Source organism: Miniopterus schreibersii (assembly GCF_964146895.1).
Source record: "Miniopterus schreibersii genome assembly, chromosome: 2".
Classification (NCBI taxonomy): domain Eukaryota; kingdom Metazoa; phylum Chordata; class Mammalia; order Chiroptera; family Miniopteridae; genus Miniopterus; species Miniopterus schreibersii.
This window is the reverse complement of record NC_138102.1, coordinates 24426713-25003428: the sequence shown is the minus strand read 5'-3', so window position 1 is coordinate 25003428 and position 576716 is coordinate 24426713. Positions and strand designations below refer to the sequence as shown.

General features: G+C 42.1%; 2 protein-coding genes and 1 pseudogene across 10 annotated transcripts; 1 reads left to right on the top strand and 2 right to left on the bottom strand.

The window, feature by feature from the left end:
* Positions 1-40513: 40513 nt before the first annotated feature.
* On the bottom strand, positions 40514-41984 carry LOC308552111 (heterogeneous nuclear ribonucleoprotein A1-like; annotated as a pseudogene). The gene is made up of 3 exons: positions 41252-41984; positions 41012-41099; positions 40514-40762 (listed from the first exon to the last, which is right to left on the bottom strand). The product of its transcript is annotated as a heterogeneous nuclear ribonucleoprotein A1-like (transcript).
* Positions 41985-42846: 862 nt separating this feature from the next.
* Positions 42847-51495, top strand: LOC308552112 (arylamine N-acetyltransferase 1). 2 transcript variants are annotated; one of them, XM_081127028.1, is made up of 3 exons: positions 42861-42915; positions 43294-43396; positions 48297-49306. In XM_081127028.1, exon 3 carries the CDS (start codon positions 48303-48305, stop codon positions 49173-49175), a length of 873 nt encoding a protein of 290 aa, XP_080983154.1. In that variant the 5' UTR covers positions 42861-42915; positions 43294-43396; positions 48297-48302; the 3' UTR covers positions 49176-49306. The 2 variants fall into 2 exon arrangements, with proteins under 2 accessions (XP_080983153.1, XP_080983154.1); XM_081127027.1 differs by lacking the exon at positions 43294-43396 and having other exon boundaries at positions 42847-42915; positions 48297-51495.
* Positions 51496-100955: 49460 nt separating this feature from the next.
* PSD3 (pleckstrin and Sec7 domain containing 3) lies at positions 100956-562026 on the bottom strand. Of its 7 annotated transcripts, XR_013998104.1 has the most exons (17): positions 561991-562026; positions 494520-495398; positions 394174-394282; positions 349685-350759; positions 346647-347042; positions 298687-298890; positions 298526-298606; positions 296728-296840; positions 293694-293756; positions 282410-282499; positions 193386-193429; positions 177067-177260; positions 154060-154130; positions 136005-136162; positions 133306-133450; positions 121571-121714; positions 105374-106015 (listed from the first exon to the last, which is right to left on the bottom strand). XR_013998104.1 is itself a non-coding variant. In XM_081127019.1 (16 exons), exons 1-16 carry the CDS (start codon positions 494832-494834, stop codon positions 105800-105802), a joined length of 3414 nt encoding a protein of 1137 aa, XP_080983145.1. In that variant the 5' UTR covers positions 494835-495214; the 3' UTR covers positions 104612-105799. The 7 variants fall into 7 exon arrangements, 5 of the variants coding, with proteins under 5 accessions (XP_080983148.1, XP_080983145.1, XP_080983146.1 ...); XM_081127019.1 differs by lacking the exon at positions 561991-562026 and having other exon boundaries at positions 104612-106015; positions 293698-293756; positions 494520-495214; XM_081127020.1 differs by lacking the exons at positions 494520-495398; positions 561991-562026 and adding an exon at positions 437986-438108 and having other exon boundaries at positions 104612-106015; positions 293698-293756.
* Between the last annotated feature and the right edge of the window lie 14690 nt (positions 562027-576716).

Here is a 576716-nt window from a genome sequence, read left to right as displayed (position 1 = left end):
CTCCTTAAGAGTAAGACTCACAGCCCTGGCTGGTTTGGCTCAGTGGTTAGGGCGTCGGCTCTCAGACTGAGGGGTCCCGGGTCCGACTCCAGCCAAGGGCATGTCCCTCGGCTGCAGGTTCAATGCCAGCCCTGGTCGGCGCTTGAGCCGGAGGCAGCCAATTGCTGTGTCTCTCTCACATTGATGTTTCTCTCTCTCCCCCCCTTCCACTCTCTCTGAAAAGCAATGGAAAAACCCTCCTCAGATGAGGGCTAGAAAAAAGAGTAAGAATCACAGCTTATCTGTCCTTCTCCGTGTTCTCTACCGTGTCTGCTCATTGCAGAATCGTTATCAGTACGTGTTATTTACTGTTCGGTTGCATAGCTTATGAAACCGACAGCCTCATGGGAACTTTCTTCCCAACTTTAAGGCCCTCAAATGTCCACCAATGACATGCCTTAATTAACATTACAAAAACGGATCTGTTTAGGGCCTTGGAAGATGCAGCATTGCTAAATGGGCAGCGGGGTCCTTTGAGTAAAAGGAGAGAGAACCACTGAATCAACCTTTACCAATTTCATGATTGTGCTGGTTCCCCCTTCTTACCTGTGCCCCAGGACTTGGGATAACAAAGGCCATAATGAACTCGTTCCAGAAAAGTACCATAGATGTCTGCTTTAAATTGTAAATTCCCTTGGTCACTCAACTCCTCAACCCAAATGAGATTATGCACATGAAAAGTGCAAATTATAAAGGAGCATGTGAGTAAATTTCAGCGTTTTTAATTCTATTGGCTTATAACCATCAGCCGATGAAGAAAGGTTCTCACCCAATCTCCTGAAACATCTTGATTCTTAATTAAGATTTCATAGGAAATTGTGAGTTGTCTTTCAATTAATTTTATTCACATTTATAGAATCCATCCTTTCCTTTTGACTGAGGTTTGAGGAGTAGAAAACCAGAGAAAGAAAAATATAGTGAACACATTAATGTTATTTAGAACTCTGAAGTCCCAAACCTAGAAGAATTGGGCCATTTTCCATATGGCAGTTTGGTTTCTATTAACACTCAAAAAAACTAAATCTGGCCAGGAAACAAAAACAAAACAAAACCCAGAGCATAGATGTAGATCTAACACAAGCCTGAGCAGCAGATTAAAAAAAATTAAGAACACACTGCTAACCTGGGGCTGATTCACACTTACTGGTGATATTTCAAGGGCTGTCTAAACTGCTTTCTGTGGGTAACGCAAACGTGCCAATTAGTCGTTCCTGAGTTATCAGGACTGTCAGCGGTGAGGCGTGTCACCTTGCGGAAAGTCAGATGTGAGTTCAAGAGCACCGCGCGATTCTCAGCGGGTTGTGTTCCCCTAATCACAGGGCTCATCTTATCCAAGGGCACATTTCACAGGAAAGACCCAGAGCCAGGAAGGTACTCGACACACGTCGCACATAGGCCAGGAAGCACAGAAACACTTGCACTGGATCTTCTTTTGATGCTTAGTTCAGTTAGGAGTCGTTTCATTTCAATTCAGTACAAATCAATAGACACTTATTAAAGTCTACAGTGTGCAAAACCCAGAACTAGGTACTAGGTGATTCAGGGTGAAAGACATCTTCACTCACACATCCACACGCAGTATCTGCTGCCCCCCCATGTTCCTGAGCCTAATTTACAATGACTACCCCTCCACCCCACGCCCAAATCTGGTCATATTCTCTCCCACCCACCTTCCACTCCTCCCTTTCTCTATTGCAGCTGCGAGTCCAGCTTCAAGAATGTACCTCCATCTTTGTCTCTTAATTTTAATTCATTCTTCAAGCCTTATTTCCATTTTCATTCCTCAGACCTTCCCAGCCCACCCCTGCCGTCACCGAGTTCCCAATTCCCTTACTCCATGTGAGGCTCACTGTCGGCATCATTTCTATGGCACTTAAAATGCACTGCCCAACGTTTCCTTCATTTGACACCCTATCAGCCTCACCTAGTGCTGAGACAGTGCCCACAGAATGGTGGGCATTGCCAAGGGCTGTCCCTAAGATGCGATGCTAAATGCAGAAACTGGATGGGCAATTTTGAGACAGTGTAGCATAGCGTTCCTTTCATTTTCAGCTAAGCTTCTGTTGGTTTACTCTGGGTGTCTTACTTCCTAAAATGAGGATTAAAGACATAAAAGTTGGGTTTTCTTAGATCAGCAAAGGAAGAAAGAGTATAAAGGAAGGATGGTGATATTAGTCTTACTTTGGTCTTATTTGGTCAACACTTTCAGTTTGAGTGTTAATTTCTCTGCTCATAAACTGATACCACACAGTAATCTCTCAACTCATTCCAAGAATAACAGACATTTATCGTCTAAAACAAACCTGTCCAATCTGAAGAGAAAGGGGCCCAAATAATTGCTTCCCCTTTTAATGAGATTAGACTTTGAAGGACCATAGGAATACACTGTGGTGGGGGAGGGATGTGAATTATTATAGGGCGGAGGGTGGACTGCTGTAGGAAGCCTTCTAAGAGCCTCCAGTGATCCCCACCTACTGAAATACATGCCTTGAGTGTGGGCTAGACCTAGTGCATTGCTTCTGATAAATAAAATACAAGCAAAAATGAAGGCATATCCCTTCCAAGATCAGATTATAAAAGACTGACCATCTTGCTCCCGTCCCCTCTTGCTCTCTTGCTGGTGCACATTGACGACGCCAGCTGTCGTGCTGTGAGCTTCTCTCTGCAGAGGCCCACGTGGCGAGAAACGGAAGGATGCCTCCTGCAGAGGAACCGAGGCCCTCCGTTCAGTCACCTGCGAGGAGCTCAGTGCCCACAACACCCACTGTGTGAGCTTGGGAGCGGGTGCTTCCCCGGCCCAGCCTCTGATGACAACAGCAACAGCTGACTCTTAGGTTGCAGACTGTGAGGCGCCCAACGCGGAGGATGCAGCCAAGCCACGTTTGAATTCCTGATATACAGGAATTGTGAGCTAATACAAGTTGTTATGTGTAGAGACTAAGTTTTGGGGTACTTTGTTATACAGCAAAAGATACCTGAAACACCATGAAGGGCATGTTTCCTCTTGTGCACAGGAGCTGAATAGGAAGACTCCATTGTTTCTCAACCTCATATTTTTACTTTCATAATCAATCATAAGTAAAAAACATGATTTGGACATGTTTTTAGAATCTGTACAAAACCCCTTCTGCCTAAGCTGCCATGAACTTTGCTGCAGGACCATAGCCCCTCCCTGGATTCCTTCGCCAATGGTGCCTGTAGCTTGACTTGAAAAGATAATCTTGATTTCTTGTATTTTTATCATGGAAATTTGGAATTGGTAAATAAAAGTACACAGGGTCAGTTAGCTGTAGAAACTAAAAGAGATTATGCTTGCATGTGTGTGAGAGAGAAAGGGAGACACAGAGAGAGAGAGGCTGGCAATAAACATCTATATTCATTTTAATGTAGAGGCAGTAAAAGTTAAAGTAGAAGAAACGAGCTGGTACAGACTCAGAGAAGAATGCAGCAGGTGAGCAGAGAGAAGCACATGGGCCACGAGCGAGAAGAGGGCCTGAAATGATAAACTGCCTTGGTTTCTGATGGCTGTTGATTAGATCAGCTATGCAACAGTTTCTGTTATCAGTGGGCTCACCTTTGCGTTTCCTTCAGCCTGTCTCTGTTACTTGTGACCTGAAGAGCTGTGACTAGGATAAGTAGCTGCCCACATACAAAAATCTCATCTTCCTTTGAGATTTAAAATCTCTAGAAAGATGCACAAGCATTAAATAAGTTAATTTAAATTTCCATTAAAAGGAACAGAGAGCGAGTGAGTTGAGTATCCAAAACGCAAACCTGAGCTAGGCCTAAAATGACAGGGACTTCATGTGAAGTCCTGTGTTCATAAGCGGGTCCTGGCTGAGGGCCAAGGAAAGCCCACATCCCCCCGTGCCATTCGCCAAGCTTCTCTAAGAGGGTTCCAAGGAAGCTCTGCGTAAAGAACGTTAGCTTAATGGGAACCAAAGTATCTTTCTGTTAATAACTGGATAAAGGCCTGGTATTCTGATAAGTATTCTGGCAAAAGTGGAATTCAGACAAATTGCTTATGTGCAGCCCTAATAGCTATATTCCCCCCCCGAAAGAATCTAAATGATGGGTTGAGCATAAAGATTGTTGGAAAGGAAAGAGACAGAGAGAGATGAATGGCCAGACTCCCATGGAGTGCTTGAGTTATATCCACCAAACTGCTTAGACGAGAGAAGGGAGATTTCTGTCTGAGAAGGGAGATTTCTGAGAATGGCTGTCTGTCCAAGAAGAGGGTTGGGCCCAGGTTTGCTTGCCTATTAAAGCAGGTAGCGAGTAATTGGGGGCAAGGAGTGATGTCAGCATTATGGGTCATAAACCATCTCTCATTTTGGCCCCCTTTTAACAACTAAAATTTGATATCCATCCAAACATAAGTGCTTCTGTGGAAGTTTGGAACCCAGCATTGAACACCAAGGGACCCAGAAGGAGTCTTGCTCACCTGTGCATCGGGTAATAGGCAGGCAGACCTTGGTCCAGGCTGTGGAACTGGCAGGAGCCTGTGAACCAGCTTCGGCCCCTCCCCTGTGGCCTGGGAGCACCCTGGGACTGCTGACTTGGGCTGACGCCCACAGGCCAGAGATCCTCTGTGGAAGTCCAGGTGTCCTGAAGAGAGATTCCGACGTTCTTCTGGAGAAGAAAACAGAACAAAACAAAATGAAATAACCAAGCAAGTCTGGGTGCATTGGAGAGGGCAAGAGGAACTTGGCCAGCGCCACCCCTCCGCCAAGGCCACAGACGTGAGGCTAAACGAGCTGACGGCAGGCAGCCTCTGAGTGCCCGGCTTCCCCAGCGTGCGGACGCTGGTGAGAAACCATCTCAGACAAAATGGAAACAGACTCATAGATACAGAGGACAGACTGACAGCTGTCAGAGGGGAGCAGGGAGGGGGTGTGGGTGAAAAAGGTGACAGGATGAAGCAAAACTCCCACAAAACCTCATAGACAACAGTGTGGTCATTACTGGAGAGAAATGGGGGTGGGGGAGGAAGGAGAGGGTAAAGGGGGATAAATGGTGATGGAAGGAGGCATGACTTGGGGTGGTGAGCACAATACAATATGCAGATGATGTATTGAAGAATTGTACACCTGAAACCTATATAATTTTATTAACCAATGTGACCCCAATAAATTCAATGAAAAAAACAAGAAACCCATCTCTCCCCTGCAGCAGTCAGGTGTTGAGGCAGGACCTCCTAGACATGGGTGAGACAAAACTTGCAGAAGTCCTGTTAGCTTGACAGGAGAATCCAGTAGTCATCGGAGCACGAAAGTGCTGAGTTTGGACACTGAGGAGAGGAAGGAATTCCCCCAGAGCCACCCTCCCACCCAGGGCAACACTGCATGGGGCTACGGTGTCCAGCACAGTGGCCTCTCCCACACAGGGAGTGGACAGTGGTGGCGACCTCTCCTGTGGGGGTAGAAAGCAGCGAGTGAGTGCCCCACTACTCCGGTTGTGGGTCATGGCTGGAGAAACCTCCTTATATCCAGGATCACCCTGAACAGTGGGGTGGTACCTCATCACTAGGGGAGGGAAGAGAAAGTGAAGGAAGCAGATAAGAACATCAAATGTGGTTCCTGTTGTCTGCTTCAGGACTTTGGCAGGAAGTCCGCACACCAGCCTTCAGGAGCAAGCCACTAGAGGATCTCCCCACTGCGGCCTTGGCACCCTCAACACCTGAATGCTAAGCTCACACCTCCAGCACTGGCACTGCGAGGCCAGCTCCTCGTACTCACTTCTGAGCAAGGCAGTAAGAGAAAGTCAGGCAATAGAAAAACCACAAACGGGAGCCACAATACCACCTTCTGGAAAACAAAAGAAGTTTCCAGCATCCAGCCTGGTGAGTTATAACAAGAGAACACACAAAGCTTAAAAGTTCTGCCACAAGAGGGCGCAAAGACCATGAAGCAATCCAATCCAAAATACACTAGGAAACCCCAGAGAAACATCACCGAGTCGCAGGACTCCGTGTTGAGATCACCAGCAAAGATACTTCAAATGTGAAAGCAGAAACACAAAAATGGAAAAGATATCAATAATTTCCAAAAGATATCAATAATTCTTCAACAACTGGCTCAACCCATAAAACACAGCCATCTAGATGATAAAAAATTCAAAATAGCTGTATTAAAGAAACTCAACAAACTACAAGTACACTCAGAAGGACAGTTCAGTATTATTAAGAAAAAACATACATGAACAAAATAAAACCCTTTACAAAAGAGATAAACCATAAAAAAGAGCCCACCAGAAATTCTGGAACTGAAGAATTTAATGAATGAGATGGAGAATACAGTGGGAGTCTCTGCAGTAGAGTAGAGCAGATGGAAGAGAGATAAGTGATGTAGAGAAATAACAGAAAATAACAAAGAGAAAATGAAACGAGCATAGAAAGCCCGCATGATCTATTGGATTCAATAAAAGAACAAATATCAGAATAATCAGGATTCCAGAATAAGATGAGAGGAAGAAGGAGGCAGAAAATGTATTTAATGATATACTGGCTGAAAGACTGGGGAAAGAGTTGGACACCCATATAAGTCACTGAAGGGACCATGATGCTTTTCTAATAGGTGAACGGAAAGAGAGACTGCTGAGAAACTCAGAGAAACGTTCTAAAGCAAAAATAACATTTAAGAATTTTAGACAATTCTTGCCTCTAAAGAGAACCTTCTTTATAAATAACAATTGTTTTTTTCCAAAGCATCCTTTCCATTGAAATAGCACGCACATTAAAGAGAACATAATCTTCTCGGTAAAAATATGCCTTTCCCCCCACATTTCTCTTATTTGGGAGTGTGTGGGAAGGTCGGTTCTGAAAGAAACACCGAAAAGAAAAACACATCCACTTCCCTTCTTAAACACACAAATCTACCCAGACAGGCAGAATTACAGTGGCCCCTGTTTTACTACATCCTCATGACTTGGTAGAAGTGTTAAGCAAGTATTAAAAAAGAAAAGAAAAGAAAAGGAAACCCTACGTGCTGTTATATAAAAATATGGCACAGCTGACATCAGCTATGATATCATTTCTACGTGAAGGAATCAATAGCTTACTTTGATTCCTTCAACGGCCATATCCCTTAGTTACGTGTTTCACTAAACACATATCCAACACGAGGGAGGTGTGTGTGTGTCTTCTTTGGGCTGGATCTACCTTTTCCTTTGAGAATCACAGCCTGGAATGCCAAGGAGCTATCCTGCTATTGGTTTTTTACAAGAATGTTGAGGTGAGATATGACTCAGAAGAGTCTTTTTTTTTTTTTTTTTAATAATTGACATAGTAGGGTGTTTGTTTCGGTTTTATTTGTTTGCCATTGGTTTCCAAATTGAGTTGGATTAAGGGTCAGGCCAGTCCCCTAAAACCCTACTCTAGTCTATGATATACTTTTAAAAAATCACTAGAAATATATTAAAAATGAAGAAAACTACATTTACCCAAACTCTTCTCAGAGAAAGAAGTATGTAATTGGAAGGGATAATTTGACAGTGGAGAAGAGGGAGGGAGTTGGGGGTGAATGATAAAAACCTCAAAGGACAACCCCCTCCCAAGATGGTGGTCTGGGTAACTCAAGGGCTTTTTGTTTTGCTAGAGAGGACGTGGGTTGGGGGCCAGAGCTGCCCTGCCCCTCCATAGAGTAGCTGCTCAGAGCAGAGCCCGAGCCACCTCCAGGCTTCCCCTTTTCCACCTTCCCCTAGGCCTGTCTTCTAACAAGCATCCAATAAATATTTGAAAGAGTTCCGAATTATTAGCCTGCCCAGACACCTATGCCTCCACCTGTCCTAAAACATGTCCTTCAATTTCAAAGGATGTAGTAAAATACCCCAAAGGTCCCAACTATCAGGTTAAAATTACTAATTAAAACAAAAATGTGTGTTCTTTCACAGCACTTCTAGGAGAAGGGAGAACATGGCAAAATAGGACCAGCCCCTGGAAGCGGGCAGGGTAAGGACACAAGTTGACCTTTGAAACTTTAATGGAAAGAAGTCTTTGCCTCCCACACATCTGCTTTCCAGAGCACGTGGCTGTCTCCTTCCACAGCGCAGAATGCCAGCCTCTCGGGCAGGCGCCCTTCAGAGAACTGAATGATGAATTAACGTTGAGCCAGCCCTCCCATAGCTTCCTCGGCACACGGGTACGCCAGCAAGGGGGCAGCGCTGGCATTCGCTGCCCATTCCTGAACACGAACCTCTGTCTTCGGAGTAAAGTATCAGGAAGCAGTACAATGAAGTCAATAGACCTCATGTAGAATCTGATTATGGGAAGTCTGTCAAAAATATCAAAAGGCTTTAAAACACTTGGTCAAGTAGGATCGTCGTCACTGTGAAACAATACTTCGTTGTCCACTAAACCCTAGGGACAAAGACTTTACAGGCAAATACAGAGAGTTAAATAGTCGTCAGGAAAACTTGGCTCTTTTAACGTTAGAACACTCAGTTTTAGGAAATCAAAGACCTGATGAAGACACCATGAAGCACAGTTGGTAAAATAAAATGTCTTTGCTTTCTAGGAAGATTAGGAATATTCATTTAAAAGATAAAGGCAAACCTTCACAATCCATTATCAAAAGCAGACCAAAGTCCAAGAAAACTGTTATTTCAGCAGATAAGAGAAAATTAAGTTTTACATAAGTACACCATTGGTATAAAAACTTATTTTTAAAACTCCTATAATAAATTCACTCAATTTTATCCAGCTTGACGTACGTACAATCCCTTTCTTAAGATGGCTTTTCACCTGGGAGGCATCTCCTTGAAATGGTAACATCAAGGAAGGTAGCACCTTTATCTCCCAGTTCTGTGGGTGGGTAGGAACCTAACTTTAGTGGATGTCTTGCTCCAAGTTGCAAAACTACCTTCTGTCGTAGTAAAGATGTGAGAAATTTGTTTTTTCTCTGGATAGAAACAATTAGCTAACACAGGTGGTCACCCCAATGACAAGGTGAATGGGAGATGAGCTATGTGTGACAAGTCCTCTTACTTGAGAGCTAGTTACTGTTCATCTTGGAAACATGTGTATAACAGGGTGTATCTTCTTTGCTATATAAAAGAGTAAGATTTCTTTCTGCCTTTACTATCTCTGAGCAGATTACCGGTGATGTAACCAACTCTCCCTCCTTTCTCCAAAACACCCATAAACAGAACATTCAATATTAGATTTTTCTCAATCAAAATTTATATACCTAATCTTAAAAAGGGCCCACTTGGCTCGAGGCACTCTGATAAACTAGCTCTCAAGACGATGCTAGAGGTAGTTAAGTTTGATGCGCTGGTGTGAAAATTCTGTAACCCTGAGCCATGTTTGCAATCACCTAAACAAAAGGGGCAGATGACCACTGTATGCTCCATGGAGTTGCATAAAATACCCTAACACAGAACTAAAGCCTAAGAGACATTTATCCTTACCAAGTATCTCAGCCTAGGGATCACTGAATTAGCAGGATATCCTTTTCATGGCATAGCAAATATGAGCATTTATGGAGGGCTTTCTAGAAACGACTTGAAATGATTTGTTTCTAATGCATTTCATCCACTGGCAACCAAACATCCGACACCTGTAGTTCATTGCTATTGTTTCCAGAACTATAATTACTGTGTGGTACTTATTTATTGTCACCTCCTAAAGTTCATAGGAAGAAACAGATAAAGGGCTCGTTTAATAGCAGGACCCAGCAAGCCATGCTCCGGTCTGGAATGTATCCTTGAAGAACGTCAAAAGGGGAGGCGTATGTTCAGTCTGGGTGGGGCTGTTCTGAGGAGAGTGAGGCAGGAATCCAGAGAGGGACTTAACCCCTGTTTCTTCCCCTTCCACTATAATTATGCCACATGTGGAGTAATGTCCATACAGCAGCGTGTGCAAAAATTAATTATAAGCCAGATGTGTGGAAATAATAGCTTAATTGGAGCTAAATGTTTGCATATGCTTAGACCTCTACAAAGCAAACTGTGACATATCTGGCAAGACAACACCACCATCGGCTGATGCAAGAACACAGGACTGGTCTTCCCAAATAAAGCTGACAAGTGTGCAGTGGCTATGATCCAGCCCTAAACTGAGGATCATTAATCTAGAGCCTATGCGTCCTAAGATTCTATGGATAATCATCAGGAGATCTGTGGTTGTCATTCTAGGGAGCAGGCCCATAGTTTCATCATATTATTAAGCAAACTGAGATACAATAAAACCTAAAAATCATTTCCTAGGTGTTATACAGACACAGAATAGGTGACTTACTCCCTACAATGATTTGTATTAATCTGAGTTCTCCAGAGAAACTGAACCAATAGGAGACATAGATCTAGATCTCAAGAGATTTATTATAAAAGAGTTGGCTTATATGATTACAGAGTCTGAGAAGTCCCAAGATCTGTAGTCAGAGAGCTGGACACCCAGGAGAGCTGATACTATACTTGATAGTATAGTTCTAGTCTGAGTCCAAAGGCCTGAGAACCAGGACAGCCAATGGTGTAAATTCCAGTCCAAGTCCAAAAGCAGAAGAGTGATGTCCCAGCTCAAAGAAGAGAGAAAATTCTCTCCGTCTCCCGTTTTATTTTTAGAACTGCAATGGATTGAATGAGACCCACTCACACTGGGGGAGCTTTTCTCAGTCCACCAATCCAAACGTTAATCTCATTTAACACTCTCACAGACACACCCAGAATAATGTATAACCAAATGTCTGGGCACCCATGATCCACTCAAGTTGACGCATAAAATAAACCATCACAAGCCCACCCCTTGTCAGCTAGGCAGCCATACATATCTCCTGAAACCATACTTAATCCTAAATAATGACAATAACAAAGTCATAATTCTACCTGACATAATAAAACTATTCTGCGTACAGAATAAATAAAAAAACACTTTCCCCAGAATAAAAGGTAAAGTCCTTGAGTGATGTTTACCTTCCCCTTAATATCCCGTAACTTAAATACTATGATATAAAATTAACTATACTTAAATACCATGGTATAAAGTCAAGACATCTTATGAACATGGTAAGGGAATATGAGAGGAAAGAAAACAAATATATTTGCTATATATATATCCATACACACACTCATAACAAAATGATGAGGACTATTCATGACAAATACAGTTCTCATTTTTATAACCGGTCACCTGGTCACAGTGGATATATATAACTAGCTCCTTTCACTATCCAGTCTGCATTCCCTTTGCCTTAAGCAAGCATCTCAGCTGATCATGGTTCTTCACTTGAAGAACCTTCATTCCTGAAGGGTCTGGGTCAATAGTAGTCCTGCTTTGATCAGGTTATTGTAGTTTCCCATTGACCTTCACTGCAGAGCATGGTAATAATAAAAGAAGCCCCGAGGAATCTCCTCTATTTCAGATATACTTTTTCTTATCTCCATTGTAGCAGGCCACTTTTCCCTTGGAAGTCTGGATCAATCACCCTACCTAGCGCCACAATCTTCTTTGCCCATTGTTTTAGAGGCATGAGGAATCTAAAGTAGCTGGGGAGCAGTTTTAACTGCTCATTCATTAACTGGATTATTGTCGTATCTCTTGGCAGAAGAATTCCTCACTTTGGAGCTAAGACTTCTAGGCCAGCAGAACCAAAGTTCATGGGAACAGAAAGCAAAAATTTTGCTGAGTCATGAGTGGTAACAGTGAGTGGTGCAACTCCCATTTCACACTTTGATTTCTGGACCCATTAATCTTGGTTATGGTAGAAAAAGCATCATAGGATGAACAGTGATTCAGAGAACATGCAGCATGTCAGAGAGCCTAGGCCAGTCCTGCAAGATATTGCCTCCCGCTGGCACTGTAACTAAATCTTCAAAAGTCCAATCTACCATGCTATCAAACCAGCTAATCGGAATAGTGGAAAACATGGTAATACCAGTGAACTTCATAAGTACAGGTAATACCAGTGAACTTCATAAGTACTGCCACTTTTTCTTTTTTTTGCTGTGGAATTCCCTGATCAGAAGCAATGCTATGTGGAATACACTGATGGTAGATACAGGATTTTGTAAGTTCCCAGATGGTAGTTTTGACAGAAGCATTGTGTGCAGGGAAAGCAAATCCATATGTAGAGTGAGCGTTTACTCCAGTAAGAACAAAACTCTGCTGTTTCCATGATGGCAGCGGTGCAATGTAATCAACCTGCCAGCAGGTAGCTAGCTCATCCTACTGGGGGATGGTGCCACATGGGTTACTCAAGTGTTGGTCTTTGTTGCTGGCAAATTGGGCACTGAATAGTGCCCATAGACACATCGGCCTTTGTGAGCAGAAGTCCATGCTGCTGAACCCATACATAATCTCCATCCCTGCCACCATGGCCACTTTGCTCAGTAGCCCATTGGGAGATGGCAGGGGAGGCTAGGAAAAGACTGATTGGTATCCAAAGAATGGGGCATCTCATCCACTTGATAATTAAAATCCTACTCTGCTAAGCTCACTCTTTGGTGAGTATTCATATGAGACATAAATATAGTATTTATATATTTTTGCCCTCTTAGAAAGGCCTATCCACATATTTTCCCCAGACTTTCTTGTCACCAAATTTCCAATTATATTCCTTGTAATTCCCTGACCATCCAGCCAAGCCATTGATCGCAGCCCATGACGCTGCATCTCATTGCACTTCTGGTCATTTTTCTTTCCAAGCAAGTGAAGGACGTGGTGTAGTGCTTGATGTTCTGCCCACTGGGAGAATTTCCCCTCGCCACTGTCCTTTGGGGATGTCGCAGGGAGGGGTGGTAGTGCTGCAGCTGTCCACTTTTGAGCTATCCTCTAACAGCCAGGCTCAAGTCTCCTCTTTCTCTGCCAACTCCCCATGAGGCCGTTGGTGTGGGCGGGGAGAGAGAAGGCAGCATAGCAGGAGTGGGACTGTGAACATTTGGGCCACTTCTTCAGGTAACTTACTTGTGACTTCAGGGTTTGTTCAGGCTTGATCACATATGTATCACTTCCTCTGGATGATGGAGTACAAACCCAACGTTATGGCTTGGTGGGTTAGATAACACCCAATTCATCATGGATAGCTCAGGTTGCATGGCAACTTGGACATCCATGACCAAGCCTTCGGTGTCCCTTAAGGCCCAGTAGCAGGCCAAAAGGTGTTTCTCAAAAGCTGAGTATCTATCCCCAGAGAATGGCAGGGCTGTGCTCCAAAATCCTAAGGAACTATGCTGTGCTTCACCCACTTGGGCCTGACAAAGGCTACAAATAGCACCCTATATGCCTCTTACAGTTCAAGCACCAGTGGGTCTACTGAATCATATGGCCCGAGTGACGGCAGCTTGCATGACAGCGGGAACCTGTTACAGAGTCTTTCTTGTTGTGGACACTGCCCCAAACCAGCAGCTCTTCAGATCACTCAGTAAATGGGTCAGAGTAGAACACCCAAATGACAAATGTGTTGCCTCCAAAATTCAATGAAGCCTACTAGGTCTTGTGCCTCTTTTTGGTAATATTAGGGGCCAGATGCAACAACTTATCCTGCACCTTAGAAGAATTTCTTAACATTCCCCTCACCATTCAACCTCTAGAAATTTCACACTCTCTTATGTGCAAATGTCTTATCAATAAGGCTGGAGTAGTTGCTCCTTTTTGCTCACAAGGTCCAGTCAGCATAACATCATCATTTCAATGGAGCAGTTTGATATCTTGTGGAAGGGAAAGGGGATCAAGATTCCTGAAAACTGAATTATGATGTAGAGCTAGAGAGTTGATATACTCTAAGGTAGAATAGTGAAGGTATATTTCTGGCCTTGCCACATTAAATAAAACAGACTTTGGTGGTAAGAATCAATTCAGAAAACTCATCCTTAAAATTATGTTCTCCTGGAAAACATATATGTATATATGTGTGTGTGTGTGTGTGTGTGTGTGTGTGTGTGTGTGTGTATATATATATTCATGTAATTATGAAGACCAAAAAGTCCTAAGATCCGCAGTCAGCAAGCTGGAGACCTAGGAGAGCCAATGGTATCATTCTAGTCAAAGTCCAAAGACCTGAGAATCAGGAGGGTTGATGGTGTAAGTTCCAGTTTAAGACCGAGTCCAAAGTCAAGAGATCAAAATCCCAGCTCAAAGATAGTCAGGCAGAGAGAGAAAATTATCTTTTACTCAGCCTTTTTTGTTCTATGCAGGCTTGTATGAACTGGATGAAACCCACCCACACTGGAAAGGACAATCTACTTTTCTCAGCCTACCAATTCCATGTATATTTCATTCAGAAACACTCTCACAGAAACATCTAGAATAATGTTTAACCAAATATCTGGGCACCCTGTGGCCCAGTCAGGTTGGGACATAAAATTAACCATCACAGGTGCCGAGAGACTGGCCTGATCAAGTCCTCTCCCTGACCTAAGGGCTTGGTATTACCTGTTCTTACCTCGTATCTTAGAATTCTCACCACTGGAATAATTCCTTTTGGTTAACAATAGATTATCTTGAAATAAATATGGGATGGAGTAATTTTAGTAATTTAGTAATTCTCCAGGATTGCTGTAAAAAAGTAACACAAATTGGGTGGCTTAAATAACAAAGACTTATTGTCTCACTGCTCTGGAGGTTAACTCTGAAATCAAGGTGTCATCAGGCTGTGAAGGATAATTTGTTTCATGCCCCTCCCCTGGTTTCTGGTAGTTTGCTGGGAGTCTTTGGTGCTCCTTGGCTTATAGAAGCATCACCCTGATCTCTGCCTTTATCTTCATATGACATTCTCCCTGTGTGAGTGTCTGTGTCTAAATCTCCCATTATTATAAGGACACCAGTCATATAGAAGTACCCCTTTAAGGGCCCTCTCTCCAAATAAGGTCACATTCTAAGGTACTGGGATTAGGACTTCAACACACGAATGGGGGTAGGGCACAATGCAACCCATAACAGAGTCTCAAACATTTTTGAATGTTAGAGTGTGTGTGTTTGTGTGTGTGTGTGTGTGTGTGTGTGTGTGTGTGAGAGAGAGAGAGAGAGAGAGAGAGAGAGAGAGAGAGAGAGAGATTTCTTAGGATCATAGGAATCTAGTGTAGAACAGAGGACAAATTAGTTTAAAATCCTGACCAGAGAGTCCAGAGGGCAAATTTGAAAACGAAAGGCTAAGCAGCAACAAATCCAGGAAACTCTAGTCATATTAGCTTGAAAATATCCTTGGCAGCAGTTGACCACTGTTGAGAGACTTTGCTTCTTTTGTCAGTAGGGAAGCTCAGCCCTGTTCCGCCTGGACACTGCCACTGATTTTGAAGGCCTAACACTCACTTTAACAGGACTGTCTGTGTGTTGCAGTGTAGATCGCCAGGGGTGAATTAAGGGGGTCACAGGGAGATTTCAAATGCCTTGAGGCTCAATAGTTGCTCACCACTCCCCAAGGGTTACACCGACAGTGGCCTTAGCCATATGGTAAGAACTGAGTATGAGGAAGCCATGCTTTTTCAAGCAGTCTTAATTGAGTAGACATTGAGTACCGATATATGCACATTTAACTGGGACTAAATTTAAGACGATGTCTGTTAGCCAGTTCTCACATAGAAAAAGACCAATGAAAGGCTTATAACCAAGGGAGACATGGGGAAAATCCCAAGAGACCTTATGCAAAGTTTTCCTTATTGTGTTTGGTAGGTTGAGTCCTACCAAACATACCCTACCAAGAATAATCATAATGTTCTTTAGGAAGAAAGAGAGGGTGACCAAGAAAGATTTTTCAGAAATTACTTGGTGTTCTCCCAATATCTGCGAATATTAGAGCCCTGAAGGATTAAAAGTGCTCAAGTAGCTATCATTCCAGTACTCTAAGGTAGTATTTCTCCCATCTGGTTTAGGATATTTTTTATTATCATTATTTTCCAGTAAAAGATTTTGTGAGACAGTTTGCAGCCTTTGAAATCACAGAAACAACCGTTCAGGATATTTTGCTGCATTTAATATTGGCTAAGCATCTTTTATTATGAAATCTTATTTTTCATCCCTAAGAAAAAAAAGAAAGAACCCCAGGTCTCTTTCCCATCTGCTTCTACAGAAGGAGGCAGAGTTTTTATGAGTATAGTGGTTGACTGCAACTCAAGTGGAAGAAATTAAGTGCTCCGAATTTCACTGGCTTTTGCAGAGCTAAACTTTGCTTAGCAACCCGTCTTCAGGGCTGTGCTTTGCTCTGTGCTCCAGGATTCTCACAAAAAGGAATTAAATCTCAGCAATGACTTAATGCTTCCGAGAGTCAGAGGCACTGACAATCCAGATCAGACCAGATTACCTACTGGAAAAGAAGTTCAAGGAGACTTTATAAAACAATAAAATCAAGGAAGGAGAATTTGGATTAATAAGCAAAAGCATTGGATGGCGATGTGAGGGTCCCTGGAATGATCCCCCACTGAGACTCTGCATGCTAATCTCCTTGTGAGCAGACAGGGAGAGTGCTGACTCCTACACATCCGCTGGCAGGCTAACAGCATCATTTATCTTGGTTACCCCAGGAAATATTGCTCAGTTTGTCCTACACAGACCACCTCCATCGACATCTCCTGGGGTGCTGATTAAAAATGCAGATTCGGCCCCTCTCCTACATCTACTGAATCAGAATCTCTGGGGATGGAGCTTGACTTTTAACAAAAGCCTCAGGGGGTTTTACACACACTGAAGTTTATAAGCCGCAGATCCAGGGTCTTGCCCTTCATCGGCCGGGTCCTGGGATAAGACTTGATACAAAAGCTCTTAGGTAAGGCTACGGAAGGGAACACTGCTGCTGCTGACCCTGGCCCTTGGACACCCCCCAGCCCCAGCCCACCCCCCAGAGCCACGATGTCACTGCTGCATCATAACCAAGAGGAGCGAGAGCTCCGCTGTCCTGGCTTCTGCAGCCCGAGGCTCTTCCTGCCCGATCCTCGCGGCCTGTGCCTTTGCTTTCACAGCTCAGACCTGCGTCCCGGTCTGAAGGCTTTCCAGTTCACCCATTTAAAGTGTACAATTCAATGGTTTTTAGAATATTCACAAGTATGTTCAACCGTCACCAGTCAATTTTAGAACAATGCCATCACATCAGAAAAAATGGCAAACCCGTTAGCTCTCATGTACCCCAGTTTCTCTGAGAAGTGGGTCTGCAGAGGTCCCTCCTCCCACCGCCCTGGAATTGTCTTTTTAATTGTCTGTTGCCTCAGCTAAACTGTGAGCAACATAAGAACAAGCACCTCATTTATATTTCCATAATAACGTTTATTAGAGCCAGTGATGGTTTATTTACTTATTGCCAGTTGACTCCCAGAGTTGTGGGGACTTGGTCACAGTCAGCATTATAATATTCCATTATAATATTGTGCCTAGTACAATGCTTGGTACATGTAAGGAACCCAATAAACCTTAGTAAATAAATGTATTGTGGTCACAACAAATTCATTCCATGGAACTGGGCCCTTACGCTTTGTGCCACATGAGGCAAGCATCCTGGCTACATAAAAGTTATGTCCAAGCCCCTCCTCCCTGGACTCCTCCCACTCTAGAAGCTTGAATGTCAAACACTCATTTCCCAACTTCCTTCGAAGCTAGGGGTGATCATGTGACCAAGTTTTTGTCTATATGAATTAAGCAGAAATCTGTTAAGATAGTGAGTCAGGGAGTTCTAGAAAATGTACTGTTTCCCTGCTAAAAAGGAGCAAAAACGATGTGATCCTTCCTTCCACTCTGACTTAAAAGTGGATTTGAGGGCTGTGCCCGTATCAGCTAACATGAGACTGAGAAAGACAATCTCAAGATTAATAGAGGTGCTTGATCTGTTGAGTTTCTGGACCACTGCCAGAAACTGCCTACCTCCAGATGTCTTCTGATGTGAGGAAATTAAACTTTGTTGAAGCTACCACTGGCTGAATTTAATTCTAACTAATATATTGCAGTATGGAGGTAGAGTTACACTGCACCCATCCAGTTATTCATTTAGTCACTACTCGTCGAACGGGCCTTACTGTTTGCCAAGCACTGTACCAGCCATAAAAATACGAGTATTCTGAATAAGCTAGACCATGTTCTCATGGGCCTTACATTCTAATAAGAAAGACAATAATAAAGCAAATAAATAGAAAATATGTAATTAAACATTAGATGTGGTATGAGAGGTACAAAGAAAAATAACGTCAGGGTCTGTTCTTTTGGATTAGGGAGGGGAAGCATCTCTGAGGTGGTCAAATTTGAGCAGAGACACGGGTGGAGCGCTGGAGTAAGTGAGGTCAGGAAATGTCCATGGGAATGGCATTCCATGTGATGGGAAAGCAGTTGTGGTCAAAGAAAATCAGAGACCAGTGCATGGGAGCCATGGGCCGGGGTAGATTACCAAGAGAAAGCAAAGCCAGAAAGGAGATAGAGCAACAGATTATCCACAGCTCTATAGCTCACAGCGAGAACCTTGACTTTCCATCTAAATGTAATGAGAAGACGGTGAAACGTTTGAATAGATGAGGGACATATTTGGAAATGTGGGACTAGATTCTGGGGAGTAAGAGTTGAAGCAAGGGGCTGAGTTAAGACATAACCCAGGTGAGTGGCAACTCTGTGAGGTGACAGAGTGTTAATTAGCCCGATCATGGTAATCACTTCCAAATATGTAGGTACTATATCGAGTCATCATGTCGTATACTTTAAATATATATCATATTATTTGTCAATTATGCCTCACTAAAGTTGGAGGGGAAAATTTAAATTAATGATTTTTAAATTCTAAATGTTTATTTAATTTTATTAAGTTCTTGTTTTTTATTTTATTTTATGCTGGAACAATAGGGGTTTGTGAAATAGATAAATTGTTTTCTTTTTGGAAGCCTTTTTGGTAAGCTGTTTTGAAGTCGTGTGGATGCTGTAATTTACTTTGCTTACTCATGGTAGGATTCTGGAGGGTCTTCACTCCTCTAATACAGAGATTTTCAACCTTTCTCATCTCTTGGCACATAAACTAATTACTAAAATTCTGTGGCACACCAAAAAACTATTTTTTGCTGATCTGACAAACATTTAAAAAGGTATAATTTTGATTCATTCACAGCGTAAAGCTGTTGTCTTTTTTTTTTTTTTTTTTTGCAACCTAAGGGAAAAGAGCTCAGTGCCCTTGACTAAACAGTGAGGTATCGCATTTAAAAAATTCTTGTGGCACACCGGTTGAAAATCGCTGCTCTAAGAGCATGTAGATTTGATCTCAGTCACGATTTGCAGAAAGTGATGGGCTGATGGTTTAATGTAATCTTAATTAGTCAAAGGTCATGAATTTGACACGAACCAGTTTATTTTGTTTTGCTTTTTGCCATCAAATCCTTTAAAAGATAATTTACAAATTATAAAGGTAATAATGTTCATCATATAAAACTGGGAAAATTTAGAGACATAGGTAGATAACAAATCATAATTCTATACCTCTTAGAGGCGATTAATGTTGGCACCGTGGGCATGTGCAGTGGTGTGCTGGTAAGTGTTTAACAGTCATCCTGGGATTCCGATGTGATTTCCAATATGTAATGAGTGTTGGTTGATATTTTTGTTTATGTTAATGAGTAAGATAAGAGTAAAACAACCAAAACATGTCAGACTTTTCAACGCACTCGTCAATGATGCAAGCAACTTCTTTGCTAATTCAGGTACCAGTTTTCAAATACTAGAAGAGTGCTTCCTCAATTTTCTGTGCTATTCATAATGTAACAGCTACAAGCACAACACGCTTTTAGGTTGATTCTGCATAATTCACATATTTTCTCCATCACTTTCTCAAGTCTAGATAATCAACAAAACAATAATTTTTAAAAAGACGTAACTCAGATGAGACCAGATGAGGATGTGGAAGCAGTAAAGTGTTAAAGGTCTGGATGTAATTTGAAGGTAACGCCCATTTGGTCAGTGGGATGTGAGAGAGGGAAGTACAAATATCCCCAGGCCCTGGCCGCTGTGGCCCCGTGGTTAGAGCGTCAGCCTGAGCACTGAAGGTCACCCGCTGCTTTGATTCCTAATCAAGGGCATGTACCTGGGTTGCAGGTTCGCTCCCTGCCCTGGGGCAGGACACAGGCGGGAGGCAACTAGTAGTCGATGTGTCTCTCTCACATAGATCTTTCTCTCTCTCTCTTTCTCTCTCCCCACCACTCCCTTCCTCCTTTCCACTCTCTCTGAAAAGCAATGGAAAAAATATCTTCTGGTGAGGGCTAGCCAAAAAAAAAAAAAAAAAATCCCCAGGTTTTGGTGCAAGTGACTGAGAACATGGCAATGCTATGATGGGACACATCGGGAGAGGAGCGGATTTGAGGCAGGCAGACACAGCAGCAAAGGAGACGGAAAGGTGCTCCTGAGGTGGGGGGGAACCAAAGGGCGATGGCCCCGCAGCCAAGTGGAGAGCGCTGGCGAAGGAGGGAATGATTGGAGCGGACCCCGTTCGAGCCCACCCGCCCCCCTCAGCTCGCATTGGCGAAGAGACCACAGAATAAGGAGACATCCAGAAGACCACGAAACCAGACACGGCAGTGGTTCCAAAGACACTACGAGAATGGAGTGTCACTTGATGCCAATGAATTTGAAAGCTACTCCATAAAATGCACACATTCTGAAAATATAAATTAACAAAATTAAGGCAAAAATAGCTTGACAATTCCTCTAACCATATAATTGTAGTCATTAGTTGAAACCTTCCCTCACATACAAAAAGCCCAGATGGTTTATTCCTAGGGCTATTAAACTTTCAACCACCAGATAATTTCAATCTTAAAAAAGTTTTCCAGAGAATAGAAAAGAGGAGCTATTCCTCATTCTATAAAGCTAGTGGATCTTTCTTTCAAAAATCAAATGAGGAGAGTATAAGAATGAAAGGTTACAAGAGGAGAAGGGATCAGTCCTGCCAGAGGACTAGGCATGAAAGCCCTGTTGTCCCAGGAGACATTTGTGGAAGCCCACATCACCCGCACTTGGTCCCCTCGCACCCGCTCGGATGGCATCACCAAAAAGACAGAAGCTAAGTGCTGGCGAGGGTGTGGAGGAAAGGGAACCCCGGTGCACTGTTGGTGGGAATGTAAATTGGTGCAGCCACTGTGGAAAGCAGGATGGAGATTCCTCAAAAAGTTAAAAATTAAACTGCCATTTGATCCAGCAATTCCACTTCTGGGAATTTATAAAAAGGATATAAAAACAGGAATTTGAAGAAATAGCTGCACTCCCATGTTCACTGCAGCTTTACTCACAAGAGCAAAGAGATGTCAACAGCCCACGTGCCCGTCAAGGGCAGAATGGATAAAGGGGTTGTGGTGCAGATATTCAAGGCTGTATTACTCAGCCATAACAAAAAATATAATCTTGCCGTTTGTGACAACATGGATGGACCTTGAGGACCATATGCTAAGTGAAATAAGTCAGACAAAGCAAGAAAAGTATGCTATCTTCTATGTGAAATCTAGAAAAGCTGAACGCATAAAAACACTGCAAGATTTTATAGGCATCAAGCATTGCCTACAAAGTAGCTTTGGGCTTTCAATTTCTTGTATACGTTCCCTTTCTGGTACTTCCTCACGACTTTTTAACATTTTTTGTGTAATTTTGTTCATAACTTCTCCACCGTTCACCTGGAATTTGCCTTTCTGTTTAGTGCAAATTTTTCCTACAAAAATTATTTATCATTGTAATTTTTAAAATGCTTTGACCCTTTCTATCTCTTAAAGAGAGTATTGGCGATTTTTACAGAAATTACATTAGGAGGATCTAACACATAAGGAGGGTCTTTCATTATATATATATGTGTATAAAGACACACACAGAGAGAGAGAGAGGGAGAGAGAGGGAGAACCTCTAATCTCTACCAGGCTCTGTCCTGGCTCTGGAGTAACAGCAGTGAGCGAGGTAGGGGGACTTCCTGAGACCACCTTGTTCGCTGTCTCTGCTTGTTTGTACTTTGTCTCTCCACTCATTAGAATGTTTCAAGTCTGCCAGGATCTTGTACACCCTGTTTCTGGAAGTGCCTGGAATGAAATAGGTAGTTTAAATAATTCCTATTTTTTGAGGTAATTCATGAATTCAGCTGCTAGACCTACCTCTTGTATTAGTCAGGGTTCTCCAGAGAAACAGAACCAATAGGACATATATAAGCAGAGGTTTATTATAGGCACTGGCTCGCCAGGTAACGGAGGCTGAGAAGTCCTACAATATACAGTCCGCAAGTTGGAGACCCGGAAAAGAAAGGCTGGTGGTGTCATTCAGTCTAAGTTTGAGGGCTGCTGATGTGAAATCCTGGAGTTCGAAGGCCCAAGAACCAGGAGCTCTAATGCGTGAGGGCTGGAAACATGGATGCGTCAGCTTAGGGACAGAGAGAGAGAGAGAGACTTCACCCTTTGCCTTTTTTGTTCCACTTGGGGCCCTCAGCAAGTTGAATTATGTCCGCCCACCTTGGTGAGGGCTGATCTCTTAACTCATTCTACTGAATCAAATGCTAATTGATCTCTTCCAAATACACCCTGGGAGACACACCCAGGAATAATGTTTTACCAGCTAACTGGGCATCCTTTAGCTCAGTCAAGCCGACACATGAAATTAAGTGCCACGCATCTGAGCCATTTATTTGGCAATTAGTCATATACTTCCTTGTGAAATTTATATTAACACACATATAAATTAAGCTAAACATTAGAAAGTAAATCCATTGCCACCCCCGGTAGCCCATCTAGATTGTGTTTGCTGGACAGTCAGGCTGTTTCTTTGTATGCCTTGTATTGTGCTTGATTCTCAAGAAAGAGTCGAGTTGGTGACTGTAAGAATTATCGAACGAGTTCAAATTTAACAATAGAAATAGTCACAAGCATTTTTTGAAGAATGATGACTCGCCAGTTCTTCAGAGGACCAGTTAATATAAATGTGTGTGTATTTATGTGTATACGTTTAGATGTATAATTGAACGAAGTTTTGGAGTAGCAGATACCTCCTATTAACACACTGAATATCATACACATTTTATAGTCTTCATTCTCTTTGCTTTTTAAAGAAAACTTTCCGTTGTGAGCCAGACAGAATCTTGGTTCTAACTGTGCTCCCGCACAGGCTGGTCGCTCTCCCGGAGCCCGGGAGCAGGCCACGAAGGGCTGCCTGCGCCTGGCACCGCTGGCTTGTGAGGAATGTCCACCCTTTCTTTGTCAGGCTGTTAAACACAATGGTTTTCATTTCCTGGGCTTTTGATATTTTAAAAAACATCTTCATGTCCTTTCAGTTTCATTTTTGTCAAGCGTATGATGTTGTTAATTTACTGGACTCTTATTTCTCAGAAACCCTTATTCAAATCCCCACCGATGGCTGAAAGAATGGCCTTTGAAGAAAATGAGGTTTTTTTTCAGCCTGCCAACCAGGTTGAAAAATACAAGCTGCTAACCAGCACATTCTTAGAGGCCCTCTGCCTAATTCCACAGACAGAGGCCCTTGTATGGCAAAAACTACCCAGTCTTCCAAACTCTTGGAAATACTTCTTATTCTGATGCCAAGCTCTCGCAGAGAGGAAAATATAATATGTGACTGCGACTGCCTATAATTTTAAAAGCCCTTAGTGATCGCTTTACCTACTTCTTGAAATGCACTTCTTTAATCTTCATTATAATCATGACGGGTCATATCCAGACTATTATCAGCATTCTCAGTGTCCACTTATTTACTCTTCCCTGAAGCCCCAGGAGAGAGTAAAGGGGTAGGTTGTTCTACAGTCATTCCTACATTGTCTATAAATGTGCTCTCTCATCATGCTTGTGTCCTTTCTTCCCAAGTCAATGTGAGCAATTCAACATCAAGGGTTGTGTGACTTTCCTGGAGGCCTCCACTGGCGAAGCAGAGCTCCCGAATGCTGCCCACTGAGGGAAGAGAGCATTAAAGCAGCCTGGGACACAGTGCAGTCTGTGATTCAGTAAGACAGAGGTGTTAGCATGGTGCACAGCAGATGTTTTGAAGTGTTTTCTCAGATGGACCTGGGTAAGAAATATCGATGCAGTACAAAGGCACATTTAATATGTTTCCAAAACATCTGTTTTCTCCCATGCAAGCAGAATGTCAATGAAACCTGGGACACAGGGCTTTAATGCCCCAAACCCTCCAGTTTGCTTTGTGGCATCCAAGTCACAAAACACTCACCTGCCCCACCAGGAACCTGAGAGGGAAGCTCAAGAAGTACATTCAAGATTAAACTCCAAATTCTTGCCAGAGCCATAGAGAATGTATCACATGGATGTTGTGAATTGATTTACTGTCTTTCTTCGGGCCAGTGATAGAATTAAGATTTCCTAAGAATAGCATAATGAATTTGCTGTGAGGGACGGACTTGTGCACAGTTCCCGTGAGAACTTGGCCAGAGCAGTGATTATTTTTGCTTTATTAATTTATTGCACTTTGGTCCACAGAGTCCATTTTCCCTTTTGGTGTTTGAAAAATATGAAACTCACATTGTAATCTCTTAATAGCTATGGGATAAGTTCTCTCCTTTATTAACCATAACATGAGATCTGGCCAATCCTGGGGCATACAGAGAAATTGGCCATGTTGCCATTACAGTGTGAAGCCTCTGCATTTTTTTTATCCACTGTGTATAAAATTAACCCATGAAGAAACCCACAGTATTCACACATACCTCCCTTATAAAACTTAGTGCCAGAAAGGATCTTGTACCTTAATTCTCACAGAGGGGCAAGTAAACAATTAGTAGAGTAGGAAGAACATTGGCTTGAGTCAGGCCAATGCTGTAAACCCAGCTGCAGTATTTGTGAGCTGGGTCATCCTGGGCATGTTACTAAGCTCCCTGAGCAAACCTGTTAAGGTTTCTGATCTGAATCAATTTAGATGACAAATTATGATGCAGAAGAAAGAGTGTCAGACTTCAACTCAAAAATGACCGCTGTAGATTTTATGTATTAACCTGAAACGATGTATTATGCTATGTGAAAAAAGCATGCTACAGAATTACATGTATATCGTTACCAGTTTTGTAGAAGGAAGGAAAGGAAGGAGGTCAATTAGGAAAGAATAAAATTTTAACTTTCTACTTTGCTTTTAGAAAATCCAAATAATATAGAAGTGTATAAATAGCATATATTACTGTTTTTTTTTTTAAACTCTTTTTATAAATCCTCACCCAAGGATTTTAAACTGGAGAGTAAATAAAATCCATAAGTACCTACCCCTCACCTCACCCAGCGTCTTCTCCTTTTACCTCTGAATTCCCTCCACAGGGAAGGACACCCCTCGGTGTAATGCTCTGCATGGTCCTCTAAGCTGAAGGAGCACAAAGCGCCCGCCCCAGTGGGAGACCGCCAGCCACGAGCCGAGTAAGCTTTTCTAAAGATGGGGTTCAGGGTTAGAAAGATGATTTGCCACAAGTATAAGTCACGGTCTCCTTTATCAGCTTGCCCTTGGTAAAGCTGATGATCTGGTCTCCTCTGAACCCTGATTTCTTGTTTTTCAGTTGGTTTCTGAAATCAGATGGGGAACAATTCTCATTCTACTTAAGTGCCGCTATGGGCCAAGAATTATGTTTGGCATTTTCTCAAGTTTTTATTCCGAAGACCCAAATCTAGTTTGTTTGTTTATATATTTATTTTGAAGACAAAACTCTACATTTAAACCTGACTGGCGCTTTTGAAAAATAATTCACTCTGCCACTGTAAAAAGAGCCACATATTTTGGGGTACTAAAAATAACATTTCTCTCTTAGTAGAAAGAGCCTCAGAAGATAAAAAGGATCTGGAATATTGACCTCCAAATTCATTTAATAAAACTTTAGACAAATATTAGTGAGAAAAATGATGACAAGTAAATAAAATCTCTCAGTACAGAGCACAGGTTACTACAGTTCATGGGCAGAATATAACATGCAATCTGTTTTTGTACATCCTGCAAGCTAACAATGGTTTTTACATTTTTTGATTTAAAAAAATAAGATGAATAATAGTTCATGGTGCACGAAAATTATATGAAATTGAACTTCAGTGTTGGTAAACTTTTGTTGGAAAACAGCCCCGCTCACTCATTTATGCTCTCTTTGAGTATTTACTATGTAGCTTTTTATAGAAAAGCTTGCCTACCCCGTCATAGAACATAATGGGAAAGAAATCTCTATGATTACATAATCTCACCACTAGTACAAAAGGCAGCTGAGAAATTTAAAACTGCATGATTCTGATGTGACATCGTCTTTAACAGTTTCTGATCTTCCAAAGTTAGTGAGTGCTCTCTAGGACACAAGGCGGAGCGATAAAAACACAATATGCTCTAACGTAAAATGTTAGAGAAGGCGCCGTGACAATATATGCTTGCTTTTGTGTACGTCTTTATTCTAAATACAACAAGTGAGAATGCAGCGTATGCCGTCAATACCTTGAGAGAAAAGGGAAAAATAAATTCTAGCTTTAAGAAGACCACTGGCAAAATTATTTGTGCATTCTGGAGTTAAATACAGAAAACTCAGATGCTCCAAAATTATTCCCACCCTCCTCGTTTAAAACAATACATTAATAACTTGTTTCCCTATATCCTTCTGTTTCTTGATCTCTTTTCTACGTTTATACTCCCCTTCATATAATTGTCATAATTTTGTTTTTTATCACACTCTTATAACTTCCTCTAGAAAGGGAGATGGGATGCTGTCCTTGCTATACGGAGGTGACTTCCATCTTCTCGCTTCTCTCGTGTCTTAGCCCACTTAGTGCCGTCTACGCTTCCACATTCCGCATGTAGACGTTCTGCTTTTCAGACTTCCTGTCAGTTCTCTTGCACCTCTCCACAGTCCCGTTCCACCTCCACAGTTTTCACTTTCTGGTGGATCTCCGTCTCCTGGACTCAGTCTCGTTTCCCGTCTTTTAGCATCGAACCTCACCAGCACCTGCTCATCCAGCCTCTAGTTTCCACCCTCAGATCCAGGATCCCATCCAAATGCAAATCCCTCTCTCACACCCAAACACACCTGCCAACTGCTCAGCACCACTTCACACGGAACGCCTCTCCACTGCCCCTGCTCCAATTAAGCCACCGTCACGTCTGCGAGCATATGGTCCCGCACAGTGCCCCATTCCCTGTATCCGGGAAGACGCGTCCTGCCAGGGACACATGTCGATCAGGCCCAGAAAGTCTCACATGCTGGCACTGCTACTTCGTTTTATTTTATGTGAAACTACAATACATAAGAGGCAATTTAAAGAGATTCTTTGGCTTATTATTAGATTTCAACCTGCTCTAGAGCTTACAAACCTCAATTATCAAAAATCAGATAATTGAGGCTAAAAGGAAAAAAAAAAAAAAAGAAAATAGAAAAAAAGTGCATATATATAGGGTGGGGCAAAAATAGATTTATAGTTGTGAGTACACAAAACACAGAGTTTATTCTTGTATTATTATTTATTAATGTTTATATTACTTTCCACATGAACAACTCCAAGCCTACTTTTGCCCCACCCTGTATATACACATACACAAACACACATCTGTGCTTATTACTATATCTGTATTTCATTTATCACATAATATGTTTGGCATGGCCATTCTTTTCTCCTTACCCCAACCTTATCATTCCTAGTTACACCTACCTATCTGTGAAACCGGACACAAGGGGTCCCAGGCCGCCTGTCGCTGCTTGAGCTAAATTAAGCAGAGACAGGGTTGAATCATATGTGAGCGTTTATTCCGTTATTGCCGGCAACTAATGAGAGCGCAGTCGGTCACCCTGGAAATTCTGCTCTGACTCCACTTGCCAGTTGGCTGCTTAGACACCAGGGAAGGAGAAGATAACCACACGCAGCTGCAGCCACAAGTGCAGCAGAAAGGGGGCCTTAGGGTCTGCAGCCGGCCTTCAGGAGCCCAAACTCCGATAACCAGGCGGCTAATCTGTGATGTTACAAACAGCTCGGCCTGTTCCTGGGACCAAAGAGTGGCCAGTGTTCCTGAGGCAAACCCCCGCAGGGGGCCAGGGTCCGGGCACAGCAGCCAAACCAAAGCCTGTCCTGACCTTGGTCTGTTCTCAAAATGTATTTCTTTTCTGAGCACTGGACCCACCGAGGCATCTTATCTCTTTACAGCCTGTTTCACCCTCCAGTTCCCCAGGGTCTGCAGGAAAACCTCTCATCTATAGTTAGTAAGGCGAACGATTATTCAACAGCTGTGGCTCTATTCTTACTACGTGCCCCTCCCTTTTACATACCATCATCTGGGCCTCACAGAAAGTCAACTAAAAAATGTGGTTGCTCGAACTTCATCGGGATCAATAGTATTCCACACATAGGGGGTTGTCACTGTATGCTTTTCCAGTTTCTTTCATAAACATGTACCGTTTCGTCCTTACAGTTGTTACAAGCAGTCTAGGAGCTGCTGTCTCATTCAGTATTTGTGGCTCATTTGTTGTTGTCAACAAAATACACTTGCAAATCAGAGACGGAGGAGACAAGATGGTGGTGTAGGTAACCGCGGCCCCCGCCGCCTCCCGCAACCACCTCAAAATCACAACTAAACACAGAACCACCGTCACTCAGAGCCTCCTGAGATCTGGCTGCACAGAAGCCCCACAACCAGGGAGCTGAAGGAGCATCGAGACCGGGAGGAGGGGCGGAGACGCGGGCGGATCGGGGCTGAATTAGAGACTCGGCCGCGGGCCCACACCCGGTGCCGCAGCTGAAACACGGGAGGGAATCTCGGCGGTGGGGGTTTCCCGGAGGAGTGAGGGGTCCCAGCCCCGCAGCAGGCCCCCCGGCCAGGGCTCCAGGGCCCGGAAGAGACGTCCCCACAACTCTGGGCTGTGAAACCAGCGGGGACTGTCCCTGAGGGTTGGGAGGCTGCGGGAGCCCCAGCAGCTCCTCTAAAGGGCCCGGCGCGGACTCACTTGGACGCTCCCTCTGAGCCCAGCGCCGGGCAGCAGATGAAAGGACCCGGGACACTCGGGGAGGAACTAACCTGCCTGAGATCCGGGCGAGAGGCGGAGGGCGGCTTCCTCCCAGGCAGAAGGGCTGGCAGAGGCCATGGCTCCTTTGGCGAGTCCTCCCGCACACAGCCGGCAGGCAGGCACCATGTTTGAATCGCCAGCACCTGACTCGCACCTTTGGCCCCGCCCCGTGATTCCCGGAGGCCCCGCCCCTCCCCACCTGCAGCTCATCCAGGCCATTTCCAGGGGCTTTTCTGTGCAAGTGGCCTCTCGAGCCTCATGCTTAGGACTTCCCTAAAATCTCTCAAACAAGCAGCAGCGTGCCCCATACAGCTTGATAAGTGGCCCCAGGCACTTATAGTGGCAGCCTGCATTGGCTCATAGCTTGGCCTCTCCTGGACAACGCCAAGCACAGCACAAGTAGCAGCCAACTACGGTTTGCTGTGTAGCTCATGCTGGGTGGCCCTGGGCAAGGCACTGACACAGGGTGACTTTGCACCTCCCGGGAGGCCTCAGAGACAGTGCACCTGGTGGGCAGACTCGACCACACTGGATTACAACCCTACCACATCCACGAGTAACACTCAAGGGGCGCACTTGGTGAACACCAAAACTCCACTGAAGTAAATCCTGCTCCATAGGGGTGTCTCCAGCACAGCAGCTCTTTGGCTGTAGTTGCAGCTGGTCCTCACAGCTGATTGGCCTGGGGGTCAATCCCTCCCAGTGACACCAACAGCAACCAAGGCTCAACTACAACAGGACAGTGCACACAGCCCACACAGGGGAGCACCTAGAAGGCCCAGCTCAGGTGATTGGGGGGGGGGGGGTGAGCCACTGGACCCTACAGGACACCAATGAAACAAAGCCACTCTACCAATTCCAGGAGACATAGCAGCTCTACCTAATACATAGAAACAAACACCTGGAAGCAGCCAAAATGTGGAGGCAAATAAATATGTCACAAAGGAAAGAACAGAAGAAATCTCTAGAAGAGGAACTAAATGAAATAGAACCAAGCAAGCTAACAGATACAGAGTTCAGAATTTTGTTTATAAGGATACTGAAGCATATTAGTAAGAGTATTATGAAAACAACTGAGACCATCGATGACATAATAAAGTACCAATTTGAAATGAAGGCTACAGGAACTGAAATGAAGAATAATTTACAGGGAATCAACAGTAGAGTAGAGGACTCTGAGAATCAAATCAGCAATTTGGAACATGAGGAAACAAAAAACACCCAGCCAGAAGAGCAAAAAGAAAAAAGAATCCAGAAATATGAAGATAGTATAAGGAGCCTCTGGGACAACTTCAAGAGGCCCAACATTTGTATTATTGGGGTGCCAGAAAGAGAGGAAAGAGACCAAGAAATTGAAAACGTATTTGAAAAAATAATTACAGAAGACTTCCCCTACCTGGGGAAAGAAATAGACTTACAAGTCCAGGAAGCACAGAGGGTCCCAAACAAGGGGAACCCAAAGAGGCCCACAGCAAGACACATCATAATTAAAATGCCAAAGGTTAAAGACAAAGAGAGAATCTTAAAAGCAGCAAGAGAAAAGCAGTTAGTTACCTACAAGGGAGCACTCATATGACTGTCAGCTGATTTCTCAACAGAAACCTTGCAGGCCAGAAGGGAGTGTCAAGAAATATTCAAAATGATGAAAAACAAGGAACTACAACCAAGATTGCTCTACCCAGCAAAGCTATCATTTAGAATTGAAGGTCAGATAAAGAGCTTCACAGATAAGAAAAAGCTAAAGGAGTTCATCACCACCAGACCAGCACTACAGGAAATGTTGAAGGGTTTCCTTTAACAAGAAGCTAATGAACAAAAGAATCTGACAAATTAAATAGATCCAGAGACATTGATGCATGCAACAGACGATAATATTTCAGAGGAAAGAGGGAAGGGGGGTGGAGGATGGGAAGAGATTAACCAAAGGAGTTATATGCATATATGCATAACCCATGGACACAGACAATGATGGGGTGAAGGCCTGGGGAGGGGGTGGGAGTGAGGTGGAGGGGGTCAATTGGGGGGGAAAATGGGACATCTGTAATACTTTCAACAATAAAGATAAATTAAAATAAATAAATAAATAAATAAAATAAAATAAAGTCAGACAAATCTAACTTGCAAGATCTTAGGCAACTTCACTGCCCATGGGAAGCTTGTTGCTGTAGGAGAACTCAGTGTGATATCTGAGCCCAACTCAGAGTCATCAACCACCTCAAAAGGTTACAATGGTAAAACATAATACACAAAAATTTATTCAAAGTGGATCAAAGAGTTCAATGTAAAGCCTGATACTATAAAGCTATTAGGAGATAACATAGAAGAAAAGCTTCTTGACAGTGGACCCACTAATTACATATTAAATATTATATGACACCAAAAGCACAGGCCACAAAAGTAAAAGTAGACAAATTGGACTCCATCAAAATGAAAACTTCTGCGCACCAGGGGACATAGGTAACAGGGTGAGGAGGCAGCCTAGGAAATGGGAGAAAATATTTGTAAATACTATATCCAGTAAGGATTAATATCCAAATATATAAAAAATGTCCACATCTCAACAATAAAAAAAACCATATAACCCAATCAAAAGATGAACAAGGATTTAAATGTATATCTCCAGAGATTATATATAAATGGCCAAGAAGTATTAAAAAAGATGCTCAATATCACCAATTATTAGGAAAATCAAAATCAAAATTACAATAATATTGTCATCTTATACCCATTAGGATGACTACTATAAAATAAAACCCCACACAGCACAGCTCTGGCCAGTGTGGCTCGGTCGACTGAGCGTCGCCCCCATGCAAGAGTGGTCACGAGTTCAAATTCCAGTCGGGGCCCATGCCCTGCTTGTGGGCTGGATCCCCAGTAGGGGATGTGCAGGAGGTAGCCGCTTGATGTTTTTCTCTCTCTCCCTCTCCCTTCCTCTCTCTCTAAAAATCAATAAAAATATTTTTAAAAACCACCAGAAAATAAGTATTGGCAAAAACATGGAGAAATTGGGAGACTTATGCATTGTTGGCGGGAATGTAAATTGTACATCAGGCTAAGGCCAATTTTAAATTCACTGCCATGTTCTTTTTTTTCTCTTTGATATTGTCTGTGCTCTTTTCTGTTGTGGGTCATTTCAGCAAGAAACAGGAACTTTTTGCCTTCCAGGTGATCTTCTCTTCTTTTACACTTTGGAGACACTCCTGCTCTCCAGGCCCAGGCTTCCAGCCCAGACTCGCTCCTGCCCCTGGGGGCCCCATCTCAGCCTCCCACCCTCAGAAACCTGGGGTTCAGTCTTTACTACCCTTCCTCCCTAGTCACCTAATTAGAAAAATGTGTAGATGTTTTCAAAATGGCTCTCTATATCAACAGCCACCACATACAAAACATAATTATTAAAGAAAAAAATTTACAAACGATTTTGGGGGGAAATTGTACTTGCATTGCAAGGGAGCCAGGCTTTCAGAAAACGTGGCTTCCCGAATGGAGAAAAGAAGCCACATCCTCAGCTCAGTTCTTAGAGGAGAGTCTATAATTCTGTCTGCAGAGCCACTGTGTGAGTTTTAATAAAATTTACCTTGGGATGCAGAACTCCTAAGCTCTGACACATGGTGTTCATGCCCCAAAATGGTGGAGGAGTTTAGTTTAAGGGTAAGATGTCGGTTTTCCTTTTATCATAATGTTTAGCTTGAGTTGTTATAATAGTCTCCTGGCTGGATTCACAGCATCCATTTCGGCCCCTTCCAATCTGTTCTCTGTTCTTGGGGCAGAATAAGCCGCACAGAATCGTGCATCGGGCTGTACAATGGCCCTAGAATGCCCCCCCCCCCCCCGAATCCTCCACCCTCAGCCCATCTCCTGTGGAAGCCCCAGTCATTCTTTGGGTTGCAGCTTAGTCATGACTCCCCTGGGAAGCCTTCCCTGACCACCAACCTCCCACCCGCCCACGCGCTTAGCTGGGTCCCCTCTGCTGAGCTTCAGTCACATCCCCGTATTTAACTCCGTTCGGCGTGTACACTTCTGTCTTCCCCTCTGAACTGAGTCCCGTGGGCACGAGGATCAGGCCTGTCCTGCTCACAGCCATGCTCCCAGCAAGCAGCACAGTGCTGGGCGCTCAGTGCGCCTTTCCGAGTGCCTCTGTCTGGGGCTCTGCTCGGGCAGGGCCCCCGCCGTCGCCTCCAATAGAGATGCTGACGCTGAACGTGACGAGTGGAGAGATGCTGCTCAGAACTGGCCTCACGGCCCCGCAGGAGTCCCCTGCCCTGTCCACCCCCAGGACGCTCAGGCTCTTCTGCCTCATCCCACAAGGGGCCTCGAGGTGCAACAGCATCAATGTTAAGGCATTGACCGTCCTTCCCTGGATAAAGGCTTGTCTTCCTCGGCCACCGCACAGCAGTGCTCATCGTGCCGGGCCCCAGGCTGCTTCTCTCCGCGCCAGGAGGGCTCCTCTGCCCGCGTGAGGCTCGCTGCCTCCCCACGGAACCATCAGGGGCGGCTAAGCGTGCACCTCAGAGAACTGCCTTCTCTCTTTTCACGTTACTGTTCCGCTTTCATTATTAATTGAGTATTTTCTACTCATCAATATTTCAGAGATTTCATTTACCCGGTGCCCGAAGGCAGAGATGAGGCAGGGGACCTTCCTAGGGGGCAATTATGTATCTGTTGCAGGGAGCGGCTTTTATATGTACGGCTCAGCTGCAGACCCCAGAGCTGAGTTATGAAGGCCCCGGGAAATACGTAACCCATTCCTGCCACCCCAGGGTCAACAACCTGGTTCAGATTGGCTTAAAATCTAGGTAAAAGCTTACAGAGCCATTTCCCACCAGCATCGGGGGACCAGTCACCTATATAGCACCGAAAGAACCCAGATAAAAAATACCTGCCTCCACAGTTTCCTTACTCCTTAACACGCCTTAAAGCAGACTCTGCCTCTTTATCAAATACATTTGGCACTTACTTTTGCTCAGTACAGAATTTTTAATGTTCCTCCTGGCAAGGAAAACCCAGAGGTGGACAGTACTCAAGCAGTAAAAACAAATTTTATCCAGGACTGTTGCAACAGGGGGAAAGAGTCGTCAGCGTAGAACCGGGCTCTGTGGTGAATGCAGCATGGGCAGCTGGGAATTTGCAGCCAAGGAGCAGGGCGGGGGTTAGGAAACAGACCGTCACTAAAAGGAAACATCAAGGGCAGGAGAGATCCTGCTACACTGGCCTATCAGTGTCTGCTCAAGACAGGCAGGGGTGATCAAGCCTCCCCTGGGAGTGGCGCAGGATGGGGGGCCCCTGTGGATACTGAGGGTGATCAGGCCTGAGGATGGGAGGCTGGCGGATCTCACTCAGCAGGGCTCTTGCTAAAGCAGTTTTACAAGGAAGTACCCCATGGGCCTAGGGGAAGGTTCAGGATGCTGACTGCAGTGATCAAGTAAAGAATTTCTGTCAGTCTCTCTCCTCTATTGCCCATTCCAGGCAAGGTTTTAAAATGCCTGTTATGGCTCACATGCTATTCCTCCACCTGGCCTCCAGGGTCACCGTGGACAGAGTGGTGCTCCCTCTCCTGTCCTCGGTGCCTACCATTTGTGCCTGCACAGAATACTATATGACCTCACTTGTGTATGTAACTGGATGGAAAGTCAGCTAGAGGATACCTACAATGTTTTATTTATCTCTGTGTCCAGACCCACAACACATGGCACACAGTGAGTGCTTAGGAAGTGTTCATAGGTTGAATTTCTTTGAACTCTTTTAGGTTTGTGGACTAAGAGTTTATGATATCCATAATTTATTCTGGATCTGGGTTTCTGTTTCCTAATACTTTATGGTTCTCCCATTACCCCGCCTCTCCCTGAGTCTCTAGAGAGGAAGATCTTCATTGTTGAAAACGAGATTACTGGAATATGTATATACCCAGAATAAGTACCAGTATCTATTTTAAAGGATAGTTGTTTTCTAAAAGGATTATACCTGGAGATGAGATTGAAAACTTGTAGCTGCAGAAACTCTGTTTACCAATCATTTTGAGTCAATCTTTTCATTTGGAACAAATAACTTTTTCTAAAATAATGCCACTCTTTTTTAATTCCCTGATGTCTTCTGTAGGTAGGAAAAGTGAAGTGAGTGCTTGCCAAAGTGTGTTCCATTAGCAGAGGGACTTGTACCCCGTTAAGTGATGCCAGCTTCATATCCATGCCATGAGATGCTTAAAAGGGAAAATCAGTTAAATTAATTCCAGTAGAGTTCAGGTTTTTTTCATCCATATCAATGGAATCAATGTAAAAGTTTATTCTTTCAAAGGTTAAATATCTGACATTGTTGTCAATTATTCTGTAAATTGTGTGCTTGTGTATTTGTGTTGAATATACTAATTTATGTTTTGCTGACACATAGAGACTTAGAAAAAATATTCTTACTAAAGTAAACTATAAAGCAGATTTATACTTATAATTGGTTATGCTGCACACATATTTCATAGTTGTGTTATCACAGACAAGCTGTGATATTTTATTAATCAAAGAGAGGTTATACTTTCCAATGTTTACATGAATGCACCCAGGGTTAGAATTACTGAACCCCACAATCACTGTCTAGAACTGATGCTGAATGAAAGAAACGAGAAACAACAGCAGGAACTACGCACGTTCTCCATTGGCTTTCCACCACCAATCCCATTTTAGAAATAAAGAGCCTCTGAAGAATAACTTTTCTGTTTTAAATCATTTGGAAATTTTACTTTATTTTAAAATATCTCTTTATTGATTGCTGAGAGAGAAAGGGAGAGGGAGAGAGACAGAAACATCAATGATGAGAGAGTCATTGATCGGCTGCCTCCTGCATGCCCCCCACTGGGGATCAGGCCCGCAACCCGGGCATGTGCCCTGACCAGGAATTGAACCTTGATCTCCCGGATCATAGGTCAATGCTCAACCGCTGAGCCATGCTGGCCTGGCTCATTTGGAAATTTTAAATGAAATGTAATTTAACAAATAAAGTACCCCCCAAACCTTTAGCTTTTGAAGCATTTTATAAATTGCAATTTTAAAAAACAAAACTTATCAAAAGGAAGACACTGAAATGTATCTTTACAAAAGACAATTAAACAATGAGAACTGAAAGAACAAGATTTTAAAATTCAATAATTATAATTTTAATACTGTGACTTGTGGAAATAATCTGTTAATGAATATCCTATTTTAGTTGAACAAATTTACATCCTGTATCAGAATAGAGTGAAATTGAGGGGACCTATGTTTTTCCAGCATCTAAATTTGGCAAAACATTCCATAGAGTTCACTTAAATCAATTTTAAGAAAAAAATTTAAATAAAAAAAATAAATAAGGTACACTTAAGTTTTATTTTGTAAAATAAATTTATTAAAATAATGGAGACAAAATTACACGACTATAAAAATATTTGAACTCAAATATTTATGCACTTCAATTGAGAGAAAGAGAGAGAGGGAGGGAGAGAGAAAGAGACGCGGGGGAGAGAGAGAAGGGGCTGGATGTATCAGAGGGTAAAAACAGCTTCACTTTACCCACATCATCTCTCCCTCAAAGCAGCACAGCTTATGGTCAAGAAACTACATTCATCACATGTTAGGAATACTGGTTGCAACCACACATGATAAGAAAATTATCGCACACTGAATACTTTATTGGTGTTTGAGAATTTAAAAGTAATTTCTTTAAAATTACATAATTAAAAAAAGCCACATTTGTGAAATGCTGTCGTTTGGGTCCTGATTCTGGAAGTCTTCCACTGAGAGTGCTGTAATCTATTCCACGTTCCTGTGGAGGTAATGTGGTGACATGGTATCGTAACGGATCCTCTAAGTGCTGTATGCAGAGGGATACAGCAACTGAGTCACCTGCGCGCTCGGTAGAACAGTCACTCCTTTCTCCCTGTTTCTCATCTGTCTGGACAGGTTTGCACAGACACCTTGAAAACAGAAATGCAAGACCAATTTCTTATCTCAGACCAGCAAACAGAGCGGACTATGTTCTTCTAGACTGGACTGCAAGTAGACTCCTCCCAGGGGACACGGGGAGAGCCAAGCACTCACAAACCTCCCTTCGAAATTGAATAGCTTTCCTTCTAAATGTCTAGGAAACTTTAGAAATTAAATTATATTGTTTGTATGTGCACATGTATTTTAAACTTACATAAATGGATCTCATTCTGTTTCATAGTCTTTCCCTGAACACGGCTTTGAATTCTAACCTGTATAGTTTTGTGTACTTTGTGCTCTGTCACTACTAACTCTGTGGCATGAATGTCATCTACCTCCTCTGTTGGGTTGCGTCCAACTGTCTGTAACTGCAAACATCACGGTAAATGACTGTCTTCATAATCCTTTATGGGCCTGGTGAGAATTTGTTTGGAATATATCTCAGAAGCAGAATCTGTAATCTGTTCTAATTAGATACACTGCTAGGAAATTCTGCTTCTGAACTATAAGTGAATTCTCACCCAGGCCCATAAGTGTGTGTGTGTGTGTGTGTGTGTGTGTGTTCACACACATAAATCTATTTGATCAGTACCTCCAGTTCACTCTCCAGAATGGCTGCTCCAGTTAAGCCTCCCACATTTATCTAAAGATAAATAAATAATGACTCTATGGCCTTATCCAACTTTTTAATATCTTGCCGATCTTACAGGAGTAAATACCTAACCGCTGTTTTAATGAGCAGTTTTCTGATTACTAGTGAATTAGGTCATCTCTTCATGTGCTTGTAGGTATTTGGAGTTCCTCTTCTGTAAATTGTCTGCTCCTGTTCTTGCCTTTTCCCACTAAGACTCCTGTCTTATTCTCGGTGATGTGAAGGGGTATCTTACATATTACACAAAACAGTCTCTTATCAATTTTGGGCATCGTAGACATTACCCATCATTTCTCTGTCACCTTTGTCCATGATATCCTTAACTAACAGATACCCAGATATGCAGGGTGAAAACATTGTGGGTTTAGATTTAGAGATGAATCCCCTTTGAGGGGGTCTTGCTGAGAAGCTGAAGGGGGTTGCCCCAGATTTCACCACGAGTCAAGGCGGGTCTCCATTCCCCATGGCCCAGTGAACAAAGGGAAGGAAGGTGGGCAGGAGTGGGCGAGTGCTATGGAAGACAATCTAAGGCAACACTCTCTAGGAGATGGCTCATGTATTTGAGGGGAGAAAGTCCCACTATTAACAAAAAGGTAGTCATCTGGGAGAAACTGAAGTCTGTAACCCCGCAGTTCCTGCTCTTTTACTCTGACTTCGTTTCCCATGTCTTGCTCACTCCTCCTTCCCTCTTTGTGTGTGTGTGTTTAATTATCTTCTCCAACATTATTCTGAAAGTTCTGGCTAATGCAAAAACCTGAGGAAAAGAAAAATAAGTACAGAGATATAAACATCACAATTGTCCTCTAAGGAGAGATGTTGACATACACACCGCTGTAGACAAGAAAGGGGTGCTGTAATAAATGTCACGGACAGTAGGTTCAGGGTGACCTGATCGGAAATTCCTAACTGGGCAGGTCATGGTGGGCGCTCACGCCCGGAGTATCACTTCAGTAAAAGGTTAATCTTGGCCTTAAGCAAGCCCTGCCCATTGTTTCTCAGCATCTAGGTTAACGCACCTCTTTTCAGACCTCTGGGAAGTGAAAATACCCCCAAGAGAACACAGAATCCCCCCCTGGCTTTCTCCCACCTCTGTGTAATCTTCTATATGTTCCCTCCTTAATTCTGAGAAACATTTTCTCAGTTGGTTGAGATCTTGCTTCCAGGCATATCCTCTGTTTGGCTCAAATACATTTCTATAAAAATCCTTTGCAGGCTTGCACGGTCCTACTTCCACAGAACACAGTTGATTTTTATTATGTATCATCTGCAGGGAGAAATAAAGGGATTTTGTATAATAAACATCTTATGGAAAACTTTCCAAATCTCCAGTTGAGACATTGTTTCCTCTCCCCAAGGTTCCAGACTCAAGGCAGCTGAGACAAATGTCCTCCGCTCTGTCGCCTGCTGAGGCTCTGTCCCAGCACAGCGCTCTCTTCCCCCGTCCCCCCCCCCCCCCCCCGTCGTGTCCCCCCCCCCCCCCCCCCCCCCCCGCACGCTCTGATGCAACCACACCTGCCGCCTGCCAGGCAGAAGCGAGCCCTGGGCCTTCCATGCCTATGTCCTGCATGCACCACATTCTCTAAACGGTTGAGGGCCATGTGGGACCTTTACAAAGGAAACTTTTGTGGTTTTTTTTTTAAATTTTTATCTTTACTGATTTCAGAGAGATGAAGGGAGAGGGAGAGAGAGACAGAAACATCAATGATGAGAGTCATTGATCGGCTGCCTCCTGCACGCCCCCGACTGGGGATCGAGCCCGAAACCCGGGCATGTGTCCTGACTGGGAATCAAACTGTGATCTCCTGGATCCCAGGTCAATGCTCAACCGCTGAGCCACGCGGGCCGGGCTACGCAAAAAAACTTTTAGGAAGAGGAGTTCTTTTCTTACCCTGAAATCGCCTATAGGATGAAACTTCTCAGGAAGGCATTTCTCACATCTATTGAACATAACTTTTAGAACCTAATTTGGCATTTAACACTATATTTCTTGGTATTTTAACAGGGCGTTTGGAGACATACACATGCTGGCTATTTCACAAGCCAGCACACACAGCTTCTGCGTTAATTGCCGGGGTGAACAGTCTGAGAGCTGCTATGCAGATACTCAGCAACGAGACTGAAGATCACTCAACCTTCCGCATCTGGCAGAACAGCCTTATGAATCACTTCACGCAAAACACTTAACCATTACTGCTCTAAAACTTAGAGAGAAAAGAATATGAAGAAATACCATCGCCCCTGGAAGTTGTGTGTGTGCGTGCGTGTGTGTGCACACATGTACATTCTGGCACGTGTGTTCCATGTCCTCCTGACTGAAAGATAATGATGAAAGTTGACTACTCATGTGGAAAGTTATTTTACAATACCCCCAAGTATATCCTTTTATCCCGTGTAATTTTCCAAATAATGAATGTAAATTTCTTTCACTTTAAAATATCTTTTAAATTTTAAGTAAAAGACATTAATTTTGAGATCCCACTGTAGGAAAGACATCATGCTAGGCGCCTTAGCTTTGTATTTTTCAGGACACAGGAAAAGGCCGTGAAATGAAGCAAAAAATTCAAAGGGCACTACAATATGGCTTATGTAATATTTAGGGCTGATTTCCAGGTCACAACACAGTAACTGTCAATTCAGCTAGACCAAGGTTTCCGAAGACAATGGCTTCTGTGCCCAAGCAGGTTGTTAAACAAATTTCAAATGGAACCTGGCGTTACCCTGAAGGAATTCCAACTTCACACAGTTGGGGTAATTTACCAAGATGGCTTTGGAGCAGACTAACTTTACAGAGTACATTTAAAAAAAGACACATTTATTCAGCATCATGATCAGACTATTACATTTAGCAATCAATAGTATGGGTGCAAACAAAAAACTACGTGAAAACCCTTTATTGGAATGCTTTCCACTTTCCACAGAACAGAAACTAAAATAGCCTGTTACACAATTAGTTACAAATACAGTCCTCGAGTATTTGCCCATTCACGTGAGTACTGCCTAAAACATATCTTCTTTGTAGAAGCTAGGCCCTGCCACCACTGTGCTTGGCTGAGTTCACGAACCTGCTGTAAACTGTAGCTACCCGGTCCCCTCTCTGGCTCTCCTCCCCTGCTAAGCTTTGTCTACTGGCAGTAAATAAAACCTTCTGCCACTGCCATAGCTACTGCTGCTGCTGGAGCCGCCACAGCCACCTTGGTTTTGTGATTTGTTAAAGTATTGGGCTCCACCACCATAAGGGACAAAGCTTCTGCCTCCAAAGTTTCCTTTTTTCAATTTAATGAACAAACGGAACTACACAAAAAATAGTGACAGACTCATAGATAGAGAGCAGGCAGACAGCCTGGGGGGGTGGCGGGGGGTTGGGAGGCAGGGGTTGAGCGAAAATGAAGAAAGAAGAGAGAGAACCCATGGAGATGGACAACAGCGTGGTGATTTCAGGGGTGCAGTGGGATGGGTGGAAGAGGGCATAGGGGGGATAAATGGTTATGGGGGAAAAATTTAATCAGAGTTTCCTCCTTTCGTGGGTCCAAAATTTGAAGATTGATTGTTGTAATTGCCAAAATCATTGTAGCTTCCACCACCTCCAAAATCGCTTCCTCCACTAAAGCTGCCTCTGCCCCCTCGGTTGTTTTAGCCGTCACAGCCACCACTCCCGCCACAGCCACTGCCCCGGTTTCCATAAGCCTGCCCGCCACTTCCAGAGCCTCTGCTTCCTCCAGAGTAACCAGGGCCACCTCCTCCATAACCACCACATTACCAAATCCATTACAGCCATCCCCACTGCCACCATAGCCACCACACCACCACGGCTGCCACCAAAGCCACCTTGACCACTGAAGTTTCCTCCATGACCAAGGTTGTCATTCCCACCAAAGCCACCGCCACGACCACCTCTGAAGTTTCCAGAACCACTTGGACTTCTTTGAGAGGATGAGGCACTAGCCATCTCTTGCTTAGACAGGGCTTTCCTTACCTCGCAGTTGTGGCCATTCACAGTATGGTGTTTCTGAATCACACTCTTGTCTACAGAGTCATGGTCATCAAAGGTTACAAGAGCAAAGCCTCTTTTTTTGCCACTGCCCTAGTCAGTCACGATTTCAATCACTTTGATTTTCTTACACTGTTCAAAATAATCTCTTAGGTAATGTTCTTCAGTGTCTTCTTTAATGCGATCAACAAAAATCTTTTTGACAGTTAAATGGGCACCAGGTCTTTGAGAATCTTCTCTTGAGATGGCCCTCTCTGGTTCCACACTCTTCCATCCGCCTTGCATTCATGACTGCATCTGTGTCCTCTACAGTCGCATTGTGACAAACACAGTGCCTCTGGAGCACTTGGTGGTTGGATCTCTCATCACCACAGTCTTTGAGCACCCTCATTGCTCAACATGGACCCCCAGATTCTCATCAGTTGTTTCAAAGCACAAACCTTGATTAAGAGCTTCCGCAGCTGTTCCGGTTCTTTGGGAGACTCTGACTTAGTCATGACGATTTCGGGAGGGGAGGCAGTGTTGTTCGTGCCCCAGGATAACCCGACCTGGGCAGGTAGAACTTGAGGGTATTTATCTTTCAACTCTCATCATGCTGGGCCTAGTGACTGTCCTAGGGGCATTAAGTTGCCTCTCCACAGGCCAAGCACAGTGAAAGGCCTCCCAAGTTCATGCAGCAGGACACCACAGCTATGAACTAGAACACCTAGTGCCAAAGGGAAGGCATGAGGCAACAACTGTGTCGTGTAGACAAGTTTTGAAACATAGTGTAGGGGGAAATGCATAAGAAACAGCAAGAGTTATAGAGCAATATCATTAAAGTGAATTACAAACACAAGCAGAATCACCAGCACATTACTGTAGACAGTCGCATTCATACCATATACTTGGACTCATTTCAGTCACATTACACAGGGCCTTGAGGGGGGATGGTGAGTGGGACTGAGGATGGGGGATGAAAGGCAGAATAGAAAATGAGGGGCCTCATGGAAATTGATGAAGAAATGGTATCATACATTTGAGAGAGTAATTTAAGATCATGATCTTCTGCCTTTTCTAGTTTAATGACTCTGCTTTTCCGGGACCACCTGAAAACCCTCACCTCCCACATTACAGGTAGGACATCTGGCTTTAGGCTTCCTAAGGCGGGGACAGTGTCAAATACAAGATCATACCCCTCACGGCCTGTGACCCGGGGTCATCATATTGGATAGCCCTCCACTCTTCTCCAGTGAATAGATCTGAAGAGGAGTCTCACAAGGACAGCTAAGGCCCCATAACTACATTTCCCAGAGATCCCTGGGCGATTTTAAGGAGAGTCCAGGGGAGGAGCAGTTTGCAAAGCCAGTGAGGGCACTTCCTGTGTTGACCTTGATGTGGGAGGAGTGAAGTCAGCCTAGTTCCTGGTGTGGGTCCTAGCTGAACCCGGTAAGTAACTTTTTTATGTTTTGAAGTTGGGGCTTAATCCTATCTCAAATGTGAGTCCACGGGGCTAGGTACTAGTGTGCCTGTTCAAGTCCAGAGGTGGTTCAGAAAGCTTAGCTGACACCTGCTGTGAATCCCTATGCTATAAGGACCGTGCGGTGTAAATGTGAAGATAATATACCCTTGATTCAAACTGTCTGGATTAGGGTCACAGCCACACCGCATGCCAGCTTTAAGGACCTGGGCAGGTCACTCAGCATCTCTAAAAGTCAGTTTATCTGTCAGTAAAATGGAGCTGATTAGAGAGCTTACCTAAAAGGGTTGTTGTGAGGATGAAAGAAGTGTATAAAAGACAGTTTATGTGTATAATGTGTGTTTCAGGGAACTGGATTTTCCTGTTGGATAACTGAAACAGTGATGTCTGCCTCTTCTGTCCCCACCTGAGGGTGTCCCAAAGGATCCAGTTAGTCCTGGCAGCAGCAAGGTTCCTAACATTCCTGCTCCCTCTGCATGAGCTGATCAGAACTTCTCTAATTATCCCAAACAGGCAGGGAGGAGGGGCACGTTGTGCATAGTGAGGGAATTCCTGGGGGAATTTTGTCATGTTGGAAGGCGGCTTAGGGGCAGGGTGTCCAGAAACCATAAATGTCAAGAATCAACTCCTTCACTGTCAGGTAGACTGAGGACACCTCTCCTGGAGCAGAGCTGTGGAGAATTGCATGGGAGGGAGGCCTGCGGAGGCAGACAGCCCCCAGCAGGGGCCTAAGGGCGCTGTTCCCAGCCTTCTCCCCTGCTCCAGCAGGAGCCCACCGCAGCACCCTGGTGGGCTCTTTTTTTTTTTTTTATAAACTGCTCTTTTCCTTCCCCAGGGCCCTTATTTTAGTTTCTCACTCACAAAACGGCTGACCCCACCTTCTCGCACTCAAAAAAAAGTAACAACTTCCTGTCAACTATCTAGTGCATCTTGCCCAGAGACTTCTTTCGTTGGCCTTTTATGGGTTTTACAAGTTTAGAGCCAACTTTAAAAATACGCAGATATCACCTGCACATCTGAGTTTGTCTGAGTTTCTGCTTCTCCTCAGGAGAGTAAAAAAAGAAAATTAAAAAACAAAACAAGAAACAGAACTCTTCAGCTGCATGAGCTGATTTTCATGCACAGGGCTCTCTAGGGCAGGGCAGGGCAAATAACAGTACACAGAAAGAAAAGCCACTCAGAAACACTCCTTAGCCTTCTTCTGTTCAACTCAGCAATTCTATTCCATGGTACAAACACAAAATAATTGAAAACACATACTGAAAAATGTACTTGAACACAAACATCCACAGCAGCACTATTTACAACAGTCAAAGGTGGAAACAGTCCAGATGCCCTTCAAGGAAGGAAGAGGTGAACAAAAACGGTGCATCCATACTGCGGGGTCAAGCGAGGATGTAGCCCAACTCCCCCTCCCATCAGTGGGAAGGTGTCAGCCTGGCCAGCAGCCGCAAGGAGCAGAGCAGCTCCTACCCCAATGTTTCCCACGTCCTTGAGGGCTAACAAGCCTCACACTAGGCTCTCTGTCCTTGGCCTGCATGCACGCTGTTCCCCTCTCCCCTCTGCTCGGGCCCAGTGCGGAAACTCACCAGACTGACACCATCGGGTCTCCCCCAAGTGGTTTTTCCAAACCAGCAAAGAACAGTGTGGCGCTCCCAGGATTGGAGCTCCTATAGTACACATACCATGAAATATTATTCAGTCATGAAAGGAATGAAGTATTGATATGCATTACATAACAAATGAACCTTGGAAACATTATGCTAAATGAAAGGAGCCAGACACACAATGTCCCATGTTATATGATTACATTTATATGAAATATCCAGAATAGATAAATCCATAGAGACAGAAAGTAGAGGGGTGGTTGCCAGGGGCTGGTGGGAACAGAGAGTAACTGCTTAATGGGTATGGGGTTACGTTCTGTGCTAACAAGACATTTTGGAACTAGATAGACGCGGTGATTGCACAACATTGTGACTACTAAATGGCACTGAATTGTTCACTTTAACATGGTTAATTTTATATTCTGTGAATTTCATATTAGTTATTTAGAAAAACCTATTCAGTAATGCCAGGAATCCTGGAAGCAGGGGTTGACAATTTCACCTCTGTCCAGGAGCGTACTTGTGCTGCTTGTAGCCTTGGGGTGGTGGCGGCATTTCCTTCCCCAGGTTCTCATTTTAGTTGCTCAAGCACAAAACAGGGATCCCACTCCTCCCCTCAAAAGGGGCTTTTTGGCTGTCAGCTCCCTGTTGTCGCAGAGACTTCTTTTGTTTGGCCTTTACCATCTTCAGCTGAGCAGCTGGTTCTGTGCATTGGCTCTCCGGGCCTGCTCTGGGGACCTGCCTGACCTCTGCAGACATTCATTCAGGGGCGGGGCTGAGCTGCAAGCCTTCAGTGCCCTGCGGCCTGTTGAACCCTGGCCTTTGAACAGGACTAGCCTAGCAACTTCCTTTTCATCCAGAAAGTCAAACAGCTGGCCACTTTCCCCTAGTAGAAGGAATCACGGCCTAAGCAAGACTCAAATAGCCAGGTTATAAACCACCCGCTTTCTTTTTGCTCAACCCTCACCTCTTTTTCTTACATACTCATTACAGATTCTGAATTACAGGCCAGGGTGAGTGTGGGGCAGTTTGGCGAGATACCAGCTGTTCTCTCTGTGTCCGGGTAGAAGAGTATTAGAGCTTGTCGAAATGTTGAGAAAGATGCTGGTGAGATGAGAAGAAATTCACTGAACCTAATAGAGTTAAGGAAAATAACATTACAGATATCAAGAAAAGAAAATTTGGAAACACTGACAAAATGGGAATTGATGACTAGGTCAAAAAGAGGAATAGATGGACCCGACAGAAATAATATGAGGAGAGAAAAGAGAGATCCTTAGCTTGTCACCATTAGACTTAGGGCCAGGGCCCTTTGTACTATGTCACCTCAGGCTGCATCGCAAAGGGGTTAGTTAGCCTTGATATCTGCGTACTACTGTTGCAAAGTCTCAGTAGGTTAAGACTGTGTGATAGCAGGAGAGAAAAACCTTTTCCAAAGGGTCAGGCATGTCCAAACCACATTCCTTTTCTTCCACATCACCTGCTCTCCTTACTCAGCTCTGCTTCTGGGCGCAGAGACAGGAGAGGGTTTGGGATGGGCTGGCTACATTTGTTGCTCCCTGTGTCTGAGTGGCAGAGTTTTAGAGCTTGTGTAGATGTTGAGAGCAGTTAAACGAAACAAGTTAAGATGCAAAGAAATGATGATCACCATTGACCTGGGCCGGGGTCTTTGCTCCATGTCACCTGGGGCCATGTCATAGTGCCAATGGTGACGCACCACTGTTACAGTCAGGGTCACACTGGATCAGCACACTTAGTAGCAGGGACAGAAACCTTTGCTCTATGGGATTTAACAAAATAAGGACTTCTTTTTCTTTCTCTTTCTTTCTTTCTTTCTTTCTTTCTTTCTTTCTTTCTTTCTTTCTTTCTTTCTTTCTTTCTTTCTTTCTTCTCTCCCTCCCTCCCTCCCTCCCTCCCTCCCTCCCTCCCTCCCTCCCTCCCTCCCTCCCTCCCTCCCTCCCTCCCTCCCTTCTTTCTTTTCTTTCTTTCTTTCTTTCTTTCTTTCTTTCCTTTTCTTTCTTTTCTTTTCTTTTCTTTCTTTTCTTTCTTTTCTTTCTTTTCTTTCTTTTCTTTCTTTTCTTTCTTTTCTTTCTTTTCTTTCTTTTCTTTCTTTTCTTTCTTTTCTTTCTTTTCTTTCTTTCTTTCTTTCTTTCTTTCTTTCTTTCTTTCTTTCTTTCTTTCTTTCTTTCTTTCTTTCTTTCTTTCTTTCTCTCTTTCTCTCTTTCTCTCTTTCTCTCTTTCTCTCTTTCTCTCTTTCTCTCTTTCTTTCTTTCTTTCTTCTGGCTCCACTTACCAGAAAGTCAAGAGTTTACCTTGAGACTTCTTTCAGGTCTTATCTTTCTTTCTCCTGCCACTTACCAGAAAGTCAAGAGTTTACCTTGAGACTTCTTTCAGGTCTTATCTTTCTTTCTCCTGCTTTTCATTCCTCAAACCAGTAAATTCTCTGTTGAGATGATTCTTCAGCAAGTTCTCCCAGGAGCTTTGAGCAAATATCCTACCAGTGTCTAGCCCCACAGCAGAAAGTATCCGCTTAGGTTTCAGTTAAAATCCCTCATAGAGTCTCATTCACCTGACTTGGGTCATGGAGCAAAGCCATCCATGAGCAAAGCAATGGTCCTAGAGCATATGCACTTTGAGCTGGTCCTACCTGGATGACAGGTCTATTCATTCAGCTCAGAAAGAATGAGGAGTCCAGCTCATTCTCCAGGCAGTAGCCAGAAATACCAGTTTGATTAATGTATACTTTGCCCAAATGGCTACCTTTTCACAATGATTCCTCATCTCAGAGTAAAAGCCAACAGAATTGGTTTTAAGGCCACTGTTATCTGTCTGATTTCATCTCAGTCCACACACTGTCTCTCTCACTCTGCTCTGATCACCCTGGCTTCCTAGGCAGTTTCCACTTTAAGCTTTTTAACTTCCTATTGTTTCTGCCTGAATGGTGTTTCCCACATATGCAGCCATGGCTAATTCCCTCACAACCTTCAGGCAATAGTGAGGGTTTCTTTGACCACTTTATTTGAAATTAAATTTTACTGTGTACACATCTTATCTTCTTTCTTTGCAGTAATTTTCTCCAGAGCACTTATCACAACCTAAGAAATTGCATGTTTTATTTATTTATTTAACTATTTGTGTCATCCCAACCGGCCCTAAAATGTAAGATTTCTGAAGGCAAGCAAGTGCTATATCAGTAGCAAATACATAATAGGTTTTCATAAGCTTTTTTATTGAATGAATCAATAAATCAATGTGGGGATGAATATAAATCTTTGAGTGTGGAACTTTGAGTGAGTGGGTTCAGCTAAAGGTGAAATTGAGTGGGTCAGGTACCAAGAATACAATGTACTCTATAACTCTCCTGTTTACATTGGACCTATTTGTAAACCCTATTTTAATTGACACCAATTTGAGCCTCTTTTAAGTCATCCCAACAAAACCAAAGATAAGCTGTTTATCATTTCACTCATCACTTAATCTGGATTTACAACGTCTCATGTTTAAAACATGGAACCAGTGATAACACTTTTCTTACATGGTTACAGAGCCTATTAAGTGAACTTTTAGCATGTGAAAGCAATTATTACAATAAAAGTAGTAAACAAAAGACTTACGATTGCAGATATTTATAACCACTGTTTGTATTTACATATTTAAAATACATTAATCATAATTAGGTTAATCAAAGAAATCCAAGTGCAAAAGTAAAACTATGTGTTTTTGTTTTGTTTTCCTTGCCTTAGGGGATCATGGACATTGAAGCATATTTTGAAAGAATTGGTTATAAGAACCCTGGGAACAAACTGGACCTGGAAACATTAACTGACATTCTTCAGCACCAGATCCAGGCCATTCCCTTTGAGAACCTTAACATTCATTGTGGGGAACCCATGGAATTGGGCTTGGAGGCCATTTTTGATCAAGTTGTGAGGAAGAACCGGGGTGGGTGGTGTCTCCAGGTCAATCATCTTCTGTATTGGGCTCTGACCACAATCAGTTTTGAGACCACAATGTTGGGAGGCTATGTTTACAACACTCCAGCCGACAAATATAGCAACGGTATGATTCACCTTCTGCTGAAGGTGACGGTGGATGGCAGGGACTACATCGTCGATGCTGGGTTTGGACGCTCTTACCAGATATGGGAGCCTCTGGAGTTGATTTCTGGGAAGGATCAGCCTCAGGTGCCTTGCATCTTCCGCTTGACCGAAGAGAGAGGAATCTGGTACCTGGACCAAATCAGAAGGGAGCAGTACATTCCAAACCAAGAATTTGTTAATTCTGATCTCCTGGAAAAGAAAAAGTACAGAAAGATCTACTCCTTTACTCTTGAACCTCGAGCAATTGAAGATTTTGAGTCAGTTAATGAATACCTCCAGACGTCTCCAGCATCTGTGTTCACAAGCAAGTCATTCTGTTCCTTGCAGACCCCTAATGGGGTTCACTGTTTAGTGGGCTTCACCCTCACCTTTAGAACATTCAATTATAAGGACAATATGGATTTGGTGGAGTTTAAGACATTGAAGGAGGAACAAATAGAAGGAGAGCTGAAAAATATATTTAAGATTTCCTTGGAGAGGAAGCTTGTGCCCAAACATGGTGATAAATTTTTTACCGTTTAGAGTGGGGACTAGAAATGGTTTTCAGTATTATTTCAGGTACTGAAACTTTTTATTTAAAAATTTCCAATAAATGTAAAAGTAGAATAAAATAATAAATCCCGATTTATTTATCACCCATTTTACCAACTATCAACTGGTAGCCTGTCTCTCATATTTCCTCAATGACCCCATGTGATATTAAAGAAATCTTAGGCATCAAATCATTTCACCCTTAACAATGTCAGCATATGTATTTAGATAACATTTTTAGAGGAACAGAACCACATGTCCCTTTAAAATTAATAATAGTAAAGGTATTTGAAGGATGGCCTATGGTTTTCTTGGGAAAAAATAGTGATTTCTGCTAGAAAAACTACCATAATGGTTTAATGTTGAATTCATAAAAAAATGTTTACCCATGATTCAGTAAATGGAAAATTGAGGAAATAGTTTTTATTAAATTCAACCAGCATATGTCCAATGTCCACTTTTTACCAAAAGACCCCACATGTATAATTTAGAATTAGAATTCAACAAAGAAGTATGAGACATGACATTGCTTCCTAATAGCTCTCAAGACAAGGCTTAAACCAACACAGAGTAACATGCGATTAAGTTCCCAGAGAGTGACACAGCTAATAGTTTCTTACACAGTTCTTTTTGCAACCACAGTTCTTTATGTAGCATTTCCCTTAATATAGAAACACTGATATTTAGAAGTTTTTAAATCCCAGATTAAGTCATTTTGTCTAATAGTAATAATTATTGTGACTTTTAAAATATTTATTATCTGTAAAAACTTGATAATTTTTTATTGTTTAAAAGTATGTTAAAACATTATTGGCTAACACAATGCCAGTCACAAAGTATTTGTTTGGCAGAGTGAGGAGATTATGGGGCCAGGTCTTTCTCACACCCTCTTTCTTACCTCCCAGTTATTTCCTTTTACTTCTTCCCACACTTTATCATAAGAGAAACAGTATGAGCTTGGAAGTGTACAGATCTGAGTTCAAATCCTGTGGACAGTGGGTGAATCACCTCATGAATCTGGCTCTGATCCCTCAGAGGTAAATGGGGATAGTACCTACATAACTGCCAAGCCTAGAGCCACCTCTCAGTAAATATTTGTTATAGGGATTAGTGAATAATGCTGGTAATGTTTTTATACTGAGTCAGCATTTGATAAGAGCTTTTTCATCTTGCTTTATCTCCTGAGCTCTAATCCGGTGGTCCAGAATCTGCCTGCTTGTTCCTTGGTTAAATGTGAGTATGACACCAGATGGCCCCAATCTGACGGTGGCTTTGTGCTTCAGAACTGGATTTTTTACTTATCTATAACTTCCATTTTCTGTTTCTGAATTCCAGAATCAGGGCTATAATTCCAACTGCAGACTTGTTCTAACATTATTGTCCCTCTTCAACTTGTGATTATCATAAAGATAATGAAGAAATAAAATAAAATGGAGTAAGCATTGCTAAGAGAGACACTTAAAATAGAGTCAGGAGACTATTCAGGAAGTGGGGCCCGTGCACAGCTTGTGCCTCAGTTCTCGGAGTTGCTATGAAGTTGCTAACCTGTTGCTAACTCACCTCAAGGCTGAGCCAGCCACAAACATCCGGGAACACCTGCTGTATGGACACTTAGGGACTTCATTCTCCTTGGAGCTCTGGCCTCCTTCATTTGCATATTGGAACTAGCCAGTCCCAGGTAAGAAAGATTTACACTTCCAGGGTTTTGCATTTATTAGCCCTGCCTTCCTTTATTCTCTCAGGAATGCGGGTTGGGTTGCTACCTGAATTTGCATCTCTGGGATTGGAATCCTTTTGTTCAGGTACAAGCCTTTTGTTCTCCTTTGCAACCTGGTTAACTATACTTTTAAGAGAAGAGCAGTGGCCAGAATGGAGATTTGTTAGCTAAAAGAATGTTACTTTGGATTACGGGGATTTCACGTACTGCTGTAAGAGCTGGGACATGCTGCTCAGGGAGGAGGTCCTCAGGAGAGGTGGAGAGGGAGCCTGGCTGAGTGGAAGGAGGGATGAAAGATGTATTTCAGTATTTGAAAGTTTGCCATCTTCCTTATCTCACCTGATTGCCTTGTTCAGCTCTGCTGCTATTTTGCAGCAATGTCAGGTCCTCACTCTTGGGCAGAAAGGATTTTCTCACATTCTGGCTAAGAGCATGTCAATGGAAGAGATGTTGGCAAGAGACACAGGCCAGATTAAAAGGTGGCTCAAGGAAAAAGGTGCAGTTTTGTACAAATGAGTTAAGGAAGTCATATTGTGCAACGAGCATCGCAAAACCCAATGCAATTGTTTTTCCTTAAATGCATCTGCCGCATGCAAAAAAAAAAAAAAAAAGTGTTGAGAGACTGCTAGATATAAAATTTAGCTGCCAGATTGGAGAGCTGCGCCTCACTGCAATGTTAACTTTTCTCCAATGAAATCTAAACAAGTGGTCTCTGTGGATGAGTGATTACTTACCCCGTTACTATGGCTGCTTTACAAATTGCCCTGAAACTTAGTGGTTTAAAACAACCATTTTATTATGTTCACAGATCCTGGGGGTCTGCAGTTTAGGAAAGACACAGTAGAGTTGTTCTTTTCTGCTCTCCAATGTCCAGCCTCAGCTGGGAGGAGGCGGGTGATTAGTGGTTATTTGATGGTTGTGTCCAGCATCATCTAGAAGCATCTCCACTGACATGTGTGGTGCTAGGCTGGGGTTGCAATGGGAGCACCTACATGTGGCCTTTTCATGTCATCTGGGCTTCCTCACAGTATGGTGGCCTCAGGGCAATTGTATTTCTTACATAGTGAGGCAGAATTCTATGTGTGAGGGTTCCAGCTCATAAGGTGGAAGCTGAATCACCTTTTTTAAAACTTTAGTGTTTTTAGTTGAGGTGAAATTTACATAACATAAAACTATTTCAAAGTGAACAATCCATTGATATTTAGTATATTCAGTGTTATGCAATCATCACCTCTAACTAATTTCAGAACATTTTCATCACCCCAAAATAAACACCATACCCATTGAGCAGTTCAAATTACCTAGCATCAAAGTCACACACCATCATCTCTGCCTTCTGTTGATTATAAGGAAGTCACAAGCCTTTCTGGATTCAAGGGGCGAGAACTGGGCTTCACCTCTTGGTGTGGAAATGGAAAGGTTCTAGATCATCTGGGACGGAAGATGTTCTTAAGGCCATCTTTGAAAACTACAGTCTGACACAGTCAACCTTCTGGTCACAAAAATTTACATTCTTTATACGTGCAAATATATACCCATTCTAAAATTCCCCAAAAGTCTCCTCTTACTGTGGCATCGGGCTCAGGCTTTAAGTCCAGGATCTTGTCATCAGGTCCAGGTGCAGATGAAGCTCTTCAGGTGCAGTGCTGTGGGTACAGCTCTTTGAGTTCCATTATTCTTGATGGGAAAGCTTATGAACTATTGGGACAAATTACCTTTCCTCTGCACACCCAGCACACAATAGTGAAACAAGCATAAAATAAACAAGCACAAAATGGACCCTTCCATTCAAAAAGTGGTTAATTAGGAGCACACAGCAGTGACCCAAGTCCGTAAGAGTTCTGAAGTCCAGCTAGGACCATGTAGCTAGTTCCTTGATTAGGGCTCAGTCCTAATGGGAGTTGTTTCCATGGTTCTTGCCTTTAATCTCTGGGCTCTTGGATTCACATGCCTTGGCCACAGTTTTCATAATAAGTAAAATTAATAAAAGAACCTGTTTCTAATAAGGAGCTTACAGTCCAATGGGAGCTAATAGAACTGTTTATGTAAGGATTTTCCTCCAGGATAGGGCCAGTTTCATCCACAGACCTCCCAAGAAATACCAAGATACTCTAGTCTCAAATGCACTTTGGTGACTACAGGGATGCATGAGTTTATGCAACTAAACATGCATGCATTTATTAATATGATGGGGCAGTGTTTTTTAGAAAATGGTGTCCTGAGTTTGGGTACCCTGAAAACAGAGCTGTTTTCAACTTGTGGGCATAACAATGGAGTCAAGTGAGAAGGAGGGCCTGGATTGGGAGAATGTTAGGTTAAGAAAATAAGATTACTTGGGCACATGGAGGTTAGATGTAGCAATTTAAGACTGAGACTTGTGGGTTCTTTATCTGGGAAGTGATACCAGTAAGCAGGAGAGGGAACAGGGAAAGTGAGGAAGAGGCGGAAAAGTAATAAGAGGGCTCATTAAGTTTGCCGGTGTGGGCAGCAGAGGCTCAATGTCACCAGGATTTAGAAAGGAGTATATAGAAATGCCTCCTGGAGTTTTTCAGCAAAGAAGAGAGACAGCAACATTTATCCACTGGTCCCCATCTCCCACAGATGGAGAGTTCCCCCTGAGGTGTTACCTCCCCTGAACTTCCAAGCTCCACAAGTGATTGAGCTCTGACAGGCAACCACTGGAGAAGCCCTGTGCCAGGAAGTGGAAACACCCATGTGAGATGCATGTGAGACAAGACACTGTCATCAGTAAGCCATTGGAAGCCCACATGGCTGGACTAGTGACTTTGCCAAGGCAGATGGAGGCGTAGGTGAAGGGAGAAGAACAGACTGGGGATGAAAGCCAGGGTCCCTCCAAATCTGCCTTGGTTGTCAGAGCAGCCACGCTGGGATGAGTAGTCAGACTTGGAACAAAAGTTTAACCGTTTTTGTTTGTTGTTTCATGATTTATAAACACTAGACACAGACACAAATAAGAAACAAACACGCAAAGAACCTATGCAGCAGAATAAAAACTGTCATCCTAACAGCAGGAGGGTGAATTGCTAAACATGAACCTAGAAAGAACCTCTTCTATTTTTCAGGACTTTACGAAACAGTGAGTCCACGTACTCTTTAATAATTGCTAACAATATCCATTAGCTTTCCCTGTCAATAATTGTTGGGTTGTTTTCTGGATATTTGTCAGAATAACTGTGGTAGTTATAGTTTAATTGTTAGCATTAAACTTTCACTGTATTAAGCTGCTGAGACTGGGGGTTGTTTGTTATGGCAGCATGCTCTAGCCCATCCTGACAAATGCTTTAAAATAAATCAGGCCCAGCTGGGCGTGGCTCAGCAGTTGAGCATCGACCTAGGATCCAGGTCATCGGGGGTTCAATTCCCGGTCAGGGCACATGCCCGGGTTGTGGGCTTGATCAGTGACTCTCTCATCATTGATGTTTTTGTCTCTCTCTCTCCCTCTCCTTTCCTCTCTCTGAAATCAATCAAGATATATTAAAAAATAAAAATAAAAAAAATAAATCAGTACTGCATGGAGCTAGTTAAAGGGGCATGTGAATTCTTGAATGAGTTATGAAATGTGTATTTTTTCTTCTCTTTTTCTTTGACAAATGATCTAACTCCTTTAGCTTATCTTATTATATTCCAGGGTTTCAGTCATCTTCTATGACAATCGGTATACTAAGTAAACCAGCACCACAAGTATGGCTAAACTGCCTGAAAAGAGAGATTTTGAGCAGCTGCCTTAAGCACAAAAAATTGGGGAAGAAAATAAAACCATATATATAATATATATTTTACACAACAGTGTGCATGAAGAACTTCTGGGTCAGAATTATATTGCCCGATGAGCAATGATGATTTGCAAGGAGGCTTGGTAAATATATGCAGGTCCATAAGTGACTCCAGAACTGTGAATAGAGATCTGGGAAGACTGTTAACATGAAAGTAGTTTCCCTCCTGATGAAGATTAAACTAGGCTCACAGTAGTCAGGGACTCTGCCATATTCACTTACCAAGTGCGCATTGAGTAGATATTTGTTGAATAAATCAATGAGTAGGTCAACTTCTGCCTCGCATGGTGCTTGATGAATAGTAACGCTCAAAACTTGTCTGTTGACTCAGGGCATGAGATACAAACACATGCCTTATTGTTGGAAGGGAGTCCACACACAATTATCTTGTCCTTCCGGGGTTAGCTCTTCCCCACTCCCACACCCACGTCAGGCAGGTTCCTGAGCCGGCTGAAGCTGCGGTGGGATACGGTGCTTCTGTAGAAGTACTTAGGCTGCCTTCTCAATCCTCTGCCTACCCTGCAAGATGGCAAGGTGTGTGCCCTGAACGGGGAGCTGGAATGACTAAAATGTACTAGCTCCTTGCTTTCTCAGCTCTTGGAAGCAAGAAGCAGAAAACCAGCTTTTTTATTTTGGTTTTTTGGTTTTGTTTCTTTTTTTCTTTCTGCCCTGACTAGGAGAGAGAACCAGATAACCTTACTGAGGAACTGGGGGAGCCTGCATCTTTGGCAGCAGCTTTGTTAGTAATAACGCTTGGTTGATGCCAGTTACGAAGATGGTGACAAGAGGGAAATCTGCCTGCATGGCTACTTTGGTTGATGCTTCTAAGGCCAGGAAGGGAGCCATCCAGAGGCTTTAGCAGAGAAACAGGTAGAAGGGCCACACAGATACCAGCAGGTGGGCATCAGCAGCACCCTGCCCATCATAGGTCCAGCAGCAGTGGCCAGGAGAAACCAGGGTAACCAAGAGCTCAGGTCCTTGGCCACGCTGATCGTCCTGATATTCCTACATCACCCTCCTTCTCCAACTCAGCAGCCCGGCAGGCAGGGGCTTCTCATTCACTTGTTTTGTCTACACCACTAAACTATGAGTTCCTTTAGGGAAAAAAAAATCCAAGTGCTTAATAAAGGTAGCCCAGTGGGTAAATAGTTTTGGTAATTAGACAAATGAATAAAACTCTAATTGTATGTTAATTCTTCCTTGTGGTTTAGTACATAAGCCAATTCCCAATTTCTGGAATCAGTCCTTCCAGTTGGAGGTAAATTTCAGTTGCTCTGGAGAAAGCCTATTATCCAACACTTTCTAAGAGTAAAGGAATATTGTGCAGCCCAGATGGGTCCCAAAAAATAATAATCTGCCAATGCTGTTATTCTAATACTGAAGTTTCATTTCCAAGTGAAGTTAACCCTCAGCATTCCCTTTGCAACAGGATTTAAATATATTAACAAATATCTCCTTTTTAAAAAATCCTCACCTGAGGATATGTTTAGAGAGAGAAAGGAAGAGAGAGAAAAAAAGAGAGAAATATTGATCAGTTACCTCCCGTAACATCCCAACCAGGGATCGAACCACAACCTAGGTATGTGCCCTGACTGGGAACTGAACCTGCAACATTTTTGGTGTAAGGGGTGATGCTCCAACCATCTGAGCCACCTGGCCAGGGCCAAATATCTCCTTTTTAAAAATGCAATTCTTTTTTTTCTCATCTAGATAGGGTTTCAGAGATGAATTGAATAGCTGTGGCTACTTGGCTACTGTTATTTTCTCTCTTACTGACTCTACTTCTGACCTCTGTCAATGTGCTGTCATCAACCTGTAAACTCAGCTCTCAGGCACAGGATCCATTTATATGTGGGGTCTGTCTAGCGCATTCCCACAACCAAAATGGATTAGGGGCAGGTATTCAAACTCTGGGATGCTGACCTTCTCATACCTGTCACTGACCCACAGCAAAACGATTTACTCTGTCTCTATCAGAAATCAACATACGCATTTAAAATTCAAGTTGCTTGGAACAAAGGACTCACTAAATCAGTTAAACTCAAGATGCAGCTGGCAGTACATATTGTGATCCTTTCTCCTCAGCAACGCTTTCCTTCTGAGGTAGAGGTGCTCTGCTTTCTCCTTGTTCTGTCACTAAGGTGACCTTTGACAGATTTTGAGCCAGACATGTCTCCAAACAGACCTGTCATGTGCCTCTGCTTCACTCACGGACGGTCCTGTTTTCTGCCTTGGGGAGGCATAGCCGGGAAAAGAATCATCTGGGTCTCTACCAATGGGCTGATTTAGTTACATACACCATCATTAATTTTCCTGCAAGCTCTGCAAAATATGTTTCATTATCTCTATTTTATAGATGAGAGTATTGAGACTCAAAGAAACTAAATATGCCCAAGGTTAAACAGCCAGTAAATATCTCAGTCACTTCTGTCAGGTAGTGTTATGAGTTAAGGCTAGGGTTAGGGTTAGGATTAGGGTTAGGGTTAGGGTTAGGGTTAGGGTTAGGGTTAGGGTTAGGGTTAGGGTTAGGGTTAGGGTTAGGGTTAGGTCCAGGCCTGCCTCACTAAGCTCACCTGTAGCTGGTCCCTCTAGCTGTGCGTGCTGCCAGGATGACTCCCTTCGGTGGCCTAGATCGCATGCACCATTACAACATATGTCACAGGTTACAAAGGATCATAAGAGACTACTATGAACATACAACAACAAATTGAACAGCCTAGGAAAAAAAGGATATTCCTAGAAATATAAAACCTACAAAGAATGAATCATGAAGAAATAAACATTCGAATACGTTAATAACAAGTAAGGAGACTGGGTCAGTAATCCAAAACCTCCCAAATAAGGAAAGCCCAGGACCAGGTGACTTTCTTGTGAAATTCTACCAAATATTTACTGGAAGAAGAGCAAACACTTCCAAACTTATTTTACAAGGTCAGCATTACCCTGATACTAAAGCCAGATATACTATAAGAAGAGAAAACTAACTGATGAATATAGATGCAAAACTTCTCAGCAAAATGTTAACAAACCAAATTCAGCACCATATTAAAAGGATCATACACTATGATCAAGTGGGATTTATCCCTGAGATACAAGGAAGATCCAACATAGGCAAATCAATAAATGTAGTACACCACATTAACAGAATGGAAGACAAAAATTATATGATCATCTCAACAGATGCAGAAAAAGCAGTTGTCAAAATTCAACATTTGTCATGATATAAATGCTCAACAGATTGGGTATATACCTCAACATAAAGGCCATATATAACAAATCCACAGCTAACATCATACTCAGTGGTGGAAATTTGAAAGCTTTGTCTGTAAATTCAGGAATAAGACAAGGGCACCCACTCTCACCCCTACTATTCAACATAGTACTAGAATTCCTAACCAGAGAGATGAAATTAGAAAAAGAAATAAAAGACATCCAAATTGAAACAGAATTGAAATTGTCTCTGTCTGCTGATACAATCTTATATATAGGAAATCCTAAAGACTCTACCTAAAAGCTGTCAGAACTAATAAACATATTCAATCAAGTTGCAGGATATAACATCAACATACATAAACTGGGTGCATTTCCAAACGCTAACAACAGAATATCTGAAAAAGAAATTCACAAGAGCATCAAAGACAGTAAAATACTTAGGAATAAATTTAAGGAAATGAAAGTGTTATACACAGTAAACAATAAACATTAATGAAATTAAAGAAGACACAAATAAACGGAACAATAAATTGTGTTCATGATTCAGAAAAAGTAGTATTGTTAAAAGGTCCATACTACTCAAGGCCATCTACAGATTTAATAAAATGCTGATTAAAATTCAATGACATTTTACACAGAAATTTAAAAGAAAATTCTAAAATTTGTATGAAAGCACCAAAGACCCTGAATAGTCAAAGCAATCCTGAAAAAGAACCACCAAGCTGGAGGCATCATACTTCCTGATTTAAACTATACTACAAAGCTATAGTGATCAAAACAGTATGGTACATGCATAAAAATAGATACACAGACCAATGAAACAGAGTCAAGAACCCAGAAATAAACCCATGTATATAAGGTTAACTAGTATTTGACAAGGCAGCCAAAAGTACTTAATGGGGAAAGGACAGTCTCCTCAGTATATGCTGTTGGGAAAACAGGATATTCACATGCAAAAGAAACTAGATCTCTATCTTATACTCTTTACAAAAATAACTCAAAATAGATGAAGGACTTAAACCTAAGACCTGAAACCATAAAACTATTAGGAAAAAACATAGGGGAAAGCTCCTTAGACATAACACCAAAAGCACAAACTACAAAAAGCAAAAACCAACCAGTGGGGCTACAGCTTCTGCACAGCAAAAGAAACAATCGACAAAGTGAAAAGAGAACCAACAGAATGGGAGAAAATATTTTCAAACCATATATTTGATAAGGAGGTTAAGATCCAAAATATATAAGGAGTTCATACAACTCACTAGTAAAAGAACAAACAATCTGATAGAAAACAAATGGGCAGAGGATCTGAATAGACACTTTTCCAAAGCAGTGTCCAACAAGTCCATGAAAAGACGCTCAACCTCACTAGTCATCAGAAAAATGCAAATCAAAACCACAATGAGATATCACCTCACACCTGTTAGAATAGCTACTATCAAAAACACAAGAAATACAAGTGTTGGTAAGGATATGGATATGGACACTGTTGTGCACTGTTGGTGGGGATGCAAATTGGTGCAGCCATTATGGAAAAACAGTGTGGAGGTTTCTAAAATAATTAAGAATAGAATTACCACAAGATACAGGAATTTCACTTCTGGGTATATATCCAAAAGCAATAAAATCACTCCCTCAAAGAGATATCTGCACTCCCATGTTCACTGCAGCATTATTCACAGTAGCCAAGACGTGGAAACAACCTAAGTGTCTATCAACAGATGAATGGAAAAGGACTCTCCCCTACCGTGCGCAGGCACAGTACCCTGTGTAAAACTCTGCAGCTGCCTCACCAAGCGGAGGGGAGGTTAAGTGCCAAATGTTACTACGCTCACATTTCCCACTGGCCAGGCTACATGTTGAGTGCAAATGCATCACTTTGCATTTATAGCATCAGTTGCCTAGGAGGTATTAAAATGAATGCTTTGTTTTATGAGAGCTCATTCTAATAAGCCGGCATTGAAAAGCTACTGTTAACTGTAACCAATGCTGAAAAACAACCAGGAACTTTGATCTATACCCTGCACCAGAGCCTCACTGGACCTCAGTAAAGACTCCTTCTTGACCAGTGAATGGTGGAACTTGTTTTAACCAACAAGATAAAAAATTTATGAAACTATTTGGCTCTACCCAACCAGAAAGTGTTAAAATATCTAGTTTGTTATAGCCGTGGCTGAATTCCCTTTCCTAGCCATAAAAACTCCTGATTTACCCCACCAGGGGGCCACTTGGTGGCTTACTCACCCCTCTGAGTTCTTTTTGTCTGGTAAGTAAATAAGCTCAGTGCTTGCCTGCTTTTACATTCTTTGGACTTTGTTCCCTATATAGAAAATGAAGAGATGCTATATTCTTGCACATTGGAGTCTGGGGATCAAAGTTCATTTGATCATTGCATGGCCCTTAGGGCCATGAGGTGTCCCCTGCTGTGGTGACCAAAACTCGAATACCAAGCCTCTATTGATGAAAGGAATTGCTTGCATTCCTAATGCCAACTCTTAGTTGGCTTTTTTCCTCCCCACCATCTTCCTAAATTCTGATTTCTGTACTTCCTTGGGGCAGCTTTATTCTTTGCTCTGAGAAATCCCCCAATGTGGACCTTTTAGTTTTGCAAATGTGAGGCGATGTTTTCCACAAAGGAGGTGTTCATGGAAATAGCAATTCCCTAAGCAGAACAGCTTTGGGGTGACAATGGAAAAGTGGGAGTTCACAAAAGAGCACTGAGTCTCTCTTGGAAGAAGAGCAGAGGTCAAAAGCTGATGGATTATTTTCATGAATAGTTTGGACATCAGCAGTAGCTTCAGGACTCACATGACCATGTGGGGCCCTGAATTAAGGAAAGGCCACACTCCCTGCTTTCAAAAGTATTTCTCTGACAATCTAGAGTCGTGCCTATTTTAAATGGTAGTTTCCCATTATATCTTCTAACTCACTGTGTTAATTTGCTAGGGTAAAATATTACAGCCTGGGTGGCTTAGACAACAGAAACTTATTTTCCCATAGTTCTGGAAGCTAAACATCCAAGATCAAAATGTCAGTAGGTTTGGTTTCTTCTGAGGCCTCTCTCCTTGGCTTGCAGATGGCTGCCTTCTTGCTATGTCCTTACATGATCTGTTGTATTGTCTGTGTCCTAATCTCTCCTTTGTGCCATGAAACCAGTCATATCGGATTAGGGTCTACCCATATAATTTAATTTTACTTTACCTCTTGAAAAGCCCTATCTCCAAAATAGTCACATTCTGAAATACTATTGGTCAGAACTTCAGCATATGAATTTCAAGGGGCACAATCCAGCCCATAACAGTCTACCCTCTGGCCCCCCAAAATTCATGTCCTTGTCTGAAAAATACATCCATCCATCCATCCCAATAGCCCCCCAAATTTTAATCTATTTTCACATCAACTCTAAATCCAAAATCTCACCTTAATATCATCTAAGTCAGGTATGGGTGACACTTGAGGTACGATTCAGCCTGAGTCCAAATTACTCTCCAGCTGTGACAGGTTATCTGCTTCCAAATACTATGGTGGGATAAGCAGAGGATAGATATTCACATTCCAAAAGAGAAATCAGAAAGAAGAAACGCGTCCCAAAACAGTCTAAACCCTAGCAAGGCAAATTCCATTAGATTGCAAGGTTGGAGAATAATCCTTTTTGACTCCTTTTTCTGTCATCTGGGTCCAATGACTAAATCCCAGAAGTCTGACAGCCTTCCTGCATTTCACACCATCTCTGTCCCCTTCAGTCCCAGCTGGCAGCATTTCTGCAGAGGTGGTTGATTAGATCATGAATCACTCCACAATCTTTTTATGGAATGTTTGTCCAGGCACACCTTTGGTGTTCCCTCCGGAACACACTTCCTTGTTTTTTGAAATACAGATAGGCTGAGAATTTTCCAGATCTTCAAGTCTGGTTCCTTTTTACTTAACAATTCCTTCAATTTATTTCTCTCCTCTCACGTTTTACTATCTAAGAAAAAACCAAGCCATGCCTTCAATGCTTTGCTTAGAGATCTCCCCAGCTTCATGTCTAACTTGCTCATTTACATGTTCTGCCTCCACAAAACACAACACCACAATTCAGCCAAATTCTTTTCCACTCAGTAACAAGGATTGCCGTCCCTCCAGTGTTTGAGGTCTCAGCAGAAGCACTTTAATGCCCGTATTTCTACCAAGAGTCTCTTCAAACCAATCATGGTTTTTTCCTAACATGGCCTCAAAACTCTTCCAGCCCCTCTACCCACTCACCCAATTCCAAAGCCACTTCCTTTTTATTTTTTTATTTTAGGGTATTGGAGGTTAGCACTTCAACAGGTGAATTTGGGGGAACACAGTTCAGGTCTATAACAGTTGTTATTGCTGAATTATAAGAAAATGTTTGAACTGTTGAGATTTAACTTGGATTTGGTCATTTTACTACTCAGTGGTTTTTCAGTGAATTACAGGTGTTTTAGGTATATAACCATATCTGCAACATGTAGTAATATTTTTCTTCCTCCATTCAAGTAATAATAATGTGTGTTAGGCACCATTCTAACTGCTTCACACCTATTAACTTACTGAACCCTTACAGACACTTTACAAAGGCTTCAGGAAGGTATAGGATCCCTTGCCTGAAAAAAAAAAAGTTAAAAAATACTATAAGTACCATTCATATCTTTACTTGTCACAGATAGAGACATCAATAGGTTGAGTACCTTGCCCTTGGTGATAGAAGTGTCTTAGCTAAGTGATAAGACAGAAATGCTGTCTTGATATATGTTTTGATGTGTTTTTTTTCTTCTGAGTAAGTAGATTTTTGGAGAGGGCCCATCTATTTATAAAATTCAAATTCGCGGCAATGGTTGGGTTTTCTTGTACATGCTGCATAAAGGAAGGATGTTTACGATTTCTAAAAGTATCACTGAGCCATATAATTACTACTTTCAATGTCATCATGTAAGAATGCTATCTAACTCTGTATGGTTATTTGGTGAAAAGTTACATGTGTAGAGTTCTAGTAATTACCCAGGTGTTATTATTATTATTTTAATATATTTTTTATTGATTTCAGAGAGGAAGGGAGAGGAAGAGAGGGATAGAAACATCAATGATGAGAGTCATTGATCGGCTGCCTCCTGCATGTCCCCTGCTGGGGATCGAGCCCACAACCCAGGCACATGCCCTGACCGGGAATTGAACCGTGATCTCCTGGATCCTAGGTCAGTGCTCAACCGCTGAGCCATGTCGGCTGGGCAGGTGTTATTATTTTTAAAATCATTGCAGACCAAGGAGAACAAATATTCTGTGGTAGTCTTTTGCCAACCTAGTATTCATTCCTCCTTTGTCCTTCCTAACAGAAATTTGACTTTGTTTTCTTAACTTTCTCACTCCCACTTCCAAAGGGAAGCCTGATTCTTTTTATTCAACCAGCTGAGGTAAGGTAATTTCCCAGGCATTGTTATTGGTCTAGGGGTGGGCACCTGCCTTAAATGAATCAGACTCTCCCCCAGGCTTAGACCACTTCACTTTTTGATGTGAACAAGAAAGCATGTTGGCACATTTACTTCTGGGAATAATTTTATAACCATGAGGATGCCCAGCATTAGAATAAGCTAATGTTTTGGACAGAAGATTGGAGAAACAAAATAATTGATGTCTACCTTCAAACCAGTGACTCCATCAACCCTGAAGACTTTGCTATGTCTACCTTTCCTGTTCTGTGAGATAGTAAATTTTCTCATTAAATGAATTGGACTTTTCTATTACCTAAAACCAAGAGAATCCTAACTGGTTTATTTGTCATCTTCTACTATTTCTTAAATGTCTATTTTCACCTCTAAAGGTTGTATTTACTACTTCTAATCTGAAATATCTCTGCTGGTTAAAAAGTTTTGTCATACTTCTATGTCCCTGGATCTATTTTGTTCATCAGTTTATTTCGTGCATTAGATTCCACATATGAGTGAGATGATATAGTACTTGTCTTTCTCTGACTGGCTTATTTTGCTTAGCATAATACTCTCCAGTCCCATCCATGCTGTCCCAAAGGGTAAGAGATTCTTTTTTTTTTACAGCTGCAGAGTATTCCACAGTGTAAATGTATCACAGCTAATGGGGGGAAAAAAGGGAACATCTGTAATACTTTCAACAATAAAGATAAAATTAAAAAAAAAGTTTTGTCATAGTCAGTGTTTAGGATTCCAGTCTGCACTGTGTAGGGGAGGGGAAAGCCAGGCGGAGGAGTGAAGGCTTCTGCCAAAAAGGAGGAAGGTGGCTGGGAGAGAACTGTCAGTAAATATTTCTCATAGATGATGAAACAGGAATTCAAACAAATGTGAATACACTAGTTAACATGACACATTGGTGGGGAAAGTTTCTTGGGTTGTTTTTAACCTATAATTTTGCCTGGGCCACTAGGAACTACAATTATGCACTTAATGATGGGGGATATGTCCTGAGAAATGCACCATTAAATAACCTCTTTCTTGTAGAAACACCATAGAGTGCACTCACACAATCCTAGAGGGTATAGCCTATATAGGCCTGGGCTATATGGTTAAGTCTATTGCTCCTCGGTTACAAGTTAGTGCAAGGTGTTACTGTACAAAACAACACAAGATTAAATCAAGCACAAAAGAAAATGATGCAGTCAAGAGATGTGGTAAAAAAGCTGTGGGACATTTACACCATGGATACTACGCAGCTATAAAGAAGAAGGATCTCGTACCCTTTGGGACAGTATGGATGGACCTGGAAAATATTATGCTAAGTGAAATAAGCCAGGCAGAGAAAGACAAACATCACATGATCTCGCTTATATGTGGAATCTAAAGAACTTAAAAAACTGATGAACAGAATAGATTCAATGACATGGAAGCATAGATGAGACAGATGAATGTCAGAGGGATGGAGGAGGGCAGGTAGGTGGAGGGGGAGGAATTAACCAAAGAATTTATATGCATATATGCACAACCCAAGGACATGGACAATGGTGGGGAAGGGGACTGGGGAGGGGGATGGGATGGTGTGGAATGGGTCAATGGGGAGAAAAAGGGACATCTGTAATATTTTAAACAAACAAACAAACACAAAAGAGATGTGGTAAACATGAGATGTATGAGGCTGCTGCTGGGGTAACATGGCATGCTGTTTTATGGCAAACTTTTTTTGTTTTTACAGGTAGAAAGAGTACCCTCTAAAATAATGATAAAAGATATAATAAGTACACAAACCAGTAATAGTCATTATTATCATTACCAGGTATTATGTACTGTACATAATTGTATCACTGTAGTTTCACATGACTGGCAGTGCAGCAGGTTTGTTTACACCAGCATCACCGCAAACACGGGAGCAGTGCATTGCCCTCCAACATTATGATGTCACTAGGAGATAGAAATTTTTCAGCTCCATTACAATCTTATGGGACTGCCATCGTATATTTGGTCCATCATTGACCGAAATGTCATCCTGCAGTAACGGCTATATGAAGTCAGGGCAAATTCCACAGTCACAGAGCTGAGTAAAGTTCATGTGAGGATAGGAAATCAATATTTGTCTCATTAAATTAGCACCATCTTATAAGATACTAAGATGACTTGTCCATAATTAGATTCTACCATTAATACAAGGTGGGGCAAACGTAGGTTTACAGTTGTTCGTATAGAAAAGAATACAATAATTAATAAATAATAATGCAAGAATAAACTGTGTTTTGCGTACACGCAACCATAAACCTACTTTTGCCCCATCTGATATAGGATTTCATCTCTGAGCCAGACTGACCTCTGATCACAGGAAAGGATTTAATAGCATAAAACAAATTAGAACATTTCAACTCTTTTTCATCTGATTTCCACATTCCAGTACTATTTTAACTTTTTTTTTTTTTTCTGACTATGACATACTCTTCTTGCAATACAGGGAAAAAGTTATCAATGTGACTCACCCTGAGAGACTGATTCAGTTTGAAAGTGCAAGACTTTCTATCCTTTGTTTTGAATAAAGGCTAGACAAGGTGACAGGGATCTCCAGGGATTTTTCATATAACATTTCTTATGTGTATTTCATCACTTAGATCAATCAGTAGTAAATTTCATCCCTTTAATACTTCTTGACATTTTCCCTTCGGAAAGTAATTACTCTAGGACTAAAAGGGGAAAGATAAGGGAAAGCAAGGAGTGCATTAGAAATAAGCCAATATTGTTTTAATTTCAAAACAGCTTCAGAAACTTCCAAGAGCAAGGTGAATGGCAGGGTAATAGGCTGTGGTTCAAAGCAAAGATGCTGCTATCCCTGCACATCAGCAGTCAGCCAGAACGCACCACCCTTTGAGAACCATTTCAGCTACCCTGAGACCCAACAGTTTCCCAGTGTACTTTATATTATATGCTCTTGATATTGGTGGATAGGTAGAAATAACATGGACAACTATTTTCTTAGATATGTAACAATTCAATTTTGACACTCAATTTTTTAAATATCATACAGTTTACCCTGGCCGGCATGGCTCAGTTGGTTGAGCATCATCCATGCATTGAAAGATTGCTGGTTTGATTTCCAGTCAGAGCACCTACCCAGGTTGTGGGCTCAATCCCTGGTCAGGGTGCATGCGGGAGGCAACCAATTAATGTTTCTCTCTCGCATTGATGTTTCTCTCTCTTTCTCCCTTCCTCTCACTCTAAAATCAATACAAACATCTTTAAAAATAAATTTAAAAACTAAATTAAATAAATACCATACAGTTTTCATGAGGGACTGTGAGGATAGTGAGGTCCAGGAAGGTTTGGTAAGTTTCACACTCCCCGGTTCAATCCTGGTTTCCCTTCTCCATTTCTTCTTCTTCTTCTACTACATCATTTTAGGGTCAGATCACAGAATGTTGACATGACATAACTGACATTACAAACAGTTAATCCTCACTCTGTAGTTGGGAGGCAGGGAGTGGGGATTTCATTTTTTGAGGAAGGGTACATCATGAATCATTATGATGTTAAGGTGATTGTATGTCCCATGCGATCTGGGTTAAGACATAGTCCATCAGCATTCTAGGTAAGGCACTTTAGACAAGAAAAGAAGCTACAGCACCCAAGGGTAATTGATTGCCCTCAACTCCTTCCTTGAGATCTCACAGGCCTCAAAAATCTTCTTCAAAATGAATTTCTTGTTTGCTTATTTTAGTCAATTTTCGATCCTGCTCATCCATTTTTCTAACAAACCCAAAGCAATGAGAAAGCAAATGATTTTCAAGTTTTATATTCTTATCTTCATATTCCAAAAATGGGCCTGGATGAAAAAGCACTTTGGTCCAATAGGTATCTCTCCCACAAAGGAGCAGGGTGGGAATGCAGAGCATTCCAGCGATTGGCCTGTATTCGTCTCAGTCTGAACTTCAGGTAGAGATGGTACCGTCACATTGGGAATTATGCAAGTCTGCACGCTCTGGTAACTTGTTTTATGAAATTAAATATATTTCCAGAAATAGGAAAGCACTGAGGATATATAGTTATTGTTTAAATTTGAGATAAAAAGACACCCACTTTCAAAAAGGAAAGAACTGTGAACAAACCCTGTGCCTTCAGAGATGTATATGAATCAGCAGAATGAGACAATCTTGTCCTGGAGGGGGAGGAAGGGCTTTTCCGTTCAGATTGGAGATGAAACATTTATGAAAATGAACCCAAAGCTTCAATCCTCTTGTGGTGCTTTGTGATTCAGAATTGAATTTATTAGTCTGACAAATTGGTTTTTACAGATGCCTTGATTTGAAAACCAAATCTACGGTTTGGCTGATGACCTCACAGAGCCACACATCTTGCTGAAATGCGTGGAAGCGACTTCTACTGTGTTTGTTTCTATAGGCGACAGAAGACACAGAGGGGGCTGCCTCCCAGGTGATAAAAGTCTATCACAAAACTCATTTTTATCAGTCAGGATGGAACTGGACTGCTCTGCTGCTCTGTGCTGGCAACTTCCTTACTGAACCTGCACCTCCTATTGTCTCCTAACCAAAAGTAAGAACAAAGAGGACCACGGGAGCAAGACATGACAGAGATTGTGCAACAGAGTCTAAGCCAGAACTGGGAGCCAGAACTCCGAGTCTGGATTTATTGGCTGGGTAATCCTAGAGCTATCCCATTTCTTACGCCTCACTTTCTAAAGAGGCAGAAGAGGGAGGTGGGTGAGTGTCCAGGCTCTGAAGTCAGGCACATCTTGACTTGGATCCTGTCCACTGCATGCTATCTGTGTCCTTTCTGAGCCTCAGTTTCTCTATCTGTGAAATAAGGACAGAAATATGACAGCATTGTATTAGTCAGAGTTTTCCTGGGGAAAAGAATCAATAGGATGAGTGTGTGTGTGTGAGAGAGAGAGATTTATCCTAAGGAATCAGCTCATGTGATTATGGAGGCCAGCAAGTCCAAAACTGCAGCATGGGCTAGAGACCCAGGAGAGCTGATGTTCCAGTTTGAGTCTGAAAGCAGTGGCCCTAGAACTAGGAAGAGCCCGTGAAAGGGAGTGTCAAAGGCAGTGTGCTGGGAATTCCTTTCTGCTCAAGGAGGCTGGTCCTTTGTTTTCCTATTCAGGCCTTAAACTGATTGGATGAGCCCACCCACCTGATGTAGAACAACCTGTTTTCAGCAAAAACCACCAATTTAAATCTTAATCTCATCTAAAACCACCTCACAGAAACACCCAAAATAACGTTTGACGTTAACACCCAATAACGTAAATATTGGGGCATGCTGGGGCTCAGCCACGTTGACACGACCAATTAACTATCAGACTCATGCAATCCTCACAAAAACCCTATGAAATGAGTATTATTTGCGAAGCACATCTCCCAGACTCATACAACCATCATTTTCATTCCTTCAGATATCAGTGGAAAAGTCAGGAGTCACTGCAGCTCTCTCTTGCGCTCAAGACGTTTCCAAATGAAACTCCTCTCCTCAGGGTCCCCTCCATATAGACTCAATCACTGCTTCTTGATAAGTAAGCTAAACATATTCAATTAAGTAACCCGAGAGTACACGGTATTTCACGTCCTCACAGTTCTGCCATGATGTCACTTCTGAGGTGCAGGAAATTATAACAGTGGGTACTACATCCCTGTTCCCCAAGTCTTTCTACTTTAATGATTATATTCTCCCACCCATCCCCTCCTTTGGAAGATCCTGTCTCCTAGAAGGAGAAGGAGAAGAGAGGAGAGGGCCAGGTGCGGTGGGGAGAAGGAAAGAAAGGAGGGGAAGAACTGGAAAACAAAATGAATATATAATCGAGATAACCATGTCTATCAAACAGGCAGGCAAGACCATCAGCTTTCCCTGGCTTAATCTTAAAACCCAAAACCGGGGGTCTGGGCCCTGCTTAACAACCTAACAATCTGTTTTGAACGGCCAAAATGACTCACTTGCAGGTGATGAAAGAACAGATCTCTGGCCATGAGCGGAAGAGGCAGGAGCAATCATACCCTCTGGTTGCTGTGGAAACCAGAGAGCAGGTCTCGTCCTTCACGCCCGCAGCTTGCTCTGGCCGCTGAAGGGTGAGCATGGTGACTCTTGGAGGCTTTCTGAGGCCTGGGGACTGTGGAGCTGCTCTCCAGGGTCATCAAGGCTGACAGCTGCAGTCCTCACATAATCCTTCCCCAGTGAGACCACCTGAGATCACACTGCCATCGGTGACCACACCTCCATATTCCTTCTCACCTGAGGAAGAATCTCTGGTCTTGGTAAGATCATTTTTATTTTTTTATTATTTTAAAAAATATTTTTATTGATTTCAGAAAAAGAGGAAAGGTGAGGGAGAGAGAGAGTTAGAAACATCAATGATGAGAGAGTCATTGATGGGCTGCCTCCTGCATATCTCCCACCGGGGATGGAGCTCGCAGCCCAGGCATGTGCCCTGACCGGGAATCGAACCACAGTCTCCTGGACCCTAGGTCAAGTGCTCAACCGCTGAGCCACGCTGGCTGGGCCGTAAGATATTTTTATAATCCAGTTTCAACATAGGGGTTTCGTTGACTCAGTCCTAGGAGGAACCTCAAATGCCTATGAGTCCAGCTGCCCGCCTAGCGTAGAAACCCTACTACAAATTCCCAGTGAGACAGTCACTGAACACATCCTTCCCACGGCCTCCTGAAGGTCGTGATTCCATCTGCCAGTCGCCTCCCAGTGAGAAACTACGAGAGACTCAAGGGTATAACCAAAACATTCGTGTCAATGACAAGAGAGTGATGGGGGACTCTGGACTTTCTGTTATTGAAAAGGTTCGTGAAAAAAAAAATGTTTGAAACTTTCGAATCTCGACTTATTCTAAATTAGGGTAATCTGTCATTTAAAAGAAATTAAATTCTAGACTTATGTAGGTGTATCCGAATTTTGGAAACAATGAGAGTCTAAATGCTTTGTACTGGGCAAACTGGGCATTAAGTGACAGAGATGTAATGACTGTTTCCTCTCCTCCCCACTGGCATATTTTGACTAAGTCACAATACATCCGATGGAAACAGTTGCTAAGTGGGGACTGAGGGGAGAGGGAGGAAGAGGCCACAGGAGACACACTGTGCCCCTTCTTTCTGCAGCCGAGACCCAGACACTCTCTATCGAGATTTATTTGCTAAGAACCCAGAATAACTAGAACAACCGGTGGGACCCATGATAGAGAAATAAAGCTTATTACACAGCAAATGGAAATAAAGGCTGTGATGATTAACCACACTCAAAAGAAAACCTTCAATGGATGGGCTTTGATCTATGTATTAAAAAAAGGAACAGCCTCCAACAAATGTCAGTTTTCGATGCTTTCCCCATGAGATGAGAGCGCCATTGTCCTCAGTGCGACTGGCACTCTTTTCCATAATAAATGTTTTTATTTTACTTTCACTATTCCTTCTCTGATAGTCTTCCTTTTTTTCTGTAGACCTGAGTTTCTTACCTATGTCACTTTCCGTCTTTCTGAAGAACTTCTTTTAACGTTTCTTACAAGGCAAGTCTACTGGCAACAAACTCCCTCAATTTTTGTTTGTCTGAAAAAAAATTCTTAATTTCTCAAAGCAGACAGAATTCCATGTTGGCGGATTTTTCTCTCAACAATTAAAACACTTCGCCGTCTTCTTGCTTATGTGGTTTCCTACATGGGGAGAAATTGGACATAATGCTTATTGTCGCTTCTCTGTAAGTAAGGTGTTTCTATAGGCCCTCAAGAGAAGGTATTTTTAATATTACTCAGTGTTTAATTAGGAGACAGAAACCACACCAGAAATCTGAACAGGAAATGTTAACATAAAGGTTGCTACCTAATCTGCTAGGCACTGAGAATTAGTATATAGACAAGATAGACACATTTCTTATTTTTTGGAGCTTATGGTCTAGTGAGGGATATGGAGAAGCAAATAGCCAGTGACAATCCAGGATAAATGTGATGTTGAGGGAGTCCTGGGGGCTATGGCATCTCGGAGGTGAGGCACCTGACCCAGGCTTGGGGGCGAGGGTGGGAAAGAAGTTGTAGAAAAACTTCCCAGAGAAGCTCATCACTACCCCACGCTGCTTTTCTGATGAGTATTTAACAATTAGGGAGGTGAAGCGATAAAGAAATAGTAGGCACAAAGGCTTGATGACATGGCCTAGAACTTGAAAGAAAGAAGAGCAACAAGGCTGGACCTAGGGTATGGTAGAAGGGGCAAGGGGGTGGTGAGAGGTGAAGGCAAATTATATGCAATCTTGTAAGTAATGCTAAAGACCGGACCTTATTCTGAGTGTGAGATGCCAGGGAGGAGAGCGGTATGGCCGGACTTGGGTTAAGATCGTTCTGACTAGTGGGAAAGGAAAGGGGGTGCCCCGTAGGAGGCACCTGTGAGGATCCAAGTAAGAGAGTCTAGTGGCCTGAAGGCGGGTCTATCGGGCAATGGGGATGAGGTGACATGGGCAGGTTCGAGACATATTTAGGAGGCAAATCTGACGGAATGTAGGAATGGTTGGATGCCTTCCCGAGGGGGCAGGAGGGGGAAGGCGCCCGGGTTGGCTTGGCTCCATTCACTAAGAAGAACCAGAGGGGGATGAACAGGTTAGTGGCTTCTGCTTGGAACCTGTTGGATGTTGAAAGTATGTGAAGGGAATTCCAGTAAGAAGGTAACTATGGGACCCCTGACGTTGAGAATGTCTAGGCTGGAAATAAAAACACGAGGCCATGCACAGGTGGTAACTTTAGCAATGAAAGAGCAGGGAGTCAAGTGTGAAATTACCTTGTAATAGAACAGAAAAGGGCCAAAGGCAATAATAAACACGATTAAGGGACGGTCCAATAATGAGCTTACAGAAGAGACGGAACAAAGAGGGAGAAAGAGGGGAAGACAGGGTGCAAGTGAGGACGGAGGGAATGTGCAGCAGTGTCAGATCACATGGGGAGCAGTGAGTTTAGGATTGAGGATTGGTAATTAAGTTAACAAGGTCATTGGTGACGTCAGCAAGAGCAGTGTCATTACGGAGAGTGGGTGGGATTCATATTACATTCATCTGTAGGAGGGAACAGGGGTGAGGGAGTAGAAATAACAAGTTAAAATTTTTCTTTCAAGAAATTTCCTGTGAAACGTGGAAAGAAATAGCCAAAGGCAGACTTGCGTTGGACGGGGAGGTTTTTTTTAAAGGTAAGTATTGGACATGTTTACAAGTTAACGGAAGGAGCCAGTAAAAAGGAAAAGGTTGGATTTATAAGAGAAAAAAGACCATCCATCAAGTGATAAAATCCTGGAGAGACAGGGCCAGAGGGGATCCAGAGCAGACTGAAAGATTAACCTGGAGCAGGAGGTGGGATGTGTCCCCCATTGTAAGGGAGGAAAAGAGAGCAAGTAGGGCAGGAAATAAGTCTGTGGATGGGGGCAGGAGGGTGAGGACATCTGATGGCTTCTATGCTCTCCGTGAAAGTGGAGGCCAGCCCACCTGCTAAGAGTGATGGGATAGGATTTTGAGGCGTGTGGACGAGTCCTGAAATGGTCCCTTTGGAAAACAAGCAAGAACTGATTAGAGAAACACAGACGGGGCCACACTAAGGGCCTATCTGCAGTTAGGACCACAATTATAAAGCAAGGCAGGGCCTTAGATTGTTGCATTTTCTGGGGTGGCCCTCACCAGCTTAGGGGCGCATGTGGAGAAAACATACAAGGCACGGCTAGTACCTTCTTTAGATTTCCTCCTCTTTGGTCAATGTGATCACTTGTCTTTTTCCTAAAAACTCAATTATCCATTTCAGTGAGATTTTAACACTCGATTAGCATTAACTCTCCATAGTTATTCTTTATGGATCAATAATGCTGTCCTCTGCAGCATTTTCATTTTCTTTCTCTGATTTTCCTTGACTAACATTCCTGAAAACTAGAATGCCCTATGTATTAGTTTCCTTTGGCTGTTGTAACAAATTACCACAATCTTGGTGGCTTAAATCAACACTCATCTATATTCTTACAGTTATGGAGGTCAGGAGTATGAAATCAGTTTCAGGGGGCCAAGCCCAGTCCCCCGGGAAAAATCAGTTTCCTTGTCTTTCCCAGCTTCTTAGAGACGCATTTCTTGGGTTCCTTGGCTCATGGTCCCTTCAAAGCCATCTTGCTTGAGTGGTCACGTTGCCTTCTTTTATCTAATTGAATCTCCCTCTGCCTCTTTTTAGGACACTTGTAGTTGTGTTTAGGGACCACCCAGATATCCCAGTATAATCTCCCCACCTCAAGATCCTTAACTTGATCACACCTGCAAAGTCTCCCTCACTGTGTAACATACACGGGCTCCAGGGATTAGGAGCTAGACAGCTTTGGGGGCTATTATTCAGCCCACCACATCCCGTGTTCCAACATGGGACTCGAACATGTCTGGAAGTCCTACAGGCAACAGGAAACAGCTACTGATGGCAATGCACCACTCTCTGAAGTCCGTGTGTGGGGAGTGAGGGGAGGTTCAGTCAGGCTAGAAGGTAGACTCTATGAAGGAAGATTAGGTATAAAGCTCGAATCCCACCAGGTAGCTATGGAAATTATGACGCATCATTTTGCAGGTCGGAGAGTGAGCTTGGGAGATGGGAGACTGAGACACAAGGGGAAATAGTTGTCTACATCTGGCAGAGAAAACTATGCCCCAACTTTCTTCTCTCAAGTGCCTCTAACACACTCATCTGTGCCAGAGCTGCCAAGGCATTGCTCATTAGCACCTCAAACATGCTTAAGATTCATACTTGTACATTTCATTCCCTTTGACTTTCCCTTATGAAACTAGCAATCTTCTGGAACAAAGGAGATCCTTGATCACATCAGCACACAGTGCCTCTAAACTAACTTTGGGTCTCTCATGTGTCGCAGAGCCCAGCTCAGTTCTGTGTAAGAGTTCATCCTGGGCTATGATGACAGTGCAGAGCCAACCCAAAGCATGACAAAAAATCCACTCTGGGCCTAAGAAAGGCTAGAAATCTAGGAACACTGACAGCATTCTTATAAAAGTACCTGCTTTTCGTTCAATGATTTACATAACAGAGAGAATTGGAGAATTACCAGAGCTGGTATTTCTCCCTATAGTTCGCATTCTTAGACTCAGGAAACCTCGAACTCTAGAATTTATATCCAAAAATTTAAGTGGGATAATCGAGGAACATTATAATGAAGAAAGTAACTTTCACATCTCAATGACTAACTTTCCAAAAATTGTGAATGATATGTGCGTATGTTATATAAAGGCAGAACCATGTGTTTTCAGATATGTAAGAGTCATGGGAGCCAGGAGACCTGGGGACCAAAGTACTATACCGAGGACCAAATCTGCAACCCAGGTAAGTGCCCTAACTGGGAATCGAACCAACGATCTTTTGGTGCGTGGGATGACACTCAACCAACTGAGCCACACTGGCCAGGTCACATATTCCTTGTTTACAAGTCCTTTTATATCAAAAGTTTCTAAATCTTTGCTAGGCTTGTTACCCAGTGCATTTCAGGGGAGGTAACGCTCTTTCAATAATGCTGAAATGCTTAAGACAAGCCAATATACCTATTACAGTAAAGGCAGTGTTGTTTCTATAAAAGGAATTTCAACTCTTTAGAATTTAAAAAGTATCTTGAAGGCACTGACAAAAAAGAATACATAATATATTTAGCCTTGAAAAATGTCTTACAGGATTTTACCTCAAGGGCTATTTAAACATTAAAATTACTATAGGAGTCACAAGTTTTGTCAGGGATGAAAAAATGGCTAAATTCAGAGGTTGGAAATTATAGTCCAGATGTGCCTGAAGATATTTCAGTTTAGCCCACACAGACTCCTAAACATTCAAAAATTTTATTTTAAAAAATTGAATTTGGGCTGCTCTTGAAAACTGGAAAGATCAGGCTATACTGGGTAGGGTTCTACAGTCCGCACCCCCGCTATTGTCTCATCCAGTGCATTTCTTTCAATCACATTACTTCCTGCCCCTATAGGAATTCAGGTTTACTGCCCATGCCTAGAGCACATGAATAAAGACTAAAAATAAACACAGTTTTTATGAAAGTGATCTGGGGGAGAGAACACACGAGTCTCTCCTCTTCCATCATTTATGGCTAGCTCTTTTAAGTTGAGAAATGCCAAACTGACAGGAACAAACTGTAGCAAGACCTCCCAGGCAGTGTGGGTAGGAAGGAAAATGGCAGAAAACCCTCAGAGTGGGTAAGTGTAAAATGCTGCATTTAGAAGAAAAATGTTAACTAGAATGCTAACAGGAGCATCTCCAAGCCACACATTGTAACTCAGGAGTGATTGCCATTCCTTCAGCTGTCTCCAAAGGATGGGCCACGTTCATGATGGAGCTACTGATGTCAGTTCCTACTGCTGGGAAATTTTGGGGACATGTGCTACAGGGGCTACGAAATAGATCTGTGAGTGCCTACAATTCCTAAGTGGATGTTAAAATAATTCCAGAAACATAGACTCTCATGCGTCTGAAAATACATGGTTTGAAATGAAACTTGCCCAAAATGCAAATTCTAGAGCTGGGATAAATTACATTTCCACATTTTCTTTATAACTTTGACACCATTTGGCATAGACGCTTTCATTTAATTTTATGAAGAGTTAATACATTTACATGATTCAAACACCAAAAAGTATTTTAAAAAATGGATATCTTCCTCCCACTCCTCAACATATGCCCCAATTTTCTCCACCCCACCACACGCACACACACACAGAGTTCTTGGTTTTTTCCTTTTAGAGAACCATTATGTATAGGATCTAACAGATAAATTTTTTCCCTTCCCCCTCCTTTTAAAAATAATACCATACTCTACACCCCCCCCCCCGTACTCGCTTCTTTTCACTTAGCTATATATTCCAGATTTTTCCTCATCAGTGCCTAAAGAGCCTACTTATTTCTTTTTATAGATATAAAATAGCCATTATATATATGCACCATAATTTACTTAATCTATTGCTTGACTTGTGGATTGCTTTCAATATCGTGTTACTACAAACAAAGCTGCAATAAAAATCCATCAATATGCCCTGGCCTGGTGGCTTGGCCGGTTGGAGTGTCCCACATACACCAAAAAGGTTGCGGGTTTGATTCCCGGTCAGGGCGCATCCCTAGGCTGCACAGGTTCTGTCCTGGTTGGGGCACATGTGGGAGGCAGCTGATGGATGTTTCTCTCTCCCTTCCTCTCTCTGTAAAATCAATAAACATAGCCTCGGTTAAGGATTAAAAATAACTCCATCAATATATGTTATTATATATATATTAGTATTATTATAGAAAAATTTCTAGAATTGGAATTGTTGGGAGATAAGATATATACTGGCTGTCACCTAGAAGCCATTGCAGGCTGTCTGCTGGGAGCCAACCTCACCGCCTCAAGGTCATTCACAGTTCTCGGGGTTCCCTAACATGGTCACTTGCTTCCTCGAAACCAGCAACAGGGAGAGGGAGAGAGAGAGAGAAAGAAGCAAGACAGCTGCTTCCATCTTCTGAACATAATCCCATCTATCCCATAACCTTTACTATATCCTATTGATTAGAAGCAAGTCAGAAGTCACATCCACATTCACGGGCATGAACACCAAGAGGAGGGGATCATGGGAACCATTTTTTAAAATAATTTTTAATTGATTTTTTAGAGAGAGAGAGAAACATCAATGGGAGAGCGAAACACAGATTAGCTGCCTCCTGCACGGCCCCTAATAAGGATCTGGCCTGAAACGCGGGAATGCACTCTTGACCGGGACCCTTTCAGTGCATGCGATGATGCCCAGCCAACTGAGCCACACCAGCCAGGGCCGTGGGAGCGATTTTTAAAGCAGCCTGCAACACATGGCTTCTCTTTCGTTGTGGTATCAACCTAGGTATTAATCTCAACATTCAGAGCCATGTCCTCTGAGAAAACGCCAGGAGTGTATGACGTGGTAACAAGTCCTATATTTTCTTTCACTGGGGGAAAGGAGATTGGGTGTGGCTCATTCAAGATGATTTTGTCTAGGAGAGAAAGGGGGCAGCGGAGAGGAGTCAGTATCTTTTAAAGGAGATTGGGTCTGGTAGTGTACAGGACATGTGTTGTTGTTCCTGTCCTGTCCATTTCAGCTTCAGTTAACAGGTTCCTGGTCTTTCTTGGGAAATCATCCTTCCCCGTTCTCAACCCATGTCATTCAAATGGGGAAGACTTCAACCCACAGCCCAAGACTGATCAACTAGAGCTATAGTGCTGAATATAGTAATGAACATGTACCCCAACTCAGGATGACAGAATCAGGTCAGAAACTTTGGTAGGTATTACTGAGAAAGATGCTCTCAGCTCTCTGGGGTAGCTGAGCTCAAAAAATAAAAGATTAGACCTGCTGGCAGCCATCCTTCTCACAAGTTGATGTGAGGGAGCAAAAAAGAGCTATTCGGTGAAGAGAGGAATAGTCCTGATGACATCATTTGAGTACCTGGTTCCACCTGTGCCTGAAGCAAGGTACACCTAGTCTTATAAATTCCATAAACCGACAAACCCATTACTACTTTGCTTGAGCTAATTTAACGTGGGTTTCTATCACCTGCAACTGAGATAAAGAAGAGGTGACTTTCTCCAGATCAAACAGCTATTTTGGGGGCAAGGAGATTGTCCTACTAGAAATGCCCACTTCTCACCACTTTTGTTTGCTCCTTGTAGTCTGAACCACCATTCTGTCCACTGTAGGGCGAGATCTAAGCAGCTGGTTCAGGCCCAGCTGACCTTGTTTCTAAAAGCTTATCATTACAGCTATTGGCAGCAGGTATTGGCACTTTCTCAGACCCAGCCTATCAGTTAAAAGTGATGGAAAACAAATTCCATGAGGCAGGAGAAGATGCAAAACCCAGAAAGTCAAAGGAAAAGAGCATGTTGAACAGCGTGAGGTGCTTCAGACAAGATAAATTAGAACTGAAACAAGATCACTTCATCAATGATGCTTAAGAGGGTGTTGGGCAACGTTGAGAGCATATTTTCATCAGAGCAGCATGGCATCTGTGGCAAGAATCAAGGAATTGATGAGTGGTACTGTGAACTTCTCTCTTGCTTTTACAGAAAAAGGAACAAAGAGGGAAGGATAGGTCCAAGAGAAGCCTGAGGAGGGCATGTTTTTGTCTGAGAAAGGATAGGGGAGCTCAGATACCAGAGGGAATCAGGTCCCCCTGAGAGAGGGTGCAAGGGCGCGCCTCAGACGGGTCTCCCCCTGGGTGCGTACAGAGTCTCCCATGTCAACGCCCAAGCCTCACTCATCAGGGTAACCACATGCTCTGTGGGGTGCGACCGGGCTTCGGGATGTTTCCATGGGCATCCATGGTTAAGAACCGCTCCCTTAGACAAATCCTTTGTTCCCACGGATGAAGTCTGAGACATTTAGAAACAGGGAGATTTCAAGACAGATGGCATCGATCTCTTCAATAAAGAAGACAAGGTCATCTGTTGAGAACAAGTGGGATAAAGTCTGGTTTGGGGCCAAAAAAAGAAAGTGCAAAAGGTTTAGAACAGCCATTAGGTTAAAAACAAATGTCCGAGGAAACCAGACGTGCCCGTAGTGCTCCTGTGTCTGTGCAATTAGGTCATGTAATGAATAGCGCCCGAAATGAACTACAGCAGCCGCGGCTGGAGAACAGCTCAATAACACACCGGGCTGGCGAAATTTAAAACCCAAAGGCAGGGAAAGTAAAGCGGTTACATCGACTTTGGAGAATAAATCACGCAGAGGGTGACGTTAGCTGCGAGGATTAAACAGTAGGAACATGGAATGTGGGCTCGAGTGGTCATTTAAAGATAACGCTTTTTTTCTTCTGAGCTCTTTGGATGGAAGTACATTTCTGTGTTACATCCTTGTGAGAGGGCTTTAATGGTTTCTTTTTCCATTTACGAAAAGACTGGAGGGTGGGCGGATGGGTGCAGAAAATATGAGTTAATTTGCCCAGGCTCAGAAGAAAGAAAAACATAATTCTAGAAATTCAATTTAAAATTTTTCAGGGCTTAAAAGGAGAAGTAAACACAGCACTTGAGCATAGGAAACATTTAGTCTAGAAGAGGGTTTAATTTATACCTGTAGGACATGATGGAAGTGATGAAACAGGTACAAAGTACTTGAGAAACGCTAGACACCAACAGCTCAAAAGACATTATTTGCAAATGCCTGGTTTATCAGCGACAGCTTCGTGTATGTGATGAAAATTAACGAAGCCTTTAAATGTGGGTGAGCATCCACGAACTGATATTAGGGGATACGTGGCCGGGGGGGGGGGCAAGACTGCAAGGCATGTCACTATGGGGTCCATTTCAGGAGGAATTAGAGAGCCACCTGAAGGACTCTGAACAGTGAGAGTCACTGGAGACAGATGGACAGACAAGGCATGAGGTTGGAATTGTGCCTCTCAAAGGTTACGCTTGCAGGGCTGCTCACTGGGAAACCATGGTGATGTTTGGGTGAGAGATGAGGGAGAAAATGGGTAAATGTTTTCTATATATATTTCTTTTTAAGTTTTTTACATTTTTATGGAAGTATTATAGATATAAATAAAAGTGCACAAATCCTTAGTGCGTAACTCAATCAACACAGCTGTGTGCCTACCGCTGAGACTGAGAAGTGGAATATGGACGGTATTTCAGAAGCCCCCCCAAGCCTCCCCACGCACCCTCCAATCACCACACCCTCCTCCTCGAAGGTGAGGGCTTCCCTTGCTTCAGCACCGGGGTTGGAGTCGGACAGGAATGGACTCATACAACCTCTTTCTTATGCCATTGGCTTCTTCTCCCCGATATCACTGATGTGAAATTTAGCAATGATTGTGTGTGTAATTGTAGTTTAATCACTTTCTTTCCTGGGTAGTTTCCCATTTTATGAATATAGTACAACTTTGTTCTTCATTCTCCTGTTGATGAACATTCGAGTTGTTTCTAATCCTTGGCTCTATGAGTAACGCCATCTCTCCCCACACGTGTCTTACGGAGCACAAGTGCGTGAATCTTTTTAATATGATTCAGGAGTGACATTGATGGTCATCGGGTATTCGAATGTTCACCTTTAGTAAATACCAACAGTTTTCCAGGGTGGCTGAGCCACTCTACACTTTCAGAAGGTGAGAGCCTGATTATTGCACAGCCTTCTTAACACCTGGGAGTGTCAGTCTTTGATTTTTTGCTGTTCTGGTAAGTCTATGGTGGTACTTACTGTGCCTCTAATTTCCATTTGATTTATTACTAATAAAGTAGAGCATTTTTCAAATACTTATTGGCCACTGGGTTATTCTCTTCTGTAAATGTTCTGCTCACATCTCTTGCCTATTTTTCCATTAGACTGACTCCTCATATTGATTTGGAGGAAATCTTTATATAGTCTGGATATATGCCCATTGTCAGTTATAAGTGCTGTAAAAATCTCATCTCCCACTTTGGGGCTTGCCTTTTTATTTTTTTCATGCTGGGTTTTTTTGTTTGTTTGTTTTTATGAAAAGAGTCTCTTGATTTCAAATGCTGTCCAATGTATTGACCTTTCCCTTTATGTTAAGCAGTCTTTGGGTCTTGCTTAAGAAAGCTTTGCCTATCCCAAGGTTAAATTAAAGTGTTCTAGAAAACTCTGATGCTGTAAAAATCAAATCATTAATCTTTCTGAGTAGGATTTCCTCTGGCAAAGCACCCCAAGCTGGTTGGTCTAGCTTTAAGCAAATGCTGACAAAACTGCACTAGTTTAATGTTTCAAACAGTAATCAAATCTAAGAAAAAAAATCCCAATTGAATTCTGGGGTGAACATCTTGGGTCAAGAAAGAAACGTACCTGTATTAAGAAAATAGAGAAAGCAAAACAAAAACAATCACACAAAACCCTGAAAGAGGCGCTGCAGGGGCATTCACCCGGACAGCACGACCCACTGAATTTGAACTTGAACTAAGGAAGGGGAGGCCATGAGTCTTCATATGTGCTTTTCCTTTCTTGAGTTAATTGTGAGCCATTATAGTGGCAAATGTCTCCAAGTGTATTTTTTCTTTGAATGGCATGGTTTCTTTCTTTCTTTATTTTTATTTTTATTATTTTTTAATCTTCACGTGGGGATATTTTTTTCCATTGCTTTTCTTAGAGAGGAGAAGAGAGGGTGTGCGGGAGGGAGAGAGTGAGAGAAACATCGATGTGAGAGAGGCACATTGTTTGGTTGCGCAGGATGGAGCCTGCAACTGAGGTCGGTGCCCTTGGCTGGTATCGAACCCGAGACCCTTCAGTCAGTGGGCCAACGCTCTAACCACTGAGCCAGACTGTCCTGGGCAAATGGTATGTTTTCTTACGCCTTGCATATTTGAGAGTATTTTTTGATTGCCTTCATCTATGACAAGACTATAATAAATTCTTAGATCACTATCTTTTCTGCTCAAACACTATAAATTGCTCTAATTTTTTTCAAGTGCTAAGTATTGTAAAGATGTGTAAAGTTAGGCTGATTTTTTTTTTTTTTTCATTTAGTTGTAAACTATTTTTTTCCTGCCTGGACGTTTACAGAATTTTTAAAAATTTGACATTATAATGGAAAGATTTTGCCATATTATGACCATACATGGGACATTTCTTGTTGATTTTCACCTGGAACATAGCGCCAAATAACAAAAATTTCAACTGAGTGAATTTGAAAGATCTAATTGGCTTTATTAAATGAGTCCTGAATGGGCAGTGTCCCATCTAGCAAGTAGGAAGGTGCTCCGAGGAACTGTACACAATGAAGGCTTTATAGGCAGAAGGGGGCGGGGGTGGGTTACCTCACCTTTCCTTGAGGGATAGAAAGGGAAGATTACCTCCTTGGTGGTGGCCAGAAAATTCCAGACGGAACTGCTGTGGCTTCATTCCTGGGGGAGGCTGTAACTGCAGTTAGGTCAGGTATTAAGTCTTGGTTTCATGATGTGGGGTTTAGCACGAGGGACTCCCTCTGCGGCCTGTTGTCTCCTTCTGAACAATAGTGAACACCGTCGATCTATATATTAAGTTTTTTGTGTTTTTTTCAAATCTGGAACTTATTTTTCAACTCAGTCTTAACTACTACTTCTTTCCAATTAGGTTTTGCCTTTTCACCTTGAACGCCAGTTCTTTGGTCGCTCCTCTGTTATGCTCAGTATTTGTCATTACTGCTCCCATGATCGTAACGATTGTGTCCTTTTGCTCTGTGACCTTCCCATCTGTTATCCTTCTGTCTTTACTGAGTTCTTGAATTCTATTTATTTTTATGTTTCCTTACAGACTTAAAAAAAATCTTGCCAATGTTATATTTTGTCTCATCTGCTGTTTTGTTTTTTTTTTAAATCTCAATCTGTTTCACAGAGGCTATATATTCATATATCTTATTAAGCATGTTAAACAATTCCTCTAAGTTTCTTTTTTTTTCCCGTCTAAGTTTCTTTTGACTCTTGAAGACAGTCTCTTAAAAAAGAGACTTCCTCTTTGTCAGGTTTCAAGATGATTCGCCCCTTCCTTGTCGTAATGACCTTCTCACAAATTCTATGTTGTCTTTTCTCCTCAGTAGAGACTTTTATTGGGTCTGACACTCGGAGAACTTTATTCAAACTCCAGAGATACAGGCAAGCCAGAGACAAACCCCACCTCAAGAAAGTCTCAAGAGCTATAAGGAGTGGAACAAAATTGTCTAACTGTATAAATCTAAAGAGCTATGATCTCAGAGCAATGGAGATTGAGGGGACTAGCGTGCTAAATAATTTCAGTGATATATGCAATGAAACTCTCTAGTACAATAAAATTATAACTAACTTTTGCATAAGGTATTGCGAATGAAAAAATTCTTTAAATATTTTACCTAACTGCATCTTTCACACATCTTTGAGGTAGATATTAGCGTTTCAATTTGATCAATAAGGAAACAAGCTCGAGGAAATATGACGATTTGCTTAAGATCACACAGGCAGCCGGGCATAGAATCAGGATTCAATCTAGTTCTCGGGACTCCCCAAACCCTCCACCTTTCTCACATGATGCAGTCATTTTTTCATGTCTGCGATTTGCAAATTCTATAATTTTAATAAAAATGGTTTATTTTTCAAATAGAACTGGGTGAAAGCCAGGCTGTTTAGGTCATAAGCACATAGTCTGGCATCTTCGGGTGGAGGTGCCTGAATAGCAGGCTCGTGTCTGTCAGGAAGGGCCCAGCGCACCTGCCCTGCAAGTCCAAATGGCACAGACAGAAGGCTGCTGTCCTGGAAATAAATCATTTAAATGGCTCAAGGATAAGAAATCATTATTTATCCTGAAGGTTTGGGGTAATCAAACATAGCCATCTCCCACCCTCAATGCAGTCTCCCAAAATATCTGATCAAGAAAAATTGAGATAGCAAAGAAATAGTTTATAGACCTGGAGACTACGTTTGCCAGAAATAGTGAGTGAGCAGAAAAGGAAACCGTGATATTTCCTCCCAGTCCTCCCAGATTCTCCCAGAATCCTTTCACTCGCTGCCTGTCTCCAGTCAATGCTTTATCTAAATGTTCCTGAACCAGGTAAAGGTGCCCCACAGTCTAAGCAGGGGCCACAGTCCCCCACTGGCTCCTGGGTTCCTCGCTGAGCTTGTTCTCCTTCCTCCTTTACTGCCCCCACAGTCGTTTCCTCCCGTTCTAATTTGTGAGAAAACAATGAAGGTGAGGTTAGGAAATAATAATCGTTTGCATTTGTACAGTGCCTCACCGTTTCTAGATTTCTTTCATAACACATTATCCGACGACCTCGATAAATGCCTTTGGACATTAAAGAAAACGCGCTAACAATTGAAAATGGCATCTAAGAACATCATTATTGGTCAGTGGTCAAGTATTACTGGAGACGAATGAAAGACACCTCCTTGACTCTGCCACTGTTGACCCCAGAGCCGTCTGCCGGCCTTTACCTACCCTCCCAGCAAATATATTTTGCTTTTAGCAACAACAAATTTTTAAAAAGCTGAGATGATGTTTATTTGACATTCCTTCCAACACAAGCTTGATTTACACCTGAATTTTGTATTTGTTTTTTCTTGAGGCCCAATGTTTGTTGAGCAAATCTGCAATATTTACCCACCTCTGACAGAATACATTTTAGGCACGAAGTGAGTTATTCAATAGAAATATAAATCCGAAAATAATCAGATTTTCCCTTTCCTCATATTAAAACAAACCAAAAGAAAAAAACTCCAAAGGATCACAACGTCTAAAGCGAGGCCTCCCTTCCCCTTGAATACAAACTTTTCATTCCTATGTTCATTTGCAACATTAACATTATTAGAGGTCAGTTTCAATGTACCATAGACAAATATACCAGAATACAGTGGTACCTCGGTTTTCGAATGTACTCCGTTCCGGGAGACCGTTCGAGTTCTGAAACGTTCAAAAACCGAGGGATCCAGGGCCGACAGCTGGGCCTCAGGATCTTGCCCTCAGCGGAAGCCGTGGGGCATGTTCGACTTCCGGGGCGTCTTCGAAAACCCAAGCATTTCCTTCCGGGTTTCCGGCGTTCGTAAACCTAAATGTTCGTCAATGGAGACGTTCAAAAACTGAGGTACCACTGTACTTAACATATGCCATCACTGGTATACATAGTAAAAATTTTAAAATGATAAAAATATAACGTTTCATGCTTACAAGAATACACGTTGCCAAGTTCTATGTTACTGATCATTTTTCTTTAAATTCATCTCTCTCCTACCAGTGACAGGAACACACTGAACTATTTGTAGCTTCCCATGTGTTAAGAAGGTAGTAGGTGAAAATAGGATCTTTGTTCCAGGTGGTAATTTCAGCCAATTGAATTCCGAGATATAAATGGTTAGGCTCTGACGGCACAGCAGAAATTCTGTTTCCAGGCAACACGGGGCTGGCCACATTGTATCCACCACGGTCCCAGCAGGCTCAGATGCACCCTGGGGTCTGGCTGCAGGGCTGGTCGCTCCTAGCGGGTAGCTGTAGGGGGCTTTAGGCAAGGGATTGGAGTAGCCAATAGCCAGCATTTAAAATCGCTTTCAGTCCTGAGCTCATGTGATCCCAGGGGCAGCAGAGGTTTCTGTGCTCCCAGGACACAATAGGTTTGCTGGCTTCACTAGCCCTGTGCTTTCCCCTCACTGCTCTCAGGAGTTCCCTGCAGCGAAAGGTTCAGGCGCAGAGTTGAACACACCTGAGCACTTTGCCTGGGCTTCTCCGTGGGCAGAGGCAAGAACAAAACGGGATTTCCCCCTGGGTTTCTATAGGCATGTCCCATTGGAGTACTGAGACTGAAATATAAATCCACCCCGACACACACACACACACACACACACAGAACAGGCACCTGGAAGAAGGAAATGGGGAATGAGCGATAGAAGATTGAGGAATTTGGAAATGGAAAAGTTAAGAGCTGGGCGTTACATAATGGGAAACCAAAATAAAGACGTGTATATGGGGACGCCCATGTTGGTGGGGGTATCTCTACCAGGCATTGCTGCTACTCAGGTTCAGCTAAACCTAACTATGCCAGAATGGAGCATTCATTGTCATCATCTGACCCGAACTCGGACGCTCACTGGGCATCTGCTACGGCTGGGCCTGCCCTAACCCTTCCCATCGCGATCTCTGCATTCCTCACGCGCCCAAGGTCACCTGGAACACGGTGGGTGAGGGACTCAGCACAGGTGTGTCTGACTCCAGAGCAGATGCTCTTATCTGCCTGTGCAGCGCGCTCCTCCCTGCACTGGCAGCAGCCTCCCCTCAGGCCCGGGCTGCAAGTGGACACTTCCCCGTGGTTCCTGGATACGTACCGATCACACATCCTAGAGGGGGCTGTCCTCTCAGATGCCCCAGGAAGTGTTGTTCAGTAAATGTGAATTCAACAGAGAGGAGGAACTAATAAGAATCTGGGAGACGGCCGGAACCAGGCATAAGGACAGTGAGGCACAGACTGCAGAAGAGGGAAGCAGGGCTGCTACAAACATGAGCAAGCAAACACATTCAGCAATTTAAAAACAGGATCTCATAGATGGAAACAAAATATCCCAAGGAAGGGATGCTGCGGCCCCCTGAGCCCTGCATATCCATTTCCCAACCTCTGGGGAGTATCACAGTCACAGTTGCACCTGCCTATTTAATGCAATCTTCATTAGCAGCAAATTCAAATCTGTTTCAAATTGACATGGGAACTGCAGAGTTCTGAAAGATGAATTAGTAATAAGACTAATTCTGCATGTGCCTGGTTACTTCAGAGTCTCCAGTGTCCCGGGAGGAGGAAGTGCACATGCTGACAGAGGTGACAGCCACACTCCCTGCTGCCAGGGTCTCATCCTGTCGAAATGTGCACCCAGGGCCCCGGTCTCTGCTCTGATGGCTTCCCAACCCCACTCCTGAAAGTGCTAGTTGTTGCTGGGTGAGTTATTTGATCCCCCTAAGCTTCATTATCCATCCTTTACAACTGCAGAACATAGTATCGCATCGTGGGGTTGTTCAAGAGATTCAATAAAATGATGTATGTGAGAGCACCCAGCACACAGTGCTTTCAGGGATAAATTTTAATTAAAAACTAATGTTAGCATTTTGTTTTAATAGTGTCCTTTGGGCCCCTTCTGTGGAATGGCCTTAGATAAAACTGTTCTATAACAACAACTTTTAGAATGTAAGCAAGAAACGAAATCATCTTTTAATAGAGCCAAGAAAGACTCACTCTATACATAATTTTACCAACAGCACCATAACAAGACTTCCAGTTTAAAATGACACCTGGTTGGCATTAAATGGCACTAACAGACGAGAAAATGGGTGGGTGGGGGAACACATCGCAATACTAAAAATAAAGATGATGTACTTCCAGGTTCTAGGAAGAAATTCTATTAACTGCAAGTCAGCTAGAGATTGACAAGGTTCCCACAGGGTTTGCATCATAAAATAGAGGCTGGGGGGAGGGCACTGCTGGGGGAGCAGGAAGAAAGCAGGGCTAACGGCCCTCTGGTGCTTGGCACTGCTTTTTGATGCAGACAGAATGTGGTTTCCCCCTCTACTCGCACACTGTCCACATCTCACAGGCGGTGACTCTGAGGTGGGAGGAGAGGGGTTGCACAGCAACATGCTGCACCCTAGGAAGGTTAGCCCCAAAGAACAGAGCCCTGAAGATGGCCAGAGAGGCTGGAAGTGCCCCAGGGGAGGCCCTGCTGGAAGCTGGCTCTTTGGGTCAGAATATCTCAGAGAAGCTGAAAAAGGGGCAAAGAGAACCGCCACCTTGGCACGGCAGAGATACGCCACTAGGAAGGGGGACCGAAACACATTGTAACAGACCATTGATGCAAAACATCTTTAAATGCCCACTTAATTTTATTCGGTAAGGGCAAAAACACATCAAAATATTGAAAAACTCCCCAAACATGGCTGTGTTATCCAAGGTGGCAAAGCTGCTGAGACAGAAGCGTTTGGTTAGCAGGCAGTCTCGCGTAACAGCGTAGGTATTGGATTTACTAAAGCCAAAATTCAGAGAATAGAAGGTGGTTTAAGGATATGAATGCATAAAGCAAAACGCTATGAATTATTTAAAAAGAACAGTGTGGAAGACAGTGGCTTGTGGTACATTTCTTAAAATCATAACCTGAAGGCAGGCATCAGTCAATGTGAGAAAATCGTACAAATAAGCTGGTCGTGAGAACCGATGGCAGGTAGACACGGAATTGTTTAAATAGCTGCAAGAAATGAGGTTTCAGAACTGAAAAGCGATGCCAAACAATCCTTTGAAGAGATGATGTGATGTGTAAAATGTTTTGTTACCATCTGGGGCTTGGGTCCCAGAGTCAGTGGGTTTGTGACAGGGACTGCTGAGGCCCACCTTGTAAATCAGGGCAGCTCAACCCAGCAGCAGGCTCCCAGAGCGGCTCTGGGGTGCTAAGGAAACCTCTCCACAGAGGGAGAGGGCAGAATGGGGGGAAACAGCCAGTCCACCCCCAGCCCTACTCCCATCCGAGCAAGTTTCCAGACCCTCTCAAAACCCCAAAGGAAGGAAAATGCAACTCAGAGTCCAAAAGTCATTAAGAATTCCCCGGATAAGATGAAAGTCTGAGTGAGCAAAGACGTTTAATTAGCTCTGTTTTTTTTTAATGAGCTCTGATGGAGTTCACTGACATTCTGGGAGGAGAGGTTTAAACAACCTCTAATTACAGAGCATGGAAACGGTAATGATGCAGAGGAGAGAGAACGCCGTCGGCACAGCCACGGGGATCGTTTCCTCCACGACTCAGGGGGACAGGCGCTTGCTGGGGCCCATCCAGGATCTGGGGAACGAACTAAGTTATAAGGGCTGATTCCAAAGGGCAGAACGGTGGCCTGGTCATCAGGCAGGCGGGGCGGGAGACATGGTCACAGGGCTGAATGTGAACAAGGGTTTCAGGGGGCAGAGAGGGCTGGGAGCCCCATGGGGCCCTGGACTCGTGGGACGGAGGAAAGTCGAGAGGTTACAGAACCAACCGGGGGTGTGTGTGACCCAGGACACCGCAGTGGAGAAGCGATCACAGCATTGTGGCACTGCGTGGCTTTGAGGGGAGCAAGGCGGGACAAAGAGGCCAGTTAGGCTACTGAAGTAACCGAAGTGAGAAACGCCTCCATAAGGGGGACCCGTGAGGACAGCAAAGAATGAATTTGAGGGAGATACAAAAAGTAGAATTGACAGGACTTGGGATGCGGTAGGGAAGAGAAAGAACAATCGTATATGACTCAACGGTTCTGGCTTACACGGCATATTACTCAGCAATAAAAAGGAATACCCCCCCCCCCCAATAATGTGGATGACTCTCAACTGTATTAAGAGAAAGATGTCAGGCTCAGAAGGCTGTGTGGTGTAGGATTTCATTTCTGTGGCATCTGGAAAAGGCAAAATTATTGGCTCAGAAAACAGGTGGGTGGTTTCCAAGAGCCAGGTTTGGTTACCGCGTGACCAAGGGCATAGGGAAGTTTCCGAGGTGGAGTAACTGTTCTGTGCCCTGGTTGTAGAAGTGGTTACACTGCTATAAACTGGTATCAAAGCTCACAGAGCAACGGCTAAGAAGGTGAATTTCACTGCATGTAAATCCGAAGAAATCTGACCTGAAAATAAATTTCTGTCTCGGGCAACTGGATAGGAAGTGATGCCGTTCGTGATAGACATCGAGCACACGGGAGGAGCCGGTTTCAGCTGTGGGTGGCAGGCAGAAGAGGACTTCTGTTTGCATGTGTTGAATCTGAACACCCAGGACACGGAGTCCCGGAAGCAGCTGGACACATGGTGTGGAAGGGCCCAGAACCAGCTCGCTGGCCGTGGGTGAAGCCGCAGGACTGGCAGAGTCGGCCCCGGCAGAGGGGCAGCGCTCGTGTGGGGCAGGCGGTTACCTGCAAGATGTGATTTTAGGTTGTCTTCCCTCCAATTCCTTCTCTAAATACCTCCATCCAATGCCTGTCCTTAATTTAACCTTAATTTAACCTTACATTGTCCATCAGCATCTTTCACAGTGAGTGCTCCTGGGAATGGTAACACGGTAATAGAGACAGGTCGACGTAATGATTACCTGGAGGGAGCGACGGAGGTCAGGCCCTCTTAGGGGAGCTGCGCTAGAGTTCAGGGCAGTGCCCCTACATACTTCAAAATGTTGAGCATGTTTCTCAGCTTGATCCATTTATCCTGACGTATTACTTTTCCCAAACTTAATATGCTACAAGGTGAGGGTGTGGAGGAAACGGCTCCCACGGACCACCGATGAGAGTGCAGCTCCCGTTGGTACAACCGCCCTAGAAAGCCCCTGGCAGTTTCTACTAAAGCTGGACAAGCCCAGAGCGAAGGGCCCAGAAAGGCCACCCCTAGGCATATGCCCATCAGAAATGCGTATGTATGGTCACCAAAAACATGTATAAGAATGCTCACTGCAGTGCTATCCATAATAGACCCAAGCTGGAAATGCCCATTAACAGAAAAATTAGCAAATACCTCGTGGTGTTTAAGGCAAAAAGAATGAACAGTCTACAACCACACACAGCAACATGGCCGAGTCGCATAAATTAATACCGAGTAAAAGACGCCAGACACAGAAGAGCACGTATTATATGATTTCCCATTATGAAGTTCAGAAACAGACAAAACTAACTTCGTGTTAGAAGTCAGGAGAGTAGTTCCTTTCGGAGGGGGGGATGGGACTGGGAGGAATTATGAGGGCTCCTGGGATCCCAGTAATGTTGCCTCCCAACCTGGGTGCTGGTTATATGGGTGGGTTCAGTTCATAAGAATCCATCGACCTGTGCATTTCTGACGCCTGCTTTTTTGTACGCAGATTATACTTTAAGGAGTGCAAAAACACCTGTTTGAGGAATGCTTATAATTTGGCAGGAGCAAGGAATGAGGTGGAGGGTAAGACGGGAGCTGATGAGCCAGGCGCGTAAGGAAGGGGAGGCCCAGCGTTGGGGATGGTTTGTGCACAACCTGAGAGAGGGCAGGTTGGGCAAAGCTGAGGTCCTCCCTACTGCAACGTGTGGCCCCTGCTTTGAAAGGGGACAATAGGCGTTTGTGTGTGATGACACACACTGCCTATCCCCCTCCCACCAGCAGTGACTTGGCCGTGGTCACCCTTGTCGTTTTCATCTGCACTCTTCTCTGCCGTCCACCAACAGAGGCGGGAGGAGAGGTGTGTCTCAGGAACTGCACGTGCAGGGCAACGTAGGAGAATCAGCCTGACCGGCTGGCAGATGACCAGTCTCAGAGCCGCAGGATAAGGCTGGACAGTAGGCAAGGGCCCGGCTCTAGAGGGATTGCAAAGCCAGACAGGGGCCTCTAGATGTAACCAGGAGGGAAACTGGGTGCTCTCCTTAATCTGATCTAGGAATGTTAGGATGGAAGTGGTGGAATCAGACAGGACAGCTACTACCAGCTGAACGATCTCCTGAGAGTGGCCTGCCTGCTGGGAGGTAGAAAGCAGCACACACATTAGGATTTCTAGGTTTTAAACAAGTTCCTAAAGGAACCGGCTCATGGCTTCAGGCCACAGTACAAAAATGTCTAAAGTTGACGGAGAAATTCTGTTTCAAAAATACTATATTATTTAAGAGAAAAATAGAGCTTTTTATAAACCAACCTATAAAATAAGCTTTTGAAATAAGCTTTTGGAAGATTTTGGCAGAATTAGAAAAGGAGGCCAGATTCCCTACCGCTCAGGTCAACAGAAATCTGTGACAAGGTCTCAGATGACAGAGGTGAACTTTATACACACATGGTTCCACAAAAGCTTCCGTTGGGAACTCCAGGAATTATTTTTATTTCACTTTTATAGTTATTAAATGTATGTTCACATTAAACACACACACACAGACACACAGGCACCAAGAGCCAAACAGAGCAGCAACTACCTTTATTCACAATGACACTTTGATGACCATTCAGATGTGCAAACGTTCCAGGGAAGAGTTTTAAAGGAGACGACACCTGGTTATAGAAAGAAATGGGAACACAAGTTCTTTAGGGTATTTATCTGGGCACCAGGAATATCATTCACGCTAATCTTTGGCTTGGACTCATATTTGAGGTCTGTCCTTTGCAAGTTTCTGTGTCTTCCTCCCAGCATCAGAGAGCAGGCTCATAATGCCATGTGGGGAAGTAAAAAGAGTCTCGGGTTGGACGTCAGGAGATATGGGTCCTAATACCCTAATGCCTGGGATGGTCCTGGTTTATATCTGCTGTCATGATGTAATTCTTAAAGGCATTCCTTTTCACTCTTAAAAGTACCCCAGCTTAAGATGTAAATTATATGATGGTGTACACTGAAAAGCAACCATTCCTCCCTGTACCAACATCCTTTCCAATGTGACTTTTTAGCTTCTCCAATAAAAAGTGGAATCTTCCCACCCTTGAATCTGGAGTCATCTTACGACTTGGCTTTGCCAACACAACACAATGGATGTTGCAGTTCCAAGCCCAGGCCTCAGCAAACCTTGCATATTCCCTCCATTTCTCTTGGGCCTCTGCCATGAGAACTCGCCTAAGTGAGCCTGCTAGAGGTGGAGCAGAGACAGATCCTACCAACTGAGGCCATCCCGGACCAGACGACCCCCAGATGACCTGGCAACCGACTACAGATGCATGGCTGAGCTCAGTCAACATCAGAAAAACACCCAGGCGAGCCTGGCTTAAATTTATGATCTGCAGAATTATTCACTAAACAAATGTCAGTTGTTTTAAAGCACTAAGTTCTGGGGTATTTGTTATGCATCAAAAGCTAACTGATATACAGTCCCTAGTTCTAATCAACACTTTGTCTATAATCATCCCTGTGAATTTGGGTGAGTCCCTTAACTCTGCTGAAGTTAAATGCTAAGTGCAGAGTAAATGAATTTTCTAAAGAGGTAACTAACATTGCCCGTGTTAGTTCCTTATTGCTGCAGTAAGGAATTACTGAAAATTTAGCAGCTTAAAACAACACAAATATATCTTCCTACAGTTCTGGAAGCTAGAAGTACCAAATCAGTTTCAATGGGCTAAAGGGAAGGTATTGGCAGGGCTAGTTCCTTCTGAAGACCCTTGGGGAGCAATGTCCCCTGGCCTTTCCCAGCTTCTGAAGGGTGTTTGTATTCCTTGGCCTGTGACCCCTTCCTCATATCACTCCAATCCTCTTGGTTCTGTCGACACAGCTGCTTTCCTCTCTGACCTCCTACCTCCCTCCTATACCGATCCCTGTGATTACACTGGATCCATCCAGATATTCCAGTATAATCTCCCACCTCCAGATCCTAAACTTAAGTGCACTTGTCAAGCCCCTTGGGACGTACAGAGTAGCACTCACAGGTTCCAGGGCTTAGGACCTGACATCCTTGGGTGCTGTTATACAGCTCACCACACTGCCCAAGAACGCTATGCATGCTAGGCACTCCCTGAGACCTGGGAAAAAAGAGATGCAAAGAACAGTTTCTATCCTAGAGTCAGGAAGCTGGACTGGAATGATTTCCATGGGCTCCTGAGTAATCATAATGAAGTATTCTTTATTTCTGTGATGCCACAGTTTCCCCTGGAATAGTTTGTGTCACCGCCTGAGAGGTGATCTAAGAACCAATGTTGTTCATTAAAGGCATGAGGTCAAAGGGCAAATGTTTCCCAGCGCCCCATCCTAAGTGGGTCATTTAGCCAGAATTCACTACATGCTATATAGTCTGTACCAGGGGCAGTGATGGCTTAGTAAAGGCAGCTGGAAAAAAAAAGTGCAGGCTGAATGAGAGGGCATATGTTACCCCCAGTCTGGGAGGAGAGATGTTCTCAACACAAGCTCTTCAGTCTAGTGACACACTGTGGAGCAACCACCTTTTTGTGGTAGAGGGGACAAGAGAGGGCCGAGGGTAACAACGGGGAGAGAGAGAGCAAGAAGCAGATGAGGCATCAAGAAAAGGGAGAGGAAAAATGCAAACTGGAAGAGAGGAGAAACAGCTCAGGCTGGAGAAGCGAACCTGATAAAACACCAAATGGCACAGGGACCACGTGTGAGCAGCAGGAGCTCCGGCAGTGAGAGGAGCTGTCCTCCCGCCCCTGCTGCCGGGACCCACAGGCATTTGTATCCATTACCACTCCATCTGCTTTCATGATTAATTGCCTTGAAGAAGCATTTATCCTCAGCGGAAAAATATCGAAATATTAAAAAATTGCTTCTAGAAATGGTCAAAATGACTCCTTGTCAAACTCACTCTAAATTCGGAAGGAAAACAGGGCCAAACACGTGCCACTAAGAGAGAACGTAGACCCGAAACTCAGCTTCTGCCTCCCTGGAGATTCTTGATGCCCGAGGATCCCCTGAAAGCACCCAGTGTGGGGAGATTCACAATGTGAATCAGAACAGCAACGACAACGAAAACAGTAACAGTAACCAACATTTGCTGAGCACTTAATATGTGCCATGGACTTCGTTCCATCATGAAAATAACAGAGAGGTAAGGTCTGGACATTGTTTTATGAAAAACAATCAGAGGTACGGAGACCTCTCAGTTCTCATGGGGAAAAAAAAGTATCTAAATTAGAATATATCCACTCCTCCTCCAAAGCCCACCCACGCACAGCAGTTTAAAATCCATAGAAACAGAAGCAGATTGGTGGTTTCCAGGGAGTGGGGGAGAGCAAAACAGGGAGTAACTCCCTAAGGGGTATAGGGTTTCCTTTCAGGGTGATGGGATTTGGGGGGGGGGGTGAGTAGGTAGAGGTGGTGGCTGCCCATTTTAAATGTACTAAATGCCACTCAGTTGTTCAACATGTGAATTCTGAGGGGCATGAACATTTAGTCCATGACATGTTACAAGAGCTTGGAGAAAGAGTCCATCCGAGGTACAGCGCAAAGGGGAAAACTAAAGCCGGGGCCAGGACCCACATTGAGAAAGAGCCTCAGGCAAATCGGTCTCCATCCCGCACTCGAGGTAGTGCCCCCCCCCCCAGGCTGCTCCCCCCCGCCGAGTGGGAAGAGCAGTAGCAGCGCCAGGCCGTAAAGACTCAGCAAGAGGATCCGTGCTGTGTAGCTAGCAAATTGCCAGGCACTTCAGTGCTCCGTAGATATTTTAAATAATAACCTCTATCAAAGTTATCGAGGTCCAACCACCCACCTGAGGGTTCTCTCGTTGCACCCCTCCCCCACCCCACAGGCGCCAGCCCACATCTGAGCTCCTCTGCTGGCAGAGGGCCTGCCAGCCAGCTCTGAGTGAAGGCTCTCCCCTCCTACCGAGCTGTTGTGTTCCTTCTCATGGAGTCCAAAACCTAACCCCCTTAGATGGCTACAGCCCAGTTCTCATTGCCTTCCCTCCTAGACTCATTTAAAAGCAGTCTTCCCTAGTTCTGTCAGGGCATTGCCCATGTTCCCCTCATTGCATGGCTCATGTTTTTGCCATCCTGGCTGCTGCTCTTGTATACTGTCTGGTTTGCATCCCAAGTCTCAAGGCCACCAGTCTCACTGGTGTAGGGCAGTGCCACTGACCTGCCCTGAGACGGCGGGCAGTGCAGAGGGGCATGCCTGGGATGGCCCCATGTGTTTGGTGGCCACATCGCTCTGCTCACTTTCACGGCGCGTGCTGTGGCTTAGAGTTGGGGGCTTTTGTTCCTGTGTGCTTGTGTACTGTGCAACACAAGGGCTTGCCTTGACCTTGGCGATATTTTAAAAAAAAAAATAACTGAAGTGTAAAATTGCAGAGTTTCATTTCACATTGTTACTTTGCCCCATTTCTCTGCCTGAGGTTTTTTGGGGAATCCTGATTCTGTCATTTAGTATAATCCTTCTTTCTCAGCTTATGACATACACATTTTTAACAAACTCATCTCCCATAGGTGCAGTCAGTTACTAATCAAAATGTTGAACAGATGGGGCCAAGAGGCAAGCTCTGCAGCAGGACACTAGAAATGCTCTACCGGGCTGGTGGCGTCCTTTAATTAGCACCCTTCGCATGGCTACACATTCACCAACTACAATGTCTAGGTCGTATTGCTCCATTCGCCCGGACATGTTTAATTCAAGACCATGTTAAATTCTTTGTTACGGCTCAGATATTGTCTACTGCATTTTTCTAATCTGCCCAACTTTACAGAATAGTAAATGAATGTAGTCTGAAATGATTTGTTCTTGGGAACCCAGGCTGGCTTCCAGTAATTGCTGCTTCCCTTTATTATTTACTCTAAAACTGTGCCCAGAATTAATATCAGCTCTCTGGTCTACAGCATCCAGAACTCTCTCTCTCCTCTAATATGCCTGTCTCCAGTATTTCCTACTGCATACGTGTTTTTTTTCAGTAGAAACTGAGTGATTGAGCAGTCTCATTGGTAAATCTCAAGAGTGCTGTGCAACAGACTGATCTACAGATGAGACATTAGTTCCAGTTGCTAGTTTTTTCATTATAATGTCTTAATTCGCTGTGGGTTTTTCCTTTCGTGAGTGTTCATCTTTGAAAAACAATCTATATGCCTGGGCCAGGTAGCTCAGTTGGTTAGAGTGTTGTCCCAATATGCCAAGGTTTGAGGTTTGATCCCTGGTCAGGGCACATAGAAGAATCAACTAATGAATGCACAAATAAGTGGAACAACACGTCAATGTCTCTCTCTCGTTTTTTAAAAAATTAAAAAAATATGTATTTTTAAAATATGTCTTTAATTATATCAGAGAGAGGAAGGGAGAGGGAGAGATAGAAACATCAATGATGAGTCACTGATCGGCTGCCTCCTGCACGCCCGCTGCTGGGGATCGAGCCCGCAACCCGGGCATGTGCCCTGACCGGGAATCGAACCGCAATCTCCTCGATCCTAGGTTGATGCTCAACTGCTGAGCCATGCTGGCTGGGCTCTCTCTTTCTCTTTCTAAAAAAGTCAATAAAACAATTGATCTATATAGTTCCTATGGTTCTAATATTATTAATTGTGCAACAGCCAGAATATGATTTAGAAACACAAAACTCCTGGCTCCAGAGGACAGGCAACTGGACAATGAGGATTCATGTTTTGTTTTTGATCTTTTAAAGAACTGAGATATAACTGACATATATCATTAGTTTCAGGTGTACAATGGTCCAGTATTTGTATGAGAGGATTCACGTTTGGGATTCACGTTCCAAATAGGGAATTTCTGTGCAAGCCAAGGGGTTGCCACCAGTCACCCCTCCCCTCCCCCTGCCCCAAGCCATTTCTTCCTGTGAAACTTACCCGTCACCACAGTTTTGCTCTCTTCCAGGCAGCAGCCTCATTGATGTTGAGGAGATAGTAACCAGCGACCTTGCTTCAAAAAGCCCAACCTCCAAACAGAAGACATGCTTTCCAATATTCAGAAGTGCTAGGGTAGAATTTTTTTCCCTCTTCATTTTCCAGTCCACAGATGCTACTTTCCCCATTAGGTTTGGTTATGAGAATACAAATGTACACCCAAGTGCCGTGCAGCAGCGAGCGGTATTTGCATTTGAGGGCTATAATGAACTCTCCTCTGGTCCCTGTGCCTGGGTGAGAAGAATTAGAAGTAGATGGGAATGCAGATGGATTCCTGAAATTACTTGAAAAAGTTCTGTTCCTTCCCTGCTCAAAGCCCCCTGATGGAGACAGTAGGCTCTTAGGTCTCACCAGCATCCTCATGCCTTTTCATGGAAGTCAACAGAGGTGAGTCAGCTAACAATCGGGCTTTCTCACCACCTTCCTCACTTACCTGGGCCGACCCCCTCTCTCTGTGGGGCTGTGGTTGTCTTTTCATGGAAGAGGGGGTGTGCTATGGTGCTTGTTTTGATTTTTAAAGGTATTATTCTAGGTGCTTAAGTAAGCAAATAAAAACATTCCCCAAATGATTGAAATTTGTTGGGTTTATTTCTTTCTAAAGTTTGTACATTTACATATATCATATACATACTTTAAATCCTTCACTATTTAGCATGATTTCTATTACATAAAAACCATTTGAATGCAATAAATTTTGTTGTTGTAGAACAACAAATTATCCCCAACTTATAAAAACACAAGAATGGTTCTATTCATGAACATTTACACAATAGAGAAATGTACTATATATATCACGGCTCCTATACATATCAGGGGACTCACTTGTCTACACGGTTCAGGTTTACTTCAACAACAGTGAAATGTCATATTTATATACAACTATTTTAATAAAAAATAAAGCAATTGTAAAATGTAAACTTAATTTTTAAAATAGTCTTTAAACACTTTAACAATATCCACATACATTACTGTTCCATTTGAAAGATGACCACCATAAATGCCCTAATTTTTTAGGAGATGTGTGTCTTCGGTGTGGTGGGTGGTGATGAGGAACAGGTTTCCAGTCCACAACTCGGTACCCGGGCTCACCCAAGTCTGCTAAAGCTGACAGTCTGGCCACTGAAAAGGAGTAGGCTGCTACTTTGTCACTAATTACTTTCACAATTTGCAGGGACATATGGCACCAGCACTGCAATGAAACTGAAATGACTGGCGGAGAAAACTTTCAAGGTACAGGGAGGTTCCACACTGCCAGTTACTGTCAATTAGACTGAGCCACAGTGAATCACATCCAGTTAATAGGTTGGAAAGTTAAACGCTTGCTTTATATATATGTACATATTATTAAAGACACAAAGGACCCCCCCACCCCCGCCTGGCCTACAGTAATCAAGGCTGACAGCATCGGTTCTCCGCTTGCCTAAGTTTCTGTTCTAGAGATGGGCTCCTAAGACGTGAGGTAGAAGAGAATGCAGGGAGGCATCTAGGCCTTGCCCCGACAGCTCTCGTCTGGACTGAGCAGAACAGCTAAGCTGTGAGCCTAGCGTTCCTGACCCTTCCCACAGAAATGAGACGTTTTCCATTTCCAGAAACCTGGGTGCCAAGGCAAAGATACCATCCATCCGTGCTCAGAGCTCAATGTGCCAGCCGGTGTCTTGGCTTCAGTCAGAGAATTATTTTACACCATTGTCACGTGTCACCCCTGGTGACCCAGTACCTCTTGGAGCTGGTATCTTGCCTCAGCGGGGTCAGCCCATTAGGATGCTGGATTCCTAAAGAGCCTGTGAAACTCAGGATGTGCTTGCTGCTCAGTGGGAGCCCAAGTGGAGGGGAAGGCCAGGCGCAGCTCCTCTTTGCAGAGAGAATACATCACCCCCCTCTGTGGACCCCGAGGGTCAGGGGTCAGAGCAAGGAGCCTCAGACCTGCAGTGCAGCCCTTCACTGAGCTTTGCGGCTGGGACTTTGTGTCTAAAGACTGACCAAGGCAGACTCCCAGGGAAATAATAAGTGAAACTCTAAATATTCTCTCCACTGACCATCATTTTCAGGAATTGAAGTTAAGGTGCTTACTTTATAACACTATTTATGAGAGCTTAGCTCTCTGGCCTGCAAAGGGAAACAAACTAGCTAAGTTCCTTCCCATTGTTGCTGATGGAAAAGTGCTTAGCTGTTCAGCGAACCTCGGTCTGACCTCCCTCTCAGCAGCATAGCACAGAGGGGCGGTGGACAAGCACAGCTGTGCTCCTATGGTAAGTGCTTTCGTTGCTTCTTTTCTCGAATGATCTCCAGGGCAAGCGGCAATGCCACCCTAGAAAAGGGTGCACTCCGGCCTTCCTGCACTTCCCCAGGCCGCTGAGGGATGCTGGAGAGCGGCTGCTTGGGAATGACAAGCGAGTACCAGTGCGGTGGTCCACCAGGAAGGATGTGCTATGTGCCCCCTCAGTCATTTGTTAAATGCAGTGCATCTCAGAGTCAGACACTCGAGCTCAGACTCCTCCCTGGCCCTTGGGAAACACTCCCGAGATGCAATTCCCACCCCCTTGTCTATCCATCACTTCTTTAGAACACTCTGGCCTGTGGTGTCTTAAGTCTGTAGAACTTAAAACATTCACCGTGTGCACATGTGTGCAAGTGCACGTACACTTGAGAGGCCCAGACGTGTGACTCTTTCCCCTACACACCTGATGGAACAGTAAACTGGCTCCAGATCTCTCAGAGCAGAGAGCTGACCCCATGCACGTCCACCCCCAAAGAGACGGCGACCAGCTCACACTCCCCCCACCCCCGGCTTTAGTTTGGTCTAATTACTCTTGTTCCTATAGCTTAAAAAAAGTATGCGAACGGCATTAAACACCAATGTGCATATGTACTCTCTGCAGAGCGGAGATTATCATCTGTGCCAAAGGTTACTTGGCTTCCTAACCTACATGGCTTTATGCTGAAAGTCCTAACATTTCAAATAATTAAGGCCCAAAATGAAGCTTTTTTATTTTTGCTACTCCTTTTGTGTACGATTTCTGCAAAGCACTACAATACTTAGAAGGAAACACACTCTCGCAGAACAAAGACCCTGCTACAGTCACAGAGCCAGGTCACTGCACGTCAAGAACAAATCAGAAAATATGGTAGATTTGCAAAAATAGTTTGAGACTGTAGAGTTCATTAAAAAAAAAAAAGCTCAAGTAACTACCAACACACCACTGCAGCCCGCAGCCAAAGACTGGTCTCCACTCCACACGCCAACTCTCTGAACCAGGATCAGACGCGAGCGTGAGGCCGTGTGTCCGATCTGACACACCGGCCTCAACCACGCACTCAGACACACTCGGATGCGGCTGTAAGTACACCAAACATGCTGGTCAATAAAATTTTAACCTTGTCATCATCTATGTACACGCTGCCAGATAAGCAGTAAGCTCAAACAACTAAGGCCAGTGGCTCTTCTTTGGGGAGAGGCAGGAAAAGAGGCCTACGTATAAAAATATTAAATAAAGTTTCAACCTGGTCCGTAGCCTGTCCTAAAATTCTTTTACCTGTGACACTAGATGCTAGTTTGTGCAACCGCGAGCCTAGAATACAGTATCCGATCGGGGAAGCCCTGATACGCTTCGGCGTGTGCACTACTTCTTCAGGGGAGCAGGGGTGCGGCCTGAGGGGAGTGGTCTGATCTACTGCAGAACAGCCACAGGGGCGTAAGTGACACGGTGGGGACTTACTTCGTTCTCCTGAAAGCTCTACTGTCCTGGACTAATTATAACAACAAAGAACGTGCACTTGAAAGCATCACCTTTTGTAAAAAGCCCAAAACTGTCAGTTTGACGTTATGTTTAAGTGCTCTTAATACTGAAGTTGCTAAGATTGCCTGTTTTTTGTGTGTTTTTTTTTAGTTTGTGTTTTGTATCTCCCCCTTTCTGTCACCCCAAATTCTAATGAGCTCCCCGCTCCGCCCCCGTGTTGTACGCAGGACACTGAAGTAGAATCTCCAGGTTAGTTCAGAGGCCTTTCTGCCCTGGTGATTCGAAGCTCAAAGATGGGATTTGCTAGCATAAAATCTTATTATTACAAAAATTTAATCAAAATATCATTTGAATTTAAGTTGAATAAACAGTACCACTATATATATTCTCAAGAACTGCATTATATACTTGATCCTATGAGGTTTTTACTTGCTTTTCGTTGTCACACTGGTTATTAAGGACAAAAATAAACTGGATGTACATATACCATATACTGATATACAATCCACACAGGGGTACATATATATACACACAGGCATAAATACCCACAGACACAACATGGACGCCTGACATACTATCTACATGAATATTTCCCAGAAGCCTGCAATACTACAGATGCACACAAACGTTACACAGGGTGAGCCGAAGAGACGGAAGGAAGCCTACGGTATATACAGTTATTTAACTTGCGATGTTTTCTTGCCGTTGCATTCAAGTCAACAAACTGTCATGCAGATTCAAGTATTGCCGACACTCTCCCTATGAAGACATTCTCTCTGCACGCACTGACCTAGCAGAGGGCTGCCCGCTTGGGTTTCGGGTACTACAGGTACCACGTGAGAATGGCAAGGACTTCGGGCTCCAGTCCTCCTGCAGGAGTGAGACGCTGAAAAGGAATCTGAGAGGACAGGCAGTGAGCAAGCAGCTCTCTCTCGCTTGCTGGGAGCATTTTGTGGTGAACTACTGATCTCTAAAGTCCTCTGGGTGACTCGATGGTGAGATGTCGAAAGCTGGCTGAGAGATCTGTTGACGGGGCAGATGGGTGGCCTGGCCTGGGAGGAGACACAGCCGAGAGCTCTGGAGCATGGTCGGCCCAGAGGCTCATCTGCCTGCAACGGTGACGGATCTTTCTCTGTCGGGGTAACTTAGATGCTCTGTGAGAAAAGCAGGTGCTAGTGAAACCCCAAATCACATTACTCATAACCAGACTCTACTTCTCCCAGGTCCCAGGATGCCACTGTGGCTTGTTACCAATGCTAAATTTACAACTGGGAACAGTTCTGCCATTTGAAAAGCGAGGGGTTGTTCACTGCCGAAATGAAGGAAGGTGGCTACCGACCTGCTGAACACTGGACAGGGTCCACGAGAGCGAAACGGCAGAGATTTGCACCAACAAGGTAATTAACTCCCTGGGAATTCAGACTTAAAAAAGCTTAACTGATGGCTATAGGAAAAAATACCAAAGGAATTCAAATTTCAAGACAACTAACCAAACCCAAGACAGTCTTGATAGGACGACAATAAAGGAGCTACTTTAAGGTCAATTTTCTTCCAACTGCCTACGATTAGGGATAAAGGCCGAGAGGAGGCCGCTCCTGGCTGCAGCAGGCCCTGCCTCACCTAGGAACACCCTCCAGGCTCCTTCCACGACATTGGGAGCAGCGGGCAAGGGCCAGCAGAAAGCCTGGGAACTCTGTGCTTCGGCCGCAAAGGGCCTCCTCCCCCACTGGTCTCAATTCCTCTCCAGCCTCAGAAGCGCTGCGCTGTGGCCACAGGGTGAGATCGAGATCAAGAGACCAACCCAGCCAGGCCTTGGAAAGCCAGCCAGCCCTCCTGGCCCAGGGCTAATTCCCTCACTTCACTTTTAACTAGGAAGCAGCCGGAGAAGCACCGAGGGTCTCCGGCGGCCGCTCTCTACCCAGGGACTCCGGGCCAACGGGGGCTCTCCCACACGCTGGGCTTGCGGAGAGGAATTAAAATGCACAGAAGCATCGCTTGGCTTAATGAGGCATTGCTAAGGTTAATAATAGGATGTTTTTGAAAAAGTGCACTTCAAATAATATCTATGGCCTGGGCAATCAAATAAGGACTCTGCCTGCTAGTACATAACTTCTGATCCCCAACAAAGAATTCCTGACACCTCCCGGCAAGAGCCAACACAGGAGGTGGGGGAACCACCCTGGAAACACTCAGAGACTTAACACACGGGCCACTTCTGTTAACTGGGTGACAGCACTGCCATGCAAGTCTTTTGAGGAGGATTAGGATTTTCTAGACTGAAGATTAATATGAAGCGTGTTTAATGGAAGAGAAACTGATTTAAAATGTGGAGAGAAACCCCAAGGCTCCTGACGCTGAGGTGGGAGAGGAGTGGGGTGGGGGGCGTACCTTCAGGAGAGGAGGAGGGCTCCCCTGTACCGTGAATTAGGCAGTAGGCCTGGGTTAGCTGTGGACGGAATGTCTTCGATTCCTTCTGACTAGATACTATAGGAAACAAATTATCGCAACAGAAAACAGGGTTGGCTATGGGCAAGATCCTCAGAATCTACTCAAACCAGGGGCCACCTCCTCCTACAGGATAAACTCTTGACCTGCGAGGTTTCTGACAACAGACAGAAGCCTGAGAGGCCTCAGGGAGGAGGTGTTCTCAGCCCATCCCCTAGTGATGGACAACATCGGGGCAGGGCAATCTGCCGCCCCGGCTCACCCAATAACCTTGCAGTTGTCTTTAAAGATAAACTAGGCAAACACAGTGTGCCGCAGCCTCAAAGGTGCCCTTCTCATCCAATGACCTGTCAGCACAGCAGAAGTCCCTGGAGACACATCAGTGAGTCCTACGAGGGAGCAATGCCCGGCTGTGCTGACCGAGTCGCTCCGAACTGCTCCGAACGCCGGGCTCGGTAGCAAGGTACCATTCTGATTATTAAATACTACAAGTAAAACACACAGAGACACTCTATGTACACAGACACACTCACACTGTGGGCAGACACATTCAAGCCAGTCAGGGATGTTCACTTTTCTTTAGTTACTGAAGCTCACGGGTGACATGCTCTAGGTACCTCTCTCCCCTCGGCTCGGGATAAATGTCTAGGAAGGAAACAGGCAGGCGGGTTGTTTCAGATTCTAGGAAGAAAGAAGATTCCCTCGTGGGAATCTGAATTCAGTCAGAAGCTACAGAAATGAATCAGATCTACCGGCACTATAGGTAACTATCCTGTTTCTTGGTTCAGAAACATAAATTTAGTCGTTGCCTTTTCCTAAACAAGACAGAGGGTTAGAGTGAGCTTTTTAGAGGCGTGGCAAAACACTTATCACAAAGCAAGCAGCTTTAACCTTAGAGAGGGTTTCTCTTCTCTGGGCACCATCAAATAGGAACATTTATATAGGTGAAGGAAGCAAATGAGAATAAATAATCCTGTAATTAAATGCCACTAGAAATGACCATGGTTTAAGAGCAGGTTTTCTCTAATTCACTGGAACCATGCTGTTCATGCAGAGTCCCTGATTCTTTGGTCATAGTACCTTTAAGTAATAAACTGAGTAGAACTAGAGCGAACTTCCGTGGAAGGGAAAAGAGTATTCAGAGTGATTCCATTAGTTCTGAAGTTGTGGAGATTATAGCTTTAAGGACCACAAAGTCTCAAGGTTTCAAAATCAGAAAGTTCTAACTCATAGCCAGCTCAATTTTCACTCCTATCTCTTCCTTTACAAGAGACTATTCTTTTTATCGCCCTGAAATTCAAAGGGACCATTCACTGTAACAAGCTCATGACTTTAAGGTCAATAGAACTATTTTAAGTAGAAAGAAAGAAATGATTTAGAATAAAGTATTTATTTTTAGGAGAAAGTTCAGTAGGAGCAGAGAGAAGTGGCTCTCAAAGAGACTAAGGTAAGAATAAACTAAGTTACTCTGTGTATGCAACCAGCAGATTCCTCAGTTTTCCAACCACAGTTCATTCAGACTATGTATCACGTTCAGACTGCTTTTCAAGAATCAGTATTCCTTTGCTGGAAAACTGCAGCTACTCTTTCCTCTCTTACTTTGTTTTGCTTAAGACCCTGATATTCTTACAACCAGGAGATATAACACCATGCCTATACATACATACACTCCTGGATGGCAGGGTACTGACAATAGAGATGATTCTGGATTCCTAGTCTAGACCCTGTGGGAATGAGTTAACAATTTCCTATGGACTTAACACATGCCTAATGCTGCAGCTCCCGAGAGTCGATCATTGTCATGATTCTTTAGAGAACAAAACGGACTTGGTGTCATCTTTCCTCAACCTTCAACGGCAAAAAGGTTCCACTTTCTCTCTCCTTGCTTGGCTGAAATGAACTCGGCACTTGGAGCAAGCTCACGTGCTTCCTAAGTTCTCCAGTCCTTCGATCTCTGCACCCCTTGCCCTGCTTCGGGCAGGGCCGGAGCTCAACAGTCCGCGCCGCGGGCAGGCACGGAGGCGTCGCCGCGGAACGCCTGGGTTCCAGGACTGTAACTCCGAATCCAGTTCCGTGAGTGCTCAATTCCACCTCTGTGACTGGGCAAGAATTCACATGGAAAGGTTTGCATTAACTCTGGCTAGAATTTACTAAACTACAAAGTCTGTCCAGTAAAGTGTTTCACAATGGATTCAATGTTTTAACCTTAAAAAAAAAAGTAACAGTTGGTTTGAGAATACACAGAACAACTGAGAGAGTGCAAACTAGAGAAAACCAAAGGAGAAGTGATACACAATTCACTCTGAAATCATGATCCCTCCCCCTCACAAAAGGTGCATTAGTTATCAAGTAGCAAAAATCATCAAAGCAAAGAAATCAAGAGCGAAGAGACAATCTGTACAGAAACTAACAAAAATATACAATAGAAAAGGTTACTAATGCACCATTAAGTCACAGACTTTTTTTTTTTTTTATAGATATATTCACCAATTTACCAGAAAGATCTTGAAAAACTCTATTTTGCTCCATGACCAGCCCTTTCCTGGCTGCAGACGGATTCTAAGTAACTTTTTGCTTAATGCTGGGTGTTTCGGGTCGGTGGTCTTTCCGCTCCGACACGTTGCGCTTGACTTTGGCAGTGACCGGAGACGAATCGGGGTTCAGCGAAGGACTCGAATGCGACTTCTTCAGTCCTGGGGCCTCACTTTCATTGTTACTCAGGAGCTTCTTGCCGCCTCCTTTTAGAATGCTGACGTAAGTTTCATACCGGGTTTGCTGGAGGGGAGGGGAGAGAAGAACGGTAGTCAGAACACTGCTCACACACGCGCATGTGCAACACACCTAACGTGTGAACTGCTTGGGGAGCAGGACTGGCTGTTGAGAGGACTTGACTTCATTCCCCAAAGTGGGCAACAGCTACAGGGGACTGAGGGATTCATTTGTTTAGATGAGAAACAAAGATAGAATTTTAGCTCTGGTTTGTCCTGCATTCTGAAGGGATGCCGATTTGGGATTATTGGCCATTAGATGGAGGAGCCATGCTTCCTGAACGCTCGGGCACTAGAAGGGTGTGCCCTGGAGGAGCTGTAAGCCTGGATTTTGGGCCACTGGATGGATCTTAATGGCTCCATGGTGTCTGTACTCCCTTGAACTTCCTCACATGACCTGGACTTGGCCCTGGCTTCCTTCGGTGGTTCACTCTCTTTCCTAGTCCCTGTAACTCTACAAAGACTCAACTGGAGGAATCAGCCCACGGTGGCTCGACCCTCCAGTCTCCTACAAGACCATAGCACATTTTAGAAGCTGTCTGGGTTTCCTGCCAAACTTCAAATCATTTGCTGATACTTTTCTCATTCTATAAATTTTTCTTCATCAATGGTTTGTTGAGTATCCACGACATTTTAAGCAGCTCCCGATTCTCTTGTCTCTGGGCGTCTTTTTGTAAGAATAACCGAGAAGAACAACAGAGCAGAGAATTTTTACTTCTCTAACTCTAACTGGTGCTTTTTTTTAAGATTTAAAGTTTCTATCTGAGTCGCTATTTGGAACTATTATATATATTGCAAATTATAGAAGGGTCTCAGATTCTCGATTTGATAGATTCTAGTCAAAATAAGCCTTTCACTGTACCACTTCGACACATGAAGGATTTACAGGCCTAAAGTGTTTTATTTCCAAACAAAAGAACATGTCAGTTATAAACTGTCCCAACAAAGGCAAGCAAATTCTGTTATGACTATAAATCTTTCAGGCGTTTTTCTAGTTAAATTGAGATTTTGTATATCTCAGTTTTAAGTCAGTAATTAGGAAGTTGAAACTACTGGAAGCTACTCTTTCAAGTTGCTGTGTTCAAAGTGGGGAAAAGCTTCTAGTCCTCACGCTTGTTCTGGGTTTGGTCTATGTGGGGCGCCAAGCTTTGGCTGGTGATGAAGATAACATTTATGGAATGCCCACATGCGCACTTCAGGTCATTAACACAATAATCACATACAATCAATACACTATTATCCCTCTCTTAAAGGAATTAGTTTGCAAAGATGTGAAGCTGGGATTTGAACTCAGGAAACCTGACTCCAGAACCCATGTTCTCACACGATATTTCCTCTCTGGAGATGAAAATACACACATGAACGCATGTGCTAGGATGACTACTCTGACAGACGCTGTTGGTTTGGCCAATCAAAAGCCATTCTCAGTCCCCTCCTCCTACATCCCTCCCCCTGCAAAGGTTGATAAAGCCCAGATACCTACTTTCCCAGCCCCTCTGTGGCTAAAATGGATCATGTGATATTCTAGCCGATGAGATACAAGAACATGTCTATTGAGAGGCTTCTGGGAAAGCGGCTGTGCCTTCGGACAGGAGGGACAAGGGACAGGCTCTGGAGGAGGAGCCACTGGCGCCAGCCCCTCCCTCTTACTCCTTCCCTGCCGTGGAGGTGACTCCCTGAGCTGCACCCCGTGAGCCGGGGCAGCGGGGTGAAGGCTGAAGGACCACAAGCAGGGCCTGAGGAAAGTGGGAAGGCCGAAGGGGGCTGGGCTCCTGACGACACACTGAGCTGGATCCAACCCCGAGACTCCCTAGTCCCTCTGGATAGCTCTTGTAAGTACGAATAATAAATATCCTTGGGGGGTAAGCCACTGTTCACGGCAGCTGAAAGCATTGCTAAAGGATACATGTCCTAATTTTAATAAAGAAATAACCAAGGAGCCCGGCCGGGCGTGGCTCAGCAGTTGAGCCTCCACCTAGATCCAGGCGATTGGGGTTCGAGTCCCGGTCGGGGCACATGCCCGGGTTGCAGGCTTGATCAATGACTCTCTCATCATTGATGTTTCTCTCTCTCTCTCCCTCTCCTGTCCTCTCTCTGAAATCAATAAAGATATATTAAAAAAAAAAAAAAGAAATAACAAAGGAAAATAATAAAATATTAAGATTATCTCAGAAAAACTCCACAAATTATTGATGGAGATTATCCACTATAGGCTGTACTTTGGTCACATAATAAATATCAAATCAATGGCTCCTTTATTATTTCCAGTAATAGCTTTGTATCAATTGCTGTAACTCTGGATGCCAGAGTGCAGTCCTCTCAGCCCTTCCCTAGGAGCCCACAACATGTAGGACACCTGAGAGGCTCTGAGTGAATCAAAACGCTGAGAGTTCTGCACCAGTTTGTGGAGCCAGCTAACGATCAGGATTCTAGTATTGAGAGAACAGGCTAGAGGTACTTCTAAAACCCCGAGTATGGAACTTTGACAATAAAAACTTTGCTCCTCGGTGCTTCTCATCTTCAATATCCCGCATCCATTCTGTTCGCAACTGTCCCTCTACCTTCAGAGTACACCCAGAATCACACCATTTCTCCCCAGCTCCACCGCTTCTGGTTTGGACCAACCACCATCATCTTGTGCCTGGTTTGTTACGGTGGCCGCCTAACTGGTCTCCCTCTTTGCGCCCCCCCACCCCATGCGCTCTTCCCAAAAGAGAATTGTCGACTGAAATGGAAGTTGGAGGGCGCCATCACTGCTCCAATCGCTCATCCTTAAAAATCCTTACGAGGGCTAGAAAACCCTAATCCGTCCCAACCCTCTTCTGCTTCTCTGGTCTAATCTTAGTGCTCTCCAGGGCTCACCACGGGCCAGCATCTCTCTTCCTGGCTGTCCCTGAACACAGGAGACACTCTGGCTCCTAGGACCTTGGGTGCTTGCTGTTCTCTCTGCGCCCAAAGCACTTCCCCCAGGAATCCACAGGGCTTACTCCCTCCCTTCTTTTACCTCTTTCGGTCTTGACTCAAATGTCACCTGTATATTGAGGCCTTCCCTGGCCATTTACATCTAAAATTGTCATACCTACTTGTATTGCTGTTCACTGCTTTATTTTTCTCCTTAGCACTTCTTACCATCAGCCTTATATTTATTTAAAAAATCCTGTTTATCTTCCCCCAGCCAATACTAGAATGCAATTGCATGAGGGTAGGGGCTTTGGTTATATTCCCAGCATAACAAACACATAGAACACACTAAATAAACATTGGTTGAATGTATGAATGAAAAAATAAAATTTCTCCTATCTAGTAAAAAATGTATTTCAAACTCTCAATATGGCAAATTCTAGAAAAATAAAAATAATGGGGATATAGACACATAGAAGTAGATGCCTGATGAGTTCCTAAGTCAGTAACCCCTGGGACACACTTAATCTTCGGTGCACAGCCATTCCCATGTTCCCCACAAAATCACCAAGGTGTGACCCTGTGTGGCAGTACTGGGGCTCATGAGCCACCACTCAGAGAAGTCTGTCCGTGTCCTCCCACGCCCACGCCCACGCCCACGCCCACATCCACCTGAGTGCGCACAGCAAACCCTGCACAGCTGCACTGACGGGCCGGCGGCTGTGCTTACCACCGGGCTCTCTCTCTACAGAGAAAAAAAGTAGTTTGTTATACTCTTGAGGGTCTTAAAACAGACACACATGTTCTGAGTATCTCTTATGTAGCAGTAAATGAAGACCAAATTTTATTATCCATGTTCAGCTTAAAAATCAAGAGAAACTGGGCCTCTGTATATGGACTATGTTGGGTCTTCATTTGGATAGTTACTAGATCTCACTCATACATGAAGAGCAGCCTCTAAATTTACCTTGCAGCAAAAGCATCCATTAAAAAGATAAAGATTTGCCAACGGTTATTTCTATTTGAATTCCTCTGCATGATAATTTACATGTAATGTATCAGGATCACCATAAATACTTTAACACTAACCTAAAATCCTAGGCTCCCTGGGTCGGAGGCTAGTAGCCGCATCAGTATTAATACAGAAAGGAATCTATAGCTGACATTAACAAATAAACAATAACAATATCAAAGTTTTATACTTTTTTTCTGACAATAGTATTCATGGCCAGAAGGAAGAAAGGGAAGAATAAAAACCCCTGAATGTTTTAATTAATATAATTTCATACCACAAAGTAATCACTACGTAAGAATTAATGCAGTTCCAGACAGGACTGAAAATGTGATGGGATGTAAAACATGAGTCTGTGACATGCTTGTGACAGTGAAAAGAATAGCCCTGGGGTCAGGTGGTCTGGTGTGGACATTGCCACCAACTAGTAAGTACGGCATCGATTCATTTTCCTGAATCATCACTCAGTCTTCACTGCGGCGGAGCCCTTCCAGGTATGTCTTTGATTAAGAAGGGCAAAGAGGGTTTGAGAGTAAGCTGTGCCTCAGGGACAATTTGCTGCCTTTGGTCAGGTTATTAAAGATTTTGTCTTAGCCTCTGCTGATTCATTCTCAGATCAGTTCTAAAAAATGTCAGAACTGCAGGCCCAGCATCCGTCCTTAGGAATTCTCCAACAGTGTGAATAGATTTCTAACAGCATAAGCACATAATCTAATTCCACTATCAGAAAAAACCCCTGAGGTGGGATTTTACCAAATCCCAGCCCAGCAGCCACTCCTTGCAGATAAGGATCTGAGTACTGTTTTCGTGGTTTGGTCCTTTCAGCAAACCCTCTCTCTTAATTTCCTCCTTAAGATTTGTTCTTTTCATGAAGCCTTCTGTGGCCAAGAGCCAAAGACAATTCAAATGTTTAATGGCTTCTTTATCTACTAAAATAAAGTTCTTTCTTCCCTCTGTAATCTCCTTACCCCCCCTTTTTTTTATTGTATCAATTTATTAAGTTGGTCTTCAATTACTTGTAAAAATACTTCTCAAGTATGTAGAAAACCATATCCCTGTTCACTAGCAGCAATGCCTACCAGGGAGGAACAAAAAAATACCACGTCCAAGGCCAAGCAAGCCGCTGCTTAAGGTAAATGTTAATTGTCTGCTTAAGAAAAAAATCACACCTATTGATGTATTTGAAAAGAAATGTAATCATATCCACATATAAATTTGCATGCATCCGACTGAGCAGTTTCTTTTCTCTTGAGCCCAGCATATCATTTTTTATTTTATTTAATAGAACATCATCTCCTTTTGACCTCTGATATGAATACGACAGTAACAACCTGAATGGAAATAAAACTGCGCTGGCACTTGTAACCGAGTACTGCCATTTGCATTCAGACCTCACAGCTCTAACAATCAAATCCTGAATACATTTCCTCCTGACATTTTCCTTTCTCACCGGGGCAGGTAAAAGGCCATCTTAAAATGAAACCAGAAGAAACTAATAATGTCATGTACATAGCAAACCACGTTTTGCTCCTAGATCCTCTATACTGGAAAACAAAGAAAAGAAACAAAACAAAAAATAAAAACAAGCAGACAAAACAAGAAGGCGCTCTTGAAGTAACTGCTTATTTAAATAAAGACTGTTTGCATTCGTTGGCGGATGATGGCAGAATTGATTTGCATGGACTTTCTCCTTGATCAGCTGGCTCACCCACCAATACCAACTAATTTATGACAATAATTACATTCAAAACAGAGCTTTCTGTAAGTTCTTATCTGAAAATTTTAGATATGAGCTCCCTAAGGAAAATTTTAGATATTGTTTTCGTGGTTTGGTCCTTTCAGCAAACCCTCTCTCTTAATTCCCTCCTTAAGATTTGTTCTTTTCATGAAGTCTTCTGTGGGCAAGAGCTAAAGACAATTCAAATGTTTAATGGCTTCTTTATGTACTAAAATAAAGTCCTTTCTTCCCTCTGTAATCTCCTTACCTTTTTTTTCTTTATTGTATCAATTTATTAAGTTGGTCTTCAATTACTTATAAAAATATTTCTCAAGTATGTAGAAATACTTCTCAAGTATGCTACTTCCATATCAGGCGTGAGCATGCAGAGGTAACCCACTGCCTAAATACAGCAAATATACACATTTTTTGGTTGGCATGTTTTGTATCTGTGGCTTTCTGGGAAATCCTTAGGAAGTATGGATTCAATGCCTTTGTTTCTATCGTTCGGCTCTGTTACTCTCTAAGTAAATTTTGTGATTTCAATGAAAAACACTTTAAAATAAAAAGCTTACTTCTTATAATACAAGCAGGAGAGGTTAAAAAGCTGTGGTGCAGAGAAAAAGGACTGGGTTTGTAGGAAATGTCTTGGGCGCCTCAGTGTGCCGGTTCTGCTGCTCCTGCTCCTATGGCACCCAGTCTTTGCCAGAGGCCAACTCAGGCCAACTCCACTGCCCCAGAGAGAAAACAGAGCTCAAAGGCCACCGAAGGACCTTCCCCGCCTCCTGGCCCTGCTCCTGCCCTCCTCAGGGCCCACCTGGGCACAGGACTTGGGTTAAGGAGAGTCTTCCTGATTCCCGCTGAGAACTAATTTTTAAAACACTGCTACGTCTCACTCTTTTGTTTCTCCGGCTCTCAAAACTCTTTCTATAAACCCAGTCTGTATTAGTATCCCGATTCTTTTCTTTTAAAAAAGTAAACCCAAATTATGAATTTAAAAGTCCACAAAGCTCACTTAGAAAAGATACACATTTTGTTTTCTAGGTGGAAAATTCAAGAAATGAATTTTCCAGTTCCAACCCACCAACTGGAGCTCTGGCTACGCCAGTTCCTGACGGCCCCACCCAGCTTGGCCATGTGGGAGGGTTTTGACAATAGCTGAGTATAAAAAATTCACTTAAAAAACCAAATCACTCTGATTGAATTACTGGTATTTAAAAAAAACCTGATGTCAAGTAAAATGGAAAAAAAAAAGTCCTTTGAAACACAGGGATATGAAGTTAAGTTTCTATATGCCCAGAAGAGTAATTTGAGCTAGAGAAACACTACTTATCTGGACAAAAGGCTAACTTTTAGCTCTTGTAGGATAAAAGTTTGTCTCTCACTAAATTTTTCCTTAGGGAGCTCATGTCTAAAACAAAATTTTAGGTTGTTATGACATTTTTATACAAGTCATGCTCTTACTATTTCAGTTCATATTTTGTTTATACTTCTGATTATACTGGGATTCTCTAAGTCCTACGAATGGCCCCAGAGGCACCTTTCCTGTGGCAGCTCATCTGTCACAGGCTCATAGCTCCAGAAAGGCCAAGGGCAGGCATGAGGGGATACAGTCAGTCTTTCCAGGACATTTTTCAAGTAGGATTTCAGGAGGTTTGAAGGACCTTTGCTGTAAGCTACCTTCCTCAAGGGTCTCCCCTGACCTTTCATCCCCAATATGTATTAACTGTTTTTGAGCTTAAAGCACTTTTACACCTTCTGTATTCCCAGTTCAAACACCCCTTCCCGTGGGAAGTCTCATAGGCTACAATCTTACCGGGTCTGTGTCAGTGTTGTCCTGTGTGGTAAAGGATCTTCCAACCAGTGGAGTCAAAACACTGAACAGCCAGACCTTACTCCCTCCAGGCCTCGGGCTCCACATGGGCAGAATGAGGGGATGCAGCCACCTTCAGCTGTAAACTTTCCAGGATTCTCTAAGAAGGTGGGAGCGACTTGGAAGCAAGATATAAGGAAGAAGACACACTACTGATCTTTGGGAGGGAATGGTGAACCACGGAGTTGGAAGAGGGCACTGAAAGGACATAGCCATGATTTACCTATTTTATAATGTTGTCAAGGCCAGAGCAAGTCCGGGAAGAAAGCTACTATGAAAGTACCCTGCACGTTCCTTAGGATGTGTGGTCAGTACTGTGTCTTCTTCCATATATCTTGCTTCCAAATGTGTGCCTAGGGAGGAGCACAAGTAGACAAGCTGTCGAATGCTCCTGCAAGAAGTCTACATGACACAAGCGGAACCGACGTCTAGCCTTCCAATGAACGCTGCGCTGAGTGTTCTTACAGCAAACATCGCTTGGCTTGCATATGGGTTTTTTATGGGTCTAATATTTTCAGAGAAAATATTTTTGAAAACATTTTAAGTTTTCATTGTAAGTCTGTTGAGTAATTCTGAAGTAGATATACCCAAGGAACCTCAATAGTCTGCTCCCCACAAAAAACCTCTTCATCTCAGATCAGGTACTTAAGTAAACATGTTTTTATTTATTTATTTATTTTTAAAACTCTTACATCAAAAGCATGCAGATTCTTCTAGAAAACAGTAAGAAGAAATCTAATGTGGTTTAGAGAGAGATCAAGTACTCTGGGTAAAAATAAAAAAAACAAAAACAAAAAAACAAAAAGCATACCCCTTTCATTGTTCTGATTCCAGAGTTGGTCCAGGAAAGGATTGGGCAGCAGCCATCAGCAAACAGACGGGGTGGGTCACTTACCAGAAAGTATGAGGTAACTGGGAAGGAGGCTATTTACACTGTTTACCTGGGAACTTTCTCCATGAGGGAAATGTATTTCGTTTTCTCCTATCTCACAAGTCACTGAGAGGAAAAAGCTACAAGGCTACAGGTGAGCATATCACTCACACCAGGTAGGCCTCCTCTTCATTGCATCGCTACCCAGAAATAATCATCAAAATATTAAACAACTGGTACAGCACAGGCGCTGAATCAGAGTGGAACCATCTGCAAACCACTGTAAGCCTTATATAGGTACGTCACACCTGCACACCGTATCTGCTTGGCTTCTGTCTGTCACAGTAAGCACGGAGCCTGAACCCAGGGTGCTATCAGGCCTCTTGGTCCCCGACGGGCCTTTAAGCAGACTGCGTGGTCTGCACACGGGCTGGCCAACGCAGCAGCCACGAGCCCCATGTGGCTGCGGAGCACGGGAAGTGTGGCCGGTCTGCAATGAGATGTGCCGCGAGTGCAAAGTGTATGCTACATTTGGAGGCGTGCAGTAGTAGGGAAAGATGAACGTAAAACAGCTTAATATCTCATGCTGATTACCTGTTGGAATAATATTCTGGATATGTTGTATTAAATTTCAATGTCTTATTACAATTAATTCCACCAGTTTTCTTTAAGTTTTTACATGTAGCTACAGGTACTAGAAAATTTAAAATTATGCATGTGGTTTGCATTATATCTCTAGGGGATAGAGCTGGTCTAGATCCCCTGACATCCCCAAACTGAAACATTCTCGTTCTGTGTTTAACACCCTTAGGGTGAGAGTGAGTTACTCTAATACACTAATGGGTGTTAATAGGTCACTCTCCTCAAAAGTACGTATAGAGTTGAAAGGGGCCTTACAGGTTAGTTCACCCAGTCCCATCTCATTTTGAGACCCAAGAAACTGAGGCCCAGAGAGGACAGACGTGTTAATAAACACATCAAGGATAAGACGAAAAAGTCCACCTACCTCTAGTTGAGTCATTCCCCAATTTTACTCACTTATTACTCAAGTATTTGCCCTTTGCCTGCCGACAATACCTTAACTCGAAGCAGTGACCCTTGTCACAGAGGACACTGCAGGCACGAGGAGGAAGTTAGGGACAGGGAATCGTTTCAAGTCACATGGCTGGCTGTTTATTCTGTCTTCTGGGATATGGCCCTAGTTCTTTCCAATCACTTATTTAAAATGCGATTCAAAGGGTCCTGTTGCCAAGCTTCTCCTTTCAAAAGCACATGTCATCGTTTACAGATTAAAGTTCAGAGCATCTTAGCCCTCTCTCATCACGTCACACCAAACACAACTCCACGTCGCAAGGCGAGGATTATGTCTCTATTATAATCGGACTCGAGCTCAGGCAACTGCTGACCTTACGCCTCTAGCTTTGACTCATAATTATACTACTTAGCATTCTGCTAAAAAAATTCTTAAATTTCCCCAAGAATTCTATCAACCTGCGGTATCTTAGCTTCTCGATCCGGACATACAATGACCTCTGTGATGTCTTCTATAAGGGGGATGGCACTGGGTTCCCGGCTGGACTCCGCTGCTAAGACTGAGACTTGCTACTAACCTTCTTTAAGTAAGTTAATGGAATTTCTCCCTCGCTTCCGCCAGGGAGAAAAAGGGTAATAACTGCTATCTTTGTACTTTTATGATCAAGGCCACTTATAAATGAATAGCTAGATGATTTTGTTTCAGAAGCGGATTTGCCTTGTGACAGGTGGCTTTGTATTGAGATATAAGCCCCTGCACGGCTCCAGCGAGAGGAAAAGTGGTCCATGGTGTGAAAATCACTTATCTGCTGTGGACAGATGAAAAATGAGCAATCTGAGGAGAAAGGGCTAAGATCCAACCAGAGAACTTGTTCAAAAAGAAATACACCAGACCACCCACCCACCCAGCAACAAACAACCCAACAATAAAACGGAGGACGTACAGCTAGAAATGTGTATTATGTTCACTTCTAGATATGAGCTGTTTTGAGTTTCCCTAATGACGCTGCATGGAACGTGCTCTTCTCAAATACATTAAGTTTGAGGGAATCATGACATTTTACATGCCGCCAAAAATTAGAAATTCAGAAAAAGATGTACCATGTCTCAAGAATGTCCTAGATTTTCTAGATTTAAAATATTCAGCCCCAAGACATCTACATGTTTTGTTATAGTGGACATTGACTGTTTCTAAAATTGAGTTTCCTCGCCGTGTGGTTGGTGTAGTCCTAAGTGTCTTAGGCCATAATAAGCATATTCTACTTCAGGCTGCAATTCGGGAGGGGACACTCGCCTGAACTCTAGTGCATTAAGCCAAGGGAACTTTATTCTGCATCTGAGCCAACAGGGAAGTGAACTGTTTTTTCCTGCTGGATTGGAACCTACAAACACAAATACCTGGAAGTGTCCAATTTCTAACCATGAAGGGACAGTATTTCCAAAGCCCACATGCAAAGATCTAAGACAAAGAACATACACAACTGGCTTAGCCTCTGCACCAGCGATGGGAAGGCAAATGCTTTCGGGGCCAGGCCAACAACACACCGTGAAACCTCACCCGACGTGATGTAATATGGAGGGTGGGGAGGAGACTGCTGCCTTCCCTAGGTGTGTTCAGATTACAATGAAAACAAACACAGCACTGTGCTGGCCAAAAACCTGCTGACATTTGGTCTGCTGAACTACCTAAAATTCAGCGGCATTGTGTTGGCCACCAGGTTTTCACCCAGCTCTACAATGAACCTTGGGAGCCTCTATTAACTTGACCCTCAGTGATCCCTTTTCAGTAAATGTTTTACAGCACACTCAGCATTTTCAAAATTAAAGTATGTACAGTACATTGCTTTTCTAGACATAATGCTATTGCACACTTAATAGACTACAGCATAGTGTAAACATAACTTTTATATGCACTGGGAAGCCAAAAAATTCGTGTGACTCCCTTTACTGTGACATTTGCTTTATTGCAGAGCTCTGGAACAGAACCTCTGATATCTCTGAGGTACTCATGTTTCATCTCCAGTCACGTCTTTAATAGGTTTGGGCTGCTACACAGTCTCCCTTTCCCTACTCAGGTCCAAGAATTAATTACTTAAGTTGTTATTTTCATAACTAGTTAGTTTATTAATATTAATAATAGGAAGAGTGCAAAGGGGAGGCCAGACATTATAAGCATGGACATCTGGGCAGCTTCACCAAGAAGCTACAGCTTCACACTCCCCAGGGAACCACCTGTCCATTCCCTGCAGATCAGTGGGGGAACGGCTGGGACAAAGGGGGAGATGGGCGCATGCACAGTGAAGTCAAGAAAAAGATCATTGGCTAGGGAGTGGACCCCAATGCAAGCCCATGAAAATTTGGGAAGCTGATTAGTTATTCTGAATAAGCTTCTGGTTCCTCCCAAACTTGAGAATACATAATCCCAGGTGAACAAAGAAGCCTTCCCTTCTTGCGCTCTCTTGCTCCATGATGTGCACTCACCTGCCATGTGGTCTTAAGTAGCCACGTGGTGTATGGCCATGAGGACCCCACACGCAATGGACTAGAGCTAGAAACAAAAGCTAAGCTAGCCAGATGCTGGCCTGGACTGGACTTTAATATGGAGCAGAAATTCTGGGCAGTGGCCTTAATTCCAGCCCTTGAAGACAGATCTAATCTTGAAGACAAGATTAGACTTTTTCCTTGGTGGGCTGGACAGCGATGGGACCTTGGAGAGAAACCCCCTTAATTTTACATCATCAGTAAAGCTTTCCATAGAACCCCATCCTCCCGTGGGGGCCTCAGGAAATTATTTTCCTCCAGGTATCCCAAGAACTCCACTTCCACCGATAACAAAGCCACTGAGAACATCTTAAATGTTACACAAAAACCACCCTGGAGTAAACACTATCTTCACTTTCTCACTGCTGTTCTTTTTAAAGCTAAAGAGACATATAGCCAAATCTCTGGGGCCAACTACAGTGCCATCATGGGGACTTCTTTAATGGGGCTGCCTCTCTTAGAGCCCAGGAGTTTCCCAGAGTTTTTATATCCCATACAAACCATCCACCCACCCCACATCTTGATACATTTCCAAATGCACCAGAAGCATGGAGATCAATTCAAACATTTTGAAGTGAAATTGGAACTGAATAAAGTAGAAATATGTTAATGTAAAGAAATGAGGCTATTTCTGATATTTATTTTTAGAAATTGGGAAATGATGGTGTGTTTAATGTAGACTTGTGATGCCTAATAACTCCTTCAAAAGTGAGATTAGGTTCCAGGTGAACACTTCTTAAAAAGCAACAGCCACAGGCTGGGGGCACCAATTCAGTCAGAAACAAAACCACCCCCTTAATTAACAGTCAACCAGGAGAGACACATAGAGGAATGCCTTTCACCAGTGTAGCCTATTGCTGCCTTTTGAATATCCAACAGGCTCAAGCTAAGAAAGATCGAAGTCTCCTGGCTCTCTGCAGACCTTTTGTAGACTTACAAATAAAGCCTGAACCTACCTATTTACCAGAATTTCTAACTATTTACTGACAGGGTTTGGAGAATTTCTTTTCTTTTTACTTTGTGTGCTTTCTTTTGGAGAATTTCTAAGGGATTGAAAGAGCTGTGAATTTGGCCTCCATGAAGAACTGTTTGTACTCAAAGCAACTTAGGAGATAAACAACTGAAATGCAAAAAGTTAGGAGCAACTCCCAGTGTTATTACTAACAGCTTAATGTTCTAACAAAATAATAGCATTTTCCTTACCAAGATGTGAAAACTCTAAGAACTGCTCTGAAAGCCCAGGGTGGCCCTGACTTTGGGAATAAGTGACAGCTAATTCCTGCCTGTGATTTTTCCTTGGTGACAGGGCCACAGGCAGACTAAAGCTCCCCTGCTGTGACTGCCCAGGGGGTCCTCACTGAACTGCAGTCACTGCTGTGCCCTCCCTGTCCCTCAGGTTTGTTTTCAGGGGAGCTACTCCGTGTTCTCATGGAACATCTTTGAGTGATGTTATCTTTTACATACAGTCATACAATTCCATTCCTTCATTCCACATATATGCACTGAGCACTCGTTCCATGTTCTAGAAGCTGAGGCTAAAGCAGTGAATAAAGGATATAAAGTGGTAAATACTTCTTACACCCCTATCTAGGAATGAAGCGACCTGCTGATGTTGCTTACAATGCAGAGAGCTTAATGCCATGCAAAGGATCCCCACCAGTAAACACAGGTCAAAATCGTGGCTGAAATAGCAAAGGGGACCCCCACAAGATGCACTACACTTCACTTTCATGTGAGTGAAAAATAATGATGCATTTTTAAAAAACAGTTACTTTTACAAAAACCTTTTTAGATAACATCTGTAAAGTGAGGTGCCCTCTACCTTCCTGGTAAACACAGGCTCATGCTGCCTGACAGACAATCCAACATGCCTGATATACTAGCACAGGAGTCTGATTTTAATAAGCTGAGGGCCCTTGGAATGCAATCTTCAGGCTCCTTGAGGCAACAATTTGATGAATGTAAGACCTGTCCCCATAAAGCCTGTCTACATCCGTGTCAGGAGATGAAAATGCTGGCTCTGGCTGGGACACCTGGTCGGAGAGGGGCACTACAGGAGATGTAAAAGCAGGACGTGCTTCTAGCAGTGGCAACCTTTCCCTGGTCTCGCCACCCTTCCCACCTCCTGGGGACAAGCTCTCAGCCTTCAGTCAGGGGAGCCAAGCAAGGTGTTGAGGGCTAGGAGCCAGGGACTGAGGTGTTGGTAAATTTAATTAGCATGTGTGAAGCTAAAAGAGCCTAGCTGAAAGCCATTCTAGAAGCGTGAAGAATTATGATTGCTTTTTGAGAACTCCCATCTCCCAGGAATGAACAAGCCCAGGGAAAGATGAGCTGCTTAGTTTTTTTGTTTGTTTTTAGAAAATATTTGTTCAAGTCTTCTGTTGGTAAGGCATCCAGTTTGTGCTAACAGACTTTTACCTTTACTAAAAGAATTTATCTTCGTCTGCCCGGAGTAAGGACTTGCCTGGCCGTGAAGAAAGCTAGTACAGGGATCTATGGTGGATCAAGTGCCACATTTTATAATAAACATTTTATAACTAGGGAAGAGACTTTAACGCTTCCATGAAATCCTGTTCAATTCAACAGCAAGCACAGAGAAAAGGTTAGACATGAATTAGAGGTCCCTGCACTCCAAAGGCTCACAGCCTTGGGCAGGGGAGATGTTATGGGATCCACTATAGATACAAAGTGAAATAACTTGAACATAAAGCCAGCTGTGGTAGGACAATTACAGAGTAAACCCAACTCGTAAGCTTAGAGCAGGCTTTTCACAGGAGGGATTTGGGCTGCATCTTGAAGATGAGGGGAAGAGCACTTAGGGCAGAAGAAAGGAGTTGAATAATAGCATGAAAGTGTGTCTGGAGAGAGTGGGCAGAAACATGACTAACAAAGGCTGTTGGGGAAAGATCGATGTTGTGGAAAGACAGAAGGAACCCAGCTCCTCTCAGACAAAGGACTGGGACTTTGAAATCACAAACAAGTGTTGGCAAGAATGTGGAGAAAAGGGAACCCTTGTGCACTGTTGGTGGGATTGTAAATTGGTGCAGCCACTATGGAAAACAGTATGGAGGTTCCTAAGAAAGTTAAAAATAGAATTACCATATAACCCAGCAATCCCCCCCTGGGTATTTATCTGAAGAAACGGGAAACGCTAATTTGGAAAGACATGCATCCCCCCATGTTCACTGCACCGTTATCAACAATAGCCAAGGTATGAAAGTAACCTAAGCGTCCACCAGGAGATGAGCGGACAGAGAGGGGGTGGTACAGATGCCCTGGAATATTACTACTCTCTTGGAAGAGACACAGAAACCAGACAGCAGCTGCCCACCCCAGCACATCTGTCTGCTGCTGGTGTTTTTTCTCACAGCGGCCATTCCGACCAGGCAGGAGGCGTGCTTTCAAGCACACAATCTGACAGTTATCTTTGATGCTGAAACAGAATCATAAACATAATGGGCCACCATGACAGAGACCATGCCTGGAGCTCCCAGGTTAGAGCCAGGGACAAGGCACACTTCCCACAGCTACAGTAACTGTAAGAAAACCCTGCCTCATGGAAAGATCATAAAATAACTCAGGTGCCGGCTTTCATTACACCCGGGCCCAGCCTACCTCAAACTCCAGGTAGTGGTCTTTCAGTTTGTACTCATCTATCTCCTTGGCTTTCACTTTCTTGTCCGGGGGGTACGAGCGGTGCTCGGCCAGCTCGGTGGTAATCTGCTTCAGTTTACTTTCGTGAGATTTCAGCTGTTCCTCCTGCAGGGAACAGTAAGCTAGTTAATGTCCGAAAAGAAATCAATAAACAAGTGTAGAGTACTTTTCAAAATCCCTTATGATGAACGACTTTAATTCACTGAAGCGGGCCAGTGTGCCTCGGCTGCTGCACTCACCAACGCTCTCAAGCCTTCCACGTGCACCTCTGGAAACGGAGCCAAGGCCAGCCTCCCTTCCTTTATAAAAAGCAGAGTAGCCCGGCCGGTGTGGCTCAGTGGTTGAGTGCCCAGCCTCCAGGCCCCGTCACAAAGCCAAATGCTCTCAGAGCCCTTCCTCAGGGGTAAGTGTCCCAGGGCTGAGTCAAAGCCACCTACCATATGCCAACAGGCAAGGCGCCCGCTGAACTGCTAGGCACCTCTCCCGAGAGCCGCACAATTTGGCTTCTCCACTTTAGGACCACTCAGCAGTGCTGCTAGTTTCTCCGTCTGTCACACTGACCAAATAAGCTATCAGACACTATTCTAAAAAATGTAGCAATCGATGCTTTTTTCCTCCAAAGTAGTACAGGTTCTGACTTCCTTCAACTTTATTGACTCAAAGTAGTCACTCAGTTAAAATGTACCGACAGAGTGATGACTGCCTGAATGGTGTTATCACAGGCATCATGCACCAATGCAACATGGCTGGTCCTGTGTCAAAGAATTTCCACTCTAGGGGGACCATTTATATCACCTTAGCAATGCGCTACCTAACAAGAGACACTATCAAACCCTCTGGCAGCATTTTAAAACACGAAACAAAGAGATTGGAATTCTCTTGCATGTCTAAAATTGCACGACTGCTTTGCTTACTATTCCACTTTCACATGTAATTGTCCAAATTCTTGTTGAGTATAAATTTTACATGTATAATAAGAAATGGGTGAAAGCAAATGAAGGGGAGCTGATTATACATAATTTCAAAATACAAACATTTTATTCTAGATGAGTAGATTAAAAAGACTACCAAAAAGGAATAATTCTGGACACTAATTAGGATTATATAACATCAATGTAAATTAAAAATAAGATATTCAAAAATTATGAGAGTCACATGTAATATACTCGGGATTTGTTATAATGCACATCCTGAAAGCCAAACAAGGGGGAAAAAAAATCCAAGTCTACAGCCATCAAAATAGAAGACAACAATGAAAACTTTTTAAAAATCAGAGTAGCCTGGCCGGCGTGGCTCAGTGGCTGAGTGTCGACCCATGAACCAGGAGATTGTGGTTAGATTCCTGGTCAGGGCACATGCCCGGGTTTCGAGCTCGATCCCCAGTAGGGGGCCTGCAGGAGGCACCTGATCAGTGACTCATCATTGATGTTTCTCCCTCTCCCTCTCCCTCTCCCTCTCCCTCTCCCTCTCCCTCTCCCTCTCCCTCTCCCTCTCCCTCTCCCTCTCCCTCTCCCTCTCCCTCTCCCCCTCCCCCTCCCCCTCCCCCTCCCCCTCCCCCTCCCCCTCCCCCTCCCCCTCCTCCTCCCCCTCTCCCTTCCTCTCTCTGAAGTCAATAAAAACGTTTTTTTTAAAAAAAATAATAGAAAACAGAGTACATGATTGAAAAGGGAACAACAGAAGTGAAAGTAATAAGCAGAGTGAATCAAAGAGGACAAGACTCATTATTAAATACCAACTCACTAAAACGAAGCATCTAACGAAGCCCCAGAGAAGTAGAGGAGGAAAAAAGGAAGCTGTGTTGAGATTTTAGAAAGGGGTCTACGTCTCCAAGCCTGTCCTTTGTACACTGATAACACTGAACACAAATGAAAAATGCCTCAGGTAGCTTTTATTCACAACTTCTCATCCATCTTTCTCTTTCTTTCTCCAAGGAGACCATACCATATTAAGGACTGAACGTTTGTGGCCCTCAAAAATTCATATGTTGAAGCCTAGTGTGGCTACATTTGTAGACGGGGCTTCTAAGGAAGTAATTTAGGTTAAATGAGGTCATAAAGGCAGGGCCCTGATGCAATAGGATTAGTGTCCTTGTAAGAGGAGACACCAAGACCACACACTGTCTGGGTGCAGACACCAAAGAAAGGCCATGTGAGGGCATAGAACAAAGGGAGGCCACCTGCAACCCACAGAGGGAGATCCCTCACCAGGCCCCAACCCTGCAGCCACCTTGATCTGGGACTTCCAGGCTCCAGAACTGTGACCAAAAAAAGAAAAAAATTCTGTCATTTAAGCCACTCAGTCTGTGGTATTTTGTTCTGGCAGCCAGAGATGACTAAGAAGAATATATTAATAGCTACCTTCTTTCAAAGTAATTTTCCTTTGTATATTTACTGCAACATGTATATTATTTAATAGAATTTTTGGCAAAAGATATTTTGAAAAATAAAAATGTGAGTTATCTTTTCTGTTTAATAAAGTGTTTCAGGTATAAAAAGTCATACTGAATGATATATGAAAACCATTCATGTATCTAACACCCAGTTTAACAAAATTTTATAAAAACAGTGGAAATTTCCTGTATTTATCTGCTCATCTTATTTCTTTTCTATGCTATTCTTATACCATAAAAATAGAGACTCTGTTCTACAGGTTTTTATACTTAATAAGCTTCCCCTTGTAACCTGTTTTTCCCACTCAACATGTTTTTGAAATTTGTTCACGTATAATCTCTAGTTCCTTCCTCTTAACCACTGTGTAGTATTCCACTGTAGGGCGCACTACAATTCCAATGAGGGACAGTTAGGTTGAGTCCAGGTTTCTTTGGGCCATTGGAAGCGATACTGCATTGAACATGTTGCTTAATGAACACGAGCAAGAACTCTCCTATAGTACAATCACCAAGAGGTGGAATTTCTCGATCTCAGGATACGCACAACTTTAAGATGACTCTGTGTTCCAGGTGTACCCACTAGCTTACATTTTCACAGTGGGCTTGAACGTTCCCATTGCTCTATATTCTTGTCAAAATTTTTTATCACACTTGCCAAACTTTTGCTGATTTCATGGGCATGCAATGGTCAGCCATATAGTCTGAATTCACATTTTCCCAGTCACAGGGGGATGAACTCGCTTTCACACGTGCACTGGGCTCCCTCTTCTGTGCACTGGCTGCTACACATTGGGCCCTTTCCTGCTGGGCCCAGATTTGTAAAGCATAGTGATTCATAGTTTAAGGCAAAGAATTCTTTTCTTTTTCAGTTAATAAAATGATTAGAATCCAAATACTAGCTTTCATTTCAAATAAGATTTTACATAATTTGTTAAAAGAATTTACAAAGTTCTCGGTAGTTTCAGACTTTGCCTCTGTGTAAATCTTCTGTTAAATGTTTGCCCTTTCGGAAAACTTCAGATCCGGGTTCCTTCCTCTTGAATATTCAAATGCCTCTTTCTGTTGAGTAAATCCCAATTTCTACTCATTTTAATGACGGATATATGCCAGGACAACACTATGCAAAGCATATTATATTTGTCACTTTCCTACCAAAACCACAGTTTACTAGGATTTATTCACTGTTATTAAGCTATGGTTTATAACCCTATTTCTATAGCAGCATAAAGGGTTAGTCATTTGGGCTATATTTTTACGGAGAAACTAGTTGAAGGAATGTTGGAATTCAGTGTGCAATGGTTACCTCCTATTTCACTGCCTTCATGAGCAACAATCAAGGAAAATAAACTCAAAATAAAAGCATTTTAAAATCGCATTTCTTAATCTGTCCATTTTGACCAGTGAAATAAAAATACCATGTGGCTCTCTTATGGGCACAGACAGGTAGACCATGCCAACTGTTCCAATGCTGTAACCTCACGGTAGAGGAAATACACAGACTGATGGGGAAACGAAGGAGAAAAGCAGGGCCATGGAGACGTGTTGCATTCTCAGGGTTGGAACAATTAAATTTTAATAGACTTGATGGAGAAAGACAAAGTAGGAGCCCTACTGTTTGTCTCCCTTTTGTCTCTGCTCTGACAGTTCACCAGGGGAGCAAATACACTGTTCTTCTGAGACAATACTAACAAAAGGGACTTCAGAGAAGGCAGAGAAATACATCTGACCAAGCTGAAAGAAACGGAACAGAGAGAGGAAATGGCATGTACGCATAGAAATTTTTAAGTTAGGAAGGGATCCCTTAAGGAGTGGCATTAAATAATAGATGCAAGAAAAATTACTGCGGTTATATGTTCAATAGATGCAACTGGTAAAACCTTTGATAACATATACAATGAAATTTTATCTAAAAGGTTTCAGATGATGTCACCTAAGATTTAATTTTTTTCCCTACTCATATAGTACCTCAAAGAAAATTTCATATTTTGTTTCATAGTGAACTCTAATTCCATCTCTGTGAAGAAAGTATTTCTAATGGATGAGGCGATGGGGCCAGGCAAGGGGGAGATCAAGATCTGGAAGCGAGTCAAGGGCGGAGGCAGAGGCAGGGCCTTCATTCTGGTGCACAGCCCAGCGGCCCAGCTACCGCTGCAAGGCTCAGAAATTAGCTCTATTCTTCTATACCAAGCCTAAGACTTATTCCTTCTCATGGAGAAAGGATTAAGGAAAAGCTATGGAAAAGGAAAGGAAATGACGGTACAGAAAGGCGCATGTAAGAGGAAGGGAGTAATAATGAAGACCTGGGAGAGATGGCAGGAGCAGGAGGAGAGGAGTCATCCACCCACGACACAGTAGGTGCTCCCCGAACACCTACGCGCAGGCACTGTGCTGGGGGCTGGAAACGCCTCCATCTTACTGTTCTTCTTTTCCCCAACTGTGGAACACAGAATCCTCGAAATTTTAAGGCAAAAGAGACCCTGCCCTCGCCCCCCCAACCCCTTCCTCTGAGAGGCAGCGATGATGCGGAGAGCTCTGGCTCAAGGCCACAGAGCTAAGGACAGTGGGGCAGCAGCCCCCTCCCCACTCCTGGTCATAAACTCGCCTTGGAACAGCCTGCTTAAACCCACCGGGCTGCCGAGAACAAGCTTCAGACAGTCCGTTTCTTCATACAGCGATGCTGACCTCAGCTTTCCAAACTTCCTAAGCTCCCCGGGTCCCAACGTGCCCTCTCTCCCACGGTTCTCAAACACGCGGCTGTCCGCAGGTCCTTCCTCTGAGCCCCCCTCGAGACCAGTGCTCCTCCAGCTCTCCTTCCCTCCCCCCCTGCATGACCACAGCACTCACATGCCTGTACCACGCACTTCTTATAAAATACACTGACTTATGTGTCACTTTATCTCCTTTAATGATTACAAGCTATTTAGAGGCAGGAAAAGGTTATTTTTCTCAAATCCCTCTCTCAGATCCTCAGTGTCTAGTAGACTGCTGAGCAGAGACCAGAGCACGTAGCATAGTTTCTGGCTTACAGATATCACCTGCTTAACATGAACACTTACCTTAAGCTCTCATTAGCCGAGAGTCGAGACCACTGCCTCAGCTACTTTCATGATGCCTGCATACCTAATATAGCGCACCATATACAGATTCCCCCAGTAAACAGTGGCTGAATAAATGAAGGTTTTTTTTAAGTGTTTTTTTTTAAGGGAAGGTAAAGACAGGAGGGCTCACTCTGTTTCCTCTCTGCTGTTTTAAAGTAGACGGATGACTCAGAGGTAATGACATTTCTAGGAGGCTGCTAGGCAGTTTACAAGCCAAATTGCTAAGCACTGCAGCCTCATCAAACCCAAGCTGCATGGATTCAGAATAAAGAACACCTGCCTCTGAGTCAGTCTGAGGGGCGCTGTTGTCGAAAGCACCGTCAGAAACATTTTGTTTCATCATTTCATGTTTAGAACAGTTCTAAAGCCCTTAAACGGTGTTTAGTGAGCTTTAACGTAATAACTTCAATATGATTTAATTAATGGTCTTATTGGGTATGCAATATGTTAAGCCCAGACCCGAGAAATGAATATAAAATGTACCTATACTGGAAAAGTGTAGTCACGATCTAAGGCCATGACAGAGTTGGGGCTGCATCTTGTTGGCAAAAGTGAGCCAGTTAAGGTTAAGCGACATAATATGAAACTTATTTTAGCCAGAAGCAGGAAGAATGGATGGGAGAGCAGTGAGATTAGAGGAAGAGAGTTGAGTGGTTACAGGAACAGTCGGCCTGAGTTTTCCAAAGTGGGGGTGAGCATCCTAGGCCAGACGACCCCGTGGGAAGAAAGTTCAAGGTCAGCACTGAGCTATCACTCACTACCGTACAGCTCACACATTTAAAGTGTATAATTCACTGTTTTCCAGCATACTCACAGGCTTGCACAAGGATCACCTCAATCTGATTTTATGACATTTTAGTTCCCCAAAAGAGACTCTTTTGGAATGGAGCCTCACCGTCTGTGTCTTTTGTGACCAGCTGCTTTCACTTAGCGTAATGTTTTCACGGTTCATCCATGTCGTGGGCTATATCACATTCCATTTATCTACTTATCGGCGGATGGCCATCCCCACCTTTGGCTATTATGAATAAGCTGCTGGGAAGATTTGCGTAAGAGTCTTGTGTGGGTGTATGTTTTCACTCTCTTGACATCTAAGTGGGAGTGAAACCGCTGGGTCACAAGTTAACTCTACGTTTGATCTGATGAGCTGCCAAATCGTTTTCCAAAGTGGCTGCGTCGTTTCACATTCCAGCCAGCAATGTCTGAGAGTTCTTATTTCTCCACATCCACACCAACGCATTATTTCCCTTTTTTAAATAAAAAGATATAAAAAAAAATGGTGGCCACCCTAATGAATGTAAAGTGGCATCTCAGGGTTTTGATTTGTACTCTATTTACCGAATGACTAATGATGTTCAGCATTTTTCGTGTCGTACTGATTGCAGAACATGCAATGCATTTTATAGAAATAATACATACACTGTAGGATACCTGCTCAAATACTTAGTACTGATAAAATGAGTGATTAAAAAAGTCAGGAGACCAGGGATCTAGGTAAAAGATGACAAATGTCTGAATTAAGGGAAGTGGGTAGGATATGGAAGATATTTAAAGAAGAGGTGACAAGACTTGTGACTGAAAGTATGAAATTGAACAGGCGGGAAGGGAGTGGCTCTGGCCAGTGAGACGACTATAAGAATGACCCCCTCCTCTGAAATCCCTCCCAATGCCTGCCTGCTGGAGAGGTCATCAGGAGGATGTGACTGCTGGCTGACCCTTGAGCTCGGCCCAGGCAATCAGAGGCTCCTGGCCCCCCCGTGCCTGGAATGTGCTTTCAGCTTGCCTTCCACACACTAGAAACCACCCCAGCACACAGCCTTGAGAGAGTAGGTGCTGCTGAGACCGCCTGGATGGCATGTGTGACGGAACCCAGGCAAGGCCTCTGCATACACTTTTACGATTCTGGTGGGTGGGCGCAAGGCCTACTTATGTCAATCCTGTGCACACTCAAGTCTGAAAATGATGAGTAGAAAGGGAGGGAGGTCCTGAGTAGCACCCGGAGAGGGCCGGCTGTGAAATCCTGTTCGTAGTGCCACACCAGGGGGAGAAACAAAACTTACATGTTCAAACGGGGCTCTCCAACCCCAACAGAAGCAACGCTGCTGTGAGAAACAAAGGAAGGTGACTCCTCCCACACAGCAGAGTTGTTCGGAAAGAGCCACGCTGCACTGACAGCGGTCAGCTTTAATAACGAAGGCTAACATGTTTTGGATAGAAGACAAGAATAAATGAAAGAAAAGCTTGCCAATGACAGGGTGATGAACACTGTGTCTTGAAAGCACCAAACAATCTTTTAATTGACTGTTTAGTTTTTTCCTAACACTGTTTAATTTTTTTTTTTTTTTCCAGCAGGGCACTCACAATGTTGCACATGTATTTTGTAAATTGAAATTACCCCAGTGGTTCTGGCATTTAGGGAAGTCATAGCCGCGCTGTGGGCGTATGGAGAAAGGGAAGATGGCTGGGTTCAAGCAGTGGTTCTCAATAGCAGGGGTGGACTTTGGCCCCACAGACATTTGGTAATGTCTGAAGACATTTCTGGTGGTCACAGCTGGGGGGTGATACTGGCATCCAGTGGGTAGAGGCTGGGGATATTGCTAAATATCCTAGCATTCACCCTTCAGCAAAGACCTCTCCAGAGCAAAATGCCAGCAGTGCAGAGGTTGAGAACGCCTGGGCTGCAGAATGATGACCGGTCTTCAAGGTACTGAGGACCTCGTGGCATCCAGACACCTTCTGGGATCCACTGACGGAGCCCTAGGACTCCAGCAGGCGGCTGAAGCGGAGGGTGTCCCAAAGCCCCGCACCAGGCTGGGTGCCACCCGACCCACCTCTTCTTCCCCTCTCTCTAACCTGCTCTTTATCACATGCTTGGTTTTACATATTTGTTTCTAAATTGTCCTTTTACTCTCAAAGGGGAACATCTTTTTCATTTTTTAATAAACACGATGGCCTGGGCAAAAAACAAAATAAAAAACCAAAAACAGCTAGTGACTGAACCTTAAAAACCTTCTAGAATGATCTCATTCTCCAGGTGGGAAACTGAGGCCCACAAAAGTTTGGTGATTTATTTGTAGGGAAGGAAGTCATCTTATTTTACCAAGAAACTGGATTCCTGAAGGGGCTTGGTTATCGTGCCTTACGTGACACAAGAGGATACTGCTTTTTGGTTATGGCTTTCTTATTTAAAATCTTGAATTCATCATTTTGGTCGCATTATATATGCATTTTCTGCACTTCTGTGGATTTATGTTCAAAATGAGAAAATATATAAAACTTTCATGCATCCCACTGTTAGGAGATTTATTTAAATTAGAGAATCTGCCTTGATAAAGGCGCTTGCTTGCCCGGTCTCATGGTAAAAAGACACAAGCAGACGAACACGTTCCTTTTCACGTACAAGCGGTTACGAACGCACAGCCCCCACACAAATGGAACAGCAGTACATCTTCCAAAGTGGAAAGGAAATAGAAATATAGTCTATAGTGAGGACAGAACAAGTAGAAACTCTTACGTTGCTCTGTGCTGACTAATGTCGCTCCTTAACTTCTGCTCACCTTTTGCCCTGAATCTTTCATTGGAGTAACTCTGAGAAAGACCAATCTGTTGAAAAATAACTACTGGGAAATCTCTAGTGAAATTAATAGGAAACCCAACCTCTGACGGTATTTTTTTCCATCTAGTTGTTCAATTGTTTTTTCGCCTCTTACCTTAGGTAATGTGGTTCGTTGTTTATGTTAAAATGACGTTAAATATCCAGACTAAAGTGGGGAACTACATTTGCTTTGAGAGTCCACATTTTGGCTAGATGGAGAAGTCTGCCGATATATTCTCTGGTCATCAATAAGACGCAAAGCCTTCCTTTTTTCTTAGCGTAGTTACTGCCCTTGAAAACTAAGTGCCCTTCTGCCTTGTAAAGTGAGCTGGCTTAGTCGTCTCTGTTCCTACCAGTTTTCTCGGTGGCCTATGAGCTACATCACACCAGCAACGGCTTACATGGTGAGCATCCAATTCATGTTAATGATGATTACGAATTTATACACACAAAAGAACCTTTCCTGACGCCACGTCTCCCCTCTTCTTCCCGCCAGGCTGTTTTTAGAAACTTCTGGCAAGACTTACACACATTCCCTTCCCCCGCGCCCCTGCCACCTTTCCTTTCTTCCTTGAGGGAGGCTAACCTGGCTTCCCCTCCCATCGCCCCATCCTGCTCTCACCAAGGGACCCAATGACCCCCTCGCCACTTCACAGGATATGGTTTTATCCTAATTTTACTTGATTTTTCTCCCTTTTCTTGACACAACACTCCCTCTGTTTTTTTCTCAACTTAAGAAGTCAAAGTGTCTGTTTTGACCTGTGTCTGAGCACCAGGCACTACAACGTGGAGTCGGAAAGAGAAGAACCCAGGGAAGAAGCGACAGGAGGGAGACCAGGAGAGCGCGAGGTCCCAGAGGCCAGGTCAGACACCACGGTCCCCAGCTTCTCAAGCCCAGGTGACAGCCCTTATTCCGCCACTTCAATGAGCCATAGGGTGATCCATTCTATACCTGCCAGATCTCTCAAGTACGGCCACTTCCATCCAGCTCTTCCACAGCTGACTTAGTTATTTCCCTCTGCGTTACTGAAGTGCCTTTGAAATCAGCCTCTCTGCCCTGGCCAGGTAGCTCAGTTGGTCCATATGCCAAGGTTGTGGGTTTGATCCCCGATAAAGGCACATACAAGAATCAACCAATGAATGCATAAATAAGTGGAACACCAAATCGATGTCCTACCCCCTTCACTCTCTTTAAAATAAAAAAATAAAAAAAAAATTAAAAACATTTGACCTTTCTGCTTCTGGTAGTTCCCTTCTCTGACACTTCCTCCCTATTGGAACAAGAATGATTTTTAAAGCACACGTTTCCTCACGTTACTTTGCTGCTTTCACCCTGTTATCCCAAGGATGCTGGGGAACTAGTGAAGCATCCGAATCCCACTCGGGACACACAAAACCTTTCATCTGGCCTTTGATCCCTTCGAGGACCGTTTCTTGCCTTTTCTCAACACTCTGCACCAAATCACACTTGGTAACTTATGTGTGGTTCCTGCATCCCAGGGCTTTCTCCTCTGGGTCTTTTCGATCCTCTGCTGGATCATTCTCTCTCCCCCCCACACCTACCTGCTGCGCACCCTTTAAGCTTCATAATCGATATCACACGTCCGCCTCCACGTCCAAGGCCAGGAGAGATGTCCCTTTTTTATACCCCACTGCACTCTGGACTTACCCCTCCTGTGCCTCTAGTCCAGCTGAGTTACAAAGACTTGCCCGTTTGTATTTGCCAATCTCAGCACCTGGGTTTCATGTGCCTTTCTATCTCCAGAGCCTAAAACAGTCTCTGAAGTACAACAGGCACATAATACACACGCATCGAATAAACGTGTCATTGATAATTATGATATCAAATGTGTAGAGGAGCCAGTTAATATCAAGACCTGGCTGATGAAAGCCAGATGGAACTATTTCTATTATTGTACCAACAAGAAATTCACAGAAGACATCGAAGTTGATTCCCAAATCACTAACTAGGCAATGGCAATAGTTGGTGCAGCCAGGTTTAAAGTTTGGCAAACCTGGGTTGCGTGCAGTGTTCTCAGCGCAGAGTTTTGAGTAGGAGAGGGACGCGGTAACGTACGATCATTAGAGAGGTCAGTCTGAAAAGGGAGAGAAGCTACGGGAGGACATCCGGAACAGAGTTCTAGCACTTTGTCCTGGTTAGCTGGGCAAACCCACACAGCGCACTTAGCTCTGCCCAAGGGAACAGGGAATCCCTGGGAATACTGTTATAATACTTAGCATTCAAAACCAGCCTGGGATATGGGGAAACCTCAATTCAAACAACGGAGAGAATGTATAAAAAAAGCTGGTTTCCAAGCCAGGATGTCCAACATTAGCTAGTTCGTTGAAAAATATGAGCTGTAAGTACAAACCAAACCAAAAAGACCAGGCTTGTATGACTGATTGGGTAGTAAACTAATATAAATTTTAGAAACTAATTCCAAGTATGTGTCCTCGACTCAGTTGTATCAGCTTCCTAAGTGAAGTGTAAAACCCAGTATACTTCATTTTGACCCATTTAAACAATACGCCCTTCCAGGGCAAGGTCTCACCCCTGCCCCCCAAATATGGAGCAATATTCAGATACGAATGTTTCTAAGGTCGAAGCACTTACCTGAGACAGTTTTGTTGTAGTGGCAGGCAGAAGCGGGCGACTGAACTTCTTCTGAGACCCAATGGCTGCTGGAAATGGTGGTGCAGAAAACACAGCTGCAACGCAGTTGATTTTGTTTATCCACCCTTGCATTTCCTCTGGACTCCTAGGAGAAACAGATATACTTCCGTAGGGTACTTCTATATCTAAGTGCATCACACCGTGCCCATTCTCATTGCTCACTTAAAATGGCACATACGATCATTTATTCTTCTTGGTACAACTAATCCCTGACAAGACTTCATTGGAGATGAACATTTTCAACAGTAATCTCCATGGTAACAAAGGGTTCTGGAACCTAAGGTCATCGTAGTGTAAGGCTCTGCTCATCCCTCAAGGACAGAGGGGAAAAGAGCGAAATCACTTGATAATGAATATTTGTTTAACCCTGTTTTCTGTTTGATACTCGGCTAGGTAAAAAAATTAATTAAAAAACTAACTCATCTCTTCCAATCACATATTTGATTTTAAAATCCAACTGAGGGCTACATGGGTGGAGGGGATGTAAACGGGCACAGCCACTTTGGAAAGCAGTTTCTATGGTTTATTAAAAAGGTATCTATAAGTTATCTTACAACCCAGCAATTCGACTCCCAGGTACACACCCAAGAGAAATAAACACACAGAGGCACAGAAAGATTTGTACGTGAACACTCACAACGGCATTCTTTGTAAGAGTCTAAGAAAAAGCAATCCAAATGTCCGTCAACTAGTAAATCATTAAAAAAATGTGGTGTGTACATCCATGCAGTCGACACTACTCAGCAACAAAGGAATGGGTGCTGACACACGCCACAAGGTGGGCAAACCCCCAAAACTTAATGCTAAGTGAAAGAAGCCAGTCACAAAAGGCCACATACTGTATGATTCCATTGATAGGAAACATCCAGAAGAGGCGGGACTATAGAGACAGAAAGGAGATCAGTGATGTCGGGTTGGGGGTGAAAATAGTGAGTGACCAAAAAATGGGCACCCGGGGGATCTCTTTGGGGTGATGGAAGCATTCCAAAACTGAACTGTGGTGATGGTCGCACAATTCTGTAAATTTGCTAAAAAATCACTGAATTGCACAAATTAATTGTGAAGTTAAATGGTGCATATAACACATACATATGACGTTAAAAAAATCTACCCCAGAGGATGTGGAAATCATCTGACGCCATTATCTTATGTTAATTTATATATGTCACATATTTGCAAAGTCTACAACTGGCAGCAGTTAACAAATATTTGGGAATTCATAAATGAGTGGTGGGAATCGCCGTGATGCAGGACAGATGATCCATCATGTGTCTAATCGATAAACAGAAGAAGCTACAATGATTTCCTGTACCGATTACTCGGAGGGAAGCCTCACTAACCCGAGACCACGCGAGTGTCACCTCATCGCACTGTGCCCTCTGACCTGATTTTGCCGGCTCTGTTATTTCAATTGACTGATTTCAGCATCAATCCTATCTGAAGTAATTGGATCTCCTTAGTTATTATATCCTATATTTTAGATTTAAAATAAAATAATGTTGGGGAGTAGAAGAATTTGAAGGACTTTTATTACTAGTAGCTGTAATTGTATGCCTGGCTATGGTTCCCTTTGTGGTGTTAAAGCTGTCTTCTCCCCACACTACCAAAATCCTGTGTCACTTGGATTTCCTTCCAGGTTCCTCCTCACCGGATGTGGGCAATCTTAGACCCTTGCAAGTTCAACATCCACGGATCACTAGAGCACCTGTGCTTGCTGTTTCTTGTTTTGGGTCTCACACGGATTTGCTCAACAAGCATGCAGATATTTGTGTTTACTATCTGGACGCCAAATTTCAACTGCGGTGCCAAATGTGGCCCACTGGCCGTGTCGTGCTGAGAGTGATTCTGAAGTCGAGTTCAGGCTGATCACTAACATCTGCCACGAACACCGATGCTATGTGTGCTCCTATTAAAATTCCTGTTCTAGAGGCGCGGTTCTGAAACTCCAGTTTTTCTCTTCGCAAATCCAGGATCCTCCATGTGGAATGTGCCACTTCTAATCCAAAGGCCAGCGTGGAGCCCTTATTAAGCTGGCGAATCCATCCTAGTTCCTGGTCCACAATATGATTTTCTCTTTTTCTTCTAGTTTAATCAAGGATTGGAGCTCAGGAGAGGAGAGAGAAAGAGAGTGAATGGAAATCTACACTCATTATTCAACAGTTTCCATGTGCCAGGCACTGGGTGAGGTACTTTACATACTGTACCTCATTCGAGTCTCACAAGAGCCTGATGAGACACACCATATTATCCACACCAGTGACAAGCTGAGGTTCCAAGAGGCTAAATGACATGCTAGGACAGAGCCGGGACATGGTAACTGGAACCCAAGTTTCTCTTACTCAAGGTGCGATAGGCCTTGCCTACTAAAACCCTTGTGTTTTACTCATGAGGATCTGGAGTTCTAGAGATGGTAAGAGGCTAAAAGTCACAGGGTTACTTTGCAGCAAACAAAAAATTGGAAGCCGGGGTTTCTACCTCTTACTCTAGTTTTCTTAGGCAGCTAGCTGTCTCTTCAGTGTAACCAATGACTTTGACTCCAACTCAAAACACTTCCCCTGCAAACCCTGATTCTCTTTCTCGGTATAAAGCGGTGCTATGCAAACTAAGAAACAAGAAGACACCAAACCAACAAAACATACTGGGCTTGAAAGAGCAAGACCCTCCAGTCGGCGGTTTTCAGCTTCAGCACGTTCGGCTTTTTCTCGTAGTCCGTGGCCTTGGACGCCAGTGCGTGGTGCACACTCACTGCATTTTTCAAGTCCTCCTCAGACAGAGACTTTTCTGGCTTATATTCATCCTGGAGGCGGATACAAAAGAAACAAAGAGATCATGCTCAGATTTCCCATCTTTATAAAATGTAAAAATACAAGGAAAAGTTTTAGAACATTCATGGTGGTGTGTGAAAAAAGTGAAATGAATGGCGAGTAAAGACAACCCTTTGCTTCTTCGTAAATGTCGTAAGACATGCTGTTGTTTGAAAAGTGTGCCCGGAATGAGAAAATACACTTTATGTAAGGGGCATCTTGTAAAAAGCTGAAATATCATAATTCAGGGGAACAGCTAAAGAAGGCCAAAGATAACATATCTATCACAGACGTTCTGTAGTGATTTGAAGCGAAGCTAGGTACACATGAGTAGGGTGATGTGGTTTCAGGAATAAATGGACAAATACAAAAGCTCGCAGATACCCATCAACAGAACGGAAAACCAGGCCACTGTTTTCTTTGCTCTAAAGACTACATTTCCTGGCAATTTTCTTTTGAGGCTAATAGTAAAAGAAAAATGAGCAGTGAAATGAAATGATTTCTCTAGCTGTTCTCTGAAAGACAAGAGGAAAATCAATTTAATAATCAGGAGAAAGCTTAGCTGTATTATCATAAATTTGAAAAATGGGTAAAATTACATAAAAAGGAAGTGTCGTGTATAGATGCAGTTTTATCTTTGGGCATGATCTATATACACAATTTATAGAATTTATAAAGGTTATTTTATGTGGCTTCCCTCCAAATATAACTTTAAAAACCCAACCAGTAGAATAATACGAATTTAAAACAAATTTGATTCTATTATTATTATAATTATTATTGTTGTTGTTGATTTTATTCTATCTAGAAGTTTTCCTGGGTGGTGGTTATTATTATTATTATTATTGTTCTATCTAGTAATTTTCCTGGGTCCATCAGAATAAAAAAACCTCAAACCCAATGTAAATACAGTAAATATTACAAACTGTTATGAGATGTTTTCTAGTGTTTAAAGTCCTCTCTTCCCCCTTCCTGTATTTTATCAGATATGATGCTAAACCTACACTTCTGTAAAAAGCACACACATGAGCATGTACACAGACACACAGACACATACACACACATGTGCGTGCACCTCACTTTCTAATTAATAGTAAAGGCCTAAAGGAAGACATTGCCTATCACCACAGAATAGTTTTATAAATTTTCAAAAAATACAATTAGACTCTCCCGCACCTCCTCCTCTGCCCCACCCCCTCCACAAATGAAGCAATAATCCGGATGTACTATTGCCACCCTTTCAAACCGAGTCAGAAATAAACAGCAGCTGTTCATCCCTAATGATCGGCGTCAGCGACGGTGCCGAGACAAAGGTAGGACCGTCTGAAACACACAGTAAGTACCAACGGCAACATAAAGGTTGCCCACATTTATAAATACTAAAGGATGACATTTGTACTTTAAGATTGCAACGAGTCTGTTTTATTAAGCCTCGGAGATACACAGCTGCTCCTGACAACAACCATTCCTCCAGAGGTGTGATGAATAAAGGAGACAAAAGGAAATCTTCAAATAAGATACAATATATTTACACGTATCTGTTCCTCCAGAACTACCTGTAATGCATAAAGCTGCAATCTACTTATGTTTTGGGGGCTCCTCTTTTCTAAATGAGATGTTGATTAGTGACTTAGCATTCCGAAGACTCGCAAATCTCCCAGGGGGAGCTGTTTCGGAGCCGGAGCGCCTGCCGAGGCAGCCGGCCTGCGACATCCCCTGCAGCCCCAGGGTCACCTGTCACAACCCTGCGGAGCAGGCCGCCCACTCTCCTGACCCACTTGGTTCCAGACAGGAATCTGAGCGGGGATAAACGGCCAGGGTCACAGTCACCTGCACCGAATTGCTAGGCTACTTCCATTTCCAGACACACGGGTCTCCAACACACCTGACACTTGAGTTTGCACAGCGATCAGCCTAGAAATTTGTGTGCACCATTTCTGATGTGTGAGGTCCATGATTTGGGCTTTTATCTGAATTCCTTCTCATCAGCTTCTTTTGGTTAATTTTTCTTGTTTGAATTTAAGAGGATTACTTAGTTCTTTTGATTTTCATACTTTCATTAAGAAAACTTAAGGCTGTACTTTTTCTGCTCTGGGTGCAGGTTACACATAGTTTGAAAATGAAGAGTATGTTATTATTCTCCAGAGAGTTTGCAGTTTTATCTTTTGATTTCTTCTTTGATCTTAGTCAAGCCAAAGAATGTGTTTCTCAAATTTACAGCACCTAACGTTTCAGTTATCGTTATATATTTTTAATTTTATTGGCTTGTTACCAGAGAATGTGGTATATAAAACCAATTTTATTTCCTCAAAATTTGTTAAGAAGGTCCATTTGTTAGGGTTTTCCAACTACATCTTTGACTTTGTTAATGTTCCACAAACATACAAAGTAAGTGTATTCTTTGAGGAATGAGTATATATTTATATTTAAGTTTACTGATTCGATTCCTCCATTACATTATTTTTCCTCCACTTCATCCTATTGAGACGAGTATATTAATCTCTCTCTTCCACTTTATCATATTTGAAGTTTCCCTTGTATTTCTAATAATTTTGTCTTACATTTTAGTTGCTATGTTGTTTGTGTATTTAGGTTTATGACAGTTATCTTCCTTATAGCTATGTGCTATTTATTATTTTAAAATGTTCTTTATCTGGTTTAGTTACACAAGATGGAAACTTAAAAGGTTCTTTCCCCCACCCAAATGCTCTATTTCTCTACTGCCTTTCTACATCAACAAGATAAAACTTTTAAAAATGGTTTCGATTCCTTCCTGCCCCTTCCCATTAATTCTAAATTTTGCTGAAATGGTTTAGTGTGTTTTATTCTGCAGTCTTATTAAAATTATCTTGTATTATGTATTTTCTACTAGCAGAATCCTTATTTTGCACTTACATTACACATTAGATTTAACAGTGTCCATGTTTCATTGCTTCCCTACTTTCTATCTTTTCTCCATCCTGTGGTCCCCTTTTCTCATCCCTCTGTTATTTTCTCTTCTTTCAAGTATTTTTCTCAGGTGGGTGATATATACTCGAGTTCTTATTTTCAAACACCTTTCATTTTCTTCGACATGTATAGAGCTGGGTATAGAACTCCTGGTTGCATTCCCTTTCCACTCATTGGTCTGTAGATGCTGTTCTACTGTCTTCTACCTTCCAGTTTTACAAACGTCTAAAGCCAGTCTTTTCTTATATTTTCTGTATAGAGGTCCCATAGGGGTTTCTTTTTATCCTTAGAGTTCAGGAATTTTTGCTAGGCTATGCCTTAATATTCTCATTCACCCAGTCTGGAACTAAAAAATTTCCACCCCAATTCTCCCTTATATAATCACTCACTTAGGCTGCTAACTGCTGCTAAGAATAACCCAGTTGTGCAGACATGTGCCAACACAGATTTATGGTCTCCCGCTATGGTTGCACCCAGTGCCAACCTACAGTTCCTTTACCTGTCTATAATAATCTCTCTGTTCTCTTCTACCAAATGCTCACCATTTTTCTCAACGTCCCTAACTCACCACAACTGTGGTTAAGAACATCGGTGCCTGGAGTAAGAACTAGCTAGGTTCACATGATGACTGGTTTCGATAAAATACTTAATGTTCCCGTGACCTTAGACAGGTTAAACTCATTAAGCCTTGCTTTCTTGGATTAAGTAGTGATGGTACAGCTTCCTCAGAGTTATAGGATGAAATTAAGTGACATACTGTTTTTTTAAACTCAATGTTTCACAGCATATATTAAGCACTCAAATGCTAGGTGGAGTAATTTCTAATAAAAATTTCTTAGTAGCATATAGCTTGACCTCGTATTTCATAAGGTCAATCATGTAAATGTTAAACTTTCTGCTTATATAACCTATAAAAATCTGTATTTTGTGACCACACTTATCTTTTTTTCCTCCTAAAACAGAGAAATCCTGATCAAGGCTAATCCTGTGCTCTCAGATCGATCCCCATCAACCTTTCCTAGGACTTTATTTCACTGGTTATTATATTTCTCCTATATATACAGTGTCCCCCCAAAATGTATACACACTTTGAATAATTATAAAGGCAGTGTTTATTAAAATAATTTCATTTTTAAAATGTAATAAAACTCAGCCGTTAAAGTATGTATACATTTTTTGGGACACCATATATATATGTGTGTGTGTGTATATATATTTAATTCTCACTTGAGGATATGTTTTATTGATTTTTAGAGAGAAAGAGAGAGAGGAAGAGCGAGAGGGAGAGAGGGGGAGAGAGAAAAACACTGATTGGTTGCCCCCCCCCGTATATACCCCAAACCACCTGGCCAGGGCTATATTTCTTACATATGTATTTTTTATTGTTAAATATATTACAGATGTCCCCTTTTCCCCCATTGACCCCTTCCACCCCGAACCCACTCCCCGCCCCAGGCCTTCACCACGCTACTGTCTGTGTCCACGAGCTGTGCATTTATGCATATAAATTCTTTGGGTAATTTCTCCCCGCCCACCCCGCCTTCCCTCTATCATTCTCCACCTACTGGCTCCTTCCCTATAGCCTGTAAATAAACCCAGGTTCTCTCTTTGTAAGATACCAGTCCCTCCTGAAAACTGCTTTCTCCTCCAGTGCCACCTCTCTCTCTGCCTTTATACGTGATGAGTTAGCAGTCCACGTGAACCGTCTTTATACACTAATTTCCAGTTTACTCTCTAACCCACTGAGACCTGGAGTCCATGTCTACGCTTCTTTGAAACGGCTCTAGCGAGAAGATTACAGTGTCCTCCTAACTGCAAAACTCAATAGACTTTCTTCAGTTCTCATAGCACCCAAGCGAGTCAACAATATTCTTGAAGTTCTTCCTTGGCTTCTTGTTACAATACTCTCCTGGGTTCTCTCCTACCTCCTACCTCCTGACCATGACTTTGCTATCTCTGCTTTAGCCTGTCCTTCAGATGTTAGTTCTAACACTGCCCTTCATCCCTTCTCATTCTGTAAGTTCCCCCGGGATGACTACAACTACTGTTACTAAACTCCCACGTAGACCGTGATGTCTAACAAACTGCTACAGGTAAGACACACAAGATCGATGGTAGCTATTAACCCTGGATGACCTAGGCCTTCGCACTCGGAGCACATTCTCTCTGCTGACATTTTCATTTAAAACCAAGCTTAAAAGGTGATATTCTCCGACTTCTCTAATAGTGCGAAGTTTTAAAATGCAACATTTATTATAGCCCTAAGTAAAAGCTAACTACCTTGTCAATTTGGAAGAACGACACCATTGCTTTTAATAAGGCAGTTTCCTATACTCTGAGATACACTGCCAGCTTGCCTTACATTGGAAGAAAACGGAAGGCAAGATCTAGTCATTTAGAAGGAAGCCAAAGGCTAAGATTTTTAAGTTTAACAAGCTTCTTCTTTTCTAGTTGATTGTAATATCATCTTATCATTTTTAAAAAAAGGCAAAAACACCCCCAAAAAAAACCCCAAATAAAATATGTTGGAATTCTGAATTTCCACATGAAAATGAAACTCCAAATCCATTAAAAAAATGAGCAAAACCCAGGGTAGATTGGAAACATTAGGGCTGACAACTGCATAAAAAGAAATGACTTTACCCTACAGAGTTCATTCTTACATTTTTATTTTTCACTATTTAAGTAGAAGATAGTGTTAAATTGATAAAATTGGGAAGGAAGAAATAGGGATAAATTATTGTAATCAAACCATTTCAAAGCTAAGACTCTTGGCTGTGGAAACTAAATGTGACACAGAGAGCAAAATAAAAACAATCAAGAAATTTTCTATAAGAAAAGAAAATGCTCCATGACATCTAATTACCACCCATTCTCTCAAGCAAATAAATGGTGAAAACGATACCTGAAAGCATGCCACTCTCCTGTGTTCACCTCCAATCTACATCTTTTAATCTAGTGTGATTCATTGGACCAATCCACCAACCTAACAAGTGCCATGAGTGTGATTTCACAATGCTATTTATTTTAAATTCGTTTAAAGCATGAAATGAAAGGCTTCTCTCCCTAAAAAGCTTGTTAATGAAACCTCTTATGAAACTGAATCTAACTCATCAACACAAAAAACCATCTACACAGGCACAAATCATTGGCATCAGTCTGAAATGTGTACTCTTTGGTGAACATCAAGTCCAATTTGGAAAGTGACCAAGTCTCAATAGAAATTTGTCAACACCAATTAGGAACATGCTCTAAGTCTAGTTTTCAGAGTATTATTTACTTCATTAAATTGCTATACCTAATTAAAACACTTTGGAACAAAGTAGAAATGGTCTTGATTTGCAGTGAGAAATAAAGACAGGAGAGCTGAGAACACTTTCTTGCTTGAAAGCTGAGGCCACCTATAAAAATGTCAATAAAGTAAATGATCTTAGGCTGTCTATTAATTCCTGATTTTTAAAAAGGCATTAAACGCATTTTCATAATTTGATATTTTAAAAACATTTTTTTTAAAGTATTATTGGTGAGATAGCTTTCAAAAAATCATTCAGGTTTATTTTTCTTTCACAGAAAGCACTCTATTTCCGCAAATCTGAAAGCGAGGGGTAAATGAAGGCGTGTTATGCCCATCACTTAACTAATCACATATTTGAAAATAATTTATTTACAGAGTTTTAAACCTGAAGGGCCATTTCATCTACTTTTCTCACGTTACGTAAGCAATTTTAGAGTCAGAAAAACATGTCCTATATTACTGTACTAGCAAAGGATTAAAAATATTAAATTATTTGTTGGATCAACACGTGCAGGGTGCCGCCGTCCACGCAGCTCTGACGCGGGGGCACGGGAGGACTCCTGCAGGCACAGGGGACCTGAAGGACTTGGCCTGCCTTCTCGGGGACGCCCCGGCCTCAGAGTGGCACAGGACCTTTCCAGGATAAATCTGGTGAGTGAAGCAGGGAGTTGTGATTTATCTTTTTAATGACTACACAGCTGGCCGGGAGACAGTTCGAGCAGATAGTGATCAGCAGCCCTTCAGAAAGATGATAGGATTCCTGACTCAGTATCTGAAGAAAGTGAAGTCTTAAAGTTTTTAAACAGAAAACAAACCTCAGCACCCTCCCATACTCCTAACTGACACAGCGACCAGTGCTTGCTGGGGACAGGCTGCTCCCTGCCCTCCCCTCGGCTGCAGGATCCCCCCACATTCTGTTACAGGCTGCACCTGTCAATGTCACCGTGTTGATGTGCCTGTCCATCAGCCCCCCCCCCTCCCCCCCCCCAGTTCAGGGCCCTGTGAGGCCAAATTCATTCTAATTCATGTTTCCCTCTACAGCTTTGCCATGACTGGTGTGGGTGTGAGATTTACTGAAAGGGAGGGAGGAAGGGAGCCACAGAGGGAAAGCAAAGCGCTGCCGAGGGACCTGAGCAGCAAGCAGGAAGAGAGGCTTGGTCTCTGGACCCATGTCATATCTGAGTAACTCAGAAGAAGCCACAAAACACAGCATCATCCCCTCATGTGGGGACAAACAATTCTTTAGGAATAAACCAGTTTGCTGGGCAGCCCTTCAAACTGGAATTATGGTTTTAAAGAGAAACCTGCAGAGCAGAGCCCGTATGTCTTACACCCAGAGATGAGGTGTGTCTCCAGCTGCAATGTCTTCTTATACATGTATAGTTTTTATAATTATGATTATGTCTAAATATCCTTTACATAACAGTCACAGGCTGGACTGGGTCACCTGCCTACTTTATGACTAACGGAAACGTGGCTGTCATCATTAACGTCCTAAGAGAACACGGCTTCTAGGCCTAGTTAACTTTGTCTCAGGCATTTTCCGCTGTTGCAGAGAACGAGGGTCCATATGGCCTTTTCAAAGTGCGAAAGGGCACGGAGCTGGCAGTTTCACAAAGGAAATAAACAGGCCCTGAGCGTGTAGGAAAGCTGTTTTCTATCGGGGCCCAGGCCAGTGATCAGCCGGCTCCTGGCACTATGGCATTTGGCACAGCGGCCCCAGACTGGCCGCCATCCTCCCAGTCTGGGGGCCTTGAATCTCCAGTATCTTCCTCTGCCTTGCCCAGCTCACACTTGGAATGTCAACACTGCAAAAACAAAACAAAACAAAACCCTCTCTTCCCAATCAGACTTAACAAACAAACAACTTTATAGGCAGTTGGAACAAATCTCTCTGCCAAGTAATCGAAGAAATGAAGACACAATTTTGAATGGACAGAGTTCCCAGAATTCTGTGACAGCAAACTGAATTTTTAGGTAACAAATTGATTTTTTACTGTCGAAAGACACAGAAAAGGCAAATGAATTCAGGTCTGAATAGTTGTTTTCTAGGCTCTAGAGATAAAAGACATTAGAAGATTCTCAAGAACTGGGTCTGCAGAATAATACAACAATCAAGTAATTCACTGGCACGACGAACCTGCCACCCCACCCATTACTCTCTGCCATTCCATCAATCCCCTAACCATTTACTTTAAGGTAACATAGTTCAGTTTTGTTATAACCAGACCTGTAACAAGAATACCATCATAAAGTTTACAATAAAACTGTTTCAAGAAAAAGGCAGAGACCAGTGGGGTCAGACGCGAAGCCCAGGGTAGACACCGACAGAGCTTTCGAAGCCAAGTGACAGCAGACTCGACTATGCATTTGGGCAGCAGATGACTCACTCTCAGGTGATAAATAGATATGAAGTTACTATCTAGTGTCAACAATGATGAACCATCAGGACCAAGAGGAATTTAATCATTTTATTATCAATTCATAGCAATCTCAAAATTTTAAAGCACATGTGAAGTGTGTTATAATATTAAAATGTTAATATTAGACTTCTCTGCCACGAACACTTAATATACCAATACTACTACTTATCCATAGGGTAAACATTTCCTAGGCATGAGTCTGGGCTCAGGGGATGGCAGGTACTAGAACCAAATAAGGCCAGGAGTGCATTTTTAGCTGGAAGACAGACAAAACCACTCTATCATAAATGCCCTATTGTGCTCTGCCTAAGAGAGCTCTGGAAACTGGAATCAGTTATTCACACGGCTTTATTCCATTCGCCCTATGTTTTTTCCAGTCCTCACCAACACATTTGGTTTAAATCATGCCACTAACCATTCATTGCCTAAGACTGGCCTCCTCATGTACATTGTAAACCCAACTTGTTAAGGGTTTAATACCATGTTATTTCCCCCATAGCTCCCAACATGACCTTTCTGTACATGGTTCTGACCTCACTATTGCGATACTCTGTGGATTTACTGTTTGCTTGAAAGTCAAGGTAAACATGACTAAGTAACACAAGCAAGGGGGCCAGAAGGAGAAATGAGGTGGTCATGAGGAGTGCGTGTAACCTGCAGAAGCAAAACAAGAGCTTGGATAATGTCAGAAACCATCCAGGGGAAAGGAAGAAAGAAAAGGACCTGTTTCACCTGAGAGAGAAATCAATAACAGGGAAGAAAAGAGATTCAGTAGAAATGAGACAGACCCTGGGGATCTGTTATTTGCAAAAGTCACACAAAGGGGGGCAGCGGAAAAGGAGGAGTGGAGGGAAGATCCAAGTGGAAACTACAAGTGAAGCCTTCTGAAAAGTAGTTGTCTATGTTCTCTGCCTCGTTGTCTTTAACTCGCACTGCACCCCGGCTTCCACGCCCAACATTTCACTGCAGCTGCTTGATCAATGATATCCCTGTAGCTGAAATCACCAGGCACTTTCCAATTCCTATCTTACTTAACCTTTTTATAACATGCAACATTCTACCATCTCTTGACGTCTGCAGTGTCTGTCTGTCCTTCTGTCTTTCACTCTCTCTCTTTTCTTCCTGGCTCTGGTCACTCACTGTTCAGGCTCCCTCCAGCACATATGAAGTGTCTGTGCTTCACTGGTTCCCTCCTCCACTTCTCCTCACTCCACAAACTCTGAGTGACACCATCTACTCCCATGGCTGAAATTTGCAACTGTGTTTTGATGACTCTCCAGATCTGTATTTCTAGGCTCCCTCCTCAGATCCAGATCGGAATATTCATCTGTCTTCTAGGGCAGATCCATTAATTATTCTGCAGACACCTTGAACTCAACACTGCAAATCGAACTCTCCACTTAGACCATGTTCCCCCTCCCACTACCCCCCCATAGTTCAAGCTATCTGGTCTCTGTCTCTGATGGAATCTGCCTCTGGTCCATACTATAGCCAGGCCAATCTTTCTAAAATATAAATCTGATCATGTCCCACCCCATTAAAAACACGTTGGTAGCTCCATATTGCTCCAAGATAAAATCTCAACTTCTAACCATGGCTTTCAGGGCTTTTCATGATCTACCCAGGACCTCTTCACCCCACTGAACGGGCCCCTCCCTGAATGTGCCGAAATTCCGCCCATACAGGCACCTACATGATGTCTCCCTGCCTGAATCCTCTCTATGACTAGCTTCTATTTGTCCTTTCAGTGTAGGTTTAAATTTCGTTTTCTCCATGAATTCTTCCACGATCTTCCCTGCTTTTCCTGAGGCTCAGTGACGTGTCCTTCCAGGTGTGTTTCCACAGCACACCGCCCTCTTTGTAGCACATGTTAAATTGCACTGACGTGCTTTTTATCTGTCGATCTCTTTAGATGGAGCAAGCTCCTTTAGGGCCTGTATCCTGCTCACAATCAGACCTCCAGTGTGTATGAGTCCTAATCAAACACAGGCATTCATCACTGATTTGCTTCCTATTATGGCCCTCCATCAGAACAGTTGTTTGTTAGTCAAAGTTCAACCGAGAGTGGCTGCTTTGGGTCACTTTTAAGTGTCCATCTGGGAGTCAAGAAAGGCTGGAATCATGGCAGAACTTCAGTGTTCTAGCGAGACCTTCAAACAGGTGCTAGATCCTGTTATCTCTGTATTCCCACAGCTGGCATAGCCCCTGCCCATAGTATGCTAACGCCTTTGCCAAACTGAACTGAGTTAGTCTTGGGCTAGAGGAAAAGTGGGTTTTTTCTTATTACCCCAACCCAAATAAGAGAGAATCAACTAAAGGGGGAAGGAGAGAAGATGACGACTACTTTTTCTCAGCTATACTTGAATTCCAGGAGTGTTAATGTTGGCACTGAGAGCTAGAGGGCAGGGCAGTGGGCCATGCCTAGGGGCTGCCCAGCAGAGGACGATGCTGTCTGATCCTTTGGGTACCTGGGTGTGGGTGGGAGCAGCACACAACTCACACTTAGAAGAGTCTGAAACTCCTTCGGGGAGAAAACTGCTCCTTTGTAAAGGGGACAGTTTATGGCACTGTGACACCATCTCTTTAGTGTCCATGATATACTAGTTATGTCCATGATAGACTAGTTACTTGAAACCTAATTTTCATCCTGCTTCTACCACTTGCTATCCCCCATTCATCCTATAACCCAAACGTGAAACGCTGCCTTGCCGTTCTTTGAACGTGCCATAGTCTCTCAAATCTGCCATTTCCCCCGTCTGGCTAACTGCTTTTGATCACCTTGCCTGCCTGGCGAACCCCTGCTCAGCTCAAGATGTCTTCATCCCTCAGGAAGGGCTCTCTCACCTTAGCAAGCATGATTAGGGAGCGCCATTCTCTAAGACCTTTTCATTCCTCCGTTAATTTATCTCACTGTGTGATGCACGTTCAATTTACCTGTTTCTCCTCCTGTTTTGTGAGCTCTACGTGGGCAGGTGGGTCTTAGTCATCTTTGAAGGCCCAGCATTCAGCACAGTACTTGACATGTGATGACCTCTAACTGGTTATGGGAGGATGTGAACTCCAACCCATATTCCCTGAATCACCTTGCAACACAGCATGTATTACATCATATAACTTACTTTGTGTGTAGCATCTGCCATCGTGAGCTGACAGATTAGGACTCCAGCATGGTTAAGGAGCAGCCAGCAATGGGGCATCAGAAGCCCTTCGTAGGACACAACCTGTAGCGGTCCTGAGCCTCCCACACGCTCTACAACTCAGAGGTAATTCGAAGGCGAAGTCTGAATACCTACGGCCGCTGTGCCTGGCGAGCGGCTCAGGATCTCAAAGGTCCCTCTGAAGCAAAGTCTGTCTAGCAGCAGACAGCACCCTGATAACTTCACAAGTGCTTGGCTTGTCAGATGTATACATCTTCATATTTGTGCTGCCTTCTTGCTTTTTAAATTTTACAAATCAAGAGGAAACTGAACTTATATGCATGACCCATGGACACAGACAGTAGTGTGGCGATGGCCTGGGGCGGGGGGAAGTGTGGGGTAGAAGGGGTCAATGGGGAAAAAAGAGGACATCTGTAATACTTTCAACGTAAAGATAAATTAAAAAAAAATCAGAGTAGATATATCCATGCAAAACCCTGGCCTGCTATGATTAAGCTTTCACTGACTGATAAGCTAGTCTCTAGAATTTGTATGAATTTTCTGGGAACAGATATTGGTTGGTTACTATGATGAGATTTCAAGCACTTGTCACATTTTTTTCAACCTCTCCTTTTTCTTTACTTTTAACAGGCATTAACAACAACAGTAGAGGAGGCTGGAGAGAAAACATGGCTCCCCCTTTCATCCTCGGTAGATGGATACTCTGCAGCAAAGCCTGCATTCTTAATTGATTCAAAGGACATCTCAACCTGATGTGGCCACAGCTCTCCTTCGCACTCTCCTACACAAATGTATCATTTCCTTTGCGTCCTATGTTTCACTTTATAAAAGAATTTCACCCAACTCTCCCCAAATCCACATGTGCCACACTCCAGAGGTACCATAACTAGGGAGATGCAATCTAATTTTGGAGCTCTAATCCAAACTGATGTTGAAGCTTCAAAGTTTACATTCTTTTGTCCATATTTAGTTCGTTCTCCTCTCTATCTGGATGAGTCCAGCTCAATTCAGTTTTCTTCCTGAGAGAGAGGACAATGCGACAGGAAAAGTTCACCGGTGACTCGGAAACAGCATCTCTCTTTGCATCACTTCTGTCAAACGTTGAGTGCAACAGTGTTTTTCTCTCTTCCCAGGCTCACCCTGGGATGGAGTGGGTGGAACTCCTGTGGATAGGTATTCAATGAAATGGCTTTGCCAAGGACAGCCATACCCCTCATGGAGATTTTAGAGAAAATGAAAAAGTAAGGCAGAAGAATAGGATTTATGCTGGGGAAACAGCTGTGATATGTGAAATTTAATTTCAAAGGGTTGTTCCCTGCAGAGACAAAGCTAGCTGAAAGGACTAATATGGCCCCAGCATGTACACACACAAGCTGCTTTGGAGGAGGCCAGAGCAGCTGACTTATACATTAGAAGCTGTGTTGATTCCACAGGGAAATAAAGACCATACAGGATGTCTGGTCACCCAAAAGCATGGATATCTCCTAATAACAACAACCATCTACATTTCTCAATTGTTTTGTCCCTCAAAGTAATGTGTGCATTTTAGTAGGATGCCACAGGTTTTTTTGTTGTTTTTGTTTTGGTAACCTTTGGGTTTCACCTAACTCCATATCTTTCTCTGCAAAGGTTATTTACCCACAAAGAGAGCTCTGGTCCGAGGTGAAGCATCCCATTGTCTCATATTCCTTACCTAATCTACTCCAAAAGGAATTTTTAAAAAAGGGTTTGTGTTAGATATGGTCCTTCCCAGTTTAAACATCTGAAAAAAGTTCCAATAGGGAAAGAGAACAAAAGAGAATTATAAAAGTGCTCCTTACAAAGCTGCTCTGGTAATATGCAAAATGTTGATATAGGATATAATATAGTGCAGTCAAGGTCCTTTAAAATGTTGATCTGGGTGCACTCCTAAGAACTGCTGAATTAAAAAAAATAATTCCTTCAGTTTTATTTATAGGGAATTAATGTTTAAAAATGGAATCAAATATATTTCCCCCAATAGGTATACTTCCATTCCAAAGCAGTTTATTATCTCAGTGGTCCGAGTTGCGGATGCCATCTGATTCAGTATTACAGATGTCACCTCTAAGGGAAGGACTCCCAGAAATACAAGTGTGGAAAGGCAATACAGAAATGTGTAAAGTGTGTCAGGGCATGTGTGTGTGCATGGAAAACAAAAAGCTCAAAAATGAATGAGACCTTTTTCTTTTCTATCCAAATATTAGTAATTAGTGTGGTGAGGATAGGCTGTGGTGAGACAGATACTGTCATAAACTGCTACTGGGAATGAAAGACCTTGTTCAACCTATCCAGAAGTAATTTATAAATATGTCTTGATACAGGCACTTCTCGTTTTATTGTGCTTCACTTTACTGCGCTTCCAGGATATTGTGTTTTCACAAATTGAAGGTTTGTGGCAACCTGCATACAGCAAGTCTTTTGGTGCCATTTTCCAACAGCATTTGCTCACTGCTTGTCTGTGTCACATGTTGGTAATTCTCACAATATTTCAGACTTTTTCATTATTATTGTATTAGTTATGGTGACCTGCAATCAGTGATCTTTGGTGTTATCTGGGCAAAATCCACCACCAGCAAAAAGATTACAACTCACCAAAGGCTCAGACGATGGTCAGCATTTTTTAGCAATAAAGTATTTTTTAAAGGTGTATATATTAACTTTTTTAGACATAATGCCATTTTACACTTAATAGACGGTAGTATAGTGTAAAAATAACATTTATATGATTTGGGAAATCAAAAAGTTTGTGTGATTTGCTTTATCACAATATTTGCTCTTTGCAGTGGTGTGGAACCAACTGGTAACATCTCCGAGGTATTCCTATAATTTTAAACATTCCCTATCCTTTCCCTGTGATCCATGGCACTACCAGTACTCTACCTTCAGGAAATAAACAGATACATGCACAAATACACACACACACACACACACACACATATAAAATTATTTAAACTATGAAAAACTAAGTGGGAATGTTTAAAAATGGGAAAAAGATAAAATTATTGTACGTTTATTCAATGGAAAATATTGTAAGTAATTAAAGTGAATGCTTTCATAAACCCTATTAAAAAAAGAGGAAACAAAAATGAAACCATATGACTTATTATTTCATAGTCACCAGATACCAGATTGACCAAAAAATATGCTTCTATAAATTTTTTAATTTAAAAATGTTTATGATAATAAGCAGAGTAAAAAGAAAAGGGTGCCAAAACTATATCATAGTTCAAGTAGATTTTAAAATCTTTTCCTAAGAGTGATATTAGCAACACGGAAGAATAGGAAGTTAAATTTGTGTTCCCCCACAGAAACACCAATTTAACAATGATATACAGATCAAAATACCTCTATGAGAATGCTAGAATGCAGCTAAGAATTTGCAGTACTTCTGGTGAGCAAAAACCCAAGGACAGCTGTATTGAAATGGGTAAAGAACAAAGACTGGGAGAAGGTGTATAAACGAATGCTTCTCTCTTGGGAGGGAGAAAGAGGAATAGAGTGTGTGTGTGGCATTCTGGCTCACCAGAGGGCTGCCCAAGAGAAATGGTATCTGTCTCGCCTGACTTGGGGCATTGATGGGGATCGGGGATACTCTGGATGCCTAGACTGCAACTCAGAACAAGGGAGGATGGCTTGCTGCTGCAGAACCAAAACCTCCCCAAATCTAGGGAAGGATATACCACATACAGATCTAAGAAGCCCAACAGTCTCAAATTAAGATAAAGCCAAAGATATCCACACCAAGACACATTATAGTCAAATTATCTAAAGTCAAGGATGAAGAGAGAATTTTAAAAGCAGCAAGAGAAGAGTGGTTTGTCATATACAAGGGAATCCCTTAAGGCTACCTATCACAGGACTTCTCAGCAGAAATCTTGCAGGTCAGGAGAGAGTAGAATGATATATTCAGAATGCTGGGGTAAAAAAATAAAACCCTACAAACCAAAAGCAGTATACCCAGCAAACTGGTCTTTTAAATATGAAGGAGAGATCAAGATTTTCCCAAATAAGCAAGAACTGATGGGAGTTTGTCACTGCTAGACCTGCCTTACAAGAACTGTAATGAAACAAAACATGAATATGAAATGAAAGGAAATGAAACAATAAGAAAGTATATAAGATATATCTCACTGTTAAAGGTAAATATATAGACAAATACAGAATAATAAAATACTCTACAAATCACTATTAATCCTAGTATAAATGCTAAAAGAGAAAAGTACCAAGAATAACTATAAACACCAAAATTTGTTAATGGGAATACAGAAAGAATTCTGACATCAATGATCATAAACTGTGTGTGTGAGGAAGAAATAAAAGTGTAGAGTGTCTGTATGTGAGTTAAATTTTGTTATCAGCTTAAAACAGACTGTCAGAACTATAATATGGTTTATGTAAATCTCATGGTAACCACAAAGAAAATCCCTATAGAAAATACACAAAAGGAAATGAGAAAGTAATTAGAACATGTTTTCATAAAATATCAATAAAACACAAAGTAAGACAGCAACAGAGGGAAAGAAGGTCAAAAAACTACAAAAGAGAAAACACCTTATAAAATGCTAAGAGTAAGTCCTTCTCTACCAATATGACTTTAAGTGTAAACAGAACAAACTCCCAAATCAAAACACAGTGTCTTCTGTTAGCTGTGAGCTTTTCGTATATGGCCTCTGTTACAGTAAGGTGACTTCCAGTTATTGCTAACTTATTGAATGAAAGGTGTTGAGTTTTTTACTAAATGCTTTTCTGCATCTACGGAGATGATCATGTGATTTGTAACTTTTGTTCTGTTAATGAGGTTTGTCATATAAACTGATTTTCATATGTTGAACCATCCTTGCATCCCAGAAATAAATCTTACTCAGTCATGGTATATGTATGCTCCTTTTAAGTTGAATTTGGTTTGCTGGTATTTTGTCGAAGGTTTTTGCATCTATATTCATCAGGGATACTGGCCTGTAGTTTCCTTACAGATTTTTTTTTTTTTCTGATTTTGGTATCAGGGTAATGCTGGACTTATAAAATGAGTTTAAAAGTGTTTCCCCCTTCAATTTTAGGACGAATTTGAGAAGCATTAGCATTAATTCTTCTATAAAAGTTTGGTAGAATTTACTGGTGAACTGGTGACTACTGATTCAATCTCCTTACTAGGTACAAGTCTGTCCTGATTTTCTATTTATTCATGATTCAGTCTTGGCAGATTATATGTTTTTAGGAATTTATCCATTTCTTCTAGGTTGTCCAATGTGTTGGTATAATTGTTTGTCCTAATTTCTGTGGCATCAGCTGTAACATCTCTTCTTTCCCTGTTGATTCTACTTGAGCCTTCCCTCTTTTTTTCTTAGTAGTCTAGCTAAAGTTTTGTCAATTTAATTGATCTTTTCAAAAAACCAATTCTTAGTTTCACTGAATTTTTTTCCCTATTGTTTTCTGGTCTCTATTTCATTTATTTCTGCTCTAACCTTAATGTTTTCTTCCCTCTTCTAACTTTGTTCTTTTTTTTAGTTACCTGAGGTGTGAAGTTAGGTTGTTTATTCGTGTTTATCTCTATAAACTCCCCTCCTAGTACTGCTTTTGCTGTATCTCATAAGTTTTGGTATGTTGTGTTTCTAGATTTAAGTAGGATCTAAATGAAGATAAATAACTAAATAAAGATATAGTGTTAAATAACAAAAAATAAATAAAAGATAACTAGCTTATAAGATAAATATCCACTGGAATAAATGCTGTACCTGTACTACAGACCTTATAAAGTCTAACTTATATTCAAAATTTCCAATTGAACATAATAAGAACACAGCTCATCTATTCCCTTTGATCCCAAACACACACACACTTACACATATATAATCTTTTATATAGAAAATATTATGCATATAATATATGCATAATCTCCAAAATAATGGTTTCACTAGAAATAAAATAAAAATCTAAAAAAGAATTAGACATCAATTGAACAGTCTTTTTGGTGTTTGTCCAGAGTGAATATCTGGGGGGTAACTTGTCTACTATAGCATAGTTTTGCTAAATAAATAAATTTTTACCTTTTGCAAGTAAAGAATTGTTCCCTTTAGTACAGCATAAAAGGTTTTCCATCCTCGCTTTCCTCTTGGAGCTAGAAAGAAAAAAAAAAAAGAAAACTTTTATTTAACAGAAATGAGCATTTTGGAAAGAGAACTTAAATGATCAACATGGTGACTGTGCTTCAATGTTCCTGGTTTATTACCTACCAGAACTAATAATGAGAACTAAAACGTTCTTGAGTTTTACTATGCAATAGGCAGTATTCTAAAAATGTTTTCCATGAATGATCTCATTTAATGATCACAGTAATCCTGAGAGACAGGTATTCCTCCTCTTGCTTTTAACAAAACTGAGGCACAGCAAACCTCTCGTGGTCCCATAACTGGGAAGGGGGAGCAGGAATCGGAACCCCCAGAGCACGGCCCGGCAGCCTGCGCTCCAGCAGAGAGGACTTAAGAGCCTGGACAGCAAGAGCGGCACCAGGAAAGACACAGCAACCCAACAGAACGCTGAAGAGGCTCCTGTGCCACAGCCTAAGGCTTCGCCAAAGCCTCCAGGAACCATAAGAAAGAAGTCTCAGAATACAAAAGGACTCCTCTTGGCATTTCTCCCACAAACCCACCAACCAGATTACAACTTGAATTATTATTGCTCCATGACAACCTGTGATACCTCTGCTGCAGAGCTTGCTGCACCGGAACATGATTTCTTGTCTAAATTTCTCTTTCAGGAGAATGTGAATGACCCGAGCGCAGGTACCCCTCATCTTTAGAATTCACAGAACCTGGCACCTCAGAAAATTTTCTCCAAATGAATGTTCTTTCAGGAGCCCTTACATTCCTTTTCTTTCTATTTTCCTGGACTACGAAGTATGTAGAATTTCTCGACTGACTTACATAAACTTAAAAAAAAAGTATCTTCACTGTTCACAGCATTACAGATGTCCCGTTTCCCCCCCACTGATCCCTCCCCCACTCCCACCCCCTCCCCAGGCCTTCCCCGCACTGTCTGTCCATGGGCTATGCATGGACTTACATCAACTTTTACAGACTGTCTTAAAGCAAAAGCACAGACTAGCAAAAACAGTTTAACTATTTATTCTTAATCTTAATAAAATTAAATCTGTAACTAGAAAATGCTACTTCAGAAAAATGATGCAATTTTTCTAAACACTTCTACCCAGACAGGGAAAGAGGGCCATTTCTTATTCCCCTCTCAGCACTGTGGCTGCCTGTAGCCTGTCCTTAACTTGGACGCCTGGTTAAGTCGGGGAGCACATTACCCTCAAGACTTAGGCCCTTTACATCTCCTCTGGCTGAAGACTCAAGGATTCTCCGGCTTGGGGGGCGGGTGGACATCCAGCTCCAGGCCCGGGGCTCCTGCAGCGCCACGCTGAGCGTCCACCTGGCACTAAAGGGCTCGATTCATCCGCTCTGCAGGTTTCCCGGGGAAGTGAAAAGACTGTCCCATCTGCCGCCACTATGTAAGGTCTGAAAGTGTGTGCTCCAAAATAAACGATCAGAGCAGCATACCATCACCACCGTTATAAAGAAAACACTGACTGCCACAGACAGAGTCCTAGAGCGTGTGTACATACATGTAAACAGACGTGGGCTATCTGCAGTGACGTCAAGTGCTGACCCGGCCGACGGGAGAACAGGGCACACAGGGGTGACCGGGCCGCTGCGGAGCAGAGCGGGACCAGGGCGCGGCCAAGGTGCCTGACTCCAGAGCAGGCCAGCTGGTGCCTGGACCCTGCCTTCAACTTACCCTCTCGGCCACCAACCCTAACCGGGGAACTCCTGGCCAGTCCCTCAAACTCTCGGGACTTGGGCTGCTTCCTTTTACAACGCGGGTAATCCGCGGAACTCAAGGCAAAGCACTGGCTGGTGTTGGGAAGGAATTTAGAAAAAACGCCACCATTTTTGTTCTCTATCGGAGAAATACAGGTCCTAGACTTCAAAGGCTTTCCCCGAAGCCCTAAAACTAGTTGAGTGGCATCCTGACCTTCAGTTCCAAGATCTACAAATCTGTTTTTCTACTTTTCAAGCAGAAATCTCCTCTATGGATCCACGCACAGGTTCACAAAACTCTGTAACAGCTCTTTGTGGTCGCCACACTAAAGCTGCTGGAAACCGATGCCACAGGTCTCTCCAGCTGAAATGCGATCTTAAGTCACCCAAGGGTGCCCAAAGCTAACGCGGGGAGCTTTACCCTGGATCGCGTTCTCCGCTTTTCCATCCCCCACAGAAGTGTCAAACTTAATCTCGTTCTTGGTCAATAATAATTTAGTTGTTTAAACTTAAATGAAGCGACCAATTCTCCTAACAAGGTAACTCAGAAGCGCGTGCTCAACAGGACACGGCCAGTGTGCCGCAGAGGCACTGCTCTGCGGACCTCACAGGCGCGGCCCACTGCGCCCGCACCGCGGCTCACACGGAGGGCGCTCCTGCCGCCTCCGGGGCATAGAGGGGGTGGGTGGGCGCCAACGACGGCGTTCAGGGAAGAAAGGGGCCACGTGCATCAGCCGGCGGGAAGCCCTCTGGAGGCAGGCTCAACTGCCCTGACGTTACAGCCACACACACACACACACACACACACACACACACAGCTCCTCTGGCCTTTGCGCCCCTGGTGAGGCTCCTTGTGCGGAACTTACGGGCTAGACGCCGACCAGGGCACTCGCTGTTGCTCACGATGGTGACTGAGGAATGAGTTAAAACTGACTTCACACTCTGAGTACAACCGGGGACAGAGCTGCACCTGTAGCTACATCATGAGCAGACGGGAGGGGTGAGGGAGACGGGCAGGAAGCCCAGTGCATCCTATTCAAACGCTTTCCTCACAAGGTGGTAGGAGGTGGGTAGGTGGATAGAGTCTACCAAGGCTGGCTGTCTGTTGCGGAAAGGTGTGTGTGAACTTGATCAAAAGATCCTGCTTTACACATAGACCATGCTTTCGTGGTCATTTCTAATATGCACATTCAAAGTCCAAGGACAATCAATTGCTTGCTTTCTTCCTGAAAAAACCAGGATCTTAAAATATTTTTATTTTAATCATCTGCTGCCTCCGACCTTACGGGGTGGCATTTATTACTGTAGTTTTTTTTTTAACACTACTCAAATGGACATCATTATAGTCCTACAAACTGCCATCGCCTGTTTAGATTTACTTGCAGGCTCGCTATGACCTTTATTCATTACTGCTTTCTGTTCCTCAGACGGATTTTAGGAGGCTATTTTCAACTACTTCTTGACGTCTATACTTAGAAGTTTCTTTAGTGAGAGAGTGTTTGGGCGGTAAATCTTTTTCCATTTTTGTTTGTATAAAAATGTCTTTATTTCATTAAAAATTCTAGGCTGACATTTACTTTTTCTTATGAAGGGATTATTTCACTATCTTTTGGCTCCCGTCATCATTGAGCTGTCGATCTTGAGTCTACACGTAATGTCTAAGTATAGGTTTCTTTAAATTTATCCAACTTGGTTTTCTTTGGGCTTCCTGTGTATCATTTCCAAACACTTCTGGTCCTTACATCTTTGAATACGGTCTCTCCTCCACTGGGTCCACTATTGTAAACATCTCACTCCCTTCCATGCTCCTTCGGCCTCGCCTCCTTTCCATCCCTCTGTGCCAAAAGCTGTGTAATTCTATCTCCAGCACTCCTTGGGCACCCAGATCCAGAGATGCCCTGAGGGTTTTAGCAGCCCCAGGGTTAGCTTACCTCCCTAGATCTGAAAATATTTTATCATTTTCAGATGTTTTATAATGGAAAGGTTCAGAATTTGTAGACCATCGTAGTGCCAAAAATATTCTTTTCTCTTCCACTTAAAAGATTTTATTCACAAGTTTTGTAATCTAGTGAGAATTCATTTGGAGTAGGATACAGGAGATAGGAGAAATTAGAACAAGAAACACCAGTAAGGAGGTTATTACCATTTCCCAGATGAGAGAAAAAGCCCAAAATATGGATAGAGATGCACAGTAAATTAAGATAAAGAGATGGGAGGTGAGGGGAGCCAGTAATGTTAACTGAGCACCTATACTACAGTGCTCTGGCACTGGGCCAGCTTTATAAACAAACAATCCTTTCGGTTAGGTATTATTGCCTTTATTTCACAACAATGTCTCCATTATTACTTATTTTCAGTTCTAAGAGGCAGAGTAAGCTGCTGAGAAGGCTACCTGTCTAAGGATTTCAAAGCTACTATCCAGGGCAATTCAGATGAGGAAACATATTCTAAGGGCACATTAAGAAGAAAAAGTTTCCAGGTGACAGCCCTTTGCGATGGTCAGGCCTGCTGCTCCAGGGAGGTGGGTGCAGGGAAAGGAGACCCTGAGACAGGAGGGGAATGCAGGTCAGGTATGGTCTCCAATCTCCCTGACCTTCAAAGGTACCTCCGCTCACAGCTACGGGTTTCAGAGCCGAGGCGCAGTCCCCGGGTCTGTCCTCTCAGATGCTTCTGCCCAACATCCCAGCCAAGTATTGCAGCAGCGAACAGTTCCTGAGCCCGTGCGGCGCAAGCACTGCTCCAGAACCTGGTGGCGTTAACCGAAGCCCGCAGCTCCCTGAGGGAGCCACTGTTATAAACTCTACCTTATAGATGTGGAGTCGAGGACCCCACCTAACCTGCCACACTTGGCTCCCCACAGGACTGACCACTTCTACTTTGCAGGTGTCAGGGCCCAGGGCAGGCTGCCCCCAAACATCCCGCAATGGCTCATTGACTCCTTTGATTTTAAGTTACTTGGTAAGCAGCCAGTGCAGAAGGGCATGCTGACCCTTTCTTGTCTCCTTGAGTGCAAGAAATAAGCCTCCCCTGTGAAGGTGCCCTCCCTGATCCAGCAGGGCTCAGAGAGACGCCCTTATCACCACAGCTACGAAGTCCAGGCCAAAAAGATGACATAGACACCCCTGTTGCTCCTTTATTAATTTACTGTCCACCAATGAGCGCCCAAACCTGAGTATCTCTGTCCTGTCATTTCTTCACAAATTTATCATTCCTTTGTCTAAAAAGTATAAAAAGCTGGCTGGTTCATCCTTTCTGATCATGTATTAAATTGATTTTTCTCCTGTAAATCTGCCCTTGTGTCAATTTTCTCAGTAGTCCAGCCATAAGGACTCAAGAAAGATAGTGGGGGAGTTTCCCCCTCCCTGACACAGGGAAAGATCAGTTAAACCAGGCTCAGGCTACAATGTCTTGTTTGACTCTGAGATGTAGGGATAAAATTCAAGTTATTTAAGAGCTGATTCAGCATGAAACCTGACTTATCAGAAAAGACATCGCCCAATCAGGGATGAAGGGATATCCATGGCAAAGAGTTTGTGCAGATGAACCAGTACCCACTCCCTGACTATCAGCCCTGGGGGCAGGGCTGTTTCTTACCCACTGTAAAAATAAGAAACAAATAAGAAGTAGGATTCTGTGACTGTTATTCTATGTTACACACACACACACACACACACACACACACAGATGATTTACATTTCTGCAAAAGAGAAATTGGCAGTTCCAAAGATGGGTGATATCGGAAATATCATTAAATCTTCAATATTACAAACCAGGTCTTATTAATTTTCCCATCTCATCTTTATTATACATTTGAAGAAATATTTTTGGAAAAATAAAGTAGAATGAACTATATTTTGGCTTCAATTGTTACCACTGATCTCTGTAAAATAGTTAAATGCATAACTGGGAATGAAAACACAGGCTGTCACCCTTCCTTTGTAAAGAGAAAGGTATAAAATATTCGTGAGTAAAAAAATATTCAGCAAAGAGTAATGATGAATGTCTGCCAGAAATAAATGTTTTTTAAAAATCCACCAAAAAGGTACAGACTTCAGACAAAAGTTTGTATTTACATGCTGTACTCTCCAGCTTTAATTTCTTCTAAACTGAAGTGTGAACAGATTGTGTTTAAGATCTTACTGTTCCAACTTTCCTTTCTATTCAAAGGGCAGGGGATTTCCTCCTGCATGAAATCACCCTGCTTTTGACCATTCCTCACTCTGGGTCTCCCGATGACCTACTTTTCCCTTTCCTTTAAGTTTAGGGTCAGAAAGACCTAATAGGCATAGAAAGACATAATGTGCACACTGCTTATTTTTTCTTTTAATATACTAACCTTTTCTGTCTGTTGGCTTGAAAAACATTCTCCTGACAAAATAATTCCCCCACCCGCCAAAGAGTAGCGAAGGGCAGTAAACCACATCCATACCAGTGAGAAAGAATTCTTGGGTCATGCATGGCCCGAGGCCTGATGATGCGGGTCCTGAGAAGCTAGGCAGCAACGGAAATGTGAGGAAGTGACAGTTCTATGCAGAACATCTTCAATATCATGTTAACGGAGAAAGATTTAAAATATAATGCAATACCAAGGAGGGCTTTATTATTCCAAAATAAACCCAACGTCCTGCTGAACTGGAAACAAAGATGTGCTCAGCAAAGCTCTTCTCTAACTAGTACAACTGGGATCTATTGATATTAGATTCATCCAGGGTACAAGACATTTCTATTTTTTAAATATGCATTACTCTATTTAATATTCAAAACAGCTTTATAACTAGCTATACTTATTAACCCCATATTAATGATTAGTAACCTTAGATATCCATAGGCCTTGAGGTCAGGGAGTATAAGAACTGAGACTCGAACATAGGATGACCATGTGCTGCACATTCACCCCCACAGATAACTCTCCATGAGGGCCCTGGGTTGTTTGGTGAGGGTGGAATCATAATTATGAAACATGAACTAAATGTTAAGTAGTGTCTGATGCAGGAAATTTAGGCAGTTATTTCATCCCGTGTGTACTGAGTAGTACTGAACACAACCCATTGAGTGTTACAAAATTAAACGTCTATAGGGGCCAGGATGATATGCTTACCACTGAAGTGATACAGTAATAAATTATTAGCCATTCCTCCACACTGCAGCTGCTCCTCTGCCTCGCTCAAGGGCTGCACTGGAAAGTAAACCAAACCATCTGATTTTTCAGGAGAGGTTAAAAAAAGGATGTCCATCAGAAATATTTTATATTTTAAAGATGTTGGTAACTAATTAAAACAGTTTTTAAAAGACACTGTGGATCAGAAAAAGCTAAGAACCATATCGATTTCACTCATACTTGGGATGTAAAACTGAAGCCCACAGACAGAGACACCGGTGCGGTGGTGACGAGAGGGAAGGGGTGTGGGGGGTTGTAAAGGGTAAAGGGGGTCAGCTATGTGGTGATGGAAGGTGATTCAACTGTAGGTGGTGGGCACACGTGCAATGTACAGGTCATGTATCATGGAAACGTACACTTGAAACCTGTATCATCTTATGAACCAATGTTACCCCAATAAATTTAATTAGTTAGAAAATTTTTTTTAGAAAGACACTGTGGAGCAAATAAGACCTGTCAGCAAAGACCTGCACAAGACATTTTTAAAGTTGCTCTATTTCCCTAGTAACAGTATCCAAAAATTTGGGCCAAATTCTTAGTCTCTCTCTTGCGGGACGAAGAGGCATGCTGTGCTGGTAGGAGGCGAGCTCTCAGGTCTGCATCAGCGAGGCAGTCGGGGGTACAACTGAGGCAGGCGAGTTTGCCGCCTGTGGCTGGTTTGTAAGGGAGTTAGATGAACTCACAGATGACAGTCCTACAAATCATTAAGTGAAGTTAAGGGCAATCCTTGCATATTTATCCCTAACTTTCATTCGTAAAATATCCTCGGGCACCACCATGAAGCACAATTAAGTCTTAATTAACAGAGTAACCCAGCCGCTTTTGGACTGTGCCTTGAAGCAACGGAGCCCGGGCTGTGCATAAGAGGAGCTGCCCTGGGAGGCAAGTCGCACCACAATAAACCGATAGTATTAGTTATCCCAGGTTTATAGCAGAGCGGTAGAAATAAACTAGGACTATTACTATCTTATTTTAACAAATAACATCTTTGAAACGTTGGGGGCGATTGACACGTTTTTGAAAAATCAGTTAACCTTTGTAATCTCTCTAAGATTGGGGGCTGTTGCATGTAGTCGACTCTACTTTATAAAAGGAAAAATTGGGGCAGCCTTAAAGGAACCACAAGTATAACCTACACCTATTGTTTTTCCCAGAAAAAGATTTTCTTCTTTTTTTGTGATAGGAATACATTTATATTATTGATAGAGAACAGAACATGAAACAAAAGAGAACTGGAAAATATCCTACCCAAGATAGCCCCTGGAGGGGTGATGTTCGCTCTGGGTATGGTTCTATTCCTCCTTTAAGACGTCAAGGCCCTAAACCCGTCTTTCTAGGATGGCAGAAAGCACCCTGGACAGGCAGCCGGAGACTTGGATTTTCTCCACACCCCGATGCCCACTATTTCTCTGATTTTGGACGAGTCACTTAACATTTCTAGTTATAAATCTATAAAATAAATATGCTACAATGTACCATAATTACTTTGCAATGTTTTTACAATGTTTGTTACTTAAAGATTATTAGGACACAGACTTTACCCCTAGGAGCTCCCACACAGGAGCAGTCGCATGAACAATCTAACTTGATACAACATGATAAGCTGTAAAACCAAAGGGTAGCATGAATGACACCAACCTAAGAAAATCACAATTGATTTCAAAAAGAGGGGATGACATCATTAATTCTATTGAGTAAAATATGGAAGTCAGAGATTTTAAATGAAGATTTAGTTTTCAGTAGGATTTTGAAGGCAAAAAAAAGGGTTTTCTTTTTACCTCCACTCTCTCCCCCATATATTTGGACTAAGAGGTTGAATCAAAATGTGAATCCCAATTATGGCAGTCTCATAACATTGCTAATTACCACCATCCTTTATCAAGATGACCTCTGGATGGACGTTAACATAGTATTTTTTTGAGAGCACCTGGTTTGAAATTCTGGTTTCACACCAGTGACCTTGGGCATGTCACTCAGCCTCTCCATGCTTCACTGTTTTTCTCTGTAAAATAGGAGTAAACCGTACCTACTTCATAGGGTTACTCTGAAAATTCGATGAATTAACATATGTGAATCCCTCAGAAGTGTATTATTTTTAGGTTAAGGTTACTGTCTACTAAAGGAAAATGCATCCAATTTTCATGCTAAAACACAAAGACTTACTTTTTAAATTCCATCCATGTATTCTGAATTTTTTTCTTTGTTAAAGTCAATCTTTTGAGAAGAAAACCCCTAACATTATTGATGAATTTGTAACAGAAAGGCGGTCCACCTTTCACCCTTAGTTTAAGGGAGGGTGGAGTGCAACACATTTAGTAATATATTTATTGTTTCTAGTTTGTCCTGGGCCCTGTCTTGACATTGGAGAGGTGGAACATGAATGCAAACAATAAAAATAAGTAATGGGAGAAAGGACAAAGCTGACGGAGAACTTTTTACCTAATAATAAGCTAAAAAAATGTACCAACTTAGCTTTCTTTCTCCACTCGGCTAGGAGATGGCGTCACTGGCGGCCATCACTAGGAGCACAGGGAGAACTTAAATGACCCGCGATGAGGCTGGGAAGGAGGGCAGAACATGACAAGGACATATCGTCATAAGCTAAGGGTACAGGATGAAGCATGCAGGCAGCAAGAAACGCAACGACTAAATATATAATTATTTTTTCAGGAAAAACAGAAGTACTAGGGTCATATAAATTTGTTTAGCATTTTGACAAATGAACTATACTTCCCATTCTCTCCAGCTAGAATGTTTCCCCAAATATCATCATGACTTGTCCCTCCACTTCATCTAAGTCTCTCACCCAAACGTCCCCTTGTGCAGAGGTCTCCTGAGTCACTATATGCAACATAGCACCTGCCCATTCCTTCACTGTCTCCTGGATCATTCACACGTCTGAAATATCACATCAAGGATGTACAGATTTATTACTGAGTCCCCCCTACAACCTTCAAGGATGTACTTTGTTTGGTTTGTTGCTGTGAACGAGAGCAGATTAAAAATGTGTGTGTGTGGGGGGAATCAGATATCCCAAAGAGGTATGTAAAGTATGTGACTCAACAAATACTAAAGAGATTTTTTTTTAAAGTGTTTGCTCTATCATTTAGGTGAAACATGTTAGAAAACTCAGGTTGCTCAAAGAGAAGAGAAAGCAGGATACAGTTTTGGCAGAGATTACTTCAACAAGACGATGCTGGATATGAAAATAAGGTATCAGTGAAAACTCAGACTCTTAAGAAACAAATATAGGTTTTCAAGGGTTATTAAAGACTGAACTACTGTGATAAAATTCTGGGAAACAAACATGATCTCATAATTAAAAAAAAAAAAGAGGTATAATTGACATGTAACATTATGTTAGCTTCAGGTGTACAAAATGATTGAATATTTGTATATATTGTGAATAATTCCAACAATAAGTCTAGTTAACGTCTGTCACCATATGATGTTGCCGTATTTTTTCTGTTAAGATCTAATCTCTTAGCAACTTTCAAATATGCAACACAGTATTATGGACTATAGTCACTGTGCTCATAATGATTATAAACTAAAGGAGGCTGCTAGGAACTTGCTGCTTTTAATAACCATCTTAAGAAGTTGGACATAGCAAAATGTTACTGAAGTTCTATAAGTTCATTAGGTGTGAAAGGCATGAAACTGAACTCCAGGAAATCAAGCCTACTAAGGATTTCTCGTAAGTTCTTGAGTAACTCATAGTGCTCATTTAGAACTTAGGGCAAGGTGCTAAAATAAAACGCAAGGTTAAGTCATCACCATCTACTGAGAAGCACAGATAACTGCTCAATCAGACACGCAGGCTTATCAAGCAACACCAAATCCGATGTCTTCCACTTCACAAGCACCTAGGACCAAGAACGTCAGAGCCAAAGCCCCTGCTGAGCAAGCACTTCCACATATAGCCATTCAAACAAGCTATGTAATTATAAAAAGCCCATGGCCCATGGGCGCCTTTAGAGCAGGCTCCTGGGCGAAAGCTACTGCAGGTGAATAAAAATAATTCCTGGGGGCAAGGATGAGCAGCCTCCGGCAGACCTGCCCTCCAGAGGATGCAACAGCAGTCCGGCTGCCTTTCCCCACACTCAGCTGCCGGAGAGGCTTTCAGCTCCTCCTGAACCCTGGTTCCTCACTACAAGGCCGCTCAGGGACATGTGCGGGACACAGCCCACTGCCGGGGCCCACACCTGACCTCAGGCCCTGTGTTAACTCTGCTTTTCCGGTTCAGGGGGACTACCATTTACTCAGCCTTCCAGTGCTCCCGGGCTCCACTCCCAAAGGAAGGCAGCAAGAAGCCTTCATGCAAATTACGAGGTGCTGCTAAAACAACACGAAAGCACGTCTGTCAACTATCCCGATCACCCCCCATCCCCAACTTATTTATGGCAAGAACAGCACTACGACTGCCATTAAGCAGATTTTTAGAAGAGAGGGAAAATACTCGCCCATCTTGCCCTAAGTCAACATTATTATTTTTATTGGTAATCATGCTATAATAAACATTTGTTATACCCTTTTCCATTTGTCATGATGTTCAAAACATTTTTCTATATTTTTAGACATAATTATATTTCATTAGGACTTAAAAATATTCCATTGCATTAATGTCATAGGTTAAATAGCATGCTTAACAAAATATTGCTGTTCCCTGATAACATAAATTATACTTGTCCAGTGTCAATGGAAAAAATAAAGTAAACAAAAACATAAGGGAAAATAGCAGAAACACACACACACACACAAATACAAAATCACCAGTCTAACCACCAGAGACATTAACCATGATTAACATTTTGGTATATAACCTCCCAGTCATGTGACTATGCATGTAACTGCCACACAACTGGGATTTTATACTTGTTTCTTTTAAGCACTTCTACACACACACACATCATATGTCATTATTTATTTTATTTTTTTAAAAATATATCTTTATTGATTTCAGAGAGAGGATAGGAGGGGAGAGAGAGAGATAGAAACATCAATGATGAGAGAGTCATTGATCAAGCCCGCAACCCGGGCATGTGCCCTGACCGGGAATCGAACCCCGATCGCCTGGATCCTAGGTCGACGCTCAACCGCTGAGACACGCCCGGCCGGGCATATATGTCATTGTTTAAATGACCGCAACAAATGATACTGTATTGCTCTACCATACTTTACTCAATGACTCTTTTATTGGCCATTAAGCTGTTTCCAAGATGATGATTATGACGAGATGATGACATTCTGCAGCTAAAATTATGATTAGCTTCTTCCTATGTGTCGCTGCGCTGAACACCTTACCAGGCCTCAGCCTCATCTGGGCCTTCTGGCCTTAAGGCTCCCGACTACCTTCTCCCTCGCTGGAATAAGCTTCTCCAGATCTTTTGCAGCTCAGCCCCAAGTGGCAATGACGACGCTACTCAGGTACAGCCTCTCCCCCCGTCAGTCCCCATCAAGAGTGATGTGCTGGTGCTCAAAGGTGATCAAAACGAATCAACGACCTATCTCATTTCAAAGCTCAAATTCTTAATTCTATATAATCCGGTGGTGAATTTTTTGTACGTAAATTTCTATCACTGTCATTATTTCCTTTAGGGAAACCAGTACTGTATGTTTAACTTCAAATTTCCATCAGATTACTGAAGGGTTTGAAACGCTACATTACATAACCATAACAGAGGCGTCAAGATGATTTCCTTCTTTCTCCTAAAAATTAACTAAACTGAAAATGTAAACAAAACGAGTCAACAGTACAAAGAAAATAACCTGAATGCAGGTTTGTTTTTTTCTTTCTAAATGACTGCAGTTTCTATTCCCGGGGTCCTTGTCAAAGGAGCGCTTCTGAAGAGAATGGCCAGTGGCCTCTTTTAACCAACTTTACTCCACTACAGGAAAGGGTGGATTTTAAAAGACACGAGCGAAGGGATAGCTAAAGGACATATATGCATGACCCACAGACACAGACAACAGTGTGGTGATGGCCAGAGGGAAGGGGGGTGGGGACATCTGTGTCAGTGATAAAAATAAAGTTAAAAAAAACTGAAGCCACAATAAGAAAGCAGACTCAGGGCCAGAGGACAATATTATAGTCCCTGAATATAGCCACACTTCCTCCCCTCAAACCAATCTCCCTCCTCCATCTTTCAGTACATTTAATTAATAAAATACTAGAGAGAGAGGGAGGAAAGGAAGGAGAACAGGAGGGTATGTGAGAGAGAGAGAGAGAGAGAGAGAGAGAATACGCATTCTCTTTAGGATCAAGAACAAGGGTGTCTGCCTGAAACTAATATACTGTATGTCAACTGTAATTGAAAAAAAAAAATTAAATGCTAAAAAAGGAACAAGGGTGTCTGCTGCTGTCACCACTTGTATTTGACACTAAAGTGGAGGGTGTATAAATTTCAATAAAGAAAAAGAAATAAATGGTAAAAGGCATAGGAGCTGACATATGGTAATAAAAGACAAAAAAAAAAAAGGCACGAGTCATCAAAATGGAGCTTAAAAACCTAAAACTTATTTTTTAGTCAAAATGTAGAATTGTGAAGAGGTATTGCCCATTGAAAACAGACAAAATGCCACCAAAACTAGCCTGTCAAGGGGCAAACTCAATGGGCCGGGCTGCCTTTTTGACCTTGTACCAGCAGCCCACACGCTTCATTACGGACCCGCTGCCACAGAACAGAGAGAGGAAAAGCGGGGGGACTTTAGCCTGGTTTTAAAATAATTGCTTTGCCTCCCTTTAAAGAGTCTTCTTCTAACAGGAGGAGACAACTTTCTTTTGGGGGGCAAAAAAACAAACCTATTTCACTTTTAATATGTCTTAATTATAGTGTCACTGTTCCCAGTGTTACACAATAGCCTGCACTGCCATTATAAACTCTATTTTCAGTAGGTGTGACTCAGAACAACAGCTACTCTCTCAAATGTGACATGTGGGACTAAATTTGTAAAGCTTTCGCTGACAGGCAAGTATGTAAATGCCTCTAAAGTGAGTGAACCTCCCCAACCTTCTCAAGATGCTGCCCAACACTCCTTATATCCAGACTATTGAAAATATGAACCAGATATGGCCGTGACCTCCTTAAAAAGCCATGAACACTTCAATATTTCAAATCAGAAACAAGTCCCAGCTGGGTAAAACCACTGAAGAATCTATACTGGAAATGCAATGTGATTAAAATATTTCAAAATTATTACAGTGATCGGTCCACACAGCTAACTCCTTGACTCACTTCCTCCCAACTCCCCCATTTCCATTTTCCAGAAGAAAACACTTTAACATTTGAGCTGTTTCTGTGGGTAATTTCCATCATATCACTAAACAAGGTGCTGTATGAACAACAGATTGTAAAATTTTCTACTGATTTTCTGTTGCGAGACATGAGGATTTAGGAAACTTAACAGCCCCAGTCCATGTTCCCAATGTATCTGTATGGCTTTTTACTTGCATCTCTCTTGGTTACTCAGCAGAGCATCCTGACAGCACTAAGTCCTGTTCCCTCGGGCAGGCAGCCCCACTTTCTCTCCCTAAGGTCAGCATCCTGCCACGCTCTCCCTGCTTCCCTTCCTTTCTGCTCTCCCGTCTCACCTCCCAGTCAGGAAATCTTTCCCATTTCTAAATGGGAACAACCAAAGTTCTATTATTGTGGCAAAGTTTTAAAATATTACATTGTAGTGGTGGTGATCACTAATTTTTGTTTTTTTGGGGTTTCTGTTTTTATTCTTACAGAGATTTCAAAAATATATATATATCCTCAATTGTTTCTAATTTTTTTATGCAATAGGACATTGTATTGAGTTTCTAAAAATTTATTATGAAACACGAAGACATGAAAAGATTATCAAGAGCAATGAAGTAAACATATATGTACCATCACCTAATCAAAAAATTATCAATACAGGGTGGGGCAAAAGTAGGTTTACAGTTGTTCATATGGAAAATAAGTTGAATAAACTCTGTTTTACGTACTCACAACTGTAAACCTACTTTTGCCCCACCCGATACAGATGAACTGCTGGGTACTCACTGAGTGCCAGAGGAAATGCTGTTCCTCTGTGAATGATATCCTCTGTTTCATAGTGAATGATATCACATTATGTATTTAATTTGATGATCCTTGATTATTGGTGAGGTTTAGTATCTGTTCATAAATTTATTGATCATCTCAATTTCTTTTTCTGTGAATGGTCTGTTTAAATTATTGTCCATTTTTCTATGGGATTGCCTTTTCCAATTAATTTAAGATTTCTTAAATTTAAGATTATGGATATTAATCCTTTATTAGTAATATGCTACAAGTATCTTCTCTCAACCTTTAACATTTTAAAGAGGATTTTAATATAAAGAAGGCTTTACTTTTAATGTAATCATATGTATCAATATATTTTTACTGCTTTTGTTCTTTCTAAATCTTGAGAAATCTTTCTCTACCCAAAGGTAACCAAGATACTGTTCCACATTTTCTTGTAAAATTTTTAGATTTTGCCTCTCAAATGTTTACCTTTAATCTACATGAAACTGATTTTTCTGGTTGGACTGATGTGGGGAACCAACACACACACACACACACACACACACACACACACACCACCCACCCATATGCCACACCCCCCCTCAGCATCATTTACTGAAGCATTTCTGTTGTCCCTGATTGTCTGAATTACTTCCTGTCTCATATATCAAGTTATCACAAACACCGAACACCGCTGCTTCTAGGCTCATTTTTCTTTCTTTTCTTTTTTAAAAAAATATAACTTTATTGATTTCAGAGAGAGGAAGGGAGAGGGAGAGAGAGAGACAGAAACATCAATGATGACAGTCTCTGATCGACTGCCTCCTGCAGGCCTCCTACCAGGGATCGAGCCCGCAACCCGGGCATGTGCCCTGACCAGAAATCAATCCGTGATCTCCTGGATCCTAGGTCAATGCTCAACCGTTGAGCCATGCTAGCCAGGCTAGACTAATTTTTCTATTCCACTGTCCTACCGATCTCTTGTTATTTGGGGGAATGTCAGCATGGTCCCAATGGCACTTTTTCCACTCAATTTTGAACATTTTATGTGGTACCTTAGCTAACAGTGCATGCATTTGTACCATAGATTCTAGATTGTAATTACTCTCTATATAGTACGACTACATGTAAGCTCCATAGAAGAGAGAGAGGCTGTGTTTAATGTAAGTCTTTGTATATATATAGTCTTAGGTACTTGAGGAGTGCTTAACCCATGTAGGGAAAAAAATTCATTGCTTGCACCTCAGTTTATAAGCTGTGGTAACAAAAACTATACAAGTGCTTCATTTAGTGACAGCACTAAAATACAAATACAGTACTATGTACAGTCTTGTCCATTGTCGGTCCCAATCTCTTGTGTGCTATGTCAATATAAATGGGGGTGGGAGTCACAGTTTCCAAAGGCTCTGGGGCCAGAAAAGTAGCAATTGTGTGAGGAGGCCTGGTGTGACACTACACGGTGTTGTGTGAATTATGGTCAGCAGGAAAATGCCTAACTAGATTCAAGCAATTCATTTTACAAGATGCACTGTGTTGGCCAATTAAAAGAAATGTTCAGGCCTCACTGGCCTTAATTTGAGACCTTTAATCTAAATACATGCTACACAGTGATAGACTGTCCTGGCCACACAAAAACTGCTCAACTTAAATGTTCTCTAAGCATATAGTTTCTCCTGGACACTAGTTGTAACAATATGCTACAATTATAGTTTGCTATAATCAGATTTTAGTTTCACCAGATGTCTGCTATCCTACACTGCAGCCTTGGGTAAGACATGCAAGATCAATTTCCTCCTCAGTAAACTGGGGAAATAATAATACCTGCTTCACAGGGGGATGATTAAATGAGTTAGGGCATGAAGAGCCAGGCTAAAGCTCTAATATTGAGTAATCACTTAATTAGGACTATTATTGTCATCATTTAGAACATTCATATTTTGAGTACCTTGCTTTCTGTCACTTTATTGATTTCCACAAGTATCTTACATCAGATTGGTAAAACTAAGAGCTTATATTGAATTTTGTTTTTCATTCTACATGACAAAGATCCAGAAGAAACATTTTGTTTGCCAGATTTGACTGTTCAAAGCTTTCCCCTTAATGTCAGATTTAATGGGTTTGGTAAGCACATACTTTATGAGAGATACAATGTTTGCTTTTAATCATGATTTGTCTCCTGGAGGTAGAAATTCTGAGCTGAGCATATCTTTAAAAGGCTAAATAAATAAAACAAAGCAAAAAACCCTCCAAGGGTTTTAAAATGTTTATAAGAGTAATTATGGATGCTATCTAATAAATTGAGTTTAGAGTTAATTAAAAAAATGAAAGATACCAAATTTTAACTCAGACAAGTAGTCATTTAGAGACAAATTAATCAGGTTTTTAATTTCTCCATAGAGCTTTGACCCAAATTGTCACTTATTAAGAACTTCTAGTAATATCTGTCATCAGAGAACCTGGCCATGTATACCTGTATGTATAAATGCCAATGCAGCTCTACCTATACTGAACATGACAAATCCAAATAGATGTCTGTAGACTTAGCAGGATAAATATGCCCAAAGGGTATAATTAAACAGACTTCTCAAAAATTATTTGGAGCTCATGTTGCAGGAAAGCTCCACTGTTGTTTTTATTTTTTTAAATATATTGGAAGTAAAAGTGCTGTTTCAGAGCACACTAGACATGAGTAATATAAAGCATATTTCAAATTTCTTATAGTTGGATCACCTCTCAGAAGAGATGGCAGATGCATTCGTAAGCAGTTCAGGCATTCTGGTACATTTCCAAGAAGCAGCAGCAGTCTAGCACTGAGAAACCAGTTCAACCATATGTGACTGAAAATCCAAAATACTGGGATGGGGGAGCATGGAGAAGATTAGCTGGGAAGGAAACGAATCCCTTTCTGGTTCTCCAAGTACATATCTAAAGAGGTTGACTGTACTCAAAGACTTAGAATTTCTTATCATTTTCATAGCTCAGTAAATACTAGGTCTCTAGAAATCTGAGGCAACTAGAAAGGAATTTCTTAACAAAAGGGATCAGCAACCAGTTTAGTTCTACTTATGTCCATGAAAGATAAACTGCTACAGAAACTACCCTCCTATCATAACAACTGGAAAACAGGACAATACATATGATAAAAGTTTTCAGATATTGTACTTTAGGCAATTTTGGACTATGATTTCAAAGAGGAAGGAACAAATGAGCCCCAGATTACTTCCTGGAGGAGATGTCTCGGGCCCAGCAGTGAAAGAGGGCACCTAAAGAGAGCGTGAAAGCCATGCTGAGCTGAAGAGCTAAAGAGGGAGTTTGGTGAGGCTGAGGCGGCTAGAATTTGTAGAGCAGAATGAAAGTGGGGGGAAAGCTACACAGAAATATAGCTCTGGAGACCTGCAGAGGAATCCCCGAGTCTTGGATGCAACATTGATCTGAGCACACGTGAAAGCAAATTATCGAGTGCATGGGTGAGACCCACCAAAAAGCAGCAGAAAGAACAATTTCAAGAGCTCACGCAGAGCTAGGAATAGTTTGTGTTCTTATCAGACAGAGTGGAAAGACCTCGTAATACCAGGACATTGGCTAGAGTCTGAAGGGGAGTAATACTTCAGTAACGGAGCCAAGTCAGTCCTGAGTAAAGGCTGCTCTGGATCTACCATAACAAAGGGCAATGGCAAGGCTCTAAAGGATTCAGTTAATCTACAAGTTACTTGCCTGCACAATAGGATAAAATCCAACATTAACTAAATCCAGCCCTGAAAAATGTCACAATGTCTGACATTCAAATAACAATTACTAGGAATGCAAACAAAAAGAAGGAAAGCATAACCTATTAACCAATGTAACATCCCAGAAATGAGAGAAAAGAATTCGAAGAGAAGGACCTTAAAACTATTGTAAATATGATAAATATGCTCAAGGACATTAAAAAAATTCAAACTTGATAAAGGGAGAAGTAGAGAATATATAAGATTCACATTTCAGTTTCAAAGATAAAAAATACTATATATGAAGTGAAAAATACTGCAGTAGACTTGAAGATAAAGCAACAAAATTTATTATAATAAAGAACTGAAAGTGCAAAAAAGGAGTTGGAAAAAAATTGAACAGAGCCTCAGCGAACCTTTTGTGTAATATCAAGTGGTCTAACATACAGGAAACTAGAGTCCCAGAAAGAGGAATGGGTGCTACAGAAATAATAGCTGAAAATTTTCCCAAATTGGTGACAAATATAAACTGATGAATCCAAGAATTTCAACAAATAACTGATAAGGAAAACACTAAAAAACACATTAAGGTACCTCATAATAAATCAAATTATGAAAGTCAAAGATAAAGAGAAAAATCTTGACAGCAGCCAGAGGTGGGGGGAAACACACTAGGCACAGGGGAACAAAGAGTGGCATCAGACATTTTGTCTGAAACCACACAGGGCAGGGAACACTGGAACAGCATTTTAATATTACTGAGAGAAAAAGAAAACACTGCCAAAGAATTGAACATAAATTCTTAAAATTAAGATGCAATATAAATTTTTTAAAACCAATAAAACATGAGAACATTTCTCACCAGCAGGAGTTTACTATAAGATACATTAAAGGAAATTGTTTGAGGGGAAAAAAAAGATAGTAAACAGAAATTTGGAACCACAAAAAGAAAACGCAGTACACCAGGAATGATCAATATGTGTAAAAAGGAAAAAACACACTTCTGTTTCACGCAAAAATATTATCAATGTACTATGAGTTTTATAGCATATACACAATTAAAATGTATGACAACTGCACACATGCTAGGAAAGTAGAAAGATAACCTGTTACAAGGATCTCAAACTACACATGAAGTGGTAAAATTTGAAGATAGACTGTGACAAGTTAAAGATTTTAACGCAAACACTACAGCAACCACTAAAATTATTAAACAAAGAGGCACAGCTAGTACACCAGTGGTGAAAAAAGACACATACACGCACATATACACAATCCTAAACAAGGCAGAAAAAGAGGAAAAACTAAAAAATAAAATAAGTAAAAAACAAACAGCAAGATGGCAGATTTAAAGTCAACTATATCACTGATTGCTATAAAAGTAAACAGTCTAAACACTTCAATTAAAAGACAGATTGTTAGCTGATTAAAAAGCCAGACCCACCATTATGCTGCAGAAAACAAAAAATTTTTAAGACAAATTCATAGCTTAAAAATGGAAAGCACCCAAATGTCCAGCAGGTGAATGTGTGAACTGTGGGGTATCCAAACTATGGAATGATATACGACTCAGCAATAAAGGAGACAAACCGCCAATTCACACAGCACACACAATGTGGACGCATCTGCAAAGAACACCGCTAAGCCAAAGAAGTTAGCACACTATATATATATATATATATATATATATATATATATATATATAATCCCACTTACAAAATTCTAGAAAAGGGAAAAGTACAGTGCTCATGGACGATAAGTGGATGCCATGGGCCGGGAGTGAAGGGGGAAAAATTAACTGCAAAAAGTACAATGGAACCTTTCCAGGTAATGAAAATATTATATATCTTGATTGTGATAGTGGTTACACAACTGTACATATTTTTCAAAACTCAAACTAAACACTTTAAATTGGTAAATTTTAACATGTAAATTTATCGCTGGAAACTATTCATTTTCTCTTATGGAAATGCTAAATTCTGTCCACACTAAAGTGATTAGAATAACCATGGAAAATTGGACGGGGAATCTACAGGAAGAGCCTGAAGAATTAAAGGCAGCTGAAACTTCGAGGCTCCTTCCAATACTCACTCAGAGGCAGAGGTGACAAAGCCGCCAGTGATAAAGCAACTGACAGGAGGGAGCCTGGATCCCTCGATTTTTCCATCAATTTTTGGGCTCTGCAGCAGGAGCAGAAATAGGCAGGAGCAGAGGCAGGTAAAAGGAAGAACTCTTAAATTGCTAAAAGGACAAAAAATCATGACACTGAAAACGGCCCTCACCAACCAGAAGTTCTCAAAGGAATGAACTAAAGCGTTAAGGGAGTTTTAGGGCAGGAGGAGCTCTGGCTGGAAGGAGGCCTGGGGGAGCGCACGTCCTGAGAAAGCCCCGGCTTAGAGCTACACTCGCACGCGGCGGGCTGCTGGGGGAAGGGGCTTCCAGGGGGGACGCCCTCAGTCACCCTCAGAGGGGCCCAGGAAACAGGGACAGAGAAAATTTCAATAGGCTGAATCCTGGGACAAGCTGAAGAAGTTAATGAAGTGTGTGAACCCACCGCTAGGGAAATGAATCCACGAAAAGGTGCTCCGGGGGTCTGCTGTCCTGGCCCAGGACACAGTAACATCCCCTGAGGCAGTGACGGCTGTTTTGCTTCTTCCCCCCACCCCAACTGGCATTTTAAGCCACAGTTTTCTGCTTTCTTTTTGCCTCCAGTACTTCATACGCAGTGTGTCAGTTATTTCTGTATTTTTCATGCAGCTGACAGAGTGACGCTGCATTGTCACCTGAGGATGGACACCAACCGGCAAATTTCGGCCCTGGAGATGGAAGCCACAGCTGGACACAGCATGGGGCACAGGGATGAGTATATTTATATTTGTGGGGATAAATGAAAGGTTGTACTATGCTTGGTAAAAACACTGTTTCAACTCAACGTATGGAGAACGGGTGGGTGTGCAGGTTTGTCTACCAAGAGCTCCCCTTCTCTGGGAACTGCAGCTTATCGCTTCTGGAGGGAACTTTCCCGTTGCCATTACAACCAAGTGGGTGCTGTCCATCACCGTTTCCCTCCCCTTAGTCACATAAATCAGAGTCCTGCCCCAGAGGACACTAAACTGGAAGTTTGGGATGAAAAAGAATCCTTTTGGTGACAAAACCAAACACATGCTCTACAGTGCTGCTAAAATCATGTATCCAGCCACGTAAGAGAGCTCTGCCTCAAACAATGACGCTGACATGCAAAACTACGTAGAGACAGAAGTGGTTCAAACAATTCTTCATCTCCAGGTGTGCCCTGGCCTTTTTTTCCAAAGCAAGTTGGACCTACTGTCACCTGCAACCACAAGAGTCCTGCCACAATACTGTTAGAGAAAATTAAGTAGTCTAGGAGGCTAGTGTACAGGATGCACAGGAAATCTGGTGGGGTGCTCCTAAAGAACTTGGAAGCATTAAGAAACTTGCTCAGCATCATGAGCCAGAGTCAAAGCCACTCTACTGCAATGTCTCCCTTGACTGTAACCTAACAGAATGTGCTAGCACATGAAGAAAAAGTGCCCAGTCGCAGATGGAAGCGGTGGCACTGCCCCTCCCAGCACTGCCTGTTTGTGCCTGCGGGTGGGCCAGGACACCCTAGAGGAACAGCCTCTAATTTTAGCATACATATCGGCTTATCTTAGCCTGCTCAACCACATCAAATTGCTATTTCATGCTGCAAACGTAATTCTACACATGGAAACATACTCTGTTTCTCTCAAATCTCAAACACTGTCAGTAGATATTCATGTTTCATACTTTACAGAGTCAGATGGGACTCCTTCCGTCTCCCAATGGTGCCACGCTCACCGACATGGCACCTATGGCACCTATCCATTTCCCACAAGGGCCAATTCTTCAACATGCGCTTGAACCTCTCAATTCTTTCCCTCCCCACTTGGCCTCTGGGATTTTATTCCATTGAATATTTTGTGTGTTATAAGGTCAACCTTTCCCTTAACCACCAGAAATGTAACTGCCATGAGGCCTTGTCCATCCCATTCGCTGCTATAGTTTTTGATGTCTAACACATAGTAGGTACTCAAAATTATTTGTTGAAAGCAAGAATAAATGAACAAAAAGTTGGAAATGAATAATCTGTAAGAAGTCTTCCATTATGGAGTTCCATCATTCTACTTGGAGAAGATCAGGTGCCACAGTGATTCCTGACTTAGGGGTTTTTATTGTATTTTAATAATAATTTTCTAGACCAACACAATATAATTTTCCTTTATCTTTGACTTTACTTCATGTTAATTCACTTTAAATGTTGAGCCTAAAGATGAAAGAAATGAAACAGAAAATGCCAACAGATAATGCTTACTCTTCTTTCCATCCATATCTGCGTGGATCTTCCGGGCCAGGAACCCCCTTTTGTACACGGCGGCGTTTGGGTCGTGGGGAATGTCCAAGAACGGGTTGGTGGTGCTCCCAATGCGGCTGATGGTCTTCGGCTGTGTTCCATTCGCCTTCTCATCAGTACCTTCAGAGGGAGATTTTTTTTTCTCTTCATCATCTCTAAAGGGAGAAAACACCAAGATTAGCACCACCTGCCACAACATTCAATGAACACAGTTATTTAATGTAAGAAACGATCGTGCTTTCTAACGGTTCAGCGGCCTTCGTGACAACCAAGATCATAACAGCCATCATTTACTAATTGTCTCTGGTGTCCCAGGTACTAATGATTATGACAATTTTGTAAGACTGACATTAGTAGCCTATGCTGAGAAAAGGGAACAGACTCAGTGTTGAAATAAATACCAAAGGTATAGATTAGTAATTAAAGGAAGAGATAGTGAGGATACGATTGTAACATCTCTAGAGCCTCTGCCCTTTCCACCCATGACCGTGCCTTCTTGTTTGTCTTAGTTCAAACGAGTGGAAGTTCTTTGGCAGAGACTATGATTCTGATGTTGATTTTTGGTGTCTGCCTGGTCTAGCGTAATGACAAGCATACAGAATACAACAAATAATTATAGGTTAAGTCCAAGGACTAGTATTGAGCGATTCTTGCCAAATAACCAGGTTATTTTCAAATATCAAAACGCCAGGTAAAGCTACCAGTGGGTTAGGATGGTGGTGCCATGCAGCGCTTTGGCATCTAAGAGCTATTATTTCCCGAACCGCCACGAAAGTGGGGGGCACCAATCAGCCATGCTTGGGATTGTGATGCACTTGATGTGAAAGGAGAAAATGATGGTTCCATTCAGTGAATACAGAGGAAGGAAGAGAGGAAAGTTAGTAAGTGCTGATCTACTGCAGGCCCACAGTACAGTTAGAAGAGCATTTGTCTTAGTTGCCCTGTTTTAATTTCCTGAATTACCCCTGATTTCATTGTTTATTAAACTTTGATTAGTGAATCCTTTTTTTAAAACTTCAACCAAAATAGCCACCAATAAAATATGCTTAAAAAACCCACAAAATTAACAATCATCAAAAGTGTTTATTTGGTGATCAGAGAAAAATAGCCTTTTTCCCCACTGGTATTTGATAATTTTGAGATATATGAAAATAATAATGGACTCTAAGACATCTTTATTTTATTTTAAATTTTATTTTGAAATAATTTTAGATTTCTAAAAATAGTACATAGGATTTCCATATGACCATCACCCCATTTCCAATTGCAAAAATTTCAAAACAAATTAACATTAGAAAATGATCAGTTAAACTTGACTTTATCAGATTTTACCAGTTGTTTTTTTTTAATTGATATTTTTTCTGCTCCAGGATCCTATTCATTATCCCACAGTACATTCAGTTCTCAAGTCTCCTCCAGTCAGTGACATTTCCTCTGTCTTTCCTTGACACACTGAAGGGCACCGGTCAGTTATTTTGTAGAATATCCCCAGTTTAGGTTTGCTTGATGTTTTCTCATGCTTAGACTGAAGCTACATGTTTTTGGGAAGTTGCCATAGGTGATGTACCTTCTCAGTGCGTCAGATGTTTTGTTATCAGGGACATTAACCTTGATCACTTGGTTAAGGTGGTATCTAGCAATGTTCCTATACTGTAAAGTTATTTTTCTTTGTAAATAATTTGAGGGAGATATTTTATGACTATGAAAATATCCTCATTCTCTTTAAACTTCTGACCACTAATTTAAGCATTTATCGGCGAGTCTTGCCTGTGACAATTATTGTTGTGGTGATCTAATGGTGATTTCATTTCCTTCATTTCTCCCAGATATCTAATTGGAACTTTTCTGTAAGTATGAACAATGGGTATTTAAATTTTTCTTTGGGTTATAATTAAACAGTATTATTATTTAATTTGTTCATATTTTTCCAGCTTTGGCCTTTGGGAGTTCTATCAAGTAGGCTCGGCACATAAGGTTGAGAACTTAAAATGTGATTAGTCCAAATACAGATGTGCAGTTAGTGAAAAAATACACACCAGGATTTGAAAGGATTAATACAAAAAAATGGAAAATAATTTAGTATTTTTACACTAATTATGTATTGAAATGGTCATATTTTGGATACACTGGGTTAAATTAAAAAATACATTTTAAAATTAGTTTCCCTGTTTATTTTTACTTTTATAATGTGGCTACTAAAACTTTAAGTTACATATGTGGCATGCATTACATTTCTCTTAAACGGAGCTGTTGTTAGAAGGGCTTGTGTATTCTACGACACTGGAATATTAAAACCCAAAGACAACAATAGGACAATAGTTGGAGAAATGTTCACCAGAGTACAGTTTAGTAAAACTCTGACAGTAAGTGAAAATATTCAATCCTGCAAAACAGGTATTCTTAACATTGTGAAGGTTAATGAAATGACCCTGTCAGGCTCTGAGAGTAAAAATCTACCCTGAACAGAGACCCAGGTTGGCACCAACTGGTGGTGGCTGTCTTTTGGGCTTATATACACACGGGTGTGCGATGGCTGGGACTCCCAGGATGGAAGTGATGCTGGAAATGCGGCGAGGACCTTCTCCTTCCCTGGAGTGCCCCCACCCCCTGCACCCCCTTCTCCTTTATTCCTGCCCTTCTCCCCATGTCTCCCCAGTCTTCCGAATGTTTGCCTGGTTCCATCTGAGACACGGAATTGGCAGAGAATAGGAACGAATCACGTTATACCTGAACTCACGCTATTCTTGATTGCACCACTGTGGGGTTTTATTGTTTTTACGGATATGATAAACACCAGTGCCTCCCCATAGGGAGGCCGCTTCCACAGCATTTAAAAGCAGATATAAATGAACATAATGTACTGATAAAAGTAATTCTCTAAGTAAAGTTAACTCATTGCTATAGAAAGCAGCCCCTTAACTATGCTTTCCTGTGTACCCTGATCCACTGGGGCATTTTCGGGGTGACAATACAAAGGATTTTGTTAAAAGTAAAATGGGGAAGACCCAACAGGGCTCTCTGTCTTGACTGTGAAGAGAATGAGTCATACATGAACATTTTGTACATTTAAAAAGATTCCTAGTAGAGTTTATTCTATGAGATTCCAGACATCTCAACACCTTACAACCTACAAGATTCCCCCAAACATTCCTCACACCCGTCTGCTCTCTGGGTGACCAAGTGTCTCATTCATCGGGTGGTCCAGGTCCACTCCATCACGCTGCAGGTCACCTCAGGAATGACAAAGCTCTCGTGCTGACCGTGGGCAAGCTTTCCCCTGCTCTTCTCTTTCTAAAGGGCAGCTGTGAATCACGAATTCCCCACACTCTGCCTTACTCATGACAGGAGCTTTTCTTTTTAAACAAAAAAATTAGATAAGGAATGGTACAAATCCACAGAAGTCTGATATTTCACTGGAATTCCACAAAGAATGGCAAGCAGCTGCTTTCTAAAGTTTTACAAAAGCTGAATATTGTGAATGACCCAGGCACAGAGCAGATTATGAAGTACCCCTTCTGGCAAGTCTCATTACAGCGGGTTTCAGTCCCAACAGTGGTTAAGCTAGCCCCAAACTCGAAAATTAAGTTACCTTGAAGGGCCTGTTATGTGGAATTCAAATACTGAAAATAAACTGTTGGGCTTTTGTGTGCGGGGGTGGGAAATAACAGTGAAAAAGAAATGCTTTCTGGAGCAGAACTGGAATATTACTCAACCTCCGAATCGTCACGAAGAATGTGATAGTGGAGTTGGACAAGAAAGTAAGTTCAGGTTCACAGGGCAGGAAAAGTGAAGAGGGCACTGCCAGCATTCACATGTATATGTGCATGTCCTTTGTTTACTGTAGTAAAATACTTAGCATAAAATTTATCATTTTAACCATTTTTAAATAGCACAATTCTGTGGCATTAAGTATAGTCATGTTGCTGTGAAATGAAAACTACCGACTAGCTCCAGTATTTGCATCACCCCAAACTGAAAGTCTATACCCGTTAAACAACAACTGCTCATTCCCTCCTCCCTCAGCCCCTGGCAAGGACTATCCCACTGTGTCTATGGGTCTGACTGCCCGAGGTACTTCATATAAGGGAAATCATACATTATCTGTGACTGGTTCATTTCACTTAGCACAATGTCCTAAAGATTCATCTATGCTGAAGCACATGGCAGAATTTCCTTTTTAAGGATAAATAATATTCCATTACACACACACACACACACACACACACACACACAATTACATAATTACATAGATCTATAATTAGACCACATTTTGTGTGTCCATTCATCTGTTAAGGAACACTTGGGTTGTTTCCACCTTCTGGTTACGATGAATGCTGCTGCTGTAAACATGGGTATACAAATCTTTTTGAGTCTTTGCTTTCAATTCTTTTGGGGATATACCCAGAAATGGAATTGCTAGAACATACGCTAATTTTTCCCCCAATTTTTTTGAGGAACCATTCTATTGTTTTCCACAGTGTCTGCACATTTTACATTTTCACTGACAGTGCACAGGGTCCCTTTATTCCCCATGCTCGCTAACACTTCTTTTCTGGTGCTTTGATAGTACCCATTCTAATGGGTATAAGGTAGTATCTCACTGTGGCTTTGATTTACCTCTCCCTAACGATTAGTGATGTTGAGCAGCTTTTCATGTATCTGTTGGCCTTTCATATATCTTCCTTGGAAAACTGTCAATTCAGGTCTTTTGCCCATCTTTAAACTGGATTACAGGCACATGACACTTAACAAGGGGAATATGTTCTGAGGGACTGGATATATACTCAGCAGTTGGTGGGGTTATGAATTAGCTTCCCTGCCCTGGTGAGGCAGCAGGAGGACACCCAGGGCCTACATGGCTCATTTTTGGGGGGCCCTGAATCATGCAAGTGTGTGCATTGAATATCCTGGTCAGATGGGGCCAGTTGTTTTGCTCTGAGACAGGAAAAGCCATGGGCTGTGCTCCCTGTTCAAGTGTCACGAAAAGCAGGCTGTTGGATAGACTCTGCACTCTCTTCTGTGCGCTGTATGGTAAGGTTCCCCGGTTGGGTGGACTGAAGACTTTATTCAGCAATAATTGGGCTACAAATTAGTCTTCCAGGCACAGTGGGAGAAACAGCTCCAGGGCTATAATGCTCTTTGCAGTCTTGACTCAAGCCATCTGTGCCCCCAGGCTCCCTGGCTGAACAGGGCTAGTGGCTTTGCTCTGAGGGTGATCATCTCTGCCTGCTTGCCTCTCGGCTGGAATTGCTGGGTTATGCAGCTTCCAGGTGTTCTCACCAGCTCTTCCTGTCAGATGTGGCTGGGGGACCTGCTCCACAGTGGGTGGGGCTATGACTCAGCTCTTCTGCTTGGCTCTGGGCAGACCAGGCTCCAGGGTTAGAACTCATTTAGGAAACCAAAATTAGGCAGACCTGCACCCTGCCAAATTCCCTGGTCAGACTGAAATGTGGATTTGGTTCCACAGATGAGCAAAGTTGCTGGTTGGGCTCTGCAGTTAAGAACTCAGACAGCTAAGATCTGAGTGTTGGTTATTAAAAGTTGCCCTCCCCTTCTCTGTCTCACTCAGATCTCCAGTGGTTGAGCCGTATAGATGCCCCTACCATTGCTATGGGGCAAAACCAGAGAAGGGGCTCCCACAAAGCAACCCATAATGCTGGGGGCCTGGATGTCACCCCAAGCACTCTTCTCATTGGAAGAACTGTAGGCTAAGGGGTGACCTCTCAGTATGGTGCTGTGCTGGCTTGAGGGGAGGGGCAACACAGCCTATAGCCATTCCTCTTACCCTTCTAATTCAGTCTGTCTTGGTCTCTGTGGTATGGGGTGGGATGGGGATGGGGGTGGGGGTGTTTCAGTCTCACTTGGAAGTTCTCATGTTCTCCCAGTGATGCTTTGTCCATGAATAGCTGTTAGTTGTTCTTGTGAGGGGGAGCAAAGTCAAGAATGACTATGTCACCATCTTGGTATGTCTCCTCATTATTTCTGAAAAATAACATCGCAGGGTATAGAATTTTAGGTTGATGAGTTTGGTGAGTTTTTTCTCTCAACACTTGATTTCACTACACTCTCTTCTTGCTTGCATGGTTTCTGAGAAGTTGAATGCAATTCTCATCTTTGTTTTTCTATAGGTAAGGTGTTTTTCTCTTCTGGCTTCTTCTTTCACAATTTTTTCTTTGACTTTCTGAAGTTTGTATATAATCTGCCTAGGTATAGTTTTTTTTTACACCTGTAGTTTTTATCTTGCTTGGTGTTCTCTGAGTTTCTTGAATCTGTGATTTGGTGTCTAACATTAACTTTGGGGAAATTCTCAGTCATTGTTACTTTAAATATTTCCTTTCTCTCTTCATGATATTCTCATCATATGTATGTTACACCTTTTGTAGTTGTCCAACAATTCTCAGGTATTCTGTTCCAAACCCTCATCTCCAGTGCTTTTCTCTTTGCTTTTCCATTTTTCAAGTTTCTACTGACATATATATTTTTAAAATTTATTTTTCAATTACACTTTATATTCAATATTATTCTGTATTAGTTTCAGGTATACAATATAGTGGTTAGACAATCATATACTTTACAAAGTGTCTTGCCCCTACCCCCCAGTATTTCCAGTACCACCTGGCACCATATGTAGTTATACAATATTATTGACTATATTCTCTATGCTGTACTTTACATCTCTGTGACTACTTTGCAACTACCAATTTGTACTTCTTAAGCTCTTCACTTTTTTCACCCTGTTCCCCAGGTCCCCCTCCCCTCTGGCAAGTGAAATCACATGGTATTTGTCTCTCTTTGACTGACATATTTCATGTCACATAATACCTTCAAGGTCCATCCATGCTGTTGCAAATGGTAAAATTTCATTCTTTTTAATGGTCAAGTAATATTCCATCATGTAAATGTACCACAGCTTTTTAATTCATTCGTCTATTGATGGGCACTTGGGTTCCTTCCATATCTTGGCTATTGTAAATAATGCTGCAATGAACATAAAGGTGCATTTAATATTCTTTCTAATTAGTATTTTGGGGTTTTTTGGATATATAACAAGAAGTGGAATCACTGGTTCTTAAGGCAGTTCCATTTTTAATTTTTTGAGGACCTTCCATACTGTTTTCCACAGTGGCTGCACCGATCTGCATTCCTACCAACAGTACACGAGGGTTCCCTTTTCACCACATCCTTGCCAACATTTGTTGATTTTTTGATGAAAGCCGTTCTGATAGGTGTAAGGTGATAGCTCACTGTGGTTTTAATTTGCATTTCTCTGATGATTAATGAATTTGGGTATCTTTTCATGTTTACAGACATATTCCTAAGCTCAGAGATTTTCTTAGATGTGTCCAGTCTACTAAGGAGCCCATCAAAAGCATTCTTCACTTCTTTTACAGTGTTTTTGATCTCTAGCACTTCTTTTTTGATTCTTTCTTAGAATTTCCGTTTGCCTGCTTACATTGCCCATCTGTTCTTTCATGTTGTCTACTGAATTCATTAGCGTCCCTGGCATACTAATCTGTTGTTTTAAATTTCTGGTCTGCTAATTCCAAATCCCTGCTACATATGGTTCTGAAGCTTGCTTTGTCTCTCTCCAAACCATGTTTATTACCTTTTAGTATCCTTGATAGTCAGAGACAATGTACTGAGCAGGAGTTGCTATAAATAGGCCTTTAGTAATGTGGTAGTTAGGTGGGGAGAAGGGAAGTATTTTATAGTTCTGTGATTTGTTCTCAGTCTTTGGTGAGCCTGTGCCACTGAACTGTGAACTTCACAGTCCCCCCAACCCCTACCTCAGCATCAAGCGGAGTACTCTCTCCTTTCTCCTCCACTGTGCGGCAAACCCAGTGGTCAGGCTTCTCTCTGCTTCTTTAATTCTGGTTTCTCAGTCCATGTTCAAGTCAGGTAGGCTGAGCTCATCAGGCTTGGCAGTCGCCCAGATCCCCATTGCATTCTCCAACTAACTTCCCTAGGGCACCTTGCGCTTTGGGCTGTAGAGCAAATATTTGACTTCATTTGATTTGGTACCCCTCTAGCCAGAATATTAAAGACAGGAGTGGGCGTATGAGTCAGATCCAAACCCCATCTTGAACCTCCAAACATTACCATGAACATCATCATAACTTAATTTCTTAATCTTACAACCACCCTAAAAAGGTAGATGTTACCATCTCAGTGAAAAACCAAGGTTCAGACGGGAATCTCATGTAGGCAGGACCCATGCTACGTGGCTACGAAACCTCCTTGGGGCTGTTCACAGCTATGCTGAGTCATAAGCACAGTGAGTCTTTATGGAATGACAGTAATGGGGTGTTGGACTGTGGTGATTGTTATATAACTCTGTAAACTGACCCAAAACCTTGAAATTGGTCACTTAGATGGGTGAATTTTATAGTATGTAAATTATACCTCAATAAATCTGTTTTAAAAAAATGAACATCGTGGTTGAGTGTAGGACCAGAACAGTAAGTCAGATATCATTTGAATATTGTGATCAGGTGATTGTTGGAAAATAAAGTGAAGAAAAAACATATTAAAAATGCACCCACTTGTCATGGGGTTTTTATTATATCACATCATATTATGCCACAAGGCAGGATGAGTTGAAAATGGATCTGTCCTTGATGCTTAGCAAAAAATTAAAAAAGCATGCATATTTAAACATTCTGATAGAAACAGGAAATGCATTTTATTTTCCATTATTTTGTGTCTTATTTTGACACAGGCATCTTAAGTGTAAAAATTCCAAACAAACAGAACATGCTTTTATGAAAAATGTAAAGCTCCACCATTAGCTCTTTAGTGATGAACGCTGCGAGACACAAGGAAGAAGCAGGCCGGTACCTCGGCTTTCTGAAATAAAAGATCCGATTGATGTAGAGTGACTGCAGCATGCTTTCCAAACTAGGAAAAATTTAACTATAGATGTTAGATTTTTTTTTTTTTAAGTTGTTGGGACTACACTAGGGTCGAGCCAGATGTTACATGCTTCCAAAAGATCTACTAGGGAATTTTTAATGGGCAACTAATAATTTCCTCAAGTATTACTGATATGAGGTGAAATTTTCTTCACCTCTGAAAATGTATGTATGTGTGTATATCACAATGTACACACACAAAACACTCCATGAAATCCAGACAACTACTGTCTAAAATATTCAAGGCACTATATTAGCCACTGCATGTATACTATGCTTCATTTAGAAATTACATTGTTTTCTTCTTGTGTCATTCTTTAACAAAAATCAAAGGCTTAGCAACTGCTAAGATATAAAATTCTAAATCATCAGCATATTAGGAAGTAAAACCATTTTCCCTATATCCCAGCCTCCACGACTCACTGCACCTCAGTGATTTCAAAATTGCTCTGGGACAAGTAGGCTACTAACATAACTGCATCCCATCTGCTCACCAACCTGTCTGCTCTGCATATTTTGAAGTTAAAGATAATGTGAAGCAAAGATAACAATATTTATAAGTTATATCACTTTCACCATCATCTCTGTGGATATTAAAACTGTTATAACAATAAATTCCTTAAGAATTCTAAATATCCATCTCAATCTCAGGTTTGAGATGCACTGACACAGAAAACAGACTTTTCAAAAAAAACTTACACTATTAAAACTAAGAACTGGATGGCAAATTCTTTCCAGTTTCCTATATACCTGAGTTCAGCACACTTGAGATGGCTAAGAAAACTGGGAACTCATAGATTAAGTGTTACATGTGAGCTATGATTTAGATTCTTAGTAAAATTACATTTCCTAGAGCTATGTGAGAAAAATCTCTCTTAATTCTAAACCCTGAAATCTTTCTTCTTTTAAACACCAAGAGCCAGCAGCTTGATCCACATACAGTGTAATTTTTAGCTAATGAATTGTTAAGTGATATCAATTCTTTAGCTCAAAATCTCCTTTAAGTTAATGATCATTTTTTCATAACTAGGGAATTTCTCTTTTTCTTTTCTTATCTAATATTTAATGAATTTCATTGAATTTATAAACAGAACAATCAACCCAATAATATCCTTTACACATCCACTATCTATATTTAAATTTACCCTTACTCAATATTCATCCAAATTGTCTTCTGAATTTGTTTTCTAAATTTGTGAATTCCATCTAATATTTGCACTAGAATTTTACCAAGAGTCTGGCATAATGTAGCGTATTTTCCATGTTAGAAATGTGAGGATAATTTAATGCACAGAAATGATAGTGGGAATGTTAAATCTTACTCTGTTTTTTCAGTATTTCAATGAGGCACAATGCATAGCTAGAAAATGTTTAATAATATGAACACCTCAAAGAAAGACCTGAGTTTTATTCATTCTTTATAGTCAAATTTTATTAATTTTTTTAACGGTTAGTTTTCTTTCTACCAATAACGTCTACTGCCAACCCTCCTACCTCTTTCCCCACGCAAATTTTTCTTTATATACTTACTGTATTCATTATATCTACAACCACTGCCCAACTTATAGCAATTTTTCTTTGTCTTAGTTTTCTCAGTAGTAATTTTCAACCTACAGGAGGCTATTTGGAAGTTTAACATGAGAATTACTTTTGGACTTAATACCACATAAATGTCTTGATCCAAAATGGCTTGAGTAAGAAAGTTTTCATTTATGTATATCTGCTATTAAGAAACACTATCCTGATGAACAATTTCCTGCATCTAGATTCACCAGGGTATTAGGATAATAAAGTAATTTAACAGAATAACTCATTGTAAAAATGAGTTACCATGATTTATCTTCTTTTTGGAAATAAGATAATTTTACCTCAAGTTAAAAATATTTTAAAATATGACAAAGCAGCACCCTTTTCTTTAGGATACAAGTTCAAATATAACAGGCATAGATAGGGAATTTCAATTTTTCTTCCTAGAGGGCTCTGACTTTGGCAAATAAGAAATCAGGGAGAATTATAACAAAGAGAAAATGATAAAGAAAACTTAAATGCAAAGCAATAAATTACATTCATAAGCTAAATGTGGCTCACCCAAATCAGTCCAAGTTAAAAGAAAAACTCTCTGGACTGGAAATAAGACTATCTTTTGAGATGGTCACTCCCTACAGAGCAACGAATGAGACTACATTTTAATTGATACGTATTATTACCTAAAATGAAATTAGAGTCAACACTGAGTTATGTAAAATATGTAAAGGGGCTAAGTAATGAAAGTGAAAGTTCTGAAACGGTTCTTTCCTTGGAGAAAGGCTTTTTTTTTCAGAGATGGCATAGCAAAGAGACTCCGGAAGCAGCTGTCAATTTCAGATGCAGGCCCCTGGACTGGATAAAAAATTAAAGTGCCACGTGAAATAAAGTCCTGGTTATTCCATTGCCTGTATGTGTCATTCTCAACAACACACACAGAGGAAAACCCAGGGAGAGGCTCTCACACTCACATAATAAAGAAGAGGAAAGGTTTGGAGGGCTTTCTCTCCTCCCTAAAACCAGCCAATAAATGGGCAGCACTGGCTTCTGAGAAAACCAGCCATAACGAAAGTTCCTAACAGCAACAACAACAACAAAAGATAAAGAAACCAAACAATGAACTGTTGGCATTTGAAACCACACTTTTTAAAGCTCTGGGCTTTCATCGCACCTGATCTGAAAAGACAGAAAGTTTCCAAAGTGCCACCGCCTCACCCAGTTACAGGACAATTTGATATGCGAGGGCAGACAGGAAACTTCATTTAGAGGCAAAGGTGATAAGGAGTTTAAACTGCTCTTGTAAAACGAGTTACAGGGTAATACAAAATAGCAAAGATTCTCCCATGATGCAAGGTTATAAATGCTTACTGGGAGTCAGACAGAACAACTGTTCATAAGGACGAGCCCGGCAGGTGGCGGGCCAGGCGCCGCGGGAGCGGGAGCGGCGCGGAGCCCCGAAGCACGTGATTGAGAACTAGCTTTACTGGGTCTTAATTAAAGTGAGGCTGGATACATTGTGAATATTTTAAAAACCCAGGGTAAGAAAGACTTCTTGCAGTTCCTAAATACTACTGCACAATAACAGCAATGAAGGAGAAAGCCCATCTTCTTAATGAGTAATGCCGAGCTCTTTCCCCCTTTTCCGTTCACTGCCCTGTTCTCTGAAGACCCTCGCGGAGCCCAACTCCCAACAGCTCTCCCATGTTGTAAGATCCTGCGCCCAGGGCCCCTCACCTCGCGCCATCGCAGCGCCGTCAGAGAGAAGCGCCTTCCCTTCCCTCCCGGCACCGGGAGCTGTGGGACCTCCTGGGGTGGGGGCCCCCTGGCCTTCCGCACCCCTGCCCTCTGGGCTCCGCAGCACCCCACTAGCGCAGGGCAGCTCAACGCTAGTGCAGGGCAGCTCAACGCTAGTGCAGGGCAGCACACTGCTAGTGCAGGGCAGCACACCAATAGTGTAGGGCAGCTCAACGCTAGTGCAGGGCAGCTCACTGCTAGTGCAGGGCAGCTCACCGCTAGTGCAGGGCAGCTCACCGCTAGTGCAGGGCAGCTCACTGCTAGTGCAGGGCAGCTCAACGCTAGTGCAGGGCAGCACACCAATAGTGTAGGGCAGCTCACTGCTAGTGCAGGGCAGCACACCAATAGTGCAGGGCAGCACACCAATAGTGCAGGGCAGCTCACTGCTAGTGCAGGGCAGCTCACCAATAGTGCAGGGCAGCACACCAATAGTGCAGGGCAGCTCAATGCTAGTGCAGGGCAGCTCACCGCTAGTGCAGGGCAGCTCAATGCTAGTGCAGGGCAGCTCACCAATAGTGCAGGGCAGCACACCAATAGTGTAGGGCAGCTCACCGCTAGTGCAGGGCAGCTCACCGCTAGTGCAGGGCAGCTCAACGCTAGTGCAGGGCAGCTCACTGCTAGTGCAGGGCAGCTCACCGCTAGTGCAGGGCAGCTCACCGCTAGTGCAGGGCAGCTCACTGCTAGTGCAGGGCAGCTCAACGCTAGTGCAGGGCAGCACACCAATAGTGTAGGGCAGCTCACTGCTAGTGCAGGGCAGCACACCAATAGTGCAGGGCAGCACACCAATAGTGCAGGGCAGCTCACTGCTAGTGCAGGGCAGCTCACCAATAGTGCAGGGCAGCACACCAATAGTGCAGGGCAGCTCAATGCTAGTGCAGGGCAGCTCACCGCTAGTGCAGGGCAGCTCAATGCTAGTGCAGGGCAGCTCACCAATAGTGCAGGGCAGCACACCAATAGTGTAGGGCAGCTCACTGCTAGTGCAGGGCAGCTCACCGCTAGTGCAGGGCAGCTCAACGCTAGTGCAGGGCAGCTCACTGCTAGTGCAGGGCAGCACACCAATAGTGTAGGGCAGCTCAACGCTAGTGCAGGGCAGCTCACTGCTAGTGCAGGGCAGCTCACCGCTAGTGCAGGGCAGCTCAATGCTAGTGCAGGGCAGCTCAATGCTAGTGCAGGGCAGCTCACCAATAGTGTAGGGCAGCTCAACGCTAGTGCAGGGCAGCTCACTGCTAGTGCAGGGCAGCTCACCGCTAGTGCAGGGCAGCTCAATGCTAGTGCAGGGCAGCTCAATGCTAGTGCAGGGCAGCTCACCAATAGTGTAGGGCAGCTCACCGCTAGTGCAGGGCAGCTCACCGCTAGCGCAGGGCAGCTCAACAGCAGATGCTTCATGAACGAGCAAGGGGCAAGGTGCCTGGGGAAGAAAGGGCCACTGTCCCTCCAGAGCCAGCGGAGGCCCTCGCAAGGTGGGTTAGCTAACTGCACGCTTCACTTCAACTTTTAAGTTTTCCTCTTCATACGATCCACCCTCCTTCCAGCCCCTTGTGCTCTCATTAGGCAGAGAATGTGTCTTTTTCATATTTGTATCTAGGGCACAGCACTGGGCCAGGCCCAGACGCAGCGGCTTCAAGATGGATTGGGCAACAGATGAAGGAATGATCCTAGCTACCTAACTTGCCTGGGGGAAGAATACTAGTAATTCCAGGAGCACTTAATTTTAATATAAACCTCTCTGAGCTCACACTGTATCAGAAGCTGGCATCGAGACTTCCAGACACGATCGCTGCCCAGCCAAGATGTTATGGGTATGTGGCCACAGAGAAGCGGGGCAGCAGGGGGCTGGCTGTGGGAGCAGGGTCCCCGGGGAACAGATCCTGCCTCTGCCACGACACTAACCGTAACTTTGGACCTGCTGATGAATGCTCCTTGGCTTCATTTCCTTCATACATGAAATGAGAACACTGGACTGAAGCAGTACTTTTAAAAAAAATTTTAAGTACAGATACCTTTAAAAAGAGAAATATTAAGTAGAACACCAAATGTATAGTTTACAAAGATAACAGGGGGGCTGCTTTTGTCAGTTGAAAGAGGCGTGATGCTTGTGGGAGGTGGAACTGAGTCCCTGTTACCTTCTCCCTTCCCCTCACTCACTCTGCTTATGGAGGCCCCAGCTGTCTGTCCTCTAGGGCTCCATGGAACCCAGTTAGAAAACCAATGAACTAAAAACCCCCGAGGTCCTGCCAGTTATAACATTCCATGATTCTGTAATTCGATTTCTTCTGAGGTTCTAAAATCAGCATCAAGATACCTCCCCTGCAGGTATACATTTTCCTACAAATTCTGTAGCAGCATCTTTGTAGCTAAGCTGGAATTCAAGCCCAAATCTATCTGACTCTGGGATCTGGGGCCTGAACACGATGCTCTGTTGACTGGTCAAGACAGCAATAGAAGAGTCCAGTTCTTGGGTAAACTCCCACTATCCACACATGGATAGGGCCCAAGATCAAGCTTTCGTGCACCAAATTGCCACTACACATAAATTATAAATAAAGCCTACAATAACAAAGTCAGTATCTCAAAAATCTAGATTTACAATACAGATCCTCAGAAGTGTATTTATTTGCTTTTATAGACAAATTTATAAAAGAATCCTTAAAACGTTCTCTCCTCTAGTGTGAATATGCTTATAACTATTTCATTTTTATTAATTTTCTCTCGAGTAGATATTCTAGCATAGGACAGAATATGCCTTTGCTGTTTCAGCAAGATTCTAAGTACATCATTTATGAAACTTTCTTAGGAAACCCACTTCTATTAAAGAGAGATTAAGCCAAAAATGATCCCTTTGGATCTAAGACCGCGAATTCTTATTAATCTTAATGAGTTTTCCTTGAAATGATACACTGTCTTTAAGTGAATCTTGTGATATCTATATGTACGTACGGACACATAAGCCATCACATATACTTGTAAATATTATACTCTCAACTTAAACTTTGAATCCCTAATTTAAAACAATACCATACGACCTTATAATTAGTGGAAACAATTCAGGAGGTATTGATATTTTCTGTTCTTTCTAGCATATTACGTGTGAGATGCAGTCAATTGCTAAACCACTTCTCCCAGTGCATATGAAAGAATAATATTCATCCCCATGCTAGGATTCTGTAAACAAGTTCATCACAGATTGACATGTAAGGTCGCACGGCAGAAAAATATTTATGGGTGTTTAATATGAGAGAATATCAAAAACAAAATTCACATGCAGTCCTAATTAAAAAAACATATTTGACCCAACTTCTTGACAACTTCATTAAAAATTTAGTAAAGATTCTTTCTTAATAATTTTTTAAAGATTAAATTCTTAACTGCAGCATTGATCAATGAAAATTGAACAAGAGTAGTATCTTCGGTCTACTTAGAGTTGGGTGTAATTAATCTGGAATAGTATCTCCCAAAGGACGTATCTTGAAACACTACATTTTACTGTGAAACAGAATCAGGAAACATTTCAAATCGTATTCCTCTCGTGGAGATCGGCAATATATATTGGCATTGTAGAAGCTTCTGGAAGTTCTACAGTTTAACATTTTTTAAGTTTGTTTAAATCTATCATTTCTCAAACGTATCTATCAATATCCCGGTGTAACTAATATCATAGGAAATAGGAATGGAAAGCCTTGATCTATGATGATAGGCCAGAGAGAATTAAAATAAGTGGATGGTACCAAATAATTTCATTTATGTTGGACTTTGAAATGTATGTAATTTTATCAGATTTTCTTTTAGAATTCTACTTTTAAACGGATACACTGAAAAGGGAATGAACTGCCTACAGGCACAGCAACCAGATTAAAAGCAGAATAGCAGCATGCTGGGTTCAAAGGAGATGACATGGGATACTTGAGGTCTTATACAAAGCAGGCAAGACCCAGTGGAGAATGAGAGCTGTCGGTGCATATTTAATCCGTCTCTAGGATTGCCTCAGGCAGAAAGGAAGGCAGTAAGGGCGAGGACTTCATTTACTAAAAGGCTGACATTCAGTCTACTTACGCCGCCCATTCAAGCTTCTCGTTCTTGATGGAGTTGTAGAGAGCCTGTAAAGACAGAAAACAAGATGGAATTACTTTAATTCCATTCCACATTTTGAGTTCAGACAGTGACAGAAGGGAAAGGCTTGAGGGGCTCAGCAAGCAGCCCCCAGGCCCGGCAAACAAGCACGGGGTGAGCAGCATTTTGTGAAACAGGTGAACACACACCGCTGTCCTGCAGTTCACCACACAGACGCCCCTCTATTGACACCCTCTTTAGAACACGATATGATTAAGATCGGGCCACATATTTTCTCTTTCTTACGGTCTTGTAGCTTCACTAGTTTAGATACTGGAGTAATTATACCTTTTCATTAATGGAATAAGTATAACTATTTTCACAACTTAAAGAGCACGATACATGGAAGGGGAGCCAGTTATAAAAAAACATCTTAGAATAATTTCAGAGTTTCTATACCAATGACTGAAGCAGCTTTTACTGGTCTAACGTTACGATCCTGCTTTACAGTTAGTGTGATACTGGTGTGTGTGAGGTGGGGGACAGGGGGACAGAGCCTTGGTGACAATAATGACAAAGGCTCCCCTCCACCGGTCCCATGAGGCTGCATTTAGAGAAGTGCGGAGAGAGAAATATCTGACTCAAGACTCTGGAGGCTCTCACTGGATAAATGCTTTCTGAATGGATTCTATTACTTGTATGAGCCATTTTGAACCCACAAGTGACAGTGGGCTGAGAAGCTACAATTGAAAAGAGACAGATCATTAAAAGTTTTTATAAACTATCATACTCAATACTACCCAGAGTACTTTAACAATGTGGTAAAGATTTTAAAAATCTCTTCATAAAGTAGTTGAGAATGATATCTTAAGTTCTGAAGTTTTTCTAATACATTCAATTCTGCTCCAGAACAAGTGTTGTTGTTTTTTTCAATTTTTCTACCCGTGAGAATATTTTGCTTAAAGAGGTACTGAGTTCCAAATTAGAAAATTCTTGCTTCCTGATCAGTAATGGTAAACATACGGTAAAAAAAAAAACATACAGTATAACAAAAATCGATTATAAAATATCTTGTAAAATTCAACAAACTTGGCATGTTTTAAGTCCAGTCCTCTCCTGTGTATACAACAGGACACACCTAAAAGGGGGATGTTATCCTTAACCTTTTCAACTGAGAAATTACACAGGGATTTTCATGAATCATTTTAGAGCTTTCTGATGATTCATTATTTTTCTTAAGAAAGCAAAATTTGTTTTGCAAATGCATCCAACACACTTATACCCTTGTCACAACTTCCTATCCCTTTATCTACTTAGCTAAGAACTGAATTCCCTGGATTTCTCTCTATCACAGGAATCACCTCCTGCCCCCTGCAGCCTAGAGCCCACGCTCGGTCACCTGAACCAGTCTTGTTAAGATCTTCTGTTCTACCTGTAACTCTCGACCAACCCCACTCTGACTTCTCCACATTTATATCCCATATATTAGTTAAGGTTTCTTTAGTTTCAAATACAAATACCTAAACTCTATCTTAAAGGTAAAGGGGACCTAATAGTTTATGTAGTCAAATCATAAAAAGATATTAAGCTGGACTCAGGGACACAGAAATTTAAAACTCTCTCCCCTCTCCTCTCAACTCTTCTCTTTTCACCCCAAACATCTCCATTCCTTGTTTCTTTACTACACAAGAAATGTGTCTACAACAAGCAACACCCATTCACATCTTTGAGTCTCTCAACAACAGAAAACCAACAGTTCTTTCTCCAAGCTCCAGTTTGAAAAGATACCAACTGGTGTGATTCTCCAGAGTCAAGGGCGTTGGGGCATCTATAAAACAGATGGTAGCACCAGTGCAATCCTCCTGAACCTCACAGCCTTCCCTATTTGTATGTGACTAGTTCAGAGAAAATGAAACAATAGCACAAATTAATGCCCCTGCAGGGTCATCGCCTCAAACTTCAGCAGAGGTTCATTCATGAGCCTCCTTTAACTTTTCCCTGTTTTCCCTGAAAGGCATCTGCACCGGCATCTACTCCCTTCTTCCTGATGTAAGGGAAGGGTGTCCCATCTCGGCAAGGCTGAGCCCTAACACTGGTCCCGATGGCTTCCGTCTGTGGCAACATCCCCTTCACTGGCTCCACCCTAACAGGTTCCAAACGTGCATCTCTCCCAACCCCCTTCTGCGACTCAGTTACCACCTCTGTTCCTCAGCCTCTCTTTTTAAGCCAAGTTTCTGAGAGACGTTCCTGCAATTCTTATTTCCACTTAATCTCTTCAATGCAGGCAATCTGGCTTTTGTCCCTGATCCGCTATTAAAACTGATCACAGCAGAGTCACCAGCTCCCTTCAGTGCTAAGTTAAGGCCGTGTTTCAGTGTCCCTGCTCCTCTGCACCTTTTAGCAGCACCGACCCTCAAATATTTTCTTTCTTATTTCCCGTGACACGTACGCAGTCTCCTGAATGTTCTCCCCTCTCCTTGGATAACCCTTCTCATTACTCCTATCTCCCTCATCTTATGTCTTACGTATGAGTGAACTTATGGGCTTATCTCCAGCCCACGTGAGCTCCTGTGAACTTCAGCTCCACATGTCAGCTGCACCTGGATGTTCCCGAAGCGTCACAAACTCATAAAGAGGAGCTAGGACACGAAGACCTAATGGAGAAAGTGTACTCTCAACCTTAGTAAACTGTATTGGTATAAAATATATAATTTTTTGAGTACAGAAACATGATATATAAAGCACAAGGTAGTTAATGTCCGTGGTAATATAAAATACTCAAGTCAGGGAGGGTCCTAGTACAGTAGGCAGACAGACAGACATGAGCAGAGCAAGGTCGATGGGCCAGGGACAGACGGTCACCAGGGTGGAAAGCCCTGGGTGTCTAGCAACGGGTAAAACTGAGAAAACAAGGACCTTGCCCTACTTAGGGTGACCTTTCCTCCCCAGCAGGCCCCCTAACCTTTGATATCAGTGGTCATGCAGTTTGTACCCTGATTAAGTTAATGATCCTGAGACAGGGAGAGTACCTGGGCTGAAGCAGTGTGTATATGAGAAGGTGGCAGAGGGAGACTTAAGACAGAGAAGGCGATGTGAAAAATTAGAGCAATGAGACACGAGCCAAGGGATGCCGGCAACCACTGGAAGCTGGAAGAGGCAGGGAACAGACTACCTCCCGGACACCTTGATTTCAGACTTTGGCCTCCAAAATTGTAAATGAATAAATTTCTGTGTTTTAAGACACCAAGTTTGTGGTAATTTTGTTACAGCAGCCCTAGGAGACGAATACACCAGCGTATAAATGGAGGACAGATGTCGGAATAAAGAATGACCATACCCACAGGTTGATTTTCAGAAATATTTCCAGAGTCGATCGTTGGGTAAAATGTAGCCTTTTACTATCATGGTCTCAACTGAAGGTCTGTGGGTACACACCAGAATCAGCCAAGAAATTTTTAAAACACTGATTACTGAGCTCCACCCCAGATTTACCGAATCATGTTCCCAGATGAAGAACCTACACACGAATATTTCCAAATGCCTGCATGAGGCTCTGATAGGAACCCTTGGTGAAAAGTCCCTGCTTTCCAAGTTTGCCAATATTTTCTCTAACTGAAGTTCCTGCCACTCAACCAGGGGCTAGACAACAGTCAGGTACCCCCACTGAGACTAAACAGGGCAGCTGAGTCTTCAAATTCAAAGGAGAGAGCAAAGTAAATGGCTTAAATTACAGAGATCAAAGTATCTGGGTCTAAATTCTCCTTTAAGTTTTTGTTCCTCACTTTTGATTGCTCCTCGAGAAGATAAAATGCTACTTTATTCATGGCTTAGCATTGTCACTGACAGCCCACGCCTGCTTCTCTGAAGTTTCCCCATTACCATGCATTGTGTAACCATGAGTCTCCTCTCTCTCCGAGCACATTTTGCAGTCTATGAAATTCATGCATTTTAGTTCAATCACCTCTAAACTCCAATGATTTCCCCACTCTGTGCTCCTTGAATTATTATGAAAAGTACAGAGGATGACATAGCTTCCAATTCCCCTCAGTGAGACTGACAGAGACCATGGTGAAATTTCACCCAGCAAGAAATGTGACACCATCAGCACCACGGCCATCGTTTTCAAGTGCAGTGCTGTTTCATGCAGATGAAGCGCTTTCAAGTACAGAATTAAATATGCACCACTCTGGAAGTCTGATCAGAGACAGACTGTGTCTGAAAATGATATTGGTTAAAAATCAATGATAAAACTAGTTACACCAAATGAATTTCAAACTGGTCAGGAAAACTCAAAATACCCTAAAAACAACAGGCTTCAACTTGTCTTCCTCTCTATGCCTTAATATCATATTGAAAAATGGCATTACCCGCTCATTAAAGAAGGCTCCCCTAAAACCAGTGTTTATAACGGACTCATTTGCCCCCTCTACTCCTGCAGGTTTTTTTGGTTTTTTTAAAATAAAATGTATCTTTATTGATTTCAGAGAGAGGAAGGGAGAGGGAGAAAGATAGAACATCAACGATGAGAGAGTCATTGATCGGCTGCCTCCTGCACGTCCCCTGCTGGGGATCGAGCCACAACCCGGGCATGTGCCCTGATGGGAATCGAACCGCGATCTCCTGGATCCTAGGTCAGTGCTCAACCGCTGAGCCACACCCATCTGGGCTACCCCTGCAGGTTTTTATACCTGTGCAGTATCAAAAAAGGTTATGGGTGAGAGTTATGTTTTGTTTTGTTTTTTTAAATTCCAGGAGGCAATTGTCAAGCAGAAGTAAAAAAGGAAAAACAGCCTGAGCTTTGCCACAAGAGTGTTCATAGGCAGATCCGTTTTAGGGAGACGTACCCAATGGAGACGGGTCTCTAGAAACTGACTCCCTTTACACGACCTGTGTTCCAGTACCCAATGGACAGTTTTCATGTACCCAAGTTTAAAGGGGGTAAGTTAAATACATTCACAAGCCACCTCAGAGACATTCAACTCTTTAGCTCTCCCTCAGGGTGACAGAAGCATGCTCAGTGTCAAGTAACTTATCTTGAGTGTGTTGTTTTTTTCCACATCTAAAGTCAGATCTATTTTTTTGGATGTAAAAAGAGTCAAAATCGATGTCCCGGACAATTAACTTAACCTTGTGTTGCGGTGCATGGCCAGGCCCGGCCGGCCATGGCGGGAGCATCTGACCATGAAGTGTCTGAGCCCTTAAACAGCTGCACCAGCACAAACCCATGACAGACACTACAAAATTAATCAGAAAGCCCTTGCCGTATTGAAAGGGTGTCTGAAGTGTAATTAGCTGGTATAATTCACTGCATAATAAACATTTCTGAGGACATTCTACAGGCTAGAGTGGCACCGTGTTGGGCTCAGGGGAACCCACCCTGCCTGCAGGGGCCACAAGGGGCAACACGGGGCCCTTCGGGTAACAAGCAACAGTCAGCTAACAGTCGCCTAACCTTGTACTTCCTACTTACAACGTGCAAGACACTGTCACACATGGTCTCTATCATGACATCACATTACATGTATTTAGAGGAAAACTAAAACTAAACGGAAGAGAAAACAGACCGAATTTCAGAATTTGAAGGTGGGGTGGCATCTGGCTGTCACTAACTTGCCCCTGTAAGACAAATGAATTCATCTACCTGGACTTTATTTTCTAAATAAGCAACATGAGAGGGTTACATAAGGCTATCGTTTTAGACCCTCTTTCAGATCAACCATTTTATGATTCTACAGAAAACAGGGATCTCAGGAATCACCTGGTCAAACTCTCAAACTGCTCCTTTCCCTAGTCCCTGCTCCCTTTTCCTGTGTCCCCCACTTTTTTTTGCCATGGTTACTGATTAGCAGGATCACTATCTGCCCTCAAATCCCAGGCATGAATCATAAATTAAAAAACATTTTAAAATTGCATGTGAACAAGAATGAAAATGGAAGAGAGGGGATGAGGGAGGGAAGGAGAAGAGAGACATTGATCATTGATTTGATTCTCTAAGGGGGAGGAGGGCCTCACTGCAAAGACATTTAGGGTGTGAGTGCCAAGGAGTAGCCAGGCAGCGATACAGAGAAGAGCAGTGAGCAGCTCCTGGCATAACTGAGCTTGGTGGGTCAGAGAAACAGGGTCAGGGTCAGGGTCAGGGTCAGGGTCAGGGTGGCTGGAGCATGGTGGGCCCAGGGCATGGTGTGTCATAAGGGCAAACAGGTTGAGTAGGGCTGTTTGAACAAAAAACAAGGCTTTATTCTGTGTGTGTTGGCCAATCACTGGAGGATTTTAAGCAGTTGCCCTGGCTGCTGTGTGGAGAAAGGGTTGGAAGAGAGCAAGGGAACTGGCAGCAAGGTTGGTGGCATCTGGGTGAGAGATGAGGTGACCTGGACTGGGAGATGGCAGTGGCAGATTTGGGGCGTATCAGGCTATCTTCCTAAATTATGGAAGAAGGCTGGCCCATTTTCGCAAACCTCAAGCACAAATTAAAACTTAGGTAAGATAGTTTCAACAGTGCACCTGAGATATATTGCTATCTACCAGTATTTAAAATCATTTAAGCTAAAAATGAGGTAGATATATTGTTATAAGACTGAAGGGATTGAGAACCCATTGACAGCAATTGCCTTTGGAGAGACTGGGGTGAGAAAGAGAATTTTCAGTATATAATCTTCTCTGTACTGTGTGAATGTTTTTCCCCTTTTTATTGAATTTATTGGGGTGACACTGGTTAACAAAATTATATAGGTTTCAGGTGCACAATTCCATATCATCTGTACAGTGTATTACATATACTACTTGAGTGCCTACCACATGGCACATACATTACTTTCTCAACTAAAAATCTAGATGCTAGATTTTTAACTCCTTGCACATGATCAAATTTCTGCTTCTCTTTATTTCCCTCAATGCCTCATAAATTGTCTTGACCACAGCACATATTTTAAAAAAACATCGGTTGAGAAGCCAAGGATCTTGGTGATAATGATCTTAATACCACAATTACGATGAGAGACAGTAAATGTAGAAAAAAGACCAAAGGACTAGAAATCTGTAGACTTGTATCAAACCTGCCTGTTCCATCAGCTTGTGACTTTAGGCCACTAACACTACCTCTGGTTTCTTCATCTGTAAAGATGGTGTAACAACACCTGCCTCACAGAGTCACGAAGATGAAATGAAAGCATCAATACGGAAACTTACGTGCTCTGTAAAACAAATATAAGTAAAAGGTACTCCTGCCGTCATGTGCAGTCCACTCCTGTCCTCCTTAGACTTCACGGACCACTTGGACTTAACGCCCAGCATCTCGCCATTCCACTCCCCTTAGCCAGTCAGCACCCCATGCCAGACACATGCTGGGTGAGGGCAGAACCACTAACTTTCAATCAAGCTGGCAGTTTGGCATCATGGACGAATTATGCCAACAACTAACATTTACTGAGTAGTTAACAAGCGCCAGGACCCGTTCCTAGGGCTGACATGCACTGCACCATCTACTCTTCACCCCAACCCCTGCGTTTCATTCCCATTTTACAGGTGCAGAAAATGGGGTGCAGACAGGTTAAGTATTACTAAGTGACAGATCTCAAAAGGGAACCATAGGGCAGTTCGACTGCAGAGCCTTTTAATTTTTTTCCTTGACTTTTTATTTTTTCTAAAAAAACCCTTTCACTTCCTGGGTCCACTTTGTGGCACACAAGCTGGCCTCTGCTACATAATTCTTGCCCCCAAATTGAGAAGGACAAGAGTACACCGTCCCTGTGTACTATACAGAGTATATGCTATATACTTCCAACTAGTACAGTATTCTCTCAAGGATCTTAGAACTTGCCACAAAACTCCAACCTGGGCATCCAACTCCATTTTACAGCTGGAGTCCTGTCTGTTTTAGGAGACACCAGGCTGGGTGTCTGACAAGTGAAGGACGACCCTCCATATAGTGGACATTTATTGAGTCCTGTTACATGCTGGGCTCGGGGCTGAGCACGTAGGTGCCTTTTAAAATTTAACCTTCTACAACCTGCGAAGTCTGATTTACTCCACTGATCTCAAGGCTGGGGATTAGGCAGACTGTTACCTGCTGCAGGCTGTAGGCTGCCAGATCAAAGGCAGGATGCCTGCTTCAACGTGCGAAAAGAAATCACCACAGTGACTCCATCTTGTTGGACAAATTGCACTGACCTTGCTGACTTGCCAAAAGAAGTTATTTGTTGAGAAAGAACTTTTCAAGGACTGTACAAAATAGCTGTGCTTTTCAAGGACTTTACAAAAAAAAAGTTTCTTTCCCCGTAAGGGAAAGAGATGTCCATGAGAAACCAATGACTTGTAAAAGATAAATTTCCCTCCAATCACAATTCTTGGTAAACAACTCGTGTAACCTGAATGTTCTTTTTCCCTTTTTCTTTTAAAAGCCCCTGTACCTGATCTCTGGAGGGGACACTTTTATGGTTGTTGCTAGAATCTGTGTTCCCGAGTTATAACTCAAGACCCCGAATAAATGCTTTTCTTGCCTTGCAGACTTGCCTTTTTCTCTTGGTTGACAAATGTGAACCTCAGATAAACAATGCGTAACTTTTTTTTTTTTAAGCACAAGTATGCCTCCAAATTTTGCAAGAGACATATTTATACTAAACATTATTCATTATTTATCTGAAATTCAAATGTAACTGGGTGGTCTGTATTTTTACTTGCTAAATAGGGCAAAACCCTACCCTGGTGATGGAGTTATTAGTGGCAAAGCTGGCACTCAAACACAGGGCTATCTGACTCCAGAGCCCATGTTTTTATGCACTACTCTGTACTTCTTTTTCATTCCCAAAATGGACTTGCTATGACAATGTGAAAACCCTGCTGGGAACAGGATATGAATCACAGGTAAAGAGGTATTTTCAGAGAGGCATAGATGGAAGGATGGCACCATATATCATGAAAGGATCCTCACCTGCAAATCAATGTGGGCATTAGAAACTAGTGCCCAAACCATGCTGCAGATGTGAGTTAATGTAGCAGTCCTTAGAGCTTGAGAGCTTGGACAGAGTTAATGTGATTAAGGTCTTAGTGAATCATCACCTTCTTCTATATGAGCATCCTTCAGCATGTGTACCTATTCTCTGACCTGTGCAAGCAAGAGCCTTTTCAAAGTCATTGCAATCACAGTCATCTCCTGGTTTTGTTTTTAATTCTTGCATCCTGATCCTCTGGCACTGTAATTTATTTATCAAAAATTTGTCTGGTCCGTGGCTCAGTGAATTAGAGCATCGCCCCGTGTACAGGAAGGTCGAGGGTTTAATTCCCAGTAAAGGGCACGTACCTGGGTTGTAAGTTCGATCCCTGCCCTGGTCCAGGTGTGTGCAGGAGGCAACCAATTGATGTGTCTCTCTCACATTGATGTTTCTCTCTCCCTCACATTGATGTTTCTCTCTCTCTCTCTCCCCCTCTCCCCTTCACTCTCTGAAATCAATGGAAAAAAATATCCTCGGGTGAGGGTAAAAAAAAATTAAAACAACAACAACAACAACTTGTCTGGATTTGGATAGCTAAGCTATGCTTTTGAAAAATATAACAGTAACCAATCTTTTCAAAGAAGATTCTGGGTTGTATTTGCCATAATCTGTTGTGAGACCCTCTTGTTGGTGAACCTTGCTTGTTGGGATGTGGCAGGCACGTACCATAATAAAGGATGCTTCACAATTTTACAACATAAGGAAAACATAAATTCTAAGTGACCTTGTAAATTATGTGCAGTATTTTTTAAATACCCGATCAAATTGATCAATTATATTTAATGATTATGGAGACAGGATGATAAAGTTAATGTACACAGTTAAAAATTGTTTGCTGGGCAACATGCAGTGCTCTTTTTGTAAATGGCTGGTAGAAACGACCCCTGGGGGACTTTGACATTTTGAGAGATCTCCAGGCAGGGCATTTGTTCTGACATTTCCATGCATCAGACAGAGCAATGAAGACAAATGGAAATAGATTTTATCTAAAGCAATCAATGCAGCCAAATTAAATAATCTAATCCAGTGGCTACCAGGCTTTTGGATTTCATAAAATGGAAAATTTTCAAAAGAGGTTTTGAGAACTCACATAGGATTGTCAGCTTTTTATTTAGCCAAGTGAGAAAATAAATTTAATAAATGAAAACAAAACAAATACTATCACCATCATTCCATAAAAAATAAGTAATAAAAACAATCTCAAAATAAGGACTGTTTCCCAAGAAAGGACCAGTCTTACACTAACATTTTCACTATAGCTGGAAACTTTGGCAGTGACTAGCAGAAGAACACAGTCTAGTCCCATAGCTGCTAGAACATTGTTTTGCAAAAGATGTAATTTTTAATTTATTTTTTATTTTATGTATTTATTTAAAAAATATATCTTTATTGATTTCAGAAAGAGGAAGGAGAGAGATAGAAACATCAATAATGAGAGCGTCATAATCGGTGTCTCCTGCACGCCCTCACTGGGGATCGGCCCTGCAGCCCGGGCTTGTGCCCTGACTGGGAACTGAACCCCGATCTCCTGGATCATAGGTCTATGCTCAACCACTGGGCCATAATGGCTGGGCTAATAGATGTAATTTTTTAAAAGACGTCTCTGTTACTTGGTGTTTACTAAACACAAAGTTAATCAGGATACACAAAGCAGTCTAGTCACTCCAGTTTCATACGTACCTATGTATGCTATTTTCCTTGCTATTCATTTTTAATTTTTATAAAGGCAATACATACATATTTTATAATAAAAAATTACTAAAAGACTTATAATGAACATAACAATCCCTTGCTTTACCTCTGATTCTTGCAGCCCAGAGGTAACCTCTAAAAACATATTTTTTAATCCTCACCTGAGGATATGTTGTTTATTGATTTTTTCTTTTTTTTGAGAAAGAGAAATATCAATGTGATAGAGAAACATCAATCGGTTGGCTCCTGTACAGCCCCGACTGGGGATTGAACCTGAAACCTGGGTATGTGCCCTGATGGGAATCAAACCTGTCACCTTTTGTGCCCAGGATGATGCTCCAATCAACTGGGCCACCCGGCCAGGGCAGAGGTAGCCTCTTCCAACTCCTTGTGCGTTTTTCTATTTCAGTAAGAACTAGACTTGCAATGTGAAACTGGAAAATTAGCACTGAGCTGTCCACACACACACACACACACACACACTGCTGACTCTCGCTCTCTCCTCTCCTCACTCCCAGTCCTTCCACTAATATCGCACCACAATCCCACTTTGGAGGCAAGTCACTGTTCAGTGCCCACATCACTGCGACTCTGTAGCTGTAAGTCGCCCCTGAGCTATGTGCACGTTAAGCTACCTTCGCTTTTTATGAACTTTCTGTTTTCCCCGGGGTTGCCCACCGCCTCACTTTGTTGCTGTTGTCTTCACTTCCTAAGGGCCTCTCTCTAAGTCATCTGCTCTCTCCCCAAGAGAGCTGCGGATCCCTCCCTCGGGTGGGCACGGCGCGCCCTCAGTGGCACCGCTGGGAGCGCCCTGCATGCTCCCTCGCCACCATCTCCTGCACCCCTGCGTCCCAGGGCGTCCCTTCCCCATCACCGGGGCTCCCTCGGCCTCTCGCGATCACATTCCCTGGTTGCTGCTTAGCCCGCCTTCTCCTCTTCAAGTAACTGAGACGCGGCACATGGGTGAGCACAGAGGGAGGAGACTGCCGACTGTGAAACGTGTGCACGTTTCCCTTAATCCTGCTATTCTGAACGTGGGACTCTCACTACGGCCTCGAATGAGGATGATTTGCTAAATCAGAAGTCTCTGGGCTCATCTCCCCAGGCAGGAGCTGCGGACGTGGGGAACACGGTCACTGGGATATACAAAGTAGAGGAGGCCACCTGGAGTGTCCAGTTCCTCATTTTAGAAGTTTTAATGAGATCCTCCTGTTCCGACCCACTGCCCTCAGAGGCAGCCAGTGCCTCCAATTCCTAGGCCTTTCCTGTGTTCCGGGGGGGGGGAGTCAGCCCCTTCTTTCCTTGGCTTTGGGTTTCAGACACTTAGGTTTCAGCTTTCTCTGGGGTACTAAACTAGCTAACAAATCTGTGTGCTTTCCGTCTTTCAGACTTTGTTGACATCTTGAGGGAATCCTATCTTGTCCTCTGTGTCCCTGAATATCTGAATTCTACTGTCATTTTAGTGTGTTTATGTAGGCAGAAATAAAAGCATACTGTTACCTTAAACTCTGAGTTATACTTTTGCAGCATATAAATACCACTTACTCATGGTCTCAGAGATCACAGCAGGGTGCTGATGAGGCATACAAAACCTCTAAACACACTGCCCAATCATAAGAAAAGTGTTCTGGAGGGCCTTTCTAGTTCACCTGTTTTTAAAAGTGTTTTGGGGAACAGAACTAAAAAAATCAGCAAGCCCCTGGCGCTTTATCATCCCTCTGACAGCGAAAGGCCTTTCTCTCCAAGCACGTTTCTGTCTCTGTCTGCCCATTAGGACAACCAGTTAAGCTGACCCTAACCCTTCAGTTTACTTATGCTGGATTAGAAGAGAACTCCAATAAAAAGCTGGATAGAAATGAATTCCCCTCTCCTGAGCTGCTGGGCACCAGGGTCTGGAGAAGGCCCAATGCCTGCTGTGGGCACCCTGGCATGGCCCAGAGGCTTCCTCAGTTGTAGAGTTAGAGCTGACCCTACTGAACTGCACCTCGGTGCAAGGAGAGTACTGTGTCTTCGATGGATTTGTAATCTTGTCTGATGTACCTCTAAGATATTGCAGGTGTGGCTCCCACCACGACAGTAAGTAAGTTGTAATCTTTTTTTCTGGTGGAGGGTCTTGCTTTCAATTTCTACAAAACTGCACATCTGTGAAGCACAATAAAGCGAAATGCAAAAAAATGACATGTGCCTATAGTGGGATCACGCAAAACCCTGGCTCCTCAGGTTTGAATCCGGTGATGAAGCAGACACTGAGGTCTCCAGCTGCCTGGGGACACATCCTAACATTCAACTGCAGGCTACAGCCGGCGTCCTTTCAGGGGGTGAGTCAGACTACGAAGAGAGGGCCTCAGCCAGTACTTTCTTAAAAATTCTGACATGAAGCATTCTAAGTGATCTACCTAGAAGAACACATTCCACTGAAACCAGACGGTGTGTGTACACAGACTGTATACTAAATGTTGTACCGTCCAATGTGGTAGACTGGATTTTAAAAATGTAATGAAAAGTATCTACTTACAGGATAAGGTAATGCTCAAAATTGTAATTAAAGTCAGACATAGAAGAGTAACTCCCATGATAAATACTGAGGAGCCACCTTGCCCAGCTATTCATGGCTTCTATATCACTATGGATGAGTAAATTAAAAACAAAAAAATCTCCAAAAATCTCCTATTAGTCCCTAAACTGAATGCAATCCCTGAATTCTAAACAGGCGAGCAGGCATGATCTGAAAACAGACAGCAATAAAGGAAAGACACCATCCTGGAAAACGCAGGCCATCTGGTCACCGTGCATAGCTCCACACAAGAGCTCCTGACGGTTAACTTCAGGTATCATGATGCTACTAACCCCCCGGGATCTGCGACAACACCACAAAATTCCCAGTACAGCATTCTTTTTTCTCCCTTATCTGTCATCGTAACAATATTTCACAGCTTTTTCCTCTTCCCTCTCCATGATTTTGACAGGGGCATTATACTACTTGCCAGGAACAATGGCGGGAAACAGCATTTTCTTTACAATGTTCAAGTCCTGTGTGGAAGCTGAGAAAGCCCTGCTTTAGGACACCACCACTGGAAGAGTGTGTTCAACAGAAAGGCATGGGCGTAGCAGAGCAAAAATGCAGTGTTGACACTGGGAGTTATTCTAGAGACACTTACACCAAGCACACACCACTGGCACTTCAATCAAGTGGAAATAGGTAAATAGTGAGTGGTGAGGTGAAGATCTGCTTTTAATTACATTCAAGGGTCAACAAGTGTCATCTCATCAGGAGCAGAGTTTGTTCAACATCCATTTTTAAAAAAAGTATTAATTTACAAGGAAGTTCTGGCAAGATCTGAGAAATTCAGAAACTCAACAACAAAGCCAATATCATTTTGTTAGCTTCATAACAAAATGGTTTTAAAAATAAAACCGAAGGTAGTGAAAAAACCAAAGGCACTCTATTTTGGGGCAAGGCTGACTCAAGTCTTGAGAGCGTTCAACAGCTATTGATAATGATGTTGTCTGTAGAGCTACCTTCCAGGAGGGGCTAGGCCTCTTCTTAAGACCTCTGTGGGGTAAAGATTATATGAAAGCATCAAAATGTGTTAGTCTGGCAGAATCACACCTGAACGGAAAGCATAACTTTGATAAAATTATGGCAGAGATTTTAACCTGGACATAATCAATCGGAGGGTCTGTGGGAGGAGTTCTTGAGCTCACGGGAAGAACCCTGTTACAGCAGACCTCTAGGGTTGCTAACAGCCCCCCCTCAACTCCCTCTCCCTTTCCGTTCCTCCTCTGTGTCTGGTTCACCGGGTCTGCATGCACCAGACTGCAGTCCTTCCTTTTCCCTAAATAATCCCTTTGCTGATGGAATACCTAGTCGATACTGTTTTCTAGTTGACGACTTCTTGCAACACAAGTAGTAACTCCAGTGGGAAGAAAGTAGAATCAATAAAAGAAAATTAGAGTTCTGGAGATAAAATTGTTTTTATCTTTGCATTACCAGATTTACTTTGTGAAAGACACCTCTTCCCTGCTTCTCTCATGTGCCAGGCTTTTAACTAGCACAGAGAGAAGTTCTTGATACTCTGACTCCAAGAGTTTAAATCTACTGTCCTTCTGAAAGGATCGGGCTAATGAATGAATTTATGAGGTTAACAGATGTTCTGCTTCAATTTAAGAATAAAAAAAATATGTCAAAAGACATTTGTAGGGAGATTTTCACATTATGACTAAGGATTTTCCCCATATTCTATGACATAGACATTTTTGAGTAGACAGCTATAAATGACCCATCTGACCTGAACCTCCTTCCCAGGCACTAGACTCAGTGCAAAGAAAAAAGGAGATGCAGTAAGGAAATGCAGCTATCTGCAAATCTCTCAGGGGAAGCTCCCGGCTGCCAAAGGGCATCGGGATGATTTCCTCAAGGCTCCTTACTGTATAGATTGATTCTCAGGGGAGAAATGATTAATATTTACCTAACAATGCTAAGGAAATAACAAGCCAAGCCTGTGCAAGATGGAGAGACTAGAGTTGATGGTGCCTTTCAACACTATTGCAACATGTTTAGCATGTTTAACATGCTTACGGTTAACATCTAGCACAGGAAGAGGTGTATTCAAAGTACATACACAGTTCACCTTCCCTGGATCCAGCTCATCACTCAGTCTTTGGGTTCCTTTTACAGAGGAAAGAACTCCCATCAACCCCCACAATATTTCTAAAATTAACATTATTCAGAACAAAGATACCACCTTGTCAACCCCTGCATTTTGTGGATGAGCCTCAGGGAGGAGTGACTCACCTAGGCGCCCATTGCCAGTTAGTGAGCAGAACCCAGGCCAGACCACCAGCACCAGCACCAGGGCATGGGGTAAAGGGCCCACATTCTCCTCTGGCACCACCCAAAGAAGTACCAGGGGGCTCCCTCTGAAATTTCACTGTTGGAGAAATTGATTTCTTTGAATAATAACTTTAAATAGTTCATCTGAATCCAAACAATAGTAAATTAAAACAGTCTTGGTATAATCTCTAGTCTCGTAACTATTCCTAAAAAAATGCCTCAAGGATTCAACCATGCATCTTATGTTCACCTGGAACAACATAAAGAAACAGAAGCATTGAGCTGAGATTTCCCCAAACTATAATGTATAATGTATAAGGTAGTTTGGTAAGAGACAGGGAAGGAAAAAGGGATATCACCAACATGAATTTTTACAGATTTATGTTTTAAACCTATAGTTGACTTACTCAAGTTAAAAATTAAATCACACCAAAATAATTTATATTTGAGGTGTACCTAGATCCAGAGGAGGAATGTGGAAATGTATGGCAGAATTGAGGCTTAATCACCATCTTCTTATGCTGCACACACCAAATTCTAGAGTATTCACCTTTCAAGAAATTGGTTCCAAAATGTTACTTCTGTCAAAGGAAGAGCAACCAGCGGGCTCTGGCAGCAGGAAGGTCTGCACTGCCCCCTCATGGCCAGGAGCCTCACTGGTAACTCTTCCAGTATCAGACCCTTCACTGACGAATAACTTAAACCCACGTCAGACATGCATTCTCTACAAAATGCCTAAATATTCTTCCAAAACAACTTGACGTTTATGACCTGCCATTTCATCTGCTCCAGAATTTGATGTAAACAATGTTATCTAGAAAAAAAAAAAAGCCACACTCTATCCAGAGGTCTAAAGAGAGTTTAAAATACCTTAAAGAAAAAAAGAAAAGGCCACACAAAGAATTGAGTTGAAGAAACTAACTTATAGACTGTTTCAGTAGTTTAAATAATATTCAATATGAACTACAAAGGATTAGAAAATACAATTTTCTGAATTTAAAATGAGAACAAGGAAAGCTGCTAAGATATTTTGCTAAAATCAAAGGCAAGAGTACCAATCCTCTAATAAGCCCTTTAACACTAGCTTCAAATGAAGGGCCAAAAAGAAGAATAAACTAGATAAAGAGTGAGGACTATGATGAATCGATATTTAAATAAATCATTAGTTTTTAACGAACAATAAAACAGAAGTTAAAATTGCAAAAAAATGAAAGCTTTCAAGGAATATGCGATATGTTCTAACTCCAACTCTCTGAGAAGAGGCAACAGTTATTATACCTGTTCTAGAGAGAGCCAGAGCTCCAAAGAGACAAAACTAAACCCCAGTACGGCATCGAGAATTAATGGTACCTTCCCCTTTCTTTGGGGGGTGTGTGTGTGTGGCGAGAGGTAATTTCTTCTGATCATTAGGTTAGACATTTTGCACTTTGAATGAAGCATCGGATAATCAAAAAGTGTTATTTACATGATTAGCAGGAAGAAATACTGGTTTAAGTGCTACAAAAGTGCTACTAGATTTAAGTAAGGTGAACGAGAGTTCTGATTATTAACCTCTGGAGTAAAGTGTATATCCTGTAGATAGGAATATATGTTGCTACGTATTTATACACATCTATAATGTAATTCAGTTCACTGCATTCAGGGTACAAGCCTACAGCATTATTCAGTTCACTTCATTTAGGGAACAAAAATGGCTAGTGAATGATTAAGTTCAATTTATCTAATTTCCTAGTCTAATGGTTTTCTATTAGCTACTTCTCCTGTTCAATTTTAAAAGACTACATAATCCTATAAAAATATCTCTTGTGAGATACTGGGAACTTGGATACATTCTTCAATACACATTCCAGAACTCAGCGACCACATATGCCTCAAAAATATAATTAAAAAAAAAGTTACTATAATCTCCAATGTACCATGTGACAACCTATTAACTACAATTCTACCAGGAGTGTTTTATATTGTTCACTCCTTGCAATGTTTGCAATATGCCCAAAAAAGGCTTGGCTTTCTCTTGTAGAGATGCATATCGGAAAAGAGAGCCTGTTCTGGGTAACAGGCAGGGAAGACATAGGGAGTCTTCATTTCGCATCTATGCTAGATTCCAACATGAAAGTACACAACCATGATTCTGGGTGAAGAAATAATATTGCAAAGCTTAAATTATCACAGGGATTGCTGAGAGTTGATGATGGTCTGTTAATTCCCCGAAGCCTCTGACTGCATACTGTGGGTAAGATCCATTCTAAAACAAAATCTAAAGATGCTTCTTAGCACTCTTCATAGAAGCCCATTTTAGAGGCGTGTTGAGAATCATGCCTACCCACATCTGGTGATTTAACAATACAACAGGCCACCCAGGTCCATCTCAGTGGGAGATGATAGTCACCACGCCACAGGAGGTCTGGGAACAGTTTCAGTAGAAACCAGTACATCCCCATGCAGGTCACAGTAACAGGACTGTGCGGACACATTTCTCCCTAAAGCTACAGCTTTTAAAAAATACTAAGGAGGGACGAGCTACAGCTGAAGACGTTCCAGCCAGAAAATTTGCTAATGATTGATGGGGTCAGATCCCACTGTGTCATAATCTAAGGGGGTGGATGGGAAGCCAACATGTTTCTTAAAGTCACACTAAGGCATTCTGTCGCCTTCTCCCCGCCCCTGCCATATTTTGAGGGGAACCTATCATTACCAAAGTCTTTTAATAATCTAAGTGTCAGAGAAGGGGGACTGGGAGGGTACAAGCCTAATGTCACTCTCAGTGGGTGTGGATATCGAACCCCTGAGAAGACTGAAATGACACTGAGCTCCCCCTCCTGACGCTTTTTCTGTGCACTGTCAAACCTCCAGATCCCATCACAATCGTCTCCCTCTCCAGCCGCACAGTTCTGTGATCCTATGATTCTATTATTCCATTTTTAAACCTGTGGAGTGGGAGTGTTTCTGAGCACCCTGCTCACACAGATGGTGGTGGGAAGACTCTCAAGAATATGTTGCATGTAGTAAATGCCCATTTCACTACATAATCACTCCCTTCACATTTCATATGAACAGGGACCATGTTATCCTACAGACAGACTTAAAAAAACAAACAGTGATTAAAGGCAGCCCGGCGTCGGCACACATACATGTAAGGAGCAGGAAGGGAGAAATCCTCCCCAGTTCCATACACCTGAGGCTGAGGGCTCCGAACAAGACAGGGATGGGGTATGACAGGGCCAGGTCGCCGCTGTGTATCGGCTCCACATACTGGGGGCAGAGCAGGAGGGAAAGCAAGAGGAACTCACCGAACGATAAAATCACAGAGGATGTCTGTGTTCCCGATGTTCTAAAAATACACCGCACTGACAAATCATTCGTCAGACACCCTTCCTGAGACTAAAGGCAAGATCAACGTGCCAACCGACACTTTCCCCAAATCATGTCATTCTGAGCACCGCCTCACCCTTCTCTTCCACAAACTGGCTCTTTACAGACTGACCCAGCCACAGCCACCTTCGCATCTGGAGTTCAGACCCACCCCTCTCACCTAGTCTCACCTGATTCTCCTAGAGCCATCCACACACCTTACTTTCCCAGGCTGCCACTGAACGCCGGACACCGGCAGAGGTGGCACCGGATTTTGTTATCCTAACATGCAATCGTCCACATGGCTTAACGCGGCATTTCTTTACCTTGGTCTCCTTCGCAGAAAACTCCGAGGAGTTGGAGATTTTCATGGACTTTGACCGGTGGGACTGCCGCCGGATAGAATCCTCCCGGGAGTATTTCACGGACCCCGAGGTCCTCACCCGCACCTTGCTGGCGCTCTGAACACTGTTCACGCCAATCATTGCGAAGGCTCACCGGGGAAGGGGTTTGGAGAAATAAAAAGGCACTTTCCAGGCGCTGCAAGGCTCGAAAGCCGGAGGAGCTCTGCCGGGTTGTGCCTGAGCAGCTCGGAGCGCTGCGGTCGCGTTGGCTCAGCGAGCACCAGGCTGCCTCCCCCAGCGCCTCCAACTACCCTGTTTGCAGCCAGTCTGATTGTTCCAGGCGCAGCTCACGTCACTGGCTGCGAAGGGAGGAAAAAAATGCAATCCCACCCCTGCTCCTTGGCTCTCTTTTACACACACACACACACACACACACACACACACACACACACACGCACTGGAACAAATGGCAATTGGCCAGGCAAGCAATTCATTAACATTCCAAATAGCAACACTATTTCTCTGCTGATATTGTGCAGCAAGCTCATTAATGTCAACAACATAATAGAGATACCACAAATAAAAGTCTCAAGTAATATGTGAGGCACCATGTGAGGTGGGGACCGGCGATAAATTTCCAAGAGGAAAACAAAATTCCGCTGGACATCAAAAGGCTCCATCAATTACAGGCTAGTAAATGGATGGTAGCCACAGAGGCATCTCAATGGCCATTTATTTTCTTCTCTTTCCTGTTCCAGGCCACACATTGTTTAACAGTAATTCAAACTGTATAGCTTTCTGAAGCATTAAATGTTTCTTACAGCCTTAGACTACTACAGCCAGATATTTAAACAGGAATTATGTCAGCCTGTAGGAGAAATCAAGAATAAAAATACTATGCTACCTCCCTGACATACTGAAAAGTTACAAAGAAAACTGGCTGGTGAGCACGTTAACTTTAAATATGGCTCAGGGTGAGACCAATAAAGCCAATGCTGATCAGTAAGGAGCAAGGGGCTTTTCCAAGAGCTGCAAATGCTGCCAGTGTATAGGAACGGGTGCAACCTTCTGAGGGAGAATTACAAATCGGAGATTATTAGGAGCCCAGATAATTTTAGCTCCTGACACTTGAAGTTAGCTTGGGGCATGACACTCAGGATCCCTGTGCCTCACTTATCTAACATCCCAAGGGTAAGGAGGGTCGGCCAGAAAAGCCTCCAGGTAAGGGAGGGTTTAGTGATTATACAAGTAACAAAATTTAAAAGCAGTTTGTAAAATGCTAATCTGGGAAGCGTGTGCCAATCCCACTCCTCAAATCTGAACTTTTCTTTGGTGATTTGGGATCACAGGTTTTGTACAGTGTACGGCACAGTGCTGAGCTGTCTTTAAGGCACACAGGGCTGTTTCCTCCACTGTCAGTGAGCCCAGGTGAGGTGCTGTGTGGGCCTGGGCTTTCTTTCACCCTCACATCACGGCTTCCTCCTCCCCTCCTCTAGACTCCTTCACCTTCCATCTCTTTCAAGTACTTGATGCTTCAATTAAGCAATACAAATACATTAATTTTGGTAGAATCTGGTCTAAAATAACAAAAGGTAATAGGTTTTGGAAGATCTTGGGGATCTCCTCTTAAGAATGCACTGAATTTAGGGTCTATGAGGTTATTTTAGAGATTGGGAGGTACGTGTTCCTCTCGACAGGTAATTTAAAGCAACTGAATAACTGTCCTCTAAAGTGAACTTAAAAAATGTTTCTGTAGAGACTTTATACTTATATGTAACAAAGACAAAAAAAAATTGGTGTAACTATTTAACACTATGATAAAACTGATCATTAGGAATATGCATCATTCTAACAAGCATATGATGATCCTAGAGGCAAACATCCCCACTTAACACAAGCCTGAGGTAAAAGCCAAGAAGGAGCTAACAGCAGAGCCAAGATAAAAATTTAAAGAGGATTATGTAAAAGACACGAGAGACCCTGCCTCCATGTAGCATAAACACAGAGCACCGGTTTAAAAGAAACGCATCTCTGGGTTATTTGCCAGTCACCATAATGAGAAGTTAGAATATGTCTCCTGATGAACTTAATTTCCTTTTCTCCGCCAAAAGGGTTACATAAAAGGGCTGAAAACCATGTGCTAGCATGTCCAGAAATGAAATCTGATATACAACTTGATTTTTGGTAGAGTTTAGCAGAAATGTGCTATCTTTATCCAAATACAACGTCTCATTATAATGTTTGATGCTGCGAGAATTTAACTTGTGTTTATATGAATTAGCCTATGGTAAAACTGACTTCGTTATACATCATTTTGCTTAAAGTTGCAGGCCCTATTGACAACATTCAGCGAGGACTCAATGTATGTTATCTTTACCCAAAGACTGCCCAACTGGCTAAATTATTATTCCTGTAATGTCATAACTAAAAGTAAAAAACTTTCACCTGTTTAACCCTCTACTTTACAGAAGTAACGTATGATCTCTCACTTTGATAACATGGCAATTTTGCGAAGTGGGTGAAATGATATCACAGTCCCCACTTTTCAGAGGACGAGTCACTTGAGGAGGTGGCAACAGACCCAGCACTCAGATCCTCACTTCAAGCCATACCGCAAACTGCCCTGCCTTCCACATACCATGGCTGCCTACACTGTCCTTTCCTTTTAAAACCAGAAATGAACCTTTTTGCAAGTCAGGGAGAGAAGTCTTCCCCTGTCCCACTCCAGGGGTCTCTGTTCCAATCAAATCTGTACCTGGACACAGCGAACCGACAGCTGCAATGCCTCTAGTAGACTAAGGAGGAACCACAGGTGGTGCCTACACCCCATCTGAGCATGTCCTCAAGAGGAAGGCCAAGAAGAGGGCAGGACCTCAGCCCGGGGGCCTGTGCCGCTCTGGCTTTATCAGCCTGAACTTAATTCCCATGGTGCTGGGATGAAGCTACAAGTCTGTCAATGGCAGGCCTGTTGCGTATCCCAGGCTTGCGCTCTGGACTGCAGCTTCCACTCAATCCGCACATGCAACGCGAGCGCACCTCCTTTTTGAAGCTCCCCGAATCACTCCCCACCCGCAGTCCCCCCGCCTGGACCCGCAGTTCCCCCTGATCTTCCCAGAGCTGGCTTCTCATCATTCGCAGTTCGGCTCAAACGTTCCCTTTTCTGAGGGACTTTCTCCAGCCACGCCCCCCCCCAAAGAGCCTGAGCCCTCCACCCAGTCATTCTCCACCACGCTGAGGCCTCCTGGCCTCCACGGCACCATCGTGCTGAGTTCCCCCGCATCTCAGAGCCCGCAGAACCCGGCCGCGAGCGGGAGCGCCCGGGCTGCCCGCGGAGCAAGTGCTCCTCAAACGTGCAGTCCGCTTTCCGTCCCTTCTCTACGGTATTCCATGCCATTAAACTTTTAAAAAAACAAGTCAGCCTATATTTTTCTGAAAAATAATAGTTCAGAAACACAATGAATTTCTTTCCTAGTGGTACAAGAGAGTCTGCATTGAAATTTAAGTTTGCTTCCCACGCAGCTTCCCAGTCCGTCTGTCCAGAAACAAGCACTCCTGCCAGTGTCCTATGCATCCTTCCAGAGATAATCCAGGCCTGTACTGTGCCTGAGTGCGTGCGCTACTTCCGATGGCTGTGAATGAAAGCATGACATAGATTCTTTGCTTCTTGCTTTCCCCCTCATCAGCACACATAAAGCTACCTTGCTCTCCTTGGTAGCTGTATGTAGTATTCCAGTGTACAGATGCAACATGTTACCAGGGTCTTATTATTGGATACCTAGGTTCCAGTCTTTTGCGACCGTAACTAAGGATGCAGTGACCATTCCTGTAATATATCATCATCTTAAATAACATTCGGTTTTCCGATTGTTCTCTGAACAAGTCTTGTTTTCCTCCTTCTGCATTTATTTCACATTGCCCACAGTTGTGGTGTTAGGTGCATATGGGGTTTGCAACTAGATTCAAGATGAAAAAATCACTTCAAAGACCTACTGGATGGCCCTGTCCTGCCCAGTCTTGCTCTGAGAGGGCTTGACCGTGTTTAGATGTTAGCCAGCCTGTGCACAGAGCCTGCTTGCTGTGAAATAAAGACAGGCCTCCTGCAGAGCAGCAGCTGTTTAAAAATACAAAAATAACTTTCCATGAAAACTTTAGCAGAAAATAAAGGTGACTTCCACGTCAAATAGAAATTGTAGGAGAAATTTCATTATGCAAATTAATTAACTGAAAGGCATCACCTGATGCTTTCTCTGATTGAAGGTGCTATTTAGTACATAAGCCCTAAAAGGCTTCTAAAAAGTGTCCCAGTCAATAGAAAAACTCTAACCCTACCCACAGGCAGAGTCCTGGAGAAATTAGCTCAATGTATTACGTTGTTTGTGTGTGCCTACTAGGTGCTACATGCTGGGGATATATACACCATCACCAGGACAAGGCCCCTAACTTTAGGCAGCGCACATTCAGTTGGGGGTTGGAGGTAGAAAGGACGGGGAATTCTATTGCCATAATTATAATAGTGAATGTCTTCAGGATATCAATGAGCTAAGGACTTACAGACTCCAAATGAGCAAGACAGGAGAATATCAATGGTATCCAGGCAGATGCTTCCTTCCCTTCAGAAAATGTCATGGAACCATTAAGCAGAAAGTGCTTCTGAAGACTGGAGAGAAGCCAAGGTGGTAATGAATCCTAAATACCCACTGTCCAGGGGTACAATTAACACCGTGCACAGAAGGGCTGGGGAGGGGAGAGAGGCGGGAGGTGCGGAGAGGAAACCAGGCTCGGTGTATTTTCAGAACAGAATGGTGGCTGTAATATTCACCTAACTTAAAAGGATCGCACGAACTCCCTCGGTTCTGTAGCTCACACCGGTTTGTGTGAAAGTGACAGGCCGCTGGTCTGGAAGGCGGAGGTCAGGTGCTCACTGAGGCTTTCTGGCAATCACTGTTGCATGGCCCAACGTCTTCAAGAAGCCGATGCTACTGTCACAAAGGCACTGAAGAGTGATTTCTTGTCTAGGCCGTTCATTTGGACTTACTCTCATTGGTAGTGCCAGTAGAGTCCTTAGAAATAACTGCCTTCAGTCTCTCCATTTTATAGATGAAGATTCCCCGAGACCCAGAAACATGATCTCAAAACTAATAAGTGACAGGACTGAGACCTGTGACCAGGTTTCCTAATGTCCAATAGGAGCTGTTTTTCTCCTATCGTCTCCGCTTCTGGAAGGTTAAACAGTCCACGGAGACACACATCTTTTCAGACTGCAATAAGGTTTGGCAATGGTTACCTTGAAATGGAAAATCAACATGAAGAGACCGACTCTCGAAATGAAATGGAGGCCAGCCACTCATATTATAACTGCAGCAAGGAGACTGGAAAAATCAGCTCTACCAAAGGCTGAGGAACTAGTCTCAGGGTCCAGAAAAACGAGCAACAGCTTCCTGGCCCTGACATGTATCCGTTCGTTCTCTGGGGCTACTATTTTCCGTACAGCAACGTGACAGCAACATCAGTTAACCACTCAGAAAACAATGTCTACTGTAGTCATTGAGAGAACAGAAAACAACAAATGATTTCAAATATTAAAAATAGATAAGTTAGATAAAAACTTACTCCCTGCTTTACTTTTCCTGTCCAGGCTTCCCAGATGAGACTCTTCTAGTCTGGGGTTCATTTTGAACCCCGGCAGATGGTGGCAGCCTGGATTCACCTAGTGCTCACACCCCAGGACTACCTCCTGACCCCCAGGGGTCCAGACACATGAGGCCTCAGGCAGGCCCCCCTGGCTGACATCTGTGTTAAGAATCTGAACTGGAACCCTGTTGTCATGTGTCACCAATCTACCACTTCAACGGATTGGACACACTTCAGAGACCACTTTCTGAAACTGGACTTGGATAATTTCACCCAGAATAGACACTCATCTGCTCTCTGGTCTCCTGATCCTGCAATCTCAGCCGAAGGAGCATGTTTTACAGGCCCTCCCCCGGTCCACTGACCGTTTCTGCAAAGGTTGGACGATGTTTATCTTTATCCATCTCAGCTGGACCCAAAAGTGAAAAGTTCTGTCCTGCCATGGGGCTATGGATTTCCTTGGCTCACAAGTCATTATCTAGAATGTAAACTACGCCCAATTTTAATGAACACTCACTGTCTTCAGTAAAAAATCCCTATGACACGTTCAACCTATGAGGACACATTACCTCACTCTACCAGCCCTCAATCCTGCCTGTATTATCACATGCTTTAGTGCCATCTGTTCCTCCAACATACAAAGCAACAGGATGGGGAAGAAATCTTTAAATAGAACCTCCTTACATTTAAAATTAAATAACAAGAGCGCTTTGAGTCTTTGCCTGATCTGCTTCTGTGCCCAGGCCTTGGAAAAGCAGACTTTGGTGCGCATCTTGGTCCTGTTCAAGGGCACTCAGCCCCAGCAGACGGGACCTCAAGCAATGGGTTGTTGATAGGTCCAAACAGGATACTCGAGGCCAGTCACAAACAGCGTATGACACTGGCCTGCACCAGAGACCCTCCAAAAAGACCGAGAGTCCTAGCAGGCCTACCGAATACATAGAAACAAACCCAAACAGGCAGCCAAAATGGGGAGACAAAACTAAATAACATTCTTGAGGGGAAAAAACACATACCCTGTAAGCGTGAAATAGTTCCAAACTTGAGAAAACATCATTTTCCCCTTACAACCAAAGCCAGTCATGTAAGACGTTCAGGCAAGGGTCATAGGTTAGACTGCTGTTTAGAAGCACAGGAAAATACAGCAGGAAGACTGCGTCTGCACGAGAGTTCAGAAGACAATCCTTTGTAACTGACACCACCCCATTCAGCTCACCCCTTTGCAAACTGTCACATGGGAAAGAACCCACAGAACCTTATCTTGAAGCTATTTGTCTTTCTGGAGGGGTAGAAAACCCTATCATCTACCCTGAGACACTATAAATGCTTCTTTCTGTGCCACAGAAGGTAATCTTCATTCTACCCCAAAATACATACAAAATGCAAGCACTGGTATCATTTCAGAGGCCCAAAAGCTGTTCTTCCAGTGAGTAAAGCAGTAATTAAGATGGGGTGGCAAGTGCTGAGAAAATATTCTGTTCCATCAGTCCACCCATACAATAATCTCTTTATAACACTTAGTGTCAATTCAACAAACGTTCCCTAAGTGCCTAAGGCACGCCAGGCACCGTAAAATGGTCAGAGACGGCTGCCCTTGAGGAGCTTCCCACAGACAAATGATTAAGTAAGAAACACTGCCCATCAAAATACATGACTCCACTTCCATCTCCCCCTAAAAGATGATGTGGACAGAGAGCATGCCACATTTCGCTGCCTTACTTTCATTCATCAGAACGTCATCTAAAACCACACAATTTCGTTGTCCATTTCTTTGCTTAGTTCACTTGGTAGTTTGGGTCCCTTCCTTATCAGTTTCCATCGGTCCTTAATAATCTCAAGTCATATTTCATTTCACCAAAAAATGGTCACCACTGGTGCCACGAGAGAGTAACCGTAAGCTACAGAGCACAGATGAACAAACCTGTTCACCACTGTGATTCCCGCATTTACTCTGCCAGGCGTTAGGAACAGAATCAACAAAGCCGGGGGGGGGCTGCCGCTCCCACTGAGCTTACACTGACATATCCAGGAATCAAACAATCATTCGTTAGTAAATAACCAAATCATCCCACAGCGAGTGTGAAGCAGGAACTGCGCCCCTGCCGTGAGGTGCTCGGGGTCCCCGGCAGGTCCCGACCCGGCTTAAGAGCAGGAATGAGGCCCAGGTGGGATGTGGAGGGTGAACAGGGAAGAGAGGGAACAACAGGCTAAGCCTGTGACAATCACAGTGGCAGTGGCTCTATATTTCCGCAAGGAGCTGCAAAAGTTAATTTGGGAACATTTTTCTGTTTCCAAGCTTATCCTTGGTTTTCATTCTCAAAAAGACAGGAAGCCAAAGTGCCCGTACTACACGGACGTTATTTTATCTTCTCAATCAGCAAGGTCTTCCCAGATTCCCATTGAAGAAGAGAATGAAACATAGAGTTAGGAACAATTTAAATCCCTTTAACACCAAAGCTGTGCTCTGGGGCTTCAGGTCATTTCCAGGGGTAGATGGTCCAGTTGGGAGTTTGGGCTGGCACCAGCTCACCCTCAAGCAAACTCCGGAAAGGTGTGGAAAAATCCTGGAGCAAATGCAGGAGTCTTGTCTACTGTGAAATAGGTGAGGGCTAGAACATACATATCACATGGTATCAGATGATCAACTTCTCCAACTGAGCCAGACTTTTCAAAGTTTGGAGGATACAGGGCTGTTTCCAACACATTTCCCCCAACCTGCTGGTTATAGGACTTAACAACACCTGTAGGGTTTCTATGGAATCAGACCACCTGGAAAAGTGCAACCTTCAAACAAGACAAAACAATAGATTTCTTTTCCTCCCCTCCCCTCCCCTCCCCTCCCCTCCCCTCCCCTCCCCTCCCCTCCCCTCCCCTCCCCTCCCCTCCCCTCCCCTCCCCATTTTAAATATATCTTCATTGATTTCAGAGAGAAGAAGGGAGAGAGATAGAAACATCAATGATGAGAGAGTCATTGATCGGCTGCCTCCTGCACGCTCCCCACTGGGGATCGAGCCTGCAACCCGGGCATGTGCCCTGACCGGGAATCAAACCTGGATCTCCTGGATCATAGGTCGATGCTCAACCTCTGACTCACACCCGCCTGGGCATAGATTTCTATTTAACACTTTCTGCCTCATCTAAATGTCAGTGCGGCTAAGACCATACTGTGGCTTCTACAAGGCTAATAGCACAAAGGTGGCAGGAAAGTGCAATGGGTATGAGCCCAACACACCTGTGTGCTCATCTTGGTTTCATCATTGGCTGGATGTATCGCTTGGGGTAAGTTACTTAAATTCTCTAAATCTCTATGAAAAAGGGGAAACAAGACTCAATGGACATTTGTTGATTTTGGGCTACTCATAGGAACAACTTCGTACTTTAGCGGAAACCCCCACTGTGTACCAGAGGTTAGGGGACAAAGGACATAGGACGGTCCCTGTCCCTATAGGCTGAGAGCAAACCCATGTGACCTAAGCTTGGCTACCTGATGCTCCCAAGGGAGTGACATAAAGACACAGGGTCAGTGACGGAGCATCCCTGTTGTAGTAGAGGTGGTAGCTGCAAGGTCGTGAGCACATCTTTCCCTCAGAAGCAACTTGGCATTGCCCTCTGCTGTCAGCCTTCCTTAGTTGGAACCTATCTTCCTACTGGGATTTCCAAACAGCCTCCCTGTTCATTTTGAGCTACCTGGTAACCTTCCAAGACATGCCTTTTACCCTTAAGTTATTGAGGGTCAGTTTCCTTTTTTTTTGTAGCCAAGAATCCTGGCTATTATCAGTGACATTATAGGAGACGGTGGAGAGGAAACATAGATGAAACATTACTCATCATAGCACCTGGTATGTATGTAAGTGGTATATTTGTGCGAATTGGGTAGTAAAGCTAGATGGGAACGCTCTGAAAGCCTTGTGGTTTTGAGATCTGAATATACTCCAGTCTTAGTTTTTGAAACAAACATTAAAGTAGGTGAAGCCCGAGCTTTGCTTCAGTAACAAGAATGAAGACGACCCTGGTACCTACCTGTGCCCAAGCCACTAAGTAGCAAATGATCATCAAAAACATTCCTGTTCTTGTGCCTTAAACACTTATCCACCACTCTCACCCCACCTCCAGCCCCGACCTGCCAACTCTGCTCATCTGCTCCCACCACTACTTGCTCCTCAAGTCTCTGGGGAAAACATTCTACAGAACTTGTTAACTAATTAAAAAGTAAGGTGACTTCTCCAGATGAAAACTTCTTTCACTTTTTACCTAATCAATTAAAATTATTACTTAAAATAGCCAATCTAAGTGTCCATCAATAGAGAAATGGGTAAAGGAGATGTGGTACATATATGCAGTGGAATATTACTCAGCCATAAAAAAAGAACGAAATCTTGCCATTTGCAACAACATGTATGGACTTAGAGGGTATTATGCTCAGTGAAATAAGTGAGACAAAGACAAATGTCTTATGATGTCACTTATATGTGGAATCTAAAAAACAAAATAAACAAACAATACAGAAACAAACTCATAGATACAGAGAACAAAACTGATGGCCGCCAGATGGGAGGGGGTTGGGGATGGGTGAAAAAGGGGAAGGGATTAAGATGTATAAATTACCAGAGATAAAAGTCATGGGATGTAAAGTACAGCGTAGGGAATATAGACAATAATATTGTGATAGCTAGGCAGGTATCAGATGGGTGCTAGACTTATTGAGGTGATCACTTTTTAAGTTACATAAATGTCTAACCACTATATTGTACACCTGAAACTAATATACAGGGTGTGGCAAAAGCAGGTTTACAGTTGTTTGTATGGAAAATAATAATAAATAAATAATAATACAAGAATAAGCTCTGTGTTTCACATACAACTATAACCTACATTTGCCCCACCCTGTAATATTGGATGTCAACTGTAATTGAAAAATCAGAAAAATTTAAAAAAATTTTAAAAAATTATTCTGATAAATAAAATGGTTTTCAAGATAGTGGTGCTCACTCAGGGGATCCATAGAAGTGACCGAGTGTGTGGTGGTAGAAATTTATAGCATTCCCCCTTAAAAACACTAACTGTTAGATATTAAAAACAATCCAATACACATTTTTATGTAAGAGGAACCAGGAAGTAGAAACAGAGAATCGAAGGTGACTCACATTAAGGGACCTGAGCGAGGCTGTGCAATTCTCCAATTCTCTGGGGACCAAACTAATCTAAGAAGACAGAAGATCTCTAGCAGAAGGAAAAAGCTTCTTTACAAAGAACAGCAACAAAGGGCTGATGAGAGCTAACGTTACAGTGATACTGAGACCACAAGTCAGGCTGCTTAGAAGACTGACAATGTAAATTAAATCCTAATATCTCTTAGAGGGAGCTGCAGACACAACTATCATTGCTACCTGGCAGCCCCAAATGAGCCTTGCAGGCAGGAAAGTGAAGTGCGAGGTGGAAGAGTAACCGGTTACCAGCACGTTGCGGGCCTCCTGTCGCTATACATTAGAAACTACTGTAGAGGGTAGCAGATGCTTTAGAAACAAATCATTACTTCTGAGTACTTTAGAAGACCCCTGAGGGATTTCTTGGAACTAGGGACACCTTCTTTGTATTTCCTCTTATGAGGCATTTTCATTATGTAATAATGGATACACACAAAGTAATACATGTAATGTTTATGCAAGATACTAAACATAATAAAAAATAATCACCCTTCAAACCCCCGACATTTCAAGTAGAACAGAAATGTCATCATTAAAATGTCCTGGGCTCCCTCCCACCTGTTTTGCTCCCCCCCTGTGCAAACGCTCTGGGAAACAATCTGGCGGCTGCTATAAAGGTGAGCCTGTCTTCCTATGAGCTGGCTGTTCTTCCCCAGGTCTATCCTCCAGAGAAGCTCTTACACATATGCTCCTGGAGATGAGTTAAAAAATGTCACTGTTTGTAACAGGAAACAGTTCAAACAGTCAAATTAATTATGCTCACTTCAGACAACACAACAGCATCTTTTCCTATGGTAAGGCAAGCTTTGTAGCAGGAGGGGAGGGTAATGGACCTTACTGGGCGGACACTGCTGGGCTGCCCAGATGCCCCTGCAGGAAGGAGGGACACAACCAGCCTCGCCTGTCAGCCCCCTCCGAGAACTGCCCACAGCTTAGGAAAGCTGCCTGGCTCAAGTTCACTGCTCCTAGGGAGGGATCATCTGCATCCCAGGATGAATCAATGGCTGCCTGGCTCCTTCACCCCACAGCAGGACAGCTCTGAAGAGCCACCTCTTGGTTTCAGAGCCCCACAAGGGTCAGATGAGGACTTTGGTGAGACCGCATCACAGTCCAACTTCTTTTCCTCTTTCCTCCACAGCCTCCTATCCCACCCCAACCCCTCCCTGGTATAATCAGGAGACTAATCCCTAATAAACTTCCCACAGGTTAATCTTTGACTCAGAGTAAGCTTCCCAGGGAACTTTACATATGCCAGAAACTTCACTTACATTAGTATTTCACTTAATCCTTTAATCTTCATGACAAAACCTATGAGGTAGATATTATTAATCTCATTTTAGAGATGAGTTTCAGAGAAGTTGGCTATATTGCCTAAAGTTGTTCAGCTAAACTAAGGGCTTGAATTCAGTGTAGAATCTACTAGGATCCTAAAAGCTATGCTCTTCCTGTTACTCTGTGTGGCCTACTTTACTAAGCAGCACTTAGCTTAGCTTGTGTCAGTCTACACTCCTAGGAGCAAGCAGAGGTGCATTTCTTATAAAATATTACTTAACTCAGATACTGATGATAATTTCCCCCCAGAATTATCACGGTTTTATTATATTATAATAGCATAGCATCACAATCACTCCTCAAGTCATGATGAATTTGCCAATTTGTGAATATAAATTTAAATAAACATGTTTAATATATATATATATATATATATATATATATATATATATAACTTAAAATGTTCTAGTAACCTCATTACAATGAGTAAAAACAGGTGAAATTAACTTAAATACATTTTACTAATCTGATATATCTAAAACATTATCATTTCAACATGTAATCAATATAAAAATTTTGCATCCGCTTTTCTGCACTAAGTCTTGGAAATCTGGTGTGTATCTTCTACCCAGAGCATTTCAATTTGGACTAGTCATGTGTCAAGTTCTCAACAGCCACACGGGTCCAGTGGCCATAGTGTTGGATAACACAGGTAAAGGGGGAGAGTCATAAACAAAGGGCTGATTACGAGATTTGTGAATTTCCAGTATTTCTACTATCCACTACCTTTCTAGCCAACAATAATAGTACTTGACAATTGATAGGATTCATCATAAAAAAATGCTGTCTCAAATATAAAGCCTGTCTCCTTGATGATCTATTTAAACAAGAGCAGCTTACAGAACACTCTGAAGAAATATTTCTTTTATTTATAGTTATCGAGATCCATAATAAACTAAAACATCATTTCTTTGCTCTCAGAAGCAGACTTAGAAACATTCTGTCTTCTTAGCATATTCGTACTACTTTTTTAAAAAAATGCCTTAAATTGAGTTCCAAGAAAGGAACAGGGTCTCTTCTTTCTTTCTTTATCTTAAAATCTCCAGAGGGTCGAAAGCTCTGTCACTGATGACCTCTATGACCTCCAGCAAAAGCCTCTCATTTTCTTAGGGGACCTGCATTCCTCATCTATAAAGTATGAGTGTTCTATGAGATAATTTCTATAGTTTCTTCCAGAAGCAACATTCAGTGGCTGTCTTCCGAAAAGCAACTGGAAATTCATTTCGTTGGTGCACCGCTTTTTCCCGAAAGAAGGCTGCCCATAATTTAGCCAGCGCGTTAAACTTAATACCGTCCCCCGAAGGTGCCCACATCCTGTTCCCTGGATGAGGGCGTTTTTGTTACTCTGTGAACATGCTACCCCACATGGCAAAAGGGAATTTTAAGATATAAATTAAGGCTCCCGTGGTGGGGAGATTATCCTGGGTATGTGAACACAGTGGAATCATAAGGGTTCTTGTAAGAGAGGCAGGCGCGTCGTTATCAGAGGAAATATGACAGAAGCAGAGCTTACTATATCTGTGTTTTTTAAGACACTAAGTTTATGGCAGTTTGTTATAACAGCAGCAGGAACCGGATACTATATATCATACAGACATCATCCCAGATGGTGTGTCCATGTTGCTTCTTCATCGGGAGGTGTACTGACTTCTAACTAATGTCCCTATTTCATTAGGAATGACAGATTTTATGTTGGTTCCTATATGAGAACAGTATCAACATACATGTTTTAAAAAAATAGAACATGGAAGGGATTCAGAAGTACAAACTGCCAGTTATAAAAATAGTCATGGGGATGTAAAGTACAGGACAGAAAATAGAGTTAATATTGTAGTAACTATGTATGGTGTCAGACGGGTACTAGAGACTTATTGGGGTGATTCCTTTGTAGGGTATATAAAATGTCTAATCACTACATTGCACACTTGAAACTACTATAATAGTGCATGTCAACTGTAATTGAAAATAACTTTTAAAAACAGCACTAGCTCTTTCAAAAAAATACACAGAAATATTTAAACTTAACATTGCTATTAATAGTGAAAGAGCGTCTACATTAAAACCAATGCATTGGACATTGGGGAGAAAAAGGGACAACTGTAATATTTTAAACAAAAAAATAAATAAAAAATAAATAAAATAAAATAAAACCAATACATTGGAGAACATCTGAAGACCCAAAAAAGAAACCTCACTGCTCATCAGGAAATGGATGGAAAGAGGATCTGGTGTGACAGAGACATCCTGTGGCCAACCCAAAGCCCTCTTCTTCTCCACGGTACAGGGTTGTTGCTGGGAACGTTCGCAGACCGTTTCTCAGCCCCGCTTGCCGCTGGGTACCTACCAGTGGACTGTGAGCAGAAGGAGCACGTGCCACTTCTGGGCCAGCCTCTTCAAGAACCGGTGTCCCTCCCGCTCTGTTTCCCCCTTTACAAGCCAGATGGAGAAAAATTCAGCTGTCCCTGGGGATGATGAAGCCACCAAATGGAAAGAGGCTGCTATGTTTCTTCACGGAAGAAAGCAATCTGCTTACCAGGAACATCTGCCTTGGACAACTGGCTAAGCAATAAGCAAACCTCTACTGTGGTTGAGCCGTTCCACAATTTGGGATCATTTACTATAGCAATTTAGCCGACCCAAATCAGTACACCTATTTACAATTAAGAAAGAGGGCCCAACATCTGGTTCTTCAGTTTGCTTCCATGGTGACAATTCGCTATATGTGGTAAAAACTGCAGCTTTAAACATTTAATGAGTTGACTAATCTTCTAGTCACTTGGTCAATTGCTGTATGTGAAGTTTCCTCAGAACACTGTTGCTGGGACGCTTATAATTCCTGGGAAAGATTTCAGGTCGTGGAAGGACTACTGGGCGATATATAATGATAAGAGAAAAATAAAAGGAATTCCAATGGTATAAAAGATAAACTAGTCATAAGAATCTTTTGGATGGACATACTGAGATACAGAGTGGGTGTGTGGTAAGACAGGACAGTGCAATACGCGCAGCTCTTAATTATTTCCATTATTTAAACCAAAGTTCATTATGGTTCTTGCCAGTACTACGCATTGCACAAGTTGTAATGAGGCCTTGAAAAGAAAACTCAAGCTACAGATCCTGCTCTTATTTCTTCCTTTCTTTACCAGGCCCACTGGGAAGAGTTAACTTTATGAACTTATTCCGAAGTATAAAATGCTCACCACAGGCAGTTAATCAACAATAAAATTCCTGGAAACTTTTGATAATGTGAGGCTTTCTCATTTGCAAGGGCATTTGATAGCATCTTTCTTTCGTCAAACCTGCATCATTTTCCAAGGCCAAGAATTATTTGAGAAATAGGACCTAAAATTGACAATCATCTTTTGGGGCTCTCATATTAATATTAAACATAATGTACCTTTTAAAGGAGTTTTAAAAATATATTTTTGAGAGAGAGAGAGAGAAGGAGAGGGAGGGAAAGAAACATTGATGTGAGAAAAAAAAAATCAGTCAGCCCCCGGCCCCCGCCCCCAACCAAGCCACACCGGCCAGGACAACATCATGTACCTTTTAAAAACAAGAATGAGATAATAATGCAGCAACTCTTCCTGTTTCCCTTTGAAACCAGATTTCTTAATTTAATCATTTAATTAGATATAATTTAAAAGGTACATACAGTCCAATAATTTGTTATATAGGCAGTTAAAAGTATGACTACTTTGGCGGCTATCTTTATGGAGCACGCCTGCGCCTTTCCCCACTCCCTTCCCCCGGCGCGTTTTCCTTGCCTCTCTCTTTCTCCGAGGCTCCAAGGGCCCTTCTTTGGTCTCTGTGACTTGTTTCCTGAGCCCATGTCTTCTACAGCTCACTTCTTTTAACTCTGTGACTTTCTGAATAAACTTTATCTTATAGTATGAGTCTTGGATCTAAATTCTTTCTTAGCCAGAAAATCAAGTACGGAGGTTGCTGAACTGAGGTCCTGTCTGACTCAACTGATCTAACACCTGGTGCCGTTTCACCTCCAGCAAATGTACTGACAAATATTTCAGTATATATTTCTAAAAGATATTAGAGGTAGAAATCTGGCCTTCCTCTGGCTTCCTTCCCTCTCTGCCTCTTCCCAAGCCAACTGGTTACCAAACCCTGTTGACTCCAGGTCCACACTCTCTGAGGATTCTTTAACGACCACTTCTGCTGGCACTGCCTTATCTGGACCATGAAAACAGCTGGTAAAGCCCTGCCCACCTGCAGATTTGACCAACGCCTTCCTCGGAGTGGCCATAAGCCCCTACAGAGGCAGACCCCAGCACCAGGGCGTCCAGCTGATGGGAAGAAGGGGGAGAGGCGTGGCTCCTAACTGGTCACGGATAATCATGATGGCCTTGTTCCCCCGGCCACTGGTGTTTAGGCTTGGGGCTGTCACAGTCTGACCAATGAGACCTTTCTGGAAGCATGGTATGGGCTTATAATAATGGTTTCCTTCAATGATAAAAGGACATGTATAATAAGAAAAAGAAAGTATGAATACTTGATAGGTTCCCATGAATGAATCAAGAGGGTATATATTTATATTAATAATAGGAAATATGATGCACTTTCTAGAGTATAGTTGTTTTCCTTTGGATCAAGTTCTTAAAGATATAAAACACCACTTAAACAGTGTAAATACTGCTGAGAGGCTATACCCCAAACCTGTCACCGTAAACCTTTTTGCTATGTTTCTAATAACCTGAAAACCATGTTTGAGAAAATCAACAATTTGCTTTGGGAACTAAGAACAGGCAGAAGCACAACTTGGTCATTTAGCAGGTCTCCTGTAGGCTTGCAGGACGGAATGAAGAACAGCTTCTAGACAGCCGTAGGGGGCTATGCTTTTATCTTTAAACACAGTCACCTGTTTATAAACTATCTGAACTCTGGAGAATAAAGACTTAAAGACTTAATTTTATACAGCAAGAATGTTTAAAGGCTCATTTCCCCAACAAAAAAACCCAAACGAAAAACAAAAGCAGGCCAAGATATATAAAACAATGCAGAAAAAGATAGTTTTTACTTGAGGAAAACGATGCTAAAGATGAAAGAGTTTTCCCAAGACACCAAAACAAGGGCAAAATCAGGAAGAGAAACCAAGCTTCTAGACTCCAGACTTCACACCAATGGATTTCACAGCCTAACCGTTCAGACCAATCCATAAAACACTGCACCCTCCTCTCCTTCTTCTATCTTTTCTTCCTGCTCCTCTGTCTAGGTCTAAAGAAACAGCAGGATAGAGAGGGTGCTGGACTGACATTCAAAACACCTGAGTGAAGCTCAAGCAGTGCCACCATCCCGCCACACAGCCTTGGAAGAGTCCCTTCATGTCTCCAGGCCTCAGTTTTCTTATCGGTACAGGAAGTATGCTCACTTAGGTCCTTGCAGATTTAAAGTTCTATAATTTTATAAAATAACATTTATCTTAAATACTATAACTAAAAAGATCCTTTTGATCACAGGAAATTTTATATATTTTGAGTTAGTATAAATAATTTCAATGACAAGTTTCATTTAGCTTGCTACAAATTTTATATATATACACACACATACATACATACACAAGTCCCTGTATGAAGACTGTACAACTTAAAACCCAGCATATAGCAAGGAACCTATTACATAGGACAGAACAGAATCATATTATCAACAGAGTATAGCTGATCATTTATAGTGCAGTCAAGTTATACCAAATGTATGTGAGCTAATGGTATATGAGTTATGTCCTTCACTGTAGAAAGAAAAAATAGTGCACAACAAATAAATTCCAAGATGTTTAAAAGAATAAACACATATATCTGTCAAGGCAAATTTTCTTCAAATGCACTGAGTTTATCTGGTGATATTTAGTGCCTGTCTTTAAGTGACATTTGCTTTAAAAATGCAATTATTTACCAATTGCAAGAGCTTTACCGCAGTATAGCCATCGGCTTTCCCAAGGGTGTAAACACCTACTTACAAAGTAGAAACTTATGGACAATATTTCATCTCAATCTTTTCAATCTGGCAAAAAAAATCATGAAAATGTCTTTAGTGTGAAATACTATGCTCACAGGACCATTTACAACTCCTGGCAAAAAAAATTATGTGAAAGAACTACAAATAAAAGCCCAAACAAAAAACTCTTTAAGATTCCATTAGTTTTAACATTTTACTTGTCAAGGCAGGATGTTTCCCAGGAACAGTGGGGGTGACTTCAGAGCTCTGCGTGATTTTTCCCAATGCAGGTATTGCACCCATAACTCATCCTGCTGCAGAGGAAGGCTGAATGACAATTTGCAACCAACAGTTCTTTCTACCTGTTTAAGATCATCTTGAAACAGATGGAGCTGTTTGTAACTGATCACATCAAAACAGGACGTGATCAGTTAAATAAATTATACTGAGGCAATAAAGTTCAGTTTACCAGACAAATGGGGAGGGGAGATGAGCCATTTACTACAGGGGAAACCTTGGGTGTTTATGCTCTGTAAGCGTGATTTTTATGTGTGTATATATGTATGTAACCTACTTACGGGTTGTTCTCAGGGTTACAAGATGTAAATCCCTTAAAATGTTAGCTTATCTGTAAACATGTACACCTTACATGGAACCCTTACAAGAGGCCCTTTGCTGTTCTGTGCACTGCTTGCCAGGGCCATTTTCATCTCCTAAAATGCTTCCTCTCTCTTTTCTGATGCTGTCTTGATTTTTGTGTTTTTGTGAGGACAGGAACTGTGAGAAATCCTAGCAGGACAAACTCTTGGTATTTGCCTGTGTCAAGAGCTGGATGAAGCGTCCTTTCATTTTTTCCGCGAGGACTGCTCTTACACGGGGGCAATGCTACCAGCAGGGCCGGAGCCTTCTCGCTGTTCTTGGGGATGGGGGGCGGGGGTCCTTGCTCCTCGATGGATCCCTAGTCTCGGAGCCGCAGTAGAGACTCTTCTCAGGTGTAGTCTGTGGCTGTGAGAGAGGGAAGCTTCTGCCCGGCTCAGGAAGGGCTCCCCAGGAGTTGTACTGAGTTATTGCCCCCTCCTAGGTACCCAAAGGTGTTAAACAGACTTTTAGGAGGTTGAAGTCAACTTGGCTTTCTTTCAATTCTTCATCATCACGAGACTATTGGAACACTGAGGGGATCAAGGACTTATCTCAAGAAACAGTTTAAATCAAACTTTAAGAATAAAAATGAACAACGTGTCGTTTTGTTGGTATAAATAATCACCCACAGAAAACACGCTCCCACATAGAGAATTCCCTTAGAAGTGCAATTTTTAGTTAAAGAAACACACATGGAAATGGTTTCCAGAGATGACTGCACTATAATCTATTGTGATGCTATTTCTAAAAGGTCAGTTGCTAATCTTCAGTGTTTTGGTGTTTTTTTTTTAAATATAAAGTAAAATAACATGAGTTTGTTTCTAATGAGAATATGTAACACTAAGCCTGAAAATTAGTAAGTAAATCTGGCACTGGAAAACTACATGAATAGAAATGAATGCAATGGAAACTCAAAGCAATCATTTTCAGAATTTGGCCTGAGTGTAGTGACAAATTTCACTTTAATCAAAATGCTTTTAACCCTGAAAATACGGCAACATCACTGGTTTGTTCCTAAAATTGTGGCACTGATTTCAAAAAGCAGCTGATTCATCAAAAAGAAACTTCCTGGCAGATAAGATCTGAAACAAAGATGCCAAAAAGATGAAAGAGCAAAAACCAAAGCAAAGCATAATGTACCAAACGCTGCTTCCCAGCTGAAAACAGATACATTTCTGTCTCCTCTGCAAACATGAACTAACTGTCACTGAAATGAAGACCATCTGCTTTATTCTGAACATTTCTTTTCTTCTTACAAGACTCAAAATGAAGACTTTCCCTTCAGGAGGGGGCCAGTTCTTGCCACACGAGCTCTGACAGTGGGGAACCTGAACACTGGGTGTAACGAAAAAGAGGAGAATCTTGTGCTTCTAGTTCTTTCTCTGAGTTTCCAGCTCAGTCCTGCCCAGCTGCTGAGCCTACTGCTTTCATTCTCCTTCTGTCTCATTCAGCCTTCATACAATATACTATTCATAATGTCTTTGCCATGGTTAAGACTCAAAACCTGAGAGTTTAAAAAATAATATACATACACTTAAAAGGCAAGCTAGAAAAAATATATAAGCAGTATATATGACAGATAGGGTAAAAAACACACTCCCTAAAATACATATGTTCGAGATCAATTAGAAAAAAGATTAAATTCCCAATTTAAAAAAATTAGAAAAAATTAATAAACAGGCTATTCAAAAATGAAGAAATACTAATGTTTAATAAACATAATGAAATTAACTAATACTAAAATAATTAGGCAATAAGATACTATTCTCACCTGTCAAACTGGTTCGGAAACAGTACACAATAGCCTTTCTGAAGGGCAGTTTTGTAAAACAAATAAAAAAACTAAAAATATGCATTTACTCTTTGACTCAGTAATTTCTAAAGAAATAACTGAAGAAAAAATTTTAAAATGTTCAGTTTAAACAGTTTTTAAAAATAGCTAAACTAAAAACAATCACAATGTCTACTATTGGAGGTCTGATTAAATAACTTATAGCATATATAGTAAAACACAGTGCAAGCATGAAAATTATATTGAAATATATGTTGATATGTAAAGTTTTAATATATGAATTGGAAAATAAAGCAGAACACAACCACTTAAATTTGGATTCATTTATAGCTATATTGCAAAAGTTCTAAAGAACGTATCATCTTTGGGGTGGGGGGTGACTGATTTTTGCCTGTGGATGGAGAAGAGTATTCACAGACAGGAAAGTGAAATATGATTGTATTATTAAACATATGTGTATTTTATGTGTGGAGAAGGAGTATTTGTGGCCAAAATTATCATAAATTGCAAAATAATCAAAATTATTTTTCACAAATACCTACTATACTCCCAAGGTTTCCCAAGGAAACCTTCCTACTCCACTGACATTGGCTATGGCCATGTAACTTGTTTGGCCGACAGAATCCGAGCAAGTATGATCTATGTCACATTCCAGTGGAAGCTTTAAATGCACTGTGTGGTTGTGCCCAGGCTCTCCTGTTCTTTCTACCACAAGAATGGGCTTGTACACAGAGGGATGGCTGATTCAGGCTCATCTCCAAATGAAAAGGCACTTGGAGCAGAGCAGAGCAGAGCTCGGCTATGGCCACCGCAGAACCACCAATATGTAATTGGAGAGGGAAATGAATACCTGATTTAAGGCATGGAGACCTTGGGGTTGTTTGTTACATAGCAAAGCTACTGAATAAATACACAATGCAATGCTACTCTGCAAAATGTTATTATGGAAAAATTGTTTTTCTCTTGTTTTGCTTATCTGTATTTCCTAATTTTTGTATCGTTAACTATTACATAATCGCACAGTAGTTCAAAGAAACAGGACAGCTCAAAAAATTAGAATGATTCACTTAACTTCACTGAATATGTTATCATATCTAAAGAAATACTCACTGTCAGCTACTTGTCAGCCAAAGAACAGTGAGAGCCATAGACTAGAGCACATGCAGTGCCCATCCATGCAGAGGCCAGGGGAGGAGAGGTCTGAGCTACCAATTGACGATCTCCCAGCATGGAGATGGATATAGAAGCTGCAAACTCATCCCCATTGGAAGCAGCTGCATCAAACTGCCTTAGCTCAATGACAATGACATTAAATATTCAATTCTTCTAACTCCCTTTGTTCTAAGGCCACACCAGCTAAACAATCTTCTGAGTACTTTTACCTATGAGGGAAGAATTTGCTGAAAAAATGGGTTCAGGTAAAATGGGTTCAGGTAAAATGGATTTAAGTTAATAAACTGGCATTTAGATTTTATTTTTAAGAGACAGAGGAAATAGCAAGGAATCATTCTCACAACAGCACTGCCAGTTATGCTGCTGGGCTCATGGTCAAATGCATGAGACTTTCCCCCTGCAGAGGACTATAAGCTCCCTGATACCTCTTCCTATATTCCCCACACCATCCGGTGAGTAGCAGATCCTCAGAAAATACTTGTGGAACTGATTTCTGACCACATTAATTTGGAAGTTTTGGGGTACAGATTTTCAGAATTTATGGGCAGCAGTCCCATAGCAAATGCATTTACTACAGAGTCCGGAGCGCTTTTTTATGAATTACCTTAGACAAACAAAAAGTACAAGACTGTGAGCTAGACACTACCATCACTCCCATGGTCCAGATGAGAGAGCAAGGCTCAGGCATTTAATGACATTCCCAAGGGCAGAAGAGGTGCAGACGAGATTCAGAGCCCACAGCTTAGTCTCATGTGTACCGCCTCCTGCTAATTTGAGCTCATTATAATACTGTAAGACTCACTGGAAATTATCACACTCCTCCCCCAAAGCGTACATTGTGAGACTGGAAAGTCTGGGATGGGAAGTAAGAGCCTCAAGGAGGCTTGAATAAAAACAGGTAGATACCAACCTATCTTCTATGGAGGGCAGTGACTGCCTGCAGTTTTGGTCTGGTTGAGTAGGACATGAAAGTTTTGGGCTAGAGCTAATTTCTAAGGACAACAGAGCGCAGACTAGGCTTTGCTACCAACATTCTCCTCGGTTCATGGCCCAGGTAACAAACGACCGTCCCACTAAAATGACAATTCTGTAGGGAATATTTATTACAATCCTGGGAAAGGTGCCGAGCCTCACCCTGGAGGAAGGAGAAATGGGAGAGAAACCAAGGAGTCATGTCTAACTTACAGTTTAACGGAGCTCAGGTTAATCCTCAGAGATACTCTTTCTTCTGTCTTTATACTTAGGGCAATAAAAAAAATAATTATAAAAACTACAGTAAGATTCCTTTTCTCTACTTGTGAAACAGGGTTGATGATATCAGCAATTCCTCCAAGTTGCACTGAGAAGCCTACATGTGAGATTGTGGTGGAACACTTAGTCCAAGCCAAACAGGGGCGCCCACTGCCTCGTCTCACTTCCCACCTGTGTGAGCTCTGAGCAAGCTGCAGGTGTCAGCTCCAGGCCTCTCTCCACACACAAAGTTCTAACTTTCAATCCTAGCAGTGCTTCTGGGTAGAGTTGTAGATCATACAGTTTTTTCTCCATGTTTTTCAGTATTGGAGATTTTACTCCAATCTTCAGTAAAAGATAACATTTCATCATGACCCAGCCCATATAAGACACACATATATATCTGAAACAGAAGTTTCAGAAAGTAATACTTCCTGTTCCTATGTGTACTACATTCTTTTCTATTCCATTTTAATAAAACAAATGCTAGCCAATTGGTCTAGATTAAGCACATCTAAAAAAAAAACAATTTTAGGACACTTATTTTTTTTATTAATATATTCGTGTATGTATTTGTTTACTGGCCATCTACAAACTCTAACATTTTGAGAAAAGACAATATTTTTCTATTCTTTGAATTACCCTAAGTTGGCTTGTTCAAGAAAGGTAAGTGCTCTACACATTCTAAATTACCCAGCTTACAAATTAACAATTTTTAAATGCAATTTATTTCTAGAGACCAGAAACCTTTAGACTTAGTTTCATATGCTAAATATAACAGAATTTTTTAAAAAAGAAAATCACTTGGAAGTATCTCCCAAACACAGGTTTGAATGCTCTGCCTCAGTTATAACCTATGGCAGGCATGGCCAGCACAGGGCCCTGCTGCTCTACAGCCCAGGACAAATACCATTTATTGATAACACTGTTCTTTTACTGACCTCCACTGCAGTCTTCAGTTTCTATCTCAGTTCTCTAGGCAGCCACCCAAAAACTGGCGCTGGCATATAAGTTCATTCAACAAATATTGACTGAGACCTAGTATGTGCCAGGCATTGTTCTGGGTATGAATAGGCCCAGCGGAAAAATACAGAGCATCTGCCCCCGAGAACATAGATTTTAGTGAGGGAGGCAGCCAGTGGATGGAAAGGAAACACATTAATCATTCTGGGTTGTGTAAGTGCCATGAAGAACACGAGCAGGGTGACGGACAGAGTGTATTGGCAGGGCGGGTAAGTGCTACTTGAGAAGGCAGGCATTGCACGAATATTGGTTAGGGTACAATTGGAGAGAACAGCATCTACTTAGCTAGTTTAAGACTGTGATTTATCAGGTATTAAGTAGTTTTCAGACTGCTGGAAAAGCTGGAGAAAAAGTCCAGACTGAGTGTCCAGGAAATACTCCCAAAGCTGTACTGTGAAAGTGAACTGCTCCAGGGACCACGGCCCTGGCCTGAACCTCCTGGCGGATTGAGGTCTCTAACACAATCGGCACCCCACATCCCACCTCTGGGAATGCACATAAGCTACAGACATCTGAACACCTGCCATGGAGGCCACAGGAAAATGAAACTCCAGTGGAAACAGTGGCATTATCACAAGCAGCCTGGCCTCCGTCGGGCCCTATTCACCTCACACTGCACATGGTTGTCAGGTGGACAAACCCAAATCACTAGTTGGAATCCTAGCAGCAAGGGACAAAGGAAATGTAGTTTTACCTTTCCAGGCACTGCACTTGGGTGGAACAGATGCCCCTGTGAGAAAGCAACATTTGAGCAGGCCCCTGATCAACAAGGAGGAGCCAACTAAAGGAAGAATGTTCTGGTTGTGTGAAATAATAAAAGGGATGAGAGTGGGAATGGGCTTGGTATCTTCACACAGTGGCAGGAAGGCCGGTGTGGCGAAGGCTTGGGCAATAAGAGAAAAACTGGCAGGAGACGGGGTGGGGGTGTCAGGAGCCAGATCTTGTGACTCTTGTAGGCCTTGATAAGGAGTCTAAATTTATTTTTCTAAGTGTGGAGTGAAGTTATAGGATCAAAGGTTTTAAGCAGGGGAATAACATGATCTGGTTAACCTTTATAATAGACCATTCTGATTCTATAAACTGTTTTCCATGTCTGATTAAATCAATAGCTTAAAAGCACACAGTTTTAAAATGGCTAATTTGACCTTGTATTGGACGAGAATTTTATAAATCAGAAGAAAGACCTATGAGGCAGTATCTTTCAATTTCCATCTGTCACAGAGACACTGTGCTTTAGCACAATCATCTCTACCTTCTCCAGGACCAAGAGGTGGCCCAATGGTAGCTGGCCCAACCCTGGGCACATATCTCCTGCCAGACTCCATAGAGATGTGGTTGATCAAGGATGCATCTTCTTCTAAAAAAAAATTTTAAACTTCTAAACTTAGAAAACCTGAGATTCTTTAAATGTGAAAAAAATACTGTTAGAAAAGAAAATGAAAATTAGCTGGCAGCCCTGAAATCAGCCTCTTTTAAAGGAGTTCCAGTATCAAGTAAAGTTTTTTGTTTTCTCCTCCAAAATATAATTTAAAACCAAGATAACAGGATGAACTAACTCACCAAAGTCAGTCATGTTAAGAAGTGGAGCCATGTAAAAGAAAATGTCTATTTAAAAAATGCCCTAAGAACATATGCACTCCTGTGTTCATTGCAGCACTATTTACAATAGCCAAGATCTGGAAGCAGCTCAGGGGCCCATCAGCAGATGAGCAGATAAAAAACTGTGGTACATTTACACGATGGACTACTGCTACAAGGGAAATCTTACCCTTTGGGACAGCATGGATAGACCTGGAGAGTATTACGTTAAGTGAAATAAGCCAGCCAGAGAAAGACAAGTGCCATATGATTTCACTTGTATGTAGAATCTAATAAACAAAATGAACTAACAAACAGAATAGACTCAGGGAGCAGATAACAGCTGGGGGGGGAGGGGGTTGGGGGGCTGGGTGAGGGGCATGAAGGGATTGAGCAAAAAAGAATAAAAAGAGAAAGAACTTATGCACATGGGCAACAGTTTGGTGGCTGTGAGGGGAGGGGGTGGGGAGAGGTGGAGGAGGGTATAAGGGGGACAAATGGTGATGGAAGGAGACTGGACTTGGGGTGGTGAGCACACAATACAGTGCACAGATGATGTGGTGTGGAACTGTGCACCTGAACCTATATACTTTTGTTAACCAGGTCACCTCAATAAATTCAACAAAAAGGAAAAAAAAAAGTTCCAGAAAAGGGAGGGATAAGTCTACAGTTTGCCAATTGTCATCTTCTGCTAGGAGCACCTATTACTGGTTTGAGATAATGCATCATAACTGTGGTCTAAATGTTCTAATTTGCTTTGCATTTTACAATATAAATGTTTTAAGCTCTTGAGTCTAAACATATTTTACTCCAATTTAAAAAGAAAACATGCCGCAAAACTGCAGAAAGTTTTAAATACATCTGATATATTATCTATTGTATGTATTTGCATATTAGTTAGCTATATAATCTTTTACCTTTTCCTCCAAAGCAGCCATAATACTGCCTTTAATGAATTCCTGCTGTTCTGAGCCAGAAAGATAAACAATCATTATTGCCTTTGCTTTCTTTCCACCATACAGCCTGCCTTGCTGATTTTTTTCACATATAAATTAAATCTGAACCAATCACTCTCTTTCCATTTCACAAAGTTTTGCTGCTCCAGCTCCCCTACGTATACTAAATTAGCCGAGGGAAGGCCCGGTAAACAAAGGAACACAGAGAATGTTCCACAGGGTCAGACTGAATGCCAAAGATGACTCAGAAGGATTTGTGGTCCCCGGCCTGCAAGAAGGCACCCACGCTCAGTGCATCCCTCCCCACTTTTGTCTCAGGGTTTAATATTCTTCTTTCAAGTACATTTGGTGGAAAGGGGATTTGTTTCCCATCTGCTCCTGTGAGCAACCGATGCACCTTCCACTGGGAGCTGGCTTTGACGTCTCCTCCCGCCTGCTGCTGCTCCCACGCACACACCCACCTCCATTTCCCAAACGAACAGCCTCACAAGGTCATAGTGTAACAGTCTTTACCCTCATGTTCTTTATTTTTCTCATTCATCCATTTATTCATTCCTCCACTTGTTCGTGTTCATTTCTCCAGACTCACAGAGCAATGTTTACCTGTTTGCCCATGTCATCCAGTACATGCTCATATTGCTGCCCTCCCCTAATAAGGAATTATAAAAGGAGATTTCTAGCTTTAACATATTCTTGTATGTGTATTTTGTTTTTGTGAGCAAACAGGCAGAGGCAGGGATTATAAGGAGCTTAGATCATTAGGTTTCATAGATGAAAAGGGCTAGAAGGTTATATTCAAAAACATTAATTATCTCTGGGCTTCAGAAACACTGAAAGCAAGTTTAATACTTTAAAGATTTTCTAGAACAAGTATTTAATTTTATAATCAGAAAAATTATTAACATAAAGAAAATATGACTACCACATGTATTCATGTCTCAGCTGTGTTCTTGGACATAAGCTCTTCGAAGGCTTAAAACTGTCATTCAATTGGTAATAAAGCCCTAAAAAAGCACTTATGAGATGAAATGTGGTGGTAAGTAAAAAAACAGGGAAGATGGTAGAAAAAAGGAAGTCAGGGAAATCTCCTAGTTTAGAGAGAGAATGAGTTTGAAAGTAAAGAGGTTTGGTGCCAAAATAAAAAACAAGACAAACACCTAAACTAAAATGGAAAAAAAATAGGTTTTAAAAAAGGAGGCAAGGGAGGAGAGCAGAGTTTAGCACAAATGCCTAGACAACATGCAAAACCAGACATCACAGAACTGCAGACTCCACCCAACTGCCACAGGCATCTGTACAGCCGTCAGGCAGCCGGTGCAGAGCTCTTGTGAGAATAAAGGGGAAGGAATGCCAGTGAAAACAGAGTTGTCCTGGATCAGGCTGAAAGGAAAGAATACAGACAGACTGAATCAGGGGGCTGTGACTTCCCATAGGCATGCAGCCTGCTTCAGAAGCACTCTGCCCTATTCTAGATGATAAACAAGGTTCTAGACAGCACCGTGGAAGAGAGAGATGAATGGACTCCACTGAGACTGTCAAAGTAACAAGTTCTATGTGCAGCATATATATATATATATAAAGTTCCTCTTAGCCAGACTATATTGGGGTATTTACCAACAGACAAAGTCCTTACGAAAAGTTTTAAAAATCTGAAATTAAGTGTCTGGCCTAAGGAAATTACAAAATCCAGGCATCTTCCTTAATCTGTGCTTTAGGGGACTCCAAAGAAAAAGAGCTTTCTCAAGCCACATAAAGCAACGTTGGCAGAAGCTGAGGACGTCTTCAAAGGCATCTACCTTGTTACGTGCTACCAGTCATCTTGCTTTAAAACATTATCTGTATTAAACTGTAACAAAATACACATCTTGGAATCTCATTTGAACAAGACTTTAAAGGTCACTTAGTCCAAATACTGTCTTAGCTGAACCCTTTGTTCAATATCCCGGTTAATTGCCCAGTCTATGCTTGAACATCTTCAGGTCAAAGCAGCCACTGGTTACTGAGGTAGTACATTTTATCTATGGACATTTCCAACTCTGAGAAAGACCGACTTGTTGCTTCTAGGATATTTTATTTTTATTCCTGAAATTGCCAACATCTACTATTTTATAGTCAAGTGGTTCCATTTCAGCCAAATAGCTTTTTAGAAAAACAGCATACAAATGTAGGCAAAACTCAGCATTTTATATTTTGTTTTGCAAAAGATTTCTGAGGCAGTAGGGAGGAAAGCATTTTGTATACCATAACCTATATGCTAACACACAGGGTTAAAAAGCACAAATCATCTCCTCTCTTCATGGTGTTATAAGTATTGTTTCTGTCACTGAAACACAGAAAATTGTCTTGTCTCCAATTCACAAAAGTGTAAAACAGAAGCCTAACAGGTGATCGTGACTGTCCCATTCTGGCCCAACCCATTAGGGACCACTGCCACACAGAGAACATCTGTAGAGGCATTACTTGCGTAGAGGGGCATGCTGGAAAACTCAAAAAAGTACAAAGCTCTGGCTTTGGATACAAAAACATCATGTTTTGTTGGACTTGGAATTAAAGTATATAGGCACATTCCAATCATTGCTACCTGAACCACCAGATGTTTACTGGATTACACATTTTGGCACAACTGTATTCTACGAGCCTCTTAAGAATATCCTTTGAATCGACAACATAGTTTAGTAAAACATCTGAAAAGACAGCACAATTTTTTAAAAGTGAAGGCCAAGCAATGTAGGAAACAAAACTTAAAAAAACCAAAACTACCCATAGTCTCAAACTACCAGAAATTATGTGTGTTTATAGTTATTGACAACTGGCAAAAAGCAAGAAAAATTAGAAGCTCTTGATTGGGATAGAAATATAAAATATTACATGCAAACTGACCCCCCCAAAAAAAAAAAGATAAAAGATTCTTAAAGAAGTATATATTGAATCTGCCAGAAAATGTGAAAGAAAAATTCAGTTTTCAGTACAAACCCTCCACCCTGCTGACACCCCCATAGTGCTCTGCAGGTGGCGTACGACACCCAGAACACGGGTGCGGACGCTCATGTCACATGCTCTAAATACACACTAATTACAATCCGAGTCGTCAAGAAAAGAAGGTTCCAAAGGTTACTGTCAAACAGTAGCTTGTTATTAGTACTGGTTTTAATTTTTCCTACTTGATATCACTGTTCCCTAGAATTTGGGGACATAAAAATGAGACTTCATCGAAAAAGAAAGTGTGAAGATAAAAGAGTCACATTAAGGGGTAAGCCTCATCAGCCAATGTGAAGTGAGATCAAACCTCGAACATCCTCCTGGTCTTGGGGAAAGAAGCCGTGGCCCACTGTCCACGTCCCTGAGAGCAAAGCCCTTCTCGCCCCTAGAGCCCTAATGAGTCATGTCACTGCCATCTGATCAGCAGGCCAGCCCCTCCGAGGACTTACTTCCAGCCAGCAAGACAAGGTGAATGCAATTTCTGAGGTGGTGTTTTCCCAGTAATCTTAATGATTTCCTTGTAAGGATCAATTATTAAGGATTTTATTATTTCTGAATAAAATCTGCCCATGTTCTAATTTAGCTCCCAAGGGGGTGGAGGGGGCAATAGTGTTGACAAAGGGTTCATTGTGAGCTATGCCTACAAACGACTATCTGGATGAAATCAACTGTGCCCCAGGTAACTAGGACACGCACGTGAGCAACCAGAGACCCAGGGTTTATCCTGCACGTATCCTTCATATTCCTCTAGGGTTCTGCAGCATCGCAAGGATCATAAAAATTTTAGAAGTTAAAAAGACTGACATTTAGTGAGAGGCTAAAGCGATGTCTCATTCTGTACGTGAGGAGAGTGCGGCTGTGTGGAACTCTCCCGAGGCCACGGAGCCGTGTACCAGCACGACCCGGGGAGGGCCCGGGTCTCCTGACTGCTGCCCTGGGAACCACTCCCCATAAATGGATAATCACTCTGGAAAATGTATTAAACTGCAACACCGAGTCGTCTGAACACAGAGCAGAAGGGAGCCATTTAATTATTACACTAACTATTTGCCAAGTGGTTCCCTAGACAAAGATTCGTCACACTTCTTCCCCCAATAAAATCCAGCCAGTAGAGACTCACAGTCTATATTTATTTAACCTCTTGATGTTCAAAATATGGTGGCCATCAAAAGACAGCTTTAAAAAGGCCTACAGGTCGACCAGTGTTCTGCACACACACTGTGCCCACTGCAGGGGCAACCCTTCCAAGTAGGTCAGAAACAGTGATGCCATGTAACTTAAAATAAAATGAGATGAGAGGACTGACAACATATTCCAAGACGGAAGCCCATTTATTGTTACAATTCCTAAACTAGTGAAGACATAGACTCAGTGATTTTTGAGGCTTATTTTTAATCAAGTAGTATAAATTATATTTCAATTCCCCTTTATCCCAGCTACAGTATTGAACTTAAATGTCTACTAGATCAGTGGGCGGAAGATCAAAGAACATTTTTAAAATTTTAACTTGACTACCCACAAGGATGTGGGAGTAATATGTCAGTGGGACCAAAATGTATGTGACAGAGGCTTAGAGTCCCTGATTCGACAATGAGCAGGTTGTTCCCTCTTTTAAAGATGCAACGCTCGCCTTTCTTTTGCTTGGTCTACTTTATTACAGAGCTGATAAATACAATAAAAAAGTTAAAGCAGAATCTAAAAGTGTGCATGTTCTTGCATGTTCCCTTCCAGCACAGTAAAAACGTTCAGGGCGGCTGATAATCTAAGGCGCCTCTGACCTAAAGGCCTTGTAAAGGTTTCCCTTCAGCTGGTAACAGAGAGATCTCCACTGAGAGTAAACTCAGTTGCCAAGACAGGAACAAGTAGGGAATCTCTCTCTCCATTTCCTCCCCCTTCGTTCTCACTTTAAGGGAGTACAGCTGTGAACAAATGTATCTAAATATAATCAGTAGAGAAAGATGTCAATCTCCTTTCCAAAAGCCTGAAGCCAAGAAGGCGGAAAGATGCAGCAGCAATTGTGGGTAGGGCGAGGATGGCACATCGATGCCCCAGGTCCCTGGGATGCTCCTCCAGTGTCTCAGACTAGTGTCATGTCCTCTCTGTAACTGCCAGACCTATGCAGCCTGACCTCGCCTGAGGTGGGCATCTTCACTCCCACCCAGCACTAATACTGTGCACCCCTCATCACCGAATCCTGCTCCTCTCTAACCCCAGATGCCCTTCATCCTCGCCGCAGGCACCGTTCCCATCTGTCTAAATCCCACCTACCTATAAGGCCCATGCAAATTTCATCATCCCCAGATCCCCACAGAGCTTCCCTGGAGTATCACGTAGCAAACAAGCTCTCATTTTCAGAGCTCTTACATCACTATTATGTGAACCCCATAATTTGCACCAATTACAGAATGTCTTCTGTCCTTTGCTCGTTGTTGCATATACGTTACCAGTTTTGATTCCCCACTTAAACTGTAGTATTAAGGGCACACACCAGAAGTCATGCTTTAAAATGTTTTCCACAGCACTAACATGCAAGTGGACAAGTAGGTGCTTGGGGAAAATTCCTGCTGCACTGAATTCACAAACTCAGACCTCTCAGGAGTGACCCACAATACTCCTTCCTTTGGCTGTGCACGAACTCAGGTGCAAATGGGAGGTATGTGGCTGTAAATCGGTGCTCCAGCTCCTTTGAGAAGACTACACGTAATCATCAACATTGCTGTTGTTATGCATGCATCTCAGAGAAAGCTGAGTGCCACAAGTACAATTTAGCATAAGCTGTCATGCAAATTCCTCAAATGCCTTTGTGCATATATGAATGTAATTTCCCTTCATTTTTGGATTTCATCATGCAGTGCACTTCCTCATTTTATAGCAAGTCATTAAAAGGATGGCTCAGTTGGCTACTTTAATGTAATACAAATGAATTCCATTGGTGCTTCTCTACTGACGATCTGTTAAATGCCTAGCACCAAGCAACATCTTGAAAAAAATACAAAAAAGACATAGAAATATGACAGAGCTCCCTTTCTGTTTTGTTGATTCTCGGATGTAAAAAGCACACAGATACATACCCCTAAACACACACACATTCACACAGACACACGCACACACACAGTTCTCAAGGAAAGGAACAAAACCAGTTCCTTCTGCATCTCCAACACCATTTCTCCCAGGGCTGTGCGGATAACATCGGGCCAGTGGTGCTGTGTTGTCTGTGACGTAATGAAATATGTAGGTATACACGCAGAGCGAAGCACAGTAGCCCTTTATAAACAAACAATCCTGTAAAAGCCACATACACAGCAATAAATTAATATATTTTCAGAACATGTTTTTCCTCTCTGACAATTTGTAGAGAAGAGCTGATTCTCCCACACAGTCATTGAAAAACCCGTTATTGATTTTAAATCACCTCTCAGTCCCCTGAAGCAGAAATGAATTTGAGAGACAACTTCTGTGTCTGCACTTCAGAGTGGCTGTGGAAGCCTGCTGTGGCCACTGCAGGGACAGGCTAGCACAGCCCTGTTAATACAGTACAGGACCGTAAACATGCATGTGTGAGGAAAGTTACACAGGAAATTATCCTTCTGGAAGGTAATGACAATAGATATGAAAAGAATGGGTATACTAAAGAGAAGACAAAAGTATGAGCCTAGGGTCTGGGTCACATACTAGCAGGTGAGGGCGGAAACATCATGGCACCAGAAGAGGGCAGGGGCCGTGACTATCATCAAGGCCTATCACAGGGGTCAGTTACCAGAAGGAAAACAAGGCAGCTACATACTGGTAACAAATCAAACCGCAGGAACACGAAGGCTAGAAATCGCTTTATAGTTCTCTCCTGGGGAGATGCAAAATTAATGTGGGCGTGTATGGAATGGTTACGTGATTCTAGAACAAATGGACCTGTGGATAAGTGGAGGGAGGGATAAATGAAGGTGTGGGTGAAATAGTGAGTGAGGGGGAAATGAGCAGCCTGAGCTCCTGGATACGGGGGGAGCAAATGGACAACGAATAGTCCCAACCATTAGACAAGGCCACTGCAGATCTGGAGCGGGCAGGTGTGCTTGGGCCAAGTCACTAGTTCAGGGGAAAAAAGAAAACTTATGTAAAGAAGGTTGCAAGACAGACACGGCGATCTCCCATGTAGATCACTGAGCAAATCCGAATTCCCTTCTTCTTTTCTGCTAAAGAGCCTTTTGTTAAGCTCTCAGTGTAGAAAATGTTCTATTACTGGCTCCTGATCATGTTACCTTTTGTAACCCGCGTCTGGAACGACCCCACCCCATCCCACCCCGATCCTACTCATCTTTTAAGGTCTAACTCAACACAAGCCCCAAGGACTCTTCCTTCCTTAGGGAACAAAGACAACAGTCAGCTTTGAGAAGAGAGGCTACAACAGATAAGGGACAGAAATGAATAAAGGGACCGATGTAAGTAGGATCAGAGCTCGGAAGAAACCAGCATTCCAGGTTTCCTCAGTTGGAATCTGAAGACAGATGAAAACCGGTCTCTCGATGACACTTTGTCCTAAGGGGGTGAAAATCCTTTATGCTCCCTTTAAGGAGCCTAGTTTTTCCCTCAAGGCAATGGGGTGGGCGCTCTTTTCTACCACTCCTACCATATATCCCGCTTTCCCTTCCTTTTGGTGCCTGAGCATCTAGTGTACAGGTGACCCTTGAACAACACTGGTTTGAACTACGCGGATGTTTACCTGCAGAGTTCAAATCCGTGTTGTTTTAGGGTCACCTGTGCTGCTGGGATCCTAGTATGTGGAGGGTCACCGGTAGTTATATGTGGATTTTCAACATCACAGGAGGTCAGTGCCCCAAGTTGTTCAAGGGCCAACTGTATAATCGTCTAGGATATGTCCCAAAGAATAAGGCAGCAGAGAGAGAAAGTCGAAGATCCAGTGAGAGGGACTTTCTCTCACTTTATTTCTTTTAAGAATTCCTCTAGCATTAACCCCATAACATCTCCTGGGTTATTGCTTGAGAACACTGCCACAACTCCAAAGAAAATATAATGCTGAGACACCGAGCTACTCCCAAAGAAACAGGGTGGGGAAGGAAAGTAAAATTAGTGGCACTAGTGGCAATGACGCAAAGAGAAAGAAAAAGGGAAGACATGCCAAGCTGTAGCCAGGCAATGCAATGCAAACCATTGCTTCATGTCCCGCCCACTTCCACACCCACTGAGAGTGCTGTTCTCAGGATGGGAAAAAAAACAGCTTGAGAGAGCAACAGAAGAATTGATGCCAAACCATCTTTAGCTCTGAGCCAAAACACTAACCTCGCAGTTCATGGCTGTTACTGAAAGACAGAAGACAAAGACAACGCAAGAAGCCATGGGTCTCCCCTTACTCGTCCACCCTTTTCCTAAACTCAGAAGGGCACTGGTGCAAAATCTGCTTAAAAGTCATATGAAGTACTGGCCTCTGTTCCTTTCATGCATTTGTGGGAGAGCAGACTAAATCGATATCAATGAGCTAGTGCGGTACTGCCAAGTAATAAGCAGGCAGTGACATTAAGTTACCGAACTTTAATAAAATGACAGCTTAGAATTAAAGACAAAGAAATATCTTTTTTCTTCCATGTTTGGAAAAGGAATAAAGCTGGTTAAAAGATCCACAGTAATTCCCTGATTTTTTCTTATCTCTTTCTTTATTTTGATATCAACTGCTATATAACTGTTACAATCATTATATTATATCAAACCTTAGATATGAAAAGTTAAATAACCCACAGGATTTTCTGCTACCTAGATCCAAAGCCCCATCCATTCTATGACTCCCAGTCATACCTATCAACGAAGTTTTCCAAACACTGCCCTACAACTCCGTACTCTCACCTGGGTGTCTGGTAGAATGCACACTCTGTGATAGCACAGGCCTCGTTTGTCCTGCGTACCTTACGAGCGTGATAAACAGAGGGAGCTTAATAAGCATCAGATCAGTGAACCTAAATCTGATGAAATCTCAGGTTCAAATTATGCAAATTTCTTAATTCCATCTCAAATTGCTGCCTTGTCTTTCTCAGTGTTCCTACTGCTTTTCTGGGCTATAAATTTATAGCTGAAATTTACCTTTGTCCTTTATCTCCTCTATCCAGACAGTCCACCATTAAGGAAAATTTTCTTTAGAAACTACTGTATATTGCTGAATTAAAAAGAAATCCAAACACATATACTCTGCCCTGCCCTGCAAAATACGTCTCTTCCGTTTCATCTTTCTCTCTCTGCCACCCCCCTATGCCAAACAGGGTATTATTAACCCCTATTTTGGCAATCTTGTCTGAATCGGTCTTTTTACTTTCAGTTTCTGCATACTAATTACAGGCTAAAAGCATCCTTTGCTCAAAAGCTATATATACTTCTCCATTACCCACCTACTTTCCAAAGTAAAATTATGCTCTTAAGGGAACCATTCAAAGGCTAACTTTGCAACACAATCCTTCCCATCAAGTTGGCCTTCTCAATGCCCTACTAGCCTGCTAAGCTAATTTCTACACTCGTATTTAACCCATGTTTACCCGTTAGTCCACTGGAATGTAAATTCCATGAAGGCGGGAGTTTTCACTGTTCTATCTTCAGGACCTAGAAAATGCTGAGACATAGGAGACCCTCAAAATACACTTGCTGCGTGAATGAATGAAGATTATAGAAAGAAAGGAGGGCAGAAGGGAAGTAGGAGAGAGAGTGTGTCAAACTCCTCCCATGAAGGAGCTTATCATTCAGGTCAAGTCCCCATCTTCACTGATCACTTCTGCCTTCGATGGGTTCTCTCTTCATACGATTTAGCACTTAAACACTCGTTAAAAAACCATTCATTGAATAGCTGAGAGCCTGCTATGTGTCAGGCTCTCTTAGGCACTGGTGATACATCAAAGACAAAAAACAGACGTGGTCTTTGCCTTCTTCAAACTTACAGCCTAGTGTAAATATTAAAGATGCACATAGAAAGGACACTTAACTTAGACTTCCACCACAGGGGGGCTTCTGAGAGGAAGGGACGCCTAAGGGAAGACTTGCAGGATGAGTAAGCATTAGCCAGATAAAAAGTAGGGAGGAGTGTCTGAGGCAGAGGGGACTGCGGGGACGAAGGCCTGGGCACGATAGAGTGGAAAAGCGTTTGGGAACTGAGAGCAGTTCAGTGGGTCTAGAGTTCAGAGCAGACTGGGCAGGAAAGGAGCTGAAGCTGCAGGACTGGCAGAGGCCAGAGTTTGAAGGGTCTTGAAATCACCTTCGGGTGCCCCTTTCCCTCCAAAAGCAAAAAAAAGTATGAGCTTTTGAATGAATATGAAAAGGAAGCTGGGAAGGGGCAAAGGAAAGGGAGAGGCCTTATGTGTTGGTTCTGCCTCTCAATCTAGAGAATAAATTCCTTGTGGGAAAAGCATAGGATTCCTTGGGTCTTGTATTTTTCTCTGCATCTCAAAATACCTGTTCAAAAAATGCAGTATTCAAAAGGTTGATTGAAAACTATGATTCTCCCTTCCTCTTTCCCATCCAAAGAGGGGGAAAGATAAATTTTTAAATGTAACAATTGAACAAAGAGACTAACATGTTTAAGTGCAGGAGATTTCATCAACTATATGAACCTTAAGAGTCTAAATTTTTCCCCTTGGAGACTCTGAACTTCCTTGGCTAGTCAGCAGAGATTTCTGACCTGGGCTCCTCTCAGAATCCTCAATCCTACATAAACTCACATAATTACCAGGCAATTTGTAAAAGCTTAAGCAATGAGCTAAGGAAACAGCTCAAACAGGCCTTAATTTCCGTTTTACCTTTGCTTCAAATTCACTTCTCCTTTAATCCACAACAGTTCCTAACATTAGTGCACAGTCAACACAGAGTTCTATCCAAATGTGATACCTGTTTGAGACTTTCTCACCCCAAATTATTTCAGGACGGGGGCTGTATCTAGACTCACGCAGCACTCCTGAGAGCAAATCACATTAAGAAGCGCGTAACAAAGAGAGAGATACAAACAGGATGCAAAGCACCCAAGTTTTCTAAGTATGGATTAGAAAACATACGGATTTTAACTGGGCAATTTTTATCATTAACTGTATTAAGAAAAGCTATGCAGTATCTGTCTAATACATCACCTTTAAACATTATCTGTCCTCCAAACAGCTAGCACTCATGGATGAAATGAGGGCGCCATGCAAAACTATCAATGCCATTCTGGTGGGAAATCCTTCACCCCCCCCCCCCCCATCTCTAGCCTACTACTCAGGTGAGGGAAATAAATTGCCTGCTAAACCTTCCCATTGAGGAAATTACAAATGCAATTTTTCTAGTAATGTCACTACAATGCATTAAACAATGTCTCTACCCAGTAAAAACAACTCTCATTATTTATCACATTCAATTTATTTCCTCTTTCATTAAAATAGCAAAGAGTCTGCCTAAATTCCATGGAGACTGGAAAAGAAAGCATCATAAAGCAAAAAAACTCCCCTTTTTCTAAAATAGGGGCATCATCAGGCATACCAGCTCTTGACTCTCAAATATATACTAAAGCATTTTTTTTTTCTTCTAATTACAGGTAGTATGTGGTGTTTTTCCCCAATGTACCACTTCTGCGATGTTCTTAATATGGAACGACACTCTGAAACAGCTCTAAAAATTGCATTTTTTCCATAACCATAGGACAGCAAAACGAAGACCTGCCATTTAAGGGTGGCAGTGCCAATGGCGTGACCACTATGCCACCACCAATTATCATGTTAACATGGCTCTCTGGCTCGTCAGTGGCAAGTACTCTCTCTATATAAACATGCATATATGCAACCCCCCCCCCCCCCCAAACACCACATTGTAGGTAAATGCAAAGTTATCTAGCTTCGGCCTTTGCCATTGTGTAGAGGAAGCGCAGAGTAACAAGACAACCAGGGTTCTGTCTGAACCAGCAATCTGATCTTTAACAGAGCTACCCTCAGTGCCGTTGAGGAAAGGGAAAGAAAAAAGACACACTGCATCCATTGTTGCATCACCGGTCTCTCCTCCGTCCATCCGACAAGCACTTATTGATCGTCCTGTGCCAGGTACCATGCAGAATGCTTAGCACCATCTTTGGCTTCTATTCATTAAACATGAGAGCCCCTACCTGCCCCAAGTTGCATCAACTAAAAATGTCTCCAAATATTGCCAAACGTCCAGGCGGAACCACTGACTCCGAGGTTCAGAGTATGTAGCCACCATTTATCAGAAATTTAAAATATAATTAGAAGAAAAGATACGCACACTTGAAATATGCTTGAAAATATTGAAAAAAAAAACATCAATACCCTGTAATACCATATTAGGGTTGGAGAGATGGTGACCAAGTAGAAATTCACATATACCTAGGTAAGGTTAAAAATAGTATTTATTTTTAAATGAAACTAAGAAAAGAGAATTTGTTCCTAAAAATTTTTCCCCTCTTTTCTCTCTAGAAAATTGTCTCTCCTCAAACTTCTCCAAAACCCCTCTTTATCACACAGCAAAGCATTATGCTAACTACTGACTACAAATCTGCTGGAATCAGTGTTATTAAATGGTCACTGGAAATATGCGATACAGTAAACAAATCATTAAGGTGGGCTTGGTACGATTTTGTCGATTAAGAAAGGCAACTCGGATCCCCTAAACCCAGCCTCTTCCATTCATTTGATAGGTACTCTTCACTGCCCTGGAACAAACATGATCCCAGTCATTTTTTTAAATCTACTACTTAGAGTTTGAGAAAAGAAATTGTGAGGCAGAAAGACAATAGGAAAACCGATAAATCTTTAATTAAAGTACAAAAAATTGACAACAAAATGAGAAAAATATTACCTTGTGCTTTCAAAGGAAATTGCTTATAGAAGCTGATATGAGAACAAGCATCCATTCCACTCAGGAAATTAGAAGTTGTACTTTTTTTTATAATGTATCTGTTTATTGATTTCAGAGAGAGGAAGGGAAAGGGAGAGAGAGAGAGAAACACAAGTGATGAGAGTCATTGATCGGCTGCCTCACTCACACCCCCCAACTGGGGGGTGACCTGCAACCCGGGCCTGTGCCCCGACCGGGAATCGAACCGCAATCCCCTGGACACTAGGGCGACGCTCAACCACTGAGCCACACCTGGCCGGGATAGAAGTTGTACTTTTAAAAGTGATTTCAGGTCATTCCAGAAAATTTAAAATAAAATAAAACCTTCTAAATTTTCCTGGGAATACTTTAATTTCAACAGAAAATGCACATTGCAAACTCTCCCTGGAGTGTCTTGGCCTCTGCTTGATTTTTAAATTCCAGATCCCCTCTTTTGTTCTTTGTCCACCAATGGGCAGAACAGATAGCTATCCACGGAGTCTGGGAGGTGAGTATGGTCTAATCTAGTAGCGGGGCATACTCTAGAGAAAATAAGATGTCTTTTTTTTCTTCTTTTCATTGTTTTTCTTTTGAGAGACAGAGAATTTTCTCTCTCCCATAAACAACTGTCAGAAATTGGTGTCACTGTGTGCCCCAGAGAAACGACCTCTCAGGGGCATTTCAGGAGACACATCTGCTCCCAGTGAAGACAAATGCAAAGCTGGTAAAGCACTAATGAGAACAGCCACTAACAAAAGCTTAACACGTTTCACCACCACAACTCAAATCCTCATCTGTTAGCAGGTCCCTCAGAAAAACAGGGTCACGGGTGTACTTGGACCAACAGTAATCAGATCTGAGAAAAGAGGGAAGATTTGGAAAATATAAAAATCCTGTCCCAGTTATCTACCCCAAAAGTCAGTGGCTTCTCACATCTACTCTTCTATTTGCTTGTGATTCCCTGGATATGCAGGTGGAGCAGGGCTCAGACCACTGCTCGTCTCTGCCCCACATGGTGCGGGTCAGGCTCCCCTGGGGCTGGGGGGTTCAAGGGGCCGCACTGTCGTGTGCGGGAGTGGTGCTGACTGCAGGCTGCAGAACCTCCATGTTCCTGCTGCCAGCAAGCTTCCCTCTCTCCAGCGGGACAGCTTGGACCTCCTCCCTTACACGGTGGCTCAGACACTGCCCCTTCTTAACGTTTGTAATTGTCACAGCATCACTTCTGCCACATTCAAGGGGAGGGGGCAGAGACTACCCTCTTGATGGGGAGAATAGCATGTGCATAAAGGGATGGGGAAAACTCCAGGGGACCGTCTTTGCAAATAATCTACCGCAAACCCCGTGACTAGAAACCAGAATCACATAAAAGAAATCAAGAGAAAGAACATAAAAGATGACCAGAATAAAGTCCTCTTCTTGCCAATACACCCCACCTCCTGCCCTTGACTCTTCAGCCAAAAAAGAAGGAACAGATGGAAGATGCAGTGCAGACTATATCTTTGTAGACAGCAACATTGATTACAAACAACCAATTAGGATTCTTCAGAAATACAGAAGGAGAGCACAATAGAATGAGGCTGTAGAACAGAACCACCACTGAGTCTCTTCGGACCTTTGGCCAAATGTACATTTTACACAAAATGATACAAGGATGTGGTACCACGTAAAGAAGGTATAAATGGTTAGGGAAGAAATAAAATGTTCTTTTTAAAGGATGAGGAGTTCTACTTCTTAGGGTCAGGATTTTTAAAGGTCAATGCTTCTAACAGATCTTTCTAAAATAAATAAACATCAGAATATCCAGAGATGAGAAATAAACTAGATAAAGGGAGGTGGTAAAACAGGCAATCCCGTGGACGGGCGGCTGCCTCTCTCCTGCATCAGTGCAACGCTGCGGAACGCCGCCCCCTCTTGAAATCTCCAAATATGTGCACAGGAAACAGTGGTATTACTCATGTATGACCTTTGCCAAAAAGTGGTTGGCAGATGGGTTTACAGACCAAGGTGGAGGTGTGATGAGATTATCCGGAGTCCCAAGGAACTAGTCCAACAGAGCTTGGACGAAAGTTTCATTGGGTGAGAGGAGGTTTATCACTTTCCAAGACCGTGGCCCGCTGTGCTATGTTGCAGTGGCCCCATTTTCTGGTTTGTTACATTGCTCCCCATTTTCCTTGATCAACAAGCAAAAAGGCAATAGTCTCTCTTCCAACTAAGTTTTAATACCATTCCGTCTCAAGGGACATCTTTAATTTAGTAGTAAGGCTTTGAAGCCTGCAAATCATTTAGGACCAAAAATGAGGAAATTCAAGTCCAGTTATGGGCAACTGAGAAAAAGGGAGCAGAATAGCCTTTCATATTAGACCACACAGGAGGCCAAGGCTGATTACCACAGGTGAAAGACACTGGAAAGCAATGCTTCTTTGCTGCCTTTTGAACACAGACCTCTAGGATAAGCTAGCACTTATTCAACCAAATTCTACAAGTACTAAGGTCTGAGCCATATAAGGCACCAGGCTAAATAATTTCAGTTAGTTACTTATGGCCTGGATAATTCTTCATATTGACAAACATTGATCCTCATGTACAAGGCAAAAGTAGAAAGATCACTAAACTTGGAGGCAGAAAAAAGCAGATTTGAATCCTGGCTCTGACTCTGTATAAATTAATCTTGCAAAGCCCAAGTTTCTTCAGCTATAAAAAATATGGATAAAAATACCTTCAGTCAATGAGCTGTACTATATGGTTCAATGAAATACGTAGTTTATATACCTGAAAAATAGTATCCAATAAATGTAAACTGTGATCTTTTATACAGATTAAGCCCCCCAAATAATTTAGATTCCCAAGTAAAAGTTCTCTGTTTTTTTTTTCTAAATTATGGATAAGTCACAAAATTTGTAGTCAGAAGATGAAGTTTCTAGGTCATATTTTGCTGTTTAGAGGCTGAACCATCTTGGGTAAGTCTTTTCTCTTCCCGAGTCCTAACAGATCTTTCTAAAAGAAATAAACATTAGAATATCCAGAGTTGAGAAATAAACTTCATTGTTCAGCAAACCTACAGGAGTATCTACTGGGGCTCTGGCACACAGCAGTGAACAATGTGAAGGGAGTCCTTGCCCTCATGGGGCTTCATGGCATGGAGAGACAGAAAATAAACAAATGCATAGTGCTGGGCAATCTCATTTATAAAACGAAGTGATTGGGTGAGACTATCTTCAAGCTCCTCCCACCCCCATTCATCTATTAATCTACGACTGTAACAGGAAAGTCAATAAAAAGAAAGGAAGATCACAATTTCCCATTCTGTGCTTTATAAGGTGTTAAATCATTCTTTCTAAAGCTAAAAAATCAAAAGCTTGCAAAGAACAGCAGCGTCCTTACAAAGCCTTTCTGTGCTATAAAAGCAACAGTCTTCGTCTGAGATGAAAACTTAAAATTCTGCTGTTAAAGGGAAAATCAGATCTGTACATCAAAGACTATGCTTTTCTTTATGCTCCCGAAACCAGTGATGTAGAGGGTGATACCGGCGCATATACACAAGAACGCCCAAGCCTTAGCACACAAAATCACAACTGCTGGCTGAGATGCTCACAAGACTAGTTCAGAAGAATATATTGAGCGGCACATGGTCTACAAATTGAACATAAGCAGACCCAGTACCCTCTAGGCTAAGATTCACAGTGAATAGAAATGCTTTATTTGCAGCCTTTATACTTTATATTCTGTTATCAGTCATATAAACATATCTGGAGCTAAAGTAATCAGATGGAGAGAATGGGTTCTACAAGGTCAATTTTTTTCTGAAATGTCTGTATTCCCCATAGCATGGTTTTTATTGGCAAACTCAAGTGCATACACCTTACACAGAAAGATTGAGCTTTCAGAATGAATCAGACAAAGACTAAGAAATAATATTCAGCAAAAGTTAGAATCAATACAAATTTTTCAGGCTGGTGAAACTGAGAACACAAAGGATTACTGGATATCAACAAGGGTTCTTTAAATGACTTTGCAATGATAGAGTCAGAAACTTTCTGTTGGAGTTGACTGAAGAGACACTCATCTGAATAATAATATTATGTTTTAGGAAATTTATCTGGCAATTGAACAAAGAACTGTCTAGCAGAACTCATTAAAAATCTACTTTAAAGAATAATAATAATATAAATTAGCATATAAATTATTTTTATGGAAAGTAGCTTCTGGAATACTTAAAGTTTCTTAAAACAGCATATAATTATAACGAATTTGGGCACATCTCCTATAATCTAGTTTACCTATTTAGGTATAAGCATAAACCTTATACTCTCCACATAACTTCTTTAGGCCCCATCTCCTGCACTTACAAACTAAGGGTAACTGACTTCATGGGTCACAATGCTTGAAACTCTAGAGCTGTGTAATTCTATGAAACACATCAAGGTGCAGAATAGGCCTGCTCCATACTTTTAGATGCTAGCTGAATGATCAGAATTTAAATTCCTTTATGTTATGTATATATGCATGTACACACGTACGTATGTATGTATGCATTACTATAAAGTATGCGTAAATTCAGGCAATGGCATCTGTGACTTAGAATAAATGAAAAACTCTTGGCTTTGTTACTACTTTAGGAATAGACCTAAGGGGCTAGAGATTGCTTTATTTGAACGTACTATCTTAAACTGTTACTAACGTACTACTATTAATTTACATAGACTTTTAATAGCTTGGAGGTGAAAGGTACTTAGAAACCAACATTCTTATGTTATAGATGAGAAGGCCTCTAGTGAAAGGCAAAAGGGTTGTACAGGCTCTGCAGTGAGCTGCCTTGTATTACTCAGCCTGGCTCTGCCACTTACTGTGAAATCAGAGGCAAGATATTCCCTGCCCTACTCCTCGATTTGTTTCTTCTTTTAGTCTAAAAAGTGAAGATAATAATGGTACCTACTCATAGGGTTACTGCAAGAGTCAAATGTGTAATATATTTAAACACTAGAACCATGCCTGGTACATATAAGAATTCAAAAATACTAGGAATTATATAACCTACTGTATTTATTAGTGGATGCATCTGTAGACCAGCGAGTGTTGTTAATAATTAACCATTTTCTAAATCTAAGAACTTTTATTAGCCCTACGATCAGGTAAGAGTTTGAGAGGACAATCACCAACCCCCTGGGCTCCTTCCTCTGGTCATCAGGGGATTATGCTCACCTCTGGGAATACACTTCATGGAAATGATTGCAACCCAGATTACCTGCAGCAAGGGACAAGCAGGATGTTGGGATATGGAAATAATGTCACATGAACAAAAGATAAAAAATGGGGAGTATTCTGCCTTAAGAGCCAAATTTGTGAATCACAAAAGTAATCTTCAAATATCAGAAAGGTCATCAAATAAATAAGGAATTTAATTTATTATCTATTTCCCCAAAGGCAAATTTGGCTGCTTATCAGAAAAAAGTGTTTAGGAATCGAAGATTTCTGATGGTAATAAGCATCCTTTCCACATGAATGTTAACATAAAAACAAGATGCTGCCTTTCAAATCCCGAGGGACAATCACGAGGGACGATCACGGGTGGCTGGGCTAGATGACATTAAAAAAATCTCAGATTTGCGGAATATCAGAGCTTGAAAGGGACTTCAAAGTCATCTGATCTAGTGGCTTAGTTGTCCATCAGAATCCCCTGGGGAGCTTTAAAAACAATCCCAATCCCATACCAGACTGATTAAAACCACAGCTTTCTGGGGGTGGAGGCTGGCATTGTTTTGTTTGCTTTGAAATTCTCCCAAACGATTCTAACACGGAGCCGCTGCATGAGAAATGCGCCTTAGCTCATAAATGAGGAAATCAGGGCTCCTGTTAGAAAATGATGGAACTATCACTGGAACCCAGGAATTCCGTTGTTATTTTCAATACACTACATTACTCAAAACGTCTTACGATACGTGTAAGACCATGTATCAGTCTTGCAGATATAGGTTTGAGAACAAAAAAGTATGTACTTCTAAATCTACACCTTTTCTAGTTTTATAGCCATGATATCATTAAACTTCAGTAAAAAAGTCACAAAACTCACCTTGTAAAATGAGGTTCACTTTTAACTTTGATTTTGACCTACTTGCATCTGATCTCATTGCCACTGTTGGAGTGTTTCCCTGCAGAGATCCTTATCACAACATGTTATTTATGGGCACTGGCTCCTTCTATTCAACTTGTGGCCAAGAGAAATTGCTTGCAAATTCTTTTCTACTTACAGGTGAGAAAGATTAAAAACTCTGCTTAACTTTTAAAGTCTTAAAGGTGTGAGATTGGGAGAAAGGCAATGGAGCCGGAATTGGAAAATCTGAATCCCTCACACAGGTCACCGGCAAAGAACAGTAAACCCAGAACTGAGTGTTAATTCCAAACCTCAGCCTCTGCATCACAGACTGTTACCTATTATCAACTTTCCGAGAACCAGTTCTGCGTGTCATTTCAAATCAGACGCGTCCTGGCGGGTGGGAAAAGCACGGCAGTGGAAGGAGAATTCGCTTTACTCACCTCTCGTCTCTCTTTGCCTGTCCACACTAACTAGGGCCTCGAACCAGTCACACACTCTCCCTGAAACCCATTTGCTCACTTGTCAAGTGAGCGGGGTCAGCAGGATCATCTCAAGGGTGACTTCCAATTCTAATTATGATTAGATAACATCCACACTGTCAAGCCCAACAGGGCTGGTTTATTATGTTTCACTGTAGATACTCGCTTTTTCTGGGACATCATCCACCAAATGGTACATCTGAGTCCACATGGTAACCCATATTATAAAGGGGTCTATCATACATACTGCACATTAAATTTTGAAAACTAATCATTATTGGAAACGTGAATTCCCTCATAGGTTAAACCGTAACATGAGTAGGTGTGAACATGCAACTGGCCCCTTGCTCTCAGCACCAAAATGAAGACTCATATTAGTCCCCAAACAACAGCTCCACGAGAGAGCTATAAATGTCATACAGGTTGAAGGGCTTAGGATACCGTTAGTGAACTAATCATTTTCCAGAAATGATCTTCTTGGATTGCTAAAAAGTAGACAAAATTAAGCTCCACTCAAAAACAAGAAATCTCCAACCACCTCCCCTCCCCAAAAAGTGTTCTATAAAAAATTCTCATCTTTTTTCCTAAAATTGTGTCTTTTATTTGTAAGACAAAAACTACCCTAAAAATGACGTTTTCCCTAATAGGAAGAACCTTAGGTGTTTAGGTATCATAGGTGGCTCAGAACTCAGACTAAAGGCTGATTTTACCTAATGATTTAATAAGTTCAATGCTTAAAAATCATTGTGGAAGGCACATTTAGAAAACTAAGAAAAATTCAAATGGATGAAAATTGAGCAATAAATATCATTAAGAAAATATTAAGCAATTGAAAAACTCGTTTAGATTGAAAACTATGCTCAGTTATACGAAGAAGACATATAATTTTCCCAGCAGAATTAAAGATTTTAATCAAATCTTTGTGGAAGAAAGAAGACTAGGATATATAAGGAAAAAGAGGATGTTCTTAATTATTAGTTACAGGCTTGCTGTTGAAATGCCACGAGTATTTTCATGAAACAATGGGCTTAGAAAACATCAGATATAAATACAGCGCATTTGTTTGAACTCTATGCCGAACCATAAAATGTCCTAAAACATCTGTTTTATTACAGGGTTGGAAATGAAGAACAGGATTATATACTGCAATTTATTTTTTAAACCTTCATTTTTGTGTGTGTCTAATAGTCTATAGATAAGAGGTCCATTTTATAAATCCAGTATTTATCACTGTTAATAAATATGGTCATAGAATTCTAATTTATGCTATTTTTAGTAGAAAAAAAATATAAAACAAATATTTTTAAAGAAAATGAGAGACTGCCCCGCTGGTGTGGCTCAGATGGTTGAGCACTGTCCCATGCACCAGGAGGTTACTGATTTGATTCCAGGTCAGGGCACATGCCGGGGTTTTAGGCTCGATCCCCAGTAGGGGGCGTGCAGGAGGCAGCCGATCGATGTTTCTCTCTCATTGATGTTTCCATCTCTCTCTCCCTCTCCCTTCCTCTCTCTCTGAAATCAATAAAAACATTTAAAAAAAAAAAAAAAAAGACTAGCCCGGCCGGGCGTGGCTCAGCTGTTGAGCGTTGACCTAGGATCCAGGCGATCAGGGTTCGATTCCCGGTCAGGGCACATGCCTGGGTTGTGGGCTTGATCATTGACTCTCTCTCATCATTGATGTTTCTATCTCTCTCTCTCCCTCTCCTTTCCTCTCTCTGAAATCAATAAAGATATATTTAAAAAAAAGAAAAAAAGAAAAAAAAAAAGACTAGGTGAAACGAACACTATTAGCTATTTTCAGAACATGAGTTCTCTAGATAAGAAATTTCAAGAGACTCCAAATAATGTAACATGAAATCTGGGATGATAGACTGCTTGGTAATTTTCTTCATCATGAAAGAGCCTGGGAAGCAAAACCGAAAGACAGCCAAACTGAAGAGCGGGGAGGCAGGTGGGTCTGCGGGAGGGGTCATCAGGCCGCCTCGACAGCTGCCATCGGTGAGCTGCTCTGGACCCGCTCCATGTGCGCACGGCACGGCTTTGCTTCCTTCACTTCTGTTCCCAGCCCCGACCTGGGGCTGGCCCGCAGGACGGGTGCTGCCGAGGTGACAGCCCTGCCGGGTACCTTCGCCTGGGTCCGCCCATGCTTTGACCAGCACCAGGTTTCGGGGACCTGCTCGCTGCCCCCTCAGAGTCTGCCCTCGCCCTCCCCTTCTCTCGCTTCGCTCCTCAGTTCTGACAGCTGCAGTGACCTCTCGCTACCGAGACAGAAATGCCCTGGTGTCCGTGTGCAAAATCCTCAAGCAGAACACATCAGGCCTTCAGCCCTGTTCCTTAGGGCCTCTTGCAGCAGTCGAATGACGGCCCCCCTATTAAAGCAGGGAGACTGAGTGACCTGGAGCAAGTCTCAGCTCCTCCTTGAGCCCACCCTTAAGGTGCCTCAGTTTCCCCATCTGCAAATTCAGGGGTATCAGACTCGAGAGCCTCCTAACATTATCTCTGGCTCTGACAAAAATGCTCTTGCTCCTAATCTCAGTGAGAGGCACCACCAGGCACCTCCACCCCAGGAGTCACCCGGAAATCCTCTCATTCATCCCCAAATCCGAATGAGCGAGTTACTCCCTCCACCCCTGCCATGCTGTCTCCCATTCCTTCTGACTTTGTTTACGCCTCACTGCAGCCTCCTCTGTGAAGCCCCCCTTCCCCTCCCTCACCTCCTTGCTCACTCCTGCCCCTGGGCTCCCCAGTGTCTCCTGGTTTCTCCTGAGTGTAAATTAGTTTGAGCGACCCCCACCCCCCGCCTGAAAGATGCCCTGGCACACAGTCCACAATGAATGGAGGAATGAAAGGAAGAAGGAAAACCGAGGAAGATTTTCAGACCCAATTATCAAAAGGGGCCTTATATTTCCTGTTGTCTGTTTTTTAAATCTTAGACAATAAAACACTGAGCCAGAGGCAGATGAGAACAAGTGGGTGGGGGAAGAGGCTTATGGGTACTAGTTATGAGCCAGAGGATGTGCTGAACATTTTGGAATATGTGGCCCAATTTAACCCTTATGACAACTGTTCAATGAAGTAATGTCGTCTCCGTTTTGCAGTTGGAGAAAGGAGCCTCAGAAAGCGTCATTAATTTGCCCAGTGTCACACAAAGCCAGGTAAGCGGCAGGGTCAGAACTCGACGCAAGATGATGGGACTCCAAGAATCCGTGGCTCTTTCCCTAGAGCCTGTTACTATCATGATCCCAACTTCACAGCAGTGGCTCACATGAGCAGTGCCCACTTCAGCTAGCCAATTTTATCTGATATGAAACCTTAGAATTTAAAAAAACCAAAGTATTTGGAAAAAGTGGAATCCTCTACAAACATTGCAGCTGTGCTATTATTCATGTATAAACTCTATAATTATATGTTGGCACTGGCTATATAAACCAGTACCTTTAAAATGTATTATTTTAAAACCCAATCTTGTGCTAAAGTTACCTACCAGAATCACAGGCACACTGCATTTTGGGATGCCCTCTCTCATCTACTGTATGCTCTCCAGAGATTGCAATATACCAATACGGGCTTCAATGCATTGCATCTAATTTTATCATAAAAGAAAAATGCTCCGCCATCCAGTTACCACAGATGAAACTGTGACAGTTGCAAACAGAAGAAAAATGCAGGTGGAGTCCTGAAGGAAAAAGTGGAACCTAAGTGAAGTCTAAATGATTGTAAAACAGCAGGTCAACCAGTAGTGCATATTTAAACAAGAAAACCAGGATGGGAGAAGCGTAAAAACATTACCAAGAGTCGAATGAGGAAAAGAAGCTGTTGAGGCCCATTAGAGGGGGGATATAAAAAGGAAACACAAATGCAAGAGGACAGAAGAACATTCTACCTCTTATTCTAATTTCTTGGACTGATCTCATATCTCTGCAATATATTTATTTTCCACATTTCATCCTATTTCCACCCTGTGGTCTTTTTAGAAACCCAGTACGGCCCAAACCATGAAGACAGATGGGCTTAAATCTGCTGCACAGACCTGTACGTGCTGACATCACAGTGGTCAGGCCAGCGCTGGAAAGAACTTTAAACATCACAGGCAATAAAGCAAACATAAAAAAACACACCCAAGAAACATTTATAATCATAAAAAAGTGATGTCATATCCAAAATAGGAACATAAATATATTCTTTGAAAATATGTACAGCTGTTTAATATGTATTTTCATGTGTATGCTGCATATAGATGGGTTTTGTTAAGATACTAGTGAATCCTGGCTCCCACTGTAACTCAGGTGGGAATCCAAAAAGCAATTGATATCTATCCTATTTTTAATGACAGGCCTGGATATTACATCATTTTGGTGCTCCACTCCAGGGTTTAATCATTCTAATGAAAATTACTGGAATTACTTATCTCTGGCTAAACTTGAAAATTTAGGCCTTTTGGTTTATTTCCTATGAAGACAAGAGAGGGTCACATCCATCCTCAACAATAATCTTTCACAGCCTAGAATTATAGGCTAGAGCCATTAAGTGTTTATTTTCCAAGTTAAGAACCCCCTTCCAGGGGATTATAGATACAGTCAACTTTTTAGTTTTACGAGGCTGAGAGCAGGGTCAGGCCTCTTGTATCTTCCACGACAGACGACAGGTCTTATGATCTTAGAGACTTACCTAGATTGACTACCCAGTTCCTTTAGCATTAGAGATACAGTTTTTGCTTCTTAATAATTTCTATTTACTAACTGCTAGCAGCTCTCTTTAAAGCTGCTATGTATACTTCCCCTACTGTATACTTTATGGAAAATAAAATTTTAAATGTTTCACTTAGAAAGTGCAAGTTCTCTAACTTTCTGCCCTCTCCCCTCCCAAACACCACCACTATCAACACATTTGTATCTAATCTTCAAGATTCATACACATTCATTTTTTAAAAACAGAAATGACATCTTTTGACATTTACTCTTATGTTGGGGTTTCTCCCCCATTTATTCTTAGAAAACAATAAAGTACTACTATTTTATCAATATTATGTGCTAAAACTCTTACCCTGAGTGCTTTACCTGGATTTTCACACTTAATCCTCACAGCTATCCTTGTTCACAGTTTACAGATGAGGAAACTGATGAACACAGGGGAGAGGAGTACTTGGCTCAAGGTTTCAGCAGTAGTTTTAAGTCCTAGAGATGGGATGAGAATCCAGGCAGCCTGCATGGAGGCGGACACTCCCAACCCTTCCTCTTCAAGATCAGTACAATACACTAGGTGGTTCCTCCTAGTTACCATGTTAGTTATATGAATATAACAATTTAATCCCTGAGTGGTGGACATGTGTGCTAGTTTCCAATTTCTTGCTAAGGTGAACGATGCTGCAATTGATGTCCTTGTGCACACATCTTTGCACATTTAAGTATCCAGCATCTTTCTTTGCCTTTGAAATAATTTTAGACTTATAAAAAAGTTGTATAAATAGTGCAGAGAGTTACTGTATACCCTTCACCCAGCCTTCCCCAAATGTTAACATCTTACATAACCGCACTATAATTACCCACACCAGGAAATTAACAGTGGTATGGTATTATTAACTAAACTAAGGACCTTATTTGAATTTCAGCAGTTCTTCTATTACTGTCCTTTTTCTATTCCAGGGCCTTCCACCCCATTTAGTTGTGTTTTCTTGGTCTCCTCCAATCTGTGACTGCTCCTCAGTCTTTCATGACCTTGACACTTGGGAAGAGGTCTGGTCAGTTACTCTGTGGAGTATTCCTGAGTTTGAGCTTGCTTGGCGTTTCCTCATGTTTGCAGTGAGGTTAGGGATTTGTGGAAGGATATCACAGTAGGGACATTATGTCCTTCCTAGAACATCCTATCAGGGGCTTTAGGGTATCCATAAGCCTTATCACTGGTGATGCTGACCCTGATCACTTGGTTGAGATGGTATGAGCTGGGTGTCTACAAAGCAAATTTACTATTTTCCCCCTTGTCATTACTATTGTGGGAGAGACACTCTGAACTATGCAAAAATCCTATTTCTCTTCAAACCGTCACCCACTAATTTTAGCACCCATCGATGGATTGTGTGTGCAGCAGTTACTGTGGTATTTGCCTCATGGTGATTTTCTATTTCCCTCTTGGCTCTTATTAATTAAAATTCTTCTGTAAGAAAAAGCGGTCCCTTCCCCACCATTTATTTACTTATTTGATGGCTATTTTGATCTATGGGGTATAAACTAATACTATCCTTTTCTTGCTCAAATTGTTCCAGCCTTGGCCATTAGGAGCTCCTCCAGGTTGGCCAGGCTGGCCTTTTGGCATGCCTCCTTCCTTTTCTGAGCACTTCCTTAATTTTCTGGCACCACAAGATGTTCTAGCTCCTCTTGTATTTTCCCTGCCCCAGGTCTAGGACCAAACACTTCTGTTCAAGGAACCCTGTTTCCTTTGGTTGGTGAGTGGTGTTTAGAACCCAAGGTCTGTATGCTGGGTTGGTCATTGCTAGAGTGTCATTGCTTTTGGGTCCTCTCAGGAGGCAGAGTAAGGAAGTATCTGTGTGTCTACTAACCCAGAAATACACACCCAGCTACATTTCTGTATCTATTAATCATATATTAAAGACTATGAATTCATACTGGTAACTCCAATTCCAATCTACCACCACAGGGTTCATTTTAGCTTTCCCCCCTTTTCTAACTTGTAGTCTCTTCCTTCCACAGAGAGACACCTGGCTCTTACCGTCTGCAGTATGTATATTTGCTTAGTCGTTTAATCCTAGTGTATAAATAAAGCAATAGCTTTAGAATTGCTGGCTCATGGCTTCCTTCACTCAGAGAAAATAATGTGAAGTTTAGAAACCTATTGATTTTTTTAAGGTTGAAAAGAGTTTTCCAAATAAAAATATTGGCAAATAATTCTCTACTCTTAATAATGATAATGTAAAAACACACCATAGATTGAAGTTTGGCCGTTTTATAAAAACACACCACTTACTGGACGTTAACCACACTGGAAGGATCTTTCCAGTAAGCTTTTAATTAAGTATTATAAATAAGGAAACTCTAAGAACATAAGAACCTGAGGAAATTACCTAAGAGAGGTTCTGAAGGTCTGGTTTATATATGTTTAATTCAGTTTCGACCACAGAAAAAATATGCAACTGATGTGGTAGATGGGTAAAAAAAAAATATGTGTGTGTGTGTGTATGTTTTCAAAGTCAGTAGCACTGCAAAAATATGAACAGAAAAAAAAAGTGAAAAGCTACAGCAATCTGTTGGAACTATCAGAAAACATACGTTTGTATATTAAAGTGGGAAAACCAATGGCAAAAGATGAAATCAGAACCAGTGTCCAGGGTCTCTGAGTATGAGAGCATAACGCCTTAATAAACCTCCATCGGAGATCACGGCAGGAAGGTGACAGGAGGAGACTGCGAGGTGATAAAAGCGGTGCCCCCGTCGCAGGTGCTGAAGCTGAATTAGCTTCTGGATGAATTGCCTGTACGCTATTCACTCAGATCGCAGAAAGCAAGTCCCAGGAAAAACTATTTCTCCTCTCAGAGCTCGGAACAAGTGACACAGAAGAATGGGTTTCCTTTGGCCGCCTCTCTAATCACCACGGTCAACACTTCAGGTTTGGGTGGGAGGTGGGAGGAAAGGGAAAGGGAAAGGAAACACATTGGCAAGAGACAGGAAGAAAGGTCTGGAAAGACTCTGGAATGTTAAGCATGCACTAGAAGTTTGAAGAGCAAAATGTGAGTCACGCGAGGAAAGTGACATTTGTTGGTCCCCATTAAAAGACCCCTTGGCTTTCTGCCACCATACATCCCCTTTTGAATTCTCTGTCTCATATCCAGCTTTGCCAAAAAATACCAGCTAGCTGTGCTGGCTTCATTATTTTAGTCCTTATGGACACATCCTTTAGAAGGCTGAATAAAAATGACCATTGGCAGTTACATCCTTTGTGTTTTTGAAAGGTTTGCAGGAGGTATTCTGAGGCTTTTTTGTATAGATGCATGCATGCTTTTCAAAATAAAAAGGTATACACAACCCTTTTTAAAAGCTTTTAATTAGTGCATATAAGTAGGATTTCTCTTTTATGTGATTTTTTAAAAAAATCAGTTGATAAGGCTGCAGTTTTTTATCAATGCTCCAGGGCCACAGCATCTCTGCGAAGAAGCTGAGATTGTTCTGATGGTACCATGCACAGAAAGCAGGGTACCAAGTCTACTAACAATGGTCTGAGAGTTAAGAGCTGTGGGGAAATACAAAGGAAAAGTGGTGTACTTTTGTGGAAGACCATATTCCCTGGTTTTCATTAGTAGATTTGTTGGAGTTTTGAAAAGTTTAGCAATATGGAAATATAACTTTTTAGACTTTCATATGGGTTCAACCGACCAAAGAGAAGGTGATATAAAAATCACACTACAAAATTGCCCCAGTCCTTTTCACATTAAGTGTATAACTTTCTGACATTCTTCCTATTTTTCAACTTTGATCTAATAAAGAAATCTTACTTTATGCTACAGTGGCCTGAATGGCTCGGTGTAAATAATAATTAACACACAAGGAGAGCATTCGTGGGGTAGAGGGCTATTCTAAGTGCATTGTACATAGTCACCTTCCCTTTCTCCACATGGGCACTTAAACTATTGCTCCCACCTATTCCGGCTCCACGGCCTCCATCAGAACTGCCTTTTAAATAAGTAAATGCTCCTGCTTCAAAGGAGGTTTCCCAGATGTTCCCCAGTTGGAAGTCATTTCTCTTTATTCTGAAAGCCCTCGGCATTTTACATGTACCTCTCTTTCTTAGGCAGAATTCTAAAGACATTGTCCCCCCCCAAGATTCTCCCCCCCTGGTTATTTAACAAACCCTCATCAAGGCGCTGCTAAGAAAGAACTCTGCAGGTAGAATCAAGATCAGTCAGCTGACCTGCATACAGAGATTATTCTGGATTATCCGAGTGGGCCCAATGTAAACGTACCCTTCAAAGCATAAGAAGAAGACAAAACTGTCACTCACGGATACACCAAAAGAGCAGAGCAGAGGATAGATGAAGCAGAAGGGGGGGCAGAGAGAGGGGGAGAGAGAGAGGACTGACCTATCACTGCTGGATGTGAAGACGGAGGAAAGGGACCAGGAGCCAAGGGATTGGGTGGCCTGAGAAGCTGAGAATGACCCCTAGCCAACAGCCAACAAGGAAATGGAACCTCAGTCCTACAACTACAGGGGACTGATTTCTGTCAACAACCTAAAGGAGCTTGGCAGTATTCATCCTTTGAGCTTCCAGAAAGAAACATAAGCCCAACTACACCTTGATTTTGTCTTATGAAACCTGAGGCAGAAAAAGAATGCAGCCAACCCAAACCTCTGACCTACAAAACGGAGAGGTAATAAACCCATGTTGTTTTAAGCCCCTGAGACTGTGGTTATTTGTTACAACAGCAACAGAAAACGAATATGCATTTTTTTGTACTTGAATCTATCTAATAGTTCAAATCTCAGTGGACATCAGAATCACCTGAGGAGCTTTTTAAAATGCACATGGGCCCCATCCTGAGATTTTAAATTGATGAGGGGGAGGAGGGGAGAACAGAGAGAAGATATCAAGTTTTTGTTTATAGCGCTGTAAGTGAAATTTTCCCCAACATTTAAAATTGTTAGATGATTTAACTTTGGGTGGTGCGCAAACAATGCAACATACAGATCATGTATCACAGATATGTTCACTTAAAACCTAGATAATCATAATAATGTCACACCAACAAATTTAATAAAAAATAAAATAAAATAAAGGATGGGTCTGGACTCTTGGGGCATTGGGTCAGTGATGGAAGCTAAATATGTATACAGGGTGTCTCCCCAAAAATGTATACATACTTTAACAGCTGACAGCTCAATTTTGAAGATGAAATGCATTTTAATAAACACTGCCTTTATAATTATTTAAAGTGTGTGTATACATTTTTGGGTACACCCTATACGTTTCTTTACTTATGTTAGAATCACTCCAAAAAGTTCCCACATGCCCATTCCCGGGTAATTCTAACCCCCACGTCCTCAGAGTAAACCACTATTGATTTTCTTCCCCCGCCACAGGTGAGCTCTGCTTATCCTAGAACTTCATATAAAATCTTGCATTGCAAATGTTTGTTTTAAGCTTCTTTCATTCTTGATGTTGCATGGGTGGGTAGCCCATTCCTTTTTTTGAGTATCATGTTGTATGAATATAATAGTTTATCCATTCACCTGCAGGTGGGCATTTGGGTTGTTCCCAGTTTGAGTCTATTATGAATAAAAGGCCGTTAGAAATATTCTTGTGACATATGCTTTCATTTTCTTAAATTGCTGGATCATAGGGTAAGTATATGTTTAATTTCATAAGAAGCAAGACCTTTCTCTGAAGCGTCTATACCACTTGGGCAGTTCCCGTCTGAGTGGGAATATCGGTTGCCTACTTCCCCCCTCACCGCCAACGATTTTACTGTGTAGCCCGGGTTGAGAACGACTATATGACATTAAAAATTCCTTCAGGGCAGGACACATGTATTACTCATCTTTACTTTCCCCAATATATTTAGCACAGTCTTTACCAAAACAGGGATTCATGAATCCTATCAAGTTTCATCTTGATTCAGTTTCTGACTTTTGCCATACACATCCAATCTATTAAGTATGTCTTCTATAAGTAAACACAATTAGTATAGAATTTTGAGTAAAGCATTTCATAATCTGTGTAATCATGGGTCCAATATTTGTTTTCTCTACCAAATTCTGAGCTGCCTGAGGACATGGCCTTTGTCTGCAGCACCCCTGAATCCAGCGCAGAGTCTCACGCATAGCAGGGCCTCAGTGAATGAACAATGGGCTTTGGTGAAAGCAAAATTCTTTCTCCTAAGTTTTTTGTTTATTGTAATTGAAATGACAAGGTATAATTCTCCACTCTGGGAAAGTTCTAGGTCTATAGCTCTCAATGTTTTGAGGAACACAGATCCCTCTGAGGATCTGATTAAAGCTATGGATACTCTTTCTCTCTCACAAAAAAATTATATATACATTCATATACATTAACAATTCTACATACAATATCAAGCTGTTCACATTCACTCACAAAGCTTATCCATGATCAGAAATCACTGCACTGTGTTTTATATAAAACTACAATCATCTCCCTCACAGTATTTCTTGAATATCTGATTTGTCCTGGAATTACACGAGGTCTGAGGGATACTGTGACCAACAAGACACAGTCTCTGCCCTTAAGAACAGGGGCGAGGAAGAGATCACGCACAAGTGACAAACAATACCATTTGATCAAAATTCTTATGTTCTCAAAATCCATAGCTTTTTTTTTCTTATGCAAACAAGCAGGTATTTAATAAGGGGTATGTCTATAAAAACAGAAGGGGGGAAAAAGGGTTAATGACCAGAGCAAATGATAAACCAGTTTCTGATGCTATGAGGCTGTCAGTCGAGATTTCCGGATGTAGGGCTCAAAGTTTCTTTGGCTGGACTGAGGGCAGTGACTATCTGATCGATCCTCTTGCCTGCCATTGTGAATGTCTCTGATGATGTCATCAGGTGCTCTGGTGAATTCTGCGTGGCTAACACTGTGTCATCACCGAGATGGGTTAAACATGAGCTGTTACGGTTTCTCTGAAGTTTACATTATATCCTTTAGCTGCAATTTGCAAGTGCAAGGCTCAGAAAAGTTTGAGTTCTTAATAAATCCAAGTCAAAGGATGGGAGAAAATGAAACATGAGTTTAGACGTCATAGCCAATATTTAAGGAAACTAGAAAAATTCAGGATCTAGTCCAGTTTATAGGTGAAAAATAAAATTTGAAAGACAATGAACTGAAATAGAGTTTAATATCTACAACTGTGTACTATAGATTCTATGGAAACACAATTTCTCTCCCTAAAATCATCCTCATCTTTCTCAAAGATAATCTAATTAGGACTATTTACTGCGTAAGTCTAGTTTCAATAAATCTGGCTTGATTATTTGCATAAATGCAACAAGAACAGCAATTGATCATATAAGCTCTCTTAAATCTGCTTTTTGGAATCTCATAAGGAATCTCCAGGCTGAAGTTTAATTATTAGCCTCTCAAGGCTAAGAAGCTAAGCCATGTAGCTGCCATCAGACTTTGTCTGCAACACCCACAGATTTGGGTGAATTCCTCAAGTTCTCGAGGTCCCCCTCCAAATATTTTAAGGTTCTTTCTTTGCCATCTCCCAGGAAAGCAACCTTTGTTCCTTACCTGGAAAGAATGCCATGCACCATGTAAATAAGCAAGGTACTAGGCGGTTTCTCCAAGGGGTTTTTATTGGCTTCCAAAGTCAATCTTAATTCCTTAAAGCTTTCTGATGACACCCAGAGTCTATGCATGTCTCTCAAACATGATATACCACTCAGTGTCTTGGTAAATAAAACCAGTTTCCAATTGTGTCTTGTTATAAAGAGAACAGATTCTCATTAAATTCATGCAAATAACCGTATTGCCATGAAAATTAAATAATACTCATTAAGAGTTTCCAACTTCTAGAGTGATCAGATAGGGAGAAAATATAAATGTTTCATTACTGCTTACAAAGGTATAATGTGCCAAACTGCTCTAAGGAAAAAAAAGTTTCCTTCTATCTGGAAAACAATTTTAAAAAAAAAATCAGCAATATTTTGAGCAGTCATAAAAATAATAATTATCCTCAGTTCTTTCAGTCCCATCTGATCAATTCTTTATCCAGATCATCTGCCAGTATTTCCATAAATCCAGTTATTCCTTAGAGTCTTGTAAATCTGCAACCAGTTTAAAGGTATGATCTGAAAATTTATTCTCAGAAAACCCCATTTTAGAATAAGTCAGAGTCCTTTCCACGGATCTTTAAGATGATACCTATTTGCAAATGCATCAGAGTAAAACAATGTCTGTAAATGACAAAACTTAAAATGACACGGTTACAGATCTTACTGTAAGGCAACTGACAAAGAACTTTGCTTTTCAGTCTCGATATAGCTTCCTTAAATCCCTAGTTGTAGGACTTCATTCAGCTAGGTGTCAGGCGGTTCTGAATGATGGTTGTTCTATAGTTTAGTTGTAATTCTGATGTGGTTGTGGGAGGATGCAAGTACTGAATTTACCTACCCAAACTCTTCAAAGATGTCTTTTTGCTTAAGTCTACAACATATGGCTAACAACTGGAAATGCAAATAATAACCCCTCGAGGTGATATTCTGGGTACACAGATTGACCTCTGACTTATGTTTCTGGAAGTGAAAGAAAAGGAAGAGTGACAAGCTGTCTATGTTGCATTCTCAGGAATAATTGCTTCTAGAATTAAGCAACCTCCCGGTGAAATGGCTTGTGCCAGGAGTAAGCACTGACGTCCTTTGGTGGTCGTCGAATGGCGTGGGCTGGAATGGACATAGTATTTTTTTTAAATCTGGGAAAGAATGTGAAGGTAGCGAATTCTCAACAGGTGACCGGGTGAGACAAGTACGAAGAGCCACAGGACCGTGCGCCTGCACCGAGCACGAGGCCGCGTCAGGAGGAGGCGCGCGGCCTGCAGCATCCCGGGGCCTGGGCAGACGTGCTCCCTGGTGCTTCTGGGAAAGCACCATTGCAGCACAAAACTACACTGCTCCTGTGGAAGTCTGAGGGGAGGGCAAATAAAGCGAAAAGAAATATAAAGCTCTAATTTGGGGGCACAGACATGAATTATTCTATATTAGCAGATTTTCCGATTGAAGCTAATTTGTTTAAATGCCAAAATCTTGATAAAATAGTTTTGTTGGCAATCTTTCCAAACCTATTTCACACTCCCTGTCTCCTTAATCAAACTAAGTAAACATAATGTAACATTTTTGATGACTCATTAAGTACATCCATTACTCTGCTGTGCGATAATAGCCATTCCCTGAGAAGCTACTGACTACACAGATTTGCCTGTCTTTGTCAAAACAGCCCCCGCTGTTTGGTTTGGAGACTCAGTGTCTCTCTTTTTTAAAAAAAAATATATCTTTATTGATTTCAGAGCGAGGAAAGGAGAGGAGGGGAGAGAGAGAGAGAGAAATATCAATGATGAGAGAGTCACTGATCGAGCCTGCAACCTGGGCATATGCCCTGACTGGGAATCGAACCCCGATCGCCTGGGTCCTAGGTCGACGCTCAACACGCCCGGCCCGAGGACCCAGTGTCTCTTAAGGTTACATTTCCTCTACATCTCATTATCAAATCACTTCTTGCTAACGTCCATACAGCTGACTAACAGCACTCCCCCAACTTCGTCCTTCTAATTCATGACTAACTGGGAACATAACTGTTCTTCAAAGTAATTGATCTAAAATAGCTAGATTTAAAAATTTAGTCACAACCGAAATGCTTGTTTTTAATTAAATTTGTTAGAAAAATCCATTGGATGCGGCTACTGCCTTGTTAATGAAGAACTGCTCAGAGAGGACCAGTGGCAGGCTCCGGGCCCAGTCCCCAGTTTGGAGCAGTTGCTTGTATATTGGTATTTACCTGTGTCTACGTGGCCCTTTGAATAGTCCAGGGGAAGAGATTGGGCCAAAATTTTGAAGTAAAAATTGTGGTTATTAAAAATAGGCCATAAATGAGGGATGGAATAAAATTTGTAAGGTTATACAAACCCTGTAATACCCATTTATTCTGGTGCACAGAGTTATTTTTATGTGTTTTCAACTTTTCCAGACTTTTTTTAGACAAATCACCTTTACATAAGTGAAGCATTAATACAATTACAAAGCAACTGTTTTCCTTTATAGATTTCTTTTACTGTATAGCTAGATGCAGATGCCTGTAAATTAAAATTTGTTTCTGTGTATCCTCAATGGATAGGTAAACACTGTGTTTAGGAAGGAACATTTGCTATGATAGCTCATTTGCCGTTGGATTGTAGGCCTGTTAAAACCAGTGCATTGCTCCTGAGGCACCACCCCCATCCCCAATGGTATATCATACCCAAGGATGACAGTTTAAATTCACAATGTGACCCATTACATTCACGTCAATATTCCATGCTCATGCTTGAGCGGTAGGAGCAGCAAATTTGATGGACTAGGCTACGACATTTAAAAAATGATGCAAACACACAAACATTCTAACTTCTACGGATGCGTGTGAATATAAATTCTGTAGCACTTCTTCATGATCAAATTAAAAACAGAATCGATCTAGGAATTATTAATATTCCATTACAGTACACTTAATGATTACTACCTCCCCATGTCAAACTTGTATTCTTTTTTTGTTAAAAATTTGTTTGTACACTTTAAGCAGCATCTGCTCTGTCAAAATGTCCCAACAGACTTCTTTTTGATAGATATTTTTTTAAAGAATGAACATGATTTGTGGGTCTTCAGCGACTTCAAAGTATTATCCTCATTATTGTCACCATTTTTCATTCAAGCTCTGAACCATACCCAAGGGAGCATCATTAGTCTGTCCAGGACGAGCACGTCACTGGAAGCACCAGCACGCTTCCAGATTCCCACGGGGAAAGCAGAAACGCACCACAAACCTCTGCTCACAACTCAGCTGGATTCATTTCACTGAAAAAAGCAATATTCCATATTTTAAGCTAGAACCTTTAAAGCTTTCTCTTTAAAAGCTTGCGAACATAGCTTCTCTCTTAAAAGGCTCTCCTGCTTATACCAGGATGAGCATCCAAGTCCTTTCCTCCCTAGATACTGTTGCTACCAGGTTTCCATGACCTCCTCTGACAGAGCTCACCTCCTCTAGGCAACAGTTGACGCTCTTTTTTTAGCTACACTTACATACCACCCATAAGTTCCTATTTTCAACTACATACTCCGAATAAAACTCAGATCAAGTATTTTTGAGAATTCACTGAGGCTTTTCACTTATAAGAAATTCAGACTTGCCCTGGCCGGATGGCTCAGTTGGTTACCCGGGGAGCTCGTCCCAGTACGCCAAGTTTGTGGGTTGGACCCCTGGTCAGGGCACATGCAAGTATCAACCAATGGATGCATAAATAAGTGGGACAATAAATTGATGTTTCTCTCTCTCTCTTTAAAATCAATTAAAATAATAATAAAAAGTTCAGTTTTTTTTCACACTGGGCCTGCTTCTTTCTCATGTAACTTTTTGGGAGTAATCCTTTGAGAATGCTGCTGCAGCCAAGGTAATTTTCTTTGACTTAAATCTGAACTTTCACTATTAAATACACTTCTGTATCTAAATCAATATATAAAATATGAAAGTTAAAGCTTGAGAGATATTTTAAAAAAACTTGAGAGATATGACTTGAGTTTACAAAGAAATAAGTAATGTTAAGAACGCTTCCAGTACTTAGATGGAAAAGATCCTTAAAGATCATCTATAGAATGTTTGCAACCTCTTCTTAGCCTTGGAATATTCTGCTCAAAAGACATTACTGCATGAGTAAGTTTGAGCACAACAGACAAACAGAGCAAGTAGTTCTGGTCTAGGTGGGAAGGGGTGACAGGGAAGGGTGGGCACTGGGTACTGTGGGCCACAGAAGCCTGAACTGAAAGCCTGGAAGTTATGATGGCACAGCCCAAGTATCTTATTTTAAAAATTAAGGCACCAAGAGGTGGAATTATCACCCAGAGGCTCTATCAATAGTCACCAGCAGCACCAAGACAACCTGAGGGCTGAACAGAAACCAGAGGCAGTGCTAAGCAAGCAAGCTAACATTGGGCTCACTGGAATGCGTTCTAGAGGACACAATGCCGGCCACCGAACACTGATCATCGTATTAATCTTCATAGTGACTCTTAGAGGAAGGTCTTCTTATCCATATATACATGAGAAAACAAAAGTGAAGTTGCCTGGCCAAGGTAAAATATCGAGCTTGCTTTCCAGATCTGCCACTACTCACTTCACACAGCCACAAAGCCCTCCGTTACATTTGGTCTCACAGATCAAACATTAACTCAGAAGAAACAATTAGGGTTTGCCTACTTTTTATTGCTCTTCCACTCCATGTAGTTTAGAGGTGATAGAGGAAGGGACAGAGAGGCAATCTGGGAAAACAATTTTGCAAAAGAAACTTTAATGCTAAGCGCAAAATAATTCCATAAATATATTTCCCTCAGTATGGTCACCACCCACATCCAAGCCACCACTCCTTTCCCGTGGACAGTTGCAACCATCTTTTCCATTTCTACTCCCACTTCCTTCCAAATAATTCTCCACAACATCCGGAGTAATTGGAATAATTTTTTTAATAAACAGATTCACGTGACTTTCCAGCTTTCAAGTCTTGACAATAACTCATTCCCATTGCCTTTTTCTCAATACACTATTGTCTTTAATGCTGCTACACAGTTATATGTATGTAAGCTGTTGATCATGACATTCAGTGCTTTGAAAGAGTAGTAAAATTTCATTAACCTAATTTTTATGGGATATATAAGTCTCTGGCTGAATGGAGAGAAACTGCCCCATTTGTTTTTTTTTTAAGTGGACCTTTTTTCATTAAAAGTTTTATTGAGATAATTGTAGATTCACATGCAGTTTGTAAGAAATTATAGATTTCTCACACCTTTTACCCAGTTTACTCCAGCAATAACACTTGAAAAACTATAGTGCAATGTCACAACCAAAATATTGATAGTGATAAAACCCATTCTTGTTCAGATTTCCCATTGTCCCACTGATAATGCTGGAAGCAAAGATGAAAGAAGAGAGAGCAAAAATAGAGGAGAATGTTTTAAGGTCAGCCTTTTGGTAGAAAGAAAAGTAGGGGAATTGTCAGTGTTAAATTTCCAGTCTTCTCCCTGGCTGAAAGGGTCCAATTAGGCAAACGGAGCTCAGAGAGGCAGCTCTGCTCTCTCTTTTTTAGAAGAATCCTTACAGCTCTTGCTATCACCATGTAAACAAGACTGTTTTGGAGTTTGAGCTTATAAAAAATCACTTACCTCTAACTCTTTAATGGCTGATTGATATTTTTTTTTGCTTTCTTTCTTTTTCTTTTTATTGTTCAAAATATTACAGATGTCCACTTTTTCCCCATTGATCCCTTCCACCCTGCACCCACTCCCCACTGCAGGCCACACTATTGTCTGTGTCCATGGGTTGTGCATATATGCATATAAATTCTTTAGTTAATCTCCCCCACCCCCACCTTCCCTCTGAGATTTGTCAGTCCATGCTTCCATGACACTGAATCTATTCTGTTCATCAGTTTATTAAGTTCTTTAGATTCCACATATAAGTGAGATCATGTAGCACTTGTCTTTCTCTGACTGGCTTATTTCGCTTAGCACAATACTCTCCAGGTCCACCCATGCTGTCCCAAAGGGTACAAGATTCTTCTTCTTTACAGCTGCGTAGTATTCCCTGGTGTAAATGTCCCACAGCTTTTTTATCCACTCATCTACTGATGGGCACTTGGGCTGTTTCCAGATCTTAGCTATTGTAAATTGTGCTGCTATGAACATAGGGGTGCATATATTCTTTCCGATTAGTGTTTCGGGATTCTTAGGATATATTTCTATAAGTGGGATCACTGGGTCAAAAGGCAGCTCCATTTTTAATTTTTTGAGGAACCTCCATACTGTTTTCCATAGTGGCTGCACCAGTCTGCATTCCCACCTTTGCTTACTCTTATATCCAACTGTAATACATTAAAAAAGACTAATGGTTATGAACCTGCATAATATAATGTTGTATTTCCTACTTATGTTTCTTCCTTGCCCAACAAGACACATTAATCTTTATTTAAAATGTGTTTTTCTTTGTTGACCTTTTGAGTCTGTGTGAATGCTCCCATCCTCGCTAATTTCTCCATTCTTCTCATAAATTATTTTCCCCTAAATATACCAAATGAAAAAACTGCAATTAAAACAAAACATACAATGCTTTCAGTCAAGTACATATATTAAGGAATGGATGCAGGCAATCTATATATTCTTAGAAACTTCTTTTTCAAAGAACCTCACCTAAATTCTGTGCTTTGGGAACACAAAGGCAAACAAATGCATCTGAATAAGAACTTTTATTGGGATTCTACCCAATAGAATATGTAACAATTTAATTCACTGCTATTTATCATTCCATTAATGGAATAAAGGATGCAAATTCCACTAAGCCAGGCATACTGATTTCCATTTCTTCAATTTGTATGTCACTCTCCCCTACAGCCCCTCTCTCACACACACACTCCCTCTCTCACTGTCTCTCTTCACCATTAACTACAAACCTGAGAAAGTGAAAAAACTTTTGATTTTCCCTTGACTGCAAGCTAATTTCAAAGTTAATAAATTCCCAAGTGAAGGACATAGCAGCAAGCAATTTCTACTAAAGAAATCAAATTTATGAAGAGTATTGTAAAGTCAAACATCTAATCATAAGCCTGAAAGGGAGGCGTGTTATTGACTTGCCCAAGCAAGATTTATTTACCTTGCTTTTTAATGATTTCTAGCGAGACTCCCTTTTAACTGGAATTATTCTTAAGGCTATCTGTATATTTAGATTTAGAAGGAGGTATGTTTTAAAACCCTCTGCACATCGCATTGTTTTGTTTTTTAGTTACATTAGAATCATTCTGAAAGTCTTCGGTGTTTTGTTTGTTGTTTTTGTCCTTTCTATCATTAAGATGATACAAATATTCTTAAATTAGAGATTATTTAGCTAATTTTTTTTCTAATTCCCCCAGCACCTACTGAATTCAACTGTTGCTCAAGAAAATAAAGACCTAACTAGGAGTAGGATATAAACATTAAGAAGAACATTATTTGAGTATGAAATGGCAGGTGGCAATAAGAAAACTGGGATAATAATTAGGGTTTTGTGTTTCACTGTCAAAATCTTCAGTCTGGATGTTCCTCAAAACGTAATTATTGTGCAGCCAATAACTGACCTTCCACCCTGTATGTTCCTATCCATTTTTCACTGGCTCCTATTCTCTTATTTCATATTGTTTCTTCCCTTCTTTCGTGTAAACATACTTTGAAATGGTTATTTCCCCTCTAAATATTTAAATAACTGGTGGCATTACCCAAAGTCCCTGAGTCTCTCCATTATTACATTATATGTAATAAGAAATGGAGGATTATCCACCACCACAATTAGAAATGGAAAGGAGACTGACTGACGATAAAAATGTAGCTTTTCTGTTAAAACCAAGGATAGAGGTTCCTAGGAAACTCAGAAGAAATAAAACTTAGGGAATTGGGAAGGCAAAGGAGCAAGGTACTCCTTGGAGCATGACACAGAGGAACATTCAGGACAATTTTTAAGGCTTATTCTACAAAGAGCTTCAGGATTGTCCGTCTGATGACATGCCAACACTGTCGCTAGTTCCTTGGTATCCGCCCTGACAGGACAGGGTGGAAGAGATCCCCAGGCCAGCACAGTCAAGAGTCTGCAACAGCTGCTGAGTCAAGGCTGAAATACCAACAGCCCGTGGTCCTGAGCTTTCTGACCTCGGACCCCATCTGGGGAAAACCCAGGAGAGCCGGGAGACATCCAGCAACGCTTCTCTTACCAGGGAGTTCTAGTCACTTCAGATAACTCACATCTCCATTATATCCCAGGGTCGTCTTGGGGTCTTTAAAGAGTACAAGAGCCAATTTGCTCCCTCAAAGGTTCTTTAAGAGTCCAAGACTAGTTTAAAACCAAACTCTCCACAGTACCTCCACATTTGCAGCATCGAAGATCCAAACCAAATATAAGACAGCAAAACACAGCGAGAGGGACAGGCCCAGGGGAGCCTGTTGTTAACAAGGTAAAAGGCAAGCAAACTACAGGGGTAACCAAGGTTCATTTTCAGGCGCCTATACAACGTTAACACTGACTTTATGAAACAAATGCCTCTTGCGGAGGATTCTGATGGCTACCCTTTGGAACCAACTAGTCTTTGGAAAAAAAGAAAGCCATAAATGACGGGTTAAAAAATCTCACTACAAAGGGAGGAAATGCTCAAGATCAAGGTCTCAGATGGTTCATTTAAAATAATATGTTTTTATTTTAGAGAGAGGGGAAGGGGGAGGGAGAGACGGAAACATCGATTGGCTGCCTCTTGCATGCCCCCTACTGGGGAATGAGCTAGAAACCCAGGCATGTGCCCTGAATGGGAATTGAACCCGTGACCTCTTGCTACACGGGTTGATGCTCAACCACTGTGCCACACCGGCCGGGCTCAGATGGTTCATTTCAAAGGGCAAGAGAATGTGTGTGTTTAGGCTAAATAGAGATGGGGGCAGGGGTCTTGTCTAATGACACTAATCACACTTGACCCTAGGAGTTGTAAAACATCTTAGGTTCAAATACTGAGGAAGGGATGGAGTCCCTTTCTAGTCCAGTTTGAGCTAGGTAAAGAATACAATAGGACTAAAGAAAAAGTTATAATTACTCACGCTAGATGGGCTAAAGTAATAAGGTCAATATGTAACAATAAAAGCCTCAGTTCAATCCAGGTAACATTAGCGTTTTACCTCATAAACTAATGTACAGGTATATAATTTTTTAAGTTGGGGTGGGGGTGGAAGAAGAAAGGGGTTACCCGGAACCTGTGAGATGATACCATTTTTGTGTTTAACTGTACACATATGTCTGTCTGTCTGTGTGTCATGTGTATAATCACATTTTCCCCAACATTCAAGTTAATATTCCACCCAATAATTAATTTCAGCAGGGAACCAAGAGATAGCTATCGAGAGAGAGAGAGAGAGAGAGAGAGACTAAAAGAAAAACAGACGAAAGAAATACAGAGAAACAGAGGGAGAAAGGGAAGGGAAGGGAAGGGAGGAGGGAGGAGGGGGAGGAAAGGGAAGGGAAAAGAAAAAGCCACGTAGAAGAGCGAAATAAAACAAAAATGTTTGTAGAAAACCTTTTCTTGCTGAAATCTGCAGTAAAATCCAGATTCCTATGAAAATGCAAAGCTCATCTTGGGTCAGTGAGCAGCTGAGCTTTGCTATGAAAGGAAATCAATATTTTAGTTGACAATTGCCATGCTAAACACCAGTCGTTTTCCGGTGCCACTTGGCTGTCATCTTCCCAGAGTAAATAAAGAAGAGTCTAACGCATATTCCCTCCCCTGGGGTTTGTGAACATGACCGCAACTGCACAACCGCAACAAATCAGCCAGCACATTCCGGGCGGCGGGAATCCAGGACACACGCCTGCCCGGGGAGCAGCGGCGCCGGGCGGCCGGTGGCCGCGGCCGGTGTCAGCCGGCCCAGCCCGCATCCGCATCCCCGCCGCGCAACAATTTCCCAGCCGTGAAAAATGCTCCTGTCAATTCCATTTCTGACATAACTGGATAAAAGCCTCACGAATGCCCCCTTAGAAAGACTCCATTATTTTCCACGCAAATCCAGCCAGACTGAAAACAGACTCATTAACCTGTGTCCACAGCACAGCTTCAGTGACTGTGCAGACCCTACTGATCACGTCACAGGGTGTCACACTCTAGTCCCTTTTACTTCCCATTCCCATTTGGAATTGGAGCTTCAGAAAAGGCAGCATTTGCTCTATAAACAACCAACTTAAAAAAAATACCTTCCTTCACAGATTGGTGGTCACCAGGGGCAAGAGGTGGGGGATTGGGCAAAGTGGGTAACGGAGGTCAAGGTACAAACTCCCAGTTATAAAATAAGTCGGGGGGACAACGTACAGCATGGCGAGTGTAGTTAATAACACCGTATTGCATTTTTAAAAGTTGCTGAGGGTATATCTCAAAAGTTCTCACCACAGGGAAAAAATATTCTGTAACTATGAACAGTGACAGACGTTTAACTAGACTTATTGTCACCATTTTGCAATATGTACAAAGAGGAAATCCTTATGTCGTACACCTGAAATGAATATAATGTTGCATGTCAGTTATATACACCTCAATAAACATGCCTTCCTTATATAGTAAACTGGAGCTACTTTCCTTCCTGTTTTTTTCATAATGTAATTTTTAACAAGCTGCAATTAAAGTCAGAAAGACTAACAATCTCATTGTACCATATTTTTATAGCTCCGTTCACTTTCCACAGTATACATGCCTTTCCAAATATTACAGAGCTCTATTCTATATATTTTATATAGTTTAAAAGTCACATAAAACATAATAAAGGACTTATCTTTTAACTGGTACATTTCCATATTACGCATGATTCAAATATGTCACCCTTCTTAGCGAATTCATTCAAAGGGACTGATTTCAAAAGAAATCTACAGGTGTACAAAGCTTTTAAAAAGAAGGCTAGAAACAAACAGAACTCTGTAAAAATCACATTCCCAACATACACATTTTATCCTGAACTTCTAAAACAGTCACATCCATGATCAATCACTACGTTGCATTTGATCAAACACACATCTCATTTACGCTGCTGTAGAATGTCATGAATTTCAAATGGTCTCCCTGAAAACAATCTGATAAGGAAAAACACTCTGACGGTTATCAATAGAAAGGCCGAGTACAAACAATTCAGGCATTCTATGATTACTCAGACTTAATTCAATCTATTTCCAGAGACAACCTGAGTGGCTCTGTGACTAGGGACTGAACACAGTCTAAACTGCTTCCAATACACTCTGCAAATGCTTTCTGTTTCCACAGTGAATATACCTTTGTGACCGGCCTCAAGTTCTGACGGTCTACTTACAAATAAATCAAGAACTGCCCAGCAACTATCTGTATGACCAATTATTCCAAATCTACTTATTATCTCTGTATTATCAATTATAATCAATAACTATAATGTGGACTTTTAGGATCTATTAATTGAAGGGTACTTTGCAGTCTGATGCATCAAGGACAAGGCCCAATGGAAACATCAACAGTAAAACCAAAAGCAAAAAACAAAATATTTATGCGATCCTTAGGCTATTTTGGATAGAAATACACACACACACACACACACACACACACATACATATGTATGTATGTGTGTATGAACATAAGTATAGTTTAAAAACCAGTATTTCAATGCTTACTTTCAGCAGATCCTTGGAGAAATCACCACCCTCATTGACCCCTTGGAGGTTTGCAATGAACTCCTGGCAGGTCATCTTCTTTCCAATATTCTGGAATAGAGGCAAATAATACATCATAATGACACATATGAAATTAAGATTCTTAAAAATGTGATTAAGCAATAGAAGATTAATTTGGTTTTACAAAACATGAACACACACACATACCCCAACATATGTATATATAAACATATAATACAAATTTATATGAGTAAGAAAAAGATGGTTTTTATGCTTTTAAAACTGTCATTAAAATAAATAGCAAAATTATGCCAAACCTTTATTTTAACGTAAGGGAAAAAATCCATGCTACATTTACATAAATAATATATAATGTAGTTTTTAGTGAAAAACATGGATAAAAATGACATTTAAAAAAATATATGTTTTTATTGATTTTAGAGAGAGAGGAAGGGAGCGGAGGGGAGGGGGGAGAGAGAGAAACATTGATGTGAGAAATGACTATCAGCTGCCTCCTGCACGCCTCCCACCAGGGATCAAGCCCACAACCCAGGCATGTGCCCTGACTGGGAATCAACACGCGACCTTTTGGTGTCTGGGATGGCTGACGCTCAACCAACTGAGCCACACGGGCCAGGGCAAAAATGACATTTTGAGCTGAACTCTGATAGCTACTTATTGCCTTTTTATTTGTATTTCCTACGTACTGTCAAGAACTATGAAAGATCTGAAATTTTAGCCTACTTTCAAGCTAACAAGTTAGTCTGTCACAATCTCACGAATGCTGGCAGGAAAAGTAACACTCCTGGGTCAGAGGCCCATGGATTTATTACAATAGAAGTAGCCAGAATATTAGCGTTTTCTTGCTGCAGAGCAACCTGAGGAGGGCCAGCTGACACCCGCACATGCAGTGGGCTGAGACGTAGGAAAGGATCTCTGAGCTTGGGGAACCCGGGTCTTTGTAATGGGCTGTAAGCATGTCTACCCCTTTGCTCTAAAGGGAGAAACCAGCTCTTCTCTTCCAAAGCTATAAGCAAACCTACCACTGGCTTTGGAGTCACTCTATCTTCCATAGCTGCTCACTACAGAAATAATCTTGAAAAAAACCAGACCAGGACAAAGGCAACCAAAGCTTCTGTTCACCAAATGAAAAGCAAGAGTCTCATGGCGAACTGTCTTCAAACACAATTCCCAGCTGATTTAACGAAAAGCTTAACAACAACAAGATCACATTAATATTTAAATGTAATTAGAAAACCTAAAATACGAAAAGCGAAAAGAAACAAATAGGCTGACTGAGAAACTAATAAAAACACTACAACAGAGCATCGCCTCCTATGTCACCTCCAGTCAGCTGGTAAAAGCTGCCAGTTGTGGAGGACCTGGAGGTTCGACCTGGGCACCCAGAGAAACCTGTCCCGAGTGCAGGAGGGGTCAGGGCCCAAGCGGCCAGGTGACCCTCAGCACCGGCACGGCGACCCTGGCAGACACGCTGCCCCGCGAGGCGACGGCTCGTAAAAGACGGAGACGGGTGGGAGCGGCCGCGGGCCGGGCAGTGCGCGCCTGAGGACGGGATTTACCAGCGATGCGGCCCCGGGGGCTGTGAGTTGCTGCTTTGTCATTTGGAAACGCTGTCCCCTCACTATGATCTTTAGGATCTAACGAAAGACTATTTTTTTAATATCGATAGTTAATGTCCACATCAGAAATTCTTTTTATGTTTTAATCAAACTTACAATAAAAAATTTAGAGAACTAGTATACTAGTTTTTTCAAAATTCTTTGGGAAGATTCATTAGCAATATGTTTAAACATCACTGAGTCAAAAATGCTGTTTTAGGACACTATGCATGTCTATTGTAAGGTGTGAATGAAACTTTCATCATTTAATTATCAAGAACTGTTATTTTTTTAACATTTAAAAAAAATGATAAAATCCCGTTATTTTGGTTTATAAAATCATACTTCGTAATGTCACCCCAATAGATTCAATTTAAAAAACTGAAAAATATATAATGAAATGAGAGAAAAAATTATTCCCCTCTTTTCAAAATGTGTCTCATTATTGTCCTCATCTAACTGGATTGACTGTAACTTCAAGGGCGATGTTAATTAAACACTGTATTTAACATTGTCCAGAGCCAGCTGCTTTTTCCCCTGACATCAGAGAGATTTAATTCAAAAAATAAAAACTAAATTCAGATTTACTTTATTTGCTTATTTGGCATTGCCTTTTGTATACTTTCACAGTCCCCATACCATTGCCTACATTAGTATAAAGATGCCAATTTGACTCACTTGGACTTTGAAACAGCAGAAACAATTGGGGAGGGGATGGACGTGTAAATCCAGACCAAGAAGTGACAATTCCAAGCCTTTCGGTCCTCACAGGAAGAAAGCCTCAGTGCAACCCCCAACAATGTGTCCCAGCCTGCCTGACCAGTGCAGGGAATAAAGACAACCAAGATGCATGACTTTCTCTGGGTCAAAGGTGCCCAACAACTTCTGAAATACTTTATTAACTGAGGCTTTTTACATCTGCTGTTTATTACCCTTCTCTGACTCACTGGTCATTTTTCTAGGTACGGTTTAGGAACAAAAGAGCAAAGGGTCAGATTAGTCCATTTTGTGTCTCACTGACAAAATATGTTTAAATGCTCCCTGAGTTTTATACCATTTTTATTACAGACTAAAAATGAAGTCTTTGTTATTAAGAAACACTCTTTATGATAGCTGGATTTTTTTTCTGCTGGTTATACCAAACTGTATCACTTATCATGAAATGCAATTATTCAAACAAACACTGTCCGCTGGACAAAGCTAACTCTAATCACTGACTTTGTATTTCAATGATTCATAGGGAACACAGAGAAGCTCACACAGTCATGATTCTATTCATTCTCTTCCCAAACAGATTCATAACTTTGGCAAAAAGTAGACCTGCTCTGAAATAAATGCTGGCCAGCTGCCTGCCAAGGCAGAGCTTTCACAGTACTTTCTTATATCCTGAATTCCTTCCCACTGAAAGAATGAAGCATGGAGATTTGGAAAGGCCTTCTCGTGCACCGAGAGGCACAGAAATCAACGCTTCAAATCAATGCAACAGTTCTAATCAAATCTCAGATGCTTAATGAAAATGAATCTCTGGAGCATTACCTTTCAAATCAAATGAAAATGAATCTCTAGGTCTTTACCTTTAAAATCAGGAGGCACTTTAAATTAAACCTAAAAAGATAATATATAAAACGGAAAATCCACAAAAATAATTATATTTGAAATTCTAAAATACCAGGCAGGCCCAAGTGTTAAATATTTGGTCAAATAAGGTACCGTCTTTAATGAGAGAAAATATTAATTAAAAAGTAAAATTGTCCTGTGCACTGAAGGGTTGCTGGTTTGATTCCCAGTCAGGGCACATTCAGGGAGCTCATGGAGGGCAACCAATAGATTTTTCTCTCACATCAATGTTTCTCTCTCTCTCACCCCTTCCTCTAAGCATGTCCTCCAGTGAAGATTTAAAAAAAAGAGAAAATTTAAAAACCCCAGAATGAGAGTTCATATCCCGAGACAAACTTAACACTATTCTCCAAAATAATTATATTACCATTATCAAATATATTTTCAATACAAAGTGCTGTTTTCTCCCTTTGTATTCTTTTAAAGATACATTAAATGTCTTTTAGAGAGAAATTCTTTGGAGGATTTATCATTTCTGAAAAACTTAAGATGTTTTAACACGTTCCCATTTAGAATGTTAAGTAAAAGGCTCATCGGCTCATCTTCAGCCATACCCTACCATGTTTGGGGGAGGGGACAGGAGGCTTCATGGACAAGGGCAGGAGTCTGGAAGAGACAAATTCTATAAATTTCTGTAAATGACCAGATAGGAAATATTTTAGGTTTTACATGCCACAAGGTCCCTGTTACAACTACTCAACACTGTCAGTTTGGTATGAAGATGTTAACAAACAGGTATGGCTGTGTTCCAATAGGACCTGAATTGCTTGATTTTTGCCTGTAGGTCATACCTTACCAACCCCCGATCGAAAATAAAACTAGAAGGAAGTGGCACTGTTACTGAGGAAAGCATCACGAGCAAGCATACAAATAGGCTAGGCATCCTGATGTATTCTGTGCCTTAATTTCAGATTTCTTCTTTGTTAAAGTTATGGCATTTTTTCCCCACCCCAGCAGATAATCAGCTCCTAACTTCAGTGGTAACAACGAGAGCAAAGGGAGAAAGTTAAGATGGAGAGTTTCATTCTTAACAGAGTCATCTAGAAATCATCCAAGCTACCCTCCAAAACTCAGCAAGTGTGACCAAGTCTTTGAGCATGCCTTCCCCGACAGCTGGGGAAATGGCACCTTCTACAAGCCCCAGCCAAGACTTAAGCTACACTCAGTCCTAAGGAAAAGCTGGTAATAGGCCAGCTGTCAAGTATTCACCGGGAAAGCACGTATTCTGACCTAGAGGTTAAAGAATTAGGCAAAATGGTCCTAAAATTTCTCATTTTTAATAGTATAAAATCCAGAAGCTTTATGGAAAAGATGCTTTTGGAGAAACCAAAGCTCTCATGATCCATTGCTAAAATCTGGCTTCCTCAACCTTGGGATATTAAAAACACAGTCAGCATATTCTCCCACATGATAATCCCACCTCCTCCAACATGTTACAATAAATGGTGAAAACGCATACTACTGATGTGTCAATTAAGTTCTGAAGCTCTGCTGAAGCTCCTATTTTTCCTTTGTTTCAAACAAGTTTAATTGTGTTACACTGCCCTCTGGTGTCCATTTTTTTATATGCATGATTCGCGGGTAAAGTAGGATCCTTAGTAAATTTCCAAACCCAGAAGCTACAGCTGTGATGTTCAAAGTGTTCTTTCATGAACCCAATCGCAGAGCTAATGTTAGTGTCACAAGTACAACCTTTATGGATATCTGAAATATTACTGAGCTTTTTTCTGCCACTTGTGTAATACATTGCCATTGAAAGAGGAACCGCAAGGGGTATCAGGAAAAATACGGCAACTGAAAATAATATTGTGATACAGTGGTTCTCAAAGTATGGTTCAGGGATCCTGATTAGGGTGTCCAGGAGGTCAAACTTATTTTTATAATAATACTAAAAACATTTTTTCACTCTCTCACACAAGTTATAGGAAAGTTTTCTAGAAACTACATAATTTGTGCTATGTCGCAACAGACTAAATGCAGAAGCAGAAAATCTAGCTGTCTTCTATTAAGCCAAATGTAAAAGAGATTTGCAAAACACTTTAAATGGTATTTCCTTCACTAATTCTTTTTGTGGTTATAATTATTGTTCACAAAAAGTATGCTATTCATTTAATGGGTTTATTAATGCTATTTTTAAAAATTTAATAAATATTTTAAAATCTTACCCATTTTAGTTTCTAATATGGTAAGTATTTTTAAAATATTAAAAATATTTTTAAAAGACCTTTGGGGTCCTCAAAAAATTTTAAGAGTACAAAGGAATGCTGACACCATAAAGTTAGAGAAGCATCGCAGTAGCAGATTCTATCACAACTTCTTAGAAAGTATTTCCTGTAAAATCTGAGAAGATAAAAGACACTGACCTCATTATCAAATTACAAAGACTAAACTCCACTTTTAACCTGATTGTCATAGAAGGACAGGCGTTAAATTAACTAATGGGATTAGAGGTCAAAGGCTTTAATCACCTTCTGACTTACTAGAGTCTCACCTGCTTTCCTTTATTGCTTTCTACTCATTAGCTGTGCACAGGAAACATCTGTAATGGTCGGAAGGAGACGGGATGTGGTACCTGAATAATGTATAAATTAGATACTCTGAGGCCCTAATGAGCACCATTGACTCAACTGATAAAAGCTATCAGTGCTGTGGTTTCCATTATGCATGAACCTATTCTTAAAAAATCAGAACTACCAAAAAAAAAAAAAAAAGAAAAGAAAGTGAAGAAAGAAAGATATTTGAGATGGAGGGAGAAAGGAGAGAGGAGAGAGGGGAGAGAGAGAGAATTGAGAAAGGGAAGAGAGAGGGAGAGAAGAGGGAGAGAGCTCAGAGGAAGGGGGAGGTACACAGGGAAGGAGGGATGGAGGGGGGAGAATGGGACCAAGGTCCACCTGGAGGAGTCACAGAAGCCAAGGAAATCCAGCCGTGCGTGATGGATCCTGACATGCTTACCGAAGGATTCCTATCAGACTCCAGGGCGCTGCCAATCTGATAGTGAATCACATTCTAAAGGTCATTTCTTAGTTGAAAAATTTGAAACCATAACATTTTTCTATAAACACATTTCCACAGCTGACGGCTACGGTCTCAGGCTATCCCATAAACCCGTTTTGGCGATAGAAATAGTGATAGTGACACTGGAGCCCGCCTCCCTAGAAACGCAGAACAACTGAGCCCGGGCCTGACGCTCCGCTCCGGGGAACCCTCAGCAGCGCCGGGAAGCGCTCTGGGGGCTCCCCGGCAGGAAGGGAACACGGGGCACCAGGGGGGAGAGGGCTCCAAGGGGGGGCAGTGCCGGCTCAGTGAAAACTGCGGCCAACGCCGAAATCTGCAACAGGATAGGCCCAGACGGGAAAAGAACTGAATCCCAGGGGTGGCTTCACCGCAGAGGAGTCAGGGACCCACAGAGAAGGCAGCTCTGCAGGAGGGGAGGCAGCCTGCGAAGTGCACTTAGGGCGCTGCCAGGCACAGTGACAGTGAGTGCAGATTCAGAGCTTTCCCGAGGGCATTAACCATCTCTCAGCCTCACGGAGGTCTGTGGGACTTTAGGGGGTGGAGCTATGAAACAGCACAATATGAAAAGTAAGAGAATTAAAATTTTTCAACAACAATTCTTCCAATACTTATTTTCCACCTCTGATAATAAACCAAATATTTTACCCGTTATTTAAAATTCTAGGCTCCTAGAGAGATGATCTAAGAATTAAAAACTCACAATTATCAGTGCGGTTTACAGATGAAAAACAATGACTTCCTCTGACCTATCTGAAGCTGAACTACACATATCTTTTAACATTGTTCTGTTACAAAACTTATACTTTATTGCTTGACTTTTTTCATCCCCCATCAGTATAGTGTACTAGCCTTGGTTTCACCCCATATCCAGCCTATAACCCAACACACATTTAAAAAGCCAGTAAGATCCTGCCTCCTACATTAAACTCAGACCCTTGAGGATGCGATTCAGCACTCTCCGAGCACCCCCAAGACAAAGTATCTGCAGGATGCCCAGCCTGAGGCAGAGAGAGCCGCCACTCAGAAAAACCACACTCCCACCCCTTCACTCCCACTGCACAGGGGGGCTGGCTCCTGCCAACAGGGAAACGCAGAGAGAGACTTCAGGTAAAAGAGCTACTAAACACCCCAAGCCAAAGTGTTCAAGGGTAGATTCTGACATAAATCTTGATTAAAAATAATGTCCTGGCTATTGCCTCTGACCATGGCCTGACCTTGGGCAGCCACTGTCTCATGGATATCTTTCGACTTTAAGTTTTGAAATTGGCCAATGGATTATACACCCATCTATCCCACTCTTCATTGCAACTCAGCTCTGTATCTAAAACTTCCTGCCACCTCCGAGTCCATCCCTGGTGAGAAATTCCTGCCTACTGTCCTGCCCCTGCCACCTGGCTTCAGCCTCGGCAATAATCCCGCCAGGAAGGCTGGACTGAGGTACGAGAGAGCTAGGTGTAGTCAACAGAGAGAGCACGTCTGAAGACTTACCCAGAAAAGGAACAGGTCTGAATTTACTCTAACACGACAGATTCTTTTATTCCTATCATTTCTAATAAAATGTAGGCTAAAATAAAAATATTTTCAACTCTTTCCTTATTGATAGTTCAAACAAAATTCAATACAACTTAGTTCCATTATAGCAAGAGAAAAATAAACTCTAGAGTTTATTAGAAATTTTAATAGAAATTTACCTGTATGTGCACGAGTTTAATTTATATATGTATTTCATAGATGACAAGGCATTTTAAAAATAAGCGATTACTTAAGCAAATTAGGTATGTGGCCACAATTATAAAATATTTAAGAAAATAAACCACTTGCAGGCAAATAAAAGCAAGTCAATACTATTGTTAAGATAATGATAAATCATATTTTTCAAAAATAGTTCTTAGTTCCAATGAAATAATTATAACATCTGAATGAATTTCTGCCCCAAATATTGTATATACTTCAGATTGGTTTTTCCTAGCCTACTTAGTGAGGTTTAACGAGGTTTAACTATAACCCAATGTATAATAAAATACCCCTCCGGTGCTTTTCCACCACAGCACCTCAGGCACCTGGTACCATTTCTTCAGTTAAACCTGACTAGTAGAGGTCAGCCCAGCAACACTACCAGAGATGAGCTCTGACTTCCATGAACACGTCTCGTTCATTTCTGCCCTTCACCCAAACAGCACAGAACTCGGACTAGAGGAGACACTCTAAGTGTTTGTTGAATGAGAATAAATGAAAAAGATAAAAAGGCATTCAACATGTAATGCTGTTAGATTTATTGTATAAGTATACATTCTATCATTTTATTAGTAAGTAAGTTAGCAGGAAGAAGAAAAGGCCCATTCAAATGCATTTCCAATGCATCACTCCTTCGAGTGAATGAAACCCACATGAAAGATTCACAAAGAACAGCCCAAAGACGTTCAGCTCCCAAGTCATGCCTCCCCCACTGAAAACACGAGGCCAAGCTTGTCTCAGCACTTCCAAGAAAGGTCATGCTGTTGTATTCCATTATGACACGATGTAAGGAAGAAAAGCAAAATGATTTATTAGTTCATTCCCCAAGGGAGTTATTCTGGCCGTGGAGTAAGTCACGAGAGATGATGGCCTAGGCTACAGAGTAAGGGCAGGCGAACAGGGACAGAAGTTAGAAACAATTCGCTTTATATTCTGAATGATGCACTTTCACAGGGTCATGTTAGTAAGTCAGACTGACACCGTAACAATTAATCAGGCAATCATGATGCAAGAGAAGCTACATCCAGAATTATGGGTAAAAACTTACCACCTAGAAGGCAAATTTATTTTTAAAATGAATCCAGGGGAGGAAGAGAAACACATTTTCATATAGTTAGTTCTTATGATCACTACTATACATTCAACAGACTTCTAACAGTACGCATTGTAAATAAGCATAAAAAATTCTAATAAGCAAAACCTAAACAGGCAATCTTAAGTATATAGAACACATTTATGAAAACAAAGCTGAGACCTAATAATCACCAAACATGATTTTGAAGATAAGTTAGTGAGATTTACTTGTATTTATCATTTCCTCCCTCTTACATGTAACTCTGCCACTTCAGCCAATTGTTAATTAAGTATGACTGGCATAATTCAAGATAATACTAAAATGTTCATTTAAATAAACTGTCTCATGTTGTAGTTGCCAAAAATAAGTGTGATGTTTCATTCAGTCTCCTTCAATTCCTCAAAAGTGGTCTGAAGACAAAGCCAGAGCAATTCGAGACCTGTGGTTCTGAGCCCAGGGTGCCCATGGCTTGTTTGGACACCAAGCATCTGAGTTATCTGAATAAATAATAAACCTCACATCTTTATTTACTGCTATTTTAAATTATTATGACGAATAAGATATGTTTATTTGAAAGTATTATTAAAGCAGTCAGCTTTTAATAGAAACAAATCCCCCCAAATCTAGCAACTTCCATAGAGGTTCTATTAGATCCTCAACTTTTAGATAAGAATTGAACTGTTACTGAACTTTTTTTTCCCTTCGTTACACATGTTCTAAGTCAACAGACAACTAAATACACAATATTGATATACGGATGAGACCTCAAAATATCTGATATGAGGACGTTTCTCATTGTGGGATTGATGTTATATGTGGACAAGCCTACTCAAAATTGTCTCCTCTGGCTGAAAGTTAGGCTGAGAAATTGAGTGGGAGGGAGAGGATGGGACAGAGCTGCAATTGTTACCACAGGACGGGCAGAGGAGAAATCAGTGAGTACTGGCCTCACTGGCAACAGGAACAGAGGTCAGGACAGTCTACTGATTGGTCGCCTCTGTAACGAGTTGGACGAGTATTAGATGCTGATACTTATTTCAAGGCTCGATTGTTGGAATCCCAGTCCCTTCATTTCCCTAAGACATATTACGGCTCTATTACCCAAGAATGTCCCCTGAAAGTATCTACACTTTTAGTCTGTATAACCTCTGCACACATGTTATATATGCCTATAAGTCACTGAGCTATTCTAAATTCACCTCTTGCAAATTACAGAAGGAACTTCCTAGTGAAGTATTGAGAGATTTGTGCCGATAGTGTTAAAATTACGGTTCTATCACTTTAACTCTTTACTTTCTGATGGTAGAGCCCCCTTTCCCCCTCAGTCCATCTTACTGGCCCCACCTAGTTCCTTTCTGCCTTTCCTAAAGAGGAGCAGCATAGTTTAAACAAGGGGAGTATATGGCCTTTTGGAACAGCAGGACAAATTTGGACTGATAGTTAAGTTTTAGTTCCTTTAGTGTGATTTTTTAAATTGTAAGGTACGATCTAGACTCTTTAATTACAAAAAAACCTGCTTTTCTCTTCAAAATAAGTGAACCTGCATGAAATAATTATTGTGCTAAGTATACATTGATTTATATTTAACTAAAACATCCTCATTTTCTCTAATATGAACAGTTTAAATAAATGCTAAAATTAAAATTCCACATCTATGAAAGGTGAACATTTATATATGTAATTATAGATTTAAATCATCCTATATTATAACTAGAAGATGAGAAGGTAATTACATTATTTTGATATTTCAACTAGTAAAACATCAGGTGAGCTGAGGAGCATAGAAAAGACTGAGTTCTTAACAGCGCTGTTTTTAGTGAAAACATACTCAGTGTTTTCAGATCTAACTTATATCCTCGCTTTCCATCATAAAATATCAACCCTAATAACTAACCAAAAACCAAACCAAAACAAAAAAAATACACACACCAAAAATCAGAAAGTAAAAGCTTTGCCTCTGCCACCTAGTGGGAAAAGAAGGTACAGAACACACACATTACAGAGAAAACAACTCCAGACATGGTGACAATACGGTATTCACTTAAAATTATGCTCTATGCTGGCATGTGAAACAAGTTACTTCTTTTCCTAAAGATTTACATTTACTTACCTGCCATGAAGAGAATGAGAGAAAGGGAGGCAGAGAATAAATGTGTATGAACGTAAAAGCAAAGATAAACCCAACCAAGGTGTTTTGGATTTCTGTAAGCTCAAGACCAGACACTTACGTGGCCGTGGAGATCTGTGTTAAGCAGCATCATCGCGCAGGTGAGGCAGTGGACTCCGTCTGAGGAGAGAGCCAAGCACAGAAAGCATGAATTCCCTGTGTCCTGCTGACCCCTATTAGCGTTAAAATAGCAAACCTTAAGAACCTAGGAAAGCACAATACTGAAGCCAGGCACGATGAATCATATTTGTTTGGGGAGATGAAATTAGGGAAGAATAAATCATTAAAAAGACAGTGCACAGGGTTGGACTCTACTGGATAAAGCAAATCATTCCTGCCTCTCGGGAGGACAATTTGATAGTACACATCCTGAAGCTTTGAAACAATGTCCTTTGACAGAGCAAACCTCCTTCTAGGATTTTACACTAAGGAAATAAAAATCTACACAAAATACAAGGATATTCGAAGAAACACTGCTTACAATAGGGAACAAGAAAATATGACCCTCCAAAAACATAATTCTGCTATGTTTAAGTAATTTAAAATGTTGTCCAAGTATATATGTTGAAGTGGAAAGATTTTTCACTGTAAATTATTATATGAAAAACATACTATATGCAGTCTGATTCCATTTAAATATAAACACATCTAGAAGAATATATAGGGTAATATTAAAAGAGATTATTGCCCAGCTGGGCATGGCTCAGCCATTGAGCATCGACCTAGGATCCAGGCGATCGGGGTTCGATTCCCGGTCAGGGCACATGCCCGGGTTGCGGGCTCTGTCCCCAGTTGGGGGCATGCAGGAGGCAGCCGATCAATGACTCTCTCATCATTGATGTTTCTATCCCTCTCTCTCCATCTCCCTTCCTCTCTCTGAAATCAATAAAGATACATTTAAAATAAAATAAAATAAAAGAGATCATCATCTCTGGAAAGTGAGATTATCATTTTTATCTTTTTATTGATATCTTCTCAATTTTCTTTAACACAAATATGAACATGAAAATAAATCATTTAATACTGTTTCTTGCTTTACTCTCTGGGAGCAGAGTGAATTAAGAAAGAAGCAAAAGTTAAAGAAAGCCACAGCTTGCATGTCCCGCAGTTTACTGCTTGGGTATTAGCTCTGGCTAACACTACACAGGCAGGAATAGTTATCCTCTGCTTGCCGCTCTTTAGTGAAAACATTCAGGTTGCGTGGTCTAAAACACTGTGAATCAGACAAAAGTAAAATACTGAGATAAGCTGTGAAAATTAAAAAATTAAATATTCAGGGGAAAACAGGTAGCTAACCCATAAGGAATTCACATTTATATGGAAACATCACTCTTCTTACTTTATATAAAAAAAGAAAAAGCACTGAGTTAAGTTTCTCATTTCCAAGCCTTAGAATTAGGTTTCCTCCCCTTTCTCTCCCTGCAGTTCTCAATCCAAGTACAGTAAACCACAGCAGCTGCAGATTCAGAAAAATCTTTTTAATTATGCTAACTGTACAGAAAGGCCTGTCTAGTTAGTGAATTCATGAATTAAAGATAGTGTATTTTTCCAAAGTGTGCCTTTAACTATAGTAGGAGATTTCTGTTATTAAAGTCTTCAGGTTGCTGCTACTAAATACCGAAAAGTATATTTCTTCCAGTTTTAGTTTATCATCACAAATTCTAAATATATTTAAAACAAGTTCTTGAAAGTATCTGTTAAACTCAGCAGCCAACTCTCAAATACCCTTATCAACAGCCAAGTGAATGCACAAATCCATGTTCCTAGTTCACTCAGGAATGTCAACATCTTAGATTTGAAGAAGGTTCTGATAAAAACAACCCTCTTCTATCCCTTGCATTCTCTACTCAGTGCCGACAGTGATAGAGACAGTGAATAAATTGTCTAAATATACTCAAAGAAAGGAATAAAGAAAAGTAAGTTTCCATTTTACAAATAGGAATGTGAATTTATTTAAAAAAAATTTAAAATGTTTTTATTGATTTAAGAGACGAGGGAGGGGAGAGAGAGAGAGAAACATCGATGTGAGATAGAAACATTGACTGGTTGCCAACTGGGACCAAGCCTGCAACCTGGGCACATGTCCTGACTCAGTGACCTTTCGCTGCACGGGACAACACTCAACCAACTGAGCCACACCAGGGCCGGGGCTAGGAATGTGACTTTAATAATCAGCTAGCTGTTTATAGCCTGCAGGACAGGGAGGTTTGGAGGACAATTACTTTACTCAGTATCAAATACACTTATCTTTTAGTTAATTGGTAATACTGAAGGTAAGAGATAATTATTTGTAGTGTACCTAGTCTTAGTCATTTATTCCAGAACTTGTAACCTTATGGAAGATTCTCCAATAGCAAGTAAATGCACTTGACCTCAAACCCTAAAAACTTTGCTTTATTGTACGAATGGAAATGGAGAAAAGACCACTCTTCATCGACAACTAAAGTTGCTTTTTAAAACTAGCACAATAAACACAAAGTCACAGTCCATTCAAATCATGAACCAAAGTCAGTGCTCAGTGTTATTTTGATGACTATCAAACAAAAGCACTAGAGGCACACCATAAACTCCAGAGAGATTTGTAAATATTTCCAAAACCAAGTACATATGCACTTCATCAAGAAATTTAGAGATCAGGTGCTTAGGAAGAGAAAATAAGAGAACTGGAATTTCATTTATTACAATCCATTTTGCACATAAAATCTCAGAGTGACAAAACGTAAGCAATTTAAAAAATATTGTCATGCTATGAAACTGGAAAATAAAGAAAAATAACTGAAAAAAGAGTAAACAATATCATGTGTCAAAATATGTCATGCTTTTTAAATAATATTTGATGACATGAGAAAATGCTCACAATGTAGGAAACAACTCTAATAATTCCAATTTGACATTAAATAAATATCGTACAAATAGACTAGAAAGGAGTAAATCTGACTGTTTATAATAGTTATCTCTAGATAGAAATATTTAGACGACTTCATTTTCTTTTGTATAATTTTCCATATTTTCCACTATCAAATGTCACTTTCATAATGAGGAAAACAACGCTTATTGTAAAAAAGAAATTCAAGCATTTCTATCAGGTTACCTTGTGAAGCAATGGTATCCGGGTTACAATAAAAATATCTATTGGAGAAGTGTATTAAAACTCTCTCTCGTTCTTGAGTTTCTCCCACAAGAGAAAATGCTTTAAAAAAATACCTAGAAAAGAATTGGGGGGGGAGTAAATTTTAGAAAATGTTACCACATTCTTTATGTTTGACAGTTAAAATTAATTCATATAAGCATAAGAAATTAATTACGTAAATTAAGATATTCTGCAGTTTTTTCAAAAAATCACTAGATGGCCATTCAGTATAAATTTACAATGTAAAAGATGACAGGGCAATACATCAAGAAAAGCCTTGGAAAGGAAGGTAACTTCCCCATATGACATAAGTGTCAAGTGGCCATTTAAAAAGATCAGTTGGAAAAAAAACAACACTTAAGCCTAAATGCAAAACTATGTAGGCTATGTTTTAAAACTCTACGTGGATCACAGTTTTTTTTCGTCATTTTGTTACATGACTGTAATTGCCACTGACCTACTGTTAAAATTACAATTATACTGTTCTGTATGCAGTAAATTTCTATTAATTTTACTTTGCCTATTATCATTACCACATTATTAAATTGTTACATGTGGAGGAAACTGAAAGATAAAACTCTTATTCTATAAATTAGGAGTAAATTAATTTGTATATAAAACTTCTTTGAATAAAAAATATTCCTAGAAAACCACACCCCCCTTAAATCAGAGTCAGTGACAGTACTGTCTATTACAGATGAATCCAGATGTCTCTCACTTGACAAAGTAGATGCATTCCCCGAAACATAACATGGGAAGGAAAAAAATCACTTAAAATGCTCTAAGAAATCCTATTATTGAAATAAACACATGATAACCCTTATTTCTATGATGAAAATGTTGCTGTTTTCTTTATTTATAGTTTGTTTACCTAAATTATACTGATCGAACTTTAATTTTTTTCCTTTATTTTAATAAACCACACAAGAAAGCAAAGCAAAAGCAAAGCAAAAATATAGGTCTCTCCTCCACCCTTACCTGTTTTCATTGCAAAACCCGTGAGTATCCTTGACTCATGCAAAGAGCCACAGAATGAGTGACTGTGGGCATTATAAATCCAGACCTCCTCACTTCACCTCCCAGGCCCCAGTTTCCTGCTTTGTAAAACTAGAAGGTCACACAGATGATCTTGGAATTCCTCCCGGCTCTGACAGGTTAAACTTCCTAAGATTAGATGCTCACTGGGTGTCACCTTCCCCTGCTCTTAGAAATTTACAGTACAATGTGTGGTGAAAAGTGAGGATCGGATTGTTTAAGACACCTTCATTTGAACAGATCAGCAAAAAGTGTTACTACCTCATACATTTTTACAGATACTTTCTGCTGATGATTATATTGTTATTGATTTTTATTCCATTCATGAGTTAATTTCAAAGTTTTGTCTTAAAAGGCTAATTGATATTGTAAACAAATGCTTACGGAAAATACTTAAAATTCTACAGTCTGTAAATTTCCTTTTTAAAAACTGATCATCCAAAACCCAAACTCCCCCAGGTTCCACTTCTCCTCAAGACTTACACTGCCACCATTCTTTACCCATGCCACCCGGTAGATGCAGAAGATGAGTTCGTGTGATTTCACAAAAACAAGGTATTTTTCTCACTTTCTACTACCTTTATCATCTATAGTGCAATCTGAGCTAAATTCACAAAGCAACTGTGGGTTTAAAAAAATAAAAATCAGATTTTAGCTTCAGCACATTACTTTATCTTTTTTGGAGAACTTCTATGAAGGAACAAGAACAGAAGTTTAATCATACCTGAGAGACTGATCCAGCGTCATTCCTGTAAAATCGAAAAACTTCAGATATTCTTCTGCAACTAGTTTGCTAAATTCATTGCTATAAGAAAACAGAACAGAATTGGTTATTAATATAAGAGCTAATTCACCCCCCCCCCCCCCACGCTGGGCCAGACGTACTTCTTGCCTAGGTGCTTCGCCACGTCCGACCTTTTGAACCTGTCCAGCTGGTAGAGGCGCTTGGCCAGCCTTCTGGCCGCGTCTGCGTTGCCGCCGGTGCCGTTGCTGAGGCTCTCCGGGGGCTCCTTCTCCAGGATTTCAGTGTTCCCCATTTCAGCGTGAGCCTCCAGCAGGGCCGTTTTCACCGTGGCATGGCTGTGAGACCTGAAAAAGAGGAAAAATAGAAACGATTTTTCTTGTGTGGCAAAAAGGAAAATAGCTGATGAAATTCTCGTGATATTGTAGAACCAACTAAACAAAAAAACTATTTTAAAGGATATTGTTTTATGCTTAATTAATCATAAAAATATCTTCAGTTACTATATTTCAATGTACTAAAAAAGTAGTTGCTTAAACCCTGGATGAGCAGTTTTCAAACCTTTGGGTCTCAGGACCTTTACATTTTTAAAAGAATGGATGACTCCAAAGACATTTGTTTATGTGGGTTATATCTATTGATAGTCACTATATTAGTAATTAAAATAAAAACTTTTCTAATATTAATTTTAAAATAATCCATTTCATGCATATTAATAATACATTTTTATTAAAGATAACTATATTTTCCAAAACAACATAAAGTTTAGTGAGACAGACAACCATGATTTATATTTTTTACAAATTTCTTTAATGGCTGGCTTGCTAGAAGACAGCTGGATTCTCATAGGCCCTTCAACATTCAATCTGTAATAATATATTGTTTTGGTTGAAATAGATTAAGAAAATCCAGCGTCACACAGATATTTAGTTAATTTTAATATCCTTTTCAGAAAACTGTAGATATTCTTTTCTGATATGACACCAAAATAAGGCAAGTGGTAATTTCTTAAAGGTTAGTTGCAATATAGAATCTAAAATTGTATCAATGAACTTTTTGTAGTCATATATTAAAATCTCTCTTACATTCTGAATGGATCTTTTACCGGGGCATGATTCTGCAGCATGCAATCGTCCTGTGCAAAGTATTTGTTGACACATTTCCTCATGCAATATTAAAATAAATCACATTCATTGATGCCACCACTAATATCTTCAGGAAAGTCTAAGTATTGGGAAGTTGTCAAACTTTTGGTATAGATATAAGTTTTCCAAACTTCTAATTTTTGATTGAAAGTTCACATTTTATTACTGGCAACAAAAATTGTTGGTTGTTTTCCTGAAAGTAATAGGCTCACTCTATTAATTTTCAAGAAAATGTCTGAGAGTAACCATAGTTTTCCAGTCATACTTTGAAGGAAAAATGGCATTCCATGAAAAAAGGGAGTAGTTTACAGCTCACAGCTCTAATTACATCCAAGTGCTTTTCCTGGAGACAACCATCAGGAGCAGAAGTGCTTGATGCATATTTTCCATTTCATCCCATGAGAAATGAAAAAGTGATTGCAGTCAAGGGTTGAAATTAATTTGTGCTGCTTTATGAAGGACACTTTTAGGTGAAACTGGCCTTTGTTTTTATTTCAAGTGCATGGCAGTAAAGTGCAATACAGTAACAACTGGAAGGATTAGTGCCACTCCCTTGATTTGTGCTAAACCACCCCCACCCCACCCCCTTGCTTTTGTATCATCAGTGTAAATATCAACACAGTGAAACAGGGAAATAATGCTGTACGGTTATTATAAAATAACTGTGACCTCACAAACCTACTGGAAGGGTCTCGAAGAGAGTTCTAGAAAGGCTGGCTATTGAACGCTGTATCACGCATTTTAACACTAAACCAATGAAAACACAGTAATCTCCAAATTTTCATTTTAACTTGGTAACAGAACAAAGCTGTGTTCATGATAAACTACTGTGTGTAAGTAGCCTTCCGACACACTTACCACACACTCTAAACTAGATGGTCAGAATTTCTGTAACGGACCATACAGTAAATACTTCTGACTCGCAGGCCACATAAGGCCCCTATCACAAATGCTTCTTTGTTTCTGTTGTTTTTTACAACCTTTAAAAACGTAAAAGCCGTTTCAGGCAAGGCTGAACAGGGTCTATAGGCTAGTTTGTATGTCCTTGCTCCAGCTCATACTTCTCTAATTTGGCCTGAATTTTTAGTACAGTAACAACTTATTATCTAAACTGGACACTCTGAAGAGGGAACAGGGATGATAAAATCATTAAATGTGTAATTATAATTGTTACAAGTAAAAAAAAAAAAGCATAACCACTAGAAAAAATTAGTTGTAAACTAATATAATAACAAAAACCACTTTAGCAAAAATGACTTTTAAAAACTGCTCAATCTCTATTTTATACCTTATTCTATCTAAATTATAATTTCCCATTTCCCATTAATCCTCCAGTTACGTGTTAGCCTGGCAGCTTCACTATCACGCAAATGTAGCTGGGCTACTGCACAAGCAGCTGGTACACCAGGCAACCCCCAGGGGCGCAGGGTCCCCACCACTGCCAGGCTCGAGGGAGTTAACTGCCCCTACAACCCCTCCCCAAGCTCACTTTATCAGCAAGTACTCTGCTTGCTGTCCCTGAAGGGGGCATCAGGAAGGAAAAAAGGAAGGTTATCCCACATTGTCTCTGAGGCTGAATCAACTAGTGAAAATTCTGTTCTATGCACATGTCAACTCACACCCTCCAGAAGAGATTGCGGAAAAGCTGGAAATACAAGGTGGAGGCTTATCAAACCCACGCTGATTTATTTGACTGCAACTATTAATGGTATTACAGTACTTCATTTTCTTAAAGTCCAAGTCAAATGCTAAAGCATAGACAATAAATACCAAGACAACAGACACAAACTGGAACTGAGGCAGAGAAACCAGGAGTTTGGTAACCTTCTTAAATAACTTTCCAGCAGAAATACCCACCAATTAGGCCCAGCCAGCGTGGCTCAGCAGTTAAGCATCAATCTATGATCCAGGCGATCGTGGTTTGATTCTGGTCAGGGGACATGCCTGGGCTGGGGGCTCAACCCCCATTGGGGGGTGGTGCAGGAGGCAGCTGATCAATGACTCTCTCTCATCATTGATGTTTCTCTCTCTCCCTCTCCATTCCTCTCTTCGAAATCAATAAAGACGTATTTAAAAAAAAAATACCCACCATTTACAATAAATTGCTTCCCCATGGTGAAACCTTAATGCAAATGCATTTAAATATTTTTTCATCCTGAACTTCCTTTAGAGAGTTCACATCACCAGGCAGTTTTGTGAAATTTATCTTGTTGGAAAACTGAATACTTAATTATTATATATGGCAAACCTATAACAAGTAAACTCAGAAGAAATTTCTGTTAAAGACAACTCAACTTTGTGTTTTCTCACATAAATGGTAGAAACGTAAAATATTTATTCCAAGAAATATTTTAGTTAAAATAAGTAATTTTTATAGATTGAAAAAAAAAAAATCCCTGGAGTTGTGTTCTCATGCATTCTCTTACTCTATATTAGCTATCATGTTAGAAGAAAAAAAAAAATGTCAAAGAAAGGATTTTCTTCTCAGTTAAATTGGTAGTTATTGCTCAGGGCAAATTCATGGTATATACTTAATCACTCCAGGCAAATATGTAATTATACCATATACATCATACTGCAAAGATTTTGTTCAAACACAAGATACTTATATCCTAATGAGCACATTTTTAAAAAATGTAATGGCCAAAATCACTTCCATTGCTCATGTCTCTCATTCCTCACATTTGCCCCCTCTTCCTACTAGCTTGCCCAGTCCAGTCGATTTCTCATTTTCCTCACATTTACCAGGAGGTAATATTAAAATCTGTAGGCATCAGACTTCTCAGGATTTTAGTAAAAAAGAAAATTAGGAATAAAGTGAGGTTAAATACCTCCATTCCTAGATGGCTTCATTCTGACCCATTTCACAATTTATGGGACCACTTGAATAAGAACAGAGATTGCTCTTTTTAAATCAGAAAGTTTACAAAATGATGGCAATACAAACTCACCAGCAATGACACAGGCACCAAGACAAGCTCATCATGGGGCCTGGGGAGCACCTGGGCCATACTTTCTCTCCTAAGCCTCTTCCCAGGGTCCATTCGCCCACAGCTCCAGCGCCTGCTGGTCTTCTAGGGATTCCAAAGAACTGGCTCCCTGTGAGGTCACATTACTATGACCTCACGTTCTCAGCAGTGTTTATTGTTGGGGTTTTTGTAATGCTTTTAGAGCCTCAATAGAAACAGGAGCCAGAACACAGGGGCCACTGTATATGAAGAGCATAAATAACAATGGCAGCCCAGCCTGGGTCACATCTGATCAAGCAGAGTGGACGATCCCTCTCGGTGCGGATGACACCCCATTTGTCTCCTGGAACACACAAGACACTGTCCATCTAGTCTGTTGAATATTAGATGCTGTCAATGGTTTGAATTTCCCCTTTTCTACAGTTCCATTTATCTTCTTAACAATCTCACAAGGTGAAATCCCTACTAGTGACTTAAATGTGGAAAACACTTCCCAAAAGATTCTCCCTGTATTCTGCCAAACGCTTCATTGGAGCGGTTCCTCACACCTCCAAGCAAACGTGGTAACTCTTTCATCAAAAAACACCACAGAATCAGATCATTGACTCTGACCACCAGGCTTTTTCATGACCTTTTTTTTTTATACTAGGATTACCATATTTTCCAAATAAAAATATAATAGGACACCCAGTTAAATCAGAATTTCAGATCTAAAAAAAATAGTTTTAGTATATTTGAAATATCACAGGGCATACTTAACAGTAAAAATTTATTCCTTATTTATCTAGAAATTCAAATTTACCTGGGCTTCCTATATTTTTTCTGGTAACACTACCTCCGAAATGTTAGTTCTCAGCTTTATTTGAAGAATTCCTGTGACACTGTTCCCTGGCTGTGACCTGGTGGTGTGTTTCACAATCGTGCTACCTTCCGGGTTTGTTTTGACTTGCTTCTGTGATTCAATTTTTATTCCTACTATTTTTCTATAGTTTTATCAAGACCTTCTCTCAGTTGCCTAGGGCCCGCCAATTCTTCTCTAAATACAACAGGAAAACCCTCTTTTCTCTGAATGCTCCCCCTTTGCCCAGCCTGCACCCTGTCACCACAGATGTGATAACATGCCTCCTTGACAAAAATCCTATACAAGGTAAAAATGCATATTCTGTGGCATGTTATATAAGGCCCTTCACAAGCTGACCCCAAATGCTCTCTGAGATTTATCATCTATCACTGTGCTCATGCGTGGGCCGCACAGAAATATTACCAGTGCTGTCACATCCCTTTCACACATGTTGTTCCCTTTTGCCAGTCTTGTTACCCCTACCCCCAAATTCTGGGGTATCCAAAGTTCTGCAAACTTACTGATCCTATAAGAGACCAGGTGAAATAACTACTTTTCTAAGAATCATACTCCAACTCCCCTCCCCTGCTGCATTTTCAGAGCCCAAGATATATACTTTTATTAAAGCTCTGCCTTTTAAAAATCCTGTCCCTCATCTACCACTACCTTGAACTTCATTTTGTATCCACATCACAAAAGTAGACTGAAGTTATTAAATATCTTCAAAAGAACGCAAGAACTGAGCAATGAGCTGTCTCCATGTCCTCTCCTGCCTTCTGTGCTCTGCTACCAATGACACGCGGCGCGGACTTTCCAATTCATTATCGCTACTCCTGGGAAAGTTCTACAGAGACCATCAGTAGAGGGTACTAGACGTAATGTCTTATTTCATCTTTACTTTGAATTTATATTTTGGGGAAAAAATCTTTACATTTTTATTTAATTGTAGTACTAAAACTAGAATAAATGAACTAGGCTAAAGTGTCAAAGCTTTCCCCCTGCATTTATAAAATACACCCTGGGAGTTGTGCATAGAAAACAACAACGAACGGCCCCCTGGTTCAGTTTTATATACAGGGTGGGGCAAAAGGTTTACAGTTGGGAGTATGCAAAACACAGTTTTTGTATTAGTTATTATTGTATTTTTCCCGTATGAACAACTATAAACTTCCCGTTGCCCGCCCTGTATAAGCTGGGCAAAGGCAATTCAGAGGAACTCCCAAGAGTGGGAAGAAATAGCTCAGCTGGAAGTGGAATACAAGGACCAGAGGGAGCAAGATGACCCGTTGTCATTCTTCAGGCTGAAGACACAGATACAGAGCCTGGAGCCGACAGGCTCAGGAGAGGCAGGGCCAATGCCCAGCTTTCGCGGCTGGAATGAAAGTCAAGAAGAGGTCTGAGTACATCATGAGTGAGATACACTTAAAACCCCGAAGCATAAATTGTCACTAATAAGGAAATCTTGTTGGCCGTCTTTATCTATGGCGTTCATTCCTCAGGCATTGCAGAGCTAGTACATAATCCAATCTTGAAGGAAATGTCAAAGAGAAATGATTCAGAACCACCACAGCACCTCCAGGGGTACCATTCACCTGCCAGCATCTACAATAAGTTACTCTGTGTTGGCCACTGGACAGGTGCTTCCTGGGGACTGTCTCATCTGATCCTCAATCTTATGAAGTAGGTAGTGGTATACCCATTTCACAGATGGAAGCTGAGACACGCAGCTGGACATGAACAGAGGGCCTCCAGTGCCCACGTCCTTTATACCCTCTACCACTATTCATTTGGCTACTGCTAGTCATTTTCTGGTATGTTTCTGCTGGTTTGACAAATATTAACAATTTCCCTACCATGTGCCAGGCAAGGCTTTAGGTGTTTGGAATACTCCAGTAAACAAAATAAAACAACAAAAGAAAACCCTTCTATCCCAGGGAGCTAAAAATAAACCACAAACATAATCACCGAGTATATAATATTCTAGAAGGTGGTAATTGCTATGAAAAAAACAGAGCAAAGAATGAAGAGGTCAGAACTCCCAGTTTTGGGGTGGGCATACATATATTTTTATATAAAGTGGTCATGGAAGGTCTGAAGAAACTGAAGGGCAGAGTTGCCATCAACTCAGATGGGGAAGGTCAAAGTTGGCACAGGTTTTAAAGGAAATAAGTTCCATTTAGACATGTGAACTTTGAGATGACTATTAGCTATCCAAGTAGACAGCTGATATGAGGATATGTGAACCTTCCGGAAAAGACATGTGATGTGCCAGGGCGCCGCTCCAGGGAATTCCCACTGTGTTGGCCTGAAGTGGCCCCAGCACTTTTCTTTTTAAGGTCCAAGATGATTCTGATGTGATGCCAGGACTCTGAGCCACCACTGCAACCCATGAGCAACCCCTATAGGTCTATGCTGGGGAAAACGTAAGGAATCGGACTTGGATTTGGGTAAGATCATGGAGAACGGCAGGGAAACAAAAAATTGAAGGCAGAGGAGTCAGCTAGGAAAGCTCTCGAAACAGTATGGTCAAGAGACTAGAACCTGAATTGAAAGATAGTTGGTGCAAATAAAAAGGAAAAGTCTGCTCTGAAAGACACGTAGAAAGTAAAATGAAAGAACATAATGGGTGGTTTGGGATTTGTGGGGAGTGGTGCTCACAGAGACGGCAGAAGGCTAATCTGACTTAGAAGCTGGGCAGACTGTGATGCCCCAAACAAGAAAATGAACGAAAGGAAGGCGAGGGTATATAACTGTGAGTACATATGGAGAGCAACTGGAGACAGAGGAGAAAAGCCTGTAAGTTTGGTTTGAAGACATGATAAGTATAAGGTGTCCACAGGATACCCAGGCAAGCTGTCTGGTTGCCACGACAACCATCCCCTACCTATGGGAACTCAGTACAGGAATAGCAGTCACCCCACATTGGGGGACAGGATCACCTGAGAGAGGCTACAGTGTGCAAAATGACCAAGGAACCCAGAAATGCGCCAACACAGGACTACGTCTGGCAGATTCATCTGAACACGATTCCATCACAGCATTTATTAATGGGATTCTACCTGCAAGTGCTCAGCTTCCCAACGAGTAACAATTATTAATTTAGAAGATGCTAAAAGCAAGCTCCACCCAGGTAAACTGCCAAGGTTCAAACACTGGTTCTATTGGTCACCAACTGTGGGACTCTGGGTAAGTTAATTATTCTCTGTGAGCCTCAGTTTTTTCACCTATAAAATGGAGATGACAGACCAACTCCCCCATGCTGTTGTGAAGATAAGTGAGAAGAGCCATGTAGATCCATGTAGATAAGTGAGAAGATCCACTGTCAGCTCCCATCATCAGATCCATTTTCATCACTACTCCTACCCCCTTCACCATGAAGATTTAAATTGAGTGGTTATTTACATGATCACATGGGGTAGCTACATCTGACAGGATTTTGTTAAACGCAAACTGCTATTTGTATTGTATACGAATGCTAGTTAGCTCCCAGGAGAAATTAATACTGGCTTAAATTGCCCCAAATAAACCCATTTTTGACTCTTATTTAGAATGCATTTCCTCTACATGGGACTTCATCTTTCTTATAAATGATTTCAGGGCCTTTGGAAAAGAACCATAAACAAAACCTAATGGTCAAAACTCCTAACAGCTAGTTCTCTGTTTAGCACAGAGGCCAAAATTCAGTCTTAGCCGATGGAGAATTTTCCTGAGTATCTCCCAGCGGTCCTGCCCCCTCAGCCTGCCTTTCAACCTCAGGCACTGTGCTCTGTCCTGCACTCGCTATTCCAGGAGAGGGCACCCCCGTGCCGGCCGTGGTGCAGACACTGACCAAACTCGCCCAGTGAGGCTGCATTTGCCTTAGGAGCACTGATTTCCAGTAAGAGGGCTCTTCACGCTTCTAGAGGTTCCTACTCCTCTGGGGGCAGGAGCCAGCCTATGCAGGTTTTCCCTTTCTGGGTTTGTTTTGTTTTTCTACACTAAGCTGCAGCTCTCAAACGAGAATGCAGGATCTGCAATATTACCAAGTCAATCTCAGTACGACCACATCATAAAAATGTGAGATGAACCCTTTGCAAAGCAACTATTACTAGATGTCCAGCTTGGGAAATAAAGAGAAAAAATGATGGAAAAGCATGTGCCTGTTCATGATTTGCACAGAAGCCTCTTTGTGCAGGCTGGGAACAGTGAATCCCAATTCAGTGGACAAGAAAGGAAGCGTGAATCATCTGCATGGACTAACTTGTTTTCCTGAAAATGCTCTTAAAATGTCAGTGGATATTCTGAGTTTACGTCTTCCTTGAGAAACAGCTTCTGGTCATGTTACTTCACTGCCTTGATATGGTGTTAAAAATCTCTCATGGCACCATATCACTCTCCACCCTGGCAAAAGGAAGTAGAGCAAGGGGCAACCGCATGCTATTTCCTTGTAAATTAATGAGTAGACAGTCTGAAGTTGACCATGTCCTTTAATGACGTGATTAAGAGACACTGCACACACTGCTGGAGACAGAGCGGTCTGGATTTAGACAGCACACCCGTATCTCTACACAGAAAAACACTTGCTTATCTGGGCCAAGGTATCACACCCCTTCCTGCTTCTCCAAATTCAAATGATCTAATTTTTAAAAAATTCATTTAAAGGGAAGTATTAACAGTCTCAATAAATAAGTACGTCATAAGCTTACACTTAAGCAGAATGTTTACTATAACACAGAGTGAGATCAAGTCTATCCTTCCAAAGAAAATTCATAAAAAGAAATGTCAAATGTTTAAAAGTCGGAACTGCCTGGACTGGCTCCTCTTTTGCTTTTTCTCTCTATGAAATCCTTACCAACTAAAAAGAAGAAGACAAACAGCACCAATGACAGCCATATACACTTCCTATACAATAAGAAACCTAGTGACAACGGCTGTTGTGTGCTGCTTAACATGTTATTCCTTAGCGCGTCCCTCCACACAGGCCCATTCGATGGCACAATCATTAAAGAAAAGTCAACTCAAAAGCAATAAATTCCCAAACAGCCATCTGAAAACCCAACATATGCTTCATTATTAGTTAAATTATAATTATCTAGATTTTTCCTGGTTTCTCTTTTTTCGTAATTATCTGACACTTGAAAATAATTGGTTTTCTATCACTGATTGGCTATATATTAAGGAAAAGTTCTGACTGAAAAATAGTGGTTTTAAAGTGCCCTATTTTCCCCTTCCTACCCTGAGGGGGAAAAATGACCAATTTCAATTTCAAAAATATGAAGTACTGATGAAGCACTCTCTATTGGACCTTAAACCATCTTCTAATTATTCATATTAATGGAGGTTCCACACATTTTAGATGCAATGAATAATTTTATGCAGAAGTTTCTCTTCTGTCCATATTTTCGCTGGGTTGAATTAGTATTCGCATATATTCACTGGCCACCAGAAGCTGGGCAGCAAAGAAAGTACGAACAAGGCAGGCAAAAGAAGTTGGTCCAGGATTGGCCAGGGAGGAAATGTATGAACCTGGACCAGCCTAACAAGCAATAGATACTCTACAAATTAGATGATCCTCACGCGGTTAATGACTGCAATTTTAATACTGTACACAGTTTGTTAAATAGTGTCCCATCAAGAGCTGTCCGTGAATCCCTATTTCCTGCTGAGCACACAGCACAAGTTACCAGCCAGGGGTAGAACAGCCTTCGTCTACCTTGCAGGCAGTGGCCAAGGAGTCCGAAGATGTATCCTAATTCAAGTTGAGTGGTTTTTAAAAAATATATATATATATGTTTTTATTGATTGGAGAGAGAGAGTAAGGGAGAGAGAGAAACATCGATGTGAGAGAAACATCAATTGACTGCCTCCTACACGCCCCTCCTGGGGGCATATGCCCTGACTGGGGATCGCACCGGTAACCTCCTGGTACCCGGATGACACTCAGCCAACTGATCCACACTGGCAAGGGCTGAGTGGTGTGTTTTTTTAAGTCAGTCCCTGCTAGAGGTCTCAACGTTGAACCTATTTCTCTTTAATGTAATTTACATCATTAGGGATAAGTAAAAATTAGCTTATTATACACAAGTATCCTATCCCTAAATGAAACATTACAACCATTCAACAGTATACTTGTAAATACAAATGTCACTTAATCAAATACCCGCCCACGCACATCAAGGTACTAAATATTATTATCTGGCCAGACGACATTAGACTGGTTCTGCTCTCCCGTGGTCTCTCTTCCTTTTCTAAGTCTTCCACCTTCTGAAGACAAGAGGCTTTAGGAATACTTTGTGGTTACTGTCCAATTTTTACCATCTCTATTAGTGCTTTCTGCCCCCTCTCCAAATTCTTACTAATACCTGCTTTTCGCTGGCTGGAACCCCGGCCCTGCTTCACGGCTTTGGTGCGCTTGGAGCTGCCCGTCAGCCAGCAGGGCCCCCCTGCGGCCCCACCGTGCGAACACCTCCTGCGGGCCGCGCGCTCCCTGCAGCTCCCACAGCTCCTACAGCGGCTGTCAGCACATCCTCTCCATCCTCAGTCTCCCCGAGGTGCTACTTACTGCAATTACACTCAAAGCGGCTGTCATCTGATACAGGGAGGGTTTCTCAGATTCGCTTAACAAATTTTGTGTGCAATTTTAAAGAGAAAGAATTAGCTCCCTGACGAGAGTGCAGGAAGAGCAGTAGGACGAAGTCAGGAAGATCAGCCTCTAAGGAAATAAAATCCTACCTCTGTCACTTCCTGCTTTCATCTCTTTACAGGTATCCAGCTCATCTGGGGACAGATCAAAGGGGCCGTCCTAATCTGGGGCTATGGGAACAACCAGGGACTCTTCTACTCTTTATTGCCTATAATGAATGAGCTAGCAGGAACATCCACACACATTTTCGTCTTGACAAATCTTATAAATGCATCTAGAATGATTACTGTGTTCTGCACACTATTCTAAGCACTTTATAGTAATCTACTAATCCCTTTAACAACCTTGGGATATTTTGCAAAGGAGGAAACACACCTGGAGACATTAAGTAACTAAACATGGTGACACTGCCAGTAAATGAAGCTGGGATTGGAGCTCAAGCCAGCAGTTTTACCTGCAGAGTTCAAGCTCTTAACGGATATGCGGTGTGGCCTTCCTTCTGTGCTATATTACTATAGGTTACACTTCAGGTATAACTTTGGTGTGACTGAACACACAGGTTTAGTATAGTTACATAATTAAGTATATGCAAATGAATTTGCATAAATTCTTTCTGCAATTACTTACTAAAGCACCTACTATGCACTGGACATACTTCTAGGTGCTGGGAGTAGAGCAATGACCATAAAACCCTGTCCTTTTGCAATTTTGCTTTCTAATAAGAGGAGACAGACAATACACCAAACGAAGGTTCCCCCTCCTTCTGTTCCCCCCTTTACCCTTCCACAAACACTTGCTGAATATTTGTTATGAGTCACACACTGTTCCAGGTAAATATTAGGTGTTCAATAAAGCATCGAACAGGAAAAGGCCTTGCTTTCACAGAGCTAACATTCAAACAGTGACAGTGGTAAGTGCCTCAGAGATAATACAGCCCGATGAAGGAACAGGAAGGCTGGGATTGCTATTTTATTCATTGCACCAAATACATTAACTCCATATATATCTCATCTTCTAAAATAAAAAATACATGTCAGATGACTAAGGTCAGATATTAAATAAGTTTAGAGAACAAGAATATTTGCTTGTCCACCCACCTCCAAGATCCTGGCACCACTTAACTCCTATCCTAGCTTATATTGCACCCCAAAATGATGAATTAACCCAGTCAATCAGCTCTATGAAGTTTGTATTTAAGCGTTACTCTTTAATTTTATTTCTGAAGTGTATGGTAAATAATATCCCTTGGGTTTTATAAAGCAGTAAGAAAAGTAGGTGGGGAAGGAGAGAGGGCAATGAAAGGAAAAGAAGTACCTAAGCCAATAACCAGAAAACACCCAGGAAGCTAAAAAAAGAAAACCTACCAATCTGGGACTTCCACTCGGAGGACACACTCCTTCCTTCGGGGTCTGCAGAAAACTGATTTCACTTTGCCACCATTCTTAAAATTCATTTTCGAATTTCTCCTTCAACTATAATCAAATCACCAGTCTTACTTTCACAATGTGAATTCCTCTCCTTGGAACCAGAGCTAATAAAATAAAACCTAAACATATTTTAAGTCAATCTCACCTGTCCTATCAAAACATCTTCACCCCAACCACTTAAAATAAAAAGAAGAAAGTACAAGTCAAGTAGCAATAATAGCCGAGGTGTGACTTCTCCCCTCCCTTTCTCCACCAGAGGTGTTAAAGTCCTGTCCTCCTGGAGCTCAGGCTGGCTTTGTGGTCAGCCAGCCTGACCACGAGATTCTGAATTCCACAATTTGCTGCAATGCCACCAGATGCAAGTTACCCAAGAGGTGACGTTTCTGCACCTTGTCACAGCACTGTCACATGCGAGTCACAGCAACCAAAATACTTATAGAAGTAACTCCCATTGATTCCATTTAAAACTTGCCAAAGTTTGGGGAAAACTCATTGTTACAAATGAGGACACCACTACCTGCTCGCTCCCCGTACAGTTCCAGGTGATGCATACTAAATACACACAGAGACACACACCCATGCTCACAAATGTTTCCTAATACTCTGGGAATAAGGCCTGGAAAGCACTCTAAACTTAATGGAAGAAAAAAGTGAGGCTCAGAGAGACTGACTTTCCCAAAGACACACAGCTCTTTAGATGCAAAGTTGGAATTGAATCACATCTGTCTTCAGTCCTAGAGGACTCTCCACTGTAAACAACCCGCTGCACTAGTAGAGACCACAAATAAAATAGGAAGGCAAAAACTGCTAAGAAAAAATAAAGTATGGGTTAGTATACTCAAACAGACCTAGGCTCACACAGGTCTCTTTCCCACCAAGTTATGTCACACCTCTCTCATTCTCAGTTTCTTCGTCTGAAAATGATAATCATAATAACCTGCCTTAAAGGGTTACTGTGAAGACCAGATAAACTAATTGTAGAAAGCAGCCAAAATCACCAAAGTAATGGACTCGTCTTATAGCTGCTGATTTTTCCATTGAAGGCTTTGTGGTATTACCTACTTAGCAATGAGAAATGTCAACCACTTATCAATGTTCAAGAGTCAAGTCTTTACAAGTTACAGCAACAACCAAGTTACCACACTGAATTTCGAGAACAGAAAAGATCCGTCTCATTCACGATAAAGGTTTAATCCTCTTGACAAAGGTATTTTTCTTTATAATGAAAAGGCAAGGTACCTAACAGTGAAAATGTTTCAAATTGGCACATACCCCATACTACAAAAAAACTGAAAATTCATTAAAAAATACAGATGCAAAAAAGGTTTATGATTCAATAGTAACCTGGGAATCTTTAGATACACTCAGTCCCCAGTGGGCTTTCCTCTTCTTTCTAACTGACCTCCATCCTTCCAGTTCTCCTACAATTACAGGGCACTCTAGTCTCTCTCTCAAAACCATTCCAGTGCCTACAGAATAATGTCCCATCTCCTAGCATGCTTTCGTACTGAGCACTGGCTGACCAAGTCTCCAGCCTCCCATCCACCGCGTCCCTCCCTGTACCCACGCAGCCCTTTGCTCGGGTCGCTGCTCCCGCGGCCTCCCACGTCCTTCCTCCTCCCCGACGTGGAGCCCGCTCACCCCTCCAGGCTCACTGCAAACGCCCCTCTGCAGCCTACCCAAACCCACAACTGACTCCACGTGCAGTCCCACAGCACTTTGTCAGGCCGCTAATGGGATACTTTAGTTCTGTCTTGAAATAAAATAACGCATGTGAGATGAATTAAAAGATGCTCTAAAGTTTGAGAGACATTTTGTATAATTTTAAAGCAAATTTTTAAAAAACTACCGTCTCACAGAACCAGATGGGCAAAAAGTACAACCATTTTTTTCCCTCAAGAAAGCTCTAGAGACATGAAACTTTAGTAATTTTCAATTGAATGAATGAGCCCTCTGGACCCTATGGATGCTAGATCGCGCAAGTGCTAAAGGTAAAAAAATGTGTTCAAGGTCTACTTGGTCTCCCCAGTTATAAACATCCATTTGGGGCAGATCTAGCCTTACAGCTCCTGGGGATTTCTTTTAGCTATTTCCAGACAACGCATACTGCAACTCATTTAAAAGAATTATCTTCTGTGATCAACACCAGAGAAATAGGTATTTAATAAGTATCAAAGTACCTTTGGCCATTATAGCATCAACCAATTTCATTTGTTGGTTTTCGAGCCAACTTTAAAAAAGAAATCAGTTCTCGCCCGGCCGGGGGTGACTCAGTGGTTGAGCGTCGACCTAGGATCCAGGCGATTGGGGCTCGATTCCCGGTCAGGGCACATGCCCGCGTTGTGGACTCGATCAATGACTCTCATCATTGATGTTTCTCTCTCTCTCTCTCCCTCTCCTTTCCTCTCTCTGAAATCAATAAAGATATATTTAAAAAAAAAATCAGTTCTCAACCATGGTTGCAAAGGAAAATAAAAGACTACAGCATAACCAAACTATAGCCTTGTAGAAGCTGTAGTTGTCTTTGGAGGCAACGGCTCCCACTGATTACAGGCCTGTAGATCTGTTTCCTGTTTCAGAGTTCCTTCCTCACAGACTACATTCCTTCAATCTGAGCCATCTCTGAAGCCTGAGCATGATACCCTGGGGGAGAGCTAGTTCCATCTTCATGTATGGAAAACACCTGCAGAAGCCATATACTGGGGAGGGAGGGAGCTATGCTGACACCCTTCTAGGTGAGGGCATGGTAACAGGCAGAGAACAATGGACTGGGGGAGAAGAAGACAACTCACTGGTTAAAAGCAAGAACTTGAGACCCAGGCCCTGGTTCACATCCCGGCTCTGACATGTGCTAGCTGTGTGAAGTTGGGCAAGTTACTTCTATGTGCCTCAGTTTCCTCATCTGTAAAATGGGTAAGAGTGTCACCTGCATCAAATGGATACTATTATTATTAGTCTGGCCCTGAAGCTAAAATGATGCATGACCTTGGGTAAGTCACTTAAGACCTTGCTGACCGGCTATTTTAAGCCAGAACTTGCCCATGCGGCTGGCTACTTTGGTCAGCAAGGTGTTTAAAATACTTAAATTAATGCAAGCACAGACATGAGTTATCTCGTGACTGGTGAGCAATGTTCGGACACAGAAACATGTGCATACCCGTGACCGTCAGCAAGGTTCAACATCTCAGCTTCCCATCTGTAGAAAGGGTTCCATTCGAGCCCTAGTGCAGCTCTGCTCTGCACTTACACACAGCACCACCCCAACCCAATCTGCCAAAACCAGCAGTCTAACTGGCTTAATTCTGTCAATCATGCAGTCATTTTGCATAAAATCCGCTCAATCACTATGTGTTTGTTTCAACATGACGTCAAACAGCAGGTTCCATCAGGAAGATATTGTACGAATAAATGAGATATAGAAAATAACCAAAAAAGTATTTGCTCTTCCAATTTATAGTCAGTTCTGAGTTCACAGTTTATAATAGAATTATGATAACGTAATAATAGAAGTATAGGAACATGAGTTTATGCTAACTTGAGGAACACTAAAACTTCATGATAATTTTTTACTCGCTGCTGGAAATATTTTCATAAACTGTCACCATCAGGGCTCACAAAAGCAAATCTTCCTTTCGCGAGGGAAAGAGCAGGAAGTACTACTTTTTTGAACACATTCCAGTTTTTTTCCTCCCACTGCCTTTTTTCACTCTAGCTTTTAAACATGGTCTTTATTGTAGGTGGGGTTCCTGAACTTCAGGAGCCAGCCTGCATTCTAGATGCCGTAAAAGCCCAGCGGCCGCACTACTGAGAGCAAAGAAGTTAAAGGGAAAAGCATAAAATACAGGGTTGTATTTTCCTTCGTGTCCAAGGGCGCAGAGTTCATGTATGAAACAACCTTTCAGATCCCTCAAAACTCTTAACTGAACTCCAGTAACAGGAGGCAGGCCTTGCCTTCAATTCAATATAGGTTGGTTCAGATTCAGGGAAAAGTACATGTTTCTGGCACGGGCACACACTGTCGCTGCCCTTTCAACAACTCAGTTTCCCTCTCGCTAGCTACTATTTTTGCTAATCAAGGCAGCTCCCTGCAGTCTCTCACTCAAACTCCCTGATAAACGGGCCTAACACTATCCTCTATTCTCCTTTTAGTCATTAATTTTGGAAGCCTTTATTGAGTGACTACGCATGTGTCAGACACAATGGTCAATAAGGCACAGATACTCTCTGGCAGTGTGGAGTTTGAATTTATAGGTGAAGAGCTATAACAATTATTAAAGACAGTTTTAAAAGGCAATTACAAGAATATTATTTTAAAGAAAATATTGGGTGCATTAGAAGTACATGGTAGGACACATAACCTAGCCTAAGGACATCAGCCTTCCTAGAGAAAGTGGTACTGAAGTTGACCCTGAGGACCAGGATGCTAAGAGTTGGGGGTAAGAACAGGAAAGCCCAAGGCAGGAGAACAAGACACTTAAGAACGCAAAAGTTCTCCATGGTGGAAGTTTAGGGATGGAGGTGGGAAGCCTGCTGGACACAGAGCAGGCAGAACATGGAGCTGCTACACTATGAGGGTTCCTGCTGACATCGTCTCAAAACACATCCTACTCCGTATGTTTAAGGTCCATTTCTCAATTTTCCATAATAGTAGACCATTATCAATTATCAGAAAATCAGAAAACTAAATCTGTGACATGCTACATTAGCAAGTACAATATGTTAATGGGACAGATCACATGTGCATTTTTTTACAGGGACCTTCCAGAGGCAATGATTTGACTAGAAAGAGTATAACAAGTGAAATGTTCAGGTTCCAGGACAAGTCAGTGGAGAAAATCTTTTGAGTCAAGACTGGTTTTCCACTAGTTTTGTTGACCTATATGTTCCCAAAGCATTCTGATTATCTGATAAGAATAATTATCCCTAACAAAACACAACAGTGTAAGATATGCCCTATATTCCATTACAATTATTATCTTCATGCTAAAAGATCTACTACAATAAAATGAAAATAAGAAATAAAGAGGTAGAGGAAGCTAGAAATAAAACAATTACTTGCAGATGCTGTAACTGTCTATAGGTAAAGCCCAAAAGTATGAAATAAAAAAGCTATTAGAACTAGTAAGGTGACCAGTTACAAAATAAAGATATAAAAACAATAGCTTCAATAAACCATGAAGGACCACTTAGAAAATTGGGGAGAAAATTCTACTCATAATAGAGCAAAATTTATAAACTAGCTAGGAATAAACTTTTAAGAAGTACAGAACTAAAACAAATCTACAAATTTTTGCTGAGAGCAATCAGTACTAAATAAACACTATGCTTCTGGAATGAAACACTGTGCTTCTGGAAAGATATTATTTCTCTCTCAAATTCCTCTAAAGTTTATCACCACTGAAGTGTCATGTAAGAAAATAAAACCATAAAGAACTAGAAGGATGGATGAACAGCAGTGTGGTGAAGATCTGGGGCTGGTGGGGCGGGGGAGGAGGCGGGGACTCGGGAGAAGGGGTCAATGGGGGAAAAGAGGAGACATCTCCAATACTTCCAACAATAAAGACAGATACAAATTAAATTAAATTTTAAAAAGAACTAGAAGAAAATACAGCTGAATGTATAATTTCCTCACTGAGAAGGCATTTCTAAACTTTACACTAGCAGAAATCATGGTTTAATTAACAAATGTGATTACATGGCAAAAACACTGAGCAAAGTTCTTTCTGACTGGCATTTTGGGTTTCTTAGGATATATTCCTAGAAGTGGGATCACTGGGTCAAATGGCAGTTCAAGTTTTGAGGAACCTCTGTACTGTTTTCCAGAGTGGCTGCACCAGTCTGCATTCCCACCAGCAGTGTACTGGGGTTCCCCTTTCTCCACACCCTCGCCAGCACATGTCCTTTGTTGACTTGTTGATGGAGCCATTCTGACAGGTGTGAAATGATACCTCACTGTGGTTTTAATTTGCATCTCTCTCATGATTAGTAGCAGCATTATTTACAATAGCGAAGATCTGGAAACAGCTCAAGTGCCCATCAGTAGATGAGTGGGTAAAAAAGCTGTGGCACATTTACACCATGGAATACTATGCAACTGTAAAAAGGAAGGATCCCTTACCCTTTGGGGAAGCATGGATGGAACTGGAGAGTATTATGCTAAGTGAAATAAGTCAGTCAGTGAAAGACAAGTACCACATAATCTCACTCATATGTGGAATAAAATGAACAAAATGAATTGAACAAAATAGATCCAGAGACACAGAAGCATGAAACAGGCTGAAGGGTCTCAGAGGGAAGGTGGGGTTGGGGGAGTGGGTGGGGAGAGATTAATCAAAGAACTTACATGCTTATATGCATAACCCACGGACACAGCCATTGGTATGAGGAAGGCCTGGGGGTGGGGTGGATTCAGGATGGAGGGGATCAGTGGGGGGAAAAAGGGGACACCTGTAATACTTTCAACAATAAAGATAAATTTTAAAAAAGATTAAAAACACACACACACCAAGCAAAATGAAAATGATGAGTGGACAGAAAAACACTCATGAGACAAAAGGCAACACTAGACTTCATATTGAAGGACTTCTGTGTGCCCACATGAGAAAGATGACACACCAAAGCCAGGAATGGGCAAAAGACACTGTACCGAACATTCTAGTGGCTGTCCTTCCCAGAGACGTTGCTTCATTCACAGCCCCTGGACGGGCAGGCCCAGCTGCCTCAGTCCCCTATCCTGACCTCAGCCCACTGCACCAGCGGTGAAGTCTAAGGAAGCCCACTGATTGCTCACACCTCGATATCTGGGACACACGTGCCCATGCCATTTAGATGACGACAGGTACCTAAACGGAAAGGTCATGTTAAAGTAGGGCCAAACGAAGTGACATGGCAAGCCAGATGTAGGTGGAACAAAGCGTTACAGGAGAGCAGAGACCTCGAGAAAAGGGAAATCCCACTGGCAAAGAAAAGCAGGAGAGTGAAGATGACCGAGGGAAGCAGCCCCTCAGCCCCTCTCTGGGAGGTCTGGCTGTCCCCTGCACTCCGCTGTTGGATATAAACAGGGCGCCTGTGACACCGGTCCAATAACACCAGTTCACGTAGTTTTCTGTCCGCTGCAACCGGAGCCCCAGGCCAAACCAAACATGAGCAAGCAATTCACAAAAGAGGGTAAAAAGGTCAGAATTAAACGTGCTCATATATGTTATCAAAGAAGTTCAAGTTAAGGCACCTAGATGGCATTTTCAGTCATCAAACGGGCAAAGATAAAAGGCACTGAGCCCGGCCAGGGGGCTCAGTTGGCTGAGTGTCATCTTGTGCACTGAAAGGTCACTGGTTCGATTCCTGGTAAGGGCACATGCCTAGGTTACAGGTTCAGTCCCCGGTCAGGGTGCCTGCGGGAGAGGCAACAGATCAATATTTCTCTCCCTCTAAAATCAGTAACAACATTTTTTTAAAATAAAAACGGCACTGAGATAATAGTGAGATATGGGAAGAAATATAGGCACTTATATTGAAGAGGAAAATTTCCTAGCTTCAATGTGTCATAAAAATGTGTATATCTTGAGTATCAGCAATTATACTTTTAAGCATTTATTTTACAAAAATAATCCTAAATATACAAAAGAAAATTACTTAAGAGTATCTACTGCAGTGCTATTTATTTATAAGAACATAACATAAAAGAAACAAACTCAAAGATTACTTAAATCAGTTTGTCAAACATCATACTCTCGTCACTTTCATGACCTCTGCATACCCCTGGTACCATGTGTGCTGGTTTCCTTAACATTATTCTTTAAATCAGCTCACACTTTTACTTAACCTACTCTTCCAGTAAGTTTTTACTGAGTGCCTACTAAGTGCCAGAAACAGTTCTAGGTGCTGGAGGTTTAGCAATGACTGAGACAGACAGAAATGGCTGCCCTGGTCGGACTCACATTTTACTAGGGAGACAGACAATAAGTAAAATATACTTAATATGCGCTAATGACATGGTTAGGGAGCAAAAATAAAGCAGGCAATGGGAATACGAAGCTTTAGGGGGAAAGGAGTTAGAATGTTAAGAGAAGGTGGCCAGGTAAATGCTCACTGGACAGGAACCTTTAAAGACCTGAAGTGGGGGAGCGGGCCACGGGGCTGCTGGAGGTGAGCATTCGAGCAAGATGAAAGAGCAGGGCGAAGGACCAAGAAGGAAGCATGTCTGGGGTGTTCCAAGAAAGGCAGAGAGGCCAACGGGACTAAAGCAGAGTGAGCACGAAGAGTGGGAGGAGATGAGGTCATGGAGGTATGGGGCGTAGACGGGGCAGATCCTGTAGGGACTTGCAGATGGTAAGGACTCTGGCTTTTGCTCTGAGACGGAAAGTGAACAGAGATTGAGAAAAGACTGAAGTGGGACACTAGTTAAAGGATACTGTAATAAACCATGGTGACTTGGGTCGCTTGGACCATGGTGGCATTAGGAGTGGTGAAAGAGATGAATTATGAATACATTTTGAAGGTGGAGCTGACCGGACTGCTGACGTGCTGGACACTGAAGACCTAGTGAAATCATACAATGAGTGAGGTGCTGAAGAGGTCCTGAGGACTCCCAGCATCGAAAGGTCTTCAGAGTCATTGCAGCCATGAAATCATAGGTTTGATGCACTAGTTATTATTTTATAATACACTTTTGAGTATATAGTTATTAACTAAACATGGTTATTCATGTATTATCTACAATTATCTCATACACCACCAATAGTATTTGCACCTGACTTTGGGAAGCACTCATTTAAAAACATCCTGTACATATGCACATACACTCGCACACATACACTTGCACACGTGCACGCGCGTGCGCACACACACACAGGCAATTAATTCTTTGGAGGTGGAATAATAGTAGATAATTTTCTTCGTGTTTTTCAAATTGTCTTCAATGAATATATAACTTACTTTTTTAATATACATGCAAGTTCTCTTTTCTGGTTGGATTTGATGAAAAGGCTCTTAACTACATATTCAGAAGGAGAGAAAAGAGCTAAGACAGAGACCTACTGGCAGGGGTGAGAAATGCTCAGAAACTAAAAAGAGAATCCAAGATAGCAGTGACCCGATAGGATACACAATCTTAAAAACTCAGTGGGTGGTGCACCACAGAGAAAGGAAATCAAGATCCAGAAACTAGAAGATGGAGAACAAATGTGCGATAGTCTTGAACCAGCCAGGAGCAAGCTCTTGGGCACTCACTGGACCAGGCGCCAGCAACCCAGGGAGACCTCACTGCTCTGCGGTAAACATGCCTTCTTGCCACGTGCAAATATCATTTCATTGTATTTTAATAAACTGCACAAATGCTTCTCTGTCAATGTCCCCTGAAACATTACCCAGGTAAATGGAACATTACTATGCATACCCGGAGCTCAAGAGGAGGAAGAGCCTGTTCAATGAAAATCAGAATGGGCTCCAAAAGAAATGGGCTATTTCCCCTCTCTGCCCTGATGGTGCAGTTTTCACAGGTAACTAGGATTAAGCGGAGGTTTTTAGGTCAAACCACTTAGGTTATCAAGATGTCACTGTTCTTGATGCTTTACTACTAACTGACAAAGACCATAGTGTGCAGAGCAAATGAGAGACTAAATTCTAAAAGCACGCTGGTCAGCTCTGAGCTTTCTAGTAATTCTCCACCTTTGCTTAAGGACTTGGATGACTCTCTAACTTCAGTCAGATCAACAACTCATTTTATCTTCAGGAAATCAAGTTGTTCATCAGGCAGGCGGCTACTGGGTCATGAGAGTCACTCTGGGAATGAAACGACAGTGGGCTGTTCTAAAAGCCTGCTGTATATAGACACAGCTCTCCTATCTCTCTAATAAAGAGCATACTTATGAATGGTCTGGAGTCTCATTTAATCAAATGAATCAAATGGCTCACCTACTTAATCACGTAATGCCATCCACCGAAGCTCACACCTGAATTTATCTTACAGCCCTGACCAGGGCTTTTTGTTCCTAAAACAACCTTCTGCCAGTAATACTAGATTTTTAGTTTTGATTTCATGTAGGGCTATGGCTTCATGCTGGGACCAAGGAACGTTAAGTATAAAAAATTACCGAAAGGCCAGCACGGTCTTACCACTGGACGAGTGAAAGAACATGGGTTTCCTGGAAAGGAAATAATCTGACCCTCCCTTCCTCATCTCTTCTGCTCTCCAAAAGCACTTTAGTTATTAGTAAGTCATTATTCATAACATGTGTGCTGAACTCTTAAAAAAAAAAAAAAAAGTAAATGGAGTGGAGGAAACTTTAAATACATGCAAGGCAAAGTTCCATTTTCTTGAAATAATAATGCTCAATGAAACACATGTAAGCCTTCAGTGGCTGACAACCTACTTCAGTTAACTGCATTTCAAAAATGTTTTGTTAACTATGCCCTGTTTGTTTCTCAGTAATCTCAATGGGTCTCTGAATACTTTGAATGACCCCAAGGAAATGGCTTATCATACAAACAGAAGTGGTGGACAGTTCAAAACCAATGTTCAAACAAACAGAAGGGAGAGGTCCTGGAAAAGGAACTAAATCTCAAAACACCACTTCCTGCGCATGGCTCTCTCCCAAAGTCAGGCCGCCGCTCACTTTACCCAGAAAGAGGGAGCACGGACGTGCGCCAGCGCCGGGCGTGAGGGCAGGCCTTGCAAGCGCGGGCTGCTCCGTCCACGGGTTTCTGGCGTTAGTTCATCAGAGCACGCACAGAAAAGGCACCCCTAATCCAAGCACATTTTCTCCACTGAACTTTGAGACACAAACCTAAGTGTACTTTTAAAGAAAAATATTTTCTTAAGCATGAAAGAGGGAAAAGACCAAAAACAGTAGAGCAAAGCTTTGCTTTGAAAAGGCCCTTTGTCAAAAGGCCAATTTCCCTGGCTGCTCTGGCGACACTCTCAGAATCCTCCCTCCACCAAAGCACCTTGGGTTTGCTTTTCCTCGCACTACTCCTGGCCCCTGCGGGCAGCCTCTGTTTGCCACAGCAAAGCAAAGGGAGTGGCGGGCTCCGGCCAGCCACAGGGAGGCCTACTTCGAGCAGGAACCAGGATTACTCACCCCGAGAAGAACAAGTTTCCTAGGAAGGCTTTGCAGCTCCAAGGGTTCTAGGACACACCACTCGCCACAGGTAGCACCCCTCTAAGTCAGCGCAACGCTGAGCTCAAAGCAGCAACAGAGTTAGCCTCCAAGTATCTTAGCACACAAAGCGAGACCTGAGCTTGTCTGCAGCTCTCCCGTGACACGGTGATGACACAACTAGCTCCACACAGTATCTCCCTGCCTCCCACGCAGCCTATGGAAGTGGACTGACAGATGTGGCAGTTACTTAGCAATACTTTGTGGCTGTCGCACCCACATCATTTGCAGAGACAGACAAAGCAGTGCCATCCTTCCATAAAACTTCCCTCTCTCCACCCACCTCCTGCTGAACTCCACCGTATCACATGGAGGAACCAAAACTGGCCTGTGCTTAGTAGAAAGTAGTCACCCAAGGGGCCTTTAAGGATCCTACTGCTGATCCTTCTGTCCTCTCAGTTCAACAAAATTACTCTGCAGTATTTCAAAGGAAGGGGATTGCCAAGGGGACAGCCAGAAGAGGTCAGTGAGAGCCACCTTCCTCCTGAGAATGTCCCACCCTGTCATGCTAAGCAGCTAAGCCCTCTGCTCCCAGTCACTCCTGAGTAATCGGTGAGGGAATGGGGGAGGGTGTTGGAGGAGAGGCCTAAGCCAAAACATCTCAGAACACTTGTGACAAACATGTGGGCCTCCCAGAAATGACCTGGGGGATTGGTATTTGCTATCGCTAAGTGAACTAAATGGTTCGCCCAGGCTGAGGTAAACATTTCAGTGGGATCCATCTGGATTCTACTTGACTTCTCTCCACTGCCATTCAAAGTATTCTGATGAAAATGAGGGTTAATATAGATTAAGCACTTTCAATGTTCCAGGTTCTGTACTGAGACTTTTATAGGCAAATGAACATTTAATAGTCATATAGTAAAAATAAAATAAACAAAAAAAGAAATAAAAAGAAAACAAAGAAAAAAAGAACAAAAAAAATAATATTCATATAGTATGTCCACTTGACAGATGGGGAAACTGAGGCACAAGTGAGCAGTAGGGTGGAGCTGGGATGTGTCCCCAGGCAGTTTGCTGTCAGACAGCACACTGTGAACTGCTGCTTATCCGCCCTTCCCCGGAAGAGGTCTGTGGCGCCGGGGCCGTGTGGAGCTCACAGACAGTGGTCAGATGTGGAAGGCACGCGGCTGGATGTCTATGGCAGTCAAGAGAGCTGAATTATCGTTTCAATTTCACCATTAACTGTGAGACTTGAGACAAGTTACACCTCACCTCCTTGGCCTCAGTATATTCATTCATCTTCACAACTCGCGTGTCTGTGTGTATAGGGGGACGAGATGAATGTCCCTCCTAAAATTCTACAACATTGTCCTATGTCTGGTAAGGTTATTAAAATACTACGTGCTATTTAAAAAGTGCTGAAACAAGAACCTAAGCAGGGGAAAGAAAGCAAAAGGAGTCTCCTCTCCTGATTTCGGTTGTATAAAAGTCAAGTTTACAACCTAAACTGCCTAGTGAACCCCTGACCAGCAGTGACAACTCGCGCCTAAGGCAGTTAGGTAGTACCCACACGAACTGGACGCCTCTAGACTGTCCTACTTGTTGCAGGTTTGCTAAGGTGTGTGCTTGTGTCTATGCATGCTCATGTGCAGCATGGAAAAGGAAGAGAGAAATGTCATGTATTCTTAGTGAGGACAACTCACTGAAGCAGCAGCTTTCCTGGGAGTGTCAGGAATGCCCAGAGTAGAGCTCAGGATGGTCCCATTCAGGCTTCTGACAAAGCAACTCCACTTTCAACCCTCGACAGAAGAGTTCTCTGTAATTATTTTTAAAATGCCTGTCTGTTTAATAAACACACACACACACACACACACACAGTTTTAAAACCCACTAGCACGGAGGAATTGCACTTACTTTCCATGAAGAGAAAGGGCTCCCCAGATACCATGTGGAAATGGAGAAAGGAAATGCAAGCATTGTTTGAAGAGTGTAAGAGGAAGAAGGGGGCTGGTGTGTGGGTAGGCTTTTCTGGGTTGCACCCAGCCAGCTGGTATCAACCAGACATCCTGGGTGACTCAACGATGAAGAAGACAGCCAAAATTCTTTGAGGTTTTCAAGAGACCCCTGTCTGTCACTAACAGGCCTGAACCATTCTCAGGAAGTCTCAGAGGCGCAGGGCAGGGAGAGTCCTCTGTACTGATCCATACCACCTCGAGAGAAACCCTGTCTGCCTCAGTGTGAGGGTAAGAGAATGAATTTCAAAGCCCAAGCTAATAAAGGGTACCTGGTCTCTTCCTTTGTTTGATGGGAACCCTACTCTATTTGTAAGCAAAATACTCAAGACCAATGGAGGTGGAGGGAAAGTAGAGCTGAGAAAGAAACTGTACCTATTAGTCACAGGAGCAGAAAAGCAGCAGAGGGCCCCTCTTCTGCTGCGCCCAAGGCCAAGGTATTTCAAATGTCTTAGAATCCCAGAAAGGAAAGTTCCCAGAGCCTACTGCTGGATACACAAGGAGATTTGAGTCTGCTGCAGAGGATCACAAAAACCAGCATTTAGCTCACAACCAGAGCTCTTGGATCAAGCCACAGCTACTCTGCGCAGCATCACTTAATTCCCATAAACCCAAGCTCAAGACCACGTGGCTCCAAAGTTTACCTGCCCTTTATAACCCTCTATGGTGCAGAGGCTGCTTAGAGGTAGTTCATTTTTTACCTAAAAGTGCTCCTCACCAGGGGCTTACGTGGAAACAACTTTTTGGTTCTCCTTCACAGCAATCTGGATGTTTGGTTTAGTTTTAAGGTGAGTTAGATCTTGCAAATATTGTATGGTTTTACTAATATTCAGTCGATGAGAGCTCTTCAGTAAAGGTTTTAGACATTAATATGTATCAGAGAATGAGTGCATTGACTAAAGAAAGTCTGGCACACTGGGAAGGCACAGAAAGAGCCTTCCTCTGATTTTTTTTTTTTTGTCAGAACATGTGGAACTAGGCATGGATTTTTCCTGAGCAGAGACCCATACATTTTCCTATTATTCTAACTTTTATAAGGAGATATTCGATTTCCATATTGTTTTTTCCACTCTCGATGCACCACTCTAGAAGACTGTGTCTCTGCTATGGTTGCTAATAAAAAAATAAAATAAAATCATCAGAAGGACTATAGGGACCCATTACTAAGAGTTGCTATAGATAGACAAGCTCCAGCATGAAGAATTAGAATCACCATAGCTAAAAATATGAGCAAGAGATCAGACATTATTGGAATTTCTCACACACACACACACACACACACACACACACACACACACACCCTTGTGCGATAAAGTAGTATAAGAGGCAATAGGAAATTACTTCTCCCTGGAAAGATACCTGCAGAGAACTCTGTGTCCTGGATGTGTAGTTCTTTCTACTCTTCTAACAATAGCTTTGAGATACAACTTCAGTCCTCACCTAGCACCCTGACTGAAGGGCACCCAAAAAAGGTAGAATATAGAGAAGTAGAACAGAAACGAGTGTGCAATACTGTCCCCTGTTGCTAATCTGAGCTTTATGCTCAATGAAGAGAACAGAAAAGCGTGGTGAAACAGAGGTGTACTCAAGTATACGCAACTCCCTGACAACGATGACGAAGACGGTGACGACAGCTGACATTCCATGTGCACTTACTAGTTCCAGGAATTGTGTTAGCACTTCATAGGCCTTATCTCAACTGATGCTGGTAACATCTCTAGAAAGTAGACATTACTGTGACCATTTCAGAAAAGACAGAAGGGAGGGGTTTTGCCCAAGGTAATATTGTCAGGAAATGGCAATGAAAACAAATCCCCTGGTAAAGAGCCAGGTTCCTAACCCTACACACAGTCCTACCATTGCATAGAGTTCTGGCCCTAAAAGAGGCCCAGCAGTCAGGGTGATGTGATTAAAAAGTATAACATGATTATGAGAAGACTTGCGCAAATATCCTCTACATCGTGTCAATTATACATAATTACCTAAGAGCTGTACCTTCCTAGGAATAAACTAGAACAGTTTTGGTCACTATTCTTTAAAAATGAAGATATCATAGAAAGTTCCCTTCTTCAATCCCCTGAGAATTCTAAAGAGGGTAGAATTCTCCACAAGTCGCTCTCCCCTATTCTTTTTCAAGTACATATAAATAATTTGAGGTAAACACACATATCTTCCATCAGAAACTTGAAAATTCTATTAATGACTCCTAGGGAATCTAACACATCTCCTCTCTCTAATTCAAGGCCTTACACATAAACAACTTAAAGTATACTTTATCTTGGCTAAATAGAATAAGGATCCTCCTTCCTTCCACCATATTTATAGCTCTTACTGTTCTGTACCCTTGAACCCAAACCATATTGAGATTGAATCACGTCCACTGAAAAGAAAGTCTGAAGCTAGAAAATCAAAATAGAAGGCATGGGATGTTAGAAAATTCGACCACAAGACCTACCCCACCTTAAATAGGACGGGCTGCTTTTCCATGGAAAAATAAGATTTATTACCAGAAAAGTTAGAAGCACAAAAACTAACTTATAAGGATACTGTTCACTAGCAGGGCTCTTTTGCAACAGAAGATTTTAATCAGGAGAAAAAGAAAGCAGTCAAATTCCAGAATCATCTAGCCTACATAGCATTTACTTTGGGTATAAAGAAAATGACGTCGTTACAGGGCTGGGATCAACAACTGTTCCACAGAGAACTGGTTACAATGATCAGTTCATTCCAAATTGGTGGGAAAAGCTTTGCATTCAAATCTAGGAATGTACAGCCACGCTCAGCTCAGCGTGTCACATGAGTTCACAAACTGGCCTAGATTTTCTAAAATCTTGTTGTTTAAATAGAATAGTTTTTTGTTTTTTATATCTTTATTGATTTCAGAGAGAAGAAAGGAGAGGGAGAGAGATAGAAACATCATTTATCAGCTGCCTCCTGCACGCCCCCGACTGGGGATCAAGCCCGCAACCCGGGCATGTGCCCTGACCGGGAATCGAACCCTGATCGCCTGGATCCCAGGTCAACGCTCATCCGCTGAGCCACGCCCGGCTGGGCTAAGTAGAATAGTTTTAACTTGAGGGTAAGTTTGTTCTAAAGGGAAAAAAATCATGAGATAAAAATATGACATTTAGTAAGCCAGAATATTTCCTCAGAAGTAAACAGCATATTTTACTACTACCGCTCTGATTTGAGTATTACTCATAGAAGCTTGGCCACATCTACACAGATACAACCTTGAAGAAGACAGAGACAGAGAGGCTGTCATATTAGCAGTGAGCTGAGGAACCCTGCAATCTCCTGGAGGAGGTGCCCCTGGGCCTTTGGAGGGCACCACCCCACTGACACGGTCTGGTTTGTGGTCCCAGAGTTAGTGACATAAGCAGGGTGGCAACTCCCTCTTCATTCATGACCCTCAGGCGTACAGGACAGGGCTTTTGCAGCCAGGTACTTCCAAACCGAGAGTGCTTGGATCCAGCACACTAACGCCCAGTTGCACAGGCGGGGCTACCTGAACCTTCTCTCTCTCTCTTCTCCCTCCCCGCTGCCCACAGGGGAAGTTTCCCAAATCCCATGGCTACATCAACTAGAATACGGGAGAAGAGAGAAGCTCAGATGACTCAGACTAAGTCTAAGAGTTTGACAGGAGAAAATACGGAGACTACTATTTGAATAATAAACAGTTATAAATAAAATCCTTTTTATATCTCTGTTGACCAACAGCACAGATAACTAAATGCAAGTGTAACAATCAACACTGTATTTATACCCTTCATGTAAGTCAGTGGGATGAGCCTTAACAAAAGTCTCCTCCAGCCCAAGTAGAGTGTATCCTTCGCTGACATAGGGTATATCTTAAACTCAAGGCAATTTGCCAACTCTAAAGTCGCCCTGTGCTACTGAAAGGATAGAAAAAGGAGATTTTGAGACCCCCACATGACCAGAAAGCATTCTCAACGAGCCATTCAATGCATGTGTTCAACCTTACCAATGTTCTGACTGTCACTATTACCAAGGAGGTAAAGGTGAGTAATCCCTGGAGAGTCACTGAAGGTCCCTGCCAATCCTCACTCAAGGTTCAAAAGCACCATCAGGTCCTCCAACCTGAATGCCAACAGACATTTCACATAGGTTGGGAAACAAGGAACATACTCGAAGCTTATATTAAAGAGACAAAAACCAAAGAAAAAGAAAGAGGGAGATGGATAGAAAAGTTTCTACTTCTCCCTGGAGGGAGACCTCTCCTTGTGAAGGTGCAGCTGGTTTAAAGGACCTGCCACCACCATGGGAAAAATTCAGCCACAGAAGTTTCCCGGAGGTTGTGCCTCAAAATGCTGGCGCCTTGAAAATAAATGCCAAAATCAGTACACTGACCACAAGGAACGATCAATTTTAAGACGTTCGGAGGTAATCTGGACTTCATGCAGTACAAAAATTAGAAGACAGCCTCTGCCTTCAAGGATGCTACAGGCTCTATACCTGGTATCAGCACAGCCCAGCTGCTCTGATGTCGCCTCTTCCCTCACTGACATTCCTCTCTCTCGGTCTTGCAAATGACGAGGGAAACCACAGGTTCCTGGCATGTTGGCCCAGGATAAAACCCTAAATATTGCTCAGCCCAACTCCCTCATTTGAAAGATAAGATCAGCTCAGAAATGGGTAGGTGACACGCCCAGTTTCACAGAGGTAGTGTAATGTACCCCAGACTGCCAACCCCATACTTTTCCACTCCAAAGGGAGAGAAGTTGTCTCCTGCATGTAGGGGCTAAAATATCCATACACTGGACAACTACAAGTCAAGAGAGAAACCACATGGACTTTTACCTCCTACATACTGGTTTAGTTTCAGCTGCTGTGGCTCTCATTTCTGCTTTCAAGTGAGAAACAAGGAGCCTCTGAAACCGGATGGAGAAGACACAACCATGAGTCATATACTTTAGCTAAGAGAAAGAATTATAATCTACTGTCTCTACATTCACCTTCCTAGAAGAGGTGCATTTGGGGTTTCAAAATATTTCTTATTAGTCAACTCAGACGGAGGAAGGGTAGCCAGGGGAGGCTGCTTCCATGGGAAGAGCTGTGTGAGCAGCCCAAGAGAGATTGCCAAAGAATGGAGCTGCTCTCTCCCTCCACCTGCTCACCATCTTATCACTGGGCAAGGTATGCGCAGTGCTGCTAAATTTTGGTATTATTCTACCTGCTCCAATTCCACAGGCTCCTCACTGGGTTTCAAGTAGTTCTTGTTCAGAAGATCCTAAATGGTCACAAAGATCTAATCTAAGGAGGCAGGATGAGTATGATTTCACAGAGTCAACTAATGGATTTTTGGAACTGGAAATATATGCTGTGAATTATTTAATCTCACTTTCCAGATGAGTAAATGAAGGCTTCAGAGAGAGGTTAAAAATTTAGATATAGACAGAACTGGTGCCAGGGCCCAAGACTCTCAACTCCCAGCACAATGCACGTCTTATGAGACCCTTTGTATCACCAGCAGACCCTGGACTGCTGCGGACATCCACCTTCCGCAGAAGGGTCTGGAGGCACCCTGGGCTCATCCACCTTCCGCAGAAGGGTCTGGAGACACCCTGGGCTCATCCACCTTCCGCAGAAGGGTCTGGAGGTACCCTGGGCTCATCAGCATCACAATGGCCTCAGATATGCAATGGCTACAACAACAGAACAACTTAAAGTCCCAGTCCATCGGTAGCTATTGAGGCTCCACACGGTAGAATGTGCAGTGGAGAAACAATACGGGGTATGAGCACGGTTACATATTTGGGGAAAGGGAAAGATCCGTAACAACTTAAATAACTGAAGATGGGACAGGAAAGGCAGGAAAAGGAGAGCAGGAAGGAGAAAACACGCCATCAAGACAGCAAGTGGAAAGAATGGCATCAGAGCACAGAAGGAAGAGCTTATTTTAAGAGAGTAAAATTTTCCTAAATCCTGTTACTTCCTTTACAATGACACTTTCTCTAAAAGTTCTTTAAGAAGGCCTATCTAATTCCATTTTTAACCAAGTTGGTGTACAATTCCAGCAGACTGCTGTCTTCAGATAAGTCTTCATAGAACTGAGTGCAACACAAGATAAATATTACTTCTACACTAGCCAACCATGGGTGGATTTTGATACTTAACACACACTGGGTGGGGCAACTCCACCCTTGGCCCACAGCCTGGCTTCAGCAAATGGATCTCTCAGCCTCTTGCCAGAGCTGGCCTCATGGCTCTGTGGCCCTGAGACCTCCCAAGAAGACTTGGGTGCCACAGGAAGAGATACTGCTGACTCAGGAGATGGCCAACTCCCACCCTGCGGCAGCCAAGTGAAGCTGAGAAGCTACATGTAGCAGTGTTGACATTTCAAACACTTTACTGACTGGCTCAAATGTATGTGCTATGAGTTCTCTCTCCTCTCGTGATGTTTCTAAAAATAGCTTTGTGTGTGTGTGTGTGTGTGTGTGTGTGTGTGTGTGTGTGTGGTGGTGCGTACCTGTTTTGTTCAACCTAAATTTCCTAATAAGATATTTTGTTAGAAATTTTTTCTCTTTTTTTTTTTTTTTTAAGGAGTTACTCTCAAAGGATTGGGTTGGATTGGGAAATCCATATTGCTTATCAACTGGGGAGCTCCACAATGACCAGTAAATTTGCCAGGACCCCACATAAAAGGTAAGGCCCGTGGATTAGGTAGTTTATTGTTATATTAAAATGTGGCAACTGACATTCTTTGGCTGTGTTTCAGGTAGATACTTTTTTGTTCCCTCATTTTAAAGCTATAAAAATGCTCAGCTGGGCAATTTTCACTGTGAATTCAAAGTCATAGCCAAGGATGGGACATACCAGCTTCCCAAAGTCAAAATGCCAGAAAATGCGATCAGTTTACCTCCTTCGGTTTACTCTTCATTACCTGCTAAACCTGTCAGCCATATCCCCACCTCCAATCCTGAAGCAGTACTCATACACCTGGCATTTTAATAGGTATTAATGTACTTGTTTCAAAGTTTATGCAAGGTAAATATCTGAGACCTGACCCTTTGGAATTAGCAAGAATCTCCATTTACATTGCTATTGGAAGGGTCTACAAGAGATAATTCCTACAATACATGGTCATATATGTGCGCTATTCAGCCAATCACACACAAATCTGCATTCTTCTCACCAATCATGGCCTTTTGAAGCCACGAGTCCTGCAATGCTTTAGGTGAAATTGTCTCAATGAAAAGGACATCTCCCATGAGTCTCTAACAGCTGGTCCAGCTGATGAGTCCCCCAAGGTACTCACTATGCATATGTTCCAGCAGCCAGAGACTGTCTCCCACAATTCAGGCCAGTCCTGAGCCTTCTGACTTGCAAGCTGCAGAGATAGTGTTTAACTGTCTTTTTCTGTTTATCTTTTAGCAGCAAAATACTGAAGAAATACAAATGTTTCCCTATCATTCTGTCACCTAGAAATGCAGTCTAACCTGGGAAAGCCAGAGGAAAACATTCACACAAGATAGATGTGCTCCTCTATTCAACAAGATTTAGATAAAGAACTTAAGAAACCAGAATGGATGAACAGTACTGAGAACCAAACCACAGCAATGCAAACATCTCCCACACAGCCTGGCAAAAGCCCCCGCCCCTGCCCTGAAGGAATTACTGCCTCTAGCTAAAAGAACATTCATTCTCCATTTCTTCTCAGGATGGCATCTCCATTTGGGCCACCAGCTGCCATGGCACCCTTTTTCTTTCTCCCTTCAGGTACTCACAGCTCCCATAACAGAGTTGAGACGTGAAGCCCTGATCAAAGATGATTAGTTACAGATGACTATGAAACAAAGCAATGTCAAAGTCAGGAGATTACTGGCAGGACAGTTTGATACTCACCCTAACACCCCATCCCCCTTAAAAGGTTTTCATTACATCTAGGTCTCAGAAGTCAACACAGCATCCCCCGATTTGATGTTCAGCCTCAAGACTCACTTGTCTTATTTTTTTGAAGATAACCGTCCTAAGTTATTTAAAGGGGGGGAAGGAGAAACTGGACAATAAGATGATGGACATAGCAAGGTAGAAGGAAGACAGAAAAGGAAAGCGTCACCATCTCCATTTCACATGCAAAAAGACCTTTTAGTGTAATCCCTCTGTTGTACAGATGAGGAAACTGAGGGATCCCAGGTCTCACAATGGGAAGCAGAGTTGGGTCCATGGGGGTGGCTCAGGGTTTCAGTTCTCAGTGCTTCCCCTGCTGAATACCGGGGCCTCAATAAAGGACCAGCTGAATCAACAAAAGGGAGTGGAGGACATTCTGAGCACAGAAATTATACTGGCCGCCTCCCGTCTGAATACAGTCTGCAAGCATGCTGGGGGCATTTGAGAGCACGGGGGCCAGATGACCTTCACAAAGAGGTGGGATAAAGTCCAATGACACCAAACACCAGGCAGCTACACTGTTCCTCTCTCCAAAGCACAAATATTTCAATCTACCTAAACCAGTTCAGAGGAATAAGCCAGTCCTTGAAGAAAAACGAATTTTAAAAACCCATAGAGCACTTTGCAATCTATCTAGCACTTGCATGTACATTATATATTTCATTACTAAATTTATTGGGATAACATTGGTCTAAAGCACTATATAAACTGCAGGCGTACAATGTTATAATACAAAATCCGTATACTCTATTATGTGATAACCATCCGAAGTCTGTTAATCCTCCCATCACCTTGTAGTTGACCCTCTTTTGACCTCCCTCTCCCCCTCCCCACTTGGTTGTCTGTATCTATGAGTTTGTTTTTATTCATTTTATTTCATCTTCACAATGGTCCCATTTTCCAAGTAAAGAAACTGAGGGCTGAAGAAGCCCTGCACAGGGTCACGGCCGGTAAACAGCAAGGCTGAAAGCTGAACTACCTCTTCCAACTGCCCCTTAAGCGCACCTCCCTCTACAGCACCTCCACCCAGTGTTATTCAGGACCAAAAGCCAAAGAGAACAGCAGACCCAGCCGGCTGAACCACACCCTCAGGCCAGTGAAACAATGACTAAAATCCTCGCTGGAGCCCAACACGGGCTCTGCCTCCCCAGAGTTGCAGGACTGAGCATTTTTAGAGCAGGTTCAGCCCCAGGTGTTGGGGAGAACCCCTGTGCCTCGCTGTCCTGCATGGCTCTGGCCTAATCACATGAACCGAACAGTGTGGCTAGAGCTGGACCTGTCAAGTGCATTTGGCTCTTGGCTCTTGGTGACACACCCAAGTATACAGGCAGATTCCTTTAAGGGAGCTCCCGAACTTTCCAAACGCTGTACTTGGGCACTGGAGAGGGCCCAAGCTGCATGGGAGCTGGCAAAGCTGACAGCACTTTCCATACCACATCTGTTCTTCTGCACCAGGACGGTAGTTTAAAATCAGTTCCCAATGAGCTGCACAGACCATGCCTTGCACAGACTCACTGCAAACCATCAGGAGGTTCCTTCTAGGAGTGACACCAAACAGACTTCTATTTGAATTTCTACCATTGGCACATATCCCTTCCATATTTCTGAAAACTAGTTCAAATTAAATTTAAAAATTATATGGATTATAGACTGGACTGGCAAACAGAGAAACTGACACTAGATGAAGTCAACTAATAACACAAGCAAACTGTTTTAAATTAAAAGCTTTAGAAACACTCATCCAGACATGAAACCTTTATAAAGCAAAACAAGGAGAGACTCATTTACAAATTGTATAAGTTTTCTCTTCACAGTAACAGAAGAAATGGAGCAATTTTTGGAAGAACAGAAAGTTTGTTAGTATTTAGTACTTACTCTGTGCCAAGCATTTTCACATATTTTACCTGCTCAGTAACCATGGAAAAAAGATGTTGTGCACAAGTTATAGACCAGGAAATAGGAGCTAATAAGCAGCCTCCCAAAGGCACACAGCTGCTAACTCCTGGAACACAGAGATAGAAAGGGCTGAGCGAGAAACACAGATAACCCTCCAAGAACAGCCACCACTGTGTGGCAAAGGGCACTGCGCCCCGATGGAGAGAATGCAGAAGAATGGCAGGTTGTGACAATCTTTTCACTCTTACTCCCAGTGCGGGTCACAAGCCGCTGCTGAGGTCCAAGTGTTGCAACGCCATTCTCCATAGTCAAAGATGATGAAACGGACACATTGTCAGGCCAGGGCGGGAGCCTAAAGATGTTCCCACCAAGTGCTGATGGGCTGCACTGGTCCACCCACTTTTCCCTCTCAGCCCTCCTAGCCACCAAAGGCTACATTCGAGGGGTGACTGATGGCTGGGAAGAGGGGACCCCTGTGGGGTACAAGGCACTATAAAGGTGCCCCTTGGAACTCTGCCACAAAGAAGCCCTGATGTTTACAGTGCGAGCATAGCCGCAACTCCAATTCATGAGCACGCTTCCAAGAACAATTTAAACATAATAGTAGCCACGGTTTATTAATATCTATCAGCTTTTATTAATGCCGGAGAGATTTTGCTACATGCTTCCGATGCATTGCATATCAGTTAATACTCACCCCAGAGACCCCTCATTAGCATCTCTACTTACATGTAAAGAAACCAATCAAGAGTAATTAATTAGCACCCTGCTGCCCAGCTATTTGGAGCAAGAAGTTGCCCGAGTGGCAGGCCCGCTACTTTTCCACCCTGACGGGTCAGCAAGGTGTTGTAACTTCTTAGAGGTCAAAGTGTAAGAAGTAGAGGTAAAACTTAAACCAATGGGCCTATAACAGCGAAGTCCAGGCTCACAACCACTATGCTTCACGCCTCTCACAAAATACATTTCCTGTCCCTTTTCCAAGCACTTTCTTTGTCCTTTATTATTAAAGCTATGAAACAAAATATCCAATTAGAAAGAGACAAAACCTTTATACTCATGGCCACGTAAGACAAATGATATTATAAAATACTGGAAATATGAACGTAAAATTGTGAACTTAAAATCTGTAATCAAGGCAGGAAATACCAATTTAACCAACGCATACCCACAAACACACCTGCTACAATCAGCTGACTACCCTGGACGTTCAAACACTGGGTCCCACAGGCCCTGGGGTGTTCATAAATCCTTCAACCCCAAAACATCTCCAGAATGGACGTAATGTCAATGCACTCACTGGCTGGAGCTTCCTTCTTTACCATCACTGACCTTACTTAGGCCCTGCACTTGTCTGTACCTGCTGAACATGAACACACAGACCTTCGCATAGTTAAACTATGCAGCTGAAATTCCCTCTGCTCGGGAAAAAACCAAAACCAAAAACCAAAGAAACAACCCCTATGCCTTTTCTCTTTAGATGACCAGCTAGACTTTGAAGTTTCAAATCTAATGCCGAATTCTAAGAGAAATCACAGTCCCTTTAGAGCAGTGATACACCGAAATAAGAATGACAGCCTTGTGCATAGCCGAATGGACCCCACTGAATGACCAGCTTCAATTGGTGACCTTCCAACGCCTGAATAAAGTTTCACAAAAGGTATCTAAAAGTGCACCACAGTCTAAAGCACCAGGCTACGTCTGACCACCTACCTCAAAGACAGCACAAGTCTACGAAGGGGGAAGTCTCATCTGGACCACCCATCAGAAACCCTTAACAAGTACACCCTTTTCACTTTTGTCACCCTTATTTAGAAAACTATATCAGTGATGATTCTCCTAACTTTCTAAGACTTTTTTACAATGTTTTTCATTTGAAATAAAACAGCTTAACATCCAAGGCATTTTCTGTAACTCCCATCATAAATAATCCAGCATTGCCTAGGACCAAACAAAGAAAATAAAGTGAATTCCAGTTACCTCCATCAGCAAGCAGTCTGCCCAGAATTTTGTCAGGGATACAAAGAGCATTCTCCCGGTCCATCTGCTCAGCAAGCCTTCATCGTCCGCAAGGGCCCTTTTAATGGACTTCTACAGCTGCTTCTGCTGTGCATGCACACGGCCGCGCAGGGACTCCGCAGTGACATGCTCCCAGAATGCCACTATATCCCTCAGGGGCTGAGGGGCAAGAACTTGAAAAAGTTGAAGTCCTCCCCCTCTGTCCAGCCTCCCCTCTCAACAGGCAGTTCCCTCCAAGAGCTCAGCTTCAAAAGTCCAGAGCCAGTGAGGTCACACATGACCTCACAAACCTCCAGCTTAACTCTTTGGAAGCCGGGCAGCAAGCTGACAACAGGGAGAGAGGACGACGGGCTTAGTTTACGTAGAGCAGGGTGGTTGCTGCTTATGGGAGAGAGAGAAGGTTGTCCACCACCATTAAAAAAAAGAAAGGCAAGTCAGCATTTTCTTTTATGGCACTAAGGTTTTTCAAGTATTTTTTAAAGACCATAATTTCCTATAGCACACACATTCCTGGCCCTAAAGGAATGACTGAAATAGGCAACAAAACTGATCTAATTCATTTAAATTATAGAAAATTCAGCTGTGTTCAATCCACACTTAATCTTATGTGATTTGTTTTTCAACTTCTGGTTTGTGCCTGTTTTTCTGCTATTGTTGAAGTGCAAATATTCGTGTGTCCTGTTGTTCAAATCCTGTTTCAGACAAGCAGAAGTGGGCAACGATCACAGCTGTCACACAGGCAGCAACTGCCACGGCCGCCTGAGGATCTGGGAACTTGGGAGTTGGGCATCTGCCCCGATCCCGGGGCAGCCACCAGACCTAACCAACGGATACCAGAGCTCAGAGCGCACCAGTGCCCCCGCTGGGAAAGGAGCTGGTTTCACTTCACTGCTTTCCCAGGCTTTTTCTTTGGATGCCTGCTGCTATTTTAGTTAGAATCGGGGAATTATAAGGATCAGGAGGTAAAATAACTAAAAATTACTTCATAGACAGGAGTAGATAAAATTACATACTCTCAAAGAAAATGTAATATGCCCTTTCAACAATGCCGTGGTTCACCCAGAAAATGATTATAAACTACAGTCCAGCAATTTTATTCCTAAATATATACCTAGCCTGGAGAAACTCTCCCATATGTGCACAAGAGACCACGAATTAGAATATTCACAAACATGCCTTTGAGATGACAAAAATACAAGACAGCCAAAATGTTCATCAATAGGAAAGTTACAGTGTATACTCATGTAATGAATTCTATATGGCTGATAAAGTAATAAATTGGGGCTTTACGAATCAATAATGAATTGAAATGTTGAGCAAAAACAAGCAAGTTACAAAAGGAAACAAGAAACCAGCATTTACATGAAGTTCAAAAATGTGTGACAGATCCTGTACATTGTTTGTGGATGCTCATCCATCTATACAGTCATAGTAACCACCACAGGTAACGGTTTCCTTCAGCAGAAGAAAGAGGCCTGGAACGGGAGGCAACGAGGTTAATCATCTCCTCAGCTCCCAACTCTCGTCCCCCCATCCAAGCAGCTGCTAATATTTCTGCGTGTTTGGCTCCATCTGGAAAGTCACCTGCTGCATCTCCCCACAGGCATTTGCACATGCCCAGGTCATCCTCCAGGCCACTGCAGAGACTGACACTTCCACGAGGGCCTCCATGACACGGTGCTGAGTAGCCCCAGCCTGGGAGCCTCACCCCTGGCTCTCTAGGCCCTGAACCAGAGTGATCTGTGAAGCCTTCTCACCTGCCTCCTCTCTGGGGACACCTAGTACCCAGCATAACGCAGCTGCTAATTAAGTTCTTCAATCAGCAAAAACTGAGTGTCCAGTATGTGCTGCGCCCTGTAATAGGTTCTGAGTCTCAAGACTAAAGACTTGAGTAGTTCACTGCCTAATAGGACAGGCCTGTACCTGACTAAGTATAATATTACACGATGGATCCTAAAATAGTTGTTAAGTGAACGCTGCGTGTGAATAATGAGCCTTTATGATTTTGTTTCACAATAATAATTACTCAATACCCCTTATTTTCTCTATACTAAAGACTTTAGATTACCACTCTTGACTGGAAAATGTCAGCTTCCTTGTGTTGAGGAGCTGCTAAATAGAGTAATTATAAACTCAATAAAACAAATGATCATGAAAGCTCCTTACCTTCAAGTAACCCAAGGCTCTTAGAATTGTTACTGCAGATATACAATATCCTACATCAATGTGACTACAGTCCATTCACAACAGTGGGCACTGAAAAAGTTCTGAAGACAATAGATTGAGCAGTGTTATGACTGATAATAACAGCCAGCATTTTTTTAGTAATCACCAAGTGGCAGTAAATTATTATCCCTTTTCCCAGATAAGGATGTTGAGATTTAGAGATATTTTACCCAAAGTTGGACCAAAGCAGTCTGACTTAAGAACCCACACTCCTCACTAGAAAACGATACTGTTTGCTAGCAGGAAAATGAATCGACACCTATATATCTAGAGTAGGGATGGGGACCCTATAATCACCACACCAAAGATGACACAGCAAACCATTTGAGGCTCCCAGCCAGGGCCACTCAATTTATAAACCTCTTAGGAGATTTCTCCCTGCCTCTGGCACGGAGACCTGTAACAGGTCTGTTCCCCTGAAAGTAGGGTCTGTCTCGCTCAGCTTTGTATTCTGCATCTAAAGTTTCCAGTGCTTCTCAAACTTTAAAGTGCTTATGAGTCACCTGGGATTTTGTTAAAATACACATTCTGAGAGAGCAGGTGAGGGGTGAGGTCTGCTACACATTTCCAACGAGCTCCAGGATGAGAAGTTGACAACCTGGGCTGAACATAAGAATCACCTGGGAAGCTTTTAAAGCTATGGCTGGACAGGTGCCACCCTAGACCAATAAATCAGGCTCTCTGGTGGTGAAGTTCAAGGAGTCAGAATTTCAAAAAGCTCCCCACATAACTCTAATGTGCAGTCAAGTTAGAGAACCCTGTTCTAGAACTTTCCTACATTAGATCTGGTCCATGCAGCACTGTTCTTCTAGACCTGTGCTTCTCAAACTTCACAGCATGTAAACCACCTAGAAATCTTCTTAAAATTGCAGATTCTAATTTAGTAGGTCGGGGTGGGGCCTGAGATTCTGTCCCCCTCACAAGCTCCCCCGTCAAGGCTGCTGGGTAGCAAACGGTAAGTAGAAAGATTATCTCAGAAGACCAGTGTGTGATATATAAGACTCCTTAATAATTCTAGATTTGGAGACCAGTAGATACCTGGGGACCTAGGTTCAGGCAAAGGCATATGAAACAGCGTCTGATGTGCAGGGATTCTGAAGTACTGACCTAACACTGGTTTAGATGAGTTTAGTAATCCTCACGAGCATTCATGAGAAAGATTACCTCCAACTCACCCTGCACCGTGGTCACTCAGGTACTGAACACTAAGGCTCTGTTTGGAGCTTGCGCCAATTTAATATAGACTCTTTATTTCAGTTTACAGAAAGCTTATGAATCCATAGGAGAAAAAGAAAAGCAAGATTAAAACACCGGAAACGTACCCGTTTGGGGTTCTGATAAACTGGTATTCCTATGCCAAACACCTTCAAAGCACTATTTACTTGGAGAAGGTCTCCTTTTTTCTTCCCCAAACCATGGACCCATGGATAACTTTCTCATCCAGTGTTGCAAATCTTGTGTTAAGTGACCTCTGCTGAGAGGAAATGTTATTGCTTCCTTTAAAAGTTAAATGTTGCACTGATATATGAATAAAAAGATTGCTGACCAGTTCAAAGATTAACTGCCAATCCAGTTTTTATTTAGAGCTACGGTTCTCCTTGTAATAACAGTGAGGGCCAATGTCCCCTATCATGTGAGGTCTTTTACTACATTCTTAGACAAAAGCTCATCCACTTAACCAACACCCACCAACATCCAGGACATTACTATGCTTGTTTTAAGGTTGAACCTACAGAATTAGAATGCTTCTGGGAAACCCTATTTCCAATCTAGGACCGTTTCCTGACGTCATCTCCAACTTATACAAGAGGCACCCAACAAACAGGGAGAGCACAAAATCACCAGAGCCGGGGGCCAGCCCTGCCTGAGAGGAAGCCAGAGAACAGCAATGACCCAGAACACTTAGCTTCCACGCTGTGCTCCATGACAACCGGGCCAGTGTCAGGGATGGGAGGCAAGCACAGAAGAGCTGCCAGGAAACTCACCTTGGAGAGCACATTTTCTACAAAGAGGGAATTGGAAAGATACGCAACACCCAAGTGCTCCTGCATGTAGGGCCTCAGGCCACTTCTAACCCTCCAAGAGCTCACTCGCACCCACAGCTGCAAGCCTCACCTCTAAATGGGGCCTCCCAAGTCTCTCCAGCTGACCTTCAATCCCACACTCCCACTAGCGTTTGCACATGAAGGACCCTCACTCTCCTTGAGCTTACCTGTCCCCACTAGTGGGTGCTCTCCTGCAAACCCTGCTGCTCTCCCCAACTCCAGCTGTCCTTGCTTGATTTCCTATCTTCCACAATTGAAATCTCACAATCATTTTGGCTTAGCCTGCATGTCCTATGTTCAAATATCCACCAAATCCTTCTGTTTTTTTCATCTTTACCGGGCTTTTTCTTATCTGTTTTTTTATATTCCTGTTGTCCAGACTACTGGGAAACTCATGACAGGTTTAAAATAAATATCCACAAGCTACAACTTAGCAAATTCTTACAACAAACTGTAAGTTGGGTGGTAGGTTATCTCCACTTTGCCAGTAAGGAACCAGAGGTTCCCTGAAGTGAAACCAGCTACCCCAAGTCAGGCCGGCAGTAAAGAGGATGAGTTGACCTCCTGTGACCAGAGTGCACAGGGCTCTTATGAAAAAAATCCAGCCAGAGGAGTTTCAGCTTAGCTTACAACTTGGAGGCTGGTCGCTGGCAGCTCAGAGGCTGGACAGGTCTTAAATACACGGTGCAGTGGCATCATGCCTGTTCTCACATGCTACTGTTGTTGGGATTATTATTAATTTTCCCTTATTTCTCTCCTACCATCTACCAGGCCTTGTTAAGCCACTTGGTCTTCTCTTGATTTTTTTTCACTTGGCCATAATCTCATCTGTTCCTCCCTCCTACACCAGATAGGTTACACCGGGAAAGGTTCCCAGATTGTAATGTACTCGAGATCACACACGTAGTAAGTAACCGAGGCAATATTCAAACCCAGATATGACTGGCCCTGAAACCTAATAGAGCCCCAGCCCCATCACTGAGCAAGAAATCCTTTGTGGCAAAAATAAATAAATAGAAATTTAAAAAATCACTATTACTGCTTCAGGAAGCTAGAAAGAGAAAATTGAGAACCTATTTGCTACAGAACAAGTTTTAAAATGTGAAAGAAAAAGAATGAAGAGATCAGGAGAGCCACAGCAACCCAATAACGAACCTGTGAGGCAGAGAGCCTCCTGCTCCAAATGACAGGAGAGCTGGGGGCTCCAGTCGGCCAGCTCTCTAAAGGCAGTTTCACAAGATCAAAATCTGTTCCTCTGGCACCAGCTTAACTAAGATCATATTATTTTAGTATATTTACACATTCCGGTACAATGCCTGCAGGTTTTAAACTGGGATGTCAAAGAAATGTTTGAAATCACACATCAACAAATTTCTGTATTCATCTTGTTTCATGTGACTTTTTCCTAGACAGAGAGACACTGAAGAGAGAGACTGGCTGAGGAAGAAAGAAGATACTTCTAAATGCCAGCATTCCAGCTGAGAAGGGGGAAAAACTAGAGGAAGGCAGCAAACCCGCAGCTATCCGATTCAGAGGCACCCGAGCCCTGCGGAGCACTCTCCTCAGGCGTATGAGTGGCACACAGATGTCATTCACCTCCGCTGCTGCACTCCAGTCCTGAGGACCGCTCCTGAGCCATACCCCAGGGAAACACTGGGAAGCTGAGACAAAAAATACATCTGTTCCACTACAAAGGCCATTTAAAAAAGAGTTTTCTATATTTCAGAGAATCAAAAGAGAAGCTCCGGCCACAGAGCTATATTTGCTGTCTCTCTTGTTCTATCTGTCCAAACCTACGCTCAACAGAAATGGACAATATTCAGCTCCGTTAATGGTCACAATGACAACATCTGTGCCTTATCGTCTGCAGGTCAGAACTTACTGATTGGAGTTGCAGCCATCAGCTGATGGGCCGGCGAGGAAGGAGCACCCAGACACAAAGGAACCCATTGGAACATGTATTACTGTAAGTCTCTAATTATCCTTTCTAATTTTGGAGCCATGTGACTGGACTTCACACAGCGCCGCTGACCCACCAGCCTGAGTGCTCTGTAGCTGGACCACAGAGGGAGGGGATGCTACTCTTTGCTCCTTCATTAAAATATTGGGTTACATTCACAGGGCGAGCTATTTCCTGACGGACATGCAGTTCCCTGGTGTTCAGAGCACTCAGAGCACCTGAGAGAACTTAGCTCTTCCTGTCTAGATTTACTGCACGATCTTAAAAGACTTTTTCCCCTTATAAAGAGTGATCTATTTGGCATCACAAATGTATAGAGTCCTTTAAAAGACTAACAGTGGACACTCATGCTCTTTAAACATGTCCTTTCTAACCTGATACGAGAGTACTGCAGATATGAAATGTCTCCTTCTTTGACTTAGTGGAGAGTAACAGGGAAGAATGACCCCCTCCCCCATCTAGCCAGCAAAGCCTGGCTCACCCCGAGGATGGAAGGTGTTCCTGGCAGGGGGAACTAGATTTGCTCATGAGCTACAACATCCTCCTTACCTCTCCCGACCACTCTCCCTTTCTTTAAAGCAGCAGCAACGGGGAACAGTGTTGTCCTGAGTTCAAGAGAAATCAGTCAAATACCGCCACAGAAATAATCGTCAACGACTAACTAACTAAAGGCACATACTGAAGCAGAGAGGGGTTAAAAAGAATACATAGACAGTGCCAAACAAATGTTTTGGTTTTGAAACCAGACATATATTTGGAGCCTGACTGCCTGGGTACAAATCCTGGATGTGTCACTTACTATCTATGTGACTTTGAGCAAGTTACTCAACTGCTCCGTGCCTCAGTTTCCTTATCTGGAAAATGAGGACATTAATAGTTCCTTTCTCCCAGCTTATTATGAGAATTAAGCACCATGTATTTACTAAATAATAAAACCTAAGGGATGCCTAAGATGTAAAACTGTGTTTAGAGACTAGTGGCTGTCAACTCACATTAAAATCAATACTTAAACAGGGACGGGCTTAATTTTCTTGGACCATGTCTAGCTAGAATCACAGGCATCAGCAGGGAAACGGGTATCATTGTCTTTTCGCCTTCTTCAGCGTTCACTTCATCCAATGCAGTCAGGGTCCCACCCCCTGGCCCTGCCCAGTCCACTGCCGAGAAAACAGGAGGGGCTGGTGAATAGATCTGGAATGCTAGACATGCGTACTTATTTTATAATTTTTCTTGTATAAATATCACATTTATTAATACAGTTGAAAACTCATTGTTTTCCTTGAATCCTACCACTTTGGCTCTGAGTCTTGGCTGAGGGAAGTCAATCGTGTTGACTATTGTGCAGTCAGCATTCTAGTCTGCATTTCCTTAGTAGGCGCAATACCTCTGTGTCTCCTCCTTACCTCTGCAGAAGAATGCTTTAATGCAGAAGAAAAATTTAAAAGCCTGCTCATTGATTACTTTAAAATTTTTGCAGACACATTTATTAACTATTTGGTAAATTTTGTCTCCAACTGAAAACGCACCACCACAACCAACAAGCAGCTCTACAATCACCAACTCAGACTTCCAACTCTATAGACATATGGCACTGAGAGAAATTAGATCAAAAGAAAGAATAAAGATATGAGACCAGGCAGCCTAGAATAGCAAATGTACCTGGTCTAGGAGTCAGGCAATTTGAATTCTGGTCCAGGATCTATCACCAGGTAAATCCATCCCACCAAACTGGGACTCAGATTCTTTCCTGTAAAACAAGACTGTCTAAGGCCCCACTTCAAGCTGGGAAATGTCATAATTCTTCAACCTACAATTCCCCTGGTCATGCACCAAGGGACCAAGGCACCAAGAGGCAGAGGGGGTAAAAAATAAAATGCAAGTTATACCAGTTTCTTCACAAGTTTTTAGGATCCCTGAGACTGCTCTATTTTCTTTTTTAACCCTGAATAGACACATATACACGTGGAAAAGTGCCCAGAGCTGGGTGAGAAGTTCAGCTGGCTCGTCTCTGAGATGCTTCTTATCCAGTATTAGAGTTCAGTCTTATCACTGGGCAAGATCTCGTGGTTCAACAATGCGGGTGACGCAGCTGAAACCCTAGCTCGAGAAGGCTGAAGTATACGGCTGTCTCCACCTGAAATGCTAAAATACTATAACCCACCCCAATGCTCCCTCTTAACTGTCTAACCCTGCCCTCCTGGCACTCAAGCGGGCCCTACTGAAGACGACTTCCTACTCTCAGAGAGCAGACCGCACATTAGATAAGCCTTTCACCCAATTCCTTCCTGTTCTGACTCCGTAATGTTTATTTCCTTTTTATTTACTTACCCTTCCTGTGGCTTTGGCAGCAAAGCCTCCTGGCCCAAACCACTCAGCTCCCCAACCTATTTTGGGTCTGTAATATAACCAACTCCCACTCGCCCCAGAAAGTTGGATTGGAATTTCAATGAAAATTTCTGCATTGCCTGGTGCTATCACAATTTACAGTAGCACCCTCCACTCAGGGGTGCCCTCTCTCAGAGCCACCCCCTCTCAGGGACCCTGCCTCAGAGACACCCTACCTCTCAGGAACACTCCCCTCTCTGGGATGCCCTGCTCTCAGGAACACCCTCTTCTCAGGGACACCCCCTCTCAGGGACACAGGAAGTCCAAACGTGGGCTTATCAGCATCCAGTTCTGAGTCACTCCTTTGATCAATCTTCTGCTGGGTACTTTAATCTACGTTAGCTCTTTAAAACTCAGTCACACAGTGCACTGAGGGATCATTCACCCTATTTTGCACATATATAAAGCAGATTTCAGAGAGAAGAAGTGGCTTGCCCAAGTAATTCAGACCAAGGTCTCCTGCTTTTGCAACCTGTATTCTTATTGTATTATGTCACTGTGACCGAAAAAGATAACCAGCATCCATGGTCCATTTCACATGGAAATGCACAGCTACGATGCTATAACGTCCCCATCTTGAATGTGCTCATCCAATGAACTATAACCCTATAAACACGCTGGCTACAGAAAATGCTTAATAGAGGATAAACTGCCCATAAAAAGAGGTGCCTTGGAAAATTGTACTATGAATAATGACTTTTAAAAAGAGCACTGATATTTTTTCATACAGCTTTAAAACAGTTTCTCCCCATTTAATCTCCCGCCACCTCCAGCAACATACCCTAACACACTAAACTGTATCAAAACTAAATTCGTAAAATCTTGAAGAAGTTTAACATGCTCTGCCGACTGATGGAGATGTTAAAGGACAGGTAGACGGCCGGAGAATCATGAGCAAGAGGAAATGAAGCGCTAGATAATCCACAAGCAGGGATCACTAAATGGCAGGTAAGACACACATAACCTATATATGTCACTTTATCTCCCAGGGAGACAAACCCTAACATAGAAAATAAATATATGTAGTCTTGACCGTCCCAGGAACAGGAAGACTGCCTGACAACAGGACCTTCCCGAGCAAAGGCCTGCAGAAGACTTGGATGACCATCTAATCCACATCCTCCATTTACGATTAAGGATCTCCTGCCTAATCAAACCACCCGCTCCAAGCCCTCAACCAATGTCAGTGTCAGAACGAAAGCCGAGACCTCAGTGTCGTTTCACAGCACCCTGCCCCACCACCAAATCTGCATCATCGGAGCTCATAGCGACTCATCACTCACAGATCTGTGTTCAGATGTGTGACCAATGTATATACCGTCATCCAAGAAATACCACCAAACAGAGTGGCCACAGCTTGCCAATTCGGTAAACCACTAAAGTGTATTCTACCTTTCCCTAAAACCCAAATTACATTTTACTCACATCATTCACTTATACCCACAGCACCTGAACAGATGCTTTTTAAATATATTCCACACTCATACTTCCCAAAGAGAAAATGCTACAAAAACCACCAGCACGAAATTAGCAAGAAAGGGACGAGTACCTTCCCCAGAAGGCAATCTCCGGGGCGCCTTCCGTGTAGATGGAGTCGCCAGAGCCACTGAGCCCATTGGTGATCCCGCTAGAACAGCCCATCACTATCCCGCCATCCGCTGAGACGCTCAGAATGTCCTGCTGTGCCCCCGCTGGCGTCCTCTCCAGGAACTGACCGCCTTCTTTAATGCGCTGCTGTATCATGGGAGTGAGGGGCATCTCAAAGCTGAAATAGCTATCAGGCTCTGAGTACAGCGTCTCCAAGGACTCAGCACTGTAGTATAAAGAAGTGTTGTCCAAAATGGTTTCAAACTGGGAGCTGAACACATCAGTGGAGTCCTCTGTGTACCCGGGCCCAAGGATGTCATCCTCTCCTCCCATGAAGTGCTCCTCTTGTTCAAGAACCCTGGAAAGGAAACCAGAGTGAAGAATTTCAATACTAGGTTAACTTTTTCTTTTTTTCCCTTCAACCATTAAAAAAATAATAATAACATTGTGTAGAACTAACACTTGTATTCACTGGGCTTATGTCTCAATATATTTGGGAAGGAAGATACCCTAAAGACATAGTCAGGTTGAAGAACTCTTAGCATACATGTGCTACGCTACCCTCAAAATAATTTAACACAGGTTCAAACTAGTGTCCTAGTGTGACTACATCTAGTCCAATGGATATGTGAATAAAATGCTCCCATTTTAGCCAACTAAACTCCACACATTCAAATTATTAACAGCTACTGTCATGCTTAATTTTAACAGAAGCGGATAAATATGTTGTGTAAACTTAATGGAGTAAAAATACACTGAGCTTTCATCAGTCTATTAATACTTTCTGATTTAAGACCAAATGCCCTCAAGCGGACGACTAGATTAGAATCCAAGGGCCGCCCCCTGCTGACAATAAGGCAGCACTGCAGAGAGATTCCAGGTCCAAAATTAGACAGTGAATGACCTTAAAAAAAAAAGCCAACAGACATGTTTACCGCAGGCTAACCAAAACAGTGAAAACCTAGAAACAATTTATAAGTTAATATACAGGGGTGGGGCATTAATTAATATGTAGCATGTTCTTCAAATAGTAAAAATGAACATTAGGATAACAGGAAAATTTTAAAAACTTAGATAAGTACAAGAGGTCTAGAGTTAGAAAAACTTGGCACTGAATTCTGGATGTGTGAGTACTAGCTATGCCACTTAGGCAGCTTTACTTAACCTCTCTGAGCCTCAGATTCCTATAAATGGAAATAAAATAGAACTAGGAATAAAAATCCCTCGTAAGTAACCTACATTCCTCCTAGGTATTGCCAGGATTCACCTTCAACAATACAGTTGTCTTGGTTGTATTTAAATGACTGAAGGCCTACCATGCGCCAAATACGACTCTGGGTTTATGCCTCTTAATGGCCTCTATCTGTACTTGGAATAAAATGAAAAGTTCCTATGATAAAGTTCCTCCCCACACACTAATTCCCACCTCTTTCCGCAGCTCCTTATGCTCCAGCCACACTGTCAAATCTTCAAACTTGTCATAAGGCCTTTGCTTCACACAACTGTAGGCAACCCAGCAGCCCTCCTCTGCACGTGTTGTTCCCTCGACCTGGAAGAGTCTTCCTCCAGTTCTCTGCCTGGCTAACTCACAGTGAAGCCTCAAGTCTAGGCCTAATTATCATTTCCAAAGAACTTCCCTAATGAATTCACCTCTCCTGCATTCAAATGATTCTTTCTAGTGTGTCTCTCGGTCTCTCTCCTTTTCCTTTATGGAACCTAGCGTAATTTGTGATCCTATAATTATTACTGTGTTTATGTGGTCAATGTTTATCTTCAGCAGTAAACTACATGAGGGCAGTGGCCATGGGCTGTGTCTATTTTAAACATTCCTTTATGCCCAGCATCTAACAGTGTCAAGGACATGGAAGCCAATCCAAAAATATTTGTGGAAGGGAGAGAAGGAGGGAAGGAGAGAGGCTGGAAAGGAGAAGTGAATTAATAATCTATACAACAGCAAAAGTGTGTATCCACGGGGATGTAATTGCTGAGCCATGTGCCACATATCAAGGTTGCTTTTGAGGAAGTCTGGAGATTTACGTGTTGGGGGGAGGGGGCAGTGGAGAGGAGGAGCCCTGATAGCCATCCTAAAGGAGCCTCACTGTCCGTGGACTTGTAATTAATTATAGAGGAAAACGCATTTCCTTATACCAACCAAATAAACAGTGTCTTCGGCCTTGACACTGATGTCCTCCCATAAAAACAATGCAATGTGGTGTCACGAAGAATGACGGCAGAAAAGATGGTACAAATCTGAAATGACGCTTCAGATGACTGCTGAAAGGAGACTGCATGGTCAGAATGGTCAGACTATGAGCACAGGGAGTGGAGATGGGGCACGTCTTCCACTGACCCAGGCTCTAAGCTGGTGTGGATGTGATGTCAGAAATGAATGGGAAGACCAGGAAATACCATATGATGCCAAGTTCACTTATCAGGGACATAATCAAAACATACTCTTCCCTCGAGAGGGGATTCTCATGTGAATGCCATAGAACAACTGAATTACACAGTCTTCTTCTGACCTCCTGACCTCTTCGCTAAACCTAAAAAACTGAGTGAGCCCCTAACCTGTATGTAGGCACTGGTGTTGCACCCAGAAAAAATGCTTTAGTTAGGATGTACTGACTACAGGGTATGTCTGATGAGTCCAAATTTTTCATATCATTAAAGATAATTCTGGGGTGCTATAGTTACCTTGATGTTGGAAAACTTGAAACCTGTCAAATATAACAAAATGTGAGAAATGGGTTCACAGAGTTTAGTGTTCACAGTATCTCCATCACTCTGCTTTTCTGGTCTACGCCTAATGGACTACTTTTTAATAAGATCACCTGAATATCTTAGAAACTTAGGTGGAATCTAGCTCACGGCAGCTTCTCTTCTGTTGTTTGATAAAAAGGACCAGGGTATTGTGAGTTGTTCTCATAGCCAAGCAAGGATAATGGTTGTTTCCTGAGCTATGAACCAGGCATCACAGACAGCAGGACTGTGGGAGCTCACCTCTCCTTGTCTCTCTCCAGTTCAGGTTCCTTCTCAAGACGGTCTCCGTATTCCCTTAGGAAGACTTCATGGTCTCCACTCTCAACAAGAGGCGCGGGGGAAAATGCCTCTGAAGGACCTCTCCAGGTTTCACCCCTAACCCTCTCGGTGAAACCCACCGAGTTACACAAACCAGCAGACGAGATGAGGTGGTCTGGCACTGTGGAAAGCCCTTGGCTTTCAAGAGAGGTAGTCCTTTCCCAGGATGTCTCAAAATCCACAGGCTGCCGCGTCTCTCTTTTCTCCCCTCCTGTCCACAGTATTTCCACCCCTTCGAATTCCACGTGTTTGACCCGGCCAGGCCGTCCCGTGGAGCTGCCTCGGTCACATCCCCCTGGGTGCTGCCTCGCCCCCTCCCTTAGAAAACCATCACTGCCCGCAGAGCTGTGGGCCGCTGCGGGGCTCCCCAGGGAGGATCCTGGACAAGCTGGCTCCTGCACACAGAGAGCTCCTTTCCTCCCATTAGTAGTTATCTGGGAAAGCTCTGCCTGAGCTTCTCCACTTAATAGCACAGTCAGATCATTCTGGATGCTCAAATGAGAATTTTCCTCCGCCGTGACTTCAGCTGAAAGAGGTATATCTGGTGGTTTTTCTTGGCCCGCAGGGAACGGTTTGCTGGCTGGCTGTGTCTGATGACTGGCAGTGCCCGGCTCTTCTTCCACCCGCTGACCCGAAAGACTAGAAACAGCATCTCTGTCCAGTACCTTTGTAGCCTGTAACGTTCCTGAAGCTATTCTGGCTTCTGTAGCTTTCAGAGCTGAAATCAAAGAGTCTATGGGTTGTAAACTTTGTTCCTTGAGGTGACTTTGAGAGGAGGCCTCTCCAACATCTTTTGGTCCTTCTGTAACACTGTCGAGCCCAGAGTGGTGGCCGGCAAGAAGCGGGACCCCCTGCTGCCTCTGTGGGCAGCATGGCACAGATACTGCATCAAATTCGAGGGAAGTTCTTAGGCCATCGGCACTCTCCTCCATGGTCCCATATTCTGGAAATTCATTTGTGACATTCGGGGGCAGTAAAGTGCTTCCTCCATGATCACCTATGAAGAGAACAGAATGGACACATGACTTGTTTTGAACAATGGGCTCTGATGTGTGTTAATAAACATCCACACATATTAGGCTCCCAATATCTTTATTTGATTCTTTCACCGTACCCTTCCCTTCAGCATTTCTCATAACCTTGCCAGTGATCGCTTCCACTTTGCCTACATGGGTGTAACCACACAGGTTTTGGCAGAGAAGGAGACAATCTAAGGACAAAGGCCATATTTAACCTTGCTTCTGATAAAGTCCCACACATGCAATTCAGTTGCTACATATGCAAAAAGAGATTAAAGTAAGGATACGTATCGCTTTCCAAATACCACTCATGAAACAGCAACTAAAATATTTATATTGGGCACAACAACAATAGCCTTATGATCCAGCCAACAATATCTGTGCAGCACAATCCCTGAGAAGGAGCCTCAGAAAAAAGATGTGAGCTATTTAAAGTCAGTAAATATTTTTTCAGCAGGAAGTCTCCCCGCTTCACTGTTTGATTTGGGGGGAGGGGAAGGGAATGCTTTCAGGACATCTCTGAGAAATAAAAGTGAAGTCAAAATGGAATAGGTAAATTAACATGTTGAGAAAAATTTCCAGGATCCCAAATGCAAAATATTTTAATGGTATCTTATGCAGCATCCCAATATATGAAGCAATGAAAACAACAATTAGTACATATTTAATATATTAGATCAAATTTACATTTTCTTATTCAAATGGCAGTCAGTGAGAACAAGGAAGACAGTCTCATAAACAAAAATATAAATGGAGGGGGGTTATGGATAACAGTTACAGTCATAGCAGCCCCAGTATCCAATTTCCTTCAGAACTTGGTTTGGTTACTTTGTATCAAGAAAATCCTCATCTGCACTAGATGTGCAGTGTATCTGCTTTGACAACTTTATGAAAGAGGACATCTATTGCTGCTGTATTTAAAGCACTGTGACTACACCCTTCCTATTGAGTGAAGCACTGGGCAAATGTCTGATAATACATTGAAACAACATGCAAGACTTGATTCCAAGGCCTGCACAGAGTGCGGTAACTTGGAAACATGAATTAACATGTTATCCAGCAGCTACTCAAATTATGCAAAATTTGATGAATAGTAATACATCTGAGAATGCGTACTGTTGCATATTCCATGTTAAAAATAATTTGAAATATATTTTAAAAACTAAATTTGAGTCAAGTGGTGATGGAATCCAAGAAATACTTCTCTGTGATGGCAGGATTTAAACTACCTTTGTAAGACAGAACTAAGAAGATACAGCTGCCGAAATCTAAAGAGGAAGCGACTTTTCAAACCCTGATTTTGAAAAGGAAGACAGTGAAAACAATGGCCTCTCTTCCTAGGCTGGCATATTGACATATTTAATTTTTCAGTAAAGAACACCGCAGGACTTCCAATTTGTTTTTCTTTTAAATTCAGCGGTTCTTAATATAGTCATAAAATTGTGCAGCCATCACCACTATCTAATTCCAGAATATTTTCATCACCGCCCCCCACCCCCAAAAAACACAGATCCATTGGCTGTCACTCCCCAACGCCATGTCCTCTCAGTCCCTGCTAAGTACCAATCTCCTGTCCATATCCGGAACATTTCATGTCAATGGAGTCATACAATGTGGCATTTCGTGTCTGTCTTTTTTCACGAACACAATGTTCTCAAGATTTATCAAGTTTCATGCATCAGAACTTCATTATTGCCAAATGATATTCTATTGTATGGATATGCCAGCTTCTTTAGCTATCCATCAGCTGATGAATATTTGTGTTGTTCCCGCTCTTTGGCTATTCTGAAAACCTGTATACAAGTTTTTACATCTACATTTATTTTCAACACTCTTGGGTATATACCTACGAGTGAAATTTCTGGGTTATGTCTAATGTTTTGAGGTACGGCGAGTTTCCCAAAGAAATGACACCATTTTCCACTCTTACCAGCAACATCTAAGGGGTCCATTACTGTCCATCTTTTTTATAATAACCATCCTGGTGGGTGTGAAGTGGTATGTGCGTCACTGTGGTTTTCATTTGCATCTCTTCCTGAGTAACTAAATTCATTCTCCCAAGTATTTTATTCTTTTTGATACTATGACAAGTAGAGTTGTTTTTTAATTTCATTTTCATATTATTCATTGCTAGCATATAGAAATATAACTGGTTACTGCATATGGAACTTATATCCTGCGATCTTGCTGAATTTATTAGTTCTCATAGCTTGTTCGTAGGTTCCTTAAGATTTCCTTCTATATACACGTCAGAGATCGCTTTACGTTTTTCTTTCCTACCTGAATACTTTTCGTTTCTTTTTCTTGCTTAACTTTTGGGGCTAGACCCTCCAGCAGCATAAGGAATAGAAGTGATGTGAGCAGAAACCCTTGTTGTGTTCCTGATCTCTGGAGAGAGCTTCGTCTTTCCACACTAGATATGACGTTAGCTGTGGTTTCTCACAAACACCTGGAATCAGGATAAGGCAGGTCCCTTCTACTTCCAGTTCTCCAAGTGTTTTTATCATGCAAGTGTGTCACATTTTATCAAACGCCTTTTCCTGGATCAATTGAGATATTCATATGGGTTTTGTCTTTTATTCTAGTAACATGATGTATTGATTGATTTTTATATAGTGAGCCAACCTTGCATTCCCAGAATAAATCCCAACCAGTCATGGTGAACAATCCTTTTTACCTGTTGCTAGATTCTGCTTTCTAGTATTTTGGCATATCATAAACAACATTGGTCTGTAGTTGTATTATCTTTTTCTGGCTTTGGTATTAGGGTAATGATGACTTCACAAAATGAACTGGGAAGTATTCTAGATGGCGTTTGTTGACACCTTTTTACACTTTTTTAGGCTTTTAACCGTTTTTTTCCTCCCTTAATCACTCAGAGGACGTTAGTTTCCTCAGCACTTTAAATCTTTAAATTTATTGTTAATATGCAATGAAAGGGAAAAAAGTGAACCATCCAAAAAACACGTTTTTCTTTCTTTAACACAAATAGCTTAAAGCGATTAGAGACATACTTAGTTCATAGCGGGAAATATTTCCTTCGGATTTTATAATGCTTTTCATTTTTCACCTAAGCTAGAGCATAGCTTTACAAAATATTCGAGGATTACAGAATATAAAATCCCAAAGGCTGAAGGAATCTAAGAATTCATAGGCCTGACGTAATTAGTGAGAAAACACGCTCAAAGGAATGATGTACTTGCCAACGGGACACAAGGAATCAAAATCAGAGCTTGCCTGTCCCACCCCTGCTACGCTGGCATCCCGCCCGACCCCACCCTGCTGGCAGCGAGGGACCCCACCATGAGTCTGCGATCTTTTCCCCGAAATTTAACAGTATCTTCTGAAATGGTTGTCCAGTGTCAGCCTCACGTTCCCACTTCATCTTAAGTACCATAATCTTCCTAAAACAAAAACTTAGGTGGCTTTCAGTAGTTCCCCACTGCCTACAGAATAAAGTCTAAAGTCCAAACTCCTTGATGCAGAAGTGAGGATCCATAATCCAGTCCCCGTCTGTCTTTTCCAATAACTCCCTTTTCAACCTTATACCACGGCTTCTCTAGCTGAAGGAGGGGGCGGCACACGAGCACCTTGGAAATGTTCTCTCCAGTATATACTGGAAACAAAGTTAACTATGTGTCCACGCTGAGCTTTACGCTCCTTTGCTCCACCTCTTTTCTCCACGTGGCACACTTTCCTCCTGGCTACACGATCAGATCACTTTCACCTTTCAGACCTGATCAAATCCCTTCTTCCAAAAGCCTTCCCACACCACCAGCCTCCCAAGAAGTCACCTCTCCTACCGACGTCGAGAGGACTTTAGCTGTACGTTACATACAGTGCCCGTGCTTGAAATAAACAGGCTGGTAGCTCATAGGTCAAAGCTTCCAAAGGCTACAATTTTTAACTAATTATGAAGTGTTTTAACGAAATTGTCCATAGTGACCACTGAAGCCATATGTAAATTTAACACCAAAATGTACTATAGTGAAATCCATTCAACACAAGGGAGAAAAGTTAAACTTTATCATTTAGGAGCCCACTTTGTCTAACAGTTTACACTGCCATCTAGAAAATCACGACTAAAATAAACACTGGCACCCTGGCCCGGAGAAGAGGGAACACAAAGAAATCCAGAAAAGGGCCTCCAAGAAGTTAATTTCTCCACCCCATTTTTAATATGCTTCATTAAAATGTAACTTATGAAGGAGACGGCGAATGTATCAATTGTGGGCAAATGCTTGGGATGTCTTTTTTTTCTGAGAGTACATTTATTAAAGCTTCGGGTGAGGAAACAAGGAAGGGCTTAGGATGGAAGCAGCAGCAGGAGAGAGCCTAGAGGGCTGCTCTCAGCTCACTGCACAGTCAGAGAAAAGGGGGCCTTGGGGACAGGTTCGGGGGGTTAGCCTGGACGAGCTGCCACTGCCCATTGCTCCCCTGGTTGCAAGTCTCCTGGGAACCCAGGAACTTAGGGAGAAGCGGCGTGCCTGACGGAGAGGGGGAAGAACGCCGTGGGGGTGCCCCAGAGAGGGGGCGCTTTTGATGTCTTGATATAACAGCCTGGCAACTGGTCAAACAAAGGAGATACAGGTGGAAGGGCAAAGGCAGAGTCCGGCAAGACAAACAGCCTGCCTTCCTACTCTAGTCAGTCCTCCTGCTCTAAGTCTACTGTTCTAGTAAGTACTATTCTAACACGTTTCACTTAATGTTGAACTAAATAAAGACTGGCATAGGCCAGGGGAAATGAATGTGCTGAGAAGCTAAATGACTTGACCAAGGTCAATGAAATGATGTTCACTAAAGCACTACATGAAAATTAAGTCAGGACTAGATCCCTAGTCTTTTGTTTCTCAGGAGTAAATTCCTGGGGAAAACGAAAAGGCCTCTGAGTTCTCACACCTTCATTTCCAAGAGCAGTAATGTTACCAAACATAATAAAGAGTGAGAAAAAAAAAATCGTCTAGTTGTAGCTTCTGGGTAGAAACAGCCTTAAACCTCATGAGACAACATCAAACCCTTCCCTTGGAACAAGGCGCCCTTTGTTAGAATACAGGAGCAGTTTATTTCTGCTCTCAGCATTTCTTGACACCACTTGACCTGTCTTGAACAACAAACGAAACTTCATAAAATATTAATCTTGACCTTTTTATGTAGAATTCCTGACTTATTCCTTTATGTTTAAAAATCAGGGCTATTTATGGTAAGGTGAATTAAAAACACACATACACACAAATTCTTCTTTTACTTTGGTTTCTGCTCCCTTTTAAAACGAGGTCATACTTTCTATGAAATGCCCATCATTTCCAAAATCCATTCACCCAGCTCAGCAAACATGAATTACCTGCTATGTACTGAACACGGGGGATGCAAAGCTGAACACGGCCAGAGCGTGAAAAGTCTGCTTAGCATGTTCGAAAGCTCCCCCTGCGGCACGGGAAGGATGCACGGGGAGAAAGTGCAGGTGTAAGGAGACTCGGGAGTAAGAACACAGGCTGCTGGTAACAGCGCAGGTGGGATGGCGAGTGCCGGAGCCAGGACAAAGGCAGAATGGGTGGTACAAAGGTGCCAGGGCTGCCCCCTCTCCCACTCCGGCCAGTGTCCACACCCATCGCCGCCTGCTGCCTCTCTGATTTCCACAGGCGTCCACAAAACCACCGCCCGGCTGGGCCCACTGCCGCAGGCTCCGACACCTGACGTGCTAAGCTCTGCTTCGCCTCTGTCAGTCTGCGTCTGTTATAATGTAAGAACCCAGCTGAAAACTGAAATAGCGATTCCTCCTCCAGAAAGTCACTAAATTAGTCCTGCCCAAATGTGGTCTCATCTATGTGACAAAGGGATTTGCTAAGTATAAAACAAGGAACTTTAGCACCTACCTAAATATAACCGCACACTAGTGGAATCTGAATTAATAGGAGTTCAGAGCTTTACTGCATTTATTTTTCCCCTTTAAGGAATGAAAACGTAGTATAGAACGTGTAGGAGGGAGGGGGGAGAGAGAAGAGCTTTCTACACTCATGTGAAATACATATACTTTCGGGGCATCTATTTCTATTCCTTTAGGGGTCAATCTTTTCTAACAGGAGTCTCATCCACAGCTTTGTGTTGGTCAGATTCCCAACAAATTATTTCCTGTTGTTTAGTAAAAATGCTTTTTCCTATCAGGATCTAAATCCACTGACCTAAAATGCTTCTTTTCGTTTAATGTACTGAGAAAGAAATGGGATACTTTTGAACGTTAACAAGATACAATTTCAGGAGTGCTCAGGGTTGTGTATTAAATAGTCATCCATTTAGGGGACACAGGGACAGGATTGTAATAAAATAAAATAGAAAAAAAATTTCTTTAACATCAAACTAAGAAGCTTCTGCACAACAAAGGAAATGATTAACAAAATGAAAGGCAACATACTGAATGGGAAAAAAATCTGTAAATCCTGTAACTGGTAGGGAGTTAATATCCAAAATATATAAAGAACTCATACAATTCAATATTAAGAAGAGCAAACAATCTGATTGAAAATGGCCAGAAGGTCTGAACATTTTTCCAAAGAAGACATACAGATGGGCAACAAGTGCACTTGACCGTTGACCAACATGGGTTTGAACTACATAGTCCACTTATATGCAACTAAAAAAAAAAAAAAATACTGTAAATGTGTTTTAACTTCCTTATGATTTTCTCAATAACATTTTCTTTTCTCTGGCTCACTTTATTGTAAGATAGAGTACATAATACCTGTAACAATTCATTAATCATGTTTTGTTATCAGTAAGGTTCTGATCAACAGTAGGCTACTAGTAGTTAAGTTTTGGAGGAGTCCAAAATTAGATTTCAATTGTGCAGGGGGTGGGTGCCCCTAACCCCCGCACTGTCCAAGGGTCAACCATACATGAAAAAATGCTCAACATCACTGATCTCAGGGAAATATAAATCACAGTCACAATGAGATATCACCTCACAGTTAGGACGGCTACTGTTAAAAACACAAGAAATAACCAGTGTTGGCAAGGATGTGGAGAAGAGAAACCCTCAGCACTGTTGGTGGAAATGTAAATTAGTGCAGCCACTACAGAAAACAGTTGTAGGTTCCTCAAAAAAAACTATAACTACCATCCAGAAGATGGTATCTGAAGAAAACAAAAACACTCCAAAGGATATATGCACTCCCATGTTCACTGCAACATGATTTACAATAGCCAAGATATGAAAGGAAACTAAGTGTCCATCAGTGGATGAATGGGTACAGAAACCATGATATTTCCCTGGCCCGGGAACTCGGCTGCTTAGACTGTCGTCCTGATACGCCAAGGTTGCGGATTTGATCCTCGGTCAGGGCACATACAAGAATCAACCAACGATGCACAAATAGGTGGAACACATAGATGTATGTCTCTCTCCCCAGCCCCCCTTCCTCTCTCTCTCTAAAGTCAATAAAATAAAAAAACACACAAAAAATGTGGTATTGATACACAGTGGAATATTATTTAACCATAAAAAAGAAAATCTTACCCTTTGCCACAACAGGGATGGACCCTGAGGCCATTACACTAAATGAAATAAGTCGGAGAAAGACAGATACCTATGATCTCATTTATATGTGAGGGGGCGAAAAAACAAAAAACAAGAAAAGAAAAAAATTCATAGATACACAGAACAGATTGGTGGTTGCCAGAGGCAGAGGTGGGGATGGGCAAATGGGTAGAGAGGGTCCAAAGGTACAAACCTCCAGTTATAAAATACAGAAGTCATGGGGAGGCAATGCGCAGCATGGTGATGTAGTTAACAACACTGTACTGCAGATCTGAAAGTTGCTAAGAGAGATCTTAAAGTCCTCATCGCAATAAAAAAAATTTTATGACTATATATGGTGATAGATTTTAACTAGACTTATTGTGGTGATCACTTCACAATATAAACAAATATTGAATCATTATGTTGTACATCTGAAATTAATATAATGTTGTATATGTCAATTATACCTCAATTTTTTAAAAAAATCACTACTTCAAATCATGCAGAAATGAACCTCCTCAAGATGGGCTTCAGAAAGACCGTGGCCCTTCTAAGAATAATCCTGTTTGAGGACCAGTAAATGGAATGGATTTTCTTCCACTCTGGCTAGCAAACTCTTTAAAAGAAAATGGTTGAAGAAAATACTACTACTACTAACAAGAACTATTTGGCAAGTATACTGCAGACTTGGTTACAGGAAGCTGAAATGTGAGGCAAGTAAAAAAGTTTATCATGAGAGAGCAATGGGGCACAGGTTTCCGAAGAGAACATGACTGTCACGTCTGGCCCTAGAGCCTTCAAGAGATCAATGGGGAAAAAGTAGGACATCTGTAATACTTTCAACAATAAAGATAAGTTTTTAAAAAAGGAGAGAACCACAATTATGAATTCTCTATACACACAGTCCCTAGAAATTGGGCCCCATTCCTTTTAAGCAAAGGTGTTTTGTTTGTTTGTTTTGTTTCCACTATCATATAAACTCCAAAAAGCAAGAACCTTGTCTACTTTCTTCACCATTATATCCCCAGAGCCTAGAACCACAATACCTAGCAAAATGGATATATTTGTTGAATCAATGAATAAATGAAGAATGTCCTATAATCAACAGGATACCAAGCAAAATACTACATGTCAGTGCCACCCAAGTTCTAACGTCCCCTACTCCCAAGTACAGACTTGAACAGAATGCTGGAAACCTGGGGGGGTGTCAGAATTTTAAAGCTAGCTAATTCTTCCATTTGCTCAGCCAACATTTATTGGGCACCAAGTATGTGTTGAGCACTGGAAAACAGAGGAACAAACAAGGTCGGGATGGCTCATGCCATCAGGGAGCTTGCAGTCCGGCAACTCGACCTGTCTTACTTGTCTACCGCAGACAAGTTTCAGGCCACAGTAAAGTTAAGTGGAGACAACCTTGGTGATAGTTCTAGAATGCAACATGATCTTACATGCATAAATTTTTCAACTGATCATCTTAGTCTCTAAGTGCTATACAATATGGTAGCCACAGCCACATATGGCTGTGCAAATTTAAACTAATTAAAATGAAAGAAATTTGAAAATCCAGTGCTTAATACCATGTGTAGCTAGTGGCTACCATATTGCACCACACAGATGTATAACTTTTTTCCATGACCACAGAACATCCCATTTGAAAGCACTGCCCTCGAACCTTCTTACTCAAAGTGTGGCCTTGGGGAGTAGCACAGGTATCACCCAGGAATTTGTTAAAATGCAGACTCAGGTACCACCCCAGACCTTTCCAATCACAGCCTGTATTTCTAAAAAGAACCCCAGGTAATTTGGATACACACTCAAGTATGAGAAGCACTTCTCCAGAGAACGAAGACAATATCTAGAACTTGTTCTGACTACATCTAAATGGCTATGTTTTTATTGTAAAAGATAATCTCAAGAGTTCCTACCTCCTAACTGAAAGGTCCCACTATTCAAATCAAATGGGCAACTAAAGAAAGCACACAGTCTCCCATCCCTACCAAGAGAAAGGCTTGCTCACCCTGGTCTGGTTTGCCCTCCTATCACCTTACAGTGATATGACCTCTTCTTTATTTTATAGCTCACAGCGAATGGCCCATGACTCTACATTTCTGCAAAAAACACACAGAACCCTAAAATAACTGCAAATGCAAACCTGGACATTAGTAAATGCCTGTACATTAACATCGGTAAATAGCCTTAAAGGAGTAACATTGGAGCTTAAAGGAAAGGGGCAAGGAAAAGGTATAGTTTTCCAATTTTTAAAAACAGGGATATTTTCCCAGATTTTTAATATTCATGTCATTGGATATATTATTTGTAAAATAAAAATGCATGGGCAAATTCAATTTTGAGAATGTACGAAGGGTCTATGATCTAATTCAAGAGATTTTCAATCCTTTATAACCTGGCTAACCTAGGCACTAAAAAGCTGTCTCCTCTCCTTTCCATGTAGGTCATTCATAAATGCAATAATGCCCTTGGCGCTCTCTGTTCCCTAATAACTATCAGGCAGCAAACACATTAAAACTAACATAATAAGTCAGTATGACAAAAGATCTATAAATTCTTAAGTTATTTTAACATTGGAAAATTTACAGAAACAAGCTTAAAGACACACTCCCCTTGACTTGTTAGGAAGGAATTCAATCCCATAGAGACAGGAGAGTGACTGTCCCCTTTAGACTGAAATTTCATAAAAGCAATAAAAATCTGGAAGACAAATCTGCAGAGCAAATATAAAAAGTAAGCTTTGCAGAACTAAAAAAAACAAACCACCTCAAATGCATTTCACCTATAAGTAACTATAATCCTTAACTGTGAATAATAATGATGAATGTTTTTACGTCTAATAATCAAGAAACCCCTCCAGGAACACAGTGATGCATGTTTAGATTTGCAATGCAATAGAAAAGGCTGTATTAAAAAACACACACACATAGGAAAATAATCTAATCTATTTTTCTAAGCCATAGAAAATATATTTAGTGTGATAAAAATTACAGAGTATGAGTAATGAGAATTCACTAAATGAGTAATCTAAGTACATTATATTTTGGCACATGCTCTTTACCCTAATAAAAGTCACATTTTGGAGAAGGCTACAGTATGTAGTCAAGGATGCTGGCTACTATCTGGTCACTAATAACTCTCCAAAAGCACAGATACTTAAAGTATTTACTCATATGTAGCAAAAACCAGGAGAAGGCCTGCCAACCACTGCAAGAGCTCTTTGCATGTGCACCCAAATAAGAGACTTCCATGAACTGGACGCTCTTTCCCGAGTGAGGAATGGTTAGAGCTGTGCTTACCTCAAACTAAATTCCACATACTAATGTTTCGAACCCATTTTTCTCCCTCAGTTCTAACCCCTGGGGAAATGACGCCAGCTGACCACTCCAGTCAAGTTCAGAGGAAACCCCGGAGGCCGAGGAGCAGCCCCCCACAGCGCGGAGAAGGAGAGTGAGCGAGGAAAGTAAGGCACAGCCCCGATTTTAAACCAACGTCTGCAATGTGCACTGTTGACTCATCCTCGAGAAGGAACACGAAGCCATCAGAGCTGAATTTAAGCCTCTTCAAAATCACTGTTTTTTAAAGCTGGGTTCCTTGTTTTCAAACAGTAGGTTTTTTTTCACTTTTTTCTATCATCCCCCTCTCAGAATTGTTGTTTCTTTTTATCTCTACACCTTGTGCTTCTCTTTCCAGCTCTACTGCTCCCGATCCGAGTTGCTCCTCTGATTTCATCTGTTCTATCCATGTTCTTCTACTTCTTCCTGTTTAGGAATCCACACTTCTAAAACCCCAATTTAATTTTTTTCTAGCTTAAGTGAAATAGAAGTGACATACAATGTAGTGTAAGTTTAAGGTGTACAACGTGTTCGTTTTATACTTAAAGGCTGCAAAAGGATTACCACTACAGCTTTGGCTAGCATCTCCATTATGTTACATAATTACCTTTTTTTTTTTTTTGGTGGTGAGAACATTTAAAATCAACTCTCTTGACAGCCAGGAGTATATAATACAATACTGCTAACTATAATCACCATGCTGTACATTAGATCCCCAGGACTTTAACTCATCTTAACTGGAAGTTTGTACCCTTTGATCAACATCAACATGTCCCTATTTCCTTCACCCCCAGCCCCTGGTAACCACCATTCTACTCTGAAAAACCCAATTTTAAAATTTCTCTGCTCTTCACTGACTTTTTGTTTTTACTTTATTTTAAAATGTAAACCTTTAAATCAATCTTGTTTATAGCAGACTCTCCTGCTAAAGTTAACATGGACATAGTAGTAGTAACATAAATTCTTATATAAATTATATATAATACTTTAAAAAATGAAATTGATATATCAAAATACTATACAATCTTTTAAAAATCATGAAAGCCAAACAGCTGGAGTTCTAGCAGTGAGGATTAGCTACAGCTGTGGACTTCTCCAATCTGCTGTGTCGAGAGAAATGCTAGGTGCGAGGTAAACAACAGCCTCACGCAGCTCCAGTCTGCAATAAGCCTCAGCTGGTCCACATTTGCATTCAGTGGTTTTTCACGTTCAATAAGAAACCCACAGTTCTGCTGAGGATTCAGGCTCTAACCTGACATGAGCAATAATTCCATGGATATCTGAAAATGCAAATTTTACAGAAAGTTGAAAGTCAAGTTCCCTGGTGAGAGAGAAATAATCTTGTATTACTCTAAAAGTGACACTTTCAATAGACAGGAAACACACACCCCATATGTAAACTGAGGAATTAAAATATGTAATACAAACTCCCAGCAGAAACAACCTCAGGCCACATGCTCACAGAATACTTTGGGGGCCCCCCTACAGCTAGGCTCTTCTCTTTCAGGCTATTCAGGCAGAGCTGTGCTTCAGGCATGCGGAGGGAAAAGAGCTGGAGCTCTTTAAGAGCAACTCCTCCCCAGTCCCATCAAGCGCCACAATATGATGTCTTTCTAAAACTACAGGGCACCCGTTCTCCTCTTGCTACAGAAAATTGAAAACAGGGAGCAGGGATAGTCTGATAGAATTCCGTGTTGCCAGGAAGCTGGTCGAACCAGAAAAAAAACACAGTGAAAGGAAATAAAATTACAGGTAAGACTAAAATTCTGCTTTCTATTTCAAAATAAAAATTTTGGAAAATCCGATGTCAAGATGCTAAAAGAAACATTCCAGGTTAAGGCGAGGTGAGGTACTGGGCAAAGGCATTCAGAGGGCAGGTGGCATCTTTCCGACGGCAGGGAATGAACAGAGCGGCCGGCGTGGGCACCCCTCAATAAAGGCAGTGCGCTCTTCTCCCACAGATTCAGCAGAGCCTGCCGTAGCCCCGGGAGTCTCCTACCGGGACGGCTGAAGACAAGGCTGGTAAGCAAAGGCAGTCAATAATACAGACGGATCATTTCACAGCAGCATTTTACAAGAGATCGATAGGTTAAAAGAGATTTGCCTGCACAGACCTACGAATAGAGGTTACTCACAGAGATTACTGTAGCTCCAGCAGTTACCCATTGATCATAGAATATGCCCAGTTCATCAGCTTAACGCTTGAGAAAAGTTAGCTAGGAAAAGCAGCCAGCTAATTCAAAATCTGCTGCTCTAGTCAACTGGAAGCAAATTAGTTTCAAATTTCCTGGCAGCCCCTCTTGCCCCGCACTGCACGCGGTGATGTCAATGGAAGCCCTCTGAGCGCCGGAGCCAGCTGCCGCCTCAGCCCCGCGCTCACAAAGGCTAAGCCCGTCCTCCAGCTCGCTCGCCCTCTGCCTCTGTGGCTCTCTACCTTGGTAGCTTACCGAAAACAACCACCGTAGGGCTTTTTCTATATTTGTGAAAACTACTTCCAAGGAGATAATTGAGATGACGGGAGTGAGCTTTAATGTACCATTTCCCCAGTGCAGCCGCAGGAGCCCAGCAAAGGCTCCGAGAGGATTGTACCATCCTCGGTGACATCAGAGGTGGGGCTGTCATCTCGGGATTATGCAGCATTTTCTGCGAAGCGAGAAGGACACGCGTGAAAGGAGACGGATGGTCTACCTTTAAAAGGATTTAACTCTCCGGTTCTTTAAGCAGAAAAGGCAAAAGTAAATATGCTGTTGAAAAGCTGCTGGGGGAAGATAAAAATCCTGCTCCGTGGGTCCTGATCTCACTGCTAAACGCTGCTGCCATCTAAAGTCACTTCATCGGTGCTTACGTTGCCGTTCCTGTAATTAGATTAATATTTAATGGGTGACTAATGGGTTACTTGGAAAAATGTGTCAGGAGGAGAGTCACAGTCATTAACGTCTACCTTTAAATATGGTGGCATCAACTTTTACATCACTAATAGCACCTTGGATGCCTGCAACACCTTTCAGCACCATCTCAATAAAAACACTGCATATAAAAACTAACGGTTTTTATAGAAGAGAAAAGGGAGGTGAAAAATCAAACAAGATGAATAGCATAATGTAATATTGGCTGTAATGGAGGCTACTAAAACATTAAAAATAATTCATCTTCTATAACCTAAATATTCTCACCAGCATAAAAAGCAGAGGCCAACACCACAAAGCAATTGATGTTTATTTTCATTCATTCCATATACATTTGCCAAGTGCTTAACAAGTGCTAGAAAATATGTTGAGTTTAATTTAAAGTGCACATTTCTGATAAATGATATAATCGGATAGAAAGTGTTTGTACAATGATTACTATGTGCCAGGCACGCCACTAAGCAGCTTTACGGTAGGAACTTGCTGTTTCTCCCTGCAGCCCTCTGGGATAGCTACCGTAATTAACCCATTTTACAGATAAGAACACTAAAACACAAAAGGTATGTGGCTTGTCTGAGATCACGGGGCTAAAACTGTCACAGACTGGATTCAAACACAGGCACTATGGCTGCAAAGTCCACCCTCTGGGCCACTAAGCTATACTGCCTTTTAGGGCTTCCTTGTTGAGGGAATTCTAAAGGAATGTAACTTTCAGGACTCAGAACCACAGCAAGCCAAAAATAGCCTCCTCTGAAGAAGATACGACCAAATGGAAGGAGGTAAAGGTAGAGAGTGCACCTAGAGAAGGCATCATGGGACCGAGGAAACAACACCCAGGAACAGAAGTTTAGTGCTTGTGGCTCACGTGACCCTGGGCCAATGGCTTAAAATCTTTCAGCTTTAGTTTCCTTACTTCTGAGCTACAGATTTTAAAATTATAGAGCAGTATAAAAATGTAGCTAAAGCACACAATCTAGACTTGTAATCTGGGCTATATCACTTTCCAAGTATGTCCCATGAGCAAATTATTTAACCTCTACGGGGCTCAATTTCCTCATCTGAAAAAATGATAACAATGGGGTTGTTCTGAGGATTAAATGAATGATACATATAATATATAAAGCACCCAGACTTGCAACTAGTATATACTAAAAGCTCAATAATAATTTTATTATTGTTAATACAATCATTACTTTTATTATCATTACTATTTAGTATTATTTTTAAACTAAAACTGCCAGCTTCCTCCCTTTTCAAAAACCTCTCCAAGATGAACCACTATTTTCCCAGAGTTGATTGGAAAAGCAGAGAGGAAAACCTCTGTTGGCGTCATACAAACATTTACCAATCCATGCATCACCAATTCCCTGTAAGATGTAAGCTGAAGTCACTGGGCATGCCTTCCAGGAGAGCTCCTTACACGGGGAAAAACAGGAGCAGGGAATGGACCCTCTGGCCATCCCAAGCTCTTCCCTCCTCTGCCTGGAACACAGACGGGAGCTGAAGCCGCCATCCTTAACTGCAGGCATCCATTAGCCAGGGAGGCAAAACAGAAAGAGTCCCAGGCCCCCCACAGACCCCCTACCCCTATCTTCTTGTATGTTGGAGAAATAAACCTTTAGTTCAAGTATTTAATTAAAGTTTTCTTTTATATACAACTCTTCATGACCCTGATATACAGATAAAGGCCACTCTTTCCCTATAATTTCAAAGGCGAATTTGACAGATGGGCTATTTAGCACGACTTTTCTATTAAATCCTCTGTGCTTGCATCCTGTCCAGTGACAAGTCAAAGTCAATGGGTGACCCCATGGGAAACAAGGAAAAGCAAAATACACTGCTTCCCAATACTTAGTAGCTGTGCTGTCTTATCACAAGAACAATGACGGGCCGAATGGGTGATGGGATAGCATGTGAAATGCTCCTCCTCCGACTTTTTTCTAATCTCTAAATGGGTTCATATTTCTAATCTACATGCTATTAAGCTAATGTTAAAAGGAAAAAGAAACAAAACTCAAATACATGAGTAAAGGTGCTTAATAAAATTAGGGCTTTTATACAGACTATGTAACTAAGACGGCCCCCTTAACTGCAACTACTCGGGACCAAGAGGAAATGTCTCGACTACATAAATGCCTCCTTTCCAAATGTCTAGATGTCATGTGAGGCTTTAATTGACACTGTCTTTGACTGACACCCTGCAACTCACCATTTCAAAAAATTAAAGTCGAAAATAAATTTGTTATTTTCTATTCTCTCATGGACACTATCTCTAAAAAATATACATACAGAAAGACCACTTGAGTCTATAACTGGGTTAGTAGTACCATCCCGTAGTGCTCAATTCTTTTGTTTTGTTTCTGAAATGTAATCTAAAAAGCTGCCATTATTCTTGAAGGATAGATAATATCAATAATATTCAGAGGAAAAAAACTATTTAAAAATTCACAAACCAATATTCTGTTTATATCTCTTCGTAAAATACAATAAATTGTTTTTCTGGAAATATCACTGACAGATTGAACGTATCAAAAAAAGCTGAATTTATAAAATGTACTTTTTCATTAAAATTTGAAGAACTATTTTATAAATAAATTATACCCACAGACTGCAACCAATATTTTTCAATAAAGAAAGCATGAAATTTAAATTATAAAATACTCTGAATGTTAACATATAACATCTGTATTGACTATATCTTCATATTTTCTGTACTGATGCTTGGTATTTGGGACCCTGATCTTAGAAAAGCAGCCCCTCCCAGGGTTAGCTATTTCCTGGCAACAGCAAAGGACTGCCCTGAGAGTGTACTTTTGATATACAAACCAACCAATCCAGAGCCACACCCCCAGCCATCTCCTTCATCAATCTCTCTCATGCCTAACTAACCCTAACCCTAACCCTAACCCTAACCCTAACCCTAACCCTAACCCTAACCCTAACCCTAACCCAGGCCAATATTCCAGGGCTCTAAATCACCCCAGGGCCTGGTCCTGGACAACTAAGAACCATCCCTGTAGACCAAAGCCCATGAAATTATTCAAACTACCCAATCCTAAACTTACTTAGGTATCTGCCCGGCCCTACCCATTCCTTCCCACAAAAACCCCATTGATGGCTGGGCCATGATCTCCCCTGGCCCCTCTGCCCTATCCCCAATGGCCCTGCAGGTGGGCCATGCCTCCTGCTTCTAGGGATCTGTGGGTACAAATTTCTTCCTTCATGACAATTATTTCTGTGTCTGTGGGTCTTACCACACCTGACTAAAACAAATCTCAGGTACAAATTTTATATAGTTTTAAGAGAAATGAAAAAGTATTCATTAAGAACAAAATTTCAAATCATGAATGTATTTCTGGACTTTAGCATCACTAACACTGTCCCTTTAGTTTAGAAATAATAAGCTGTAGGTAATAAGTTGTTATTTGACCTAATATGTTATTTCTCAACAAAGTCAAACAAAGTAATACAAGCAGGCAAGCAAGCTAATTGTTATCCAATATACCATGAGATTTTAGAATTAAAAAAATTTTAAATATCTACCTTTTGGGGATGTAGGTCAAATAATCAAACAGCTTATAATATTTTCTTTATTATGTTGATTTTGTACATACATAAAACCACATACTCCATGAAACAATAAAGATTACTTGCTTTCATTCACTCACATTTCAGGGGGTTATCCGAGCTCTTCACATGCAATTTGTCATTAGAATCTCTGCTACCACTGGAGTCTCATTTTGAATTCTATTACATTTTCAGTTGGTCTTAGGTCGAGATAGAGAAATTTTTTAAATCTGAGTGATGCTATAACTGGAAATTCTATCCTAACTCACAGTATCCATCCACTTCAGGTGATCTGTACGGAATAACCACTTACTGTATGACATTTAAAAGTCACCTTTCAAAAGATAGTTTACAGCAGCAACTCTAGGATCACTTACAACTCCAGGATCATTTCCCCAGGAATAATTACTAAATGTGTGTTAAATTTATTCTCTCCCCACTCTGTAACCCATTTTAGTGATCTCTGTAAGCATCTCAACTAGCATTATCTGTAGTTAGTCCAAGCTAATGTGTTTTCTCCAAAAAAATTCTGTTAGTCAAAATAATCAAAACATCCCTAATAAGAACTTGAACATAAAACCACCCCTCCTTTTCTCATAACTTTTTGAGGAAAACATCCTTACCCTCCCTACCTCATAGGTGTAGAGGTTGTTAACTCCTTTCCACACATGAAGAGCACAGAGTTTAAGCCACCTGATCAATACACAATTAGAAGATAAGGAGAGCAAGAAACATCCCTCAGACCGAAGTTTTAAAAAAAGAAACAAGATGAAATGTAATTGGCAGTCCAAATGTGGCTACACAGAAGAACATAAGGAAATAAGCAAAGCCAGAATTTCACATTGGGCTGTATTTCATTCCTGTCTTTTAGTCTAACTTTTTTCTCTTGTTAATTGTTTGTAGTAACTTATTTACAATAACATTTTTATTAATATGAACCATATAAACGTAATTTTTAACAAATACACATTATGCCATTTAGTAATATAATTTGGTTACTATTGAATAGTCTGGTTATTTCCAATATTATCTTAGGTGGATTCTTATATTGATAACTGGCTAATTAGTATTATGCAGAATATAATCAAAACATAAGCCCCACTGACCCAAATGAAACCTGTAATTTGCATCCGTTTTGCTCACTGTTGTCAGATGTCAAAGTGCAAGGTCATTCGAGATGGCATAAACCTCTGGTTGCATGTAATGGGCAAGGGAGTGTTTACGGTCAGTGGGAAACTGTCTTCCTCGTGTTTGGGGCCCAGGGTGAAACCAGAGCCCACGGGCACTAGGACAGCACAGCAGGAAAAGGAAAGCCAAGTCTTGGGCTAACGGGGTAACCTGAGGGGGTCCTTCTCTGTACCCAAGGGTAAAACTTGAAAGCAAATTCTAGGAGGAACTGAGTCTTCCCTCAAAGTAGGAAAGTCCATCAGTGTCAAATAGCATTTAAGGGGGCAACTGAAGTTAGCCAGAGGGCCCTGTAAGCTGCCCTCGTCCAACGACTCCTGCCTAGACTCCAAATCAGGATTATTACTCCCTGTTCCACAAACTCTCTTATTTATTTGCTCTTCCTTCTTATTTTCTTTCTTTCAGTAAGACTGTTCAAAAACTCTCATCTTGCATCACCGATGTTACAGGAAAACATACATCCACCTCTCTGCAGAGGTCAATCCAGGCATCGAGTGCTACATGGCAGGGGGGCAGGACCAGAACTGCCCCAGCCCCAGCCCCAGCCCCAGCCCCAGCCCCAGCAGCAGGGCACAGCCTGGGACGGGAGGACCAAGACTTCTTTCAGAGGCTCCCTCTCCCACTGGCTCTGTGACAATACGCTGTCCTTGTGTGTCTCCCTTGTCTGCCATTCTGCTGTTTCCTTGGCTTGTGGCAGTTCCATGCCCTTTAATTATAAGCAGTACCAAGAATCAATCAGTTCTCAACCCACCACTCTTCTTGCTTAGCATTCCTTGCCTTCTAAAATGCAAGCTTAGAAGAACTACCAGCCGACAGACAAACGTACTCCAGACCAGCCAACACATGTAAAGTGCTTAAAACGATGCTCAGCACAGGAAATATTTAGTAAGAACGTCCTGGTATCACTAGTCCTTCTGGGAATCAGCCTTCGCTAGATTACTCACCATGTGATTGGGACACGTAATTTTGCCTCTCTGAGCCTCAGCTTTTGCCTACTACTTTTAAAATCTCATTAAAAGTCAACTTTTGCCTGGCCGGGCGTGGCTCAGCAGTTAAGCATCGACCTAGGATCCAGGAAATCAGGGTTTGATTCCCAGTCAGGGCACATGCTTGGGTTGCGGGCTCGATCAATGACTCTCTCATCATTGATGTTTCTATCTCTCTATCTTCCCCTCCTTTCCTCTCTCTGAAATCAAAAAAGAAATGTTTAAAAAAAAAAGTCAACTTTTTCTCAGCATTTTGTACTCATTAAAATAAAACTTGCAATTATGTTTTTTTTGGCTAATCCTCTCCTGAGGATAATTTTTTCCATTTTTTTTTTTTTTTTTTTTTTAGAGAGAGTGGAAGAGGGGTGAGGGAGAGAAACATCGATGTGAGAGAAACACATGGATCAGCTGCCTCCCAAACACGCCTGACCTGGTGGGGGATCAAACCTGCAACCCAGGTACGTGACCTTGACTGGGAATCAAATCTGTGACCCTCTCGTGCATGGGCTGACACTCCAACCGCTGAGCCACACTGGCCAGGGCATAACCTTGCAGTTAATTTTAATTCATGATTCCAATAATTACTAACTGTAGGCAAACAAGAGTTTTCCCTCACAGGGTAGTTATAAGATTAAAATTAGAAAGGCCCCCTGAAAAAGTAACTGAAAACCACAAAATGGGACTTCAAAGTAAGGCTCGGCCCTGATAACTCCAGGGATGCAGACCTGGCGTCTCCGAGTTCCAGTCCACCTCACGCTGCCGCTCAGTGGGAGGTGCTCCTGATGTAGACACGACGACCCGTGAAAAGGAAAGGTGGCAATGACACACGAGTCAATTCAGAAGAAACTGCGCCTTGGCCGGGCCACACATCGGGGCAGTGGGCTGGGCTGGGCTGCGGTAACGGAACGAGGCGGGAAAACGCTAACCAGGCCCGTTCCCACGCTGCTCATCACAAGGGCGAAGGGAGCCACACGCACACACGCAGCACAGTGAGGAAAGATACAAAGTGAGCCACAGACAGGGGTCCAGGCACCGCAGCAATGAACCCCGCAGCGCACAGCCCTTTACTTCGCCATGCCAGCCCACTGCCCTCGCCCTCGCCCTCGGAAAGGCACTGCCAAGTGCAGCAAGCAGGGGCTGCAGGCACGGATGCTCCTTCCTGGGATCCTGAGGGGGACGAGCAACTAAGGGCCTCTCTGAGCCGTGCCTACCATCCCGGAAAGTTGGGGCTGCCCACAGAAGCAGAGAAAAAGCAGAATCAGCACTTTCTGTCTGACAGATGTCCCCTGTCACAAAGTCAACATGTCAACACCGCAGCGGGGAACTTCCCTGAACAGCTCCTGAGAGAGAATTCCTATTTCAGGTGCATTGCCAACCTCTCCTGTCACTTTAGAGTTCTCGTATCCCTTCATTTATATTTTTATTGCTATCTCTTTTCTAGAGCAGGTGCTATAGCCAAAGGAATTAACTACTGGTTCTGAACAGCCTGCCCACCTCAATACGAATTCCTATCCCCCAAAGCACACTAAGCGACCGCTAGATTCATCCTAAAACACTCTTCTGATGGCACCGTTGCCACCACTGTCCATCATGTGCCTCCCCTCCTCCCAAATAAAGCAAGAACAAAACTTGAATGGATCCCCAAAGTAACTAAATTAAAGCTGTAATTATTTTATTTTTATTTATTTATTTACTTACTTGTTTTTAAATATATCTTTATTGATTTCAGAGAGAGGAAGGGAGAGAGAGAGACAGAAACATCAGTAATGAGACAGTCACTGATCAGCTGCCTCCTGCAAGCACCACACTAGGGATCAAGCCCACAACCTGGGTATGGGCCCTGACCGGGAATCAAACCTGGATCTCTGGGATCCTAGGTCGATGCTCAGCCGCTGAGCCACGTCCAGCCGGGCAGTCGTAATTCTTTAACTTAGGAGTCAGCACACTTTTTCCGTAAAAAACTGAAACAGTAAATATTTTAAGCTTCATGTGCCCAAAGGTCTCTGTGCAAAGACGCAAAATTGGCCGCAGACAATAGTACATCATTCCACTGCCGCTTTCCAATACTGACACTCTCTACAGAAACAAGGGGTGAGTAGGACGTGGCCCCAGGGCCTCGGTCTGCCAACCCCTGCTTTACCTCCTCACTCAAGACCCTTAGCAATCTGGCCATTAACTCTCACCGTGATGGCCCTGTGTATTAGGGTTTTCTTTTTAAATGTAACAAACACATACCATATAAAAGAATGCTGTGAGTCCTAGTTTTACAAATTAAAAAATAAAGCAGAGTGGTTAAGCAGCTTCTAGCCAGGACTGGAAGCCAGGGAAAGAGCCACCACCCAATGATGCCTCTCCACTGCTCAACTTGGTGTCCCCCTAAGAGACATGATCCCCTTTAGACCTTTGCTCATACAGTTCTTCTCTTTTCCAACTACACTTAACTCATCTCTGAAGTCCCCACTCAATTGCACTTCAGCCTGAAGTCCTTCATGCCTGACCCAACTCAGAGTGACTGCCCCTTCCCTTTTACTCTTAAAATACATCTTGTCTGTACTTTCCTTTGGGTCCTTACATATAGTCATGATTTCATACTGTCTTCCTTTTGGTCTCACATGTTTTGTGTCCTGGATAACCACCACTGTGTTTAGAAATTAAAAGGTGTTCATTCATTCATTACTAGGAGGTTAAGGTTCACTTAGGAGGCAATCCAGGGATATATGGACTTAAAACAATTTTCGCCACTCTCTGTATTTATAAAGATCATAGGAAGTGGTCTCTGTACAGTAAGTCAATCTTTAAAGTGGATAAAAAGAAACAGAGTATAAATCAATCCCTCTGGCCTTTCCAGTATGAGGTACATCTTGCAAAAACAACTACGACACTAAGATTCAGTAACTGAACTGCTTAAAAAAGTTATTTTATCATAAGCATCTTATTAGTATAGTTGATTTACAGTAATAGTTGCATTTGTAGGGGAAAATATCCTTAAACTGATGTTTCTGTTACCCAAGTCTAAGAGAAGTGGTTCTTAATTCTTTCGGCACCATGGACCTCTATGAGAAAGCTATGGGCTCTCTCCCAATAAAAAAGAGACAGATATTTATACAAACGTTGCATAAAATCTCTGGGAGCTCACAGATTCTGTAAAGTTAAAAACTCCTGCCACAGAGGGTCTCATGTTGGGCATTCATGGCTCTCGCTCACCTAAGAAACTTTCCTTTTAATTCAAGTCATTCAAAGGAATTTCAATGTACCAAAAGTATCTGGCAGTCATTTTATTTTTTTAACATTTTCATAGAACAAACTATTACGCCCAAATCAGACGTCAAAGATCACAAACAGTGAAAACAGGGTTTACAGTTAAGAGCCAATGAGCAGGAGGGGAGAGAAGAAATATCACCAGTGACTTACAGATTTCATTTCACTGTTTGCTAGGAAAGCTCAGAGGCCTAGAGACACGTCCACGTGTGTGAGAAGCACAGGTTTTCTACAGGCAACACGCGTTACTGCTAAACCTGGACCATCAGAAAAAAGTAGTAGCTTCCATATCCTCAAACAACAACTCAAGCTAAGAAAAATCAGAAAGAGCAACTAATTATAAAATCTCTTTAAAACTCCAATTCGGAAATAAGAATAATAAACTCCTAAGCTAAATACCAGTGGACTAACACATTATGACTACCACAACAGATAAATGACAAACACAATCATTTTAATGATACAACATTGTAGAATTTTCATTTCTTTTCATTGCTTCTTTTTTATAAGACTTATTTGTTAAATGCATTGCTAAATAGAATTTAACTTTTATGCCTTTTGCACTCAGCATGTGAATGAGAGCGAGATCTAGCAAAAATCCAAATTTTAAGATTCAACATAAAATGGTTAAAATCAAATTATCTATAGAATTAACTCACCCTGAACATAATAGGTAAATTGATAAATGTGGAATTTCAAAAACAGCCAAATTCCAATCCAGAGACGAGGTGTAATCTCGGTCTAATTTAGTGAAAGAAAAACCTGTAAATAAATTGGTGCCTTTCAGAGTGACTGGTTCCGTAACAGAGGCAGACTCCACGGCATCGTGGGGACGCCCAAAGAAAGGGGGTAGTCGATCTCATGGAGAGGGATCCAATAAAGGTTCTCAGGACACACGCTTCAAATTGCAACTTTCTGAACTGATATCCAAGGCCTCCCATGATCCCACCTTAATTCATTTCTCCACTTGAGTCAATATTCTACTGTCCTCCACAACATCTCTTCTCCTAGAAAAGAATATTGTCCCCATTATTTCCATGCATTCAAATGCTTCCTGTTCCTTCAGGCCACAGCACCCACAGGCCCCCCTCTAAGAGGTCTGCCTGCTCCCTCGACCCTGCCCTGTCCTCCCCTCTGCTATGTGAGCACAGATGCCCTCGCCGCTCCTGATTCCAACAGTCTCCTTAGGAAAGCGGATGTCTGTCTATGTAGGGCCTTTAATATGAAATCTGTCATCTGTGCAAGACATTTATACCAATTATCTGGCACTTAATTACATATCATCTTCTATTTAATAGCTCCTGGTAGGAATGCTGTCTTGCTTATAAGTTCATTAGCTTCTTATAAGCAGTGATTAACAGTATTGGGTACATAGCAAAGACTTGTAGATAAATATTTGCAGAAATTAAATGTATTAAACAAAAGAAACTCATTTCCTGCCCCACTTTTTAAAAATTTTTTCTAATAGTTTTATGGCTTTGTTTTTTTAAATTAATTGGGTGACATTGGTTCATAAGATGATATAGGTTTCAAGTGTACCATGTCTATGATACATGATCTGTAGGTTGCATTGTGTGCCCACCACCCAAAGTCAAATCATCTTCCATCACCATATTCTTGACCCCCTTGACTCTCTTTTTTTTTTAAAAAAACTATATAGATATAAGAACCAAAACTAGACAAATCTCAATGCCAACAAATTCTGGGGAACCTGCCACCACAAAAAGTTTCCAGTCATTTTACCTTTAAATAGAAAATTAAAACAAGGTCCCAATATTCTTTTTTAAATTCTACTCATCTTAACCAGGACAAACTGAAAGCTCACCGTGCCAGCTGTGCCAAGGACAATCAAAGGGGCCATGTTTTAGATAGTTAACCATCTACCATCCAAAGGGTGAGATCTCTAAATTTTTCCTAGTACAGCTAGGTTTTGCATTAAGCTATCCCAACTCATTTGCTAGGGCCCCCTTTCAACCAAAAGAAGTATTTTTGTAAAATAGTCTGCAAAGTCCCTAATGTACTGAATTAAAAGTTATCTATCCCTTAAGAATTGGCCTTGGCCCTATTATTGCCACTGTCCTATCAAGTAAACTATCAAGTGACTGGATAGTTCAATACATGCACAGCATAGGCCCAACAGGAAACAGAATCAGTGAGGCCCGGCCAAGTGGCTCGGTTGGTTGGAGAGTCGTCCCATACAGAAAAAGGTTTTGGGTTCGATTCCCGGTCAGGGCACATACCCAGGTTGCAGGTTCAATCCCCAGTTGGGGTGCATACAGGAGGCAGCCAATCAATGTTTCTCTCTCACATAGATGTTTCCCTCTCTCTCTCTCTACCTTTCTCTCTCTCAAATCAATAAACGTCCTTAGGTAAGGATTAAAGAAAGAATTGTTGGGAATGTGCAGATAATGTAGCTACAGATGAAAGGGTGCTTGGTCTGCTCTCTGTTACTTTGTGTCTTGTCAAGGAATCTTTTCTAATTCTACAATGTTGAAACAAATACAAATTTTAATTTATGTCTCAGTATTTTAATGTATTTTTTTTACTACTGTCATATTCCTGGCATGAGAATTTTCCCCTGCTGGGATAAGGAGGGTTGGGCTGTTGGAAGTTACACTGCAAGGAAAGAGGGGGGGCCTGGGTGCTCCAATTAAATGGATAAAAAACGTAGTATCCTGAGACACAGTATTAGTATCCTGAGACACAGAAGGCTGCGATCATGGGCAGACCCCTTTAAATCAATGGCCCTGTCATCGTGTCCTAAAGCTACCACGGAAAGGGACACGTACTAACCAATCTGACACCTCAGGCCACACTTTCTTCCCCTTCCAAAGGAAAAATGCAAGGAGGTGCTGTGCTGTGTCAACATCCCTCAAAAAACAATGTGCTAGATGGGACCTAGGAATCGCATGGACCAAGTGTAAATTTCTTTTTGAGCACAGAAATTGTGCCGTCACATGAGGTCTGACACAGAAGTCCAAGATGTAAAACATACAGAACAGGGGGGCCTTTGGTCAAATGGGGGTGGGACATAGGCTCATGACACCATCTCTTCTTCCCCAACCCTCAGGGACACACAAAGACTTAAAGATTTACAGCAGTGAAGCCAGAGAGGTTAAACAGTTTTTTCACTGTCATACTACTAATTAATGGTAAAGTCAGAATCGCAGCCCACTTTCATGTGACATCAGGAAACTGGCACTTGAGTATAGTGGGACCTCATGAGGATTCTTTGTAAGGTGTAGGATACGGTGGGAAGGCTTTGGATCTGACTTCACGACTGAGTTGACATGCCAGCTCCATGGCTTACGTGCTCTGTAACCTGAGGTTAAATTATTTAAACTTCAGTGAGTCTCATCTATGAAGTAAGGGGGGGGGGGTGTGGTATTGGAGAATTCTTCTGAGATTTAAAGAATAACTAATATTAAAATGTCCTAGCAGAGTATCTGTTACATAAGTGTGTAACAATGTTCACTTCTGCTTGCACTATCTGATAGAAAATGGGATCTTTATCCTTGTATTCCAAATGGCATTTTGATTTTTTTACAATTCACATCTCAAGGATAGAGACAGAGAGAAAGTAACAGAAGTACAGATGTAGAGACAAAGGTACTATATATATATATATCACTAGTCAATATTATTACATTTAAGCAGAGAACTCAGGATTAAACCAAAGAATTAAGAAAAATAGCCTACTCACTGTAAGTATACACCATGATTTAATACAGAGCAAAACAAATGCAACAACTAAACAACTATCAGTTAAGAAACAGATAATTTAGGACCTTCCACATTAGTTTTTCAATGATTGCATCTCCAATACTACTGATTTCTTCAGAAGTTTTTGCAAAATTTATAAATGGGGAAAAATACTCCAGACTGGGTTTTATGTACTATTTTACTGCATCCTGTATTCAAGCATTATATTACCAGGGGTGTACCAAAATGTCCATCCGAGAGTATACTAGTTAACATTTCTATTTCAAAAGCTTAAATGTTTTGCCATGAAAATTCCAAATCTTTAATTTCATGAGATTAATATAAAACAGATTTAAGGCATATTTGTACACCATAAAATTTTTTACAAACTTCCAGGTTAGATTAAGCAGAAAGAACGAAAGCATATTAACTGACCTCCAAAACAAATATGAAAGAAATCTGCCTCCAGCAAAAGCAAACAGCGCTTGACCATTTGAGAACTGCTACAAAGAAGTGTTAGACTCTGTCCACCAGAGGGCAGTGCTGTTTAACTATTACCAATAATTCATAAGTCGGGAATAAAACTTGGTACTTTCAAAAGAAAAAAAGTACACACACATACACATATCAAAGGGAAACCTAGAAACTTGCCACTGGATATCTGTAATTAGGTTAAAACATTATAAAATATGGTCCACTTTTCTAAATCATTTTGTGCCTGTGAACTTATCATACCCCAGGTGTAGGGTTATCCTCAGAGGAAGACAGACTCCACATGTCCAGTGTCACCGGACCAAGGCTGCCGCAGCTCTGACCAGCCCTTCATCCTCACGCACAGCCTGATGCTAACGCTGAAAGAAGGCAGTGAACAGTGGCAGCTGGGACCCTAACTTTTCATATTTTAAACCATTTGGTGATGCTAAGGGCACACATGTATTAAATACCCACCCCGCTATGCCTGTGAAAACATTCTCACTTAGCAGTAAATATATCCAGAATTTCAGCTGGAACAATTTGGTCACTATCTTGTCACAGTGCCAAAGCCCAAAAGACCAAGGGGTGAGAGGCACAGGGTGTGCAGACTCCACCCCTAAACATCACCTCAGGGAAACAGCAATCATCTACCCTGATTTTCAGTTATATGATCAAATTTAGGTTTAACCTAAACAACTTTATACAAGCACACACACTTGACATATAGAGATACACACACACACGCACACACACACACACACTTCTCTCTTTTATTACATTCAATTACTTCCTAATTGCTAGATGCTTCAGGCTTTATCTTACTGAAATCCTCTATGGCATGTCTCTGCAATTACTCCCCTCTTATTAAAAAATCCGTCTCTCTTGCCTTGGCCGGTGTACCTCAGGGGTTAGAGTGTTGGCACGTGTACCAAAGGGTCATAGGTTCGATTCCCGATCAAGGGCCCGTACTTGAGTTGCAGGTTTGATCCCCAGCCCCAGTTGGGGTGCATGCGGGAGGCAACCAATCAATGTGTCTCTCTCACATCAATGCCCCCCCTTCCCAGTCTCAAAAAATTCAATGAAAAAAAATATCCTCAAGTGAGGACTACCAAAAAAATCCTTCTCTCTTATTTCCCAAATACCTTTCTGTTCCGATTTTCCTTCTGCCTTTCCGGCTGATGCTGCTGAATTTCTTTCACTCACTGCTCTTTCAGCCTGCCCTTTAAATATTTTTCTTCTCCAAGGTGCCATCTTCAAGTCCACGTTTTCATTTTGCACACGCCTCCTGGGTGATCCTAGCCACTTCCAAATCTCTTCTCTGTGGCCCGGACCCCTATACCACCTGCCACTGGGTACCTCCACGGAATGTGCCCTGGGCCCCTCAAAGTCAGCATGTCCAACGTGTCACCGTTCCCCTTCCCACCCACCGGCTGCCCGCCAGCCTGTGCCTCGCTGAAGGCCTCACCACCCGCTGTCCCCTCCTCTCAGTCACAGGGCTCCCTATTTCCAGCTGGGCACGTGGCCACTCGGAGCAAAGGTGACATTTCCCGCACTTCCCTTGCAGCTACCTGTGGCCACGGCACCCTGTTAGAATGACGAGCTGGGACGGAAACTGCTCTGCTGTAATTTCTCCAAAAACATCCTTCAAGCATGGACAGCACGGGCCCCTCTGCCTGGAGCTGGAGCAGGTGCATCAGGAGATGAGAAACGTTCACAGGCCGGGGCCAAAGGGCCAGAGTCAGGGCCACCCGGCACCCTGGAGCCACCCGCTGAGCTTGGGATCATCTGGATCCCTTCATGGAAGAGAAGAGGAAATGTTTATTGTGTTTCCATCACGGGTGTGTGTGTGTGTGTGCATGGGCGTGTGTGTGAGGGAGCACTCCTTCCTAGCAGGGCGCACCGCCTCCAATCTCCCCTTTCCATGACCACAAACCAATCTGCACACTGCTTCCAGACGGATTTCCTAAATCCTAAATGTGAAGCCAATGCATTCTTTTTTAAAAATCAATGAAATGCACACTCCTGAGCCGGGCACACAGGCCCGCAGCCTGGTCCTGCCTGGCTGTAGCCTCCTCCCCCCACACCCCCGTGACACCAGCCGCTCAGAACCGGCCAAGTTACTCCAGCACGACACCTCCACCGGTCCCCCCCCAGCACCCATCCACCTGGCCCTTGAAAACGCTGCTCTTCCAGGGAGCCTTCCCCCGCCGAGCTGAAGCGTGCCCTCAGCCTTCACAGCCCGTGCTCACCCCACCAGCGACGCGCTGCGAGGGAATCACCACGTTACTCGTCCGCTCCCCAGCCAGACGCGGCGGTCACACCGCAGGCTTCCTCCATCTCCAGCCCAGCAGCGCTGGTCCCCCTTGTCCCCTGAGCAGGTAGGCACCCTCGGGAGTGCCTTCACTTGCCTTGAAGGTTTTGGCATCCAATACCTGACACATTAAATGAAAACCCAGGCTCTTGATTCTCTGCCCAGGCTTGTCTCCAGTACTCCAGCATTTCCCCAGCTGTGTTCCAATAACATCCGTTCAGGGAATGCTAATAATGTTAATAACGTGTGGGTTTCCAGCGACCCCAGAGGACTTCCCGTTCCACTAACCTGTCACCTCCTGCCACCCTCCCAGTGCTCCACTCCCTGACCCTGTTGGGCGTAATTTATCTTTATTGTTGAAAGTATTACAGATGTCCCCTTTCCCCCTCATTGATCACCTCCACCCCGAATTCACGCCCCACCCCCCACCGTCTGCACACTCTGGTCTGTGTCCATGGGTCATGCATATATGCATATAAGTTCTTTGATTAATCTCTCCCCACCCACTCCCCCACCCCCACCTTCCCTCTGAGATTTGTCAGTCTGTTCCATGCATCTATGTTCCAACACTTTTAATAGTCCTCTAAAATTTGGCTGAAGATGACCTTAAACTCCCCAGTCTCTACAATGCCCTTCTAAAACTAGGTTTTGCCTCTCAAAATTTTTTTGCACTTGTCTTTCTCTTTATGATTTTCAAAAAATACCTGGAGTGGACCTATACCTTATGTGTAAACATGCTTCGCTTCTTAGGACATAATCCCTCAGAGTGAAGTTCAAGGAACTTCAGGTTTTAGGTACTGCTTGCTCCACATTTCCAGCAAGACAGCTGCTCTCCAGGGACAGCACACCCAACCAAGGAGGAGTTCTGTAACTCCACTATATCTCAGGAATCTTTTAAAGCTGCCTCGCCCACCCTCAGAAAGGAGCCTGACCTCTCCTGTTCTCAGTCTCTGCCAGACACCACGTAGGGCTGACTGCTCGCAGTGCTCCCCAAGAACCACCTGGGCTGAATCATCGGGGAGCTCATTAAGGTAGATTTTGGGGTCACTCACAAAATCAGAATTACTGCAGTGAGGTTCAAGAATCTGATTGTTTTTTCAGGTTTATTGAGGTATAACTGACAAATAAGACTGTAAGATTTTAAATTGTACATGGTGATGATTTGATACATGGGAACATTGTGAGAGGAAAAATCCAAATTTTTAACGAGCATCCCAAGCGTGTGTCAATACAGCACTGCAAGGAGTTAGGGCAGGACAGGGGCCACCAGAATCCCCAGGAACTGTCTTCTGCAGCTTGAAGCGGCTGCCTCCATTCACCCAAGTGTGCAATACAAAGAATATAATTTTCTCAGAGTGCCGTGAAGTAAAAGGTTGCAGAGTCCCTGGCATTTCCTAGAGAACTATTAAATCAGTACTGCCAGGCAGGTTCACAGCAATCATTTTCAGAACTTCCACAGGTCGGTCTAATGTGCTTTAAAATATCAATCTTCAACTCTTTAAGAGCAAAAATACCTTTTTATAACAAATATTTTGCAACACTTCGTTATTCTGAAGTGAAATTCATAACAACATAACCCACCTAAATAAAATTCAAAACAATCAATGTAACGATTTACTAAATGTGGTACATCCAGGGGTTTACTAAATGTAATACAGAGGAAACGTAAAGTCAAAATGATTTCCATTACTAAATGCTCAGGCTAGTCACAAACCTGCCTGTACCTGAAAGCCGGGCTCCAGTGAGGACTGACACAGGTGTGTTCAGTCGATGTCTCAATAGCAGGAGCACTGCCTTGCGGGATAATATATTTAGAAATAGTGAACGATTTTTAGAAAATTCCAAACACAACAAAGGACAGCAGTCCCGCCTTATCAGCGGTTTCACCTTCCATGGTTTCAGTTACCCACAGACAACCATGATCTGAAAACATTAAATGGAAAATTCCAGAAGTAGACAATTCCTAAGTGTTAAATGTGCACTGTTCTAAGTAGCATGATGGAATCTTGTTCTTCCCACTCCATTCTGCCTGGGACATGAATCATTTCTTCACCCGGCGTACCCATGCTCTATACAAGACCTGCCCTGTAGTCACCTGCCCTGTAGCCGTCTCGGTTATCGGATCAACTGTCAGGGCATCACAGCGTTTGTGTTTTTACTAAGTAATGTCTCATTCACCTACTTCATCATCTCGCATCATCACAGACGATGAAGGGTGAGTTTGTACAATAAGATATTTTGAGAGAGACCATATTCACATTAATTTCTGTTACAATATTCTGTTACAGTATTCTATTTTATTATTAATGACTGTTGTTAATCTGCTCTGCCTAATTTATAAATCAAGCTCTCATAGATATGGATGCACAGGAAAAAACACAGTATATATGGGGTTTGGTACTATTTGAGGTTTCAGGCATCCACTGGGGGTCATGGAACGTATCCCCCATGGATAAGGGGGGACAACTATAAAATCTTCCCTTGGCTCCCATGGCAGGTATAGTCCTTGAAATTTCACTGATATTTAAAACCATGCAGAAAAATTTGTTTGTATATCCTAAGTCCAGATCATGAGAAACATGTTTCCCCATATGAACGTCCAACAGGACATTCAAGGACAAGTAGCACGTGAAATCATCCTTCCTTGGGCAGCCTCTCCATGCACTATAAGATGCCTGGCAGCCTCAGCCCTACCCATTTAAGGCCAGTAGACCCTCATCCCCAATCACTGTGACAATTAAAAACATCCCCACAGCCCTGGGCAGCGTTGCTCAGTGGTTAGAGCAACGACCTTCAGACCCAAGGGTCTCAGGTTCAATTCCTGGTCAAGGGCATGTACCTGGGTTACAGGTTCGTTCCCTGGGTGCATGCAGGAGGCAACCAATCGATGTCTCTCTCTCACATCGATATTTCTCTCTCTCTCTTTCTCCCCCTCCCTCCCTTCCACTCTCTCTAAAAATAAAAAAATCAATGGAAAAAATATCCTCGGGTGAAGATTAATAAAAACAAACAAACAAGCAAACATCCCCACATATATCCAAACTGCTGCTTTAAAACAACCACTCTACCTCCCCAAGCAATCAGAATAGAGGCACTTGTATGGGGCTGCAACAGTACTTTAACCCTGTGCTGCTCTTACATTATAGCAACCCCAGAATCTCTGCCTGATCCCCATAGAAAAATTGTTCCAAAGCAAATATTTACATGAATACGAGTGTAACAGAAATTGCTGATGAAATTCCACATGAATGCACAACCATCACAGACACGAGACACCTTCTTCAACTCCTGAAAAACTCATGCACACGATTTTTTTTTTTTACAATCAAATCACGTTTTCCTTTTGACAGTACATTTCGGTTTCAGAGACATCCTCTCACTTATCTGGCTGATCTCTAATTGGCCGTGGTACCTGAGCACTTCAGCTTTGAATGTCAGTAGTTCAAAGCTATTAGAGAATTCCACAATGAGCCCTTTCAGTATTAAGATGGTTTATAAATAGCTCAAGTAATTACCTTTTTAAATACAGTAGTTCTTAACCCTGTATGTTCATCATAATCACCACCTGGGAAGCTGCTTAAAAACTGAGAGATGCCTGGGTCCCTTGCCCAAAGATTTTGACTGCACAGACCTGGAGGAGATGTGGCCCAAGAATCTTTATTCTTTTGAAAAGGTCTACAAGTGGTTGTCTTGCTGGCAGGGGTAGGTCCAGTTTTGTGGCTCCTGCATGTTATACAATCTGGATGCTCTTTTTAAGAGAAAGAAGAAAATTGCTAGATCTCTCAAAGCCTTGGAAAAGTCCTGCACATTAGCTTCACAGCATGTCCACCTCTGGATGCTCCTCAGGGCTGAAAGCATGACATAGTGAGGATCATGACTGGACACAATGACTAAGAGTGTAAAGTCATACACTAGCATGACCTGACAGCAGAGACCAGGAGCCCAAGTGCCTACAGGAGGCGACATAAATGTGAAGTTGGAGACAACACAGGAGGAGTGCTAACTAGCAACTGGGGGGCACTAAGCTCTAAAGGCACCAGCTGCTATTCAATGCCAGTGATGATTCCCACTCGGTGCTGCAGTTTCAGATTTTTCAACAGAAGCTTGAAATCGGGGATTTTACACAAAATCTCCCGAAGTTTTAAAGTTAGCTCAATTTTTCACAAAACATTGTATAGGCCAAGTAAAACGTGAAGGATGCTTGTATGTGACCTCTGCTTTACAAAATAAAAAGGAAAAGATACCTCCTACCTAAAAATAAAAGGAAACAAGATTAGATGGTTGATTTAAGGACCAATGAGAGAAGACACTGCTAAAGGATTACTTTGTAAAGCAGTGTGTACACCTGAAAATAAAACATTTTTATTCAGGGACCCATCAAGGGCCCAAATTTATTCGAAAACATCCTAACAGCACCCAAAGAGTTCTGTAAGTTGAGAAAAGACTAGCTCTGCAATATAAAACACACAAAGAGGAAAACCCTTAAAAATGAATCCTTACTAATAAGTACATGAAAAAACTTGGACCTCAATTGCATTTGGTGCTGGAAGTTTCCGGAGATAAAAGCTGTCTTTTCTAATACAGATGCGCTGTTCCACGCTGTACCAAAGTCGATCTGATTTCTCTCTCAAAAAAGTCCAACCCTGCTCCTCAGCTTTTCAATAGCTGCTTTAAAAACACACACATTACAATGAAAGCTGGTTCAGAAGATAACGAATCTCTAGGCGAAATTAAAGTACTGTTCTGAATAGACAGTAGGAAAAAGCTTTTCAATGTGCCCTCCAGACGGATTTTTGCACCACTCCTTAGCTACCTCGGCATATGAAACCGCGGGCTGTTCCGATGAGGCAGCTCAGAGTGCAAACATGTGGGCCAAGGCGGAGGACAGTGAACCACTGCCTCCTCGTAGCCAGAGACAGCAGTCCCCGTCCCCTCCGGCCACTGCCAGCCAAACAGACGGCTGGAAGCTGCGGCCGATCCTGCAGGGCCTGCGGAGTGGCTGGAATAACAGAGGACATCTGGCCAACTTACTAAGGCCCAAGGGATGGAAAGCTAGTCTAATACATACCCGTGTATCACGCTTTCAAAGCATCATTTTGCTTTCCACAGTGTGCAGGAAGGAGGCAAGGGAGCGGAAAGGAGGGGCACGCTGAAGAGCGTGTGCCAGAGCCGGCGGTGCACCAAAGGGGCAGCGTGAAAGCACCAGCCAACTTGCGCCCGAGGTGGAGGCAAGGAAAGAACTCAGCGCGACGCCCTGGGGTTTGCTACTGCTGCTCAGGACATTCGTGGTTTCTACACCAACCCGCGCTTTTCCTCACGCAATGACCCCTCGCTTTCCGGGGGCCCCTGACTCTACCCAAGTCAGCACAGGGGCGTGAGCAGGTTAAGCAGCAATGCTACTTTTTTTTGCATCTTGCTCTCCAGGAATTGTGTGTGTGTGGAGAGGTGTCCACCCAAATCAGTAAGATGCTCTGCATTTACCCAACATGCTTTAGCTACCATTAAAAATTATTCAGCCTCTTCCTCACACCATAAGCAAAAAGCCAGGCGTGACTCAGGGGTTGAGTGTTGACCTAGGATCCAGGCGATCAGGGTTCGATTCCCGGTCAGGGCTCGATCCCCAGGCAGGGGCGTCCAGGAGGCGGCTGATCAATGACTCTCTCATCATTGATGTTCCTGTCTCCCTCTCCTTTTCTCTCTCTGAAATCAATAAAGATATTTTTTTTTAAAAAAAGGATCCCAGACAAAACTGTAAGAATTAAAACTATAAAACTCAGAAAAAAACTATAGGAGTAAATCTTCTTGACCTTGGATTAGGCAATAATTTCTTTGGTATGTTACCAAAGGGACAGGCAACGAAAGAAGAAATAGATAAATTGGACTTGATCAAAATTAAAAACATTTGTGCTGCAAATGATACTATCAAGAAGGTGAAGACAACCCACACGATGGGAGAAAATATTTGCAAATAATATATCTGATAAGGGACGTGTATGGGTGTACAGATTATGTGAAGAACTTTTACAACCCAATCATAGAAAGACAAATCAATTAAAAACTGGACAAAGGATCTCAATAGACATTTCTCCAAAGAAGATATAAACAAACCAGTAAGCACTTGAAAAGATGCTCAATGTCATCAGTCATTCGGGAAATGAAAACAAAACTACAGTGAGACACCGCTTCACATCCGCTAGGATGGTTATAATAAAAATGGTAAGTGTTGGTGAGAACATGGAGAAGCAGAAACGCAAACACACTGCCGGTGGGAATGTAAAATGGGCAGCCACTGCGGAAAGCAATGTAGAAGTTCTTCAAAAGGTTTAAAATACAATCCCATATCACCCAGCAATTGTTCCTAAGAGCCAAAAAGTGGAAGCTGCCAAATGTCCATCAAACGAGGAACAGATGATAAAGTGTGGCCTCCCCATATAACGGAATATTATCCACAATTTTTATTGTGGAATAAAATAGTGGTACATGCTATAGCACGGATAAAACAAGGAGAAGTGGAAAAAGCTAGTCACAAAGGACCACATACTGTATGATTCCATTTATATGAAATGTCCAGAATAAGCAGATCTGTAGGGACAAACACGAGTTAGTGGTTGCCCAGTGAAGGGAGGGGATACAGAGTGACTGCTGGTGGGTGCAGCCCTACCTTCTTGGGGTGATGAAACTGTTCTAAAGTTCACCACGGTGGTGGGTGCACAACTCTGTGAACATACGAAAAACCACCAAGTTTTACACTTTAAATGGGTAAAGTGTATGGTATATAAATTTTATCTCAATAATGCTATTATTACTTCTGGATATATATACCTAAAGGATATAAAATCAGTATATCAAAATGATATCTGCACCTTCATGTTCATTGCGTCATCATTCACAGTAGCCGAGACATGACAAGAACCAAAGTGTTGGTCTACAGAGGAATGAATAAAGACGTGTGGGGCGCGTGTGTGTGTGTGTGTGTGTGTGTGTGTGTGTGTGTGTGTGTGTTTGTAATGGAATATTATTCAGCCATGAGAAAGAAGAAAACATGCCGTTTGCAACAGCATGGATGGACCTTGAGGGCATTATGCTAAGTAAGATAAGAGAGAGAGAAAAACAAATACCAGATGATCTCACTTAGATGTGGAATCTAAAAGAGACAAACTCATAGAAACAGAGGACACTAGTGGTTACCAAGGGCTGGGGGTGGGGGAAATGAGAAGATGTCGGTGGAAGGGCATAAACTTCAGTTACAAGATGAATAATGTCTGGGGACATAAAGTACAGTGCACTAACTATAGTTAACAATAGTGTATTATATACTTGAAATGTGCTTCTGCTAAGAGAGTAGATCTCAAATGTGCTCTCTCTCACACACACACACACACACACACAGACAACCATGTGAGGCGATGGGTATGTTAACTAACCTTAATGCGGTGATGATTTCATAACACGTACATAAAGCAAATCAGTACACCATACACTTCAGGCTTATACATTGTTATTTGTCAATTATAATAAAACTGAAGGAAAAAGAATTATTCAGACTACTGGGTCACTATGGCAGTGGGACACAAGTTTGCCTCCTCTCCTCTAAGTCCTATTAAAATGACAACAACAAATTGCAAAAGAAAATCAATTCATAACAGCGCTGACAAGAAGAGAAACATTATTAAGCTAGAGATTTTAATGAGTTTGTCATACTAAAAGGGATGGGACTATAACCACAGACAAAATAAAGCAGAAGTCACAACCCAGACTAACCCAGAAAGCCTCAGTCATCCTAACAGTAGAGCCGCAGAGAAGCTAAAAGCCCAGAGTTGGCAGGTATCCATACCTGGAATGGGAAGCAGAACAGATGTCAGCTGTAATTAACGGAAGAATGATAAAGAATTATCTACAGAACAGCTTCCCACATTGATCCCTCCCGTCTCCCTCCCCTCCCAGAAGCTTGCTGGCATCAGGCGCTTAGCCTGGGAGTAGGCAGCCCACCCACCTGCTCCTGTGCCAGTCCACACAGCTTACCTGGCCTCACTGGGAGTCTTTTCAGCCCTCCTCTATATACACGAAAGAGGCCTGCTGGGGACACACAGTCCACACGTACAGAGAAACCCCAGTATCTTTATCTGGAAACTCAGTTTTTCATTCATGCATGTGAATAGAAAAACAAACTCCCACAGACATTTGAGGAAAAGCAGTGTTTCAAGAGAAGTCCCAAGACTCAATGAAACAAAACTGACCCTGGATGAAGCAAAAATTCCAGAAACAAAAGGTAATCTTAGATAACAAATTCTAATTAATTCTTTAGAGAGATTCAAGGTTATAATGAATCCATAAAAGAAAAGATTATGATGAAAACTGGGTGATCAGAGAATGGGAAGGAGCTCTTGAAATTATAGATATAATTATTAAAATAAAAACTTTACTAGAAAGAATAGAAGGTGATATTTTAAAACAGGAGAGAAAAAGTAACGAGACATCTAAGATTAATCCAAACCAGGAGAAACAACATCCATCTAGTAGGAATTTCAGAAGTAAAAACCATAAAAGAGTAGAGGGGGAATAATTAAAAAATAATAATACAACAAATGTTTCCAGATCACATACCTCCTGACATGTCAGAGGGCTGGGTAAGAGAACCTTTCAAAGTGCCCAGAGAGAAGGAGCCGATCACACACAAAGGAGCAAGTGACAGTCACATCAGTACCAACGGACACCTGCAGAAGGGGAAATGAGCTGAACCTAGACTTCAATTCCAGGGAAATGAACAAAGAAGCATAAAAACAAAGTAGCCCTTTTCAGACACCCAAAGCTTTAAGAATGCTACCCATCTCGGAACCTCTCCAAAAGTATTTCTAAAGGATATACTCTAGGGAAAAAAAAGATTCCAAGAATGTGGCGTGGAATCCAAGAAGCAGCGTGTCTAATCAGGAATGCAATAAAGAACTTTGTCAGAGTCGAAGAAGAACAGCTGCGTAAGGCCTAGAAAACTTTTGGCACAATTCAGAACAAGCTGTCAGAAGGTTCTAGGAAGAATGCCGTCATGATGAAAATGAATGGCCTACAGTTACACCGGGTGATAAAGTGGAGCCCCAACAGTCCATCGTAACCAGGTGCTGCCATCCCTGGAGCAGCAGAGGGTAGGAACACAGGTCTACGTCTCCACCCCAGGGCCAACGACACTACTTGGGTGCTGCATTCTGTACATGCTAGGTTTTAAATTTTTTTGACTCAATCTACACAGATAGCACAAACGATTTTGCTATAGTTCCAGAACAAAATGAAAATGCCATACGCCTGGTAAAAGTAAAGGTAGGATGGATGGAGGCTCAGCATGAGGCAAGAGAGCTGGAGGGGAAATGCGGAGCCACTGCATTCTCAGTTTACATGAGAGTGTCATGAGATGACTCTCAGAATTAAGGGCTTAAGAAACAGTTTCAAATATTAGTATTTTAAAACCATAAATGTAACTAAGAAAAAAAATTAAAACAAAATACAGGTATGGGGGGAGTGGAGAGAATATGTGAGCCAAATTCCTCATTTGTCATATTACAGAATAGATGCTTTTTTAAAATAGGTAACAAATACAGATGAAAGCATATTATCTACGAGGCAACTACCAAAACAGCTTTAAAAACAAAGTGGGGGAAAAAGAAAGAGTAGAAGAAAAATGCAATAAGCAAAAGTCACTGCCACTGGGAAGGCTCATGAGGTTGAGAGAGAGAGAGACTAAAGTGTGTGCCCCAAAGAGAAAGGATGGAAGTGAGCCTCACTTTGGGCAACGTACACTTCAGGCAAGCTTATATTTTTCAGATAATATACATGTATTATTTTGGTAATAACTTCAAATTCATATTTAAAAAAAAAATAAATGCCTACATCTGGAGACTAAAGGCTAATCAGCCCCCCCTCCCCCATTAGGCTGGGTACAGTGTTTTGCTTAAGTTAATAATTACTCAGTGCTGACGAGTGTGTGGGAGGCGAGTGCTAACCCACTGCAGAGGAAAATGTGAACTGGAGCAATCTTTCAGTTATTAAGCAATCTGTTAAACAGGGATTTTAGTTTTGTTCAATACTCTATCCCTAAGACCTAGAACAATGCCTGGCACAAAACAACCACTCATATATTTACTGAATAATGAAGAAACGTGTATGCACTTTTGAGTATGAAACACAAAGAAAAAAATCATTAGTAAATGTTACCAAACTGAGAGCATACTGCTTGGGATTACAGATGCTCTTTCTTCCCCCTTCTTCTCACTTTTCTACAGATAACATTTAATAAGCAGCAGGATGAAAAAGGAGCTTTTCAGTCCCTACCAGATGTAAACCCAATAATGTGTACTTACCCAACCCTTTTTTTTTTTTAATTTCACTATCCGTGTTTTTCCTTTTCTGTAGTTATACTTGGTTTCTGTTCAAATAGGAATGTCTCTACTTCCTACTTTCCTCTTTAATCACAATGGTTTCTTCCCCCTCTTTTATCTTTTAAACAAACCGATTCTATAGTTTCAGAGCATTCTATTATCTTTAGTTCCTTGGGTCTCACTTGCTCTACTTGTTGTGTATGCCGACTCTCCTTTCCATGGAATTTCCTTCCTTTTTACACTTTATATCATTTTATGGATTTTAGGGGTTACTGATTCATTTATTCATATGGGAGTCCTCTACGCCTTGGCCTATGAAAGGGTCCCTCTCGCGGGGTGGTTCTACATTGACTTTGGCAATTAACCTGTGGGGTTTTACCAGCCTGGCACTAACCAGTCTTGTGTCACTTTCTACATATCATGTGACGATACACCTGGACATTTGGACCTCCACCCCATTTGTGCTGCAGGCTTGGGTTTCAATTCTACATGAGTGAGTCTCCCCACCCCTGCCACCCCCCACTCTCCAGAGCTCTGGAAAACCAGTGTGTCAACCCCTAGCCCCATCACCTTCTCTCCTGGCCTCCATCTGATTCTAAAGCATCTAAACTATGTGCCCTTGGGCACGATCTTTAATATCTCTGAAGTTCATTTCCTTTATCTTTAAAAAGTCTATAGATCAATAGAGGACATGGGGAGTAAGATTTTTTTTAACTTCCAAGAGTTAAAGTTAGCGGATTTCTCTTTTTAGCATCCCGCAGCCTGTCACTTCCTCACACACTTCCTAGGTCACCTGTTCTACAGGTTGAGGGACAGTCTCACTCAACTTCAGAGGCTCTCTGACATTCCTTCCTTCTGGACTTTGACCAAAACAGAGACTGACAGACCCTGGCTATCTGATACTGCCCTAGGAACACCTCAAAGAACTACCTTCTCCCAGTGAAGCCACCGTCCTGTCAGAGTGCTCCACCTGAGCAGTTCAGAAAGCCATGCTGGCCACCGAGTGCAGCAGTCTGGAGAGGACAGGTGTGGCGAGAGGCAAGTCGGATGGCACTATCACCCACCCCCTCGCGAATACAGGCATATGGTTAGCCCAGGTGAGGTTCCTGCGGGCCCTCCTTGTTCTCTTTGCAGTTCCACAAATATTCTAACGGCTGATTGCAATGGAAGAGTCACCACTGGTGACTCGCTGTCTCCTCATTAAGCCACAGCACACCTCATGTCACACACAGCCCAGAGCCTCTCAACAATCACCAGCTACTGCGCTAACCCTTGAAAAGCTCCTGGAAGCTGCAACCGCTCCCAGAAAGCAGCAGAGAACAGACACTAGAGAAGCACAGTCCCTCTTCCCTTTCACTATACTGATGAACAGACAGTGAGAATCCAGATTTTAATTCTCAGCCACAGATTCTGCCCACTGTTCACGTTCTCCCATACTCCACCCAACACCCGAAACCTCGGTCACTGACTCAAGATCCCTGCAATCAGCAACAGCGTGCAAATAATTCTAACTTGTTTTTCCCTAGAACCTCCCACCTGTGACCCATGTGAAGTCCCTGCTCAGAGGCAAAGTCTAAGGCTCTCTTCCCACGGCAGCAACACTTTCCTTGGGCCTAACTGGAGATGATGAACCATCTGACCTCACTGATCTCAGGTGACGCCACCTGAGTATCACTGGAGATGCACTCAAAGTCACTGTCAGCATTTCCGTTTCTCCAGGGGACTGTTTCCGGAGCACTAAGACAGTGTAAGTCACTTAATCCATTTTTTAAAACCCCTATGTGGGAAGAGGTATGCCTATCAACCGAATTCAAACAGAAGCACTATCCTACTCTCTCTGCTTCCTTTCCCTATGGTCTTCCAAGTGTGGGCAGTGATTTGATGACAGATGAAGGATCTATATAAGTAAACTGCAAGAGTATTTTTAAAACGATAAAAATGTGCCACCATTTCTCTGTGAAGACAGCAAAAGAGGACTTTCCAAAAGTCAGTAAAAACTTGCATGCTTTACCCTCCATGGTAATCAACAGCATCTGTTGCCTGTTTCAACTTCCTGATCAGTCCATCTTGATTTATGTATCTAAACCAGTACTTGGCACTTCCTTTTTGCATACCTGGGTAAAATGCAACTTCTTTACCCTGCCTTGCAAGGCCCTACAAGATTCTGTCCCTTTCTTAATGGTTATCTTTCTAAACTTATCTCTCACTGATATGCTTTATAAACCAACCAGGCTAGTTTCCTCCCTGTTCCTCAAACAATCTGTATTTTCCGCAACCACACCCTTGCTCATACCATGCCCTGTCCCAGAATTCTATTAACCAGAATCCTAGTTAATAGAACAAGTTCAACTAAGAACAAGTTCAACTTCCCCCCTCCTCCAGGAAGTCCTCACCAGCACAGCTGACAGTGGCCATTCCCTTCCTTCAGTCACTCACAGACACGTTTCTCCATGACCAAAGGATAAGCTACTAAAGGGCAGGAACTGTGTCTTTGACTTCTTTGTACCCTCACAGTGCTCAGGACATAGTAAGTGCTCATTAAATATATTTGTTCAATGCACACATTCACACCTGCAGAATAACATCGCACTAAACAACTAGTACAAGCCATTTTTACCAGGGCAAACAAGGAACGGAAGGCTGACAGTATCATTTTGATTTGCCTCAGGTACAAGGGAAAACTATTCAAAACCTACAAGTAAAGAGGAACCAGACTCACCCACCAGTAAGTCAGCAGAGGACTATACAGACATTTGATTTACATAGCAAAGTAAAAATCAGGTTTTCTCCAAGTAAAAAAAAAAAAAGCCTTAATCAGCACAAAATCACCATGTGGCATTCCAACTTAAGGCTATGCCAAGCAGCAGTTCTGATCGGCATTCCCTGTCTGAGAAATAGTGAACAGATGATTAAGTGCCCCAAACCGAAAGCCCAGCATAGTTAGGCGTTTACACTACATGATAAATAGCCAACTGGGACGTGTGATAAAAGCAGAATGATTTTTCAAAGTAACTTAGCTATTTTAAACTTTACTAACAGTCCCCAACTATTGAAATATTTAACATGTATTCATTTTTAATGTAAAGGGATTATTAAATGGTTGCATACACACTGCATTCTTGATATACCTAAATATTAGGGGTCCACTATATAATCCCACTAGCATGTGTCAAAAATGTATAGTTATTACTTGACTTTTTCAGCTGAACAACAGCTGCATTAGGTCAGATTCCCTGTCCACCCAAAGCAGAAATCAGTCTCAGGCAGTGAAGGAAGTCAGGTTTGTCCTTCCAAATGTCAACTTCAAGGTCAGGGATATGATGATGATGATGATGATAAGAACAGCCGCAAACACTTTGTAGCAGTTATTACATGCACAGCATGGTTCTGAGAGCCTTACACGGGTCAATTTACTTATCCTCAGAAGAATTCTGAGACATGGACCACTATAACCTCATTTTCCACACAGAAAACCAAGCCACAGATACATTAGATAACTTACTCAAGGTCACACATCTCATAAGTTACGAGGCCTGACTCCAAATTCAGGAAGTCCAGCTCGAGCCCAGGCTCCATACCATATGCAATATCCCTTTCCTAATTCCCAAGGCATGCTAATTAATATTCCCTAAGATGAAGAAATATAGGATGTGACTCTTGCAGTCTGTTCTCGGTGATTTCAAGTAGGTTCTCGCTTTGAACAACTCCCAGCTTCCGAGATTTGAAATGCCAGTAGTGGTTCATCTCTGTGACCTTGAGGAGGGAGGGAGGGAAACACTTACTAGTATCTGGAGTTTTCTCTTCAGATTTGCCAAATAAAAATTCGTATTTGGCCTTGGCAACACTCTGGGAATGTGCTGATGCATTGTTAACCCAAACAAACGTCTCTGCCTGCAAAATCAGAACAAAACAAAAGCATCATTAAAAATATATCCTAAAGCAAACCCACCAACAAGAAGTTGGTTGAGTGCCACACAACCACGAAAGCTGAAACATGAAAACATACCCCAACAAAAATCAGAATACAAGAGGATGGCTGCAAGATTACAATTATATAAAAAAAGATAAACACATGAACATATATAGGGGAATAAGAAAAATATGTACAGTATGGCTTGATAAGAAGGCAGAATTATAGTAGAATTTTTAACAATCAGGTTTACATTACTTTTTTGCGATCAAAAAACTGTACTTTATTTTTAGACACATCATTTTTCAAGCGATTATCATCACCCACAGCCGGGGCCAGGGACATGTCTGCTATGTGTGTGCCAACAAAAAGGAGTCTTTTTCAAGAGACGTTTTTATTTAATCAGGAACTTCATTCAGCCAAACAAGGCAGAGAAGTGCCAGGCATCCCGTTTATGCTAATTGTCTTAAATCTGAGCATCTGTCCCAGTGTCCTTTGGAATTCTTAAAAGTCCCTTATTTGAAAGAAAAGCTAGAAAGGTGACTGTGAAAGTGGCTCACACCATGATCCTGAATTCCTACAACCTTCTTCCTCGTTGCTTTAGACAACTGACAAAAAGCAGGAGGGCCTCCCTTCCCTGGCCTAGGGTTAATTAAAAGTAAGTAATAAAGTAGAAATTTCAAAACACAGAGAAATTTGACCCAGTCCAATCAGGGGGTCATTATTCTGCCTCTTTCAGGATCCAGACGTTACCCACACTGGTTTCCACCCTCTAACTTAATGAGACCTCTTTCCTGTGTCTGAGCAGCAAATGACCATTCACTTTTAGGAGAGAGGGATACGAAGAGTTTTATCAGCAACCAGGCAACTACTTCAAAGAGGGAAACTATGACATCTATTATGTCCTTTGGAGCAGAAATGATGGACAGCGGTGAGAAGGCCCACGACTGGGTTGTGAGGAACTCCATCACCCTACTGCAGACAGGCTCAGTGGGCAGGCCTCTCTCTGTTCTTGCATACCGATGTCAAAGAGCTAGCTTGTACAGTTTTTGAGATTAGCAATTTCTTAAAATAGCTCTACAATCACTTCATGTTCATAATGTGTAAAATTTATCTTTCTGGGAGAGGTGCACACTCCCCTTGGAGTTACATGCTTGATCATCGCAGGTCGTTAATTATCCTGTTCCCCAACAGAGAAGAAATGCTAATTTTTCATGTGTTTAGGGAGATTCGGGCTGGTAAAAGAGGAACTGGGTGCCCTAATTTAGGTAGCGTAGTTAGGGAAGACTCTCTGAGGAGCTAATACCTGCAGAGTCCAGAAGGATGAGAGGCTGGGGAGGGACAGAAACAGCCATCTAAGCAGAGGGAGGGTCACACGCAATGGCCTTAAAGTACGAAAGGACTACAGAAATAACCAAGAGAGGCCGATGTGGCCACAGAAGAGCAGGTAAATGGGCAAGTTTAAAGGCTGACCAGGAGCACAGCACGGCAGGGTGTGATGCTGCGGAGGAGGCAGGGGCCAAACACACAGGATGTGTAGGTCAAGGAAAGGTTTGATGCAAAGACCCAAAGGGTTTTAAACATACAGTGGTCCCTTAACATTTTTCAAAGATCGTTTACACTTTTCAAAGATTATACAGTTGCTATAGGGAGAAAGGATTATAGTGAATCAAGGGGAAGCAGGGACACCAGTTAGGAATCCAGATGAGGGAGTATGGAAGCTTAGCGTAGGGTAATGGCCATGGAAACAGAAGCAGATGAATTTGAAATATATTTTGTAGGCAGGATCTACATTAATTTTCTGATAAAGTTGATTTAAGGAATGAGGGAAAGGAAGAAATCAAAGATAATTATAATGAATCATATTTGCTAACCACTTACTCCAGGCCAGACACTGTTCTAATGAGATACATGGGCTCTCTCATTCAATGCTCAGAACAGTCCTCTTGAGGCGGGCACTACAAACATCCCAGTCTCACAGGCAGAGAATAGGAGACGACAAGCAGAAAAATAACTTATTCAAGGTTATACAGCCAGTAAATGGTGATCCCAGATTCATATCCTGAATCCAGACCCTGACTCAGAGAATGACTCCCAGGATCTGGCTTAAACAGCTGGGTGCATGGATCGAGATGGGGGGAGTAGAGAAGGAACATTATCAATAGCATGGATTTCCAGGTCATCTCCCAAGGTCTGCGTAAAAGAAAATTCTAAAAAATAAACAAATAAATAAATAAATTCCTATGGTGCTAGGGGGTAAAAAAAAAAAAAAAAAATGCCACTGAAGCACCAGTTTTAAGAAATTTCAGGAAGATATTTTTTCTGGTGTACCTAAACCAGACCCTAAACCCTGAGAGCTATTCTCTAAAGAAAGGTTCCTCTTGAGCAAAGGTTTTTAACCTCAGTTCCATGGGGGTCTAGCAACAGAATCCTAGAATTCTGAAGTTAGACGGGGGGAAAAAATTCATCTTTACTTTCACTTACTTTAAGCTGAAAATTAGCTTTTTTTCCCAAATATAAACCACAGTATTATCATGAGTGACTCTAACTTTGTCACCAACAGAAGTCATAACCATTTTCACATCACATTAACAGTTACTGCAGGTATTTTTAACTCTCATTTACACCCATCCCTACTTTGAAATGATAGTAGTTACTAGACCCACCACTAAATCTTATTATAAATAAATATATTACCACATCACAAATTTGTGAAATATTTTGGTAGCCAATTGGTTTCTTTTGTAGCTCCACGTATATTATTTATGCACTTAAGAAGCATTATTCTCACAAGAGATCCAGAGCTTTAGCAGGCTGTCAAAAGGGGCCATAGCACAAAAGTAGATTAAGAGACCCTACTCAAGAGCATCAGGCCTCAAACTGCAGGTTATGACCCATTCATTAGTGGCTTGTGTAATCAGCTATGTGGGTCATGACCAGACTTTTATATAAATAAATTTATACACACATATATTTAACAGAATAAAACTGAAAAGACCAGAATAAATAGCACATGTAAGAGAAGCAATATTTTATAAAACTTCTAAGTTTGAGTGTGTGTATGTTTGTGTGTGTGTGTTTGTGTGTGTGTGTATTGGGTGGTGAGGTAAAATGTATTTCTCCCCATGAGTCATGATCAAAACTGTTGGAAACATATTGCTCTACAGAGGTTCTCAAAGTCTGGCATGAATGAGCACCTCCCACAGAGCTTGTTAAAACACATGGTAGGGGGTTGACCCAGAGTTTCTGATTCAGTAGGCATGGGATGTCTGGCCTGAGAATTGGCATCTTCTAGCAATTTTGCAGGTGATGCAGCTGATCCAGGGACCAAATTTTGTGAACCACTGATCTAGACCAGTGTGTCCCATACTTTACTGTATGTATGAATCACCTGTGAATCTTGTTTAAATATAGACTGAGCAGATCTGGGTGGGGCCAGACTACATTTGTAAAGCATTCCACAGAGCACACTTATGCTAAGGCTTGAAAGTGAAACGTGTCCAAAGCATATACAGACTCTCAGAAAAGAGAAACTTTTTAAAGAGATGCTCTGACCAGGAGTAAAATATACTAAAGGGTTCCACTCTACTAAGTATCCCACACTGAGACAATTGTGGGGGACCCTGACTGTGAATTAGGCCCAATCAAAGTATCAGCATTCCCCCAACCGGCCTAGTGAAAGAAAACTCATTCTGCTCAGCTGAGTTATTCTCAAGGCTGAGAGCCCACTGATGCATCCTCTCCCCATGCCAAGGGTCATAAATCTTCACCCGTTTCTACAATTTTTGCAGGTCTTTGACCAATCATATTTGAAACAATCAGCTTGACAGAAGACCCAAATGATGATTCGGATTTAAATCCCAGCTGGGACTTTTTCCGCTCAATCCCACACAAACATTTAGTCTTTGGACTTCAGCTTCCCTACTGATACAGAGTGCTATTCAAATTTATCCCTAAGGGCCCTTCTAACTCCCAAGCACAGAAATTCTTCACCCCTCTGATCCACCTTCACAGGTATTTCATCAAGGAGGAATCACAAAAATGTTTTCCTTGTAGTAAAACTACGATGACATGATCACCAAAACAGGCCTGCATTTAAAGAGCAAGTCAACCGTTAACATGAACCGGATAAACAGACTCCTCGCACCCTCACATTTTTCATGGTTTTTCCAATAGACAAAGAATTTTCACTTGCATTATCCAACTCTCAACATGTTACTGATTATAATTACCAATTTTAGATGCAAGAGAAACACTATTGATGTATTGCCTAGCTACAAAAAAATTCAGGACAAAGCAGAAAGCTGCAAACAAGTATTAGAAGCAATGAAGTTGAGAGAGCAGTTGACATCTTGTTCCCTGGCATATGTCGTCAGTTTGGCTCAAGTAAATTCTTATAAAAATTCTCAAAAAAAAAAAAAGAAAGTAATCACGTTCATTTGGAAGGGAAGAAAGGGCTCAGAGGAGAGTGTGGTGGAGGTAGGGGTTGAGAGCAGAGCTTGAGGAGGGTGGCAGGCTCCTTCATTTCCTGACATTTCAAGTTCAGTATGATGCTCAGAGGATGCGAGAGCCTCCTGGTCGGTCAGAGTTGAGTGTTACAAGGTGCTTTAGGCCAGAGGAGATTAAAAGCTAAATGAAAGAGTATAAAGACAGCATTTCATGACTCACTCAAAACCAACACTGGATTCCAACATTCCCGCTCCAAGTCCTCTTCAACCCCATCTGCTCCTATCACCCGGCAGAAGTCAGGCCCATGGAAAGGGCACCGCACACGCCCACTTGGTGCTAACGCTACGAAAGGTGATGGTCAGGTGTTACGGGCTGAAATGTGTCCCCCAAAATGTATATGCTGAAGTCCTAAACCAAGTGACTTTGATGTGACTCCATCTGGGTCTATAGGGTCATTAGGATGGGACCTAATCGAATAACGCTGGTGTCCTGGGGGAAGAGGTTAGGACACAGACACCCAGAAGGAAGACCGTATGAAGAAACAGGGAGAGGGAGGCCATCTGCAAGCCAAGGAGGAAGGCTCCAGAAGAAACAAGCCCTGCTGACACCTTGATCATGGGCTTTTAGCCTCCAGATCTGAGTTATTTTTGCTCTGGCTGTCCGAGCTACCCAGTGTGTGGTGCTGTATTATGGCAGTCTAGCCAAGTAGTACGTTAGGGAAGGATAAAAGAGTTGGGAACAAATGGGAAGTTGTTTAAGATGACAGCTAACTTAAGTCCTGGTAAAAGAGAACAGGACCAATCCAAGTCACCCCACAAAATGTTCAAAGGCCGAGGAAAGGGGCAAGATGGGTAGAGGAGTGGCTAAAACAAGTAGGACTGGTGAAAAGGAATGGTTATCAAGCAGTTGCCTTCACTAGGCAACTGTACCCCCCAACCCAGGAAGGGGAATAAAGCTTTATTCACAGGAAAGACTTTCCAAAGAACACCTGGCCTGGGACACCAGGCACAACTGATACAAGGATGGTACAGTGGATGCAGGGTTCGTTTGCTGGATGTTGAGGTGCTTCGACTTCTCTCACCCAGCCTGTGGAATGCACTCTAAACGTTACCCTGCAGGGGGGAGATATGAAGAGCTTCCTCTGCTGAATGGAGCCAGCCCAAGAAGACCTAAATAATTAAATCAGGGCCATTAATAAGTGATCTAACCAGAGCCTCCTACAGTGAAGCTCAGAATTTCCAACTGGTTATTTAGACCCCACTATTGCATTATATTCCTTAATTTTCATGACTATGATGTGTTTTGAAAATTACAGGCCAGTTACTTAGTAGAATAGTCTTCTACTTAGGTTTGTCTTTACATTTCCTCGTGATTAAATTCAGATTACAAATCTGTGATGGGGCTATCATAGAAGTGATGGTGTTTTCTCACATCCTATTTAGAGGCCCAGGACTTTAATTGGTCCCATTACTGATGTAATCACTTTGATTTGCCAGGCTTCTCCACTGTCAACTTAAACTTCTTTTCTGTCATTAATTAGATGCTGTAGAAAGATGCTTAGAAACTGGAAATCTCCTCCTCCTCATCAAACTTTCAAATTATAAGTTTATTTTATCAATATGGACTGAATTTACTATTTTATGCAGTGGGTTATAATCCACTACTTTTACTATTTTTTAAACATGTTTTTATTGATTTCAGGGAGAAAGGGAGAGGGAGAGGGAGAGGGAGAGGGAGAGGGAGAGGGAGAGGGAGAGGGAGAGGGAGAGGGAGAGGGAGAGGGAGAGGGAGAGGGAGAGGGAGAGGGAGAGGGAGAGGGAGAGGGAGAGGGAGAGGGAGAGGGAGAGGGAGAGGGAGAGGGAGAGGGAGAGGGAGAGGGAGAGGGAGAGGGAGAGGGAGAGGGAGAGGGAGAGGGAGAGGGAGAGGGAGAGGGAGAGGGAGAGGGAGAGGGAGAGGGAGAGGGAGAGGGAGAGGGAGAGGGAGAGGGAGAGGGAGAGGGAGAGGGAGAGGGAGAGGGAGAGGGAGAGGGAGAAACATCAATGATGAGAGACAGTCACTGATCAGCTGCCTTCTGCACGCCCTCTACTGGGGATCAAGCCCGAAACCCGGGCATGTGCCCTGACCGGGAATCAAACTGTGACCAAGCCACACCAGCTGGGCTATCATTTACTTCAATGTGGGAAATGCCCAGTTTTGGCCTATAGAAGCTCTTTCTAGCTGGATTCTGTGTCTTTTTCATGATGTCTCCATTACTCTTGGAGCACTTCCTAACTTTCTGGTACAGTTGTATGTTCCAGGCTTCTTCTCTCTGGAATCAGCATTTCTTAAAAATAAAATAAAATATAATTAATAAAACTTGGTTCCTTTTCGTGAAGAATATTATTTAGGATTTAGATACACAAACTAGGCACTGGGTGGTTGGATGTGCTCATCACTATTTGTTGGGTGGTAGCCGGGGCTGTGGTGCCTGCTCATAGACCAGCTAAAGGGACAGAGCTAGGAGAATTTAAAGCACACACACACACACTGCAGGCTGAATAAGAGCCTCCCAAGATGTCTACATCCTAATCCCTAGAACCTGTGAATGCTGTTTTATATGGCAAAGACACTGAAGATGTGATCAATTTTCTTGATTTGAGATTGTCCTGGATTACCTGGGTGGGTCAAGATTTGAGACAGAAAAAAAGAAAGTCAGAGGAAAGCAGAGTGAGAGAAAAGATACTATACTATTACATGGAGAAAGGGGCCAAGAGCCAAGGAATGGAAGGAATGCAGCTTTAGAGACTGGAAATGGCAAAGAAATGGATTGTCCCCTAGAGTCTCCAGAGGAACCACTGCCCTGCTGGCACCGTGACTTTACTCCCCAACACTCACTTTGGACTGCTGGCCTCCAGAACTATAAGAGAATAAATTTCTGTTGTTTTAAGCTATCAAGTCTGTGGTACTTTGTTATAGCAGCCACAGGAAACTAATACAGACACATAGAGAAATTTACATACAAATCTGTATATACACTTTTATATCTATGTTCATTTCTACAGCTATCTAATAAAAAACCATGAGTTCACAAGCATATTTTCCCATAAATAAGCTTCTGCTACTTTCAAGTATAAATGAGTGTTGTTAATGAAATAATCACAAGATTTAACAAGTAGCTGTTATTCCACCTGTATTGTTCCTTGTTATTGCGGTTCATCCACATATTTTTCTCTTCTTCTATAATTAAGAAATTTGTACTGCTGAAAAACAAACAAAACCATCCACTCCTTTAGGCTATAAAGACAGAAATTCAAATCCTGTCATGTGCAGCATTTTTCCCTTTAAAAATATATCTGGCATATGCCTGCATATAAACACATGGAAAAAACACCAGTGTTTGAGAAGGGGTTGGCCCTATAACCAGGCCCTACGCCCTTGACAGGCTAACTGGACAGATCTTCCAAAGCCAGTAACAGCACCAAATGCAACTGGGACAGAGAGCCTCTCAAGAGGCCCAGAACAGCCAGACGACAAATAGGGTAACAGAAAGGCCGAATCTTTGACTTTTAAAGGTTAGAAACTGCATGGAAACCAAAGGGCAGAGCAGGAAATGGGACTGCAAGGCCAAGGAGAAGACAGTGGGGAACAGACAGACTGGGAGACTCAGCGACTCCGCTCCTCCCTACTCACCATCCAGCCCTGCTGCCAGCCTGTCTCACTGTGTGAGCTGAATTCATGGCCCTTTAAAGCCCCTGGAGGTCCATTCTCATCTTCCCTCCAGTTGCTGCCTATTCACCTGGCCCATTTCCTGAGAGCACACTCCCCCGGGCCAGGCACGTGAGGGTTCTGGGCTCCTGCAGGCACGGAGTTGGGGAGCCAGCCTCATGGGGGTGGCAGGGGGCTGCAGAGCAGAGGCACAGAGTCGCCAGCTGCTTTCCGTGGCCATGCGTGTGAAGTCAGCGGGAAGGATATGAAAGCAAGCCTTTGGCGGGCTCAGAGGATTCTTCCCTCGGTAATCTGCATCTTGGAGACATTTTAGTTGTCTTGGGACCAAATGGGAAGATTATATCTCCCCTTCTAGGAACTGTGCCGGCCTTCGGAAGGCACTGAATTCACAATACATTGTGAATTATTGTAAATGGTGATAGCAGCTTTATTTTTTTGGAGTTTGATATAGAAAGTTAGGGGCTTGGAAACTAGACAATAAACATTCCTTTGCAACAAAGCCTCCCATAAAACAAATGTAAGACAAAGGGATCGAGTTTCCCTCTCAGTTCCTTCACTAATTCACCAATCACTAAAGTGCTGAAGAGCTTCATGGAAAGAATTAAAAAGAAAATTACCAACCAAATAGCATCAGTTCACAGTATATCCTTTCCCACCATTTGGCAACTAGTAATGACAGGTGGGCCCTTTGACAGCAGTTGTACCCACCCAGCGACTGAGGTCTGACTTAGGTCTGTCTTGTTTCCTACCTACTACCTATCTTTCCACCTTCCTCAAGCTTTGGGCCTATGGGCTTCTGATAATGTTTAAAACTCATAAATAAAGAGTCTGGATTCTCACTCAGGAGGCTGCAGCTCTCCCCAGGGCACACTGGAGATTTAAGTCAGGTGACACAGGGAAGCCTGAAATGCCACGGAGAACTTTTAAAAGTCAGCCTGGCAAAACCAGGATCCCTCTGCGGAAATCAACCAGACTTGAATCAGTAACATTCACAAGTGCTCCTCTACGGATTCAGTAAAAGGACAGTTAGGTACTAAGAAAACAAGTACCACACAAAGCAGAGACTACGGGCTCACAGTAAGGGTTCATAAATATTTTTGCTGAATCCTTATACACTCAGCAACCTCAAAAAAGCCTTGGAACTGTGGCAGAAATACCACAAAGAAATTACGTACACTAAGGATCAGCGTGATTCACCTACATGTAAGCTTTGCGAAATACAAAAGCATCTTTAGCTATTTCAAAGGCTCCAGTAACTTCTGAAACAAAATCAAATCCACTCTAATTTTTTAAAACCGCGTCATGTGGCACTCTGACAGAAGGAAAAATAGGTGCTGAAAGTGAATTAAAGGTGGGAGCCACGAGAGGTAAGTATCTTCTCACCTTAGTCGGCTAAGTCTTTATTCCCCTTAAATTGACAGCCAGCTCTGGGTGGCTGCTATGTTTTAGTGAAACAGGTGGTAGTACCTAGGGCTGGATCTCACAAATAGCATATGCTAAAGACTGTTCTCGATTAAGGTAAAAAAATTGGCCTTAATTGTCTTCTCCCCCAAGGAGGTATGTGAGTGATTAAATAAATTACCCAACATTCTTTTCTACTTTAAAGTATTTACCCAACTGCATATTGGGGGGAAAACGTGCCTCTGGACACACACAATGGAAACTGTGGCTCTAATTTAAGCTAAAATAGCTCATGAAATATTAGGAATAATATCATCATTGTACTATTTCTACAGGAAAATATACGGTCCACCTAAATCTTACCAAAGCGAATTATCTCCAAGCACGTGCCCCTTTGAAAAACATCAAATGATCGTGAGGTTGGTAACACAAAGAAAAATCAGAGCAGTCAGGTCACCCCCCTGGGAAGCATCTGGTTCTGTCCAAAGGACGTAAGTCCTCACTAGACGATTCCAAGCCCCTCAGCCCTGGCGGTCACCAGATGCCTATTATGAAGAAACTTGCATGCGCTGAGCAGAAGGATCTATAAAACATGCATCTGTCAAGTCAAGGTAAAGGACACCAAAGGGAACATAAGGTCCTGAAAACAAAAACTGAACAACCTAGAAGTGGTGCGGGAGAACCTGAATTTTTTACCCAACTCCTCTAGCTGATCTGCAAGCATGCAGAAGCTTCAGAGCTACTATTCTAGAGCTTTGGGGGGGATACAACTGACTCCTTAAAAAGTAATAAGGAAATAGCAGGTCAGCTGACAGCAGGGAGCAAAGCCCATCCCTCTTAGGCCATCTCTACCACCCCTGCAACAAAAACTAGAACCACAAAATCCTGGGAAAATGTATTGTTAGGCTTTCTGGCTTATTGTGGATATTTTACAACTGAGAGTAAAGTTGCCAGTTGCTATAAACAATGGCCATATATCTCTGCAGTGAGTGAGAGCAATGCTATTAGCCTTAAAGTTGCTTTTGGACCCAAGCAATGCCAGGAGTATGGGGAAGTGCCCCTTGCTACACAGGGCAAGTGATCCTCACCGACCCTGGATTTCCAACAACGCGTGAGCTAAGAAACAATGAGTGAATGCAAATTACCTTTGTTCTTAAAGACAGAACACTGAAGAATCAATAAGTCACCAAGAGGTTTCTGTGTCTACAGATTCCAGTTTATGAACTTTAGGCTTTTCACCCTTATTTTATACAAACTTCACTAGAAATAACTGAAATTCAAAGCATCAAGACAAATTCAATTCTCCTTTTACAAAATTACTCAGAAGGGCAAGTTGAAACCATCAAAACGTTAAAAAAAAATAGAACCAATGATTAGCTCCTTACATTTATCTTGCCTGGGAATTTCTATTACATAACACAGCTGGGAGCAAATAAGAACAGGGGGTGAGAGAAAATGAATGAACAGTAACAATGTTTCAGTTATCCAATTTATTAATAGTACTCCAAATTTAACGAAATAGCAGTATTTTAAGGCTTTGCTTATAGCTAAAATAAAGAGGCCACATTACTGCAACATGAAGCAAATATGTCACTGGAAACAGCAGGAGGGATAAGCTGGCCCATCAGATGGGCCCATTCACCCCAGGTATTCTATACCTATTTGCTTGTTACCTCTCTATGAATGCTAGTACCCACTTAACATAATTTAGCCACAATAAGTAGGCCTACTTCATGTTTAAAGAAAAGTTACAAAAAATACGGGATTTATGCATTTCAGCACTTCCTATAAGAAATATAATACCTCATTAAGAAGACAGCACACATCTGCATAGTTTCTACCTGTATGTGCCTGTATTTACAGGCAAAATAGCTCAATTAAAATAAGTTCCAAGAAATATTTTTTTATCTCTAATTAATAACTCTTGTTGCACTGCACAAAAGTAATGCTTTCCTCCTGAAAACCTGAGGCACTTTTTTACTTCAAGGACTGGGTTGTCTCAGAATTAATTCATAATACGGGCATTGATTCTCTCCTTACAGTGACACCTCGTGAGCAACCAAGGACTCTTAACTTCTCTGTGGCGAGGTCTCCCTTGATCTCCAAAGCGGCAGTGTCGAGTAGCTCAGAACTGGCTGTTTTTCCCCAGAGAGGCACAAAAGACTCCTGTGTCTACAAATATTCTCAACTCAGCGCCAGTGGTCTCCATTTTACATCCCAACCACTCCTTTTGCATATTTTGAAATTCAAAGAAAATATAACATTATAAACAAAGTGGCAGAGATTTTTTCATTGGGCTACACGACAGACCTATTATTATAATTAGTGTTGTGTTTAGGTCAGACTTTTCTGCTTTTACAGCCTTAGAATGTTTTCTTAAATCCCAGCTCTAAAGTGTTGAAAACTGACCACTAAAAACCAATTTGCATGGCCAACTTACTCTTCATTGAAGCTCAGCTCCCAAAAAAAGGTTCATTCATGTTAAAAAGCTATTTTTAAATGTGCCTAACTCATTGCTTAGAATTCACTAACAAGTAAGCATTATACTTCAGTGGAATTTTAAGTTTAATAAAATTATATTTCTCCCAGCTCATTTCCACCTCCCCTGTTTCTGCCATCCTGAATATCAACATTATTTTAAACTTTGCTATTTTTCTATTAACAGTAGCTTCATTCATTGGTCATTCAGATAAGCCTTTCTGAACCCTCTGGCATGACTTTTCAATTCAGTCACAGCAGTCAGGTTTTGGCTACTTCAAGATGTATGAGCACATCCTGCCAAAGCCCAGGGGAAGTTTCTCCAACTGAAATCAGAGGGAGATCTACCAATGATGGGAGGATATGCCCTGCAAGAGCCAGCATCCCTACTGGTCACTAACACAAGGACCACAGGCTTTACTGGTCAGGACTTGTTTTCTCTCATCCCATCACCCCCTCCTCGGCATGTGTCATATCACCTGGTTGCCTGAATAACAATTTATTACTCAAGTAGGGCACAAGGTTTAAACTGTGCTCTAAAAAAAATTACAGCCTCATGGTATTTGAGACTTGACGCTGTAAAATGCAATAAGAGGTCTACAGAAAAGGTGTCCAACCCAACAGGCAGCGGTCAGTTTGCAGGATTCTTGAGATGAATGGCAAGATAAAACGTGAAGGCAACAAGCCCTCTCTGCATTTTGACGTGTGGATCTTATCACACCTACTGTGTGGGCCTCAAGGTTAATAGGCAACAACGATAAAACGTGAAGGCAACAAGCCCTCTCTGCATTTTGACGTGTGGATCTTATCACACCTACTGTGTGGGCCTCAAGTTTTTTGTTTAAAGCAACATGTGAACAAAATAAATGGAAGCTTCATAGAAGAGTAAAAGCCATGCCTGGGTGAAACTGCAAGTAATATAACACTTACTGTTTTCCGTGCCCATTTCTTCCAATGAGTTTAAGGCATATTAATAGCATGATCTCATTAATCCTTACAAAGCCTGATGAAGGAAGTAGACAGCAAGTATTTTAATCTCCTTTTTCAAAACAGGAAAAAAAAAAGTGCTGTACAGCTTTTCCCAGGATTCCAGGTGGCACACAGTCCCACAGTCAGGGAAACAGCCGACTGGGCAGAGCAAAGAGGGAAATACACTGAGATAAGTGGACTTCATTAAGCAGCTGTATATCACGTACTTTCCAAATCAACTGCCATTCCACTCCTCCCAAAGTTCTTACACTCTACTCTAGACTGTTAAACAAAGCAGTTTTTAAAAATGCACACTTCCCCAGGGGTCTTAACTTCCTATTACGCCTCTCAGATGGGTATCCTCAACTCCTCAGGGTTACTCAGCACTGTGCCAAGGGGCACACCAAGTCTCAGAACCAGCGGGCACTTTTTTTGGAGCTCAGTTTAAATAGTTCTTTTAAAATCATAAAAACCAGACTTTCATATAGGATAAATATGTTTTTTGAAATAGGATGCAAAATTGGCATGACGTTTTTAAATGAGTGATAACAGCAGTAAGGCCACTGCAGGACGCGGCTTCAGGGCATGTGAGGCCTCGTGCAGGACCGGGAAGGGGCAGAAGGATGCCACTGGTACTTTTGGTTTTAGGTGGTTCAGATGAAATGTTTGAGAAGCTCTGAAAACAGAGCTACCACAGTTAAGAGAAAAAAATTATTCTAATCTACTCGCCTGGCCCAAACCATTCCAGGCAGACGGGAATACATCTTTCCATAAGGCTTTTCTCCGGCTTATTTTTTTCCACTTAAGTTCTACTTCAGATTTTCTATAAAAGTATCATAAGATTAGCAATGTAAATGGTATATCCATGTTAAACCCAGACAGCATCAAAAGCTACTCAATTTGTTCATTTAACTAGTTTCAGAATGTGTAATACATACCAGGTTCACCCTGCTGATGCCCTTTAATAAAGACACCATACTTCTTTGACTCTCAGGGCAGCTTTCTCTTTACTATTTCAACCGGAAAATTAGAAAATAAAGGAAAGGCAAATGACCACAGAGTCACATGATCAAGTTAGTAACCAAAAGATGACGGCACATAAAAGTAACCTACAGGTTATCAGGCAAATCAACTGACTGGGCAAACACAGGCTTCTCCCGACACTTCCTTCCAAATGCGTATAATTAGGATTAGGTATGGAGGGCCCATTCAAATATTCCCGGAGGCTATGAGAGAAATTGCTTTCAACACCCAAGAAGTTCAACCAGAGGCTAGTGAAAGATCTAAATCGAAACCACCAAAACTAAAAGGGCAACCCCATTAAGGAACCAACTGAGCAGCTATGACTATGGGAGACGTTCATTTCTGCTCCTCAGGACAGCTCTAGATATATGAAAGAACCAGGGTGCAAAAATGCATGTCCACGTTCCTATGTTCCTGAAATTGCCAGAGGAGGGAAATCTCCTTCTTATTTTTTAATCCTCACCAGAGGATGTTTTTATTGATTTGGAGAGAGAGAGGAAGGGAAAGAGAAAGAGAAAGAAACAGTGATGTGAAAGAAACATCAATGGGTTGCCTCCTGCATGTGCCCCGATAGGGAATCAAACCCACAACCTTTGGTGTACGACACTCCAACCAACTGAGCCACCAGCCCAGGGTGGAAAATCTTCTTGATTCTCAGTTGTTCTAGGGTCCCAGGCCCCTGAAGTGGAAACAAAAGCACTCATGGGCACCCACGCGCACCCACACACAACTCTGCACACTGCTCTAGGGCAGCCACGGCCCTCAGTTAAGCTCACCTTCTCTTTCCATCCAGTAACTCAAACTTCCCAACTCAGAACAACTGCTCCCAAATCCAATTCTGACTAATTAGGATACTAATTAGTACATCATAAAGTATAATAAACTTTATTTTTAAGAAGAGAACTTATATGTCTAAATGAATTGTCCTCATTCAAAGAGTTACTCTAGGAAACCACAAACGTTATTTCAAGGAACCCTAAGCAGATCATTTAGAATTCCAATTCTGAAATAACCTCCAAAACCAGTTTTCAGCTCATATAAGACAGGTTTCACTACAGAAAAACTATGTCCCAGCTTACTATCAGCTGGCTTATACAGCAAACTTGAAAAGTTGTGGCCTGGCTCAAAAAATCCACCCACAAAACAATAAAGATCACCACTGAGAAGAATTTTTTAAATGCAATGGAGGTAATAAATGCAGCTTCAAAGAAAGAGATTCAACAACATGCTGAGCTCCTGAAACATCACAGAAATAAGTGTATAGCCTTCCAAAGTGTCTTCTCTGAAAAGGGTAACATTCTCTTAAACCTTTAAGTTCTATATAAAATGCATTTATTTAATAAACATGAGGGGGTAGCTAATGTTCAGCAATGCCTTCCAGATTAGCTTCTCTCACTGGGACCCATTTTAATAACAGCTCTAAGGTGCTACATAAAGTTACATCATAGTCATACAATCTTTTAAAAACCTCTTTCCCTCGAATATTCTTGGGCCATTCAAGTGTCGCACAAAGTACACTATCTTAACTAACTCTGAGAACAAAACAGCTAAATTTAGATGCAAAAGATAGTCAGGAAAAAAAAAAAAAAAAAATATATATATATATATATATATATATATATATATATATATATATGACTCTGTATTATCATCTTGGCTTTCACCTGTATAGAAATCCAGAGTACAATGTGAATTTGTGGAATGACCAGAAAACATTACCAGTTCCTGGGGGCAGAGACTCAGTAATGAAATACAAAGTACCCATGTTTCAGGCCTTGTTAAAAAATATTTTATATCAATGGCTTTTTATTAGTGGCTATTTCTAAAGAGAAATACCTTATTTGTTCAATGTATGGTAATCACAGAAATGTACTAATAAATGTGCTATACCTTATTTGTTCAATGTATGGTAATCACAGAAATGTGATTAAAAAATATTTTATATCAATGGCTTTTTATTAGTGGCTATTTCTAAAGAGAAATACCTTATTTGTTCAATGTATGGTAATCACAGAAATGTACTAATAAATGTGCTATACCTTATTTGTTCAATGTATGGTAATCACAGAAATGTACTAATAAACAAGAAAATTTTCCCTGAAAGTTTTCAGCAAGATGGTGTAAGATCACATTAATCAAATGCCCTTGATATTTTGAATGTCCATCTTTAGGAAAATTCAATATCCAAATTGTTATAAGGGATCTCTCAGTACTATTAGCATTAGGTTGGCTATCATACTCTATAGACCTGAATTCTAGTTAACATACCTATACTTACAAGTAAATGGGTGTAATTTAAAGTAAACCCAAGAATCTTTATAAATCTGAAAATTCTAGTCACAAGGAGTAAATATTCAAGGGGAAAATGTGGATTATTATTATGAATCTGCAGACATCTGACACATGGTCTCTATATGAACGGCCCTCAGGGAATTTTATTTTAACCCTCCAAATTACATGTGGTTTTAAGAATTCAAAAATATATTCCTGCTAATAATGTATATATACATGCATATGCATGATAACATTATTTCTTAACTAGCTAATTTTTTGAAATGAGAAATACATGCTTGAAAGAAAGAAAAGAAGGACAATTCATTTATCCCAATATATCCAATCGCTGCTAAACCAACTTTCCTCATTTTCTTATATTTACAATCAGAGCCCCTCCACGGAACTCGATTAAAAACTTTAGTGTTCCTAACTAGACGTAACCTTTCTATAAGCCAATGAGACATAGCTTTACCTTTTTATAACACTTTCCACGTCCTAAATTCCAGCATCCTGGCATGTTCTCTGCCTCACCTCCTTTTCTTAACAGTACCTGCTTTGAAAGGGTCAAATAATGGCATCTTTCCTAGAAGAGTACTGTGGAAATCAATCAGTTAAGGATGGGGAGAAATAACTCCTACCCGCTGCAGGAAGAGCAATTACCCACCCCAGGGAGTGCATCCCTTCACTAGCACACTCAAGCCCCAGCGGTGCTTAGGCAAGGATGATTAAACACCGTAATCTCACACCATGACTTGAAAACAGTCAATTAAGGATGTACCTGTCTAGTTCCTGGTTAAAAACAAGAAACTGACTCAGGTTAGGTTAGGCGGGAGAAGTATTTGTTTATTGGCAAGGCTTTGGGTAGCTCACGATCAGCTGGAGGGCTAGAGAGCCAGGCTCAGGCTGGGACCATGTAAGACAAAGCCCAGCCAAGGGCCTACCACGGAACAGCCTGCCCTGCTGGAGCCTCTGCTTCTCCGCAGTGGACAGTCACCTCCATTCACCTGGGCTCTGGGCCCTTGACACTGTCAGCAGGACAATGACCCATCAACCCCCAAGTCTTCACAGGCCAGAGGAGCTCAGGGCCACTCTCCTGAGATGAGAACTCAAGAGGAGATGACATGCCCAACCTGATGACCAGAGGGATCAGGGGACGTCTGCCTGCCTCAGGCTGCGACACAGGGAGGCTGAGACAAGCTTCCCATCTGCCTTTGAAAGGAAAGGGGCAGGGGGCGCAAAAGAGATAAATGTCTGCCACAGAAGGGGCTAGAAATGATTTGTAGGGTCCCTTCCGGTCCTAAAATACTAGGAAGAGTTCAGATAAAAATGTAATGCTTATTGCACTAAAAGAAGGCATGAATCTTACTGATTCAAATGATAAGGAATGAATAGCCTATGTCTTCAGTCTGTTTTGATAGAGAATGATCTGATGGAAGCTACTCATTAAAACAAACCAAATACAGTATCCCTCTGTCACTCTGTCTATTTATAGATTCACTTATCTTTTTAACTTTGGCTTGTGAAAACAAAGCAGGGGAGACTGAACAAACTTCTAATACTTAACATGTCCCCAGGGAAGGGGCAGGGAGCCGGAGAGGAGGCGGCAATGGGTGCTATTTTAAGACAGGCGGTCAAGGGAAGCTTGAGTTTGAACTGCTGCAAGGAGCCCAGCAGGTCCTGTGGTGCTTCCTTGCTTGTCACTGGAGGAAAGGGTGGACCACGGTGCTCATGGCAAACGGCTCAAAGAGAAGGAAAAGCACACAGTCTCCTTCCTTGACCGCAAGGAGAGCAGTTGCCAGGCACCGCTGCCATGGCACCGGGGAACTGGAGAAAGCGTCGCTCCAACACCAGAGTGTGCAGACAGACGCTCTAGGGAGGAGAGGACATGAGGCAGCTAGAGGCTCGCTCCCCGGGAGGGCTGAGGCCGCTGGGCGGCAGGCAGGAAGGAAAGCTTCCAAAGACGCAGGAGCTGGAGGTGCGGGGAAGGGGAAGGAGAAGGGGTCAGAGCTATTAGGGAACGGTCTTTGCCTAACAAAACTGAAAACACATCGAGCTGCTGAAGTACTCTATATCAGATTAGATATTTCTAAAAATTTCATCTTTTTGGTCAAAATGTACCTTAGAATTCAACCAGTTAACTTACCACCTAATGTAAATGTATGGCCCAGGGGTGGAAGGCTACATGGTAGAGTGGAAAAAACATGTGCTATAAAGGTCAGGCAGAACAGGGCTCACATCCTATTTCTTCCATTTACAGCAACTATGGGACCTTGGATAATTACTTGGCCTATCTAAGCTCCTTGTTCTTTATCTGTAAGATTAAAACACAAAGATTAAAGAGAGAACAGGTAAAAAGGCTGACTTATCATTGTAAGTTAATAAATATTCATTCTCTGGACATAAACAGTTCCAATATCTTGAACAGGGATAAAAACACTACCTACCTCATAGGGATATTTTGCAGATTAGATAAAATCTTTAGCACAGTGTGTGGCACATAGTATTAATAGTAATAGCACTAACTGTCTTATGTAGCAGGCACTGTTCTATGAAACTTTATGTACATATAGTACCTGATTTTATCACTTAATAAATATTTGTATTAGTATGAGAATATTATTGCTGCATTGCTTATAAATGCAAATATCTAGAAACAACCAATTATGCATTGCAGTGAACTAGATAACTAAACCAAGGTACACGAAGGATGTCTATATGGCTGTTTCAGAGAATGAGATAGCTCTGCCATGCTGATAAAGATCTCCAGGTTTATTTCTTTTAAAGACGTAGAAAAATGTGTATGATCCTTTTTATATAAACAGCAATGGATGGATGGTGAATGAATGGATGCTAAAACTGACATATAAAAGCATTTTTGATTTGTTTGTTTGTTTTTAAAGTTTCACACTAGTTAAGAAATGGGCTCTAGATCCAGACTGCCCAGATTCTAATCCAGGCTCAATTCTTTTTTTTATGGAATTTATTGGGGTGACATTGGTTAATAAAGTTATATAGGTTTCAGGTATACAATTCTACAATATCACATCTGTATATTGTATTGTGTGTTTACCACCCCAAGTCAAGACTCCTTCTATCACCACTTATCCCACCTGATACCCTCTTCTGCCTCCCCCACCCCCCCATTCTCACTGGTAATCACCATACAGTTGTCTGTGTCTATGAGCTGGGTTTTTCTGTTTTCTTTTTTTGCTTAATCCCTTTACCTTTTTCACCCAGCTCTGCAACCCCTTGGATAGCTGTCAGTTCGCTCTACGAGCTGTGCTTAGTGATTTTCGAGGAGTCACGGATACTGATCTTCGCTGAGTCATGCCTGATTTTCACAGAGTCATGGTTACCGATTTTCCGATAAGTCACAGTTGGTGAATTCAATGAATCATGGTAGGCGATTTTTGCTAGGTCATGGTTAGTGACAAAAACTGGATCAAGTTGAATTATTATAAATAAGTTTAAATACCCTTCTATACCACAGCCATTGCTTTTAACGCAGGCGTTCCTCTGAGTGGTCCTGTATGGTTTTGCAAACCAATGTCACCCAATAAATTCAATTTTTAAAAGATTATAAAAATAAAATCTCCAATTTTAAAATAAATAAACTGATACCATTTTCAGTAAAAAATAACCCTTTGATCCTTAATTTGATTAATTATATGCTTTTTAATAAAGCGTTTGACTACTTGCAAGCATATATTCATACATGTTTACACATACGTACCGCGATTAAATGATCAAGTAGAAACATTGTAGGGGCCAATTTTATTAAAGGACTGAGGAGACAACTCTACTTTTGGAATTAGCATTCCCATCTAATTCCAAGCATTAACTGATACTTTTTTCTACTTAGTTTTATTGGGACTGATTACTTCGATATTTTTTTTTAAGTTTTTTCTTGTAATAGCTGAGATTTAAAATGTTTAGACAACTTGCCTCCAATTCCTGTTTATGTAAGATTTTTAAAACACAGAAGTGTTTGTTTCTGTGTTAAGTTACCATAATTTGATGTGTATAGTTTCCAAATCCATTTTGAAATTTAATAACTGAAATCATTTGTCTTCATTTGGTATGTAGTCTCACCTGTTATATTATGGTAGACGAAATAAAATACTGACACCTCTTTAAGCCCGCTTGCCGCCAGGCAGCAGTGGGTCAGGTAACCCTGTGGCCGAGACACAAGCAAACTGGCATCTGAATAAAGCCCAGGGATCATGTGGGTGTCTAACCTCTTGTAAATGAATTTCTCACAGCAGTGTGGAGGAGGCAAGACTTACCAGTCAATTTTGAACGGCCCCACTTACACCTGATTTTTAAAAACTAGAGACTCAGAGAAAGTACTAAACCAAAATCTCCTGACATTTTGTTTTCCACAATTTTTGTTTTATTATTGAAATGCTTTTATAAAGGAATATGGTACTGTGACAGTATGGTCATTGTCAAATTTCTTTGTTTCTCTGTCATAGCCTTTTATTTCATAAATTTCTGAAGTATGAATTACAATTTTTTACCAATTTAATCTGAAATGCTGTTGAACTGCTTTAAATTTATATAGGTAGAGAGCACTGCGAACTGCGAAGATGAAAAATGTGCTTTCACAGGGTCTATACTGTGAACTAAACTAAGCCTTACTTTTTTGTGACTTCACTGTGATATGTTGGTGACAAATATATGTAATTAAGTATTTTTTAAAATGACCAGCAAGATACGTGTCAAGTTGCTTGTGTGCTGACCGAAAAACACTCTGGTTCTCTGCAAAGCCTTGACCAGAGGTGCCCTGTTTTATCACCAGAACAGCACGGAGAAGCCAACGGAAACAGAAGCAGGAAAGCCCAGTCCCCAAACTCAAAATAATATGTGCCCACCTCTTTGTTATCAGAGAAAAAAACCTGAAACAGATGAACGCCAGACAAATAAATCTCTAATTCTAAAAAGGAAACCCCCAAGTTTTTCATCCATCAAACAAATCAGGTAGAGCAGCATTTCTAGGCCATTACCCTTGGGTCAACATGGCACTTACAAAATGGATTAACTAATTAGTTTAATCATCGCTTCTGTTCCACACGGTTGTAGCTGCCTAATTACCCAACCCAAAAGTGTTCACCCAACCCCCGCAGCCAAGCCCCTCCACAGCTCTATTTCCTTAAACAGTTTTTCCACAAGAATATTCAGTGACACCACAACATGTTAAAAATAAGCAATAAATGATATGCAGGTATAAAAGAGACCCCAAAGTTCTGCGGCATTTTTTCCTTAGACACTTTTAAGGAACAAAACTAAAAGTTCTGACAGTCCTTCAGAAGTAAGAGTAAGGAAAATAATTTCGATTTCTGAAATGCTCTTAATCATCGGTTTAAAAATCTGTAGCAAATGGAGAAATGACAGAACAAAAAGCATGTTTTTGCCCCAGAAGGTGAGTATGTGTTGGACTGGACCCTGGCACTTGGCCTAAAAGCCTCAAAAATGAGTGCAAGCCCAGGTCAGGCAAACCACAGGACTGTCCCAATATTCTACATAAACAGCAGCCTGTATTGTGAAGACTCCAGGTAAGGGGAGCCTGGGTTCTGTAGGCAATTTTTTTTTTCCAGACTACCTCTATTCAAGTCGTCCTATTTTAAAATTTCTTTTGGGTGAAATAAAAAGCATGCCAGAGACATGAACGCCATGAATTAAACAAACCAAAGCAGTGGACTAGTTTGAGGAAGTAGCATTGGTGAGCATCTCCCGAGACCTAGCAAGGCCCAGGGCTTACATGTTAGAAGCACTTTCTCACATGTTAGAAGCATACAGAGGTTTAGTTTGCCCCACGATCGCAGGGAGCTGTTGCTGGGCCACTGGACTGATTTCTTCTACGTCTGGCCTCTTTTCAGAATGAGCTTTTCGGTAAGGCAGAAAAAAAACCAGACCCAAAGGAACTGGGAGAATCTAAGCCCATCAAAGGTACAGAGACCACCCAAAGACGGCACACCTTGTTATTTGTGTTTTGCTTTACTTTTAATATGTAGAAAAACACCAAATGGGGGGTGGGGGGGGAGGCACTATTTTTAGGCAGGAAAAAAGTTAACTGGAAGAACAAGAACAGGATAGATGATTTAACGAGAATACCAGGGATTAGAAAATGCTACAGCTCTATCAATAAATCATCTCGGGCAGATTTCTTTAGCTCTGCGGTTTTATTCCATTTTCTATAAAATGGTTCTGTCTTCCCACATAATTTCTATCATTCTGGAACAAATTTAAAACCAACAACAAATACCCTAATACACAGGGTTGGGTTTTATTCCTTTACGCTGCCTATCAAGGCCCACCCTGGGAATGGGGTTTAAAGTAACGTACCCACCTGATCTATGTGCAGCCGAGGGCTCACTGTATGCGTGCCCAGCACTGCACTAGAACCCACGGTGAGGAAAGGGAAGAACTCATCCTAGTTCTCCAGAAGTTTCCCGTCTAAGTGGAAGGAGCTGAGTAGCACACAGAAAATCAAAGAGTGCTACGTCTCAATAATGCCAACCCCCTCCATTTGTGAATCAAGCCAGAAATCTGTCGTTCTTTCTTTCATCCCATCAATCAGCAGGTTCTGCTGATCTACATAAAATGTGGGTCATTTATCTTTCCACCTGTCCAAGAAGTCTTCATCTCTCACCTGCAAACACCTCCTAACTCCCCGCTTCCTTTCTGCGGTGCAGACAATGGAAGAGAGAATGATCTTTTTAGAAGGCTGACCTGCTTAATCCCCTTCATGACTTCCCGTTCTCACAGGACACGATCCAAGCACCCTACTTTCATTGGGGGTCCTGCCCAATCTGGCTTCAGTTTACCTCTCCAATTCCCTTCCCTCCAGTCCCCATCTCCCCCACCCCAACACCTCCTTACTCACTTGGTTAGGTCCCCGGCCTTCTTTCAGTTCTCCATACGCTAAGCTCTTGGCTGACCTCGGCCCTGCGCTTGCTACTCCTCTATATGGGACATGCTCCCTCCGGCCTGCTCCATTTCATCTGCCACGGACATCTGTCGCTCCTGCCTGTCCAGCGCTCTTCCTTCTGATAACAAAACACCTCTTCTGTTCTTTAAATCATCTCTCTCCTATTCCCACTCCATGTTGTTAGGCTTAAACTGGCATGTGATTCGGGCTTTCCATCCCCTTGGCCACAGGGACAGACACGTAACTCAAGCCTGGACTATCAAAGTTAAGCACGGGTTTTGCCTGAAATCTAGGCATGCCATGGGGCCATTTGATGGGTAACGGTACTGCATGCCAAGCAGAGACTATAGGCCTACGCCCCTCTAATTCAGTCCTGGGGGACAACTATCTCTGGCGCAGCAGGATCAAGATGACGATGCAGGCCAAGGCGTGAGGTCTCCAGTCCCGGCTCAATTACTAGCTATATGATCTTGAGAAAATCAATTAATTAGCTATTGCAGTTCTCAGTTTCCTCATCTGTAAAATATCCGGGTGGTACTAGATCTTTTTAAATTGTAGATCTAAAGATTTTTGTTCTGTGATTCCACAACCTCCTTTGAAAGGTGTCAACTTAGACAATGGCTACAACAAAGCCAACCCTAACCTATCACTTAAAAACTACAAATGCTTCTTTCTGACTCTATACATAAGTGGGTAAAATGTAAATGTAAATGGTACCACCTTTTCAGAGAGGAATATGGATTTGGGGGCCTTACAAAGGTCACACCTTTGACTCTCAAACTCACCTTAAAGGAAAATATTCTGTGGAAATAATCAGAGATACAGACAAATGTTTATAGATATAAAGCGTTTATACATAAAGTATACACACACACACACACACATACACACACACGTCATCACAATGAAAAAAACAGAAATATTCCAAATATCCAACAATAGGAAACTTAAATGAATTACAGAAAAGCCCTAAGAGTAAATAGTAGGTGGCTATTTAGAAAACGTATTTGCAAATAGTTTGTTTTTTTATTGATTTGAGAGAGAGGGAGAGACACTGATTTGTTTTTCCACTTATCTGTGCATTCATTAGTTGGTTCTTGCATGTGCCCTGACGGGGAATGGAACCCTCAACCTTGGCATATCAGGACGACGCTCTAACCAACCAAACTACCCAGCTAGGGCTGCAAACAGTTTAAATGACATAGGAAAATGTTTACAATATAATATTAAGCAAAGTAAAATAACATGTAAAACTGTGTATACTGTATGAACACATGCTCAGAATTAGAGAAATAGAAATGCCTCAAAAAGTTTAAGCATTTTATCTCTGAGTAGAGGGATAATAGTTTAATTTTGCTTTCTTCTTTAAATATTTCTATATATCCCAATCTCTCCAATTACCAGGCCTTTTTCATAATCAGAAAAAAAGTTTAAAATTATATATTTTATGTTTCAAAATGAAATTTTAAAAATTAATTATACAATCCAAGAAAAAGGTTGCACAAGCCATATCTTTACCAGAAACCTGCCATGTACCTACCTTTTCCATGATCTAGAATTCTCTGGATGATTACATTCACCAGTGGATCAAATGAAAATAAAGCTGAAATGTTACATTAACACACTGGTCTTAGATTTGCCAAAGTACTTTCAAATAATTGAAGGGAGAGGGAAGCAAAATATTATCTCCAAAGATAAAATGTCCACAGGGCCCTCTAACCCTCTCCCACTGACGCAAATGAACTTATCAACTCAGCTAGGTGACACCTAAAGCCCTGGAAAATAAGATGTGCAACTGGGCTGAAGAAGCTGCAGAAAAGTAAGGCACCATGGAGACAGTTCTGCAGAGGTCCGATGCAGTTTTACACAGCACTCTCTCCTGACATCACGTGGACACTGGCAAGTCAAATTGCTAGTGTTTTTAACCAGACACCGCTATAGATACAACAGTGAACTAAAAGTCAGACTGAATTTCCAGGTGTTAAAATATGCAAACAAAAAGCATTACTACCCATATAATTTTACTAGCCAATGTCACCCCAGTAAACTTAATAAAAGGAAAAAACACATTAGAGAGGTGAATTTGTCCACAGAATCAAAAGGTGCTGTGTTTACTCTCTGGGAGAACAAAGATCCTCGGTAACAGAGTACACACATACACACACACACACACCTCTAAAACCCAAGGAGGGTTCCCAGTGAACCAGTTCCCTAGCTAGAGGTCAAATGTGACCTACAGGCAAGACTTCCTCTGCCTGCTTTAATCAACAGCCAAACCTCCAGAACTGATCCAAAACCTGATAATGCCTGTAGAATGTGGAGGAGAGTTCTGCCAAATTGTGACACCACAAAAACAGTCAGTGACATTTAAAAGGATGAATTCATTCACATGTAAAACAAACAGTGTTAAGTTAGAGGTATTATTTTAAGCATTGTTTCAATGTCAGAACTTTTAGACAAAGGCATTTAAGACATTTAGTCTAAATTAAAAATAAATTAAGGCTCTGAGTTAGCACCCTAAATCTACCTTTCAAATAACTTTTACCCATTCTTAAAATTCCCTTGACTAAATAATCATAATAATAGCTATGCTTTCATTAAATGTTTACAATGTACCAGGCACTAAGCTGAGCATTTAACATAAAGAATCATTTAATTATCAAAAAGGCGTCAAGAAATGGGTTTTACCCCATTTTGCCAACGAGGAAACTGAAGCTCAGAGAATTAATGCATTTGCTCAAAATCAGATCAACACTGAGAGTGGGACTCAGACCCAGGTGGTGAAGTTAGGATGTTTTTCAAACTTGTATATGGTAGAATATTTTCAAACGCTTTACACTTGTTTCGTTGTTAACTTACCTGCACATAAGTAACAGGGGTCAAACCTCTAACTGCACTGATTCCAATCCTGGGCCATCTGGTCAAAAGGTGTGTCTCACTAAGTCAAGGCAGACGACACCTGCTCGAAACTCCCAAGGAATTCTTTTAAATTGTTAGTAATACTTTACAAAAAGAAAAAGGAAAAAGGCAGACCTCATCTTCTGCTCAAAACAACTATTTAACAGCTTCAGACTAAAAGCCAACGACGCCACAATTGTGCTTAGAAAGCGTTTGGCACACAGAAGGCCCTCAACAAATATTTGTTGAATGAATAATAAATTATCAGAGTCACTGTATCCTTTCTGCATTCAATGTGAAGACACTTATGTTTTCAGGGAAATAAAACACTGTGGCATTAAATGAATCAAAGAAACAGAAAACGTGTCTTTAGGAAAATCACTGAACTCCCAGCTCAGATGGGATTTTTTAAAAAAAGACTTAAGTGTGCCCCAATTAGGACAAAATGAACTAAGGCTGCTTCATTATGTTAGCTCTGGAGAACATTAAAAAGGACCTTTAACAATGTGCTGTAAGTGGTTTAGTCTGTTTCCCCTACACATTAGTAATTGTAATATAAAAAAAGCAGTGGCGCTGAAGTGGATACCTGAATACTTGTCCAGCCGGGTTTTTATTTTCTCTAACTTGCTTCATTTCCTCATTTGTAAAATGAGGTTATACGACAACATTTCTTAGCTCTGACGTTCTATTATTAAATCACGCTCGCCAATTTAATTTACAAAAGAACTGAGATAGTAATTATTCACGTTACAAAAAGAATGGTTACAACTCAATTTATGACAAAACCCCAGGACTGGAAAGCACTTAAAGGGTTTTTCATTTGAACAGTTACACAACTCACCGATGGCCAATTTCTGTAACCCAATCTCCCAAATGCAAGCACGTAATCTTAAATATCAAAGCAGACGCCTAGTCTCTGTCCAAACACATCTAAACAGAAAGTTGGGTCAGTTTTTCAAACAACTCTGTGAGGAAATACTTTCTTATTTTTAAGTAAAAATCCACTATTCTGCAAATTTCTCTTCTACATTTTTTGGATAAAGACAGAATAAATGTAATCCTTTTCCATAGTCAGGTTTCTCTTTAGATCATATTTCTTGTTCCAAATACTTAAGGACAATCATTCCATCCACTAAGTCTTCTTTCCTTGGCTTAAAATTTAGTTTCTACAACCTCTCCTGACATCGCAGGATTTTCTTACCACTCAGCTACCTAACTCCCCTTCCATTGCTAATGTCTCTCTTAAAATGTGACACCCAGAATCAAATATAATAATTCTCACAGAATCTAACTGTTTCAGACAACAGTGACACTGCTTTTGGCACTTAAGTAAAACCAACCTCACAGCATCATTTTAACAATTAGATATGATGAGTGCAAAGTCTTAGCACAATGCTAGGTATATAGTACTCAATAAATGGTTGTTGCTAATGTATTTGCTGTTAATATACATTATAATAATATTTCATTAGTATTAGTGCCCTATCTCCCCAATCAAGCTGTAAGCTCTAGTTCTCTATTACAACGAAGGTTTGTCTTAGGTATTATTAGCTATTTTTTCCTCAAGTCAGGATTGAGCAGAGAAATAAAGTGTTGAGTTGAGCTCAATTTAAATCGAAGATCCATCAGAAATCAGGATAAAGCAACTCTGAAATTAAGGCAAATTAATGGCAAACAGGATGTGATTTATTTAAAGCGTTGATTTATACTAAGTTTCCAGGATACACAAGCAATCTATACTCTTTAGTCCTTAATTATATAATTTTAAGATGCACAGCTCACATATGCTGAGGGAATCAGTCTGGCACAGACTTTAAGAAATTAAGCTCTGGAGTCAGTGTCTAGAGTTCAAATCCAAGATCCACAGTTTACCTACAGTGTGATCTGGGGCAAATTACTAAATCTCTCTGGTCTCCTGGGTTCCCCAAATGGGAGTTTGTGGGGATCAAATGAAAATGGATGTGAAGTGTGTCTGGGATAGTGTTTTTCACCTTTCGACTCTTAATGAAATTACAGTTATAACTACTATGCAGAAGTTACCTAAAGAGCAAATTATCCTAAAAAATTTTGCTAAAACTTATTACTCAAAAGTCTCATTGTTAATTTATGTAGACCCTTACCTCTATTAGCCATTGCTAAAGTCAATCAGCAGCTTACTGTGTTTTTTACATATTTATAATTATGTTTTCCATCCATTCATTTTTTAGGAAAGATTTTTAAATTGATACAAACAATTCTATCCTAATTTTAATATTTAATTAACCATAAATGCTATCTCTAAAGCACATAGTGGTGTTGATATTCACAGTCATGAAATAAAGGTACAAACAAACTGCGCTTTATTGTACCTGCAACTGCTCTGTATACGGATCTGCACTGGCCAATATGGAGCCGCATGGGGCCCTTTGGCACATGAAATATGGCAGATGTGTTGTGAGTATAAAATACACGCCAGATTTCTAAGACACAGTATGAAGAAAATACAAATTATCTCATTAATAATCGTTACACCAATTGCATATTGAAATGACAGTATCTTGGATATACTGGGTTAAATAAAATACTATTTAAATTAATGTCACCTGTTTCTTTGTACTTTTTTAAAGTAGCTACTGGAAATTCTAAAACAATATATAACTCACATATTTCTATTGGACAGCACTGATATAGATGATCCTAAAAAATTGTGCCTCATAAAGATTAAATTCAGGACAAGAGATATGACCTAAATTATAGCAAAACCTAAATGAAGGACTTAAATGATCTTCAGAGTCTATATATACAAGGTGGATTCATCAATTATAACAAATGTACCACTCCAGTTGGGGATGTTGGTAACGGGGGAGGCTATGAATGTTTGGGGTAAGGAGGGAAGCGGGAAATCTCTGTACCTTCTTCTCAATTTCACTGTGAACCTAAAACTGCTCTTAAAAAATACAGTCTTAAAAAAAGAAGACATCATCAGTTACTGTAAGTGTGTGGATGGAGCGCACCTCAGGCCCAAGCATATTGGTGCAGAGCCAGGGAGTGCCTTAGGTTGAGTAAGATGAACAGCACTATCTACACCAAAATTCATTTATTTAAAGGCTCATACAAAAGAAAAAGTTTTGATTTTTGATGAAGACTGGCAAGATAAAAACTTTGTTGAAAATACAGACTGCATTAACAAAAATTAGTGTTTATAACAGTAAACTCAATTACTTCAGCTGTTTTAAACTAAACCAAAGTTCCTCTGAATGGGAATCACGCTTTATGTGAAGGATCATTCCTCTTCTCCTCTTTACTGTCTTTCCCATCAGCAAAACGCTGTTATTTTCCCCATTTTAAAGCCCCTCTTGACCTCCCTTGCCCTTTAGCTATGTTTCTCACCTTCCCTTTACAGCAAAAATCCCCAAAATATTTGTCCACATTTGATGTTTTCCTTTCTCTACTCCTGTTCTCTCTTGAAGCTTCGGCACTACTCCACCAAAAGTGCTGTTGCCAAGCTCACCAGCGGCCTCCCCACCGCTAACTCCCTCGGTCGGGGTCAGTCCTGGCCCCTCGGCTCCCCTGGTTTCCCCTCCCTCCTCGCTGCTTCTCCTCCTTCCCCTTCGCTAGCTCCACCTCGTCTCCCCAGCCTCGGTGTGGAAGGGGCCCAGGTTCTTGTCCCGAACCTCTTTCTTCCGTCTACACTCACTCCCTGTGGATGTCATCCCGTCTGTACATCCTGACAACGCCCAACTGTTTATCTCCAGGCCAGACCTCTCCTCTGAAATCCAGACTAGTATGTCCAGCTGCCTGCTGGACACCTCCAAAACTGAGCTCCTAACCTTGCCCCGAAATCAGCCCTTCCCCGTACTAGTTAATGCAGTGCCACCCTTCAAGCCGCACAGGCCAAAAGCCTTGCAGCTCACTCCTGCCCTCCCCCAGTCCCATCTCACATTCAGTCACGAGGAAATCTTTGCACCCTTCCTCCCCCACATCCCCCTCTGGCCCAGCCGCCACCATCGCGCACTTAGGTGACTACAGCAGCCTCCCAACTGGTTTCCCTATTTCTGCCCTTCCCCACTTAAGCCTAGTCTCATGAGGCACAGCAGTAACGTGTTCTCTCGAAACATAAGCGGGATCGTGTCGCATCTTACTTTAAAATTCTCCATCAGCTCCTCTGCTCACTCTACGTGCAAGCCAAGGCCCTGTGTCAGCCCGCGAGGCCAGCGGCCTTCCAGGACGTGTGTCCTCCCTGCTCACTGTCCTCCAGCCACCCGGTCACGCGGATCCTGGAGGGCGGGAAGCCTGCCTCAGCCTCGGGAGTTTACACTCGCTGTGCCCTCTTCTTGGAGCACTCTTTCCAACACTGCCACATGCTTCCTTCCCCTTCTTCAGGCCTTTCATCACAAGTCACCTCGGAGGCCACCCTTGACCATCCTGTTTATAACTGCAACTCCCCCCATTCCTAACCTCCCTCCTCTCTCCTCTGCTTTATTTCCCCCCAAAGTACTTCACAAGCACAAAAGCACACACAGTCTGTCTCACCTGACAAGAGTAAGGTTTTGTGTGTGTGTCTCTTTTGTTGACCACTGGATCCCCAGCACTTAAATAATGCCTGTACAGAGGAGGCACTCAATAAATGTTTAATAAACATATGAATAAGTGAGAGGGGACAGTGACAGAGCTGCATGTGATCTATGATAGTATATCAGGCAGCCTTTTTAAAGGGTTATACTTTACTAGGGCACTTTGTATGCACATACATTTTCAGATATTGTGGAAAAAACAAAGCTGCTCCCACTTGGTAATTAAATTGCCATCATACAAAACCTGAGTAATTATAAAGAAATTGCCCTCTAAACTGAGAGCTGCTCTCAAATACTCCAAGGTGCCAGAGTTTCTCAAAACCTTGGATCTTGCTTCACCAGAGCACACTGAAAAGATGGTCTCAGGTGCTCACGTCAGCAGCACATGTACTGAAATAGGAATGATACAGAGAAGATTAGCATGGGCCCTGCGCAAGGATGACACGCAAACTTGTGAAGTGTTCCCTGTTAAAAAAAAAAAAGAGAAGAAGAGGAGGAGAGGAGGAGAAGGGGAGGGGGGGGAGGGGAGGGCAGGGGAGGGGAGGGGAGGGGAGGGGAGGGGAGGGGAGGGGAGGGGAGGGGAGGGGAGGGGAGGGGAGGGGAGGGGAGGGGAGGGGAGGGGAGGAGAGGGGAGGGGAGGAGAGGAGAGGGGAGGAGAGGACTCAATATGTCCACAGAAGCAGCGAAAAGTCACCAGGCCAGTATTATGGACTTTGATTTCCTCAAGTGATAGGGAAATTATGACACAAAGTACAGAGCACTTAATGTTTTAATGAGGTATAAAATCTAGGTGTGACCTACTTTCAGTGACCCTCTGGACTCAAGTATGAGTGAAGAAAAAATGGAGTTGTTAGACTTTAGTAATGCATTCACTCAATGGATAGACGTGGGTGGATCATATTGTCATAAACCACATTTTAAAAGAACTTAAAATTACCTTCCAGGTAAAAGGAAAGCCAAATGATTTCAAAAAACATTTAGATGCAGAAATCAATTATTCAAGAGGGACATAACTCTGTACACAAACAGATGTGATATGAGGCAGATAAAGCCAAATGTGATTTTAAAATAAAAATGGAAAGAGTGTCCTAATTTCCCTACTTGATAATATTCTCACATACTATTACCAGGTTTGCTTTTGTTTCTGAAGTTATACATACAGTAGAAGCTCTTACCCAACCTCCAATTAGCCGACTCCAGGATGCACAGTCACCCTGTAAAACATCCCAACTGAAGCCCATTAGTACTCGGCGCTCAGAGCCCATTAAGACTCTGGCAAACTCATGGAATTATGCTCCTATTACTGAGCTGACAGCTACCAAGAATCAGTTGGGTTTGCTCCGAAACTGACTTGTGCCGGTTGTTTGCTACTGAAATTATGTACTTTTATTAAATATTATGTAAAATAATTACACATGGGTATAATAAGAAAGAGTCGTTTCCATGAAAGTTAAGTGGAATACTTGAGAAACAAGACATTAAATGGCCATCAGAGAATTCTACTAACAATAGTTTATTTTTATTTTTATTTTTTTTCAAATTTTTAGAAAGAGAGAAAGGGTGGGAGGGAGGGGGAGAGAGAGAGAGAGAGAGAGAGACACCGATTTGTTGTTCCACTTATTTATGCATTCACTGGTTGATTCTTGTATGTGCTAACCAGGGATCAAACCTGCAACCTTGGTGTACAAGGATGACACTCTAACCAACTGAGCTACTGGGCCAGGGCCTAACAATGGCTTATTTTTAAACTGTTTTTACTAAATAGAGGAAAAATACAAATTATAAATTATTTGTTACATACAAAGATTCATGATGCGAATATCCCTATATACGTCAAGAAATTACCATTATCCGTTTAATTTAGTGAACATTCTTGGTAAATAATGATTTTATAAATTAAAATATTTTCTCACTGAACTGCAGATATATTTATTTTAGCAGTGTTTCTAAAACTTTGGCATAAATTACTCTGAGTTTATCTAGTTTTTTAAAATATATAAATTGTTTTATATATAAATAAAATAAAAATATATTTCAAGTAAATATATCTTTTCTTAAGATCCAAGTTTAGAATATTACGCTGTGTTTCATTAGACTTTTTTCTCCCAAAACAGGGCCCATGAAGAACACAAGAGACAATCAACTGACATATAAACCACACAAGGAAGATAGGAAGAAATGAATCAAGAATGAAAAAAGTAAGATAAAATCAAAGGAATGAATGAAACAGTTCTCTCAAACCGTTACATCACTTCAAGCCAACACTACCCAAGCCTTTATCTGCTCTATCAGATGGCTCTGCCAGAAGGGAAGGGCCTATGTGAGGAAATTCACAGTAATACATTACTCTTATCTTTTGTGCCCTAGGTTGTTATTTGCAAGAAAGCTCTGATGAAAGTCACACACCAGGAGCTCTACCGGCAGCCCATGAGCACTATCTGCAAAGTAGGGAGAATTCCACTTTCCCAAAACAGTAGATGCAACAGACCCCACAGTGAAGCCAATAGCAAAAAATGATTAGGCAAGAAACCCTGCTGGCTCTGGAAATTCTACTCCACGGAAAGACAAGGCTAAATGAGAGCGCTTACTCTGCCCATACATTCTCAGAAGGGTCCCTGGGCTTGGCTACTGAGCAGCCTGGGATGTTTAACTCATTCACTGAACAAACATTTATTGTGCCAAAGCACCACACGAAATACTAGAATTTTCCTCTTGGCTTCCACACTGCATACCTACAGGCAATCACAGTACAGGGTACAGAAAGACCACTTTTACCACTTAATAGCTGTGTGACTTTGAGAAGAGAAATAATCCCGCCTCCCACCCAGGTAATATAACCGACCACCCGGGTGACATTTACTGTTCCCTTACTAGTTTACTGCTTCCTTACTGCAGGCACTGTTCTAAGCCCTTCACAACCATTAAGCACTAGTGAGGTATTCCATGGGGTAATGAGGCAGTTCAGCACACAGACATTAAAATACCTTACCCACAGCTAGAAGGTGGCAGAGCCAGGATGCCAATCAGACTGTTAGATTCAAGGCTACACGCTAACCATCCACTACTGCTCCCTTAGTGACAGAGTATTCTTTCAGAGCAGGACAGGTGCCCGGCCGGTGTGGCTCAGTGGTTGAGCATCGACCCATGAACTAAGAGGTCACCTGATCGATTCCCAGTCAGGGCACATGCCTGGGTTTCAGGCTCGATCCCCAGTCGGGGGCATGCAGGAGGCAGCTGACTTTTGTTTCTCATCAGTGTTTCTATCTCTCTATCCCTCTCCCTTCCTCTCTCTCTAAAAAAATCAATAAAAAAAAAACAAAAAAGAGAGAAGACAGGCAAACAAGTCTTTCCCTCCCCATTAAAAGGAGCTGCCCAACCTCACATTTATCAAATCCTTTAGGAGACCCTGACAACCCAAAATAAGTAGGTATAGGGGTTATATAAAATGCCATCAATTTTGCTTTCTATGCCGCCTTCTCCCCATAGGCTTTCATGGAGATGTGTGTGGCTGTGGGAGGTCTCCAAAGATTCAACAATGGTAAAAACAAAAGAAACGAACAAACAAAAAACATGAACACATCTTAAAGGGAGGAAAAGAAGGGGGAGGAATACTCTCAAGAGGGTGCCGGCAACCTTACGACTTGAAAATGTTTGTGAGCCTGGTTTAAATTTTTATTTTATTTTAATTTTTACTTTTCAACTTCAGTTTACTTTCAATATTATTTTGTATTGGTTTCAAGTGTACACCATAGTGGTTAGACATTTATATAACTTAGGAAGTGATTGCTCGATAAGTTTAGTGCCCATCTGGCACCATACATAGTTACTGAAATATTGTGGACATATTCCCTATGCTGTCCTTTTATCCCCACAACTATTTTGTAACTGCCAATCTGTACTTAATCCATTCGCCTCTTTCTTCCAGGACCACAGGGGAACCATCTCTACTACGAGAGGGGAGGGGAAGAGCATTTGGGCTGCCCTGGAGCAAGATCAGTAGCTGCGGTAAGCAGAGTAGCCAGACTGGCTGGATCAGCTCTTTGTAATCACCCTCAGTGAGAGATGTTTGTCACATGGAGACCACACCCCCTAAAGAAGTCTAATTAAGTTCTAGGGGCAACCATTAAAAGGTCATTATTATCGCCAGTTTCCCAGGTGTTCAGATCTCAATCACATGGGGGTGATTATGAAAAGTGCCGCCTCAGAGCTACAGAACCTTCACCTTCAGGCGGCCCTAGAAATCTAAAACCAGGTGATCCGAGTGATAGACAAGTTTGGGAAACACTATTTAGATCATAAATTATGGGACCTAAAAAGACCAAGAAGGGTCTTCTAGGTAGGTGTCCTCTTCCTCTTAGGCAGTTCTGTCTAATTCAGGAGGCAAGCACCATTTTCCATGCATAAAAGTCTCCAGAAAACCACTGCCAAAGTTTCCTTTCAATACACATGAAGGTGTCAGATCCTCAGAGCTTGGCAACCCTTCCAAGTACTTAGCTTAGGCAAAGGTTAAATCCATGCTTTTTTGCAACCCAAAACAAAACGAATGATATCCATTACACAAATCATTTTATAAATCATTTTGTCAACTGACTTCAGCAAATATGTGAGGCCCTAGAAGTGTGATAAGCCCTCTCTCGCTTTGCTTTAAGATAAAGAACCTCACTTCAAAGGACAGGAAAAAGAAAGGGAAAACACAACCCACAGAAGTTTACTGAAAATAAACCTGTATCCAGAACATATAAAGAACTTTTACAATTCAATAATAAAAAGGCCCTGATTTTAAAAGACAACCCAATTTTTAAAAAGGGCAAAGGATCTGAAAAGACATTTCTCCAAAGAAATATAAATGGCCAACAAGCATATGAAAAAAGCTCAACATCATTGGGGAAATGCAAAGCCACAACGAAATATCACTTCATACCCACTGAGATGGCTAAAATAAAAAAGAGACAAACAAATTAACAAGTGTTGATCAGGATGTGGAGAAATGACTGTCACACATTGCTAATGGGAATATAAAACTGTGCAGCCCCTGTGAAAAAAGTTGGCAATTCCTCCTAGTGTTAAACATACAGTTTCAATATGACCTGGCAATTCTACCCCAAGAGAAATGAAAGTATATATATCCCACAAAAACCTGTACATGAATGTTCATAACAGCATTCTTCCTAATAGCCAAAAATTAGAAACAACCCATCAACTGATGACTGGATAAACAAAACATGGCCTGTCATTCAACTGAATACTATTCAGCAATAAAAAGGAATGAAGTACTAATACATGCTACAAAATGGGCGAGCATTGAAAACATGATAAATGAAAGAAGCCAGTCACAAAAGGCCACACCTTGTATGATTCCATTTATATAATATGTGCAGAATAGATAAATCCAGGGAGACAAAAGGAGATTAGCGGTTGCCTGGGCCAGAGGATGGGAGCAATAGTGGGATTAGAGTGACAGCTAATTCGTCCAAAGTTCGTTGCGAGGGGATGAAGGTGCTCTAAGGCTGACTGTGATGATGAATGTGCAACTCTGTGAACATACCAAAAAATCAATGAATGTATACTTTAAATAGATGAGTTGTATGGTATGTAAATTTTATCTCAATAAAGTTGTTTTGAGAAAGAATCCCCTTCCCCCGCAAAAAATTCCATTTAACCTCCATGAACCTTAATTCATCCTCTGAAAATGGGGCTGCCACCTATCTTACCATTGTAAAGAACATATAAGATATAAATCCATGTATGTGTACACATGCACACACACACACACGCTTCACATAGTATTTCTGGCACATAATAGATACAGAACACATGCTATTCTCCAGCTCTCTCTCACCCCACATTTTTGCATTGTTATGTTTTGATATCATTGTGTCTTCACTACAAGCTACAAAGCTCAAAACTGGAATGTATTCAACAGCGGACTGAACATGAGAATTCTCTCAAGATTTCACAAATGCTAAACTCAAGGCTATTCCTATATGCCAGACCCTGGAGAAACCCCGGAGCCTGCAAATGTGGCTGTCTACCTCCCAGACTTGTCACTGAAAAGTATTTGGAGACAAAGAGTAAGATTTTTCTTTCTCTGTTCCTCCGTCTTGGTGTGTCCTCTATCTCTAAGCGTGATGCAGAACCCTGTAGTTTTAAAACCAGGCACACCCCTTGCCAATATTTATGCTATTCAGGCACCTTTCTCAGTCAGCTTTAACTACATTGAAAATCTCCTGGGCTTCCAAGACAGCTTTGCAGGGGTCCTAGGAAAGACCTTAGCCCTTAGCTATGCAGCGCTATCCACTGGGATACTCTTTTGTGACTCTGTGCAGATTCAAAGGGGCTTGAAGCTATAGAACTAACTAAGGTTGCAACAAAAAAAGGAGACTACAGCATTTTCACCATCTCTGTAAGTTCCCAAACAATTCGCAGCCATCTCTTGAACTGATATAACAATGGGTTCTCAGCCAGACACTCAAGTTTTTCTATTTTATCAGAAGTTTTCCTCCTTCTTGCTCAGTATTGTCAACTATGTGCTGTTTCACAATTCCTTTTTTTTTTTCTTTCAGAAGAGGTCCTAATGTCAAATACATTTTCTTTTTCCCTTCACTTGCAGTGATTTTTAAAAATATACCTTTATTGATTTCAGAGAGAGGGAGGGAGAGGGAGAGAGAGAGAAACATCAATGATGAGAGAGTCATTCATCGACTGCCTCCTGCGCACCCCCTACTGAGGATCGAAACCACAACCGGGGCATGTGCCCTGACCAGGAATCCAACCACAATCTCCTGGATCATAGGTCAATGCCCAACCGTTGAGCCATGCCAGCCAGGCCACTTGCAATGATTTTACCTGCTCTCATTTCCATTAAAATCACATGCCTCCACACACTCTCGCTGCTTTTGTACTTATCAGACATGATGGGTTAAATGTGTGCCAAACTCAAAATTTAGCAAAGCCCAGTCAGTAAACCCACCATACGCAACTAGATGGTCAAGTGGAAATGACTGCCCAGGACAGTCATCTATTAAAGCATTTTTGCTTTAGAGCTGTGCTGTCTAATATATTAGCCACTGGCCATGTGAGGCCACTGAAATTCATCAAAATTAAATAAAATTCAGTTCTTAAATCTCCCTATCCACTAAATGTGCTCTCAGTAGCTATCTGAGCCTACTGACTACCATACTGGACAGCACACATAAAGAATATTTCCATTGGAGCATAAAGTCCAATTGAGTAATATTGACTTAGAGAGTAAATTCATTGATTCTATGAAAGTTTGTAAGTTCAGAGTTCTTAGACACAGTAGTTTTAGTATTTATAGATCGTGAGGTTTATCTCTCAGAAGTATGATCCAAGTGCCTCTGAAAGTTCTTGGCAGATTTTCTTAGTGATTAGTGGGCAAAGTTTTTTGGAGCTTAACATAGAGGTTGGCACATGGTAAGTACTTAATATTTGCTGAGTGAATGATTGAAGAGCATATTAATGTCTGTGTGACAGTTTCTGCCCTGATTTACTTATAGATATTAGCTCAGGGAAAGTGATGGGATTTTTTTTTCTATGTGGGAGATTTGTATAGGGAGAAGTAAGCATAAGCAGGTGGGGTAGGAAGCTCGTGGACCCTTTAGAGCCATAAGAAATTAAGCTGAAAAACATAAACATCTGCCCTAAAGGAACTCAGATTCAAATGAAAAGTTTCAGACCCAAGGAAACATCTTGTTTCTTCAAGCACCCATCACTTATAGCTGTTAGAGCAGGGCTGGGCAATATCCAGCCCGCGGGCCACAATGGGCCTGTGAAATCATCCGGTCTGGCCCTGTCAAGGTCCTCACCAAAGAGAAGCCGTTCCAGCCATCACATTAGGGGTGAGTTAATTAAATGTTTGACCCAATATAGCAGGGCTAATTTTTAAGTTGATAATTTTGTATGGCCTTCGAATGGTGTTATAAATATCCAAATGGCCTCTGGCAGAAAAAAGGTTCCCCACCCCTGCTTTAGAGACATGAAGGGAAGGTCAAGGGGATGCTATGGAAGATCACAGAGCCTGCTGCCATTTCTCAGGATTTTCCCTGTGTAATTTTTGCTAGAGAAAAATATAATCACACAAAGGCAGCAATCAGCTTATTGCATTGTCTGTGCTGCTCATTCTGACACCTAGGTCTCTCCTTTCCTCAATGTCCTATGATTCAATCTATATTGTGCCTATCAAATAACTCCTCGGAAAATAAGTATTGTTGAAAACTAAAATTCAAAGAAGGGTGTCTGTTTTCATATCCAGAGAAAAGCAGTTCTACAGGCCCTTAACCAATAATCTCCTGGAAGCCCAACAAAAGGAGCTACAGATGCTTCTATTGAACTTTTTCTATGTCCCTTGTTCACAGACCAAACAGCCATAGGAAGAACCAGGCTGCTCCACTTCTATAATTCACGCTTCTTAGCAAAAGTCTGGGGACAGAAGGCAAGAGAAACAGGGAGCATCTGCCGCCTAATCTTCTTATGAATGCCCCCAGCTCATTCCCCATTCTCCTCATTGTTTCAGATTCCTTTTCTCAACAACCAAGTCCCAGATGGGGGTGGGTGGGAGGGGGGGGATGGACACAAGGAAAAGCAGCCTTCTCTATGTCAATAACTACAGTTGTAGAAAAGTCAAGATCACTTCTATGAGGTGATGTAATTAGAAGTAAAATAGGGGAGCCTTATGTTCAATTTTAAATTAATCTGCTTTATTCTGAATTCCAATTAATTATTTATAACTGTGTGGAAGTCCTTACATGTGGTCCTACCGTGATCCCTTTAGACACTACGTGTGTTTTTAAAAGAAAATTATACAAGTTCTATCTCTTGAGCCAAACAGCAATACTTGTCCCACTATTTAAGCCAACAGATAGATAAAGTAACAGTTGTTGATGAATTAGTCATTCAATTTCAAGACCCACAGAATCTAAATATTAGAACCAAAAAGCTCAGTTTCTGCAACACACAATGCTAACTCTGAGGGCATAAAAACAGAATGGTGGTTAAGGAAACAGAACTGCCAGAGTTTAAATCTCAGCTCTGCCGCATACTACCTATGTTATTTAACTTCTCCAGGCTTCAGAATGGAGATGACAGTGCTGACCTCATGGGGTTGTCATGGGGAATAGAGGGAGGTGATCTGTGTTAAAGCACATTAAGATCTCAATAAATATTAGGTGCGCTTGTAACAATGCATCATGCCTGAAAACATCACTTAAAACATTTTCCAAAAGTTGGGACTTAATATGAAGCTTAAAGGAAACTGCTTCCCAGACAACCCACATGAAAATACTATGTAAAAAAAGAACTCGAGGCTCAGGTTAGAATGTTCACCTTCCCACTAAATCCCAAACTATAATAGTGAACTTTTTAAAATATCCATGAACGTGTACAAATCATTCATCTCACTGATTTGTGGCCATAGAAAAGGAGTTTCAAACAAGATGACTGTTCACAGTTAAGCAGGCCCCTAGAAATAAGCGGTGAGCCTGGGCCAGGGCCTTGCTCTCATGTGGAGGAGGAGAGGAGCTGGTGACTTCTAACACCATCCAAGAGAGAAAATGCTCCACCACCTCTGTGCCCTGAAATGTCAACAAAGTCCCTGCCCGCTTGGCACCAATGGGCCCCAGTTTGTTGACCTTCTGGGCCCAGTGAAAAACAAAGACTGCAGGGACATGTGCTATTTTTATATAAATAAGATAGCATAAGCAAAGATTCCTTATTAATGATATGTCACGCCTTATTTTTGAATGAGGCATGGAAATCTGTTAATTTGGATTGAGGAATAACTTGTTAACTACATGCTGCAAATTACCCTCTTTCTCCACTATAACCTGCAACAGTGGCTGGCACTGCCTCTTGTCACTACAACGAACACTACTGATGTTGAAACATGTGAAAAATGTCCTTGGAAGATGGTCTTGTAACTCCGAAACACAGGAAAGGTACAAAGGCACACAGTCTCAAAAATAACGCCACCGCTGAAATTCTCTCCAGCAAATCTCCAAGCCTGCATACAATTATTATAAACAATGCAAGCTGTCCAGAGGTGGACACTCCAAGCAAACGCTCTGGAGAATTTAATCTGGTTTAACTGTAAGAGAACTCAGAAAGAAGTGAGAGGCACTACTCACAGTGAAAATGCCTCAACTGGTAGCAAAGGGAAGCCAAGGACAGCTATGCTTGGCCCAGACTGCAGGGGACCCTGGAATGTTGAGAACCCTTGAAGTAGCAGTGATTTTAGGTTAGACTGGACCCCAGCCTTCTGTGAGCCTGATTCACATCCTCAGATAAACAGATTTCGGTCACCTCCTGATTACCAGATTATTTTTCACAGGCTGCTTAAACCTCAATCATGTCTGAATTCATTTCTAAACATTGAGAAGGATCACATTCCATTACTCACCTCCTAATCCAACCCAAGCCCAAAGAAATGCTCTTTTCATAATTGCCAAATGACAGCATTACCTCAGGTAAACCTCAAACAAACCAGTCTGGAGGCCAAAGCACACACACGTAGCAACGTTCACACGGTTTTGCCTCAGCACTTCTTAACCAGACTGAGATCAGCCCCTTGCCACACTGGGGTCTTAGTTTATGAATAATGTGACAGATGACTCTAGAATTTCTGAAGGAAAAATAAATCACCTCTAAAAGTAATGATGCCTTGGATGTATTTTTGTATGTAATGCCAGGCTAAATCCCACTCACATATTTCCCATCGGGGTTAGCAAACAAATATATCAAGGTTTTAGAAAGCACATAGAGCCATTCATGGAAAGCATCTCCAAATTTTCCTTTTTCAATGAGCTGATTTTCTATCTCACCTCACTTTTATTTCCAAATCCCCAAGACTGACTAGCCCACAATGATTTCCAAGGTATCCCATGTTTTTAATTGCTAGTATTTAAGCAAAATTGAACCTCTTGAGTACAATGCGCATCGTAAAGTATATATTATTCTTTGGCCTCAAAGAAAGTGAACGGTGCCAACAAAACTTTTCTTAAAGCCAACCCACATTCAGATTTACGAATCAAGCTTCTTATGCTTGCATTTTTTTAAAAAAACATTCAACTATGGAATTTCACCTTAAAATAAGGTTATTTTAGCTTTGCAGCTTTAATCACTCTCCCACGTTCAATGGCCAGGAAAAGAGCCCTGATGTGTTCACAGAACGTACAAACTGAGAGATATTCAGAATGTGAAGTTAAGAGTACATCCTTGAATAAGTAATGCATATACATGTTTAGGCATGAAACCATAAAATGCTAGAGCTTGAAGGCACTGAGAGAGGATCTACCCAATTTCCTCATCCTGTAGAGGAGAAAGTTTTAGCTGCAGATGTTACATGATTTGCCCAGGAGAGTGGCAAAAACTCACCCAGTCAGTGATAAAACCTATAAGCCAGGTATCCTACCTACTAGTCCAAGTGCTTTCCATGGTACCACTCTGCTCCTTTTCACACAAAAAGCATATATTAATGAAATATCTAACAAACGAGACAAAAATCAGACAGGGTAAGGGCAAAAGTAGGTTTACAGTTGTTTGTACAGAAAATAATACAATAATTAATAAATGCGAATACAAGAATAAACTCTGTTTTGCATACTCACAACGGTAAACCTACTTTTGCCCCACCCTGTAGATTTGAAACATGATTTGTGGGTGGATATAAGAAAGCTGTAGAAGGACATGCATCAAGCCACTAAAAATTGGTTGGGAAGGTGTACATTTATTTTGCATTGCTTTGCTGGTTCTGTTGAGTATGTTGCATTTTTAAGGGCCAAAGTGGAATTTACTGACTTTTTGCAAGAATATCTCTTGATTTGTAAATGATGATAACGTATTTCTTGGAAGAGGAAAGAGCATTTCCTTTCCTTTTCCAGGGAACATCCTCCTCCTATTCCCCAAAAGCCAGCCAAACCCTCCCCTTCAATGTCCAGCTCAACTGCCAGCTCCTCTCAGAGGACTTCCAAGCCCTTAGGCCAGACAGAGCCTCTCCTTCCTCTGGGTTCCTCCATCATAACCTTTGCAGAAGTCTCTCCTACTAGGAAGCCAGCTCCTTGACAGCAGAAATTCTGTCTCACTCGCCTGGCTATTGGGCTTTGCAAAGTCCTTTGCACAGACTATATTCAATTACGGTTAATGAACTGAAGCATTTGCTCCCAGAATCCCACTTAGTCATTTTCCAGGTCTCCCCCTTCCCCACACCACCTGGACCGGCTCAAGAGTTACTCGGGAGTGGACATCCTGGATCCCACTGTCGGGCAGCCCAGGCTCGGGAACGTGAAATCGCCGTGCCCACTACAGCCTCTGCCCGCTTACAGGGTGTTAAACATCCTTTAACACCCAGGGGAGCGGTGAAACTGAACATTTTTATTATTTAGGTCGTCGACAACATTCTGCAGCACGTTCTCTAAGCGTTCATCTGTGTGATTTTTTTAAAATCTCTGAACTTCATTTGCCGGAACGTATACAGCCGAAAACAGCGGATAACGTGCGATGCGTATGAAAGGGAAGGAAACGTCTTTTTAGCGACTTTGGATATTAGACAGAATAATCTTCCGTTGTCGCTCAAGGCAAGTTTGTGGATTTTATCCTGCTGACAGAGAAACGTGATAGTCCCCAAATACAAGAGCTGGCCTGGCGGAGTGAAATCGGCACATCGGGTCCTCTAAAGCTGCCCTGCTTTTGATCATTAAGCAAGAGCGAGTGCTCGGGCTTTTCGTCCGAGTCTCAGGTTCTCAAAGCGGAGGGTTGAATTAAAACCCCCAAACCTTAACACCCACAAAGTTGACCCCTCTGGGCTCCTCACAAACACAAAAGAAAGAGCAAAAGGAAAATCGCTACCAGATCCTGACGTTAAGGCACAAACACAAGTGGCCCAGGGACCCTGGAGAACTGAGGAGCGACAAAGCCAACCAAACCCCGACCCGGCCCGGACGGCGAGCCCCGCGCAGCCCCACGCGCCCGCGGCCCCGGTCCCGAGCCTCACCGCGGCGCTCCTTCCTTCCATCTTCCATCGCCTGCGCCCGACCCGCCGCCGGGCCGGGGAGCCTCGGGACGCGCCTGCGGGCGGGCGGGCGGCGGGCGCAACGCGCTCCTGCTCGGGCTCCGGGCGGCCGAGGGGCGGCGGCGCGCACCCTAGCGGAGGCTGCCCGCGGGCCCCCCGCGGTGTCCGGCACAGGCGGCGGGCGGGGTGGGCGGGGCTGCGCCCGGAGGCGGGGAAGGGGAGGCGGGGCCCCGGGGGGCAGGGGCAGAGGGGAGCAGAGGGGAGCAGAGGAGGGTGGGGGCGAGGAGGAGGCGGAGGGGGACCAGTGGGGGCGAGTGGGGTGAGAGAGGGTGGGAGGGGGCGGAGGAGACGCTGAGCTCCCCCGGGGGTGGGGGCTGGAGGGCGGGGTGAAGTAGGAAAGAGAGGGGGTGGGAGGGTAGGAAGGGCTGGGAGCGGAGCGGAGGGGGAGGAGCCCCGGGAAGGGAGGAGGCGAAGGTGAGCGGGTGGAGGGGGTGGTGCCCCGGGGGAAGGGGGACGGAGGAGGTGGGAGGGGGAAGGAAGGGGTGGGAGAGGCGTGGGGAGGGCGGAGCCCCGGAGCGGGACGGGGCGGGGCCGGGGGAGGCGGGGCGGGGGGCGGCGGGCTGGGCAGCGGCGGAGGGGGCGGGGAGGCCGAGCGGGCCCTCGACCGCCTCCGGGCGGCACGCGCTCCCCCTCCGCCCCGCGGAAACCTGCCTGTTGCTTTGTCTTGTTCCCAGATTTCCCACCCAGGGCAAAGTGAGAGGCCCTTTCAACGGCGTTTCCTCTGAAGAAGGGCCGTGGAAGGGGAGCCGCAAGTTGGGCACCATCCCGCAGGGCCCGGGACGAACGCCCCGCGTCCCTCAGGGGTCCGGGGCCGCGAGGAGGGGCCTCCTGGGTCCGTGCTCTGCCTGGCCTCCTTCGGGAGCTCCGCGGGCGGCCCGTGCACGCTCCAGTACCCTGGGGGCGCGCCCGCCGGGAGCGCCCGCGTCCGCAGCCGCGCCGCAGCCCTGTCCCCAGACTGCCCCACACCGAGTACGCGCCGCGGCACAGCGCGCCTCAAAACCATTTTCAATCAGAAGTGCCGCAGACCGGCAGCTTTTTCCCTCTTCCCCGTGACTGGTCTGGAAGGGCAGGGCGCCCTCCTCTGGCAAAGGGATCGGGACGCCGGAAAACCACCCCGTGTGAGGTCTGTTGCCGTCAAAGCGCGCTTCACCTTCAAGTTCAGGGTTTACCAGATCTACGCGCCTGGAGGTCGAGCTGCATGTGGTCAGTTGCATGGTGCTTACGGTACATTTATGTTACACTTTTGATGTCACAAAGACGAGTCTTCCTTTTTGTGACCAATAGAAGATGCCCAAACAAAGGGAAGTGACCAAATGCCCAAGCTTTGAGTTGGGGATGGAGAGTCGAATTTCTTGATGGCCCAAGGAACCAGCCCACCAAGACTGGAAGGAGGCAGGGAGGCAGAGGAGTCCCTGATTTTTGCTTTGACTGCCCCATTGGTATGGAGGAATTTATACAAATCCATTCCAGCTTCTGAGAAGTGATCTCAGTCCATGCACCCCCTGCTAGAGCAGCAGTTTGGTCAGATGTGTAGTTTTTAAAGCACCCTAGTTACTTGGGTGTATTTCTCCTTTATGGATCCTACCTTCACCCTTATAGAAACACCCCGAGAAGACAATCCGTGTGTGCCTATTCCCAATAAACTTCGGCCTTGTTTGAACTTGGGGGTCTCATGATTTTGTTGGCAAGGAATCAGCAGTAAGAACAGGTAGGAAAATAGTTGCTACCTGGGACCTGACCACTGGCCTGGTGATCTTTAATTGGAAAAGTAACCAATATATCATAAAAGTCAAGGATTTTAAGCTGACTAAAATTATACCAACTATTCCCATACATAACTTCATATAGGAGGCAGAGGGCACCTAGATTTACATGAGTTTACTAGCTAAGTGACCTGGGAATAGATACTTCTAATCCGAGCCTCTGTTTCCTCAATTATAAAATGAGGATAATGGTAACTCGCAGAATTGCCATTAGCATAGCAAGTTGTGTTATACAGAGCACTTGGTCCATACATAGTAAAGATTCAATAAAGGGGCATTTCAAAAGTTAAGCAAGCAACAGAATGTTTTCCCATTTTCGTCGCAAAGGAAATGTATTTTATGTATAAATATTGTTAGGCTTTTTAAGATATTGAAAATAGAGTAAGAATTCCCATTTCTGCTAATCTAGCCCCCTTCCAGGTACCCAGTTCAAATGATCACAATAGTGCTCAAGTTCAGTGTCAGCATACATAAACGTCCACCTTGGTAAAAGGAAGGAGGCACACAGGCTAGCTGAACAGCAGCCTCTAAAAGAGGCATGGGCTGATCCATATGTATTCAGTACTATATTCATCCCACACTCTTACCATGAGCCTAGTGTACGTGGTGTGGAAAGAAAAACTATAGGCAAGATGTCAGATACTGGAGGTGGAAAGAAGAAATGAAAGCGAAGTTAAAATCCTCTCAGGAATTACTCATGCATACAGTTAACCTTTACTATTTCTAAAAGCCATTTTAAAATAAATTATGGGATATTTATTTTGTTGGTACAAAACTGAATATTTATTTCAAACAAGAAAAACATTTCAAATACAAATTAATAAAAGTTGACAAATTCCACACATATTAACTCCAGAAAACACACACATTTTTATTGACTGCCTTCAAAATATTTTTATTAACCTCCTAAAATACCTCTATAGTACTTTCCCCCAGTGTGTCTTGGCTGCATACTCTTGATCACTCCTTTGGAGTAGTTTTTTTTTAAAAACAGCTTTATTGAGATATAATTCACATACCAAAAACTCACTCACTTGAAGGGAACAATTCAGTTGTTCTTGTGCAATCATCACCAGTTTTAGAAAATTTTATCCCCGAAAAACCCTATACTCTTAGCAGTCACTCCTGTTTTCCCTCAACCCTTTCAGCCCCTGGCAACCACTAATCTACTTTCTGTCTCTATAGATTTTTCTGCACATTTCATATAAATAGAATCATACACTATGTGGTCTTTTGTGACTGGTTTCTTTCATTTGCCATGTTTTCAGTGTTCGTCCATGTGCAGCATGTATCAAAACTCTGTTCCTTTTTATTGCCAAATAATATTCCACCGTATGGGTAGGCCACATTTTATTGATGGACATTTGGGTTCTTTCCACTATTTGACTTTTATGAATAATGCTGCTATAGGTGTTCATACACAAGTTTTTTTCATGAACATTTTGGATGTTATATTTCCATTTCTCTTCAGTAAATACCTATAGTAGCATTTGTGGACCATAAGTAACTCTATCTAACTTTACTGCCAAACTATGTTCCATAGTTGCTGCACCATTTTATATTTCCATCGACAATAGGTTCCAATTTCTCCACATGCTAACCAACACTTATTACTGTCTATTTTTTATTATAGCCATCATAGTGGGTGTAAGGTGGTAGAATGATTCTGTAATATCATTGTGGGCACAACAGAAAGGTAGTCTTTTCTCTAGCATGGTTAATCAAAGGTGGTTGTTTTTAGTTATTGACATTTGAGAAAAGTTTCTGTCTCACATTCATTATTGAAGATAACATTTGTTGTCAAATTTGGGAAGACTTCTCAAGTTTCTTTCATATGTGAACTGTAGGATTTCAGGACACTTCAGGGCTTTCTATGCAATGATTAATATTCAGTGCTCAAAATTGAAACTCATTAACTCATTTTTATTAATAGTGTGAGTTTTGTCCTGTCATAGGTATCAGTTATTTCATATCAAAAAAGCAAAAGGAAAATGTTTTCTTTTGTTCTGTGGTTCACATTTCATTATTTAATTTCTCAGACAATCCAAGGTCTTAGAATATGCATTTTTTAAAGTTTTTATTTGAAATACAAAGAGAACTCTAAACTTAAGAGCATTTTCAATTAGAAGGGCTCTTATGTGTGCTTCGGTGCGTAAATAGGATGCTTTATAAATCGTATACCGACTACACACAGTTAATACACTAGAGTACATTACATCTTATTGTTGTATTTCTAGCTTCTAGCACTGTGCCTGGTCTATAGTAGGGGCTCAATAAACAATAGGTTGAAAATTGGCATTATTTAAGGTGGAAATATTCAACATAAATATACAATAAATTTTCAGCTTATATGTACAACAATCTAAAATCATGTACTAGAATTTCAGAAGCCCAAGGTGAAACTAAGAGGACATAGCATCTGACCCTGCTGAAGACTGAGGGAATGCTGGATGGATAAGAGGACTGGGAGACAAGAAGCAGAGAGAAAAGTGTGGTTAGCGTGCTTAGGTGACTGAAAAGAGCAGAGGAGTGGGGAAAGAGAGGGGAGGAAGTGCATGCCACCTGCCTTGTGGCAAGTGCACGGGAAATGTTAGAGGATGATCTGAGGCAGAGGGTGGACTCAGCTCGCCTTTTTCCCCATGACCCAAATAAGTTAGCCTAAGTCTGGTAAGAATAATAAGAATAATATACACAAATAATAAAAGTTTCAGCTTATTTTTATTTTTTTTCATTCATTCATGTGACAAACATTTAATGAACATTTACTATGTGCTTGGTGCAGTTTACTGACTGCAGGAGTAAATAACACATCCCAGTCCTCATGGAGCTTAGAGTCTAATGAGCTTGGGGAGACAGAAAATAAGCAAGATAAGTTAATATATATGATGTTTTATAGTAATAAGTGTTTTAGAGAAAACCCTTAGCTGGAAGTGTGCAGTGGGAAAGAGAGGATGGGAGAATCCTCCCTTCTTGCAGCCAGCTGCAACCCAGCTGGACACCTCCTGTTCCTGCCGAGTCTCTCTAGCCCACCCTACTGGATAGAGCCCAGAGAGTAGACGGCAGTCCGACTCTGGGGCGCATGGCCCACATCTAGATCACAAGAAACACTCACTTGTCCTTTCCTTCAGGCTCTCTGGAAGTTCAGGCTAATCCCAACCACCTCACATGAGGTTTGGCACATAGGAGGCACTGAATAAATAACAAATGTGCAAAGCAAAGCAATAGCTTTGGTCCAAAGATACCATATGATTGTACTGGTTTATTTTTTTGAGAATATAAAGCTTTTCAGTACAGGAATATATCCTAACAACCATTAAAAACAAAAACCAAATCTTTACATAGGTACATAGATAGCTACAGATGCTTTTCTGGTTCACACTTGAAAACCTATCTGCACCAGGACATGCTTTACCAAAATAATTGCTGAAAATATTTGAGAAAAAGTCCCTATTTCCCTCAAAAAACAAATCATTTTTTCAGTATTATTCAACGAATGAAAAGGAATTGTTTCAAAAGCAGCATTGAAGGGGGATTCCATATAAAAACATTTCTCTGCTGAAATAAGCAGTTCACTTATAATGTTTTCCCAGAGTAGAAATGACCTATGGAAATTACCAATGACTGGGTGTGTTTGAATTATAAATGTACCCTGGCGTCTCTCCAAGAAGACATTATAGCAGAGTAACACCGCTGCTCTGCAGTGAGTGATGATTGGAGACAATGAAGAAGGGGGGGGGCTGCCTGAATGTTGACCAGGAGTCAGGAGACAGAGTCCCAGCTCGCTCACTTGTCAACCATGAGATGAGACCTGCTTGTTCTTAGGCCTTTATTTCTTTTTCTATGGATGGGAAAGATTGGCCTTCCCCCTTGCAAAAGTCCAGCATTCTGTGGTATAAAGAACTTTCCATCAAAAGCAGTCTTTATTTTCACAATTCTCAGTTTTTTGGCAAGTCTTTAGTGACAATGGCAACTCCCAGAAGCTGAATCTCTCAGTGTTTTGAATTGGGATCCCAAGCAACCCAGATTAGACAGCACTCTCCAGAGGGCAAAGCCCACACCTTATTTATTTATATTTACTTTTTATCTCCAGCACAGGGTGTATTGCCTAGCACAGAGGAGCTGCTCAACAAATGTTCATTGACTGCATGAATGAAGGAATGAATTGAATGAATTCTCCTTATTTTGGGAGGGAATAGCATGTTGTTTAAGAATTCCTCTGATTTCAGTGGCTCTACAGAGAAATATTGGTAAACACTGTTAATAAAGTAGGTAGGAGGGCTTAGAGCGGAACTCTCATCACACATGTACTATAAACTCTTACACTTGAAAATTTCTGTAAATGTGTCTATGAAAGGAGAGAAATCTCTCAGTTCTCTCTCCGTTTCCCATTACTTTCATTCCAAAAAGGTGACAAGTTCCTAGGGCTGAATTCTGACAGAGTGACTCATTTTGAGTCACTTCCCTTCTAAGTTCTATGAGCCCAGGTATTTTGGTCTATTGATTAATATAGAGCTACCTTAAGGATCCTGGAGAAAATAACTCTTTCCTTCTAAATCAATTTTATTAAGGTATAATTTACATACTATAAAACTCACCAATTTTAAGCGTTGTTATATTGTGATTTATAATGAGAAATGTATATTTGGTCTTTGTCCCCATTCTTGGCACACAGCTCTTAAATCCTTGAAATTTCCTAAAAGATGAGAGCATAAAATTGTCTTTTGTTATGTTAATGTGGTGGCTTTTGGACAGCACCCGAGGATGGGGGCCAGCTGCCAGGAGAACCTGTATTGTGTTTAAAGGGTTGGAACTTTCAGCCTCACCCCCAGGACCTCCAGGAAGGGGATAGGGGCTGGAGGCCAGTGATTTAATCAGTTGTTCCTGTGTAATGACACCTCCATAAAAACCCAAAGGGACAGGGTTCAGAGAGCTTCTGGGTTGGGGAACAAAAGAAGGTTCAGGGAGACTGGCATGTTCAGAGACGGCATGGAAGCTCCTTGCCCTTTCCCCACTCCTCGCCCTATGCATCTCTTCCATCTGGTTGTCCCTGAGTTAATTCTTTTATAATACACCAATAATCTAGTAAGTAAATTGTTTCTTGGAATTCTATAAGCTGCTCTAGCAAATAATTGAACCTGAGGAGGAGGTTGTGGGAACCCCCAATTTATAGCCTGTCTGTCAAAAGCCCAGGGGACAACCTGGACTTGTGATTCTTAAGTGGGTGGATTGGGGGTGGGGCAGTTTTGCCCTTAGTCCCTTAAGGACTGAGGACCTGTGGAACCTGATGCTACCTCCAGGTAGATAGTGTCAGAATTGATTTGAATTGTAGGACAAACTAGCTGGTGTCAAATGCTTTTTCTGCATCTATTGAGATATCCATATGATTTTTCTTTCTTATGCTATAATTTTGGTGAATTAGATTGATTTATTTTTCAATGTTAAACCAACATTCCAGAGATAAATCTCATTTGACCATGTTATATTATTGTATTAGTCTGCTAAAGCAGCCATAACAGAATACTCAGTGGCTTAAACAATAGGAATTTATTTTCTCAAGTTCTGGAGGTTAGAAGGCCAAGATCAAGGTTGGTTTTTAATGAGACCTCTTTTCTTGGCTAGCAATCACCTTCTTGCTGTGATCCCACGTGGTCTTTCCTCTGTGTGTGCACACTCCTGATGTCTCTTCCTGTCTTACAAGGATACCCCTTAGTCCTACTGGAACAGGGCCCCACCCTTATTTACCTCCTTAATTTAACCTTAATTACCTCCTTAAAGTCCTTATCTCCAAATACAGATATATTGGGGTTTAGGGCTTCAAAATATGGGTTTTTTTCAGGGGTATCAAATTCAGTTCAAAAAAATTTACATTTTATATGTTGCTGGATTCAATTTGCTAATTGTTTTTACTATTATTGCATCTATGTTTATGAAGGATATTGGTCTGTAGTTCTCTTTCTTGTAATGTCATCTTTCTTGTTTGAGTATCAAAATAATGCTGGCCTCATAAAATGAATTAGGAAGTGTTTTCTCCTCTCCTACTTTCTAAAAGAGTTTGTGCAGAATCAGTATGATTTCTTTCTTAAGTGTTTGGTATAATTTACCTGTGATACTATGTAGACTTGAAGTTTTCTTGTGAGAACATTTTAAATTACAGATTCAACGTATTTTTATTCGGTTACCTATTTCTTCTGGGGTGAGCTTCTAAAGAATTTGTCCATTTCATTTATGTTGTCAAAATTATTGGGATAAAGTTTTTCATATTATTTTCTTGTTATCTTTTTTATGTCTTTATGATCTCTAGCAATGTTTTCTCTTTCGTTCTTGATATTGGTCACTTGTGTCTTCTATTTTTTTTTTTTTTCCTCATTAGTTTAGCTAGAGGCTTGTCAATGTTGTTGATTTCAAAGAATCAACATTTTCATTTCATTGATTGTCTCTTTTGGTTTTTGTATCCTGTTTTATTGATTTCTGTTCTTACTGTTATTGTTTCCATCCTTTTATTAACTTTGGATTCAATTTGCTTTTCTTTTTCTAGCTTCTTAAGGTTGCAGCTTAGAAAGAGTTTCAGCTTAAGCCAATGGCAAAGGAAAGAGAGTATTATAAGTAAGTTTAGGCTGTAAAAGGTAGGAGGTGGGCATCCAGGCAAACATATGAAGCCACTATCTGACAGAATATCTCTAGATTCTGTAAATACTCCCCCAACACACACACGCACACGCACGCACACTCACGCACATTCTGCAGAATGATGCACTTTCTCCCTTCTCAGCATTTATGCTTTCCACCCCCATTTCAACTTTGTTTCTAACCTTCTACCACTCTTTCATTTCCAAATCACCCAAAAGAGAAGAAACTCAGCATGGGAAGTGTCACAACCTCAGAGGAGCACCCTAATTTGCGCTACGGAAAGTGTACTTGGATAAGCCGCTTTCTCCTTCAGGTCCCTTTCCTTCAATTCATTGCTGTAAAATACTACGGCAGAAACAATCCTATGTGTTCACCACGCCATTCCGGTGTTGTCCTAGGCACATTAGAAAGATACATTTCCTAGACCAGATGCATCTAGGTGGGGCTGTGTTACTAGCTCTGGTCAATGGAATGTCACCAGAAGTAATACACGCCACTTCAAGGCCTGGCACCTAAAATCTCCAAGAGATCCTTCATGTTCTCTTATCTGTTTACTGCAGAGCTGCCAGTGCCCAGAGCAAGCAGAACGTTCACCAACACACATTCTGTGAAGTAAGCAAAAAATAAATTTCTATTGTGTTAGGCTACTGACATTTACGAGGTTTTCTATTAGAGCAAGAACATTACTTCATTGACAAATACCTATCCCAAGCCACACACAATCAAGTACCAATATAAAGCATGTTATTTTGAAAGCTGTAAGACAATCCTGTTGTTCAAAAATATGTGAATCATATATCCTTATTATCAGTTATCAGTTTAGTCACATTTGCCACACCACTTTTTGGAGAAAAATCACGACAGGGATCAGAGAAGTAATATAACAAATTTAAAGTCATTCTTTTCTCTACTCTGTGGAATTGACCTTTGTTTTTTGACACAGTAAAGTCAAGAACAATCTGAAAAAATACTAAACACATATATAGGTGAGAACCTCTATTTAGTTAACAGACAGAAACAAATCTATCATCAGAAAGCTAAGGAACATTCAAAGGGACGTTAGAGATTATCTAACTCAATCTCTTTATTTTACAGATGAACAAACCCCTTTTGTAGACTCTTGGCAAAAGTTGCAAGCTAATCATAATATTTTACTTTAATAATGTCCTAATTGGACATATCCCATGATCTGCTCTATTTTGGAGAGATGATTGCCTTCCTAGAGGAGTCCCTCCTGCCATTCAGCATGACTTGGAATGGGATGCTCAGGGCACTGGATACCTGGAGGGAGGGGACCAACAGAGGATGCCAACCTGAAGCCAAAGTCTATCCGGTCATTTTACTCCAATCACTGTCCTTATTTGTGAAATGAGTTACAAATAAAAATGCTTTTACCTTTTATAGAAGACATTAAGATTTGTAAAACAATTTTTATTTAAAAAAAAAAAATCAACATTTAATCCTCTTACACTACCCCCAAACACACATGCGTGCGCGCACACACACACACACACACACACACAATTATAAATGAGATTTGGTTTATCCTTTTTGTTTATATGTTAAATATAATATTTAGAAACAAAGTTAAAGAACAAGTTAATTTTGTAATTTAAGCCATATTGATCTGATACTGATTTTTTTCGGGTAAGAAAATATTTTCATGAAATATTAGTAATTCGTAGTTGATGGACATTCAACGTTAATGTCAGAGTGTAGAACTTGCTTCTCTTTTGTTGTGACTATAAGTTGAATACACCCATATTTTGCTAAAGGACATCAGAAACTGTTAACACTAACAAGGAGGGCTATTTAATGCTAACGCGTCCTTTGGTGAAAATGCCACATAGATGTTGCATACATGAAAACAATAGTGACATATCTTCAAGTCGATTTTGTTCCAAAAAAAAAAAGACTTTTATGTAATTTTAAAAGCTATTTAATAGACAGAGATAACAATCTTCATACTTTGGGGTACTTTTGGATATGAGACTGTTTTCTCCTTAATTTGTTTCCTTCGTGGTTTGCTATGGAAAGTGCCCCTACCGGACATACTAGTTTACACTGCCTCTGCTGCTGCAGAGCTTCTAGTAAATGATTGATTTTGGAATGGCTATCAGCGAAAGGACGTTTTTCTTTCCTCTTGTGCTGCCTCTTTTGTTCTGAAAATCCTAATGTTTATTCTCTCTGAAGCACAGTATTTCTGCTGGTTGAAGGACCTCTGCGGATGTAAGGCTGGAAGGTAGGGATGCGGGCGGCTTTGTAACCCCCCTTTCTTCCTTCCTTCCTTCCTTCCTTCCTTTCTTTCTTTCTTTCTTTCTTTCTTTCTTTCTTTCTTTCTTTCTTTCTTTCTTTCTTTCTTTCTTTCTTTCTTTCTTTCTTTCTTTCTCTTTCTCTCTCTCTCTCTCTCTCTCTTCTTTCTCACTCAGGCTCTTCTCTGCCGTGTCCCTTCTGCCCGTGGACTGTTTGCACCCAGCCCCTCACCCTCACCTTGGTTACCACCCCGGGATCCCTTTTCCCCTTTCCTTTCCCTCGGCTCCCCCCGGCCTCCTTCAAGGCTCTTCTTAGTCAGCCCCGGTTATTCTGGCCATCGTCATAGTGACAGCCACACTCCCAGGAGCAGCCTCAGGAGCAGTTGGGCCAGGCCTAACACCACGCCCGCAAGAAAAGCCTGTCAATGTGTGAATTTCAGCAGCTCTGGCCAGACATTTAGCAACTGGGCCAGAACTGTCACCATACAGGGTTGTTACAGCGAAAGAAAGAAAAAATGAGAAAAGCGTTTCTTTTTCTCCTGAGAAAGAAGTCCCCATTATTTAAAACCTAGATTGGTTCATTGCCTGCTCATGGATAGAGGAGGTAAGCGACAAGGTAAAGATAGAGGTAAATATTTAGGGAAATGCAACTATAGGCAGAGAACATTCTGGAAGTTAAGGGGATAATTTGTAATTTTAGGACACGCTGAGCCACAGACTTAGGGAAACGAGTTGGAAAAAAATCTCCATTTGTAAAGGATCCAAGGAGTCTCAGAGGAAAACCTAGCAGAGACTAGATAGTCAAAAGTAGTGGGTGTTTTTTTCTAGAGTTAAGGTTAGTTCAGGGCAAAAGTATCAAAGAGAAGTTTGCTCCATATAATAACATTTAACCAATAATACTACGTCATGAACATAGGTCCCCCAGATGTCACATTAATAACGAGAACTCAGTGTCGAAAATGTTGAAGGATGAACACAGATGTCCTTTCTCCTCTGCCCAGCCCCCCCGCAACACACACAAAAGGTCCCTGGAATCAGGTAGACCTGGAAATCATCTATTTCAACCTTACCACCAAAGCAGGAAGCCCTTAGACAGTATTTTTAAGAGGTGACCGGCCAGTTTCTGCTTCATTACTTCCCGTGACAGAGGGGTGAGTCATTACCTCACAAAGCAGCCCATTCCATTTTTAACAACCTTTTAAAGGAAAATCCTCCACTAATAAAGAACCAACAGCCATGCACTATTTACTCGCAGGAGTCGTAGGCCTGAGCGGCTCGCAGTGCATTAGCTTGATGTCCCCTCATGACCCCACGTGACAGGCTTCGCGCAGGAAGCCCGACCTACAGGAGGGACAGGCTCTGAGTCTGGGCCCCGTCTGTTAGACTCCAGAGCATTCCCCATGACCTCTATGTCACTAGGCCGCAGATCACACTTGCCTCCTCGTAGCTTCCACGTTCACTCTGGTCTGGACCCCAGAGGACAAACCACTCGAACTCCCATTCCAGAAACCATTCAGACACTGAATGGTGGTAACTGTGTCACCTCCCCACCTGCCCCCACCCCCCAACTCCTCTCTTCACTGTTAATTCAACGGAAATTTTTAGAAGCCTCTTTCAATTCTGATGACCATCTTCTCAGGATGGTACCCAAGGACAAACACAATAGATAAGCTACAGTAATAATTATAGATCAATTTTCATTTTTGGCTATCAGATTCAGTAAAGGAAAATATTTTATGGGTAACAAACATAAAAATTATCTTTATAAATATTTGCCATTGCATGTATATATTTATGTATACTTGCAAACCTTTTCATTACTAACATAGTAATTATTATTCTAAACACATTATAGTGCTACATAATGATGATTTATTGCCCAAACTGAATTATATTTCAGGAGCTAAGAACGAATTTGATGGGTGCAACCATTTTTGTATATCTCTACTTACTACCATGGCAACCAATTAGAGTAAGTTTGTCTAATTAATTAGTTGTTAGTAAAGCAGTATGAAAATGAAAATTGCTATTAATAGATGCACAGTGTTTAGTATTACTGCTAATGTTATTATCATAAATGGTAAAGTGTTTATGGCCAGAACAGACCAATTCATTTTTCATTAACAGTAATAATTTCATTGTTGAATTCGAAAGAGGGTTTTTAAAAACTTGTATTGCCTTTTAAAAAAATGTCTAGGTTTTCTTTTATGCTTCTCTTGGCCAAATCTTCACTGACTCACATTATATACTCAGACAGAAGAGAAAATTAATGCATATACTAGTAATAAAGTTTCCTAATTAAAAAAAAAAAGAGCATCTTCTGATGGTCAAATACCACTGAGCTGTACAAAGATATGGAGATTGCCAAGAGTGCAGAGCTGGAGGAATCACTGCACCATCTACCAGGAACTATCTCCTTTTGCTGACTCAAATTGTGGAAGGCAGTTAGACAGACATGAGCAGAGCAAGGACAGTGGGCCAGGTACAGAAGGTCACCAGGGTGGAAAGCCCTGGGTGCCAAGCAAAGGACAACTGTAGGGTGGGACCTTGCCCCTAGGGTGACCTTTTGTCCCCTGGCATTTCACTGGTCATGCGGTTTGGCCCCCCTGACCTTTTCTCTCTAGATATAACATCTAGGCTTCAGCTGTATTTCAGCTCCAGGCCCAGACAAGCAGCAAAACCAGGTAACTCACCCCGTGGCTGACCTCAGGACCAGTTGCATTGGATTATGACCCCCTTCCCTGATGCTAACCAAAGAGACCTAGACCCTGAAAGGACACATGTGGAAAGCTGTAGATTAATCTATTGAGCTCTTTCCCTGGGACCTCCCCTGAAATCTCTACCCTTAAATCTCTTAAAACAGAGGACCCAGAGCTCTCCCTCCAGAGCAGCCAGCACCTTTCCCTTTCCTCTCTCCTTCGACCTCCCCAACCCCTTCTCCCAGGCACATTACTATTACCTTCCTTACTCCTAAGTTCCTAGGGCCCTTCCTTTGCCTGTATAACTTGTTTCCTAAACCCATATCTTCTATGAATTACTTCTTCCACCTCTGCGATTTTATAAATAAATGTTCTCTTATAATTTGAGTCTTGGCTCTGAATTCTTTCCTAGCCAGAACACAAGTACTGAGTTGCTGAACCCAGGTCTGGTCTGACCCCACTGGTTTAACACTTGGTTCTGTTCTTGCTTCCCACACATTTCCAGAAATGGCACAAAGGGTTGTTTTTGGGGAACCTTAGATTCTCCCCAAATTTTTTCAACCTCCCCTAACTTCCCCAGCGCTTATGCAATCAAAGTGAAAACACCTGCTTGCCATGCAGATGCAGATCCATGACAAGTTTCCCAGCCTTGCCCTCCAAACAGATGGGCCCCAAGTCTGTCCTAGGTTGAAATTCTGGAGCTGTCGCTGCTCCATTCCTACCTGCCTCTGGTCATGACCTCTCAAGTCTGCAGGAAGATCTTGTAGCTGAGCTTCTATCAAGGAATTTAGAACTGGGAAAACCTCCGAGAGGCCCTCTAATCCAGCTCCCTGAATTCTAACAGGTAAGGTATTTTACAGGTGAGGAAACACAAAGTTCAGAGTTAGCTGAACTCACAGAGGGTTGAGCTGGGCTGACCTGGGCTGGGTTGGACTTTATCTGAATTGTGGTAGGGTTATATGGCTGGAGTTGGAAGTCTTATCCACAGGTAGACTGAGAATATCTTTGGCTATCTTCTCTTAGACCAGATTCATGAAACTCTGGCTGGGTCCATTTAAATGGATTAAACATACAATCTCATTGCCAGTAATTTAATGTCCTCCCTTACCTGACAGCAATGAGTATGCTCAGGCCCTGGGTCCTCTTTAGATAGCAGCTCACCCCAATACCTGCACAGGGCCAGAACAAACCAATGGTGTGAAGGACAAATATTATTTTGATATTTCCCTTCCTCTGAATACCCTGTGCTTTCATGTTGTAAATCTCTAGGACTAACCCTTTTTAGCAAAGTCTTACACTCTTTAACTTCCCCTGTGCTCCACTCCATCCCATCACACATTAGAATTTACCTATCCTTGTGGTAATCCTATGTGACTACCAAAGGACCCTATGGATGAGGCATTACCAATATCTCCATTCCCAACTTAGGCATTTGTGGTTTAAAAGAACCCTTCAGTCCTATAAGCCTAACAAGTGATTGAAAGCGGCAATTTCAAGGCCTATGGCATATCTGTGGGAGAACTTTCTGTGCTGAAGAATCTAACCTGAGGAAGAAAGGTCTGGTTTAAAAGATACCAAATGAGATGCTGTTCAAATATAGTTTCTATACAACTGCCTGCTGGAGATGCCTGGAGGAAATTCAGGTAACTCTGGGTCAGATGGCTTTCAGGTGTCTTCCAGTCCTGAGATTTTAAAAAGATTGTGTTGAATCAATGGCAACTTGACTCACTGTTGATCGATGGCAACTTGGAGAGGCTTTCTCATAGCATGCTGTGGGACTCTATCCTTAGTCTCTGCTGTGCTTACCAAACTGTAACACTTCAGAATGTTGGAATTATCAGCCAACCTGTGGCACTGTAAGAAAGAGGGACTTAAAAGCTCTCAACAAGCTGATGCTGTGGATCTAACAAGGCGATATTGGAAAGTTTCTCTTTATCAAAATATTCATATCTCTTCTCTATAATCCGTTTTGTGCTTCTATCTCAAACTTCATCTTCTCTTCCCTAAAACTAAGCCCTATGCCTAAATTTGTGATCCTTTTTTCTTTTTTTATAGGATTTTGTTCACACAAGAGAAGTCTTCCCTTGACCCTGTTAATCTCCCAAATTTGTATCTTATCTTTCTTCTTCCTTTATATTCCAAACTTTTACCAAGAGAAATGATAGCTAAATTTATTGAGCAGGTCCTAGGTGTCAGGTGCTGGGTTAAGCAACTTCAGTGGAGTCTTGCACTCATTTCTCATAACTTTTATGTGATGTATATTAAGTTTATCCTTATTTAATACACGAGGCAAGGAGGCTTAGAGAAATTAAAAATCTTGCCCAAGGACATACAGTAAATGCTAAAGTCTGGATCCAAATCTGGGAAGTATAACTCCAGAGCTCTCAAGCACTGAGCACCTCACCCTCAATCCCAGCAATCTGACCTTTCTTCCCACACCGCTGACACTGCCTCTCCCCTGCCTAGTCTTCACCCTACTGCACCTTCCCTCAGTTGACCTTCTTTCTCCCTTGACTTCATGAGACCACATGGGTCTTTTTTGCTCTGCAAACTTCTTCCATCTGCAAAGGTTGTGGCCTTTGCCCACCCCACCCCCTTTTTTTCTCTTCCTTTAGTTTTTAAAAAAATCCTCACCTGAGGATATGATTTTGAGAGAGAGAGAGAGAGAGAGAGAAACATTGATTGGTTGCCTCCCATATAAACCCTGACTAGGAATTCAACCTGCAACCTAGGTATGTTCCTTTCGGGTGTGCCAGGAAGGGGCTTGTAGGTCTCAGTGTCCTGTCCATGACCCCGACCATGATGGTAACCTTATGTAATGATGATCCAGCATGATGCAACTGCGCATGCGACATTAGCGAATTGCTTGCTATAGTCTATATAACCAGCACTGTACACAATAAAGGTGGAATCGTTCTCTCGATGTCGGCTCCGCAGGCCTTCTTTACGCTAGGGACCTTGCCTCTAAAACACCCATTGCAGCCTCCCTCGCCCGACAGTTCCCTGACCAGGAATTGAACCCACAACCTTTTGGTGTATAGGATGACTCTCCAACCAACTGAGCCACCTGGTCAGGTCTCTTCCTTTTCTTATTTTTTCCTTTTTATCTTCCCTGGACAATCTCATCCTTTCTCACAGTTTGTTGCAAAATCAGTGCAGGTACCTGAGCCCATTTCTGAGTTTTACCCCTAACAGTGTTTGACATCGGAATCTGAATGTTCCAGTGACACCTCAGCTCAGCATGTTCAAAGCTGAATTTGTCATCTTTCTTCCACCATTTCATCTCTACCTCAATCTCATCTCCTTCTGCTGACTCAAATTGTGGTAAGCAGTTAGACAGACATGAGCAGAGCAAGGGTGGTAGGCCAAGTACAGAAGGTCACCAGGGTGGAAATCCCCAGGTGCCTAGCAAAGGACAACTGTAGGGTGGGACTTTGTCCCCAGGTGACCTTTCTCCTCCTAGCATATCGCTGATTTTGCAGTTTGGCCCCCCTGACCATTCTTCCCTAGAGATAACATCTAGGCCTCAGTTGCATTTCAGCTCCAGGCCCAGAAAAGCAGCAAAACCAGACAAGTGACCCCATGGCTGACCTCAGGACTAGCTGCAATGGGTTATGACCCCTTGCCCTGGTGCCGACTAATCTATCATTGGAGACCTAGACCCTGAAAGGACACACCTGGAAAGCTGCTGAATAATCTATTGGGATCTTCCCCTGGGTCCTTCCCCCAAATCTCCACCCTTAAAACCTTTAGGACGAAGGAGGACCCAGTGTGTGCTCCCTGTCAGGAGCACTCCTATGCCTTTCCCTTGCCCCCTCCTCTCTCCAGGCCAATTACCATTATGTACCTACCTCACTCCCAAGCTCCTAGGGCCCTTTCTTTGCCTCTATAACTTGTTTCCTCAGCCCATTTCTTTTATGAATTGCTTCTTCCACCACTGTGATTTTAAAAATAAATGTTCTCTTGTAATTTGAGTCTTGACTCTCAATTCTTTCCTAGCCAGAACTCAAGTACTGAGGTTGCTAAACCCAGGTCCAGTGTGACCCCACTGGTGGTTTAACACCTGGTGCCATTCTCACCGCCCACAACAAAATGAGATGGTGTGATATCATGGAAAGAACACAAGCCAGGGAAATCAGAAGACATGGATGCAATCCTTGACATACTGGCTGTATGACCTTGAGGTCATCATTCAACCCTATCTCCAGAGTAAGATGGTAGACTGAATGATATTAGATGACTTCCAAATCTATGTTCCTAATCTCTTGACATCCCACTTCCATTATTCTTTCAATTACCCAGGGGTGGAATCTTAGAGTCATCTTTCTCTTCACATAAATTCAGTGTTGAAACAGAAAGGACTTTTTCTAATAATTCATTTATTCATCTAGCAGCATACTTGTAGAATACCTACTATGTGACAATGCTGGAAGACATAGTAGAGAATGAAAGAGAAAAGTCCCTACGTCATGGAGCTTACAGTCTAGTGGGGCAGGCTAACAATAAATATCTGCACAAATAAACATATTAAATAAGAGAAAGGAGCAAAAAGAGCTATGAAGTAAAATTAAGCAGGTCAAAGGTTTGTGAGTAACTTGGTGGGGAGATCTATTTTAGTTAGGGTGGTCTGAGGAGGTGATATTTGAGCACTGATCTGACTGAATGAGGGAATGTGCCAAACAAATTGCATGGGAAGAGGTTTTCAGGCACAGGAAGCCGCGTGCAGAGGTCATGAACTAGAAACAGCAAGAAGACCACGAGGTCAGTCAGTGCAGAGCACTTAAGGAGAGGGGCAGGAGATGTAGGCTGAAAGCCGGGTCATTGGACCTCAAGGCCATGGTAAGAGTTTGGATTCAAATTTTAAGTGTGATGGGAATACCTTAGAGGATTTTAAGCTTGAAAATAACTGGGCCTGATCACATTTTTAAAAGATCACTTGCTGCTGTGTGGAGAATAGGTCATGGAGATTGGGGCAGGACAAGAGCGATGGCAGGAAGACCTGTTAAGATTCAGTCAGCCAGGTAGGAGATTACAGTGGCTTGGACTAGAATATTGATGCAGGTGACGAGCTTGCTGGATAAGCTACCTTGTGAGGTGCTGTGTCCCTCATGGCCTAGAAAAAGGGGGGACAAAAGCCTGTGAATTGTGCTTTGACCACATGGTATGTAGGTTTCTTTACAGCATTCTATACACTACGAGATTTTACCCTGTTTTATGTAGACCCTACCTCATGTACCTTTTATATGGCTGCCTACAGCCTGTAAGTCAAGAGCAACAGGGGAGAGGCATTGACTCAGAAAAGGGCAAAGCTACCTGGGGCTGGCCTCGCTAATTATCCTTCCTTCAGTAGCTCGTGCGACCCTGCTGTGGTAGGTGCACTGCTGTAGGGGATGGGCCCCATTGCATAACATTCATTTTAATTGTCCACGTAGAGTCAGAATCTCCTAAACCTTAAATTCATAGTAAGAAGGGCATACACTGTGAAGATTAAAAGAGAATTTATGTGAAAACTAATTTCATGGAAATTTTATGGAAATCTAATTTACTATCCTTATGTAAATGAATTTCATTGCAGAAGGTGCAATCAAATATTTTCTCCCATGCTATGTCACTCTGCAAAGCTGTAATTGCTGGAAAGGCTGCACCTCTTGACCTTACCTGGGCCATACACGAAGACAACTAGAAGCTATAAGTCAGTATGTGTGAGATAAGCACGCTGGACTATATGGCCGGAGAGCTTTCAAATAGGTGAGACGAGGGTAGGGCTATGTCCCAAAGTGCTCTGAACAACCAGTACTCCTCTGTGCTTTGATCTTGTCAGCAAAAACTTTCTGCAGTTTTCTTTTCTCATTAAAAAGAAACCAAAAACCTTGATTGCTAATAATGTTTCAAAATTGTGCTTTTCCTATGTGGTTGTATAGAGAGTTAAAAAGAGTAAAGGAACATATTTGAAGAAGGGAGACAAAAGAGATAATCAAAACTGCATTTTGTTTTAAATTCTCTGTTGGATTCTTTAACTTGTACATTTTTGTAATGCAAAGTTGCACATGAATTCCATCATCAAAGAAACTTTAAGAGAAAAAGAGAATTTCTCTTTTCATTAAAATTGTTTTATTTTATGTGTATGTGTTTATATGGGAACAAAACAAAACTGATGAGAAACAGCTGGATGAACATGTGGCTTCAAAAACGTTACATAACAAAAGAGAAGAAAAAGATTCAGATTCCCACATTGCACCTAACATATGGTATTTCGTCCCTGTAGGCTTCTTTTTTTTTTTTTTTTAAAGGATATCAAATTCCAAAGTGATTTCTCAGGTGACCCAGCTTCTAGGATTACATTCTGCAAAGTATTTCCCTTCCATATGCTTAGTGAAACGTGGAGCGAAGCTCCCATATACATCCCCAGCATGTTCTCCAAGCAAACCCAGGCACATATTTAAAAGCAAAATGTCAGGCATGATAAATCTGGGTCTATAACATATAAAATGCAGAAAATCATATGAAACAACAGAACACAGTGATAGAAATATCAAAAACCTTTAATTCTGTGCCGCCAGAGTAGGTGTCTATAAAGTTGACCAGGGCTAGACACAAACAGAATTTCTGCAATTTTCTTTAAAAAAATTAAAAAATCAGAAGCCCGAAACATAAAGAAAAATCACCTCATGAAAGCGCTTTTATCACAGGTTACTAAAACTCAAAATAACCAAATTCATGAGAGCTGAAAGGAGTGCCATAAATCCACAGGATGCTCTTAAGCACAGGCTTGGGCATTTTAATTTCACTCATAATGCTGGAGTTTGCTGCCAAAAGTTCAATTTCTCTCTCTCTTTTCTAATTGAATTTAATGCCTATGAAAGGATCATACTTCCTAAAAGGGAAGCACAACTTTGCAAGAATAATTGCTCTCCTCTCCACTTAAATACAACCTCCATCTTGGTAAGAGTGAACAAAGCAATGTTCTACCACTGAGTTGGCCGATAACGCACATAGGAGGGAGCTGCTCACAAAAAGATATGGTCCGTAGCTGGTCCTACCACCTCTCCCCAAAAACCTGGTTTTCGTCCATAAACTACTCTGACCTTACAGAAACAAAAAGTCTATTAAAAAACACATGGGTAGAATAGAAAAAAAAATAGAAAAGAGTAAATACCCAAGACTTGAAGCATATTAACCCAGAGGTCAATTCTGTCGGATGACACATTTTTGTCAAATAGTATTGACTGGCAAATAGCATATTTAGCCAAAATAGCTGTGGTAAGAATTCATATCTACATAAGAACCATGCTACATAAACAAGATTTCAAAACAGTTTTAGTGGTAGTTCAGGGTCAAAAACCTTCTCCCATATACTGTGATTTTCAGCCAAACAGAGCTCACAGACAACCCTCTCACCTGCGAGGGCTTTCTTGGGGCTGAGGCACCTCATAGTCTGTGCAGTGCCCGACAGCCCCTGTGGACTCGACAAATCGCGGCTGGGAGAGACATGGGATCCAACCTATTACTTCCGTAGGCTACTTTTTGGTTCACAGTTGAGGGTAATCTACCATGACCACATATTGGGACAAATCTCAAATGCTCTCACAGGCATTAACCGCGTTATGATTTTTCTGCAGGACCGGAGTCTGTTTTGGTTTCCTGCTCTGCATGCTGCTGGGCAGTGTCCCAGCCCAGGCCTGGAGCAGCTGGCTCTGGGCATCCCGGCTCGGGACTGCGTTCGGCCCCGACTGCAGGCCCAACCCCTGCTCCCCCTGCCCCCCCCCCCCCCATTTGAGACCAGCTATGACGTTTGCTGCATTGATCATCTCTAAAAATCTGCTTTTCACGGTTCTCAGTTTGGCTCCTCCTTGTCAATGTCTAGCACTTTCTTTTTTCTTTCTTTCTTTCTTTTTTTAATCTTCACCCAAGGATATTTTTTCCATTGCTTTTCAGAGAAAGTGGGAGGGAGAGAGAAAGAGAGAGGAACATCAATGTGAGAGAAACACATCGATTGCTTGCCTCCCGCACATACCCTGACCAGGGCCGGGGATCAAGCCTGCAACCGAGGTCTGTGCCCTTGGCCGGGACCCTTCCGTCCGCAGTCTGACGCTCTGGCCATTGAGCCAAACCGGCTAGGGCAATGTCTATCACTTCCATTGATTACTCTATGTATTACTCTCTATCCAGGTCATCAATACTTCATAATTGAACTATTCTACTAGTCTCCTAGCTGCTTTTCCTCTCCTCTCAAATCTGTACTGCTCACTAATGCCAGCCTATATCCCTGATCACAGCATTTCCCTTCTCTAAGCCAAGCTGGTGTAATGCAAAGAGCCTGGGCTTTGGAGCATCAGATGGGATTCAAATCTAGGCTCCACCCTTAATTAGTCTAAACAAGTCACTCTATCCTTAAACCCATTTACTAATCTGTAAATGTGTTAATCCCCACGAGGTTGTTGAATAGATTAAATAAGATTATATCAATGATATCCTAGAAAGCATCTAGCACAGTACCCAGCCTATAGCAGATATTAAGTGGATGTAAATTATCATCTGGTCTTTTTCACTATATCTAAAGTTCTTTATCAACTCCTTTCATAGTTCTTAATCTAGTCACCAAGACCTTTAATACCCAGGTCTTTGTTTTTAGGAGTTTGCAGTCTAGTGAAGATAGGACATAAAAATAACTACAGTAAAATGTAAAAAAGTACTATAGAGCTTGAAAGAATTATGAAAGTACTATGGGAGCCTTGCTCTTTGGTGTACCATAAAGCTTCACAAAAGAGATTCTTCAATGATAAATAGGAGTTTGGTGGAAAGAAGGGACAGCTATATGGAAAAATGTGAAGGCTTAGGTGTGCTCCAGGGAGAGGGAGAGGAGATTTTAAGGATGATAATATTTGAATTATGAAAATCCTTGAATACCACTAGAAGATGTTAGGACTTTCTTTCTCACAGGTAAAAGGGAGAACATTTTAACCAGAGGTGACATGAAACGAAAGGATTTACAGTTCCACCGAAAAAGCTGACCAAAGGGCCTGGATAGTCCTTTCATATCTTTTATTTTGAATATATCAGAAGCGTTAAGGGAGTTGAGCCTGACAGTTGCCAAACACCATTGAACACAGCCAAGCATCTTTCTTGGAAAAATATTAAGCATTTCTAGCAGCAACACAGAGCTCTTGAAATACCAGTTCCCAGTAGCTGTTTTCTAGGACTGATTCTACAAAGCTCACCCAAGTGATTGGAAAACTCTCTGCTTCTGCAAAGCTGAGGTCTTTTTACAGAATGAGAGAGGTAATAAGGAAATCTTAGAAATGAGAGGAAGTAAAATAATCTAGCCATTGATTCAGCCAAAAAAATCAGCTAGTGTTGGGAGGGTTGAGAGGAAACTACTAACAATCATTGGGAAATTCCTGGGTGCCAGCATTATGCTAAATGCTTTATACACATTTTCTCATTCAGTCCTCACAATAACCCACCAGATAGGTGTTTTTGTCCCCAGTTGAACTCAGAGCTTGCATCAGTCTAATCATTACTGGATTCTCAAATACTTCCTTTAAATATTCTTTTGGGCCATAACCATCATCCCTTATGCTCTGTCTTTAATAGATGGTTATCAAGGACAGTTTATATCCATTTCAAGTTTATCTGGGGAACAAAAGAGTGTGGAAGAGAGGGAGAAAGAAAGAGAGAGAGAGGGACATCGATGTGAGAGAGACACACTCCAGCACCCACCCTGATTGGGGCCAGGGATGGAGCCTGCACCAGAGGTACGTGCCCCCGGCTGGAATCAAACCCAGGATCCTTCAGTCCACGGGCCAGTGCTCTAACCACTGAACCAAAATTGCTGGAGTGGGAACAAAACTTTTACTGGAATTATACAATAGGAGATGAGAGAATGTTGTGTAGAACAAAGAGAACATAACTACATTTTACACTCTGAGGCCTGATGGGGATCCTGATTTATCTATTGTTTTAGCATTGACCAATTTCCTTTCTTGGACCATTGCTTATTCATATAACAAATATGAGCTAAGTTCCCAGCACCATGCATCTGACTGAGGTCAGACTTAACAAAGGCCATGCCTACTTCTCATTCCGTCCTGGCCCTGCACCCTTATCATTTCCTTCTGCCTCTTGAGATGCCCATGTGGAACCTTGCCTTGAATTTCCAAGGCAAGCTAAACCTCTTTTTTCTTCCAAGTTTGATGCAATGTTGGATTACTCAAACAAAAACTCCAGATGCTAATCCTTTTAGTAAGATCTGATGAGGTTTTGTTAAAGCTGACAAAAGAAGTTTCAGAGAAATACTGTTGACACTCCTAAACAGTATTTAACACTGAAGCTTAATATCATTCAAGTCTTGGCAAGTGAAATGGTTGGTTAGGCCTGTAATAGAAGAAAAGGCATTAAACTAGGTAGGGACAGGGACAGAGTTCTCAGATGTGAGCCTCAGGTGAACACTTGTCTTTGACCAAGTGTGCTCTCTACCCAACTTCAGCTCACACAGTACCTGGGGAGTTACGGGTTAACTTAGAGCTGGCAGCCCTGAGACCAACAGCTGCCAGCAATTACTTTTGTCAGCATATCCTCTGCAAACCCCTCTACCTCCTTGGGGCTCACAGCCAGCAGGCCTCTTATTCCTGTGTGTGTGGAGACATAAATCTGTTTGCAGGAAGCAGGAACTAAGCTAGGTGTTTGAGCAGGGGAATTACTTAAGAGCCTCAGCAGAGAAGTGCAGTGCCACTCAGCTGTTTATTTGCTAATGACAAAATGCCCTGCTGATTTGCAAGCCTGGAGGTCTCTAACTCTGCAGTTCCTGGCACTCTGGGGCAGCCCTCATGTGCCTCCATGTGGCCTCCAGGCTGCAGCAGTTTGAGTGTATTGTGCAGATTACATCACAAGGAAGGGATTCTGAATCGTGTATTTGGAGGGGGTCACAGGATGCTCATTCATCATAAAATATCTCTAAGCCAGATGATAAAATCCTGCCCTCAGGAATTCATGCCCTGAGATAAGCATCATTCGTCCTGCAGCCTTTTTCCTGGGATGCCAACCTCTGGAATTAGGACTGTGTGTGGGACAGATCATTGGAAGAAAGGACAAAGAAGGGGGAGACAGAGAGTGTGGGTGTGGGAAGGAAGCACTACGTTGCTTCCCCACGCAGCTACACTGTTTAGCCCACAGGGCAGGGACCACATCTGTCTATGCACTGCTGTTCGTCCACATCTTGCATAATATCCAGCAAGGTAGGCATTCAATAGGGATGTGTTAAATGATATAAATTAACAAGGCCCTTTCTTCCTTAAGAATGGGAACCCATTAGAACAGGGATCCCAAGGTGCCCTGCTCCAGGCAAAAGCTGGCTGTCACCCTCCCTCGGGGCTGATGCATGCCCTAAACTTCCTGCTGTCAGATGGCATCTAGCCACAGCATAGTTTGGCCATTGAGTGTCTTGTGGTTAGATTTTTTTATTTTTTAATGAAGCATCATGCAAAACCGCCTTTTATCCTTGGTTATGCAGCAGCTCCACTGATTGACTTGCCAGCATCCTTGGCTTGCCCAAACCTAGAAACAAGCAATATGTACACATCTAAAGACTTCAAAGAACAGGGAAGATAGCTTCTAGTTCATTCTTCTGACGCCTCTGCCAGAAGCACCAAGCAGCCTGGGTGAGACCAGACTTAATGGCTGCCCCCTGGGACTGAAATTAACCAAAACACCAGTGAGTTTGGTGGGACAATGTAGCCAACCTCTTTGGCTCTTCAAAGAGAAGGGGCCCCACCCTTTCCTACAGGCCACAGAGTCCTGGCAGACCTATTACCTTGGAGGCAACAGCAGCTAGAGACATTTTTATGGGATCCATTTATGAGGGCAGGGTGTACTTTGTCTCTCCATCTAGAGCCCACACTTTGAAAGTCAGATTCCTGAAGAAATGGTTTATAGCCCTCAGCATGGTGGAAATCATTTAGCTTCCAAAGATATATGGATAAGATAGTGAAAGGTGCTCAGCTGCTGAATTAATATTTTATGAACTTTAAGCAATTTAAGTGCCAGAGTGCTAGCTTATATATCTTTGTAAGAGAAAGGAGAGAGAATGAACAGAGGAGACTCCAAATCACTGACATGGCCAATGTATATGAGACCTGTGAAATGTTGCGTCAAAAGATGTAATTTGCTTAAGAATCAGTAAGCAGCTTCACTTACTAACTAGAGAAAACTCTCTGCTAGAGGCAGCTTCCTTCTATAGGAGCAGGGAAGCAGGGAAACTTAGGATTTCTCATTCTACCCAGATGTGGCAGAGCTAACTAGGCTCTGCATCGGTTTGCTGGGGCTGCCGTAACACACGCCACAGACTGGGGCCCTTAACTTACAGAAATTTATTTTTTCACAGCTCTAGAGGCTAGAAGTCCAAGATCAAGGTGTCAGTAGGTTGGTTTCTTCTGAGGCCTCTCTTTCTTTTTTTCCTTCCCAGAATGTCTCACAAAACAGAAGAATATACCTCTGAAGACAGGAGGCAGAAGAGGCCTCTCTTCCTTAGCTTACAGGTGGCCACCTTCTTGCTCTCACATAGTCTGTGTGCTGTCTGTGTCCTAATCTCTTCTTATAAGGACACCAGTCATATCGGATTAGGGCCCATCTGTATGACCTCATTTTACCTTAATTACCTCTTTAAAGGCCCTATCTCCAATGTAGTCACACCCTGAGGTACTGGGAGTTACAACTTCAACATATGAATTTGGAGTGAGGGGAGGGGCACAGTTCAGCCCATAATAGTCACTAAAGGAGATGATACTTTCCAAGGAGGAGGGAGGAGAATATCTCCCATGATTTAGTCCTAAACAAGCAGGAGGTCAGGAATCCCTTAAACCTAAACCATATGTGTGGATGAGCTTCTAAGACTTTCCTGTGCCTCTAAGATCCGAAAGAGGGCGCTGATGAAAATGGCTTTATTTTCTCATCTAACTAAACGGTGAAATCCTAGGTATTTTCTCTCCTCGGCTCCTGAGGCCGCATTAACTAGTGAGACAACAGAGTGGCCTGGCAAACCCAGAGTCTGAAGCCAGACTCCCTGCGTTTGAATCCCACTCCTGCTACTTAACCTCTTACTTGACTAACCCATTAATGAAGAAAGAAAAAAAGAAAAATGACAAGGGAAGGAATGGGACAATTACAATTCTTAGTTCTAGCCAGTACTTAGCAGAAAGTTGAAAGTCTTGGAGAAGCCAGGATTTTGAAAATATAACACTTCTGTTCAAACAGACCAGCCAATTTGTGATAGAGATTGCAATGATTCTTAGATCTGGAGCTCGTTAATTACTTAGGATGTAGGTCAAGGAGGCCATGTCAGCCCTGCTAAGTGAGTCTTTGAGGTTTGCAGTTTGCAAATTTAGAAAAAAAAAGAGTTATAATTTAAGTGCCTCCACCACCCCTGAGCCTGTGAGGTGTGCCTGAATGTGCTCCTTGAACTAGCCATAGAAACGCAATGGACTCCACAGTCTATACCCATCACCCACATGCCTTCCTGTCAGACAAATAATGGCCATGAGGCTTAGAAAAAAAGAAAAAGTTACGGGATTAAATGAATGGGCTGAAAACCTTCTCTGGGCCAGGACCTAGTCATACATCCTCTCCCAACTGTCTCAGTATCCAGAGGAGGAAACCAAGCCTTGGGAAAAAAGAGAGTTTACCCAAGGTCATTTGACTCATAAGACTCAAAGATAGAACCTATGAGTCCCAATTCCAAGTCCATTGCTCTTTTAATTCACCAGAGTTGATTTCTCTACATCCTTCTTCCACACTTCAGCTAGAGTGCTCATTTATTCACATGCCTGATCATGTCCCACCTTTGATTAAAGATCTTCGACAGCTCATGGCTCTTCAAGGAAACATACAGCTTCTTATCCTGGCTTGTGAGACCTTCTTCACTGGTGTCTCTCCACCTTACTTGCATGCACCTCAGCCTTCTATGGCATCCCCAGCCCGACACACATACCCACATACATGCACACACTTCTTCTTGAGAAAAAGAATGGGAGAACATGAGGTCCTCAGGGGAGAGAGTATGGGGACAGAGTTATTTAGAGAAACGCAAGTTTCTTATAAGATGAGGAGATGAAATAAGGATATAAAGAGAGTCACAATGAAATGGAAAGCATGCAAAGCACAATCAAGAATGTAACCCATGATGAGGCCATGCCACAAGGAAGCATGTTGGACTAAAGGTCATCTTGGCCTATTCTAGTGGAGGTCTACATGCCTGGAGCTCGTAAGTTGGCTTTTGCCAACAAATTTACCTCGGGTCACCTGGCTTGTGTACTTGTGTTGTCCTAGGCTCAAGAGAAGGACTCATCATTCTAGTGGTGAACATGGTTATATGATAGAGACCAGGGAGCCAAACTTGTGCAGTTAAAAATGTTTCCTGATACAAGAATTAGCCTGCTCAGTCAAGGTGACTCAAACGGTCTGGCATCTGCTCAAAGAAAAGATATATATATATATATTCCAAGGAGCAGAATGTGGTGAAATGAAGTCCTAGCACATGCATCACTACTCTTAAAGTCACAAACATTGAGTTTGCTGAAATCTCTGGAAAACAAAATTAATGGGGGCCCTCCCATTAGAAGAGCTATAGAAGCAACCAGGCTGCTGGATTCTGCATGACAAGTTCATCAAATACCTTGGTTGCAGTCTCTGTGAAGACAGACAGGTGATGTAAACTGCCATGACCTTGTTTCTACCTACATCTCCCTCCCCACTTGGAAGTCTAACACCTGTGCCCTGTTCCTCCCTCCTTCACACTAGCAGCCTTCCTGCACTGCCTCAGATGCATTGCCTAAGAACTAGAAAGGAAAATGTCTCTCCTTGTCAGGACCAGAAGGAGAGATATTAGTCAGGGGATATGTAGGTGTTAGATGAGCCAGGTACAGAAACTAGGTTATGGAGACCCACCAGGGCAGGAAGCCCCAGATGCCTGGCAAGTGGCAAAACTGGGAAAACAAGAACCTTGTCCCCAGAGTAACCTGTCCACCCCTAGCATATCACTGGTCAAACAGTTTAGACCCCCTGAGCATTCCTCCCTAAAGATAACATCTAGGCCTCAGTTGTATTTTAGCTTCAGCCCCAGATAAGCAGTGAAACCAGACAAGCGGTGCCCCAGTTGGCTGCCTCAGGACCAGATACATTGACTAATGACCCCCTGCCCTGGTACCGACCAATTAGTGGAGACCAGCACCCTGAAAGAGCCACACCTGGAAAGCTTATGAATATTCTATTGAGACCCTCCCCTGAGACCTCCCCTAAGATTTCCACCTATAAGAAAGAGATAAATACGCTCAGGACAAGGGACCCAGTGCCTGCTCCCCACCAGGGGAGCATGCCAGAGCCATCTCCATCCCTCCAAGGGGACCCCAGGAGACTTGCAAAAGGGGAGCAATGGGCAGCAGTATCTCGCCCTGTGCTTACCCCCTGAACCTGTCTCCAAGGCCCCCATTTCTCTGACTTCCCAGTGAGCCAGAGCAGCCCAGCCTAGGCTCTCCTGTGGCTTCTTCTGTGCTCTTTCTTGTTTCACTGTCCTAAATATATTTTGCTGCCATCATGACCCAATACCCTTTGACTCAGTGCTGTGTAGCCCTTCTCTTTGGATATCCCCATTCCCTTTTAATAAGTTTAATTTTTCTTTATTCACCCATCTGAGATGGCTACTTAGCCTGCCTGCACCACCCACCTTAACCTTTCAGTAGGATGTTTGGGGAGGGGGCAGCTTGGGAAGGGACTAGGAGGAAAAAAGTCTAGATAAAAAGGGTACGAAAAACAGTTCACATGTAATAAGAAAAATAGATAATGATTTGTTGAATGCTCAGGCTTACATTCAGCTTTATCCAATTTAAACATTATGCTGTATTTGCTTCAGATTTTTCTAAGGGCAATGATACTTTATAGAAACACCGAGGCCCTCAGTTTGGCCTAGCAGAACTAATACAACAGCCGAGGATGCAGTTCATAAATAACTGATGACACCTCTCCTTCCTAAATGACTTGTAGAGTTTTTTATTTACATCACTAGTCCTTGGGTGTAAAGACTAAATTATGTATTGCAATCTCAAGATAGCAAGAAAAGGCAAAAGGTTCAGCAAGGTTAAGGGTAGCTGGTGCTCAGGACAAAGGGCATTGACAAAGCAAAACTACACAATTAGGACTAGTATGTTGAAATCCTAGACCCAATGGAATCCACACCCCATTCTGTGACCTGTGGCCACAGAGATTTAATCTTCTGAGTGGTTCCTTTTCCTGTATTCAGATTACATTAAACATGACTAAAAAGCCATTCCACTAAACAAAAGTAGATACAGAATTCAGTACAATTCAACTTCAGTTTCCATGCCGATGCATATGGCAAGAAAATACATGGCTTCTCAAATTTACCTGCTTTCCTGCTAAAACTGCTGTTACATACCTTATTAAGGACACATCCTACTGAAAACTAATTGTATTACTTTTAAAATCTGATTTTTCTCCTCCCTGTTAAATGCTGGGCCCCTTGTTGCTGTTCTTTGAGTTTTAATCTCATTTAAATGTAATCATTTATAGCAACTTTCTCATGGGATAACTTCCTTCCCTTTCATCTTTTTCAAATGCAAGCAGACAAAAGATATTATTTCAATGCAAAATTGAACACTCAGAAGCCACGAAAGAAACCTGTTTGTTGTGACCTCTTGTTGGGCAGTTTGTCAAGGTGCAGCTCTGCAAATAAAGAAAATTGACCCTCCTATGCCCTAATTACTCAGGCCAGCCAAAATCTGGATGCCCGAATATTTGTGTTAAATCTAAAATGTGTCTTGGAGCCATTCCTCTCTGCAGAAGAGAAGCAAGCCAGATTTTTTACTTACTGTACAATTACAAGGTAAAGAGAAGGCTCCTGATGGAAAGATTGGACAGATTCCACATAAGCAATCTCACAGCACAGAAAAATGCACCGGCAAACCAAGATATGGCTAAGTGGAATCCATGTTTGCAAGGCAGTTATCATTTTCAAATTTCAACAGACAGTGAACATTCCATTCAGACTCCAAAATACAGACAGTGTCTGTTCACTTTTTCCATTAACAGTCTGGCTTTCTCACCAGCTGTTCCGAGTCCCTTCCCTGGTTTTCTAGTTTCCATATTTTGAAGCTAAGTGAACATTGCTATCTGTCTGGTACAAATACACCTGAGTATCCCTTGCTAACCCCTTCCTTGGTTGCACAGATTCAAAATAAATGAACAAAGACAAAAACAAAACAGAAATATAAAAATGTAATGAAGGGATTCACTGTGTCAAAATTCACAAAAAGCAGTTGGGTAGAAGCTTGCTTTGCTCCCCAGGTCCCACCTGATCTCCCAGGCTGTTGGTGATGACCTGGGCTTGCTCTTCCTTAAGAAAATATAAGCTCCCAGACAAGCCAGGACCTTTCATCTTGCTGCTACCAAACCTACGTGCCAGCCTGCCTCTGCACTCACTTCTCTTGCTAGTTTTTGATGAGCTCTTGGTGCTATTTCATCTCTCTCCTTCCCACACCGTGTCCCCTTGGTTCTACCCTCGACTCTGAATCACCAATACCCACTTTCCTGTATTGCTCTCACTGGCATACAGACATATTTTACTGTGTCTTTAAGAATCCCCCCATTTACTGCCTCAATTATCTTCTCTCTTTCACAATCAAATTTCTCAAAATGCGGTATACACACACTGCTCTTCATTAACTCTTTGATTTCACTCTGCATCTTTCCTCTGGAATTTCTATTGTCAAGGTCTCCATGTTGCCTCATCTCAGCGGTGAGAGCCACACACAACTAACCCTTCAAGTTCCTATGACACCAAAAATTGCCTGCAACTCTATTGACTCCTCCCATGCTCCTTTGCTGGATCGGGGACTCATATTCAACTGGTCTGTACTAGTTTGACTATCCCAGTAGCTAAAATACTGAAATACTTCATACCCATTTTAAATAGCCACTGCCCTGAGCCACTCCTGCCCCAGCCCCCCTGCTGCCTCGGCCCCTCCTCTGGGCCCTGATAAACATTTGCTTTACCCAGCATGGCAGGGGCCTCCAGGACCCTGCTTTAGGGTTGCCACTGGCATCTGCTCTGATTGGCCGGCGTCAGGGCCTGACCCTGGTGACGCCTCTGCTGCCGGATCTCTCAGTGTCTTACAGGCCCAAGGCTTTGTCCAGAACTTATGCTCATCCCCTGCCTTCTCTCCCTGAGTGATCTCATCTATGTTGATTTAAATATCTCCAATATGGTGATGATTCCAAAGCTTTTCTCTTCAGCCCTGTCTTCTCCCCAGAGTTCAATACCTTCCCTGACATATCCTTTTAGATGAACTCAGAGACATCTCAGCCTTTACACACCCCAACTGAGCTCTCATCCCCCCGGGCGCCCCCACTCCAGCTTATTTGACGGTAGTCTTTGCCACACCCGGACTGCTCAGGATTCCTCCTTTGCCCTCAGTCAAGTGTTTCATTTTGTTGCCATCTTCTGTCATTTCCACTCCCCGATATATTGCATGTTCATTTTCCTATCATTTCTCCCCATTTGTCACCCCTAACTCCCTGCCTAGCATCTAACGTGCCTCTCTCTTCTCACACTCATGAGTTACAAGGAGAAAACAATTAAGAGGAGCAGGCAAGCTGACTGTAGAGGAGCCTGACGGAAGGGGGATTTGGGGGCTCCAGACCACAGTGCTGGAGGCCATCCCTGGACACCCAGATTGCACTGCAATGGTCACTGCTCCCCAGAGGCCGGAAGGCAAAGGATATACTCTGCCCTCTCCTCCCCAGCATGAGGGAAGGTGGATTCCGATTTTTAGAGACTGCCCTGTCCTCTGTAGGCCTTTTCTCGATCTATCCCCACTGGCAGAAGGAAAGAGAGACAGGACACAGGAGATGCAAAAGTTGCCCCCTTCCAGTGGCGAAGGCCCAGGTCGGGATGACTGCTGAGAGCCAGGAGAGGGCTTCAGGTCAGATGCAACACGGTATTAGAAGGGTTTAGCGAGACTGCTTCTTGCCGGTGGACAGGAAGCACAAGAAGCTGTCGTGGTCATTTTTCCAGTTCTTGTATAGTTCGAGTAGGCACAATCTTCAGGCTTAAGGGTTAGTTTTATTTACATTTGAAAAAAATATTTCTAAGGAGAAATGGGGTTGGGCTACACTGACATTTTAGAGACATAAACTAAATTAAAGAATGAAGTCAGTTGATCCAGCTAACTTATGGCCCATGTTCCTTTGGTGGCAGCAGTCACAGCAGTGCCCAAAATGTGAAACCCACAACTATAAAAATTTTAGGTGAAAATCATGTGACGTAGGATTAGGTAAAGAGTTGTTTTTACACGACATTCCATAAGCATGATCTATAAATGAAAAAAAAGTGATAAATTGTAGTTCATAAAAAAATTAAAAACTCAAGGACTGGGTTCGGAGGTCATTCAGATTGGTGAGCATGTGAAGATTCAGGGAGAGAAGTGCACATGGAGAGAGCATGGAAGCTCGGTGCCCTTTCCCATAGCTTGCGCTATGCATCTCTTTGATCTAGCTATGCCTGAGTTATATTCTTTTATAATAAACTGGTAATCTAGCTGACAGCTGCAAGAAGGCAGGGCAGAACTACACCTTCTTTGCTCCCAGAGTGTCCCCAGGACCCACCATAGGTCCTAGAACATCATAGGCAGCAAAAATGCATAAGTTGCATGAATAAAGACTGAGTGACTGGAAGAGTTCTTCCAGCTGCAGGCACAGAGGACCTTCTAACAACAGGGTCAGAAGCTATCAGTTCCTGAGCTGAAGCTGAGAAACTTGGCTGTGTGCTATCACCTTCTCCCCTCCTGTGAGAAAGCTCTGGAGTTGCTCTCCCTTCTCGAAGTCTGGCACCCAGGGTTCTGGGATCTAGCTTGTGCAAGTTGCCAGGGAGGGGTAGAAAGATGGATAAAGCACAGGCCTGTCTTTGAAGAGCTCACAACCTAGTGGCGGAGGCAGCCATGTATGTACACAGAGACATTGCAACTCAGAACGGTATGCAAGTTTCTGCCATGATGGGCCCATCTACCATCTGTCTGATAAATAACTGCCAAAATCAGAGGCTGAGGCTCTCAGAAGATGAGGACATTCTTGGCAGTTGGCTTAAGCTTCTTCATGTAGAACATACCAACTATGGGACTATTGGGCTTCCATTAGATTCCAGAGGGATTCATTAGAAGAAAAACTTGAAGACCATTTCATCCCAGAACATGTATTTGGATAACTTAGAAGAATGATTTAATTAGAGGATTAGGAGCTCATTGAAGCAGAAAAAATATACATAAAAATAAATTTTTAAAAACCTTCTGGTTTGTGAAAGACACTGTTAAAAAATGTAAAGACAATCTACAGACTGATAAAATATTTACAAGCCACATGCCAGACAATGGACTTGTATCCAGAATGGATAAAAATATGCAAAACTGAACAAAAAAGAAAAAAAGAAAAAAAAATAGATGGGCAAAGAAAAAAAGTGGGCATAGGACTTGAACAAGTACTTCACTGATGAGGAGAGCCATTAGGGAGGAGTGCAAACTAAAACTGCGAGGAGATGCCACTATACTTATATTAGAATGGAAAATATAAAAACAGTGAAAACACCAAATGCTGGCAAGGGTGAGGAGAAACATGACCTTTCATACGCTGTTGGTGGGGGTGCAGAATGGAAGAGCCACTCTGGAAAAACAGCTTGACAGTTTTTAAAATAAAATTGGATAAAAAGAAACTTTGGAACATCCATACAGTGGAATAAAAGGACCAAACTGTTGATACCTGCAACAACTAGAACTTGGCTTTATATGAAAATCATTGAGATTTGCTGGGTGAAAGAAGCAAGTCTCAAAAGGTTACATACTTTATGATGTCATTTTTATGACATTCTTGAAGAAACAAAACTATTGTATTGAAGAACAGATCAGTAGTTTCTAGGGAATATGAGTGGGGGGGGGGACCATAGAACTATAAAAGAATAGCATAGAGAGCTTGTTGGGGTGATGTAAACATCATATTTCCTGATTATGGTGGTGGTTGGTTGTACACGTGTGTGTGTGTGTATTAAAATTCAAGAACTATGTGCACACACACAAAAGTCAATTTTACTCATTGATAATTTTTTTTAAAGTGTCATCTACTCTACCAGCTAGGCCCAGCTGAAATACCAACAGTATCCCTTCCCTTTCCCTGAATTGGAGTGATTAAACACATTGTACAGAAGTCCCCTGAAGTTTGGAGATGTTTCTGGAATTTAGGGAACCATGCCAGCTCCTTATCTAAATATTTGTTATGGCAAGTGGCCCATCAGTACCTAGGCCAGCGGGTGAGAGGGGACTATTGTGTGGAGCACACCTAGAAGAAAGGACATTGCCATCTTAGTTCTCCATGACTTCGGGGATCAAGGCAAAAACCCAGCTGGCTTCTGTTACCCAAGTGAGACTAACTGAGGGATGGGAGCCAACAGCTTGTCCTTGTGATCACTCTGCAAAGTAGAGTTGCCCAGCCTGAAGGGATCAGCAGGCAGTGCTGGCAAGAGCCACAGGGAAGTGTGACTACCCTCCAGTGATCTTTGGGGCTGGTTAGCTATGTTGGAGTTCAGCACTGTCCATGAACATTCTGTATGTCACCTACACTGAAAAACAGAGACCATGAAAAACAGAATGACCGAAGTCTAAGTCCTGGGCACTTCCCCCCACCCAAATAGCACTGGCTGTGGCTGAGTCTGAGTCTGCCTCATCACACCAGGAACTAGGCCAGGGAATGCACCACAGCAGAGGCCAACGAAGGAGTGACCGTCCTCAAGCTTCCAGATTCAGTAGACCGTCTTCACCCTTCTGGGTAGTCCCCCTACTCTCCAGCTCTATTGTGGCTTCTGCAGCAGGTACAGCTCAAGGAAAAAAGGGGGAGATAATGAGAACAGGAAAACAGGGCATGCCAAGCTCTAGAAATCACTATTTCCAACAGCAGCAGTAGCAGCAGCTCTTGAACAAAACCTAACCCGAGCAGGGGGGTAAGACTAAGGTTTAAACCAGCATCGGATGGGACTGAGATATTTTTTTTTTATGAGAGCAAATAGATCCCTCTTCCTCCTCCTACCCCAGTACCTTGGTAGGGAAAATATGAGAGTAAGTTTATTATCATTCAAAAAAATTTTTAATTTTTCTATGTGTGTAGAGTGATGAGACCTCTAATAACTCTCACAACAGGAAGAAGAAAGGTTAGGGAATAGATCATGGAGGTAACAAAAGGAGAGAGACCGGAAAGAGGCAATGATTCAGAGAACGTTCAAGGTTGTCTTCCCTTTTTTTCTAGCCTGCCAGAGGCCCCTTCAGCTGTTGTGTCACGCCTCCTGTCCTGGGGACTTGCGCGGGGCCGACTCTGTCTTCGACATCCATGGGAGCTTCTGGTTTTGCCCTGTGCCAGGGCTGCATCCCAAGCAACTGCGTCGAGAGCCAGTGGATTAGCAAGTCTGCCTGGGCTGCGGTCCATCTGTGCCTGAGCTGAGTGCTTTTGACCAAGGGCAGCCCCAAACGTCGCTGGCCTGTGATGTAACAGACTTTATACTATGTTATGGTTAACTCCCTAAAGCGTGAGGTTTTGTTGAGGGTGGGTTTGTTTTCTTCATCCTTTGTGAATAATGCCCGCTGAAGGAAGTGAATACATTTTGAAGTTTGGGGGCTTAAGTAGTATATGGTTTCAGGTGACTAGAGGAAATTAAAAAAAACCCACACTTTTAAAATTTAATCAAGTGTCCAAAAAGCAGCTTTAGGACTATCCATATAGAGATTTTGCTATCAATACCTTTTACTTGACAATACATAGATATCAATAGTTTCACTTTTAGGATTATTGATTTATTTGTATCTAAAGTCACAGAGATCTATAAACCTTACACACAGCTCAACACTAACACATTAATATGTCAATAAATCTTAGTATGAGTTATGCTTCCATTATGAAGCCCAACTGATAAATGTTTCGCTGTTCTACCTAGTTCTCATTGATGTGATAGAATTTTTATTTCCAATTCTCTCACTTATAAAGTTAACTAAAGGAAAAGAGGGAAATGATAGGATATTCATGGCAAGTGGTTCAGAAGGTGCCTGTCCCTAGTTATTCAGGTATCTTCTTTGGCAAGGTAGCAACAGCCCCTTGTTGAAGGCTCCTGGCTTCCACCTGCTCTGACTGGCCCTTTCTCTGTCCCCTTTCAACCAGCCCCAAAACACAGCAGGGCACATTCATTCGCCCGGGTTTCCTTCATAGCCAGGCGTGCTTCGCAGGCCTCAGACAGGGGCCGGCCTCCGTCAGTGGCATCTGATCATGCCTCACTTATCTTCACCCCTTCCCATTTTCCTATAACAGCAGAGCATTTCTTAAAAGAACCAAGTGAAATCATACTTGGCAGTCCTTATAAATAAGTCACACACACGCACACATACACTCAACCACACACACACACTTATGAACCAGACAAGCAAAAGAGAGAAAGTAATCTAGTTCGTCAAGATCTTTAGAGTTAGATCATATTCTGGGAAATCATTGGTGACAACACAAAATTAACAAAATGACTCAACCAACAAGTATCCTAGATTGCAAATAGTGTACGATTTTGCTTGCTTGCTGGTGAATTTGTTCAATTATTCACTCACAAGCATCACTTCCCAGACATTACACACATGGCTAACCTTGCTCAGAATGTTCTCCCTCTTCCATCTTATTTTACATTCCTCTTCCTTTGAGATCCCATCTCATCTTCTCTGCAAACTTTTGACAACGTTCCTCTCCCCAGCCTGGGTAAAATTCTCTACATACAAGTATATTTGCTTGTGCAAATGCCTAACTTGCCCTTTAAGAGTCTTCCCAAGAAACCTGTAAACTCCTTGAGGACACTCATTTCTGACACTTCTCTCACTTCCTTCACGCACCTCGCATGTTCAGGGCACAAATGAACTCCATCAGTTGTTTAAATATTCAAGCTTGTGGCTGCACAATGTATCTCCATAAGGAAGCAACTGAAAAAATGCTAATTACTATAGGCTTAGAGGGCCCCTTGAATGGTAGAACTGGAGGGGTGCCAGCTAATTGAATCTTACAGTCCTACATTGAGCCTCACTGAGTGTTCCTCTTGCTATGCTGGGAGTTGGGAGAGAAAGATGAGTAAACGAGGTCTGTAAGCTCAGGATGCTTACGGCCGATGGGTGCTCATTAGGTCCACTCTCCATTCGTAGATGGGGAAACTGAGGCTTGCCAAGCCATGCAGTAACAGCACACCACCATTTCTCCAGCTTCACCTCCACATCATCTGCCCTATTTTTGTTGCATATCAATAACATAAGTTCAATTCCTAATATTTTTTACTTACATAATTTAAAAAGGAATCTTTAGAATTATAAATTATAAATAGCAAGCTGATTGCATTCTCTATAAGCATATACAAATATTCTCTATTCTATTTTATTATTTTGTGCAATGATGTGAATATATTTAGCTCTACTGAACTGTACACTTAGAAGTGGTTAGGATGGTAGATTTTACATCATATATACAATATTCTTTAAAATACATAACTTTTAAAATAAGAATTTAAAAAGTTGTGTTACTACTTAAAGTTGTGTTAGTCCACTTTTTGGAAAACATTACATTATACTGAAATGCATACTGACCAATTAGATAGCTTAATGTGCATTTCACATAGATGTTACTATATACATATGGTATAACTCACATTTGAAAAATCAATTTTTTGAAGAAGCCATATCTATTTGATTCGATCTTTGTTCCAAATGCAAAACAACCAACAAAAAACCAAAACCAAAACCAAACCGAGAAAATTCAGAACCACTCAAAATCAGTCAAGAAAAACGTCTATTCACCATGCGAAAGTGAAGGTCCTAGAAGGTATTCAGCAACAAACAAAACAAAGCAATTAATTGGAAGGCATGTGTGGGACAGTGAGACTTGACAAATTCAGAATTAGTTTAAAAAGGCAGAGGAACAACAGTGCTAATTTCTATCAAGCAGTTTATTTAAACTTCATTAAAATCAGAGTTGATGATTCTTTTTACTCTGAAAGATTTTCTTACTTCTCTGTAGATAAAACATTACAGTCTGAATACAGAAAAATTTAAGTCTTTATTAACCTAAATATTTTCTAAATTGATCATTATAGTTACCTAATTTTAATTGGAGTTTGCCAAGGGTTAACAAGAAAATATTTTCATTTTAACTGCCATTGTTAGAAATAACTTTTGAAAAATTGAAGACATAATTTTCTGTTAGAGTTAGTACAAAATACCAAGTGTAATGTCACATTTGATTACTTATAGTATGGTGGTGGCGCAGGCTAAACCTTGATTTTAATGATTTCAGTTTCCTGAGCACCTCCCATGAGCTGGCTTTCTGCTGATTCTTCCCGCGTTTCCGCGGGCCAGGTATTACTGCCTGCTCGGTACAGATGAATGAACTGAGCGATCAAGAAATTAAATAACTTGCCTGAAGACAAATAGTGAATATAATAAGGACTCTCAGCAAGGTCCATCTGAGTTCCAGGTCTATGCTCTTAATCCCAAGTGCAGCAGAACTGAAGTGCACAGGATCCTGGCCCGAGGCGCACAGTCAGCATGACAGTCCTTAGTCTTAAGATATGAGTTGGGTTTTTTAAAAAGCACTTTATAATCTGACAATTCCCCTTAACCCTGAGATACAATACAAATATAAATTCAAGTTAATTGAAAACTCTAGGTAGCTGAGCTCAAGTTCATTAAGCTTCAATAGCATGTAATTCCTAATAATTAAAGATGCTTTGGGTGTACACCTAGATAAAGTAATACTGCACATGGGCGTGCTTAAGTTGTTTCTTTTGAAGTTAAGGTGGAAACATTCTAATAATACTGAAAGAATCTAAATGCTGGCCAACAAACCCATCTCCTAAATGTTGTCATCCCTAGTCAAGAAGTGGTCAAGTTAAACATTTCAGAGTGCTGCTTAAAATGTAAAGAATACAATTCCTCCTTCCCACCATTATAATATTTCCTTATTTTTCCTACGTTTTCCCTAAACATGTAATTCCAAGCAAGAACTGAGAAAAAGAACTTGTCAGAATCAATGCCTTTGTTACTTTAGCTAGGATTATTCTGCTATTAAAACATTCTGCTATTGAACATCTACTATGATTGCCACCTGATAGATACAAGGTGGAATTTCATTACAATCATCATAGAATTTTATTATTCAAGGCTTATTAGAAAATTAGATTATGCATAGATTCGTTTTGAGAAAATTTTCCTTTAAGGAAATTTTACTTCTCACAACCATTCCATCTCCCTCTTTTCCGACTTAGGAAGCAGCTGGTTTTTCTTTGGCAACTACGTTACTACGTTTAGGAACAGAGGGACAAGAAAACTGCCTTCCAAGTTCATGTGCAAGCAGTTGGTGCTTTCCTCCAGCATAATTTCACACGGTCCATCCCCTGCGGGGCCTGACCTGCTTTGTCTGTGGGCTTGCTCCGCGTCCCTTCCACCGCAGAGCCAGTGGAGGCCTGGGGTACAAAGACCTGCCCTCATATCCAGGGGTTACCCCCGACTAGCTGTGAGCCTCAGCCAGGCTTTTCACCTCTGTGCTTCACTTCTTTGGTCTGTAAGTAGAAACAGTAATAAACCCCACCTGCTGGGGTTCTTGTGAAGATGAAATGGAATAATGCACATAGCAGGGTGACAGGTAGGTGCTCAGTGTTAGTTGTCTTTAACCTGGATAGTTACTCCTGGCAGGAAGCTTTTCCTACCAATTTAAACCAGACTAGGAACCTCCATTACGCAGTTCTACAGCATCTTGACCTTCCTGGTAACACTCACTGTACTTTTAATTACTTATTCAATGTCTGTCTTCTCAGCTAGATTATACACACTTCAAGAACATGTCTCTTTTTTTCTTTTTTTCTTTTTTAATATCACTAGTGTTTGGTGCTGAGCCTGAAAATGGATATTTGTTTGTTAAAAGAGTGAAAGTTAATTGCTGAAGCTATACATGACTGATGAGTTCTTTGGACATACATCCGATTATCATATTTCAAAGTGGTCAATTTCCAGGACCTATGAATTGAGAGAAAGCAGTATTGTGCTGTGCGTTAGCTTGTGTCATAATTCAGAGGAAGACCTAATAATAATGACAGTAGTGCTTACCTAAGGTTTTCTTACCCTCCTGTGCTTGGCAGTGTGTTCATAAATTCTTACTCTATCTCGGAGGCTCACAGAATATGTGTGTTGGAGGAAACTCCAAGTCATCTCATCCAAAGCTTCAGTTCAGAGACATGGAAGCTGAAAGTTGTCAATGCACCAGAGCCACTGCGTTCTCCAAATACCTCCCACAGAAAGGACACGAGAAAAGCCCTAGGATTCTCACCATGTGATCTATGGGCTTCAAAGTCGGAATCATAACTTTCCTGAGCGTAACTCAAATAGCTTGTGAAAGGATAGGGAATCCCACAGAATTGGGCAGGTAGAACTAGAGGTGGAGCTACAGTTTGGTGGTCCAGACAGCGTCTTCCCTAGGGTTTTCCGAGCCAGCAGCAAGGCTCAGGATGGGTGCTGTCTTAGGAACTGTAGTGACCCACAGCAGGTTAGGTGAAGCAGGCAGGGCTGTTCCTGATAGACCCACAGCAGTTGCCTCTGCATGACTCATGCCCCCCACTGGAACCAACGGAGTGACTGCGGGCTTATCAGACACAGCTCTCTGTTTTCTGACCAGCCTGGAGAAACGCTCCTGGCACCTGCCTATGTGGTCTGTCCTCCGTGCCAACGGCAGATATCTCCCCTTAGCTCCCCAGCATGGAACACCTGGAGCTGAAGGAAAGTCCCTCCATCAGCGAGGCATCTGGGAAATGTTTTCTGTTAGCGATGTAGAGGGAATGATTTTCCACATGCCCAAAGGTTCAATTAAGTTCATCCCTTCATGTTTCAGGCCCACGTTTTGGGACCACTGGACCGATTGCTCAGTCCCCTGATTTTGGCTCCTCTGCAGCCTGCGCATGGGAGATACCTGCCAGAGCCCTCGCAACACCTGCGCAGACGGGGTGGCCCAGTGGGATACTTGGCAATAGCAGAGTTGACGGGGGGAAGCTAAGATCAGGGACTTTCTTTTAAATAGAGTTAGACTCAGGTAGTCTTTAATTCTCATTTTAATCTTCCTTCTTGACAGCAAGTGGGGCTGGACAAAAAGCTGACCTGGAAGACGGGCAAAGTGCCTGGTGCAGGGACACGCAGACCATCTGGAGCTGGGTTGGCTGCAACCATGAGAACAATGCTGGTGCTTACTCCTGGGCACCTGTGCTCCCTTCTCCAGGGGTGGTCTGTACAGCTGAGCATTCCAGAAAGTCCTTCCCACCATCTGCTGTCACTGTCCTCGGAGTCCCCTCACCCAGACAGAGCTTTGTTATGCTTCCTAGTTCCATAGAAATGTCTAAGTTTCCCTCATGTTCAGCCCACGGTTCTGACGGGGACTGTTCACACATCCTGAATGAATGTCAAGCTAACACAGAGCAAGTTGTTTAAAACTGTCTAAACTCAACAGAAGAATAGCCACCCAGCATCATAATTTTATTTACTTTCAGCAGCTTGAATGCAAATGTCATTAAATCTTCATAACAGTTCAAAGAATTACACAGGGGAGCTTTTCAGTTTAATATGAACAGTAAATCTTACGCATGCTGTGGGATCTACTGGCCTATAAAAACGGAGTGGAACAGTTTCCACAAGGGCTTAGTTTGCTAGAAATAACTTACGAACAAAGCTTCATTCTTCCTATGGGGGAAGGGAAAGGAAAGGGAATAGGAGATGTGAAAAAGGGGGCTAGCCCAGTAGCCAGCCAGCCAGGCTCAACAGAAATGCTTGGGAAGAAGCTCTGCTTCTGCAAAATTCAACAAATTATGCCCCATTATGTGCAAGTCTGTGCAGATGTGGATCCCATCTTTCTGTAAAGGAGAGCAAAGTATAAATAAAGGTTGGTAGTCCCCACCCCCACCCCAAAAAAGATGACACAGACACTGGAATGAACCCAGCAGACTTGAATCCAGGACAGTGAATCCAGAGACCCAATATAGTTTATCAACACATTTTTGTGAAATCCAAACTTTCTCTAACTCTTTCCTTTACTTAGGCTAGGCAGACCTGGTCTTGGTGTTTTATTTGTAGATTGTGGTCTAATCATCAGAAGCCTCTCCAAATCATTCTTGAGTGGCAGGATAATTTGTTAACATGAACTTGAGGCTTTTCTCCTGATTTTTTTGCAGCTTCCTTTCCTTTAAGCCAAGCCCTTTGCTGTGCCTTGGGGAGGTTTGTGTATCAAGAGTGCAAGGTCCCCTCAAGATATTTCCCTTCTGTTAGAAGACACTGAAGACGCTATAAGAAGTGTCTGGGGAAAGGAGAGTGTTGGCTTGAGCCTGGAAAAGGGTAGGAAGTGAATCCTAGGGGTTGCTCAGGGGCAGTGGCCTGGAGGAAGTTTTAAGCAGGGGAGTGGTAGGGATAAGGGGAGGGTGGGTGTGTTTATGAAAAGATGTGCAGTTAGCCAGGATTTTACAGGCTCTACTATTCTTGCCTCCCACTTTCTAACCTTGTCTCAGGTCCCTGAGGCACATGCCTTTACTCTTCCAGCTAGAGAGGCCTCTTGTTTTCCTGAAGATTTCTAAGCGTCAAGAATTTTCTTTTTCTCAAAGCACTGGAGTGGATGATGAATTCATAGAGAATTCAGATATTTTATATACATATATATACATATATATACATATATATAACAAAATTTATTATTAAGCAAAGAAAATAATAACTTTTGTCTTTATATTTGGAGGTGGGGAGGGTAAGAAAAAGTCATCTCTACTCAGGCATAGACAAGAGAGAGAAGACCCTTGAGCTCCCCTCCACTCCTAACTTGTCTACTTCTTAGGTCTTACTCTTCCAGAGGCACATAGGGAGTCCAGACCCCAGGATCAGTGGAGCCACCAGACCGGGAAGCACACAGCCTAGGATGGGAGGCAGTTTGACAAGGTGAGGGCAGATGGAGAACTGACTGATGGTCAAATCGGGCAGCTTCCCCAGCGTCTGCATACCTGTGCCAGGCAGTTAAGTGCTTTACCTATTAGAACTCACCTATTAGTACCTACCTTATTTTCTATCAGGTAGGTACTCATCTAACCTCTGTTTTACAGATGAGGAAACTGAGGTGCAGAGAAATTAAGCAACCTGCCTAAGGCTGCCCAGCCAGGGAGGGGCAGGCAGAGCCAGGACTCACACCCGGAGCCTGGTTCTGGGGCCTGTGCTCTTAGACCTGGTGCTGTGCAGACAGGTGCTGAAGGATCAGGTGGACTCAGGAACCATGAGAGCGCTCATGTCATCGACATTTCTGGACCCTTGACCCAACTTTAGTAGGCAGGGAGCCCTGAGAATATCTAAAACTGAATTCTTTGCAAGTCTAGAAAGATGGGAGTTTGGGGCTAGATTTTAATGTGATTTTATTACAAATAATAAAATGGCTTCTTCTCTGAGCATGTTGATGGCTTTTGATACCTGCTAAAATAGTTCATGAAAAACTTATTTTGTTCTTTTTCCTGCTCTTAATAAATACGAACCTGTTTTTTCCTAAGGCAAAGTCTCTTCCGCCTGCAGCATAGGCCAGGCAAGCCTGCAAAGGGAGGGGAATGAATGCTATAAATTTTTTGGCAGGGCTTTATGATGAAGAGGCATAAGAGGTTTAACAATCCTACGCCTCTTGGTCATAAAGTAATGTATGACCTTACACTGTGACCTTACATCACAATGTAATGTATCACCTTACATTACAAGAGGTCATAATGTAATTCACTCATGACCTCAGGAGAAACCCCAAACTGAAACCCTTTTTATAGTCTATTAACCCACCAAGATTTCCTTCCTTCACTCACATACCTCCCGACATTTTTTGCCTGGGAAGGAAAGAGGCAGAAAAGTCAATCTATGCATTGCTGTTACTGAACTCAAGGGGTTCGCTGCCTCAAGGACTCAATTCAAGAATGAGATGTGGTTGTCACTAAGTAGTTTTATTTACTTGCAGCAAGTGAAGGAGAGAGGGGCTTCACACCCAAAGCTCTGTCTCCTTGAAGGAAGGCTTAGCCACTGCTTGTGTACACTATTTGGTTAATTACATGTTGATTTCTTCTTTGCAGTTGGCTACACTTATCCAACTGGGTTCCTATCAAACTCTTCTTGTCTACAGCTGTGTCTGCAAAATACTGTGCTACATTTTAGCATTTAGCGAGAATAACATTTGGTAAGAACTGCCCAGACCTCCAGACACCTTGTCCTATCTAACATTACTGTTGTGAACTGATGTATTGTTAGAGTGTCACGAATTACTAAACGTCATTTTTGTTCAGAGGTCACACTCTACTTGCTCCCAACCTGGATCGCCCGCTTTGATTTACCGTCCAAACAGCAGAATTCTTCCTGTGCTGTGGCAAGATTTCAATCCTTGCACAAGGAGTCTCATTCAAAGAAACATCCCAAGCCCCACCTCCCCTCCCCGCCTCCCTGCACCCCCTGGCCAGGAAATAGCCTCAGATTCACTGGCTTTGATCAAGCTTACAGGACCCATTCCTGTGTTTCTGTCGTCCCTTCGCAGCGCCTTACAGTGAGGCTTTATTCAGCTGTCACCAGCGCCTGCCACCTGAGAAAGGAAATCTCCCAGGATAAGGAAAGATCTTTTAGGTCTAGAAGGATGCTGCCACTCTAATGCGCAGCCATGGCACTCTAGGTCCAGATTTTCTGGGCCTGATTTGAAATTCTCCAATGTTGTATTAAATGACGCTTTTTGTTGTTGTTGAAATCTATGCCGTTTTGTGATATTTTATCCTTTCTAATAAATGTAGTTTACATTAAAAAAAATTTTTTTTTGTACTTTTGAATAAGTGGTATACATTTTAAGCCAGAATCTTAATTTTCAGTTTGGAAAACATTCACTCTCTCTCTCTATAGGATCACATAATTGTTATTTTCTTTATAATGAATAATGTAATTCGCTCATGAACTCAGCAGAAACCCCAAACTGAAACCCTTTTTATAGTCTATTAGCCCACCAAGATTTTCTTCCTTCACTCACGTACTCCCTGAAGCCCGTTCCATTAAAAATAATCCCTAACTAAATGGAACATAGATGGTGGCTTTTCTCAAATTAGGATGCACAGGGAGTAACTTGCACAATTTCCTCTTCAGCCTTCATCCTACCATAGGCCTATTCTGAATATTACACAAAATAGTAAACATTTGTTCTTATTCTGCTGAAGTTTCTTGTATGTGTCTAAAAATGCCTCTTTGCATATACAGGGTGTCCCCAAAAATGCATACACAATTTGAATAATTATAAAGGCAGTGTTTATTAAAATACATTTCCTTTTCAAAATGTAATAGAGTCAGCTGTTAAAGTGTGTATACATTTTTTTGGGGGGGGGGGCACACCCTGTATGTTCGCCTGCCTCTGACTGCAAGCTTATAGAAAGCCAGAAAAGGATCTTCCATCTATTTTGCACTTTAGAAAGGACCTACAGAAACATTTAATAAGTTCTTTTAATAACGCTTAACCTAACTTATAGGTAGTCAATAGTATAATTCCTGCAATTACTTCTAATTGGATTTATGTAATGTTTTCTTCCCCTGCAAAAGGCTTCAGAGGCTGCAAACAACAAGACAACACAGTAAATGAACAGAAAGCAGCCAACCATAAGTGGTTCACAAACAGCATAAAAAGGCGGTCGAAGGGCGATTTGCAGAGACCTATAAGAAAAATTTCACTTACTGAAACAGATTAAGGATGAGAAAGGATTTTGCCATTAGCATTTTTTAAATGGCATGAAAAGTAGGAATGACTTATTTAAGTTGAAAATATTTATTTTATAGGTTGTTTAAAGCATGAAGTAAGCTGGTTCATTAGGAGAATAGTTATCACTGTTGGGGGGACATTACTCTCAAAAATTATTCACAGAGCAGATCTAGAAAACTAGGGCAACAAGCTCAGCCAAAGAGAAATATTACTGTAATTCTTTGGCCACAGGCCCACCCAAGAACTCCTTAAACATCAGTCTAAACCACAAGAAAAATATGTTTTCATAAAACACCACTATTTATAATCCCAAAGATAGCTTGACATTTTATTCTACTTTGGATTGACTCCAACAGTGCCAACCATCCCTTGCTTGACAAGTGGCCAGCTTAGATGGCCTCTCAGTTCAATGGCTTACAAATGGGAAATGGAGGAACTAAAGAGATTGAGGAAAGAACTGAAGGAACTAGTAAAGGAGAAAGTCATTTAGAGTTGCTTTGCCACAGGAGATCTTGAAGGTAAGAAATAATTTTTGAAGCACCTATTATATATAATGCATTTTGGTTTTGTTGTTATTGTTTTTTATGTTGAGAGTATGTTTATTAAAGCTGGGGACAGTGAAACAAGAAAGGGCTTAGGATAAAGAAGCCACAGGAGAGCCTGGGTGGGGCTGCTGTGGCTCACTGGAAAGTCAGAGAAAAGGGGCCTTGAAGACAGGTTCAAGGGGTTAGCCCGGGACGAGCCACTGCTGCCCATTGCTCCCCTGGTTGCAAGTCTCGTGGGGACCCTTAGAATTTAGCAGGCGTGTGCCTGAGAGGGAAGACAGGCATGGGCCTGCTCCCGGGAGGGAAAGTGTGCTGTAATGCATTTTGTAATGATAAAAAATAACCTTTTTCTATTTAATTTCTAAACATTACACACTGGGACAAATTACACTTTTTGAAAGAATCTGCTCTATTGTGTATCATTCAAGTTTCATTCGGGGAAATCTTAAATCCTTGAGTAACTGGAGCTTTCTTCCTCCTTCACCTGTCTTAATCCTCATGAGTTTATCATACCTTTAGTTCAGAACTGAAGAACTTTGGGAGAAAAATTGGAGCTCCCTGTTGTTCAGAGGGATTTAAGTGGTGCCTCAAGGGTTCTTCAACAAGATTAGGAAGTGGGAGTCAGGGATATTAAATCCTTTAATCTGCAGAGTTACTGCAGGGAAGTCACTTCATAAATGCAGCCACCCTTCCCTTAATTTCTGTGTCTCTCTCATGCTTAAAACTGTCCAAAGGCTCCCCATTGTACTTAGAAAAAAATTCACACGTCTTATCTGAGACCCTGAGGCCCTATGTGATCTGGCTGGCCCTGCCTATGGCCCTGACTTTTCCAGTAACTTATGCTCACTAATAATCCTGCAGGTACATGGGATTCTTCTGCTAATCCCTACCAGGAACCGTCCCCTCTCAGATCATGGATGGCTGTTGCGTGTCATTCAAGGGTCATTCAACTCAGTCACCTTCTCCGTGAGCTCTTGCCGCATCGCATGCACTAAATGCTTCATTCTAGCACCCCACACCTCATCGTTCCCTTCTGTTTTATTTTCTTCTGGGCACTAGCCACGATCTGAAGTTTAATGTCCATGTTTTATTCGCTTGCGTATCATTTCCGGTTCCTACCAGGATGTACAAGCAGGAACTTCATTTGTCTTACTCACTGCTGTGCCTAGAACAGTGCCTGCCACACTGCTGGTGGTCAAGAAATATCTATGGACTGAATGAACCCAGAAGTTATTTGTTCAGCAACTTTTTTTCATCCATACTATGGCCATAGTCATAGAAATCAAAAGCATCATCTCTGAACACAAAATCAGAAGATGGAACAATCCATAGAGTTTATGCTAGATGAGCCACTTAACCCCTTTTTACTTTTACTTTACATAATTAATAAGTTTGCCTTACAATTTAAGCAAACTGCTGTCTAGTTTCCTGGCCTGTGGGGGATTAAAAGTATAATAGAGGTAGGCATGCTAAAAGCAGCAAGAAAGGAGAGGCCAGCATGGAGAAAACAAAAAAATTACTAAAGAGCAAAAAGAACTCAGAGAGCTAAATATTTGGGGCATTAAGTATAGAAGCAAATAGTGTTATAGATCTAAAGCTGCTAGCGAAGAATATTGATATTGTGGTGATTACTTAAATTACCAAGAAAATCAAATTATGTTGTATATATGTCTAAGGAAACAGGGAAATAGTAAATATTAACTGTTTTTTAGAAAAGTTTTTATCCAATATGTTAGTTTTTATTCTTATTTTAAAGGGCAAGCAAAATTCAAAGTGTTGTTTTTTTAAGAGAATTAATTTCTGTAGAACATGTTAAAGGAACTCCTTTCCTTCCTTCCTACTTTCCTTTCACCCCTCCCTCCCTCTTTCCCTCCCTCCTCCCCTCCCTCCCTTCTTTCCTTTGCACAATCAGAACTGTGTAGCTAACCCCGTCTCTTTAAGCTTGGGCAGTCAGAAAGCACATGGCTAACTTTGACTTTCAAACATACCAGCTTGTAGGCCTTCATGGCATGTTCTTTTGGGTTCTTTTCCTGAACTTGACCTGCTCTTTTCTTCATCTTGACCCTGATTTATATTTTCTTAGAACTGATTCTTTATTACTACTGCAGTAAACTATATCATTATTTTAATTTATTACTTGTGCTATAGCTGTGGGGTACTTGAAATCTTTTACGGGAAAAGGTTGAGTGTATATAAACAAACCCTCCTGAGACCTTTCTGCTTATGGCATGGGATGAATGGGGTGGCATTTTAATTGTTACTTCACCATACAATCAGATAGACCACTCCATGAAGAGCAGCCAAGCTCCTTGCAGATAAAATGGGATTTTCAAATAATAAATGCTTGAATAATGCCCAGGAGCATAATCTGAACCTGGTAACTGAAAGGTTAATAAAAAAATCACACATCCTGAAAATTGAAAGTTAAATTCCAAAAAGTTAACATTGACTAAATATAATCACAGGAAATATGCACAACACAAAGGGCAGCCAAAAAAGAGTCACAGCTGTTGATTACTGTAGAAAGAAGGAAAGTGGACTTCCTAAAAGAGCAGCCCTGCACCAGCCCAACAGCGTTAACCACATGGAGCCATCATTCTCTTTTGCCTGCATTTTGTGTTTTGTTGATATGGTTCAGTTCAAGAAATCAGTATAAACCATTTCAAGGAACACGGCTTATTTTAACTTTGTTGTTGTTGTTCTGACCTCCAATACTGGGTCAGGAGTCCCAGTGAGTTGCTATGAAGTTGAAGAGATCACATGCAGAATCCGAGATGGCAATCTGCTTGCTATAGAACCCCGCATTCACCTGAGGACTCATATTTGTATAAGTCTTGTAGCATTTATAGTCTTTAAAAATCTACAAGGGAAAAAAATCTTTGAAAGAGAAAATTTACCATATCATAAGCAGTAGCAGATTCTAGAAGCAAATCTATTTATAAACCACATAGGCAATAATTTGATTCTAATATAGTGCTTGGTTTAGGGGTACTCTTCTTAAAAAATCTCCCCACAGACTATTACAAACTGGCTTCCCTAAAATCTGACGAGACTCAGGCAGGACATTTAAACACAGCAATTATCTTAGAAATGTTAGTTGACAAGCCTCTGAAACTGTTTTTGTCGTTTATTGGGCTAGCTGCCCATACTTACTCCCCATCTCTCCACATCCCATCAATTTCTAGAAACTGTTCTTTTTCAAGATTCACATGGTTATAACCATTTTTGGGCTCTTAGCAGACCTGAAAGAACTATGTGAGCTGCACCCAGCCCCAGCCCCACATAGTAGACTGGGTGGACACCCAACCCACACTGGACCAAGGAGCCTCCCCCCAGGGGGTCTGGGAAGCGTGCCTAAGGGATTCCAGTCTTGGTCTGAATTGCCTCTAAAGAGAGGAGATATGAATTTGGGGATTGCGGGTGGAGTAGGGAGCGGAGGAAGCAGATGTGCAGACAGAAAATATGCAGAGAAGACTGCAGAGAAGGGCAGGGGACGAGAGAAGAGCTGAAAAGAGAAACCTGACTGTTCTGGAGCCCTCGTTCCCGGTGGCCCTCAGGCCCATCTGCGACTCTGCCCTTGGGTCCTACAAGACCCCACCTTTACACACGTGTTCTCCTTCTAAAGAATCTCCTTCGTTTGGGATTAAGTAGACTTTAGGGCTTCTGTTGCACATAACCAGGAATCCTAACTAAATCTACAAGTAATAGAAGACACTTTTGTTCAAGGGTACAAAACTTCCTAAACTGAGGCAATCGTCAGAACTGATTCAAACTAGCTGAGTGAGGTCTTAATTCCCGAGTGGAACTGATTATGAATATCCCCTTTGCTGAATAATTGACTCGTGAGACTAAAGACACAGAACAACCCCTGTAAGCAAATTCATTTCCTTTTAATGTGGGGGAAGAGCAGAGCACGATTCCTTTTTTCATAGTTATAAAAACTCAGTTTGGTCTTTTTGTCCAAATTTCTTGGGCAAAACCTAATACTTGACCAATGCTACCAATATTTAGTAAAAAAAAAATTAAAAAAAAATTAACTCTTGCGATTAGAAAATGGGTAAATATTGGCATAAGATGTTTTAAAATGTACTCTAGTTCCTATTTATCCTCTGTTACTGGAGGAGAATCTAGTTTTATGAATAAGGGGGTTTCTCACCAGTAGTGACTTCTAAATATGATGGACTTTTAGAGACTTGCCATCGAAAGCTGTAGTTTCAGTTGAGTTTTCACAAATACAGGCACAAATAGATTGGCAGGAACTAAGAATCATGGCGCTAGAAGGGAGGAAACAGAAGTCTAAGATTTTCACACCCCGGATGAGGAATTAAGACCCAGAATAAAGAGACTTGCCCTTACTTAGCTACTTGAATCCAGGACAGAGCTAGAGCCCCTCCGCCCAGCTCCCACTCCCATTGCTCTTCTCTATGGCACAGGGACCTCAACTTAGTGGTCCACGCGCTTGCTCCCTGCTCTCTTCCTTGGATCAAGATGCTGAGGTGTATGTGCAGTTCCACGGGAGGTAGCACCCATGCAAGGATCCAGAAGACTTCTGTGCGTGGGTGTCCAAGGAAATGGTAAGGAGAGAAAGAGAATGCGAGAACGTTGTCATGGGAACACCAAGGCCAATCACAAGAATGAAGAAGAACTGAGACCCATTCTGCTCTCAGGCTTTATTTACTCAAGTAGTAAATCAAGACATCTGTGTCAAAACCAGTGCAGTGTAAAATGAAGATAAGCTTTTTAATTTAATCAACGCTGTCTTCTAAATACCAAAATCTTCTTGAAAAGACCCACTACACAGTGACTTATCTATATCACTGATAAAATTACTGTATGGGCATTTGTGCAAGCTTTTCTTTTTAAAAATTCTAACTTGCTCACCAGGAAGGGTTAATATAAAGACAGAATTATCTAGGATACCATTTTATGAGCAGAACAGCTTCTAAACTTATGACAGGTCTGAAAAGTCAAACAGGCTTGGTTATATAATTGTTTACCTTAAATGAGATAAATGACCTCTACCTGCGGGTCAAATATACCAGGGGATCAGTCTTCAACTGCAGAAGGGAATTTAGTTCAAAAGAATCTGGTCAGAGAAGGAGGTATTGACCATTAGGGGACAGACAGATTGCAATCCTGGCCCTAAAATTCTGTCGTGGGGATTTTGTGGTATTGATCAAAGAAGGTACTGACTCTTCCACATCACTGAATGTTAACCACCTTTTCAAAGGTTCATTCATTCACTTATTTAGCTAATTGTTAAGTGCCTGCTATGTGCCAGGGACTGTGCTAGTCATGTGTGGAACCGTCCTAGCTCCCCACTGAAATCCCAGATCTCCCTGAGAGACGCCCATTGGATTGTGTGTAGCTTCCCTGAAACGAAGTCACTTGGCAAAATAATCTTTAGAAACAAGCTGAGGTAGATGCAATTAAATTATTTTAATGCTTTTATTTTATTAAACAGTTTTATTTCCTTTCTCATGCTTATCATAGAATGTCAGAAAGACCTCAGAGCATGGACAAAATAGCCTAGCTCTGCTCCGGGACCTGCCAGCAGTCACTTCGCTAGTTAGTTGGCAGAAGCAGGGCTTTGTTTCTCTCTCTTAAATCCAGTGCCAGTGACCTTTGCTCTAAATGAAAACTGTGTATGAAAAATTTAATGTACTTTACAGACTTATATTTCAGACATTGGTTTTATTTTAAGGCAAAACAATACAAGACGCAGAGTTAAAACAATTTTCTCTAGCCTGTTAGGCAAGGCCTGTTTTTAAGCAAACAGACCTATGTTGCATTTCCAGTCATTACCTAAGGCAGGGATTTTCATTGGCATGTCGCAAATATTTTTAAAACATGCAATAGCTGACTATTTAGCCGGGACATTGACCTCTTGTCCCTTAGATTGTAAAATAAAAAAATAACAACAGCCAACACAACAATAGCAGTCCGGAGTGAATGAATCATAATTATACCTATTTTTTGGTCAGATGGGCAAAATATGTATTTTTGGTGTGAGGCAGAATTTCAATAATTAGTCTATGTGCCATGAGATGGAAAAGGTTGACGATCGCTGCCTTAAGGAATTATGTGCCCACCCCGCCTCCCTCCACACCAAGCCTCCCGGGGGCTCCTTGTCTGTCTTACTCTCGTTCTGTCTCCTGGGCTCTGAACACTCCTGGAAGCTCGTGATGAAAATACAAAAAGTTCATCACGTTTCAGGTGGGAGAGGTAGAGAAAAAGGAAGACCAAAGCAGAGAGGTAGAATTTCTCAGAACTTAAAGCTACAGGTGAAAATTTTGTGGGGTTTGTAAAAATGGTATTTGGAAGGAAATTCTAAAAATATTTATATTGCTCTAACGTCATTTACATACCAAAAGTCATTGTTATTTCAAAATATAAAATATGTAAGATGAAAACCTAGTAAAGAAAAAGTTGTGAACGTCCCAAAATGATTGTAAAGAAAACTTTTTCCCCCTTTTTGAGTTGCATCTGTTTTCTGAGTCATCTTCTTTATCTTTAGGCCCAAACTCAAGTGACACACTGTCAGTTCCTGGCGTTCCCACAGAGAGGCAGGAGAACGTGGGGTCCAAGAAACCATGAGGGCGGGCTCTGGCCCCAGATCATGGAAAACTTTCTGATTCACACCGGCAGCCTCACCACAGAAATGCAGCCCTCAGTAGGCACTGCCAGGGCTGCAACTCCGCGCCCTCCAACCCCAGGCCTCACTGCTTCTGCAAACCAGTGCTGTGCACACACGGCCAGGTCATTAGACCTGAGACTCCTGAGGGCCCTTCTCCCGCCTTCTCCGCCAGAGAAAGGAGGTGTGCAGTAGAGACCACCATGCCCAGGCAGTGGTGGATCGCCTTCCAAGGAAAATTCACCCTCTCAGAAGACAGTGAGGGAAAGCTGAAAAAAACTCTGTCTTGAGTGACCATGCCTTGGTCTCGGGTCTCAGTGAGCTGCTGACTATCCTCAAGCATCTGTCCTCACCATGAGGTGGGGGTGATATCAATGCACATCCTCAAGAGCTCTGAGGTTCGGAAGCCCCTGTGCTAGAGTGCTATGGCTGCTCTTACCAAAGTCCCATCACAGTATAAATTAAGAACCATGTGATTTCATTTGCAGCAATCACTCCTTACAGTATTTGGAAGGATATAAGTCAACAATTTTACTTAGAAGCCCATTTGTTTCAATGGTGTGAGTATAAACTTTGGTATTTTGAGCATTGTGGAGAAGAGAATTTATACTTAAGATCCAGATTTTTCTGCTAGGAAAGTATCAATTCCATGATACACATGTAGGAACAGATTTTGCTTCCACGTAACCAACATTTCACTTTAATAAATAGAGTTCATCATATTTTCCCTGAGTACATCAAGTGAAAGGTCCCACTATGGGTAATCAAGGGCCTCAACATTCATGACAAGAAGACTTTTTTTTTTTTATCAGCCTTCTGCCACTTTGCTGTAACTCATAAAGCTAAATTCTAAAACATGAAGGGGTTGGGTAATTCTCATACACTTATCTATCAAATCCAGAGGAAACCTTTCACCTGCTCAGAGCCAGGCAGATGGAAAAAACTACCTCTGTTGATTTTGCTTTCTCTGACATCCAAGACCAGGCAGGAGTCACCTGGTTTATAGAAGTCACAGACATTTAAGGGACTTATGGTTCTGAAGGTGCTCATTTTCCAGCTCCCCTCCTTCCCATGGCAGAGGGAATCACAGCATCTGACCAGCAAGATTAAGGGTAAGTTTCATTGCCCTGCTTCCTCCCCAGACCCACCCTACATTTATACCTCTAACTCCACAGCTTCCCTGGTCGTACCTGGTGTCCCACCGATTTTTCTTCTCTTCTCTCCCTTAAGACAGGGCAGCTGAGGGCTCCTTTCAGTTGCTCAACACTTTTTCTCCATAACAAATCTCCATAGCAACTGTGAGGCAGGTTTTCCAGATGGGAAAACTGAGAGCTCTGGGGGATTGTTCAAGGTTAGACATGAACCTGGGGTTTCTAAGTTTTTAGGAAGGAATCTTGCAATCCTTACTTTAGATGCCTGGGGGCCACTAGATTTCTGCAGACAAGTCAGAAACCTACCCACTTGAACCAACTCCCAAAGCAGCTCTCCCTATAGAAATGGCAACAGCTCTGAGGCTTTAGCTTCTACTCGGAAGGTAGGAAGGTAGAGTAGGGGAAGATGCTGCTTTTAAGTCATCAGAGCAGCATAAGAGAACATAAACAACTACTGTGTGACCCCACAGACAGAGACTGGTCTCTGACGCATGGGTATGTCATTCCTCTTAAGCCCCTGTAGGAAATGAGAGATACAAGAACTGGGATGGAATGTAAACTATTCCTTAGGAAGCATGCTAGCAACTGTCTTCCTCCAAGGGCTCCCTTCCAAAGAAAATTTGGGCTCATCTTTTCTCCCTGACCCTTAACTGTGGCTATATAGGCTCCTTGTTAAAAGGAGAAGTGGGAATGAGGGGTGGTATGTAGAAGCACATAGGAGAAAGCCACAGAATCCAAATGAAACAGTCTCATTTCCAAGCCCAGGGAAGGCCCATTTTCCGATGTTGTGAATTTCCTCCATTTCTCCTGTGACTTCCTGAGAGTCCCCTCCATGTCGACCTTCTACATACTCCAACAAGAACGCCCCCTCCTCTGTCTCATCCCACCAACCCCAACACACACACTCTTCCTCACCCTCACCCCCATCACCCAGAGATGTGCAAAGTATAGCAAGATGCCCATGCTATTGGGAAAGGGAAAATAAAAGCATCATTTTTTATTGTGTCCACCTAATGTGGGAGCGGTACACCTGAGCTGGGTGGAGCAGGCAGGCTGGGCTCAGGCATCATCATGATGAGGAGGCTGAGCCAGAGAGTAAGATGCTAATCACAAAGAACAGGCACAACTGTGATTACAGGTAGAGCCCACAAGAGCTGGAAAAGGCCATGGAGACCACACAGCATTACCCTTTCCCTTCCTGAAGGAAAATGGGGGGTGGGAGGCTGATGCCCGGGGCTACACATCCACTGGGGGTGGGGGCTGGGAGGTGGAGGTGGGCCTTAGAGGGGTAAGTGTGCAAGGATGCGGATGAGTTCCAAGGCTGTGCTCCAGTTCTGCAAACCTCCACAAAACCTCCCGTAAGCCCTCAATGCCCTTTCTGGAGAACAGATTTTGCTTCTCCACTTGCCTTTTTGGAAGGAGGGTGAGGATTTTTGCCGATCAACCTCTCAGTTCCCTCATCTGAAATTGGGGATGTGAGCCTCTATTTTTCAGGGTGGTTTTGAGGATAAATGGGATATAAGAAAACACCTAGCATCCTGACACATCATAGGGCTCAATAAACGTCTGTGCAACTCCTTTGTCTTTCCCCCAGTCTTCCCTTACAAAGTAAACACTGCTTTGTCTAAATTTTCTTCTATCTTTGGCAGAAATCTTGGGAAACAGTTATTCATTCTCTGTTTTCAAACAAAATGTTGCTAGTGGCCGGGAAGGTGTCAGAGCGCAGAGGGAGAGCCAGGCCCAGGAGGCCCGCGGCCGGCAGTACCACTGTTATCAAGGTGTAGCCCATCCGGAGTGGAGGGAGACCAAGTACGAGGAGCTGGGAGCCCTCATGGGCACATCTGTGCCCTCTGTCCATTCTCTCTTCCAGTGGGAGCAGCAGGGGTCTGGGGAGCTCAGCCACGCACACTTCCTTACCTTGAGAGGCAGGGTGGTGGGTGGGGCCGGGTAGTTCTTGCTGGTTCGAACGGGAGGACAGTATCTGCAGAGCCTCGCCCTCCTTGCCTGCATGGTGGTGCCTGTGTCCTCGTCACAGTTCTTCTGAAGCACCTGGCAGGTGGCAGCACCCCCCAGCTTGGCCCTTTCATCCTTGTCAGCAGCGTGGGCCAGGGTATCCTGAGGAATTGAGTATCCCAAAGCATTCCCAGGACCTGTGTCCCAAAGGTCCTGGGGGGCAGTAATGACAGGCCATTGCTTCCAGCCCTTGGAGGGACTGCTGCTTCCATCGCTCATGATGACATCTGGGCTAGGAAGTCTGCATGACAGGGGCTGGAGCCGGCCAAGTTTCCTGGAGGCAGGGGCCAGGGAACGCCTGCAACGTGGGGATCCGCAAAGGCCACCCCTCCTTACATCCAGGTCCTGGGGCTTTTCCTCTCCCTCCTTCTTCTTCTGAGCTGAGCAACTGAAAGCAGCTGGTTGCTCTGTCCCATGACCCCCCTTCTGCAGCGGGCGGGAGGGAGGAGCAGCCGGGCCCTGTGTGCGCCTGAGGTCCTGGCCTGCCAAGAAGCCTGTCCTGGGACTTGGGGAAATGTGTCCCTCTTCTGGGCCTCCTGGGGCTGCAGTCCAGGCTGTAGCTGCTGGAGACAGGGCGGGGAGAGCTCGGGCAGGGGGGGCCTGCAGCTGGATGAAGAGGAAGGAAGTTTTCATCTGCTGTTGCTTAGGCAGCTCAGCCATTTCCTCCAAGGGGGTAGGGCTGGTCTTTGCCAGGGTTGCGTTTCAGACCTCAGTGCCCAGGGATGCGAATGCCAGCAGCTGTGGGCAGACGTGACTCTGAGGCCCCATGGTTTCACCGACAGCCTGGGGAAGCAAATGACACATTTTTAGCACTGAGGGGGAGTCTTCAAGACGCAAGGACCAGGGGATGGTCTTGGGGTGCCACGGGACAGGACTCAGTGCTCGCTTCACAGAATCGCAAAAACAGACGGACCAGTGGAGAACCATGTGGGATGGAGGGGTGGGCAGGGACAGTGGGACTTGGCCTCTCTCCCCTTGGTGTCACACGGAATTCCTTTTTCTTAACTGTTCCCCTCCTCATATCTGAGATGAAAACACTAACGTTACATGTTTCATTGTTTAATCCTAAACTACATTAGCCGCACCTGTTGGGTGTCTGCCCTGTGAGACACTGATTTATAGATGAAGCCTCCAGGACACTTCAAAGTGTACTTTTAATCCACCTGCCTGCACTGATAACACAGTTGTGAACAGCTTTAATGTTTTAATGACTTCCACTTTAAATCCTGTGGTTATTAGGAGCTCCCAGGGGTAGTTCCACAGTCCTACATCACACACATGTGAAAAATAAATTTTTAAAAAAGAGACAAAAATGAAAAAGAAAAAATAAGAAAAAAGAAATCCAGGTAACAGATCAGGGCTTTATCCAGGAGGGCTTTCTGTTTGTTTTAAATCTACTTTAGCCTTTTTAACTTGAGAGATCGATAGTGAGTCTGAAAACTCACTGATGCATTCACATGGGTGTTACCATAGGCTCGCTGCCTCTCATGATGGACAAGGAGTTTTTGGGTCCTGCTGACCTTGTTCCGGGGGACGGAAGAGAACGGGGTGAGAAAGCTTTTTTTTTTTTTTAATCAATTTGAACTTGACTGCAAGGGAGCCAGGAAATCATCGTCTGAGATACACTGAGCATGTGGCCGGAAAGTTGGCTGCTCTGCAGCCCGGGAGCCTGGCTGCCTCTCCCCCCGACGCCTGGCCTTGCCTCACGTCGGCAGCGCCCGGAGTGACTGAGGCCTGGGCCCTGCTGACCACTGCTGGCAGGCGCGTCTCAGGAGATTCCTGGGATGGGTGGCTGGGGTCCTATCATTTTTTCCTTTTGAAACATCTTCACGCAGATTTTCACCCAAGGTCATGGCAGTTTTACCCACATTCCCAGACAGGTGACATCTTTTCAGAGCTGTGTCCAGAGCTGTCCGGCCCAGGCGCAGGCCACTATAATCCCTTTATAACACACTATTACAGAGAAAAATTCGGCAAAACAACATTATGCCCAAGCCTTAGACTCACTCATTGAAATAATGACGTTTATCTGATCACACGAGTTTTCAACAATAGTCCCGTGGGAGTGATATCTAGTTCTCTTTATGTAATTTTCCCACTCTCCTATGAAAGAACTTGTGTGAACTTTCTAACAACTCAACAAATACTAGTTTGTTAACTGACTAACTGCTAATAAGACAAGGAGCTATGTCTTCATATAGAACAGGGGCTCTCTCTCCCAGGAGCACTCCCATGCCTTTCTTCCCTCTCTGGCGTGCAACTCCTTAACTCAGGGTCCCCACGAGACTTGCAACCAGGGAAGCAATGGGCAGCAGCAGCTCATCCCGGGCTAACCCCCTGAACCTGTCTCCAAGGCCCCTTTTCTCTGGCTTCCCAGTGAGCTGACAGCAGCCCTGCTTCGGCTCATTTCTTTCTTAGAATGTTTCTAGAGCCAAAGCAGCTCTGCCTAGGCTTTCTCTCCTGTTGCTTCTTCTATCCTAGGCCCTTCCTTGTTCACTGTCCCCAGATTTCATAAATGTACTCTCAGAATAAAAAAAATAAAATAAAAATAACAGGGATTTGGGTGAGAAGGAAACCATCTACCCATCTTTTTGTTTTAGCTTCTAGAAGCGTCAAGGCTCACACTAGCTGCTTTACATGCCTCATGTTATTGTGGGCACAACACAATCCTGGGAGGCAGTGGAGGAGTGCGGAGCTCAGGGAAGTGAAATATTTGTTTGATACCTTTTTACCAAACTGCCCCAGATAGGCAGGGGCTTTAAAGAGCTTCTGAATGAGAAGTTTCACTTCAACTCCAATCTCCAAATAAAGCAATGTACAAAAATACAACAACAACAACAAAAACTGTGGTGGTATATTCAGGACACTTCTCTCTTCTAACTTTTTATTTGCAAGCCTATCAGAGGTGATTCCTGCCAAATGTTTTGTTTCTAGGTTGTGTGGGCTGAAATAGGAGTAAAGAAATGGGTGTTAGTGAAGACTTGACAGGAGGGCTGACTTGTATGACACAGCTAAGACAGCTTCTTAAGGGTTTCAGCACCTTTAGGGGACTGAGGCTCTGTGTGAGAAGTAGGGGCAAGTGCCAGAGAAACAAGGGTTTCTGTTGTGATGTAAATAGCACAGCTCTTATTCCACTGTGTGGCTGTGTGTCTTTGAGCAAGTTACTTAATCTCTCTGATCATTGGTTTCTTCTTCTGTAAAATGAGGTAACAATACCTACTTCGAAGGGTTGTTGAGAGGATTAAATGGAAGCATATGTAAAGGGCTGTAATAGTATCTGGCACATACTGGTTTCTCAGTAAATGTTAGTAACTCTTACAATTTATACCCACACACTGTTGAGGCCTAGAGAAAATCGTTTGCCCCAATGGAACAATGTGAGCTGTTGCATGAAATATATCTTTTGATTCTAAAGCTGCAATGGCATGGCATGCATGTTTTTATGCTTCCTACCTGATGGGTAAGCATCTGAGAGCTGAGGAATTAATTTGCATGATGGGAGAGTCACCAGTAAATTTGGGATCTGGAGACATGTTTGAGTCTCGGTGTGATCATTCATTAGGTCTAACTCACAGCAAGTTTCTGAACCTCAGTGAACTTACCTGAGTGATAAATTTCTGCTCTTCCTGACCTACAGAATTGTTTTGAAGGTCAAATGGGATAATCTATGTAAGAGTATTTTGTAAACACAAAATTTACATATATTTATATATATATATAAATTCTTTAAGTCTGATGGGTATTGTTATATTATCATTAATACTTACTGTAAATCATTGTATCTGATTTCTCTGAAGACTCAAGATTTATTTGTCTGAAAGTATTCTAGGTTGACTTCCTATTTCTCTACCACCACCAACCTTCAAGATTCATAAGGTGTGAATGCAAACAACAGATAATTTAAACTATACCCCATTTCTGCTAATGATTTCTTCTTATCATATCTGGGGAAAAGAAGAACTTTCTAGAGTCTAGGGTGGAGAGGGGGTGGGCACTGAGGAGGGATATCAGAGCACTCACTTCTCTCAAACCCAAGGCAACCTTGGGAAGTAGGTCGCAGGATCCCCCTTTTAGAAATGCAGAAAGAGAGAATAGGGGATAAAGTAACTTGCGTAAAGCAACACTTAGGGAGGGCAGTAGCTGGGATTGTCACAGGTCTGCCGCCACCCATCTCTACAACGTGAGGACCTGTGCTGCACATCACGGCCAGCCTGTCTGTACTTCTGTTTTCGAAGCCTGGATTCTCAGGAAATGCTCCCCACCTTGCCCTGCCACACACACTTGTTGCCTTTGCTACCCGGGGAGCTTCACCCATTCCAAAGTTGTTTCCATAGTGTCTTTAGCAGCTTAAATGAGTCCAGAGTGTATGAAAATGGCACTTTATCAAGATCTGTTGTCTGAGTTAAAGAAAGTAATTCTCCCAAGAGTGGCAATTCCAGAGAACATGTGTTAGAGGGCCACGTCCCAGGGACTTCCAGGGAATAGTCCAGTCAGAGTTTCAAATCAAAGCAGTCACAGTCTGCTCCTCAAAACCCATTCACTCTCTCAGCAGGTGACGTCCACAGCAGGATTGATGGGGAGCTTGGCAGAAATGAAGCCTAACTGGCTAGGGATGCATGAAGAGGTTAGGAGAGGAAGTGTCAAGGGCATGGACATGGGGACTAAACTGAAGGATATGTATGACCTGGGGAAGTCAGAACAACGTCAAGAATAAGCACCTGGGCAAGTAAAAATCCCAAATATTATCTGGCCTCCTTAGAGTCTAGGTTTCCCCCTTCTTGTGTTAGGGATCACATTATGCCTTTGCTGCGACAGACCTTGTGTTTAATGCTGATCCAGGTGACTGGTTCTTGACTTCTGGATCATTCTGCCCTTGCAGGAATTAGGTAATAGAGCAAAAGATTAAACTCCCCAAGAAGGACTGAGAAGACGGTTATTTACCTCTGAAGCCTTTATTCGGGGCCATTGCTGGAGGATAATCCTACTGCAGGGTAAAAACTGGGCGCTCAATCAATATATGCTTAATAATCATTCTTATTAAGACCTGCTAAAAACCTTCCGCTTCTATTTAAACAGTGCCTCATTGTGCAAGTAGGAATATCATGCACGTAGATTTCCAAATCCACTGCCGAATTAGTCATATTTTGATTGTATTTCAGTGAATTTTGTTGTCTGACATATATTTAAAAATTACCAATAAGTAGTTCTGATCTGAGTTTACAGTTGAGCCAAATGTTTTACTTATGGAAGGAGAGTTGCAACACTGAAATATTTTGAATGGCTTTTGAGACTGAGCTTAAAGCCTTTTGAAAACTTCTTTCTTTTCTTTCTTCTTTATTTCACCGTAAAAAAAAAAAAAAAGTGATGGGCATCAGAATAAATGTTACTGGTAGAAAGTGCTAGAAAGGGAAGTATTACTGCGAGACTTTGCACAGTGGGCCTGGGGGCACAGACCATGGAGGGGCATCACAGGGGAGCAGTGGGAGAAAAGTCAGTCCACTGGCTGTGGAGTCCGTCTGTCTGCTGGAGACACTGGCAACCTCAGGTCGTAAGCATGGCAGACGTGGGGTCTTAGAAGACCAGTGTCGCAGCGGTTGGTAAAATGGTTTGAACGGGGTGGAGTGAGCACTGGCAGGGCTCAGTAGGGGTGGGCCGGGATGAGGACAGGGTGGTGCTAAGAGGCACCAGGGTGGAGGGCAACCCGTCAGGGCCCCGGTTTGGTTACAACAGAAAGGGCCCGAGTGCTGGCTCTGTCTTGTTAGTAATCTTGGGCAAGTGGCTTCCTCTCTCTGGGCCTCCGTTTCTCTATCCTCATGGCCTCTTGAGGACGAAATTGGAAAGCAAATGGAAAGGACTTGGTACCTGGGGCAGTAGGTAAAATTGCAGCTATTACCAAGTTTAAAAGAAACAGGCCATTGCCTCTGATTACGTATAAAATATGCACTTAGAAATAATTCCTATTCAGCTAGTCAAGCCTTTTTGAAGGCGGCTTCCAGTAAACTCACAACACTATGAGGATGGCTTCGCTGACGAACAAACTGCAGCAATCAGAGATTAAGTGGAGGAAGTACAGCCTTTGGCTTAGGCCTGGGCCTCAACCATAAACACCTCAAACCTCACTCCCCAGATCTCAAACCATCCCCTTCCCCTCCCCAGCCCCTCTGTGCAGTGGCCCTGAGCCCTGCTGGGGTCAGGGCCCCCACCTCTAACTGCCCAGCACTCCTGCAGCAAGGGCTTTAGAAACCATGAGTGAGAGGATGACCATCAGGGCATGACACAGACAGAGCATTTAAATTCCTCATGGCCAGTGCTCGGGCCTGTTCAAGAACTTTTTCCATTTACTTCAAAAGCAGCCAGCCTGTGTGATCAGATGCCAGGGCAGGCACGTTGCAACTGAAAATACAAAGAATGGTTCACAACACACCCATGTGGGTAGGGGTCAGGGTGGCAGGCAGCAAAGAAAATAGAAATGAAGGATTTTCTAATTAGAATATGTTTCAAGTGTTCCCATCTGGTTTTTCCATAAATAATCATCACAGAGGGACTATCTGACATAGTGAAATCTCCTGAAAAAATGAGCTGGGCTTGCTTTTAGGAGGGAGGCAAAAAATGGCCCCAGGGGAGTGAATTTGGAGAATGAGCGAGGTGGAGGAATTGAGGGTGCCATGGACTTGGAGACAATGTAAGAAAAGAAGAGTTTTCTTTTTGTTTTCTGTACCTCTCCGAATCTTAAATCTTTGTCTATAAACTAGAAGATAACATTGTCCCTAAATATATGCTTTGGGAAGCAGTGTGGCATCATGTCAAGAGCATAGACTTTGGAGTCTGAAAGATCTGGGTCTGCATGCCCTTAATTGCTATGCTGTTTGGGAAAAATAAAGTTTAAGTTCTACAGACTTCAGTGTCCATGTCTTGGAGACAGAGAGTCTAACATTGACCTCATTTTGAGGGTTGGAAGTAATATACAAAAGATACCCATGACAGTGTCAGGCATATACTAGACATTAAGTAGCTCTCATATCAACATCATCAAGTTCACTATTATGTAAGTCTCCTTATAGTAATGGAGGAAAGTAGCTAGTCCTGTGAAGGTGTATTTCTAACCAGCAGATAGAGTATTCCTGGAGAAGCTTGAACCCTTATGTGATATGGCATGAGTAGCAATGCTCAGATTTGGGGGAGTCTATAGAATAATGCCATTTTGGACTGAATGTTTGGTTCCCCCAACATTCATATGTTGAAACCTAGTCCCAGTGTGATGGTATTTGGAGGTGGAGGCCTTTGAAAGGTAATCTGGTCATAGGGGTAAAGCCCCGTTGGTAGGATTAGTGTCCTTATAAGAAGAGGCCAGAGAATAGTTCACTCTTTTCGTGCCACATGAGGACACACCAAGAAGTCAGCTCTGAGCAGCCAGGAAGAGGTTCTCATTAGACACCAAATTGGCCAGCACTTTGATCTTGCATTTCCCAGCCTCCAGAACTGTGAGAAATAAGTTTCTGTTGCTGATAAGCCACTCAGTTTATGGTCTTTTGTGAGAGCAGCCCAAGCCAAGACAGAAACTGCTACCAAGAATTGGAGTGCTTCTGTAACAAATACCTAAAAATGGGGAAGCAGCTTTGAAACGGGATGATGGGTAGAGGCTGGGAGACTCAAGTGCATGCTGGAAGAAGTTGAAGTTATCATAAAAGACTTTTAAAGGCAATTCTGGTGAGAGTTCAGAGAGGAACGGAGAGACAGCTTCCATCTTCTTAGAGACTGCACAAATAATTATGCGCAGAATGTTGGTAGAAATATGGACAGTAAAGGTCATTGTGATGAGGCCTGAGATGGAAATAAGGAAAGTGTTATTGGACAACGGAGAAAAATCAATCCTTGTTATAAAGTGGTAAAGAACCTGGCTGAACTGGGTTCATGTTCCAGCATTTTGTGGAAGGTAGAACTCGGCCAGTGATGAAATTGAATATTTAGCTGGGAAAATTTCTAAGCAGTGTTGAAGGAGTGGCTTAGTTCCTTCTGACTTTATACAGTAAACTGTAAGAAGAGAGAAATGGCTCAACCATGGAATTACTAAGCAAAAAGGAACTAGAATTTAAAGATTTGGAAAATTCTCATAGTGCAAAAATGAGAAAGCACGCTTGGGGGAGAACACTTCAGGGCGTAGCCAAGGGACTGTTTGATAAGGACAGTAGTATCAGTGTGACCTGCCAGGTGAGAAGCATCATAAATATTTCACTTTTGAAGATCAAGCTAAGAGAAGCGTAGGGGAGAAAGGGCAATTTAGCAAATATTGATGTACTTATGGACAAGTCTCTGCAGTAGAAAGGAGGTTTCATGGCACGTATCACAATGAGTTGTTACAGAATTGTTTGCTGAATTGTTTGAAATCTGTTTTCCCTAACACAGAGGCGGGTACCACATGATTTTGTTGTCCACAGGGCTAAGCAAAGAGTAGGAGCACAGTAAATATTTGTTAAGTGAAAAAAGGGTGTATGAATGGACAGGTTCTTGCCTTTAATGAGCTTGTAATTTAAAGGGGAAGCAAAAAACATACAGCTTTAATACAAGACTTCCGGAATGTGAGAAATACTGAATAGAGGGTAGAGGAGAGAGATTAATTCTGGTGGGCCCGTCAGGAAAGGCCCATGGAAGAAATGTCATATGAGGCGGGCCTTGAAGGTCAGCATTTCAACAGGGAAGGCCTGGGGAGTCCTGCATGCAAGGCTGAGGAAACTAGAGGAAAGGCAGAGAAGCGGGAAGTTATATGGCAGGTTTAGGGTGTGGTATGTGGCTCAGAGTGATGGGGCACGTGCAGAGCATCGGGGTTTCTGGAAATAAGGCTGGAGGGTTCCTTCCAGATCACAGAGGGCCTGCAAAACCAAGTTAAAGGGGGATCTCTTAAGGCTGCTGAGGAGGAGGTCACTGAGTCTGGAAAGACAGCTCGCTAGTGTGTTCCATTGAGTTCTGCAGCCCAGCAAACCTTTTTCAGGTATCTGGCCAAAGCCACTTCTCCGCACTGCTGGGCCTGAGGGAAGGGGACTGATGGCGCCTATGGACCCGCCATGTGCCAATACTTCCGAGACTGCATCGCCAGTCCCCAGAGCAGCCACTGGCACCCCCAGTTTTAGCTGAGTAAACAGAGGCTCTGAGGTAGCTGGATGGCAGGGGCCTTAGTGAGCGGGGGATCTGCCAGGAGTCAAAGCCATTCTCTGCAGCGCTCAGTGGGGGCCGGGCAGGAGGCTGCCCTGAAGTGCAGCGTAGCCTTCCTGCCAGGGGAAGGTGCAGGAAGGTGCCCGCCAGGCCCCGTTGGCAGCCTCGGCTGGGTGTGAGTGGAGGCGCTTCTCGCACACTCCACGCCTTTCGGAAGGGACTCTTGCAATAGCAGAAAAAGGCCTTATTTATCTTGAAGAGCGACGTAAGTAGAAGAGCCAGGGCGGAGGGCAGAAAGCAACACTTAAAAGTACAACCTTATGAAAGCAGAATGCTTTTCCTTAGGTCTGCGCAGCTGTTTAAATAAAGGGAAAATGGCTGTTTATTGCATCACCACACATCTGACATCTGTATTGGGACCTCTTTTTCAACTCAGCATCACATCTTCCCCTGCTAGAATGGATGGCCTTACAAGTGGGAGAGGAGTTTTTCTCCTATGATGCAACTTGGAAGATACCAGGGAGGCCTACTTGGCCTAAAAGATATGCCCATGAGAGTGCCATAGGCCCCCCCAAGTTCCACCCTTATAGGTTAATTTCTCTGGATTAATCATTGCCTTGGAGGTGAGGATGGGTTCTCCTTTCAAACACTAATACTCTGGGAGGAGCAAAGCCACCATACCCCTAGTATCTTGGTGCCAGTGGTTTTCTTAGGCTGCTTCTTTATAGACTGTCCAGGTTCATCAGCTCCTGGAGATAGGGGTGGGGCTGTGGCGAAGAAAATGGGCCATCAGCAGGCTGGGGACAAGCCTTACCAGCACTCACCATCCCAAGTGAACTCCACACAGGTCAAGGACACGGGGCGGCTAATGAAGGTCAAATCCTACAATGATGCAGGTTTATTGGGCTCAGTGTTTACATCTGTAGTTTGAGAATTTTTTCTAGTCTTTTCTACTTTTAAACTATGGTAAATGATATAAAAATTGTTTTAAAGATACGGTTTACCCTTTCTAGCTCCTTGCTATGACAAATATTTCCTTCTAAAGGAAATGTATGCTAGCAGGTGTTATACACAATGACTGGGCTTTTTGTTTGTTTTGCACTTAGCAATAGGAAGAAAAAAAAAAAGTTAATACTCTAAAAAACATCCAGCCAAGCAGAAAACTGAGAGCAGCAGCAGCTGGAAGGAGAGACGTGTGCACAGGGTACAAATCAGTTCCTCCCACCCTGCTCTCTCTCCAACCTTCTCGGTCACCGGAGGCCCATCTGAGAGGCAGGCACCATGGTGCTGGCAGTGGCAATGTTAGAGAGAGAGCCGGGTGGGAGAAGTAGTTAGATGGTTTGTTTGAGAAGAAACTCCTCACATTCTCTGAGTCTTTCTATGCCTGGTGACTCACAGACCCACTACGTGGGCAGGCCTGGGCTTTGAAGCGACAACGCCCTGCCTCAACCGTTTCCTAACCGAGTGATCTTGGCACGTCACTTGGGCTTTCTGATCCTCACTTTTTCATCTATAAAATGATGATAATAATAATGTGTCCCTTGCAGAATACAAGCAAGGACTCAATGAGATGGTATGTAAAAAAGCAACTTACAGGATGGATATTGCCATGTATCGGTGAACTGTTTCTCTGAATAGATGGTTCCACTCATGGTTACAAAATATTCCCTACAAACATGTCCTTCTGGATGACTCTAACGCAAATCTTAAAAGATGGGTAGGAATTAGCCAGTCAAAGAGGAGGGAGATTATTTGTGAGCAAAGAGAACATTTGTGTTTTCAATGAGCGTGAGGCATGCAGCTTGCAGGACAGGCTGGGGCGTGCAGACTGTGGCGGGACAGTGGTGGCAGAGACGAGCCAGGCGGTTGGGCTCAGTACGAAACGTAAGTTTTGAGGCAGGCGGTGGCAGGAGCTCGATCCTGTAGGGCATTGCATGTCCTGTTAGGAAGCTTGGATTTTATACCCTAGAACAATGTGATATCTACTTTGTTCAGTGATAGTTTAACAAACATATTTTTTAAGTTTCTATAGCCAAACAAGTTCAAGGTTAAATACATAGTTAATCCTATTTCTTTACTGCAGCATTTCTCAGAGCTGTTAATATGCTAATATGCGTCATGAATCTTCAATAAGAGAATGCACACTGTAACATGTCTTCCCATTTGACCACCGGACCTCTCTCTGACCCTCACTCTCTCTGACCCCCACTGCTCCAGGATTTCCGTTTCCCAGATCCACACACGGGGAAGGAGCCTTGTCAAGGTCAGTACAGGTCTATGCCTGTCAGAGTTGCAGTGGCTTTGCTGGATTCTGCTCACCCGGACACCGCTCCAAACCTTCTCTCCACATGAGCCCTGCTTCTCCCCAGTGGATGAACGCGCTTCCCACTCCACAGACAGCATGAAGGCCCAGCCAGAGGCTGGCCTCCAGCTCCACTCCTTTAACAAGTCTACGCCTACAGACTGTCCTAGCTACTCCCACAGATGCAATTCCTCCTTCTGAAGGTGGACGGCAGTGTTTTCGTCTAAGAAGAGGAAAGAACTCAGAAGGGAGGCTGCTGTTCGGGGTCAGAGGCAGGGATCTGTCAAGAAGTCTCCTGATGCCCAGGTGAGGGCCCTTTCCCAGGCCATGCTGCCATCTGAATGCCTTCTAGGAGGTAGTCCTAGTCCAAGAGGCCCACGTATGACAGACACATGTCATTAATGCATTGTTTATACTGGCATAAAATCATATAGTCATACTGTGAATACCTATTGGTAATACGCATCCTGTCAAGTTTCTCTTACTAGAACTACCGTGTGTCCTTCCTTTCCTTTTTAAAAAAAATTATTTTAAATGTATTTTTCAGATGTAAGGTAAAGCATAGGAAATGTAGTCAACAATATTGTAATAACTATGTATGGCACCAGGTGGGCACTTGATATCAGAGGGAACACTTTGTGCCTATATGAATGTCTATCCGCTGTGCTGTATACTTGAAACTAGTACAAAATAGCGTTAAATGCAAACTGTAATCAAAACAGAAAACTGATCTTTAAATTTATTTTTAAAATTACAGTTAACATACAATATTACATTAATTTCAGTTGTACAACATAGTGATTAGACATTTGTATACCTTATGAAGTGATCACCACAATAAATTTAGGACCCACCTGGCACCATACATAGCTATCACAATATTATTGACTATGTTCTCTCTGCTGTACTTTACATCCCTGTGACTTATTTTATAACTGGCAGTTTGTACTTGTTTCCTTCCTTTTCACTGCATTGTTTTTCCAAGATAAACCATTCTGGCCCTAAAACTACCCAGGGATTAATATAATGCTTTCTGTCCTGACAATCAAAGCTAAAACTAACTTACTCAGCTGCCTTGCAGAGGAGCTCCATTCCTCCACCCCCAGCATTTTCTCTGGGTTCCCACTGTGCTGAGGGTGCTCCAGTAAGGTGAACACAGAGGGGGACCCACACCTGGAGAGCCCATGAAGGGGCCCCTTGAGATACCCCTTCAGTTCAGCAGGCAGCAACCTGTGCTTTCATTACGCCCCCTCACGCATCCCCACCTCAGAAACAAACACGTCCAGGGCGGAGGCTTCACTTACACATTCTAGATTTAGAGACAACATACGAATAAAATAGTCATTTAAAGCCCTTTGCTAGAGGCAGGCTCTTGGCTTCAGTTCAACACCTTTCTTTCCCCACTGTTCATCTCTCTTGCTATCTAGGGTAGAGCTATTCTTGACCTCTTTCTTTCTCCAGGTACTTTGGGTGGAATTAGTTTTTGTTTTTAAACACATCTTCAAAATCTGTATGACCATTTTGAAAGTTTTCAAAACTCATAGCTACTTTTTCCAGGCACCATTTCAGTGCAGATACTTTGAAGGAGCTGGGCCTTGACGCTTCAGAGCTGGCACGCACACACCCTGAACAGGAGCTCCTTTTCTCCAAGCTTAAAGCAATCTGATTTGGAAGGAGTGAGAGGTTGCTTGTGTTTAAAAATAGCCAGCCGAATATGGGAGGCTTTTTCTAATTACTGTGGAAAGATACTTCCGGGCTTGATTAGGCCCCAAACCACAAACTATAAATGTTTTACAGCTTCTGGGCATAAATATATTTTGTGATAATCTGGGACATTCATTCCAAAACTATGATCATTGGAACATAACAAACCCAACGCTGAAGTATTTGATCGTTAAATATTGTAGATTCTTAATGAGGAATATAATTATTATATGTAACTTAGTGCAACCATAACTTTTATACAGTTCATTTACCTTTTCAAAGAATACACACCCATACACGCCCCCCCCCCCAACACACACATAAATCTGCTGAATCATTTTATCATCCCAGAAGCTTTGCCTCCAGTTTCTTTCTAATTTAATCCATCCCTTATTCTGCTGCTAGGATATTTGCCCATAGCACATCCATGAAGTTGTGACAGGTAAAGGAATTTATGGCACTTGTAAAAATGAGTAAAATGCTGCAGTAGTCATTGAGCCTAGGCAGGGAGGGGGGCATTTATGAGGAGCTGATGGATAGTGAGAAAGTGGGAAGGTCAATGGAGTGGAAGCCATGATGAGATTGAAGGGCTTTTCTAATAGAAATACTTGAACAATTAAATCGGAAGGATATGGGTAGTCTGGGAGCTTGATGTTGGTGTTTACAATTTTAGAGGTGGTGCAATGGTCTAGGCTGCAATTATTGGAGTGAATGATTAGAGTAGAAAGGAGGGAAAGATCATTTAGACAAGGAGGTGAAGAAAGTAAGTTGCCAGGGAATTGAAATGGTCTTTCCTGGGAATGTAGAGGTTACAAAGAGTGACAGAATCTAGAGGGCAGAGGAAGACTGAGAGCCCATGAACAGAGGAGCGACTAGGAAAAGACAGAAACAAGGGAGGTAGTGCGTCCAAGTCACACGGATGTCAAAGGTCAAAGGTTTTGCAGGAAAAGGGAACAATGGTCTAAAGATGGCAGAGGGAAGCGAGGAGGACCCCCACTTTGCCTCTGGGCCCCTGGTTACATGGAGCATGGAAGAGAAACAGGCTTTGATGGCCATGGGAGAAGTGTTTTCAGAGAGCCTCCATATACCAGAGGAGAGGTTGAGATATGGAGGTAATAGAGGTGGACTGTGTCAAATCAGGACATGTAGGAGAAGGGTAGGTGGGAGCTCAGGTGATGATGGATGCTGGGGATGCTGGGGCCTCTGGAGGGACTGAGGCAGACGGAGGTGAACACAGTAGGATGGGCCCAATGGTTTCTTAGAGGAGGGGCTTCAGCTCTGGTGGTCGGGGTCCACAGTCCTGCCCTTGTCGCTGGGCACAGCTCTTCTCTCATGGACACCTGAGATGTACTTTGTCTACGTTGGGTCCTCGCATTTCTCCGAACACACTCTGGACTCTCTACCTCTGAATGCTTCCCCCCAGTGCTCCTCCACATGAGAGGCCCTGTTTTTGTCCCATCCATCTTTAATGCTTGACACAAATGCCAGTTTCTGCAAAATCCAGCAAGACATTTCCAAACAAAAACAATGGCCCCTGCTTCTGAATTTATGTAAGTAGAATGTGAAATAGATGGAATGTTTTAAAACAAATTTCCCCCCTCTCAGCAGAGAACCTTCTCATCTGTGTACCCTTGAGGGAGGTAATATATCTTACAGGGAGGTCCCTGTTCCCAAAGCCCCCACACTTCCTTTCCAGGAAGGGAAACAAGTTTTGTGTTGCCCCGAGTCTGGGATCGAGTTTGATGGACTACTGAGCCCCTGCTTAGGAATGAGGCTTTGGTGAAGGAGGACTATGCAGGGTGTGGTGGGAGCTAAGGAGGGGGCTGAGGGGCCTGCGGAAAGGGACAAGGTGGGATCCCAGCTCAGCGCTCAGATCACCACCCCGGGGCCATGGGAGCCTGCTGGAAGAGTGCTGGAGGCCAGGAACCACAGAGACTGTACAGAACCAGAGCCTGCCTCCAGTCCCTCCTGAGTAGGATCATCAGCCCGTCTGCAGCAGATCCCTCACTGTCCACAGCCCAAGGAGCTGCGGCTGCTGGCACAGTCCTTAGCAAGGGACCTTGCACACGTCGGGGAGCTTCTCGGTATCCATTCACTGAGTTACTAAAACATCCTGCGAGGTAGGTGGGATAGGAATCACCCTTTATTCCTTACTCTGGGCAATTCTGGGGCGTATCAAGGTGAGGTTGGTATCTGTATGGTTACTCAAATAGCAAGTGACAGAGGGGGAGCAGGAATCCAGGCCCCTGGGGGACTGGCATCACCGCCACGTGTTCAGCTCAGCTGTACAGCTCCCCTGAATACACAGAATGGGGTATGTCAGAAAAGAAAGGCAGAACTTTATGATTCTGTATTAAGAGTATCCTTTTTGTGAAGAGTTAATTTGCTGTAAACTTCATCCCTTTGTATAAACAAAAGGCCACCCTAAAGATAATTTCCTGATCTGAATGCTGCAATAACAACAGTATAAAAATTGGAGTGGACAGGACCTGGGAGATGGCGTGCAAAATGAAAGCAGTTGTAGAGTTAGGCTGGGACTCTGAGTAATACACCCTGACTTTTCTTCAGTATTTAATGTGCTATTTTTATGTTATATTTTTAATAGAGATGCTTAAGAAAATCTCAACTTTAAGGCAATAATGATAGCATTTGTTGAATTGCTGTTAAAAAAAATCAGAGATAAAAAAAATATTTTCTTGTCTCTGCTCCTAGAAGATAGGAAGAATGTTCTTTAGGTCAGAGCAGATCAGGTGCCCCTCCCACGTGGAAGGCACGCCAACGTGGATGCCAAAGGCCACTTGGGTATTAGCTGGGGACTCTATGGGTTGAATGCCACAGTTGCAGGTGCCTTTTGTGACTTTGTTTGTGGAAACGCAGTTGAGTAGGAAGCAAAAAAAGTAAGGAGCTGGGCTGGGAAAATGGGAGGGAGGCCGAGTTGCATGTGATATTAGCTTCACATCATTAGCTTCAAATACTATCCACTGCCATAGCTCCCTGCCCAACTCTCATTAGCTGTCACCCTGGCATCTCCAGCTGACAGTTCCTGAGCAAATTCTGATTAAGGCAGAGATATCTCAGGACATTCAGATCCATCAGGGTAGGGACCGGACTCAGACTTGTTGCCATAGACTGTAAGGCCTGGGGTCCCAAGGCATCCTTACGATCTCCGAAGTCAGTGCCTCCCCCGCAGTCCCGCATGTAGGAGAACGTTAGTAAAAGTTAAGCCTGACCAAATTAATTTCTGCTCTTAGTAGGTGGGATAGTGGTCACCTTTAGGGTGTGTGGGTAATGCCTGGAAGGGAGCAAGAAGGAATTTCTGGGGTGCTAGTTAGGTTCTCTTTCTTGATCCGGGGGTTACCTGGGAAATGCAGTCTGTGAAAATCCACTGAGCTATTGTACACTATGCACTCTTCTGTATGTATATTATGTTTCAATAAAAAGTCAAAAGGAAAGAAACAAAGAGGGGAGGGAAGAAGGAAGGAAGAAAGGGAGGACTGTAAAGCTGGGTCGAGGAGCTTGACGCTGGTTCAATAGGCAATTGTGGGCCCCTCTAGGTTGCTCAGGCAGGGCGACATGACAATAGCATTAGTATAGGAAGGACAGTTTGCAGAGAGCAGTTTAAAAAGGATGAGCTGAGGCAAGGGTAGCAGGGAAGAGTTACAGTAGCCTCCATCTGCATGGTGATGACTTAGATTGGTATTGACAATGTGATCTTTAAAAGGGTAGTGGGGCCACTAGGTACAGAAGGAGCCAGTTTCAAGGTGAGCTAGCTATTACATAAACGAATCAATACACAGCACATGCTGTAGGTTGCTTTACAATATTGCACAATATTAAAACTCGCTTTGTTTAAATAGAAATCATAATTCTTGCAGGGTCCAAGACAGATCACTTAGATGTGTGCTCAGTTCCACAGCTGAGCTCCAGAGCTCTGGGCCTGACCAGCCCCTATTCCCAGATATGTGCCATTTGTCAGGAGGTACCAAGGGAGGACCTACAAGAGACTCTAGCACAGACCAACCAAATGATAATCAGCATGGGCCTTGTTGTTTTGTTTTATTTTGTTTTGGTTTGGTTTGTTTTTTAATACATGATTATAGATAAAACTACTAACTTTTTAGGACCTATTCAAAAGATTAATTTAATAGCTGAATATTTGGGATTGAAGAGAATATTGCCTGCCAAAATATATAATGAAGATTTTAAAGATTGGATTGAACAGATCAAAGCTTGTCCTTCAAAAAAAATAATACGAAGAACATATTAGCACAGGGTCTTTAGCAGAATTTAGATTTATGCAAATCTTCAATTTTCCATAATCCAAAATTAACAAACTCAGAATGACACAAATTTGGTGAAATGTAATGCGAACTAAACATTTGAGTGCATCTTTCTAGAATTCAACAGAATGTTGACATCTAATTTCATATTATGCATCTCATTTAGTTTCTGCATGATGAACCAACAGGCAGAACTAGATGTCGCTGACATATTGGCTTTTTCCAACTCCCAGAAGGAAAACAAAGGTTCCCAGTCAGAGATGAGAGAGGAGTTCATCTGATTCATTCATTTGCATAAATCTATAATTATGGACACATGTAATTTGTATATACTGTACTAACTGAATTATTATTAGTGAGATTCACTGTGAGCTTTGCCAATCATTGAAACATAATCTAATTTTATTAAGTTCCTCGAAGTCTTGGAGAATCTTAGTTATAAACTGGTTCTCTGCTCATTAGCATTGACCTCTGTGGTTTGTTTATGGGGATTTTTTTTTTTGGCCTCCTGCCCTCAAGTTAACACCCCTTTGTTTCATAATCCATACTGTCATTGTGCCCTCTTGACCTAGAAGAGAGACAGATGAATGGCAGTATTGATGCCAACTTACAGCTTCTGCAAACAGGCGAGAGGCCTGAACGCTTAGTCACTTGGTTGTGATTTCTTTGGAAACAAAGAAGGAAGGAGAAGAATTGAACAGGTATTCCAGGCCTTCATGGGCTCATCATTAAGTGCTATAATATGTTATGTGATTAAACAGTGCATGACACATAGGATTCAAATTGTGATTTCTCCCTAGCAAAGAATGGCATGCAATTCTTAGCCTGAATCCAGTGTATTTCATTAGTTTACTGGAAGTACTACACATTATTTTCACTAGTAGATGGTCTTCATTTTTGTTTTAATACATAGTAGAATAAATGTGAAAGGAAAGTCAAAGTAGGAGCCATTCTTTTCCTAGAAGAATCACAAATCACTGAGAGTTTGGGTGCCAGCTCTGCTTTCTAAATGTTCACATTCACAGCACTGTCCAAATAATAGTCATGTGTGACTACTGAGCACTTGAAATGTGTCTAGTGCAAACTGAGATTTTTTAAAATATAAAATATACACAAGATTTCTAAGATTTGGTGTGAAAAAAAAAGAATGTAAAGTAGTTCATGTTTAATTTTTATATTGATTACATATTAGAAAGTTAAGGTTTTGAATATATTGGCTTAAATAAACTATATTATTAAAATTAATTTCACTTGTTTCTTTTTACTTATTTTACATGTGGCTACTAGAAAATTTTCCATGACAAGTGTGGCTCACATTATGTTTCTTTGGGCAGCACTGGTCTGCATAGATACAGTGAATCCTTTCTGACAGCCCTGATGCCTCCCAGCTAAGATCCTTTCTTCACTGCTGTCCTTCACTGAATAGGTCTGAAGACCAAGAAAATGGCATTTTCGGTTCCTAAACTAAGAGCTCTGCCTGTTCAAACTTGGTTTACAGCCAAAAAGATGGCCTTGTTTCACATTGACTACATTTGCTACACTTGTCAACACCCAACATAAGGTTTTTCAGAATTTATTCACTTTTAATCCCACTTAACTTGGATTGGGGGCAAAGGGTTCAGTGGAGGGGGGGGAGGAGCAGACAGAAGGAAAACAGGCAGCGATGCCTCATTCATTTAAATTCACTAGGAAACAAACATGCTTTTCAAAAATCATCTGGTTATCTTGGACTGCTTAGACAAGTGATACACACAATTTAGGTTAAGGTGAATGACAAAGCGACAGAAAGGTTCCTCAAGGTGATTACTTGATACTGACTCACGACGATTCACCAAATCCAGAAATTACAAAATCCTTCTCTTGGGAGCATAACTAACAAGGATCTATGAATTGGACTGACCATCAAATTCACTTCTTACAAGACACACTGACTGGTCAGAGCCAGGGTCACACACTGGGGTGAGTGGCGCTTTCATGTCTTGCTCAAGCTCTATTGAGAAAGGTCAAGGAGAGATAGGGGGAAAAGAAGACACTGATGTTCCACCAACAACCCAGGAAAGGATTTTCCTTTGTGCGGGAAGAAGAGGGTAGAGTCTCTTAAATTTAATTATGTATTCACAATGTTATATCCACAATAAAATAAAAAAATCTCTGAAAACCAACCATTTTTCAGAATTGATTTGAAAGCAAAACCTGACTTGAACTGACATGAGGCTATTTTCAGGCTTTATCCCACTTAGTCTGATGTTCATACATTAAACTACAGACAGGATGGCATGATTGGTTATGAGCTGCTGCCCAGGCCACCTGGGGGTGTCACATCACATGCAACATAACTGAAATAGTTTACCTCCATGAAGTCCAAAGCATTGGGGATTTTGAAACACATCTAACCTCACTAATTTCAGGTAATGGGCCTACTTATGGGATATCACAGCGCAGAAGGCCAGGGAATAACAGCTCTCCACCTACTCACATTTTCTCCTAACTTAACCAATTTCCTAAAATTTACTTTTCCCTCCTGTGTTCTATCAAGTTCCTCATTCACAGGATCAGCCCTAACTCAAAGGTAATTTCGTGGGTGCCAGATATGTTTCAGACACACTATGGTAATGTGCACACGGCCCCTTTATGATGTGGGCAGGTTTTTGTCTGTGAGCCTACATGAAATTACAGTAATTAAATTTACCTTCTCTAAACTTAGTAAAACAGGAAAAGGTTATATAAGATCTTTTTAGTATCACTACAAAAGAAAAAGAATCCCAGGAGCTATGAGAAGAGAGTAATGTGTGAAGATTTGTGTTCTTATTAAGATTATAAATTATTTGGAGAAACGATGCAACATGCTACTCTATTGAGAGAATATGATTGTTCCCCAATTTCTTATTAAGAATTATAGTTTTAATTCATTTTCATGAAAGATGTCAAGGATTTGGGTAGGAATTGACAACTGGAATATAATTAGATCTTGATTTACTTTAACTAAGAATTTTTTTCTAAATTCTGTTTCTTTAACAACGTTTCTAATTATCTCGCTTTGGTGGAAGCATCTATGGTTTCTTTCTTGGAAATGTTTCCTTAGTGACTACTCAGGCACCACTCCAGATGGATGCTGTGTATTTGTTACTGCTTACTGCCCTTTGGACCCACATTTCATTTTGCTTGAGGATAGAACATGAGAAAACTAATCAAAAGGATGTATACTTTTTCATCTTAAAACACACACACAGTCTCTCCATATCTCTCTCCCTGGGCGTGAGTTAAATATGTAACTCTCTATATAGCTTACAATATGCAGTGATTATAGTCAGATCTCTGCCCAATTACTATTTGTTTGCTTTGGGTACCGTTGCTCTAGTATAAACTCAGAACTCTAGTATAGTCAGCCTACATAACTCACAAGACTAACGTACCTTCCAAACCTTGTGACTACACAGAATTTCTACTGGCCAAGTTATTTGGAAATGCCTCATCCCTCCTGCCTGCCTGGGGTCATTTTAGTCATGACTTGAGAATCCAAAAACTGACCCCTTTATATACTGTTTATTCATTGATATAGATTTGTCATTATTTTTATGTTTTTGTGTTTTAAATTTTGGAGAATATAAAACACGGAACTATGAACCAAAAGAAAGAAAAAATAAAATCCAGACAAGATTACCTACTGATCAGGGCCCCTCTACACCCCCAGGTCCCCTAAGAGATCAACACCTGAAGACTTTCACTGACAGCAGCCTGTATCCCACGACCTGGCATGTTGAAAGCCCTTGTGCTCCTTTCCTGGAAGTTCCTCTGCCTTGACAGCCTTGCTGGCTCCCCCTGGACACCACCACCTGGAGGCCGAGTGGAGCACTGCTTCTCCTGTCTCTTGGTTCTTACTCCAGCTGTGTATCAGGGAGAGGCTTCAAGGAATGCGTTCTCAGACCATTTCCTCTCAAGACTTACCCCAGCTCACACCATCAGATGTGTTTCTGGGTAATGAGCTTTTAATTGGCTCATATTTTTGAAAAATTTTTGTCTTTTGCCTTAAACTCAATTTTTGTCTTAAACTCAATTCTCGCACCTTTGTGTCCTTTTTGGGGGGAATGAATGTACCTGAGTGTGGTTTGATTGGGTCCCCTAGCCTAAACGCCGCAGGTGACCAGAGAAAAGGCCCTCCTGCGTGAATAGATAATTTTCCCATAGGCCCCTGTGCTTTTATGGTTGTGGTGCTGGTTTTGGTTTCGTTGTTGTTTCCTTCTTTCTAACAGTTGTGTTTCTGCCTGAGCTTCCTAAGAGCATATGCAGTGTGCCCACATCCAGGCTAAGGGCCTTGGTAAGCAGCCCCTAAGCTGACCTACCTGTGCTTTCCTGTGAGTCTCCATGTGCCTCCCCCACCTCCTGCAGCGTGTTCACTCAGCTTGAACAGCTGCATTTGCAAACTCAGAGCCCCGGGAGTGCGGTGACCTGAGTACTAAGCCAACCTCTGCTCCTCTGAGAAGCTCTCAGTCTGGCAACAAGAATTCTCCAGCATTCCTCTTCGATGGAAATCGACAGTACAGTCTCCTTTATCTATTTGTTTATTTTCTGAACCACAAAGTTATCTCTGAAGCTCCAAATAATAATTTCTGGAGGACACCAGTATTTCTTTGCAATGCTCATTTGGGATATAATTCACATAACATAAAATTCACCATTTTAAGCTGGTGTTTTAGTTTATCCAGTGGTTTCAGTATATTCACAATATTGCGCAACTGTCACCACTATATAATTTCAGAACATTTCATCCCTCCAAAAAGAACTTCCATACCTGTTAGTGGTCACTCCCCCCATCTCCTAGCAAGCACTAATCTACCTTCTCTCTGCATAGATTTTGCTATTCTGGACAGTTCACATAAATGGAGTCATACAATACGTGGCCTTTTGTGTCTGGCTTTTTTCACTTAGCATAATGTTTTTAAGGCTCATCCATGTTTATTCTTTTACATGGCTGAATAATATTCCATTGTATGGCTATACCACATATTGTTTAACTCTTTCATCAGTTGATGAACATTTGGGTTGTTTTCACTATGGGTTATTTTGAAATATTGTGCTATAAACATTTGCATACAAGTTTTTGTGTGAAAAAATGGTTTTAGTTCTCTTAGATATATATCTAGAAGTGAAATTGCTGAGCCATGTGGTAAATGTATGTTTCACTTTTTGAACAAATGCCAAACTGTTTTCCACAGCTGCACCATTTTATAATACCAGCAGCAATGTCTGAGGGTTCCAATTGTTCCACAACCTCATCAACACTTATTACCTCTGTTTTAAATTATATCCTTCCTAGTGGGTGTGAAGTGCATCTCATTGTGGTTCTGATTTGCATTTTCCTAGTGATTAATTATGTTGAGTATCTTTTTATGTGCTGTCATTAATTTATTTTGTTTATCTTTTTTTGAAGAAATGTCTATTTAAATCCTGTCCATTTTTAAAGATGGATTATTTGTCTTTTTATTATCGAGTTGAAGAGTTCTTTATATATTCTGGATACTAGACTCTTATCAGATATATTATTTGCAAATATTTTCTTCTGTTCAATTCTTGATTGTGTCTTTTGATCCACAAAAGTTTTTCATTTTGATGAGGTTCAATTTATATACATATTTGGTTGCTTATGCTTGGAGAACCCTTCTTAATAAATTAAACCTATGTGCAACCCCACTATAAAAAATGGACAAAAAGTGAAGGGGCTCTGGAAAAGCAAAAGTGGGAATCCCAAATCTGATGACAAGAGGAAGCCTCCCTCTTGATGAGGTTCTGAAAGCCTTTATGGCTGATCTCTAAACATCAGTTTTTCGCTCATAATCTTTCCTGGTGCCCTGCATAAAACATGACTTACTCTACCACTTCTCAGGACTGAGAAAGAAAATAAGTCAGTGAATGTGGGAGAGTCTTCTGTCAGCTTAAAGGGACAGAAAAAAATGGAAGTCAGAGATCATAGACAATGAGTAAAAGGAATATTAAAGATTATCTAGTCTACTGCCATATTATGTAGATGTAGAAACTGAGGTCTTGAAGAGCAATTTTCAAAGTGCCGCCTCTTAAAGATCACTGGGGGTCCTCAAGACTCTTTCTGAGAGTCTGTGAGGTTAAAACTTTTCACAAGAATTACAAGGCATTATTTGCCTTCTTACCCTCATTCTTTCACAAGTACACAGAGTTTCCATGATGTTATTATTCTAATGGCTAAGGGAATGTGTGCTTGTGTGTTCTCATGCTTTATAACTTTGTCAGATGTAATTTATAATATACATCTAATATACATATATCTGTCTTATCTGTCTACCTTCCTACCTATCCACCTATTCAACTGCCTACCTATCTCTCACATAAACCCCAGTGTAATAATTGATTCAGGAAAGGTTGGGTAAAAGGTTGTTGGAGAATAGGATAGTCACATGGTCTCAAGGAACCACTCTACAAATTATTACTTACAAAGGAAAACCGTGCCTATCTATGGAGACTTCTGATGGTCACCACCTTGATCAAGTTATCAAAACTAGCATCACTAATGAAGCAAGATCTTGACATCATGTGCCTCCTGATGTAACGCAATAAGAAGCACACATTACCTACACAGTATTATTAAAGACATTTAACTGGAATCTGATCATGAGGAAATAATCAGAAGAAATACATATTATGGACCATCTTGAAAACAAACAAACAAACAAACTGACTAGAATTCCTCAAGAAGGTTAATGTCATGAACAACAAACCAAGAAAAAAACGGAACCAAAGAGACATACCAAGTGAATTCAAGGCATGAACTTTGATTGAATTAATGATCTTTTAAAAGGACAGATATGAAAGATGCTTTTGAGAGGAAGTCACCCTTGTCCTGATCCAGCATCTGACTCACCCTGGCCATCCAACTGCTAGCACCACAGGTCAGTTTACCACCTGGCATCCATCTGGCCATTTCTCTTTCTTGGATGCTGACACATGGCTGTCTCCTTCCTTAGCACGATGCTCTTCTTTCTTTATCTCTGGCCAGCTCATGGCTGGTGCTTCCAAAGACCTACATCCTTAGCTTGGGTCTCTTGGTTCCCAGTGTTTATTTTGTTTTGACCATTGTTAACCCAGTGTTTTCAGGTGTTGTCTTATTCTCCTGGATCTGAGTTACTTAGATCTCTTCTCACCTGTAGCAACCTTTGGAGGAGCCCCTATTTGACTGTCTGACCCAAAAGCTACTCGTGTTTAGTGCAGTGCCTCTGCTTGGCCAGAGATAACGCAGCTCCCCTAGTAGAGTAAGGGCCTGTCAGGTTAGAGCCCAAAGACAGGATGCAGTGGTGGAGGGTGTGCTGGACTAGGAATCAGAGGCCTGGGGACGAGTCATTAAACCCTGGAATGTCAGAGCTGGAAGGGACTTAGAGATAATATAGTTACAACCCATTATTTCATTAAAAAGGGGAGTAATGCCCAGAGAATTGTGTCATGCTCACATCACAGAGCTATGTAGTGGCAAAGTTTGTATGAAAATCTGATCCTTGATGCGAGTCTCTTAGTCTCTATTCAGAAACAGTATGACCTTGTGCAAACAGATCTTTTTGTGTCTCTGAGCCACAATTTTCAATTCTCCCATAAGTGACTAGCAATACCTTCCTTATGTGTCATCAGTTGTTATGGGAATCAAATAGGATCATATATGTAGAAAGGATTTATAAAGCCTTATTTTATTAAGGTATAACTAACATATAACTATAAATCTTAAATGCTATATAAGTGTAATGTGATACAAAATCTCTCAGTACATTCTTGACAGGTTATAGGTATTTAGTGATGTATCTTTTCTTGTGCTTATTTTTGACATATAATATTTACATGTTAAAGGAAGAGACAAACAAATACATGTCACCCAGCTAAGGTTAGACTTAAGCTATCTAAGATTTTGAAGAATAGTGAACTTTGCTGTATTTTTCATGATTACTCTATTTTTTCTCTCTTAGTGTATAAGGTAAGTTCAATGAAATTACATATAAACAATTACTTTTTGTATAAGTACTTTGATCTCAAATAATTTGTATAATTTGAAGGAAAAGGGAAGTAACCAGAATCTAAAAGTTTGTCTCAATCTTCTGAACACTTAAAACAGCAATATGGAATAGAGGAAAGGGCACAAGATTTGGATTAAGAGGCTTAGACTTGAGAAGGCTTGGATTTATGTAATTTGGGTGAGCCTCTCATCCTCTCTCAGGTTACCACCATATCAGAAAGGGAAAATTATAGCATTTCTATCTCACCAGGTTGTTACGAAGTCAAGAGAGAGAACATACCTGAAAGAGTTTTGTAGACTCTAGAGCAGAGTTCAAGCTTCTACCTGAGCTAGCAGGTAGGTTTAGTTTTTGCGTATACTGTTGGCCCACACAGTCCTTCAACATTTTTTACTTGCTTGCTAACCTTTTTAAAAGGGAAATTTTTTACACAAAAACTGAAATTTCTGTCTCCCCTTGTCTATCCTGGACTGACATTCCTGGGAACACCCACTTGCCGTGCAGACCAGGTGACAGCTGAGGTCGACCACGGGACCTGCCTCTTGTTTTCATTACACTGGGGTTTTTCTTGTAATAGAATGAAGAGGAAAGTGAAGCATTTCTCAGATTCATGTCTTTATCAAAAGTTAGAAAATGAAAGCTAGACGGAGAGGATCACATACAGCTCAGAAAAAACAACAATAGAAAGTATGTTTCTTTGCAGAATCTAAGAATATGCTCACATGTTTAATACCCAAATAAAGTATATCTGTGTTCAAAATATGTCCTAAGATGCCTTTAAAAAAACCAACCTGAATATTATGATGCCTACTCTAACAGGTTAGACAATGTTAGCAAGTATTTTGTCAGCATCCACTTATCTATTATTTATTTCTCCTCTTTATTTCTATTTAGCAGAATCTGAATTGCTTTTATGTCATTAACTTCCTCTGTGGCCTTGAAGCACTCTAGCATAAAATTTTGCAGTATTGTCTAACACATTTTGAGCGTCTACAATCTCAGTATGAATTGCTTATTTTAAATCTCCAGCCTTAGATTCAAATACTTCCAGCCTTAGATTCAAATTCGTATTAGGGAATATGAATTTAAGGAACAGAAAGACAGACTATAGCTTAGTATGTTCACCATCTGCTGCAGGAAATCACACAAGATGTAAAAATGGGCTCATACATGAGATCCATTATAAAGTCCAGAAGCCAGCCCATTTGCATTTCCTCCTGGAAGATACCACTTTTGGATTTTATTACCTTCCTTGTGGGTCATACATTCTAACTTTATTTAGCAGCGTTTAAGCATATGTCCAAACCCTCAGACTAGAACCTCAGAAGTACCTTTGGGCAATCCTTCTGCCTCATCTTGCACATTAATTTAGCTACTATATTTCATAAATTCTGCTCGAAAATGTCCTAGAATCTGCATCATTTTTTCTGTCTTCATTGTCAAGTATCATTGCAATAATTTTTAAACTTTCCCCCCTGCCTTTCCCTTCCCCCTTATAGTCTCTATATTGTACATATATTTATATATTTTACATATAAGTTGTCCCCCCAAAAATGTATACACACACTTTGAATAATTATAAAGGCAGTGTTTATTAAAATACACTTCATTTTCAAAATTGAGCCATCAGCTGTTAAGGTGTGTATACATTTTTGGACGACACTCTGCATATACACAAATGTTATAACCAACCACCTGCCTTGTTCCTGTTGTCTTCTACTGTCTGATGAGGTTCAGCGTCCTTCTTTTTTTCTTTTTTTTTAAATATATCTTTTATTGATTTCAGAGCAAAGAAAGGAGAGGGAGAGAGAGAGATAGAAACATCAATGATGAGAGAGTCATTGATCGGCTGCCTCCTGCTCGCCTCCAACTGGGGATCGAGCCTGCAACCCGAGCATGTGCCCTGACCAGGAATCGAACCCTGATCGCCTGGATCCTAGGTCGACACTCAACCGCTGAGCCATGCCCGGCTGGGCGAGGTTCAGAGTTCTTAATCTTACCATGGCACCTTCAAGAGCTGGCCCTGTGTGTATCCCTTTCATCTCAACTTTGATAATTTTATACTCCATTCATACTCCACTCATTCATTCATGATTTGCACAAATATTTCTTGAACATCTATAATATTCTGAGTGTTATTCTGGATTCTGAGAGTACAGCAGTGACTAAAGCAGACAAAAATCTCTACCCTCTGGTGCTTGTATGTTGGAGATGGGGTGTAGGTGGCAGGTAATAACCTAAATATGTAGAATATAGAGTGGGTTTGATAGTTATATGTGGTATGATAAACAGAAGAGGATAAGGTTGAAGAGAGATCGCAATTTTATGTGGGGGATTAGGAAGATTTGCTGGGAAGGGTCACTGAGTAAAAACTGGAGGGGATAGAGCAAGCACGTCTGTGGGGGCTGGAAGGAGGGTGAGGATTCTTTCGGGTGACCAAGAGTGGGCCAGAAGGGGGAGTAGAGGAAAGGTAATCAGGATGGGGGGGGGAGCATCAGGTCACCGAGGGCCTTGGTTGGCCACAGTGAGGACTTTAGCTTTTAAGCAGAGTAAAGTGGGGGTCGCTGGGGGGTTTTGAGCTAGAGAATTACATGACCTGTCTCACCATCTGAACAGATCACTCTGTCTGCTCTGCTGAGAATAGGCTGAAGTGGGGCAACCCTGTGAGAGATGATGTTGGCTTGGACCAGGGTGGAAGCAATAGAGATGGGGAGAGGGATCAGGTTCTGGGTCCTTTCAGGGGAGCCAAAAAGATTTGCTGGTGCTCTGGATATGGGGCATAGAAAGGATTCACTAGTGACCCTCAGGCATTTGGTTTGAGCAACTGAAGGATGGAGTTGCCATGAACTAAGAAGAGGGAGACCGTGGAGGAGCTGATGAAGGCTGTGTGTGTGTGTGTGTGTGTGTGTGTGTGTGTGTGTGTGTGTGTGAACAAGAAGCTCAGTTTGGGGTGTGTTTAGTTTGAGATGCTTACTAGATAGCCAAGTGGACACATGGTGAGTGGCAGAGGCAGTTTGAGATATGTAGTCCCATTCCCAGGAACAGCAGCATTCTTGTCTTTCCCTCAAGGCCTCATTCACTCTTTCAGGCTTATATGCGTTTGAACTTGCCTAAATGTACTTTGTTCTTGGCCTCTATTTTACCACTTATTGCACTCATTGTAATTATTATTTTAACTTATCTGTTCCTTTCACTACACTGTCCTGCTGTTCATCCTCAGCATAATGCTTGATACAAAATAAATAGTACAAAATGTTCATTGAATAATTGAAACCTGTGGAGGCCATAATCTCCTATATTCAGTTGTTAGATTTCTTGATAGATGTTACTATTTTTTTCCTCTCCAACAAAAAGAGCTATTTGGCACATATTGTTTTAATCAATGTGAGTTAAATTCTATTTTTGTTGATACACTTTTTTTTAAAATTCCCTTGGGCATGCAATGCAGCAAGTATGAGTAATATCTGGCACACAGAGTCTCTAAGAGCTTTCTTTCATTATTAGATCAATGCTTGTTTGAATTATTGAGAAAGGAAGTATCTAGAAAGAGAATGCCTGATTCCTTGAAAATGGTGCTAAAGAGAAGACATGGCAGAATAAGACCGCTAACAATGAGGTTGCTTTGCGGACACCTGAATCCTTCTTTATGGAAACTTGGAACCATTTTTAAAGAATATTTTCAGCCAGTGACTTAGTAATGATAACTTGGCTTCTGAATATTGGATGCATTTAGTGTGTCCTTCTTTATTTAAATGTTTGGCATATTTTAAAAGATACAGTAAGAAAAAATCTCATTTTAACAAACAAATTTTCCCTCACACCTCTCTACCTTTCCCAACCCACCAATCCCTCTCCACAGCCTAACCCAGTAATAGCTATTTTCCCCATTTTTTCATAGACTGTCTAAGCCTTAATATATACTTATATTTATGTCTATCCTCTTTTCTGCATAAATAGGACCCTACTGCATAGTTCTTTCTATCATATAGCTTTCTTTCACTTAACATATCTTAAGCATTAAAAAAAATAAAAGTATGTAATAATAGCATGTGTGCTAATACATATCAACATATTTTTCTTGTCAACAGCTCCATAACATATATCTTACTATTGGGCAATGAGTGTTGGATGTTTAGTGTTGCAACAAAAAATGCTGCCGCGAACAATTTTGTGCATATATACACATATACACCTACATAGACATATACAGATACATGAGCATTAAGTACCATTAGGTATATGTATATATAGGTATATCTGTGTATATGTACACAAAGTTGTTCATATATATTATATACACACGTGTGTGTATATAGATATATATATGTATATATATATAATGAAAATTATCTGTGGGATATTTTTAAAAGGGCATTTCCTGTTACAGTTTTTGACATATAATTGACAACTCTGAGAAACCCAGTGAGATAGACACCCTGGTGATACCCTGGTGTTCACAAACACATGCTGCACAAAATTTAATTAGGGCCCAGGTTTCTATTATGGAAGCCTCATTAGCCAAGCCATCTACACTCATTTTCAAGATTGCTGGCTGGCCGAAAAGCAAGTAGCAGATGTTGACCTTGCAAAGGTTAACTTAATAGAGTTGAATTTGAGTCAGATTAAATCACTGCTTCCACAGCCTTTCTGTGGGCCAAAGAGTGGACGGTAGAGGTGATGTCATGGTGTTGCATCGCAGGGGCGGCTGCTCAAGCATGACTCACACCTATGCCCTGAAAGACCCCATTGTCGTTTCCCTCCCTGGTGGAGTGGGGATTAGGCTCACTCACCGGCTCAGTCGCCAGCACACCCTCGAATGGCCCATGGAACTTCCATGGGGAACATTAACTCCATCGCTCCCTGCTCTCCAGCAAGGAGTATAGGCTGGGAGCCCCAGCCTAGGATGGTTTTTGCTGTGCACAATGCAGCTTATTCTTGGGGTTCTCCATCCCCTCCTCCCACTTCCCCTACCCCGACTCCCCACTACCCAGCTCCCTAATGGCTTTTCAAATGCAAAGAATCATTTAAATTTAATTCAAAAAGCATGGCACAAGGAATATTGTGACCAAATATTTCAGTTAAATCTGTGTGCTCAGTCCTAGCTGTATAATTGCCTGTAGATGAAGATTCCAGGGCAAGAGCAGTTTGAACTCCATCCCTCCTACCTGGGAGATGATAGCCCAGGCTGGGGTGAGGGGCGTCATGTTTGGTGGGGCTCCTGATCCTCCGCTAAGCTCCTGTTTTCCTTGTGGCTTCCTGAGTCGCCTCTCTGCTGCTCTGGCTGACAGGGTTGTGAATGTTACAAGATAAACTCCTTGCTGCCAATTTAGGATCTTTTAGTTCGTTTCTTTACTTTCTCCTTCCTTTCAAGAGATGCTGCTGCTTCTCCCCAAATATTCCCTTTTCTCCTCATTTTTCTTGGGGTGTCAGCATCTGCATTAAATCAATGTCTTGTCTTTGTTCGGATATTTCTGTCTCACCAGAGATTTTGGGGGGACCACCTCTCTATGTAGGGGGGAGGCAATTTTTCTGCCAATTAGGAAACCTCATTAGTGGGTTAGGAAAGACTGGTTTTCAGGAGCAGTTGGGAGGGAGCCTCCCTAACACACCCTCGCACCCTTGGGCACATGAGCATGTGCACACACACACTCTCACACGCATTCATATACACCCTTACACACACACACACACACATACTCACACATTCACACACACATACACTCTCACACACACTCATATACACTTACACACATTCACACACATTCACACACACATGCTTACATACACACACACTCACACACACATTCACACACTCACACACATTCACACACACACACACATTCACACACACTCACATTCACACACACTCACACTCACACACACATTTCTGCATCATGAAAACCACTGGAAACGGGCAGAAAGCCCCCCCGCATCGCTCCCTGCTGTCCGCAGGTGCGGCGCGGCTCGGGGAGGGGAGGGGAAGTGGAGGCGGAGGGGCTCGCTCCGCTCAGCATGGGGGGGTCGCTACCCCAGGGGGGGGGGAGGGAGGGCTGTGAGGCTGCTCCTCGGTGAGGGGCTCGTTCTGAGCCACGTCTTCCAGGTCCAGCTCCTTTCCCTCGGTTGCCCCAGCCGGCGCGTTGGAAGCGCACGCGCCGCGCGGGCCTCCCCGTCGGTTCCACGCGGCGGGAGCGCGCTCGTCGGGGCAGCGGAGGCTCAGCGCCCCGCTCGGCCCCTCCCCCGGCTGGGCGCGGGCGGGACGGGACGACCCCCAATGTCCGCAGCAGCCCAGCCCCAACGTTTAACTGGAGCCGACTGTCTTTTCTATCTTCAGGAGGCTCAGGGGCTTACGGGGACCTCGGGTTGTTCTAGAGAAATACAGGCGGCAGGGCCGCAGGCCGCGCCCAGGACAGTCCCGCTCCGAGCGCGCGGGACCCCGGCGAGCCCGCCGCTCCTCCCCCGACGCCTTTCCTCTAGCCCACTGGGCCGGTTCGGTCCCTTTGCCGAGACAGCCCTGAGTTTCCATTCAAGAGCCAAGCAGAGACGTCAAACCCCAAAGAAAATCCAACATTTGCGTTTTTCTGTACCGAAGACAGGCTTTGGAAATGTGGGATTTCTTCCCCAGCGCTTGCATTAAAGCATTCCTGCCCGCAAACTCCAGTGTGTTTAAAAAAATACGTTTATAATAAGAGAAACCTGAAGTACCTTTACTACAATAAACGAAAACAGGCCACAGTACGCTGAAAAGACTCAAAACCGCGGTAAAATTGCACAAACATTTTTGATAGTCTGAATTTTAACTTCTACTTAAGTACACTTTTTAAAAAAACAACCCTGTTTTTATTGATATTTAGAGAGAGAGGAAGAGAGAGCGAGAAACATCGATGTGAGAGAGACACATTGGTTGCCTCCCAAACGTGCAAACCAGGTACCTGCCCTTGACTGGGGATTGAACCCGAGACCCTCCAGTCCAAGGGCCGACGCTCTAACCACTGAGCCAAACAGGCCAGGGCATGAGGTGAGATTTTAAAATAAAAAGCTTTAAACAAATATAACAGCACGTAAAGTCTGAACAGTGAAAGGCATTCAATTAGCAGTAGAATATAATATAAAAACAAGAAGTAAGTAGAAATTAAGAAGAAAAGGCCAGTTTGGAGAAGTGGGAGTAAATGAAGGGAAGTAAAAAGTTACTAGCCTGCGAGAAGCACCGGTGCTCCAGGGAAGTGAGGTGAGGTCATTGCAGGTGCTGACTGTGTCTATATTACTATGCTGTTTCCCATTTGGGGGTTACTTAACCCAGGACTATGCCATTATAGGGTATTTAAATATGTTAATATACTCTTAAATGGCAGACAGTAAATAAACAAATGAATATCCGTTAGAAAATATATATGTATAAGTTAATTATCAGAAGATTAAGATAATTGAGGTGAAACTAAAGACAATTCTTTAACTTTTCTCCAAAATATTATTCTTTAGGCCTATTCAAAAAGATTAGGCAAATTAAATGTAAACAAATTATTATGCATCACAGATTAGTTACCAGCATTGATAGCTATAAAGTATTTTTTAAATGAAAGTCAATTATGCCAAGATTCTTCTAGCACTATAACCCAGGCTACACTAAATATTTTGAAGAAAACTTGAGAAGCATGACCAGAAATGTCTTCATAATGATGGGTATAAAGAGTAACAGAAATAAATCCAATGAGAGGAGTACTCTCTCCACTGTGTGGATGGGAAAACTGATATTTAGAGAGTGAAATTAATTGTGCAGACACGTCCAGTAAATGGGAGCTGGAATTGGACACCACTTTGCCTGTGCTCTTATTAATGATACCGATCTACACAGAGCATTATCATTTTATTCCTTTACTATATTGTAGACTAACTTTTGCTAGTGTTTTATTTGAGATGTTTGCATTTATCATCAAAAGTGAAAATGTTGCGCAGTTTTCCTTGCAAACGTGCTTGCTAACCTTGGTGTTTAAACTACCTCTTGGCTCTGGCTGCTATTCAGAACCTCCGAAGGCTCCTGAGGCCTTAGATATCGCTTGCGATCGGTCCGTTCCCAGCACACCACTGAATGCCTGGGCTTGGCACACTTCCCTTAGCGAGACGTACAAAGGACAGGGGGCCGGAGAGAGAATAGTGCAGATTTTCTGCTTAATTACTAGCTCTTAGTACATATGTTTTTTCTTTCTGTCAGGAATGAAATAAACGTGCTGCGAGCAGGTGATAAGAAGATTCCACTCCCTTTGTGTTGCCTGAAGCAAGAACGGTCTGGAGATGGTACGGGTTCAGTTCAGAGTATATTTTCAAGTTTTCGTTTTATTCGATTAGAAACAGCTGGAAAATCAGAGCAACTGCATAACCTCTCCAATGATGCAGAGGGAAAGAATGTTCAGTGACATAACCGCAAGTTACCATCCTGGCTTGATTCAGAGAAATAATTTGCATTAGCTCAATCACAAGCCCCAAACTTCTTGCCTGTTCAGTGTTTATCTTTATGTCTGTTCAAATTACTGTTGCCCCCATGCTGCTAACAGGGTGAATTATTATATAATGAACAACCTTTCTGTCTTCACAAAGGGTTTTCTTATTCATATCAATATAAGATTCTTAACAATCAAAGGAAATGATTTTCATTATTTGATCAGTGTCAGAGGGCAGAGACATTTCTCTAGGCAGACGGAGGGTGTAGCTGTTGACTCAGCCCTAAGAAATGCAGGTGCAGGAGGGCAGAACCTGCTCTTTCCCTAAAAGCTCAGCCTCCACCCTCGCTGCTGTGCGTGGGCCTGCCACCCCTCCTACCCGAGGCCAGGCTCCATCTCCTTCCCTGAAGACCCTCTTCCCAGGCAGTGGTCCAAACTCTGTCCTCAAACCCTTGATCCAGCCTACTTGTTTCACAGAGAGGTTGAGGGAATTCTTTGCTAATCTTTCCTATTCTTCACTTGCATGCTGTAAAAATGAAATCAAAACTCTGTGTCACCCTCACAGAGCTATTGTCAGACTAGCAGTAAGCCTTCCACATTGTGTTTTAAATAAAACAAGTTGCCTTTGTCGTATACCCTACATAATTATTAATATTTTAAAAGAATGCTTGCAGACCTTTGTACTCACCTTTCATATGCTGTCATATGACTGACCATTTCTTTTACTTTATTGAATAAAGTCACAGATAAATGGTTTTCAATTGGCAAAAAAAGTTAAAAATCATGCTTAGAGTTTTCTCTTATAAGAGTAACACATAATAATCACCAACTGATAAAGCATTTGTCATATCCAATGGAGGAGTAGTGTTTGTTTTCTGGTTTATTTATTTGACTGTTTAACTCATATTGTATACATTTTCTAGTTATTTTGATTAATATTTTATAAACTATTTTGGATAAGCAAGTCTCTTTTTTTTTTAATTACCAATTGCTCACTCAAAAATGAAAAAAATTCAGGAGTCAGCTCAAGGATTCCCATGAAAGTTTCACTATTTGAAGAAAGCCACTCTTCATTGCAACATCAGAAGAATAAATCTTTCTTTAGGAAAAAACACACAACTCTTTCTTGAGCAATCAAAATACTACTGTATTTCTTTGGCTGCTCTTTGAGACACAGTATATTTTTACTAGATCCATATGTGATCCAAGTAAACATAGCCTTCTAGTGCTCTGTAGAATCTTTATGACTTTTGAAGGTTCTCAACACACTCATCCAGTCTAAAAACTGATCTGGTACAAGGTTCGTCTGTCTCTGAGGACAGTTTATAAGCTAAATGACACATGCGGTCTTGGAACAGGCCAACCAGAATCTTGTGACTGCTTTGATCATTTAAACTTTTCCCAGAATGCCTATTTTCAAAACAGCATTGTGTGTGTATATACTTGTGTGTTCTGTTTGGTTTTCTGTAAATGTTTTTAGGATGATAATTTTGAAAACAACAACAACAACACACCAGCAACTATATTTTCATTAAATGGTTTCTAATAGAATCACTGCTCATTGTAACAAGCTGTAGAGAGAGGCCGCAGTGTTTATCAACGGCAGCAAATTCACGGAATGAAGCTACTGGTGGCCTCTCTGTACTGTTTGCGCAAATTGTTTCACTTTGTTCTCATTTTAATCCTTCTTCTGCTTTTTTCTTTCTCATTTAAAAGTGGCCTGACCTTTATTACCTTTTAAAATCCTTCTGTCAGTTTCATTATCTATATTTTCTTGCTTTATTAACTCATTTATCCTTCTTTTCATGAGTGATAACCATCAGGTGTGGTGTTTTAAGTGCTACGCAGGAGAGTTTTTGACATTTTAAACTCTGCCAGTCTGTCTTTCAGCTTACAAAGTGGGCTTCCTCTAGGCTACTTCTTTCTTATTACATTCGAATTTTAGCATGAACAATAAATCTGAAGAAATATACCAAATTAATTTGAAACTAAGGCATACTCTAGAGCAATTCAAAGGCAGTTTTGAACGGTTATAATGTTGCTTTGTGTATTGCGTTGCATCGCTGTTTGATCAGGTCAAAGTTCTGCTATATACATTGACTTATCCATGACTGAGTTCAGGAGTTTTGTCCCTGGGTCACCAGTGTCGGTGACTATTGTGCACGTTGTTGCTTCTGGAACTACCAGACTTTGTTAGGACAAGACATATTCAGGTGCTATTCACTTGGTGCAATATGGTAAACACCTTGCTGACCGGGCTACACATGTTTCTGTGTTCAAACATTGCTGACCAGTCACGAGATAACTCGTGTCTGCACTTACATTAATTTAAGTAATTTTAAACACCTTGCTGACCAAAGTAGGCAGCCATATGGGCAAGTTCTGGCTCGAAATAGCCTGTCAGCAAGGTAAGATGCACAGAGCACATAACTTCACACAGACATTTCCCCTGTATATGCGGGTATAGGTTTGTGCCCTTCAACAAAAGAAATCTGATCAATTCATTCCACTGGTTTCCATCAACAAAGAAAAGCATTGTTCAGGAACTGTACTACTTTATACACTAGATTACTGAGTCTTTTCCTAAGGGAAGAGCGCTGTTATTTTGACCAGGTGCGACTGAAAATAGAATCCTCTACCTATCATTCTACATGTCTGATCACTGAAAGATCTCCACAGGCCAAGTTTAAATCCTAGCTTCTCCTCCACTATTGGGCTGTATTCGTGTGGGTGACACAGGACATGTCACTATCACAGTAAGACCTCTGGTCCCGTCCCATCGCATCACAGCAGCCAAGTCGGTGTCTGGGCATAGGCCCCCGCACTCTGGGACAGCTCACAGCCACTAACCCCTGTAAAAACATGACTGCGAACCCCATAAATACATTCCACTACCCAACTAAACATGTTCCCAATTCAACTTCCCCTGAGATGGAGCCTTAAAACTCCATGAGTCCTCAACATACTCAAATAGGAGAGAAAGAAGGACAGAGGCAAAGGGAAAGTGGACAGACAGAAGTCTTGACTGACAGTGCTTAAAATATCTTTTCTTCCTTTTGTGGAAGCCTATTTTACAAGAACACCTGACCATGTGGACACATTTCTAAGGCCCCTACAGGGGTCTTGGGAGAGGTCCATTCGAGGGAGGAGCCCTGAAGCATGAGCTTTATTAGCTTCATAGAAGACCAGCCTCTACTCTTACTCTAGGACACGTCCCAGGTAGCTCAGTTCTCTGCTACGTCAAACTCGAGGTGCATCCCATGCCCACCCACTGTGCTCTTTATCCAGACATGGCACCTTTTGCCTGCCTTTTGTTCAGGAGCCCTCATCAGAGTGGAGAAGCCCTGGGATCAAGTCCTTCGCTTCTCAGTTTCCCCAGGTGCCCTGTTGCGTCTAAATGCAAATATGTCTCCTCCTGGCTTCTTCTGATGACCCAGGCTGCCTCAGCTGAGCCCCCTAATCGGTCTTCTCTGGTCCTATGTGTTACGGCAGAAATTATTACTGAGTGAGTGAAGAATACGAAAAGTGAAACACAAGTTTTATCAGACAAAATTCAAAGAACCTAGACAAACCTTGTGTGTTAGCAAGGAGAGAAAAAAGTGTCCAAGTATCTGATGCTATTGGTCATAACGTCGATAACTTAGAAATGATTCTGGAAGAACATCAAACATCAGAGCAGATGATGTAATGCAAGGATTTTTAGCCCAGTTTTGACATTTGAGAAACGATATGATAGCTGCCTTCCAATAACTGCTGTGTGTATTTACAAGGCAAGCGATGGATAATTTAGCTTGGTGCAAAGCAGCGTAAATTAAATCAAATTAATTTAAAGATAATTAGGGCCAAATGTTGTGAAACTCCATTCGGTTATAGAAATCTCCCAAAGGAGAAGCAAGTAACACCATTACTCAGAACTGAGAAAAAAATATCATCACTGAATGTTATGAGTAACTGCTCTGTGTTTCTTCCAGGGACTGAAGGGACATCCAGACACATGTTTACTGTTTCTTTTCTCCACATGCCATGATTCTGTGGTAACTGCATCTTTGTTTCCCCAGTGCTAAATTATGAGAACAGATTTATTCATTTATATAATACTTTAAATACAAAAACCTGTTACCTAAAGAGTCCAATTACTTAAAGCCATAATTAAAATGTGGTAATCTCATACAATAGCTGAATTTTCCACCCAAGCCAATTAACCCTGATGCTACTCAATAAAGAATGTCAACCTGGAAAGAAAGAGATGAGAGCAGGGATGACAAACACGTTTTATCTAGCAAGCCCTAATTCATTAGCAGTGATGTCTGCATGGCATAGGGTAAGCTAGCAACAGCTTGTCTGCTGTTTGCAAAGCTCTCTTAGACCACAGCTAGAGGTCGGAATCCAAGATACCCCAGGCAGTGTGGACATCCCGTCCCAGGGTTCGGAAGCTGACCCTCTACTCCTCCCTTAAAAGGTACCAGCAGCAGCAAAGAGCCCAGGAACCCATGTTTTAGGTGCCACACTACCTTAGGCTCTGGAAGTCACGTGTGTATATTGAGCTATAACCCCTACAGGGAAAGTTCTTAGAAGCCTTTTTTTGCACAACTGTATCATTTTAATTATGAGTAAGCATAGGCCAGAGAAGCTATTTTACCATAAGACAAGTTAGAGGCAGAGTGGGGACCAGAGCCCAAGATCCCTGGCTCCCAGACCCGTGACCTGAAGCTCTGTGAAAACAGAAAGTCGCTCCCCTGCTCCCACCCTGTGGTGCCGGCCCCAGGCCCTCGGAGCCATGTCAGGTTAGTCTGAGAGCTGTGTATGTCCTTGCAGTCTCTGGGCTGTTGGCAGCTGCATTCACAGGTTCTGTCCTGTCTCATTTTGGTGTCACAGGACTGACCTTCTCTCGTTCCTCAGGATCCAGTGGCTCACTGGGCACTTTAATTCCAGATATAGCAATAATGGTGGCTTCCAATGGGTCCAGTCAAAACTCAGGCTGGAGTATAGTGTCCTTTGTTCTAAGGAACAGCTTGTAAGCAACACAACTGGATGTTCTTGACCTGCGTCTGGAGAGCCCTGAACAAGCCCCAGCATTCCTCTCCAGTCTGTAGGTGCTGAGAGCCAGCCGAGGGCAGATGTGAGTCAACCTTAGTGTCAGGCTCTACCTCAGGCTGACCTTCCACACAATGTGCATAGGAGGGGCCTAGGGGCGGGGAGGACGAGCTTGTCCTGCCTTGCCATGGGCATTGTCGCTCTGCAGGGGATGATCTGATCCATTTCACTTGGCTTCCTTTTTCTATGCTTTTCCCTCTTCCTATTAAGGGACCCAAGATTATCTGACGACATGAGGACCACCACCTTCCTTCTTCCAAAGGCTTGGCAAGACACAGATAAAACAGGTAGAAATGGAATTTCCTGTCAGTAGATAGCTGAGTGCTTCCTCCCTCCATTCTAGGATGGCAAGCACTGAATAATCTGCTCTTCTGAGCTGTCTTCTTTGTTTTACTTACTATTTAGGTTTGGCCAAGGGCCACAGCCATGAGAGACAATCAGCAGGGCACCCAAGTGGAAATAGCTTCTCTCCTGCCTCAAGGACTTAAACCATTCCTGGGGCAGGGCTCTGGGCATTTGTTTCCTTTACACATGAAGTTGCTTTGACTTGACCACAGGGCCAGTTTTGCTCTGGCAACAACTGGGGTTGCACTGAATGAAGATAAAACCCAAAATGGCAGCTCCTCAATGCTTATAGCCTGCCAGAGGGTGGTAATCTCTCCCTTGTTATTAGTCTTCAGGAGCCTGAACAATCTTTGCTGATGCCTTGAGCCGAGCACACACCTCTGTATATAACCCGTCAGTCAAATCTCTTCACTTGAACCTTTTGGGGCAGATGCTGTTTCTGCCTATGGCCCCGATACAGTGGTATTCATCTTTTTCTCCGTTTTATAATCATAATAAAAAATATGTTTACTATGGAAATTTTAGATAATAAAGAATACATAAAGAAGAAAATAAAGACCAACCAGAATTCTGCCAAAAGCAGGTAACCATTATTGACTTATTGTACAATTCCTATTGGTATATGTGAGGAGTGGCGCATTAGATAAATAGTTTGTTGTTGTGTGTCCCATTCATTAAAATAATCTTTAATTATCATTTTTTAAAATCCTCGCCCAAGGATATGTTTTTATTGCTTTTAGAGAGAGAGGAAGGGCAGGAGAGAGAGAGAAACAGCTATGTGAGAAACATCGATTGGTTGTCTCCTGTATGTGCCCCCACTGGAGACTGAACCCACAGTCTTTTGGTGTACAGGACGATGCTTCAGTCAACTGAACCACTGGGCCGGGGCTTCCATTATAATTTTTAATGGTTGCCTATTATTCTGTGGTATTTATCTTTCTTGTGGTATTTGGATTATAAATTAATTTCTGTACCCAACTAACTTGTGTCATCAACTAACTTGGTACCTTGCACATTAATGTTCTTCAGCCATAGACACTTCATTCACCCCACCCTGTAGAAGATGCAAAATAGTTTACTGAGATAAATAAAACATAGCAAGAGAAAGGTCATGTTAAACATATGAAACTAAAAGAGAAAATAAGCATAGTAAAATAAGATGAAGTCAAGAGTGAGATTAGAATCCAATAATGCATGCCAAGAATCTTACACTGTTATTAGAAGTTGGCCACAGACTTGGCTCTAAGCTTTCTGTCTATTCAAAGAGGAGAAATAGTAGTTACTCAATTCAGAGTTTCCATAAAAGAAAAACAATCCAGTTACTCAGGAGTGGTACTGACAGAAAGGCATAACATGGTCTTCAACAAGATTTTTACAGTAAGGGTGGTGAAGGGTTTCACAAAGCTGTTTCTTATAAAAAACAAAAAAACTACCTATATAAGCTGAGGGTATCGTGGTCAACTGCAATTCAAGAAAAGCAATTCGACAGGGGACTGATGAGATACATTCCTGGTACGCAGCTCTTGATCTGGCTTAAGGCAGGAGTGGGGGTCAGAGCATCTAGAGAAAAGGATGGCTGTGTTTTCTTCAGGAAGATCTCCATGGTAGATCTCTCTATTTATCTATATTAAGTGGCAGAGCTCTGGTTCCAGGAACATGGTCACTTGAACTCAAATAGACTTCATCCCTTCTACAAACACATAAACTATAACAAAAAGCTATAAACATTCAGCCAAGATTGGAAGAGCACATGGACTTTCTCCAGTTATCAGCAAGAGAGAGAAAGGTCAGGCAGAGTGGTAGGCCTACAGACTGCCTCTGGTGGCCCAGAGAGACATCCAACCTGAATATAGGTCCACAAGGGTGAGTTTTTCATGCTCTAAGAAGGGCATTTTGATAAGGTCTTAGGCCCCTGCAGAGTAGGGAGCTGAAACTGGGAAATGCTTTATACAGTTAAGTCTCTGGAAAGAAATTCTAGATTCTACTACTAGTTTGTTTCTGGAAAGGGCTCTAGTTTGAAAACAAAAATCAAGTAAATGAAGAAAAAAAATCCTCCTTTGAGAAATGAAATCCCAATCCTGAGCCAAATGTAAGGATAGAGTCTCAATTTATGGGACCATAAATTGCACACTTAACACAAAAATGGTTTCCAGTCCAGCAAAACCCATGGAACACTTGGCAAAAGAAAATGCAAAACCAGTCTGTAGGGAAAGTTCCCTACCAAGGCTCATGGGACACCCACAGGAACAAACAACGTCAGTTGAAGATGAGCTCACGGTAAAAATTTACAAACCACGAAAGAAAATGAGTCACCATAAGGGAAAGTCAGCAGATATAAATATACAGGAAAATATCTGCTCTCCACCAAATTGAAATATTAGAAAGGGTGTATTTAATAACTATATTTATATAATTAAAAAGTTAAAAGCTGTAATAGAAACCATATGAAAGATCAGGGCACTATTTTAAAAAGAGAGAAACTAAAAAGAACTAAAAATGAAATATATAGTTATTGAAGTTAAAAACTCAAAATGCGGGTTAAATGATAAATCAGATATAATTAAAGAGAAGGAAGATCTAAGGAAATACCCCCAGAATTCAGAGATAGAACAATTCTTTGATATTAAATGACAGTGAGTTTATCATGTATAACTTTAGACTTACATGGTGCTTACTTTGGCCGGGTACTGCACTATGTTGTTTGTAAATGTCATCTCACTTAATCCTCATAACAATCCTGTTTTTCAAATGAGTTAACTGAGGTACAAAGAGTTTTCTTTTCTTTTTTAAAAAATACATCTTTACTGATTTCAGAGAAAGGAAAGGAGAGGGAGAGAGAGATAGAAACACCAATGATGAGAGAGTCACTGGGGATTGAGCCCGCAACCTGGGCATGTGCCCTGACCAGGAATCGAACCCTGATCGCCTGGATCCTAGGTCGACGCTCAACCGCTGAGCCACGCCCGGCCGGGCCAAAGAGTTTTCTTTACTTACCAAAGTCACACAGTTAGTGAGGGGCAGGGCTGGCATCGGAACCCCGGGAGCCAGGCGTCCTGACTAGAGCGCAGCCCCCCTCAGGCCTCACCGCTGTTAGCCCCTCATGCTGCATCGTTCCCACCGGCACAGAACGATGTTCTTATATTTCCCAGCATTTAAAAAATCCTTTCTCGACCTGATATTCTCTGTCAGCTACCAAACCCATCATTTTGCTCTTTCTCACACCAGCATTTATAGGAGGTTTCTACAAACCCCTTGACTTGCTCACCTATTACTTTCTCTTTCATCCACTCCATCTATCATCTCTGTTGTGCCACGTTCACTATCTGAGAACACATCTCTGAGCTCCATAGCCATGTATGCGACTGCCTATTTGATATCCTAAAACTAAATGCTTGATTCCCCTGTGTTCCTCATTTTTATTATAAAAATATACAAAATATATGAAAGCAAATTATCTCCCCACAAGATGCATATTAATGACAAAGAGTGTTCTTTTTCCGGTATAAATAACCTTAACCAAGTAAAGTGAATCACCAAAAATGGGATAAATACACATGGTGTGACTCTTGATATGATCCACTGAGAACACAACTTCTATGATATTCCTGCCAAAACTGTATAATCTGAATCTAATCATAAGAAAACATTGGACAACCCTAAAGTGGAGGGACATTTTACAAAATAAATGGTCTGTGTATTTTTTTAAGGTGAGGTCATGAAAGATGAGGAAAGACGTAGGAGCTGTTCCAGTTTTAAGGAGACTTAAAGAGATCAAACAACAATCCGGTGCAATCTGTGGTCCTGGATTGGATTCTGGACCAAGAGGAAAATTATTTTTCTATAGCGATAAAAGATATTAGTGAGACATTTGGTGACATTTGAGTGAGATATGTAGATTAGATAGTAGTACTGTATCAGTGTTAATTTCCCGAATTTGATCATTGTACTATAGGTAATTAAGAGAATGGATTTTTTTTTTTTAACCCTCACTAAGGATATTTTTCTTATTGCTTTTCAGACAGAGCGGAAGGGAGAGAGAGAGAGAGAGACATAGATGTGAGAGAGACGGCGACTGGTTGCCTCCTGCACGCACCCAGGCTGGGGCCAGGAATCAAGCCTGCAACCGAGGTGCATGCCCTTGGCTGGAATCAAACTCGGGACCCTTCAGTCTGTGGGCCAACGCTCTAACCACTGAGCAAAACCTGCCAGCGAGAGAATGGATTTTTTTGTAGGAAATATCTACTCATAGCAGAAAAGAATATCATGTCTGCAACATTCTCAAATTGTTCAGGAGAGAAACAGTACACTCACACACATGAATGTCTCCATATATGAACATATACAGAAAATGATAAGGCAGATGGGGTGTTATCAACATTTGAGCAATCTGAGGAATCTATACAAGAATTTTTTGGCAACTTTCCCGTAAGTCAATTATTTCAAAATGAAACATTTTGCGAACACCCCCCCCTCACCTCCCCCCCCCCCCACACACACAGCAGAGCAAACAATGTAATGAACTCCCTGCACCTATCATCTAGCTTTAATTATTACCAACCCATGGCTAGTCTCATTCCGTATTTACCTACACCTGCATGCTCCCCATTGGTATAATGCTTTAGGCCTATGGCATTTCTACAGACATGACTTCATTCTCAGCCTCACAGGAGCCCTCCAAGAGAAAGGGTAGAGATCGGCCTCTTCATTAGGTAGGCGAGGCAGCCGAGACTGAGAGACGTTAGGAAGCCTGCCTCTGTCCACACAGTCAGTTGGTGACAATTTTAGGACTCAAATGACTTTCTGACTCCGGTTCATTGCTCATTTCACCACATAACATTATTCTAAGATAACACAGGGGTCTTCAGGGGTTGCCTCTTTCTTCCTGAGCCTGTGCCACCATCTTCACCTAAACAGTCCAAGATCTCTGAGGTCGTGAGGTCTGTAAAGATCAAGGAAACCCCACAGCTCCGAATCCCCAACAGTCCAAGTGCTCCCTGTGCATGAAGGCTGCCCTGTGTCCCCACACCTCTGCCTTTCCAGGGAAGACGCCATCCTTCTTTCCTCCGTGCTCCGACATCCCTTTGCACAGGCCTTTGTGAAAAGTTTTCACTTTATGTTACAACTAGTTGTGTATATGTCTGTCTCTCCAGCTAAAATGTGAGTTCCTTGGTGGTGAGTCTGTGTCTTCATTGATTAGGGTCCTGGTCCCTCAAATTAGTAATTTCAAGGGAGTTTAACAAAGGGACTACTGACAAAGATGTGAGCACGGTTTAGGAAAATGAATGAAACCATACAGTATCCTCTCTCTCCTCTCACTTCCCTCCTCCCCTCCTCCTACCTACCACCTCTAGACCTGACCAATTACTGACACCCTTCGGAATCAGAGAAAGCCATATGAACAGAGCTGCTGACAGTCCTAGTGGGTGCAGCTGACCCTAACCAGAAGCCAGAAGGCAAGGGAGCCATCGGTGGAGGTCAGGCTCCCAAGGCACAGAGCAGGGAGGAGAGGGCAGAAAGTGGGGCAGATGGAGAACATGCTCACATCTCTGCATCCCCAGCACTTAAGAGAGTGCTCAGCACATAGTCAGCACACAGAAATGTTTATAATTGAATTGCTGAGTCTTAGATATTCCTCATTGATATACGCTAGAAATACACAAAACAATTTTTAGCATTGCTATAGCATATTTAGAACAGTTAAAACTGGAGAAATATAAAAATCTAAAGTGTTATGTTGTCATGATGAACTTTGATTTCTAAACCAAAACATAAAACTAATTGTTCTATTTAACAATGTCGTAGCCGAAGTATACGGTATTGTATGAGTATGAAATTATGATTCTTTCCTACTAAATGGATTGAGACGAGGATCTTGTATATTCCTCAATATTAGAAAATATATTTTTTGTCCTACTTTTCTTGCACAAATGTTGAAGGTCCTCAGGCTATTTAATAATTAAAACACCACAAGGCTCAGACAGAATGGCCAATGCTGCAGCTAATGATAAACACACACGAATGTATCAGTTATACCACCTTTGAAGAAACTGGGGAGCTGGCCCAGGAACTCTCTACAGCACCTGCCAAAGTTCTGAAACGGGCATTGCTGCTCCTCCAGGTTTCCACAGCTCTCCCTGCCCAGCAGGCAGAATCTCTGCTTTTCATAAACATATTTGCTTTGTGATTTCTGCAACATAAAACCTTTGCTTCAAAGGCCACACAGTACTCATTTCTCTAATTGATTTATTAAACAAAAACGCCCTGCAGTATTTGCATCATACAATCAAATTCCTTGAACACCTATAATTAATACACTGAGCTTGTGGCTCCAATCACAGACTCACCAGTGAGCATTAATTTGCAGGAAATTGATAGCATAAGCAATAATCACACAGGTCAGTTGGTCCAGGATTTATGCCAGTTATCCAGGTGTAACCACTGGTAGTACCCCTTTCTTTCCTAAAAAGTGTTCTGACTTGGTCAATAAATTATATGATCACCATATTTAAGGCCCACTCTCAGTCTAAGCTTCACCCCATGGAGGAGTCAGCTGGCTGCGGCCAGCCTGAAACCGCAGTGCAGATTTTCTTGGATGCTCTCAAAGAGGTCCAGGCAGACTCAAGGGGTGACAGAGATGCACAGGGAAAGACTGAGTTGTGTAACACCAGGGTGAGGGCCATTTTCCTCTCTCAAACCTGACTGGTACCACCATTCCTGTACAGATCTCTCCTTCCACATGGCCAAATCATGATCCATTTTAGCTTAATAAACTCTGTTGTCTTCTCCCTCATGACTCCTTGAGATGCCACCCCACAACAAAAGACTGCAGGTCCAGGCAGGTGGTGGCTGATACTTTTGCTGAGTGGTCTCAGATGAAGTGCTGGCACTGAGTTTGAATCTGTATAAACCTGGTGAAAACTATTTGCCTACCTGGTAACTCACTGAGAACCTACCCATGTAACTCATGTACTGCCAGAGGCTCTTTCAGCAACTGAGCCTAACAAGCAGCCAGCAGACAGAGGCAGATCTCAGGGTGCCTTGGGCCTTTGGCTGACCTGCCCCTGGATTCGGTGCTGGTGGAAGCTGGCCTTAGCACACAGCTTGGCCCCTCCCACACATACCCAGACCCAGTAGATGTAGCCACAAACTGTAGAGCACTTTGTATCTCCTAACAGGTAGCCCTGGGCTGGTCCCAGGCAGCATCTGACATTGACCTGTACTGAAGTCCCTTCCAAGAAACCCCAGTATCAACACATCACATCAGAGAATGACCCAATTAGCTTCAAAAGCAGCACACCCAATGGCAGATCTAGGCAGTTACCAGATCCTGCAGGGGTGAATTCTGCTTCATGGGGTCAGCCCCCACACAGCAGTTTGTATACTGTGGTTGGGGGCAATCCTCACAGTCAGCCAGCCAGAAGGTCAACCCCACCCACAGATGAGCGAACAGCAGTCCAGACTCAACTACAATAGGAGGGCTCACATAACTCACACAAGGGACATTTCTGATGTACCCAGCTCAGGTGATCAGGGAGGTTATGCCGCTGAACCCCACAGGACACCTGCTATATAAGGCCACCATTTCAATACTAAGAGACATAGCAAATCTACCTAATACACAGAAACAAATACAAAGAGGAAGCCAAAATGGGGGGACAAAGAAACATGCCCCAAGTTAAAGAACAGGAGAAATTCCCAGAAAAAGAACTGAATGAAGTGGAAGCAAGTAATCTACCAAGATATAGAGTTCAAAACAATGGTTATAAGAATGCTCAATAAGCTTAGGAAAGAATGAATGAATTCAGTGAGAGCCTCAACAAAGAGAGATTAAGCATAAGAAAAAAACCATAGAAACCATAAAAAAGAACCAGTCAGAAATAAACAACACAATATATGAAATGAAGGCTACACTAGAGCCCTGGCTGGGCAGCTCAGTTAAAGGACTATCCTATACACCAAAAAGGTTGTGAGTTTGACTCCCAGTGAGGCACATACCTAAGTTTCAGGTTTGGTCCCCAGTCAGGACATGTATGGGAGGCAACCGATCAATGTTTCTTTCTCACACCAATGTTTCTCTCTCTCTCTCCCTTCCTCTCTAAAATCAATAAAAAAACATCTCCTCAAATGAGGATTAAAAAAAAGAATATGCCCCAGACAGTTTGGCTCAGTGGTGTTGGCCCATGGACTGAAGGGTGCTGGGTTTGATTCTGGCCAAGGGCATGTACCTCAGTTGCAGACTCGATCCCTGGCCCTCACATTGATGTTTCTCCCTCCCTTCTGCTCTTTCTGAAAAGCAAAGGAAACAATATATATATATATATATCCTCGGGTGAGGATTAAAAAAAAAGAATACACTAGAAAGAATCAACAGCAGATTAGATGAAGCAGAAGATCGAATCAGTGATCTGGAAGACAAGGTAGTAGAAAGTACCCAATCAAAGCAACAAAAAGAATTTTTAAAAATGAGAATATTTTAAGGGACTCTGGGACAACATCAAGCATAACAACATCTGCAAAATAGGGATACCAGAAGGAGAAGACAGAGAGCAAGGGATCGAGCAAGTCATCGAAGAAACATGACTGAAAACTTCCCTAACCTAATGAAGGAAAAAGACACACAAGTCCATGAAGCATAGAGTCCCAAACAAGATGAACCCAAAGAGGCCCACACCAAGACACATTATAATTAAAATTCTAAAGGTTAAAGATAAAGAGAGAATCTAAAAACCAGCAAGGGAAAGACAGTTACCCACAAGAAAGCTCCCATACCACTGTCAGCTGATTTATCAACAGAAACATTTCAGACCAAAGAGATTGGCATGAAATATTCAAAATGATAAAAAGCAAGAACCTACAACCAAGACTACTCTACTCAGCAAGGCTATCAATGAAAATTGAAAAAGAAATAAAGAGCTTCCCCAATAAGAAAAAGCTGAAGAAGTTCATCACCATGAAACTAGTACTACAAGAAATGTTAAAGGGACTTCTTTATGAAGGAAGAAAAAAAGAGAAACATAGTTATGAAAAATGAATGGCAATAAATACATACCTACCAATAATCACTTTAAATGTAAATGGATTAAATGCTCCAATCAAAAGACATAGGGTAGCTGAATAGATAAGAAAGCAAGATCCAAATATATGCTGTCCACAAGAGACCCACTTCAGAAAGACATACACAGACTGAAAGTAAAGGGATAGAAAATCATATTTCATGCAAATGGAAACAAAAAAATCAGGGGTAGCAATACTTATATCAGACAAAATAGGCTTTGAAACAAAGGTTATAATAAGAGACAAAGAAGGACATTACATGATGATAAAGGGGTCAATCCAACAAGAGAATGTAACCCTTGTAAACATTTATGTACCCAATATAGGAGCACCTAAAAATATAAAGCAAATATTGATGGACATAAAGGGAGAGATCAAAAGTTATACAGTCATAGTAGGGTCTATAACATCCCATTGACATCAATGGCTAGATCTTCCACACAGAAAATCGACAAGGAAATAGCAGCCTTAAATGGCACTCTAGACCAGAAGGATTTAATTAATATTTTCAGAGCATATCACCCCAAAGCAACAGAATATACATTCTTTTCAAGTGCACATTAAACATTTTCCAGGATGGACCACATGTTAGGACACAAAACTAGTCTCAATAAATTTAAGAAGACTGAAATTATATCATGCATCTTCTCCAACCATATGGTATGAAACTAGAAATCAATTACAAGAGAAAAAACAAAAACCTGAAAAAGACACAAATACATGGAGGCTAAATAACATGTTACTGAAAAATTAATGGATTAACAATGAGATCAAGGAAGAAATCAAAATATACCTTGAGACAAATGAAAATGGGAACACAATAATTCAAAATCCATGGGACACAGCAAAAGCAGTCCTAAGAGGGAAATTCATAGTATTACAGTATTACAGTATCTCAAGAAACAAGAAAAATCCCAAATAAACTACCTAACTTTACTTCTAAAGTAACAGATAGAGAGCAGTAACCAAAAAATCCCAAAATGAGTAGAAAAAAGGAAATAATAAAGATCACAGCAGAAATAAACAAAATAGAGTCTAAAAAAACAATATAAACAATCAATGAAACCAACATCTGGCTCTTTGAAAAGATAAACAAGATTGATAAACCTTTAACCGGGCACATCAAATTAAAGAGAGAGAGAACCCAAATAAATAAAAGAAAAAGGTGAAGAGATTAAGAAGTACAAATTGGTAGTTTACAGGGTAGTAATGGGGATGTAAAGTACAACACAGGGAATGTAATCAATAATATTGTATTAACCATGTATGGTGCCCGCTGGATACTGGAAATTTCAGGGTGAACACTCTGTAAAGTACATGATTGTGTAACCACTATGCTGTACACCTGAAGTTAATACAAAATAATGTTAAATGTAAACTGTAATTGGAAAAAAAAAGTTAAAAATAATAATAACTTAATGCCTACTAAAAATATGAGGCAATATACTGTGTTATCTATTATCATAGCTATTATTAAAAATTGTATGTTTATTGGCTTTTGCATGTGGTATTTGTAGATTATTATTTTGGAGAGGCTAGTATTAAGAATTACATTATTAGAGCACATACATTTGGACAACAAAGAAAGTAACCTGAGAGTTTGTTGGAAACCCAGAGGAGACTTCAATGTGAGACTGAAAAAAAAAAAAAAGAAAGAAAACATGGGGGGAAAAAGTGAGACTGAATAACCTGGAAAATATGATTGAGACTAGATCTATTCTAGTCATAGCTATAAAAATAAAAGGATTGTTTCTCATGTGCAGTTTGCATAACCAGTATAGGACTTTATAGTGATTTTATGTTAGAAGAGGAAGGGGATGGTGAAAGGGAGAATTAGGAGGTAGAACCAAAGAGACCAAAAAGGAGGAGAAGGAAAGAGGCAAAGGCTAAAGGGACTTCTTGGCTTTCTTTGTCTCTTCCTGGTGGCAATTGTTAGCTTTGCTCTCAATTCCTACTTGAAAAGGGAAAGGAAGCAATCCAGACGAGGCAGTCAAGGAAAGAACATGCTTGACAATCATAAGCCCATGTAATAATGCTGATTTGTTTCCCCAAATTTTCTCTAAGATTACTTTGCTAACATAGACCCAGGTCTCAACAATAGGGATTGAGCAGATCTATTAAACTCGGGACACCAAATGTTTGGATAAAAAAAATATTTAGGCAATTCTTCTGCTGTGTGTGTTTAATGCTCAAACCAGTTTCCGTGTTCTTCCTCAGGCCCTGCACAGCAAGTGCCAGAGCAACAGTCCCATAAGAGCACAGTCCCCACGCCCCAGGGGTTCCCCTCCCTCCTCTAGCATGAGTCTGTGAGTCTCTGCTGGCTGGATTTCCAGAGCTACACCCATGGCTCAATTATGACTCTCTCTGCTCATCTTTTAAACAGTGTTTGAGCTTCAGCTTGAGACAGCACCTCAATCAATCTCTTATCTTTTTTGACACATGAGCTTTAAAAAAGTTGAGATATCATATGGAGAATATAAAAGAGAAGACTGGTGTTCTACGGGTGCTTCAAAAGCCATAAACACCTAAAACTTAAAAACATAAATAAATAAAGTGAGGCCAAACCAAGAAAAACACATACTGGGGTAGTCTTGTGCCATCCCTTTGAATAATGGTGCAGGGACTCTGAGTCATGTTTGAATTCCAAAGGTAAAATTTCCAGAAAAAGACACTGAGTGCCCCTATGACTTGGCTGTAGGAGCATGTCCTGATTCAATCCTGTCAGCTGGGTAGATGACAGATTAAATATCGTGATGTCAAATAGGCCTACTGAATTAAAGATGCCACTGGACTGCTGATTGGATAGGTTTTGTATATAAATGGATCTAGCCTCAACAACAGCTATCTGACACCAAGTCTTACAGTCCATTTGCAAAGGCAAGACCAGAGAGAGGTGTCCCCTAGCAGCACATCACTGAGAAAAAGATGATTTGGCTTCTTCCTCTCAGGTATTTTTTATGCTCCGTGTTATACTTTTGAGGTCATAGGAGATAGTAGGCTTTTAAAAGTATAATTTTTCTCAATATATGTTCTTCATAAAAAATACCCACATTAATTTTCTAGTTTCTCTTCCATACCCAGAAAGTGCAAATAGAAACTGATTTAAATCCCATGTATAATGTTCATGCTGTAACATTGTAATTAGAGCAGCAGTTCTCAAAGTGCAGTCTGTACAAGCAGCACCCACATCACCTAGGAACATGCTGGCAATGCAAGTTCTCGGGCTGCCCCAGAACCACTGAATCTAAAACTCGGGAGGTGAGCCCCAGCAACCTGTATATAACAAGCCCTCCTGACAATTCTGACACAAGGCAAAGTTTGAGAAAAACATTGTCATTGTTTTTTACTGATCACAGGGATTCATTATTATAAATTAAGCAAAAGGAAACCACTGAATTGCACATTTTTTGGTCTGTTCTCACATCTGCTATTGAGCAAGATGGATAATTTTGGAATTGCTGTGCTCTCATGTATCTAAAACATAAATTCTAGACTGACTCCCCTGAAAAGGGAGTTGTGAAAGGATAGCTTCCTGCTATTTGCCATTCAACCTCTGAAGAAACATTAGATCCTGAAAAAAACTTTGCAGCTGAGCTGCTGACATTGTAGGTTATTCTAAAAGGATGGATGATGTTGCATAGTTTCAGATTCTGGGTGGCATCTGATTAGACTGGGCAACTTAAACTCCCAGAGTAATTAGTGAGCAATCTGACTCGAAAAAGAACTGTGATGCAAAACTAAACACAAAGGAATAAACAACTTTTTGTTTGGATGTAAGTGGATGGAAATATTTGGGAGATTGAAGGAAAGAACAAACAATGTATAATATCATTACCATGATCGACTCCTTCCCATCAAAGTCATTTCCATTTTAAATTAAAGCTATTTTATTCCTGTGTAAACCCTTGAAACTGTCCAGAATATACGGAAGTAGAAAATAAAGTAAAAAGGAAGGGTCTTCTGATAAATCTTTACAACCTAAAAGAGTGACTGTAAATAAATGCTCCTTGCAAAATTGCTAAGAGTGTTCACATTCCTCTAAAAATTAAGTCTAGCCCTGGCCAGCATGGCTCATTGGTTAGAGTGTCACCCTGCATACCAGAGGGTCGTGGGTTCCATTCTCATTCAAGGGCATGTACCTGGGTTACAGGTTTGATCCCCGGCCCTGGTCCGGGTGTGGTCTCTTTCACATCACTGTTTCTCTCTCTCTCCCCCCTTCTCTTTCTTCCCCCCTCTCTAAAAATCAATGGTAAAATATCCTCTGGTGAAGATTTAAAAAAAAAAAATTAAGGGGAGAGACAACAAGATGGTGGCATAGGTAACTGTGGTCCCCATTGTCTCTCACAACCACATGAAAATTACAACTAAAATACAGAACCACCATCACTCAGAACCTCCTGAAATCTGGCTGAACAGAAGCCCTACAACCAGGGAACCGAAGAAGCAGTGAGACCGGTAGGAGGGGTGGAGAGAGGGGTGGAGGGGTGGAGGGGTGTGTGGGGGGGTGAAATCTGGCAGAATGGCAGAGATGCAGCTGTAGGCCCACAGCCAGTGCCATGGTTTAAACCCGGGAGGGAATCTCAGTGGGGGAGGCTTCCCAGAGGAGCGAGGGGTCCCAGCCCCGCATTGGGCCCCCCAGCCCAGGGTGCCAGTGCCAGGAAAAGACTCCCCACAACTTCGGGCTGTGAACACCAGTGGGGATTGTCACTGAGGAACGCGTAGGCTGCGGGAGACCCAGGCTTTCCTCTTAAAGGGCCAACACATGGACTCGCTCAGACGTTCTCCCTCTGAGCCCCAGCGCCGGGCTGTAGCTTGAAAGGAACCTGGGACATTCAGGGAGGAGCTAACTTGCCTGGAATCAGGGAAAAAGCTGAAGGAGCACCTTTCTCCCAGGCAGAAGAGCAGGCAAAGGCCATTGCTCCTCTGACCAGCCTTCCCCCTACAAAGCCAGCAGGCAGGCACCTTCTCTGAACCTCCATCAAACTAGCACACACTTCTTGCCCTACCCTGGTGAATTCCTGAGACCCAGACCCTCCCTACTTACAAGCTCATCCAAGCCATTTCCAGTAGCTTTTCTATGCAAGTGGCCACTCCAGCCTCATGTTTAGGACTTTTCTAAAATCTCTCACACAAGCAGCAGCTGTACTCAGCATGCCCCATACCTCTCGATAAGTCACCCCAAACCTGGCACTAGTGGCAGCCTGCATTGGTTCATAACTTGGCCTCTCCTGGACATCTCCAAGCTCAGCACAAGTACTATCCATCTACGAATTTCTGTGTAGCTCATGCTGGAGGCCCTTGGCAGAGAACAAGCAGAGGCTGACTTAGCACCTCACAGGAGGCCCCAGAAACAGTGCACCTCATGATCAGCTTCAACCATGTTGGATTACAACCCTACCACATCCACCAGTGACACACTCAAGGGGCAGACTAGGTGAACACCAAAGCTCCAGTGAAATAAATCCTGCTCCAGAGGGGTGTCTCCAGCACAGCAGCTCTTTGAGTGTAGTTGCAGCTGGTTCTCACAGCTGACTGGCCTGGGGGTCAATTTCTCCCAGTGACACCAACAGCAACCAAGGCTCAACTACAACAGGATAGTGCACAGAGCCTACACAGGGGAGCACCTAGAAGGCCCAGCTCAGGTGACTGGGGAGGTTGAGCCACTGGACCCTACAGGACACCTACTACACAAAGCCACTCTACAAATTCCAGGAGACATAGCAGCTCTACCTAATATATAGAAACAAGCACCTGGAAGCAGCCAAAATACAGAGGCAAAGAAACATGTCACAAAGGAAAGAAAAGAAGAAATCTCCAGAAAAAGAACTAAATGAAATGGAGCTAGCAAGCTACTAGATACAGAGTTCAGAATAATGGTTATAAAGATGCTCAAGGAACTTAATGAGAATGTCAAGGATCTTAGTAAGACTTTTAAGGACACTGGTGAGATCATCAATGACATAATAAAGAGCCAGTTAGAAATGAAGGCTACACTAACTGAAATGAAGATTAATTTACAGGAAATCAGCAGTAGAGTAGAGGATGCCAAGAATCAAATCAGCAATTTGGAATATGAGGAAGCAAAAAGCACCCAACCAGAAGAGCAAAAAGAAAAAAGAATCCAGAAATATGAAGGTACTGTAAGAAATCTCTGGGACAACTTAAAGCAGCCCAACATTTGCATTATGAAGTGCCAGAAGGAGAAGAAAGAGAGCAAGAAATTGAAAACTCTATTTGAAAAAATAATGACAGGCCTGGCTGGGCGTGGCTCAGCAGTTGAGCATCAACCTAGGATCCAGGAGATCACAGTTCAATTCCTGGTCAGGGCATATTCCCAGGTTGCGGGCTCGATCCCCTGTCGGGGGCATGCAGGAGGCAGCCAATCAATGATGACTCTCTCATCATTGATGTTTCAACTCTCTCTCTCCCTCTCCCTCCCTCTCTCTGAAATCCATAAAGATATATTTAAAAATAAATAAATAAATAAATAAATAAATAAATAAATAAATAAATAAAATAATAACAGATAACTTCCCCTTCCTAGTGAAAGAAATAGACTTACAAGTCCAGGAAGCACAGAGAGTCCCAAACAAGAGGAACTCAATGAAGCCCACAGCAAGACACATCATAATTAAAATGCCAAAGTTTAAAGACAAAAAGAGAATCTTAAGAGCAGCAAGAGAAAAGCAATTAGTTACCTACAAGGGAGCACCCATATTGTCAGATGACTTCTCAACTGAAACTTTGCAGTCCAGAAGGGAGTGGCAAGAAATATTTAAAGTGATGAAAAGCAAGGACCTATAACCAAGATTGCTCTACCCAGCAAAGCTATCATTTAGAATTTAAGGTCAGATAAATTGCTTCTCAGACAAGGAAAAGTTAAAGGAGTTCATCACCACCAGACCAGTACTACATGAAATTTTCAAGGGTCTCCTTTAAGAAGAAGCTAATGAACAAAAGAAACTGACAAACAATTAGATCCAGAGACACTGAAGCAAGCAACAGACTGTCATCTCAGAGGGAAGAGGGAAGGGGAGTGGGGGCTGGGAAGAGATTAACCAAAGAAGTTATATGCATATAATCATAACCCATGGACACAGAGAGTAGTGGGGTGAGGGCTTGGGGAGGGCGTGGGAGTGAGGTGGAGGGGGTCAATAGGGGGGAAAAATAGGACACCTATATTACTTTCAACAATACAGATAAATTTTTTAAAATAGTAATAAAATAAATAAAAGTAAAAGATACATTAAAAATTAAGTCTAAAAGAAGGAAAACCAAGGGACCATTTGAGCCTGATAAAATCAATATCTTTACTTCCTCAAAAAAATAACAAAATAAAACAAAAAACAGTACATTGGGCTTTTAATGAGTGCTGGAAATCAACTTTACTAAGATGTAAATGAGTGCAACATGAAATGAATTTTGGAAGTCTAAAACTGAGCTACCTCTCTGATTAGGTTTCCTTCTTTACTGATACCATGGGGGCAGGAAGGGCTTTTGGAATTCCCCGAGCTTCTGTGACAAGTTTTCTGCTGCCCTCCCTCAGGGTGATGAGATGTACACAAGTCTTCTTTACTACTTTTAAAGAATTTGTTTCCCTTTCAGTTTAGTATTTGCACAACTTCTGTAATCTGTATCTTCTGTTCTTTAGAAGAAAGTTGAAAGTGCAATTTTTCGGAGGTTATTAATGGTTTCCAGCAAAATAGTCCCATGAGCAAAAAGGAAGGAAGGGCAGAAAAGAAAGCGGAAGAGGAAGGAAGGCTTAGTTAAAATGAGAAGTAGGCAAGTAACTAGTGTTTACACATGAATCTGCAGCATAAATGAGTGCTCTAACTTTGGAGAAGCCTTTGAGGGAATATACCCAGAAACTACAGGAAGGCTCCATTGAGTGATTTCCTTGATATTGAGTTCTCAGTGCTGTGGTAAAGAGGTATTACGTACCTTTTCCTAAGCACTGCTGTTTTCTAAATAAAAGATACAGTACTTGTCCCTCAGAAATATTTTATGCAATGACTCTTCACTGAGAATGGAATGTTCTGCCACATCTTCTACTGGGAAATGGGACTCGGGGCTCATAGACTCAATGTAGCAAAATGTCAAGCCAGTATTCATCTTAAATTAATCTAAAGGGCCCAGAGGCAAGAACTGCTCCAAGGTTTTACATATCCTCATAAAACCCTCTTTTGTTCCGATCCCTTTCAACAGCCAGCACAGAACAAAGAGAATGACCAAGGCCTTTGTCACCAGAAGTCACTTCCTTCCTTTATTAGGGCCAGGCAAGAAGGGAAACAAAAATGTCAACTTCTGGAGTTGAGCGCCAGATATTTTGAAGCCTTCTAATTTCTAGAATACCCTAGGGAAAAAGCAACAATGGAAACCACAGGACAATCCATGCCTAGAAGTGTCACTTAAGAGAACAGGGTAGAAGCCATTGCCAAGTCCATCTCCTCAGCCCCGATTAAAACTGACCCCAGGAAAGAACCATAGGTGACATTTGAGGGTGAAATTAGGTGGAGAGGGAGAAGAGAGCTGCCTCACAGACCCGAGGGAGGAGTCTTCAGAAGCGAGGTTGTAGTGAGGTCCGGTAAGACGACCGGTGAAAAGGGCACTGGATTTGAGATCATGCATGACCTCTGCTATGTCAATTTCAGTCAGGCGGTGAGGACAGGAACCAGGTCACGAGGCATTGAGAAGAACATGGACAAAGAGAAACCAGTGACTCTAGAAAACACTACCAAGAAGTTTGGCAGTGAAACAAAAGAGAGGGAAAGGGAAGCAACTGGACGGAACAGTGTGACATTAGGGAAGGAAAATACTTGTACACATTTATAGGCAGGGACAAAGAAATAAATAGAAGAGAGAAACAGAGTAGGAAAACTAATAAAATAAATCCCCAGAGATGGTGGGAAAGTAGAAAGATCATTAGCAAAAATGAAAAAATTGGTTTTGGAAAGTAATGAAGGACCTTTTCTCTCTAAGATAGGAGGGAGCATAAGATGGGTAACTTTGGAAATGGACAAGAGGGAAACTGAGGCATGAAGATGCCTCATAGCTTCTTTTCTGAATAACCTTGGAAGCCAGGCTCTCCGTCAAGAGCAGACATGGCTAAAAGAAATGGGAATGGAAGTAAACAGAATTTATGTACAGATGTATGGGCACTCGTCTCTAGGGACCAAAGCTTAGAAAAGGAAAATATACACACATTTATTCAAAGCTTCTTTGTCCAATCACTACATTCTTTTGGTAAAACAAGGAGAAAAGTGGGGCTCAAAGTGATGAAGAGGCAGAAGCAGAAGTGACGTTGATTGGCACCACTTTTGACTGAAAGAGAAACCGCAGTTGATGGGGACCTCAGATCTGAGTGGGACATGGTTGTCTCAATTGCTCTCACAGGGGACAAAAATAACATTAACCCAAGGCAAGGTGATGGCTGTCTTCACTCTCGGGCTCTCTCAGCCATCACTGTTGAGAAAACTTGTCATAACCTCACTTCAGCTGTCCCTGGCCTGCTTGCTTGGCTCAAAACGGGGAAGCAGAGTGCAACCCCAACTACCCCACTGAATCCCCCTTGAGGTTCTAATTTCCAGCTTCTGCCAAAGCAAGAAGAACACAATGTCAAACTCAAGTTCGAGAGCAAAGGGAATAAGCCTCAGCAGAGCACCAGGTAATATACCCTGCTTTCTGGCTGCTTTCTACAAAGCTTAGAAACAGTAAGCTCTAAGAAGCTAAGGTTTCATTAGAAATGGGAAAATGTTCAGCTTATCATATAGACACTGAGCTAATGTGTATAATAATCCTTTATAAAATATTAAACCTAAAATGTGTGCGATCACAAAATGTTTGAGTATACAAACACTAGCCTAGAACACTGGTTATGTTTCCAATAGATAAGCTGCCACCAGGTAGAGTGGTGTTTTAAAGTTTGGATACACAGGTGAGCTGTGTACGCTTTCTAGCTAAGAAGTAACATACTTATTCATAATTCATTTCTCCTTTTCTAAAAATACATTAAGAGAGGAAAAAAATGTTTACCAACTCGCATAACCAACATAAGCGGATACAGAGCAAGATTTAAAGAAATTCAAACACCCAGGTATATTTTGGTACTGAATAAACTAGAATTCAAGTTGAATACTTCTGACTTTAAAACTCACTGAGCCTTTTCTTAAGATCGGAAATTTCCTAAGATTTATATGTTATATATACAGAACAATCTCAATTACTTCCTTATTCTAATTACTAGGACTTGATCAGTATCTATCTCCTAATTATTCCAAGAATCTAAATTCCCTGAATCTCCCTTTCTAAGAGAAAGTTACTTCCTCTCTGCTCCAAACCCCTGAGTATTCTCTTCCTTATGGCTAGCAGAAGAAAGAAAAGAAAAACCCTCACGGTATATACCATATTTTCTTGTGTCTTCCTCTTGTTCTATCATAAGAGTCCCCTGGCAATTAAGTTACTAACTTCCTTTGAATGCCTCCCTTCTTTATTTTCAAATTGTATGTTGCATCAAATAATTTCTTTGCTTGAGACTCTTAGTCCTAAGAGACTTCTTTTCTTCTTATGCAGTTTAATTGAAATATAACCGACACACAGCATTGTACAAGTTTAATGTGTACAGCAGTACAGTGATTTGACTTACATACATCGTGAAGTGATTGAGAGACTTCTTAATGGGTCAAATATTTTTTTCTAAACATTTTAAGGTCACACCCCCAAAAAAGTGTTTTTAGCAAAGCTATTCAGTAGTTTCTTAAAATATCTGTTTAGAAAAAATAACTAAAACCACTTTATTACATCTTCCATTTTTTTTCATTTTACACATGAGTACATTATGGCAAACTTATTTATCTCTAAATTTACTTATGTATTGAGGCAATTTTATTTGTATCGCCACTCATTAAAGTCCCTACCTTATAAGACAGCTGTGACAATTACAATTAATGTAAATGAACTACATGTGATGTAAAACACTTAGGAAAGTGCCTATAAGTCAGCAAGTGCTTAGAAAATGTTAGTTACTATTATCATTCCAGGATTAGGAAAATATTGATTATCTATTCTAATAGTTGGCCTGTATTTTCTACCTAAGAAATCAATAAGGTTTTGTGTGTTTTTTGAGAAGTCACTTGAAAGTCAAAAAAGTTAAAGATATTAAACTCCTTGCTTAAAAGTGAGTGGGAATTGTGGTTAACCAAAAATTTCCTATGAAAACTTCGGATGTATGTGTGCGTATGGCATAGAACAAACCACAAGGCTAAACATGAGAGGCAAACTATAGAGAAAGCTTCTGTTTGCCACCATTCCCTAAACAGGGCTCTCAAACTCTAAACTATCAGCTTCTGCGATGCTTCATCCAACAAAATATGTTGAGCTCATATTATTCATGACTTTTCCTGAAGTATGGCTCCAGGAAAACTGTGTGAGTCAGAGTGTGCTCTTGGTAACTATTACAAAGAATAAAACGTAGTAAAAATTATAAAATATTGCAGCATTTCCCCAATACTGTGCTAGATTAGACAGTTTTCAGAATGTGGGGAGTCGGAAATGAAACCTTTCATAAATGGAGATTGCATAGTTTAGTGTAAAAGTACAAGTTTCAATCAAACTACAGGCTATTTCCAGGGGCGCATCTAGAAAGAAACCAAACAGGTTACAGGAGCCCAAGTACGTGGTCCATCACTTGAATGGTGGGGAATTTTTTTTCCTACAAAGGTCTATTGACTGTACTGGGTATTTAAAAGGAAATCAACTGAAGACTTCATGTAAGTTCAAAGCAATCCAGTTTTGGAGAGAATGATATAAAATAATCCAATCATTTTGCTAACTAAGATTAGACGATGCAGAACCTTACTTAACAACAACAGTAATCTAAACTATATTTGGAAAGGCAGAGAGGGTGAAGGAAAGGACAAAGGAGACACGAGGGGGACCAAGAAACGAGAAGGAAAGGAGGAGAGAAGAAGAATGGGATCAGAAAAGTTTCACATAAAAAGGAATAGAAAAACTTTAGGAAAGTTACCAACAGAGGCAAAGTGGTACAGGGGGACAATGAAAAGAGCTCCTTCTCCATTAACGAAAAAGAAGGAAAAGATTTTGCTGGATATTACAAAGTGCCCCTCTGGGGGGATTTTCCCAGTTTGCATATACACTGGCATTATATAAGAGTGCCTGTCTTGCCTTCTCCAGAGAATATATTATCTGACTTTGGAATGTTTGCCTATCTGATACATGAGATGTGGTGTCTTGGCGTAGCTTGTTTTTTAACTTCTTATTTAAGTATAATATACATACAGAAAAGTGTACATATCATAAGTACACAGATGGTAAGTTTTCCCATGTAACCAGCACACTGATGAAGATACAGGAAATCCCTAGCACTCTAGAAGCCCCCCTGTGTTCTCTTAGTGAATCTTAATTTATATTTCTCTTACTTTGAGCAAAGGTAAGCTTCTTTTTATATTTTTAAGAGATGTTTGCATTTTTTAAATTTTCTATTTAAATATTTTGTCATTTTTCTATGGAATAAACCACAGTATGATATATAAGAAAGCCACAAGGTTTTTAGAATTGTACTAGTAGAAACAGCATCAACTGGGAGAGGAAAGGATTAAAACATTATAAAGTAAAAATAACTTGGAACCCCAAAACTTCTACAGACAGGAAACAGAATAAGAAAAGTACTCAGCTACAAACATGGGCTACATTTTATTCAAAGGGAGGAATAAAGAGCTCAGAGAGCAGAGTCAAGGGCGGTAGAGAATCATTCTTAGAGTAATAGGCTTGAGCCCTAAGCAAGAACCTGGCAATAGGTGCCTGATAGGTTTTTAGAATTGCTGTGTTCTTTCTGTTTTCCCCCTTTTTGAATGGGAACATCTATATAACAGTTAGTCTATGCTTATCATTGGGATGTGGATCACTGTAGTCAACGAACAAACTGTAGAATATTGTATTTTCCAAAAATGGACAACATTCCTGACCCTACATACTCTTTAGAACTTTTCAATTCTCCCATCAAGAGATAGAGTCTATGTCTCCTCCCCTAGAACTTCACTGTGATTTGATGACTGTCTCAATGAATAGAATATGGCAGAAGTGACACAAATGACTTTCAAGGCAAAGTCATTATAAGGAATATAATTTCCTCCTGGCTCTCTCTCTCTCTGAAGACACTAGCCTTTGGAGCCCTGAACCACCATGTAAGAAGTCTGAGGCTGCTGTGCTATGAAGAAGCACAAAGTAGTCATGAGGAAAGATCACGAGATGCCTGGCCAGTCCCCAGGTGCTCCAGCACACTACTGATCCCACAGCAGCAGCAGCAGACTGTGAGCCAGAACTGCTCAGCTGAGCCACTCCCAAATTCCTGATTCACAAAAACCATGAGGAATACTACATCAGAGTCATTATTTTAAGACATTAAATTTTAGGGGTATTTGTTATGCAGCACTAGATAACTTAAACAGATATTGATCCTTGCTCACAAAATAAGATAATTCCAATTCTGTACTGAATTTAAACTCAAAAAGATACTCAGGAATGGTGTGTGAGAAACAGCTCAAGTTTTAGAAATTCATTCTGGAATGCAAGAGATGTTAGTTAATTTCATACATATTCATTTATAATTTAGTTATCTGAGTGCCTTACATTCAGTAAGACATAATGCTTGAATTTTCTAGCCAACATTTATTTAATTGGTATGAGACTTTAATTGTTTCTACAGAATTAAGCTAGGTTTTGAAAAAATTTGGTCAGCACAAATTAAGATAATAAATAATAAGAATTCCAAGCATGCTAGGAATAAAATTGGAAATACTGTTCTCAGATCTTCAGCAGTTATAAACTTTGCTCCTAATGGAAATGTTAAAGAAGCCATGTGATAGAAATTATTCTCTGACTCAAAATATTCCTTTTAAGCAAAACTGGACAAATTTATCTAAAGAAAGCTGGGACTTGATAGTTTTGAAAGCTCTAATTTCATCATTTGATATTGCCAAGGGCCAAAACATAGTCACTGGAAATAATTTTATTATTCTATCACATTAAAAAATAGCACAAAACTTTTGCCTTGACCACGTTAGTAAAAATACTGGTTTATGTAATTTCGATACAGAATAATATCTGAGCTGACTTGTGAGCATAGAAATGGCATTAAATTACTGAGGCAATAAAGTGCCACTGATGCTGTAATTCGATTATAGAAAGTTAGTGTTTGACTAACTTTTTAAATGGTTAATGTGATTTTCTTCTGAAAGCTTTTGGAGTCTCAGCACATTTCATCATATTCTATGCGTGTCTCCTCTTTCTCATTAGTGGTTTTATTATTAATTTTAACAGGCGATTAGGAGGACTTGTTTTGTTTCAGTTTTTCCCCAAAGACTGAAAAATAATAGGTTTCGGGTACTGCCAAATTTCAAAGACCACCTAGACGAGGCATGTAAGAGCTGAAAGCTGCTTTTATAAAGCTTAACCTATCACCTGACTCAAGCTGTAAAAAGACTGGGTATGAAGAGGAAGAGAGATTTCTTCGGATCAAGATGTGGTGCACTGTGCCTCCTCCGACACCTATCATGGGAGGAGGAGGGGAGGCTTTCCCACAACCATAACCCAAGTGGGAGAGGAGCCTCAGTAGAACCACATGGAGAGCTTGGCACAAGCATGAAGGGTGGCCTGAGATGCGCTACTACATCAGCCTGACGCGGCAGAGCAGAGAAGGGGCTGCCTTAGGCGTACACTGCCCTCCGCCAAGGGATGGCTGGACACAGCTGCACATCTCTTTCCTTGGGTCAGTGGAGCAGCCCAGAGATGAGAGGCAGACAAAATCACTTATAAAAGGGGCTGTTTCCCCAAAGCTTCTGCTGGGGGGCAAGCCTACCTCGCCACAGCAGAACGAAACTGGACCCAAGCCTTAGTCAAAGGGACTGAGCATTAGAAGTTGGTAATAACCACCAGGCAAGTCAAGATCCACCTCACTGAAGTTCAGTTGGAGGTGCCCAGAGGGATTCTTTAAAAGCTCATGAAAGCTCCCTCATCCCCCAGAAAATGAATCAGCTGTGGAAATCCATCACACTCAGAGAATACTCACAACATATCAGCTTAGAGTTGGACCATCAAGAGCTTCCATGTGCCTCATCTCCCCTTCCTGGGTGTATCAGATTAGCTTTCTACAGTGGTGGTCCAGGTAGAGATCAAGCAGAAGAGCAAGATGGGAACAGAGAGCAGAAGTGCATTAACCATGCCTTTTTATTTCTGCATTCCTCACACTTTGATATCTGGGACCTTGCTGACCCTAGAGGCACTGCCCTTCCCAAGGCTAGATAATTCCCAGAGACTTGCCTGGGAATGTACCTTTCATCTGCAAACCAGCCAATCCAAAGCCCATACCCTGCCATTATCCCCCTGCCCTAACCACCCAGGATCAAGTACCAGAAAATTAGAGACAGCCCTTTTATACCCCAGAGCCTGCGGAACCTATTCAAGCCAATCCTAAACCCATTTACCTGCCTTGCCCATTCCCATGGAAACCACAATAGGGACACTTGACCAATTTTCCCCTTACTCCCTCTACCTGAACCAACCCCGTGTTGCCCCGTGGGGCTCTGTGTGCCATGCCACACCTCTTACTTCTAGGAAACTGTGAGTAAACACTTCTCCCTTTGTGACAGTCATTTCTCCATCTGCATGTCCTACCATACCTGAGTAAAACAAAATTCCGGCACTCTATAAACAGGAACCCACCCCATTATAGGCTCCCCTGTATGAAACAGGCCGTAGGGAGGAAGAAGCCTCTCTTTTGAATGAGGCTTGACACTTGGTTATTTCACTAGATTGGACATTTAATTACAGACATGAGACTTCTTATAACTAATGGTGACAGAAGATGCTTTGTTCTCAAGGGCTAATATGGCCTGGAAAAGCTATAGGATCCACCTGAGAGTCTGCCAGCTTCTGGGAAGAAACTGCATTTGCTACAAAACATGTCTTAAGGGAACCTTTAGTCTGTAGTATAAGATTTTAGCCAGAGTTTGCTGAGCTACTGTATTTGGAAAACAGTGCGCCCGATCTGTTGCAGCACCTTTAGGCCACCATGTCATCCCTGCCCAGCTCAGCCAGTGCATCTATGTACACTCTTTGTTAGCAGAACCAGTTCAGAACCATTCGTCATGATCCCTGCCTTTCCTCCTTCTACTCTTAACCCATCACCAACTTTCCCTCCAGCTTCCAACTTGTCTCCTTGCCTTGATCCTCACATCCACATACCTGTCCTCCTTACTGTGCTCTTAATGCTCTAGTTGCATTCTCCACTTGAGTCTCCAACTCACTCCTCCTGGATCAAATTCACAGCCACCCCAGTAAGCCCCAGTTTCTCTCATGGCCAAGATTCTACCATTGCTTGGGCAAGACTAACCCAATCACAGTCATACGCCACTTAATGACAGGGGTATGTTCTGAGAAATCATTGTTAGGTGATTTTGTAATTGTGCAAACATCACAGAGCGCACGTACATAAACCTAGATGGTTTATAGCCTACTACACACCCGGGCTACACGGCATGGCCTGTTGCACCGCATGTCATTGTACTGAATACTGTAGGCAATTGTAACATAATGGGAAGTTTTTGTGTATCTAAACATAGAAAAGGTACAGTAAAAATACAGTATAAAAGTTAAGAAATGGCACATCATATATATGGGGGATATGCTATGAATAGAACTTGCAGGTTTGGCAGTCGCTCTGGGCGAGTCACCGAGCGAGTGGTGAATGAATACGAAGGCCTAGGACATTAGTGTGCTCTACCGTAGACTTCATAAACACTTAGGCTACACCAAATTGATGAAACAACACTAGATTAAATCCAGCACAAGAGAAAATCATGCAATCAAGAGACACAGTAAATGGGAGATGTATGAGGCTGCTGCTGGCATAACAGCATATTGTTTTACAAAAAACTCTTTTTGTATAAGTAGAAAGAATACACTCTAAAATAACAATAGAAAGTATAGTATAGTAAATCCATGTCGGTAGTATAGTCATTTATTGTCATTATGAAGTATTATGTACTATATGTAATTGTATTGCTATACTCTTATATGATATGGGGCAGTGTGTTGCACTTGGATATTATGATGGCTATGATGTCACAAGGCAATAGGAATTTTTCAGCTCCATTAGGATCCTATGGGACCACTGTCATAAGTGATCCATCACTGACGGAAACATCATTACCCAGCAATGACCGTACAGCGTTCAAGTTCACTGGCTGACCCGTATGCTTTACAAAGAGCAGGAAGCACCTTCTCCTCTCTCTCTCCATACACAGCAATTCTGCATAAAATCTCAGGGGGTTCATAAACCTTCTTAGGTCCACCAATGGATGAACCGTCTAGAATCCCATAGATCCCCTTAGGGTTTCTCTAACTTGGTTGGGATTCCCTTCTGAAAATTTCATTCCCTCCTTTTCAAAGACAAAGAGAGAGCTTCCAGAAAAGAGACTGAGAAGGCTCCTTTCCTTCCCTCATCCCAGGGAAGTGAAATTCCCAGGATAGAGAGGGAGGGAAATCGCATCTCATGACTAGAAGACTTCTTCCTGAGAAACTTGTCTTTTCAGTTTATACACAAAAGGACATCCTTGGACAGTCCTCCCCTCCCCCAACACTTGTTCCTGAAATCTCACTCCTATGTTTATAACCTGCTCATTTACCTAATGAGATTATGCAATTAGTCTGAAATGTAGCCTATGTTCACAGTTTCTAACATTCTGATACTTAATCATTGTTATTAATTATAATACTCTGCTTAGGAACATATAGCATAACACAAATGGCATGCTTTCTAGTAGTTGTCTAAGTATCTATAAAGTATGCATTTTGTGTAGTTATCATTTGTCTTTAAAGGGAATTTTGACATTTCCGGCGGTTAGGAACTGCCCTGCATGGTAGCTGGTTACCTGATCTATCTGCTTAACAAGTTTCTCTTTGACATTTAATAAACTGCAATGGCAATGATTTCACAATGATTCCTTTCCTTCCCTCATCCCAGGGAAGTGAAATTCCCAGGATAGAGAGGGAGGGAAATCGCATCTCATGACTAGAAGACTTCTTCCTGAGAAACTTGTCTTTTCAGTTTATACACAAAAGGACATCCTTGGACAGTCCTCCCCTCCCCCAACACTTGTTCCTGAAATCTCACTCCTATGTTTATAACCTGCTCATTTACCTAATGAGATTATGCAATTAGTCTGAAATGTAGCCTATGTTCACAGTTTCTAACATTCTGATACTTAATCATTGTTATTAATTGCTTGATGAGGGCAAAGGACCATATAAAGGCCAGCTTAGTGGGTCGGGTTACAAAAATAAAGGCAATTTCTATGGGTAAGTAGAAAGTAAAAAGTTGTCTTTTCTACCTCTTTTTTTCTTTTTAAGTTTAAATGTCCAGCTTTTCTTTGACAATACATGAAATATTATTCTAATATTGTTATTGTTCACAGGTTTCCTTTATAATGTATTTGTCATCAACTCAATATTTTGGTTATAGTTTTGTCTCTTTAACACTGAAGATATTATTAAATAAAGGGAAAAAACAACATTTTAAAAAAATTGGAACTACACCGCCTTAAATCAGGATAGACTTGAGTTTTCTAATAAAATCATCCCTTGGTTATATTTATGAAAATTCTACATAGCCAGTCAGTATTTCAGAATATATTGAAAGAAAAGCATGATTCACAGGTCATCATCCTACCTAGATCCTCAAATGCCAAGCCTCTGGACATTTAATTTTATGCTGGAGTAGATTTAGATAGTAAAACAAGAATATTTTTCTTAGCCTTGCAAAATGCCCCGAATGGTTTGTCCCACCACATGAGAATTCTTATTTTTACATGGTCATGGTTACAGAAAAGTTAGCATTTTTTAGGACCCAAACACTTCTCCCTAAAATAATATTCTTGTAGAGTTTTTCTTCACATGAAAGCTTCCATGCTACCAGTGACTTACCAGGCTTGCGTCTGGTCAAGTTCTTGGAGAGGTTCCTCTCTGCTTTGAGGTTGTGTCTGAAACTTGGAACGTGAAATGCATCTGGTTACGCTGCCTGGCGTCACTGACTGCTTAGCCCATGGGACTCGACCACAGAGCAAAAATCCCAATCTCTTCCTTCTGTAAAATCTTCCAACTATTTTCTTCCTCCTTCCCCTTCTCTTCTACACTTCAGAGAAACCACACAGTCTTGGTTGACTTGTCAAGGCAAAGGTGTAAAATGTAGATGTATCAAGCAAATTAGGAGTCATCTATTTGATGTACAAGTTTCTTCAAATAGTTGTAGCTAACCTCATGAGCTCTCTGCTTGTATTTGTGAAAAGAGGAGGGTTTTTCCAACGCTGGAATGATCTGAGTGCAGCAGGGGACACTTCTGCTAGCAGAGAGTGAAAGGGGAGTGATTCTAAAACAAGCCAGCAGTAATCGGACCCTTTGGCTCTGATCGTTAATCCCAAGCATGCCACAGGAAGCGCACTGGTTAGCTGAAGTTAGAGAAACAGTGGCCTCTTATGGAGTCCCAGATGTCACACTGATTACACACGGTGCGGTAGCTTGAAGTCTATTTAGACTCTCATTCAAGTAAAAATACAGGATGAAAGGGCTACAATAGAAAAGCCATTTTAGGCCTAATTGCTTCATTTTTATAAATGACATCAAAAAGCTCCCATTCTGTTATATCCTCTCTCCCTTCTTCCCAGCGGTGTTTACCTACCTCCTCCAGACATTTCAAAGATGCAAACGTACTCTAATGAGGTTCAACTTTTAAAATATTAGCATCAACCTGTGAATTTTGAGTTTCCTAATGTCTCTGGCATTCTCCATGGTGATATCATAAGCAAACAATCTTATAGTGTTTACTTTGACATCCTAAGATATTGAAAAATATCTTATAACTGGAAAAAATCTTCTATTTCTATATGGAGCGCTTTTGCCCACTTGGCATATACAGTAGGGGCAAGAATCATAGGGGATGGTGAGAGACAGTAAGAAATTCATAATTTTCTTTTCTGCCATTTTTACCAATGTAAGCACATCCAAGAAAATTGGCACATGTGGGTCTATCCAAAGTCTAATAACAAGCTGATCCTAAAGTAACCAGAGAGGCTGCACCCTGTCCCTTTTCAGATTGGTATTTACTGGGGTTTGGGGAACTTTGTATTTAGAGAACTCCGAGCCTCTGCCAGGCAGTCCCTGGTGTTTCACCTGTGATGTGGTGGAGTAACCAGAACAGATAGTGATGTTGTAAACATGAGCAAGGCCAGTGAATTCACCCTGGGGGAAGAAAAAATAAATATTTGAAGAGAGTTCCCTGAACTTTGAGTAGCATGTATTTAGTGGAAAACAACACAGGTAAAAGTAAAATAAATTCAGAGGTAAACCAACAGGAGGGCTCCATTTGTCAGAAACTTGTCTGTCTGTTCAAGATGATTCCCATGGTTTTCAACTTAAGTAATAGCACAAGTTCACGTGAAATGACAACTTGGAGTCAGACCATTTTACCACTCCATATTGCCTCAAATAAGCAGCCCTGTCATGTCATATTCTTTGTTTACTAAGGAATTACCATGGATCAATATCAAGCTTCCAAGATTCTACTGGTTTTCTATTATTTTCTTCAGGGGCACGCTGTGGTCTTATTTCCTAGAAATATTTTATCTAGTTATATGTAAATCCCTGAAAAATTCTCAACACATGAATGTTTCATAATGTCACTGGATGCGCAGTTTTCATTATTGTTGAATGTACATTCATTGAAAACATTTTGCAGTCCTAGTGGCAAACCAAGGGGAATTGTGACAAAGGTCTCCTTGAGGTCAGTAAACCTAATGAAATACATGGGACAATGAAGAATTGTTTGCAATTGTGACACAACTGCATTCTTATCTACTTCCCGAGTTGCTTTTGTATTTATCTGAGCTGTAAACGGCTTCCAAAGGTCAGAGCACCTGACAGAGAGGTACCCGATTTCCTTTCAGCCGAGGCATGGGCCTCTGCTCCAGTGGATCTTTGCAGTGGTGGATCTTCCTCAGCTCTGTTCCTTTCTCCGATGCGCATCGCCTCTCCCTCTCTCCCGTGTCTCAGGAGCTGTTCCACTCCACTGGGATTTCCCACGTCAGACAGATAGGGATGCCATCTCTCTACCTATTATATACTATTTTATTTAATTTATTTTTTTAAATATATCTTTATTGATTTCAGAGAGAGGAAAGGAGAGGGAGAGAGAGATAGAAACATCAGTGATGAGAGAGAACCATTGATCAGCTGCCTCCTGCAAGCCCTCCACCAGGATCCAGCCGCAACCCGGGCATGCGCCCTGACCAGGAATTGAACCCTGATCGCTTGGATCCTAGGTTGACGCTCAACCGCTGAGCCACGCCCGGCTGGGCTATACTATTTTATTTTGAAACAGTTATAAGGGACATAACACATCTAAAGATTTCAAACAGCAGTTGATTCCATTTCTTTTTTTCTCCTAAATATTTTTTTTCTCATTATAAAAGTAATAAAGGTTCATTGTAAAAAATTTGGAAATTCCAGAAAAGTACAAAATACAAAAGTGATAATGTAAACCAGTCATATATGACTAGCCAGAGATAATCACTCTTCACGTTTTCTTGCGGTCCCTTTCTCAACTCATATACCTATTTTATTGTTATTGTTTTTTATTTTTGTTAATCTTCACCCAAGGATATTTTTTCCATTGATTTTTAGAGAGAGAAGAAGGGAAGAAGGGAGGGAGAGGGAGAGAGAGACACAGAGAGAGAGAGAAACATCGACGTGAGAGACACATCAATTGGTTGCCTCCCACAGGAGCCCCGACCAGGCAGGGACAGAGCCTGCAACCCAGGTACGTGCCCTTGACCAGGCATCAACCCGAGACGCTTCAGTGCGCGGGCCAACGCTCTAACCACTGAGCAACACCGGCCAGGGACATGTACTTCTTTTAAATATTCAGGTAGCACTGTGTCCTTTTCCTTCCACCTGCCTTTATATTTTGAACATTTCTGTCCCAGTGTTCTGCAAATGTGATTTTAATTTCTACATAATTTTCATAATGCATTTACTTCTTCCTCCCGTGGTAGAGCATTTAGATATCTACCAGTTTTTCATTTTTTAAAATAACGTTCCTTAGAGTATCTCTCCAGGCATTTTCACATTGCCTCTCCTCAGGAAAACAACAGACGTCCATAACAAGTGTCAGTCACCTGTGGGGTGAGGGCTGCCATCACAAGTATCTTCACACAAGGGACCCGGAGAGATCTGACCGCTGGCCTGAGGCCACATAACTTCTCACAGTCCTGTGCTGGCTGCATCATGACACTGTGGCCAGCGACGGACCTGCGCACTAAGGTGGTCCCACATGATCATAATGTAGCTGAAAAACCCCAATCGGCTGTCCTAGGGTCATGCCGTAACTTGAAACTTCCCAGCACACGGCGTGACCCGCGTGTGGGTGCTGCTGCTGGTGCGAACGAGCCCACTGCGCCGCCAGGCACGCGAACGCACAGCACGCGCCGCGGTAGGCGACGCCGTCTAGGGCTGGACGAGTGTGCCCCGCCGTGTGTCCCCGTGCCGGCGAATCAGCTGACGGCAAGTCTTCCAGAATGTATCCCCTCATTACGCAGGGCGTGACTGTATTTGAAATTCAGAATTCTTTCTCTTTTTTTTTTCCACTCTCTCCACCTCTCATGCTTAATCAAACCCTAAGAATGCCCATCTGAATTGCCTTCTTTTGTAAAACTCGTTTATTTCTGTTTTATACAATTGCCACCCCGTGCCAGGCCCTTGCTGGTAGCCACACCCTGAAGCCACCCAGATGGCCTTCCTGCCTCTGGGACCTCCTTGTTCGATTCCTTCCTGCGCACCACTATCCTTCCTTTATGCCACCGTCCTGTTTAAAAACTTCACTGACTTCTTAGTGAAGCCCTAGATGAAATGTAAACACTTCTGCCTGGCTCCCAAAGCCCCATCTTCCCCATCCAGTCCTACCTCATCTCCTCCCCTCTGCCTGCTCACTACCCCATTCCTGCTCCCTGCCATCTTTTTATAGTATTTGCCATTCAAGATACTCTTCTGTTTCACCTCATCTCTTCAAATTTTACTCAGTCCTCTAAGGCCCAGTTCAAGTCTCATTTACTCCGTGAAACAGAGTAAGCTTCCCGTTGCATTTGAAGTTGGCCAACTTGTGTTCAACACTCTGCTTTTCTGCATTTGCTGGGGGAGTTGAGGAGAAATAATTAACTCCTCTGAGCCTATTTCTGCATATGCAAATATAAATGATTATTCTAATGCTTGCCCTATATCAATCTCCTGAGATTCCACACGGGATTAAATGTATGTTACAATATTGTGGTAAGCTGCTAAGTGCTAGACAAATGAGAGAATATATTTCCCACACCTTGAACCAGTTCAGTATCCCCGTCTGCCCTATCTTACTCTCTCGTCGTTTTATGTATGTTAGTCATTTTTCCTCAGCTTGCCTGTAAAGTCTCTGAATACAATACAATATCTTATGTTACTTCTGTAATCCTCAGAGCCTAACACTGCACATTGTCTTAATGACTGCTAGTCTAATCTAGATGGGTTCTAGCTGGTGAGGTCTGGATTTAGGTCACACCGGAATTTAGATATCAATGGAAGAAACACAGCCTTCTGTGTGTCTTCTGGAGCAGAAAGGTCTTAGACTTTGGGGAGTCCTAGAAACCTGGGATCAAGGTTAGCATACACCTTTGTGAAGTCTATGAAATGTACCCTCAATTTGGATCCTGCTTCTCAGATATAGTCCCTGAATTTTCACAGCAACACTAATTAGGTACACTTACTGAAATCAGAGAACAGAAGCAAGACGTCCTGTAGACATCCAGGAATAATACCCGGACCTTGCATATCTCTATCAGAAAGGTCAGGCTAGCTAATCATGATATGTTGTTAAAGATGATCTGCCGATCTCTTCATATAAGTTACTCACATAATGTGAAATTAACTTCTCGGTTTTGTTTATCTAGTTACTAGAGACCTAAAGAACATTTCCCCCTAATAAGTATACCCTTAAAAAATCCAGTTCTAGGGTTAAGGTTAGGGTTAGTGATAAAAAAATAGGGTTAAGGCTAGAGTTAGGGTTAGTGCTACTCTTACATTTAGAGTTTGGGTTACAATTAGGTTTGTTGAATGTTAGAGTTAAGCTTCTGCTCAAAATGAGGTACAGATTTGGGTGGGTAGATGTAGATTATGCTAGAATTTGTGTTACACTTAGGTTTAGGGTTAGGTTAGATTTCTAGACACAGAGGACAATTTTACAAAAAGTTGTAAATATTTCAAAAAATTAGTCTTGAAAATTCCACCTTGTATAGTAAAAGACGACAGGCTTTCACATTTTTACCAATTTCCCAGGGACCAGTAAAGCACTGTTGGGAAAGAACCTTCATTTTACAGCATTCCCAGGTTACATGCAACTATACAGTTTTCTAGTTTATCAGAGTGTCTTTTAAATCTCTAATTCTGAAAAGGCAAATAACACTTTCAATGTTGATGTTAATACCCTAAAGTTGAATGTGTAGATTGTTTTTAGTTTGTATCTCTTCCCTTTCCTGATATGCCCAACCCTCAACATAGAAGCTGACACCATTAAAGAAAAAGACCATGATCTGGGATCCACTTACATTTTACCTGAAGGCGATATTTTAAAATAAATACTACAGACTTTGGAGCACTAGTCATTTGTCAAGCACCGTAAACAGAAAACACAACCTGTTTTAATAGAATCATACTTCCAAATTGTTAAGTATCGCTCACATCTATATTCCCAGCCCAAACCTCTCTCAAACTACAAACCTGGATTTCCAATGAACGAATAATGTCCCCACACAGCACTTGAATTTCAACATGCCCAGCAGTGAACCCAAGGTCTCCACAGGCCCCACCCAACCTGCGTCTTCCTCTTTTCTTCTGTCTAATGTGGATACCGTCGTCAGGTGCTCCAAAACAAAAACCTCCGCTCGACTATTCTTCCTCACCTCCCACTGTCCCATCCTGTTGTAAAAGTTTCATCGAATCTCCTCCGTAAACCCCGCTCTGTCTTCAATTGGGCCCTTATCACCTCTTGCCTAAAACATTGCAACAGCCTCTTAAATAACCTTCAAATAATTTTCCCACTTTCAAGCCCTTCCTCATCCAATCTGCCCCCTACATTGTCACCAAGTTGTGACATCTTTGCCATGTCATCCACCCACTGAAAATATTTCCTAAATTCCTTTCTAGAGCCTCTTCTGGGACAACTTTCTCACTCCTCTGTTCCCCTAGAGTTTTCCAGTGTCTCCTTGGCTTGCACATCCCACCATCCCTTGCACATCTATGGTTGCACTTACCACACTTATTACACTTGTCTCCCTGGAGCAGATGGCAAACTTCTGGACGTTGAGACTGTCCCAGTCATTCCCGCACCACTGGTGCGTGGAACGGTGCCTGGCACATAGTGAGTGGCCACAGTACTTTGCTGGGGGGTGGGGTGGGGAAGCTTATGTACAGGACTAAGTGACTTTCACAGATCCTCTTTATATATTAGTACATCCAGTCCCAAAATAAAACTTATGCTGTGTAAGGTTTCTTTAAAAAGCACACCCTGCTTCTTAGCAGGAAGTCTCAGATTAATAAACAGCTGACAGAACAAACTAAATAGCATCCAGTGAATCACCAGTTGACTGTTTGTTGCTGCTAACTAGAAGCAGGGAGAGTAAAGATGGAGACAAAACATCATTCTTTGCTGATGGAAGATTTTGCAAGATGCTCGAAAGCTCTGGGTATCAGGGTGTTGCATATTTTCCTACACTATGGTGAAATTTCAGGCACAGAAAAAGGCCACGACAAAAATGAATTTGGGAGGCTATATGAATATAGAAACTGGGTTAATACTAAATTTGTGGCCACAGAATATCCACCACAGCCTACTTTGTCCAGTTATATAACACAGAGCTTTGCACATGGTGTATACTCAGTTTTTAGTTGCTATTTACGAGAATATGATGAAAATATAGACAATATATGGGGTTTTTTGGTAACCATTGGCTATCTGTACTGGTTACAGGCTGCCTGTACCAGATGCCAGCACTTGAAGTTTTTGCTCTCAGGAAAAATGCTAAACCCCAGCACATTGAATGGTTAGGTCCTGTTGAGAACCCCCAATGACGCTTTTACTTGGAAAGGTGCACGTGGTCAGAGGAAGCAGAAGGAGATGAGCGATAAGGACAATAGATCATGGCCAGACCATACATGGAAACAGAACTCTGACCCACAATCTCTGCAGCAACCAGTCCCAAATAGCCAAAATTTGATCAATAAAGGCAAGCTTCCTTAATGTTTTCCCTGCCACCCACAGTGCTTCCAGCTCAGGACCAACCAGAACTAGCCAAATAGACTTTCCAAATCAATCACATAGGATACTCGCCCCCAGTTACCCCAGGTCAACAGCCTCCAGACCGGGCCTACCTGATGTGCTGTTCCTGCTGGGAGACTCCACTGTCCAAGCCACCACCATCCTGGAGCTGGAGCCGGCTTGTCATCCTAGAGGTGGCCACCCATCTGTTGGTGACAGCTTCACAAACTAGAGCAAGAGGAGTGGCTCTGTGGCCTGGAGAAGCTCACCCATGAGGTCTCCAGCTGGAGGAGGTCCCAGAGGTGGACCTCACACTGGGCGACATGGTGAGATCCCCTAGGGCCATATGCTGCGGTGGAGGAGCTGTGGATCCGTTGGCACCACCTGAAAGTGGATGATGGAGCCCTCACCGGGCAGTCTGAGATGGCTGAGATGGCGAAGAAGGTGCTGACCAGGAACCCTGTCTGCTTTCTGGATCCTAGGTGACCAAGGACCACATTGGCCTTAACTGGCATGGGGGCCTCATTGTGTCTTTGCTGACTTCTGAAACAAAGAGCAAGGACAGTGTAAAGAAAACAGATTCTCATAGGACCTGAGAAGACAAAACAGCCCCAGAGTGAAAGCAAAATGTGGTTGATTCAGACATCGCTAACTCCAAAGACCAGTGGATTCTACAAGACACAGTTCATACCGATGGCAAGAGCGGTTTGAGAATGGCTCCCCTCGCCTGGCGTCCTAATGACCAGCTCTTCACACTCACACATCCGCTGACTCCATCAGTCGGTGGTTCAGGGCTGATCCCAAGAGGCATGACTCCTCCAACACTTCGGCCTGACTTCATGCAGATCAGTTATGCTCCAGCAGCCAGAGGAAGCCTCGGGCTTGCTGTTTGGAGCAACTGAAGATCCAGAGAGTGAAAGCCATCAAAAGGCCGAGTGATGACCGTGAGGGATGAACCTGTTACCGTGTGCACCGTGCCTTCATCGCTGCAACAGCGGCTGTTCCATTTACGGGTCAAGTTCATTAGTATATATTTATTCATAACAACTTTAAAATTTTTTTTGTGTCTGTAGTTATTTCCCTTTTTGTTATGTATTTGCCACGTCTCTCTTTTCCCCTTCACGTCCTTTTCTTACTAATCTTTTTTCACAAATCAGCTGCCGGTTTTGTTCATCGCTACTGACAGTTTTCCTCTTATATCTCATCAACTTCTGTCCTTATTTTTGTTTCCTTTCCTGATGTTTCTTTGTGTTTGTCCCATTGCTCTTTTTCCAAACTCTTGAGTTGAACAGTCAGCTTGTGGTGTTAGCCCTTTTTAGTCCCTGTTAAACATATTTAAGATTACAATTTTACCTAAGAGTACTTCATCACACATTTTAACATGTACTGTTTTCATTGCTTTAATTGTAAGCATTTATTAACTTTATTTCCTCTTAAACCAAGGCTAATTTAGGAAATTTCAAACAAAAGTTTTTCAGTTATAACTGCTATTAACGTCTAATTTCACTGAATAAACCACAATTTCTACTTGAACAAATCCTAAGTTGTAGGTTCTCAGGGACACTTCCTACCCTGATCCTCGACAGACACAGCAGCATTGCCCTGTTCTCCTCCTGTGGGGGCTCAGCCCCCCCCCCCAGCCCGGCTTATGGGAGAGTCTCCCTCATGCCTCTGCAGGCGGCGGGGCAAAAGCTTCATGTTCTGGGTCCCCAGGGCAGCGTGGCATCAGGCAAAGCCGCCCTGGCTGTCAGCACCCCTCCCATTCCCAGTCCCTGAGCATTTCCCTTCCCTTTTCCTTTCTTTCCTGTTTCAAAAGGGTCGTATGCAGTGCAGCCTCGTAAAGGGTCTGAAGTAGGAGTGTTTTCAGGTCATCTAGACTTCTGTGTTGTGTATTAACTGGACCAAATTCAAATAACACAGCTGGGTCTGAAATGAAAATCCACGTTGGTAATCTCAGTCCCTGGAGCTAACCACTGTGCACAGTGTGGTCTCTTTCCCATCAGACTTTTCTCTAAGTTTGTACAGTCCTCTGTGTTTGGGAGAATGGTGCCAGAGAGCCTAGGTTCCTAGGCTCAGCTCTGTCACAAACTGACTAGCTGTGTGACTTTGAGAAAAATCATCAACATCTGTAGATCCGGTTTTCTCTTTCAGGAAATGACGGGGCCAAGGAGATGCTAAGATGTAGTATTAGTATGCCCATTTTTTCTCTGACTTCTTTCTTAGTCTGTCCTTTTTTGGTTTCTACATTTTTTTTCATGGAAGTAGACTTTTGTTAGTAATGTATAGCTTTTCTGTAATTAAAAAAAAAAAATTAAGAAGATTCATGCTATATTTAAGGTCCTTTAAGCACTAAAAACAAAACCAAACCAAATCCTCTATGCTTATCTATATGAACAGTCCTGATAACCTAGACAGGTAGTTCCCAAACCTGCTGTGCATCTGGGAGCATTTGTTGAAAATGCAGATTCATGTTAAAAATATTATCCCTTGGTTTTGAAAAAAGGGCCCCGAAGAATTCCAGTGAGCAGCCAGCAGAATGCGGAGTAAAGCTCTGGCACTGGGAATGTGGCCTGGCCAGCGGCACCGGGGACCGCACAAGGGCACTGCTTACATCACTACTGAAACTGCTTGGCAGGGGGACTGTGAAATCTCCATGCTGACCTTGGCCAAGCTCCTTTCTCTCCCTGGGCCTCAGCTACTGCTTCTGTGAAATAAAAGTCTGGATTCCCTTCCAAACCTTTGGGGCATTCTCCTTGATCATAATGCAGCTGCAGTTCTCTCTGGTACCAAAACCCGTCCTTCACAGTAGGACATTTCTTTGTCCAGAGCTGATCCTCTGTAGAATCCTGAGGTGACCCTTGTCTCTCAAATGCTGTGCTCAGGGGCCATGGTTCCATGAGCCACCCTGAGCCCTTCCTCCTGCCTGAGAGGAAAAGGCTTGGCAATCACACTCATTCCAAGGGGTGGTCTGTCCTTCCCAGGGATGTTTATATTTTCAAAGAGGCAGGGGCAATGTTAAACCCAAAGAAATAATTTGTAAAGTTAAATCCTTGTTCAGCTAAGATATGGGGTACTGGGAGGTTGGGGGTGTTGTTTCTCTTTATTTCAGATGTACCTTTTAAATGACCACCCATATTCCCTGCAGATAAGGAAAACCCTACTAGTCTATTAATCTTGCATCATTAATGAGTTCATTCTATTTTGACTGAGTCACAGCACCTGCACTCAGCATGTTCAAGGTAGGATACACTAAGCTATGATGTTCTGCAGGTTAAGTGTATTAAGTGCTTTTCCAACTTACAATGAGTCCATCAGGATGTAACCCAATGGAAAGTCAAGAAGCATCTGTATTACTTTCCTCCCACTGTGAACAGATTTAATTATTCCTTTGAGGAGTCTCTGAATCCCAAATCATTAAATAATTAGTGACCTGAATGAGCAGTTTTAAGACTCATTTGTTACTTCTTAGACTAGGAAATGAAGGAGACTCCATTTCCTGATACTTACAGCCTTAGGGAAAGGACCAAGTTAATCCTGTTAATGTCATCGCTATAATTGACTACCAAGGAAGGCAAGGATCTCAACAGTGATGTCTCTCCATTCGGCACGGTCCCAGTGCTTTTGTTTCAGAGGGAGGGGAGGATGGGAACAGGTCTGGGCACCTGATCATAGTTAAAGTCTGGACTCTGGGTTTGAGGAACTAGTCCATCTCTGCAAAGTGGCCCATTTTACAGATGAGCAAACTGATTCAGAAAAGTGAAAGCTCACTAGATGTGACCTTTCCTTCCCATTATATCACAGTAACTGTAGGGTCAAGAATAACACAATGGCCTTTGAAGTGTTGTACTAGATTCTAGGAGTGTGCATTACAGTCGTCTATGGAACTTAAGAAAACACACGTGCCCAGATCCCATTCAGGGATCAGAGCATTCAGGAGTGCAATCAAGGAATGCTTATTTCGCTTCAAGCTTTAAGGGTGATTCTGATGAGTACCTTTCATTAAGAACCATTGCTTTATCATATTCTTTATTTATTCTTAAGTTGTTTGGTTTACTTGGTTCACTTGGTTCATTTGTTTGTTTCCCCCATAAGTCAGTGCAGTTTCTGTAAACACAGCATATCTAAAGCCAACATTTTCATGCTTTACCAAAATCATTCTCAATGCTGACTTTGGCCAACTTACCCTCTATTTCTTCAGGGCTGCAGAGCTGGGAAGGCTGTATGCACTGATGTCCCACATGGCCTCCATTGATTGCCTTGCCTGTAAAAGGATCACATGACCACGCTGTTGGATTCCAGGATGAAATCTTGGGCCTGCAACTCTGTCCTCAAACAAACCCAGCAAATAAGGTTTCCTTTCGGACTAGAAGATAAGCACCTGGCCCTGGAGCCCGCCCTGTCCAGAGCCTTTATAAGTCTACAGTGCCACCTGCTGGGAGAACTTTTTATTTCATGCAATTTTAGTAAGTTGAATGTGGTTAACCAGAAAAAGCACAAAAATACAAAAAATGGTCATCCAACCCCACTCGGGTAGGCAAAAAGAGAGCCAGTCTATAAAGGGAAATTTTGCCAAAAGGAGAGGGGGTGGAGAGAGGGCGGTAGGAAGGAAGGAACACGGGTTATTGCAGCCAGGCAGTCACCATGTCAGCGATCCCATGCTGTCTCAGAAGCCCACGCACAGCTAGGCAGCTTGATGGGTGCCTAGGGGTAGCAGCACCCATGCCATACAGAAAATATATGCCCATTAAACAAAAACAGGAAAAGCAAGATATGAAAACCCTGGACCTGCTCCACAATCAGTAAATACCACATTTTATGCCAACAAGAGGTTCTAAGCCAATCAAAACAGCTCTCTGCTCCATAAATCCTGCTTGAAATAACTGCAAGGAAGTTATACAGCCCTAGGAACTACTCCAGCTAGAAGCAAAAATGATGGGCTCTGACAGGTTATGAGGCGGGAAAAAGAAACTATTTCAAGAGGAGTCATCAGCAAGCAATGAAAACAGCTATTTTACACGTAGAAAAACTTTAATCTTGGGATAAGCCAGAAACCTTAAATAAGACACAAATAAAGATCCTGGGAGTTTTAACTGGGATTTTTCAGTTCTTTTTAGAGAGGGGGGGGGGAGAGAGAGAGGAAAGAGAAAGAAACATCAACGTGAGAGAGACACATCGATTGGTTGCCTCCCACATGCACCTCGACTGGGGCCCAGGATCCAACCTGCAACTCAGATATGTGCGCTTGACTAGGAATCGAACCTGCAACCTTCAGGTGTGCAGGCTGATGTTCTAACCATTGAGCAACACTGGCCAGGGCCAGGATTTTCAGTTCTGTGGCTGTAAATAGTCCATGCAGCCCCTAGACTGGGGTGCCATCAAGACCACCATTGTCACCCACAGCAGGCATTTCTTGACAAGGACACTGCTGTGTCTAGCTTTAGGCGTAGGAATATGAAACCTGGCTTTGAAAAGTAAAAATGTTTTACTTCCTCGTTTGACATCTAGTAAAGTCACTCACTGTTTATTCTTTCCGATAGCATAGGTCTCCTAAGTGCAACAATAACAACATTATTGCTAAGACAAAAGTCCGATGATGCCACTGAGAGCGGAGTGGGTTGGGGAGGGGAAAATGGCAGATTTTTTTTTTTTTTTTAAAGAATGTTTGGCTCTTTACTATGCACCAGGAAAGTCTAAAGTCTTTTGATGGAGATTTCAAGTTTCTACAGAGACAGATTCGCGTGAAGCCCCTATTCTCTCTATAGCTTTCCACACCCAGAACACTTGGAAGGCAGGAGAAACATTGAGAGTTCTTACAGTAAGAAAGTACATTCTTGACAAAAATCGGTCCTGCACTGTTAGCCTCCAGCTTGGTCTGGATGGTAATCTTCCAAATGTCCGGTGGCCTGGATGATGGGTGTCATGCAGCCTGGACACACGGACATTCTTTCTTAAGTTCTTCAGGTGAACATTCTTGCCTAAGCTTTTCCAAGGGTTATCTGTAGGATTTATATATATCTCCAGGCATTGTTGACGCATAACTGACAAATTCAGCAGTTTAAGTCCTCAGGCCAGTTAAAGTAAAATAAAGTCCGGTCCTCCTGCTTCTGCCCATTCTGATTTAAGTAATTGTGTCAGCTTGACTATGGTGACTCCATAACCAAGTAGTGAATCATTTTGTTCCTTCACTCCTTCCTCTGGTTGTTTCCAAAAGATGGCCTGGTGGGTGAGGGCAGGCCCTATCCAAAAGGCCAAGGGGGCCTGATGCCTGGGGGCAGGTATGCAGGAGCAAACGGCAGGTACAAAACCCTCTGAGCAGCCTCCAGGTACCCTGGGATCAGTCCCCCGGGGAGGCACTTGAGGGGTTAGACCAGCCTGTAAGGACTCCTGGGGAGGCTCACGGTGATGCCAAGGTCCACTCCAGTTCCAAAACAGTCGCCTGCTTCCCTGAAGCCAAATGTCAGGGGAGCTCCTGAGCATTGCCATCAGGCATGGCCAGGAAGTCCGCTGATGAGAGACAGCTGGGAGACCAAACCCCACAGAGGCCCAGCTCACCTCCACAGGTCCATAGGGGTCTGACTCAGACGACCTTCTCCACTCCCCATCAGAAAGCAGTGTGGGGAACCCCTAGCTCCAGGAAGGTCCCAGGTCCTGGCAAGTGCAGTGATAGACTGGACCACAGGCTGGGGACACGCTTCGCTGCCAGAGTCCAAAACAGAGCAGTTAATTTTCCTGATGCCAGATGAATGCAGCATACATATGTGCCACTTGTGTATGTATACGGTTGACCCTTGAACAATGTGGAGGGTTAAGGGCACCAAACCCACATGCAGTCAAAAATCACGAATAACTTTTGTTCCCCCAAACTCATTTGTCCCTTGGTATCTGTAGGGGATTGGTTCCAGGACCCTTGTGGATACCCAAATCCTCAGATGCTCAAGTCCTCTATAAATTGACATAATTCAATGCATACAGTTGGCCCTCTGCATCTGCAGACTCATCCACCAATCAAAAACACAACAGGTATTTATTGAAAAGAAATCTGCATATAAGTGGACTGCAGTTCAAGCCTGTGATGTTCAAAGGTCAACTGTTTATGGAAATAAGAAGTGTGCAATAACAAATGTAGCGATAGATATGCTTCTTGATTACAACACTGAATTTAATAACTTTTTTTTTTCTCCCCTGGTTAATTTACAGATTAAGTACCTACATTCCAGAGCTGGCAGGGTGCTAGGATGCTGACTGCCTCCATATCAATGGTGGCTTTGTAAAGCTATATAAGCCTTTGGAAAGCAATTTGGCAATATGTGTAAAGAAT

What these genes read in the sequence shown, in the direction of transcription:
- LOC308552112 (XM_081127027.1), top strand. Translation starts at nt 48,303, where the DNA reads ATGGACATTGAAGCATATTTTGAAAGAATTGGTTATAAGAACCCTGGG.
- PSD3 (XM_081127019.1), bottom strand. Translation starts at nt 494,834, where the DNA reads ATGAGCGATGGAAGCAGCAGTCCCTCCAAGGGCTGGAAGCAATGGCCT. An exon ending in GCGAAGCACCTAGGCAAGAA is followed by an intron (nt 298,607 to 298,686) that starts GTACGTCTGGCC and finishes GTTTTCTTATAG; the next exon opens with CAATGAATTTAGCAAACTAG. An exon ending in CAATTCTTTACTTGCAAAAG is followed by an intron (nt 136,163 to 154,059) that starts GTAAAAATTTAT and finishes ATCCGCCTCCAG; the next exon opens with GATGAATATAAGCCAGAAAA.